The sequence below is a fragment of the Camelina sativa genome, chromosome 13 (genome assembly GCF_030686135.1).
Source record: "Camelina sativa cultivar CO46 ecotype springtype chromosome 13, ASM3068613v1".
NCBI classification, from domain to species: Eukaryota; Viridiplantae; Streptophyta; class Magnoliopsida; order Brassicales; family Brassicaceae; genus Camelina; species Camelina sativa.
In genome coordinates this window covers 4,501,809-4,998,419 of record NC_141892.1, presented here as the reverse complement: position 1 = coordinate 4,998,419, position 496,611 = coordinate 4,501,809, and the positions used below count along the sequence as shown (strand labels likewise).

The 496,611-nt window shown below is 36.9% G+C and overlaps 101 protein-coding genes, 5 long non-coding RNA genes and 19 pseudogenes across 177 annotated transcripts; 71 read left to right on the top strand and 54 right to left on the bottom strand.

The window, feature by feature from the left end:
* Positions 1–1,739: 1,739 nt before the first annotated feature.
* Positions 1,740–4,294, top strand: LOC104735287 (uncharacterized). The gene is made up of 9 exons (XM_010455048.3): positions 1,740–1,975; positions 2,265–2,336; positions 2,470–2,559; positions 2,667–2,709; positions 2,838–2,944; positions 3,225–3,320; positions 3,515–3,705; positions 3,788–3,857; positions 4,005–4,294. Exons 1-9 carry the CDS (start codon positions 1,808–1,810, stop codon positions 4,101–4,103), a joined length of 936 nt encoding a protein of 311 aa, XP_010453350.1. The 5' UTR covers positions 1,740–1,807; the 3' UTR covers positions 4,104–4,294.
* LOC104735286 (multiple C2 domain and transmembrane region protein 5 pseudogene) lies at positions 4,262–6,682 on the bottom strand (annotated as a pseudogene). The gene has a single exon (XR_015577637.1). The product of XR_015577637.1 is annotated as a multiple C2 domain and transmembrane region protein 5 pseudogene (transcript).
* Positions 6,683–8,084: 1,402 nt separating this feature from the next.
* Positions 8,085–12,982, bottom strand: LOC104737966 (uncharacterized). Its single transcript, XM_087480502.1, has 12 exons — positions 11,545–12,982; positions 11,203–11,405; positions 10,908–11,105; positions 10,746–10,817; positions 10,577–10,672; positions 10,420–10,499; positions 10,246–10,321; positions 9,958–10,168; positions 9,681–9,880; positions 9,498–9,603; positions 9,237–9,326; positions 8,085–9,012 (listed from the first exon to the last, which is right to left on the bottom strand). The coding sequence occupies exons 1-12, from the start codon at positions 12,065–12,067 to the stop codon at positions 8,273–8,275; spliced, it is 2,595 nt and encodes an 864-aa protein (XP_087336628.1). The 5' UTR covers positions 12,068–12,982; the 3' UTR covers positions 8,085–8,272.
* A 4,755-nt stretch (positions 12,983–17,737) lies between these two features.
* LOC104735283 (uncharacterized) lies at positions 17,738–19,177 on the bottom strand. The gene has a single exon (XM_010455044.3). It carries the CDS (start codon positions 18,991–18,993, stop codon positions 17,872–17,874), a length of 1,122 nt encoding a protein of 373 aa, XP_010453346.2. The 5' UTR covers positions 18,994–19,177; the 3' UTR covers positions 17,738–17,871.
* Positions 19,178–21,595: 2,418 nt separating this feature from the next.
* Positions 21,596–22,440, top strand: LOC147929219 (uncharacterized). Its single transcript, XR_015577393.1, has 3 exons — positions 21,596–21,924; positions 22,066–22,102; positions 22,201–22,440. It is a non-coding gene; the product is annotated as an uncharacterized LOC147929219 (long non-coding RNA).
* Positions 22,441–24,293: 1,853 nt separating this feature from the next.
* LOC104735281 (uncharacterized) lies at positions 24,294–26,875 on the top strand. Its single transcript, XM_010455043.3, has 6 exons — positions 24,294–24,928; positions 25,300–25,518; positions 25,633–25,737; positions 25,842–25,961; positions 26,038–26,124; positions 26,240–26,875. Exons 1-6 carry the CDS (start codon positions 24,560–24,562, stop codon positions 26,675–26,677), a joined length of 1,338 nt encoding a protein of 445 aa, XP_010453345.1. The 5' UTR covers positions 24,294–24,559; the 3' UTR covers positions 26,678–26,875.
* A 250-nt stretch (positions 26,876–27,125) lies between these two features.
* On the bottom strand, positions 27,126–27,935 carry LOC109128332 (putative splicing factor 3A subunit 1). Its single transcript, XM_019234502.1, has one exon. The coding sequence runs from the start codon at positions 27,933–27,935 to the stop codon at positions 27,126–27,128; it is 810 nt and encodes a 269-aa protein (XP_019090047.1).
* Positions 27,936–28,491: 556 nt separating this feature from the next.
* LOC147929217 (uncharacterized) lies at positions 28,492–33,350 on the bottom strand. The gene is made up of 5 exons (XM_087480501.1): positions 33,271–33,350; positions 32,187–33,063; positions 31,281–32,084; positions 30,671–31,146; positions 28,492–30,491 (listed from the first exon to the last, which is right to left on the bottom strand). Exon 5 carries the CDS (start codon positions 30,479–30,481, stop codon positions 28,916–28,918), a length of 1,566 nt encoding a protein of 521 aa, XP_087336627.1. The 5' UTR covers positions 30,482–30,491; positions 30,671–31,146; positions 31,281–32,084; positions 32,187–33,063; positions 33,271–33,350; the 3' UTR covers positions 28,492–28,915.
* LOC147929218 (uncharacterized) lies at positions 31,440–32,959 on the bottom strand. Its single transcript, XM_087482410.1, has 4 exons — positions 32,622–32,959; positions 32,394–32,536; positions 32,187–32,338; positions 31,440–32,084 (listed from the first exon to the last, which is right to left on the bottom strand). The coding sequence occupies exons 1-4, from the start codon at positions 32,957–32,959 to the stop codon at positions 31,440–31,442; spliced, it is 1,278 nt and encodes a 425-aa protein (XP_087338536.1).
* A 125-nt stretch (positions 33,351–33,475) lies between the features above and the next one.
* Positions 33,476–37,813, top strand: LOC104735278 (uncharacterized; annotated as a pseudogene). The gene is made up of 18 exons (XR_015577636.1): positions 33,476–33,604; positions 33,704–33,800; positions 33,895–33,948; positions 34,043–34,083; positions 34,162–34,195; positions 34,356–34,443; positions 34,967–35,058; positions 35,165–35,239; positions 35,672–35,763; positions 35,853–35,982; positions 36,113–36,202; positions 36,368–36,433; positions 36,571–36,662; positions 36,790–36,855; positions 36,971–37,034; positions 37,134–37,222; positions 37,311–37,437; positions 37,576–37,813. The product of XR_015577636.1 is annotated as an uncharacterized LOC104735278 (transcript).
* A 5,824-nt stretch (positions 37,814–43,637) lies between these two features.
* On the bottom strand, positions 43,638–45,167 carry LOC147929216 (uncharacterized). The gene is made up of 3 exons (XM_087482409.1): positions 44,837–45,167; positions 44,088–44,783; positions 43,638–43,797 (listed from the first exon to the last, which is right to left on the bottom strand). Exons 1-3 carry the CDS (start codon positions 45,165–45,167, stop codon positions 43,763–43,765), a joined length of 1,062 nt encoding a protein of 353 aa, XP_087338535.1. The 3' UTR covers positions 43,638–43,762.
* A 2,526-nt stretch (positions 45,168–47,693) lies between these two features.
* Positions 47,694–50,484, top strand: LOC109128331 (IRK-interacting protein). Its single transcript, XM_087482077.1, has 2 exons — positions 47,694–48,223; positions 48,810–50,484. The coding sequence occupies exons 1-2, from the start codon at positions 47,999–48,001 to the stop codon at positions 50,277–50,279; spliced, it is 1,695 nt and encodes a 564-aa protein (XP_087338203.1). The 5' UTR covers positions 47,694–47,998; the 3' UTR covers positions 50,280–50,484.
* Positions 50,485–50,881: 397 nt separating this feature from the next.
* LOC104735276 (UDP-glycosyltransferase 92A1 pseudogene) lies at positions 50,882–52,887 on the top strand (annotated as a pseudogene). The gene has a single exon (XR_015578425.1). The product of XR_015578425.1 is annotated as a UDP-glycosyltransferase 92A1 pseudogene (transcript).
* A 513-nt stretch (positions 52,888–53,400) lies between these two features.
* LOC104735275 (uncharacterized) lies at positions 53,401–54,950 on the top strand. Of its 2 annotated transcripts, XR_015577556.1 has the most exons (3): positions 53,401–53,743; positions 54,422–54,473; positions 54,620–54,950. XR_015577556.1 is itself a non-coding variant. In XM_019234751.2 (2 exons), the coding sequence occupies exon 1, from the start codon at positions 53,511–53,513 to the stop codon at positions 53,730–53,732; it is 222 nt and encodes a 73-aa protein (XP_019090296.1). In that variant the 5' UTR covers positions 53,401–53,510; the 3' UTR covers positions 53,733–53,743; positions 54,620–54,739. The 2 variants fall into 2 exon arrangements, 1 of the variants encoding a protein (XP_019090296.1); XM_019234751.2 differs by lacking the exon at positions 54,422–54,473 and having other exon boundaries at positions 54,620–54,739.
* Positions 54,951–57,025: 2,075 nt separating this feature from the next.
* Positions 57,026–59,485, top strand: LOC104735274 (transcription factor MYB46-like). The gene is made up of 2 exons (XM_010455035.3): positions 57,026–57,372; positions 58,637–59,485. Exons 1-2 carry the CDS (start codon positions 57,089–57,091, stop codon positions 59,205–59,207), a joined length of 855 nt encoding a protein of 284 aa, XP_010453337.1. The 5' UTR covers positions 57,026–57,088; the 3' UTR covers positions 59,208–59,485.
* Positions 59,486–59,635: 150 nt separating this feature from the next.
* Positions 59,636–62,292, top strand: LOC104735273 (dicarboxylate transporter 1, chloroplastic). Its single transcript, XM_087480500.1, has 3 exons — positions 59,636–61,104; positions 61,417–61,638; positions 61,718–62,292. Exons 1-3 carry the CDS (start codon positions 60,010–60,012, stop codon positions 62,078–62,080), a joined length of 1,680 nt encoding a protein of 559 aa, XP_087336626.1. The 5' UTR covers positions 59,636–60,009; the 3' UTR covers positions 62,081–62,292.
* A 181-nt stretch (positions 62,293–62,473) lies between these two features.
* On the bottom strand, positions 62,474–66,107 carry LOC104735272 (zinc finger CCCH domain-containing protein 56). 2 transcript variants are annotated; one of them, XM_010455032.3, is made up of 2 exons: positions 65,877–66,107; positions 62,474–65,011 (listed from the first exon to the last, which is right to left on the bottom strand). In XM_010455032.3, the coding sequence occupies exon 2, from the start codon at positions 64,971–64,973 to the stop codon at positions 62,850–62,852; it is 2,124 nt and encodes a 707-aa protein (XP_010453334.2). In that variant the 5' UTR covers positions 64,974–65,011; positions 65,877–66,107; the 3' UTR covers positions 62,474–62,849. The 2 variants fall into 2 exon arrangements, with proteins under 2 accessions (XP_010453334.2, XP_010453333.2); XM_010455031.3 differs by having other exon boundaries at positions 65,692–66,068.
* Positions 66,108–69,283: 3,176 nt separating this feature from the next.
* Positions 69,284–71,293, top strand: LOC147929215 (calcium-transporting ATPase 8, plasma membrane-type-like). Of its 5 annotated transcripts, none has more exons than XM_087480498.1 (5): positions 69,326–69,846; positions 69,926–70,041; positions 70,157–70,354; positions 70,642–70,785; positions 70,985–71,293. In XM_087480498.1, exons 4-5 carry the CDS (start codon positions 70,666–70,668, stop codon positions 71,144–71,146), a joined length of 282 nt encoding a protein of 93 aa, XP_087336624.1. In that variant the 5' UTR covers positions 69,326–69,846; positions 69,926–70,041; positions 70,157–70,354; positions 70,642–70,665; the 3' UTR covers positions 71,147–71,293. The 5 variants fall into 5 exon arrangements, with proteins under 5 accessions (XP_087336621.1, XP_087336624.1, XP_087336625.1 ...); XM_087480499.1 differs by having other exon boundaries at positions 70,455–70,785; XM_087480496.1 differs by having other exon boundaries at positions 70,134–70,354.
* A 243-nt stretch (positions 71,294–71,536) lies between these two features.
* Positions 71,537–74,311, top strand: LOC104735270 (nuclear transcription factor Y subunit A-1). Of its 2 annotated transcripts, none has more exons than XM_010455029.2 (6): positions 71,537–71,953; positions 72,238–72,516; positions 72,851–72,948; positions 73,070–73,141; positions 73,402–73,566; positions 73,783–74,311. In XM_010455029.2, the coding sequence occupies exons 2-6, from the start codon at positions 72,240–72,242 to the stop codon at positions 73,987–73,989; spliced, it is 819 nt and encodes a 272-aa protein (XP_010453331.1). In that variant the 5' UTR covers positions 71,537–71,953; positions 72,238–72,239; the 3' UTR covers positions 73,990–74,311. The 2 variants fall into 2 exon arrangements, with proteins under 2 accessions (XP_010453331.1, XP_010453330.1); XM_010455028.2 differs by having other exon boundaries at positions 71,545–71,953; positions 72,848–72,948.
* Positions 74,312–74,316: 5 nt separating this feature from the next.
* Positions 74,317–77,622, top strand: LOC104735269 (calcium-dependent protein kinase 7). Of its 3 annotated transcripts, none has more exons than XM_010455025.3 (9): positions 74,317–74,842; positions 75,076–75,611; positions 75,701–75,824; positions 75,916–76,059; positions 76,149–76,301; positions 76,377–76,492; positions 76,588–76,755; positions 76,839–77,072; positions 77,226–77,622. In XM_010455025.3, the coding sequence occupies exons 2-9, from the start codon at positions 75,096–75,098 to the stop codon at positions 77,376–77,378; spliced, it is 1,608 nt and encodes a 535-aa protein (XP_010453327.1). In that variant the 5' UTR covers positions 74,317–74,842; positions 75,076–75,095; the 3' UTR covers positions 77,379–77,622. The 3 variants fall into 3 exon arrangements, with proteins under 3 accessions (XP_010453327.1, XP_010453328.1, XP_087336619.1); XM_010455026.3 differs by having other exon boundaries at positions 74,497–74,842; positions 75,043–75,611; XM_087480493.1 differs by having other exon boundaries at positions 74,568–74,842; positions 76,149–76,492.
* Positions 77,623–77,630: 8 nt separating this feature from the next.
* LOC104735267 (protein RETICULATA-RELATED 4, chloroplastic) lies at positions 77,631–80,493 on the top strand. Its single transcript, XM_010455023.3, has 8 exons — positions 77,631–78,469; positions 78,719–78,787; positions 79,155–79,286; positions 79,382–79,435; positions 79,531–79,575; positions 79,736–79,875; positions 79,962–80,087; positions 80,178–80,493. The coding sequence occupies exons 1-8, from the start codon at positions 77,924–77,926 to the stop codon at positions 80,221–80,223; spliced, it is 1,158 nt and encodes a 385-aa protein (XP_010453325.1). The 5' UTR covers positions 77,631–77,923; the 3' UTR covers positions 80,224–80,493.
* Positions 80,494–80,524: 31 nt separating this feature from the next.
* On the bottom strand, positions 80,525–82,590 carry LOC104735268 (uncharacterized). Its single transcript, XM_010455024.3, has 3 exons — positions 81,545–82,590; positions 80,792–81,328; positions 80,525–80,695 (listed from the first exon to the last, which is right to left on the bottom strand). Exons 1-3 carry the CDS (start codon positions 82,382–82,384, stop codon positions 80,597–80,599), a joined length of 1,476 nt encoding a protein of 491 aa, XP_010453326.2. The 5' UTR covers positions 82,385–82,590; the 3' UTR covers positions 80,525–80,596.
* Positions 82,591–84,420: 1,830 nt separating this feature from the next.
* Positions 84,421–85,419, bottom strand: LOC109128330 (F-box/LRR-repeat protein At1g48400-like; annotated as a pseudogene).
* Positions 85,420–87,254: 1,835 nt separating this feature from the next.
* Positions 87,255–90,942, top strand: LOC104735265 (zinc finger CCCH domain-containing protein 55). 3 transcript variants are annotated; one of them, XM_010455020.3, is made up of 8 exons: positions 87,255–88,594; positions 88,867–89,046; positions 89,215–89,394; positions 89,476–89,579; positions 89,663–89,905; positions 90,015–90,330; positions 90,411–90,463; positions 90,565–90,942. In XM_010455020.3, the coding sequence occupies exons 1-6, from the start codon at positions 87,636–87,638 to the stop codon at positions 90,302–90,304; spliced, it is 1,956 nt and encodes a 651-aa protein (XP_010453322.2). In that variant the 5' UTR covers positions 87,255–87,635; the 3' UTR covers positions 90,305–90,330; positions 90,411–90,463; positions 90,565–90,942. The 3 variants fall into 3 exon arrangements, with proteins under 3 accessions (XP_010453322.2, XP_010453324.2, XP_087337270.1); XM_010455022.3 differs by having other exon boundaries at positions 87,265–88,594; positions 90,018–90,330; XM_087481144.1 differs by having other exon boundaries at positions 87,291–88,594; positions 90,015–90,333; positions 90,413–90,463.
* A 664-nt stretch (positions 90,943–91,606) lies between these two features.
* Positions 91,607–98,174, top strand: LOC104735264 (uncharacterized). Its single transcript, XM_010455019.2, has 11 exons — positions 91,607–94,050; positions 94,197–94,436; positions 94,694–94,823; positions 95,264–95,416; positions 95,526–95,737; positions 95,826–95,895; positions 96,065–96,271; positions 96,509–96,738; positions 97,032–97,110; positions 97,244–97,381; positions 97,555–98,174. Exons 1-11 carry the CDS (start codon positions 92,168–92,170, stop codon positions 97,753–97,755), a joined length of 3,543 nt encoding a protein of 1,180 aa, XP_010453321.1. The 5' UTR covers positions 91,607–92,167; the 3' UTR covers positions 97,756–98,174.
* Positions 98,175–99,706: 1,532 nt separating this feature from the next.
* On the top strand, positions 99,707–102,568 carry LOC104737964 (wax ester synthase/diacylglycerol acyltransferase 7-like; annotated as a pseudogene). Its single transcript, XR_015578581.1, has 4 exons — positions 99,707–100,256; positions 100,859–100,998; positions 101,127–102,024; positions 102,121–102,568. The product of XR_015578581.1 is annotated as a wax ester synthase/diacylglycerol acyltransferase 7-like (transcript).
* Positions 102,569–103,751: 1,183 nt separating this feature from the next.
* On the top strand, positions 103,752–106,412 carry LOC104735261 (wax ester synthase/diacylglycerol acyltransferase 7). Its single transcript, XM_010455017.2, has 7 exons — positions 103,752–103,997; positions 104,319–104,897; positions 105,009–105,075; positions 105,274–105,386; positions 105,479–105,688; positions 105,762–105,899; positions 105,985–106,412. The coding sequence occupies exons 1-7, from the start codon at positions 103,821–103,823 to the stop codon at positions 106,138–106,140; spliced, it is 1,440 nt and encodes a 479-aa protein (XP_010453319.2). The 5' UTR covers positions 103,752–103,820; the 3' UTR covers positions 106,141–106,412.
* An 886-nt stretch (positions 106,413–107,298) lies between these two features.
* Positions 107,299–113,059, top strand: LOC104735260 (wax ester synthase/diacylglycerol acyltransferase 8-like; annotated as a pseudogene). Its single transcript, XR_015577603.1, has 8 exons — positions 107,299–107,508; positions 107,784–107,900; positions 109,138–109,606; positions 109,696–109,762; positions 109,877–109,998; positions 110,304–110,513; positions 112,327–112,464; positions 112,583–113,059. The product of XR_015577603.1 is annotated as a wax ester synthase/diacylglycerol acyltransferase 8-like (transcript).
* A 918-nt stretch (positions 113,060–113,977) lies between these two features.
* Positions 113,978–116,161, top strand: LOC104735259 (uncharacterized). The gene is made up of 7 exons (XM_087480492.1): positions 113,978–114,143; positions 114,225–114,344; positions 114,680–115,120; positions 115,242–115,381; positions 115,478–115,598; positions 115,681–115,821; positions 115,914–116,161. Exons 1-7 carry the CDS (start codon positions 114,090–114,092, stop codon positions 115,992–115,994), a joined length of 1,098 nt encoding a protein of 365 aa, XP_087336618.1. The 5' UTR covers positions 113,978–114,089; the 3' UTR covers positions 115,995–116,161.
* Positions 116,162–116,427: 266 nt separating this feature from the next.
* On the bottom strand, positions 116,428–124,539 carry LOC104735257 (DDT domain-containing protein PTM). Of its 2 annotated transcripts, none has more exons than XR_015577635.1 (9): positions 122,518–124,396; positions 121,796–122,410; positions 120,228–121,293; positions 119,511–119,799; positions 119,265–119,389; positions 118,506–118,969; positions 118,320–118,348; positions 117,061–117,735; positions 116,428–116,968 (listed from the first exon to the last, which is right to left on the bottom strand). XR_015577635.1 is itself a non-coding variant. In XM_087480491.1 (9 exons), the coding sequence occupies exons 1-9, from the start codon at positions 123,957–123,959 to the stop codon at positions 116,829–116,831; spliced, it is 4,821 nt and encodes a 1,606-aa protein (XP_087336617.1). In that variant the 5' UTR covers positions 123,960–124,539; the 3' UTR covers positions 116,428–116,828. The 2 variants fall into 2 exon arrangements, 1 of the variants encoding a protein (XP_087336617.1); XM_087480491.1 differs by having other exon boundaries at positions 117,061–117,711; positions 122,518–124,539.
* Positions 124,540–126,707: 2,168 nt separating this feature from the next.
* Positions 126,708–128,182, top strand: LOC104735254 (mitochondrial fission 1 protein B). The gene is made up of 5 exons (XM_010455005.3): positions 126,708–127,065; positions 127,307–127,445; positions 127,557–127,678; positions 127,774–127,837; positions 127,940–128,182. Exons 1-5 carry the CDS (start codon positions 126,958–126,960, stop codon positions 128,020–128,022), a joined length of 516 nt encoding a protein of 171 aa, XP_010453307.1. The 5' UTR covers positions 126,708–126,957; the 3' UTR covers positions 128,023–128,182.
* Positions 128,152–129,871, bottom strand: LOC104735255 (annexin D8). The gene is made up of 6 exons (XM_010455006.3): positions 129,678–129,871; positions 129,429–129,574; positions 129,124–129,342; positions 128,833–129,045; positions 128,561–128,650; positions 128,152–128,484 (listed from the first exon to the last, which is right to left on the bottom strand). The coding sequence occupies exons 1-6, from the start codon at positions 129,748–129,750 to the stop codon at positions 128,278–128,280; spliced, it is 948 nt and encodes a 315-aa protein (XP_010453308.1). The 5' UTR covers positions 129,751–129,871; the 3' UTR covers positions 128,152–128,277.
* A 179-nt stretch (positions 129,872–130,050) lies between these two features.
* On the top strand, positions 130,051–136,021 carry LOC104735252 (exocyst complex component SEC10b). The gene is made up of 25 exons (XM_010455004.3): positions 130,051–130,341; positions 130,616–130,699; positions 130,788–131,030; positions 131,126–131,200; positions 131,321–131,422; positions 131,495–131,545; positions 131,628–131,733; positions 131,877–131,990; positions 132,091–132,182; positions 132,368–132,536; positions 132,623–132,699; positions 132,777–132,875; positions 132,969–133,059; positions 133,159–133,244; positions 133,331–133,504; positions 133,703–133,756; positions 133,820–133,948; positions 134,037–134,129; positions 134,294–134,440; positions 134,564–134,661; positions 134,751–134,835; positions 134,928–134,986; positions 135,327–135,425; positions 135,523–135,606; positions 135,691–136,021. The coding sequence occupies exons 2-25, from the start codon at positions 130,616–130,618 to the stop codon at positions 135,767–135,769; spliced, it is 2,490 nt and encodes an 829-aa protein (XP_010453306.2). The 5' UTR covers positions 130,051–130,341; the 3' UTR covers positions 135,770–136,021.
* Positions 136,022–136,214: 193 nt separating this feature from the next.
* On the top strand, positions 136,215–138,133 carry LOC104735250 (protein PATRONUS 2-like). Of its 4 annotated transcripts, none has more exons than XM_087480489.1 (6): positions 136,266–136,360; positions 136,506–136,525; positions 136,633–136,712; positions 137,149–137,418; positions 137,532–137,575; positions 137,766–138,133. In XM_087480489.1, the coding sequence occupies exons 3-6, from the start codon at positions 136,643–136,645 to the stop codon at positions 137,964–137,966; spliced, it is 585 nt and encodes a 194-aa protein (XP_087336615.1). In that variant the 5' UTR covers positions 136,266–136,360; positions 136,506–136,525; positions 136,633–136,642; the 3' UTR covers positions 137,967–138,133. The 4 variants fall into 4 exon arrangements, with proteins under 4 accessions (XP_010453302.1, XP_010453303.1, XP_087336615.1 ...); XM_087480488.1 differs by having other exon boundaries at positions 136,301–136,360; positions 136,604–136,712; XM_010455000.3 differs by having other exon boundaries at positions 136,215–136,525.
* On the bottom strand, positions 138,051–143,622 carry LOC104735251 (PH, RCC1 and FYVE domains-containing protein 1). The gene is made up of 9 exons (XM_010455002.3): positions 143,077–143,622; positions 142,450–142,536; positions 142,173–142,262; positions 141,893–141,973; positions 141,570–141,764; positions 139,377–141,494; positions 138,932–139,078; positions 138,521–138,843; positions 138,051–138,423 (listed from the first exon to the last, which is right to left on the bottom strand). The coding sequence occupies exons 1-9, from the start codon at positions 143,143–143,145 to the stop codon at positions 138,306–138,308; spliced, it is 3,228 nt and encodes a 1,075-aa protein (XP_010453304.1). The 5' UTR covers positions 143,146–143,622; the 3' UTR covers positions 138,051–138,305.
* Positions 143,623–145,349: 1,727 nt separating this feature from the next.
* Positions 145,350–146,317, top strand: LOC104735249 (uncharacterized). The gene has a single exon (XM_010454998.2). It carries the CDS (start codon positions 145,420–145,422, stop codon positions 146,089–146,091), a length of 672 nt encoding a protein of 223 aa, XP_010453300.1. The 5' UTR covers positions 145,350–145,419; the 3' UTR covers positions 146,092–146,317.
* A 9,492-nt stretch (positions 146,318–155,809) lies between these two features.
* LOC104735248 (protein LATERAL ROOT PRIMORDIUM 1-like) lies at positions 155,810–158,024 on the top strand. Its single transcript, XM_010454997.2, has 2 exons — positions 155,810–157,244; positions 157,653–158,024. Exons 1-2 carry the CDS (start codon positions 156,620–156,622, stop codon positions 157,967–157,969), a joined length of 942 nt encoding a protein of 313 aa, XP_010453299.1. The 5' UTR covers positions 155,810–156,619; the 3' UTR covers positions 157,970–158,024.
* Positions 158,025–162,619: 4,595 nt separating this feature from the next.
* Positions 162,620–164,085, bottom strand: LOC104735247 (uncharacterized). 2 transcript variants are annotated; one of them, XM_010454995.3, is made up of 6 exons: positions 163,885–164,085; positions 163,614–163,701; positions 163,311–163,375; positions 163,136–163,204; positions 163,001–163,050; positions 162,620–162,919 (listed from the first exon to the last, which is right to left on the bottom strand). In XM_010454995.3, exons 1-6 carry the CDS (start codon positions 163,936–163,938, stop codon positions 162,808–162,810), a joined length of 438 nt encoding a protein of 145 aa, XP_010453297.1. In that variant the 5' UTR covers positions 163,939–164,085; the 3' UTR covers positions 162,620–162,807. The 2 variants fall into 2 exon arrangements, with proteins under 2 accessions (XP_010453297.1, XP_010453298.1); XM_010454996.3 differs by having other exon boundaries at positions 163,623–163,701; positions 163,885–164,071.
* A 166-nt stretch (positions 164,086–164,251) lies between these two features.
* On the top strand, positions 164,252–166,403 carry LOC104735246 (uncharacterized). Its single transcript, XM_010454994.3, has 4 exons — positions 164,252–164,603; positions 164,921–165,051; positions 165,432–165,536; positions 165,682–166,403. The coding sequence occupies exons 1-4, from the start codon at positions 164,541–164,543 to the stop codon at positions 166,148–166,150; spliced, it is 768 nt and encodes a 255-aa protein (XP_010453296.1). The 5' UTR covers positions 164,252–164,540; the 3' UTR covers positions 166,151–166,403.
* Positions 166,404–167,000: 597 nt separating this feature from the next.
* On the top strand, positions 167,001–168,262 carry LOC104735244 (uncharacterized). The gene has a single exon (XM_010454993.2). It carries the CDS (start codon positions 167,001–167,003, stop codon positions 168,135–168,137), a length of 1,137 nt encoding a protein of 378 aa, XP_010453295.2. The 3' UTR covers positions 168,138–168,262.
* Positions 168,263–168,376: 114 nt separating this feature from the next.
* On the top strand, positions 168,377–172,684 carry LOC104735243 (protein DGS1, mitochondrial). The gene is made up of 14 exons (XM_010454992.3): positions 168,377–168,722; positions 168,951–169,077; positions 169,167–169,370; positions 169,489–169,626; positions 169,761–169,922; positions 170,052–170,246; positions 170,496–170,596; positions 170,831–170,920; positions 171,166–171,238; positions 171,317–171,345; positions 171,432–171,555; positions 171,709–171,819; positions 171,935–172,035; positions 172,355–172,684. The coding sequence occupies exons 1-14, from the start codon at positions 168,490–168,492 to the stop codon at positions 172,473–172,475; spliced, it is 1,809 nt and encodes a 602-aa protein (XP_010453294.1). The 5' UTR covers positions 168,377–168,489; the 3' UTR covers positions 172,476–172,684.
* A 1,046-nt stretch (positions 172,685–173,730) lies between these two features.
* LOC104735242 (feruloyl CoA ortho-hydroxylase F6H1-3-like) lies at positions 173,731–175,236 on the top strand. Its single transcript, XM_010454991.3, has 2 exons — positions 173,731–174,372; positions 174,539–175,236. The coding sequence occupies exons 1-2, from the start codon at positions 173,861–173,863 to the stop codon at positions 175,119–175,121; spliced, it is 1,095 nt and encodes a 364-aa protein (XP_010453293.1). The 5' UTR covers positions 173,731–173,860; the 3' UTR covers positions 175,122–175,236.
* Positions 175,237–177,023: 1,787 nt separating this feature from the next.
* Positions 177,024–179,794, bottom strand: LOC104735241 (uncharacterized). Of its 3 annotated transcripts, XM_087482807.1 has the most exons (4): positions 178,776–179,700; positions 178,305–178,468; positions 177,978–178,222; positions 177,024–177,892 (listed from the first exon to the last, which is right to left on the bottom strand). In XM_087482807.1, coding segments are annotated over exons 1-4 (1,083 nt in total). In that variant the 5' UTR covers positions 179,449–179,700; the 3' UTR covers positions 177,024–177,891. The 3 variants fall into 3 exon arrangements, with proteins under 3 accessions (XP_087338933.1, XP_010453292.1, XP_087338932.1); XM_010454990.3 differs by having other exon boundaries at positions 177,024–178,222; positions 178,776–179,794; XM_087482806.1 differs by having other exon boundaries at positions 177,024–178,222; positions 178,787–179,790.
* A 1,417-nt stretch (positions 179,795–181,211) lies between these two features.
* LOC104735240 (tubulin beta-6 chain) lies at positions 181,212–183,867 on the top strand. The gene is made up of 4 exons (XM_010454989.3): positions 181,212–181,612; positions 182,056–182,460; positions 182,558–182,827; positions 183,006–183,867. The coding sequence occupies exons 2-4, from the start codon at positions 182,067–182,069 to the stop codon at positions 183,689–183,691; spliced, it is 1,350 nt and encodes a 449-aa protein (XP_010453291.1). The 5' UTR covers positions 181,212–181,612; positions 182,056–182,066; the 3' UTR covers positions 183,692–183,867.
* A 360-nt stretch (positions 183,868–184,227) lies between these two features.
* Positions 184,228–186,583, top strand: LOC104735239 (uncharacterized). Its single transcript, XM_010454988.3, has 6 exons — positions 184,228–184,552; positions 184,904–184,957; positions 185,054–185,123; positions 185,888–185,928; positions 186,263–186,322; positions 186,415–186,583. Exons 1-6 carry the CDS (start codon positions 184,487–184,489, stop codon positions 186,466–186,468), a joined length of 345 nt encoding a protein of 114 aa, XP_010453290.1. The 5' UTR covers positions 184,228–184,486; the 3' UTR covers positions 186,469–186,583.
* An 807-nt stretch (positions 186,584–187,390) lies between these two features.
* Positions 187,391–188,058, bottom strand: LOC104735238 (CLAVATA3/ESR (CLE)-related protein 22 pseudogene; annotated as a pseudogene). Its single transcript, XR_015578368.1, has one exon. The product of XR_015578368.1 is annotated as a CLAVATA3/ESR (CLE)-related protein 22 pseudogene (transcript).
* A 3,355-nt stretch (positions 188,059–191,413) lies between these two features.
* On the top strand, positions 191,414–194,635 carry LOC104735236 (mediator of RNA polymerase II transcription subunit 19a). 2 transcript variants are annotated; one of them, XR_759431.3, is made up of 7 exons: positions 191,414–192,052; positions 192,628–192,706; positions 192,821–193,110; positions 193,362–193,598; positions 193,831–193,890; positions 194,041–194,188; positions 194,406–194,635. XR_759431.3 is itself a non-coding variant. In XM_010454984.2 (6 exons), exons 2-6 carry the CDS (start codon positions 192,679–192,681, stop codon positions 194,089–194,091), a joined length of 666 nt encoding a protein of 221 aa, XP_010453286.1. In that variant the 5' UTR covers positions 191,501–192,052; positions 192,628–192,678; the 3' UTR covers positions 194,092–194,288. The 2 variants fall into 2 exon arrangements, 1 of the variants encoding a protein (XP_010453286.1); XM_010454984.2 differs by lacking the exon at positions 194,406–194,635 and having other exon boundaries at positions 191,501–192,052; positions 194,041–194,288.
* LOC104735237 (uncharacterized) lies at positions 194,578–197,828 on the bottom strand. The gene is made up of 8 exons (XM_010454985.3): positions 197,493–197,828; positions 197,180–197,271; positions 197,019–197,093; positions 196,821–196,927; positions 196,671–196,726; positions 196,279–196,453; positions 195,760–196,044; positions 194,578–195,635 (listed from the first exon to the last, which is right to left on the bottom strand). Exons 1-8 carry the CDS (start codon positions 197,670–197,672, stop codon positions 194,767–194,769), a joined length of 1,839 nt encoding a protein of 612 aa, XP_010453287.1. The 5' UTR covers positions 197,673–197,828; the 3' UTR covers positions 194,578–194,766.
* A 239-nt stretch (positions 197,829–198,067) lies between these two features.
* On the bottom strand, positions 198,068–200,933 carry LOC104735234 (geranylgeranyl transferase type-2 subunit beta 1). 2 transcript variants are annotated; one of them, XM_010454982.3, is made up of 10 exons: positions 200,807–200,933; positions 200,467–200,520; positions 200,207–200,357; positions 199,798–199,914; positions 199,557–199,623; positions 199,316–199,464; positions 198,963–199,096; positions 198,786–198,884; positions 198,614–198,689; positions 198,068–198,502 (listed from the first exon to the last, which is right to left on the bottom strand). In XM_010454982.3, exons 1-10 carry the CDS (start codon positions 200,828–200,830, stop codon positions 198,408–198,410), a joined length of 966 nt encoding a protein of 321 aa, XP_010453284.1. In that variant the 5' UTR covers positions 200,831–200,933; the 3' UTR covers positions 198,068–198,407. The 2 variants fall into 2 exon arrangements, with proteins under 2 accessions (XP_010453284.1, XP_010453285.1); XM_010454983.3 differs by having other exon boundaries at positions 200,207–200,354.
* Positions 200,934–201,079: 146 nt separating this feature from the next.
* On the top strand, positions 201,080–204,252 carry LOC104735233 (dihydropyrimidinase). Of its 2 annotated transcripts, XM_010454981.3 has the most exons (13): positions 201,080–201,230; positions 201,406–201,552; positions 201,649–201,703; positions 201,807–202,076; positions 202,183–202,394; positions 202,535–202,655; positions 202,855–202,942; positions 203,023–203,101; positions 203,212–203,299; positions 203,385–203,425; positions 203,499–203,551; positions 203,662–203,818; positions 203,906–204,252. In XM_010454981.3, the coding sequence occupies exons 1-13, from the start codon at positions 201,141–201,143 to the stop codon at positions 204,098–204,100; spliced, it is 1,596 nt and encodes a 531-aa protein (XP_010453283.1). In that variant the 5' UTR covers positions 201,080–201,140; the 3' UTR covers positions 204,101–204,252. The 2 variants fall into 2 exon arrangements, with proteins under 2 accessions (XP_010453283.1, XP_087338115.1); XM_087481989.1 differs by lacking the exon at positions 201,080–201,230 and having other exon boundaries at positions 201,413–201,552; positions 202,199–202,394.
* A 3,648-nt stretch (positions 204,253–207,900) lies between these two features.
* LOC147929214 (uncharacterized) lies at positions 207,901–210,986 on the bottom strand (annotated as a pseudogene).
* Positions 210,987–211,638: 652 nt separating this feature from the next.
* LOC104735231 (splicing factor 3B subunit 6-like protein) lies at positions 211,639–212,279 on the top strand. The gene has a single exon (XM_010454979.3). The coding sequence runs from the start codon at positions 211,735–211,737 to the stop codon at positions 212,107–212,109; it is 375 nt and encodes a 124-aa protein (XP_010453281.1). The 5' UTR covers positions 211,639–211,734; the 3' UTR covers positions 212,110–212,279.
* A 192-nt stretch (positions 212,280–212,471) lies between these two features.
* Positions 212,472–215,323, bottom strand: LOC104735232 (calcium-dependent protein kinase 17). The gene is made up of 8 exons (XM_010454980.3): positions 214,436–215,323; positions 214,198–214,341; positions 213,942–214,094; positions 213,731–213,846; positions 213,486–213,653; positions 213,242–213,369; positions 213,032–213,131; positions 212,472–212,940 (listed from the first exon to the last, which is right to left on the bottom strand). The coding sequence occupies exons 1-8, from the start codon at positions 215,121–215,123 to the stop codon at positions 212,845–212,847; spliced, it is 1,593 nt and encodes a 530-aa protein (XP_010453282.1). The 5' UTR covers positions 215,124–215,323; the 3' UTR covers positions 212,472–212,844.
* Positions 215,324–216,680: 1,357 nt separating this feature from the next.
* On the top strand, positions 216,681–218,971 carry LOC104735230 (uncharacterized). Its single transcript, XR_759430.3, has 3 exons — positions 216,681–217,505; positions 217,947–218,622; positions 218,739–218,971. It is a non-coding gene; the product is annotated as an uncharacterized LOC104735230 (long non-coding RNA).
* A 59-nt stretch (positions 218,972–219,030) lies between these two features.
* Positions 219,031–222,807, bottom strand: LOC104735229 (protein CLT3, chloroplastic-like). Of its 2 annotated transcripts, none has more exons than XR_015578367.1 (8): positions 222,241–222,707; positions 220,655–220,800; positions 220,457–220,494; positions 220,193–220,308; positions 219,994–220,079; positions 219,861–219,896; positions 219,736–219,786; positions 219,031–219,618 (listed from the first exon to the last, which is right to left on the bottom strand). XR_015578367.1 is itself a non-coding variant. In XM_010454978.3 (8 exons), the coding sequence occupies exons 1-8, from the start codon at positions 222,705–222,707 to the stop codon at positions 219,184–219,186; spliced, it is 1,389 nt and encodes a 462-aa protein (XP_010453280.1). In that variant the 5' UTR covers positions 222,708–222,807; the 3' UTR covers positions 219,031–219,183. The 2 variants fall into 2 exon arrangements, 1 of the variants encoding a protein (XP_010453280.1); XM_010454978.3 differs by having other exon boundaries at positions 219,980–220,079; positions 222,241–222,807.
* A 158-nt stretch (positions 222,808–222,965) lies between these two features.
* On the top strand, positions 222,966–229,574 carry LOC104735228 (rho GTPase-activating protein 6). Its single transcript, XM_010454976.3, has 22 exons — positions 222,966–223,649; positions 224,115–224,151; positions 224,283–224,359; positions 224,550–224,620; positions 224,696–224,774; positions 224,865–225,009; positions 225,100–225,219; positions 225,447–225,524; positions 225,640–225,695; positions 225,776–225,845; positions 225,927–226,014; positions 226,216–226,456; positions 226,535–226,753; positions 227,038–227,340; positions 227,761–227,810; positions 228,038–228,098; positions 228,174–228,257; positions 228,369–228,479; positions 228,579–228,748; positions 228,835–228,901; positions 229,022–229,144; positions 229,225–229,574. The coding sequence occupies exons 1-22, from the start codon at positions 223,596–223,598 to the stop codon at positions 229,417–229,419; spliced, it is 2,499 nt and encodes an 832-aa protein (XP_010453278.2). The 5' UTR covers positions 222,966–223,595; the 3' UTR covers positions 229,420–229,574.
* Positions 229,575–230,284: 710 nt separating this feature from the next.
* On the top strand, positions 230,285–231,025 carry LOC104735226 (cysteine proteinase inhibitor 1). Its single transcript, XM_087481987.1, has 2 exons — positions 230,285–230,421; positions 230,641–231,025. The coding sequence occupies exons 1-2, from the start codon at positions 230,302–230,304 to the stop codon at positions 230,824–230,826; spliced, it is 306 nt and encodes a 101-aa protein (XP_087338113.1). The 5' UTR covers positions 230,285–230,301; the 3' UTR covers positions 230,827–231,025.
* A 526-nt stretch (positions 231,026–231,551) lies between these two features.
* LOC104735227 (thylakoid membrane protein TERC, chloroplastic) lies at positions 231,552–234,495 on the bottom strand. 2 transcript variants are annotated; one of them, XM_010454974.3, is made up of 14 exons: positions 234,266–234,495; positions 234,086–234,166; positions 233,783–233,901; positions 233,623–233,699; positions 233,447–233,534; positions 233,295–233,375; positions 233,134–233,190; positions 232,953–233,034; positions 232,727–232,776; positions 232,518–232,574; positions 232,353–232,431; positions 232,178–232,236; positions 231,980–232,037; positions 231,552–231,877 (listed from the first exon to the last, which is right to left on the bottom strand). In XM_010454974.3, the coding sequence occupies exons 1-14, from the start codon at positions 234,426–234,428 to the stop codon at positions 231,780–231,782; spliced, it is 1,149 nt and encodes a 382-aa protein (XP_010453276.1). In that variant the 5' UTR covers positions 234,429–234,495; the 3' UTR covers positions 231,552–231,779. The 2 variants fall into 2 exon arrangements, with proteins under 2 accessions (XP_010453276.1, XP_087338111.1); XM_087481985.1 differs by having other exon boundaries at positions 233,783–233,906; positions 234,266–234,475.
* Positions 234,496–235,371: 876 nt separating this feature from the next.
* LOC104735225 (uncharacterized) lies at positions 235,372–238,146 on the top strand. Its single transcript, XM_010454972.2, has 2 exons — positions 235,372–235,664; positions 236,130–238,146. The coding sequence occupies exon 2, from the start codon at positions 236,151–236,153 to the stop codon at positions 237,978–237,980; it is 1,830 nt and encodes a 609-aa protein (XP_010453274.2). The 5' UTR covers positions 235,372–235,664; positions 236,130–236,150; the 3' UTR covers positions 237,981–238,146.
* Positions 238,147–238,955: 809 nt separating this feature from the next.
* Positions 238,956–240,545, bottom strand: LOC104735223 (elongation factor 1-beta 1-like). Its single transcript, XM_087481986.1, has 4 exons — positions 239,741–240,545; positions 239,530–239,646; positions 239,339–239,414; positions 238,956–239,136 (listed from the first exon to the last, which is right to left on the bottom strand). The coding sequence occupies exons 1-4, from the start codon at positions 239,824–239,826 to the stop codon at positions 238,993–238,995; spliced, it is 423 nt and encodes a 140-aa protein (XP_087338112.1). The 5' UTR covers positions 239,827–240,545; the 3' UTR covers positions 238,956–238,992.
* Positions 240,546–243,326: 2,781 nt separating this feature from the next.
* Positions 243,327–244,245, top strand: LOC104735222 (uncharacterized). Its single transcript, XM_010454970.2, has 2 exons — positions 243,327–243,506; positions 243,601–244,245. Exons 1-2 carry the CDS (start codon positions 243,477–243,479, stop codon positions 244,051–244,053), a joined length of 483 nt encoding a protein of 160 aa, XP_010453272.1. The 5' UTR covers positions 243,327–243,476; the 3' UTR covers positions 244,054–244,245.
* Positions 244,246–244,943: 698 nt separating this feature from the next.
* LOC104735221 (pentatricopeptide repeat-containing protein At5g12100, mitochondrial pseudogene) lies at positions 244,944–247,567 on the bottom strand (annotated as a pseudogene).
* Positions 247,568–249,950: 2,383 nt separating this feature from the next.
* LOC109124711 (mechanosensitive ion channel protein 10) lies at positions 249,951–253,571 on the top strand. Its single transcript, XM_010454968.3, has 6 exons — positions 249,951–250,561; positions 250,860–252,231; positions 252,319–252,442; positions 252,533–252,826; positions 252,919–253,121; positions 253,210–253,571. The coding sequence occupies exons 2-6, from the start codon at positions 250,889–250,891 to the stop codon at positions 253,445–253,447; spliced, it is 2,202 nt and encodes a 733-aa protein (XP_010453270.2). The 5' UTR covers positions 249,951–250,561; positions 250,860–250,888; the 3' UTR covers positions 253,448–253,571.
* A 405-nt stretch (positions 253,572–253,976) lies between these two features.
* LOC147929213 (S-protein homolog 4 pseudogene) lies at positions 253,977–254,444 on the top strand (annotated as a pseudogene).
* A 1,042-nt stretch (positions 254,445–255,486) lies between these two features.
* On the top strand, positions 255,487–258,164 carry LOC104737962 (S-protein homolog 4 pseudogene; annotated as a pseudogene).
* A 3,600-nt stretch (positions 258,165–261,764) lies between these two features.
* LOC104735219 (protein BIG GRAIN 1-like D pseudogene) lies at positions 261,765–263,100 on the bottom strand (annotated as a pseudogene). The gene has a single exon (XR_015577602.1). The product of XR_015577602.1 is annotated as a protein BIG GRAIN 1-like D pseudogene (transcript).
* A 2,356-nt stretch (positions 263,101–265,456) lies between these two features.
* On the bottom strand, positions 265,457–268,749 carry LOC104735218 (omega-amidase, chloroplastic). Of its 4 annotated transcripts, none has more exons than XR_015578364.1 (10): positions 268,305–268,691; positions 268,076–268,192; positions 267,637–267,861; positions 267,147–267,240; positions 266,723–266,797; positions 266,517–266,595; positions 266,403–266,418; positions 266,121–266,298; positions 265,950–266,032; positions 265,457–265,853 (listed from the first exon to the last, which is right to left on the bottom strand). XR_015578364.1 is itself a non-coding variant. In XM_010454966.3 (10 exons), the coding sequence occupies exons 1-10, from the start codon at positions 268,563–268,565 to the stop codon at positions 265,775–265,777; spliced, it is 1,110 nt and encodes a 369-aa protein (XP_010453268.2). In that variant the 5' UTR covers positions 268,566–268,691; the 3' UTR covers positions 265,457–265,774. The 4 variants fall into 4 exon arrangements, 1 of the variants encoding a protein (XP_010453268.2); XM_010454966.3 differs by having other exon boundaries at positions 266,121–266,201; XR_015578365.1 differs by lacking the exon at positions 266,403–266,418 and having other exon boundaries at positions 266,121–266,201; positions 266,505–266,595; positions 268,305–268,749.
* Positions 268,750–268,840: 91 nt separating this feature from the next.
* Positions 268,841–269,687, top strand: LOC104735217 (17.6 kDa class II heat shock protein). The gene has a single exon (XM_010454965.3). It carries the CDS (start codon positions 269,043–269,045, stop codon positions 269,505–269,507), a length of 465 nt encoding a protein of 154 aa, XP_010453267.1. The 5' UTR covers positions 268,841–269,042; the 3' UTR covers positions 269,508–269,687.
* A 2,659-nt stretch (positions 269,688–272,346) lies between these two features.
* On the top strand, positions 272,347–274,185 carry LOC104735216 (protein ALP1-like). Its single transcript, XM_010454963.2, has one exon. It carries the CDS (start codon positions 272,533–272,535, stop codon positions 274,030–274,032), a length of 1,500 nt encoding a protein of 499 aa, XP_010453265.1. The 5' UTR covers positions 272,347–272,532; the 3' UTR covers positions 274,033–274,185.
* Positions 274,186–274,735: 550 nt separating this feature from the next.
* Positions 274,736–278,143, top strand: LOC104735215 (U-box domain-containing protein 52-like). Of its 2 annotated transcripts, none has more exons than XM_010454961.3 (7): positions 274,736–275,226; positions 275,317–275,390; positions 275,476–275,801; positions 275,895–276,189; positions 276,267–276,368; positions 276,459–277,584; positions 277,691–278,143. In XM_010454961.3, exons 1-7 carry the CDS (start codon positions 275,046–275,048, stop codon positions 277,702–277,704), a joined length of 2,118 nt encoding a protein of 705 aa, XP_010453263.1. In that variant the 5' UTR covers positions 274,736–275,045; the 3' UTR covers positions 277,705–278,143. The 2 variants fall into 2 exon arrangements, with proteins under 2 accessions (XP_010453263.1, XP_010453264.1); XM_010454962.3 differs by having other exon boundaries at positions 274,740–275,230.
* Positions 278,144–278,667: 524 nt separating this feature from the next.
* Positions 278,668–279,500, top strand: LOC104735214 (uncharacterized). Its single transcript, XM_010454960.2, has one exon. The coding sequence runs from the start codon at positions 278,824–278,826 to the stop codon at positions 279,379–279,381; it is 558 nt and encodes a 185-aa protein (XP_010453262.1). The 5' UTR covers positions 278,668–278,823; the 3' UTR covers positions 279,382–279,500.
* A 314-nt stretch (positions 279,501–279,814) lies between these two features.
* On the top strand, positions 279,815–283,516 carry LOC104735213 (conserved oligomeric Golgi complex subunit 8). Its single transcript, XM_010454959.3, has 12 exons — positions 279,815–280,080; positions 280,164–280,316; positions 280,840–280,988; positions 281,179–281,256; positions 281,365–281,458; positions 281,554–281,628; positions 281,738–282,034; positions 282,125–282,192; positions 282,284–282,338; positions 282,469–282,607; positions 282,775–282,959; positions 283,048–283,516. Exons 1-12 carry the CDS (start codon positions 279,955–279,957, stop codon positions 283,333–283,335), a joined length of 1,707 nt encoding a protein of 568 aa, XP_010453261.1. The 5' UTR covers positions 279,815–279,954; the 3' UTR covers positions 283,336–283,516.
* A 4,854-nt stretch (positions 283,517–288,370) lies between these two features.
* Positions 288,371–289,110, top strand: LOC104735212 (uncharacterized). The gene has a single exon (XM_010454958.2). The coding sequence runs from the start codon at positions 288,564–288,566 to the stop codon at positions 288,885–288,887; it is 324 nt and encodes a 107-aa protein (XP_010453260.1). The 5' UTR covers positions 288,371–288,563; the 3' UTR covers positions 288,888–289,110.
* A 2,412-nt stretch (positions 289,111–291,522) lies between these two features.
* Positions 291,523–292,512, top strand: LOC147929212 (uncharacterized). The gene is made up of 3 exons (XM_087482408.1): positions 291,523–291,782; positions 291,903–292,096; positions 292,412–292,512. Exons 1-3 carry the CDS (start codon positions 291,523–291,525, stop codon positions 292,510–292,512), a joined length of 555 nt encoding a protein of 184 aa, XP_087338534.1.
* Positions 292,513–296,473: 3,961 nt separating this feature from the next.
* LOC147929211 (uncharacterized) lies at positions 296,474–297,675 on the top strand. The gene is made up of 4 exons (XR_015578930.1): positions 296,474–296,583; positions 296,726–296,812; positions 297,112–297,233; positions 297,339–297,675. It is a non-coding gene; the product is annotated as an uncharacterized LOC147929211 (long non-coding RNA).
* Positions 297,676–298,528: 853 nt separating this feature from the next.
* Positions 298,529–301,622, top strand: LOC104737959 (putative magnesium transporter NIPA9). 2 transcript variants are annotated; one of them, XM_019234468.2, is made up of 9 exons: positions 298,529–298,812; positions 299,188–299,286; positions 299,366–299,495; positions 299,633–299,721; positions 299,961–300,017; positions 300,144–300,202; positions 300,420–300,540; positions 300,656–300,804; positions 301,089–301,622. In XM_019234468.2, exons 1-9 carry the CDS (start codon positions 298,702–298,704, stop codon positions 301,312–301,314), a joined length of 1,041 nt encoding a protein of 346 aa, XP_019090013.2. In that variant the 5' UTR covers positions 298,529–298,701; the 3' UTR covers positions 301,315–301,622. The 2 variants fall into 2 exon arrangements, with proteins under 2 accessions (XP_019090013.2, XP_087337732.1); XM_087481606.1 differs by having other exon boundaries at positions 298,630–298,812; positions 299,633–299,741.
* A 1,566-nt stretch (positions 301,623–303,188) lies between these two features.
* On the bottom strand, positions 303,189–305,340 carry LOC104735211 (cytokinin riboside 5'-monophosphate phosphoribohydrolase LOG8). Its single transcript, XM_010454957.3, has 7 exons — positions 304,947–305,340; positions 304,459–304,556; positions 304,337–304,367; positions 304,010–304,109; positions 303,852–303,922; positions 303,624–303,767; positions 303,189–303,414 (listed from the first exon to the last, which is right to left on the bottom strand). Exons 1-7 carry the CDS (start codon positions 305,058–305,060, stop codon positions 303,337–303,339), a joined length of 636 nt encoding a protein of 211 aa, XP_010453259.2. The 5' UTR covers positions 305,061–305,340; the 3' UTR covers positions 303,189–303,336.
* A 5,598-nt stretch (positions 305,341–310,938) lies between these two features.
* LOC104737958 (uncharacterized) lies at positions 310,939–311,919 on the bottom strand. The gene has a single exon (XM_010458201.2). It carries the CDS (start codon positions 311,917–311,919, stop codon positions 310,939–310,941), a length of 981 nt encoding a protein of 326 aa, XP_010456503.2.
* Positions 311,920–316,389: 4,470 nt separating this feature from the next.
* On the top strand, positions 316,390–320,011 carry LOC104737957 (subtilisin-like protease SBT3.11). Of its 2 annotated transcripts, XM_087480317.1 has the most exons (11): positions 316,390–316,534; positions 316,652–316,689; positions 316,901–316,999; positions 317,092–317,183; positions 317,295–317,392; positions 317,484–317,639; positions 317,734–318,419; positions 318,495–318,781; positions 318,850–318,964; positions 319,074–319,266; positions 319,345–320,011. In XM_087480317.1, the coding sequence occupies exons 3-11, from the start codon at positions 316,907–316,909 to the stop codon at positions 319,914–319,916; spliced, it is 2,292 nt and encodes a 763-aa protein (XP_087336443.1). In that variant the 5' UTR covers positions 316,390–316,534; positions 316,652–316,689; positions 316,901–316,906; the 3' UTR covers positions 319,917–320,011. The 2 variants fall into 2 exon arrangements, with proteins under 2 accessions (XP_087336443.1, XP_019090012.2); XM_019234467.2 differs by lacking the exon at positions 316,390–316,534 and having other exon boundaries at positions 316,616–316,689.
* Positions 320,012–320,567: 556 nt separating this feature from the next.
* Positions 320,568–323,504, top strand: LOC147929210 (TMV resistance protein N-like; annotated as a pseudogene).
* Positions 323,505–326,617: 3,113 nt separating this feature from the next.
* Positions 326,618–327,551, top strand: LOC104735210 (glutaredoxin-C10 pseudogene; annotated as a pseudogene). Its single transcript, XR_015578027.1, has one exon. The product of XR_015578027.1 is annotated as a glutaredoxin-C10 pseudogene (transcript).
* A 2,227-nt stretch (positions 327,552–329,778) lies between these two features.
* LOC104735208 (beta-fructofuranosidase, insoluble isoenzyme CWINV6-like) lies at positions 329,779–332,883 on the bottom strand (annotated as a pseudogene). The gene is made up of 8 exons (XR_015578026.1): positions 332,673–332,883; positions 332,518–332,526; positions 331,394–332,253; positions 331,159–331,307; positions 330,721–330,962; positions 330,524–330,614; positions 330,209–330,412; positions 329,779–330,092 (listed from the first exon to the last, which is right to left on the bottom strand). The product of XR_015578026.1 is annotated as a beta-fructofuranosidase, insoluble isoenzyme CWINV6-like (transcript).
* Positions 332,884–334,127: 1,244 nt separating this feature from the next.
* On the bottom strand, positions 334,128–337,031 carry LOC104735209 (beta-fructofuranosidase, insoluble isoenzyme CWINV6-like). 2 transcript variants are annotated; one of them, XR_015578556.1, is made up of 6 exons: positions 336,693–337,031; positions 335,475–336,340; positions 335,207–335,354; positions 334,850–335,088; positions 334,660–334,750; positions 334,128–334,534 (listed from the first exon to the last, which is right to left on the bottom strand). XR_015578556.1 is itself a non-coding variant. In XM_087482347.1 (6 exons), the coding sequence occupies exons 1-6, from the start codon at positions 336,787–336,789 to the stop codon at positions 334,340–334,342; spliced, it is 1,647 nt and encodes a 548-aa protein (XP_087338473.1). In that variant the 5' UTR covers positions 336,790–337,017; the 3' UTR covers positions 334,137–334,339. The 2 variants fall into 2 exon arrangements, 1 of the variants encoding a protein (XP_087338473.1); XM_087482347.1 differs by having other exon boundaries at positions 334,137–334,534; positions 335,207–335,367; positions 335,477–336,340; positions 336,693–337,017.
* A 1,301-nt stretch (positions 337,032–338,332) lies between these two features.
* Positions 338,333–341,072, bottom strand: LOC104735206 (beta-fructofuranosidase, insoluble isoenzyme CWINV6-like). Of its 3 annotated transcripts, none has more exons than XM_087482843.1 (6): positions 340,914–341,072; positions 339,792–340,666; positions 339,533–339,691; positions 338,997–339,235; positions 338,823–338,913; positions 338,333–338,707 (listed from the first exon to the last, which is right to left on the bottom strand). In XM_087482843.1, exons 1-6 carry the CDS (start codon positions 341,005–341,007, stop codon positions 338,516–338,518), a joined length of 1,650 nt encoding a protein of 549 aa, XP_087338969.1. In that variant the 5' UTR covers positions 341,008–341,072; the 3' UTR covers positions 338,333–338,515. The 3 variants fall into 3 exon arrangements, with proteins under 3 accessions (XP_087338969.1, XP_087338970.1, XP_087338971.1); XM_087482844.1 differs by lacking the exon at positions 340,914–341,072 and adding an exon at positions 340,758–340,838; XM_087482845.1 differs by lacking the exon at positions 338,823–338,913 and adding an exon at positions 340,758–340,766 and having other exon boundaries at positions 338,531–338,707; positions 339,142–339,235; positions 340,914–341,007.
* Positions 341,073–341,738: 666 nt separating this feature from the next.
* LOC104735205 (putative uncharacterized protein YDL057W) lies at positions 341,739–343,735 on the top strand. The gene is made up of 7 exons (XM_010454950.3): positions 341,739–341,934; positions 342,204–342,322; positions 342,437–342,519; positions 342,611–342,732; positions 342,832–342,996; positions 343,107–343,200; positions 343,290–343,735. Exons 1-7 carry the CDS (start codon positions 341,880–341,882, stop codon positions 343,546–343,548), a joined length of 897 nt encoding a protein of 298 aa, XP_010453252.2. The 5' UTR covers positions 341,739–341,879; the 3' UTR covers positions 343,549–343,735.
* Positions 343,736–343,888: 153 nt separating this feature from the next.
* On the bottom strand, positions 343,889–346,303 carry LOC104735204 (translation machinery-associated protein 22). Its single transcript, XM_010454949.3, has 7 exons — positions 345,787–346,303; positions 345,360–345,458; positions 344,950–345,008; positions 344,733–344,814; positions 344,571–344,638; positions 344,283–344,366; positions 343,889–344,188 (listed from the first exon to the last, which is right to left on the bottom strand). The coding sequence occupies exons 1-7, from the start codon at positions 345,932–345,934 to the stop codon at positions 344,132–344,134; spliced, it is 597 nt and encodes a 198-aa protein (XP_010453251.1). The 5' UTR covers positions 345,935–346,303; the 3' UTR covers positions 343,889–344,131.
* A 756-nt stretch (positions 346,304–347,059) lies between these two features.
* Positions 347,060–348,527, bottom strand: LOC104735203 (NDR1/HIN1-like protein 13). The gene has a single exon (XM_010454948.3). It carries the CDS (start codon positions 348,157–348,159, stop codon positions 347,302–347,304), a length of 858 nt encoding a protein of 285 aa, XP_010453250.1. The 5' UTR covers positions 348,160–348,527; the 3' UTR covers positions 347,060–347,301.
* Positions 348,528–350,570: 2,043 nt separating this feature from the next.
* LOC104735202 (diaminopimelate decarboxylase 2, chloroplastic) lies at positions 350,571–353,127 on the top strand. The gene is made up of 8 exons (XM_010454947.3): positions 350,571–351,183; positions 351,342–351,516; positions 351,615–351,764; positions 351,918–352,079; positions 352,170–352,355; positions 352,452–352,574; positions 352,652–352,741; positions 352,839–353,127. The coding sequence occupies exons 1-8, from the start codon at positions 350,669–350,671 to the stop codon at positions 352,917–352,919; spliced, it is 1,482 nt and encodes a 493-aa protein (XP_010453249.1). The 5' UTR covers positions 350,571–350,668; the 3' UTR covers positions 352,920–353,127.
* On the bottom strand, positions 353,104–355,183 carry LOC104735201 (uncharacterized). 4 transcript variants are annotated; one of them, XR_015578025.1, is made up of 7 exons: positions 354,773–355,147; positions 354,546–354,645; positions 354,340–354,460; positions 353,927–354,048; positions 353,690–353,774; positions 353,441–353,600; positions 353,104–353,339 (listed from the first exon to the last, which is right to left on the bottom strand). XR_015578025.1 is itself a non-coding variant. In XM_087481373.1 (7 exons), exons 3-7 carry the CDS (start codon positions 354,369–354,371, stop codon positions 353,312–353,314), a joined length of 432 nt encoding a protein of 143 aa, XP_087337499.1. In that variant the 5' UTR covers positions 354,372–354,460; positions 354,546–354,645; positions 354,773–355,183; the 3' UTR covers positions 353,104–353,311. The 4 variants fall into 4 exon arrangements, 2 of the variants coding, with proteins under 2 accessions (XP_087337499.1, XP_010453247.1); XR_015578024.1 differs by having other exon boundaries at positions 353,690–353,821; positions 354,773–355,145; XM_087481373.1 differs by having other exon boundaries at positions 353,690–353,811; positions 353,927–354,016; positions 354,773–355,183.
* Positions 355,184–355,855: 672 nt separating this feature from the next.
* Positions 355,856–358,692, top strand: LOC104735200 (uncharacterized). Of its 3 annotated transcripts, none has more exons than XM_010454942.2 (5): positions 355,856–356,104; positions 356,629–356,749; positions 356,940–357,309; positions 357,508–357,845; positions 358,162–358,692. In XM_010454942.2, the coding sequence occupies exons 3-5, from the start codon at positions 356,949–356,951 to the stop codon at positions 358,381–358,383; spliced, it is 921 nt and encodes a 306-aa protein (XP_010453244.2). In that variant the 5' UTR covers positions 355,856–356,104; positions 356,629–356,749; positions 356,940–356,948; the 3' UTR covers positions 358,384–358,692. The 3 variants fall into 3 exon arrangements, with proteins under 3 accessions (XP_010453244.2, XP_010453246.1, XP_010453245.2); XM_010454944.2 differs by having other exon boundaries at positions 355,963–356,104; positions 357,082–357,309; XM_010454943.2 differs by having other exon boundaries at positions 355,963–356,104; positions 356,919–357,309.
* Positions 358,693–365,439: 6,747 nt separating this feature from the next.
* Positions 365,440–370,344, top strand: LOC104735198 (putative serine/threonine-protein kinase SIS8). 2 transcript variants are annotated; one of them, XM_010454940.2, is made up of 13 exons: positions 365,440–366,124; positions 366,429–366,869; positions 367,036–367,139; positions 367,256–367,850; positions 367,973–368,240; positions 368,472–368,512; positions 368,661–368,729; positions 368,828–368,928; positions 369,088–369,166; positions 369,275–369,442; positions 369,557–369,606; positions 369,680–369,856; positions 370,006–370,344. In XM_010454940.2, exons 1-13 carry the CDS (start codon positions 365,666–365,668, stop codon positions 370,109–370,111), a joined length of 2,658 nt encoding a protein of 885 aa, XP_010453242.2. In that variant the 5' UTR covers positions 365,440–365,665; the 3' UTR covers positions 370,112–370,344. The 2 variants fall into 2 exon arrangements, 1 of the variants encoding a protein (XP_010453242.2); XR_015578023.1 differs by having other exon boundaries at positions 365,446–366,124; positions 369,550–369,606.
* Positions 370,345–370,611: 267 nt separating this feature from the next.
* Positions 370,612–372,034, top strand: LOC104735197 (protein CONSERVED IN THE GREEN LINEAGE AND DIATOMS 27, chloroplastic-like). 2 transcript variants are annotated; one of them, XM_087481372.1, is made up of 4 exons: positions 370,612–371,224; positions 371,358–371,381; positions 371,476–371,532; positions 371,650–372,034. In XM_087481372.1, the coding sequence occupies exons 1-4, from the start codon at positions 370,612–370,614 to the stop codon at positions 371,727–371,729; spliced, it is 774 nt and encodes a 257-aa protein (XP_087337498.1). In that variant the 3' UTR covers positions 371,730–372,034. The 2 variants fall into 2 exon arrangements, with proteins under 2 accessions (XP_087337498.1, XP_019089863.2); XM_019234318.2 differs by having other exon boundaries at positions 371,358–371,386.
* A 517-nt stretch (positions 372,035–372,551) lies between these two features.
* Positions 372,552–377,950, top strand: LOC104737955 (uncharacterized; annotated as a pseudogene).
* On the bottom strand, positions 375,468–377,567 carry LOC147929209 (uncharacterized). The gene is made up of 2 exons (XM_087481370.1): positions 376,041–377,567; positions 375,468–375,798 (listed from the first exon to the last, which is right to left on the bottom strand). The coding sequence occupies exons 1-2, from the start codon at positions 377,254–377,256 to the stop codon at positions 375,764–375,766; spliced, it is 1,251 nt and encodes a 416-aa protein (XP_087337496.1). The 5' UTR covers positions 377,257–377,567; the 3' UTR covers positions 375,468–375,763.
* A 1,110-nt stretch (positions 377,951–379,060) lies between the features above and the next one.
* Positions 379,061–379,703, top strand: LOC104735195 (S-protein homolog 13-like). Its single transcript, XM_010454936.3, has one exon. It carries the CDS (start codon positions 379,061–379,063, stop codon positions 379,586–379,588), a length of 528 nt encoding a protein of 175 aa, XP_010453238.3. The 3' UTR covers positions 379,589–379,703.
* Positions 379,619–381,595, bottom strand: LOC104735194 (uncharacterized). Its single transcript, XM_010454935.2, has 6 exons — positions 381,370–381,595; positions 380,939–381,009; positions 380,782–380,834; positions 380,185–380,652; positions 380,000–380,090; positions 379,619–379,914 (listed from the first exon to the last, which is right to left on the bottom strand). Exons 1-6 carry the CDS (start codon positions 381,506–381,508, stop codon positions 379,828–379,830), a joined length of 909 nt encoding a protein of 302 aa, XP_010453237.1. The 5' UTR covers positions 381,509–381,595; the 3' UTR covers positions 379,619–379,827.
* Positions 381,596–381,772: 177 nt separating this feature from the next.
* Positions 381,773–387,157, top strand: LOC104735193 (K(+) efflux antiporter 6-like). 4 transcript variants are annotated; one of them, XM_087481368.1, is made up of 20 exons: positions 381,773–382,364; positions 382,742–382,785; positions 383,053–383,114; positions 383,227–383,305; positions 383,383–383,444; positions 383,550–383,625; positions 383,728–383,802; positions 384,183–384,254; positions 384,335–384,418; positions 384,596–384,664; positions 384,770–384,847; positions 384,993–385,081; positions 385,167–385,263; positions 385,358–385,411; positions 385,637–385,732; positions 386,010–386,198; positions 386,288–386,365; positions 386,470–386,514; positions 386,599–386,688; positions 386,774–387,157. In XM_087481368.1, exons 1-20 carry the CDS (start codon positions 382,094–382,096, stop codon positions 386,846–386,848), a joined length of 1,785 nt encoding a protein of 594 aa, XP_087337494.1. In that variant the 5' UTR covers positions 381,773–382,093; the 3' UTR covers positions 386,849–387,157. The 4 variants fall into 4 exon arrangements, 2 of the variants coding, with proteins under 2 accessions (XP_087337494.1, XP_087337495.1); XR_015578021.1 differs by having other exon boundaries at positions 381,914–382,364; positions 385,642–385,732; XM_087481369.1 differs by lacking the exon at positions 384,335–384,418 and having other exon boundaries at positions 381,908–382,364.
* Positions 387,158–387,308: 151 nt separating this feature from the next.
* Positions 387,309–391,203, bottom strand: LOC104735192 (protein NDL2). 4 transcript variants are annotated; one of them, XM_010454929.3, is made up of 11 exons: positions 390,461–391,203; positions 389,568–389,667; positions 389,340–389,437; positions 389,103–389,191; positions 388,877–388,952; positions 388,717–388,803; positions 388,529–388,606; positions 388,350–388,406; positions 388,198–388,253; positions 387,972–388,107; positions 387,309–387,862 (listed from the first exon to the last, which is right to left on the bottom strand). In XM_010454929.3, the coding sequence occupies exons 1-11, from the start codon at positions 390,518–390,520 to the stop codon at positions 387,650–387,652; spliced, it is 1,050 nt and encodes a 349-aa protein (XP_010453231.1). In that variant the 5' UTR covers positions 390,521–391,203; the 3' UTR covers positions 387,309–387,649. The 4 variants fall into 4 exon arrangements, with proteins under 4 accessions (XP_010453231.1, XP_010453230.1, XP_010453232.1 ...); XM_010454928.3 differs by having other exon boundaries at positions 389,103–389,200; positions 390,461–390,843; XM_010454930.3 differs by having other exon boundaries at positions 388,892–388,952; positions 389,103–389,200; positions 390,461–390,843.
* A 2,294-nt stretch (positions 391,204–393,497) lies between these two features.
* LOC147929208 (uncharacterized) lies at positions 393,498–394,532 on the bottom strand. The gene is made up of 3 exons (XM_087482405.1): positions 394,329–394,532; positions 394,064–394,248; positions 393,498–393,978 (listed from the first exon to the last, which is right to left on the bottom strand). The coding sequence occupies exons 1-3, from the start codon at positions 394,530–394,532 to the stop codon at positions 393,498–393,500; spliced, it is 870 nt and encodes a 289-aa protein (XP_087338531.1).
* A 6,399-nt stretch (positions 394,533–400,931) lies between these two features.
* On the bottom strand, positions 400,932–403,332 carry LOC104735190 (uncharacterized). Its single transcript, XM_010454927.3, has 5 exons — positions 402,449–403,332; positions 402,238–402,293; positions 401,867–402,036; positions 401,636–401,787; positions 400,932–401,490 (listed from the first exon to the last, which is right to left on the bottom strand). Exons 1-5 carry the CDS (start codon positions 403,212–403,214, stop codon positions 401,123–401,125), a joined length of 1,512 nt encoding a protein of 503 aa, XP_010453229.2. The 5' UTR covers positions 403,215–403,332; the 3' UTR covers positions 400,932–401,122.
* Positions 403,333–403,475: 143 nt separating this feature from the next.
* LOC104735189 (NADH dehydrogenase [ubiquinone] iron-sulfur protein 7, mitochondrial) lies at positions 403,476–405,691 on the top strand. The gene is made up of 2 exons (XM_010454926.3): positions 403,476–404,104; positions 405,185–405,691. The coding sequence occupies exons 1-2, from the start codon at positions 403,683–403,685 to the stop codon at positions 405,417–405,419; spliced, it is 657 nt and encodes a 218-aa protein (XP_010453228.1). The 5' UTR covers positions 403,476–403,682; the 3' UTR covers positions 405,420–405,691.
* Positions 405,692–406,396: 705 nt separating this feature from the next.
* LOC104737954 (mitogen-activated protein kinase kinase kinase 20-like) lies at positions 406,397–407,479 on the top strand. Its single transcript, XM_010458197.2, has one exon. The coding sequence runs from the start codon at positions 406,415–406,417 to the stop codon at positions 407,477–407,479; it is 1,065 nt and encodes a 354-aa protein (XP_010456499.2). The 5' UTR covers positions 406,397–406,414.
* A 1,713-nt stretch (positions 407,480–409,192) lies between these two features.
* On the bottom strand, positions 409,193–410,607 carry LOC104735188 (uncharacterized). 3 transcript variants are annotated; one of them, XM_010454925.2, is made up of 2 exons: positions 410,358–410,607; positions 409,193–409,982 (listed from the first exon to the last, which is right to left on the bottom strand). In XM_010454925.2, exon 2 carries the CDS (start codon positions 409,969–409,971, stop codon positions 409,312–409,314), a length of 660 nt encoding a protein of 219 aa, XP_010453227.1. In that variant the 5' UTR covers positions 409,972–409,982; positions 410,358–410,607; the 3' UTR covers positions 409,193–409,311. The 3 variants fall into 3 exon arrangements, with proteins under 3 accessions (XP_010453227.1, XP_087337492.1, XP_087337493.1); XM_087481366.1 differs by having other exon boundaries at positions 409,193–410,003; positions 410,358–410,495; XM_087481367.1 differs by having other exon boundaries at positions 410,180–410,367.
* Positions 410,608–410,655: 48 nt separating this feature from the next.
* On the bottom strand, positions 410,656–412,767 carry LOC104735187 (large ribosomal subunit protein bL19c). 2 transcript variants are annotated; one of them, XM_010454923.3, is made up of 5 exons: positions 412,345–412,767; positions 411,477–411,629; positions 411,314–411,400; positions 411,067–411,200; positions 410,656–410,937 (listed from the first exon to the last, which is right to left on the bottom strand). In XM_010454923.3, exons 1-5 carry the CDS (start codon positions 412,621–412,623, stop codon positions 410,832–410,834), a joined length of 759 nt encoding a protein of 252 aa, XP_010453225.2. In that variant the 5' UTR covers positions 412,624–412,767; the 3' UTR covers positions 410,656–410,831. The 2 variants fall into 2 exon arrangements, with proteins under 2 accessions (XP_010453225.2, XP_010453226.2); XM_010454924.3 differs by having other exon boundaries at positions 412,354–412,722.
* Positions 412,768–412,947: 180 nt separating this feature from the next.
* Positions 412,948–414,364, bottom strand: LOC104737953 (F-box/kelch-repeat protein At3g04660-like). The gene has a single exon (XM_010458196.2). It carries the CDS (start codon positions 414,362–414,364, stop codon positions 413,174–413,176), a length of 1,191 nt encoding a protein of 396 aa, XP_010456498.1. The 3' UTR covers positions 412,948–413,173.
* Positions 414,365–415,491: 1,127 nt separating this feature from the next.
* Positions 415,492–416,703, bottom strand: LOC104737951 (F-box/kelch-repeat protein At3g04660-like). Its single transcript, XM_010458195.1, has one exon. The coding sequence runs from the start codon at positions 416,701–416,703 to the stop codon at positions 415,492–415,494; it is 1,212 nt and encodes a 403-aa protein (XP_010456497.1).
* Positions 416,704–417,895: 1,192 nt separating this feature from the next.
* LOC104735186 (F-box/kelch-repeat protein At3g04660 pseudogene) lies at positions 417,896–419,026 on the bottom strand (annotated as a pseudogene).
* A 3,567-nt stretch (positions 419,027–422,593) lies between these two features.
* LOC104735185 (glycosyltransferase BC10) lies at positions 422,594–425,121 on the bottom strand. The gene is made up of 2 exons (XM_010454919.3): positions 423,693–425,121; positions 422,594–423,506 (listed from the first exon to the last, which is right to left on the bottom strand). Exons 1-2 carry the CDS (start codon positions 424,215–424,217, stop codon positions 422,868–422,870), a joined length of 1,164 nt encoding a protein of 387 aa, XP_010453221.1. The 5' UTR covers positions 424,218–425,121; the 3' UTR covers positions 422,594–422,867.
* Positions 425,122–425,144: 23 nt separating this feature from the next.
* On the bottom strand, positions 425,145–428,762 carry LOC104735184 (alpha-glucosidase). Its single transcript, XM_010454918.3, has 6 exons — positions 428,204–428,762; positions 427,373–428,079; positions 427,038–427,268; positions 426,306–426,952; positions 425,800–426,226; positions 425,145–425,707 (listed from the first exon to the last, which is right to left on the bottom strand). Exons 1-6 carry the CDS (start codon positions 428,455–428,457, stop codon positions 425,238–425,240), a joined length of 2,736 nt encoding a protein of 911 aa, XP_010453220.1. The 5' UTR covers positions 428,458–428,762; the 3' UTR covers positions 425,145–425,237.
* LOC104735183 (clathrin interactor EPSIN 1) lies at positions 428,654–432,759 on the bottom strand. Of its 2 annotated transcripts, none has more exons than XM_010454917.2 (11): positions 432,302–432,759; positions 432,135–432,186; positions 431,648–431,727; positions 431,451–431,529; positions 431,279–431,362; positions 431,042–431,187; positions 430,730–430,957; positions 430,410–430,543; positions 430,108–430,286; positions 429,512–429,914; positions 428,654–429,214 (listed from the first exon to the last, which is right to left on the bottom strand). In XM_010454917.2, the coding sequence occupies exons 1-11, from the start codon at positions 432,340–432,342 to the stop codon at positions 428,979–428,981; spliced, it is 1,662 nt and encodes a 553-aa protein (XP_010453219.2). In that variant the 5' UTR covers positions 432,343–432,759; the 3' UTR covers positions 428,654–428,978. The 2 variants fall into 2 exon arrangements, with proteins under 2 accessions (XP_010453219.2, XP_087337491.1); XM_087481365.1 differs by having other exon boundaries at positions 431,648–431,969; positions 432,302–432,656.
* Positions 432,760–433,925: 1,166 nt separating this feature from the next.
* On the top strand, positions 433,926–443,026 carry LOC104737950 (uncharacterized). 3 transcript variants are annotated; one of them, XM_087481362.1, is made up of 23 exons: positions 434,010–435,264; positions 435,736–435,851; positions 435,982–436,190; positions 436,429–436,548; positions 436,752–436,883; positions 436,973–437,098; positions 437,323–437,378; positions 437,478–437,577; positions 437,650–437,767; positions 437,966–438,175; positions 438,478–438,799; positions 438,941–439,034; positions 439,133–439,241; positions 439,528–439,799; positions 440,026–440,153; positions 440,275–440,509; positions 440,636–440,824; positions 440,904–441,190; positions 441,485–441,701; positions 441,810–442,052; positions 442,222–442,310; positions 442,421–442,582; positions 442,694–443,026. In XM_087481362.1, the coding sequence occupies exons 1-22, from the start codon at positions 434,423–434,425 to the stop codon at positions 442,566–442,568; spliced, it is 4,362 nt and encodes a 1,453-aa protein (XP_087337488.1). In that variant the 5' UTR covers positions 434,010–434,422; the 3' UTR covers positions 442,569–442,582; positions 442,694–443,026. The 3 variants fall into 3 exon arrangements, with proteins under 3 accessions (XP_087337487.1, XP_087337489.1, XP_087337488.1); XM_087481361.1 differs by having other exon boundaries at positions 433,926–435,264; positions 442,421–443,026; XM_087481363.1 differs by having other exon boundaries at positions 433,987–435,264; positions 435,731–435,851; positions 442,421–443,026.
* A 219-nt stretch (positions 443,027–443,245) lies between these two features.
* Positions 443,246–444,418, bottom strand: LOC104735181 (mitochondrial import inner membrane translocase subunit TIM17-3-like). 3 transcript variants are annotated; one of them, XM_087481364.1, is made up of 2 exons: positions 444,364–444,418; positions 443,246–443,853 (listed from the first exon to the last, which is right to left on the bottom strand). In XM_087481364.1, exon 2 carries the CDS (start codon positions 443,820–443,822, stop codon positions 443,415–443,417), a length of 408 nt encoding a protein of 135 aa, XP_087337490.1. In that variant the 5' UTR covers positions 443,823–443,853; positions 444,364–444,418; the 3' UTR covers positions 443,246–443,414. The 3 variants fall into 3 exon arrangements, with proteins under 3 accessions (XP_087337490.1, XP_010453217.2, XP_010453218.2); XM_010454915.2 differs by having other exon boundaries at positions 444,335–444,410; XM_010454916.3 differs by lacking the exon at positions 444,364–444,418 and adding an exon at positions 444,215–444,237.
* A 355-nt stretch (positions 444,419–444,773) lies between these two features.
* Positions 444,774–446,936, bottom strand: LOC104735180 (UPF0664 stress-induced protein C29B12.11c). Of its 2 annotated transcripts, none has more exons than XM_010454913.3 (6): positions 446,609–446,936; positions 445,942–446,054; positions 445,685–445,796; positions 445,478–445,549; positions 445,161–445,387; positions 444,774–445,061 (listed from the first exon to the last, which is right to left on the bottom strand). In XM_010454913.3, exons 2-6 carry the CDS (start codon positions 446,049–446,051, stop codon positions 444,959–444,961), a joined length of 624 nt encoding a protein of 207 aa, XP_010453215.1. In that variant the 5' UTR covers positions 446,052–446,054; positions 446,609–446,936; the 3' UTR covers positions 444,774–444,958. The 2 variants fall into 2 exon arrangements, with proteins under 2 accessions (XP_010453215.1, XP_010453216.1); XM_010454914.2 differs by having other exon boundaries at positions 445,942–446,121; positions 446,609–446,724.
* Positions 446,937–447,113: 177 nt separating this feature from the next.
* LOC104735179 (NADP-dependent malic enzyme 2-like) lies at positions 447,114–451,343 on the bottom strand. Its single transcript, XM_010454912.3, has 19 exons — positions 450,836–451,343; positions 450,508–450,628; positions 450,338–450,412; positions 450,074–450,225; positions 449,888–449,993; positions 449,729–449,794; positions 449,521–449,616; positions 449,340–449,411; positions 449,148–449,231; positions 448,961–449,059; positions 448,818–448,865; positions 448,679–448,732; positions 448,486–448,584; positions 448,287–448,376; positions 448,123–448,200; positions 447,940–448,014; positions 447,746–447,836; positions 447,504–447,632; positions 447,114–447,415 (listed from the first exon to the last, which is right to left on the bottom strand). Exons 1-19 carry the CDS (start codon positions 450,976–450,978, stop codon positions 447,327–447,329), a joined length of 1,767 nt encoding a protein of 588 aa, XP_010453214.1. The 5' UTR covers positions 450,979–451,343; the 3' UTR covers positions 447,114–447,326.
* A 1,793-nt stretch (positions 451,344–453,136) lies between these two features.
* LOC147929207 (uncharacterized) lies at positions 453,137–453,675 on the top strand. Its single transcript, XR_015578584.1, has 2 exons — positions 453,137–453,287; positions 453,451–453,675. It is a non-coding gene; the product is annotated as an uncharacterized LOC147929207 (long non-coding RNA).
* A 1,086-nt stretch (positions 453,676–454,761) lies between these two features.
* LOC147929206 (uncharacterized) lies at positions 454,762–455,460 on the top strand. Of its 2 annotated transcripts, none has more exons than XR_015577740.1 (2): positions 454,762–454,901; positions 455,117–455,460. It is a non-coding gene; the product is annotated as an uncharacterized LOC147929206 (long non-coding RNA). The 2 variants fall into 2 exon arrangements; XR_015577739.1 differs by having other exon boundaries at positions 455,104–455,415.
* A 4,773-nt stretch (positions 455,461–460,233) lies between these two features.
* Positions 460,234–460,716, top strand: LOC147929205 (uncharacterized). The gene has a single exon (XM_087482404.1). The coding sequence runs from the start codon at positions 460,234–460,236 to the stop codon at positions 460,714–460,716; it is 483 nt and encodes a 160-aa protein (XP_087338530.1).
* A 115-nt stretch (positions 460,717–460,831) lies between these two features.
* LOC104737949 (protein neprosin-like) lies at positions 460,832–466,025 on the bottom strand (annotated as a pseudogene).
* Positions 466,026–470,635: 4,610 nt separating this feature from the next.
* On the top strand, positions 470,636–471,867 carry LOC147929204 (Cysteine-rich protein). The gene is made up of 2 exons (XM_087482842.1): positions 470,636–470,773; positions 471,604–471,867. Exons 1-2 carry the CDS (start codon positions 470,692–470,694, stop codon positions 471,750–471,752), a joined length of 231 nt encoding a protein of 76 aa, XP_087338968.1. The 5' UTR covers positions 470,636–470,691; the 3' UTR covers positions 471,753–471,867.
* Positions 471,868–472,352: 485 nt separating this feature from the next.
* Positions 472,353–474,609, bottom strand: LOC104735178 (uncharacterized). Its single transcript, XM_010454911.2, has 7 exons — positions 474,081–474,609; positions 473,925–473,963; positions 473,752–473,822; positions 473,590–473,654; positions 473,378–473,467; positions 473,195–473,287; positions 472,353–473,097 (listed from the first exon to the last, which is right to left on the bottom strand). The coding sequence occupies exons 1-7, from the start codon at positions 474,488–474,490 to the stop codon at positions 472,663–472,665; spliced, it is 1,203 nt and encodes a 400-aa protein (XP_010453213.1). The 5' UTR covers positions 474,491–474,609; the 3' UTR covers positions 472,353–472,662.
* Positions 474,610–475,820: 1,211 nt separating this feature from the next.
* On the bottom strand, positions 475,821–478,250 carry LOC104735176 (uncharacterized). Of its 6 annotated transcripts, none has more exons than XR_015578017.1 (10): positions 477,958–478,250; positions 477,798–477,854; positions 477,642–477,711; positions 477,521–477,562; positions 477,354–477,427; positions 476,997–477,107; positions 476,616–476,697; positions 476,452–476,537; positions 476,245–476,351; positions 475,821–476,143 (listed from the first exon to the last, which is right to left on the bottom strand). XR_015578017.1 is itself a non-coding variant. In XM_010454907.3 (9 exons), the coding sequence occupies exons 1-9, from the start codon at positions 478,147–478,149 to the stop codon at positions 476,081–476,083; spliced, it is 762 nt and encodes a 253-aa protein (XP_010453209.1). In that variant the 5' UTR covers positions 478,150–478,248; the 3' UTR covers positions 475,821–476,080. The 6 variants fall into 6 exon arrangements, 1 of the variants encoding a protein (XP_010453209.1); XR_015578016.1 differs by having other exon boundaries at positions 476,627–476,697; XR_015578018.1 differs by lacking the exon at positions 476,997–477,107 and having other exon boundaries at positions 477,958–478,248.
* A 298-nt stretch (positions 478,251–478,548) lies between these two features.
* On the bottom strand, positions 478,549–479,925 carry LOC104735177 (protein NONRESPONDING TO OXYLIPINS 2, mitochondrial). 2 transcript variants are annotated; one of them, XM_010454909.3, is made up of 3 exons: positions 479,728–479,925; positions 479,420–479,603; positions 478,549–478,845 (listed from the first exon to the last, which is right to left on the bottom strand). In XM_010454909.3, exons 1-2 carry the CDS (start codon positions 479,856–479,858, stop codon positions 479,453–479,455), a joined length of 282 nt encoding a protein of 93 aa, XP_010453211.1. In that variant the 5' UTR covers positions 479,859–479,925; the 3' UTR covers positions 478,549–478,845; positions 479,420–479,452. The 2 variants fall into 2 exon arrangements, with proteins under 2 accessions (XP_010453211.1, XP_010453212.1); XM_010454910.3 differs by having other exon boundaries at positions 479,485–479,603.
* A 302-nt stretch (positions 479,926–480,227) lies between these two features.
* On the top strand, positions 480,228–481,468 carry LOC104735175 (uncharacterized). Its single transcript, XM_010454906.3, has 2 exons — positions 480,228–480,765; positions 480,989–481,468. Exons 1-2 carry the CDS (start codon positions 480,304–480,306, stop codon positions 481,346–481,348), a joined length of 822 nt encoding a protein of 273 aa, XP_010453208.1. The 5' UTR covers positions 480,228–480,303; the 3' UTR covers positions 481,349–481,468.
* A 932-nt stretch (positions 481,469–482,400) lies between these two features.
* On the top strand, positions 482,401–485,059 carry LOC104735172 (putative glycosyltransferase At3g07620; annotated as a pseudogene). Its single transcript, XR_015578536.1, has 5 exons — positions 482,401–482,536; positions 482,680–483,186; positions 483,276–483,406; positions 483,733–484,087; positions 484,324–485,059. The product of XR_015578536.1 is annotated as a putative glycosyltransferase At3g07620 (transcript).
* Positions 484,793–486,955, top strand: LOC104735174 (uncharacterized). Its single transcript, XM_010454905.3, has 5 exons — positions 484,793–484,909; positions 485,382–485,709; positions 486,042–486,164; positions 486,268–486,338; positions 486,452–486,955. The coding sequence occupies exons 2-5, from the start codon at positions 485,464–485,466 to the stop codon at positions 486,708–486,710; spliced, it is 699 nt and encodes a 232-aa protein (XP_010453207.1). The 5' UTR covers positions 484,793–484,909; positions 485,382–485,463; the 3' UTR covers positions 486,711–486,955.
* Positions 486,956–496,611: the final 9,656 nt, after the last annotated feature.

The following is a 496,611-nucleotide window of genomic DNA, read 5'->3' as shown; positions in this document are numbered from 1 at the left end:
AAAATCGATTGTTTGGATGGGATTGATTGGTGTCTAAAGGTTTTGTACTATTTCTGACTGCATAGTGATTTGTTGATGCTAGTTACTGTTCAGTGACCTTAGTTTGGGCATCGACCACTACTTGTTGAGTTTTGGAGCAACCATATTCCCTTGCATGTTAGAAATGATGACATCGAGTAGTGACACTAATTGTTTTAATTTAAGACATAGATTCACTTCTAGACAGTGGCGGAGCCATAGGAGGGGTATAGTTGAGAGTTGTGACCCCTGAACCCTTATATAAATGTTGTATCCATGCTTTGGTGCGTAGTTAATATTCTATGGATATGGTTTGGTCATAAACACTAATTTCTTTTTTTACTCTAATTTCTCAAACTGAATCAATTTTTTGTTTGCCTAAGTTTTCCAATTATCAGTTTTTGTCCCTATCTTTTTTTTTTGTCAGCAACAATTTTTGTCTATATCTTTCTCTACAAAGTGCAAACTTTTTTCTATCCATTTATGATTTATGTATTGGTCCACATCCTTTTTCCTTTATCTCTGTGAATTAAATTTGTATAGATTGTTCTTGCTAAAATTTTAAACTGTTCTTGCTAAAATTTTAAACTTCAAGGATTTCTTTCTCAAAAACAAAAATTATTTCAATTAAAAACTCAATACTAGTATAAATAAATAAATATATTAAAAACATAAAATTATTATTAACTTCAAATTGTAACCTTTTAAATTGATCGCCTTAATTACATTGTAAATTTAAGTATTTGTCCAACTTTAAACCATATGAGGAGTAAAGCTTATTTTTTTACTGACATGAATCAAACTAATATATAGTTATTAAGCGCGAAAAACAAAATTATTTACGGTTTAAATAAACATTTTAGTAGATAAATAATAATAATAATAATTCTAATTTATAGAAATCGAACAAACGTTTGAAAACATAACTAGTTTTCTTTGGCGCGATAAACATAGTATTTTCTTCCTTTGTTAATAATATCAAATGCTCAACTCTTTTTTCCTTCCATTAGCTAAATAATGAATTAAAATGGAATCATATAAACTCCATTGTTAATTATTCTTGTTTTTCTTTTTGCATATATACACGTGTGTTTGTTTGGGATAATAAACATTACATGTTTTATTAACATGTGGAGAATCTTCATTGTTATTAGGATAAACCGTCAAAAGAATTTGAATCTTATAAGTATCTGGGAGAGAGGAGATCATCTCTGAGCTTCTTTGGAATCTGACGGGAAACATAGCGCAAAGTCTGTTAAAAGATGCTAGGATTAGAAAAAATGATAGGAGAACAAGAAGCCGTGCGTCAACGCTTTTTCACGCTCCAAGATATCGCACAGAGCAATATACGTGCATAGTTACAGAAAAAAACCATGAAAGTAAGCCACTCTATTTGGAGCTACGGTTGTTCTAGGTACGATTATGATCATAGTCGGCTGCGGATACATGGGTTTCAAGAAATATGGTCATGTGAGTAAAGAAATTATCCTTGTATTTGTGTAAGCTTGCTTTCTCCGACCTAGTCTAGAGACTCAGCTTAATTGAAATACTTCCCTTAATCTGGGCAACTAAAAGAAAATCCTTAAATTAAATATTTCATAAAATAATATCAGGATGATTTAGATTTTTTGTGGTTTAAAAGAAAAAAAACAGTAACGGAGAAAGCGAGGCACGTGAGAAACACGCCCCTAGACATATATATATATATATATATAAATACTACGTCTCATCTCTATCTCTCTTGGTTGAGTCTCAGGGAGATTCTCTGAGCGGCGCGTCTTCTTTATAAATGGCTAATCCTCCTCCTTCGCTCTCCTTGAAATCTGTCCCTCCCTCCTCAGGAGCTTCTCCTTCTTCTTCATCCACCAGTGATCGCAAGCTTTTTTCGGCGGAGCAGTTGATTCTCAATCTCAGTAATCTCGAACGCCGGGAAAATGCTCTTCACGAATTGTCCAAGGTCTGTCTCTCTTACTTGGCAAATTCTCCATCCTTTGGGTTTTTTTTCATTCAACGCAATTTTGAAGTCCTTTGTTTCCGTCGTCTACATTACATGCGTTCAGATTAGCGATTGCTGCACAATTTATATAAGTGAATTTGTAGGATAATCGTTAGATTGAGCCATAATTATTCATGTTGTAAACATTCAATCTCGAATTTTGAGCAATTTCATAGAAGATCACTTTTTTTTTTTTTAAGTTGATAGAAGATCACTCATTGCTTTTGATTTTACATACATGTTTTTGCAGAAGAGAGAGAACTTTCATGAGTTGGCTCCCCTTTTGTGGCATTCTGTTGGTACCATTCCTGCTCTTCTACAGGTACCTTTTTTATCCTTCAGGGGACATGAGTTATTCTTGCTTGATGGCTTCCTCCTCCCTGCTGTGTATACTGCATTATTTTCTTCATGTACCATTGTATTGGGTTAAAGATCTAGTCATTTTCTTTTTTTAGGAGATTATCTCAGTTTACCCTGTCCTATCTCCTCCAACCATGACTCCTGCTCAATCTAACAGGGTTTGCAATGCACTTGCGCTTCTTCAGGTGCATTAAATTTTGTCAATTTTTCTCTTTGTTTTGGGAGAATTTACAAAACGTTTATATATGTATGTTCCGTTTTGGAAGATTCTAATCTTATTTATACATTCCAGTGTGTTGCTTCTCATGCCGATACAAGAATGTTGTTCCTGAAAGGTACACTCCTATGCCCGCAAACAGTTATTACATACTTCTCATTAAAATAATTGTGGTGTTTGCTCTGTGACTTAAGTAAAGACTTAGATTACATTAGTTTATTTAGTCTGTTGATTTTCAAATTTCAGCCCATCTGCCATTGTACCTGTATGCTTTCTTGAATACATCAAGCAAGTCAAGACCGTTTGAGTACCTGCGGCTGACTAGCTTGGGGGTTATTGGTGCACTTGTTAAGGTATGTCTTGATTTTTGAGTTTTGTTTCTGCGTCTAGTTAGAAATTATGTGGTCTAGTTATGAAAACTGTGTTGATGCGAAGAAGGCAAGAACACTCCTTTTACTTGCTAACAACTGTCTGGCTATTAAATGCCACATTGTCCCGGTAAATATATATTGTGCTGATTTGAGAAAGAACGAATTTTAGCATGCTAAAACCTTTGAGTAAATATTGTTAGGACATCATATAATTATTACTGACACTGGTGTGGTTGCAACATTGTTCATTTGGTTTTGGTAGGTTGATGATTCTGAAGTGATCAGATTTCTTCTTCAAACTGAAATTGTCCCATTGTGCCTCCGGACAATGGAAAATGGCAGCGAGTTGTCAAAGACTGTAAGTTTGTCTACTTTCAGATGCTTGTCTTTAGATACACATCCTAATCATTTATACAGCGGAGCCAATTTCATAGATCTGAAATGCTTCATACAAAGCAGTCGTACAAGTATTGCTTCTGCAATTGCTGTTTCTGATTGGTTTTGGCCATGAACAGTTCATCTGATTGATATGTTTGAAACCGGTTATGTCAGGTTGCTACTTTCATTCTTCAGAAAGTTTTGCTAGACGAGGTTGGGCTTGAATACATGTGCACCACCGCTGAGAGATTCTTTGCTCTGGGTCGAGTTTTGGGAAATATGGTTGCTTCACTTGCAGAAGGACCGTCTCCTAGGCTGCTAAAGCACATCGTACGCTGCTATCTCCGCTTGACAGATAACCCCAGGTGCAATATTATCTTTTTTCCTTCATTTGAAAACAATATTATACACTTGAGCCTACACAATACAGTTATTGATGACATTCAGAGCCTGCGATGCGCTTGGAAGTTGCCTTCCGGATCTTCTGAGAGATGCTACCTTCAGCCGTTGTCTCTATGTAGGTGTCATATCTCTTTATAGCATCATAATCAATTATTACTGATAGCAAATTGTTATCTATCAATCTTATTCTTATCTTGTCTCAGTTCTTTTGGTACTTAGGACTTGGCTGTTTTAAGCTAATTATCTTTTCTTATTTTGACAGGATGATCCACCTGCAGCGCAATGGCTGGAGAAACTGCTTCAGAACATTAACATTGGCGGTAGAGCACCTCAAGGGTTGGCTCATATGTTTGTGAATTAAATCGAACCCCAGAGATTAGTATTCTGGCGGGAAAACAGTTATTCATTGGACAAAAAAGTTAGGTGAAATCAGAATTACAGATGAGAAACAGAAACTCACAGACCAAGATTTTTTAGTTTGATTGATATATGTACTTGGATTACCTGACCGCCTTATGATGTTGCAATTAATAACTAAAATTCCGTTGAAAAGACTGAACCAAGCATTAAACCCAATGTCTTTAGAAAATCAACAAACGTTTTATAAAAGCAGGTGTAGATAAATATTGTCTATAATAGACTGTCAGATCTTGCAGGTAGCCTCCTGAAGAGATTGAGCGGCACAGAGGGAAGCTTGTGCCTAAACCTTGGATGCCTCAGCACATAGATCCCAGCAAGAAGTGCAACAACCTGAAATGGCGTAACATACAACACAATAGCAGCTATCAGACAGAAGAGCACAAACAATGTGGTTGCCCTCGGGTCTCGCCAGCTCAGCAGCGATAAAAACCGCTCTCCCTGTGTCGCTAGATCGCCTATCACGGTCTGAACCCGTCCTCCTATGCTTCTGAGCCGGTCGTATCGCATCCGCACAATCTCAGAGGATCGAGAAGTCGGGAAAGTATCAAACTCTTCATCAAGCTCGTCGGGATGGACAGCGTCTGCATGGGACAACCGTGTGTCCATGTGTGGCGGATGTCTTGGTCTCCATCGGAAGTTCCAGATCCCAATCAAGAAGAGGTACAAGAAAACCGTTGGGAGGATGAGTTCCGGGTAGAGAACTAAGATAATGAACAGAACATGAATGAGAATTGTGGTTATTGGGTTTCTCCAGTTGCAGATCTGATCGAACCATTTTCCAACAGCAATGAGACCACTCAGAACATTCATGATTCTGAAGAAGTTAGCTTTGCTCCTCCTCATGCTCCACATGTGTGAGTCAACATCGAGCATGTACTCTACAATCTCTTTGCGAAGAGGTGGCTCTGCGCGGTTCAGCCTCGCTGAGACAATGTTCATCGCCTGGTGTCTCAGGCTGTCCAGCTGGAGAACCGATAACGGGTGTATATAATGCATTTTGGGTAGTAATGGCTGAGAATACATATGAAGCATGTTGATGACAGATAGGCAAGTAAACCGCACTGCTAACTGTATTTCACCCGTTTTCTTGATCCCGGAAGGATGAAAAACGAGCAGCGGATATGAGTGTGTGTAGATACGGTCAGCTTCAAGGGTCGAGAGACGGATTCTCACTTTCCCGATTCTCACATCTTTTCCGCTTCCTCCTGGAATGTGTCCGTTGTCGAATGCTCCAAAAGTTATGACTGTGCAGGTATCAAACACTTCCCATGTGTACTGCTCGTTCCATTTAGGCGTGAAACTATCGACAATTGTTCTTGTTCTGATCCATTTCTGCCCGTACTTAGCCACACAATATGCATCTGTTGTTCCCTTCCCGTCTTTCGTCTTCATTGGCATCAGTCCGTGCGCACTTATGATCCCTACTTCAAGCAGTCCAATGCTTGGTTTCCACAGCTGTTTTGCAGTTGGCCTTAGGTCACTGCTGTAGTGAGTTGATTCATCAAGAACATGGTATCCACCTTCAAGAAAGATTCTTAGATGAATCCTGCTTGCGAATTTTATCTCTTTTTTCTCTCCGTCCACCATAATATGTTTCTCCAGGTTGAACCACCTTGAGTTAAGCGGCCTATGGTCTAACCTCCTCTGGACATTCTGCAACGGGATTGCGCACCGGCCTAACGTTTCATCTTTGTTTGGTGCAACCCTATCTTCCACCGCGAGAATCAACGGCTCCTCAAAAGGCTCAGCAACAACAAACATCAGATCTTCATTCCACATCGGGTTCAATGTTTTGGTCTGAGAAATGCGCGTCCTCAGAGTCTGGTTTCCGAGCATTGCTTTTACGTAAACCTCAGGGAACTTGGTTTTATCATGAGGTATCAAATCTTGAGCCTCGATCACATTGACTCTCACATACCAAAGCTTTGGCGAAAGATAAACCTTTGACCGGATATGTGTCACACCCTCAGGTCCAACCGTGGCTGCATCTGAGTGCCAAGCATCAGAAAAAGCTTCATCGGCTTGTGTCCCCATCCAAACAGCTAACATAAGCTCTCCCTTAACCTTACGCCCATGTCGATCCTCCAACCTATACCACTGAGGAGCCAATGGACTATCAGGCGGAACTCGCTTAGGAATCTCATTAAGATCAAACATGATTCTACCAATAAAATCATCCAACACCACATCTTTGTCTTTCACTACAACCTCCAAGATTGATGCTTGGATCCTCTCCTTTGAAAAAGCAAACACTTGCTTCCACTCTGGATTCGACTTCTTCTCAAAATGCTTAGTCGTTCCTTTGTAGTTTCCCAGCTTCACTTCCACATAAGGATCGCAACTACCAGTCACATCTTTCCCTGGCAATTCCTTCGCCTTCATGACCCGGACGTAGAGGTAATGCATCTGCTCAACCAAATCATAAGTGCAGGAGAGTTTATCACCAGTCACAGCTCCTGCACCAATCTTTGGTGAAGTCTCCTTCAGTGCAAATTCTATATTTTGCCCAGGTTTCTGCATCTTGCCTGAATCTTGAAAACTTCTGCAATTCTATCACAAAGAATCCGTCTCTTAAGATCCAAGAACTTGAAATAAGAAGCAGTTTCAGGGTAAACTGCTTGGCTCTGTTATCTTAAGACAGCCTTCTGGTAAAAAAAAACACACACAAATGGATCAGAGAGATTTTAACAGTTTACTTACAATAGTTAGAGCATATTAGTAACATAGACATCTCTCAAATCAAAATCAAATAAATGATTAAGGAGTTTGAGATCTACACTCTACCGAGAAAAATATAAACAGTTTGAAAATGTGGATAAGAGTGGAAATGGTAACTTTTTATGTATATTAAAAAATGTTATTTGGGACTCTTGTGAAGTTTTCTCACCAAACAAGCAGCTACCAATCTACCATAGATATACATTTCTCTATAAATAAAGATTCCCCAAAAAATGTTTTTAACCTTTTCTTCAATAAAACTATAACAACCTCTCTAGCTTTCTTCTAATCTGATCCAAACAAGAAAGTGAATTTTTTTTTATATATATATAAAAGGAACCCATCATTTACTTTAAAATAAAATAAAATAAAAGAAGAGTAAACATGAAGATCTATTTGTAAACCCAAACAAAAAATTATATAATCTTTGAGAGACAACTAAACCCCACAAGATATGTTTGGTTTCAATGTATTTAATTCTTCACCATCGCTGTTACTTGAGCAACTGATCAAAAGCACTACAACTACACATAATATAAAATCTACGAATAAAAAAAACAATAGACATGGAAATGTACCTCAGGGATCTAATGAAGCATAGAGAAAACAACTTGGAGATACCTTTTTTTTTTTGTAATGGAAAAGATTAGAAGAAAGGTGAAGATGTTGAAAATGAGATTTCGAAGTAGAGTGTGAACTTTAGTGAGGAGGTGAAGAAGAAGAAGAAGAAGAGAGTGTACAGTAGAAATAGAATATATTGGGGACATGTGGGTGCTAAGATCTGCTGCTTTTTAGTGGACCTACTCTTTTGACCTCTTCTTTTATATTTTTCTTACTTTTCTATTTGCCACTTTCCAGTTTCACTCTCTCTACCAACTTTTAATTAGTTTATTTCTTCACTTACTTGTATTAGTTTATGTCTTAGTAATGCATTTAAGGTTTGAGTGCATTGATTGAAAGAAATCAATGTTTGTAGGACTTGTTTGTTTTCTTGTCTTCAGCTTTCTTTCATTGCTCAGTCGAATATACTTTCTGTCTACAATAACTTTATTTCTACACCTCCATATTTATCACATACATACATACTGTATGAGAATTCATGAATGCTCTGACTTTGGTTTGTGAATGGTGAAAGCTCATAGAACAAACTAGTCCACTCTCTACTTTTAGAATATTTAAAAACATGAATTAATCGTTAGCACAATTTATAAAAATCACTTCGTCTATATATTTTTATTGTCACACCAACATACATTTTTTTAGATGAAATTGCAAAACACAATGTCACAAACCACCTACGAGGCTAAGCATCTAAATACACTTCCAGGAGAATTTTTTTTTCTTATTTTCTCCCATTGTACTAATGGAGTTTTTAATTAACTGTTTCTTTCTTTAAGTTTGCACACTGAAGTACACATTGTATAATTCATCTCGCAAGCTGAACAATGGTGATAACACAAAGTTCCTCTGTGTTCCGCTCATCACGAAACTCATTGGATTGTATTGATGTATTCCTGTCTTTAACGTAAAGCTTGCTGCCTGTTTAAACTTCTCATCAGTCACATCTGAAACACATTCAAGCCTCAGTTTCATTCCCGGCTTTACGGTTTGATCGCTGTACACATAACAACCCTTTTTGCTCTCTAGTCTTAACGACACGCTTCCTGGCTTTCCGTCAACTCCAGCTACTAACCGAAAGTTAGAAGCTTCTTTGGCAGTAGAAGAAGAATCTTGAACCGTGAGGGAGCTATCAGTTGCTTGCATCACAATCATGCCAGGGAAATCAAACGGTTCGATCATGACCAGGCTTCCAATTAGTTCCTCTGGACCTGAAATCCGTGGTTTAGAAGTATCAGTCACGAGCTTGAAAGTCGCCGCAACAGCGTCTTGAGTTCCTGGCTCGGGTGATGCGTTCATTGTGATGGTTTGGTTGCTATTTGACAACACGTAAGATATGTTCCCAGAGTGTTGTGAGAAAGTGACAAGGTGATTGTTATGAGTTTCAGGAATAGGGTTGATCCATTTTCCAGATTTGGCCTGAGTTGTGATGCTCCATTCCCTGCTCGTGTGCCCGGCTAACAAGTAGGGGCCATAGAGTATGGCATGAAGAGATGAGTACTCCGGCCTGTCATCTGAAATAATCACAAAAAGGGGGAAATAATTTGAAATCAGCTTATGCTTTGTCAAAACAGAGTTGTCTACAATTTAGACAAAATGAACAAGAACCAATTTAGCAGTTTAACTCAACAAGCATTATTACACGGCATGACTGATACAATAATCTAATATACAGCTAGTTACAATTAACCACAGTAAGGGATAGTGACATCGGAAATTTCAGAACAGTGTTTCATACCCTTTATAGCTTCGGTTCTGATACTCAACGGTAGCTCCATCGTCACTTGATCGCCAGATTTCCAGTTCTGTTTGATTGATAGGAAATTACCTGAAAAGCAAAAGGTAGATCCAATATGATTCTCATTTTTTACAAACTAGAGATTATAACAGAAACACAGGACACTGGAGTCAACCGGATTCTGCTTTTACCAACTTTTAGTAAACTTTATATTCAAGTCCAGTGATATATAAAGGTTACAATACAGAATGCTCAAATCACCTGAAGCTGGTACTTTCAAGGGTTGGCCATTCAAAGATACTTTGGCACCTTCAGAGTTTGTCCAAACAGGTATTCTTAGATTCAAAGTTGTCTCTTTCCCCATTCCCTGCAAAAAAAAAAATTGGATCCATCAGAATCTTTATTCAGTTAGACAGGTTGCATCAAGGTTCTGCAAAAGTTTACCTCTTTGGAGGAAGAGACAGAGAATGTCACACGCATGTACGGATCCCACGATACAATAGGTTTAACTTTCTGAGATAAAGAAAGACCACCAGATTTCCAATCAAGTGAGCTTGATATATATTGAGTGACATAAAGAGCTGGAGATTCACCATCTTCTTGAAAATATATGGAATCTCCCAGTTTTGAGAAGGATTCAATCCCTGTGAACAAAAACAAAAATATCAGTAACTGTAGTTAAGAACATGTAGAACACCAGATGATTGTGGTTAAAATTTACCAGTGCCATAGCAACACCAAAAGGCATCATAAGGTGTTCCCCAACCGTGATAAGTCACAGCCTTAGAAACACCTTTACCCAATGGGAGCATGTAGATCATCAGTCCGGGCTGGGTTCCTCTTTGAATCCCGAGCACACCGTTGGTCAAAGCACGCTCGTAATAGTCGGCATAGCTAACCTCTTTTGTCCATCTGAACAGATTCCTAGAGACCTGAAATTGTACAAGTGTTAATGTGTTGTTGTTACCTTGAACAAATAAATTGAGGGAAAGAAAGTTTAAAATCCTACCTTGAGCATGTTATAAGTAGTGCATGATTCCTCGTTTTCAGTTTCCAGCGTAGTCGCCATTCTCTTTGGATCTTGCCTAACATTCCCAAATCATGCATGGTTAAGAGTTAGAACCAAATTCATGTAAAAATGAACCAAACTCTTAAAGACTCTAAAGTCGGGTAATGGTACTACCAAAACTCATGGACTGATGTTCCTCCAGTTGCATAGCTGTGAGAAGCATTTACGATGTCCATAAAAAACATCGAAATTTCCTGAAACACACAGATTTCAGAACCAATGTTTTATTTAACAAACAAACTCTCACGCCTTCCAGGTTGTACTTCAATACCTTATGGAGTGGATCCCCAGTGATTTCATATCGTTGTTGGGATCCAATGACGATGGGAATATGTGTGTTAGAGTGGAATCCACTTATATCATCGGCCTGAGAAGAAAGCACAACAAGTTATGTTCCATTACCATTCACATCTCTTCAAGCTAATCATCAAGTAAACTACCTGAATTGCGAGGACCCCAAGAAAGCAAGGCTTGTCAAAGAGATGTGCGAGCAGCAAATACTTGGAATCTCCCTGCAGAGTCCAATAAACTATGAAATTACACAACGGTAGATAGAAATCTAAGGTTGCTTTTTAGAGAGTCTAATAAGATTTTAAACTCACAGTGATGCTGTATAGCTGATAGAGAACATCATTCATGCCACCAGTTTCTTCATTTAGTGATTGCCAATGTCGTTCAACGCTGTAGTTCCTTATCACATTACGAACACGGACATAGAAGTAATCAGCCATCCCTGTTGCCATTTTTAAAGCTTGACTGTTCCCAGCCAACTTGTATTGATCCACCAGACCCGCTAAAATCTGTCAAAATTAAGACAAAAGTTTGAACCTCTTTTGCAAAACATTAGCATATATAGTAATCTACCATATCATAGTTAAAAGAGTCTGACTTTTTCACCTTGTGAATTGTGTAGTAAGGAGCCCAAACAGGTGTTATAGCTTCAAACCGGTCGAAAAAACTGGAAGGAAAAGCAGAGAGATACCCTGTGCCAACTTTTTGCTGACACTCCGATAGAGCTGAGACGAGAGCTGACATTTTCGCCTTGAGAGTATCGTTATGAGTACTTGCCCACATATAAGCTGTTGCACTCAAATAGTGACCTTCAAAAACAAACAAGCAGATTCTATGAGCCACCTAGTAAAAGGTAACGCAATCTATATATACCAAACCAGTTCTTGCATACTAATATCAACAACATGGATCAAGAAACTATATTGAATTGAGCGAAAAGGTTTATACCGACGAAATGGCCACGGAGTTCACTGTCAGGTTTCTCCCATCCTCCATAGTGATCACCAGGAGCAACAAGACCAGCTTCTTTACGGAAGCTCCAGGATAAACCATCAACATCCAACATCAAAAGATACTCAAGGTTAGTCTGCTGAGCCCTCCAATGAAAGGAGTTTGGGTCAAGCCTAACATCGTGCAAAGAGACATCCTTGAGGAAGTCACCAGATGAATTAGAGTTCTTGAACTTCCTATACAACAAAGTCCAACCAAATTCATCTTCCTCTTCTCTCAACATCTTCCTCGGCAACAAACTAGACCAAGCAGCGTCATCAGTTGGTGTCAAATGGTAATGAGAGAACATCTCTGTCTTCAAAGTTTCGTTCTTTGATTGCAGAAGGTCGTAACGGAAAGTATGAGAAGCGAGCTGTGTAGGAGTGTTTGTACATTCTTTCGCTACACAAACAAGAACCAAGCTTGTGTATAAAAGAGCAATGGTTATTATGATGAGACCAAACCTCTTCATCGTATCCATTCTCTTTTGTCTTAAAAAAAAAAAAAAACAAAAAGTCTTATCTAAAGAGAGATCGTTCAAAACCCGAAACCCCGAGATCCCAAATACAGATTCCAAGAAGAGAATGAAACTAAAGACTCAAAAACCCATTAAACAGTATGAGCTTGGAACTTGGAAGAAGAGAGTAATGTGAGCAGATATATATAAAGCAAAAAAAAAAAAAAAGAGTTGCAAAGATTTAAGCAATGTCTACCTCACAAGTCACAACAAAACAAAACAAAAGAATACATTCAATCACGTGAAAGAGAAACAGAGGAAACAGAGGAAAAAAAAAAAAAAAAGAGAATTTTTTGATAAATATTTTTTTTAAAAATAGAAAGAATTTAAGAGAAGGTGAAAGAGGTCACGGATGGCTTGTCGCATTCGCGGCCTGGTTTGGTTTGTAATTTGAAGTGTGTTTTCGAGAGAGATCAGTGGGCTGTTTCTGGTTTTTCTCGATATATGTTATAATGGACTACTAAACAACACCATTCCCAATCAATTAGTCGATTAAAGAGATTCTTAACAAAAAAAAAAGTCTTCTTTTTTTAAATCGCTAATTAACGAAAGTGGAGAGCGAGAGAGATTGAAGAAGAAGGGTTTTTTTAGTTGCAGAGAAGAAGAAGAGAGATGGATGTGTTGAGAAAAAAAAAAGTTTAAGGAGAAACCAACAAAAAAAATGGAAATAAATAAAAGATTTAATTTGCATGGCGTCTAAATAAAAATAAAAAATATATGTGCTTTTGGTGTGTTAAATTCTTAACTGCTTTTTAATAAACTAAATTTGAAACATTCTTAACTGTTTTTAATATTTTTATTTATATTACTTAGTCACTCTTTTGTTTAAAATTTTTTATTTAACTTTCTATTTTAAGATATATCTAATAATACTAGTTTGAATGATTGCAAAATACAGCTGGATATATATAAGTAACTGGAATAGGACATGACTCACATGAGTTAGTGCAAGTCTACTTTTTCCATCGATATCATTATAGGTCTTTGCTAATTGTATGGCTTAAAAAAAAATTCGTATTACTAAAAAACTATATACATATGTTCAATAAACGAATAGTTCATAATTTTTTTTGTATTAGATTAGAAAATTGTAATAATGTAATGGACGGCGCTCGTAGATCGCTTGGCGTGTGGAAACGATGTGATCGCGATGCGTGATATCTTCGATTCTCGAAGAAGACATATATAGAGAGAGATAGTGAAAAGCATGGCATGTGAATACAAACAAATCTATCAAAGAAACTCATTTGTCAAGTAACATGCAAACAAAACAACAATTACGAATCATAATTCTTTCACAGTCATATTATTAAGCTCTTATGATAAACATAAAACATATATAGCATAGTACTATTTCTGTTACTGTCACCCAAATAACATTTTTATATCATATCCGCGTTAAACAAGAACAAACCTATATATATATATACCATCTCATAATAAATACCTCTATATATAAAGCAAAACAATGAATGATTCTTTAACACAATTTTAGATAGGGTTGGTTGAAATAGTGTTCGCTCTTCTGTGATATCTATTTGGTAAATGGAGATTGGAGAAGATATGTGTTACGATTTCCTTATTTTTTTGACAAGTGTCTATTTGGTAAATGGAGATTGAAGAAGATGTGTTACGATTTCCTTTTCTTGACAAGTGCAAGACTATTTCAACCCATCTTATGTAAAAGTGCATAAGAGAATCATTTGCTGTTTGTACTGTCAAAATTTTATTCCTTTTGGTTTTATGTCTTCTCTTTTTTTTTTCCAAGGGAAGTACAAATTACATTCAAGAGTGCACAAGTAAATGCAAAACGAAAAAGATTTATAACCAAAAAAAATAAAATAAAGAGGGGATATACACTGAACGAGTTGTTGTGTATTTATGGAGAGTGATGGCTAGTTAGTTAGATGTACTCGTCATTTATCAATTTTGAGACAAAAAAGTATTTTGGACATTCCGACAATTTAGTTATTTTCGTAGGTGGCTAAGATATTTGCTGCCGTCAATTATTGGATCAAATTATCTAAAATTGTTATACTAGTATTTGTTAGGAAATCAGTGGTTCTTAAAAGTTAAGGTAATGAAAAAATTATGATGACGAGTTCAAGTTTGTTGCTTCAAGGAAGGAGCATCATCCACACGTCAATGTTAACCACCCAAAGGTCTCTTTTTCGAGTGTAGTGCAAAACTGCAAAGGATACACGAGTTTACTTTTCTTTCTCATTCCAGAGTTGCTTTTGAACCCACGTGTACACTGCCTTTTACATTAGGGACGAACAAAATATCTAGTGCAAATTAATGTATTTAGAGTTTATGGATTTGGATATGGAACCTCTCAATTGTGAAACCAAGATATTTGGATCAGATTTCAGATTCTTTTTACAAAAATAATTCGCTTAGAATATAATTGATTATTCGTGGGGGAAACAAAAAAAAGAAATCCAATGAATTTAGACTTTTACGGGGTTGTTTAATAAGCTCTACATTGTCGACAAAACAAAGTATATATAATTTCAGGTTTTGTGTGCTAGCTAGATCGATAATTATTATAGTACTATGCATAGTTATAAGTGTAACCAACTCTCTAGTTGGTGTTGAAGATTTGTTTATATTTAAACTCATATTAATGGTTTACAAGTATGTCAAAAATATCCACTCCAATGCTTCGAGTTGGTTAGAGAGTGAGGCTAAATCTTGCTAAGAAAATTATTGCACAAATCTGGAAGGTGGATTGTTACTCTTTCGTAAGACTCTATTAGTTAAACAATATATATATATATTATCTTTTCCGCTATATGATAATATATGAATATTGTAAGACTTAAATAGCACCAGCATCTGATATTTTAAGACCCATGGCTGTTTGATCTTTTTTTTTTGTCGTGAGCTGTTTGATCTTTTCAACGATATTAATATATTTACCTTGCGTTAATGGGAACGGTTAATAAGTTAATCGTTGAGTTTTATGAAAATTATTGTAGGAATTAGAAAGTTGACACAAGAATACTTTGAGAAAAGGTCTTCATCTTTTTATTGTGTGATGATGTTAAATGTTTATTCCTCTCTCCCTTATAAGATTTGGTTTTCCTCAGTTTTCTTTTGTGTTTGCAGGTCTCAAAACAGATGGTGGTCTAACTGAGGCCGCGAAAGCAGATGGTGCTCTAACTAAAACCGCGAAAACAGATGGTGCTCCAACTACTCCAAAAAAACTTGTAAGGTTCTATTTTTTTTTGGTTTGTCTTATCACTTCTAATTCATTATTGACACTCTTTCATTCTTTTGTTTCCTCTCGTAGAGTAAGCGTTTGAGCTATAGTCACTCAAGATATTTGGCGAGGTGAATAAATCGTCCCTTTTCTCTTCCCATTGGAGAAAGGGAAATAGGTTTTCTATGGCCATATATGTATTGGACGATTATAGCCATATATCTAATTGGCGAGCACATGATGTCGTATAGTTCATACATATAGCTATATAATATATATATATATATATATATATATATATATATATATATATATATATATATATATATATTATGTAACTAAGAGTACAATAGTTTACTTTCGTATATGTGACCATTTTTTTTATTCCTCTTTCTCTACTTCAAATTGGTTTCGAAGGGTTCAATTCGAGTTTCTCTCTCTTCTTTCACACAGATAAAAGCTATGCCGTTTAGTTTTCACCGATCTCCCATGATTAACTGTTTCATTCTTTAAGTTTGCGCACTGAAGTACACATTGGTATTATTCATCATAAACTGAACAATGGCGCTCATCACGAAACTCATTGGATTGTATTGACGCGTTCCTGTCTGCCTGTTTTAACTTCTCATCAGCCGCATCTGAAACACACCCAAGCCTGAGTTTCATTTGATCGCTGTACACATAACAACCTTTTTTGCTCTCTAGTCTTGATGACACGCTTCCTAGCTTTCCGTCAACTCCGGCTACTAACCGAATGCTAGAAGCTTCTTTGTAAGCAGAGCTATCAGTTCCTTGCATCACAAGCATGCCGGGGAAATCAAACGGTTCGATTATGACCAATTGACCAGGCTACCAATTAGTTCCTCTGGACCCGAAATCAGTCACGAGCATTAACCATAAAATATTTTTAACTAATACGATGCTTCAAAGCATACTTTGTACACACAAACTTGTTACGAAAAATTCTCACATGTACGGTATTCTTGTTTATAATTTAAAGTGACTTAGAAGCATCACATACTTGTTGTGCAAACTTCTCTCCCGCATGGTATTCACGTGTTCTTTGTGTCGTATCTTGTTGTTCTTCTAACGAAAAATTATGTCTAGCTACTATATATAGTTATGATGACCTTTACCGGGGAACCCATCATCGTACACTTAATTATTATCAGAATCTAAATCGATATATCATCAATGAAATTTTTTATGGAATCTAGTTCTGAGTGTGATTTTGTTTTGTGTTATAGAGTCATCGATCAGAAACTTTGACAGTGTCCTTACTTAGCTTGCTCTTCGAAATGTGTATGTGTGTTCAACGACGGATCAAAGAGCTCATCAATCAAAATGCATTTAGACTAATTCCATCGCCAAAACTGTAGTTCATTCACCCTTTGCAGATTATCAACTAATACAGAATTGCTTAAAGTACTGGGAGATATAAACACATGAAAGATTAATTTTACAGCTAAAACACAGTTGTAAAACTTATGCAGTAGTTATGGATTTTATATCTATATCTTTCATTATTATGAAAGACGACGACTCATGCACGATTTACCACCGACATTGGACCCAGGCCCACCAAACCAATTTGGCCTATACAGTCCACTTAATTATGTTTTTGTTAAGCACACCTAATTAATTGAACATAAAAACACCAATTCTGGTTTATTTTAGGCTATTTTTATACCACCATAATTAAAAGCCACTCGGTAAAGACACAAAGGCCTCATGTTCTTTTCATGCTCGCTGCTTTGGCCATCAGCGACACAAAAACACACGTAATTTGATATACAAGCTTGTGGAGACTAACTACGGTAACTTCATAAAGTAGTCGCAGCGACGCTTTTTTATTAGTTTTACCGAATGTCATTCCGTTTTTCAGCGACACCGGTAACACCGGCAACACCGGAGAAAGAAGTCGCTGCGACACTTTTTTTAATCTCCACCGTTTCTTTTACTTGTTTTAATGTGTAATTTTGAGTCGCTTAAATGAGTCGTAACGACTACGAACCGAACAGAGCTAAACTGATGTACTCTAAAAAAAATGTAAATTAAACTAATTGAAAACATTACTACCAAAACTTAAACTAATTTAAATTTGAATGAAACTTAAACGTCAACCCAATATACAAAAACAAGAGATACATACAAAATACATATCGTTAAACAATATACACTTACTAACCACCAAGCTGCTTTGAAATACATACAAGGAGCTTAATACCATGATGCATAGATAGAGAAACCTATCATGTTGTAAAACTATTGGATGCATGTATCCGCGGTCCAGATTTCTTAATATTGCCTTGAAGTGCCCACAACTTATAGTTTATCCTAATCTATATAAATGGTTCGAGGAATCTCATTGATGATGGTTTGATAATCAAGGCAGATAAACAAGAAGAAGTCTAAAGAAAACACCCAAATATAAATATTGTTTTTTTTTTTTTTTTGCCTCTTTCAAACGGCTAGTTACATGATAACGTGATGAAATTATAATAATATTCATAAACAGATCATAATCAAACTATTTGATTCTTCCCAAATCTTGTTAATTTAATTATTTCTTACAGTACCCAAGAGGCTTTCCACAAAGACACGTGTTGTAAGCGAACGACGTCGCATCAAGATGATCAAAAGGAGATCCCGCCGGCATCTTCCCACACAGATGGTTATGGCTCACGTCAAGGTGGCCAATAAACGAAGCCGCCGTGATACTCGCCGGAATCGGTCCTTGGAGACGGTTGTTCGCAAGATCAAGCACCGTGAAGTACGACCTCGGTCCGAACGTGTTCGGTATACGTCCGGTTATGAGATTCCCGCTCAGATTCAAATTCGAGATCGACGACGTCATTAGAGTCCCCGGAATCTCGCCGGAGATCAAGTTCCGGTCGAGGTTCAGCGTCGCGAGAACCGACATTTTACCGAACGAAACCGGGATTGAACCGGTAAGCCGGTTCATCGAGATTTCAAGATCCGCGAGACGGTAGATCCGGGTCAAAGATTCGGGTATTTGACCCGAGATTTTGTTACCGCTCAGTAACACACGGCTCAGCATCTTCAAACGTCCGATATCTCGCGGTATGACTCCCGAGATATTGTTGTTCCTGAGATCCAGGTGAGCTAAACTCGTTAACCTCGTGATCGACGGAGGAATCACGCCGGAGATTTGATTGTCGGCGAGGTTCAACACCTTAAGCCTCAGTAACATCCCAATATTCGCCGGAATCACGCCGGAGATTTTGTTTCCGACGAGATCTATGTGTCTCAAGAAAGGAAGTTTCGCAATGCAACTAGGAATCCCGCCGGAGATTCCCTTCCAGTCGGCGATGATGATGCCGGAGAGTCGAGTGAGTTTACATATCGCCGGCGAGATGGAGCCGGTCATTAGCCCGCTCCGTTTGGCCTTTTGGAAAATGGGGTCTTCGGATTCACCTCGGAGTGTAATGCCGGCGACTCGTCCGGTGTTTGGGTCGCAGCTCACACCATACCAGCCCTTGCAACAGTCTTGGCCTTTCCACGTGTTGAAAACGCCAATGTATGGCTCGTTGAGCTTAGCTCGGAACTCTAGAAGCGCAGCTCGATCGGAGGGAAAGCAAGATTGAACCGTTGTGGCGGCGAGGAGCAACACGACGACGTTGCTCAACAGGATCACTAATGACTTGTTAGTACTATCCATCATTGTGAAACGAATCTTTTTGTGTGATGATGTGTTTAATTATTATGAAGCTTTACATAGGTTGAAGCACGTTGACATGGAAGTGTGACTTAACTAGATGGTGTTTATTTATAGTCACATACTGATGTGCGTTATACTAGCTACTAGTTTTTATTTATGTATAGATGCATTATTTAATATACTGTCAATTCATTGATCTTATCGTTGTAGATGAGCATGTGATCTTTGTCCTTGATAGGAATTAGCACATAAATAATATCAACCCCATGTAATAAATGTATAATTATTCGACCTCCTTGTTCAACCTTTGAGTCAATGAATTATGAGTAAATTGTTTTGTTAACATTTAGTTTTTTAGTTTTTTTTTACACATGCAATCTGTCAATATGACACAACCCTAACCATTGTGACAAATAGACTCCACGTTGCTCACATTGCCACACTACGAACCATAATTTACTTTTGATCTTCATTTAAAAACAACGGTTTTTATTGTTACTCTATGTTTGTTTTCGTTGATGTCTAGTTAATGACAATATGACATAATCCGACGAACAAAAAACACAAATATGTAAGGTATGTTGGTCTTGTTCGTTTTGTCTCGATAAAATCAGTGGAAAGAGAGACAGTAAGCTGTTTGTTTTGTTTTCGTCAAAAAGAAAAAATAACATATTAAACATTTTAATCTAGTGAGATTATGTTTGTTTCGATTCAGCTTCTTAACTCAACGCCTAGTTTGAAATTTAGTTACTTATTTCCCTTGAGAATTCATATAACCCTTGAGGTTTCTCAAAATTCATGGCCGGCCCTAAAAAATATGACAGGTTTGGAGACAGCTAGAGTAAACGTGATTCAGAGATTTGGCAGTTGTTTAATTGTTGTAGCAAGATATTTAGAAGGAAGTGTCAAGTCAGAACGAAGACATTAATGGCTTTGATTATTCAAAAGACAACTCATGTGCCCGCATGTGCTTGACGTTCGTTTGCCGTCTAATGCATTTCAGAACTATTTAAAATGATTCATAGTTCAGTCGATTGGAAATACTAACATGGATACTATGAAAAACAATTACAAGTTTATGAAATGATCCACATATCGTTACTTTTTGCCGGCAATTGTGTAATCTAAATTTTTAGGTTGACGTGTAAAAAGATGAGAAATTTGTGGGGAAGATATGTAAACTAACCCTCAAAAATCAAAAGGTAGGTAGTATGCAGGGGAGTCAACAACAGACGACTTTTAATAGTTGAAAATGAAGGAAAACAAAAAAAGAAAGTTCGATTTCCTTTAGACTAGGACATAGCACGTGTCTATAGCAATATCACTGGAGGATGTAACACACTAATAAGACGTCACATGTAATCGTGTTGTAATGCTTCAGATAATGTCTTCAAAACTGTCTTTCGGCTAAAGTTTCAATAAAAATACCCAGTCAAGAGAACTAAAATGTAGTTTCCGTAAACCGCAAGGACAAAAAGAGATGCGCATAAAGGTCAAGTTTGACGTGCCATGCAAATCTTAAGAACAGCCCCATAAAGTTGGGATCGGAGTCGAGTTAGGCAAACCGTCTGAAATCTATTTTGAGCTGATATCATTCTTAAGCTGTGATAGATCACTAATTCTAATTGACTAGAGGAAAGCCAGAAAATTTAGATTCGCACAAATGTTTTCGGACAGAGTCTAATGGATTTCGACACAAAACTATTCGATTAATTAAGCTTGAAACAATAGAAAGATGATTAGAAGAAAACATGGTAAATTTTTTCTACAGTTAAAAAAATCTTTCAAAATCAAATCAGTTATAGAAATCACTAGCTAGTGAAAAAATTACTAGACACTTAAAAAAAGTGAATTAACCAAATAGAGTTAGGAACCAAAGGTGAACCAGTGATAAACCAGCAAGTTAAAATCGAACCAGAAAAACGGTTGGGAGATAACCATGCACGTCAAACCAACCGTAGTTGTTGTCTTCAATGATGGGGAGTTAATTAACACTATCGAGAGATGCTTCCGTTTTCTTCTTTTTAATTAGGTTTAGCCTCAAATTTTCCGCCTCATCTAGGTGATCAATTTGGACAATATATGATTACAGTTTTAATACAACCACCAAAAAACTACCCTTAATTGTTACCATCTAAAGCTAATGAAGTTTACATAATTACATGTAACACTAGTGAAAAATGTTATGAGATAATCAATTTTTCGGGTACCCGTTCGTTTGTTAAGAGGAACTGAACACAGAGATTGCTTGATTCTCAAGAAAGAAAGTGGTAAGTGAAGTGCCATGATGAGATGACTTAAACATGATAGCTTCCACCTTTCTTTCTAGCTTTCCTAAGAAAAAGTATTGAACAAAATGTATTGGTCAAAACAATTTCTCAAAACAATTTCATACCTTTTTTCATCAAAACAATTTCTCAAAAACCGCTCATTGGTAAAAAAAATAATATTACCTTTAACGAAAGTTGTTAAAGGTTAAATATAATTAAACTAGTAAATATTTAACGAAAAACAGAGTAGTTCAGTGCGCGCACGCGCGCGCGTCTAGGGTTTGAAAAGAGGGGACGGGTAAAGTAAAAAAGCCCAATAAAAGGAGCCCTAAAATACAAATATAGAAAACCGTCGTCTAGGTCTCGATCTCTCTGTTGCTGTGTCGCCGCCTCTCTTTCCTTTTTTTTTTTTTTTTGTTATTACTATCGTTCCGTTGATTCCTGTCTGATCGCGATGGCATCGAAGCGCCTGGCTGTATTTGCGACTCGGTCGGCGGTTTCAGTCACCAAGCCTCAAGGTTTTCGTTCATTGAACGGCTTGATTGATCGTCGCGAGTTTTCAACAGTGAATTTCGAGAATGAGATTAATGAGGCCATCGGAAAGCGTAATGATGAACGAAAAGCAAATCTTTCAAGCTGGAGAAAGGAGTACGAAGATAATCTGGTATATATAAATTATATCTCGTTTTGTTTTTTCTTTTTTTTTTTTACAGCGGCAATGAATTATAGGTGCTTACTTTTTTTTTTTTTTAATTTTCAGAATTTGTTGTAAGTAATTCTAAACTAAAATTTTCTTACTTTACAGCGAAAATTTGATGATTGCACATAATCAGCTAAAGGAGGTATGATCTATTCCTTGTTCCTTGTTTATACATATATACATACATATTTTTCCACTATTTGTTTGTTTGAACATAACATGCTTTGATGATTATTTCAGGCGCTTATTAGCAGGAAATTAGCTATCCGCCGGCTAAATGGCGAGGTACTTGGGATCACTCTCATGATTTACGCTTCTGTAGGTGTCGTTGCTTCTACCTCGATCCGTCTCTTCTTTTAGAATTATGTTTAATATGTTTGTTTTAGAGATGACTATTGGGTTAATATTTAATAATATGTTTGTTATAGTTCGTTTGAGATGACTATTGGGTTAATAATATGTTTGTTCTAGTTCGTTTGAGATGACTATTGGGTTGATAATATGTTTGTTCTAGCTCGTTGGAGACAAATATAGTACTTGCTTGTTGTGCTTTCTTTTAAAACACAACTTATTAAGGACGTTTTATGGATTATTCACTTGACACCACTTCGAAGAGGGCGAATGTGTCACCTTTTCTTGTTTCTCTTATAACACTGAATTATTCTACAATCTTTTTTTAAGAAGGGACCTCAGTACCACGTTATAAATTTGGCACCATTAAGAAATGTTTAATTATTGGAAGTCAAGATTTTTTTTCTCTACTTCAAATTGGTTTCTAAAGGGTTCAATTCGAGTTTCTCTCTCTTCTTTCTCTTTCTTCTTTCACACAATAGAAAGCTATGCCAGTTTAGTTTTCACCGTTCTGCCTATCCTCCATTAATTGTACTAATGGAGTTTTTTTTTAATTAACTGTTTCATTCTTTAAGTTTGCACACTGAAGTATACATTGGTATAATTCATCTCTTAAACTGAACAATGGCGCTCATCACGAAAACACATTGGATTGTATTGACGCGTTCCTGTCTTTAACGTTATGCTTGCTGCCTGTTTAAACTCTCATCAGCCGCATCTGAATCACACCCAAGCCTCAGTTTCATTACGGTTTGATCGCTGTATACATAACAACCTTTTTTGCTCTCTAGCTTTGAAGACACGCTTCCTAGCTTTCCGTCAACTCCAGCTACTAACCGAATGCTAGAAGCTTCTTTGTAAGCAGAAGAAGAAGAATCTTGAACAGTGACTTACAAGCATCACATACTTGTTGTGCAAACTTCTCTCCCGCACGGTATTCACCTGTTCTTTGTGTCGTATCTTGTTGTTCTTCCAACGAAAAATTATATCTAGCAACTATATAGTTATGAGGGGAAGCCATCATCGTACACTTATTATCAGAATCTAAATCGAGATATCATCAATGAAAACAAATTATGTAATCTAGTTCTGAGTGTGTGTTCATTTTGTTTTGTGTTAAAAAGTCATCTATCAGAAACTTTCACAATGTCCGTCCTTGCTCTTCAAAATGTGAAATTTGTGTTTAATGACGGATCATAGAGATCTTTAATCAAGATGCGTTTAGACTGATTCCATCTCAAAAAACTATAGTTCATTCACACCCTTTGCAGATTATCAACTAATACAGAGTTGCTTAAAGTGTGAGATATATTCAAATGAAGGTTAATTTACAGCTAAAAACACGGTTGTGAAACTTATGGAGTTATGGTAATATCTATATATCTTTCATTCTTATGAAAGACACGACCCATGCAAACGGTTCACCACCGACATTGAACACAGGCCCACCAAACCACTTAACTAAACTATGTTATGGGTTAAGTACCCCTAATTAATTGAACATATACACAACTCGTTTATTATAGGCTAGTATTTTACCACAATAAAAGCCACTTGACAAATAGTATATCTTGACGGTAAAGAAACAAACTGATGTAGTAATTAAACTATTTGAAAACATTACTACGAAATTAAACTAATTGAAATTTGAATGAAACTTAACGTCAGACTACAATTCAGTCAAAAATATTTTCGGACAAATCCATCATCCATGTTTGGATTTCGACATGAAACTATTCGATTAACCGTGATTGAAAACAATAATAAAAAAAAGAAGATGATTAGAGGAAACATAGTACATGCTTTTGGATAAAATCAAAGTTCAATTGGTAATTGTTTCTATAGTTAAAAAAGAAACTTTAAAAATCAAATCAGTAATAGAAAATTACTAGACACTAAAAAAAAGTGATTTAACTAAATAGAGTAAACATGCGTGGCTTCAATGTAATAAAGACCAAGACAGAGATTGATATGCTCAAAAGAACAAAACAAAAGAAAAGTGTAGTAAGTAGACCCAGGCAGGACAAGGAGATGATGATGATGATGATGCTCACACACTGACACACACACACACACACTCAACGTTAACCCTTGAATCGCTTCACCTTCCTTACGGGGGAAAGAAAAATCTCAACTTTTGAAATCACAGAAACTTCCAAAACCCCCCAAAAAAAAAAAAAAAAAGTCTCAAAATTGAAAATTGAAAATCTCTCTAACCTCGTTGATTCCTCCCTCCTCATCTTCTCCCATGGATGAACCCGGTTCGAATCTGGATCCCGGGTCTTACCCAATTCCGCCCGCTTCAGTCCACCTCTCCCCCTTTTCCTCCTCTCTCGTTCCGCCTCCTCTGTCTACTCACTTCACCCGTCGTCGTTGCCAACCACTGCAATCGTCTCGGCGTCTTGCTTACATCTCTCTCCAAGGTTTACTCGTCAATTCCGAGGAAGCCAGCTCCGCTCGGTCAATCGGCGGCGGATTGAGCCGAGACGAAACCCTCGCGTGGGAGCTCTTCACTCCTTACCAGAGGTTCCTGATTGTTGCCGTCATTGGCGTCGCCGCCTCTGAGTCGAAGAAGAATGGTTTGATTCGACAGCTCCAGAAATCTGTTGATCTTAGGGTTCGTATTGATTTCTCTTATTAATTTAACTGCTTGGGATTTGATAAATTTCGTTACTTTGAACAATTTTGTATCTGAGGCTGACTTAAAAATTTAGCATTTTTCTCGGAATTGTTTAATTTAAAGCACTTTGCTTTTAGTTTCATGATTCTGTTTAATTATGCTTTCAGTTTCCGTTACTTGTTTTTGAATTTTAAACAAAATTTTGTGTTTAATCTCTCTAGATCTCGACGTTTTTAAGTGTTGACTTCCCAATGGTCTCTCAGTGATGAACTCTTCGACCTTTTGGTGTTTTGAATACTTTTAAGAGATATGCTTACTGTAAAGTTGGTGTGTTGTTTAACTGCAATTGTGGATTTTTTTTGTTTCAGGATCAGGTTCTTTCAAGCATGCAACAAAAGCTTGACGATTTGTGTCAACAGCTAAATCTTGTCAAGGATCAGTCTGGAACTGGAACCAAGGTCTCAGATCATGATGATGATCTACAACCAACTTTTAAAGAAAAGTTTGGATCTGAGAGAATTAATTTCGTGGATTGTGGCTGCTGGCTATGTGATCAACATCATCACTCATCACCTGTTGTTATACAGGTGTGTGTGTCTGTGTCTATTGATGGCAATCATTGAAATCACTGAGTATCATCATATTTATTGATCCAATTGATTATTATGTTTCTTCAACTTCTCACTGGTTGTACTGTTTAGGACAAAGTTCCAACAAATCTGGTGATTGACGCAGAGCCAGAGGAAAGGCGTATGTCTTACATGTCAGATTGGTGTTCCAGTGTCACTTCTGCTGCAGAAAACCATGTATGTTAAGAATATGTGAATTTGGTGAAACAATCTTTGTGGTGGATCTTGGTTGGTTTTTGTTGCTAATGACACAGATCACTTGGTTTTAATGTGTATGGCAGTTTGATAGTCTTTCACTCGACCAAGACATGCTTTCCCTCAGAAAGGAGTGTCAAGAGAAAGATGCAACAATAAAGGACTTAACTTCATTTCTTCAATCGACCACCAAAGCTGGTTCAAAAGTAACCCTGGCATCCTAGACTTTTTCAAACTCCCTTAATTTCTTCATATAACTTATGTTTCTTCTTTCTTTAACAGCGAGAAACGGAGCTTGAAGAGATTATTCGCAGGAAGAAGACAATAATTAAGAAGCTCAAGAGAGACGTGCTGGTGTTAGAAGAAAAGGTGATAAACTTAACCAACCTTTACAAGTTCCAGAGCCTTGCCTTCGATTTTCATCCTGAAATGTTCCTGGTAGATCATTGTATATGATACCTTCCATTCACTGTGAAATGCGCAGGTCACACAACTCACTAAGCTCCGGAGGTCCTCTTATTCAGCTGCAGTCTCAAATACCCATGAATTCCCAATGAGAATGGACAATCTTCTTTATGATATGGATCTTCTTACAACTTCTTCATCCTCTGATTCAGAAGCTACTGTAGATACACCCCAGCGAGCTGTGACGGAGGCTCCACTTGATTTCATCAAGGAGGAGGAACTCAAAGCTGTGGGACAAATCCATAAATCAGCTCCAGCTAAATCCTCGACGTCACTTGTGAAATCTGTAAAGTTGCCTTCAGTAGTTAGTCCATCGACTACCCGGAAGCCTGTTTCAGTTTCTTCTTCTTCTTCAAGGATTAAACGGGGTTCCTCTACAAGTGATTCAAAGAAACCTAAAAGGCCAATTCAGACTACTCCAAGAGAATCCTCTGGTTTGCATAAGAGATGGGTTTAGTAAGTATCAAGTTCCAGTTCTGAGAAAAAAAACCATTGAATAGGACTTAAAAAGTAAACAAGAGATCCACTGTTATGTTCAAATTTTAAATTGATTCAGTTAGTTATGAGTGTATCTGTTACAACTACCAGAGTAGGTGTTTTGGTATCTAAAGGTTGTCGCTAAAAGTATAATATACCATCAAATTATTTGTTTTCAGAATCTTGACTTCATATCAAAAGCTCTCAGTTGGGTTCTTTGAGTTTTATAATGTAAAATGCTTGTAGGATTTTTGAAGGAGGCATGCATGAAACATAAGCATCACATAATATTAAAAGAAAAGGGATTTTTAAGATGACAGCGTTAAGTCATAAGCAAGCAAACTTGAGTCAATTTATTTTAAACAAAGAAAGAGTTAACGAGATTGAAAAAAGCAATTCCCTGCGTTCTCACAAGAAGATGTACAGTGTTAGGATTTCTCCTGCTGAACTTGAAGAAGAGCAAGTTGAGATCCCAGTGGAAGCATAGCAGGCTGCCTTTCTGATAGAAAGTTCTTCCTCGTCAAAGGGTGTTTAAGTAGTGGCAAATCTTCGTCCTTGATGTGAGCAAAACGACCATCACCACCACCAACAGAAGCAGACAAATTAATCTTATCCGGAGCGTTTTCCATTCCCTCCTGATGAATCCGCAATTCCTCTAATCGATGAAGATAATAGAAAAAACCCTCGATAACAATCTCCATACGATCACTAGTCAGCTTTTCAGAACGCTCGAATACTTCCGAATTTAAAACAGCAACCTGATCGAAATACTCGAACTTGCTATCAGCTGGCGTCAGAAACTCAAACTGAGGGTTCATATGCTCTTTCCTATACAAATGTAACCAAAAATCCACTCCATACCGTGCCACATACTTGGCTGTGAGGTCAACAGTACAAAGCTCCTTTTGAGTACTGAATCCTTCAGGGAGAGTAGCTGGAGGCCGAGGTTGTGCATCACCTTTTAAGTTAGCTAAAGGATCAGGTCGGAGGCACCCATCTATATCTTGATTCAGAGCACGGTATTCAGCAAGCTTGTGCTGGTAAAATGCGTGATAAGGATCTGATTTCCTCAGAAAGTTGAAATCTTCAGTATCCTTACTAATGGCCATGATCTTCCTCTCCATCTCCGCCACTGTCCAGGAAACCAAAAGTGCAGTTTTCTCAACAGAGCTTCTGATCTCTGGAGGTGGCTCGATGATAGCTATATCCACCGGAGCTTGATTTGTCGAAGTGAACATTCTTTCTACTTAGGGTTTTGGGGACGGGAGAGATAAGAAGCAACGTACCTCAGCCGGGAAGGAACACCCCCGCTGCGAGAACAGCTGTGTGGTCGAAAAGAAGTGGAGAAACCAACGACTTCGAAACCTAAATCTTGGAAGTAAAACGAAACTCGTGAAGTGGAAGGGTGGTTCTTCTTAATTTACAAGCATTGGATCGTTGAAGGTCTATATTTATAGAGAAGCGTTAACACTACCCAAGCCTAATGTAATTCGGAATCCTAAATCCAAAATAAAAAGGAAAAACTAAGAAGAAACAGAAAACTGAAAACATAAAAAGAAATACAACCAAAAAAGAATAAAATAGAAAACAGAGTAGGAAAAGGAATAAAGCCTGAGACGTGTTTGACAAGGTAATAATAATGTGCTGCTGCAACAGAAACGGATTTAGTTCATCTTGTGAATAAAATATAAACAACTGAGGATTCAATTAGTAGTATTTACAGTTTTCCAATGTCTGTCCATTATAATTTCTTAGACCGAATTTAATTTGATAGAAAGGAGATGAAAATATTCATTTATTTTTCCGGCAAACTGAATTATTCATTAGCTTTGCATTGTCAATATATTTTCTAAAAAACTGGATTGGGTCATTACTGTATCTCCCCTTTTTAGATAACTATGGACTAGCTAATAAAGGCGAGGGAAAATAATTAAGACAAAAAGAGAACGTTAAGAGTGGAAGTAAACATTACAGGACGCAAGAAACAGGGTCTTCTACACAAAGTCGTACTCGTCCAACTTTTGTGTGTTTGCCTGTGGTGGTCGCATCATCCCCATACAAGACTTATCATTCTTCCATGAGAGCAAAATAGTCAACACCACCCACAAAAACATGCACATCCCTCATAGACATCTCCACTCCCTCCTCTTGCATTTCCAATTGAAGAAGCTCGAAAAAACCATTAAGGACGGTCTACGTAAACGCTCGACCCCCCTCATTAAGAACGGTCTCCATAAACGCACCCACTCCTCTCATTCCTCGTCTTCTGGGACCGCAGTAATACAGTCCCATACGCACGAATAAGCTGAATGTAAAAACAGTATCTGGTACCATCAGTGTCCCTCATAAACTCAAACTGAGGGTTCATTTCCACTCTCGGCAACAATTCGGCCAAGAAATACGACCCATACCGCACCAAAAACAACGCTGTGAGCTTCATAGTACCAAGTTCCTTGGGCGTGATCCCTTCAAGAGGTCTAACTAATGCAATATTTCTGGGTTCCTTACCCCAATCCAGGGATCGACGAGTCACGTGATCGGCTAGTGCATTGTTATTACCTACACACTCACGGTATTCACTAAGCTTGTTCTGGTAAATTGCGTGACAAGGGTGCGAGCTCCTCAAGAAGCCGAATCTTGTATCACCCACATTACAGTCCCTGATCAGACTCTCAATCTCCAAACCCTCTTTGGAAACCAAAAGTGCCGTTTTATCAATGATAACTGCGACATCTGGACGTGGCTTAATGAGCGTGTTCGTTTGTCTGACGCAGGCGGCTGCGACAGCGGCAGCGACTGCGGCAAACGCAACTTTTTTGATCGCCGCAACTAATCGACGTCCAAAATTAGAATCAGCGTTCGCCGCAGCGTCTTGTCGCAAGCACCTGCGGCAACCAAACGAACAACAACACATGCGGCTGCCGCAGCCGCAGGTACTTGCGACGACGAAACGAACAGGCTCAATGTTTTTTACAACCGCCGGAGCTTGGTTTAAAAAGTTTTGCCCCAGTACTTGCAAATCACTCTGCGTCGAACTGGACAACTTTAAAGGCATACCAGGCGGCTGGATTTGTGGCGGTGGGTTCAACGACATCATTGAAAAGTGTTGAGCAGTTGGTGGCACGTAAGCAGAAGAATCTCCATTCTCCATGCGAGTAAAATAGTCAACACCACCCACGAAAGCATGCAAATCCAATTGAAGTTGATCGAAAAAACCCTTAAGAAGGGTCTCCATACACCTATCATAACTCTCGCTTAATACTCTCTTATAAGAGACAACGAGGTGTGTGAAATAATCACGCCTGCCATCAGTTTCCTTCATAAACTCAAACTGAGGGTTCATAATCACTCTTTTCACCAATTCCGCCAGAAAAACCATCCCATACCGAGCCACAAACTGAGCTGTGAGCTTAATGATACCAAGTTGCAAGAGCGTGATCCCTTCGGGAGGTTTCAATGAAAATCTGTGAGGTGGTAGAGGGTGAAGCAGAGCCGACAATCGGGGAAACATATAAAGACGAACACCATTATCAGTAGCAGGAGCACCAGGTTGGATATTCTGAGCTGATCCATCTTCTTGATTGCGAGCACGGTATTCAGTAAGCTTGAGCTGGTAAAACGAGTGAAAAGGATCTGCTGCCTTCAAGAAGTTGAAACTTTGATTCGACTCATTACAGTACATGATCCTCCTCTCCATCTCCATCCCCTTTTTGGAAACCAAACGTGCCGTTCTTTCAATCAGATCTCTGAGTGTTGGAGGTGGCTCAATGATTGCTACATCCATATTTTTCTTTCTACAACCAGACAAAAACATAAGAAAACATTCAAATCAAATTCAGAACACCATATATATCAGTTATCAAATCATAAGAAATATCAAAATCAGATTCTCCAAATTATCAGTTTTTTTAAGACCTAATATAGGTATGAGAGAAAAAAAAAACAACTTAGAGAGAGATAGGAAGCCCCGAACCTCAGCCGAGAATGAACAGCGTCGCGACGAGAACTGCCGTGAGGTCGAGAAGAAGCTGAGCGCCAATGACTTCGAGACCTAAACCTTGGGAGTCAAGGAAAAACGAAGAAGATCCTCCTTCCAAAATAATTTAACTAAGCCCTTATGCGTAGGCTAGTAGTAAATTATAACGAAACTAGTATTAGGGTTTTTAATTATTACAGCTTTCGAATGAGCCTTTATTAATTGGGCTTATAATGTCGGTGATAATTAGTAATTAGACCGACTTAATTTTTGGGGAGGAAGATATATGAAACTTGAATCATTTTTTTTTTAAATCAGTCGTCAATGGAATTCCTTAATGAGAGTAAGGTATATAAGATTTTAATTTTAAACATCAATGACAATGACGATGATGTTGTCGGACCATACGGTTAATAATATATAGTTTGTTTCCTCATACTATATGCTTCAGCCAAGTTTTTGTACGTACCGATCTGTTCATTATAGTCATCAATAATAGGTTATGTGGCAGATGAAAACAGGCATGTTAAGCATCTTTCATACAAGTCAAATCAGAATAAAGAAACAAAAAAAAAAAAAAGACGTTAAGAGTGGAAGAATACATTACCCCACGCAAGATATAGGTCCTCTAGAACAAGTACTCGTCCATTTGTTGTCTCTTTGGCTCTGGTAGTGGTCGCATCATCCCCATAGAAGACTCATCAACCTCCATGAGAGAAAAATAGTCAACACCACCCACAAAAGCATGCACATCCCTCATAGCCATCTACACTCCCTCCTCTTGTTTTTCCAATTGAAGAAGAAGCTCGAAAAAACCATCAAGGACAGTCTCCATAAAAGCACCCTTCTTGCTCATCTCTTGGAAATGCATAATTACTCGGGCATACACAAAAACAAGCTGAGTTAATAAAAAGCTCCTAGGATCATCACTTTTCCACATAAACTCAAAACGAGGGTTCTTAATCAATTTGGACGAAAAATACAGCCCATACCGGGCCACAAACAGCGCTGTGAGCTTCATAATACCAAGTTCCTTGAGCGTCATCCCTTCAGGAGGTCTAATCAATGCAATACTATGAGGTCCTGGAGGCATCATCCTACCCATGGATGGAGGAGGCCTATGATCGGGTAGTGCATCAACTACACACTTACGGTATTCAGTAAGCTTCTGCTGGTAAATTGCGTGACAAGGGTGTGAGCTCCTCAAGAAGCCGAATCTCGTATCACAAGCATTACAGTCCCTGATCAGCCTCTCAATCTCCAACCCCTCTTGGGAAACTAAAAGTGCCGTTTTCTCAATGATAATTGCGACATCTGGACGTGGCTTAAAGATTGTTACAACCGCCCGAGCTTGGTTTGAAATGTTTTTCCCCGGTTGGAAACCACTCTGTGTTGAACTGGACAACTTTTTCTACAACCAGAAAAACATATATAGGAAAAAATACCAAATCAAATTCCCATGAATATCAAATCATAGGAAACATTAAAAATATGAGTGGGGAGAAAACGTTACCGGTTTATTCAACTGCTCCATAGAAGGGGGTGGAAGCTGATCACTTGGTCCCGGTGGAGGTGCTACAGGCACATCAGGCTGGGATTGTGGCGGTGGGTTTAGCGACATCATTGAAAGGTGTTGAGGTAATGGCGCGTAAGCAGGAGAGATCTCTATTCTCCATGTAAGCAAAATAGTCAACACAACCCGCAAAAGCATGCAAGTTACTCCTAGCCGCCATTTTCATTTGAAGTTGATCGAAAAAACCATTAAGAAGGTACTCCATACAAGCAGCACCCCTCTCGCTCAGCTTTTGGGAACGGTTTAACACTCTCGAATACGCAACAACGAGGTGTGTGAAATAATCACGCCTGCCATCAGTTTCCTTTCATAAACTCAAACTGAGGGTTCATAATCACTCTCTTCACCAATTCCGCCAGAAAAAACATCCCATACCGAGCCACAAACTGAGCTGTGAGCTTAATAATACCAAGTTGCAAGAGCGTGATCCCTTCGGGAGCTTTCAATGAAAACCTGTGTGGTGCTAGAGGGTAACGCAGGGCCGATAATGGAGGGACCATAACAACACGAACAGACTCATCAGCAGCTGGAGCATCAGGTTGGACATCCTGAGCTGATCCATCTTCTTGATTCCGAGCACGGTATTCAGTAAGCTTGAGCTTGTAAAATGCGTGATAAGGGCCGTCTGATGTCCTCAAGAAGTCGTATCTTGGATCCCCCTTCCCAGCCAACAAGACCTTCTTCTCCATCTCGATCCCCAGTTTGGAAACCATCTGTGCAATATTCTCAATAAGAATTCTGATTTTTGGAGGTGGATCAATGATTGATACATCATCCGGACCTTGATTTGAACTGGATTTGAACTGGACATATTTTTCTGCAACCGAAAAAAACATAAGAAAACATAAAAATCAAATTCAGAAAATCATGAATATCAAAATCATAAGAAACCCTAAACATCAGATTGATTTAGGTCAAAATTTCAAGGTTAATCAAGGCGGAAATAAATGCTGAGAAAGAGAAATTAAAGAGATCGTAGGAAGAAAAAAACCACAAAGAGAAAGATAATTAAGAAGCACCATACCTGAGACGATAACGAACAGCGCCGCAACAAGAACTGCCGTGAGATCGAGAAGAAAGCTGAGAACAACGACTTCGAGACCTAAAGCTTGGAAGTCAAGGAGACACGAATAATAAATCGTATCGTGAACGAAGTTTACTAATGGGCCTTTTGTAAATGGGCTTGCTTATAGTATATTTTTTAAGATAAATGGGTTTAGGTTAGTAGTGTCTCGGTCTCCCTCCTTTTTAACACTCACTGTGGCGGGAAAATTAAGAGTTGGTCGGAGGGGCAAATCAATGGAGAAATACTTGGTTTCGCCGGAATCGTCGCCGGAAAATTCTAAAACTACAGTCAGGTAAATCGATCTACTAGGGTTTTTTGTTTCCCCTTATCTTCTTTTTTTTTTGTAAAATTGGCGTTGTCTTCTGTTTAATTTACTCAATTTTTATGGAAGGCGGCCATGGAAACGATCTTTAATCGAATTGAACGGACGATTAGAGTCAGCTTATCGACACGAACTCTATACTCTCGTTGCTCATTCCTACTCGGAGGTTTTACTTTATTCTCTAATTTGTTGCTTTATCATGAGATTGAACTCTTCGTTAGATTTGACATTTTTGGTGAATTTTGTTTCTTGTGGCTAAGATTGGGAAATTTTCTCACCTTTATCATGTGAACGACGAGCCATGCCGAACCCATGTACGATTTTTTATTTTATTTTGTGAAGTTATTAAGTGTTTTTAATTAATTTGTGGAGTATTTTGTCTGAGAGCTAAAGAGTTTTGTATTTCAGATGGTGGAGATCCATCACCAGCATTCCTCGACACCTCCAATGTAAGACTCTGTTGTTGCTACTACTTACATAGCTTTCAATTGGTCTTTCACTCTGACTCTTCCCTATGTGGTTCCTAGGCGAGGCGTTGCAGGAATTGAGTTTGATAACCAGGTGAGTCCTCCTCAGCAAGACCTTTAGAGTCTTGTTTACCGTGGATGTCCAATTTCATATGATCATTTTCTGTTCTATGTCTGTGAACTCTTGAAAGATTAGGATGTCTCGAGTCCTCGTGTGTGTGTTACCATTTCTTAGCATAAAGTGTTGTTTCCAGGGTATATACATAGTGTCAGTTACAGAATCAGGATGCTTGACGGTGCATGACTTTGAAACTCTATATTGCCAGAGTAAGGTTGGCCCAGGTGAAGCTTTGAACTCTGCTCATTTTGTTTATTATTAACGTACATGTGTCTCTTTAAGTTTGCTTCTCTCTTTGGTTCTGAGCTGGAATGAATTCCATGGTTTAGTTTAAGCATTCACTCCATATATTCAAATAGATTGCAGCCAAATGCCCAAACCCTCACCCAAGTGTGGCTGCATTATAATTTTGAACTTTATATCTATGTTGGCATGGTATACAACTCCTCAATATTTGTGAAGTTTTTTCTTTTGACAACTTTAAACAACCTTCATAGTCTTAAATACTCTGTATACTTAAGTGTCTTGTACCAGAGAATAAAGTTCACATTTTTTGAATACCAGTTTTCAGTGGAATTTTTTAACTTGAGTCTATGAGTAAGGTATATAATATTTTTTCATCGTCATGATGTTGCTGGATCATACCTTATATAGTTTGTTTGTTCATAATTATGCTTCTTATACAAGTTTTTGTACCTTTGTTCATTACAGTTTTGAATGAGTAATTTACTGAGTCGTCAATAATAGGTTCTGCGGAAGATGAAAGTAAGCATGTTGTGCATTCGTCTTTTCGTCTGGGTTTCGATGTCGCTAGATGGAATCCTTCAAACCAGAATGAGGTATGTGCTCAATACTCAATAGACAATACAATGCCCATGACATCTTAACTCTTTCTTAAAACTTCATTTGAAATACATTTTTATTGAGCAATTACAGTTCCTATAGGTAGCTTGCACATCGAGGAAACATGATAAAGTGCTTATCTTTGATATCAGTTACATGTCTCCCAAACCAACTGAGGTATGATTTAAAACATATGACTTTGAGATCACATGGATATCAGTTTTATGGTTTTTTGACAACTGTTTCTGGTTCCAACCAATATGACCGCATCGTCATCACTTAGGTAGTCTTCTTGTAAGCTCAGTTTATGTTTTATAGTATATTTGAAACAAGAACACAGATGTATCGCCGTGTTTCTATCTTAGGCATAGCAAGTTTTCCTTTCCAACATGGTTTTAAGAAACTAGCGGATATACCAATTAGTGTATGTATTGTTCCCATCACGATTATAAGAAATGCCAGACAATTTTCTATTGAAAATGAAACGGCCACTGAGATGGCCATGGTAAGACTTATCATTAAGTTTTAGTCTGCGCTACTTAGGCTACCCCTGCTAAATATTCATATCTTTCCACCCACATTTCAATTGTCGTTTTAATTGTGATTCAGGAATTGCAAACTAGACAGAAGCTCTCGATTATTGGCCGCAAAATTCATAGAGGTTTATCTGATGTTGCCATTAGTACTGATGACGATTCAAGGTTTGTAGCTCCCTGGGATGGAAACAAAATTATAGCTTCTTTTGTACCTACTTTCTTCAGCAATTTTTCTGCATTTGCTCTTTATGCAGAATATTTTCTCCAGATACACTTGGTATGGTTCATGTGTGGGATAGAAGAGCAGGCGTGTCACCATGCATTGAACTTTCAACAAACAGATATGATTCAATCAAGAGTATTCAGATATATGTGGATAATCAGGTAATCATATAATAAGATATCCCCAAGCCCAATAAAGTTCTTCTGATCATGGAAATTGCAGTAAGACTTTGGTTTCAAATTCAGTTAGGCCTCAAAGTTTTAGACTGAGTTTCTTTCATCTACCATGTAGACTATTTTTGGAGCTGGTAAAGAAGGAATCATTCATATATGGGACCTTCGTGGCGGAAGAAGCTCTTCTGCTTTTCAGAGCCGCAAAGAGGTAAGTCTTACAAGGGGCGAGCTGGAATTGGCTATGACAGTATATTATTACTATATTTCATCTGTAACATCTACATGAATTTACCTTCATTCTCGTGTAATCGTGTTCTCTGGCTCTGCAAAACATGTATTCTTTTTATCACGTTTTAACATTGGTAATGTTCAGATGAGCCACTTGCCTTTAGCATCTCTACATCTTGCACCGATGCTGCAGAAGATTCCATCTCTTAAGGTAAGTTCTGTCTTTTGTTTTGCATCTCATTTGTGCCATCTTTCAAGCAACCTTGTTCTGCCTCTTTGGTTTTTACTAATGAGAATTTGTAATGTGGCCTCGAAACAGTTTGAATCTCAAATTGAAATCCTTTGCAGGCACAGTCAGAAATTGTTCCCAAGGAAATCCATTCCATCGATGTAAACCCATCATCTCCTCATCAACTTGCATTTCACCTTGACGATGGTTGGTAAGTCATTCTTTCATAATAGCTCATTTCATTTTGGAAAAACGATTAAACAAAATATCACTTTCATCTTGTTACGTTGATTTTTTGTCATTTATCATTTTTCTTGTGGTGGATATCTCTAGTGCAGGTCCGGTGTTCTTGACATATATAAATCTGAAGTTACTCATGTACATTGCCCTCCTCCAGCTTGGTTGTAAGTTAATAAGCAAACTCAAGAACTTCAAGCTTAATCTGTAACTAGAAGCATTTACATTGATCAACAATTGGAAAAAAAAGAAGCTTAAGAGTATTGGATTTTGGTTCTTTAGGGATGGTTCCAACAGTTCAGCTGATTTAATATTGCGGAAAGCATCATGGCTGCCAACATCATCTGTAAGCCCTGCGCTTTGTACTACCATTAACTGTCATAAGTGAAGATTTTCTGATCTTAATTGGCCTGTTCTATACAAAGTTATATGATTCATGTTGCAGATTTATGTGGTTGGGTCCATGAGCGAGAAAGGGATTCATGTTCTTGATTTTCATCCAAGCTCCAGGTCTCCTTGTCACGTTGACTACGAGTAAGGATTTCTTGAAAACTCCTGATATATAATCTTATGCTCTCTCTAAAGTAGCTACATTCCTGATATTGCTAATATATTGTTGCAGTGAGGATTCACAGAGAAATGAGAAGAAAGACAAGTGTAATCACAGTAACAAGTTTGTTTCATTGTCTGAAACTGTCACAGGTTGTGCTGCACATCCTCTCAACGGTATGATCGTAGCTGGAACTCAGGTATTCAAATTTGCTTTAATTATCTTTCAAGTAATTTTAGTCTTGAGGACCATGATTTGGCATTCTGCATCATACTAAGACAAAAGTGTCAAATAATAAAGATAAGTCACAATCTGAATGGAAATGGTGATTCTGCAGAATTCGTCTTTGCTGCTGATCGCGCAGAGGCATTGCTCATCTACATCAGAGAAACTGTAGAAGGTGAATTGTAACATGTACGAGCTTGACTGAGCTTAGGCTGTTGTAACATAGAAACCATCCACGAGATTAAGTATGAATAATATAAGTTTTGGTTAAAAATGGGTGTTCCAAAAAGAGTATACTCATCATCACATTGAAAATTAATGCTCCATTGTTTTATATTTATTTTGCAAAATTTATGTCCAGAAAACAGTACGAATCAAAACAATTAACAATGATGTTGACGAGTTAGTGTAAAGCAATAAGTGGAATTCACATTATTAATGTAGTAGATTTTTTATGATGGGAAGAAGCTTGTAATGTTGGAATCATCATGTTACCCCCGAAACTTCCAGAACTTGATCACGCTGTAGTTGGTGTTCCAAAAAGAGTATACCCATCACATTTGAAAAGGCTCTTGAATAGCATAGCTTTGCACTCCATAACATAAGAATTCATGATGATAGAGTAATAAGAGAGGTTGGTTAAATAAAAATAAGAGTGGTGAAGGAGCTAGGTTGCATGGAAACGGAAACGGATACGCGGAAACGAAACATTTTGGAAACGGGAAACGATTTTTTTTCAAAAATTAAGTAATGGAAACGTGTAGGAAATGTATATATATATATATGTCTATACAGATATATATATATATATTTATATAGATATAATAAGTCTCCAAACATAAAAAACATATTAAAAAAAATCTAAAACAACACAAATTCAAAACAGAAATATTAAATAGTTTAGTAAAAAGTAAAACTGTAAAAAAATAAACGTTCAAAATCAATTTTTTGACCAGCATCTCCATATATTTAGGGATTTTAACTTTTAAGCTACTAATTATATTATTTTGTTTTTCATTATATGTATCATGAATACTTATATTTTCAAATTATTTATTTATTAAAATTTTAAATTATAAAAAAGAGTTTTAGTCGCGTTTCCAAAATGGAAACGGAGTTTCCATCGTGTTTCCAAACAGAGATTTTTAGGAATCATGTTTCTGTGACTTGTTTCCGAGTTTCCATTTCTGAAACGTTTCTATTTCAGAAACGAGAAACGCATCTCAAAAAGAGTTTCCATGCAACATATGAGTAACTATTTAAAAAATAATAATAACCCAATAAATGAGAAATCAAAGCCCTAGGATATATACAGTATATAGATTCCCGTCGTCGTCTAGGTCAAAAAAAATATTCTATACTCGATCACGATGGCATCGAAGCGCCTGACTCTATTTGCGGCATGGTCGGCAGTTTCCGTCATCAAGCCTCGAGGTTTTCGTTCCTCAAACGGCTTCATTGATCGTCGCAAGTTTTCTAATCTGACTAAAGATTCAAAATGGCTTAAGTTTGAAGCTGAATCTAAAAGTCCTCAGGTAATGTAATGATTGATTACTATTGGTTCAGACAGAACCTTGAAACTCTGAGGTTGTTTTTGTTGTTGTGTGGTTTTGATATAAGCAAAAATTGCCCCAACTCCTTTCTAACTTATTCCTTTCTTTGAAGGCTGTTCCTGATCCCAAGCCCGAGTTAGAATATAAGGAGGCGATTTGAGCAAGTTTCTTGCCATGAATAGGTATTGTCGCCAATCTTTTTATTCTGTCTTTCTCAATGCCTTGTATGATCACATTCGGAAACTAATTAAGACCTCTCATTTGGTACCAGCGCTAGACATAGACAGTGGATGGAGGATTTTGAAAAGGTATAGCAGCCTGCTCGTACCTTAATTTCCATCTTGCACACTCTCCTCTCCCTTTTGAGAAACTGCATGCATATAATATGATTGGTTTGTTTTGGTGTTTCAGTCATCTCGGGAATTTGCTGAAGCAGTTCAAAAACCAGAGAGACAGAGGATCATATACTTCGTACCTTTTATCGGCGTGTCATCTTTTGCTGTAGCCGCCTTAATTAATTACGAGCTTGGAAGCTCTCCGAAGAGAAGCGGTAACTTCTCAATCTTGTCTCTTATTGTTCAATTTTTGCTATAACATGTTCTCATTGAACTGAATTATTTGTTCACTGCTCATTTTATTTTCTTACAACTATATGCTGCGTAGTTTTTTTTTTTGTGTGTGTGTGTGTGTGTGTGTGTGTCGTAAATGCTCTAAATCAGCCAACTATTTCATTATAAGTGTATGGTCAATTCGCATGGATGTGAGCTTTTGTGTCCTAACTAGGGATTTCATTACTTACCCCTTCTCTGTTTCCTCTTTTTCAGACGTGCTCAAGAGCTCTCCGAACAAAAGCGGTAACTTCGCATTTTTTATTTTTTATTTTTTTATTCTTCAGTTTTTACTGGAACATGTTCTTATTAATTGAATTTGAATTGTTTATCCATTGCTCAATTTCTTACAACTATGCTCAATTCCGATGGATGTGAGTGAGCTTGTGTGTCCTTATCCTAGGGATTTCATTACTTACCCGGCCCCCTCCTATGTTTCTCCAGGCGTTCAGAGCCCCAGCCACACGAGACTGCATAATTTTGGGGAGTTGAATGTTTTTGTCCCTTTGTCTCTCTTTGAATTCTCTTCTTTCTTTTGAACTTTGTGATCGTCCTCTGCCATTTGTAAAGCATATCCGTATTCTTTATCATTGGGATACACAAGTTGTTAGACTATTGTCGAGAGAAAGAAGGAAGAACACAGAGTAAGAGGCCTTTGTCTCTTCTCTTTTATGGAAGATAAAGGAACAAAACTGAAACATTTGTTTATCTGAACCTTGTTATGTATATCAACTATCAAGACTAGATTTGGTTTATTTAGAAAACAAATAGACACTACAACAGAATGACTTGTGTCTCTTCATACTTAGTGCCTCTTGAATGAAACAACACAAACGAAACAAGGTGCAACTGAAACGTTCTGGACACTCAATTATCGACCAATGTTTTTTGGAGAAGTGGCGGATCGATTCCGAAGAGTTATTATAGCAGCTCGTACCTTAATTTACTCTGAACTTTCCATCTTCCTTAAGAAACGGGATGCATATTAATATGTGTTTGTTTTGGTTTGGTGTTTGTAATTTTCTGATGTACGAATGTAAGTGTGTTGTTCTATTCAATATGTTCACAAGGTATATATACACACAGTTGCCGAGCTTATACGATAGCAACATAACTACGAGAATATAGGAGATAGAAGATTCATATCCATCCTAAATCTAATACCCCTCCTCACGTTGGTGGCACGAAATGTCGGACACCTAACGTGGACAACAAAGTTTGAAAAATAGGCGCCGACAACGACTTGGTGAGAAGATCGGCCACTTGGTCCGTCGTGGAAATGTGCTTAGTAGTGATCAGCTTAGCTTGAACAGCATCACGAACTTGATGGCAATCACGCTCAATATGTTTCGTCTTCTCATGAAAAACCGGGTTAGCGGCAATGTGTATGGCCGCCTGACTTTCACAGTAGAATGGAATAGGTTGAGGATGAGCAACCCCTAGATCCTCCATTAAGCCCTTCAACCACTTGACCTCTTTAAGAGTGTACGCCATGGCGCGGTACTCAGCTTCGGTCGACGAACTAGACACTGTATCTTACTTCTTGGTACGCCAAGATATCGAAGAGTCGCCTAAATAAATAACGTATGCAGAAAGTGAACGTCGGGTTCGAGGACGGGCAGAGTGATCGGCATCACAATAAGCAGTAAGAGTGAGAGTACTATCGGACCGTAGGAAAATGCCTTGAGAAGGACTTCCTTTGAGATAACTAACCAAGCGAATAGTGGCCTCCCAATGAGCAACAAGAGGACTCTTCATGAACTGGGAAAGAATGTGCACAACATAACTCAAATCTGGACGAGTGATGGTTAGGTATATAAAACGGCTAACCAGACGACGATATTGGTCAGGATTTGTGTATACTGGTCCTTTTACCGAACCAACCTTATGATTGGGTTCCATTGGAGTCGAAGCTGGCTTACATCCTAACATCCCAGCCTCATTAATAATGTCCAGTGCATACTTCCGTTGAGATAAACAGAACCCATCCTTACCACGCGAAACCTCGAGTCCCAAGAAATATTTCAGCTTGCCAAGATCCTTCATATGAAAACACTTGTGTAACTGCTCCTTGAACTTGTTAAGAACTTCCAAATCATTTCCAGCAATGACAAAATCATCAACGTAGACGAGAATATGCAGAATTAAATCCCCATGAATCAAAGTGAACAAGGAGTAATCTTGATAGCTTTGTTTGAAACCCAAATTGCATAATGCAGCGGATAGCTTAGAGAACCAACAACGAGGCGATTGCTTGAGATCGTACAATGATTTATGAAGACGACACACCTTATTCGGATCACTGGACTTGAAACCCGGTGGTAGCTTCATGTAAACCTCCTCCTCAAGATCCCCATGAAGGAGCGCATTATGAACGTCCATTTGGTGAACCTCCCAGTTCTTGGCAGCAGCCACACCAAGAAGAGAATGGACGGTTGTCATCTTTGCAACCGGAGCAAAAGTCTCCTTGAAATCGACACCTTCTTTCTGATGATTACCCATGGCCACAAGGCGGGCTTTATGACGTTTAAGAGAACCGTCAGAGTGAAACTTCAACTTGTACACCCATTTGCTGTTAATGGCTTTCTTCCCTGGTGGCAAATCAGTGACATCCCATGTATGATTAGCCTCAAGTGCCTCAATTTCTTTGCGCATCGCATCACACCACTCCTTGATGATAATCGCATCTTTAAAGTGATGGGGTTTGTGGCTGTCCAAAATTGCTGCCATGAAAGCAATGTGGTTTGCAGAGAAACCCTCATTAGATAAATACTGCGAGATGGGATAGAGTATCTTACCAGAGACCGTAGAGGAGGACAATGATTCAGTAGGAGCGAGAACGTGAGAGGAGTGTACTGGAGGGACGACAAAATCTTTAAGCAAAATAGAGAGAAACTTCTTGCGTTGGCCCTTTCCTAATAATTCTGGTAAACCAGGTGTAGATGGTGACTCATCATCCGACGGGTCCATAACAGGAGAGGGTACCAGAGATGAGGAAGGCGAGGCGGAGCTCTCCGTATCAGGAGAAACCGAAGAAGGAATTGGTGTTACGACGGGTGTTAACGTAGGAGGTGACACAGGAGAATCCTCTTGAAGAGGTATAGGTGGTGTAGCCACAGGTGGCAGGAAAGACGACGATTCCCAGTCATCAGCAACCACGACTGGTGGTGGTGGCGGGGAGGAGGCGAAGAAACCGACGACGAATGCTGGAGAAACGGGAAAATATCCTCCTGAAATCAAACATCGCGGCTGATAAAAAATTTCTTGGTATCAAGATCAAACAAGCGCCATCCCTTCTTGCTATACGGATAGCCAACGAAGACACATTTTTGACTGCGAGGACCAAACTTATCTTTATCCTTAGACCGATGATGAGCGTAGCACAAGCAGCCAAATGTGTGAATCATATCATAAGACGGACGATGGCCAAATAAGACTTCATAAGGAGTCTTGTTTTGTAATATTGATGACGGTGTACGGTTTATTAAATGAGTGGCGGTGAGAACACTTTCCCCCCAGAACCTAACAGGCATATGACTTTGAAAGAGACATGCACGAGCAACGTTGAGAATATGCCGGTGTTTGCGTTCTACGCGTTCGTTCTGTTGAGGAGTATCAACGCATGATGTTTGGTGAATGATACCATGTTCTTGAAAGTATGAAGAGAGACACATAAATTCAGTACCGTTATCAATGCGGAAAGACTTGACTTGTTTTCCAAATTGACGTTCAAACATAGCACAAAAATTTTGAATCTGACTTAGCGGACATGAGGTACGTCCATACAGCACGAGAGTGATCATCAACCAATGTTAGAAAATACATAGCACCGGTTGTAGATGGACTACGATAAGGACCCCATACATCACCATGAACAAGAGAGAAACAATCTGTTGCTTTATTATTACTCTCATGAAAAACATCACGTGTTTGCTTAGCACGAAAACAAATGTCACAACGTTTTAAAACCTCAAGATTCCTAGGGGAATCAACACATTCGGTTAAAGAAACTAAAACACCAGGGGAAGGATGGCCAAGCCTATGATGCCACAACACACTAGACGCCTCTGAACTCGATGATGCCTTGTAAGACCGAGCAGCCAACACTCCCGTAAAATAGTACACTCCCTCACGTTCTTCACCCGTTCCAATCAAAGTCCTCGAAAAACGGTCCTGTAAGAAACAAAGAGTGTCAGTAAAAATCCCAATGGAACCAGTTTGCTTGAGAAGTTTCGAAACTGATATCAAGGTGCAGTTGAAATCAGGAACAAACAAAACGTTGGTGAGTAAATAAGCGGAGCTCAACGGAAGTGAGCCACATTTGGTTGCTCGTGATGGGTGTCCATCAGGTTTTGTAACAGGTGATGGAATTATGTCAAAGACATCCACCAAAAGAGAGATATCGCCTGTCATGTGATGAGAGGCGCCTGTATCTAAAACAACATCAGACAAATGAGTTTTACCCGACAATTTTTCGGAAGAAGTGGTGGAACGCTGGGCTTCAAGCAAGTTGATGAGTTGCGTTATCTGATTGTTACCACCTTGACTAGAAGAAACGATGCGAGCATTGTTGGCCCGACCTCGACCGCGACCAACGCCTTTTGTTGGGCGTCCGCCTCGCTGAACAGGACGATTGGAGGGGGCTTTGTTATCTGGTCGAGAGCCACCATTGTTGTCAAAATACCAGTCAGGAAACCCATGTAGTTGAAAACACTCAGATGCTTCATGTCTTTGGCGTCGACAATGCGTACACGACAAGGAGGATCGATCACGGAAGCGAGGACCCAAAACAGCAGCAGCATGAGGAGAACCCTTTGTTGTCACGTTGAAGCCAATCGCCTCTGTTTTGACAAGTTCCTTGGGTTGCACAACGTTGAGATTTTGTTCCTCCCGAATAACCCGAGAGTAGACTTGAGTAAGCGGCGGCTTGGGGTCTTCACCAGTAATGGTCAATCGGATATTGCTAAAACGAGGAAGATCTAGACCAAACAGGAACTGATGGATTCTGTCCTCTTCTCGTTCTTGAGCAATACCCGGAGCCGCAACACAAGTACATGCACAGCCGGTTTTGTAGTTCTGCAGCTCCTCCCATAACTTCGACAAACGACCAAAATATTCCGAAACGGACTGACCGTTCTGTCTACATCCAGCAATCTTGTCTTAAGAACTTGTTTATGAACACCATTGATAACTGAGAACCGGGAACGAAGACTTTCCCACAGCGTTGAAGCCTCGTCGATGAAGGACACGGTGGATCGAAGTTTCGGGTCAATAGAGGTCCGAATCCAACCCACAATCATAGAGTTCGCGGCACGCCACAAGCTCAGGTCAGGTTCAGCGGTAGGTTTTGGAATAGATCCATCAACAAAACCCAGCTTATGTTTAGCCTGCAACGAGTTTCGTAATTCAGTGGCCCATTCGGAGTAGTTGTCTTCTTGTAGAATCACGGAAGAGATCAACGCTCCTGGGTTGTTGGAGGAACTCAGTTGATACGGTGATGGTGGTGGTGTAACGACCACTTGTGTTTGAGGAGGAGTTGCCATAGTAGAGTTGTTGTAGATTGGAAGATTTGTGACGACGACGGTTGTAAGAGAGCAACGACGGTAGTAGAGTTTGAAAGAGATTTAGCGGCGACGGTGGTTGTTAATAAAACAACGGCGGTGGCGGCGTGATTTGTGAAAGAAATTAGGTCACAGAGTCTTATAGCTCTGATACTATGTAATATTCTGATGTACGAATGTAAGTGTGTTGTTCTATTCAATATGTTCACAAGGTATATATACACAGTTGCCAAGCTTATACGATAGCAACATAACTACGAGAATATAGGAGATAGAAGATTCATATCCATCCTAAATCTAATAGTGTTTCAGTCAACCAAGGCTCTTGTTGCTGCAGTTGTAACTTCTAGAAGACGGTTTGGTACACGCGTCGTACCTACGATCATGGCGTTGGCAGTTGCTACAGCTGCCTGGTTAATTCACGAGCTTGAGTACCTAGATGCCAAACGTGCGGAGAGGCTCTCCAAACAAAATCAGTAACTTCCCTTTTTCTTTTTCTTTTTTTGCCTCAAAAATCTGGTCTCTTATTGTTCATTTTTAACATGTTCTCCATTGAACTGAATTATTTATCCACTGATTATTTCTTACAATTATATGCTGCTCTACTGTGGTCAATTCCCATCTTGTGTGTCTTAACTAGGGATTTCATTAACTTACCCCCTCGTCTCTTTCCAGGGGTTCAGAGCTCTCACACGAAACTGCATGATTATGGAGAGTTGAATAATCCTCTCTCTTTGAATCCTCTTGTTGAGTTGTTTCTTTTGGACTTGTGAACGTCCCCTGCCATTTGTAAAGCATATTCATATTCTTTACTTCTTTTTTTTGTTGGTAGTATTCTGTATTATTGGTTACAAGTTAATTATGATTATTATTAATTAATCGCAAAATTATTGATCACTAGATATCCATAGGCATGATGATAGTCGATCTTTTGGCTTGCATGCCACACAAATGTGTCCTTAAACATTCCCAAAACACAACAATGATGATTTTTATAGAAAACTTACCTGTAAAGTTTTCTATATATGCTTTTATATATATTTTGTTCTAGTAACATCATCTTCAAGAATCTAGAAAACTATGGATAACATTTTGAGACTGTTGAAAGAAATATGTTTAGAAACGATAAACCTTATATAAATGGTAACCAAGAAGTGTACGAAGAAACAAATGCCCCGGTTCATTCTCGCAAGAAAAGGCAAAAAGGCAAAAAGGCAAAAAGGCTATAAGACCATCATTACCGGCAGTAACTCTCTCACGTTACTTTAAAAAAAAAAAATTATTATTTTATTCATTTATTATCTTTTATTAATTGTAACCAATATGTGAATGACAGCTGTTAATTATTTGAGAGTATCGGTTCTTGCCATAGCAATCTGAGCATCGATTCTTTCCTTATTTTCTTCTCTCTCATCACTATATTAATTTTTTATCAATGAGTCACTTGCTTAGTAACTTCCACTAATAATGCCCTAAGGCATTTACATGCTTTAACGCATGTGGATGGTTTTTCAAAACACTTTATTAGGTTAGGCTATTTGTACTTTATATATATATGGGTTTGGTGGGTTTGGTTTTGAAAGTTAAGCACAATTACTTACTAACAATGATTTTCTCATCATAAAATTATTAAAAAAGTTCTTAGCTTCTTGACTTCTTCTCTTGGCTGATGTAAACAACTCGACTTTACAACATTATTGCAAAACAACTCTTAAGAAATGATCAGTCCCACACGGAATTCTATCTTCTACTAAACAAAAACTGATTTTGTCAGAGAGTCATCCTAGCTTTTTTTTTTTTTTTAACTAAGGCATGGCTTATCTTTTTTTCTAGTTTACCCATTCTTCTAATATTATCAAATTGATGTTGACTTAATTTGAGGTCTCTAACTGGTTGCTATAGATTTTGTAACAATGAGGTGATCCTTGATGTATTTTCCAATCAACAATGTGTTATTTTTGAAAGACATTTTTAATCATTTATCCTTTTTGAAATCCCTTCCCTAAACTTAATTTTAGAATATGACTTTTCTTTTGCCAACAAACCTATAATTCTTCTAAGTACACAGAATTTGAAATCCTTATTTTCAATATCTAGCATTTTTTTTGTTTCTGTATAATAATTTTAATGCTTACTTGTACATATTTATCATAAATAGATTTTATTCCTAAGTTTATATTTTCCTACTTTCTTAGTTTAAATATATGAAGTTTATCATAAATATATTTTCCTTTTTAAAAAAAAAAGGAACCAACCAACAGTATATACTATTTACTAATAGAATTCCAGTAAGAACAAAGCAGATTCTCTTGCATATATATATTTTTTAGTAGTAGAGGTTTGGATGGAAATAAATGTAGTAATCTATATATCCCAACAAAAATGTTAAACCATTAAAACTTCTAGAAAATAACTGTCTCAGATAAACATTTGGATTTGCAATTAATAACAACCATAAAACAGTGGAGATATGTTTTCATAGTGGTGGATTAAATAAGGAACAATCATATGGAAAAAGTGTTGTAAAATAAAGAAGAAAATGAAAAGAAGAAGGGGTATTATCGTAAACATAAAAATGGGTCTGTGTCTGCCCTTCACATGCGTTCTTTCTATCAGTCCTTTTAAGAGAAGGAAGACAGAACATTCTTTGGATTTTCTCTCTCTCTCTCTCTCTCTCTTCTTCACACACACAGAGACATCATCCTCATCACACCTTTCTCCTAGCACAATCGCATTCACTATCTCTTCTCTTTCTCTCTCTCTCTTTTGTGTCACATCCCTCTCATCTCTTCTAATCTTGTTCTTGTTCTACTATGGCATCTTCTGAAACAAGAATGAACAAGGTAAGAGATAAAGAAGAGGCCATAGCAAATGGAGTGAAGGTGAGAGCACTTCAAGCCAGTCTAATGTACAAGTCAAGCCCATCCTCTAATAATTACAGTCTCAGAAGCCCTTCTTCCTCTTCTGCTGCTGCTTCACCAGCTTCTCGTCCTCTCCCTACTAACCTCTCTGCTTATGATTACCCTGTTTTCACTCCTGTAACTCTCTCTCTCTCTCTCTCTGTTCTCCTAGTCTCGATATATCATATGCTTCTTGGTTCCCATCATGTCGTTGTCCACTTTTTCTTGTGTCTAACTTGATTGATTTTTCGACATTATGTATGGGAATTTGGGTTTTGTTCAAAAGCTTTTGGAGTTTTTAAAAAAACATTTTTTTTTAATAGAATTTCCTCGAACCCGAGATTTACTTGGTTAAATCCGGTTCAGAGCTCGTTAATTATTGCATTTTTTCAGTATCGAATTTAGATTACACTATCTTTCTTAAATTTTTGTATCATGTCGTTGCTTGTTCTGGATCTTTCTTCACAAGCGGTTCATTGTTTCGAATCAAGTATACATTATATAATTTAGTTAGGCCCTTTAATAATTTAACAACTGTTTAAGTGTTAAAAGTATAAAAGACAAAACAGAAAAGACCTGAATTTGGTTGAACCACTGTGCTTTTGGTTTTTTGTTTTTAGCTGACACACTGTTGTGAAATTTGGACAAAAGTTACTGTGCTTTTTCACCTTACACAAATTTTCTATGCTAACTTTTTTTTGGTCTATTGGTGTCTTTGAAACAGAGCTATGAGGATGGGCCTGTGTCGGCATTTCATCACAAGAATCTCACTTTATCTGAGACTTGGGATGAAGATGGAGATGAAGATCAAGACGTGAGACATACTTATCTCTCTGATTCTTACAAAACCTCTACTTCAAGAAAGACTGTAGTGCCTCATCAAGATTCTCACCATCATGTTTACACTATGTCGGACGCTCTCAGATCCCCACCGTTACATTTGTATACTTCCGGTAGAAGCAACTGCGGCTCGGTTGACTTTAGGTCGGTCTCTTCTTGCAATGATTACAACAAACAGAGAGGTTTTGATACCAAGAGCTTGAAGAACTCTAATCTTGTTGTGCCCTTGACGGATTCACACTCGGCTGTTGTTTCTTCTCAGCCAAGGAACCGTGGAGGAAGAGTGATGTCTTGGTTATTCCCAAAGTTGAAGAAGAAGCAAAAGAGTAACTCGATCTTTAATTCCCCTAGTAGAACTGAGAAATCAGAGGAAGTTTCTGAGGTGTTGAAGGATTCTGGTTTGGGTGTTGAGAAGTTGAAGAGAGAATTGATAGAAGCAACCAGAAGTAGAGACGCTGCGTTAACACAAGTCTCAGAGATGAAATCATCATTGGGAGAGTTAAGTGAGAAGCTTCAGTACTTGGAAAGCTACTGTGACAATTTAAAGAAAGCTCTGAGAGAAGCAACAGAAGTAGTGTCAAAGGAGAACAATGTTGGAAGAAGCGCAGGGAAGAAGAACTCAGAGATGCCAGTGAGTGAAGAAGTGATGGTTGAAGGTTTCTTGCAGATTGTATCGGAAGCAAGATTGTCGATAAAGCAATTCTTAAAAACATTAGTTTTAGAGATCGACGAAGAAGACTCGACTTTAATTGGTAACATCAACACTCTCCTACAACCCCACAACTTAACATTCACCTCTAAGTACTCCAGAATCATTCAGTACCACTTAGAAGCGATCATAAGCCAATCAGTATACCAAGACTTCGAGAACTGCGTTTTCCAGAAGAACGGTAAGCCGAAGTTGCTTGATCCTGAACAAGATCGACAAGCGAATTTTGCGTCCTTTGCTTCCTTGAGAAACTTGAGCTGGAACGAGGTATTGAAGAAGGGTACAAAATACTATAGCGAGGAGTTCAGCAGATTCTGCGATGAGAAGATGAGTTTGATCATTACAACATTGAATTGGACAAGACCTTGGTCTGAACAAATGCTTCAAGCATTCTTTGTGGCTGCAAAATGTGTATGGTTGCTTCATTTGCTTGCCTTCTCGTTTAATCCAGCTTTAGGGATCTTGAGAGTTAATGACAACAGAGAGTTTGAATCAAGTTTTATGGAAGACATGGGTGCAGATAGGCAAAGATCAGCATCGTCCCGTGGACCGGCACGGGTTAAGGTTATGGTGATGCCAGGGTTTTATGTTCAAGATAGGGTTTTGAGATGTAAGGTTCTTTGCAGGTACAAGTCAATGGGCTAAAAGTCGGAAGAGAGTCTAGTCTAATCATAGTTGATTAGTTCTTAATTAACTTTTCTCATTGTTTACCTCGTCTAGTGTTTCTTCTACCTAGCTTCAGTAGTACTTTTACATTTTGTCTTTGTTAAGAATTTTTTTTTTGTTAATGTTAAATTCTTGTTAAGAATTATTATAGGTCTTTTAATTATTGTCAAATACTAGTTTTCAAGGATATTTTGCTTCATTTTTTTCTATAACCGAACCAATTTGGTTCTTTAACTTAACCAAATTGCTTATCTTTTCACTGGCAAAAAGTTAAAACAGCAAAACTTTGATTTAGAAGGAGAAAGTGAGCACTTGATACAAGGAGACAAAGACACATAGGCTGAAAGGTTCATGAAATGTGAGGACAACAAGTATTATTAGATTGATTGGGAAGAAAGGCCCATCACTTTTTCTTTTCTTTTCAATCGTTGTATATGTGGCCTAAAACAAACCTATATTAGAGGATCTCCTTTATTCTATAGAACGATGTCCATAACCATTTTGACCGGCATCTAGCTATTGGTACATAAAAAGCTTAATTCAATGAGTGGCTAACTTTTTCTAGACAGAAAATAATAATAACAAAAAACTACATGCCTAAATTTTTTGATACAATGAATATACTCTTTCTAAAGTAGATAAATTCAACGAACGCATGTCTAAATTTGTAAAAATTCATCAGGGTTTTCACAATATGAGGACAAAAAAATAGAGACAACAACAAAAAAAAGCCAACGGCACAAACCACTATTTCATGAAAAGAAGAAAAAAGTGGTTTTACCAAATCCCCCCTTCCCTAAAAAGTGTCTTACAAAGGAATAAATGTATTCAGTCAATCTTGTTACTCTTTTTTAAGTCTTTTCTTGTCAGAGCAAAAACACATTTTCTCTTGTCTGAATCTGAAACGTTATCGATACGGCAATAGTATCAAACCCCCAAATCTCAAATTTTTTCTCAGCAATGGCGGACGCTAAATCAAGAAATCTGAGAATCGTGATGTTCCCTTTCATGGGTCAAGGCCATATCATCCCTTTTGTAGCTTTAGCACTTCGTATAGAGAAGATGATGAAGAAGAACAACAGAGCAGCCAAAACCATCATCTCTATCGTCAACACTCCTTTGAACATCCCCAAGATACGCTCCAATCTTCCGCATGATTCTTCCATAAGTCTCATCGAGTTACCTTTCAACAGCTCTGACCACGGCCTTCCTCACGACGGTGAGAATTTCGATGCTCTTCCTTACTCTCTCGTTATCAGCCTTCTTGAAGCTTCTAGGTCGCTTCGTGAGCCCTTTAGAGACCTGGTGATGAAGATCTTGAAGGAGGAAGATGATGGCCAGAGCTCGGTTGTGGTGATAGGTGATTTCTTCTTGGGTTGGATCGGTAAGGTTTGTAAAGAAATTGGTGTTGGTTCCGTGATCTTTAGTGCCGCTGGTGCTTTTGGGTTAGGTTGCTATAGATCCATATGGTTAAACTTGCCTCACAAAGAAACCAAACAAGATCAGTTTCTTTTAGGTGATTTCCCTGAAGCAGGGGAGATTGAGAAAACTCAATTGAACTCTTTCATGTTAGAAGCTGACGGAAGTGATGATTGGTCTGTTTTCATGAAAAAGAATATACCAGGATGGTCTGATTTCGATGGATTCTTGTTCAACACGGTTGCGGAGATCGACCAGATTGGGTTATCCTACTTTCGTAGAATAACCGGTGTTCCGGTTTGGTCGGTGGGGCCGGTTTTGCATTCTCGGGACAAAAAGGCGGGGTCAAGGTCGACAGAGGAAGCTGTGAAGGCATGGCTTGACTCAAAACCGGACAATTCAGTTGTCTACGTATGTTTTGGTTCAATGAACTTGATTTCTAAAACGCATATGTTAGAACTGGCTATGGCATTAGAGAGTAGTGAGAAGAACTTCATATGGGTCGTGAGGCCGCCGATAGGTGTGGAAGTGAAGAGTGAGTTTGATGTGAATGAGTATTTACCGGAAGTGTTTGAGGAAAGAATGACAAGATCAAGAAGAGGATTGATTGTGAAGAGATGGGCACCACAGGTTGATATATTGTCACACAAGGCAACATGTGCGTTTTTGAGTCACTGCGGATGGAACTCGATACTCGAATCGCTTAGCCACGGTGTGCCATTGCTCGGATGGCCCATGGCAGCCGAGCAATTCTTCAATTCGATATTGTTGGAGAAACATATTGGGGTATCGGTTGAGGTGGCCCGTGGGAAGAGATGTGATATTAAATGTGATGAGATTGTTTCTAAGATCAATTTGGTGATGGAGGAGACTGACGTAGGGGAAAAGATCAGGAAAAAGGCTAAAGAGGTGAATGAACTAGTAAGGAGAGCAATGGAAGATGGAGTTAGTGGATCGTCTGTCATTGGTTTGGAAGAGTTTCTTGGTCAAGCAATCGTCAAGAAAGAGAAGAATTAAGACATTAGATGGTTTATATAAACATCTTACATATTGGGAAATTGAATAAACATGACCGGTAGTTATACCATACAAGTGTTGTGATAGAGGAGCTAATCTTTTGATAAAACACTCTTCTTTCTTTTTGATAATTCAAGGTGATGTTTACAAAGCTCATAGAGAGATGAGATCCATACCGGTTTTGGTATGTACTCTTCGTTTTTTTTTTTTTTTAAATATATCTAAAGATTTGTGTAATAAGGGGGGGATGATCTTTGTTTTCTTTTTGAAATTAATTACAAAATTATAGTCTAAATAATAAAATAGAAAATAAAGAGTCAAATAAAACAACAATAATTAATATATTCGATAGAATATACGTTAGTTCCTTTTTAAAAAAATCTAATTTATACCGCAGGATAAACATTAGAAAGATGTACCCGTATCTTTCTGTTGTTTACTAGATCTGCAAATTAGTTTCTCGTAATTAATACATAATCCAATTTGACGATTTCACCTTTTACATATTTCTCTGCGAATTTTAGTCAAACTTATCCCAATACAAGTAGCACTAGGAGATAATAAAAAAAAAAGAAGTTGCCGTGTTTATTAGATTCCACATTATAACACCAACACATTTGACTTGTTAAAAATAATTATTTGCCTATATAATAATTCTATCTATTCTATGAGACGCCAAAAGAATTATTGCTCTCTCTAATCTCTATATATATAGTTAAAAAAAATTTCCAAACGAATTAAAACTTCATCAATCTCTCTTTTCCGATCCCGAAGATGAGACGTTCATGGCCGACACGCCTCATATTCCTGATGGCTCTCACGGTCGTCATCACCATGATTGCAGTAGCCTATGGTTATTCCTCTGTCTCATCATCAAATCATAAGTTCCCTCATTACAAATACAAAGCTCCAAGTCCTCCCACAACCTATTCTCCTTACCGTTATTTCTCGCCGCCTCCCGTTACAGATTCAGATTCTGCAGCTTATGGTCGATGATCGCAAGTGCAGTACGTGAATTGTTCTGAGTATTATTTTATTTTAATATGTTCACTATTCTTTTTTTCTATATTTTGTTTTATTTTCGATTTTTGATGTAACGTTTGAAACTAATGGCCAGTTTTAATAGTCTCTTTCTTTAGACCAATGAAGAACTTTGTGTTAAGGTTCACGACTTAAACTATCGGATTACAACTTTGTTAAGGTTTACCCACGTACGGTGACTTTGTAAACAATTAGTTTTGGGTTGGAATTTTGAATCATCTTAGCATAGCTTAAGTTATAGTCCGTTAATGTAGTAAGTTACTGATTCATTTTGGCTTTAATTTATTGAATGTATAGCTTGTAAATCGTTGTGCTTTAACCGCAGCAACAAAAAGAAAGTAAACAAAAAATTGTAATCGTTGTTTGGAAATATGAATGAGTTTCATTAAACTAGTGGTGCCCCATTAACAAAAAAAGAAAACCTTAGTGGTGCCCTACTACATTTTATCTTTGGTACTTTTTGTTGAAAGAAGTTGCAGTTGAAGAAGTATTATTACCCAATTGACTTTTTCCTTTGTGTTGACTTACTGTATTTGATATATAGCCGTCGTGGCCGACGCGATTTAGCTGTAGGTTTGTTCGTAGGTGATGCTGAGAAGGCAAATTTTTGTTTTATTTTGACGTCTTTCATTTTATTATCTTAGAATATTTTACGAAAGAGAATATAACACCGCTTCAAAGCAAATACAATAAAAGGTCAGATACAGCTTAAGAAATGCCAAAGTTTTTAAAAGCTGTTAACAGCTAATCATTGCATGAAATTATTAACACTTCTTCCATGACTTTTGGTTGCACTGAATATTTCACTTTTTTTTTTTTTGGGTGCAACTCTGATCAACAAGAGCATGAGACAACAACTACTTGGCGATATCAAATGTCCTTATTTGCTGGTAATGTAAGATTTGGAACTGTCCGATTGTGAAATAACTGAAAGAGCAACAAGTCCATTTCCTCTGTGTTTCTTCAAAGACAATTTAATCAGAAAACAAGCGTAACCAAAAGTTTCATGTAATGCAATAATGCATAATGATTAACCAATTAGATTTTGTCACCAAAAAGATAGACCCTGAAGTGAGTAATACTTTATTTATCTATTTTTTGTTTTTGTTTTTTTTTTTCTTCTAAAGAATATAGATATATAAGACATATATAAAAAAATTATAGGTTAAGATACATCACCCTGTAAAGTAAGATTCAAGTTTAAGCTAATGCTTTGATTGAATGGTAGTTTGTTAATTTCCTTTATTTGGGGCTCTGTTCTCATGGGTGATAATTGCTTTACTAATTAGTAACCACTTTGTCTTCATTTAAGACAATGATATATTGCGTATATGCATAATCATTCGAATAAATAAACTTGAGGCTTCCGTTATCACTATTAGCAGGATTCAATACACATATGATGACCCTACACTTCTACAGTTGTTAACCTCACACTACTGTATCGTTACTTTTAAATGCGATTAATTTATGTATTTAGACTTTAGAGTTACACTAACGGTTTCTAGTTAGATTTAGCTGTCGTGTCTTCAAGAGCATAGAGTTAAATTCATAGATTTCAAGAGTAAAACTCCATATAAAGCTTAGTTGTGAAATTTATTACTAAAAAGTATTTTATAAATTATAAATTAAAATTTTAGTCAATTTTATTTTCTTATCGCAAACTTATATTCAAAATTAAATATTTTTTGTACATTGCGATTCCTTCATCCAAATTTCAATCTAGTGACTTGAGTACAAAATAACAATTTGATATACGAATCGCAAAAAAAAAAAAAAAAACTTATATAAATTTTTACTGTTTGGTTACATATAATTCTTGTTTTGCCAACTTTGCAGAGTTTTTTGGCGTCCTTGGGGCTTGGGCTATATTACGAAAGAGAATTGTAAAGAGTACGTAGAGGATGAGTTTCATAGATTTTGATAAATTGTGAGTTTAAATTGCAATAAGAAGGTTGAAATATCATGAACCAAATGGTTAGATGAGAGCTTGGATGAAAAGTGATCACCTTTTTGGGGTGGTGAATAGCGGAACGTGGTGCTTATAGACCTTGATTCTGAACTTTCGATCAATGAAATCTCGCATTTGGGTGTTTTAATGTTTCCCCTAAAAGCTAGCTAAGACCTTTGGCCTTCTACATTAGGAATGATCATGTTCAAGATTCAATATTCTAACTTCCTTTGTACTTTATCGATGGATGTTTTGTTTATGATTGTATAAAAAGTTTTGTTTTTGCGGATGGGTGGGCTAAAGATACTAATATACTAGAATCATATGATATGAGTTTAAATCGAGAAGTTAAAAAATCATGACACACGTTTATATTTTTTTTTTTAAAAAGAATATAAAATATATGGATAACGGAGTATAATATTTTCTTCATTACAATAATTTGATTTCTTCAAGCATACGTGTTGGTGCGCGAGAGGTGGTTGTGTGAAGCCGAAGCAAAACTTCTTGCTCGTTAAGCCTCATATAACGCAAAAAAGGGTTATGACACACGTCGATTTATTATTAATACAATATATACGTCCACAATTTATTTAATACAACAACATTCGCTTACCTTGAAAATGAAGACATCTTTGAATAGAAATGGACATGCCCATGAATATATATATATATATGTATATTGATATATAATATCATATATTGATGTTATAATCCATATATATATATACACACGTAAGGTTAACGAATTGGACATGTCTGTAATGTATACCTTGTAAATGAAGAAACTAGCTAATAGAAATGAGTTATATATTCAAAAACAAATAAAAAGAACAAGTGAAGAGCACTACTCCTTTTTGTCTTTGATGTTAGGCATTTCGGGTCTTTTTCAAAACCGTTTTCATCCATGACCGATCAACTAACGTTTCTTCATATGGTCAAATTAGTTATATACAAGCATGCATTTGTTGTTGGTGTATTTTATTTACCTTATACAGTATATATGCCGACTAACAAATGTGTTGATTAATTTGAAAAAAGAGCCAGGGTTTCGGATGTTATTATGTTTTTAAACAAAACAACACACCATATATTATATTACAGTATATATATAAAATAATAGTATAATTAAGGAATAGAGATTAAAAAGGAGGAAATTAAAGTGCAAATGGTTTTTCTTACCAGAATTGTAAGCAAACCATACAACCATCCCTTTCATCATCATCATCATTCTCCCTTCATCAAGTCTTCTCTCTTTTCTCTCTCTATTATAAAACAAACTTCACTCGTTTACATCAATGGATCCTTGAGAAAGACAAACAATTCAAAGAGAAACAATTAACTCAACCAAAAAAAAAAAATGAGGAAACCAGAGGTAGCCATTGCAGCAGCCACTACTCATCAAGTAAAGAAGATGAAGAAAGGACTTTGGTCTCCGGAGGAAGACTCAAAGCTGATGCAATACATGCTAAGCAATGGGCAAGGATGTTGGAGCGATGTCGCGAAAAACGCAGGCCTTCAAAGATGTGGCAAAAGCTGCCGTCTTCGTTGGATCAACTATCTTCGTCCTGACCTCAAGCGTGGAGCTTTCTCTCCTCAAGAAGAGGATCTCATCATTCGCTTTCATTCCATCCTCGGCAACAGGTTTGCATTTTTACCATTATTTTGGTTTGGACATTATAATAACTTTTTATCACACACACAAAAAAAACAAAATAAGCTAACTAGTGGATAAGTATGTTTTGACAAACTAGCATTTTTCTGGTGAGTCTTGTATTTAAAATGGTCTAGCTTCATTTGTTTTCGGTTAATGGGTACAAACTACAAAGTTAAAAGCATAAAAAGCCAGTCAACTGGTTTAAAACAAAAGTCCACCTTAAAACGACCAAAATGTCGAATTAAATCATGAGTTATGTTTTAAATATATACTTTTATTTAATTTTGTTCGACCAGTTAAATAAGAAGGGAGCTATCTATTTTGGATCAAGTTTAATTTAAACAACCTCTATTTTAGGACATACTCTCGTGTGTAGGCAAAAGATGAAAAGAACGATATAGATTATTCCACACTATATATGCTTGTTATATATGTGTGGTTTCAATTTTTGTTTTTGTTTTTGGGGGGTTTTTAAGCATGGGGTTTCAGTTGATATTACATTAATTCAGTCCGATATACTACTGAAGATACATTAACATCGTAAAATGTACAATCAAACTTACGTGGAAGGATAAAGTTTGGTTGAGTTTTCATTGGCACGATAAGTAACTGTTTTAAATTTAAAGGGCAGAATGATTGTTTATGAAGAAAATTTGACCTCAAGAAAAGATGAAATATAATAATAATAGTAAGAATAGAAAATAGACGCACAAAACCAAATTAGGTATGAGTACATTCACATGTAACTATATATGTGAGTGGTCAAAGTTCGTTGATCGTGGGTGTTAAGACTTAGAGTGCGTCTTATGATCTAATCTAACAACAAACACTTGTTTTAGTGAAAGCGGCTTTTGTCTCTCTATACCACTTTTTCTTCTCTTCCTTAGGGTTTTACTTCAGCTTTCATCTTTGTAATTATACAATTATATAACTTCTCTTTCCTGTCATTTTCTTCACAAACATATATACTTTAGTATTTTATACGCAGGACATGTTTCCTTTTTTATGATATACTATATTCTCCGTTCTAATTGAAAATGTAAATAAATAATATTTTTAGTCAGTTTTGTTAATAATTAAAATCATAACACAACAATTTCGTTTGATCAACTGAAAAAAAATTGTATTGCCTTGTTTTCGCGTATATATAAAACTTGACGATTAAGGCAGTTTCTAATTTCCATGCAAACCATGCACTACATATGTGACATCAGCTCATTACTCTCTACTCTTTCTTCTTTGATCTCATAGGTGGTCTCAGATTGCAGCACGATTGCCTGGTCGGACTGACAACGAGATCAAGAATTTTTGGAACTCAACAATAAAGAAAAGGCTAAAGAAGATGTCGGATACATCCAATCTCATCAACAACTCATCTTCATCGCCCAACACAACAAGCGACTCCTCTTCTAATTCGACCTCTTCTTTGGAGCTTAAAGACATTATAGGAAGCTTCATGTCCTTACAAGAACCAGGATTCATCAACCCTTCCTTGACTCAGATACCAACCAACAATCCATTTCCCGCGCCAAACATGATCAGCCACCCGTGCAATGATGATTTTACCCCATACGTAGATGGTATCTATGGTGTAAACACAGGGGTACAAGGGGACCTTTACTTTCCACCGTTGGAATGTGAAGAAGGTGATTGGTACAATATAAATATCAACAACAACCACTTAGACGAGTTGAACACTAATGGATCTGGAAACGCACCTGAGAGTATGATCAGACCAGTGGAAGAATTATGGGACCTTGACCAGTTGATGATGAACACTGAGGTTCCTTCGTTTTACTTCAACTTCAAACAAAGCATATGAAATTTTTTACGTCATCTTATTCTTTTTTTCTTCTATTGCGGATTTATACTCAAAGTTTCTTAGCATGCACACACACACACATAAATGCAAATATATATATATATACATTTTGTTATATTGATAGATAAAAAAAAGTTAGAGAGAGCATATTGTAATTGTAATTCAAATAATCTTTTCGTACTAGGGCTTTGACATGCCATGTGTAATGATTAGTCAATGTAAACTATGTATACCCGATCCTTAATAAAAAGAAGAAATAATAAACACTTACATTCATATAACATGGGCAAACATTATATGTCTAAAGGCCGCTTAAGTGGTCACTCTTAGTCGATCCTCCTATCTCTAAGATCTGATTCCGAGCGAAACCATCTCGGCCCATATTGGACAGTGTACTATTTCTATTGCAATGTTGGACACTAGTTAGTAGTAAAGTAACATATTCTAAATTAATAGTAGAACATTTTTGTATGAGTGAAAGGTATAGTTTTGTTTTGTTGATCTAACAAAAAAAAAAAAAAGACCAAAGTGGCTTTTGGATTGTAATTTTAGCCAATAGGATGAGGTTGTGACCCAGCAAAGACGGGAGATCTCTATTTCTCACCTCACGATCTTCTCATCATCTCTCTCGTAACTCTGGCCGTATATTCTTTTTTTTTTTACATATCTCACCGTCAGATTCTAATCCAACGGTTCATATTTATTCAACGCTCTCTTTCCTCTTTAAGACTACTACTCCTTTCTTCTTCACTACTCTCTCTCTCTCTCTCTCTCTCTCTCTCTCGCCGACGACGCTACAACAATGGCGTCTCTCGCTCTCTCCGGCTCTTGCTCTCTCGCTTTCCCCCTCAAATCTCGTTCTCTCTCTCTCCCTCGTCCTCCTCCTTCCTCTCTCAATTTGACGAAACCTCTCCGATCTATCCATTCTCGCTTCTCTTTAGTCAAATCTCCACTTCCCGTCGACTCTCTACGCCGGAGATCAACACTTACCCGCGCCTCTTCTGCCGCCGGAGCTGCTTCCTCCTCCTCTCCGTCTCCTCCTCCCGTGGTTCCAGCTCCGGTTCCATGGCAAGGTGCTGCGATTAAGCCGCTTATCGCATCGCTCGCTACCGGTTTGATTCTGTGGTTCGTCCCTGTTCCCGAAGGTGTCACTCGCAACGCTTGGCAATTACTCGCCATCTTCCTCGCCACCATCGTCGGGATCATCACTCAGCCGCTTCCTCTCGGCGCTGTTGCTCTTTTGGGATTAGGAGCAACCGTTCTCACCAAAACCCTAACGTTCGCCGCGGCTTTCTCCGCTTTCGGAGATCCGATCCCGTGGCTCATCGCTCTCGCCTTCTTCTTCGCTCGCGGTTTCATCAAGACCGGTCTCGGTAACCGTGTGGCTTACCAGTTCGTTAAACTCTTCGGTAGCTCATCGCTTGGGCTCGGTTACAGTCTCGTCTTCAGTGAAGCTCTGTTAGCTCCGGCGATTCCTTCAGTCTCGGCTCGTGCCGGTGGGATCTTTCTCCCTTTGGTGAAATCTCTCTGCGTTGCTTGTGGTAGCAATGTTGGGGATGGAACTGAGCACCGTCTGGGATCGTGGCTGATGCTTACTTGTTTCCAGACTTCTGTGATCTCTTCTGCTATGTTCTTGACGGCTATGGCTGCGAATCCTTTGAGTGCTAATCTGGCGTTTAACACGATTCAGCAGACGATTGGATGGACTGATTGGGCTAAAGCTGCGATTGTTCCAGGACTTGTCTCTTTGATTGTTGTCCCGTTTCTTTTGTATATTATCTATCCTCCTACGGTCAAGAGCAGTCCTGATGCTCCCAAGCTTGCTCAAGAAAAGCTTGACAAGATGGGACCTATGACCAAGAACGAATTGATTATGGCCGCCACTTTGGTCCTCACTGTAAGTGTGCTTCTGCTATATTAGCTCTCTTCTTTTGTTTGTTAGATACTGTATAAATAATTTTGCTTTTTCAAGGTATCACTTTTAGCGAGAGATTGATTTAAAAGGCGCTTCAGTATAGTACAAGAAGATAGCTTTTTTTTTTTATATAGCTATTGCGGGTCATTAGATTGTAGCCATTTCATCTTACTTTAGATAGAGCAAGGTGTCTGCTTCTGTTTATAGCATTTTGCTTTGAGTGAAAATGTTCTGATTTATTTGTTTTAGATACAAGATTTTCATTGTGCTAAACAAGTTCTCTCCTTGGCGCAGGTTGGTCTCTGGATTTTCGGAGCTAAGTTGAGTGTAGATGCTGTGACTGCAGCCATTCTTGGATTATCAGTCCTCCTTGTGACAGGTGTTGTGACATGGAAAGAGTGCTTAGCTGAGTCGGTCGCATGGGACACACTCACCTGGTTTGCTGCTCTCATTGCGATGGCTGGTTATCTTAACAAATACGGTCTTATTGAGTGGTTCAGCCAGACTGTAGTCAAGGTTTGTTAAATGATTTGGTGAATGCTTATAAAGCCTCATGACTTGGCAATGTTTTGACATTGTTTGGGTTTGATTGCAGTTTGTGGGAGGATTAGGTTTGTCATGGCAACTATCTTTTGGAATCCTCGTCCTCTTGTATTTCTACACTCACTACTTTTTTGCAAGTGGAGCCGCTCACATCGGGGCTATGTTCACTGCCTTTTTATCGGTCTCAACCGCTCTAGGCACGCCACCTTACTTTGCAGCCTTGGTCCTTGCATTCCTTTCAAACCTGATGGGAGGATTGACCCATTATGGTATCGGGTCTGCTCCAATCTTCTACGGGGCCAACTACGTGCCACTGGCTAAATGGTGGGGCTATGGATTCCTGATTTCAATAGTCAACATTGTTATCTGGCTTGGTGTAGGTGGTGCATGGTGGAAGTTCATTGGCCTGTGGTGAGGACCACCATACACCAGTATTCCTATTCTTTTTCCTTATATATAATCTCTTAGAACGGCTTTGAGATTCAGATTTGAGGAGGATTAAAAATCAGGTTTTTAAGGATTGAGCAGAGTTTTTTTCTGCAATTTATTTATATTCTCTCTCACTCACACATTTTGAGGTGTAAAGCAACCTTAACTTGCGTCAATTTTGTTTGATTTCTAACTTTACTTTTTTTTTGTTTCCACCACTTTACTTGTAAAGTACTTAACTTCAACATTCATATCGCGTGTTAATTGCGCCACCAACCCATGAGAAAGCAAGTTTGATGTCAATTAGTCTCTTAAGTGGTTGAGTATAGTGAAAATACACAGACAACAAAGAAGTCAAAAGGAGGTGAACTGAATCTTATTAGCTGAAACAATATGTTATTATTATTTCTCAATACAATGTTCTTTGACAAATTATGAAAGAAATATTAGAAACAATTGACAAACGAGAGAGAATACAAAAAATTGTAAATCAGAAATAGGGGAAATAATAAGAGGCAAAGAAGAACACTTTGGCCATTGTTACAACAGAGAGAGACAATAATTAATTTAATGAGGTGATAAAAATGAAGAAGTAATGAAATTTCAGAAAGAAGCCTGAAAAAACTGAGCCTTTTTTAGGGTTGGTTATTAGAATCGAAAAAGGCACTTACCCGGAATTTTTGCGTTTTCCGTTTTTGCTTTCTTGAATAATAAATAAACGAATCATCAGTTTCACAGCTTCACAGAAATGTGACTCAGCGGTCTAGCTGCAGCTGCTCAAGCCACGACTCAAGAATGTCACTCTCACGAGTGTCACTGTGGTGAGGATTCACACTCGAACCACCTTGAGTCATTGGCCTCGCACCGTTCATGTTCACGACGCGGTTACCGTTCCTAGGTGATGATGATGCAGAGTCTCTTAACATCTGCTGAGCCCATGAAACATCTGCTTCCCTGTTTGGGTTATTAGCCAAGGAATGAGATTTCCTTAACCGACCTAACTCGTCTGATTGCACTGACCAGTCCACCTTGCTTCCATGGTTCTGGTCCCAATTTGACCACGGACTTAGTGGTGAACCAGAATCAGTCGGCATTAAATCTCGGGGCAGACTGGATCCAAATTCACGGGAGCTAAGGCTGCGTGGGTGTAGCTGCTGTTTCATCCGAGCGTTCATTGGAGAAATAGGCTCCCCAGCTCGAGGTGACGAGGCTTGATGCAGAAGAGAATGTTGCTCCACGTTCTTCGGTGAAGACATTAGATTTGTCTTGATTGGAGAAAGCATGCTCTGCTTATTATTCTGTAACTGATTAAGAAGCGCGGATTTGTGGGAAGGCGATAGAACAGATGAGACATTAAGTTGATCAGAAAAACGAGGGGATGCAACCTCAGCTGAGAAAAGCTCCTCCAGATTCGAAGGAGTCAGTGTCTTGGGACGAGCAGAATGATTCATAAAGCGTGGACTGTGCATATCGCCAGAAAGCTGACGTTGCATTTCAAACTCATGCAGCATGCTAAGCTGCTCAGAAGGAATATCTCTAGCGTTGAGAGAAGATCTCAGCCGACTCAACTGGATATTGCTTCCAGGAAGATTCAACGCCGGTATATTCTGTTGAGACCAACCCATGGATGAATGCGGCATACCACCATTTCCAGAAGGAGAGATTGGTGGGGTGAAGGAATGTTGTGCAGCAGAAGGAGAGCCTGGTAACATGTTTAAAACTGAAGCCATGTCCATGGTAGAGGCAGAAATAGTAGAAGATGACCGAGGAGATGGCAATCCTGATCCTGTGGAAGGATACAAGGGACGCAACTCCTCATTTGCGTGAGCAAAGAAGCAAACTCTTCGGTTGCAACCAATCCCATCCTTGCATAATCGTGTTCTGTATTGAGCAGGGTGTAGCCAGCACTCAAAAACCCCATGAGCATATTCACACATGTCGCCTTGCTTGCAGGATCCCTTTTTAAAATCAGGGCATGGAACACATGTATAGTGAAACTTCCTTGGGTCTCTTCTCCTCGCATTCTCACCCGGGTGTGCAAATGGACATTCAGTCCAGTCATGGGAATAAGCTCTGGAACATGGGCGGATCTTGAACGAGAACATACGAAACTCATCAGTTGAATAAATCCCACTTTTGATGTCAGGCAATGATGGATCAATAGGGTACTCTTTTTTCTCAGATGCAAAAGTCGCATCAGTACCGTTTGGCTTAGTTGGAGAGGATACTGAATCTAAAGAGAGTAGAGAGGAGCCATTATCTGGAGATGATGAGAGAGACCGGAAACTTGATCCCAAGCTAGATGAAGAGGCATGCAGATCTTCAGATATAATCTCGTCTTTCTTCAAGATCTCTTCAAGGATGGTTCTCAAACCAGGAGCGTGTGGAGACACAACGAGAACATCAACAGGACGATTCCCATGAGCATCAGGGATATTAGGATCTGCTCCTGCGCTGAGAAGCAACTTGACAACATCCAAGGAGTTCACAGAAGCACCAGAAGCAGCGCAATGAAGAGCAGTACTTTTATCTGGACCGCAAGACAGATTCAACTCCGCTTCAGGGAAAGAAAGAATAAGCTTAACAACGTCTAAACTCCCATATAAAGAAGCAACCATCAGAGGGGTTCTCTGCTCAACAACCATCCTCCTAACAAACCTTTGGCGTCTGTACCAAAGACCCATCTGGTTAATACAGGACACAACAGAGAGCTGCCGCTTAAAGCCTTCAACATCGTCGTCTGCAGCAAACTCAAGTAAAGCAGAAAAAGAATGTTCCCACTCAGCATCATTCATGGGTTTGGCCAAAGATTCACTCTCCTGATCCGACAGCGAAGTCAAAGTCTTCTCTGTATCCAGCTTCTTAGCGAGACCACACATGATGATGCTTCACAGCTTGTAAAACAAAAAGAAAGGATCTGAAACAATCAAACAAAGGAGAAAAACGTTACTTGGGTGATTGAATCATTCATCAGAAACCAATAAAGAAGAAATTACTTAAAAAAATAATGGTCAATCAAAATCAGAAAATATGGAAAATTACTAATTCTACAATTGTAATTAAAAATTATAAAAAAGAATTGACCAAAAAATAAGGAAACAAAGTCAGAAGATTTACCAAAACAAGACTCAACCCGTCACAAACGGATCTAATAAATGCAGAAATTAAGTCTGAAGAAAAATAATAATTTACTACTAACCAACCCAGAAGAAAACTAAATCTTATACTACTCAAGATCAAGAAGCATCTCAGATTCAGTATATAGCTCAGCTAAACCATCTTCATCAAACATTCTTCTACTCACACAAAAAATATAGTTTCATACCAACCAAAACAAAACAGATAAACAACTTTTCAACATGAGACGACGATTCAATAAAACCTTAAAAAAAACCATATTAATTAAAATTAAAAGCCAAAAAAGAAAAAAAGAAGAAGTCAATGAACAGTCAACCACAAAATCGAAATCTCAAAACTTCCACGAAACCAAAACTATTTTTGACTTCAAATCTCAATCACCCAGATTGAGAATATCTCTAAAGGAATTAAAAAAAAATGAAGTTTATGACAATAAATCTACAATAACATGAAGCTTACCCCTTTATATAGGAAAGATCAAAACTTTGAATCTTGCGATCGGGAAACACACAAACAGAAACTGAATTAATCTAAACGGTAAAGACCGAAACAGAGAACCACATTTCCAGATCCAAATGAGTTTAAGGCAAAAAGAGAACAAATCTAAAAAGACTGAGAAGAAGAAGAAGAATGAGATTGATCACCTCAGCTGAGACAGAGAGAGAGAGAGAGAGATGAGCGTTTTTTTTTTGTTTTTTATTTGGAAGGAGGAAGAAAAAAAACGAAAACGGATGAGAGAGAGAGAGAGGGGTAACTGGTGTGACCGGAAGAAGTGGTGAGAGAGAGTGTAAAGGAGGTTAAAGAGCTCTGCAGCGTATGTGACGGGATAAAGCGGTAGAAGGTGGCGGGCGCGTGTGGTTTTATTTAACTGTATTGGAATATAGGTTTCAAATCCACGTTATTACAAAAAAAATAATAATAATAATAAAGAATCTGAGTCTTTAATCACAGCCGTTGGATTTAGGAGCGGACTTTGAGTGACTTTTTAGACGGTGGTCAATGTGCATGTCTTTTCAAAAAAAACAATACACTATTTGAATTGTGTGAATAGTATATTTTAAAATGCTTTGCCTAGTGGCTCGACTCCACTTATAAACTTATGACTTGGGTTCAAGTCCCACCAAAAAAGTGGGTTCTAGAAAGAAAATACTAAAGATCGGAGTGAAGCACCGGTCTTGTCACGATTTTGTTACCCTTTCTCAAATCTCTCACATTTGTCTTATTATTACTTTCTCTACTCGTTGACTCGTTTGAACGGTTGAAGTGAAGTAGATACGTGTTTTTGTGTATGTTAGTAGGAATTTGGATTGGTGTTTTATATATTGTGAAATTTCTTGACTCGATGTATGCTCTGACTTTCTTTTTTTTTATTCAACTTGGTAAACTTTTGTGTGTGTGTTTAGTCCTTAAATTATTATATAATGCATGTGACATGACTATGAATCAACATATATTTGGATATAGATTCGTAACATCCATAATCCATATGTATGATAAGGATCGGATCGAGTCAATATGTGTCTTGGTTCGTTGTATGGAACATAGAATATTCTAAACGAAATCGCGTGTCACTACAATATGGATGCGGATTAAGGTTTGATATTCCCCACAAAACCAAGATAGTGGTGTCGTGGTGATCATGAGTTAATGAGTTACGATGACCTGAGCAGCTGAGCAGCTGAGCTCTATACATTTCTTCATCGATCGGAAAACATTTGTTTTTTCTTCTTTTCAAGTGAAACTGAGATCTTCAAAATATAAGGCATCAATTTTTTGGAGTGGCCTAGTCTCCTAGAACTTGCTGCTAGCTCGAAACTTCTTATTGATCGGATTTTTACGAATGTTTGCTGAATGTCTTTAATTATGATTTTGTAATAAAATTAGAAATATTCTCTATAACAAAAACCAAACACGAAGCACATTTTTATGATTTTGAGGGTTTCCAATCACTAGTCCATCACAATTTGAATATTGATATTTGATTTGGTATATTCAATAACTACTAAAAGAGTGACACCTATAAATTGATTATGACTAGGTACACAATCTAAGTGAAATTAATGGTGTATATAGTACAGTTTATGCCATGAGATCACACAAAATGCTTACTCGCAATCAAACTAAAGCACCTTCCGAACGATTATATTCTAAAATAATAATTTTGTTTTGTGTAGAGCTTGTATATCTTCATTGATTTCAGCACTTAATTACTTTTCATGACAAAAACATTAAATAAACAAAAAGTTGGCTCCAATTGTGAAACACATACATGACGCTCAAGTGAACAGCTCTTTGGCCGATAATCAACGGTCATTGGGCATATAATCAATTAATGGTTAATTTGTATTGTTTAGACGAACAATATTTGGTGTTTTTGTCAAATTGGTTTCTCCTATGTTAATTTTCGTCCTTATTTACAGCTCTTGAGTACTAATCAATATATAAATTTCGTTTTCGCAAACAAAATTTCACTTTTAAGTTTTTCATTTTTGCAGAGAATATATTATTTGATTATTCGCCCAAGATCTGTGCACCAAATATTATGCCTAATCACCAGGATGTGCCCCATACATTATTAGTTTTGTTTAATTAGTAGTATTTTAACAAAAATATTAATTGTTGATCTTTAATAGCTACTGACTATTCAACCATCTCAAATCCTCAATATTCAACTAACACTTGCTGATTGGTGACATGACATATGAGTTCAAAACTAAACTACAAGATGACATTTGATTTGTGTAAAATTTATAAATGCTAACTAAATCATAAATTTTTAATTTTTATATAGTTACTGAATTAGTAATTTAAAATTTTAACTTAAATTCTATTGTTATTCAAAATAGCTTGTAAATTTGGATTTTAATAATTTTTAGAGATTTTGGATAACTTTAGAAGATTTCTTTAATTAAAAATACAAAAATTCAAATCACATGGTTTTAAATGGAATTTAAATTTTTTTTTGCAATAAATCGTATCAACTAACTTAAAATCATCAAAATTATTTAAAATTTTATGAAAACTTAAATCGTTTGAAATATTAGATTGAATTCACCTTTTGTACACTTATTATCTTGATTTTTTTAACCGTTTATGAATAAGTTTGACGATATTATAATCATTTAATTATGGAAAATATATTTTCAGTAGTAAAAATATATATTCTTAATTGTCAAAAAGTAAAAACAAATTGTTCGTGAAGGAAAACACAGTTCATTTTGTTGTAAAAGAAATTCCGAAGAATTAAAAAAAAAATAAAAAAAAAGAAGTGTAAATGGAAAAGAGGTCCCTACAATCAACAGGTGTCCTTCGTCGCTGCGGATCACTTGCGTGTCACTTCGACCCAAAACTTCTCTTATAGTAATGTTTTTTTTTAATAAAAATGTAATATTTTCTTCCTTTTACTTACTACTTTTTTTTGATAAAAAAAAAAAAAAAAAAAAAAAAAAAAAAAAGTAGTTGGTTAAGAGTGATCAGAAAAAAATAGTATAACCTATAAGTGAATGATATAACTAAGGTTAGGCCTGGGCAAAATACCCGGATCTAAAGATCCAATCCGAATCCGATCCGAAAAATCCGATCTGAACCCGTATCCGAAATTGTAAAATATCCGAACGGGTTCTAAATCTCTAAATCCGAAAACCCGAACCCAAATCCGATCCGAATTGAAATCCGAACGGTTATCCGAATATATCTACATTATTAATATATAATAGTAATATATTAGTAATATTTATAATTTTAATAATATAAGTGTTCAAAATATTCATATTTTTAGATATTTTTGATAATTTGAAGTATTTAAACTGTTTATTAGTAAATTTGGGTAATAAATACTCTAAATTTTCAGATAGATTGCATATTATTGAATAATTTAGACTAAATTAGATACTAAAATTTTGAGTTTTGTAAACTTCGGATAATCTGAATCCGAACCCGAAATACCCGAACCGAACCCGATCCAAACCCGAAGTTTAGAAATACCCGAATGGGTCTTATACCTCTAAACCCGAAAATCTGAAATACCCAATCTGAATCTGAACGGATACCTGAATGTCCAGGCCTAACTAAGGTCATCTCCATCAAAAGATTTAAGCAGTTGGTTAAGAGTTGCTAAAGTAGGCTAAAGTATTATAACAAATTAAATTTATCTTTCTTTGTATGATTTAACTTAGGATCGTTGTTTAGGTAAGATGTTTTTGGTTTGTTTAGAAACTTAGGTGTGTCAGTTTCTGATTGGATAGAAGAAAACTAAAGTTTTTTTATTATTATTTTTTTTGTTATGTAATTTTCTCTCTCGTATCTCTCCGTTGATGATGGCGATATCATCTCCACAGAGAAGAAGCCGAGAATTGAAAGGTGATTCAGTTGGTGATTCAGTCGGAAAGTGGATTTCACCGACGGCATCACATCTCCACCGTAAGAGACACCATCGACGATCTCGGTTCATCAATCCGAGAGCCATTTGGTTGACCAAATCGGATATTTTCCGAGTGAGAGAAGACAGGAGTGTTCAAAAACCTCCAGGATTCCTCAGACACCCATCAAACCAATTTCTCCGATCTGCTCAAATACTGTGGAGGAGCCAGCTCGTCAGAACCAGGTTGAAGGAAGGTAAGAGTTTTTGGTCCTATAGTTGAGAAATTTTAGAGAATCGTATTGGGTATTTTGCTTATGGGAGTGATGCATGCAGGAGATTTGTTGCGAACAAGGACATGAGTGGTCTTGATCACTTGTCTTTTGGGGATTTGCTGGCCTTAGCCAACACTACATCACTCTGTTTCTCTGGTCAGATCCCAAAACATACAAGTAAGAGAGGGCTTTTGATTTTGGTTGGATTAAAATTCAATTCTTTCATGCTTCCTCTTATTCTTCCTGAGTACCTATTTATTGATTCAAAGTTCCTTCCATTTGGAGCGGGAAGAAGAGTTTGCCCCGGACTGGGATTTTCTGTTGTCTTGTCAAAATTAACTCTAGCCAACCTTGTGAAACGGTTCAACTGGAGAGTCATAGTCGGACCAGGGGGAGATGATAAGCCTGATCTAGCTGAAGCCTCGTCTGGTATTGATGTTTGCCGCAAGTTTCCTCTCATTGTCTTTCCCTCACTTGTGCACGCATAAAGGTATTAATACACCTTGATGATAAGATACATATACTTAACGTGTCCAGTTCACTAGCTTGTGGCATGATGATGGGTTTGAGCTTTGCTTTTATGTTCCAAGCCCGCGTTCATCGGAAAGGATCAGGAAAAAAAAATCTGAGCTCATGCAAGGAGTATATATATGGGGCCAATAAACCCAGAGCTATTGATGAACAAAAACGAAAGTTTTTTGAGCATATATATTTAACACAACTACACTATTACTTCTTGTTTGGTTTTTTGATATAAAAGTTTATTCTCTCTTAAAGTTTTTTGAAGGAACTACTAAAGAAATGTGTGTTGGAGGAATGCGCTGTGCTGCACTTGCTTATGAATCCTATGATATGGGAAGCCTTCCAACCATTATGGAGCCTCGAAACCTTGTTTTGTTGGCTATTATTGGTAGTATAAAGGTAACCTTTCTAGCACTCATTCTAAAACTTAAGTTTGTATCAATCAAATTGGTACCTGATTTCATTTTCTTCAAAGGCTATAATATGTGATAAAACTTTTAATATTTGTTGCGGAAGACAATAAGTTTAAGCTGACTTTTTTCTTTGAGCAAACCCCTTTCATTGATCTACTTTCTAAGTGGAAGTTGTTGTGTTTCAGGTTTGCATGGTGACGGACGATGACTTTTTGACTTCACAAGCTATACCAATGGAATGTGGGATACTTGGGGATACATCTGGTTTTAGTACAAGGACAGGAGCTCAATTTCGTAATATTTCCAATAGAGAAAGGGAGAAGATCGCTGAAGACATCTTATTATGAATCCATTCTTCTATATTTATGGTTTTAGCATTTGAACTCATCTGTGCATATCATGCATCCACAAATGGAATCATGGGACAAGATAATTGGATTCAGTAGCAATTTTACACTAATAATTTACAATAAAAAGATATATATTTTTAAAAACTTCAAATTTAACAACCTGATCTCTGAAATATTAAAGTTTCTTAAGAAATTTTTAATTTCACTCTTTTTTTCAAAATTAAGAATAAACTATGTTTTAAAATACTTTGTTTAAATTCTTTGATGGACATGCCCTTAACGTCACCCGGAGAAGATCCCAGATCTGCGCGCGCTGGCATCTTTCATTGGTCGCCACGTGTCATAAAGTTTTCACTTTCGTTGGGGTGATCTTATCAAACCTCTCTCGGTCTTTTGTGTTCTGTCCGATTATTAAAAAAACATACTCAATAATTTTTTTTATTTATATTTAAAAAAAAAAAACACAAAATACACTTCTGGAAAAAAAAAAAAAAAAAAAAGAGAAATCCCCAAAAATCTAGGGTTTTCTTCTTCCCCAATTTCATTTTTTTTTCTTATATGAAATTTTGATTCCTTCCTGCCGGCTGTTGGGTGCTCTCTCTCAATCGCTCTCTCTTTCACCAAGTTCCTTTCTTTGTTTTCGTTAGATTCTGGCTTCTCTCTTCTTTTTTTTCGAAGTCAATTTCATTCTCTGAACTCTCTCCAAAATCGTGATCGATTCAGGGTTTTGATCATTCTTAACAAGTGTTAATCTTCTCGGAAGACGATTACAATTGAGCTCTCTCTGCTGTGAAATATCCTCTGGTATTCTGATTTTTTTTTTTTTTTCTTTTTTTTTTCTGTGTATTTGAATTTCGTTTCAGGGTAACCGTGTAGGGGCTTGATGAATCTTATGAAGTTATGAGTTATGCGAAAATTTATGTGTTTTTTTTTGTTTGCATGCTTGCTTCTTTGCATTGGTTTATTTATATATAGCTCAGATTTTGTTTATTTCATGGTTTTAGTGATCAGTTTTGTTCTTGATTGGCTATTGAGTTGGTTACTTGTGTGTGTTGACCTTAATCTGATTTTTGTGTTTTTGATTGAAGAGATGCAATCGAAACCGGGAAGGGAAAACGAAGAGGAGGAAGAGAATCACCATGCTGTTCAGCAACCGATGATGTATCCAGAGCCCTGGTGGAAAAACAACTCCTTTAACGTCGTGCCTCAAGCCAGACCTTCTATAGTTCCATCAAATTCTTCTTCTTTGGATTGCGCCAACGGTTCCGAATCGAACGATGTTCACTCCGCATCTGAAGATGGTGCCTTGAATGGTGAAAACGATGGCACTTGGAAGGATTCACAAGCAGCTACTTCTTCCCGTTCAGGTTTGACTTCTTTGTTTTAGCCTTTTAGGGATGCTTTGGTTTGCGTTTCTGTAGTATCTAGTTGTCTCTTTCCACGTTTATGGATTACAGTAACTTGTTAAATGGTTACTAAGTGATGTGATTCTCGATACCTATATCTCAGTCAGGCAGGAAAGGGAAATTTGAGTGATTCATGTCAAAGTTATGAAGTTATGGAATCTGGTCCCTGAGATATACTTGCATTACTTTGGGTTTTATATTTCTATCCATGAAAAGGAGCTTCTGTGTAGTTGAAATGTGGGATTTTTTAGTTGATTGTTTTGTCTGTAATGGTCTCTTTGTTCAATTTCAGTAGATAATAACGGAATGGAAGGGAATGATCCGGCGCTTTCAATGCGTAACATGCATGATCAGCAACTTGTACAACCACCAGAGCTCGTTGGACACTATATTGTATGTGGTTTCCTCTCATTTCTTAATTATATATCCTGTGTTGGTTCTTGAGCTGTTAAATTGACTTCTTATCTTGTATAACACCCTTCGTTTGTATGATGAATTCTAAATCTGTTTACAGGCTTGTGTCCCAAATCCATATCAGGATCCATATTATGGGGGAATGATGGGAGCATATGGTCATCAGCCAATGGTATCTTGCCAAATCCTCTCTCAGTCTCTCTACAATAGTTCTATATGGTTCAATATTTATTTCATGTATGTGCGCTCTTGCCACTAACTTACCTCTGTGGTGATTGTGTTTGGTGTCTTGAATGAGTCTGTGTTCAGTAGTTCTGTTTGCTGGAGTCAGTGATATGTTGTTAAAGTTCATATCTTCAATAACCGAGAACAACTATGATTTCGGTTATCTGAACTTATGTCTCACTTTGTTTTGTTCAATGGTTTAAACAGGGTTTTCGTCCATATCTTGGAATGCCTCGTGAGAGAACAGCTCTGCCACTTGACATGGCACAAGAACCCGTTTATGTGAATGCGAAGCAGTATGAGGGAATTCTTAGACGAAGAAAAGCACGTGCCAAGGCCGAGCTAGAAAGGAAAGTGATCAGGGACAGAAAGGTATTTTTTTCTCATTGATTGAAACTGTATTTGATTGGTAATTGGGAATTAATCAGGAACCTGCTTAGAATCTAAGGATGGTGTAGAGTCATCTAAAAGAGAAGGTCAATATTGTAGAACAGGAATATGAAGGATTGAAAACGAGTTATTAAGAATTTTTAAGTTTAGTGTGTAGCTCGATTAACTTGTGCTGTTTATTTTTGAATTTGCGGGCAGCCATATCTTCATGAGTCAAGACACAAACATGCAATGAGAAGGGCACGAGCTAGTGGAGGCCGGTTTGCGAAGAAAAGTGAGGTAGAAGCAGCAGATGATGCAGCAGGAGGAAGAGGAAGAGAAAGGGGTTCAGCAACCAACTCGTCAAGCTCTGAACAAGTTGAGACAGACTCTAATGAGACCCTGGCGTCATCAGGTGCACCATAATAATAATAAAGCCAAAGATCTGAAAGGGAAAAGAGAGACACTTTGGCTTAGTATATCCATTGCCCTCCAAACCGGCAAATCATTCTTGGCTTTTTGGTTTTTGTGTTTGCTAGTTGTTCTTGTCAAGAGTCCCATATCGTGTGCTGTTTTGCAGTTATGAATGTACAAAGAAGCGAGTTATGTTAGGTGTTAGATGGAGACAAGAGACGGGGATTAGTTAGTAGGTCTTGTTTTTTATTCTTTTCCTTCTTTTTTTCTTTCCTTTTGCAAAATTGAAAGAATACGTTTGTTTAATTTAATCATTTGCCATTCTGACCACAAAGTGTTAATCAGGCTACAGCCTAAGCAATGCTTCAATTCTTTTGTCGCCAACTTCAAAAGGTGTACACATATTTTAACCCGAGGAGAACAATTACAAACTTAATAATCATATGTTGTTTTCATAAAACTCACTAACCTCTTTTTTGTTATTGTTACTTGTAACAAGCATAAAACACCTTACTGCATATTTGCTCATGGTACACATATAACAAGATTTCAAAAGGACAGTAAAAACAAAAAGAATTTGTTTAATCCACAACGGGAAGATTGATTATTTTTATTTATATCAACAAAAAAACCAAGAAGAGCAGCAAGCACATGAGGAAGAACTCAGGAAACACACAATTATAATAATTTAGGCGTTGTCATTCTTTGAAATCACTAGAGGAGAAGAAGAAGACGAAGCAGAAGAAGGTCAATTTGAGTGTTTCCCATTTGAAGAAGAGAGAGAAAGAGGAAGACTTTGACTCGTCTTCTTCTTCTTCCTCTCATCTCTCTCCCCCTATCACTGCATCTGTTTTTTTCTCACAACGTATGATGACTTTTTCCCTTTCATTTTTATCATTCTGCAACCATTATATGTTTCTCCTTATTTATGTTCTGAAAGGTCTGTGTTTTCCTTTTTCTTACGGTCTTAGCTAGGGTTTTTAATATTTTAGGGGTTCTGTTTGTTTTCGGCTTAATTGGGATTGGTTCTTGTCTTAAGGAAACTAATAGCAGCTTTATGAACAGTGCTCAAAGGTTTGAACTTTCTGGGGTTTTCAGGAATCTCGAGATTTGATTAGATGGGGAATTGTTGTGGTAATCCGAGTTCGGCTACGAGCGAGAGTAAACAAGGGAAACCCAAGAACAAAAGCAATCCTTTTTACAGCAATGAATACACTGCAACAGATAGATCTGGAGCTGGGTTTAAGCTCTCTGTGCTGAAAAATCCTACAGGACATGATATATCTTTGCAGTATGATCTGGGGCGTGAGGTTGGTCGTGGCGAGTTTGGTATAACTTACTTGTGTACTGATAAAGAAACAGGTGACAAGTATGCCTGCAAGTCCATATCGAAGAAGAAGCTGAGAACAGCAGTTGATATTGAGGATGTTAGGAGGGAGGTTGAGATTATGAAGCATATGCCTAAACACCCTAATGTCGTCTCTTTGAAGGATGCCTTTGAGGATGATGATGATGTTCATATAGTTATGGAGTTGTGTGAAGGAGGGGAACTGTTTGATCGTATTGTTGCTAGAGGTCATTACACTGAGCGTGCTGCTGCCGCGGTTATGAAGACTATTGTTGAAGTTGTTCAGGTTTCATAGCTGTGTTTACAGTTTCTTTAACCCCTTCAATAGGTTTTTTTCTATGTTTCTGTTCACACATCCTTGGTTTGTTTTTACAGATATGCCATAAGCAGGGAGTGATGCATCGGGATCTTAAACCAGAGAACTTTCTTTTTGCTAATAAGAAAGAGACGGCACCCCTCAAGGCCATTGATTTTGGATTATCTATATTCTTCAAACCTGGTACATTGACAATATCAGATTGTGATGAGTACCAATGGATCACATATGTTACTGTATCTATACTTTACCTGAATTTTTTAAACTGTAATAGGTGAGCAGTTTAATGAGATTGTTGGAAGTCCTTACTACATGGCACCCGAGGTGCTGCGACGAAACTATGGACCTGAGATCGATGTCTGGAGCGCAGGAGTCATCCTCTATATCCTTCTTTGTGGTGTCCCGCCATTTTGGGCCGGTTTGTTACCATATTCTCTTTCTTTCCTCTGGATTATTCACTTAAGACCTCTCGCAGACGTTTTTTTTTTTTTTGTAATTTTGGTATAGAGACTGAACAAGGGGTGGCTCAAGCGATCATTAGGTCAGTAATTGACTTTAAGAGAGATCCATGGCCAAGAGTTTCTGACAGCGCCAAAGACCTTGTGAGAAAGATGCTTGAACCTGATCCCAGAAAACGGCTTACTGCTGCACAAGTACTCGGTAGGCTTCTATTTTTTAGCAGCTCTGAGTTTTTTTTTAAATCGCATACTCAGAAAGGAAAATCCTATTTTGCAGAACATTCGTGGATACTGAATGCAAAGAAGGCTCCAAATGTCTCTCTTGGGGAGACTGTGAAAGCAAGGCTCAAACAGTTTTCTGTTATGAATAAGCTGAAGAAACGAGCTCTACGAGTATGATTCTGTTAAGCCATTCCACTGTTTATCGATTTGCTTCCAATCTTATTCAGAAGCATAAATGAAACTGTAAACTTGTGTTCCTCTTCTAGGTGATAGCTGAACACTTGTCAGTGGAAGAAGCAGCCGGGATAAAGGAAGCGTTTGAAATGATGGACGTAAACAAGAGAGGCAAGATAAATCTTGAGGAGCTGAAAGTTGGACTTCAAAAAGCTGGACAACAGATTGCTGATGCCGATCTTCAGATTCTTATGGAAGCTGTATGAATCTTTCCTTTCAAAGCGATATGCTCGAAACAAGTGCTACATTACCTCTGAAAATTGAACCTTTTTTTTTCCTGCAGACTGATGTTGATGGGGATGGGACACTGAACTATGGCGAGTTTGTGGCTGTTTCGGTACACCTTAAGAAGATGGCGAATGATGAACACTTGCATAAAGCTTTTAACTTCTTTGATCAGAACCAGAGTGGTTACATAGAGATTGAAGAACTTCGTGAAGCGTTGAATGATGAATTGGATGATACTAGCAGTGAGGAAGTTATTGCAGCCATCATGCAAGATGTTGATACCGACAAGGTAACCAACCAACCCAAAAAAAAAATAAGATCTTTCGACATTTCATTTAATCCATCGTGTTAAGTTCATACACATCTGAATCATTTCAAAAGGGTAATTCACAATTTTACTTTTAAGATGATAAAAGAACACACATTTCTTTCCTCTGATCAGGATGGGCGTATAAGCTACGAAGAGTTTGTTGCGATGATGAAAGCTGGGACAGATTGGAGAAAAGCGTCGAGGCAGTATTCCAGGGAAAGATTCAACAGTTTGAGCCTCAAGTTAATGAGAGATGGTTCATTGCAATTAGAAGGCGAAACCTAATAATAAGAAGCAAGACAAAAAAAGAAGAAAGCAGAAGAAGCATCAGTATTGATGTGAGAATGTCAGAGAGACATAACTACGTTCTATAAGCATTCAACACGGTAATGATAGGGGGCTTTAGGTTTTTTTTTTCAATTGTTTGAAAAGTTCTTCTTCCTTGGACAGCGATGGGATGTGATGATGATATGTCAACAAGTTTCTGAGTTTCCAAAGATTATTTCTTTATAAAAATATATTCTCAAAAGATACTACAAGTTGCATCTTTGTAATTTTGTAAAACACACATTTATAAGCTGGTCTGGTCTGGTGTGAGAGGCACCGTGAAAAGCACGCGCCAGTTGGATTCTATCGTGAGGCCCACCCCAAATAAACTAAGAGAAGAACAAAAAAAAAACCCTTAAACACACTGAAGAAAGAATCTTGCTTTCGCTGACTCTCTCACCACTGCTCTCAATCGACAACCTTAACCCTACACACAGAGAGATCTCTGAAAGTCTTCTGCTTTTCAGTCTCTCTCTCTCTCTCTCTCTCTGTGTGTAGCATCAATGGCAATAGCGTCCTGCTTCTTCTGTGTTCCTACCCCGAATACATCTATCTCTGAATCCAATCTCACATGGCCTCACCTCGCTTCATTTCCTAGACTCTCTTCATCCTCTTTTAACGGTGTAATCTCTGCCAAGTCCATCTCTTTCAACCGACGTGTCCCTATTTCCCCTGTTTTCTCCGCCTCGATTGGTAACGGCGGCTCTGATAACATCGGAGGAGGTCATGGTGGTGGTGGTGGCGGTGGCGATGGAGGTAAGAACAATGGAGGCGGAGAAGGTGGCGAGGACAGGAATAGGAACAGGAACGAGGCGATGCTTTTGTTGAAGGAGTCAGGGACTGAATTGGAGAGTCTTCCTAAGGATCTAGCGGCTGCTATTGAGTCGGGTCGGATTCCTGGATCGGTTATTAACAGGTTTTTGGAGCTCCAGAAATCGGCTGTGATGCGGTGGCTGATGCAGTTTGCTGGGTTTAGAGAAAGGCTTTTGGCTGATGATCTCTTCTTGGCTAAACTCTCCATGGAGTGTGGTGTTGGCATCTTCACCAAGGTCTCTCTGCTTTCCATTTCAATTGATAACTAATTTGACTTGCAAAGTTTTGTTTTTTTTGTTTTTTTTTCCTCTGGAAAATTCATCAGGAGAATGTTTTGAATTTGGTTTCAATCATGATTTACGAATCCCATACCTTTTTATTTATTCCTTTTCAACAGAGCAAATCTGGTAATCCTAGTTGTAGTTTAAAAGTTAACAGTTTTTAAAGCTAACATGTTTGAGAACGTGTTGCTTCTTTTGTTCCAGACTGCTGCTGAGTATGAACGGCGTAGAGAAAACTTCTTCAACGAACTTGAAGTTGTCTTTGCCGATGTGGTAATCATTCTTCTCTCCCACTTTTTCCTATCTGAAATTCTTAGATGGTAGGGATGGATGAGAAATCTGTCAACAAATATCTTTTAGATGACCCATTCGGGTTGACGAAGAGTTGGGGGTAGTTTGTGGTTGTGATGGGGTCTGCAAATTTTTCACCATTAGTTTTTGCATGACTATGAAAGTAGTTGAGATTTTACTTTGTCTCTGAGGTAAGAACCAAAATTTTGAATTGTTCAATAGCAAATTTGTAGAAATTTAAAGTATGGGGTCACCCTTTGCTGCTTTGTCACTTTGTAAGAAAAAGGTCCTGCTGTTTTGTTGTGGTTAAGCGTACTTACTTTCATTTTGCTTCTTTTTTCTTTACTAGGCGATGGCTATCATTGCTGATTTCATGTTAGTTTATCTTCCTGCTCCTACTGTTTCTCTTCGACCACCTCTCGCACTTACTGCTGGAGGTATATCCAAGTTTTTCCACAACTGCCCAGACAATGCCTTCCAGGTATCATTCTTTTTTGTAAAAGACTTGTTCTAGGACATGCGGATTAAGTTTACAACAGTTTGTTCTCATCTAATTATCCAATGTGCTTACTGCAGGTTGCTCTTTCTGGAACCTCATATACTCTCTTGCAAAGGCTAGGTGCTATAACGGTGTGTGGTTTCTGTCACTTTCTTACTATTTGATCTTAATAGTGTACCACGCAATAGTTTGTTCTGGATAATATATATTGTTTCATGTTATGCAGCGCAATGGAGCTAAGCTGTTTGCCGTTGGCACCACATCATCACTGGTGAGTCCAAACATATATACCTGAAAAAGGAAACTCTAGTCAGAAAATGAATTATATTCCTTAAACATGATCTTTTTACAAAACTGTCGTTCTAGTAACTAATTCCATCACATTTCGTTACTTCATTCTTTTGACCTGTCTAATCCTTATAATTGGTCAGGTTGGTACTGCTATTACAAATGCATTCATAAAAGCACGACGAGCTGTGGACCAAACATCTGAAGGTGAAATCGAAACAGTTCCAATAGTCTCCACAAGTGTTGCATATGGTGTGTATATGGCAGTTTCTAGCAACCTAAGGTACTGAGTTTCGTCCTATACCAAACTTACTAAAGACGTAAAAAAACATAGAAACTCAAATAGTGCATGTGGTTTGAAATACACAGGTACCAAGTAGTGGCTGGTGTGATTGAACAACGTCTCCTGGAGCCAATGCTACACCAACACAAACTTGCCCTCAGTGCATTGTGTTTCGCAGTTAGAACAGGAAACACATTCTTGGGTTCCTTATTGTAAGTTGTTTTAAAACCCCAAACATTGTTCTTTACTCGCTGTCCTCAGCAGTTTTAACTCACATGTGTTCTTTTTGTTGGTGTCCGCAGATGGGTGGATTATGCTCGCCTCATCGGTATCCAGAAATCTCATTGATGAAGCAGAATAAGAACCGGATGTGCCGGATTCTGACATGGTCTTCCTTCCATACTTATGTATACGCAAAACTACTTTTGTCTTCGAATCTTCATATGATTGTTTTTGATTTCCGGACCGTTTGATTGTTCTTTTTTTTTGGGTCCTATTTCTAGAAAATTAGTCGATTTTTCCATGGAAACGTAGGCTATTTTCACGAGGCACAAAGATTTTAATGCATTTGGGGTTTGAAACCTCTTGATTCCCCAATGTGGGGTTTGACTTTGTCAACTGTTTATTCTCGTTGCAGCTAGAAGTTATATAACCAAATGAAAAACCAAATTCACATTAATAATAATAGGGAATCAATGATAGTTGTATCTGAAGACATGTCCTAAGCAAGAACTTCATCTTTGTGACAAGCTCTTATCTTCACTTCCAAAATCTCGGTACTGTTAACATATTGCACATTGCAACATTCAATTCCTTCACCCTGTTAAAGATTTCAAGTTGATTGTTAGATCATAAGGAAATGAATTAAAATTTGCTTTAAGAGGATATATATATATATATATATATATATTGATACCATCTTGTGAATAGTAGCAGCAATGACTCGGACTTGTGAAATGTTACGAGCAGAATGGTTGCCATTTAGCAAACAAGGAGGTAAACTTCTTGCCATTTTCATCTTGTAGCTTGTAGTTACCATGCTCTGGTTCTTGTCCTCCACAACCGAATCAAAGAAAAACTGACGAGGCATTTCGCACGGATCATTAGTCACCCGCCTCGTGTTAAATGTATACGACGGTGTTCTAACATTCTTCCATGGCCGGAACGTTTCAAGAGGGCGTTTCAGGTGGTTTCTTGGGAATATAGATTGGTAAATGTGGACTGAGTATCCCCAAGAGACAGAGACTGACCAGTTATTTCCCCTTTGGTAACATATTGTCTGTTGCAAGACACGGGACTGGTCTGTTTTCGCGGTTTTCATGAGGTGGTTCACTGATTGTTGGCGGTTCATGCCTGGGAAAATCGGGTCTATGACATCAAAATGGTGGAGACTGATAAGAGGACACTGAGGATGAGCTGATAAGAGACCTGATACGTCACCGTGCAGATCAATCTGGTTATACACCACAAGAAAGACAGAGTGAGAGTACGTATATTACACTAAACCGATCCACATTATATCAATTTTTAGTTTGGTAACTATTATTCAAAAACCAAGAACTCGTAAAATATTCAAACTGAAACGATCCATATGAATATTAGGTTTTACTTGAGTACTTATAAATATTTAAAACAAAAGTCTCTTGAAAATTTGGATTAACCTCCCTACCTGATGCATGCCTTTCTCTAAAGTAAGATCAATTCCCAAGTCGGCTAAGCAACGAAATGAGAGAAGATCGCTATAAAATCCAAGGTAGCGTCTGATACATTCTTCCATTTTGTTGAGAAGTGTTACCACGGTTGGATAGCTCAATGCGTATCCGCCGCCTCCATATCCCATGTCGAAAGAGAAAACTGCATTTGACCAAACGTTTTCCGAGTTCATCCCGATGTAATAGTGCTTCTTGTGGTCATACCTGTCGAGAGCCTCGACAAAGTTGTCCAAGAAGAAGAGAGTATCATCATCTGCTATCACAAACCATCTTGTATCCTTGGACGCTTTCTTAAACGACTCATGGAGTGATTGGAAAAGGCGAATCTGATGAGTTTTGAATTGGTTTGTGATGGATGAGTCTTTATTAACAGAGAAAGGAGGAGATTGGTTAGGCCAAGGCAAGAGATCACGACCAGGTGGTCTTTCGAGGAAGACAAATCCTTTCGTGATGTTTGGTCTCCACCAAGGCTCTATGTAGCCTCTCCTATATCTCCAAGTCTTTGTACTACCAACAATGACAAAAAATAGATGGCTGAGTTTTGTAGGAGACTCTCTTGTTATTTGCAAGGACGATGATGCGGGTTTTTCTGAAGTGGAAGAGAAAGAGGAGGAGAAACCAAGGTCGAGAGGGGCAAAGAGTTTATGGGTTATCATTTGATGATGATGGTTAAATGCAAATGTGTACAACAAGAAAAGTAGTGCACCGGAAACTGATAAGGACTTCCATAAGGTTGATAATGATAGGTTGTGAGAAATATGACTCAGTTTGGTGTTGTTAAAGTTCCCAAATGCCATTGAAAGATTTAGAATTACACAAAATGATGTGATACCAAATGTGTCTGACTCCTCCAGAATCCAGATGTAGAGATGTATAGAGAAATAGTTTAGTTACTAAAGTAGATGGGAATGTTGATCATGACTCATGAGCTAATAATGCGCATAAATCATGTGATCATTAATCTTAAAAGGTACTGAATCTCGTTTTAGAATTAAAAAGAAAAAAGAAATGATGAAAAAGTAGAAAAGAACAGGGATGATGAAACAATTTTCATGCTGCTTCTATGCATTATTTGCATGTTTACCATTTTTATTCACATAACCATCATCATACAAATATACAGTTAGTTATAAACTTTCTACACCAATTTTGGGACGAGTTGGGCCTATATTTTTTTTGTCTACGAAAACCCGTCTAGACCGCTTTTTCGATTAAACCGGTTTGACTGATTTGGGTTTAGCGATTTTGATCTGCTGGATTTTTTTTTGCCGCCTCTGGTTCTCGCCGTCGCCGGTTACGTCTCTTCTACATCCACTCGCTTTCTTGTCTGGTTTGCGATCTTCGGTGTCTCCCTGTCTGTGCTCTGCTCTCTTTTAGGGGAATCTTTCTCAATCGATGTAAGTTGTGCCCCTTCTTAGTTTCTTCCTTCATTATCATTACGATGAGAGATGCCTTTGGTAGTAGTTTTCTTAAGAATGAATCTGGGAGGTTTAGGCTTAGATTTTTTTTTTTTTTTTTTAAATAATACTAGAGATCATTTTTAAGGATGGATCTGGGTCTATTGAAAAGGAAGAAACTTTGGCTTCATATTAGATAAATGATTTTTCTTTTATTAGATTTTTAGGATTTTATAGCAATTTGATGATTACTCTTTATCTATCTATTACTCAGATAACAATTTTTTTTTTTTTTTTTAACTACTGAATTCAGATCCTCATCTCAATCACTCTATATTTATTAATTATCTCTGTTACCGGACCGGAGACATAAGCTGAGTTACATGATGCTACTACTACTACTACTAGTTGGACAACAGAGAGAATGCCTTGAATGAAACACAGAGAAATGAAGTTTTGGGGAGGCTTTTTAGTGATCGTTGGTTCCATTTCCTTTGTTGGATTTGTGTTTGCAGCTATAGTCTCCAAATTGTTTCCACTCTCTCACAATCCCATTATCCAAGCTATTCAGAATGACAGGTACCCATTCTTGTTCCAGGCTATTGTTTTTGTTTATTTATTATGTATACAGAATGAAATCTGTTACTACGTGTGTGTATTGTCATCCTCTCATGATTGAAACATTCTCCCAGGTACTACTGCTTCTTGGCTCCACTGACATTACCAGCTCTACTGGTTGCTGTTTACTTTCATTGGCTTAGCATGAAGCTCTTCAAGCACGCATGATACACATTTACGTAGCAAACATCTTTCTCCAAGGTAAGCTGGTTAGATTCAGAGTTCCAATCTCTCTACGTTACTACTGGCTTTATTAATCATTGAGATACCACTCTTAAGTTAATCACAAAAGGGAGGGATAATCATGCTAATGCAGAGAACTAGTTTTTGTTTTTTGTTTTTTTTTTTTGTGGCTGATTATTAGTTTAGTTTACCCTTGTTATTGCCGCTGAATTTGTATGTAACTTGCGGTAGAGAGATCAATATCTTTTGTCATCCGTCTTTAGAGACATGAAATCTGGTTTCTTTATTTCTATTGGCTAAAGCATCGGATTTGTGCTTTCATACTTACTAGGTTCTTTTTGTGCAGGTGCATATGATGTCTTTGCAGAGGGAACAATAACATCTGGTCCGAAGCATTCTTCTGAGGCTGTCCGATCACAGTTGTTTTGTCACATCTCATGGTTGGAAGGAATTGTGGATTTTCTGGAGATGAGTTTTGTGTAGAATGCTTATAAGCACGGTTCGATTACTACATTGTTGCAGACTCCGAAAGATTCAATATTGTAACCCGGGATATATCACTGCTACTTTTTTTTTTTTTTGGTGTGCTATACTTGCTATTATTATCTATCTTTAGAAAGCAGATGGTAACCAACTTCACTGATATGATCACGTATTCATGTTATAAAGTCACTTTCACATTGCCATCAAACCGATTGCCATCAAACCGAGAAAGATAAACTGTCAGATGAATTGGATGTTACATTCTGATGAAAGTCTGGGGAGAGACAGCAGATTAGCTCGCAAGAGCTTACTGTTGTTGTCTGCGTCAACACCAACATTCACAGTTTCGAGACATTCCAACTTTCCCAAGAAATGCCTCATCTGATCCAGCTCTTGAAAAGAACCTCCCTACCCTGAAACCTCTAGCATCTTCACTTGACATGTCCATAAACAACATAACTCCTCTTTCCCCAGGATAATCTTCCTCTGTTTCTCAGGGAAGCAAGCACATGCATCTCCACATCTGTTTGTCACTCTGTGCACAAGACCCTGAAACCACAGACCAATTTGACACGTATATTGGGCAACACTAACAACTAACAAACAATACCTTGACGACTAAAGTGTGTAGATTTGGACAACTCTTGAGCAGAAGTGGCATTACTTGCCAACCTTTTTCCTTGTGACTCTCAATTGATAAATTAAGGAGGTTGTTGAACACCGGCATGAATTTACAACAGAAATGAAACGCCTGATATTATATATATGATCATCACAACCAAAACCCGCATGTAACCAAAAGACAATGAAGAAGAAGTAGACAAAACCTCAAGGGTATCAGGAGGCAGGTAAAGGGTTGTAATGTTGCTTATACCAGCAACTAGAGCTGTAACATCGCCATATATACCCGCCTTTGGTTTGTCAGCAACAGAATCATCAAGATCAAGATAAATAATAGAGAAATACCCTTGAATAGCATAATGATCAGCATCAACATCAACATTATCATCAACATCATCATCATCATCATCATTATCATCAACATCATCATCAACAACAACATCATCATCAGTATCAGAATAGTCATAATCGTTAGTTGACTCCCATAGCCTGAGACTCAGCCTGGCTTCGACAAGCAAATCCAAATAAACAAAATTTTAAATTTGTCATAAAACAAACTTCAAACAAAATCACAAAATCTTGAAATTTGTCCCGCTATATCGGATTTAAACCTAATTAACTTAATTAGAGCTTACGTGTCTATGAAAAATATAATTCCAAAAATGGTAAATATAAAAAGGTAAAAAGCTGGTTCATGGTCATGTGCATAAAGGTTGAACTTTTGAAGGACTCTTTTGTCTCATATTTTGAGACTTTGTTTGTTATTTGTGAGTGGTTGATTAATCCACGAAGTCGTATGAGAGGAGTGCATATGTCCTTCCTGGATCCATGTGGGGTACATATTTGTAACTTATATTTTTATATACTACACATGCATATAATATTTGTATATACCTCCTTTAATCTTGTTGTTCTTATCTCCGATACTGTAAATGCTTTTTACTGTCATCACAAATATTAGACTGCTGGACATGTATTAGAATTGAGGTACGTAAAACAATCAAAGATAAACAATAACAATAATCACTCAAACATGGTTAGTTCAAATAACTTCAATCAATGGGTCAAAAAGTTCAATCAAATTGGTGCAAGCCCAAACTAGCCACAGTAGGACTAAAACGCTAATCTTAGTGACAATCTAAACGTAGATATACATGAAATCTCTTTATCTATTATGGGCGAACTATAACAAAAACCGGATCGGTCATTTGTATCCCATGCTTTAATTATTATTTGTATACCAATCCTCATAAATGGGACTAAAACTAAAGTCACAGTACACAAACATGCCCATCTTTCTTTTTGTTCTTGTGACAAGGACAATTTCATCTGTATCCAAACAACATTTGTTTTAAGGATCCTCAAAAGAAAAGAAGAAGGAAGAGCTATTTCGATCCTCAAAAACAACATTACAACTAGGATGAAAATTCTCCGACACACATAAGTTGTCATTGTTATTGACTTATTTGCCAAAAAAAAAAAATTCAATTAACCCCATTCGAAAAGGTTCCCTCGAGGGGCAAAAAAAAAAATCCCTACTATAACAGAAAATAATCCTGTTGACCCCAAAAGACAAGCACACATGAACATGATCACCGGAGACAACACACACCCAATTATTATTTTATTGTTCCGTTAATCACGACCGTTCACAATGATTTCATACCAGTAGTATCGATAATTAAATCATGCAATTGCAATGCATATGAGAAGAGTAAAAGAGTAAAATTAACGGAGCAGTGAAAAAATCTGTGCTCGTGATGAGATTCTTTAAAAGAGTGAAAAGTAAAAAAAAAAAAAAATGAAAAATAGATTGATCACACGCGCGCGTGTGGAGGAATACACTGCCTGTGAAAAAGGCTGTCTCTTTCTCTCTCTCACTCTGACACTGATTTAACAGTACTTGGTAGATTTTATCATAAATCTCTTAAAATATTTTTTATTTTTTAATTTCTTTAACACTTTTTGCCTTAAAAAACAATTATATTTTCCATCATTGAGAAAAAAAAGCCAACACAATTTTCCTTCTAAAAAGCGATTAGAATTACTAAAATTAAATATGGGAATAAGAATAACAAGTACCCAAAAAAAATCATTAATGTTAATTCAAACATAAATATTTGAAATTTCTCTTTTTTTGGGGGGTCATATTAAGTAATAACTGAATAAAAATGTGTGGCTTTCCATATAAGACAAAATGAAGAATAGAATAGAGAATATTCACTGTAATGCTGAGGTGTTAATAAATTATTTTGCTTAATCCCCTTAATTGATTTTTATCACCTTTATATAATAATAAAATCCACATTACTCGTTAAACTTATCATCTTCATCATCATCAACTATATAATAAGCAAAAAAAAATATATATATATGGGAAATAACAGTTACCTAGAAAGTTGAATAAAAAATAATAAAAGCAGAACATTTCCCCAAGTGGTCTTTACCAGTAAGGAGAGAGCACCAACTGGAGCGATAAAGATAGGAGTGAGAGAAGAGACACTGTCTCTGTGTGTAGTAGTATTAGTTTAGAGAGTAGATTCAAAACAGAAAGAAATCAAAACAGAAGCGAGCAAAGTGGAGGGAGAGGATCATCTTCCCCCCTTCTTATCTCTCTCTACTTTAAAAAGATTTCATCTTTCAGAAATCCCTAATCTTTTGAAACCCTAAATCTAGAGTTTTTATTTTGTGTGTTTTCAACTGGGGGAAGAAGGAAAAAGGTGAAAGCTTTTTGTTTGAAACCACCATGGATTCCGGTGACCCGACAGCTTTGCTTTTGACGAAAATTCGAAGCCTGGAGCCAGATTACGCTCCTAAGATTATTGGGTATTTGCTTCTACAGGATTTTGGGGAGAGAGACTTGTTGCATCTGGCTCGTGGACCTGAGTCTATCTTGCAATCTATCATTTTGAAAGTGAAGGCTCAGTTGGGGATTTACTCTTCTCCTTCTTCTTCTTCGCCTTCTTCTACTACTCCGACGTCTCCTTCTCCCTTCTCCCGGCCACCCATCAACGGTAGAGTAACCTCTCACTCTAATGGCTTTATGGATTTCCGTAGGAATTCTCCGTCTTCTTCTCCTTCTTCTGCCTCTCCTTGGTCACTCAACAACCCTAGCAACAACAACAACCCCCACATTTCCCCCAAACACAACCCAATCTCGAAACCTTTGACCTCTCACCAGAGCAACAACAATGGGGTTTCTTCTACAGATTCTGGTCCTGACGCTGGTGGTAGTAGTGCTGATTTACTCGATGATCAGCAGCTTAGTGATTACCTCTCGTTTCTCGACGATTCCTGTTCTAAAACCGAGGATGTTTCGGATCCCAGGTTCGACTACTCCGTCGACAGTGGCGAAACACATCTGCACAGGAGGAGTTTCTCGGCAGATGCGTCTTTTGTTGGGTCTGGAGATGATGGATTTGGTGCTGGATGCAAACCGTGTGTGTATTTTAGTCGAGGTTTGTGCAAGAACGGAGACAGCTGCAAGTTTATCCATGGTGGATATCCTGATAACGTTGTTGATGGTAATGGCATTGTCGCTGATTCACCTAGGAAAATGGAAAACTTTGTTAGGCAGCACGAGGAGATGACGAGGTTGAAATTGGCTTATCAGCAACAGAGGTTGGCTTCTCAAATCCTGGGCAGGGCTCCTCAGTCTCCATACGAGAAAAGAATGGACTTTCTTTTGCAACAGCATGCTCAAAGGTAAAATACAATTCAACTAATCTAATTTAGTTTGTGTTACTATAGTCTGAGTTGGTTCTTGATATAGATTGAAGGAATGTACCTACAGATTTTTATCTAATGTCCTTAATCCATGATGTTAATTGTCTGATTCCTTTTGCTTTTGTCTTCCTTGTGTTGCATGGTTGTTTTACTAGCTTTAGTTCCTTGGATGCAACTTTGTTTCTTGGACGGGTTTTACGATTGTGATTTGTTTAGTTTCTTCAAGTATTAATGCTTTCTATTTGACGCAGAGATGGTGGACTACCTTTTGGTGATGAAAGATATTGGAGCAGCAGCCCAGGACGGCTTGAGAGGATGGAGCTAATGGCAATGCAATTTGGTGATCAGTCAAACTCTGTATCTAGACAGATTTACTTGACATTCCCAGCTGACAGCACGTTTAAGGATGAGGACGTTGCAACTTATTTCAGGTATTTTTGGACACCCATCTCTCTCATACATTGCTGGATAAATATGATGTTGATTGTAGATTTATATGGAAGAATCAACAGATAATAGAATTGGTTAATTAGGTGTTACTGGTTAATTGATGTGTTATTTTGAGAAAACGACATTATTGATTCGTTTTGTCTATGAAGCCTTTTTGGAACAGTGCAAGATGTGCGGATCCCTTACCAGCAGAAGCGTATGTTTGGCTTTGTTTCATTTGCTCATCCTGAGACTGTGAAAGTTGTACTAGCTAGAGGGAATCCCCATTTCATTTGCGACTCACGTGTTCTTGTCAAACCTTACAAAGAAAAAGGCAAAGTCTTGGACAAGTATGGTTCCTGTTTTTTTACTTTTCAATTGCCCTTCTAGTATTTCTTCTTTAGTTTTAATTGTGAACCAAATGATTACAGGAAGCAGCAGCAACTGCTACAACAGCAGATTGAGCGGGGAAATTACTCCCCGTGCTCCAGTCCATCTGGGATTGATCCTAGAGAGCAGTCTGATTTCCACCTTGGTTAGTATCCTTGTATATTTATTTGAGAAGACCTGTTTAAATCTCCACCTTGGTTAGTAACTTGCTTCGTTGTTATGTGGTAGGTTCAAAACTGTTGAATGAGAGACGTGAAATGATGAGAAGGAAAATGGAGCAGACTGATCTCCTGAGGGCTATTGAACTTGAAAGGAGACGTTTCATCAGTTTGCAGCTTCCTGGGTTCAAGAATAGTATAACACCGAATCATCACCGTAGCTTTTCTGTGGGGTCTCCTGGTTATTTTTCATCTGCCAGCAACCAAAGCCCTGAGTATCAATCTGAACTCACAGGTGCAGATGTTTTAGAAGGTTGGTGAAATGAACAAATGCTATTTTTGAATGTTTAAAGGTTAATATTCGTGCTGATAAACTGTTAGTCCAGTCTCCTCATAAATGTTGTTGCTTCGTGTTGTGGCAGTAGTTGATGATACATCTGAGCTGCACCCTTACCCAGTAATCAACCCAATGAGTGTTAACAGTAATTACTCAAATGGTGCAAAAGAAGGGACTAACAAGAGTAAAATGCTGGAATCCGACACTGGAAGCACTATCGAGCTTGTTCTTCCTAGTAACCTGTTCCCTTCTGCATCATCTACCGATGATCACAAAACCGATGATTCTGCTGAAACTAATGCAAAAGTTGGAGTCTCCTCTACTAATGGAAATGACCATGGACCACCAGCCACGGCCAACAATCTTATGCATTAGGCTATTTCACCTCATAAATGCCAAGGGTTAGTTTACTCTCTAATCTCTTCCCCATCGGTCTTTCAAGTTATATATATGGATAACAAAGCCTTTATTTTGGTTGTAGGTTTTTTTTTTTCTTATGGATAAGATGAGGCTACCCAAGTGTATGTGATAAAGGTAAGCTTTCTTTTCAATATTGAAATAGCCGGGATTGTGTTCAGAGTGTTTAATGTAATGTTTGATGTTCGTGTGTTATTCTTGGTTTTGGATGTGTGCAGACAAAGTGAACAAGCATACACAAGGAAGTAGGATGATGTATATGTATAGCTAAGTTATATATATATATATATATATGAAGAACAGAAAGAACGTAGGAGAATGATTATATATCGTATGAAGATCGCAAGTTTCCTCAGGTGATACTATAGTACTAACAAACGGATGCGTAAGACATACGTAAAAGATAAATCTATTTTCAGAACTTTCTTTTTTCCTTTTCTGCTTTATATCTCTTTTGCTTCTAGTATTGGTTGCTCATGTGGTTGTTCCGGTTTGTGTGGGTAATAAACCACAAGAGTCTCTGATGTATTGAGAAGAGTAGAGAGAGTTCTGTAACAATATATTAAGCCGTTACTTTTATACAAGTATTTAAGGTCCTCCGTCTGTGCATCTACATTACAAGTCATAGCTATTGAATCCCGTTAACTTTGGACTTTTGTGATGTAACAGTACATATATTTCGAAACATGTTTAGCGGTAGACTAGTAGTTAGTGATCAGAGGGATCTTCATTGTTCAAGTTTCATAAAGGCGTTGAATATTTCTTTTGCTCTTACGGTAAATGTTCACACGTTAAAATAGTGATTTTTTTTGTACTAAAGAAATTGTAAATGCAAATGTGCAATGTAGCCATGCAATTGTAGGTACTCTGCATTATTGAGTTGGTGGTTACATATGAAAAGGAGATATAAATGTCAAATAAAGTAATTATGTGATACATATCCAGTAGCTAAACATCATTTTCTATGGCATTGAAATGAATAAAGTTTTGAACTTTTGATAGATGGAAACTCTTGGTACAGTCAAAACTTATCTAATATAAAATTCTCAGTTTTGTATTATCATGGGTTTGGTTGACTTAAGAAAAAAAAAAACACAATGTCTGTCTAGAAAATTTGTTAATCCACCCACATATGGCATCAGACTGCCGCCCATGATGCATTTTAGTAAACCACCAATGACGACAAGTAATAAATAAAGTAATTTTATAACAACGGACGAACAAAACTAATAAAAAAAAATCACCTGAGATAGGAACCATACATTGCAACTTTTGCAACTAGATTGATAACTTGAAAAATAAATGGAAACAGATGTCCCGTGTACAACCCTAGTAACAATACCAAAAGATGCTGTATTTGGTTAGACTTAAAACCATTTGGTTTTAGGTTTTGAAAGAACAATTTGGAAGATGAGGGAACTCGAACTTAGGACGGCGACATCAAAAGCAATCATTTTTTTTTTTTTTTTTTTTGTTACGCTTTCTTGTGTTCTGGAACAACAACAATGGACGAAGACCCAATTTTTCTTAAAATCGGGCCATTAATTTCAAAAATTTCTTGATTTCATCGTCTTCGGTGTTGGTATTGTGATCGATCATCCATCTCCAGGGAGAAAGAAAGATTCAACATTTACCAATAAAAATACCGTCTCTCTTGTGGTTTTGATTCTATCGTATCGTATCTCTTCTTCAATATCCACTTTCCATTCCCGATTTAACGACTTTCTTAGTTTCTATCTATCTCCCTCCCATGTCCCCGACCTAACCTCTCCTTTTAAAGATTGTTTCGCTTTTCCTTGATTTGATTCGAAAGAGGAAACAATGAGCAAGTTCGGGGACTTGAATCCGGCCTTCTCTGGTGCGGGTCGTACCAGCAGCACCAATAACCCAGACGCGAGTTTCAATCCAGCGCCTTTTTCACGCTCTTCTTCTGGTCTCTCTAAGCCCAGATTCTCCAAGGTGAGAAGGCAAGTAAAGTCTCAGAATTTTATCAAGCCCTCGGTGACTTCTGATTCTTTGCCGGGTCAGAGTTTCAACCCGTTTCAGTTCCGTGGGTCTTTTTCCGGTGATCCTACTCCAAGTGAGATCGGATTTGGACGGAGCAGCAGCAATGAGGGTTTCGTGTTTGGATCATCTACTCATGGTTCTGGTGAAGAGATTGGGACAAGGGTTATGGAGGAAATGGGAAAGCTCAACATTGAAGGTGAACAAGGAAAGGATGATTATCAGAAGAAGAATGAACATTTGGCTTCCAGCTTTAGTTTTGGTGTGAAGAAGGGAAACAACTCTGTTTTTGCAGCGAGTCAAACTGTGGAAAATGATGAACTTCCAACTCTGTTGAGTAATAAACTGACTTTTGCTTCTTCTTCGAGGAGTACAGGACATGTGATCCAGGAAAGTATGCAGAAGTTGAATATTTCGGAGAGTATGACTGATGATCAGAAACGAAGTAATAACTTCAAATCAAAAGAGTCATTGGATTATGTTGGGCAGAAGATACTATCTGATGAATTGAGTAGAAAGTTAAGTGTTGGAAGTATGAAAACTGATGGGAACCTTTCTGGAGATTCAATTCAGGGGAGTGTGAATGATTTGAACAGTTCATGTCCGATGAACTATAGTTTTGTAGGTACACAGCCAAGTGAACATCTGAATCCTACAAGTGTTCATGATGTATCTTCTACAACAGTAAACACGCCTGGGTTTAATTTTGTGAGTAATCAAGACAGTAGGGGGACAGGTTTTATGGAATTCAAGACCCCCAATTCGAAAGTAAACCCATTTTCTAGTTTGGACCAGAAATTGGGGTTCAATGCGAAGAAGGACTATGTTGGTGCCACGAGAGGGAGAAGGAAAGGAGGTAAGCAGCCTGTGAAAGTACAGCTAAATATTGGACATGAGTTTGCTTTTGCAGAAAGTGCTTTTCCAAATGGAAGCAGTGAAGCTCCTGAGGCTTATTCACCGATGGATGCATCTCCATATGAGGTGACAGAAGATTGTAGAGACTTTGTTGCCGAATCAGATCAGTTTCTGAATTCTGACAAAGGTCATTTCTCGTCTGATATACCACCTACTGCTCCAAATGATGTGTTTGATGCAGAGCTAGTTCCTGCAACTGAACAGATGGAAGTTAACGAGGGGGGTGAAGTTAATAACTATCAAGCTAAAGAATTTAATACTGGGAAATGTGCTGATCACGAAGACTTTGCTGCAGATTCTATATCTGGAGCTGATACTGAAAGTTTTAAATCGGCAGCGGAAGAGATGGAAACTAGTAGTGAAACTTTTGCTACAGCTTCAGAAAGTGAGGTTACTTCACGATATAAGTCTGACACGCAAGAAAATGATGACGATTCGCTTGCTAATACAGGTGCTGCTAGCTCCAGTTTTACCTTTTCTGCTTCATCGTTTTCGGGAGTGCAGGGGCAACTATCAACTTCAAAACGTATCAATAGGAAGAAAAACCCAATTAAAATTGGGCAGGATCCATATATCTTAATTCCAAATGCAACACTACCATTAAAATCTTCACAATATTCGCCGTTGACTGGTGGGCAGTCACATTTTTCCAGTGGGAAACCTAGTGAACGGGATCCGCTTACTCGTCTACACAAGCCTTTTAATAATTCTGTGATGGACAAAGCACGAATCGAAAAAGATGTTTCTAATGCTGCACAAGAGGCATGTGAGAAGTGGCGACTAAGGTTGTTTACAAGTCAGCTATTTCGTTGCCGTTTATATTCTTCTACAATTTGTTCCTTTAGTGTTCTGAGTATCTAGTTGTTACTGTTGCTTGCTTAGTTTCTGTCTCTATATGTAATTTACCTTTTCTTGAATGACTTTTCTGCAGAGGAAACAATGCTTATAAAATTGGAGATCTTTCCAGAGCTGAGGAGTCTTACACTCAAGGGATTGATTCAGTGCCTACAATAGAAACTTCTAGAAACTGTCTGAGGGCGTTGATGCTTTGCTACAGTAACCGTGCTGCAACGCGTATGGCCCTTGGAAGAATGAGAGAAGCAATAGCAGATTGTTCGATGGCTTCTTCAATAGACTCCAACTTCCTTAAAGTTCAAGTCAGAGCTGGAAAGTAAATATCGACCTTCCTTTAAACTTCTTATATTTTATAATGAGCCGAGATAAAAATCTTAGTAGTGATTTTTTAGTTTTGATACGAGAGTTTGAACTGAGAAATGAATGCTTGTGATATTTTCTCGTTTATGCTCTAAGCTGGAGTTGTCCTGATACCTTGCTATTTCATGCTCTTCCTCAGCTAGCAATAAGTAATAATATCTTTACATTTTATGATGTCTTATTGGCTGATCTAGGCTTTTTTTTTTTTGGTAGTTGTTACCTTTCACTTGGGGAGATTGAAGATGCATCCAAGTATTTCAAGAAATGCTTGCAGTCCGGAAGTGACATCTGTGTGGACCGTAAAATTATAGTAGAGGCTTCTGAAGGTCTACAAAAGGCACAGGTAGAGTTCTCTCTTCTTTTAGAGGGACACTGTGTTCTTTGTAACTCTTATAGATGATGGATATTGTAGCACAGGATCACAGGACACATGTTGCACAGTTATTAATATTATTCCCATGGCCTTATTCTGTGTATTGGATCTTGTAATTTTTATTAGTTGATTTAGGAATTAGACTGAACCGTACTAATTGTTCGGCTGATGTTTTTGTTGAGATGTGGGACGATAAGTTTACTTAATGCTGTGCTGTTTTAGTTATTGCTTGCTATCTGATAGAGGTTGACAATCTTTTCAGTCGTTATGTGCAGAATATGATATATTTCCAGAATATAAGTTTAAAATATTCTCCATATTTTGAAGAATGATAATCACACGTTCTTCGTTTTGACCAATTAATAGTGTCTGTGTCTTTTCTAATATATTATATTGTCTGTGTCTTGCAGAGAGTTTCCGAATGCATGCATGAAGCTGGCCGCCGTTTGCAACTTAGAACATCAACTGATGTTGAGAAAGCTTTGGAAATACTGGAAGAATCTCTTTTGATAAGTTCACACTCTGAAAAGTTACTCACCATGAAGGGAGATGCACTCTTAATGGTATGAAAGTGTTAATTTTTAAAGCTCCTGATTACTCTGAGGAGGAAATCAAAAAGTTCTTACTGAAGCAGATCAAGAAACCTGTTTATTTTGTTTTATTTGATGACAGCTTGAGAAGTATGAAGCAGCAATAAAGCTTAGTGAGCAGACAGTTGATTTGGCTGGAAAGAATTGTCGTCCAGATTCTTATGACACTCACAAGGATATAAATTTTAGAATTTGGCAGTGTCAACTCATGCTTAAATCATATTTCCATATGGGAAAGCTTGAGGAAGCGATTGCTTCTCTAGAGAAGCACGAGCTACTATCTGCTACAAAAAGGTGATTTTTAAATATACAACTTTTACGTTTATTTTTGTTAGATGAGGCCATATCTGACAGGTCTTTTTTGTCTGTCACTCTGATAAAGAGACGGAAACAAAACTCTTGAATACTCCATTCCATTGGCTGGTACTATACGTGAGTTGTTGCGCCTTAAGGTATTGCCTTCTTCTGCGACATCTATTGCTCTGAACCTACACTTCCTTTTCAGAATCCACCTATACTTGTAATTCTAAATGAATTAAAAAATAGGAAAAAGCGGAGTACATATTAGTTGTGTTATCTACTCATTTTTGGTGCCGTTTTGATATTCCTACCAAATCACAGTCGGCAGGGAATGAAGCCTTTCAGTCTGGACGACACACTGAAGCAGTTGAACACTACACAGCAGCCCTAGCTTGCAATGTGGAATCACGTCCGTTTACAGCTGTGTGTTTCTGTAATCGTGCTGCTGCATATAAAGCTCTTGGTCAATTTTCCGACGCTATTGCAGACTGCAGCCTTGCTATTGCTCTTGACCAAAATTACTCAAAGGTTTCGATCCTAACATTTATCAGTATTTGGTTTCTGCTAACAACGGATTGTAGTTTCTGTTTACTTTTCAAATGCATAATCTACAACATTTTGCCTATGTTCCCATGTGTGTATGGCTTTATACTTACAGAAAGTTTTGGCATTGATTCTCTTATGAATTAAGGCTACTTTTCTGTCTGATTGGCAGAAAAATTACTCTAGAGTGTCACTTAATTTGTTAAACGTCTTGATTCTCAGGCTATTTCTAGACGGGCAACGTTGTTCGAGATGATTAGGGATTATGGACAGGCAGCAAGTGATATGGAGAAATATGTTAATATTCTAACCAAGCAAATGGAAGAGAAGACCTCTGGAATTCATGACAGATTCACAAGCATGGCCAATGACATAAGACAAGCTCGCGTACGACTTTCTGAACTGGAAGAGAAATCAAGGAGAGAAAATTCATTGGATATGTACCTCGTCTTGTAAGTAACTATCCTGCTAAGTTAATTTTATTTCACTAATCGCTGCATTATGATCTCTAGTTCTTATATGAGTTGAAACATTGCATTTTTCCCCAACAAGCATGCCAAATTATCATTTCCTTTAGAAAGATCTTGGTTTATACTGCACAAATCTGTTGTTCCTTTGTCAATTTGCTTCTACGGGTGAATGGATGTTCGGGGAAACTTGGGTGACTACGAGGAAGAACCTTGTAGCACAGATGTGATAATTGTGTCAAAACTTGCTAATCAGAACAGGACTTGCGTTTTGGCAGGGGTGTTGTACCATCATGCTCAGCTTCAGATATCAGAAAGGCGTATAGGAAGGCCGCACTCAAACATCATCCGGACAAGGTATTTTCATATGCTGAAACTGTCAACTTTGCATGCTTGTGGATTCTGTTAAATCGAATAATGCAGAAAGCAAAGAGCTGTGGAAGATAACAAGTTCATAAAATTAAATTTATCTTGTTTTCATTATGTGAAGGCTGGTCAGTCTTTGACAAGAAACGAGACTAAAGATGAGAGGTTATGGAAGGAGATAGGAGAAGAAGTGCGCAGAGATACCGATAAATTGTTTAAAATGATTGGGGAAGCATATGCTGTGCTTTCAGACCCTGCACAGGTAATATCTGAACCGATAACATTATCAGCTCTGTTTTTATTTGCCTTGAGAACTTAGTTTACAGTGGCCAAAAGAGATGATTAAAGTTTTCCAATGATATGACATTTGTTTTCTCTTAACCCCTAGAGTTTTCTATAGTTATATTTAGTTTTTATGTTGTGGTGCTGTTGCAGCGTTCTCAGTATGATCTTGAAGAAGAGATGCATAATTTGCAAAAGAGACGTGATGGAAGCAGCACATCTGGAGCCGACGCAGATGTTCATTATCCTTTCAACGGCAGTAGAAGAAACTGGAGAGAAGGATGGAGTTCACGTAGAGACCCATCCGCTCCGAGGTGGTCTGATCAAAGCCGATCAAACAGATACCCATTGTAACACTATAATCATCTCGAAGATATCTTTTACCAAATTCCTCAGCAGCAAAAGTTGAGTCCTCCTGCAAATACTCAGGTCGGTAAGGCGCTTGATAGTATTATCAGATGGTCAGATTAACACAAGATGCACAAAATTTACGCAAGTGATGGAGAAAAAGGAGAGTTCCCTCTGTTGTATACTCGTTTTGTTCGTGAGGTAGAGAGACATCTCCATTGCTCTCCATGTGAAGAAACATTGTATAGGGTCACACGGAACGTAAAGTGAGTGATTGAAGCAGACATACTATAAAGATTTTTTTGTTTGTTTATCTTCTTTGGGGTCAAGACTCGAAGTGGTCTCCCTCGTTTGCAGTTCCTGTTTGTTTTAACCCTTTTGATTTGTAGTGGATTATCTCACTCAATTCATTGATTTCTGCAAAAGGTCATTTAGATTTGATTTTCCATTCAATACAAATATATATTGTTCGACTGTTTGTAGAAAGATTATGATTTATCTATTTATGCAGGTCCAGAGTGAATTGCATTGAATTTTATACTATATTACTATTGTCTCCAAATAGTAGATGATATATCCTTCATGAGACTACAACATTAGGTGGTCTACCAAAAAAGTAGACAATAGATACCAATTGAGTGAAAAAGTATAAAATGATAGTAATATAGTATAAAATTCTTGATGAGACTAATTAGTGAAAAAGTATAAAATGATAGTAATATAGTATAATATAGTATAAAATTAGGTGGTCTAATTAATGATAGTAATATAGTATAAAATGATACTAATTAATGAAATTAGTATAAAAAAGTAGACCTACCAATTTTATACCAATTGAAAATGCATGTCCTAAAATCATCAAGTTGCACATTCAATAACCTAGCTACATCGAAAATGAATATATCATATATCTCATAGTTATACGTAAAATATATTTACGAAAATTATTTTGGGTGCTTTAGACACAACCTATATGGCTGACCCTACGCAAATGCACATTTTACATATGTCCAGAACATTACACCGAATTTGCTTATTGTGGCATCAATTGCTGCTTTCTGTATTATTGCCCTGACCACTTTATTGCCCACTGATAGTGGTAGAGGAGGAAGAAGAGACAGCTAGTGCTCGATCTTACTATTCATTTTGACTCTCACTGTATTCCATTTTGTTTTGTTTTTTAGCTGTACGTATTTGATGTATAGGTTCTGATACCAACTCATCTTAGTGAGAATAAAATTTTTCAAACCGGTGTCGTTGTCCCCAACCAATTTCATTAATTAGTACGTATATTCCAATTGTAGGTGGTCTACCAAAAAAGAAAAGCTTGCCGATTGATGATGATGAGGCTCCAAAATGAAAGAATAACACTGTCTCTTTCACAAATCTCAGCTACATTGATGGCATTTTATCTCTCTAGATGTGAAATATCACATTTTAATTTATAGAAAGATAATACTAAATCTATAGAAATATACTTCCTCCGTTTTAAAATATAAGATGTTTTAGAGAAGTTTTTTGTTTCATAATATAGGATGTTTTCAAGTTTCTATGCAACTTTTAGATTAGTTTAGTATTTTATATTATGCAGTATTGTTTCTGATTAGTTGAACTTGTTAAAAGTAAAATACTTTTTAATCTGCGTGCTTTAGCTAAAACATCTTATATTTTGAATTTTGAAACGGAGGGAAGTATGCGACAAGAAAGAAAATAAAAATAACCGTAAACAAAATCGTCGAGATGTACATTTGGCCAATCTCCAATCCAAATAGGAATTTAGTTAATAGACTTATTTGGTTAAGGACTTGGTCGTGTAATATATACATATATATCTATACTAGTATTTTGGAATTATCAAAAGATACAAAACCTAGCAAATACGTTCATCTTTTTAACCTCTCTAAGTCGCGACCTGCATCGCCGATTTCCACAAGATCCGATCTCCCGGCTGAGAAAGATGGGGAGCACGTCATCGAGGAGGGATCCAGAGATGTGCAGTTTGCGAGACGACGAATTTCCGTGGGAATTATTGGGCTCCATGGTTGAGGAGGAGGACAAAGAGACAGATCACCTGATACAACCGATTTTGGAAGGTGCTGTAGAACGGGCGAGGAGGGAGCTCCACGCTTTATTCCCGTCTAAATTGGGAAACTCATCATCAACTGATGTTCCAAAAGAAGGATGCACAGAGAAGGAAGACGATGAATTAATTGCACGGTTTAGCCAGTTCATGAAAGGAGGTGCTTGCAAAGAAGTATACACGGCTTTTGAAGATTGTTTTGAGAAAACTGATAACATCTATAAGTGTCCTGCTAAATACTCGCCATTGCTGATCAAGTGCGTGGACGCTCACTCCGAATACTATCAGCCCATTATTGCGCTGGCAGAATGTACTGTGGAACAGTTCACCAAGGAGGTCAAAGCCTTAGAACTCGCTCCGACAAAGCAACCAGAGAGATTGAATACTACCAGCCCATTATTGCGATGGAGGAATATGCTGTTGAACGGTTCGCGAGGAAGAAGCAAGCCAAGGGATAACTGAGAGGAGTTTGGTAAATTTTTCTTGTTTATAGGAATAATTCATCAGTGTTGGATTTCGGAATAAATTAATTGTTCCTTCGTTTTTAGATTCCTACTTTATAAAACTTGTCGGATTTCTTCTTTAGATATGATTCGAGAGATAGACACACAACCCTTTTTTTTTTTTTTTTTGTGTAGATATATATGGCAGAGGCCCTACGCAGATGCACATTTTACATATGTCCAGAAACATTACACCGAATTTGCTTATTGTGGCATGGCATCATTTCCTGCTTTTTTTTTTTTTTTTTTTAATATTATTGCCCACTTTGTTTCCCACTGAGAGTGGTAGAGGAAGAAGAAGTGACAGATAATTCATCATCAATATTAATGAAAAGTTCATAGAAAACTTTGATAATTAATTCAAAGCCACACATGTCGTGCAATCTTTCTATCATGAGGACACATGCTAGAATATTTTAATGCCGACCACTTGTAAGTTATATTTTTCTATTAATGGCCACATAAATTTACGTTATAAATGGCATTAAAACATGAGAGAAGAAGTATACATCCATCTAGCTATAAGAGGAAAGGGAAAATGAGGAATGGGGAATAGACTATTGTGCCGTCACCATCATGGGTTTCAAAACAAAGATTAATCCCGATGTCGTTCTTGATGCCTTAAGGCATAATGTCCACAACCATTCTCGTTTCTCCAGCAAACTGGTACCCACTTAAACATATGTACACACGTTCTTATACGTACTGGTTTTGTGTTCTTATATATGTAGTGTACTTAAACCCTACGTGGGATTTCTAATAGTGTTCGGTCTTTATTTTTCTCAACTTCACAGTCTGATAATGGTGCAAAATGGATCGAGACAGAAGTCAATGTAGAAGACCATGTAGTTGTACCTTACATAGATCCAAAAGAGATAGGTGAAGATGGAGAAAGCTTCGTCGATGATTAAGTATCGCATCTCACGATGATTCCTCTTGATAGATCAAGACCTTTGTGGGATATTCACATCCTTAACGTCAAAACCACAGATGCTGAAGCAGTCGGTTTTATAAGATCTCACCAATTAATTCGTTGGGAGATGGAATGTCCCTATGTTCACTCTTACTCGCATGTACGCATAAAACATCAGACCCGGGCACGTCTTCTACTGCTGTTCCTCCCGTGAAACGGCAAGGCGAGGTGTTGCATAGCCTTAGGAAGAAAAGCTGGTTCTTAATAACGATATTTTACCATTGGTTCTACAATAACATTGATTTGGAATACAATCGTGGATATGTTTCTACTTTTTGCGACTATATTGTTTTTGAAGGATACAAAAACACCTCTAAAAGGCGGCGAGAATACCATGAATAATCCAAAGAGATTTTATCACCGAATTGTCTCCTTTGGCAGATATGATGGCGAAAGATTCAAAATGTCAATGGGGAAACTACTTCAGCTTTATATTTTTTCCGTTCTCCATCAGTCTACAAACAGATCCACTGGTTATCTAAAAAAATCCCAAGCTATAATGGCTCGAAAAAAACACTCTTATCACGCGAATCTAGTGTATTTTATCATCAAAATCGTCCTAAATGTGTTTGGTGCGAAGGTAGCAGCAGAATTATTCGATCGACCTGTGAGGAACACAACGACATGTGTTTCAAACGTCATTGGCCCCATGGAAAGAAATCAGTTTTCGTGCCCATCCTATCGCTTACATCGCTCCAAGCTCTTACGGACACTCACATGTACGTAATCTTTTTTGCTCAATCAAATGAATGATTTTTTTTTTTATAATAATTTATTTCCCACACAAAACAAATGTCTTTGTGTTTGATATATAGGCATTGTTGGTGCATTTCATAAGTTATGCTGAGAAAATGATAATCTCGATGGCGGTTGATCCTACCGTCATACCTGATCCTCACAAGATCTGTGATGAAATGGAAAAATCAATGAAAGCAATGAAAACTGTGCTCTGGGAAAGAGGGTTACTCTAAGCCGCATGACCTTACTAGTACCCACTCTAAGGCGCATGATTGCATTAAATCCTTTTGTAATATCTACAGATATTGGAGTCAATAATATCAGGGTCGGTCCTAGATGTCGACGAAAATACTTATAGTTAAATGTTTTAGAATTTTTAAAATTTTCATTTCATAACCAACTAGTAGTGAGTAGTGTGTATTAGTGTTGTTGTTGTTGTATTATGGCCCAAGTTCAAATGCATGTAATCCATAGATCATATTCAAGCCATCGCTTTGTTGTTATCTACATTCATTATTACTAAAAGTTTTTTTTTGAATTAACCAAATATAACTAAAAACAAAAAATGTTCCAAGTGATTTAACTACAGACGGAAAGAAATGAAACCATAATGTCAAACCAAATTCGAAAAGGAAAAATCAAACTTGAAGTCTGAGGTCAAAAGGATATGACTTTCTCTTGTCAAGTTTCAATTTTTCTAACCAACATAAATGATTTTAAACTTAATTATATATTGGTTGACGGATCAACCAAACAAAAAATAACCGCTTAATATATAAACCAACCGGATCGTTAATCTACTATTTCGAGTAGTTGGGTCAACCCAGATATTAAAGCACTCTCTTTTATTATTATTCTTATCAGTTTTTTCTTTTCAAGACGCTGTGTTTTGTTTTATAACACATCCTTTTTAGGTGATTAAGATTCTTTTTTTTTTGAATAATAAGTGATTAAGATTCTTACAATATATAGATAATCGTTAGATGGTAGCTACTTTTATATTGACAGAGATTGGATGATAAAAAGAGATGTGATCTTATGGACACGTACGTGCTTTGATTCCAGATTGATTTGATATTACCTCCTTCAAACTCAGACGTAACAAAAGTAGTTTGTCTAATTAGTTTTTTTACTCGTATTTTCATTAACGATAAATGATGCTCAATTCAAAATCCACGCGTAATGGTCTAATGGAAGTTCTTTTTTCTTCTATTATATATATATCAATATATAGTTGGGGGCTAGATATTTGTGGTCGTGCATAATGTGTTGTTTCTATATCACTATCCAGATCCAGTTCCATGTATAATGTATTACATTACTGATGATGGTTTGAAGGAAAAGGAGAAAGTAAGCTAGATACACATAATTAATCAATGCATAATTTTGTCAGGAAAAATATACTTTTTTTGTAAGACTCCAGTCAGTTATTTAAAAATGTGGACAAATATGAACCTACACAACCACTAAAGCCTACTTATTATTATTAATTCCAAACCGATGTCTGAAATGACTAAAATATAACAGGTTAGTGAACGACAAATAGTATTTTGTTTTCCGACGCCACAATATTTGATTTCTTTCTATTATTGTTAATAGAAGCTAATCGTAAATATCAACGTCACATTAAATGTAATTGCGAGAACAATACTAAAACGTTTCCACACCACTTGTATTTTTGTGTGTTCGTTGAACCACTTACAAACTTAACGTCACTATAAATATTGGAACATGATAGAAGAAATAAGCAGTCTAGCTAATTAAGAGGAGAGGTAGAATGACGAATCAGGATCAGGAGGAGCCGGTCAGCCCGATGGCGCGTGTATTCCAGTCGCCGGGGATTGACTTGTGTGCAGTCACCATTGTGGGTTTCGAAACAAAGATTAATCCCGACGTTGTTCTTGATGCTTTGAAGCAAAATGTCTCCAAACATCCTCGTTTCTCTAGCATATTGGTACACTTACACGTTCTTCTTATACAGTATACATAGTTGTTTTCCATAACCGATTTAAAAGTCACTTTCTATATATAGAATAAATTAGTTAATATATATACTGAATTACTGATCATTATAGTTTGAGCCTTTAGTTTATTTAATATATATATATATATATATATATATATATATGTGTGTGTGTGTGTGTTTGTTTATTAAAAATTTGTACGAAATAATAGTTGGAGACGGCTGTGTTTTCTTTGTAAATATAAGAATTGTACTAATATTCTATTTGGGAATTGACATAGTGTTTGGCTTCCACTTGTCTTAACTCAACAGTCTGAAAATGGTGCAAAATGGATCGAGACCGAAGTCAATGTAGAAGATCATGTAATCGTACCATACATAGATCCGGAAGAGATAGGTGAAGATGGACAAAGCTTTGTCGATGATTATATGTCACGTCTCACAATGATCCCTCTTGATAGATCAAGACCCTTGTGGGACATTCACATCCTCAACGTCAAAACCTATGATGCTGAAGCAGTCGGTTTTATAAGATCTCACCATTCGTTGGGAGATGGGATGTCCTTGGTTTCCCTCATTCTCGCATGTACCCACAAAACATCAGACCCAGACATGTTTTCAAATGCTATTCCTACCATGAAACGGCGACCAAAGCACAACCTACAAAAAAAGGGCTGGTTCTTAAGGTCGATAGTAACCATTGGTTCTACAATGAGACTGATTTGGAACACAATTGTAGATATGGTGCTGCTTTTTGCGACTGTATTGTATTTGAAGGATACAAAAACACCACTAAAAGCAGATGTGAATACCAGGAACAATCCAAAGAGTTTTTATCACCGAATTATCTCTTTAGATGACATCAAACATATCAAGAACGCTATGGACATGGTACGTTGTCAATTTGTCATATACTGTATATATATATATATGTCCATGATTATTAACTTGAGGTTTTTTTTTTTAAAATGGATCTTTGCTTTCTCTTGCGTGTGCTGTTAGACTATCAACGATGTTCTATTCGGAATGTCACAAGCCTCTTTTTCTCGCTATTTGAACCGACGATATGGTAAACACTAAATTTAATATATATGCTGTATTGTCAATATATAGTTGTATTTTAAACAGAGTTAGTAAAAAATAAACTTAGGATAGTCAGTATCCACCTAAACCGAATTAAGTTAATTTAAAAACAAGGAAAAGAATAATGCACGTTGGATCTATATATAATATTTTGACACGTGTATTATGTTTCTTGACAAACAAGACAAGAGGAATGAGGAGAATGGAGCGTTGACATCGTGTCCGAACAATCTTCCAGATGGTATACGATTTCGTGTAGCTTGTACAGTAAATCTAAGGTCAGACATCGGATTCAAGGTTAGAGACATACTCCTCAAATTATAATCCTAATCTCTTAGTTAAACGTGGATAAACAACGTATAAATTGTCTCTTTTTTTTGGGTGTAAAGCCCTTGGCAGATATGATGGTGAAGGATTCAAAATGCAGATGGGGTAACTACTTCAGCTTTATTTTTTTGCCGTTCTCCATCGGTTTACAAACAGATCCATTGGTTCATTTAAAAAAATGCAAATCCATGATGGCTCGAAAGAAGCACTCTTATCACGCGGCTCTAGTGTATTTTATCATCAAAATCGTCCTAAAAGTGTTTGGCGCGAAGGTACTAAATAAAATTGAGATTTGCTAGCATATTTATGGACATAATTATATAGCACACTCTCTTGTCACTATAGGTAGCAGCAGAGTTATTCGATCGACCGGTGCGGAACATAACGACATGCGTTTCAAACGTCATTGGCCCCATGGAAGAAATCAGTTTCCTTGGCCATCCTATCGCTTACATCGCTCCAAGCTCTTACGGACACTCACATGTACATAGTTACCTTTTCTCTTTGCGTAAATGATAAAGCTTTTTTTTTTTTTTTTTTTGAAAAGTAGTGATTTTGTGTTTGATAGGCATTGTTGGTACATCTCATGAGTTATGCGGATAAAATGATAATCTCCATGGCGTTTGATCCTACCGTCATACCGGACCCCCACATGATTTGCGATGATATGGAAGAATCACTGAAAGAGATTAAAGCTGCTCTCCATGAAAGAGGGTTACTCTAAGGGCCCATGAGATACATTAGAATCCCTGAAAGAGACTAAAAGCTGATCCCTCTGAAAGAGAATTAATTACTCTAAGGCGCATGAGACAACATAAAAAAGCCCATTATAATCCGCATACTGTGGATATAGTTTTGTTTGGTCTAAATATGTCATGTTTTAGAAGCTTTGAATGTTTGTATATAGTATTGGGGTCAGAAAAATGTCAGTGTCGTTACTAGTTGTTGAAAAATATTGTGCTTATGAAATGTCAATTATTTAATATTTTTTTAAAAGTCTCATTTCGTACTCTTAGTTAATAAACGACTCAGCTATCACATAGAGTCTAATGATTTGTGTTAATTAGTATCGTTATTAAATCTATATCATCACTTGGCTTTAAACACACGTAATACGTACATATCGTTTATAAAAAAGTTAATAGCTAAAAAACGTGTTTTAAAAAACTTGTGAGTTATAAGTTTCTTCTTTTTGTTCCTTTTAATCAGCACCGGACCCATGATCCCACGAAATACATTGATTTCGATGTCTTTTATGTAGATCGAGTACTATGTAATATCAACTCAAACTAAAAACTATGGCGGGTCCTTGCTTAAAGTTCATAAATCGTCATATGGATCCCTCCCCTTATTGAGAGTTTATTTTGTACTAACATGTAGACCACCCTAACTTTGATTGATTAATCTCCCTACTACTTTTTCAGATTTTGCTTAGTGTCACTGCTTCTTCCATAAATTGATTTCGTGTACAAGTTTGGGATCTCCTCGTGAAATTATTTCTCTTATTAATTTTTTTTGAGTGCTTCATAAATGTAAAAATCTCTTCATTTTAGTTTTTCGAGGAGCTAAGGCATGTCGAAATAAATTATTGTCTGTGTTAAACAATAAACAAAAAATCAAGTTAGATTTTCTAGGATGAAGATCTTATCCCTTCCATTGCTCCAGCCTCTTACTGACACTCACATGTACGCCTTCTTTACAAATTGTGTTTCTTGTTTTATTACAGTGATTAGAAGACCTAGAATATGCTCCATGGCAAAAAAAAAAAAGGTGAAAAACAAGGAATAATTACAATTTCATACTCGAGTATAAGGGAAAAAATGCATTCTTCTTTTGGCCACACTTATATAAAAAACAAAAAACACTTTCTAAATAGCATTGGAAAGAGAAGAAACATGCATCAAAAAGACTAAAGAGGAAAGAGAGAATGAAGAATGAGGAGGAGCCGCTCAGTCCGATGGCGCGTGTATTTCAATCGCCGGACGTAGACTTATGTTCCATCATCAACTTTGGTTTCAAAACAAAGATTAATCCCGACGTTGATGCCTTGAAGCAAAATGTCTACAAGCATCCTCGTTTCTCCAGCAAACTGGTAACCATTTTATACAATGCATGCCACACTTTCTTATTCATCATATATAGCTATTTTCAATCACTGATGCTTTCGAACATGACCTAGTTTAGAATTTTACTTTTATAAAATTCTATGGTTTACATGTTTGATAATTAATTTACATGCCTAATCTTTATATAATTTTGAGTCGACGACTCGACGCCGTGTCTTTATAGATATATAAAATTTGCGTTAATCCCACTTGGGATTTGACAGTGTTTTTGGTCTCCATCTGTCTTTATCGATCTTAATAGTCTGAAAACGGTGCAAAATGGATTGAGACCGAAGTTAATGTAGAAGACCATGTAATCGTACCACACATAGATCCAGAAGAGATAGGTGAAGATGGAGAAATCTTCCTCAATGATTATAGGGTTTGTTGGGGTTTTAATACATTTATGAAACTTAATTATGGGTATGATACAATCACTATTTACAGTCACAAAAATTGGATGTTAAGAGATAGAATTAATAAGAGATAGAAATTTAGAATTAATAAAAGATAGCAATTTATGTGGATCAGGGTTATTTGGTAATTTTTACTTAAGAGGAGAGAGAGAAACAAAAAAATGGGTGGGATCATTAATTTTTTTGGATGTTTTTTTTTCTACGTTTCTTTCTCTTTCTCTTTTTATATATATTAACATTTTTATTTCTTTTTCTTTTCATAACAATCGTCTTTTCCTAATTAATCAAATATTTATTAATATTTTTTTTGTTTCCAAAATTTTTCTACATACAAAAAATTATGTATTTTTATTTATAATTTGATATGCATTTTGTTTTAATGATTTCAAATATAATTTAATTCAAAAAATTTATATTTGTGTACAGTTCAAACCATCCAGCATGTCGTCCATCAATATTTGTGTATGGTTTAAGCCATCCGGCATATTTGATAGATTCAACCCATCCAACAATATTTGTGTACGGTTCAAACCATCCAACATGTTAGATAGATTTAAAACGTCCAACAATATTTGTGTACGGTTTAAACATTCCAACATATTGGATAGATTCAAACTATCCAACAATATTTGTATCCGTACATCAAACTATCCAACAATATTTGTATCTGTACACTTTATTAAGTGTACATATGTTTGTACACATTATTAATTGTACAAATGTAATTTGTTTAATTCTTAGGGTTTCAGATGTCTTTACTGCAATAATTGGTAAAAATTATATTTGCACACTTAATAATGTGTACCGACATATGTACACTTAATTATGTGTACAGACATCTGTACACTTAATAAAGTGCATAGACATCTGTACACTTCAAAATGTGTACGGATACAAAATATGTATATAATATATTTAAAAATTATTAAACAAAATTCATATCAAATTATAAAGAAAAAAATATAATTTTTTTTGTATCTAAGAAGTTTTCTAAAAAAAATTATATTAACAATTATTTAAGAAATCAAGAAATAAAGAGAAAATGGGAGGTATAATGGCATGAAGTGTAATTAAAAAAATTGTTAAATGGCAAAAAAGACTGAAAAATAGTCCAACAGTGATCAATATAGTTTTTTCTAATTATAAATAGTGAATGTATCATCTTTCTAATTATGTTTGAAAAATGTATCATTTTGCCAAATAACTCATGACAGGATGAATCCTCTTGATAGATCAAGACCTTTGTGGGATATTCACATCCTTAACGTCAAAACCACATATGCTGAAGCACTCAGGTGTAATAAGATCTCACCATTCGTTGGGAGATGGAATGTCCCTATGTTCCCTTGTGCTCGCATGTACCCATAAAACATCAAATCGAGACATGTTGTCTACTGCTATTCCTCCCGTGAAACGGCGAGGCGAGGTGTTGCATAGCCTTAGAAAGAAAAGCTGGTTCTTAAGATCGATATGCACCATTGGTTCTACAATGACATTGATGTGGAATACAATTGTGGATATGATTTTGCTTTCCGCGACTATACTGTTTTTGAAGGATACAAAAACACCTCTAAAAGCTGGTGCCGATGTCAGGAGCCATCCAAAGAGATTTTATCACCGAATTATCTCTTTAAATGACATTAAACTTATCAAGAATGCAATGAACATGGTACGTTGTGATTTATGTTCATAACTCACTTGAGGTGTCCCTTACTTTTTTTTTAATGGATCTTTGCTTTCTCTTGTGCGTGCTGCTAGACTATCAACGATGTTCTATTCGGAATTACACAAGCCGCTTTTACTAGCTATTTGAATCGAGAATAGGGTAAACATAAAATTCAATATATATGATGTATTATTATTGTGTTCTAATGACTAACTTACAATAGTTAATATCCTAACCATAAGAGAGTAATCCACACGTATCTTGTTCTTGAAGAACAAGACAAGAAGAAGAACGAGGAGGATGGGGCATTGACTTCATATCAGAACAATCTTCCAAATGGAATACGTTTACGTGCAGCTTGTACAGTAAACCTAAGGTCAGACATCGGATTCAAGGTTAGTGACATATATACCCTCCAAATTAAAATATAATTGATTGTCAACAGAATAAACAATACTCCATCCGTTTCAAAATATTGGATGTTTTAACAAAAGCACGCAGATTAAGAAGTGTTTACTTTTTAAAAATTCAACCAATCAGAAACAATACTGCATAATAGATAATATTAACTTAATCAAAAAGTTGCATTGAAACTTGAAAACATCATATATTATGAAACAAAAAATCTCTCTAAAACATCCTATATTATGAAACGGAGGGAGTATAATTGATTGTCAACATATTGTTTCTTTGTATAAAGCCTTTGGAAGAAATGATGGTCAAGGATTCAAAATGCAGATGGGGAAACTACTTCAGCTTTATTAATTTACCGTTATCCATCGGTGTACAAACCGATCCATTAGTTTATCTAAAAAAATCTCAAGCTACGATGGCTCGAAAGAAGCACTCTTGTCACGCAGCTCTAGTGTATTTTATCATCAAAATCGGCCTAAATGTGTTAGGAGCCAAGGTAAAGAAATTGAGATATGTTTGCATATCTTATTATATAAAGTTGGGTTTTAAAAGTTAGCCATTAACAAGATTTTGACATGTGTCAAGTTATCAATCTGAGATTTTGACATGTGTAAAAGTTAATATTTAATTAGAAGAATCTGATTACCACAAAAATAAAATATTTTGTTTTAAAACAAATTAATAATATAAAAATATAATTATCAAAAATTACAGAATTTATCAAAAAAATACAATTTTTTACAGCTTTGTATAGTTGGGATTATTTTTTAAATGGAAAAGTAATTTTTATTGTTTTAAACCAAAATTTTCTCATACTTTCTTTTTTTTTTCAGTTAGGAATAGGTAAGATTAATATGTTGACCCAAAAAAATATTAATATATGCATTTTCTTTTCCTAATATTGTATTTTAAAATTAATTGTAGTATTTTTAGATTCTTTTATTTAATTTATATTTTCATTTTTTATTTGGGATTCATATATTACCATACTTATAATTTTCTATTGTTTATTTAATTATGCCAAATTAATTTTCTTCTAATTTATTAACCTTGATTGGTTGGTCATAAACCTTTATTTTTTTGCAAACAAAATTGTTAACATTATTCATTCAATCTCAAAGGGAAATAACGAGTACAAGCTCATCAACCTAATGAATATATAAAATAGGCTAATCAAACACAAGCGTACAACAAACATAGATAGATAGATGGAAAAAACATAAACTATTGCTGATAGATCCACATGAGCTCAAAGACTCTGACACCCTGTTTTGCGAAAATGTTTAAAAGAATTTATTTGGCCACATACGTCACCAAAATGCACTTATTTTTTCGGTCAAGGGTCTTGAGAGAACTTCATTATGGGCGATCTTCCTGGAAGTGATTGTCGAAACTGTGCGAGTGAAGACAAAACACAGGAAAAGAACATTTGTTGATTTGTAAGGTCGGTAAACAAGTTTTTAAAGCCTTCTAGACGTAACAAACCGACCGTCGAATATGGGTGGGTCTACGAGCGGGGAATAGATGTAGAGCTCACTTAGGAAGATGGGCCCACAGATTGAGAATGGACATGGGCTTACTAAGCAAGGTGGCGGTTGAGGCGTTACAGAGACAGATGCTACATCATGGTGTGTCAAAGACACTTCCACGAATACATTGGGAAATTTAACATTAGTTACTATCAAAAGATTTTGTGACGTTAGAAAAATGTTTTTACTTTCATTGGTTGTCGTGGCAAGCTATTTTGAGATAGTAAAAAGATGTGAACATTTTATCTCCACAAAGGAAGAGGGCAAAGCCGAGGTTCTATCTGTGGTGGAGAAAGTTGGACACAAGGTTATTTACCTAAGAGAGGAAGGTGGAGCCAAGGTTTTTTTTATGGCGATCATATGTTATTGTGATGATATATCATTGATTAGTATATTATGTAATATATTTTTTATTCAAAACTTTTTTTTGAGCCAACAAGTTTAGTAATTAAAAAACTATGCAGAAGTGAAAGTAAAATAGTTGGTGATAAAGAATTATTTGTAACATAGAGTATATCTAGATGGTGATAAAGAATTATTTGTAACATAAAGAGTATATTTAGGTGTAAAAAAAATACACTTTTCATAATAACATACATATAAGATTTATAAGTGGATATAAATCAGTATATTATAAAATTTATAAATAACATACAACAAATTTTAATGTATTTTTGTTAAATTTAGTTTAATTTAATTTATAAAACTTTAAACCAGCACATTGGGTGAATCCTCATCTAGTATATATATATAACACACTATGTGTTCTTGTCATTATAGGCAGCAGCAACACTATTCAATAAACCCGTGATGAACACAACGACATGTGTCTCAAACGTTATGGGCCCTGTGGAAGAAATCAGTTTCCATGGCCATCCTATCGCTTACATTGCTCCAAGCGCTTACGGACACTCTCATGTACGTGTTTTTTTTATATTTTTTGTTGCGTAAATTAGTCCTAAAAGGGTACCTAATAAGCTGTTCTTTTTAATTAATATGTTTTGTTTTTGTTTTTGTTTTTGTCTTTGATATATAGGCATTGTTGATATATTACACAAGTTATGCAGAGAAAATGACAATCTCGATAACTGTTGATCCTACCGTAATAGCGGATCCTCACAAGATTTTTGATGATATGGAAGAATCACTGAAAACAATGAAAGATGCTCTCCGGGAAAGAAGGTTACTCTAAATCGCATGAGACCTATTAAGGTGTTGACGGGTTCTCCCGCTACTTCCCGCAAACGCAGCATTTGTGGTAGGTAGCGGTTGCTAGCGATTGGTGCCAATCACACAAACTGTTTCCAATCGTTCCTAACCGCTCCCAATCGCTCCCAATCGCTCCCAACCACTAAATTCCAAAAGCTGTTTCTCGCAAGCGTTTGCGGTTGGAAATTTTTTTTTAAAACAAAAAAAAAGTCAAAAAATACTAATCTTTCTTTTCTTATAACTTCAACCTAACCATTGTACCCATAAAGGATGAGAGAAATTGAAGTACAAATACGATTGAGGAGATTAGAATATAAACAATTACAAGAAAATAAGATTCCAATTAATAAAAAACCAAAAAATTTGATGTAAAACTATTGGTACATCGCACATACGTTCCAAAAAAACCAAAAAAATATAACATTTCATCAAAAGATTAAGAAAATAAGATTATTTGTGAAAATATTAAAACAAATTACCAATGACTCTTCTTTACTCTTTCATAATTAATTTCCCTTAGCCTTGTAATTCAATGTGAGGTAGTTAATGAGTGTGTGAGATTTAGCAGAGAAGATCTATAATCTAAAGCATAAGTTTTGTCATTTATCACATTACTTGATTAAATTTTGGGTGAAAAGCAAAATGCATAAAGTAATAAGTGTTCAATATGAAATTTATTTATTTTTTAAATAATTATTTTAATATTTTTAAAGATTTTTAATTATAAATCAAATTTAATAAAGTTTTTGGTGTTTTTAAACATTTATATAATTATATATTACATTTATTATGTTTTAACCGCTAATGCAACCGATGGTCAACCAGTCGTTAAAATCCCGCAAACGCACCCATTTTAAAATGCTAAACTAGTCATTCAAAACGCTTAATAACGCTTAAAACCGCAATCGTCCGCTTCCGCAATCTCCAGCAACCGCAACCGCAGCGTTTGAACCAGTCAGGCCTTAAGTCCTACTGATCTCTAAAACTATATATATCTTTTATTTGATAAATAATGTTATGAATTTTAGAAGGCTAGAAGCTTTCAATGTTTTTGTAGTATCCGGTATGTACACCAAGTTTTGAATGATTCACATGTACAGATCTTATCAAACCTTCCAATAATTTATGTAATCATCTTTAAAAAACAAAAATGTAAAAGATGTACTATTCTAGGGTTTTCACAAAGTAAACGAGGCTTTTGATTAATGGGCCAAGACGTAAGCCCAAAAGTGCCCATGTCGCCATGACCTACTAATTATTCTTGTCGTCACTGTGTGTTTGTTTACTTTGCATTCACCTCCGTAAAAACCTTTCTTCTCTCTCTCTCTCCGACGATGGCTACCGGTGACCAGAGCAAGAAGAGAAAACAGCATTATCGCCCTCAAAACGTAATCCTCACACACTACGTTCATCTTTGCTAATCATCTTTTGTGTTTAATTTTCTTCGTCTGATCTGTTTGTTGCTGCAGAGACCAGTGAAGAAGAAGGGAGCTTACCCTCTGAAGCCAGGTGTGCAAGGTTTTTTCATCTCTTGCGATGGCGGACGCGAATACCAAGCTTCTCAGGAAGCTATTAACGTCATTGATTCCGTAAAGTTTCTCATCTTTTTTTTATCTTTTTTAATTTGAATTCATCTCCCAACTAGTTTTCAGATTTTGCTTAGTGTCTCTGCTTCTTCAATAAATTGATTCCTTGTTCACGTTCTGGATCATCTTCACCAAGTTAACTTAGCCCTTTTGATTCGTGTGGTGGAGTTTTGTTTCTAGGTTTTCCAGTAATATTCTTTCTCTGTTAGCTTTTATGACCTAGAGAATCTTCCATGCCAATCTTAGATTTCTCAAGAGCTTTTTGATGTTTGTCAAGTTTGAGTAGCTCTTATACTCTTTGAAGTGGTTCTTAAATGTTAATCTCTTTGCTTTTACAGTTTTTCGAGGAGCTAATGAATGGGACTGACACGAAAGTAAAGCCTGGTTTGTTTGATAACCCAATTAACAAGAAGGTTACGTTTTCATATAGCGAGGATGATGATGAGGACGAAGAGGAAGCTGAGGGTAATAATGATAAAGAGGAAGAGGAAAACAAAGGGGATGAGGAGAAGAAAGAAGTTACTGAAGGCGGTGATAATCAAGTGAATGAGAAAGAATTAGCGAGTGAAGGATCATGCGAAGTCAAACAATTGGTAGAAACTGAGACTGGAAAAGACAAAGAAGATGAAGAGAAACCGAAGAACGGTGTAGATGAACCTCCAAGAAAGAAAGCATGTTTGGAAGAAGCAATTCCATTGGCAAAAGTAAACGAAAATGCTGAGAAGTCTATTGATAAGTTGATTGAAGCTGAACTAAAAGAACTCGGAGACAAGAGTAAGGTAAGCTAAGTTATTATCTATGGGTAAATGACAGGAGCTCTCATGACATAATTGTTCAAGTCTATGTTTTAATCTCTCTGCGGATCATATAAGACTACTGTTGTTATCCTTTTTTCAACAGAGACGGTTTATGAAGTTAGATCCAGGTTGCAACGGTCTGGTATTCATCCAAATGAAAAGGAGAGATGGTGACCCAAGTCCCAAAGATATTGCACAGCATGCAATGACTTCTGCTGCTGCAACAAAAAAGCATATGTCAAGGTTTGATCTTACTTACAAAAAACTCTATCATACCAGGAATTCTATTACTAATTATGTCGTTATCGGGTTTTTGTTGACAAATCTTGTGTTGCTTAGGTTCATCCTAAGACTTCTACCAATTGAAGTATCGTGTTACCCTTCAGAGGAAGAAATTTCAAGAGCCATCAAGCCTCTTGTAGAACAGTATTTCCCCGTTGAGACCAGTAACCCCCGGAAAGTAATAATACTATAAGGATCAATTTAGCGTGTCCCCTTTCCTAGACTCCGAAATGTTTACCTCTCGTTAACCATTCCTGCAGTTTGCTGTGTTGTATGGAGCGCGTGCAAACACGGGGCTTGATAGGATGAAGATAATAAACACTATCGCCAAATCTATTCCTGCCCCTCACAAAGTTGATTTGAGCAATCCAGAGATGTCAATCGTGGTGGAAATTGTTAAGGTAAATAAGAAGAAAATTTTATGTTTTGCATCATCAGATCGGTTGGTTATATAACCTCAAATTGGGTTTGGGTTTTGTGTTGCAATTTACAGACAGTTTGCTTAATTGGAGTGGTAGAGAAGTACAAGGAGCTAGGAAAGTACAACCTCAGACAGCTCACGTCGACCAACTGACGCAATCTCCTCTTCTTTGATCTTTATCTATGTTTTGTTTCTTAAGACTAGAGATGCTTTGTGCTTTCTTGTAGTATTATAGAGTTCATGGCTTAACTTATTAAAATGGCTGAAGTTGCTCTTTAGATGCTATTTATTTTGATCAATAAAGTTGTTTCTTTCATGAAGTTTGTTCGATCGTGAGCATAAAACATGTTGGTGCAATGCGACCACATAGATTTGAATTTGATTTTGTTGAATGGTCCTTCAATCAAAGAAAAGTACAGGTTGAGGAAATGGATTTGATTTGTTTACCTTTTCCCTAGATAAAAAGTTAAAGAAAAATTAGCAAATCCATTTTACGAAGAAAGCAAGATAAGCTAAAGTAGAGAAGAACCAGCATGCAGAGCATTTTGATAGAAAATGGATTCTACCATTGTACGCTAATACGAGCTAACAACACCACTACCAATGGATTTTGATAGAAAATGGATTCTACATATTCTTTACATACCTTCACTTGTTTACTGACTCCCTCGATATTGAAATGAAAATTTAAATCAGGTTATAAATCAACTCTGGTTCTTAAATCCCCCTTTGTTCACTCTAAGTCTAAGTCAACCACTTACTTTAGTACCTACTCATCCATGTTACCAGTCCCAACAAGCCAAACTAACTTCATGCTTCCACCAAAATGTACCCTCCTCTGTTTCTGCTTCTACTTGATTCTCTCTACTCGTACTCTTCACCCATAATTGTATAGACATCTCGAAATTTACACCTTGCCCTGTCTGATTCTTCCTGTTGAACCCCAGAGCCTAAGAATATTATATCATTCTTAACCAAATTCACAGCTTAGGATTCCACAGGGGATGTAGTCGATCTCATATGTGGACAGATGGGAGAAGACTGTTTGCGACAGAGATGACACCGGAATCCAATCACCATACTTGAATTCATCTCGTTAAGCCCATAAGCATCTCCGTGGTACCATTCTACAGACATTAAAAAAAAAAAAAAAAAGCTAAAGCAACGAAAAGAAACCAACTCTTGCAATGTGAACCAAAAGAAGATAAGAATGGATTACCTCCACAGGTTTCGCAGGCAATGAAAGTCAATCCAGATTCAGATTCAGATTCAGATTCAATCGACCCACATAAGTTACACTTAGGTTGATGATGATTAGAGTCAGAGTTCTCCGAGGGAATATGATATCTATCTCTCCGGAACTTATTGACCCGTTCATCACCAGCCTTTCTGGACAACCGGAGCCCATTCAACCAATAGCTCAAGCACCTTTCTGTTCTCTCCTTTCTGATGGAGATCTCTTGTTTTACTTTCTTCGGTCTCCCTCTGCCTCTTTTGGTTTCAAGTTTCCGTTTCTTACTCACTCCAGGAACTTTACTTTCATCCTGCAGCCGAATAACATGCTTCGATTGCCTGCCAGAACGTCGCAATGGTTTGCTTGCAACAACCTTTTTATGATTCTTTAACCTTATGGCAATTCTCTCTGCCGTTGAGGTCTTAGTCTTCTTTAGCCGAGGTGATTTGCGAGCAGGTATGATGACCTTTTTACGCTTTTGTGTCTGAACTCCAATTTTTTTTCGGAAACTCCCTGGGGGGCGCCCTCTTTTTCGTATGATGGGTTGTTCTTTCGCTAGCACTTCACTTTTGCATGGATGACAGACGTACATGCCCACCTTCTCTGCCCTCCTGATATGCTTTTTGTGAAATACTCCTGAACGATCATGTTAGGGAGTTTCTATGAACGATCATGTTAGGGAGTTTCCTCTTCAATAGGAATGAGTCTAACTAGTGCTTACAATTCTAAGGGCACCCTCACTCTCAAGTTACCGGAGTAAACTTTCATTGTCTAAACTCTAAAGGGGATCACATTTACTAGTAAACTGGATTTCCCTTGGGTTAACCGTCTGTACCACAGGTCATACGTCGAAAATGTTTTAATTTTTTCTTGCCATTTTGTGCATAAAAACTGAAGAAACATTTATTTAATTATTTTCAATTCAAGAAAATGATAGAAAATATCCTTATTATTGTTTTCCCAGGTGGATGTTTCAATCAGTTCTGAAATTTATAATAGTTTTTTAAAATTTTAATAAATAAATTAAAGAGTCACTGAACCGGTGACATAAGCTATCCTAGACCGAAATTTCTTCCAGGTTAGATCAGGCAGGTCGGGTTTTAAGACTAATAGTTCCTTCCACCTATGTCTTGTGGGAGTTTGGTTTGTGTTAAATATGGGCTAGGTTCTTATCAGATTTACCTACACAAGCTGTTTTGCAGAAAAAAAATTCTTTCACAAAAATAACAAGAAAAGGAACTCACTTTTGCAGATGTGGCAGCTTGCAGCTTCACTGTCATCAAAGAAAAACAGATACCATACAAAACAGTTAAAAAAGATCATTACTCAACAACCACAAAGAAAACGAAAAGATTTGTTCTGTAGGTCGTCCTAACAATTGACAATAAAGGTTACTCACGATAGGATGTGATAGACTGATAGGTACATACCTCAAAGACACATCTTTCTTACATTGCTCGCACAAAGAGGATTCACATCTTTCTGCCCTTCCAAATAGGTATGAGAATCCTTTTCCCTCTGAGGACCTTTTCTGTACTTTGTCTATCTTAGAGTGTCTGAAAGAGCCTCCTGGCTTGCTAGTTTTCCGTACAGCTTTTTTCTCTTCAAATCCTTTCACAAGATTTAAAGGCACATGTGATTCATTCAGCCAGAACTTTTTTCTTCCACTCGAGGATTCTTCAACCATGCAACCATTCTTCGAGACAACATCCGGAATATTTCTCCTCTTACCAAAGTCGAGGAGATATTTCACATTTTCTTCCTCTGTGCACTTCCTACGGACAATCGCTTTTTTGAATAGCCTGGCAGATTTTCTGGAATCTTTGTCCAATGTAGGAAGAAGATGACTATTTTCAATATCATCCCACTTTATGTAAGATTGGAGTGTCCTTACCTGTAATCCCAAAATTGTTAGCTGAAGAAGAATCCCACAAGCAGACATATTTAAAGAAAACAGTGGTACAAGACACATATTCAAGGTACAAAAACTGCAAAAGTCAGTAACAATCCAAGTGACAGTAAATACATATGGATGATTGACAAACTCAAAACATTAATGGATTTGTTACCAATAATATTCATGCGTAGATAAAATGGAAACAGAAATTCGCATCACGACGTGTATTACCCATATACCCACGGAAACTGCGAGAGAAGAATTACATTCAGTTTGACCAAGTTTGTATTACCTGCAAACCTAGCTGCTCTGAAGTTGTAGATGACTCAACAGCTGCTTCCCACACAACACGTCGGCTTCTCTTAGCGGACTCTGAATTCTCAGGATAAAATACTCCTGGAATAGTCATACTTCCACCTGCACAGTTTAGAGTGCATGGAGAATGAAAACAACTAAATAGAAGTCACAGGAACAAAATATTTGTTAAGGATGGTAGAAGAACAAACGCGAAAGTAAGAACAAAAGAGAAAATGCAAACCTTGTCTAGCAGCCTTAGAGATTAAAGAGCGAGGCAAAACCTTCCAGTTGAATAACCGCCGAGAAATTTGCCCACCTCTCCACCAACACATGGTCAATCCACCATTTTTCTTCGCAGTAGGGTTAACCCCAGACTCCAACAATGACCCCCTTCTTTTACCAACAGCAGTCTTTGACCATGATCGTGTTGAAGCAATAAGAATATGTATAGCTGAGCCCATTACTACACCAGTGTCGACATGGTTTAGCCACTCAAGTGAAAGTACACGACGATGCAAATTTGCCTCTAACTGTGCAAAGAGTAATTAACAAAATCTTCCATTAGGAAACGAAAACTGATGCGCCCCTAACTTAGCACTAATGCATTACACAAAAATCAGGTGCTCAAGAGTTCATACTAAAAAGCTTTTGAAGATAGTTAAGTCGTAAGAAAGTGGAGAAGTAACAAAACATTCAACATTTCTGCCCAAGATATAAAAAGGTAAACAGAGATTGATTATTGCAAGCTTTTCAAGTAGGAAGAATACACCAAAACTAAAGTTCTATACAGCAGAGGATCATGATGAAGAAATTAGGATATGACAGCTTCACATGGGCAAGTTAGTGTGGTTGTTCAGATATTTGAGCTTTTGCCAATACAATGGTTATCTCAAAAACAATCCTGAATGCCAATGCAAAGTGAATGCTGTGGGAGGAAGAAACTTGTTAAAAAACTTACTTCAACCAATAGATGTTTCAAGCTTGAGATATTTGATGCCTTCAGAATGTGTTCACGCCAAATGATGGAGTGCTGAGGATTCAACCATGGACCTACCAAAAGTCCCTGCAATCGACTTTCCATGGAAAGTATCTGGCATATGATGGCCAAAAGATGACTGTTCTTCTCAATAGATTCAATGTTAGCTACTTCACTTTCGGAAAGACCCCGTAAAGCCCCAAGACTCAGATTAAACAAACAATTTGTCTCACTACCGGAAACCTCAGACGAACTTTTGCAGGAATGACACCATCCACATTTTTCTTTCCACGCATCTAGGTAGAGGCTTTGGATGTTTCGCCATTGAAATTTTGTGGTTTTCATCAAAATAGTCTTCACCTGGGTAGAAGCTATTTCTTCATCAGATCTCATATCGTTTGTACGGATTGGTGACTTACGTGTCATCTCTTCATAAATTGATGTAGTCATCTGAGCAAATATGTAATGGTTTCTGTAGCCAGTTTCACACTGCACAACCGGTTTAATTCCTTTCCGTGTGTTTATTCTAGCCAAATTATCGGACGACAGATGGATATTCATATTTGGCTCTTTTATGATATCCAAAATGCTTGATGATGCTGGCTCAGGAAGTCTCTGGACATCCGAACCATTTTGTACAGTTTCAGCAGATCCTTCAGAACTCATATTACGATGATCTAGCCCAGTAGCTGAATCTGAAATCTTCCGACGAGTCCTATGACCATGATTATGTGAAAATCCATTGATGGGCGTTTTTTCCAGTTTTTTTTTAACACCAGATGTTGTCTGTTTTTCTGAAGCTGGTAGAGGAGCCTTAAACCCATCAATAGAAGAAATCACTCCTTTGGCTGACTTATCCAAGCATGAAGACATTTGCGAGTTCACACTGCTGATTGTCCGTATTGGCCCAGCAGGGATATCCCAGTGTTTTTTAATTGCACTTATTACGCCACTATAGAAACTACTGCATGACTTTAGCTGCTCCAGCACAAGGTTCACATCATTCACATGATAGTAGTTCAATGAGCCTGTGCCATCTGTATCTATCCTGTAAAATTATAGTAGACGGCATCAACCAACCTATGAAGATGTATAATAGTTCCTACAATCAACATATGAACGAAGTTTCTAGAAGTAGATAATAAAAACATTCCACATCTGCATACATTGAGGGATACTAAGGGATCAAATTCGCATCTAAATAAAAAACAATAGAAAGCAATTCACAAGTCCAAACATGGAATTCAACTTATTGCAAAAATTGAGAGGAAAAACGCATACTTCTTACAGTTTTATCATGTTATCTGAACATTCTAGTTAATCCTAAAACCTTTACCTACGGGGTATTGTTTTAAAACAAAAAACCAACATGTGTCTACAATTCTCGTCAGAATTCATCACAAAGTTGTACCACTAATATAAGACAAAATTATTTTGCTAATAATAATAAAATATTTATATTTATTTATAGTGGTAAATCAACAATATCGATCCCACTGAGATCGTGCATTAGCCCTCCTTAGATAAGGGAACCAAAGAAAGAGACTTACACCAATAAGTAGCCACAACTGCTGTAGTATTTTCGGCCATGCGGATCAATCTCTATAAACTCTGCTCCTCGAATTTGCTTTTCAGGCTTCAATCCTGGTACACGCCGATCAAATGCACATTCAGGACAGTACCAGTCACCCTCAGGCAAAAGGTGACTGGCAAGACCGACACACTTAGAGTGATAGGCAGCAGGACAACCATCACAGCACAGTAAGCTCCCATCCATTTTACAAAAACAGCAGTCATCACTGTTCCGGTCAAATGAGGTATCAATGACCCCATTATCTAAAGATAAATCATCTGCCAGCTCCATCATAGCTCGTTTTCTGCGTCGCATTTCTGTGTTTGTCTTCCTATCAAGTTCCATTTCAAACTCCACTGCAAAGGATCTTTTATTAAGCTCTGACTTCACAACCTCAGCATCTGTCATATCATCGCACAAACTACCAAGTATCTCAATTTTCAGATTCGCGGGCTGTCTGAAATACTCATTTCTGAAAAAGTTCAACCGAGTAAGATCCAATCCAGGGTTGTCTTTAGTGCCAGAAAATAGTAGGTATTCGACCACAAAAAGGGGATAAGTAACCACATCCAACGTCTCCCAATCAAGACTCCTGCATTCAACACCACCACCAAAGCATGACAATTAAAACAAGAGAAGCTTCATATCCATAAAACAACAGTAAAACTAAAATACTCAAGAAAGAAAATAAAAGTATACCTCAAGCAAGAAGCGGCAGATGAGTCACCTTCAGCAGCGAGTTGTTTCAGATGTTTTCTTAATATTTGTAAGACAGCAACATGGATGCTATCAAATAACAGACTGGGAGACGTGCACCTCAATGCTTCCACAAAATCCTTCAACTCAAAGGGACTCAAAAACAGCAAAGCACTGAAAGACCTCAGACAAGAGTAAGCAGTAAAGACATCAAGTATGGGAAGACCGTCTAAATTCAAAAGATGTGAAGATGGAGGTAATTGTGGCTTTGGCGGAAGCTCAGAAATATTCTCAGTTTTTCCATCAACGGTCCATGTTTTCTCCTCTGTCAGACTACTAACTGAAGGGGAAGGGGATACTTCATCGACTAAGCAAGCTGTTACAGTGCTAACAGGAGATCGAGCGAACCTTCTACGAGCGCTTCTTCTCAACCGAGGTTGACTGGTGAATTTTGGATTGTCCGCACCTTTTCTTCTTTTCCTCCTACCACTCGTATATTCAACTGAATTTCCAATATCAGAGAGAGATTCATCAACAGTCTTAGAATTATGCTCAGGCAGATCATGATCCTTCTCAGCACCGTTAGAATTAGGAGTGTTGAGATCTTGTAGTTGTACAATGTTCTGCTTCTGTATCTCCTCCAAAAGCTGAGCGCTAGATACTTCAGCGACATGAACTTCTTTATATTCTCCAGTCTCCTGAACACCATTTTCGTCCTTCATGATGATTTCTTGAACTATGCCATTTCCATTCACTTGAATGCACTCATCATCCTTGATGTTCTCTACATCAACCTCCACGTTCAAATCAAATCCTCCCTCCCTCTTGGGTGCTAACAAATCAAAGACACCAGCATTGTCCAAATCACAGCTGGCATCCATGTTGAGATCAATATATCTCCTCCTTTGGTCACTGCAATTCTCCTCGTAATCGATATTCACATTAATCAAACCTAAACCATCATTCGGATTCAAATCCAACCCAGTAGACAGATCAAACCCAGGATTGGATTCCGGAACCGTCCTATTCAAATCCGTCACAGAGTCCCATGTCCTACCTAGGGTTTCCACAGGACCACAATTCAAATCAACATTCCCTCTCAAATTGACATCACTAACTCCCGAATCAACCTCCGTAACCCCGTCATTTAAATCGACAATTACCTCATTCAAACCAGAGCTACCTCGTTTGATCTCCTTCATCCTCGCGACACGAGAACGCTTCTTCGGTTTCCTACCAACTCTCTTCTTCACTGGAACCGTAATCTCCTGGGATTTATCTTCTCCCATCACGAGAGAAACAACCTCAGCCAATTCCGAAATCTCCGTGACGCCGTTCTCGTAAACGATCTCGAAAAATCCAGACGAATCGCGAGATCGAACCGTCCCGGAGCAAAACCCAATCCCTTGGATCTCTTTCTTAACGACTTTTCCCACCAATTCCATTTGTGCTACAAACAAACAAACAAAAAAAAAAAGCTCGCTCTCGCTTCACGAAACAAGCGAATCAGAGAAAACCCATAGCCAAAGTCAGGTGAAAGGGATGCTGGGATTTTCACTTTTTTTTTTCTTTTTTCTAGAAACGCTTGCAACGTGCAAGGAGAGAGAGAAAGGGATAGAGATTCTCTCTCTTCTTATTTCTCAAAAAAAAAAAAAAAAAATAGTAGAAAGAGAATTCTTCTTCTTCTTCTTCTACAGAGAAACAAAACGAAACGCCTTAACGAATTCTCTCTCTCTCTCTCTCTCAGAGTGATGAGAAGAAGAAAGAAACAAAGACGGGTTGGTCAATGTTAGGAAGAGAAGGCCATCTCTCTCTCTCTCTCACCTTTTTTTGTTTTTTGGTTTTTTTTTTAATGGTAAAAAGGATGTGTGAGATACTCCATATATTATTTGTGATATGTATGTTTTCTTTACCTTTTAAGTATAAATGATGATAAATTGGTACTCTTAACTGACTACTGATCTCTCATTACATGTGTGATGATGATGATGATTTCTACAGGTAGAGATTATTATTTTCAATTGCACAAATAGTTTGTTATCTAATTTCCATAAATACGAAGGTGACTTGACAAAAAAATATATGTATGATAAATATTATTGTATTTTTTCCATTGAAAAATACAATAATATACTTTCTTTGGATTTTAGGTTAAGTAATAGTCAGATTTTTCTTTACATGTTAGTTTGGTAAATTTTATATCATTCTATGAATGTAGAATAACTATATATACTAGTAGTTATATCATTCTATGAATGTAGAATCTTATTATATAAAGTTTGGTTCTCAAAATTAGTAACTCACCATATTGTGACATGTGTTAGTTTTAACGATCAGAGATCAAAGTTAAAAACTCACTAGATTGTGACATGTGTCAATTTTAACGATTAAATATCAAACCAGATTGTGACACGTGTTAGTATTAACGATCAGAAATCAAAGTTAAAAACTCACCGGATCATGACATGTGTCAGTTCAAAATTTAGAGTTTTCTATCAAGATAAGTCGGTGGTTGATGTTTCTGGTCAAAATTTAGAGTTGTCGTTCTGAATAATGTTGATGATTCCGGTGAATCAAAAGCTGCTTGATCGAGTAATTGAGAAGCGATTTCAAATTTGGGAAGTTGGAACGGTATACCATTTTAAAATTGGTTTCAAACCGGATTTATGTGGTTTTCTATCGGATTAAGTTCATAAACCGTTTAAAGCAAGTATATGGAGAAATATATGAGAACTTTTGATTCGGGTAAAAATAAGTTGAGAATTTATGATTCGAAAATGCTTGAGACGAGGTCATAGCTTTAAGTTGTTTTGGTACAATTGGATACTTGTAAAGAGTAAATAGGTCGTTGATCCTTAACATGATCATGACATATGTCATTCTTTGGATTGTATAAAAAGTTTCTATTTTGTATATCTGAATTATCTAAGACTTATATATACCATCCTGATTATAATTTTCAAATTTTTATTTTTATTATATTATATTAACTTTCTTTCAATTTCTCAAAATTTATTGGGTTAGTCATAAAATCATTGTAATCGAGTAGGTAACTTTCATCAGTTGTTCATCCAAAATATCTTTGGAGTAAGAAAAAACTTCATGGTTAAAGAAATTATGTTACAAAACAATTTTAGTAATTATAAGAACTACAAGTATGCCAAAATGAAAGTAAATCAACATAAAATTTGTTTAATTTGTTTAGAAGACATTTTATAGGTGGTGATAAAGAGCATACTTTAACAATAAAACAATTTTGGGTGTATGAACATATTTTTAATGGTAAAATATAGAGTAAAATTATACGTGGATACTTATTAGATGTTGTTTTGATGAATTTGTTGCATGTAAAATTAATATTTTTTGAATAAGTTGTAAAACGTTTTTGAAATTTGACAATACTAATATTTGTAATGATGAGTATTTGGTAAAAGTTTTAGTGGGATATAATTTAGCTTTAGATTATTGTAATAATTGTTATAATAACTTAAAAATATATAAATATAAATAAATAATACGAAGGTAAATACAAATATTCTATAACTTAAATTATTTATATATTTACTATAGGAAATAAAATTTCTTTATATATTTTCAAAAAAAAATGTTTAAGGTTTATGATTTATTTTTTTAAAACATTTTTTAAACCCGCATATCGTGCGGACCCTTATCTAGTAATTATATAAGAATGAAATATACTAGTAGTTATACATGTTCAATAAAATGACATCATCACAACACAGAAGCAAAAAAATTTAGAAACCACTGGACATGTTGCATGAGAGAGGCATGTTCATATGGACGCAGTAGGCTAATACGTTTCGCGAGTTGACCGCACTCCAGGCTGCTAACAGACTAACAAGTCCTTTCCAATCAGTTTAATTTATTATTCCCGACTCTCAATGTGTTGTTACCTTTCTGCTGCCAATCTATGGTATACATATACAATATATCTTCCCGCCAGGTCCGCTCCTAGGAGCACTTCTTCGTCTTCCCAATCCCAAGTCTCAACACATTCAATTATCCCACTAGCATGCTCTAATTAAGCCTCTAAAAGGTATTTACTCTCTGTTGTTTGTGTTTAGGAGATGTTTTTCCGAATGTTAGCTAAAGTGCATATTTTCCCTAATTAAAATCCTGAATGTTGGAGACAAGACGGGGTAAGTATGAACGTGTGATAACCAACCGTGTGTATCAAAAAATCATAAGAAAGATTAATATGTATTTCGTTTAAGAATATGCTGTTTTTTTATTATAATATCCATAAAAATCTATATTATTTTCTTAAAATAAATAAGGTTAAAAACTCTATCAATATATTAACTGAAAAACATTCATTGATTGATCTCGGTCAATTTCATTGTCAAAGGGGGAGAAAGAAAGGCGAGAGAAGGATTAAGAAAACTCGGAAAGGAAAAATATCTAGGAGCTGCGACAGGAAAAATGGACGCGGCGATAGGGAAGGTTTTCGGTTCCGTCTCAGACTTCTTATCCGGCGCTGCCTCTGGTTCCTCCGATGAGTTCCCCTTGTGCGATACCGACATCATCTCCGTAAGTTTTATGTTGATTCCTCTAATTTGACCGCGTAAACACCGCCAATTTTCAATTGTTCGATAGCTAACTTCCGATTTTGGATATCTCTCGCGTTGCTTGCTTTATTTTTGTGGTGGTGTGGGGATGAAAATAAGTGTTTTCCTTTGATTTTTCCATCTCTGGTGTGGCATGGATTAGTTTTTGACATCTATTCATATATAACTTGTAACTTGTAAGGTGTTTTTTTTTAAATCCTCAGGGCTGTGAGAAAGAACTTGCGGAGGCTCAGAAAGCTCAAGACGAAGGACGTACGAAGGAATGCATCATGCGTCTTTCATGGGCTCTTGTTCATTCTAAGATGCCTGGTGATATACAGCGTGGCGTAGCTATGATTGAAGGTAAAATAATAATACTAGCTTATGTTTTACAAATGTTAAATTAAAACAGCTACCTTAATATTCTTCCAAAGGTAAAGGTGGATGGTTTGATTCGAGTTATTGATTTTGCAGCTTCGGTTGTTAATGATACAAGTGCAATGAAACTCAGGGAGAAGCTTTATCTCCTTGCTGTTGGTTACTATCGAAGCGGTGACTATTCAAGAAGCCGGGATTGTATAGAACGTTGTTTGGAGGTTTGATCATCTAATACATGGATAAGTCCAGTCTGGAGAATCTTATTGTTGTTTATGTATTCATCTATGCGTTCTTTTTCTTTCTGTGGTTTTAGGTTGAACCGGAGTCCGGACAGGCTCAGACACTAAAAAAGGCTATAGAGGACCGCATTGTGAAAGGTAAAATAATGATACTATTCTGTCATGTGTCTTCATCGTCCATTTAAATCTTCACCTATTTTCTCTTTTAAGTTTTAACTCTCTTTTGATTTTTGAAAGCAGATGGTGTTATTGGCGTTGGAATTGCTGTTACTGCTGTAGGGCTTGTTGCTGGTATTGCTGCGGCCTTTATACGCTCAGGCTGAGAAGGAACGATCTTTATTCATGTGCATGTTTCCCTGATCTTCAGTGAGTTTGTATAGTTTCTTTGTATCCTATAAGAGAAAAATTATGTAATTCCTGTTTTACTATGAATAGCTAAACAAAAGAACTAATTGAGGAAAGCATCAAACATAAACTTTATTATTGCTTCAGCGTTCAATATATTCTAATTCCATACAGTACTAGAAATTAGACGAAATGCTACTGTTTTAAGGTTTTATTTAAGTTGAGGCTGAACTCTAAGTTTCTCCATGTCCTAGCAAGGCTAGTAGAAAAGACTTGTAGTCCCCTGATGTCTCTTTTGCTATGGCTTGATCGAGACTCACATCGTTCCGCTTGAGATACAGCTCACTGATCTTCTTCAGGTCCTTTTCTGCTCGTGTGACAATCACACGGTTCAGAGCATCTTCATCAGTCCCCACTGTATTGATTGAGTTGCGCAAAACCTAGGTGCAAAAGAGATATGAATACCATTGGGACATATTAGAAAATCACATCTGAAAGATTATTGTTGTATCTTACCTTTGAGTAATACCGGGTAGGGTTTTTAATGCACCTGATGGCTGCCCGTAGTGCACTCAGGTACTCATTTGTAGGGTGATTGAGGAGATCCTGGTCATCAAATGTTTCATTATGAATATCGTCATGAAGAAATACTGGTATGATTACTCTAATTCCCTAAAATTGATTCCAAAAGTCTCTTTATTGTTGTCTAAAATTTTCCCATTGATTGCTTTGTCTGAGATTAGTCATCAGTTATAACATAACTTGATTTCTACGTGTTGTTTGTATACCTTAGTGATCGATCTGCCATATATATCCTTGTAGCGATTGAAGATTGCGCTAAGCTGCATGTTACTCCTTGTACTTAACACCCTGATCGTTTCTTCATGTTCAACAGCCTTACCAAGGATTTCATCATGAAGAATCCCAGCCTCTGACTGCGCCAGCATCTCATCAATTTCCTCTCCATCATATTTATAGGCAGACGCCAGTGCAACCAAGAGCTGTGTATATCAAAATCCCCAAGCGTTGGAGTGCAGGTCAAAACAAGAAGAAAACATCTTGAAATTAGAATTACTCACTTTCCTGATGTCGCCAATAGTGCGGGAGGCCAAGTCTTCCTCAAGAGAACGCTTGTAGAGGCAACGGTAAGCACGTCTAGCAGCTAACAGATCTTCAGGGGATCTCATGCAGGCAATTTCGACAAGAACCTTGTAGTCAGGAATAGGCTTTTGAAGAGCCAAGTTAGCCAAGAGAGCATCTCTCTCTGGAGGATCCAAGACCCACAAGCAAACAGCTCTCTGCAGGTAACAAATATATTTTCCATGAAAACTATCTTTTGTGGATTATCAAAATAGAGTAGAGCATATGGATATATAATGTAGACCTCAAAATCGCCAGAGAGTTCAGATTTGAGCTGGTGAATGAGATCCTCATGGTAGATCTCCTGATAAGCTTGTCTTATGAGTTTCCTCTGGAACAAATTCCGGTGTCCTAGGATGGATATGATGGCCTTTTCATCGGTACCCCATCCTAAATCCCAAATATAAAAAGGGAAGAAGATGAATAAAGGAAATAGAAGGAAACTTGAACCACATAATTTTTTGAAACACATTAGTCTATAAAGTAGAAGAACCTTGACAAGCCTTCTTGATGTTTTCAGCATCTTCAACAGGGGAGAAATGTGAAGGAGAAACAATGGTGGCCATTCTGCTCGACTCAGATTTACTCACGTTTTGGATATTGCTTTCATTGCTTTGAGCTCTCTTAATTTATACCAGTCAATAGTGAGGTTACAATGCTTTTGAGACCATAAGTATGTTCAAAGGCTCATTGATTGTTTACGATATGTGAATCTGAAACTCTCTCTATAATTAACACCGCCCGTTTATGTATGACTTTGCCGTTAATTTTTTGAAGATTAAAGTTTTACATGAGATAATTATTTATTGCCTCCCAAATGTTTCTTTTCTGCTTGAATTTAATTATTCATTCCCTCTGTGGCATGTAGTGAAAAGTAAGAGAATCAACGAACCAAATTTTCAAAGTTCAAACTAACTAATAACAGTTTATAAAATAAAAAAATAATAATAAACCGGTTGCGGTTTAAACCGGGGAAAAGAACACGTAAATAATTAAATTTAACAGCTCAGTTCATCTGGAAGCTCGTCGTAGTTGTGAAAAAAAAAAAAAAGGAAAAATCCCCAACTCCGCCATTGTAGACCGGTCTCTCTATTTCTCCGTCTTTCTCTCCCTGCAGTAACCGGATTCCGCCGGCTAGATCTCGTCGTCCACCGCCGGTAAGTTGTTCCATACTAGACTTTTCCTTTCCCGTCTCGTTCTCCGCGCGATTGTTCGTCTTTATGCTCTAAATTTGTTGCATTCGCCGGAGAAATCGGTGATTACGTAACTGAGATAATAGATGCTACTGCAATTTTGATTTAATGCATCCAGAGTCGTACGCATCTCCCTCATCTTCTCCTATTTACTGAATGTTTCATATATGATCTGTCAGACTTAGACTCTTCACTTCTTTGAATTTTTTTGTTATGTTTGTGTTTTGGTTTTAATCAGATGACAGAAGGAATCAGAGCAAGAGGACCCAGATCGTCCTCTGCTAACTCTGTTCCTCTGATTCTTGACATTGAAGACTTCAAGGTAAGGATTTCAGCTTGGGGTTGCTAATGTTTTTTTCTTACCTTTTAAAAAAAAACATGAGGGATTTGATTATTTTGGTCACTGGCAGGGTGATTTTTCATTCGATGCATTATTTGGGAACCTGGTAAACGACCTCTTGCCGTCTTTCCTAGAAGAAGAAGCAGATTCTGGGGATGGTCATGGCAACGTTGCTGGAGTTGATGGTTTGGCAAATGGGCATTTACGTGGGCAGTCTACTCCTTTGTCTTCTGCTCCTTTTTTCCCTGAAGTAGATGGTCTTTTGTCTCTGTTCAAAGATGCTTGCAAGGAGCTTGTTGATCTTCGGAAGCAGGTGAGTGTTTTGGGTCTACATCCATGACAAGCCTTTTTTTTTTTGTTTCTTTTCATCGTTCTAATATCTAAGGTATTTGTTAAATATTTTGGAAGGTTGATGGAAGGCTCAACACACTAAAGAAGGAAGTTTCAACCCAAGATGCCAAACACCGGAAGACACTGACTGAGGTTGGCAGACCAATACTACTACTACTATGATTCAATTTCTTGGGTACATGGATGATTTCTGCCTGATGTAAACTGATACCACGATCCTTTCTTCAAATGGTAACTGATTTCTCTATCTAGATAGAGAAGGGTGTGGACGGTCTGTTTGAGAGCTTTGCAAGGTTGGACGGTCGTATTTCAAGTGTTGGACAGACCGCTGCAAAAATAGGAGATCATTTGCAGGTAAATAAATCTAGCCTATAACAACTTTTTTGATGATCTATATCCAATATTAACACATGCTTCTTTTGTCAGAGTGCAGATGCTCAGCGGGAAACTGCTAGCCAGACGATAGATCTTATAAAGGTAAGAGTGCATCACTGTTGGAAAGTTGGTCGCATATTTAGTTAGATGAATGCTTAAAGTAATCCTTGTTCAACAAATGCAGTACCTAATGGAGTTCAACGGCAGCCCAGGGGATCTTATGGAGCTTTCCGCTTTGTTCTCTGATGATAGCCGCGTAGCTGAGGCTGCTTCTATTGCTCAGAAATTACGTATGATGACATGTTACTTGGAATCTGTCTAAAGTGTCAGAATATTTTTTATCTATTATTTAACTCGCTTGTTTGCAGAACAATGGAAGTTTATTGTTCAATTAGGCTGCAATTTATTCTCATGCCCTCTTTGTCAATGTCAGGATCCTTTGCTGAGGAAGATATTGGAAGACAAGGTGCGGGTACAGCTGCAGGAAATGCAACCCCTGGCCGAGGACTGGAAGTTGCAGTTGCTAATCTTCAAGATTACTGTAATGGTAAACAAATTCGTCTTTACTGTGTGTTTCTGTATATTTACTGAAGAGGATTATTGTATGTTCAACTTCGTCTTTGTGACATTTGAGTATGATTTTGTAGAATTGGAAAATAGGCTTTTATCTCGTTTTGATGCTGCATCACAGCGGAGAGATCTATCCACCATGTCAGAATGTGCTAAGATTTTGTCACAGGTGAATACTTTATTCTGCAGCATGCGCCTTTACAATTCAGTAGGAAAACCTGTTATTTATCTATATACTGAGCGAAGGCCTTTCTTACGTATCTTGTGGTTGCATACTTGTTAATTCTAAGGCTATCACATAAGGAATTGTCTAGGTCTCCTTGATGCTCAGTATTTTATCTTCTTCATTTTCAGTTTAACAGGGGTACAAGTGCTATGCAACATTATGTGGCTACACGGCCAATGTTTATTGATGTGGAAGTCATGAATTCAGACATTAGGTTGGTTCTTGGTGACCATGTTTCTCAGCCTAGTCCTAGCAATGTTGCCCGTGGACTTTCTGCTTTATACAAGGAAATTACAGGTCTGAAGAATTGTCATTGATCTGGATGCAATACTTGAAACATGCTTTTATGCCGATTCATAACTTTTGTTACTTCTCATGTGTAGACACTGTACGCAAAGAAGCAGCGACCATTACAGCTGTTTTCCCTGCTCCAAATGAAGTTATGGCAATCTTAGTTCAGGTAATTGGCACCGATAATTTGGACACCGTAGTGTTAACCCGGCATATGTATACTGACTCTTCGTGTACTTTATGCAGAGAGTTCTGGAGCAGCGTGTCACAGGTATTCTTGACAAAATTTTGGCGAAGCCCTCTCTTATGAGTCCCCCATCTGTGCAAGAAGGCGGACTGTTACTAGTGTGTAGAAACCTCCGTATCTCTTTTTTTTTTTTTTTCTATCTTCGTAGTAGAATTAGTATAAGAAACTTAACTCTTGATTTTTGTCTTTAGTACCTTAGAATGTTAGCAGTTGCATATGAGAGAACACAAGAACTTGCTAAAGACCTCCGAGCTGTTGGATGCGGTGATCTTGATGTTGAAGGTCTTTTTCTCGTGTGATTCTGAGTGATAGAAGTTTTGTTTTTTCATACAAACTTTCGTTGTTCGTTGGTGCTTAAAACTCTTTATTTTGAGCGTGCAGATTTGACAGAGTCCTTGTTTTCCTCGCACAAGGATGAATACCCTGAGCATGAGCAGGCCTCCTTAAAACAACTGTATCAAGCAAAGGTTTGATATGATTATCTCATTTTCTGATTGGAGTTGTTATTTTTTGCATTAGTGTGAAGGGCTTAGATATGACTTTTTCTCTACAGATGGAAGAATTACGTGCTGAGAGTCAGCAAGTCTCGGAGTCATCCGGGACAATAGGACGCTCTAGGGGTGCTTCAGTATCATCTTCTCAGCAGCAGCTATCGGTCACCGTTGTGACAGAGTTTGTTCGATGGAATGAAGAAGCAATAACCAGATGCACACTGTTTTCATCTCAGGTTACCGAATTTGAGCAATTTATGAGACAAGTATTCCCAAAATAAGTTAGTTGCTCTGAATTTTGGGAAAAGATGTAGGAATAAGATATTGACAAAGAAATAATCTAAAATATTGATTTTTTGCAGAAACATCCGGCAGTAAGTAAACTGTATTTTCTGTGATTGTATATCTGATCATATGAATATTTCTTTGTGCAGCCAGCCACACTTGCTTTCAATGTTAAAGCCATATTTACTTGCCAGCTAGACCAGGTATGCTGTTCATAAGATTCTAATATCTATAAATTGTGCTGATGCAATGATGACTTCTTGCAGGTGAGCGTATACATAACTGAGGGACTTGAACGGGCAAGGGATGGCCTGTCTGAAGCTGCAGCATTGAGGGAGAGATTTGTTTTGGGCACAAGCGTTAGCAGAAGAGTGGCTGCTGCAGCTGCTTCTGCTGTAATTCTTTCTCTTTTCTACTATTTGAAGTGCTCATTATTTCAATTGTTTGGTGGAATTATTTATAATTTATTTGATTATTTCTCAGGCAGAAGCTGCTGCTGCTGCTGGGGAAAGTAGCTTTAAATCCTTCATGGTTGCTGTGCAGCGTTGCGGTAGTAGTGTTGCTATAGTTCAGCAGGCATGTGGGGTGACTTTTATGGTTATCAGTTTGTTTCATTTTTTCATATGAAAAGGCGTTGCTACTCAAGCATTGAAATATTGAAACATTTTTTTGGCCCAGTTTTCTACTATGGCAATCCTATGTTTTGACTCCTATTCGAATCATATAATTTTCTCTTCCAGTATTTTGCAAATTCTATATCTCGGCTTCTCCTACCAGTGGATGGTGCACATGCTGCTTCATGTGAAGAAATGTCAACTGCTCTGTCCAAAGCAGAGGCAGCTGCTTACAAAGGACTTCAGCAGTGCATTGAAACTGTGATGGCTGAGGTTAGTTGCTTTTTGTGTAATCTACGAACATATCCATGTGGCTCCAACGCTGAAAAGATTTAGGAGTTATGCTTATTATTCTCTTTCGACCCATTGTAAGGTTTTCAATATGGCCTTTTTCAGGTTGATAGGCTACTTTCATCTGAGCAGAAGTCTACCGATTATAGATCACCTGATGATGGAATTGCTCCTGACCACCGCCCAACAAATGCCTGCATGAGGTTGGTCTAGTTGAGACTCTACCTTCCCACTAATTGGTTGAAGGCTTTACCTTTTTTAGTTTAATTTCTAATCCCACTATCTTGTTTAGGGTCGTGGCTTATCTTTCCCGGGTACTTGAGTCAGCCTTCACTGCCTTGGAAGGTCTTAATAAGCAAGCCTTCCTGACTGAACTGGTATGATTTGTATCACCAAAGATTTATTTTCTGCATCATAAGAGTGATTCTATATATCTAGATTTGAACGAAGTTTTCTTTCTTATTCTCAGGGAAATAGGTTAGAAAAGCTACTACTAACACACTGGCAGAAGTTCACTTTCAATCCCAGGTATGATTTCAGCTCTTTGTCTTTTCTTTTTCTTTCTAATTTCCTTATTAAAATCACGTCTGCAAAATAACCGTAAATCAGATCAAGGACCCCTAATAAACCAAACATAGATAACCATGCCAAAAGTTTGAACCAAAAAAAAAAAAAAAAAAAAAAAAAAGATAACCATGCCAAAATTTGCCATCTCTGATTTTTCACTCTGATCTGACATGAGTGCAATGTTTGACGTAGTCGCACCTATTGGTATAAATGTTTCATCGGATCAAATCAAACTTAAACATTGCAAGAATAGGTCTGTGTGAATATAGAGCTTTGTGATTACTAACACTTTGGTTGACAGTGGAGGACTGCAGCTGAAGCGTGACTTAAACGAGTATGTAGTATTTGTTAAAAGCTTCGGTGCTCCATCAGTGGATGAGAAATTTGAGCTTCTGAGAATGTAATAACATATCTATTATGAGACTCTCTCGTCACTTTACTTCCCTTATTATTATTTTATTAATGTAACAACTTGTAATCACTATTTGTGAGTGCAGAATCGCGAATGTTTTCATCGTTGCTCCAGATAGTCTGCCGACTTTGTTCGAGGGAAGCCCAAGCATTCGCAAAGATGCGCAAAGGTAAGAGAGAAAGAGAGATTATTAAGATTAACAACTAGGAAAAAGGAAATGAGATTGAGAGAGTTGTAAATGAATAATGTGCAGGTTTATTCAACTGAGGGAGGACTATAAAAGTGCAAAGCTCGCAACAAAACTCAGCTCCTTGTGGCCAAGCATGAGCTAATATCTCAATGTTTGTTTAAAGAGACGACACTTGAACCAGTCAATGGCAGATATTGTTATTTATGTATATACTTAAAATCATTCTATGCACTAAAAGCCAGTCAGTCAGTCAAGAGTCTACTATCTTCCTTCTGAATCCTTTATTGTTTAATCCTTTCGTAATTTCCATCTTTTTTTTTTTTTTGGTTTACGTTATGGGTGTTTTATCTTTCTGGAGACAAACAATTATTTAATTGATCTTGTTTTCTGAAAATTACTCAATTAGAATCAACAAGAAGTGTTACCCTAATTAATTTCCCGTTGTATAAGTTTTTTCAGATTTAAAAAAAAAAAAAAAAAAAAAAAAAGCGAATCTCAATTAACAAAAGGTGTATTTTTCATTTGATGGAATTATCCTAATAGGAAACCAGTGAAGAAGTAACTAACGTCAGCAACTCTAATAACTCGATCAAAATCACAAGTTTATCCAAAACAAGACAGTAAGATAAAAAAGATGAGAGACACTGTTATTAGAACAAGAAAAGAAAAAAACCGCCCTATGTGTTCATTTGAAATTTTCGGATACCCTAAAAATTGAAGATCTTTCTCCACCGTGAGTGACTACTATTATTCAATTCCTTTGTCTTCCTCGTTCCGTTATTGCTTGTTTCTCTCCATCACTCTCGTTTTCCCAATTTCTAAACCCTATTTCTTTTCTGGGAATTTTTATTCGCCTGTTGTTGATTGATTGATTGAAGTTCCTCTTCTTCACGGTCTGGTGAGTCTAAAAACCTTTAGCGATTGGTTTCAATTCTTACTTCGTTACTTACAATCCGCGCTTAGAATTTTTACCCAGTAATGAATAGGGGGTTGGTTGTAAATTAGTGAGGTGAGCATGGCGAACACAACTGCTCGCGGGCAGATGATTTTCCAGGACGAGAATGCATTAGCTGCCCATGGAAAAAGTAATAATCTTTCCCTACTTCTTCAATCTTTTGGTTTTCTCTTTTTCTACAAGCAGCAAAATTTGTGTGTGTTTTTTTTTTGATGATGACTCGTTTGATTGTCCCCAAGGTAGCAAAATCTTTTGTAATTTAGAAAAGATATGAAACAGTAAGGACCTACCAAATTGCAATTATTTTCTCTTGGGATATGACATCTTGGTTCTTATGCTTAGGTTCAAATATAACTATGTTTAGTTCAGCTTTGTTGTGTCTATCTCGCATCTGTTTATCATCAGTGTAAAATGTTATAACTGTGTAAAAGTCAGAAGCATGAGAATGTTTTTTTTTTTTGGGGTATCAGTGTTAAGTGTGCTTTCCTTTCTTTGATTGAAGATTTCTATTGTTTTGTTTCTGATTCCTGTTCTGAGTGTTTTTGTTTTGTTTGACATTGTTGTAGAGGTGGTTGCTGCGGGAAAAGGTAAGGGATCGCTAGCAGCTCCAAAGAAATATGGGGCGGGTTTTGGAAGCCGCAAGGCTCTCCATGATATCACAAACAAGTCAAAGTTGCAACCTCAAGCTTCTTCCAAGACGACGAAGAATGTTGAGGGATTAGACTTTGACATAGCAAAGGAAGGCTTTTTGCATGACCACAGCAAATGCATTGAAGCTCAACAACAAAGCCAGTGGGACAGCTACTTCGCTGAACATATCATCCTTCATGGACATGGTAATATTGACTGCAAAGAAAGGACCCCAATTTGTTTTTCTCCATACTGTTTCAATTTAATGTTTCCTTTGCTTGACTTAATCTCTGAAGCCTATTCTTGTTCTGCTTTCCAGATACCAAGATCAAGGAAGTGATTCCCGAATACAATATTAAAGAGGTAAGATATTAGCTTTTCCCTTACCTTATCTCTGTCTATCTAGACTCTGCTGAACTGTAAGAGAATCGTTCTAAGGTCAATGGTTAAGGTAGGCCATAAAGGTTTAGAAAAGCCAAACACATAGCATCCTGTTCTAGCCCTTGTTTTGAGCAACTTTTATGACTCTTTTTCGTTTGTTTTTGCGCCCAAGATGGATGATGATACTTGGGATGAACTCAAAGAGGTACCAATGGAGGAGTTTTCCAATTTGCTGGAATGCTCAACTCAATGGCGCTCACCACCAGACTCACCTGTCCATTACCATTCTTCGTTACCTACATCGCCTTCGCCATGGCGTTCTGAAACCGTAGAATTCAAGCTCAAGGAAGATGAAGATGAAGACACCACCTGAGTTCCAGTTCTACTTGGTTTTGACTTTTGTTAGAACAATATCAGTAACTTTTTAGTTTCCGATATTATGATGTATCAACAAATATGCTTGAAAACCAATTACTGAGCATTGTTTCTGAGTAAAAACATTGTATGTTTATAGGATTTACAGCATGACACCATAAAGAATTTACAACTCTATCACAATCAACACCCGACAAATATCCCAAACTACAATGAAAGAAGCACTTTAAAACATCTAATTTCTCTCTATATATATCTGTTGTTATATCCCGAGGTTCTGCACTCACCTAACTCGGGCATAGGAAAAAAATAGAGAACTGGTTGGTGTTAAAGAGTTTCAATGAGGCAAGTCCTCACTGGCTTTGTCAACCATGCGAACATTGTATTGTTCATAGACTCGTCCTCTGTTATCTGCCCACCATTGCTCTGCTTGTTTCTCACTAAACCTTTTTCGGCTGTCAGAAAACAAATTGGTCGAGCAAAGTTACAGTCCCATCTTCGGACACATAAATCTTATTGTTTCTTTTTAGGTAAGATGAGAAACTATTGTACCTGAACCGGACGCGTTTGAGATCTCTAGCCCCTCCGGATAAGGCTGTAAGAGTGATATAGACTCCAGGTTCATCCTGTTCAACCCATTCCTTCTCGCTCCGTGCTTCATTCGTTGCTTCACCATTCCCAAATACAGGTGTCATGGTCCCATTAGAAAACATTGGGGTATTTGTGCCATTCAGCTCGGATTCTTGGCTATTTGGTTGGTTTAAGATATTAAAAGGGTCAATGCGACCAGGGCTGGAACCAAATGAATTCAGAGACGGAGGAGACTTCACAGTCCGAGCTGATCCAACAGGTAATCTTTCAGCCATGTCCTTTAACTGCATAGTTGCGTTGATCCTTATATTCAGTATAAAAAATAGCCACTCAGTGCATAAACCATATCTATTTTTTAAACTTAGAAATTACTTGAGCGGTAAGTGATTTGATCACTTCTTTTGCTGCCTTGCATCTCGTCGTTTCTTCATTAGCGATTGCCAACGCCTCTTTTAGCTGCTTGGCTGTTCTTTCCAGCTCAACTTCTTGAAGCTGGGCCTTCCTTGTAAGACTTTCAACCTGACATATCATTTACTGGTTAGCAAAAACGCGGTCATATATAGAAACTGACTTACTGAGGCAGTAATTAAATTTGAAAATGAAAAAAATGTTTCTTCACGGAACCAAGTAAATTGGCGGCCACACCTTCTGAAACCCTATACCGTGATCTAACCAACATGGTAAAATCCGGAACGTAATTCACCGTGATCAGGAAACACAGAATGACAGAAACATAGTAGCAAAATTTCACCAACTACGTTTTTTGCAGCAATAGATGTGTGAGGGATGATGGAAATAAGAGAAAGAGCAAAGTTACCTGAGATCTTAGCTTAACGACCTCTTGGCTTAGGTTATCATTGGTTCTCTTAGTATCATCCACTAAAAATTTTGGTGTAGCTAGTCCCGAAAGAGTGGGAGTTGGTGTAGTTGAACGAGGTGGACTAGGACGTCTCGATATTGGGGAAGTTGCCCGCGACACAATTCGAGAGCCAGGAACAGAAGCTGAGAAGAACTTCTTTGACGCTCCAAATACTGGATTAAAAGACTTGGCTATGTTAAGCGCACCCCGTTGAGAGCTTCCACTTGGTATAGGCGAGACACGACTACTATTGAATTCGTATTTCTTGTTCTTCTTATATCGATTATCCACTTGCCTCATGGAATCCATCAATGAAAATCTAGCTAACTGTCCATCGGATCTAGAATCGAACTTGTCATCTTTTTCAATGGGATCTGATCCCTGGTTAATGCTTCCTCTTCTACTCAGCGAAGAATGAGAGGATGGATCAGTTTCCATGGTCTTTTTCAATTTGTTGAAACACTTGTCACACACTCGATATGGTTTGCTCGGGTTCGGTGCCATACAAGCTTTCAACGACTTTTTATTAGTGCACGAGTGGCAAAACACTAGTCCGCAATTATAGCAATTGTGCCTCTTTCTTTTAAAACTGAAGGGCTGACGGCAACCTGAACACATGGACTGGTCCATCCCTGATGCCCACCTGTGAATGCAGACAGCTGCTGTGAAGTTAGAGCCACAGGCAATACTTTTCACCTGTTTATCCTTAAGCGACTCTACCAATGTCGGAGAATTTCTATCATCTACATCTCCATGACCAAGTCTACCATTTGATCCCTTTCCCCAAGTGTAAACTTCGGTCCTCGAAGTTAAAACTGCAACATGATAAGCACCGCAAGCTATCTCTTCTACAAAACTCTTGTGAAGTTTACCTTCGACACGGCTTGGAATTTTTCCATCTGCATGTGAGTTTCCCAGCTGACCATAGACAGGACTGCCCATAGTATAGACATGGCCTGCTGTTGTAAGTGCAACCGTTAGACTGTGCCCACATGCAACTTGACAAAAATTGGGTTCAACAAGAGCAGCGACACAGGTGGGCACAAGTTTTGGTTCTTTATTACCATGACCAAGACGACCCTTATCACCATCACCCCATGTAAAGAGCTTTCCAGAAGAGCAATTACTCGAGCTTGAGCTCCCAACCATGACTTCCACAACTGCTGCTGTGTGCCATACACCACAAGCTGCCCGGACAGTGCGAAGACCTTTCAAAGAGTCAACCTCCCGAGGTGTGAAAACACTTTTTTTGTCTCCATGGCCCAAAACACCAAAGGTCCCATCACCAAAAGTAAACAACTGTCCAGCAGAAGTAACGACTGCTGTGTGGTAAGGTCCACAAGCAATAGATGATACATGTATCCCTTCAGACAGAAAATTAACCCTCTTAGGGACCCAGTGACTGACTTCATTTCCATGTCCAAGAACACCAAAATCTCCTTTACCCCAGGTATACAAATCTCCTGATAGAGTAACTGCACAACTATGAAATTCACCACATGCTACGAGCTCGATATTTGTGGTGTTGAGTGCATCGATGAGCTTTGGTTGTTGAATATTGGAATCAACACCGTGGCCAAGCCTGCCTTCAGATTCCTCTCCCCAAGAAAAGCTTTCTCCTTGTTTTGTCACAAGGACAGCATGCTGTGCACCACAAGCAATATTTTGGACGTCAAGTACTACTGTAGATTCTAAAGCTTTTGGCAATAAGGAATCCATTTTTATTTCAAATGAACTTCCAACTCGACGGTTTCCACCACCCAAAACACCTTCTCCTATGCCTTCCCCCCAGATGAAAACATCTCCTAATGCATCTCCATCATCATGACCAGACCCATGGCTCGAGGAACTAACAGCACTTGACATACTAACTCTAAAAGCATCCATGCCCATACCCCTCATATGTCCATGCATGCTATCCGAGCCTCCAGAATGAACAGAGATAGTTGCAGAATCTGAGGGATAAAATCCTTTTGGAGGAACCGCATATAATGCCATGTCCGAAAATGCCTTGTCAAGGCCATTCTTAGGCGGGCTCTCAAATGGACTGTGAATGCGATGGTGATTAGAACCATCCTGAAAGGTAAACGAAAATGTATTTAGCTAAAGTTCACATGCACAAAAGTGTACACAGAAAACTTCTTCCAGTACCTTCTGAAAACTGTCATTGCTACTAAATGGAGAGTGTAAAGGAGAGGTTCTCCGGGTATATGTTCTCGGGCTATTAGCTTCAGATGGTGTACCGTCACTTCTTGATTCAGTCCTCCTGTTTCTTTGATGGCAATGCGAAACCAAGGCCTTAAGACCAGTAAACCACACCTCAGCCTCATCTTTGTCCTTGCATATCTACCAAATAAAAATTGTAGCAATAGATTAATTAATTTCAAATAACCACAGTAGTTTTTCAAATGACAGGGTAACTATTTTTATACAAAAGCAAAAAAAAAAAAGAAAATAATTTAAGAGAATCTCACCACATCCAAAGACCTGTCGCTATATATGAGTGAAAACGACTGATATTCCTTCTCGGGACGAGGATACCTCTGAAAAATAGGCTACAAAAGAACCACCATTGCTAGAATTATCAAAACATCAAACGAGATAGGTAGGGCGCAAATATGCACCCTTGAACTAAGGAAACTAACAAATGAAAAGTTGCATTAATGAATATAATAGTCCCCATGAACTCGTTCTAGGTATTTTACTCCAAGCTCAAGAGAGAATTAAAACCACATCATCAACACATGAACTTACAGTGCGTTGTCCAGATATGATCCTAGAAACATGGCTCAGCTTCAGATGTTTCTCCTCATTTCCAGAGAACCATATCAAAACAGTTTCATCCTGAAAATTACCGGCAACTATTTCTTAAAGACCAAAAAACGAGCTACACGTAAATTAAGTTGTAATAGCAAAAAGGATTGCAAAACAAATATCACCACCAGCCATCCATAAATAAACCAAAGATAAAGAAGTTGAAACTATCTGCTAACAAAAGGAATATAACGGAATAGAAGAAAACAAGACTTACATTAGAAAGGCGAAATGGGCAGAACTTAGGCTTCCCTCTTCTTCCATACTTAAGCAAGTAAGCTCCCTTTTTCAGGGCAATGATAGCCTGAGTCAATCAAATAGCATTCCATAAGCCAAGTAGGTGTGAATCTTTGCAATGGAGATACCACCTCAACAATAATAACATCAGGAAAAAAAAAAAAACAGTTGACACAAACACAGAATATAAGAAGCAATGCACACACTGAAGTCTTATGTATGTCAATGATAATTGCATCAAAGAAAAACTATCCGAGAAATGATGACCTTTGAGAAAGGTTTAACTCCACAAATCATGAGTTTCCATAGCTTAATATCAAGCTTCCATAAATTAAGGTAAAAATTCTCATAGACAACCCCTTGAGTTAAAAAAAAAAATCTAAAAGCCAGCTCAAACAAAGAATACACACTCTTCTTCTCTAACCTAAGAAAAATCCCAATTGAACAAATTCGCCCGACATGTATAAAATCTAATTCCGAAGAGACTTAACCATAAATGATTCAATACAAGTAATTATTAATAACAAACATAGTCTAAGCAAATGAAATCATAAAATTAGAGAGCAAAATCGAAGAAAGGGAACATATATATATATATATAACAAACCTGCTCGATATCTCTCTCCACAGGACCAGCTCTACTAAGATCCGAAGCCATCCTTCCGTTTCTCGACATAAACTTCTCAAGAATCGAAACCCTCCATCAACCCAAAAAACCTCCGCGAAATCCACACTTGCTCTAGCTTAGAAAAAGCAAAAAATCTAAAAGGCTATCTATATATACATTCACGGAATCAATCAATCAAATTATTCATCGCAATGATCGTCTGATCTCGAAGCAACTTCCAACACATTCACTTCCATTTGAGCTAACTTTTTTTTTTCCCAGCTCAAATCGATTTCTGAAAGAAGAAAAAAAATCGATCGGAATAAAGCAAAAAGAAGAGGAATCAGAAGGTGATGGTGAGCTTAGGCTACGCGAGAGAGAAAGTGAGAAGAAGAAAAAATGGGGGAGGTAGAGAATCTAGAGAGACATGGGCATATGATGATCTAAGGGATGGATACTATACGCAGTTTTCTAGCGACGAGCAACAACAAAAAAAAAAAAAAAAAAAAAAAAAAAAAAAAAAAAATAGAGAGAGAGAGACCAAAAGGCAGATTCTACAGACTAGAGAAAATAATAAAAAGTAAAATCAATTTTTTTTTAAAAAAAAACATTAGGGGTCTAACAGTTTTTATTATATAGTTTTAGCACAATTTAATTTGTGTTTTATATAAATTCATATATTCATTACTAGATAAATGTTTTGCATCATACACCAATTTAGTATTAGAAATATATATATATATATAAGATAAATTATAATTTTGAATTAATTAGTTATAAACGGTATAATTTTAAGAAAAAAATAGATAAAGGGTACAATTTGGATTATATTACTTTATATATTTCGGGCCAAACATAAATATTTAAAAAGCAATATAGTTTATTACAAATTTAATTGTGAGAATTTATTAAAATAACTCGAACTAATATGTTAAGTTAGTATCGATTCATATTTAAAACTAGATCATTGTTTTGCACCATACTCAAATATAATATATTAAAATATATATATATAAAATGACAAAATTTTCATTTTATAATTTAGTTACAAATCAGATAACTAAATTACAAATTTAAACGGCGACAATTGTTTGAAAACTTCAACCAAATATGTTAAGTTAATATTAACTCATAGTTAAAACAAGTTGTTGGGTTGGATTGAGTCTGTGACTGGCATCAATGTGACAAATGTACTAGTACTAAATTCATCTGTGCATTACCTTATTGAATCCAACATGTATAATCCTAGCTGAAAAAAATAATCTGCGTTATATATCTACATATATTTATCTTTTTCTGAACAGCATATTATTATCTTTGAAAAAAGTTTGGTGTGCGTTTTGAAGAAGGCCCCGTGTCTTCGGTATAAAACTGAAACATTTTAGCCTACGTCCTCTTTTGGGTATACAATTTTTGTGCCCATTATATTATTGATCATTGAGGCCCATTTTTTAACAATCAACCATACATCTAATCTGATACAAATTCTAGGGTTGTTGTTTCCCCGAAATCAAACAACTAAACCAAGAAAGAAAAAAGAAAAAAGATGTTAAGGTAAAGGTTCTCACCTTTTCCCCCTCCTAGTCAAATTTGGGGATGTGGTTTGGAATGAAAGAAAGAAAAACAAAAGAACTATTTAGTAATTTCAAAACCCCGATGTTAAACCGTCGTTCAAGTTGTCTAGGTCGTCGCCTTTAAAATTAGAGAAATACAAAGACCATAGACCATCATCATATGTGAATCGTCGAACTTCAAAGGTCTAGTTGATGTGGTTATATATGCACCATATGTTTGCGATGTTAAGTTGGACAACGAACACATTCAAAAATTGGGATATAACTTGTAAAGTGATAAGGCATAAGGGAGTATGTATCTGGACCATTTATCTAATTCGTCATTTGGTATAGTTGTCACGAAATCAGCCACGGGTTCAACGTGTTGTTGTAATTAGAATTGATAAATTACTAAAATAAAACTAATGATTTGATCTTCTAATGTATAACAGCTACTTCTACGACTTTATGTAACATTTCCAATTAAAATACTATAAAAATGCAATTTTAGACCAAGAAATTAAAACAAATAAATGAACAAAAAGCCGAGAGGATTGACCAAAGAGCCCACTTCAGATTATCATATGCAAAAAAATTAAACCCTGGAGTCGTTGACAATTCAAAAGTCAACTCTCTTCACGTAGTTGCCTTTCCACTACAAACAAAACACGAAGACCATAAAGACTAATCCCTCTATATATACTATTCATCTCTTAATAAGACAATCCATAACTTTTGCAGCTGCTTGAAAAACAAATTAAATCTCGATCGCTCAGAGATATATATATATATGATGAGCAAATCTCTACTCAATTCTTGTTTTCCTATCATCCGTAGACGCCAAGGAATAGTCACGCTCGTTTTCTTTGAGCAAGGATCAACCAAAACCCTATGTGGCTTCAAGAAACATGTTGCTGGAGAAATCATGTTTGAGTTTCCTGATCAAATTGTGTGCCATGCAGATTCTTTCTTCATCGGTCGTCAGGTTCCAGCTTTAGCCATGGACGACTATCTTATCCCAGGTGAAACCTATTTCGTCTTGCCCATCGAACGTTTTGCATACAGAATCTTAACCACTTCGTCTCTCTCAATCTTCAACTCTAATCTTGAAAACGTTCGGTCGGGTACTCCTCCGTTGAATTTCACGGCGCCGTCGAGTCCACCACCGTTTGAATATTCTCAGGGACCAAACGGGAAGATTCTGATTAAAGTTTCTCCGGATTTTATACTTAGTCGTATGTGTAAAAACAGAAACAGCAGAGAAGAAGAAGAAGAAGCAATAACTTGCGGTGAAAGCAGTTCGATTTGTAATTCTCCCGAGTTAAAGAAGCAATATGATCAGCTTGTTGGAACGAGAGAGCACATGTGGTCACCGAATTTGCAGACGATATCCGAACATAAGATTAGGGTTTCTCCATTAAGGTTCTTCAGTCTTAATCGGAAGCAAGAAGAAGTGAATTGATTGGCTTTGGAAAAGAAAAATAGTGAATTGAATAGGCTCTTAAAATTATTCTTATTTCCCTTGTATTTTGTTTTTGAGAAAAAAATGTAAAAAGATTAAAAAAAATGTAAATTAATTAGAGTTAGTTAGTTGGTATTGTTTGGTTACAAAATGTCGCATGAACAAGTTGGCAAATTGAATGTTTTGGGTGTAATTCTACAAAGTAATATATAAATTTTGTTAGGTACTCCAACATGTACATTTGATATATATGGTTCATCCTTGAAAGTTCAACTATTATAACTCTCTGTCACATGTCATTGGCTTTGTCTAATGGTCTTGGTCTTAAAAGAGATGATAAATTAAAGAAAACAACAAACAAGTATTCTTCATTTTCTTCGTATTAACTCCGCATGATAATGTCTACTTTTTCAACTTTTAAGTTTTCTATATCCCAAAAAAAAACCCTAGATTGGATTAATGGAATGATACATATACACGTACGTGGGATGTTTCAAACTGAAACGCCTCCTTCTCTTTAGTTGAAAGTTTCACCTAAATAACATACGACATTTTTTCCTAATTGGTTTTAGGTGGTCATTGCGGTTTAATATAACGTTTGCACTATTACAAAAATATCATATAGCCACTTTTCTGTCACGATCACTCCGTTGCTTTTTTTTTTAAATAGTGACGAAATAGTCACATAAAATCACAGAAATGAAAAAATAGTAAAAACGTGACTAAGTCGTGGTCTAACCGTGGCAAAAATAGTCACGACACAGTCACATGAGTGACGTCACGAAACAGTCACTTTAAATTTATGATAACAAAGCCACAAAGTAAAAATATGATAAAATAGTGACCAAACACCCACAATAAAATAGGTTACAACGTCAGAGCCACAAAGTAAAAATGTGATCAAATGTGTTATCATGTTTTAATTTAATATCAGTTTTATAAGTTTAACTATACCATTTTCTTACAGCATAATTTTATTTATTCATTGTTTTACACCTAATTATTTAAGTTGAATTGGATCAGCGAAACAACAGTTATTTTGGTTTTCCCTGGTCACAAAAAATTAATCACCAAAAAAATATTTGGGTTCCTGGGTAAATAGAGTAACTTTAACATCAAAATTAATTTTGGTTTCCCGGTTTAGGTTAAAAGCAATAAAACTCTCGTCCTCATATCTCTGCCTTCATTCCTAACTTAACACTTAGAAAAAAAAATATCTCATTCTCAAATCTCTCACTCAACAAAACACACTTCAGAAACATTCAGGGTTTCTCCAATTCGAATCGCGATAACTTTGTCAGGCAAAGCCTCCGACCGTCGTCGCACACGGCCTTCCGATTTAAATCTACCGTATAAATCTTCTTCTTCTCTTCTCGATATAAGTTTCTTTAGATCCTATTTCAATGTATAAATGTTTAGGTTTTTGGGTCTGTTCTTCAGATCTCCTTTCAATGTATATGTTCTGCTTTGTTTGCAGATATGCAATAGAGAAGGCCTGCAAGGTCTTCACCTTTGGGCTCTCCCATTCCTCCAGGAGCTATTGGATCTGCAATCGCAACATCTTCAGCCGCAAACAACTACGTTCGTAGAATCGAAGAGGCACTACTACATACTGCCTCAAGAGATGCCCAACCACACCTTCATCCAAGAAAAATCAATGGCGCTTTATGGTAATTAGTTAGCAAAATTCTATTAATGTGTATATCATGAATGTATAATCTTCTTTGTCTCTAATTCTTAATTTTTTCTATCGGGTTCGGTATAGACTCATGTGTCCATGGGTTAATCTGGATAACTTGGCTAGGAAACTACATGGGACCAAAGTCAAGCTGGAAATTTGTTCCTCAGGAGAGGAAAACTAACGGGTGGCAATCTTTTGTGGTAAGTGTTCAAAATTTATACTACTTTTTTTTACTCTACATAACTAAGTTCACTTACTCACAAATACTAATGTCTTCTTTTAATATTGTAGCAAAACTTCTATTGGGAGTGAAGGTACTCTTCAAATAACTTTCATTTTTGTATTATGTGGATGATGTTTTGTAGGTGTATGATGTCTGCACGTTTTCATTCACAATCCATAAGAGAATGTTCATTGTTTTAATTTAGTTTTTGTTGTGACTAGTTGTTTTTGACTTTTGATCTGAATGTTTGTCTTTGATTGTTGGTTTATATTAATTTTGGTTTTATATCCATTCACAGCGGGGTAATTCAAGTAAATGACGCTATATTCACAGCGGGGTAAGTCAAGCAAATGACGCAATTATGGAATAGGCAGTGTTCAATACTGGAATTTTGATCCTTCTAAGACCTTCTCTTCAACGCAACCTCGACATGGACTTGCGTATCTCTGGTTTGGGTAAGAACTCTGAAACTGTCAACACAAATGTTGAAACGCTCAAGACTGACATGAAGACACTCAAAGATGATATGATTGCCTTGAAGAGTGAGTTCAAGGACGAGATGGTTGCAACACGAGCTTCACTAAATGTGATTCTACAGGCTCTTGGGGTGAATTCTGCTACCCTCCAACATGTTAATCATACTCAATCTTCTGATCCTACTGAAACACCTATTAATCCCACTGTCCTGAATGCCGCAATGCCTAACACTGCCTCGACCCTGACTCCACCTATGACTCGAGATCAACAAGCTGACTTTGAACAATGGTGTGCTACTCGTGACTTTACTTCACAAGCACTTAGATAAGTGGTGTGTTTCTTACTTTATTGCGTATCTTGTATTTTTAGCTTGCTTCACAAAATAATTGCATCTTTCGTAATCCTTAATCACCTTTTGTAAGTTTTTTGGAACCTTATGGATCTTTTTGTAAAACTTTGGAAATCTATGGTAATGTATTATAGGTTTTATATTTCATGTTTCAGATTTTTAGAATTTGTATTTCACGTTTCAAATTATAGAATTTTGGGGTGTAGGTTTCAATTTCTAAATTTATCACAATCACCAGGTCACGGTGGTTCGTGGTTAGAAAAAGCCATCGTTTAGACACAAGTGCTTCGTGTCTACTTAGTCACTGAATAGATATGAACTGAATTGTGGCTAACTGACCACAAAAATTTGCCTGACTATTCCGTGGCAATTAATGTCATGAAATACGCGTGTCAAAATCGTGACTATAACGTCAAGAAAAGCCACGAAATATTTTAGTCCACGATCGTATATACACAACTTTTTTCCATGTCTTGTCATGTATAGGAGTCATATAGCCACGAAAATGAGACCTTCTCCATGGAATATTCCATTGCTATAGGCTCTATTTTTATTAGTGTTGGATAGGTTGTTCGAAGTTCGAACTCAGGGTTGTTGTGGCTCATTGTAAGTAGGTTTTTGCGATGTCCTCTAAAATTGTTTAACCATTTAATTTACATTGATGTATATTTTTTTAGAAAAATAAGGGTAAAAATCCAATTTTTAGAGACTCGAAATAGAATTTAGTCTAAAATGTGGTAAAAATGTAAAATCTATGTTTTACTCTTAATATACTTATATAATATACCTTATTACTACAGCCTAACACGAATTCTGAAGCATATTTTTAAAAGAGCCGTTGGGTTCTTTCAATAAGAGAGTTTTGGTGATCAAGTGTCGAAATTAGCCAATGGAAATGCTATAAGAAGTCTTGTCATATAGTATCTTGTTTGATGGATTAGGCATATTCACTATGACCAATGATAGGAAAAGAGTGGTTAGCTATGTAAAACCGTGCGTAGGAGTGTGGTACATTTGTTGAATACGGAATATATGTGAATAAGCTAGGCATCCCTACACCATCGAGAAATGTTTTGGATCTTAGATTTTAGTAGAAATATGGATCTTGGCCCATTACTACTAATTCTTTTTCACAATATACTATTATTCATTTATACGTAACAATTTTCTTACTGCTCATATCTTCTACATGGAGTAGATACATCCATCATACATTCTCATTCTTTAAACCACAGATTTTTAGCAACAATATCTAGAGGAACACAAGGCAGATGAACTTACTATTAACAGTACAAGTTTAATCTCAAATGACATTACACACATGACGTTACTAAAGTGGACTCCTACTGTGAGCACCACCAACCAAGCTATCAAAGTCAATGGTTTGCTAGCGTCCAAAAGCATCCGGCATAAACCGATAAATTGAACCGGCCAATTTGGGATCCGGTCCTTTGAATAAGAAAAAAGGGAGGGGGCGCGTAGGGCCAACGCATGTCGGAGGGAAGTGAGACAGCACGCCACCTCCGCCGATTAGGCAAAGAAGCATTAGTCTTTGTCTCTCTCTTTCTAACTCTCAACAAGTCTCGACGCTTCCATTATTGTTATTGCGAACATTTTCTTCTCTCGAGCCCCGTGCCTTCTGCTCCTTTTCTTTTGCTTTGTCATAAATCTACTGGTCTGCTACATTGCTTTTATTTTTTGTTTTCTAGTTTTATTTCTTCTTGAGAATGTTTAACACTTTTTTTTTGTACTTCCCTAAAATCGTCGTCGTTTCTTTGGAAATGTTATCACTCCCCCACCTTAATCCCATTCAAAAGTTAATTCCAAACGACTAAGATCGAGAAAGAAGACCATGGATTTCAAACACTTGGATATTAATTCTTTAATATTGTTGGGGGTAGATTCATGTTGAAACCCGGAAGAATATTTAATATAGGTCACTTAAAAACATTTATAGTGGCCATGAGAACACCCACAATGATTTAGAATGGTGGGTTTTACATATTTATTTAGCACAAAGATCTCCAAACAAAAGTTCATAAAAAAAAGACCTCAAAACAAAAGCAATGATTCGACGGCCGCAAAGCGTGGGGATGACCCGACGAACATTTAATTGAAAGGTTTCTTTCACGTGCATTGCCCAAACTAATTATTCTCGTCAAAAGCTTTTTTATAGATAAAAACATTTAAAAAACAAAAAAAAAAAGCTCCTTTCTTTCTTAATTGCAATTAAGCCTACGTAAAAAGATCCGGAAATTAAATAAAAAACTTAACAAAATTTAATCTGAATGATTTTGGTAAAATTGAATTATACTACTAATAATAGAATAGAATTCAGATATCCTCATCATTAGAAAACTAGTTTTTGACTACGTTAGCTATTTACTTAGCTTCTCTTAAATCAAAAACTAGAAAACAGAAAAGCTACAATCATTCAAGGTCTAATTCTATTTTAAATTTAATCGTTTTAAGAAGAGGTAATCAGTTTGGTAGCATTGGCAAAAAATTTCTTTCGTACAAATCAGTTTGATTTGAGGTTAAATGAAACAAATATTTGCCTGATCCCTAAGACTGAAATGCCTCCATGGATGACGGAGTTTAGGTCGATTAGTCTCTGCAATGTGAGTTATAAGATTATCTCTAAAATCTTGTGCTTCCGGCTTAAGCGAATTCTTCCATCGCTTATTTCAGAAACACAATCGGCGTTTGTTTATGGCCGTTTAATCACAGATAATATCTTTATTGCTCAGTAAATGTTTCATGGTTTGAATACAAATCCTCACTGTAAATCAGAGTTTCTGGCTTTCAAGACGAATATGAGCAAAGCCTACGACCGGGTGGAATGGGATTTCTTAGAAGCAGTAATGATTCAGTTGGGGTTTGATAGAAAATGGATTTCATGGATTATGTGGTGTGTTTCCTCAGTTTCATATCAAGTCCTTCTTAACGGACAGCCTCGGGGTTCTATTAAGCCTCAAAGGGATTTACATCAGGGGGATCCTTTGTCTCCTTACTTGTTTATAATTTGCACAGAGGTTTTAATCGCCAAGATTAAAAAGGCTGAACGAGATAATAGAATCTCAGGTATCAAGTTAGCTCGGGAGTGTCCCACTATTTCACACTTGTTGTTTGCAGATGATAGCTTGTTCTTCTGTAAAGTAGAGGCGGCTGAATGCACTACGGTTATGGAAACTATAGGAGACTATGGGAAAGCGTCGGGACAAGAGGTTAATCTGGAAAAATCCTCCATCATGTTTGGCAAGAAAGTCTCGCCTGATATACGGACTCAGCTAAAATCTGTAATGGGTATCTCAAAAGAAGGTGGCATGAGTTCATATTTGGGTATTCCAGAAAATCTTCAGGGTTTGAGGACCAAGATCTTCAGCTATGTCAATGAGCGTTTGGATGATCGAGTAAATGGTTGGTCTGCAAAGTATTTATCGAAAGGTGGTAAGGAAGTTATGCTTAAATCGGTAGCGTTGGCTCTTCCAGCTCATGTGATGTCTTGTTACAAATTACCGCAGGAGCTAACGTCTAAATTAACGAGTGCTATCTCAAATTTTTGGTGGAAATCTAATGATAAGGCACGAGGTATGCATTGGATGGCCTGGGATAAAGTCTGTAAGGACAAGTGTGATGGAGGATTGGGTTTCCGCACTTTGGAACAATTTAATGACACAATGCTGGCTAAGCAGTATTGGCGGTTAAATCATTATCCGAATTCCCTGATGGCTCGGGTTCTGAAAGGCAGATATTTTCGGAACAAACATTCTTTACAGGCCAAGAAGCCATATTCTCCTTCTTTTGCTTGGAGAAGTATTTACTCTACAAAGGGTTTGGTCGAACACGGATCCAGATGGGCGATAGGCTCGGGCTGCCAGGTTTCGGTATGGCGAGATCCTTGGATACCGGATTCTCAGCCAAGACCAGCTATTGGCCGAGGGAGATTGCTACATCCCAATCTAATGGTTAATCATTTAATAAACCCAATTACTAAGGAGTGGCATATGCCAATCCTGGAAGAGTTTATGGACCCGGAGGATATCCAGATTATTCAATCTATGGAGGTCAATAAAGTCTTTAAACCTGATAGATTGATATGGCACTATACTAAGTCAGAAAAATATTCGGTCAAATCGGGTTATCGGCTCGCACGTGAATTAATTAAAGAGGTTGAATATGGGCCGACGTGTACGGCCCTTATGGCACATGCATGGAAACTTGAGATTCCCACAAAGTTCCAACATTTTTTCTGGCAGGTTGTCTCTGGTTCCCTCCCTGTGATGAAACGGCTTGCTCACCGGGGTGTCCGGTGTGATACTTTATGCAAACGTTGTGGTTCGGAGGTGGAGACCATAAATCATGCACTTTTTGAATGCTCTCAATCACGGCGGATCTGGAATTTATTTTCGGGTGACATATGTTCCGGAGACTTTCCTTATGGCTCGATCTACTCGAATCTAGATTTGCTCTTCTGGCGAGCGCCATCCCAGTCGAACATTTCGGATATAAGCCTTCGCTTACCATGGCTTATCTGGTCAATTTGGAAGGACAAGAATAAAAAAAGTTTTCCAAAGACTTACGGCAGAGCCTATTGACGTTATCAATCAGGCAGCCAATGATAGAGTGTTATGGGAAGCGACCAAGTCCTCTTATTAGGACTCCATCGAGCTTTTGCTTGTGGAGGTTCGGGTTCCTTCTCCTCGGTGTCAGGTTGATGGATCTTGGAAGGCCTCTGTTCCTTTAGTGGGTTTGGGCTGGTGGTTTTGTAACAATGAGGATACCACTCTGCTATTAGGAGCACGGAGTCTACGACGTAGTCCTTCCCCCCTACATTCGGAGGTACAGGCGTTGATTTGGGCGATGGAATCCCTTTTGGCGGCAGGTGTTGATTGTCAAAGTTTCGAGACGGATTGTGCAGAATTAGTGGCGATGGTGCAATCTCCTGATGAATGGTCCGTCTTCTTTATCCTGTTGGATGAATTCTGCTTCCTTCGATCCTCCTTTCCGGCCTTCATGTTTTCACGGATCCCGCGGTCGTCAAATGTTCGGGCCGACTGTCTTGTTCGTTCTTCGCGATCTTTATCTTTTGAAACTTCATTTGTAAACTCTTTTCCTCCGGTTTGGGCAACCAACCTTGGGATTATTTTCTAATTTAATGTTTGGTTGACAAAAAAAAAGAAAAGAAGAAGACATAATCATGGGAAGAAATTCACAGGGGAGACTTGTTATGTTCAATTTAAGTATCAATGTTAACGTTGGTCGATTCCTTTTTATTTTTGTTTAGCAAACAAGGTTACTTGATCCTAAACATTTTATATTTACTATTACATAATTCATGTCTCTTGAATGATCACATCTCTAACGTTTATGTCCTTTTTATCTTACATGGTCTTGATTTGATTGCGTGAACAAAGCTGAATGCATATAAAAATGTGGTTCCCATCGAGAAGTTATCAAGCATGTATAGTGTTGAGTAGAGAAACAATAGCTCAATCAGATAAATTTGTGTTACAAGGTCTTGAATTAACCTGGTTACTACTACTAAACCAAGTAAACTTCGAAGGCTTGACCCAGGCAAGCTCTGACACGCAATACCATTCTTTTTCAAACTATCGTTGAAAAGTGGAATTTTTTTTTTGTTATGTAGCTTATATATACTTTTTATGAAAATTGACTCGAGATATCATGGAAGCAATCTTTGGCGGTTGTGTAAATAAGAAAGTCCAAGATATATCTCAACGTGTGTGATTAGGGCTGGACATTTGGATAACCCGATCGGGTTCGGGTATTATCCAATCGGATTCGGGTAAACGGGTTTAGAAAAATAGAACCATTAGGTATTTTTAGATATATGGGTTCAGTTCGGTTTGGGTACTATCGGGTTTGGGTCGGTTTGGGTTACAAATTTTAGAACCCAATTAGTACCCGAACTACCGGGTACCCGAAAAAATATAATTAAAATTAATTTAATTTAAATAAATTTAATTAAATTTTGACTTATCTGACAAAATATTTTAGATATTTTGATTATTTTTGATATTTGGGTATAAAACTAAATGAAATATTCAAAATTGATTATAATTTTGAGGTAATTGCATTATATTAATGATAAATATTCTAAATATGTTTATATGTTCTGGTTTAATGGGTACCCAAACGGGTACCGGGTATTACCCGACCCTAATTTAAATTCACGAGTATTAGAAAATAGAATCCAATAGGTTTTATAGGCAAACTCGTACACAACCCAAACCTAGTTTTTCGGGTCGGATTTCAGATTGGGTATTCAGACACGGTTTTTATGACCATGCCTATGTGTGATAGTAAAATCAAACAACGAACTTTTTTCCTTCGTATATGTTAAATTTACTCAAAACATTTACATTTTGGATTTTTCGTTGGTCTTCTTGTTTGGTCTGCAAAGCATTTCACATTTATGTGGACCATTTAAAATAGTATATATATATTTTTTTTCTTCTTCTTGGTTGTAAATTGTAATGTATGGACGGTAAGCAATCCAACAGTGTCGGAAGGACTAATACAAAAATATTGTATATATGGTTCAGTTTATTCTTTTCTTCTCGGTTTTGTCGGTAAGATAAGAGCAAAATGTGTGTGGTGTAATACGATGACAATAGTATTTAACCATGGACCACGAAATCTGAGCATATATGAATGAATATAAACAGAATCCTAGTTTCAATGCAGTTTAACTTAGTAGAAACGCGTAATGTACCGAACCATGGGCCTAAGAGACTTAACCGGTGTAGCCGGTTCTGGATGAAACAAAACAAAAGCCGGGATCGTCTCTTAAGCGGCAAGTGGAGCCACGCGCACGAGCGCTGGTGATGAACTTCGTCATCTAATTAAAAAAAAAAAAGATTGATAGAAAATAAATTAAATTATTTTAAATTGAGCTAAAATACAAAAGCAAAGGAAGAAGGTATCATGTGCTATTTCTTTGAGTTATTATTTTTATAAACATAAATAATAATAAATAAACCCCAAAAAAAAAAAGGAGTTTCACTTGGCTCTCTATCTTTCTGCAGTTGTCTACTATGATATGATTATTAGAGAGAGACAGGAACAAGACGAAACAATCTAGAACAAGAAAAAAGGAAAACCAAAACATACATACACCACTGACCACTGTTGTTTTTTTTAAAAGGAGAGAGAGGTAAGAAAGATCCACAAGTAAACCCAAGATTAGAAGCAGAAACAATTCAGACCGCAACAAGCACAGTTTTTTTTTTTTTTTCTTTAGAGAGAGATAGAAGAAAAAAGAGTCGCAGTCTTCTTTTTTTTTTTCTCTGTGAGCCTTCAGACAAAGAAAGATAGTGACAGTAGATTTCGAAGAATCTATTTTAGATTTGTTTTCTTTTGTTTTTGGTTTTATGGCAAAAAGGATTCTATCTTCGTATTTCTCTATCTATCTCATATTTGTGTAGATTTATATTGGTTATGTACATCAACTGGAGCTGTGTGCTGTGATTTTTTGTTTTTTTTTGTTGTTTTTTAATTTTTGGGATTAGATAGGGTTTAGGTTTAATCAGCTGTGGCTACAACGAGGAGGCATAATCTACCAACGTCAGATTCCGGTGCCTTCACCGACTGGGCGGCGGTGACGACGACTACATCTTCTCTTGCCACTGAGGATCTATCTCTTGGTTTCAATGCTGGTCCCACCGTCGTTCACGGCGGTTTAGGCTCAGCTTCCGCCGCCGCCGGCGTTCCTTTATGGCATCCCGGATCTTCTGTCCGTTATGGCTTACAGTCGTCGGCGGCGGCGACGGGTATGGGTATGGTCGGTCTGAGAGACGTTTTCCTTGTTGCTCCGGCTTACCACCACCACCAAAACGCCGGAGTTATTTCTGGACCCGAAGCGGCGCCGCTTGGCGTCGGAGTTGTTCCTCTCCTCACGGCGGGTCCGCCTCAGCAAAACGTGGAAGACACCGACATTAACTTCCTCGGAAACAACCGGAGATGGCAGAACAACAACAACAACAACCACGAAACGCAGTATCTTCAGTTCAAGAGTACTAACCAGACTGCGGTAGGAACGAGCTCGAACAACAACTCGGGGTCTGGCTCTGGCGCATCGGGAACCGCCACGTGTCAAGACTGTGGAAACCAAGCGAAGAAAGAGTGTAAGCAGAGGCGGTGCAGGACTTGCTGCAAGAGCCGTGGCTTTGATTGTTCTACTCACGTGAAGAGCACGTGGGTCTCTGCAGCTAGGCGGAGAGAGAGGCAAGTCATGCCTTCCGGCGCTAATCCAACGGCCGGATCGTCTCTCTCTACATCCTCCGGGACGAAGAAGCCGAGGATCGTAGGGTCTCAACAACAACAACAACAAGCCACTTCTCATACTTCAACTTCTAACACGCCTCCTCAAAGTTTCGAGACCAGTTCCAGCCGACAAGGTAGTATTACATCCTCATCATTAGTATATAAACCTACATTATTTTATGTATGTATATTCATGCATATAACACTAATAGCCATTCTTGACGATTCATGTTACGGTGTATGTGGTTTTGTAATTTGAGTGACACTAACCATGTTAAAACATAATATTGTTATGGTTTTGGTTTAAGAATTTTATCAATATTTTTCAGAAAGTTTGAACTATGAACAATCCTTTTTTTTGCGCTTTAGGTTTGATTTTGGCTATGGAAATATAAGATCATTTTAACCATTTCAAATTCTAGTCAGGTTTAGAATGCGTTATATTGGTTAAGCTCAGAGCATATTTATTGGTATTAAACACCCGTTATGTAGATTGATTGATATGGTGATAATGATGCATAATTATGTTTTATGTATGCAAGACGAAAGAGGGTCAAGGGAAGCATGGCCTGGGCAGATTAGAGCCCCGGCAGTGTTCAAGTGTGTGAGAGTAACGGCAGTGGAGGATGGTGATGACGAGTACGCTTATCAAGCGGTAGTGAAAATCGGTGGCCATGTCTTTAAAGGATTCTTGTATGATCAAGGGCTTGAACCCAAAGAAGGTTTTCCTAACATGTCGGATTTGCATTTAGGTGGTGCAGCCAATAACCATAACGGAGTGTCAGCCTCGGCGCCTATTCTTGAACCGCCAAATGTCTACGGTGGTGGTGGCGGTTCAGGCGGTGGGTTTTACGGTTAAACCAAAATTCAAAAACGTTTTACTATTTGACAGATAAAGATGTTATCTTCTTTGATGTTTTTTTTTACAATGGGGTTGGATACAAAAGAATATTTCACTAACTCTATTGTATGAATTTTCCATGTGGACGAACTACTTCAAATGATGCAACAAACGTTATCGATAATTTTTTAATTGGTGGGAAACGTTCTTTTGAAAAAAAATTGATTTCGGATACTAGAAGAATTCCATTTCAGTTTCGCGTTTTTTAAGAAATCCTGGTCGAAATTCGAAATTATGCGGTAACTCTTGTTTGAAACCGTAATTTTTCTTGTTAAAATTTGTTTGGTATATATATATATTTTTTATTAACTACTATAGTAATAGCAATCTATGTAATGTTTCTAACATTACTACAGATTTTTTAAACGAATTGGTATTTATTATAATGATTTTTTTTGTTTGTCATAGCAAACCATTGATCCTACTACGAATCCAATTCGCATTTGCTCATGCACTTATCTTACTAATTCGTATGGCTTTATGTGTTAAATATATACTAAATACAAAATGTTTTTAGCTAAATCAACGACTTTAATATTGTTTCTTCCTTTCTTACATCATATCATTATTTCTTAGAAGCTTAATTAAGTTGAAATGTTTCGCTTTTCCATCAAGTTATTTCACCACAAATATGATATACTAGTTATGTTATATGAATATTTCTAGTTATTATTGGATCAGTTATAGCTTTTGAAATTAAAAAATTAAGTGATATATTCTCATCAATTCATGAATTTATTTATCATCCATTCAATTTTTTGGGGTTTGATTAAAAGCTGTTTTTTGCTATAAACTGACTCACTGAGCCTACTTGTGCACCTTTTTAGTGTTACTATTCTCACTGACTTAGATTAAATTACGCTGAGGAGACTCTGTAATCTTGTGGCTTCCACCTTACCTAGGCACGTTGGTGTTCACTGTATGCTGTATAGGTGTTCGTCTGTTCGATCCCTATTTCTACTTTTATGAGATTATTGCGTGGACCATATATTTGCATTTTGAATTTATTTGGACGTTGGCATAGTTTCTATTTTGAGGTGTCAACTTTTATATTTTACAGTTAGGTCTCACGTTAAATCCTTTTTAGCCTACATACTACAGTTCAAAAAGTTAATATGATTATCGATTATGTCTAACCATGGATTTCGCCACGAAACTGTTAATAACCAAACATAACATATTTATTCTTGTTTGGACAATATATAAGTATTCTCATGTATAATAGTCTAGATTGGCAAAGCGGAGAGGGGAGCAACAACGGTAAGCAGCTGAAGCAGGGGCGGGGAGCAGGGAGCTGTGAGCGCAGGCGGGAAGGAAGACCTAATTTTTTTTTAATAAATAAAAATGCTTAAAACAAATTTATTTATGACTAATTTTATTAAAAAACAAAATTATAAAAAACATCTTGTTCAGAAACAAATAACGAAAGCAAAAAAAAAAATCATCTACGAGCTCTCTATATATGCTCCATAAAAGAATATTGAAAGCATATTCGAGTATATTATTGATTATTTGGACTCAAGTCAAATATTTTTTTACCAGAATATTTTTGTTTCAAAATTAATATATTTTAAGTGATAATTATTTAAAAATAATACTCCAAACTCTCTCAAATCCAGCGTCATAACGCTTTACTTTTTATAGCAGTTATCATTTTCTTTAACACGTGTGAAAGGGATAAAATTATTTTTGATTGGCGTTGAGCATGGGCGTTTGACACATAACGCTTTGCCAATCTAGCTAAATATCACATAAAACTGCAATGTAAAAGACTTATAGAGCATCAAAAGTATTAGGTGAAAAATTATAGCATTTGCGAACTTCATTCAAATATATTTTCAAACTTGAATGTGAATAATTAACCAAACTAATTGAACCCTCATATGTCAACCAATTGCTTTATGAATTAGGAATAAAGCCAAAAAAAAAAAAAAAAATCAATATATTCCTTCAAACACTCCACCATAAAGGAAAAATAATAATAAATTCGACTGTGTCTTAGGCTTTATAGGGTTTAGGCTTTTTAAACTTTCGAACGATAATATTCGTCCCTCATCGCAAAAAAAATGATATCTCGGACAAATCTTTTTATTTTATGTCTTTTGGTTACATTTGTATAATATTGATGAGCATGTTTGTCAACCAGTTGAAGATGAATTTTATAAGAACCAAATCAAATATATCTGTACTCGAAGACATTTATATGGTTTCTCGTTGGTGGCTATTATGGTGAACAACATCACGCATTGGGAATCCATACAAGTCTAGACGTCTAGTGATCAGGTAAAATAAGTATTGCAGAAGATGTATAGTTTTTCTAGAACAAGACCATGTGGTTCATTCAAGTTTATCATAATCCATATAATTTGTTACCGAATATTTTCACAATACTTTTGAAAAAGCATATCTACACGACTCGTATGATTCATTCATTTATTGTAATACAGTAATACGTATATTTTACAAGTCGTTTGCCATCCAGTGCTATCATTAGACGAAAACACTGTATAATCATAACAGAGAAAACATATAGTTAACATAGTATAATCATAACACAAGACATATACAGTACGTCAGTACTGTATACCAGTTATATTAAAACAATCAAGTTGATTATTTTCTTCCATCTTGAGTTATACCTTCCTAAGTCTGAAGCCCTCACATTAAAATTAATTTTATTTTGGTTGAGTTAAAATAATACGTAACAAACAAAAGATGAGTGGGGAATATGTTGACGAAAAAATCAATTTAAATAAAATTATCAATCACATCTAACATAAAGAGACTTGACATACACAGCGTCAGTCTGCATCAGAACGAGTCTATGCCGAAAGGTTTACAAAATGATGTTTTGCCAACTGTGAAAACGTTTAGAAATGATTTTTTTTTTAATAGTTTTTATGTCCAATAAACTATGAAACTATTTGATGAAAGTGAAAGGGCATGTGCAAAAACAACAACGTGAACGTGAAGGCCAAAAAAATGTATAGGTTAAGGTGCATGGATTTGGTAAAGAGAGAGATACATTCCCCTTCGGACTAAACCAAAATTAGTGATTATAACTTGTACTTTATTTCATTAAATATTGCTAGTATTTTAGCCGAAGCGATGGTGCACTGCAGATAGGTTAAAAACAAAGGGAATTTTGCACCCACACCCACTTTCTCTAAAAATATTAACACTCACACCCAATTTCGACTACTCATATACTTTTCTCAAGTTTAATTACATATTATCTCTTATTCCTTATAACCCTTTCTATTTTTTCTATCTATTTTTATCTCTCTCTATCTTTCTCTCAATTATTCAACCAAATAATACATCTTCTTCTTCATTGTTTTGCTTTTACTCATCTATTTAAAGAGAAAAGCTTATTTATGTTTTTCTCTCTTTCTTTCTCACATTTCTTTTCTAAAATTTTTAAAAACCATTCCAATAATGGTGGAAATCTAGAGAAGGTGAAATCTTTAGATCTTTTTTCCTTTTACTTTAGATTAGATTATATGAAATTCGATCTGGGTTATCCATTTGAATAAGTTTGACAAATAATATATCTATAAAAAAAAAGAAAAAAATAGAGAAAATGAAAAGAGAAAGAGGAGAAAGGCAAAATTGTCCAACTAACAATGACACCTAAGCTAAAAAAAGTTAACTCAAACTAGGTGTGAGTGCAATTAACCTAAAAAGAAAAGAAGGAATGGGGCACCTAAAGAGATTATCACTTTATATCTTATTCTTCCATGGATGGATCTGTGATTTCAGTTCTTACAACTACTAGTCTAGCCAACAAACCAACAGTTCACCAAACTAGAGAACGTCGTTACTTAACATTGATACCAAAAAGTAAAAGATATCGTGTCCTGTCCTATACCAACTTATGCTATGTAATGTGGGTTATACATGAAAAAGTTTATTCTTTTCTTTATAACCCAAAAGTACCAATTAACTTTCCATTACCGAGAATGCATAACGTAATTATCCATCTCCACCATTGGCTGTAGAACTTTCAATAACCGCATGCATAAATAAGTTACAATCTTGTCTAACTATTGCGTCCTCGCAAATGTTTGTTTATTGGCTTTCAAGAGAGAACGATCAACGATGGTTGAAGATGTCTTCTTTGATAATGTAGGATCCTGTGTACGTTTTGCAAGCTTGTTGGCTCACCAATAGCTTGGACCAGCGTAGGCGATGATGTCTTGTGAATGATATAGTTTTGAGCTTGTTCTTTTTGATATTTCTATACATGACAGTATCTTTTTCAAGTTTTACTTCTGTGAAACTATATCGCTTGCTTGAGAATTTATTATTTTTAACAATTTAATCAGAATCAGCTTTTCATTTGTTTATCTACAGTTCATATTAGTTCCGCCTTTTGAATATGAAAAGTTTCAAAATTATGATATATACAAAAACAACTGAAACTATGAAAGAACTAAAAGTACAATTTCGTTATTTTAGTTCAGGTTCGGTTACACATAACGCATGGCTTAGCCGCTTCAGCTGGCTACCACCGTCTTCCATACTTGATTGTAAATTTGTGAACGCAAAACTGAAACCGAATTCAAATAAACCCAATCTGGTCCAGCCCAAAACTAATTGAACAAGTTTGTGGTTTTTGGGTATTGCAACCAAAAAAATTTCGAATTCATATGATTCCAGTTCTAACAACTGCTACTCAGTTTAGATAACAAACTCCAGCAATACAAAACCTCACCTGTATATCAGAGTGAGAGAGAGAGAGAGAGACAGAAAGAGAATTTTAGGATGCTTATGATGAAGATGTCTGAAAAAAGTCATGTCATACTGGTATTTTCAAGTTCCATTTGTGCAACAGTTGTGTTGATGGCATCTATAATCTCCATCTTCTGAGCACCAATGGCTTCATCCATCGGAGTCCGCTCGTACCTAAAAAATTCCAAGCTTTCTAATGGTTCAGCTTAGTTCCTCCAATAGATGGACTGAGAAGAAAGATTTAAAGAGACTAACCGATTCAAAAGGCTTAGACTAGCTCCCGACAAGATCAGTTTCTTCACCACCTGTTGTAAGTAGCTTTCCAGTTAAAATTAAACCGGAGAAACAAAACATTTTCAAGCACAGAAACAAGTGATGGTTAGTGGTTACCTCGACATGGCCATTCAAGCATGCCCAATGTAGAGGAGCATTGTTCTCATCGTTAAGAGCATTAATATCCTGCCCACCAAAAAACAAAGCCTCAATCTTTCTTATTATATCCAACACCAGACATTACATTGTCGTCGAAGCATCAAAATTAGCAAAGGGGTTGTTGTTTACTTACCACTCCTTGACTGATAAGATACTCAACTATAGTCATATGTCCATTCGCTGCAGCCATATGCAGGGCTGTGAAGACCGAAACAAAAGATCAAAAGAAACAATGTTACAAGTGTTAACCATACATTTTAAAACTCGTAAAATCGAGTATCCGAACATACAAGGATTTCATATCCGTAAGCAACCAATATTTTCACCAATTTCACAACATTCAAAGTATCTGAGCAGGAGTAGTGTGACATGATAAAAGACGAAGAATTGAAGCTAAAATTAACTCGAAAAATTGAAACTTTTAAAAAGAACAAACCTGTTCGACCTTGTGAATCACGAGAGGTAAGAGAGACACCATCAGCAGCTAAGCTTTTAAGATCATCAATATCATCGTATCTAGCAGCCTGTAATCCAAAAAAACCCAAACTTTTTGAGCTGACCCAGTTAACTAAACTAACAACAAGAGCAACTCAGAGAACGAAGACAAGTAAAACCTCAAAAATGGAGGATATGAATCGATTACAGGAGAATAGTAAGTAAAAAAAAAGGAGGGATTTTTAAGGGAGGAAGAGACGGAGGAGGCAGACCTCAAGCAAGTCTTCAATCTTCTCTGCAACAACGATCGTATCTGCTGCTCCCATCCTCCCACCACCGGACGATACTACTATAGTTTCAATCTGAGGGTTATTTTAGTCGCCGGTACATTATTTTATTTTATTTTTGGCTCTCCTATTTATTTATGTATATTTTTAAAAACGTTTATATTTTAGAATTGAAATAAATCTGATAAGGTTATGTCTATAAAAATTAGTTTTCGCGAATTTTGTAATGTGTAAAAATCATAATTTTTTTAAGTTATGGTCTCTAAAAAAACAATTAAAAAGCTTCAAAAGTAAAAAATATTTACATTTTAGCACCGCTTAAAAATAATATATATATTTTTTAAAAGGGGTCGGTATGGGGGAGTACCGGTTTAATTAAGTCCACAAGTCAAAATTAAAATTAGGGGTCTTCCTCGTTCTGTCTTCTTCTTCTTCTACATCTCCTCGGCCGTTTCCTCCGGAGGATTCCGATCCCTCTCTCTCTCTCTCTTTATTCCTTTTGGTTTCTGAATCATTCTCGTTCCTACTTTGGACTTGAACTGTTCTTCCTCAGATTGTTTTATCTGGGTTATTCATCTCCCTGTGGTATAGATTTTCGAGGATCCAATTTTTTTTTGTTTTTTTTTTTCTCAATCGCCGCCATGAGTTCCTCGATCCAGATCGTTGATGAGCAGCAATTGGATGTTTTGCCTCTTCAAGATCAGGTTTTTGTTTCCTTTTTTGCCCTTATTAATCAATGAATATAATGAAAAGATCAAATTTTTGTGGGTTGGTTCTGTCCATGGTTGTTTGTGCCTTTTACTTTCTGAATTGTTGTTCTTAGAAATTGTGGGGTTTCGTGAATTTTGGTTCATTTGTTATCTGTGGAGTGTCTGATGTTGAAACTGTATCTTACCTACATGAATTTGATTTCTTTTTCTTGTATCCGAAAGAAACGTTCTTTAGGATGGTGATGCTCAATCTCTTTATTATTGATTCGCTGACGAGGTTGATGAGTTAAGATATCGTTTTCTGTATATAGGATGAAAAGAAGACTCAAGAAGTGAGCAATGAGCTGAGTTTCGGGAACCATGGCGGCTGTTGTGCAATCTGCTTGGATACTATACCTCTTCAAGAAACTGCTATGGTTAAAGGCTGTGAGCATGCTTACTGGTACGTCTTTTGGATTTCTTGGTACTATACCTCTTGATAGTGTTGTTTTTATCTTTCTTTTTTTTATGAGGATTGATGCTGATTTGGTTGTTAGTGATCTGATGTTTCCCCTATATAAGTCATTTTCTTTCTGTGACATTCTTGTCAATGTTAAGTCAGACACATTTTTGTAAGATCAGTTTTTAGTCTTCAGCTCAGTTTTTTAAAGATGGACTTTGGTTTTTGCTTCAATATAACGTGTTTTTGTTTCTTTAGTTCAATTCTTTCGTTTGATGCTGTGTACGGAACAAGTATGTCTACTTATAAATGAAATTTAGAATAGATACTGACATTTCTCTTTTCATTTGTAAGAGGAGTGATTAATTTCTATCTATATATAGTGTGACGTGCATACTCCGTTGGGCGAGTTACAAAGAGAAACCTACCTGCCCACAATGTAAGCTTCCATTTGACTTTCTCAATGTCCACCGCGCTCTCGACGGAAGGTGAAACTTCCATCCTTATTTACATTTGGCACCATTGTTAAATCCATTTACTTGGCTGGCTCTGTGCTTTACTGTACTCTTGGCTTTTACACCATTTTTTGTACTTCTTCCTTTCTAACTATTTTTTCTGTTATTTTCATTGCAGCGTTGAAGATTTCATGTTCGAGGAGAGTGTATGCCTCCTCCTGAGGGCAGTGTGGTTTCAGCCACTGGAAGCAGTGGAGCGGGTTTCAGATAGTGACAATTTTAATTATGATTTCGACATTCCACCTGAGTATGAAGCTGAGGATGACGATGACGATGACGATGACCTTAACGAGTTTTATTTGCAAGGTTCAAGTCTTCGTTTAGGAAACCGGAGGTGGGGTGACAATGGCTTTGTCAGAGCAGGTCGCCAAGAAGCAAGGCCGGTCCAACATAAGAACCGAGGTGGCCAGGCCTCTGGCTCTGAACCCGCCTCGTCATCCTCACGTGAGCCAAAGGATAAGACTAGCAGTGCCATAACAGGAAGGCGTGCAAAGAGGGCATTGAAGCGTGAAGCTGCGAACAAAGCTGCGGAAGCAGTAGCAGCTGCAAAGCATGAGGCCCTCTTGGTTAGGTTGGGAAGGAAGTGATTCTGGTTGTTCTCTGTAATTACATCAACCCCCAACCTATAATGCACTGACTTCCATACTTCAGAATCTGTACATCAGTAGAATTTAATAATGGCAGAACCACAAAAAGTTGCTGAACCTTTGTCGAAGATCATTTGCTAGATTTGATTTATTTAGTCTACTACTTCTTATCATTTGCTTTACGAGTGAATGTTACTGTGGCTTATGAATTGAGAATTGATCATATGGAATGAGGATTAAGTGGTTATGGTAATGATGATGATTATGAGTGGGTTTTAGTGGGGTCTGTAATTTGACTTTGGCCAATTTGTGGTGCAGGCTGCAATGCCAAGCAAAATCAAAGCTAAAAAAAACAAAAGTTTGTAACATATTGATCAGAAAAATAGGCATCTCTATCCCTTACCTACCCCATTAAGACCATGGAATGATTAGTCCAGGTCAACTTTGTTGACTAATACGGACATTCATCGTCGTTAGTGTCTGAATTGGCTTGATGTTGTTTGATGAAATTGCTCCATGGTGAATATATGGTTAGATACTTACTCCATCTCAGTCTTCATTATCATAATTTCAGTCATCATAATGTTCTTTCTATCTTCATGACGTTTATCTATTTTTGTTCCACTGATTCTCATTTCTCACCTAATCTATTCCTCTTCCATTCAATGCTCCTGAATTCCCTCAAAGCAAAAGCTCCCCTTGCTTCACCAACACTTCCCTCCCTCTCTTTCTCATGACTTGCCTTTGTGGTCATGTTACTGTTTCAGCTCTAGACTCACTTTAAACGTTATTATACCTGTTATAGCTTTTTCTTAGTTTCTTTGATCATCTCTCTCTGTTTGTTTGCTCTATGGAATCTCTGAAACAAGCTTCTTCTTCTTCTGGGTTCTGCTACCATCAAGGCTTCTCAGGTGTTCTCCAAGTGTTTGTTCACAACGCAAGAAACATCCACAACATCTGCATCTACGATAACCAGGACGTCTACGCCAAATTCTCTCTTACATACAATCCTGATGACACCATCTCCACCAGAATCATCCACAGAGCTGGCAAAAACCCTGAATTCAACCAGAAGCTTATGATTGATATGACTCAGATCGATGCTCATGCTGCTGTCCTTAAATGTGAGATCTGGATGATGAGCAGAGCCAGACATTACATGGAAGATCAGCTTCTTGGTTTCGCTCTTGTCCCGATCTCAGACATCATAGGTCAAGACAGTCTCACTCAAGACTACAGTCTCTCCTCCACTGATCTCTTCCATTCCCCTGCTGGTACCGTGAAGCTCACTCTTTCCATTGTCAACCCTTCTTCTTCATCCGCATCTAATGTCAAGATTAACACCACCTCGATTTCTTCCGAGGTTGTGTTGCTTGACCCTCAAGTCTCTGAAACAGTGGACTACACGAGGATTGAGTTCCCTGACATAAATGTTGTTAACGAGAACAAACTGATGGTTACAGAGTACTTCAATGGACCCGGAACCGCTTCATTTCTCTGTCTCGGCTCAACACATGGACCAGAAACGGACATAACAATGGTATGCTCGGATGAGAAAGAGGTTTACGGCGGGAACGGAAGTTTTATGGCTTCTTCTTCAACAACAACAAGCTTAAGCGACGACAAGAACACAGCAGATTCAAACGAGAAAGAGAATCAAGAGATCACAGAAGTGTCAAGAAGACGAAGAAGCAACAAAGAAGGTGAAGAAGAAGGAAAAGAAGAAACAAAGATGACTGAGGAAACAACAATGCAGAAACAGATAGCTGAGATGTATATGAGAAGTATGCAACAGTTCACTGAGTCTTTGGCAAAGATGAAGCTTCCCATGGATCTCCATAATACACCACACGAGGATGATCAGAATACTAATAACAACACTACAACTCAGAATCAGAATCGGAATAATAATGCTCCTAATAATAATGGAATGGAGAAGAAAAAAGAAGGGTCTCGTGTCTTTTACGGTAGCAGAGCATTCTTTTAATGGTGTTTTGTATCAAGTATCAAGAACAACATTGCAAATAAGTTGTTTTAAATGTGTGTTTAGCTTCTATATGTTTGATTCACATATCTTCGGATCTTCATATATGTATGAAAAATTGAAAACCACATAAATAGTCTAAGGCGGTCTTAGCAATCGAAGAGCCCAAAATTAGTAGCTAAAACAGGCCCATTAATAGCCCATTAAAAGCCCATTAAAAGCCCAATAAGGATTTCTATTTATTCCAAAGCCCTAAATCACTTTTACCGACATCAAGGGGGCACTCACACAACTCCGTCTCCGGTCATCAACCCGGCCAGAGTTTGAACTGAGAAAATTTGATAAGACGACTTCAATGGATTCTCAACCTCCGGCTAACGAGTCAACCCCGTCGCCGTCTCCGTCAAACGTCGTTGACCTAATTCCCTTTTATTCAAATTATATTTGGAATCGCCTTGCTTCCTTGTACCCTACTTCTAATTCCATCTTTCTGGGCAAAATCTCCAATCTCTATCGCCAAACTGTTTCGAGGAAACGGCATATCTCTTTTCCTCTTCCTCTACCCTCCGATTTCCCAAGCTCGTCTGCGTAAGATTCATCTCTCCTCAATTGGTAGCTTTTTACTAGTTTTCTTAGTTAGTAGCGTAGTCTTCGACCTTCATTGCTGCTGTTTGATGATCGTGGCTTTGAACTGATACTGGAAGTTTCGTGTTTGTTGATTGTTATACTCTGACGAACGTATTTTTTTTTTGGGAATTTGACAAAATGCAGACTGTTTTGACTTTTAAGCTAATAATACATTTGGTTTATCTTCAGGATTAATAGCAACACCTCGGCGGATACAGCTAGGATTCATGGTGTTTTGGAGGAGATAATGGCTGGCGTCCTCTCGAATTTGCATGATATTCAGAAAAGTTTAGATTTTTGGCAATCTAGAGCTGAGGTGATTTTAACAGAACATTACATGAGATGTACTTCTTTAGTGAAATGTTTCAATCTAAATGGTTTTCTTTTGATCGTATTTAAACACAGGGTTCCAATGCTCGAAAGGCGTATTTCATGATTTTTGAGAGAGGGCCGGTAGCTTTTTTGAACGAGAGTACGAAGTTCGTGAGCAAGAGTCTCAGCGAGGAATCTGCAATGCAGCATCTTTGCCAGTCGTCTTCATCTCACATGTTGGATAGGATGCGGGTCTTGCTCGAGTTAAGATCTGCACTCGCTTCTTTTCTTGCCCAGGTTGCCATGAAATTTCTTAATTCCTTTTCTAACATAAGTAACACCTTTGTAAATGTGCATGTAGCGTTTTTTCGCATGTTTGACATACTAATATAACTACTTTCAATGGGCTCTCTAGCTTTATGTTGAATTGGATCAACGTGGGGAGGATCTTGTGAAGAATCCAGAAAAGTCACTGCCATCGTTGTTGGCTGTTATCAATGGATTGTTTTCAAACTTGGAGGGATCTTTCAGCCATTTGCATGCTGAGCGTGAGGTAAACAAATTGATTTCATACCTTTTTCTGGGCACTACCTTCATTTGTCTGACCATTTATTACTGTGATGATCCTGAGTCTACTGTTTCTAGATTTCTCTTACTCGTATCTACTAACTTACATCCTATTTGTAGAGTGATTCTACTGTTGATGGAAGTTACCCGATGCCTCTTGTATTTGATCAACTGCCTGAAGTTAACGAAGAAGGATCCCAGTGGACTGATTGTGAACTTACAGATGCAATCAACCTGCTTCATAAGAATTTGGAAAAACTTAACTCATATTTATCAGTTATGGTAGGTGTGGCTGTTGTTTATGTATCATTGGCCAGTATTCATGTAAACATAAATCATCATGTAAAGACAAACACCTTTCATTTGAAATTAACGCTGAGAGTTTCCCTTCTTGCATTTCTTCTTAAACAGGTGGGGAAACATCGAAAGCCAAGGAGGATGACTCTGTATTGGGTCCGGTATACGTGTGGTGCAGTTGGGCTCTCTGTTTTCTCTATATGGCTACTACGTCATAGTAGTTTGATGGGAAGTTCGGACATCGAGAATTGGGTTCATGATGCAAAAGAAGCAACAATGAGCTTCTTCAGTGATCATGTTGAGCAACCGGTTTGTTCTTGACCTTGCTATTCTTTTCTACATGAGAACAGTGCCTTTTTTTTCCTGTTCCGACAAATGACTTGTTGCATTAAACTCTACTAAAAGAAACAAATAAGGTACAAAGTGAAGGTTATTGCGACTCTCAGTTTGGTCTGAGTCAAAATAAAAGTGTGACAAGTTAAAATGATCAAGTTATTAGTTTGTTACAGGACATTGTGCTAGCCTTAAGTTTCTGAATTAGTTTCGTGATCCTCGCAGCTGCTTTCCATTCGAGATGAGCTTTTTGATACATTCCGGAAAAGGCACAAAGGTGTTATGGAAACTGAAGAAGTGCAGCTGACGCAAGACTCACTGCATAGGTTGATTTTCATTTCCTTTTTGATTCTTATTACAGTGGCACCAACTGTTTGATATTATATACGTGCGTTAATCGTCGCCTTTTCATTATGCCATATCAATTCACTTGTTATATTCATATGGAGTTATTGATCTCATTCTTTTGGATCCCTAGGGGTATTAAGTAATTATTTTGTACGTCTTGTTTATTAGCTGCATTGATAATGCTCGCGCTCACTGTTTTCTTTTGTATGCAGAATGCTTAAGAATTTCTGCGAGCAGTCTACACGTGAAAAGGTCCCAGACAATGCAACTGATCAGCAAATGCTCGAAGTTGTCATGAATCGGTACAACTCTGAACATTACTCTTTGTTAGGCAGTTAAACGAACATGTCATTGCATTGGATTTAAAACAGTTACATTTTGCATTGATCTAAGCATGCAAATATATGTTAGTAGTTCCAATCTTGGGTAATGAAATATGACAATGGACGTTTGTTCATCATTTTCATTTCTACCCACGTTAGACTTGGTAAAATGATTTCCTGTGAAAGTTCCTGGTACGTAATTGAGTTCTACCTTCTAATTGCAGGTATGAAAAGGAACTTGTGCATCCTATTCACAACCTCCTTAGCGGAGAGCTTGCCCGTGGCTTGCTGATTCAGGTAATCTAAGTTCTTGGCATGAAGCTGTAGTTCACGGTTTGTGAGATTCTAATCACATCAGAATTGTGTATCTTTCAGGTGCAGAAGCTTAAACTGGATATAGAAACGTAAGTTCATTAAACCAGTAGCTCTCAGTCAACTGGAGTAGATCTCTTACTCATTTTGTATAAAACTGAATAATCTTCTCCTGCAGAGCGATGCTAGAACTGGATCAGATACTTCGTGCAAATGAAATAAATTTTGCCATTCTGGCTGCATTACCTGCATTCTTTCTCAGCATTGTTATGCTCACAGTGCTTCGGACATGGCTTAAACAGGTGAGGAGAGTAATAATTCAAGCAAATGCCAAATGTGACAGAAATACATATATGTGCTCTAGTTTTTATAGTTTCAAGACTCATTGAGTCATTGTGTACAGTCGATGCAGCTTTGTTATCTTTATTCTGTTTGATTTTATTGGTATGAATCAGGATAGTAGAGCTCAAGGACGAGGAAGAATTGCTCGTATTCACAGGAGACTTCTTGTCGTTGAAATTGAAAAGAGAATTATGCAGTATCAGAGCTACATTGAACAAGGACGTGTAAGATGTCCACTATTTTCCTTTTTCCCTGTATCTTAATCATTTATATTCGACGCATTGGTCTATTAAGAAACCTTTTGAAAAACTTCCTGGTCGTTTCTTGATGCTGTTACAGGACAAGGATGCAGAAACCGTATTTGGTTTGCTAATATATAGCCTAGAACGTTTGTATCGGGTTGTTGAGAAACCTGCAAGAGCAACCGACGAGTGGGATTTGTAAGTCTTTCACTCTGATCCCATCAGATGTTTAGCATACAACAATTATCAAACTGAGGCTGCCATTAAGTTAATCATAAGTATTTTATCTATTAAAGTGGTTGTAAGCAAAAGCATTTTCTGCCCGATTTTCCTGTCTGAGTGACGATCTTAGCATATTAGGTTGATGTGAACTATTGAGTCAGTATGTGATAATTGTCTCGCGATACAAAACGTGTATTCATGGTTGTTCTCTTTGCCTGCCTTAAAATTTTATGTGTTTCGGGTATGTGCGCTTTGGGTGTGCCTGAACTGACTGATGTGTTTTTTTTGTAAACAGAGTGAAACAAGATCTGATTGAGTTAGGGAGGCCACAGCAGCAAACATCTTACAAGCTAACGGTGACGCAACGACTAGTAACGGTTTATGACTGCTTGCTTCCCACTCTGACGCGACAATAACTCATCTCGGATTCTTTATCTGCTTTACGAACTGCCAACTTTATTCAGTCATTCCTCCAGAATTGCTTGCTTGACGGCCAATTTATAGTTTTTGGTACCAGTCGAAAGGTTTTTTTTTATATGGTAAAACAAAGTTGTATCTTAGAAGATAGTTTTAAAATTCATAAACTATGTTGCAATTTGATATTTCAAAACCTGCTTCTGTGGTCTTGTGTGCTCCGGCGTCAATGTTCTCTAACCATTTTCTGTCACATTCCATCTCGGGTGAAGCCGGATGAGATATTTTGTCCATGCTAACCAATATAAACCCAACAATGCAATATTTTGGCTATAGCTGGTGGGGACGGGTGGAATCAGAGAGTTATATGAGTCTCTAAACAGGAAAGTCTAACTCCATATACACCATGTGTACGGTATTTTGTTTGTGATCGGGGTTGAACTTAACTCAATTTAGAGAGAGATGCCTTTTTGGGACGTAGGTAGATCATAAAATGTTGGAAACATCGTGAACCATCATGGTGAACTCTATAATCTTATGAAGCTGAGCAACTAATGTAATTAAGTTGTCCAAGACGCTAGGTACTGCCTAAGTTCTTGCTTAATCTTTTTCACTGTACTCGCTCTCTTGCCACTGAATAAAAAATCTATTTAAGTAGAATACTCGAGTCATATATCGACGGCTCTACATATGCGTAAATAAGTTCTCTGTAAATACAACGTTACCAATCCAGTAGGAACTAAACAGTCAGTATATATTTTTCCCCCTTTTAAACTTAAACTTACAACCCATGCTTATTGCATAAATAACCATGTACTAAGTACTATGTACACACAAGCGTTTACTTGTCGGCCTTGGAAACACGTTGAAAGGTGGAAGACCATTCCTTTTGGCCTTCCAATGGCGTTGATCGTTGTGGTTGACATCCGTGAAACCCTGTGCACATAACACAAAATCTTTAGCTTTTGTTTTCTTGTGATTGAATATTAGTTAATTAAGTTTCCTTTTTCATGCTCAAATGTATAAATAATTGAGATGTAGGGAAACTGTATACATGATTGAAGTATGAAATGATAACGCATGCTTTATATGTAGGACAACTGTTAAAAATTGAATAATAGATTCCTTAATTAGCTATTAAATAACAAACAAACAAATGCTCTTCCCTTTAACTTTAAGTGAAAATATTTTTTTTCAATATGTAAACTATTTTATTCTATTTTTTTAATATCTTTTCTCCAATCAAGTTGTTGAATTACATTATCACTTTTTTAAAAATCCTCCAACGTGACATTTTCATGTCTATAAACATCCACATCATGTACTATTTTTTTCATCAATGACTAAAACTCGCTTACTATTATAACTAGAAATTGAAGAAAAAAACATGAGTCCGACCGATCGCACCGCCTCTTCAGACGATATCGAAGTGAGAGATTACGTGGTGAACCAAAGAAACGGAGTGAAAGGACTCGTGGACTTTCTTACCCTAACCACGCTTCCTTATCCATACATTCAACCTCCTCAAGAACGCTTCACTTCCGACAAGATCCTCGTGGGATCACCAGTTCCGGTCATTGACGTGTCCAACTGGAATGACCCGAACGTGGCTAGAGAGATCTGCCATGCAGCGAAGACGCTGGGGATGTTTCAGATAGTGAACCACGGGATAGCTCCAGAGGAGTTGAAGGGTATAATTACGGCAGCGCGTGGATTTTTCGAGTTGCCGGCAGAGGAGAGAAGAAGGTATTGGAGAGGGAGCTCCGTGTCGGAGACAGCTTGGTTGACCACAAGTTTCAATCCTTACAAAGAGAGTGTTTTAGAGTGGAGAGATTTCCTCAAGTTTGAGTATCTTCCTCAAGAACATGACTTCGCTATCACGTGGCCTCTTGTATGCAAGTAAGTATTGTGTTAATCTAACGTCATTTACAATATGGGGTTTGATGCGGTTTCGGTTCTGATTCATTTTCTTTTAGATAAAGTTAGAATAAAAATATAATAGATATGATATATTCAGTAAAAATTATATATAAAAATAATAAAATAGTATGGTAACTTTGTATAGGGAACAAGTGATAGACCATTTCAAGAAGATTAAACCGATCACGGAGAAGATCTTGAACATACTCATAAACAATCTAAACTCAATCATCGATGAGTCCAATAAAGATATCCTAATGGGAACTATGAGAATGAACTTCAACTACTATCCAAAATGTCCTGAGCCAAGCCTGGCCATAGGAACTGGTCGCCACTCTGACATCAACACTCTCACTCTCCTTCTACAAGAAGACGGTGTCTTAGGCAGCCTGTACGCTCGAGCCACCGAGGATGGGGACAAATGGATTCATGTTCCTCCAATTCCGGGAGCAATCGTGGTGAATATTGGAGACGTGTTACAAGTATTGAGCAATGATAGGTATAGGAGCGTGGAGCATTGTGTCGTGGTCAATAAGTGTTGTAGCCGGGTTTCCATTCCGGTTTTCTGCGGACCGGTTCACGATTCAGTAATTGAGCCGTTGCCGGAGGTGTTAGAGAACAATGAGACGGCTCGGTATAGAAAGATTGTGTATTCTGACTACTTAAAGGGTTTCTTTGAAAGACCTCATGATGGAAAGAAGACTATTGAGTCGATCAAATTACCATAATATGATTTTACAAAGCTTTAAAATTATTATATCTATTTCTCAAAAATCGAATAAAGAAATAATCTTTGTATGTTGAATTCAGTCCTTATATATTAATATGTTTTATTTTACCCAACCTTTCAGAATGATATAAGTACACTTGATCAAGAATCAATTTGCTCATTGAATTGGATTTTTTTTCTCTCTTTTAACCGTTGATTTATGAAGGGAATTATAGAAGTGAATGATAATGCAAATTTACGGTACGTGTCAAAAAGCTAAGTTGAAAACAAACAAAAGAATACATTTTGGTGGTGGAATGGCCGTTTCTTTTTGTCGTCGAAGTGAAACATATTTGTGAGTGTTTGGGCATGGTGTGGTGGTCTATGAGTTGATTGATTATAATGATCAACTGATCATATGCAGAATGTCACATGCAGAAGAACGGTCTAAATTTTGGACTGTTCATTCATTCTTATGCATTATGTTTTTATCGTGACAAACAAAAACGTGACTAAGGAGAAATTTTATACCAAACATTATGCTTAAGAATGAACAGTCCATGTTTTAAAACTCTTTTCTATGATTTTTAAAATGATGTATTGATGTGTACCTTTAAATTTTCATGATTGTCCCGTACTATAATCGATCAAGGTCTGATTATCATGTTGAACCATGAACCGTATTGGTTCACAATTTGGTCCGATTTTTAAAACACTGATGTATTCTGCCAACCATGTTTCGTCTTTAATCAGCACCAAACAAATTAGTGAAAGCATAATTTTATTAATGCACACTGACTAAATCGATTTTTTTTTTTGTTTCTTAATTACAACTATAAAGCCATATACAATGATTGACCTGATTTCAATCATTGTACTATTTGATACGCACTTGCTTAAGAATAAAATTATCTCTCTAGTTTATGAATTAAAGCAAATAGAACATTTGTAATGCAATGAAAATTAGAAAAGAAATCTACAATATGGTACTATGAGTGGAGAGACGAGGTCATGAGTTGGTGTTATGTCATCTATTCTACGTGAGAGTGGGGGTGACGCTCTGTCGTGATACATGTTCATCCACAAGTTATATTAAATAAACATCGTTAGGATAATGAATCATGCTAATTAGTTTCCTTAACAATAATAATGCTAATTAAATAAAAATTTATAGTTTTAAATGGTATGACCAATTGAAACCATTTAACAAAAGAAATGGTGTATATGACCAATTGTTGTCTCTGTTCTGGATCTGTCTAAACAAGACTACATAAATAAATATCTTCATTGAGTGCCCTTACCCCAAGTGTTGTTATGTTGTGGACCTCCATTTTCCACAGGCTTGAAATGTCTAACTCCATGTTTAACATCTGGGCTTCAGTGATCGATTGGACAAAGATCAGAAACCTAACATCTCCTCAAACGCTTCGTCTATTGATACGCTTTGCTTTACATTGTCTGGAGACAGAGGAATAACTTGTTGCATAATCAAATTAGGATACCGCCGCGTAGCGTCCTTAAGGACCTAGACCGGCAAATCATCAACTCAAACCTAGCAAGGAAGCATTATTCAAAAAAAAAAAAGTTAAGAAACCTTATGCCACTTTGACTACGCTAAAGAATTCTTCTTTTTCGTAAAGCTGTTTTTATTGTCTCCTTGGTTTTTCTCTTTTTCTGACAAGGATCGGAACAATTTTTTAGGTCTGTCAGTTTGTAACACCTAACTTTCATTTACATTTGGTTCACTTACTGTTCAAATACAATACTGTATAGAATTTTGTGATCTTGTTCAGTAACTTCAGTTGTTTGGTACCTTCTTTTTCACTGTTCTTGGAACTTTTACGGACCAATGGCTCCTATTATTAACATTACGCTAAAGAGTCATTCCACAATGCGTGGCATGTTGGTTTAACTCCAACTGTTGGGTAACAAAGAATCTATTCTTGGTATATTGATATAAAACGAGTTACCATTGGTTGCTGCTATTACATCATCTATATATAACTTTCAACAAAAAACTAAATAACGAATTGTTGCAATACCAATATGTTGCTAACGTAATGACTTATGACAAACCACAGTCTTGCAAGAGAGATCATCATCAATGAGCCACAAGTTCAACTCTTCAAGCTTTGTCCGAATGATATTGGAACCGACCTTAGGTGACCAATACAGCACCGCCTTGCCATCTCCCAACGATTGGTTTGTGCTGGTGACGGTACTCTCTGCAACACCCATCGTCTCTAGAGTCTTAATCCTCTTGCCCTTTTGCTCCACTAGCTCCTTCACTAGATGAATAAAATCTATACTTTGTTTTGGAGTTGGATTCTTAGTTGCTGAGGATGCAATGCTGTGTAGAAACTCATTGCTCCATAACTTTCGACTGACTGATGAAGATTGAACAATCAAAATTCCAGAGCTTTCCCCCGTATAGAAGTCATACTCTGAGCTGACTCTATCAATTATAGGACCTTTATCAACCAAAAGCGCATTACTTGAAACTACCCAGGTGCTGTATCCGAGTTCTAAGCATTTCTGAACAACGTATGCATTGCCCAGAGCCTCCTTCACTGAGTTTGGATAAGAAGTTTTGCTTTTGATCAACTTGTCGAGAAACATATCCGCATCAATCACAGGATGTCCCCTTCTTGAAAGATCATAGAACAGCTCAGAGCTAGGGCCTATAAAAATGTGGTTTTGAGTATTAAGCTTCTCGAAATGGCAGAGTAAGTTCCTGATGAAAATCTTGTCTGCATCATATAGACTGATCAGAATTATGGTTTTCTCAATCTGCACAGAAGGAAGAATGGTGCCAAGTTCATTCAGGTTTCTCACAACCCTACCGGGAACAACTTCGCTGAAACAAAAATCGTACCACTTAAGGTTGCTCAAGGGTTGGAGTTTCAAAGAATCAAAACTGACTGAACTTTTATTCAATAACTGTGAATCTGGCCCAGCGGTTTTCGCATAGTTAACACCAGAATCCCTGTGAGAGACACTTAGAGCCCCCTCATTCGGAAAATTAGTGTAGATATTAAAATAGCCACGAGAATGAACAAACTTTATGAACCAAGGTGTCCATATTCGTTCTCCCAGCCTCTTGTACCATCCATTTGACACCTGAGCAAACATCCCAGATGATAAATGACCCCCATACAACTTGGAATTTATAAACAATAAAATCCACAAAGAAGAAAGTTACCATGCCATCAAGGAAAGGCTTCTTCCCATTCGCCTTGTGCTCGTCAAACCATAGTCTGAACTCTTTCCACGGTCTTGGGAAGAGAAGCTGCCCCCAAGTTCCCACCAACTGATATAAGAGAAGATTCGTTTTGGGATCTACATGTATTTTATTTCCATGTTTACCTGCAGTTGATCACTCAATCATTCAGTGATCACTCTTTCAGACGTTTCTAAGAACAACTCCACAAACACATGAGTCCAACTTCTTACTGATCTAAACTTGCATAGCTCAATCATCTAAAAAAAAATGTATATCCAAAGAACATATAAGATTCACGTAGTGTCAACAAAGTTTGTTTTAACTCTATTTGAACAATGACTAGAAACTACAATGGATATGTTGATCGATGTGATCATGATCTATCTCAATCCTTGTAAGTTTGTTCACTATGACCTGCATTGCTCAACTTTCAGAATTAGAATGTGGTACCTGGAACGAACCTTGGTCTCTGAAGCGAAGCTCCATAGACGGAAGGATTGAAATTGGAAGGATCATAGTAGTAATTACGAATCACGCGTTCCAGAAAACCATAGTAAAGCGGAGAAAGCTCAAGATCATCTTCAACTACAAAGGCGAATTCGTGATCTGAGCTAGGCCACCAAGCCTCAAGCCACTGCGCTTGTAACCCGGCGTTATCAGTCCGATAGTGAACCACTTTTTCCCCAAATCTCCAGTCGAATCTATCCACAAACCCTAGGATCTCTCTCGCGCTATTCAAGTTATCTTCAACAGGTGTATCGTTCCTCGCGAGGTTGAAATGATCGATGTAGACGTGGAGGTGAATTTTTCCTCTGTCGCCGGAAACGCCGTAGTCTGCGGCGGATAGGGATCTGAGACAGCGGGAGAGAGAGTGGAGACGGTTATAGGTGAGGACTTTGATGAGGAATGTGAAAGGAGGGGCACCATTGTAATTTCGCCGGGAAGTGGTGCCTCGTCCGGGGTAAGAGTGAGTGGTCTCGGAGACGAGAACGAGTAGAATGATGACGGAGATACAGAAGAGAAAGAGAAGAAGAGGAAGTAAGTTTTTCTTGGGTTGGGTAAACACCATCGCCATGGATCTCAGTGTTAGCTTTCTTCTTCTTGTTCCCGATTCAGAAACCATTAAAGAAGGTTTTGCAAATCAAATTAAACAAAAAAAACTCGGCACCATATGCGGAAAAAAAAAAAAAAAAAAAAAGAATGACGATGACGATATTAGTGTTTAATTAAAAATAAAAATTATGTATGAAATATAAATTATAATGTTTTATTTTCTCACATCGTTAGACTTTTAATTAGACATTAAAGTTTTGATATCTACAAGAACTAACTATTAAAAACAATTTACTATACAACAACTACTGTAAGATACTACAAATGACATTAGCAAACTCTGGATGAACTTTGTAGGTAGAAGTTGAAACCGAAGAAGAAACTATAGCAGTACAAAATTAGAATTGAAGTCAGGTGAGCTGTTGGCATGTCACATGGGAAGCAAAAGGTAGTTCATGTGCATTGTTCCTTTTTTTTTTTTTTTTTTTTTAAATAATCTCCAGACCTTATTTTATTATTGTCGATATCAGATTCCGATCCACAAAAGCTTTGCAAAACAAAAGCCATTCATCATTTTGCACACACCATCCTAATTTCTGAAATTTTGCATTTATGCTGCCTGTCTCTTAATCAGATCCATTTAACACTTTTCTTCTTAATCAACGTAGATTGTTTATCACGTCTGGTGTTTATTAGTATATCATTAGTTAAAGCTTTTTTATTTAACTTGTTTTGAGTAGTAAGCATATACTATGATTGTTCCACTGAAATTTTGTAATAAGTGAATTGAAACATCACTTTTTAGTGTTTTGCAAGCGACGACAAATTTGACGTAAAATAAATATTAATTTTCCATCGATAAGCTTTAGATGATGATACGGATAGCAAACCGATCAACGTGGAACATGGTGAAATGTATTGATTGACAGTAGATCCACCACATATGTAAGAACTTATAAAGAATCTTTTAAAGGTTACAAAGTCGCGTCATGATTAAATCCAAACGAGGGTATCCAATGCGTGGTTTACATTTTACATAATCGTCGTAACTACGACATTGTTATGAAATTTATAATTTTTCTTAATTATAGGTTAAGTTTTCTAAAATAATTAGATGAATTAATAAATACACAATGACCCCCATGTTATATGATATATCTTTCTCTTTGACCCCATGTACAACAATTTTATTTTGCCACTTAACCTTAATGTCTTTTCCACTTTTGTTAGCTAGAAATCTATAATAACTTCTTATTGTGGAAAAAATTCTGTAATATTCATTAATATATATATATATATATATATATGTATATATATATCAATATTTTATCTTCTTTTCAGCCACAAACACAGGTTAAGCAAAATAAAGCTTACCTTGTCAACTAGTATAGATAATCGACCAAAAACAGTTTATGTATATTTCATATTATGTCTAAACTGATTGCTATCACATGTAGAGAAAGATTCATGTTAATATTTTCAATACTTATTTGTCGAAACTTTGTCCAAAAAAAAAAAAAATTTGTCCAAACTAACTTAACTTAAATCTCTAGTTAAAATGTATGTACAATGTATGCATCAAGTATTCATCTAGTACTCTCGGGCCATGGTAATGGTGATTTAGTACATCACATTGTCAAACGCAATACAGACCAAGTTTTGTTTTTTTCGTGGTTGTTACAGATTTCATAAATCTCATCAATTCCCTTTTGTAATGAGTTTTTTCATGCATATTTGACGCCAAAAAACAACTTCCTTAAACTTACATTGCGTTTCGGAATTAGCAATAATCTTGATCACATTATACAGAAAATTTTATCTCTTTTTTATATTAGACTAATGGTCCGAATGTATAAAAAAAAGAGACTAATGGTCAAATGTTAGAGAGATTTTCATGTGACAACAATAATTGGGTATTTGGGAGTGAAGGAAGAACCGACAATCACAATCCAATTAACACAAAGTAGCTCCCACATCTCTCACCCAACGCCAATATATCTATCAACGTTGATATCTCACCATCCAACGGCATCCAAGCTTCCGATATATGTGAACCAACCACAGCCGTTGGATCAAAATTTACCCCTTTCCCTCTTCTTACTCTTTCATAAATAAATCCACCTTTCTTCTTCACTCTCACGCCCTGTCTCACTACTACTTCCCCCTCTTTTAACTCCGATCGAGCCATCGCCGTCGCACTCGATCGTCTCAATCGCCGTGAATCTCTCTACACTGTGAGTTCTTTGTTCACTCTTTCGAGTCTCGTTTTGTATTGTTCTCTATATGTACGCTGAGAAACCTAGGGCATATGAACAGATACGCGACTCCTACTACACTTACTGTACCACCTTGATCGAATCCTTTTCCTCCAAATCTCTATTTGATCTCGATCTGTTTCATTTGTGCTCTTTTGACTTAAATTTTGATTTACAATCACTTGAATAATGTGGTGTCGTTTAAATTCCGTGACGAATTTGTAATCGGAGTTGTGTTTTTGGATTGATTTGTTTGGATCTGATACAGATTGTTCAATTTACGATCTCCAGATTTAGTTGTTGACGTCCGATCTAATTTCATCTGGATCTGATACAAGTTGATTTACTGTACCTTGGTTCTGTGTTGTTCATGTAATGTTGATTTCTAATCGAGATCCTTTGTTTGTGCATTTGGTTTTCAGATAACTAGAAGATGAGAGAAATCCTTCACATTCAAGGTGGTCAATGTGGGAACCAGATTGGTTCCAAGTTCTGGGAAGTTGTATGTGATGAGCATGGGATTGATCCAACTGGTCGTTACGTTGGAAACTCTGATCTGCAGTTGGAGCGTGTTAATGTTTACTATAACGAGGCATCTTGCGGAAGATACGTTCCCCGTGCCATTCTCATGGATCTTGAACCGGGTACTATGGACAGTGTCAGGACTGGACCTTATGGTCAAATCTTCAGGCCTGACAACTTTGTTTTTGGGCAGTCTGGTGCTGGTAACAACTGGGCTAAAGGGCACTACACTGAAGGAGCTGAGCTAATTGATGCTGTACTTGATGTTGTACGCAAGGAGGCTGAGAATTGTGACTGTCTTCAGGGTATGTAAACTCTTAGTTTCTGTTTTCAGACCCAATAAAGCTTACTGAAGGTCTTTGCATTGTGGTTTTGATATGCATTTTATTAACTTTTTTTCAGGTTTCCAAGTATGCCACTCACTTGGTGGAGGTACTGGGTCTGGAATGGGAACTCTGTTGATATCTAAGATCAGAGAAGAGTATCCCGATCGAATGATGCTCACTTTTTCTGTCTTCCCATCACCAAAGGTCTCAGACACAGTGGTCGAGCCATACAATGCAACACTTTCAGTTCATCAGTTGGTCGAAAATGCTGACGAGTGTATGGTTTTGGACAATGAAGCCCTTTACGACATCTGTTTTAGAACACTTAAGCTGACCACTCCTAGCTGTAAGTCATTCCATGTCCTTTCTTCTCTGCAGTTGTTTTGTGAAATTTGAATCACTGATGTCGGCAACCATGAATGTTACTGTTTGGTGATATTACTGCTTCCTTGATTAAATCTTCAGTTTTGACTCTATCTGCCTCAAATGTTTGCTGATGTCTTGTAATGGCTTGATTGCAACAGTTGGTGATCTGAATCATCTGATCTCTGCAACCATGAGTGGGGTTACATGCTGTCTTAGGTTCCCGGGTCAGCTTAACTCTGATCTGAGGAAGCTCGCAGTGAACCTCATCCCTTTCCCTCGTCTCCACTTTTTCATGGTTGGTTTTGCCCCTCTCACCTCCCGTGGATCGCAGCAGTACCGCGCTCTCACTGTCCCTGAGCTCACCCAACAGATGTGGGATTCAAAGAACATGATGTGCGCAGCGGACCCACGTCACGGCCGGTACCTAACTGCCTCAGCCATGTTCCGTGGCAAGATGAGCACAAAAGAAGTGGACGAGCAGATGATAAACGTGCAGAACAAAAACTCTTCCTACTTTGTGGAATGGATTCCGAACAACGTGAAGTCAAGCGTCTGTGACATAGCGCCTCGAGGTCTCTCAATGGCATCGACTTTCATAGGGAATTCCACATCGATCCAAGAGATGTTTAGGCGGGTGAGCGAGCAGTTCACAGCTATGTTCAGGAGGAAAGCTTTCTTGCATTGGTACACGGGTGAAGGAATGGACGAGATGGAGTTCACTGAAGCTGAGAGCAACATGAACGATCTAGTGTCAGAGTACCAGCAATACCAAGACGCAACTGCGGATGAGGAAGGCGAGTATGAAGAAGAAGAGGATGAAGAAGACATACTGGATCATGAGTGAGCATGAAATAATTACCCATTTTTTAAGTACCCCTCTCATCTTCTTATCCTTGATCGGTATATGTTTATTGAGTTACGTATGTCTTGTTTTGTGATGGTTTGTGTGTAAAAGTGAAGTCGGATCTAATTTTTTTTTGTGTGGTGTTGTTATAAATGGAGTCCATTGTGGTTTTTTTTTTTCTTTTTCTTTTTCTTCTAATGCTCTTCCTACTTTCAATGGTTTGGTTTCCACATTAGAATGACATAAAATGTTTGGTTTTGACTGTCGCCGAACCAATTTATCAAATTATGCGTGAGAGACTTTATAAGGACCATTTGGATTTTGGTTATAAGAAGAAACGAAGTGTATATATATATATATATATATAACCTCAGATTCATACTCACCGTTTTTAAGTTTACACATTCCACTCACATTTTTAGCATTCAAAACAATTATTAAAGTTTTAATATTTTCAAAATATGATTCCACTAGATAAACCTGACCAAGATGGCCACATATAGATCCTGTAGTTAGTAGTAATAATTTGACAAATCAACAAAAAAACCTAGTAACCAATAAACCCCAGATTAAGTAGGTTTGGTTATTTTTGGTATTACAAAATTAAAAATCTAACATTTTATGAAATTATCCCTTTTTAATTAATTGGAAAAAAAAAATTAAAAATTCGGCTGGAACGAAACAAGTCTGGAAGCCTTTTCACCAGGGAAAGGAAGGTGCATTAGAAGAGACTCAGTCAGATTCAAGAGAGACCGAGAGAGAATCGGAGGAGAGAAATAGAAGAAAAAGGAAGCCATGGATGACCAAGAGTTTCGTAGCCTCCTTGATCTCTTCCCCGTCGTACGCTCTCGCGACCACCGTGTAAATCTCTCTTCTCTTTGTTATCTCCGTAACTCTTTTTGCTGCTGCTGCTGCTACTGTTCAACGAACTTGATTTTTCTCTAAAAGAACCCTAATTTCATCATCTAGATTACTCGTTTATGTTTAGAAAAGGGCTTTTTTCTAGCAGGTGTTCATTTTTCTTTTAGGTCTAATCAATTCTCCTCCTCAAAAAATTCTATCTCTGTTATATGGTTTAGTAAAATTGATCACTGCCCTTAGCTTGTGATCGAGTTTTCTTAAAGATTGTGTTAATACACAATTACAAATGTCAGTCAGTATATATATCTGATGCTGAATTGTTTCATTGTTCACTGTGTTCTGGTTTTTCAGGCTGATTTAGACTCTTCAAGGCAATCAACTTCACAGTCTGTTGTGGACCGAGAGGTATATTCTGAGATCTTTTTAAGGCTACTTTTTCTTTATTTTTGGATGATAACTTAAAGATTGAATTGTGATGGAATTTGGTATCACTCAACGCAGGTAACTGAGTGGCACGATGCATCGAGTGTAGCTGAGCCGAAAGGTTTGCAAGATCGGAAGACTGATCAAGGTATGCATCTTCTTTTCTTGTTCTTTTTTTGGTCGGCTAGAATTGCATTAGCTACCAGCGATATTCAGCTGTTTCCTGTGTTCTGCAAAGTGCTGTCTAATATAGTTCTGTCAGATTGTTTACATAGAGAAAGCTTAGAGAGGTTGTTCTCCTTCATTGAAGAGAGCAATCAAATGTGTCTTAAACGATTCCAAATCATATTACCCCAATATTGAGAACCAAGTTAGAGTAACATTCCTCAGGGTAATCATGAATCTATGTGATATGTTTTTCGATTATGAAGATTGCAAAACGCATCTTGATGTCTACTTGGTAGCTTTTCTTGTGTGTTTCAAGACAGACTAGGTGAAAACCCTCACGATAAATTGGGAAAATTGTCCTATCTGAATGTCTTAGAATAGACATTTCCTCCAATTATAATTATATGGTATAATGATGTGATATGTGTTTTCCTCAGCTAACCTCGGATATGTTTTTACCTGATCTGACCATTATCTGGCTGTTGTTTTCCATTCTTGGTTTAGTGAAAAAAGTATCTCCACCTATTCATACATCCTTTCGCTTAACACAGACTGGTATCTGTATGCTACTGTTGTAAACATATATAGCTAGATTTTAAGTTGTAGAAGCAAGCATTTTTTTATTGTTGTGAGTAGGATTTCCTTATGCTCCTTTTCCATATCTTTGAGCATGGGCATTCTCTTTTTTTTTTTATCTGCCTGCTTTTGCATCCCTAAACTTGATTAGTGGACTTCTTATGACAGATAAATTCTGGGAAAAGCTGAAAGCGGCTGCGGGAAAGAAGGTAACTATCACCAGTGACTTTGTTCAAACGTTTCTAGTTGTTGAATGAGATTTATTATCTAACTTTTACCAATAGAGATTTGGAGCTCATAGTATTAGTAGATAAAGTCTTCTCATAGTCATTGCATTTGATGTGGAATTGTGAATAAGAGGTTTGCCAGAGAATGGAAATCGATGTATATGTCTTGTTCATTCTTGACTCTGTTAGCTTAGATGCTTTTACTGTAATGAACTGATTCTTGTTTCATCTCTGATTCTACCACATATAATGAAATGTTCTTCTATTATAGATATGATTTTTGTTTCGACTTTTTAATGAACATTTCATCTTTCAGGTTGGTGAGGTTGAAGCAGAGAGGTTTTGCAAGGCTTTCGAGAAACTCCACAAGAAACTTGTATGTGTCGCACATTATCTTATAAAGACGTTTATTGAAGATCGGTACTAATGTTTTTGACATTTTTTCTTCTCATGTGTTTTTGGTTTCAGGTGTATGAAGAATTGGATCCAGAAGCTGCAAAGCGATACTTATTAAACTCTTAAATTTGTGTCTTCTATAGTTCTATACAATGTGCTTCCAAAAAAGTTTGGTAATGTGGAGACAACTTCAACTCTTGTCTCTTTGTTTATCGTAATTATGAGCAAGCAAAATTCTCTTCTCGTGTTCTCTTAATTATGATTTTAAGTCTTTCCCAAATTCTCCATATCTGATCGGAATCTTTTATTACTTTCTGTTTTTGTTATCTATAAATGCTAATTTTCTCGTTTTTGTGTTTTTGATTTTCATGGCGAAAATCTCATTCTTGTCCCTACATTATATCTCCAGTTTTCCGACAGCCTCGTTCTGTTTCTTACATCTGTCCACACCTCGTAAAATGTGGTTAAAATACAGTAGTCTAGTCTTTTTTTTTTTTTTTTTTTTGTCAAACACAGTAGTCTAGTCTATGGTAAGAAAATTTACAGTATACCATAGTACCAAATTATTTGAGTTTAGATCTAAAAACTGTCGTCTCTGAAGATAACATTGAGAATGGTTGCAATTTCTCTTTCTTACAACTGTGGCTCATTAGTGTCAAATAGGGTTTTCGATCTCAATAGTTCTCTTTTTACAGCTTTTGTAGAATAATGATATGGTATTCAACCCAATCTTTTTCAATAATGGAAGCATGAAATAGCTTTGTAATAATCTTACATCTTTCACATCCAACTCTGTGTAATATAGACTATAGCTTTATGATTATTTCAATTTAACAATGATGTTCAACTCTTCCTTTCTTTCTTTTGTTTTTTCTTTGGCATCAACAATGATGTTCATTTTATTATCATTATCAGACTATTCGTACCACACGGAATTCCACCAGTTTCATATTCAAATCAATGGGTAGAAAAGATAATTATGCGTGTCATACACTAAACACACCCATTTTAATCATATTTTAAATAGAAAAATCATGGAGAAACTTAATAAGCAGCATTAATAACTAACTATATTCAAAGACTTGTTGTCCAACACTCTTAAAATCTCATTCCGCCGGATAGAAAGAACACAGAAGTTACAATCACGGCAGATCACATACGACGATATAATGTATATCAGTGTAAGAAGAAAATAATTATGGTTCTTTTTGTTTGCACAAATGTATTTTTATTCAAACGACAAAGATTCACAAAACTTGTAAGATGCAAAAAAAGTTATCTGTTGTGCAAAGGATTAGGACCTGTGAAGACCCTTCTCTTGCCATCTTCAAATACAACTTCACCGCCACCTTTATTAGTATATAGTGATCCTTTTGACGCAGCATTGGAATCAAGATCATGAAGCTCTGGATCCAAAATTTCAGGTTTCTTCAAGCTTCCATGAGTAGAATGGTGATGAATATTAGGGGAAGAAGAAGATGAAGCTTTAGCGTAAAGAAACAGAAACAAAAGAAGAAGAAGGATGATCAAGGCAACAGTCGTGATGTGTTTTCGAGATTTTCTTCTAGAGTAGTAGTTTCCCATCTCTTCAGAATCTTCAAGATATATATAGAGAGAGAGTTTCTCTATATAATATCGATTTTTTAAGAAGGTATAAAAAGATCTGAGCAAGATCTGTTAAATTCTCTCTCTCTCAAAGTCAGTCTGAAAGAATGAGAAGAGAGGAATGAAAGTGATGGAAGAAAAAGCAATGGGGCTTTTAACCTATGACTTGCTCCAAAAGGTTTGTTGCTCTCCCTTCCTTTTTTTCTGTATCACTTTCTACAAATAAAGAGAAGAAGAATTTTGTAAAAATATCATTATATTTTATAACAAAGTTTTTGGTTGATATCATGTCCAGGGGTCTTAGCTGGATTAATTTGGTCAAGTGGTAGTAATTAGTGTAGTTTAATCTTTTTAGTTGTAGTGATTACTGGTAATTAGAGAGTAATGAGGGTGTGATCAATAATAAAAGCAAGCATATAGGGAGATGGTGCATGGTAATAATGTGGAGGGTCAAAGTAAGAAAAGAGAGAAGAAGGGGCCAAAAAGGGGAATTGGAGTGATGATTCTAAGACTTAGCTTTCTTTGTGGAGAATGATGTTGTCTTCACTCCCTTTTTTCATTGTGTTATTCCTCACCCACATTTACACTCACACACATGAAATAATCCACTTCCCACTTGAATGTTCCCCTCCATTTTATATGTACATATATTTTTGCTTCTCTCTTTTTTTTTTTTGGGTTTTATTATGGATTAAGAGAAAGCAAAAAAAAAAAAAACTATATCACATATATGGATATGACTCCATTATACATACATCATCTCACCTTCAATATTTGTCAAGTAATACCATATGTATCTCAGTCTATCCTCATTACGTTTTTAATATATAGCTAATTTGTGAAGATATCCCATGTAACTCGTTTTTTATTCAACATCGGACAAAATCATGAATTAACACATTTTAGAAGAGCCAGTAGTATGACTTAAAAACTCAAATTCCCACAAAGATAAAAAAAAATACCAACTATTCCATTTTCCTCTCGTCGTCACACTTGTTCTCTTCTTGTCAAATGTCTGATGTTATATCAAGCAAATATACGCGTGTGTCTACGTCGTATATATATGTTTCATACATTCATCCTCAACTAACTTGTGGATACATAATTGCATATATATCAATCGGGTTAGCTCTGTCCTACCAATCCAAAACTCATAAAACCACGTTATTTTTTTTTTAAACTAGGGAATGCCCACGCAATGCGTAGGTTTAATTGAATATTTGTCTCTAAAACTAGATTATAAGTTGTAGAAGTACTCATCAAAAGATATTCAACATCGAAACAAAATCTTAAAGATATATAATCATTTAATTAAAGAGTTGAATCAATTAAATAAGTAGAAAACTCAATTTGCAATAGTATATATGATCATTTTAATATTAAAAATAATATGAGAATTTTAATAACAAATTCTATCATGTGAAAAAATTTGCTATGAGAAGATTCCAACAGATAATATTTACTATATGCTGTATCTAACTTGGCGTGCATGTATTGAAATTACCAACACTTTTCTCTTACCATTACTCAAAATCCAGATTTTATCTTAAAATACATCAAACACCGTCTTTTTATTAGAGAATATGCACTAAATGCCACAAAAACAAAACATAATTAAGAAAATACCACAATTGTATAGTGTTTGTCAGAGAGTACTCTCTTTCTTCAAATACAATTACACTTATACCTATTTTATATATTACATGTTTTTTTTAAATATCATATCATTTTTTTCACGGAAACAACAAACTCTCTCTCTCTCTTTCAGCTTTCTCTATTTCTATTTCTCTCTCTTCTCTTCCCTCATGCTCTCGTATCCACTCAAATTTCTCTATTACTTTTTCTCTCTCTTCTCTTCCCTCGTGCTCTCTCACCCTCTCTCTTCTTTCAATTGATTTTACTAACACATCGAACAACATCAATTCTTCCTTTTCCTGTTTATTTATTCTTTTCGGTTTGTCTCCTTCAAATTGCAGAAGATATCTCACTATATGTCTTTGGATTTCAATTTCCGTCGTCGTGCATTTTTTATTTAATTCATGGCATTTTGTTTTGTAACACGCTATTTTATCAAATTACACGTGACAACACGCTACTTTAATAAATTTCACGTAACAACATAATATCTCTCTCTTTAATAATTTATTTTCTTAAATTACACGTTATTTGTGAAGATTACATATGCTTTTATCAAATTACACGATACTTTTATCAAATTTCAGATGTGGGACTTGGATTGTATCTCAATAATCTCCCTAGCTCCCTTCAAACCAAGGACCACATGTGGAATATTAACACGCCTCCTCGAAATGATAACTCCATCTCGAACCGATCCCACTTTGACCGATAATAAACCCCTTCTTGGACCCCCATTACTTGGGTTAACAAGAGGCATGTCTGTATCCACTTTTGTAGGTCCCCAGAACTTAAACCTTGAGCTCTGATGTTAAATTTGGGTTTTACTATGAGCTTCCAATTCAAAAGCAATTGACAATTAGTGGATTGACCATTACCCTTTATATATTAATGATAGTTTTATCAAACTTTAGATGTGGAACTTGGATTGTATCCCAATAACACTTGTCTGAAGTTAGTCAATAATAATTTTAATTGCATAATAATTATTATAAAATAAGACTGATTTAATAACTTAAATATATTTGTGCACCTAATTTTTCTTATAAACAATAATGATTTCACTTTAAATATGTTTTGATGATTGTAATATATATCAAGACCCCAAAAAAATATTATTAATAGGACATGTGTAGTTTGATAAAAATCTTTCATTTACATTATAATATGCACTTTTTAAAAATATTTTAGTTTGATCTTTAGCTATTAAAATAAATGATAAAAAAGGAAAAAAAATGCTGGAATAATATAATTCATTTACATTTTTAATATAAATTTATAATTAAAACTATAAAAGATGGATAATAGTGCACTTGGTTTGATTTTTTAAAATTTAACTAAAAATTAACAAAAATAAATAATTGTAAGATTTAAGTTTAAAAGATGACACATGTGAAAAAGAGTAGTGCCTATTTGTCAACTTCTTAGAGCATGTGATTAGAGAAGGTTATCTACTTTATTATAAAAAAATATTGTTAATAGGAAATGTGTAGTTTGATAAGAACCTTTTTATTTACATTATAATATGCAATCATTTTAAAATACTTTAGTTATTAAAATAAATGGTAAAAAGGAAAAAAATAAATGATGAAATAATATAATTCATATACATTTTAAATCTATAAAAGATGGATAATAGTATATTTGGGTTGGATTTTTGAATTTAACTAAAATTAATAAAAATAAATAATTATAAGATTTAAGTTTAAAAGGTGACACATGTCAAAAGGAGGAATGCTTATTGTGTCAACTTTTTAAAACATATGATTAAAGAAATTTTTCTAATTTTATTATATAAGATTATGATTAAAATTTTCAGATCTGTAAATTTACTTTAAAATCATGTTTGTATTTTAGTTGATACAAAAAGTCCAAAAATCCAAGTATATGTATGTATTTTGTATCACCCCCACCAAATATATTTCGATAAAACTGGATTGAATACGGTTAGGGAGACAGAGAGATTCATCCATTACTCGGTTCGAATACGGTTTAATTGGGAAACCCATAATTTTATTTGGGGTATAGCGCGCGTGAAGAACACGTGGAAGGCTTTAATGAAAAAAAAGGAAATTAAAAAAAAAAATGCTGACTGAGAAAAGAAATGTTGATTTTTTTTTTTTTTTTAATTATAAATTGAGAGAAGAGGCAGCAAACAAAACGGAAGGAAACAGAGTTTTTTTTATTTTCACCTCATTGGTTCATCCACAAAAAAAAAAAAAAACTCTCTCAAACCCTAAAAACTACAATTCTCTTTCGCTCTCTCGAAGCTTCTTCGATCTCTGTCCCCTTATCGATCACTTGCAAATATCAAAAATTTTGGGCGGGAATTCGGATACTCAATACCCCCAAACCCAACCCACTTCCCCCGCTCCATACCCACCCGTTTCGATTTGTATCTTTTGGTGCGATAGAAGAAGCTATAGAGGGTTTTCTCAACACGAAACGAGATCTGGCTTTGTTGAGACGTGTATGTCGATTCTTTCCCTTACCAAATTGAATCTTGGCTTTGTTTAGTTTCCTACTGGTCTTTTTTGTCTTCTTTTTTTCCAATTCCTCAATTCTTTTTGTTTCTCCAATCCTCAATTTTTTATTGAGAGAGAGTCTAATTATCGTTTTTTAGTGATTACTTCGCAGTCTCATGATACTTGTTAGCTTTCATATAGACGAAAGGAACTGTTTTTTTTTCTTCTTGTTTTTGTTGACTTGATCCTCAGAATTGGATAGACTTTTTAGTATATATGATTTTTACTAAGACAATTCTTGTCATTTCTAGAGGTTTTTTTGATCCAAGTTTCATTATTTCGATCTTGGACTATGTTTTCGCAGATAAAAGTTTGAGACTTGATAGCAGTTTTTGCTAAATTACGTATTTTTTGTCCGTACTTAGTTTTGTTGGAGACTTAATCAGTTTTTGCTCCCTATGAGTTATGAGCTGTTTTAGTTTTTGTTCTACGACATTGTCAATTTATGTAGTATAGAAGCTGACTTTGGTTTGTGTACCTTGGCACTCAATGCCTCATTGATTTTTTTTTACTTGTGTAGGATACATGATGCAGTGATCATGCAAAAGAAATTCAGAGTGCGATAGAGAAGATGGAACCTGAACGTTTAAAATTCGGAGGTACATTGGTGTCAAAGTTGGACCTTTCTTCAGTCCGTGAAGTCTTTTGTGTAGCTCCATGTCCTTTTGGGTCACCTTGAGGTCAATGTGTTGTTTGTTTATTTATAACTGCAGGTCCAAAAGAGTTGTGTGGTGCTGTGGATCTTATATCTCAATTCAAACTAGTGCAACACCATGAATTCTTTTGCAAGAAATCCCTTCCCGTCTCTCTGTCAGATTCCCATTATCTTCATAATGTGGTTGGGGACACAGAGATCAGGAAAGGAGAAGGAATGCAATTAGATCAGCTTATTCAGAACTTATCACAGAGCCGGGAGACTAATATTCGCATCCAACCTTTTGATATAGATGAGCTTAAGCAGGCTTTCCAACTCAATGATATGACTCCTGTTGAATTGCCTCCTGTAAGAATCTACTCCCTTTGTCTCTCTCTGTCTCTTGCTGTTTTGAGTTTTAAACGCATTTTTCATATGAGTATTTGACGTTACATTGAGCTAGAAAACTGGGCTCAATAATGAATGTCCTATTTCCTGTAACATCAAGTTCTTTGGTCAAATGAGAATCATTTCCTAGTAAGGTGAATTACATCTGGGTATCCTACGGAGATGATTGACCTTTGTACTAAAACATGAACCTGCCCGGTTTCTTCTTACAGGCAGAGAAGGGAGCTCCTACAATTCCGCCTAAGTCAAAAAGTGAGTCGAAAGATAAGGACAGGAAACATAAGAAACACAAGGACAGGGATAAGGACAAAGATAGAGAGCATAAGAAGCACAGGCACAAGCATAAAGATAGGAGCAAGGACAAAGATAAAGACAAGGATCGAGACAGAAAGAAGGACAAAAATGGCCACCATGATTCGGGTGATCATTCTAAGAAACATCATGATAAGGTAAGAACATGTCTGTTTGTTGAAGGTATCTGTCTTGGCAAAGATGAATAGCTTAATGGAAAATCTTGTTATATACTAATATGTTACTCTGGAGTTTGGCTGCTTTCTTAACCTGTTGACTTGGCATGAAATTAGCCGATCTAGAGACTGCTCTATAACAGTTTTACTATAATATTTGTTTGAGTTTTTCATATGATGGAAATCACATGGAATCTTTTCACTAATATTTCAGAAAAGGAAACACGATGGAGATGAAGATCTTAATGACGTTCAGAGGCACAAAAAAAACAAGGTAATGGTAATGAAGTGGGCCCTCTTATATTCCTCGTTCGTCGCTGATACTCAGCCTGAAATTTCCACCATAAAAGGTGTTAGAGAACTTGTAATACTGTAAGTCTTTAGTAAATTGTAATGATTCGGCTCTTGGTTTAACTTGTTGCAGCATAAAAGCTCAAAGATCGATGAGATGGGTGCAATAAGGGTTGCTGGCTAATAAAGTTGTAAACATTCCAATTTTGTATTCTGCACTCAAGTAGGTGTCATGGAGAGGTTTAGAAGCACTTTTCAACTCACTGTAGACAGCTTATTAGGTAAGCATCTGTGTACTGTTATGTCTCTTTTGTACAATTTCTCAGTGTTATCGGTATTCCGGGATCCTTCATAGAACATATACATCTGTTATAGTCCAGATACCTATACTTTCTTAGGGCAGTTGAACCCATAATCTTGTATTTTGGCAGATACCTTTTTATATTTTAAGTTGTGTTGAACTGGAAAATCTGTCTCTTTCTGGGATTGGCTTTGTAGGTTAAAAAGCCCAAAATGGTGAACTCATTCCTTGAAGAAGAAAAGGGAAATTTGTGATGATGAAGAAGAAGAATTGAATTAGTATCGTAATTGATTTGGTGTCAGATTTGTAACATTTTGGTCTTAGGGGTGTTTTCTCCCATCTCTTCTCTGTCTATAAAAGCAATACTACTACCGACAATGTTCACTATTCAATATTCATGTATAATAAATTGTTCCTTAATTTGTTACTTAAGTGTTTCAATATCTGTATGGCACTATTGACGTTGTGTCACATGCTCTACCTTAAAAAAAAAATGATCAAATATCAGAACTATTTTCTCAAAAAGATGTCGCTTTAATTGTAACATTTGCAGAGATCTCAAACACAAACTGTAACGCTGGAAGCCATCCCCACTAGCACTCCATCATTTACTCTTTTCCATTCACCATCTATCATAAGGCAGCTTCTGCTTTCCTCTTCATCATTCCACATCAGATTCTCGTCAGCTTCAGTTTCAGTGTTGTCATATGCATGTTCAATATCCATCTCAGCCTCTTCCATATATGTTTCTAATGGGGTCACATCATTTGATTCAGAATCTTCTGCACCCGTCTTTGCTCGCTTAAATGGCGAGTTCTCCAATTGCTGCCTATTGCACTCAGCTCCTCTCTTAGCATTGTTGTTACCTTGTGCTTGTTTTGAGATGCTCTGAGCGTTCTGACAGTCCAGAAGAGGTAAACGTCCAGAAGATCCAATGATCCGAGGCAACATACCAATCGGACAAGGGCTCCATGTTTTCGCCTTTCTCCATCTGTTAGTGGTTTTGTCTGTGTCAATACCTTTTTTCTTTGAGAGTTGAAGTTTGACAAACTCAAGTCGCTTGCCTGCATTATCGAGATTCTTCTCTCGCTCAAGGAGCGTTGTAGGGGCTGTTACAAGCGTAGAACTCTGTTCCAATAGAACACTTGCAGAGCTTTCATGCATGAGAGGGAGTTTACTGAGCTTCTCCTTTAAGACACGGCCTCCCACAATCTCTGCGAGTAGAAATGCTGATTTAAATACCAGTTTGTATCCTAAGGCTCCCAAGAGAAGACATCTACGAATAAGTTCCATAAGGAAAGTGCTTGGAGGTTTCACTTCTAAAGAACTGTTTCTCTGGAAATGCTTTGACCCATTGAGAAGACTCACAAGCCATGCAAACAAGAAAGGGACCTGCTCAACTTGAGAAACCTCTTCCACTGACTTTTCTGTAAGATGCACATTTAAAAACAAACAAACAATTCAATCAAGTTAGAAAACGATCTGGAAACAATATCAAGTTTGAGTTGAAATTCGTCGAAGTAGAAGCATGTAAAACAAACCAATAGTTACCGGTTTCATATCTTCTCCGTTCATTATTTTGGATCATATCAAGGACTGCCTTGAGTAGAGTCAAAAGTAACTCAGGTTCTCTATTTGAGAACTCCATGATTACAGGTTTCCATTCATCTAGAAAGACCCTGAAATCTTGGCCAGGCTGATTCTGAAATTCTGTCGATTTGGAAGAATCCAAGGCTTTGAGTAAGAATTCAAGGAGCACAGATGAAATTTCTGCGGAGAAAGAAGGGTATAACTCAACAAGGCTGCTTACTATCTTCCTTATCCTTTTATTAGAACCTGAAAACCACAAAAATAATTCTAATGACTATACAAACTTAAAGAAATGCGAAGTGAAGCAAGAAGATGCAACATAATCTAGCGGCAACCGAAACCAAAGTATCATCTAAGTAATGTCATAATTCTGTAAACTTCATTAAACATGGGAGACATAGATTGGATATTCCGTTTTTTGCTTGGCATTACTACCTCTATCCATGCAAGGTCCAAAATACAAAAGATGAATTGTCTTACATTTTTCTTTGACCAAAGGGGAGTCAAATTGAGGACTCTTTTTAAGCTGCAAGGACAAAGCAAGTTTCCTGAGTTTGGATTTGACTTCTCTTCTGATGCTAGCTGTTCCATCTCTCTTTAAGGGAATCTGGTACTTCTGAGGCTCCCAATAATATGATTTTAACCATTCCAGTGCCTACAATGACCAACAAATGTATTCACGCAAATTAAGATATTATGTATCATCCAAGCACTACAATACAGAAAACACCTTTCCAAAAAGAGAATCAAAAGATTCTTTAAACAGATCTTAAGAGCAAACGTTTTGATTTACAGCAAAGCAGACATTATGTATTCTGGGGCTAGTACTTGATATAAGGAAGTCTATAAGAATCAAGAGGAAAAAAGTGTACCTCATCTGCAGCATCCCGAAGCACCGAGAGTGCAGGGAGCTCACGGTGAGAGCCCTCTAAAATTAGAACAATCAAATCAATCATAAGCATAAAGCACGCATCGAAAAGTTATTGTACAAAACCAAGGAAAGGGCACCCAAAGATTCTTACCATGACGAATATCGATTAATTTACGTGGGATACCAATTGCTCTAGCTGCATCAGCAATTGAAACATCTTCTCTCCTCCTTGTCTTTTCTATGACACAGTTCACAAGCCTTCATACACAGAAAAATGCGAGTCAACAACAATTACAGAGAGCAAACCAACCAAAACATATCAAGAAGTGGGAAGCAAACTCATAGTCACCTGAGTATTCCCATACAGTATAGCATCTGTAGTAAATGCTCTGAATACAATGCATCTGCTGATTGTGTCTCTCTCCTTTCAAAAAAAAAAAAAAACAAGAAAATGAGATGAACATTCAAAAACATCATGGGGAAACGTTTCGAGGGATTAGAGAGACTAACGGAATAAAGCCATCTTTGAGTTGAATCTCAATGAGGGAACAAGTAACATCCACAGGCGCTGGAAGAGATCCTCTGCTTCGCCATGTTGTAACCTGAAATCCACAAAAGAGATTAAAAAAATCTGTACTTTACAGAGATATCAAGGAACCATTAAGCTCCCTGGTCTAAAGCAGTAAGCTTGATTCAACTAATACAATCTCTGTGGAGCTAAAGTAGCAAGCTTGATTCAACTAATTTAAGCTCTGTGGTGTAAAGCAGTAAGCTTGATTCGATTTATGTAGCAAAAGAGAAAACACGTCGAGGAAAGCATTACCCTTTCCAAAGCAGAAGCGATTCTATCAGGAGAAGAAGAGAAGAGAGACTCTCTCACTGAGTCCCACTCTTCCCAACTCAGCCACGGGACCTGTTTGCAGCCGTCCGATGACGATTTCTGTTGATCCTGCTCGCCGAAATACGATTCGATGTCTGCTTCAATTCCCGCTAGCGCCTCCATTGAAGAAGAGTCTGCTCCAAAGCTTTTTAGGGCTCCACCAAACAAATCTTGGCAAACAGAAACGGAACACTTTCAACTAAACCCTCTCTAATGGCGTTACTAGGGTTTAGAAAAATGTCCAGAATTTTAATTTTATTTTTCTTTTATTTTGCATTTAAATTTAATATTAAGTGAAAACAAAAATAATATATTGCAAATACTTTTTTTAGTTTTTTTCTCTTACAATTTTAATTTGTATGTTAATGCATTCGTTTCCTCTCTAATTTGTGTATAGGACAATTTTATTGAACAATTTTCCTATAAAAATTGGTTTGATTTATTAGAAATAGAATTGAACACTCCTAAACACACATAACATGAGTCCACTTTTTCAATTAGTAAAACAGAATTGACAGTGGAGAGAACAAAACAGTAATGTGATTTGTATAATGTAGCAACACAACTTCGTTTCCATTAGTAGATGGAATTAGAAACCTCGAGAATCTCCAAGCATGTTATATAACATTGAGACTCGAGTTTTGCAAAAGTGCTGAAGGAAACGAAGGAATGGACCAAGAATATCTAACTTCATTATCACAGTAATCACTGAATCCAATCCACTTGGTTGAGCATACAGAACTTCTAAAACCGCCCAAGTAAACTACCCATTGAACAAAGGAAATAAAGCCTTGCTGCCATACTATTTGACCATTAAGATTATACCCATTGCAAGTATAATTGTCTCTAGATTAGCAATCATTTGGTGAAGGCAATCCGGTTGATGACATCAACAGGTAAAGCGTAGGCTGGATCAATTGCTTTCACTCCAGGATACTCAAGGAGGGAAAGCCCTGCACCAATTTGATGAGATGAGACCACTTTGGCTTTAACATCAACATGAGCAGTTTAAAGAGAGAGAGAGAGAGAGAGAGAGAGAGAGAGAGAGACAAAATCAAAGTTACCTGCAACTCCAAAGTAGGTGTGAAAGATATCAACAGCATCCTCTGGTCGGTCTGAGATGCCTCCGTTGTCCAAATCCTATTTATATTCAAATTAAGAAGAGGAGATGAGAGATTTCAGTTAAATTAGCTTATTGGCAACGATAGGACTTTTCTTGAATTGTTGGAGACAAACCTGACAATCCAAGATGAACTTGGCAAGCTTTGCTTTGTCGATCCAGTGAACTCTATCGATCATGATTAGGCTCGATAGGACCCACCATGAATAGCAAACCTGTTAATAATAACAATAAAAGAATGTGTAAGTACCAGTATACATAAGTCTCTCATTGGTGAGGAGCTTAACGCCTACATCAGGGAGTTTCTCAGGTCGTCCATTTAAGCCCCCAGTCTTTGTTTGTCTTTCACACAACCACCAACCAAGTAAGTCCTTGTCAACATGATGAAGACTCCCGGTGATAGCAAGAGCACCCACGCAACAGAAAACTGCAGAAACAGAAGAAACAAATTATGAATATTATCTACACAAGGGCGTAGCAATAGCACGTCAACTACAGAAACGATAAACATCCGAGTAGTCATTAGAATAGTTAAATGGCAGTGATGGGATTAGCCTTGTTCATTCAGTAAAGTTCATCTATTAAAATAATTGCAAGTAACAATCAGGTAGATGACACAGAAATATACTCAAGTAGCATATCATACTCTGTCCTGCATGGGACTCTGCCCCAGGTGTGCACCCAAAACCACCATCCAGGTTTTTGCAACTCACAATGTACTCAACGGCCTTCTCCACATTGATTTTGTCAAGACATTTCAATATTGATAGACAGCATATAGCTATGTACGAAAACCTACATAAACAGTCTTGCAGTTAAGATTCAACAAAGTAAAATCACCAACAAGAAATATAAATGTCTTCGTAATACATTGCCAGGAAGAATACCTTGTATCTATTTCACCCCACATATCTCCTGAGAAGGACCCATCTTCATTCTGCAACCCAGCAACATCTAATTTTGTGTATAGGAAACCATAATAATATATATCATCAGCAATTTACAGAGGTTTTTTCCTTTGCATTTCACATCATTGCTTATTTAAAAATATGAACCTTCCCACATGACTATCAGTGAATGAAGAAGAACGAGTTAGACATCAGCAAGAAGCTAAGTGGTAAAGGATACAACTTGACACTTTCCCAACGTCAAGAATGTTAATTTTGTCAAAGAGGGCCAAGATTTGTACAGCACTGAGGGTATATAAGATATGTGGATCGTGCCCAGTATTACCGGCAAAGCCACCTGCTCAGAAAAACACAATTTTTTTTTCAATTTCAACTGCAGCAATTATCTTATGATTCAGGATAAAAAGTGAGACCCCACAATAACTTCAAAGGTAACCATAGATCTTTTTGCTAGTTCTTACTTAGCAATCACAACCAATGAATGTTTTCTCATAATTTTCCAAGACACATATTTTCACTGCCTAACCCATTTATAACCTTTTTTTTTGTCATTCTATCAGTAAGTATATAGACTTATAGAGCTGATCCGAAATTCATATGGTAGAGAAATATGATACTCTAGTACACACCAGATTCATGCTGGCAAGTCATGATCCATGAAACGACTTCATCTTCAGAAACAGTGCCCAGCTTGTCGAGTAAGTCGAGAGTGGTGAGTCCCCAGTATGCACCATTCATTCTCAGATGGTCCATAACAACAGACTCCAAACTCTCCTTCTTCTAGCAAATTCAAGATAATTCAATAAGCAATTGAAAAGAAGAAGATAAAGTTATATAATAAATCATAGTGACATAATACAGTGGTTTGATATAGTTTCTAGTTACTTACCTTTTCTGCCATCAGAATGTAACGTACATGCTTGTCAGCAACGAGCTGACCCATCTGCCATAAAAAAAAAATTCACAGCAGATTCAGTAACTTTAAACAAAAGAAAGAATCATCATAATATGGCTCGATTCAAGCTTAGTTTACTTCAATAACCTATCAGTAACAACTGATCAACTCATCTATAGTACGAGATTAATCAAAAAGGAACCTTTTTCCAAATCAAAACTTAATGCTGCATTCAAATAACAAAAACGAGACCAAGCTGAACTAGAACTAAATCCTGTAAGAAGGAGACAAAAGCCTGATGATGGTCAGGACAAGAGATAAAGAGTGGTTTTACCTGGGAGGAAGAGGCAGAGCTCATCAGCTTGGAGCGAGACGCAAAATCGCAATTCGGAGACTCTTAAGAAGATCGAAGAGAAGAAGAAATCTAACCTTCTTTTTAATCTTGACATCAAACCGTCTCTTCTTTACCCAAAAGGGTTCAACTGAAATCGCGAACCGGGATTGAAATTTAACCCGGTCTACCCGGTTTTGTCAATTGATTTTTGATTTTGCGTTGCGTTGACTTCAACTGATCGGCCAATAAGAAAGAGAAACTGATAGAGAAGATGAATCATCATCATCAACGCTCACAGGTGGAGGGAGATCCTTGAGTTAAAGCTTCTTCATCAATGGCGCTTAGACCTCTGGATCCATTCTTCTTCATCCTCTCTCTGTTTCTTCTGTTTCCATCGCCTTCCCTCTCGGATTCCACTACTCAGGTCTGTGTCTTTGAACCATCTACTTCCTTAAAGCAAGTAACAAGATTTATTGAAGTTATCTTGCTAAATCCAATACAGTAGAAATAGAAAAGATAGAATTTTGGAGATTTGATTAGATTTCTAATTTCTGAAAGTCAACTATGATAGAAGTGTGTCTGAAATGTGTTTGTTGCAGTTTTGTAGTGCAGGGAGTGAGTATGGTGGGGTTTCATCGACGAGGATTTTGATCAAAGGAGGTACAGTTGTGAATGCACACCATCAACAACTTGCTGATGTCTATGTGGAAGATGGGATTATCGTCGCTGTGCAGCCAAACATTAAGGTCTAACTATTATTTCCTTTCAATGTATCCTTCGTGTTTGGTAGTCAAAGTTTCAATTTTTTTGATCTTCTTGTTGCTATATATATGTAACAACAGGTTGGGGATGATGAAGTTACTGTACTCGATGCTACTGGAAAGTTTGTCATGCCAGGTTAATCAATCGTTACTAGTTGATAATTGCTACATTATTTGGCTTTCGTTTATACTGATCCTTGAAGCATATAAGTATGTTTTCTTCGTTATAATGTAAACAGGAGGAATTGATCCCCATACGCACCTTGCCATGGAATTTATGGGTACTGAGACTATTGATGATTTCTTCAGTGGTCAGGCTGCAGCATTAACTGGTGGAACAACTATGCATATTGACTTTGTTATACCGGTTAATGGCAATCTGGTGGCTGGTTTTGAAGCCTATGAAAACAAATCCAGAAACTCGTGCATGGATTACGGTTTTCATGTGGCAATCACAAAGTGGGATGAAGGTGTTTCCAGGGACATGGAGAAATTGGTCAAGGAAAAGGGTAAATGTCTCGTGACTTATTTAATGCCTCACAGTTTTGGTGTTTCTATCCCTTAGTTTCCCTGTTAAGATGAAACTGAGTGCATGTACATCTCTAAATTATATAGGTATCAACTCTTTCAGATTCTTCCTAGCATATAAAGGATCTTTGATGGTCACTGATGACCTCCTATTGGAAGGCCTTAAAAGATGCAAATCCCTTGGTGCCTTGGCGATGGTTCATGCTGAGAATGGAGATGCAGTGTTCGAGGGACAAAAAAGAATGATTGAACTGGGCATTACAGGTCCAGAGGGTCATGCTCTTTCCCGGCCTCCTGTGGTAATTTAACTCCAGCCTTTTCCATTATATAATACTGCCTCATAGGCTCATAGATTTTTTCTCTTCTCCCATCTCTGCTCTTGCCTTTCTAAACCTTTGTTCACGCTAATAAAGTCAAGATCGTTGTTGGACAATGGCAGCTCGAGGGAGAAGCTACTGCTAGAGCAATTCGTTTGGCTCGTTTTGTTAACACGCCTCTCTATGTTGTTCATGTGATGAGTGTTGATGCAATGGATGAGATTGCTAAAGCTCGAAAATCAGGTCTTCTGTTACAACTCCTGTAGGACTAAATTTTTTTTCTCTTTTCTCATTGTCTTGAAATTATCCTGATATTAATCAATCTTCTTTTCGAACAGCCACTAGTACAACAGCATATGGGTAGATTTACAAAGTACCTTTCAAATTGTTATATAGTACTTAGCTCAATAAAAATGAAAAGTTTGTTGTTATGTATTTTCAGGACAGAAGGTTATTGGAGAGCCTGTTGTGTCTGGATTAATCCTTGATGATCATTGGCTTTGGGATCCTGACTTCACAATTGCATCCAAGTAAGAAATCCTTCAGGTCTATTAATCAAATGATTCCCATTTATTCTTTCAGATCTTCAAAGTTTTTCTCAATATTTCAGGTATGTCATGAGTCCACCTATCAGACCAGTAGGACACGGGAAAGCCCTACAAGATGCCCTTTCAACAGGAATCCTCCAGGTTTCTTTCCTCGTTGTGAATAACTACTTAGACTAACATGACCTATTATATAAAATTGTAAAGATTTTCTAACACTTTTTTTTCTCCTTCCATTGGTATAATCGCTGCAGCTTGTAGGAACTGATCATTGCACTTTCAATTCTACACAAAAAGCTCTAGGACTTGATGATTTCCGCAAAATACCTAATGGTGTTAATGGTAATAACTGACTTGACTGGTTTCTTTCTTTCTGTGCTCATTGTCTCTGTTAACCTGTAATTACTTTGAACTTGTTCATATATAGGCCTTGAAGAACGGATGCACCTGATATGGGACACGATGGTGGTAAGTAGTTGTGGACTGTCTACAATCTTGTTTCCTTACAGAAATGTTAATCGTTTTCTGTATCATAATCCAGGGTTCTGGCCAAATCTCTGCTACAGATTTTGTTCGAATAACCAGCACCGAGTGGTATATTTGCTCTTTCCCTGCTTCCTTTAGTGTTGAAATAAGTTTTTGTTTTCCAATGAGCTTAAACTAGTGACTCATGTGTTTAACATTTGAAATGATTTGGTCATCAGTGCTAGGATTTTCAACATATATCCACGGAAAGGAGCTATCCTTGCTGGCTCGGATGCAGATATTATCATATTGAATCCAAACTCAAGCTACGTGATTAGCTCAAAGTCTCATCATTCAAGATCCGACACAAACGTCTACGAGGGCAGAAAAGGAAAGGTAATATACATTTTTGCAAATATGTATAATCTGAGTAATAGAAGAAAGAACCGCTAATTTCTTGGGGACTTGATTGTTGAATCTCAGGGAAAAGTTGAAGTGACAATAGCAGGAGGACGAATTGTATGGGAAAATGAGGAGCTTAAAGTTGTTCCAGGAAGTGGCAAGTATGTAGGGATGCCTCCTTTCAGTTACCTATTCGATGGGATGGAGAAATCAGATGCTAATTATCTATCTTCTCTTCGAGCTCCAGTTAACCGTGTCAGAACTGAAGCTACATAGAACTCTGCATATCATCAGTTGATTCCATACGAATATCTGTACATAACATTATTTGTATTAAAAATACTGATAGAGTGACGATTAGGAATTATGTCCATGTAGTACGTAAAAGTTATCCCTGAGTTAATTAGCCTATGTTCTCTTTTCTCAAATCATGTGTGTTAGAAGAATAATAAAAAAGAGGAGACGTTAGAAGCTTCTAGTTTCTCAATATAAGTTACGCACAAGCCAATCAAATTTGGGAGAAGATAAAATATTTAGAAAATAAAAGGATTTGATTTTTAGATTTCAAAATTAGTTACAAATGAAAGGAGAATGAGGTATTTATAGCCTCCAAAACTAAAAAAAATCTAACATATTTTTTATATATCTAGATTTTTAACTATAATATTTAGATTCTTATACTCTCTCTAAATTCATTTTAGATTATGTTTAAGGTATTTATACACATATTAAGAAACTGCATAGATTGTATAAGTTGTTTGTCTTTTCCGTATTAAAACATCATTCATTACTTAAAGTAATATTATCAACCAATAACAAGACACTCTACAAATTACGGATAATAATAATAAAAATGAAATAAATTTTTGTATAGAATAAAGAGGACATCAATAATTAATCTGAGACAAAATATTTTCTCAAAAACATCATTTAAACTGAAAATTTCAATCTTTTTATAAAATTAATAGTTCAAATAAAAGGTTAATATTTGAGAAAAAAAGAGATTATTAAATAAATATGAGAATCTTCTTTATATATTCGGTCGTGTCTAATTCAAATTTCATTCTCCAGTCCTAACACTCAATACTTGTTTCTTGTCTAAATCAAAATTGTGATTAAAATCCAATTGGAGCTTTTTTCATTATTATTTTTGTACGAAAAGTAGATACATTAGTTCATCATCATATATTAGATGAATATAATAAAAATACTAATATACAACAACTATATAAACATATATTAGGTTGTGTGTAATCTAAATTTTATATTCATTTCTTACACTCAATATTTGTTTTTGGTCTGAATCAAAGTTGTCATTAATATCCATCACCTCACATCAACTTTGTTACAAATGAAAGAAGAATTTAGATGAATATGACAAAAATGCTAATAGAAAATTGGAGGCTTGCCACGTCTAGCAAACTTAACTTCCTCCACTAACCTTAAGCTTAGACTTACAAATACTTTTGTTCTTTTCATATCGAGATAATAGCAACGGTTTGAATCAGAGTCAAGCGATCTAAGCATATCATAAGTGCTACGCGACGTGTTGTTCCCTTCCCGGAACGAGTGAATAGAATCATTAAATTCTGGTTCACGGTAATTATCACTTCCAACCACCTGAACATCGAAATCAAGCGATACATCTAACATAAAAACAATCCAGCAGCAAAAGCCAAGTAAACAACCAAGAGAATACACAAAAAATGCTAAGTCAATGGAAATAAAACCCAAAAAAATGTTACTAACGTCATTAAATATGTGAAACTGTTGTAGCTCCAAGGCTTACAGCTCTACTAACAGCTGCTCGAACGTCTGGAGTTAGACTACGACATTGTTAGTTCTATGAGATTCACTGAAAATAATCTAATCAAACAAACGGTTAATTTTTTAGAAAAAAATGAGAGATTATTAAATTTAGTATAATATCTAAAGTTAACAAAGAGAGTTTTAATTAGAGATTATTAAACGAACAAAATGAGAGATAATTATAAGTGATGTAGTTAGTTGTTCAAATTTCAAGCGGAAAGAAATAATAGAGATGTTGCTTACTTGAAAAATTCATTAGCAGCTGTCGTGACAACCATAACAACATGTGTTCCAGTAAGCATCAAATGCACTCGGCGTTGGCCATTTCGAAGTTTTTGTTGTGGTGTTATCTCTACAGCTTCAAAAAGTAAATACATTAGTTATCCAACATATGTTATTAGAAAACAATTATATAAACATATATTCGGTGGAGTGTAATCCAAATTTCATCTCCATTTCTAACATTCAATAGTTATTTTTTTGTCTTAATCAAAGTTGTCATTAATATTCATCACTTCAAAAGCTGAAAATATAGTGGATAATGACAATAATAATTGTTTTAAAAGAAAAAGTGTGAAATCATCAATCATCAACATTCTTCACATAATAAATGAGGTAATAGAGTCATTTTAGAAAAATTTCAAAACATTTTGTTGTTTATCAAGTTCTCATCCATCTAGTCTTTCATATATAATTGTGCTGTTTTTATTTTTCAAATACAACAAATGAATGTAAACATTTGTAGTGGGCACAATTATGTTTTCATAATTTTTTAAATATTTATCAAATTCAAAGGTATTATTTTCCGTTTCATGCGATTACCTTTAAATTTGAAATAGTTATAATGTTTAGATAGGATTATAGTCAAAGCAATGGACATGAAATTGGATTACGTTGGTAGATTACTTGTTGGATAAATTAACAACAAATATATATGAATTGGATGGACTCATAGCAATATGTGAATCGAATTGGTATGTTATATACAATTTAATAAGAATAAAACATGATCTCTAAATCCAATACATCTTTGTATATGGTTTGAAAGCAAAATTTTTAAACCAGTAACAAAATAATTTGTTTTTGAATAACATGTACATAATATGCCAAAAAATCAAAACCGGGTGATGGAATAGCACATAATTTTGGCAATCAAACCAGAAATAGATTTCGGTTTGGTAGATTGCTTTTGGTTTTAGTGGTTTAACATTAAACCGTAAATAAAAATCCCCAACCAAGCGTAATAAATACTCCCACCGGAGGTGAATCGAGTGCTCTATGTTCGTAACGAACGAGGAGATGTACGATATCTTCGACAAGTACGGCGCCATCCGCCAGAATCGGCTGCGACAAGGCCACTAAAGGCACGACGGCCTTCATCGTTTACGAGGATATCTACGACGCCAAGAACGTCGTCGACCATCTCTCCGGCTTCAACGTGGCGAATCGGTACCTAATCGTGTTGTATTACCGACACGCGAAGATGAGCAAGAAGTTTGACCAGAAGAAGAGCGAAGAGGAGATCACCAAGTTGCAGGAGAAGTATGGAGTCTCTACTAAAGATACGTAATTTGTCTTCTTCGATTCCATGTGTTCGTCCTGTGAAGTATGGTATGGAGAGTGTCTTCTTGGACTTGGGGTTTTCAATTGAAAATGTGAAAAGAACTTGTTATCTCTGTGTATGAAGTTTTTAAATTTAGTTGCTCTTTTTGTTCTGTATATCGACAAAGCAATGAAATACCTCTTTTTTTTTTTTTTTTTTTAGCTATTACTCTGTTACCAAAGTTCTCTGCTTTGATGATCTTAAAGCAATATCATGTTCCTTTGATTATGCTGCAACACCATAGTGTAGTTTCTCAAGGATCTTTTAAGGTCAAGTAATTTTAGGTTTGCCTTCCACTTGTAAATAATGTCGTGGTTTTGGTTCACAGTGCATTTGCCAGTGTGTTTTAGCTTTGTATATCTTTTCTGGACTGGTGTCAACTGTGTTGTGTGGCTAGCAAGTGAAGTGAGTAAGAACGAATACTACTAAACACATACAAGAGAATCGATAAAGAATTTTTTAGTACATTGAGAAACCCCATGGCGCTTATGTAGTAGTAGACAACCAGAAAAGAAAATGTACATATATCAAAGAAACACAAGTGAAATGCTGCTAGTCTTTTTATTTCTGATTTCTATGAACCAATTGGAAAGACATCTCATCTTGGAACCAACTTAAATACATACAAGAGAAAACATAAAAGAGAGAGACAGAGAGACAAAACGTTGCCTAAAGAAATAACGACGAGTCTGCTTCTATTGTCTCTTCCGCCTCATACGCCTTTCTCTCTTTCGCTTTGTTTCCTCATGCTGCGCATCACACTCACGTTTTTGTCTCTTTCGCCTCAGATGCTTTTCTCTCTTTCTCTTTGTTTCCTCCATGTGAGCAAAACAGTCAACACCAGACACATTAGCATGCAAATCAATCATAGCCATCTCCACTTCATCCTCCAGCTTGTGGTACTGTAGACGGTAGAAATACCATTGAAGAACGGCCGTCTTCCGCTTCCACTGCTTTTTACAAGGCTCTAATACTCTGGAATACGCATCAATAAGCTCACTGAAGGTACGGAATAAGCTATGAGTTGGCTCCATAAACTCAAACGGAGGCACATTATTCGCGCGTTGCATCAAATCCATCCCATACCGCGCCACAAACTGCGCTGTCAGCTTCATAATACCACGCCACTTGACTGCGAGATTCACAGGAAGGAGCGCTGGAGGCGGAGGCAGATCCCTTGAAGGACGACACTCAAGACTGGGTTGTGCATCACCTACACACTCATGAGTACCTGGAGCACCAAGATGGATACTCTGAGCTCCAAAGTCTTCAGTACGCTGAGATAGCATGCCAGGATGCATTTTGGTTAGACGGTTCATCAACTCTGAACGGTGTTCAGGTGGAAAACACAAGACATCAGAATAATCTTCGCTGAAATTGTTATCGTTCTCCACGAAGACGAAATAGTCAACACCAGTCACGAAAGCATACAAATCAACCAAAGCCATCCCCACTCCCTCCTCCAGCTCGTCCAGTTGAAGACGGTTCCAAAAACAATCAACAACTCCTCCAGCATGCATATCAAACTTACTATTCCCCAGCTTTTCAGAAGGCTTTAATACTCTAGAATACTCATCAACACGCTTATTGAAGAAAGGGAACCGCTTGTTAGTTCGCTCCATAAACTCAAACTGAGGGTTCCTCCTAACCACTCTCCTCATAAAATCCATCCCATACCTCGCCACAAACTGCGCTGTTAGCTTCATAATACAAATCTCCTTGAGTTCGATCCCCTCAGGCAATGTAAATGCAAGCTCATGATCCGGTTGTGCATCATTTACACACTCTTCAATAGCTCCATCTTGATACCGAGCAAGGGGTTCAATCAGCTGAGATGCTAGAGGAGGCTGAGAAACCATACCACCACGTATGCAAGCAAAATAGTCAACACCAACCAGGAAAGATTGCAAATCAATCACCGCCATCTCCACTCCCTCTTCCAGCTTGTCTAATTGAAGGCGGTTGAAGAAACATTCAAGAACAGTCGCCGCACATGCATCACTCTTACTCAGCTTTCTGGAAGGCCTCAAAACCCCGGAATAATCATCAACAAGCATACTGAAGGTACAAAAGCTTGGATGAGTTGGCTCCATAAACACAAACTGAGGGTTCGCAACCACAATCTCCATCAAATCCATCCCATAACGTGCAACAAACAGTGCTGTGAGACTAATAATACCATCCAGCTTGAGTGTGGCAAACGCAGGATTTGTAGATGCAGTACCGTGAGGTCTTAGAGGCGGATCCCTTAAAGGTGGGCGCTCAAGATTGCCCTGTTGTGCATCACCTACACACTCATGAGTAGCTGGAGCATCAGGTTTGATATCCTGAGCTCCATCTTGATTCTGAGCAGAGTATCCAGTAAGCTGGGATCCCAGTGGAGGCTGCATTTGCTTAAGTTGCTTCATCAGCACCGAAAGATGTTCAGGAGGTGGCAGGTTAGCAGTATACTCGTCATCCTCCATGCGAGCAAAACAGTCAACGCCATCCACAAAAGCATACAAATCAATCATAGCCGTCTCCACTCCCTTGTCCAGCTTCTCCAGTTGAAGACAGTGGAAAAAACAGTTAAGAACAGTCTCCACACAATCATCACTCCTCCTCATCAATTTGGAATGCCTTAATACTCTGGAGTACACGTGAACAAGCCAGTCGGAAAAACAGAGGCTGGGTATCCTGAGGCCCATCAGTGAGCTGAGGCTGCATTTGTTTTAGCTGATTCATCAACACTGAAAGGTGTACAGGTGGTGGCAACCTGTCAAAGTACTCGTCATTGTCCATGTGAGCAAAACAGTCGACACCACCCACAAAAGCATGCAAATCAATCATACCCTTCTCCACTCCATCCAACAAGTTGATGAATTGAAGACGGACGGAAAAACAATCAATAACGGAATCGCTACTAGCTCTCCCAATGGCTTTCGTAATACTCTGGAATACGCATCAACAAGCAAATTGAAGAGATAGAACCAGCTGTCAATGGGATTCATAAACTCAAACTGCCGAGACGTAATCGCATCCTTCAACAAATCCATCATCCCATACCGCGCTGCAAACATCGCTGTGAGTTTGATAGTACCAAGGTCCTTGAGTTTGATCCATGCAGGGGAAAGTAGTACTGGAGGCCGATCCCACGGAAAAGGAAGATCAGGATCAGGTTTTGCATCACGGGTAGCTGGGAGGATTTGCTGAGCTCCAGGGCAGTCAGTACGCACAAGCATACCACGGTTGTCAAGCATGAGTGAAAGGGGTGTAGGTGGTGGCATGGTAATAGGAAAGAAATCATTCTCCATGTAAGTAAAACAGTCAACACCAGACGTAAAAGCATGCAAATCAATCAAAGCCGTGTCCACTCCGTCCTCCAGCTTCTCCAACTGAAGACGGTGTAAGAAATTCCGAAGAACGGTTTCCATACAATCGTCAGTCCTCCTCAATACATGACAATACGCACTAACAAGATTATAATGAAAACGTAACCTTGTATCATCATCAGTTGGCTCCGGCTTCAAGAAGTCAAACAGAGGGTTCTTATCCATTCTCTCCCTCAAGAGAGACTCAAACTCCATCCCATACCGGGCCACAAACTGAGAGGTGAGCTTAATAACACTAAGATCCTTGAGTGAGATCCCTGGAGGACATGTTAAATCATGGTGGACGTGGTAAGGAGAACGATACGCCATAGTATGTCTTTCAGGGGTCAGATATTTAGAAAGGGTGGGCTGGTAAAAGGAGTAAAAAGGGTCTGATTTCTTCAAAAAACTGAACTTTGTATGATTCACATAAGTGGACATGATCCTCTTCTCATACTCCAAACCCTTTTTGGCAATCAAACGTGTTGTTCTGTCCACAATGTTTCTGATTTCCGGAGGTGGCTGCAAGCTTGTTGCATCATTCTGCCTCCAACTGGACGACATTTTATTTTTCTTCTACAACGACAGAAAATTAAAATTAAAACTTGAAATTTTCGTTGGTTTACCAACAACACAAAACTATCAAATTTACGATGACGGAATGACAAGAGAAGAATATTATGATTGAGTTGGTTCATCAATATTGGACATTTTTATACAACGGGGGGGGGGGGGGGGGAATTCTACAGAGATTAGGAACTTTACTTTCTAAGTAAAAAGGCAATCTAAGAAAAAGGAAGAAGAAGAGAAGAAAGTCAAAGAAGGAATCTGTGGGCTTAAGAGTGTTTTTTGTTGTAATGGGCTTCAGGTTAAACAGGCCCAATTGAATCAATGTAGCGATCAACTAAGGCGGTTACTTCTGGTGGAATTGGTTTACATATAAGTACCGTCAATAACAACAAAAGAATCCCCAAGCCAGCATGTGTAAAGACGTTTTTACCCTTTTATTCATGAGAGAATTACTCTTTCGCGAGGAGGCTTTATAATTTCAATATTTTTCCGATACAAAAGATATTTTTCTCTCGGCGACGGAAACAACAAATCTCACCCGCGGCTAAAGGAAGAAGAAGAAGAAGAAGAAGAAGGGTATGACGACAATCAGTCTACGGAAGGCAAACACAAGACTCCCACCGGAGGTGAACCGAGTGCTCTATGTTCGTAACCTTCCCTTCAACATAACGAGCGAGGAGATGTACGATATCTTCGGCAAGTACGGCGCCATCCGCCAGATTCGAATCGGTTGCGACAAGGCGACCAAAGGTACGGCGTTCGTCGTTTACGAGGATATCTACGACGCCAAGAACGCCGTCGACCATCTCTCCGGCTTCAACGTCGCGAATCGATACCTAATCGTGCTGTATTACCAACACGCGAAGATGAGCAAGAAGTTTGACCAGAAGAAGACTGAAGAGGAGATCACCAAGCTGCAGGAGAAGTATGGAGTCTCTACTAAAGATACGTAATTTGTCTTCTTCGATTCCTTTGGTTTTCCTGTTATTGCTGCAATTTAGGGTTTTTAATTTGGGGGAAGATGTGAAACTCTTTTTATCTGTATGGTTTTGGTTATGTGTGTTTGCTCTTTTGTCCTTTACATCGACCAATCAGTGAAAAAATACATCTTTTTTACTCCAAATTTAGCTATTGCTCTTACGAAATTTTATTACTTTGATGCAGTTGATAACCTTGTTTGAAGGATATTTAGGGAGAACTAATCGTAGGTTCTGATGAAGGCCTTGATCGATTTGGTTTTAGGTTCACTCTGCCTTAGCCGTTGTTGATATATGTGTTTAGCTCTATGATTATTTTTCCAAATTGGTGCTCACTGTTTTGCTAGGAAGTAAGAACAAATTTCACTAAACACATACAAGAGAATTGATAAAAGAATTTTTTAAGTACATTGAGAAACCCCATGGCACTTTAAGCACTAGTAGACAACTAGAAAATAAAATGTACATACATCAAACACCTCCCCCAAACCCTCCAGTTTATGATTTTGTCTTCCTTCTTGAGCCCTCTCCTCCCTAAAAGATATCTTCCAGTTCAATCATTAGCGGTCCGAGCATAACTTTAGAATAACTTTTCTCTTTGATATTTGCTTTGCCTTATCTCTCTCATTTGTGAAAAGGAAGATGAGTTTCTCGACCCAATGTGCTGCTCTCCTTCTATCTCCTCCTCTCTTCCTCTACTTCAATAATTGTTTATTTAAATGACATCTCACGCCGCTTCTTTGGGATAGGATCCGGGTTTCCTTTTCTCATCATTGCCACAAATTCATCATAGTTTATCCGACCATCCTGCAATTGTTAATTTCATTATAAATTTTGGTTACTACTAATGAGACTGCGAGTTGCTTGTTACATTTTTGAAGGAACTGTAGTTACTTACATTGTCTCCATCAACCTCGGAAATTATCTCCTTAATGTCTCTGCCATCATTCATGCCAAACTCCCGTAGGGCTTGCTCTAGCTCTTCCATTGTGATATATCTGAGGAACAGCAAGCATTATTTTAAGGTGAAATTTTTGTTGCCTAACAAGTTTCATATTGCTTTTGGTGCATAAATTCTTTTATGAATAACAAATTGTTGAGTACTTACCCACTGTTGTCTTTGTCAAAGTGTTGGAAGGCTGAGTAAAGATGTTCTTCTTTGTCAAGTCTGTTAATGTGCATTGTGGCTGCGATGAACTCACCATAGTCTATTGTTCCATTACCATCAGCATCAGCCTGTAGAATTCCATGTAACGCAGAGCAAAAAAAACAAAAAATCGGTAGTGAGTCTCCTTTACTGTTGCTCAGCATTTGACTTAAGCTAAACTCTTGCTAGTATCCAAAGGACTTACAGCTTCCATTAGCTGCTGGACTTCGTATTCTGACAACCTTGTACCTTGTTTAGCTAGTCCCTGTCTTAGCTCCTCGAGTGTTATTGTTCCACTGCTATCAGTGTCCATACCTTTAAACATCTCCTTTAACCCCATGATCTCTTCCTCTGATAAGCACCCTGCTATCACCTGTTGGAAGGTTTCAGGTTAGAATAATATACTGAAAGCTATATTATTTTCTATTGGGTAAGGAATATGATTGTTACCCGTAATGCAACTTTCTTGAAATTGTTCATTGCTTTGAACTGCTTGAGCCTGGACATCACCGCATTGTCAAGAGGAACATCTGGTGCCTCTCCATCCTCCTTGATCCATGGATGGTCTTTACAAAGGGTAAAAACATTAGAGACAATATTTTAAATTGCACAGAGAGATTGTTATGCTTTTGACATTTTTGGTATGTTAATAGATGTTTACTTAGAACTTGGGCAGCTGTTAGTCTTTGCTTGGGATCAGAGTTGAGCATCTTCTTAACAAGATCCTTCGCCTGAGGCGAGATAGATGGCCATGGATCGCTTGAGAAATCAACATGTCCCCTTAGGATGGCGTTGAATATCCCATTCTCCGACTCTATGATCAGGTAAATACACAACACATGAATATAAAAACATCTCCATATATGTTTAATATATTTTTTGGGTAGATAAAAATAAGAAGTAGAATATATCTTTACCAGCCCAGAATGGTGGAACACCACACAAGAGGATATACAACATGACACCTATACTCCAAATATCGGCTTCTGGTCCATACTTCCTTTTCAAAACCTCAGGTGCAATGTAATAAGCACTCCCCACAATATCCTTGAACACCTCTCCTGTAACAACACAGCGGAAACAAAAAATCTATGAGTATAACCTTGACCCGTTTTATTTGTTATGCAGGACTTTACAATGATGCTGATTCAAAACCTGGCTTGTAGAAAACCGACAGCCCAAAGTCCGTGGCTTTGAGAGGAGAATTTTCATCTTTGTTGAGTAGCAGAAAGTTCTCTGGCTTTAAATCCCTGTGAATAACCCCCATGGAATGGCAAGTATGCACAATCTGAACAATGGTTCTTAGCAACGAAGCAGCTGCTTTCTCCGAGTAATGTCCTTTAGCAATAATCCTATCGAACAACTCTCCACCTGCGCAAAGCTCCATAACCAAATGCACAGAATGCTTATCCTCATAAGCTCCTTTAAGCTCCACAATATTAGGTTGACCAGTCAGGTGATGCATGATCTGCACTTCTCTTCTTACATCCTCAATGTCTTCCTTGTTCACAAGCTTCCTTTTTGCAATCGTCTTGCAAGCAAATTGCTGACCTGTTGCCTTCTGTGTGCAGAGGTGGGTGACACCAAATTGGCCTCGCCCAAGCTCTTTCCCTAGAGAATATGAAGATTTTACATCTTCCATGGGTCGACCTAAGACAGGGCCTATAGGGCCTTGTTTTGTTGCAGGAGGAGGAGAGGGAGGCGCATGTTTAGATTGTGGTACAGAAGCTTCCGCGGTTGGACCAGTCTTATTGGCAGCATTTGAAGTGGTAGCTCCGTTTTCCAGTGCATGTCCATCTCCGTTATCGGCCGAGTCCTGTCCGTGAGAGCAACAATTTCCCATTGTTGCATAAAAGGGTGGGGGAGGAGGAGGTAAAAGCTCAAAGGAAGAGGTAAATGCTCAAAGGAGGAAGAGAAAATAGAAAGGTTTTTAATTTTTTTGTGTAATTTTCTTCTCTTAATTTTTTTTTTCTTCCCTGGTTTTTGTTTCTTCTTTAGCAAGAAAAATTAGGTGATTTGGTTGTGAATGACTATGAATAGAATGTGTTTTTACTTCGCTGGCCTTCGGTTCAAAGGGTTATAGGGTTTGTTGATAGGGAGGGAGTTTAGGACAAAAGCTTGTCTGTAATTTTGGTATTTAAAGTAAAACAACATTTAGGATTTATTAGGACAAAGGTTGAGAGCAAATCCTGGGATTTTCATTTTGTTACAAAATTTGTCTGTTCTTATCTTCCAAATGTCAAGTACCCCACCGACCAAAAAGAACTGTCAAATATTTCACTATAGTTTTGAATATACCAAAGATTTTAACTTGTGACTAATATAGTCTAAAACTCTAAATTGCAGGGGGGTTAGACAATCTCCTTCATAACTAAATAATAACATTTTTGTATGAGATGATAATGAAATCTTATACACTAGGTTGAGAAGTTGAGAATTCCGCTAAAGAAACCATAAAAAAGTAGTTATGGGAGATTTTGTCAAATGAGAGTACTAAGATTGGTTATTTAACGATTTAATTATGTGATTTAAATATTGTTGGGCGCATGGATCTTTTGTTTTGTAAAGCGGAATATTTTTCGTAACATATTAATTTAAAAAGTTTAAATTGTCTTCCAAATTTTTAAGATATGTTTTTCTTCTTTGTTGATAACACAAGTTAGCAAATTATGATTTACGTAATTAAAAATTATGAATTTTACAAAATTTCTTGTTACGGCAATGATCAAGCCAGATAATGACAATGATATGTTTGTCTTATGAGACTTTATTTTGGATTCATCAGGATGGTCTGGTCAGTTAATATAAGTTTATAAGATTTCTAAGGAGAAGATAACAAGGCATCTGTATGTGTGTGATAGACGTTAATCTTTTTTTTCTTTTTTGAAGTTTGGAATCACATTTGAGACTTATTATGTAAGGAGGGTTTGAAAGTTCTCTCTTTTTTTTTTTTTTTTTTTTTTTTGAAAATTTTCAGATGTGAAGAGAGCTATGTGGTTGTTATTTTGTGGCTTATATTTGACTTTTTAAACGTTTTATTATTGTTCTCTTCTACGACGATCGAGATTGTTTTGCAAGAAGAGCATGACATGAGCGGCTTTACTTCCTTTGCCTGTAGTTAGGGAAAACCCTAGAACTAGAAGTACTCTGTTCCCAAAGTGGATTTCCCTCTGAGGGAGTCCCACACCTTTGGGGCGGGAAAAAAGTAAAGCTTTTGTTTTATTTCACATTTGTTGTTTAGAGGATTAAATATTGAGTCGTGACATCGTTGGAGTGGACAGCTATGTATCTTTCATATTTAAAAATTGTAATATTTACCATCGTCCTTGGTACACAGTTTTTATTTTGATTTTTTTTTTATTTATAAAAAACGTAAATTAAGTCACACGTCAAAGAAGACGAACGCGTAAAGAGTATAAAAAGAAGAAATAGACGACCACAAGATTAGTTTTGGCCGTTTTCTCTCTCTCTCTCTCTCTCTCTCTCTCTCTCTCTCGAGTAGATGAGAGTCGATGGGATAAGCAGCCGGAGGAACTTTTCACCTAAACATCATCCATGTCGACCGTCATGTTCCGTCGCGAAACCTCCGCAACGTCCCTCTTCGATGCTCTTGTCCCAGCGGCACCTCAAGATGTCCTCAAACAGAGGATTTCCTTCGTTTATCAGACTCCCACGGCCTACTCCTTCTCATGCTTCTTCCACAGCTGCGGCTGCTTATGGCCTCGGCGCTAGTTACCCATCATCCGTTTCCTCCGGTTCCTATTCGATCTATGCTGATCCCCTCGGTGGTGATTCTCGACCACCGCCTTTACACTTTTCTCTGGCTGCTGACTCTCAGTTGAAATACGATGTCTTTCTCAGTTTCCGAGGACCAGATTCCCGTGAGAATTTCGTGGGCCACCTCTACAAAGACCTGTGTCGAGAGGGAATATAAACTTTTGTAGACAGTGAAAAGCTTGATGCAGGGGATGAGATTGAGCCGGCTTTGTTGGATGCCATCGAACGGTCGAGGATCTCGGTAGTCGTGTTTACCAAGGAATACGCCTCTTCCAAGTGGTGTTTGAGAGAGCTTGCAAATATCATGGAGTGTAGGAGGACCCGAGGCCAAATAGTTTTGCCTGTCTTTCTCGGTGTAGAACCCATGGAGGTCAGGTGGCAAGGGGAAGCTACAGTGTGGCCTTTTCTAGGCATGATAAGGCTCCCGAGGGATCAAAACTACAGTGAGGTAATTTAAGTTTGAGATGGCTTACATTCACATGTAGATGATATCATGTTCAATGTTAATATATTGCTTTAACTACTTTGGTCAGCTGATCCTAGGAGTTGGTTTAGTAGCGAATTTCTCAAGAGTTGTTTTTTCGAGAATTTTATAGGTATAGCTTTATATTTTCAACCTCCTTCAAAAACAGAGGACACATAGTACCTTCATATGATAAGTTCACTAGAATTATGTTTCTAGCTTGTTTTGAAACCTTAGAAAAGATATCTTAGTGCAAGTAACATGTGCTTTGTTTGACTTAATTAGCAAGCTTGTGGTATCTGCTTGTACACTGAAACAATCGAACCCTTAACAGTTGTAAAATGGTGTATTTGATTTATTAGTCACTTCAAATCTTAGTTACAGTATTTTATTTTCTTTGTGATCATATGATTGATGTTTTTGTAGGCCTGCATCTTAACTTGTGGATGAAATTGTTGCACATGTTTTGAAAAACCTAGAAAACATAAGCTTGAGTGAAGACGAGGGCTTGGTGGGAGCTTATACTCAAGTAAAGGAAGTGGAAGCGTTGTTGGGACATGAATTACATTTACATGAAGTGCGGACTATAGGGATATGTGGAATTGGTGGTAGTGGGAAGACTGCCATCGATGGAGCTGTTTTCAATCGTCAATACCAAATGTTCGACAGCTACTGCTTCCTTGCAAACGTTAGAGAACAGTCTAAGAAGCATGGACTTCATGCTTTGAGAAACAAGCTTCTTTGTCAAATTATTGGTCAGACTGATATAAACATTGCTACGCCTGAAATTGGATCCAGCAGTATAAAGAACCGTCTACGTCGAAAAAGAGTACTTATAGTTCTCGACGATGTAAGCAGCATAACTCAACTGGAGTTTTTGATCAGCAAAACTACTTACTATTCCCCTGGAAGTAGGATCATTGTCACAACACGAGACATGAATGTAATCAAGAACGCTGACGAGATATATTCTCTGAGGGGACTATCTGATAGTGATTCGCTTGAACTGTTTTCACAATGCGCCTTCAAACAGAGCTACCCTCCTGAAGAATATTACAGCTCATTGACAGATATGACATATGATCATTGATCAGTCTGTGATGTAAGTTTGCTTCTCTGTTCAGGCTTTTGTTTTTGTAAATTTCCTTTCGGATTAGTTGAGTTTTGGTATTAGAGCTAATTTTAGTTGTTTATTTGTTTGAAACACCACTTTTGCAGGGCATACTCAAGGTCAATCGGCAAGTTTCATCTTAATCAAAGTGTTCATTTAAGTATTTGGATGACGCATCCATAAAAAACATTCAAATGCAGGATCTAGACTCAACGCTTAGATGATATTTTTTTTTTCTAAACTCAGTTTCTCCTTCTAGATGTTGTATTTGGATACAATTTTGATGGGTTATGAGTTTGTAAAAGTACTCTTTCAATGCAAAATGACTAAAACTGGCATATATGTTAGTCGTTTGTTATATGATTGAATTTATTGAATCTTGATCTAAATCGATCGAACTAAGAAAGCGTCAACTTTTTCATTAACGTCATCGAAATATGTTACGATATATACATCATTCAATCCTCATATATTACCTTGATCCAAAACGAATCTTCATAAATCTCTCAAATCTTTTTTATTGAAAACAAAAACCCTTACTTAAAGCCCTCTCTAGGTGGGAGGAGGTGAAGGGATGACTGTATCAGTATGAGAAGAGTTAGCTCCTTGTGGTGTCCAACTGTAAAGAATCATTCCCAATACAAGTATGATTGTGCCTCCCATGAACCCTGTTGGTAGTGATGATGCAACTCCAAGGTATGGTAATGGCAATGTGAACAGAAACACTGCAATTGGCACTGAGATTGTCGATGCAAGACATGACACCACAGCGGTTGAAAGCTTGAGCAGTCTTAAAAGCGCAATGTTATAGCCAATGTTCACTATCACAAACAATAGAGGCAAAAGCGGAGCCCCATCACATCCTTTTGTTAGTGTCCCAATGTTGAGGAAGCAAACCGCACCATCTTTTAGGTAGCTACCTAGTTGATTAAACGGTATGCCCCAAAGTTTTGAAAGAAACGGAAGAAGCAATGCGATGCAGATGGCCTAATTGGTTAGAAAAGAAAAGAAAAAAAAAACATCAAAGAGAAAGATTACGTAGCTTGGAATGCAAGTCAGAGCTTAGAGAGAACAAAGGAATATATTAGGGTAATATATACTTACTTGGAAAGCTGAACCATATGAATTTACTATAAATAGATCGAGTGAAGCTCCCTGTGATAGTAAAGAGAAGATTATTTCTCAGTTTTTCAAACAAAAACGAAAACTCACTGTGATATGCAAGGTACCTTTAATCGTTTTTGGCTATCTATAAAGATGACTTCCTGTAAGAAAAAAAGAATTAAAGATCGATTAAAGAGAATAATTTCAAGTAAATTAGAAGGTTGTGATCAGGTGAATAACGAACCTTTAATACTGTACCTGCTCCTTGAAGGAAGAAAGAAAGGACCATTAAAAGAATCCAAAATACTCCGGCTTCCTTTAATGAATGAGCGGCACCTGATCCACTACAGATGCAAAAACAATAAAATGGTGATTCTTTTTGTGAAAACACCCAAAAGAGAAGCACAAAAAGAAAGTTGGTTTAGTATCTAGAGCAAGCGGACTGAGAAGATCTAACCTTGCCACACTGACGATTACACCGAGAGCTACTAGAGTGCATCCGAGTATTTGGTTTACGCTATATCTCCTCCGGAGAAAAACGATGGAGAAGAAAATTTGCCAGATTAGAAACGTCTACAAGAAACAATTGAGTATGTTATTAGCAATAATATCAAGGAAACATGGTTTTAAGGACAAGACAAATTGTCAGTCTTTTCACAATACTTAAACCAGGAAGTTGCAAATATTACAGAAGCATATATTAAGTTATACCGCTTCTAACCTGAGATAAAACTGTAGTAGATGGCCCTGAAAGATTCGCTGAGTAGAGAAAATGCATAATAAAAACAATAAGATGAATAAAGTTGCTTTCGTAAGATGAATGCATTTATGCTGAGTACTCTCATTCCCTCTTAAAAGAATTAACCAATTCTAAATAAAGGATCGCGTAGAGAAATCCATAAATGTTAATGTTTGTTACCTGCAGCTGCCATTCCAGAAGCTGCAGCTAGAGCCTCTAAGATGCCAACAATTAAAAATGGAGGTTTTGGCACAGAGAGCATCGCATCTGTGACAGTTCCAGCACGATATCGAATATACAAGATAGTATAATATACAGCTACATACCTATACATGAAGAAATAAGCAAAAGATGAATGTGGTTCTGTAAATTAAAGTTTGATAATATATATATAAAACAAGATTATTCCAGGACATCATATAGCACTAATTAAAGAAAACGAATACGAGAGCAAAATCTTTCACGGCGAGTATTGATCAAAAAAAGTTTCAGGTCCAACAAGAACATAGCAACCATCATATATAGTTCTTAAATAAATTTAAAAAAAAAAAACTAAAATATATCTCTACCTAATCTAATCATTCTGTGTTAAGCATTGTAAAATAATCATAAGAGACCTCAACATAAACATTTTGGTAACAACCAAAGAGAAAAACATTTGTTGTTGTTTGACAAGTTAAGATTCAAGAATCTGATATGCAACAAACCAAACTTGACTAGCAGACAGCAAACACATGGAAAAGGGACTCCAAGAATATGTAGGTGATCAATTCCGGTTTAGTTTGGTTTGAGAAACCTCATCATAATAAACTATGGTTTGGTCCCATAATTGTATGTACTTTCTCCGTGTGGTTAATAGTTACATTACAAAAGTGGAAAGAAACCATAATATTTGGTTTTGGTTGAGCTTAGTAGGGCCATTAGGAAAAATTAATTAAGTCTAAGCCAGTGGACCCGTAAATTCGTAAAGAATGGCTCCTAATAAGGAGAGCGGATAATGAATATGTGAATATGTGATGTATGGACGGACTCTATTCAATTTGGTTCCACCACCTTTTTTATTTTGATAACTTGGTTCCACCAACTTACATACGTTGTGATTTTTTCCTCTATCATCTTATCAACGAATTAATGTCCCTAGCAAATTTTTCTTTTATATATTTTGTCAATAGAAAAGTGTTTTGCAAATGGTTATAAATTAATCTATACTGTTAACTTGGAACAGCCATGATTAATCCCAAAATATAATAAAAAGGAATGTGAATAATTAATTATGTACATTCATTGCATGTAGAGAAATGATTTGAGTAGATTAATGTACCCAAGTAAGAAAGAAGTATCCAACTCGAAAGAGACTACAAGCCAACTCTGACCCGTTCCAACAAGTTTCTAATTTTATTCAAATTTTCATAGTCTTAATTACCATATTTTCTGAGAATTTTTAATGTATTTGCAATCAAAGATTCTAAGGACGATCACTTTTTAATTTCACTTAAATCCAATGAGCCAAAGAATACCAACCACATAACAAAAAAAAAAAAAAAAAAAACATTCCCAATTTTTTAAATTCACAATAAAATATATAATGTTAAACGTGCTAACCAAACAAATAAATCGACACTTAGGAACTACTCTTTAGCATTACTAACCTCTAAATTCATGCAAACCACAAAATGTATCATCTAACATTTTAAAAAAATATATAAAAAAAAAAGAATGAACGCATTTAACGATCGAAGAGGTCAGAGAGAAGATGGTTAGTTTACCCGAAGGTGGAGAGTTGCGCAAGGAAGAAGGGGTATTGTTTGAGCGGAACTAGCGCCAGCTTATACATCACACGGTTTCCGACTCCAAACGCCGCCGTAGCCGCGGCCCAAACAACAATCTCCGCCGTCCCAACATGATCAACCACCACATGGCCGCAGCTGCTACTGCTCCTTTCGACCTCGTTTTCTCCGATGGCATAACCGCACACGCCTGGCTTTTTGATCGCCGATCCATACAAGGATCTCTTCGCCGGAGGCGGTGAAAGAGCTTTGATAGTCCTCCCCCGTCTGATGATACGCGGAGTGATCGACGACGGTACTAATAAAAGACGAGGTGGAGGATTGATGTGATGGTTTCGACGGATGGTTAGGGAGATGGATTGAGGTCGGTTTACGGAATGCGATTGGACCGACCTGATCGACGTTGTTAAACCGGTTGTTAACCGGCGAGAACAACTCGTTGCCATGGGTGAATGAATTAGGCTCCCGAGTGATGAAGAGAGGGTAGCGAGGGAGACGCCAAAGTGACTTTTGTCTTTTTATCTCCTCTCTCTTTCCATAGTAGTTAAAATTAAAGAACACAACAAAATGTTTTTTTTATTAGTATTGCACACTTTTACTATGAGAAAAGACAATTTTAACCCTTACCAAAAAATACTTAAGCAGCCAAAACATTCTCTTTTAATTTAAAGTTGGTGAATGGTTGGATTAGAATAGTAACAAACAAATATATTGAATGAATGGTGTTTTTGACAAAAACAAAAATTATCTAGTATAGATTTACTTTTGTTATGTGTTTTCTAAATCTATTTAGAAGCGAAATTATAAACTTTAATTTTGGTTTAATATCTTTAATTTCTCAATCCTCTAATAAAATCATACCAGACCGAATAACCGTAAATCGAAGCCTAACCAAATCAACACGGACCCGATATTACCACCGCTCGATGCGAGAAGTATAATGTGAAAGCATGACAAAAAAATAAAAAAGGTAAGAGCTGTCTTTGTCGTGACGTCTTTTGATTGGTTAGTTGCATTGAATTAGACTACACCTTGCTGTGCCTGATCATACCCTTTCTTCTTGTTCCCTCTATCCCTCGTCCTTCACTTTCATCATCTTTCTATTGTAGCTGCAGTAGGTCAGACTCTGCAGTGATTTCGCTGAAAAATAATAAAGGCAGGGCTTGGCTAGGAATAATGAGAGTTCATAAAGCCATCGATTCGGGCTAATGTGTATTGTTTGATTCGTCTGGGGAGCTCTTTGGAGAGATAGCAATTTTGGGTTTCAGCTTATTTTATTTTATTTTACGATCTTTTTGGATGCCTAGTTTTGATTAAGTGTGTGTACTTCTACAATGGCGGCTTCTTTAGCTGCTACGCAGCGACCTCAGGCTGGAGCTTTGAATACGGTAATTACAGTCACTCGTTTTGCTTTCTGAGAAAGTGGAATACTACTGTTGAGATGATTAGATTAGTGTGTTTTGTTTCGTATTGAATGCATTTGTGACACTGCCTAAGTACGATTTCTTATAAAAGATTAGATTTTTGCTCAAACGACTCTATTGGGTCGAGACCGAGTTGGTGCCATTGAATATAGAAGTGAATATATGCATCTTTTTTTAGGTAAGTTTTGGGGTTTCGAATTCATCAGTTCGTTCAAGTCCAAAGCAGTCAACCCTTAATGAAAATATTTTGTCCTCATTAGATTAGTAGGCTAGTCTTATTATACCAGTTTAGGAAACCTTGAAGCCAAACCATTTTAAGATTTGTTTGTTCTTTAATCCATAGCTCTGTGTCTTTTGATTTGTATAACTATTCCAGAGCAAACCAAACTGATGATAACCCTTCGTTGTGTTCCGTAATAATTTTGACAGGTTTATAAGAGTGGTCCTCTCTTCATTTCATCCAAAGGTAAAACTTCTATGTTTTCATATTCTTTCAAGATTTATCTACTCTGCACCTCTACCCATTGCGTATCGGTCTTGATTCCATAGTTTTCACCATCTTGTTTACTAAATTTTGAATGGCATTTTGATTGGCAGGACTAGGTTGGACATCTTGGAAAAAACGTTGGTTTATCCTTACCCGAACTTCTTTGGTGTTCTTCAAAAATGATCCAGTCAGTATTTGTGACCCTTTGATGTGACTGTTTTTTAATTCATATAATACTTTTTACTGTTAAGCTTTTGGAAACTTAGGATGTTTTATAAAATGAAAACTTAGATGGTTGTATCAACTTTCTAGAAGCTTAGGAGGATCTTGATTTAAACTATCAACTCCCAATTTACCTTAAGCTCATTGTTTGACAGAGTGCATTACCACAAAAAGGAGGTGAAGTAAATTTGACTCTTGGAGGCATTGACTTGAACAGTTCCGGGAGGTATAAATTTCCTGTGGTTGTTGTTTATAAGAATATCTCCAACTTTATAGCCTGTGTTAACATCCTCTTTTTCAGTGTCGTGGTGAGAGAAGATAAGAAGTTGTTGACTGTACTATTCCCAGATGGGCGTGATGGACGAGCCTTCACCCTCAAGGTGATTTCTATATTTACGTGGCTGACTTTGGTTATGTGTTATGATTCTGGGTTATGTTTCTATAAAATGCTAATTATTTGGTTCACATAGGCTGAGACATTGGACGACTTATATGAATGGAAGGCTGCCCTTGAGCAAGCCCTTGCACAAGCTCCCAATGCAACACTTGTAATTGGTCAAAATGGAATATTCCGAAATGAAGCAAACAATGTTATGGAAGGGTCCTTTAATTCATGTTAGTTCTCATTTATTTTATAATTATCAGCTCCCCTGCTATGGCTCCTTTCTTATTCCGGATGTATATCAATCACACCCTGGCATGCAGGGAGGGATCAACGCCCATTGAAGTCTTCTGTTGTTGGAAGACCAATTTTGCTTGCTTTAGAAGAAATTGACGGAAGTCCATCTTTTCTTGAGAAAGCACTTCAATTTCTTGAGACATATGGTGAGTATTGGCCTCCTAGTTTGATTAGTTTTCTCACCTTTCATGTTCTAAACCTTTATCATTATTCTCTGTTGTTTATCCTCTAAAAAGTAGGGTTTTTATATTATCTTCAGTATATATATAGGTTTTTGATTCCTATTGATATACGCTATTATAGAAGTGGTTTTTGTTTCTAATTACCCAGATAAATGTTCTCGATTTGATAGTACACCTTTTTGTCTGCACAGGAACCAAAGTAGAAGGAATCTTAAGACAGTCTGCAGATGTTGAAGAGGTAGAACGCAGAGTTCTAGACTACGAACAAGGTATTGATCTTGTACATATTGACATTTTCTTTTGTATAGAAAAATCTCGGAAAGGTATATGTATATAGATGTAGGAAAGCTCATTTTCTGTATTTTTCCAAATGTACTTATCTAGGCAAGACAGAATTCAGTCCTGAAGAGGATCCACATGTTGTTGGAGACTGTGTTAAGGTACTATATTGTGTGTCAACTATATTTTCCAGTTTTAACTATTTTGTTGACATATTTATGCCATGCTATTGTATCTGCAGCATGTTCTGCGGCAGTTGCCTTCTTCTCCAGTCCCAGCGTCGTGCTGCACTGCTTTGCTGGAGGCGTATAGTAAGGCTTTATATATATGGAATTTATGTTTGTACTTTGGTATATGTGTGTATATAACTTGCGTTTTACCTTTTTCTACAGAAATTGATCATAATGAAGCTCGAGTTAAATCACTGCGCTCTGCTTTAAATGAAACATTTCCAGAACCAAACAGGCGACTACTACTGCGGTATGCTTTCAGATGTGATCTATGAGTGATCATAAAAACGGCTTAGGCATTCTACTTAGGCAATAAACTTAGGAGAATATTTTAATCCTCATTTGCATAAGCCATGGGAAAATATGTGGTGCTCTCATGGAAGCTGCTTGGAAGTCCATTATTTAGGTTACTTCAAACAGCTTTGTTCTCAGCGTGGGTTGTATTCTGCAGGATTCTAAAGATGATGCATACTATCACCTCTCATTCATGTGAAAACCGGATGACTTCATCTGCTGTTGCTGCTTGTATGTCCCCATTGCTCTTACGTCCTCTACTGGCTGGAGAATGTGATCTAGAAGGTTTCGACACTCTAGGAGATAACTCTGCCCAGCTTCTTGCTGCCGCTAATGCTGCCAATAATGCTCAAGCCATTGTCACAGCCCTATTGGAAGACTATGGGAATATGATCAATGTAAAATTCTATTTGATCCGTTAATTTATCTGGTTTCACACAATGCTATTTGCTCAACTATTTGTTCGGACTTCGCAGGATGAAGATCTTAAAAGATGCTCCACTTCTACTGATTCTCATATTGGCGACAGTGGGCCTGAGAACTCAAGTGATGAAGAGGACATAGAGGTCAAACGTCCTGACTTGCATAATCTGGATATAGGAGAAGGGGGAACAGATGATGAGAATGATGTTAGGCTGAGCAGAAAACCGAGTGAGAGCAGTGATTATGCTGGTAGTGATCTGTACGACTACAAGGTTTGTTATTTGCCATCTTATCCCACTTCCCCATACATCTTGGTCATAGTACACCTACATTCAGAATTCAAGTTTGAAGTCGTTTCCATTTGTATGCATTCCTTCAACCATCGGCTACTATCTTGTTATCTTTGGTTACTTTAGATGATGGTAGATTAGTGTGACATTTTTGTTATATTTGGTGTTTTATGTTTAGGTTTTCCGTAGCGAAACTGGTAGTATTTAAAGCTTCAAGAAAATCCAGTCTAATTTTTTTTATTTCCTTTGTTTGTGCTCTCGCTCAGGGATTTGGTGTTGAAGATTCAGATGCTGAGTCTCCTAGAGACATCCATTGTTCAGTCGAGAGTACAGGCTTTCCCACTAGAGTGAAAAGCCAAATCGAAGAGCCTAGTAAAGATATAGAAGTTTCCAGCGTATCACCTACTGAAAATTGTTATCAATCAGGTAGAGATGCTATGCCCTCAGTTACTCCTAGTACTCCTCCCACTGCCCCTAGATACACAACATCAGCTGAAAAACCTGCAAATAAATCTACTGGCTTATCACCAGTCAGTGCGAAACGTTCTTCATCCTGGGGAAGAGGCAACGTAAGTTTTCCATTGTCTTGCATGAAAAGTCGTAATTTTGTTGTCATAGTGTCTGCAGTTGACTAGCCACAGATGCATTTATTAAGTATTTATGAGATTCTAAATTTAACATATTATCTGTCCTTAGAACTCTTTTATCACCACTAGACGAAGTTAGTTCTCCTTTCATTGTAAGGTATCTATAATTCTTTTAATTTTCTTGATGCCATGTTTGTTGGTGCTATAGCCAAGGTGAGCTTTATCTACTTGCATAATTCTAGAAGAACGCTAACCATCAACATCTTAGGAAGTTTAGATGTTATTGGAAGTTCCATCTATTTGGAACAAACTATCTTATGACATGTTAGATGCATGTAAATAGTTCTATGAAAATTGAGTCTAAGGTGATATCTCAATTCCTTTCTTTGTTACTGTGTGCAGGGAAAGAAAACACCTGCTAAAGGGTCATTTGACTCCTCAGGAAATGATGAGTAAGATCCTTAATCCTGAATGCATACATTGTGGATCTATAACACTCCTATTGACACCTTTTTAATTCATAATTACAAGGTCGAAAACAGTTTAAATATATAAATCGGTAAAAAAAGGGTCTTTACTGAAGCAACATTCTACTTCACTTCTTAAATTGAGAATAAATCTTCTCTTTGTTATTAAGAGCTTGACGTATTTTGACGCCAAATGCTTTTGCTGCTTGTAGGCTTCTTATACAGAGGCTCGAGCTCATGAAAGATGAACTGCGACAACGAATTGCTAAGGAGGTACTATTTCTGGTAGTAGAAGTATTTTATGCTGATAATATAATGTTGTTGTATTGATTGATTAGATCACTGCAGGCTAAAGGAAATGCGGCTCTACAAGCTAGCTTGGAGAGAAGGAAGCAGGCTTTGCACGAACGTCGGTTGGCACTTGAACAAGATGTATATAGACTTTCTCTTGAGAAAATTTGTTTTTATTCTTCAAATTTCTGTATAATTTTGAGGGAAAATAAACTTCTGTTTTGCTGACCATGCTTGCCATGGAATTATCAGGTGGGCAGATTACAAGAACAACTGCAAGCTGAGAGAGACCTGCGATCCGCTCTTGAAGTTGGGCTAAGCATTTCTTGTGGACAATTTAGCTCACAAGCTGCGGACTCCAAAGTCAGTATACACTTAAGCTTGAGAAAGTAGTTTAATTTGTTACCTGTTATATATATATCTCTTGCTTTCCTTAGTTCTAACATCACAATAAATGCGAAGACAAGGGCTGAGCTAGAAGAGATAGCTCTTGCTGAAGCTGATGTCGCGAGATTGAAGCAGAAAGTGGCAGAGTTACATCATCAGCTTAATCAGCAGAGACAGCATCACTTAAGTTCACTCCCAGATGCTCAAAGCCATCACCAATTTCTCCATAATCACAACACTCAACTGTGAGTTTGTTATACTCTGTGCCTGGTTTTAGCTTTAATTTAAACTCGCTATGAGAAATAACACAAGATTTTATACAATGTGGCAGGAACTCCTTTCAGCAGGACTTTGATTCCATTCTTGCTTTCGTAAATCAGGAGAGAAACCAGAGAACGGTACAATCTTATTTTCTAACTGAGGAGTCTCATTAACCATCGACTCCTTTATCATCCACCATTCCATAACCAAGAATCATATTATCTTTTAGTAACATTCACTTGCATTAAATCACATAGGATGAAACTAGCCTAAGAGCAGAGTGGAGGAACGGTAGAGGAAACAACAGACAAGTACCAGGGTCACCGAGCTTGAATGCAGCATCCTTAGGGATCCCAATGGAAGAGTTTTCTCCGGTTAATGTAAAAAATCAAATCTCAAGATATGCAGAATTCAATTTGTATAAAAAGTTCTCGATTATATATGGTCTTGTAATATGTAGGTGATGGACTACACAAGAAATCATCATCATCATCAGCCACCAGCAGCATCTGCAGCTTTAATGGAGCTAACCACTCGGCTAGATTTCTTCAAGGAAAGACGTTCACAACTGATGGAACAGATTCAGAATCTTGACCTCAACTACGGTTCCTCTTCCTCTTCTCTACACCGATCCTCATCTCCACCGTGGAATTAGTAGTCTCTTTTGAGAAAGCTTTTGTCCAAAAATATATATATTAGAAAAAAGTGTAAAAAAAAAAAAAAAAAATCTAGTCTCATGCTTGTAAAACCGGTATATCAAACCGACTTATATTTACCCACGAGATTGATGAGAAATTTGTTTGCTCTTAATTTATCCAAGTAAAAAATTAATTTATTTATTTTCTTTTGGCCGACATAAAAAAATGAAAATTTATAAAATAAAATAAAAAAGATTCTGTAAGTTAGTTAGTGCTAAAATGAGTCACATAATATCTCTTTATAATTATTCCAAAGAATTATTCTTCCAAGGGAAAAAAATGAAAACGCGCTTTACGATTCTCTATATATATCAGTGTTCAAGAAAGCGGTCTAAGCGGCCGCTTAGGCGCCGTCTAGGCGCTAGACGCTCAGCAGACGTCTAGATGACCGCCTAACCCACTTAAAATTACATACATTTTATTTTAATATTTATTTTTAATTTTTAAATTATATATAATTAAATTATTATGTTTTATATCTATATATGTAATTATAAATATTTATATGTTGTTAATATAACTTAAATAAATGTATTTTTCTTATCATTGTTTATAATTTATAAAAATTTTATTTTTATAACATATATTTTAATATAATTATATATATATATATATATATATAATGTTTTATGTTGTAAACGCCTAAACCGCCTAAAAACCATCTAGACCCCGACTAAGCGTTCTAGGCGCTAGGCGTTAGATCACCGCCCAGATTCCGCCTAGCCCTTTCTTGAACACTGATATATATACGACGGCAGAAGAAGAGACTTAGCTCAGCTTACGAATTCTCAGATCATCCAGAAATTAACAAAAAAAAAAGAAAAAAGCAAAATCGGAAAATGGCGGATCAACAAGGAGGAGCAATCGTCGGTGGAACTCGCGATGTTGATCTAAATGCTAACGATCTTCAAGTCGAGAGTCTCGCTCGTTTCGCTGTCGATGAGCACAACAAAAACGAGGTATCCGATTCCCCCTCCCCCCCCCCCCCGATCTATGTGCGATCGCTGTTTTTTCTCCGTCCGATCTCTCTAGGTTGAATCGGCCATTATTCCTAATTGAAATCGTATCACGAATTTGTTATTTTTAGTTTTGAGAATTTTAGGGATCAGTTTCATGTGTGCGAATTTTGAGGAATCTGATAAGATTTAAACAATCATCTGATCTTATGTGTTATGCAGAACGTGACATTGGAGTACAAGAGACTCCTTGGTGCAAAGACACAGGTTGTGGCTGGAACAATGCACCATCTCACTGTCGAGGTGGCTGATGGTGAGACCAAGAAGGTCTATGAAGCCAAGGTTTTGGAGAAAGCCTGGGAGAATCTCAAGCAGTTGGAGAGTTTCAACCACCTTCACGATGTTTAAATCTCATTCCTGACCCCTTTCTGTGTGCTCTCAAACCACACGTGATAAGAGTTCCGGTTTTAACTTCTTTAAAAATAAGTGAATGTGAATCCAGTCTATGATGTGTTTGAACTGGTATCGTCTGTATCTCTCGACTTTCGTTTGTGTACTGCTATTACCAAACTCTCACTTTCTATCTATTTCCCTTGGTTCTACAAAACATCATGATATGATTATAAATCCCATGACTATCTCCATCAGATTACAATGAATCCAGTACATCTAATGGTATCAGAAATTTGATTTGAGATGTAAACTTCTGTAGATTTGAGATCACTGTCGTGTTTTGTAATAACATAAACATCACACATTTATAGAAAAATAGGGGATCAATCTACTTCACTGACTTCCTCTGGTTTTAGGCTGAAGTAAACACTACTAAATTAGGAATTACTCTGTTCACACCAGAACCACCACAAGTCTTCAACCATTTATCTCAGCCAAACGCCAATTTTAGTCTTTTAGAGAGTAGTTGAACATTCAAAGTATGCCTTGTATGATCTTCTGATGCCTAAAGAAGAGTATGATCTTTTTAGAGAAATGGGAAGACTATTCATAAGGAGTAATATACTATCTTGAATGAGAGCAACTACGACACATGGGATGACTTTTCTCAACTTTTCTCTAAGCAATCATGGGCCTCACCCATCAAGTTTTGTGTCATAACCGACTCAACACAACCCACATGTCTTCCAGACAAGTACATTAAAGAGGTTCAAAATATATCTTGTTCTGTCTGCAGCTTTTAACGACAAAACCACAAAAAACTAAAATACATTTTGCAAAGATGCAAAGCATGCTCTTTCTTTGTGTGTTTATATACAGTAACACATCAGCGAAGTGCTTTGATGAACACAATGCGAAATTATTCTTATGAAACTGTTTGATTGATTTCCTCTGGTATCTGTTCTTATTTAGCTGTCGCTGGATTTGTTTGTTAGGCTCAACAGTACTCCGGTGCTGAGAGAAAGTGCCACAACACCAAGTGATGCCTCGGTTGATACGTGGAAGCCTGCAAGGAGGAAAAAATGTTGAGAGACCTTAGGTTTTTTGGGTAGTTGTATGGTTTTGTTCAAGCAGAAAATGCGGATGAAGAGATGATAATATGTAATACCGAAGAATTCAAGGATCATCTTGAATCCTATAAAGCCAAGAACAACTGCTATTGATGGCTGGAAAAGGCAAAGAGAAGATTAGATACAAATCATACTACATAGTCCCTCTGTATGTAATGAGCATTACTGGCAGTCTTATGATGTATTTAATGCTTAGTTAGTTCGAGTATGAAACAAAGAAGCTGAATAATAGATACCTGCAAGTATTCCAGATCTTCCATTCCTTCGGAAATCAGTGTATAGAGAGACCTTAGTCCTATAGTAATTCAAACACCAGAGGTTAAAAATTTAAAATCTTCATCTTCAAAGCTCCGCGAGTATTTAAAAGAGACATGCAAGAAGTTAACAAGATCAAGTATAGGAAACAAATACCTAGAATTGCAAAGAGATTAGAGGTCAAGACAATAAAAGGATCCCTAGTGACTCCAAAAACAGCTGGTATCGAGTCAACCTTAGAGAATGAGCAACCAGTATCAGTGCTTTGATTCATTTTTAAAGATACAAAAACAGATTCACAAATTGGTTACAAGAAGATACCGCAAATGCTATGTCACTGAGCTCGATCACTGCTACTGTAAGTAGCAATGGTGTGGCCTGCCCAAAATATTTTTGAAATAAATTAGAACCCAGTCAAAAGACACAATGGTGAATATTTTGATCATGGAATCCACATGCAATAAGAATTAACAGTGAGTTGTACATAAACCTTGAATATATAGGAAATATTTATTTTGTCATATACTTACTTTCAAAATGCCATCCTGCTTGGTAAAAAACCGATTTCCATCGTAACTAGCTGCAAGCAGTTATAAACAAAAGAAAGGAGGAAAAGATCAGCTATGGTAGCATGCTAAAAAGTAATAGCACAGAAAAATTTGACGCCTAACTACTCATAATTAAGCCAAATAAACTTTGAAGGTGACAAACAAAAGCAACTAGGAGGAACACGAAGAAAGTGACCGGCCATATTACATGTGACAGGAATAAATCTCTGGCATGTCTTTACAATGAAGTTGTCGGATAGATCTGTATCATCTTCTTCACTTGCAAACAACTGCAATCAACATTGGGAGCAGAAAAAAAATAAACGACAGAACACCTCTATATTCCATATCAAGTATAGATATAAATGCTTAGATGAAGACAAAGGCACCTTGAAAGATGAATACAAGAGTACGGCAGCAAGCAGTAGGTTGACTGCTTCAAATTTCTGAAAGATTAGAGTCAAGAATTCAGAATTAAATAGCGGCAAAACGAAATAAAATGAACAAATAGATTCACTAACAAACATTTTGATCCAAAGATAAAAATCACCTGAAGAGTTGCTGTTCCTAGTATTATTAGCGCAAAGCGAAAGACAACTGCACCAGCTACACCGTAGGTAAGTACCCGATTCTATAGAAAGTGCCACTGAATCAGAATACTCTATAGTCAAGAGCTAAATACCTGTGCAGATAGTTTGGTACCTGATACATGAGTGGCACTTTGAAGTACTTGAAAACAAGAACAAAAACAAACAAGTTGTCCACTGACAAGCTTTGCTCCAGTAAATAGCTGCAATAGTTGAAAACAGTTAAGATATAAAATCCCTTTAGAGAGTCAAACGAACTTCTAATAAAATCATATATTAAGCTCTAAATACCCTGCGAAAAACTCTGACGCCTTGCCAACACCTTCCTTCAAACCAATTCCGATTCCAAATGCTACCGCAGTGCCTACCTATTGAGAGAAATGTCACATCATCAAGCTTCACTTTACATGTCAAAAAGTATGTTAATAGGAGATGCAAGAGGAATACTAACACACAAGGCAACAGTCTTGAAGGAAGTTTTATAAGTTTCTTCTTGTTGATAATCTTTCAAGCCTCCACTTGTAATCTCATCGCTTTTATGTGATAGAAGATCTCTGCTACTCTCCTTCTCTGTACTAACATGCCACAAACAAAATTATTGTCACAAGACAAAGCCTCTTCTTTTATATAAAATTGTGTCTTGCTAGCAAAATTAAGATCATAACATGAATTTTTGAAGATCACTAGAAACAATTTAAAGTGAATAAGAAAATGTAAAAAAAAAAAAAAAACTTTTTGGAGAAGAAGCATTCACCTGAAGAAGAAACATTATCTTCTTGATCGACATCTCTGGAGCAAGAAATAGGAGGAAGATGAGAGAGACGACGATTAGCAGCTGAAACAATCGTAACACAAAAGAGCATTAGCATGACCATCAGAGAGGTGATGAATCCAGTCCATTCACACAGAGATTGAAATATGCAAAGAAGAATACCTGAGACGAGAGATGGGGTTATAAGAAGAGAGAAACGAGACTGAGTCCAACCACGAGCTCTGAAATCCGGCGAACCAACCGGAATGGTAAGAAAGATTCGATCCGATTTCGCTGGAGCGAGGAGGACTCCATGGTGGTGGATAACTGAAGCTAAGCTCCTCATTTGCGTTTTGCTTCAAATCCTGAAAACTAAACTGCGCGAGTGACCACTATCATCAATCCCCAAAGACAAGTCAAACGTTGTCGTTTTGTTTTTTTAATACCCGGTCCGAATTAAAGCAAGGATTATCAAAGATTAGACCGGTGATAACCCCTCGTTCGGGTTGGTTATAGTACAATTGATTCCGGTTTAAGTTTTTTCCGGTTATTTAAATTTCGATTTTTATGTAGTTATTTTCTTAATATTTATACGGTTTTAGATTGAATTAGGCCGTTCTGTAATCAAAATTAATCACAGCTCACCATTATTATCTTCCTTAAATGGTATTGACGATGATGATGACTCATTAGTAAAAAAAAAAAAAAAAAAGACACCCATTAGTATAATTTAATTTGTCCAGAAGTCTCTGAATTACGACAATATGTTAGTCTTTGGAAGACTATTTTTTTAGATATTGAGGTTTCTTAAAAACCCACCACGTTCAACATGACTTTATTTTTAGGGCATTTAATTTTTTATGCTTTTTATGTAGTTTCGATTTTGTATTATGTATTTATTTTTGACTAAATAAACAGAAAAATCCCCAATTATTAATCGTTTTGTTGAATCTTGTACAAACGTTATTAGTTGTCTACAAAAGTAATCGAATTCCTAAACTACGATACTTCTGTCCGAGTCCTACCCATGTAGTAGATAATGAATAATCCACTAATGTTTTTTTCTAATGTAAAATCTTCTAATGTTTAATTATTCAGTTTTTTTTTTTTTTTTTGGTGACAACTGAAATCAAACAAAGACAACCAGAATATGATCGTGAAATTAGAAGAAAAAAAAAACAACTGAAACAAAAAAAAAATCTGTAAAAAAAGAAATCAATGGCTCAGATTTATTTTAAAATTTTTCATGACAAGACTTTGGTTTGGTTTTTGCAACTCTTTTTCGGTTTGTTTGTTAGAAAAATCAAATAATAAAGTAAAAATTATAAAAAATAATTAGCTTTTTTTTTTTTTTTTTGGTTGTTGTTAAACCAAACCCTAATTTTTCCAATAGGTGTTTTCGATTTGGGGATTCGAAACGCCGAGTTAATTCCTTTTTTTTTTTTTTTTGGTTGGGTATAATTCATATAATCGCACTCCTCTCGTTCCTCATCCTCATCGCCCTTAGCTCTCACCACCCTTCTTCTTCTTCTTCCTCTATTCTCCGGATCTCGCTTCTCCGTCAACGACTCCGATCAACCAGGTTCTCATTCTCTCTCCCCCGTCGCATCACTGATCTATACTTCGATTCTGTATTCTTCTCTATCAAATCGCGCATTTCCTTCGCGCCTTTTAGGTCTTCTTGATTCGTTTCAGTTTCGTCCCTTTCGCTGCTCATAGGAGACTTTTTTGGTTTTGTTTATGGATTCGATTCGACTGCTAAGCTTTTTGTTTGTCGCCGTGAATTTTCGTTTTGACCTTGTTCGATTCAGAAATGTATCTCCGGATATTGTTGTCGCGTGTTTCATTTCTGATTCGTTCTTGTACCGGATCCATACGTTTGCGACCTCAACGATGTAGTTATAATAGTCGTCTCCGTGAAATCTCTGTTTCTTTGAATATTCATTGAGGAATCTCTAGCTTTGACATTACAGCTCAGAAATGACCATTGATGATTGTTAAATAAAGCTCTGTATTGACTTATCTCTCGTTTTGATGGGAACTGTAGGATAACTTTGTTTTTGAGAAGATGTCTAGCGCATCCAAGACTAAATCCAGAGACAAGAAGGTTATGAACGATTCACAGAAGACACCAAGTAAAGCCTCAGGATCCATGGGTGCGAGTAATGGTGTTGTGGTTGGTGCTTACAATCCTCTTTTGGGGACATTTCAAACCATTGACTCGCTTTCACCAACTGGTTCCTCGTCTCTTCACAATAATGGCCGGTTCAGAAACATTGATGAGTCGGATTCAACTGGAGCTGACTGTGATTCTGTCTCTAATAATGGTAGCTGGTCAGGTGACTCGGAAGATCACAAAGAGAAAGTACCCAGTACTGCTGCAAAGCAAGAAATCGTCCCTGGAGCTGACAATGAAAAGCGAGAAAAGATGCGACTGAAAAATGAAAGAAAGCACCAACGGCAAAAGGAAAAGCGAGCTCAGGAGTTGCACGAGCGTTGCTGTCAGTATCTGATGTCGAGAAAACTTGAAGTCCATACTCAGAAGATAATGGCTATGGGTATTGCTCAGGAGCGAGCAACTTATGCGCTTATGTTAAATGAAGGGAAAATAGAGGAGTCTGTTAATTGGCTGCTTGATGATGGTGGGGCAAAAGTAGAAGATAAGAAACTAGATCCTACCTCTGGGAATTTAAAGCTTGACATATCACAAGAGTTGGGTAGAATCTTAGAGTTGGAAACAAAATATAAGTTCACCAAGCAGGATGTAGAAAGAGCTGTGGTTACAGCAGAGGGGGACATTGAGAAAGCGGAAGAAGCATTAAGAAGACAGAAGCAAGACCAATCTACTGCGTCTAGAAAAGCAGAGGATATTAGTGATAATACTTCTGTTAACAATAGCAAAGTCCCTTCTATGCACACAAGTCAGAATACAGTAGCCCAGTTGCAACCTAACTCAGGTATGTATCCTACAGGTGGGGAAGAAGCCCTTGACAGAAAGAATCTTGGTTACTCCAGAGGATCCAGCTACATTAGTGAAGAATCCGAAAACCAGAGTGTAAATTCGTTGGAAAGAATTCACATGAAGTTGCAGTGGATGAAACTGCAACAAAATAATGCCCTGGAAGAGAAGAAACGCATGTCATATCAACAGATGCCACTGCCACGGCAAACAGAAGAAACACAGTATGTGGCGGCCCTAGGTGATCAATTTAAGAGACTTCAGCAGCAAGATATGAGGGAACCAGTTATGATGATGCAGCAGCAGCAGCAGCAGCAGCAGCAACAACGCTCACAGTCCGCTAATACAAATGTCCTACCTGTCTCTTCCATGAATGCATCCTTTACCGGAGCAGCAGCAGGCAGCGGTTGGTACCCCGCAAATAGATCTGAGCCGGCTCAATCTAACGGATACTTGCCCTCAAGAACTCTGCCTCCTAATGATCTGAACTCAAACCTGATGTACCAGCAGCTTCAGTATCAACAATATCAAGGCCAAGTGAACAACAATAGTCACAGAATGCCAGGGGCTTCTGCACCGCTTGCTGTGGCTCCAGCTGCTTCTCTTGGGCTCTTCTCAGGGTTTGGATCAAGGTCTTCTTCGGGCCTGGACTGGAACGCAGATGGGTCACTGGGATACTTAGATTACAACAACATCGACTGGAGTCTAGATAAAGGCCTAGCTTTTCCTAGACCAAGCCAACAGTACGCGGCAACATCATCACCATATGAAGCACACATGAATGGAAGGACAAGAATGATGGCGAATGGGAATGGGATGGGCGTGGCAATGGGAGTGCAGGAAGCTGCGTTAGTGGGAAATGGGAGAGAGTGGACATCACCTTTTGAGGGTAAAGATCTGTTTAGTTTGTCTAGACAGTATGTACCTCCTTCACTTTAAAGGTGATAAAATTGCTCTTCTAGAATAAAGAAAATATGAAAGGAGAGAGAGAGAGAGAGAGAGAGAGATGATAATGGATGGATGGTATGAGTTTGTGGTTACTGGTTTTATCATGTGTTTCTTCCTGCATGTTTGCTCAGAAATGGATCTTTCAAATTTCCTAATATTTTATATCCCCTCCACATATTTAACATAGAGCTATGAAAAATTGAGAGAACTCAGAGAAAGGGTTCTGAAAATCACACAATCGACTTGTGCTATCTTCTGTTGTAACTTGTAACCTAAGTTTAATTAGGTAAAAGAGGACAGATAAAAGCGCGGTAAATAGTTTTGGTGAGTAACCGCAGTTTAAATCTTAGGTATTTACCCGAAGACCAGTAAACTCAATATAGCCCAACATATAGTTTTAATTTTAACAGCAAATTCACATTAGACAAGACAAGAGCTCACAAGAAGTTGGAGACCGAACTATGTGAACTTAAAAGAAAAAGACTCTTAACACAACAAAGCATAAGAGAAACACAACAAGACTAGGCCTGAACACCAAACTGGACATTCGATAGCTTTTTCATGAGGAAGGGTTATGGAGTCTCTAAATCTTGTTAAAAGCGACAATGTCAACACTTTGGATGTACTCATTGTTAGGTTCTGAAGTGAGATGGTCTTCAATGAGGTTGTCCACAGACACAAGGTCATCAACAATGGTCATCATAATTGTGAGTTTCTTTATCCCGTAACCAACAGGTACCAATTTCGCTGCAACATCAAAGCAAAAACAAATGAAGCACTTTTGTGAAGAAAGACAAATTTAGATTTAGAGTAAGGAGAAGTAACCAAACATCAGCAATATCTCAAAATGCATTTACATTCAATCCTAGCTCGATCACTAACATTCCACATAAAAGTGACAAATTCAAGCGAAGTCTCCTTTATATTCATTTGTAAACTCTGGAGATGTGTTGTTGAGCATCTTACTCAAACCCAATAAAAAAAACTTACTGCTGATGTTTGGTTACTTACTCTCTTTAGCCTTCTTAGTGTCCTTAGCAGCTTGTCTCTCCTCTCCAGCTTTTTTCTCATCTTCAGTTTCATCAGCGAAAAGATCAATATCATCATCATCATCATCATCACCACCATCAGCTCTAGCAGCAGGTGCCTGCAGATAAAGTTCAGGGAAAAAAGCTAAAAAGATTCCAGTATCTAAGATCACCATTCCAACAGCACCAAAATTGCATATTCCCCTACTTAATCTCTCTACCTCACACTATCATAGAATAGTTTCAATTCAACAAACACATGATTCCTCACAGATTTGACTGGTTAAGAAACGTAATTGAAGTGAACAGAAAGTTAGTTACCTCAGTCAGCGGAGCTTCTTCAGATGGAGGAGCAACACCACCACCAACTCTCACTCCGACAGATTGTCCGGGAAAACTGGACGAGCAGTTACAAAATAAGCATCGAAGAAGTCATCATTCTCAGAAAAAGCAATTCAACCAGATGATCAACAAGAAGAGAAGCAAACGAATGAGAGATTACATATACTAACCTTTTAGCGAGGTGGGAAGCAATGTTATCATACCACTTGCTAGCATTGGGAAAGCCATCTCCTGGCTTCTCCAATACGGCAACGTAAACCTTCACATCATCCAACGAAAGCTGATCGCTGAAACATATTATGAACTAATCAGACTCTCCAGAGGTCAAGATGTAAGTAAAAAAACAAGTTACGAAAGAAGCAGGTGAAATGAGAGTTTCACCAGGAGATGTAAGTTTTTCCGGCGAGGTGCTCCTCGAGGGATTTGTGACCTTGCTCTGTGTGCAGATTAGAAAATGTAACCGCCATGGATACTCTCAAAGTGGTAAGGTTCAGAAGAGAAGCCAATAAAGTAAGAGAATATGCGCTTGCTTGCTTACTTGTCAGTACTATAATAAAACCAGAGGATGCTTCTAGTGACTGAGACTAGTGAGTGCGGGGCTCACCTTCCTTTCTATAGTCATCCGTCCCACCGTGCGACTCGCACGCTTTAACACTCCACAAATTTTTTTTTTTTTTGTGAGTTTTTCTTTCTTTTGAATTTTAATGAATTCTTTTGAAACACGTTTTCCCAACGAGAAAAAAAAAAACGTAAACAAATAGTATTTACCATTGTTAATCTACAGCTCAACCTAGGCCTAATTAACCCAAAGTCATCGTACCTATTACCCGAACCGAAGGTTGTGAATTTTTTTAAGTATCCAACGAAAGTATCAGACAACAGTCATGGAATCTCTAATGATGCAAAATAACCAGATCCAATCAAACTGAAACCATTTGGTTTGGTTTATGCAAACCAAATAATCACCGAGAACTGATTCGGACTGACCAAATTGGTGGAGGTGACTCATGCATGATTCAAAAGGACTTAAGCTTTGGGGTCTAAAGTTTCTTCTTCTTCTCGATTCAGAAACCATTAAAGAAGGTTTTGCAAAGATTGTTCGAATTGAAGAGTGACGACGATGAAACTGCCGACTTCATTTCACTTTAGACCCCCTGTCCGATGCTCAGATATAAAAGATGATAATGATGCTTTTTTGAGCCGTGAGTCACATAAACACATTAAAAGGAATAGATCCTTCTTCAAAATATAAATACAATTTTTAAAGATAAATTATCATAAATACCATTAAAATTAGTTTTTATTACAAAAATACCATAATTTAGTTTTTTTCCCAAAAATACCATATAATTAAATTAAAGTTCTAATACTAAAAATTAATGCCTAAATTCTAAATATTAAACCCTACCTCTAAAAACTATACTCTAAAACTAAACGTGTCAACTCAAACCTAAAAAAAAAATTTACAACTTTAAAATTCAATTTTTGTGTTTGTGGTAATTTTGGGAAAAAAACTTTTATGGTATTTTCGGAAAATAAAACTAAAATGTGGTATTTTTGGAAAAAAAAAAATTTTTAGTGATATTTAAAGAAATTTCTCATTTTTAAACAATTTAATCTCCTCTATTCAGAATTAATTCCTCACGAAAACTAACTATCTCTCTTCGCAAAGCAAAATTTAACACTAAAACAGAGACTAGCGAACCCGACAAGGTCTTGAACTTAGAAGAACAACATCCACCGGTTTTAAAGCTCAAGAATGAACAAGTGTCTGTCCGTAAAAAGAAGAAGAAGAAAAATTAGAGAGTGAGAAGATACATAGGCCCGTGGTTTTTACCTATTTGGGCTTCTTTTTCTTGGCCCATTAAGTTTCATAATAAAGTTGAGGTTGTTTATAAAAATAATAACCTCCTGGGCTTATTGATTTGGAATTTCGGATTTCTGTAGACGGAACCGATCGTGTTTATTTAAACCGAGTAGTTAAGGCTAAATGAGTAGTCACAACTTTTTTTTTTTTTTTTTTGTCAATCAAACATTAAATTAAAAAATAATCCCAAAGTTGGTTGCCCAAACCGAAGGGAAAGAATTTACAAATGAAGTTTCAAAAAATAAAGATAGCGAATAACGAGCAAGACAGTCGGCCCGAACATTTGACGACTGCGGGATCCGTGAAAGCATGAAGGCCGGAAAGGAGGATCGAAGTAAGCAGAATTCATCCAACAGGTTAGAGAAGGCGGGCCATTCATCAGGAGATTGCACCATCGCCACTAATTATGCACAATCCGTCTCGAAACTTTGACAATCAACACCTGCCGCCAGAAGGGATTCCATCGCCCAAATCAACGCCTGTACCTCCAAATGTAGGGGGGGAAGGACTACGTCGCAGACTCCGTGCTCCTAATAGCAGAGTGATATCCTCACTGTTACAAAACCATCAACCCAGACCCACTAAAGGATCAGAGGCCTTCCAAGATCCATCGACCTGACACCGAGGAGAAGGAACCCGAACCTCCACAAGCAAAGGTTCTATGGAGTCCGAATAAGAGGACTTGGCCTCTTCCCATAACACTCTATCATTGGCTGCCTGATTGATAACGTCAATAGGCTCTGCCGTAAGTCCTTAGAAAACTTTTTTATTCATGTCCTTCCAAATTGACCAAACAAGCCATGGTAAGCGAATGCTTATATCCGAAACGTTCGACTGGGATGGCGCTCGCCAGAATAGGAAATCTAGATTCGAGTAGATCAAGCCATAAGGAAAGTCCCCGAAACATATGTCACCCGGAAATAAATCCCAGATCCGCCGCGAATGAAAGCACTCAAAAAGTGCATGATTTATCTTTCTTGATTGATTGGAAACAATGTTGCTAGCTTTGGTCGAGCTTACTTGTTGATTGCTAGATTTGGAGAATTTTAGGGTTTACGGTTTCATCTTCGAACTCAGAGATTATCCATTGTTCTTCTCCTATTAGCTTGTATCGATTTGGAGAAACTGATGATTAGATTTGTATATATTTCTTTTTACTTAGATTTCCAATGAAATTCAAAAAAATCAATGTTTCTTTCAGGTTACACATATAACATGGATAATACGGATCCTGCTGGTGGCTTCTCTTATTTTAGCCAAGTGTACATTGTTCCAACCACAGAAGTAGAACAGGCTGCGGAATTCTACAAGAATCTCTTCAATGCTGAGGAGGTGCGGCGACAACACAGCGTTGATACTAACTTGTTTAGTATCTATCTGAGGCTAGGAACTACTATTATTGTGGTAACCAACCCTATTCTTCTTGACACTCCTTGGTAAGCTTCTCTCCATATTCTTCTTATCAATTATTAATACAATGAATTGTTGAAAATTAGTTAACACGCATATGGGATTAAGAATTTTTAAAACCACTACTAACTTCTTCATCAGTTACAAGTATTAAATTGTATGGAACATAAATAGAGCACACCAACGTATAAAAAAAGCTACTCTTAGTTTAATTTATCATTAATAGTTGGTTTTTTAAACTCTATTTCTGGTTAGTCTTTCGATGCTCCTTTTGAAATTTAACCTTTTGTTTTGTGATAAAACTAAAGCGATAATGGATAATCAATCATGGAAGCAAACATGCATTTTCCAAATGTTGAGAACTTTCTGCTTTTTTAACTGAGATTAGTAACTCTCTTTTTTTCCAAGCTTTATAATTTTTTGGTTTTATGATTTTTTAACTTTATAAAAAAAATTCAGGGTACATGCTGGGATTAACAACGGGATAGTTCAAGTTCACAACGTTGACGCTGCTGTACGAACTGCCATAGATTTGGGGGCTCATCAAGTTCCAGGTGTCCTAGGAAAAGTGCGTGATAATTACGGTTTCACGTGGATCTTCTCCGCTAGGCAGGAGGAGGAGATTTTGTGATATGGTACGTATATATGACTTTTTGCTTTAAAAGATTATTTGGAAGTAGAAGATGAGAAAAAGCAAATATATAATTATGAAGCTAACGTAATCATTTTTCCAATATTTTTTTTTAGTGCGGGAATCCTTCTCATCTCCCAGCTACTTGTGTTGATTACCGTTGGTACAACTCTTATCAGCTTCAAAATCAAGATCAAAGATTTCAAGTGATGGAGTATAGAGTGACTGCATACCAAACGGTTTGTATCTGATTTATAATTTCTTTCCTTTCTTACCCAATATTTCATTTAAATTTTTTTACTTATATATATTCTATTCTTTTTTCTTTCACAGCTCTTGTCAGATCTGGATAATCTAAATGAATTCTATATAGGTTCTCCTCATCTCACCGATTTTCTCACTGTCATCAGTGAAATGCGGAGAGGTCTTCATCAATTGAAATGGATAACGATTGCGATCTACCAGGATCTTGGGAGAAATTTAATAGCGAGTGGTCCAGGTACAAAGGACTTATATAAGAGAATGGATCGGGGTATATATGCCCTTAAAGTCTTCCTTTTCTCGAGACCGTCTGATACGGAGTGGCATCAGAAATTTTATACTGTTCGGAAAGAGTTCGCTAACGCAATTGTGCAGCTTCTTATTCATGAGAACAAGGTATACAACTACAAAGTCCATCAACTTCAGTCTCTTTCACAATTTGAGAAATGGGCAATACGGGAGATGAAGCCCATTGTTTACGCGGAGGTTAAAGAGTGGAGCAAAATGGATCCACCTCCACGTTAAACTGTTGTTATGTATGTCACGAGTCTGTTTCTGGCAATCTCATTTCTTTTAATATTATGCTAGTCTGTTTATGGATTGCCACTTCGCCAGTACCAACTCTTTTCTTTTAATATTATGCGAGTCTGTTTATGGATTGCTAGCTAGTACCGTCATATTTCTTATAATATTAAGCGATACTCATGTTTTAAGCTCTTTTTTAGTTTACTTAAATCAGAAAAACCTTACAGAAGCCATTGACAGAGCCAAAGACTTTTAGTTTACTTTGGTTAAGAAACGTAAATGAAGTGAAGAGCTTCTTCAGATGGAGGAGCAACACCACCACCACCAACTCTCACTCCGACAGCTTTCCCGGGAAAACTGGACCAACAGTTACAAAACAACTGTTGTAAGAAGTCGTCATTCTCATTTCTCAGAAAAAGCAATTCAACTCAGATGATCAAATAAGAAGAAAAGCAAACGAATGAGAGACTATATACTACTAACCTTTTAGCGAGGTGGGAAGCCAATGTTATCATACCACTTGCTAGCATTGGGAAAGCCATCTCCAGGCTTCTCTCCAATACGTACGGCAGCGTAAACCTTCACATCATCCAACGAAAAATGATTGCTGAAAACATATAATGAACAGACAAAAGGTCAAGATGTAAGTAGAAACCGAGTTCTTGGTAATATAGGCCAAATTACGAAAGAAGTGATATGTGAGTTAACCCGGAGATATAGGTTTTTCCGGCTAGGTGTTCCTCGAGAGTGTTGAGACACTTGCTCCGTGTGCAGATTAGAAAATGTAACCGCCATGGATACTCACACGCTTTAAAACTCCACAATTTTTTTTTGAGTTTTTCTTTCGTAGAATAGCTAACTTTTTATATTTTTGAAATTATATGATTATATTTTCTAAACATAAAAACTTGATAATTTATTGTGTACAATAGAAGAAAGTCTTTGAATCACGTTTTCCCAACTGAAAAAAAAAAACGTAAACAAATAGTATCACCATTGTTAATCTACACAGATCAACCTAGGATTCAAAAGGACTCAAGCTTGGAGCATACATTCTTAATTTTCTCATATCTTCTCTGTTGCAGATAGAAGAGTCTCGTCCACTGTTGCATCAACTTGCTTGCGACCTTTCATTTCAGCAATAACAATTTCTGCCTCCTTTGACCTCCATTCTTCTTTAAGCCCAGTCACTAGCTCCTCGCCTATACAAACATCGACTAGCAAACCCTTCTCCTGCATCTCTCTGTACCAATCATATGCTCCCATATAGTCCTTCACCTCACAATACCCTTTCACTATTATGTTATATGTATCAGCTCCAGGATCCAATTCCCGGGCTTTCACTTCGTTAATCAAACTCCTAACCTCGCCCAGCTTTCCTACCTTCAGTTGTCCCAGAATCAAGCTGTTATAGGTTATCTTATTTAAACCGATACTCTTTTCAATCATCTGCTTCTGCAGATTAAAAGCCTTATCCATATCTCTATGTACGGCGTAGCAATGAAGAACCCCATTGTAAACTGATAAGTCTGGTTTCAACGACATCTCTCCAAATATTTTCTCTGTGAGCTCTATCCCCTCCTTGGTGCACAAACTGATCAAAAGATGGTATGTCTTCAAAGTGGGTTTTATTCCTGATCTCTTCATCTCTTCATACAGCGCAATACATCTTTGCACGTTTCCAGCATATTCATATCCAGATAGAAGTGAGTTATACGTGAAGACATCTGGTTCAAGACCCTTTCTAGAGATTTCGAGAAGCAAGTCTTCAGCTTCTGCTAACTTCCCAGTCATGGACAATCCATCAATGAGGGTGTTGTAAGTCACCAGGTTTAATTCTATTTCCTTTTTTAGCATCTCCTCAGATAACCGGAAAGCTTCTTCTATCTTCCCCTTTGAGCAACAACCATTGATTAGCATGTTATATATCCTTACATTCGGTGAAACCCGTCTGTCTTCCATATCTCTCTTAACAATCTCAGCTTCAAGAAGTTTAGAACCTTTGCACAAACAATTTATCAGAGTTCCATAGCTAACAACATTCGGCATCGTACCCTTGTCTTCCATTTCTTTAAGAATGTCGAAGCACTTATCAAATTCACTCTTTCTCCCATAGCCCCCAATCAGGATGTTATATGTCTCTATGCTAGGAGAAAGTCCTTTAAGTCTCATTTTGTTAACCTCTTGCTCAGCATTTGCCATTTCCCCAACTTCACAAAATCTCCTAATCAAACAATTGTACGCCAAATGGTCTGGCTTCATCCCTTGCTTCTCCATCACTTCAATTGGCTCCAACCACATCACCTGTTCGACAGTATCCATCAATCATCGTGTTATAAATAACCTCATTCGGAACAAGTCCCTTACCCATCTCTCTCCCCAAAATCTCTTCCGCCTTCTCTATCCTCCCTTCTTTGCACAACGTGTTCAACAAAATGCTACAGGTATAAGCATTCATCTTCACGCCAGATTCAACCGCAGTCTCATAAACACACAAAGCAGCCTCAGCTTGTTCGTTACTCGAATAACCATCAAACAGAATACTGAAGGTGAAAGCATCTGGTACAAACCCCAGATCCTTCATTTCTTTCAAAACATTCTCAGCATCTTCCACCATTCCAGCTTTAAACAGACCCTTAAGCATAGTATTAAACGTAATAAGACTCGGTTCAATGTTATCCGCTTTCATGCGTTCTCTCACCTTAAAACTCTTTTCTGGATTCCCAGCTTTGCAGTATCCGTCGATCAAAGTGTTATAAGTTATCAAAGAGGGCAACAGTCTTCTCGCAAGCATTTCGTCGAACAACTGTTCTGCGTCCTTCATCTTTCTCGATTTACACAATCCATCAATAAGAACGTTGTAAATAAGCACACTGGGAGAGATTCTATCGTGCTTCATCCGATTAAACAGCTCTAAACCTTTACCAGTATCGCTCAATTTCACGGCGGCTTGAATTGCTTTCCCATACATGAACTTGCTCGGGCGATAATCAGAATCTAGGATACTCAAGAACACGTTTATAGCCACTCTGAACTGTTTCGCCTTCACGAGATGATCGAGCAAAAGCGTTAACGAATCTGAGCTGGGAAAAATACCTTCATTCCTCAAGGCGAAGAACAAATCAGCAGCTTCGTTAACCATCTTCGAATCGGTTAGTAGCACGGAGAGAAGCAAATAGGAGAAATCGTGTTTTAAGGACGGAGATGATAAGGAGAAGGAGGAGAAGAGTTCTCTCGGCGATGCGAAAGTCGTAGAATCCGATCGGAGCAGCGAAGAGAGAGCGCCACGCGCAGTTTCGATTCGATTCTGCTGGAGAAGAACTCGGAGGTTCCATAGCTTTTCGTGTCGCTCGTCGTCTCCGGTGGTGGGATGATTCGTCGGCGGGGCTTGTTCGGGTACGGGGTGAGTAGTGTCGGTCGAGGCAGAGAAGAGACGACATGAGCATGCTGAGACAGACTCGGTGAACTTGACGGTGGCGTAACGAGAAGATCTCGAAACCAATCGTAAGTGAGATCACCATCGTTGAGCTGCCGGCGTCGCTCGGCAACAGTGAAAAGACTCCTACTAAATTTAATCTTTGAAGAACATTATTGAACCGGGGTCAACCGGTCCGTTTAGGTCATCCGGGTCACGATTTTATTATGGTTTTTACCCGGTTTAATAGTTTTTTTTGTTCTCAAGGTACCCCAATCCGGTTCATGGTTTAAAAACATTTTTGTAATTCGGAGATTATAGGTCTTAAAATAAAAAGCTGTTGGTTTAAGAAAAGGAAAACAGATCATAGGTCTTACTGGATCAAAGCCCAATAACGAGTCCTCTCCTTCAAATGTTCAATGGTCAAGTCCACATGCACAAAGAACCGAAACCTCAAGATCAAGACAGAGCAACAGAAAGGCAAAGCAAGGCTGGCGTGTACGGGAGTCAATCATCCTTAGCAATAGCTTTGGATGTCTTTACTCATATGAGACCTGAAGTAGACCATGAACATTTGAAAGTGATTATTCCATAATTTGTTAGTTGTATAAGTAAACGTTTATCTTGATTTTTTAATTATGATATCAAACTATCAATTTTTGAAAAGTTATTCATTCACTAGGATACCAAATAAAAAAAAATTAAAGTGGTGATTTAACAAAACAACCACGTAATTATATTTCACCTAAAGGATACAATAAAAATATTAAGAAGTTCACTATTGCACGCTTACAGCAATATGGTGTACATTTGTATAAATCACACAATTAAGGAACGCGCCATTATCTTTTTCGCCAAGTTGTCGAAATCTGATGCTCGTGTGTAGGGATGTTAAAAGTGGGTTAAAACTCATTGGGTACCCGTTTTTCAGTCAACAAAAAAAAACTGGGTAAAAAATGGGTGTGTACCCAAAATATGATAGTCTTACACGAGTTTACCCTATCGAATTATGAGTACCACAGATTTTTTAAACACTTTATATTAAAAAACTTTATATCATCTTTTTCACTTACAAAAAATTGAAGCATGAACATATGAATCGTAATTCTCAATTGGTTCTTCTTACCCAATTTAAGTTTTAATTTTGTGAATCTTGATTTTGGTTTCTTACTTTATATCTTAAATTCTCTCCCATCTTACTTTATATCATTCAGTTTTTTTTTTAAAAGAAAGTGTAAATCAATGTTTTATTTAGTTAAAATGGTGAATTGTGTTTATTTTGTTTGATTTACAATTTATTATTTTATATATAAATAACAAATACATATAAATTCAGAAAAAAACAAAAAGCAAAAAAAATATGGATATTTATGAGTTTGCCCACGAAAATTAAAATCCATTCGGATTTACCCACAAGACTTAAAACCCATTTGGATTTTTTGAATTCAAGTTTTTTCTGAATGGGTTTTTTTTGGGTTCGGATTGGGGTGGAGTTTTTTACCCACCACAACGTCCCTAGTAAACAAGCTTACAAAATATAGTATGTTTTTTTCACCACTTTAATTAATGGTGGAATCTCTAAATATTCTTGTCGTGTAAATTATTAATTTTCATTTTATTTTTTGAAAACTAAAAAACGATGAGTTCGAGGGGAATCTCTGTGATATCATCATATTTTATGAGGAAAAATATCAGTGACGATATATATATAGTAACTTTTCCTTGATATTGATAAAACTTTAACTACACACAGCTGTCAACTGGTTTACTTAAACTAGGTTTACACATACACCGATATAGTAGTGTCTGTCAGTTGGTAAATACTACCACAACAATGTAATGGACAATTGTTTAGTCTTTGGCAATAGATAGCTGACCAATCACCAATTAGACCACGCTAAACATGCTCACGCACTTGATTAACGGAATGATTTAAACATAGCTCATAAGCAACAACGACATTATGGAGTTGAAAAAAAGAGAAAAGCAGGCAAACGACATAACATAGTGGAAAATTGATGGAGACCGAGAGTGGGAATGGTCACTAATCTCAGCAGTCAAACAAACATCATTTTCTATGTGATGTGTGTTTTAACCTAAAATAAAAACACATGTATATTTCAGTTTTGAAAAAGATTCAATATTTTTAGTTGATCAATCTAGCTAACTGGTTTTAAATGTTTTGATTCACACTGGTATCTGAGCTTATTGAAACTAGTGTACATTTGAAATTTGAAAAATTTGGACGAGGACGACTATAGACAATTTGTAGTTTTGGACACACTATATTCTGAACAGAACAGTGTTTTTTTTGTCAGATAGTACTGTAGTAGATAGGAGAGTTAGTATTACACGATTTTAAAAATAAATAGAACATAGGTTAGATAGTTTGACAAAAACCACGTTTTGTGTGAGAACATTTTCCCCAATAGATATTGGTTCATATTTTATACTATTCAACTTACTAATATAAAATTTAGTTATCTTTCAGTTGACGAGAAAAAGTTAAAAGTTAAGCAATTATTCTATAGATAGATTTTTGGGAAATTCAATGGTAACTAAACTACTCCACCATCTTGCCATCTTCAATTTTTAAAAAGTAAAGTATGTTAATAACAATTAAATTTTATAGGGCTTAAAAAAATAAAAAGCCTTGAGATATCTATCCCTTAAACTCATTGGACCCCGCCTGAGTGTTTTGTTCATTCATGTAAAAGATCTTTCTTATCAATCCTTTTCTCTGTCCTTTTGTTTTCTATTTATATAGCTTTTTAGTGTTTGTTAGCTTCTGGGTTTAAGCACTTTTTCCTCAGGCAATTTTTTTCCCACACCGCCTCTGCTTTTAAGTATTTCTTGCTTTTGGCATTTCTTCTTTGTATCATTTATCAAATGTTTGAATTCTTCCATCTCTCATAAATTATGAAAGTGGTCGTGCCGTGTACTACTACTGTCTCTTAAGATTTCTGTTTTTTTTTCTTTCTTTATTTCTTGCTACTTTTTCTTTTTTGGGTGTTCTTCTTCAAGAATGAGCTGAGAGGATACTACTCACAGTCACAGAAGAAAGCAAGATTTTTTTTATATATCTCACTACCGGTAAGCTCGGTTTCTCCCTCTTTTCACTGTGACTGTGACTTTTAAAGTTTGGATCTTTCTTACAGATTTATTAGGAATAAATTATGGGTTTCTATATACATATTTGTAAATCTGTTTGCTCTGTTTCATACCTATGCTTAAGGAATCTAGGGTTTATATTCCAAAACTAGCCAAAGTTTCTTAAACCCTTTATTTGTTAAATCAAATATCTTGTTACTGTATCTTAACCAAGCTAAAAGATTGGTACTTTATCATCCCTATAGTCTTCTTATTCTTATTTTTTTGGGGAAATTTTCAGAGCTATTGTAGGCAAGTTTAGTGCTTGGAATGGCAGAACAAAAGAGTAGTAACGGAGGAGGAGGAGAAGTTGTTATCAATGTTTCAGGTGAGGAAGCATCAAAACGTTCGAAGGAAATGGCTTCACCTGAGTCTGAGAAAGCAGTGCCCATCAACAATAAAAGCCCTTCTCCTGAGATCTCTAAGTTTGTTGGTAGTCCAAACAAGCCTCCCAGAGCTCCAAATCAGAACAATGAGGGCTTAACTCAGAGGAAATCTTTTGCAAGGTCGGTTTACTCAAAACCCAAGTCCCGCTTTGTGGATCCATCTGGTCCTGTAGACAGAACTCTCATAGAGGAGGAAGCTAAGGAGCAACTTGGTACTGGCTTCTCCTTTAGTAGACGTTCCCCTAATAACAAATCGAACAGGAGTGTCGGGTCAACAGCACCGTTAACACCAAGTAAAGCCGTTGTGGAAAAAGATGAAGATGAGGAAATCTATAAGAAGGTTAAGCTGAACAAAGAGATGCGCAATAAGATAAGTACATTGGCTTTGATAGAGTCAGCTTTCTTTATAGCGGTTTTGGGTGCTTTGGTTTCAAGTTTAACCGTCAATGTCCTGAAAGATCATACCTTATGGGGACTAGAACTCTGGAAATGGTGTGTGCTTGTCATGGTCATCTTCAGTGGGATGTTGGTGACCAATTGGTTCATGCGTTTGATTGTGTTCCTCATAGAAACAAACTTTCTTTTGAGGAGGAAAGTGCTCTACTTTGTGCACGGCTTGAAGAAGAGCGTCCAAGTCTTTATATGGCTCAGCTTGATTCTTATTGCTTGGATATTGTTGTTCAACCACGACGTGAAACGGTCCCCTGCAGCTACAAAGATCCTCAATGTCATAACCAGGACTCTTATTTCGGTTCTTACCGGTGCATTCCTCTGGCTGGTGAAAACACTGTTGTTGAAGATTCTTGCTGCAAATTTCAATGTCAATAACTTCTTTGATAGGATTCAAGATTCTGTTTTCCACCAGTATGTTCTACAAACGCTCTCGGGTCCTCCACTTATCGAAGAGGCAGAAAGGGTCGGGCGTGAGCCAAGCACAGGCCATTTGAGTTTTGCTAGTGTAGGAAAAAAAGGAATGGTTAAAGAGAAGAAAGTGATTGATATGGGGAAAGTTCATAAGATGAAGCGAGAGAAAGTTTCCGCTTGGACAATGCGTGTTTTGGTGGAAGCGGTTAGAACATCAGGACTCTCTACAATCTCTGATACATTGGATGAAACAGCATACGTCGATGGGAAAGAGCAAGCTGATAGAGGAGAGATTACTAGTGAGATGGAGGCTTTGGCTGCTGCTTACCATGTCTTCAGAAATGTTGCTCAGCCTTTATTCAAGTGAGCTAATAATTCTGATTTGCTCTTTTTTTTCTTGGTGCATTCTCTAGTGGAAATCATTGGATTTGGTTGTTTTTTTTTTGTCAGTTACATAGAGGAAGAGGACTTGCTTAGGTTCATGATTAAGGAAGAGGTTGATCTTGTGTTCCCATTGTTTGATGGTGCCGCTGAGACCGGGAGAATCACAAGAAAAGCTTTCACAGAATGGGTGGTAAGTCTCCTCAATCTCTGTGGTTTTACCAATGAGAGTCTGTCTTTTTTGATTTTAAATGACTTCAGTTGTGTGTTGCAATATGATCAGGTTAAGGTGTACACAAGCAGGAGAGCTTTAGCGCATTCTTTAAACGACACAAAAACAGCGGTTAAGCAGTTAAACAAACTTGTGACAGCGATCTTGATGGTGATTACCGTGGTCATTTGGCTGCTACTTCTAGAAGTAGCAACCACTAAGGTTTTGCTGTTCTTCTCCACTCAACTTGTAGCTCTGGCTTTTATAATCGGAAGCACTTGCAAAAACCTCTTCGAATCCATTGTCTTTGTCTTCGTTATGCATCCTTATGATGTCGGTGACCGATGTGTTGTTGATGGTGTCGCGGTAAGCCTCAATACCAAAGATTCTTTGAACTCGTATAATAAATGTCTCTCTGTACTCTCTATGAATACATATGTTTTTGCGGCTTTTTTCAGATGCTGGTTGAAGAAATGAATTTGTTATCGACGGTGTTCTTGAAGCTTGACAACGAGAAAGTGTATTATCCAAACTCTGTTTTGGCAACAAAACCGATAAGTAACTACTTCAGAAGTCCAGATATGGGAGAAACAGTGGAATTCTCTATCTCTTTCTCAACACCAGTCTCAAAGATCGCACATCTCAAAGAAAGAATCGCTGAGTAAGTACCATTCACCTTGAATCATTTTTGTAAATCACTGAGTCAACAATCTTGAACTTTGAATGAGTGATTGTGTTTTGTGTATCAGGTACTTGGAGCAGAACCCGCATCATTGGTCACCGGTACACACAGTGGTGGTGAAGGAGATAGAGAACATGAACAAGCTGAAGATGGCTCTATACAGCAACCACACCATCACGTTTCAGGAATACAGAGAGAGGAATATCAGAAGAACCGAGCAATCTTTGGCTATTAAGAGAATGTTGGAGGACCTTCACATCGACTACACTCTCCTTCCTCAAGAAGTCCATCTCACCAAGAACTGAGAACCAATTTTAAAACCGGTTTGGTATTTCTGCTAAACCGTTGTTTAAGATATTATTACCAAACTTTGCGGTACTGTTTTGTTAGGCTTTAAAGGAGAAAAATCAATTTATTCCGAGTTCTAAACCGAACTACTCTTAATCCCATATGTTTACTTACGTTATATATGAGTCTCGACTTAAAGTACTGGACTGCCTCAAACAAGAGCAAAAAAAATAATACTAATGGATGTTAATGGAAAGACTTTAACGACACAACTGAATTGAAATGGACAGTCAAGTCTTTATGCAAAATCACCATTTACTGATGATGGATTCTTAAAGGAAAATCTTGTAAGATCATATACTTATGGACAAAAGATCTTAATATGCAAAATCGAATCAATGCAAAATCTGTCAAAAAATGATTTGTCATGATCTGATTGGATACATTTGATACAAATTTTTCGACTTCATGATCATGACTGGGGGTCTCTGCTTCGTTCGTATATATAAAGAGGGTGTCATCAATATTTGATATTGCACCAATACTATGAAAAGAGCAGGAGTTCATGTGGTAATAATATCGATCTTACTCATACAAATAGCTCTCTCTCAAGTGGAAACGATTTCTCCAGATGCTGATGTTAATTGGTCTACTTTAAAATCAGAGGTGAGGATCACAAACCGCCTCGTTGATGGTTCTACATTAAAGCTCCATTGTAAGTCGGCAGATGACGATCTCGGCATCCACATTCTCGCTCCGAGTGGCTTTTGGTCGTTTAAGTTTAGACCAACTGTTTTTTATGGATCGACACTTTTCTTCTGTCAATTCACATGGCTGCCTGGACAATCAAAATGGTTTGATATTTACGATGATGACAGAGATGGTGTTCGTAGGGGTATTCCATGCATCTACTGTTTCTGGGATATAACCAAAGAAGGGCCATGCAGGTTCAATGAAAAAGATCATGCATCTAATATATGTTATGACTGGAATGGGGAACGAATTGGGGAATAGTTTGCTGCTGTGTGTTAATTGCCAAGAAAGCCAAAAAAGAATAAACATTGTTTCTTTGTTTTTTTTTCCTCATTAGAATATGTATCTTTCTAAAAGTGGTGTAGCTTTTTTCCTCATTAGAATACGTCGCTTTGGTCTTACAAAACCATATCGTGCTATTCACCTATATATAGTACTATATTAATTAGCTCCGTATTTAATATAAGGTTGTTCGATCCAAAACAACAAACTCATAATTAATCAAAACTGTATATGCTACATAGGTTAAGGACCCAATATTATCATTTACAACCTGCCACAATTGACGAAATTAACAACCAACCTTTCAAGAAAGTTGGTAACTAATATTTCCAAACAAAAAGATTTTATACTTGAAGTTATAAAAGCCATTAGCCATATAAGAATACTCTGGCATGCAATCATTTAAAAAGAGCGTTTTAAAACTAACAAGAGCGATCATCCCCGACATGTCTCAAGTGGTACAAATGCAATATGTGTATCTCTGTATATTATTGGCATATCTCGGCTCTCATCCAATAAGGGATCTTAATTGATACAACATGTCTCTTTTTTCTTTTCTTTTCTTTTTTCCTTTTTTTTTTTTGAACAAAGCACACATGTTTTTTTTTTGTGCAAACACACTCATGTCTCTTCATACAAATTTTATTCTGATAAATCAAATCCACAATATAGAGTGAATCTCTCACCAATAGAAAAAATAAATTATATTTAAAAAATGTAACACTAAAATGCAGTAAGCATAATAACAGTAAGATTCTCACCCATACACATGCTTTAAGAATAGTCCAATTTTAATAGCAATTTTTTTTTTACCAACGTATATGAAATCATTAATGTTCAACCATTCTCACCCATAATGTTCAAACAGTTATATGTTTTACGAGAAGACAAATCTAATAACGTCATGGATATCTCATTAATTAATTGAAGACGTTTCTTATATATATTTACCATTGTAATGCAAAACAAAACACTAAAAGTATATTCAGCAGAAAACACTTTGGTTCTTAGAAAAGAAAAAATGACAATCTCCCAAAAGACAAAAGTTCATGTGTTGGTGATATCTCTACTCGTACAAATAGCTCTCTCAAAAGTGGAAACCAGTTCTTCACATTATGATGTGAATTGGTCTACTATACAATCAATGGTGAGGATCACAAACCGCCTTGGTGATGGCGATCCTACGGCTCGCACAATAACATATCAAAAATTCCGGCAAAGGGAACCACAGACCGCATTCAGTGAAATAATGCTCAAAAAGCGCAATGAAACCTGTCAGAGGCGTCCAAGGACGCTCGTGAGACTCGGGAACCCGGAAAACCAACCCCTCGGGCATCTTACACCATCGCGCCATTTCAGCAATACTGTCCGACGTGCACAACGAAGGACCATGATCGGCCGGACCGGCTGAAAGATTAGCACCAATCGACGCAGCACTAAGACCCAAAACGGCTGAACGGGGACCAGTATCCTCGGCGGGGACAACGTCCATAGGACTCCCACCAAAACCGCTGTCGCTATCTTCGCTGAACTCGAGAATATCAGCAAAGTTGAAGTCGTTGGCCAAACTATCAAAATCTCCACACTCTGCTCCAATACCGACACTAACATCATCAAAAACATCTTTATGAGCCGCAAACTCTTTGGAAAAAGCACGCTGAATTCCCGCAAGAGTTTTACCACGCGCATACGTTAAAACTCGGGAGCTCGTCGAAGGACGACCTTCCTTTCTGCATGAAATGCCGACCTCGCAACCACCCACCATGAGATCGGCATCATCATCGTCAGAATCGACCTCGCAGGAAGTACCGACGAGATCGGAACCGACCTCAGGAGCATCCATTCGCCGAGCTGATATTCTGCTCGCGCGACTGCCGATCTCACCAGTTCGACGAGTGATCGCGGCGCCCTCAGCCATATCAATCTCCGGTTCGTCTCCTATGCCAACCTCGGACATGCCTTCCACGTCGATCTCACCGACGCTAGGCCGAGCTCCGAGATTCCTCATCCTGATCTTGCCGACGCCAGGCCAAGATCCGAGATCTCCCACGCCGAACTCGCCGGATCCAGCCATTCTCGGCGGAAAAGCGCCGATCACACCGCTCAATCCGGAATCCTCTCGATCCGATCCGTCGATCTCCGCTGATCCACCAGGTACGAACGCTTCGCCGATCTCAGCCGGACTCACGAAATCGACACGGCGCCGATCTCCGACCATCCGGGTGCCGACCTCGATCTCTCTGCCGCACTCGATCTCCGCCGATCGACCGGATTCAAGCACACCGCCTTTCTCGGCCGGGCTCGCGAAACTCGCATGGCGCCGACCTCCGAACATCCTCCCGCCGACCTCGTCCTCTCTGCCGACCTCCGAACCTCCCCGTTCCGACCCGTCGATCTCCGTCGATCGACCGGATTCACGCACATCGCCTTTCTCGGCCGGGATCACGAAACTCGTATGTCGCCGACCGCCGACCATCGACGATCTCCGCATGAGAAGCTCGGCGGCGGCGGCTGCTAGGTCTTCGAGGATGTGTGACCAAACAAGGGGGAGAGAAAAGTAGAGAGAGAAAGAAGTAAAAGCATAAAAATAAAAGCATAGAGAGAGAAAGTTACCTTTTTATGGAGAGGAGGAAGTGAAGAAAAAGGAGGAGATGGGGAGACATAAATAAGTAAATAAAACGGAAATTTTACTGCCATAATCCGTCACCTCGATCTGCGACATGCCCCGTTTCCAGAAATTCATCGAATACCGCGCTCAAAGGAAAGACCGTTGGATATTCACGGTGTCTCTCGAAAGACGAGCCTGACATTTACAAAAAGAGCTACTATAGCAATTTCATCCCTAAAGGCAAACCGAGACAATCTGTGCCGAGCAGGCATATTACGGACGATTTAAGTATGCCCGCTGATCGCAGAAGGACTGCCACTCTCCGGACTAAGGGGGAGACTATTGTTGGATATGGGCTACGCCCAATATGCCACTCGGCCCAACGAGACTCATTAGTTGTATTCTCGGCCCGACGAGATTGGAAGCAAGTCACTAATTCCCGCAAAGGGGCAGTCTCGGGAATTCATGAAGGGAACCCTAGACTCCCCTAGGTCAACAGTCTCCTATAAAAGGAGAAAGCATTTATTGGGATTATCATCCTGACCCAGGGACAATGCCCACAGAGCAACACTTTGCATCGAAAACTACTATTATCTTTCGTATAATTCGTCTTGTTTTCAGTTCGTCATTTTAAGCTTACTAGTTCGTCTGTGAACTAACAAGCTCTAATTCGACTTGTTTAAGTGACGATCTCACGTTTTCCCCGATTAATAAAAAACTTGCTCGCTTTTTCCCACTAAATCTTATTTGTTTAAACTGTGTAATCCCCCGGTACAAACAATTAAAGCTCCACTGTAAGTCCTCAGATGACGATCTCGGCCTCCACGTTCTCGCTCCGAATAGCTTTTGGTCGTTTAAGTTTACACCAAAAGTTTTTTATGGATCGACACTTTTCTTCTGTCAATTCACATGGCTGCCTGGACAATTTAAATGGTTTGATATTTACGATGATGACAGAGATGGTGTTCGTAGGGGTATTCCATGCATCTACTGTTTCTGGGATATAACCAAAGAAGGGCCATGCAGGTTCAATGAAAAAGATCATGCATTTAATATGTTATGACTGGAATGGGAAACGAATTGGGGAATAGTTTGCTGCTGTGTGTTACGTAATTGCCACGAAAGCCAAAAAAGAATAAACACTGTTTAATTTCTTTGTTTCTTTTCCTCATCAGAAATATGTATCTTTCTAAAAGTGGTGTACGTAGCTTTTTAGTAGGAACTTACTCCCTTCGAAATCCCTCTTGTGTTATGGTATTGGTTGACTTGATCAACAACAATTTCTACGTTTGAACAAAAACAGATTCTTAAAATAATAGGGTCATAATTGTAAACGTAACTGCGGACTTACTTTTAATTAAGGGTAACTGATAGTATTAAAAAGAGTTTTTAGTATAGATATTTTCTGTTTTTTTTTTTTTTTAACCAGAAAGTAAAAAAAAAATCAATATCGGTCGATTCATTTGACGCCAAAGCTGCAGAAAATAGCAATAATCAATTTAAGAAACAAATGTAACATATTGTATAGTTTATAGTTATAAGTTATGACACAGATTTGTAAAATGTGAAAAAGAAAAAAAAATTGTTTGTGTTGGTTACCAACATCAACTGTACCCAAAGTAATTGACTAATTTCCACGGTAAAAAAAAACTGGAGAAACAAGAAAAATACTAGAACTTACCAAAGGGGAATCTAACTAGAATGTATTAGGAAATAAGTGCATCTCTGGGCCATGCAAAATCTAATAAGTAATATACTGAGCCCACTGGGCTACACAGAACTCTATTCATTAGTTCGACGTTTTTGATTTTCGGATAATACGATTTTGAGGTTGTGAAGTTTGTTTGCGTGATTACCGATGACGCTTTTGACCTTATTTTACAAGGGATACATCGCTTTGGCCTTACAAAACAACCATACCGTGCTATTCACCTATAGAACACTATTAGCTCCGCACTTTTTTTTTTTGTGGATAAACCCTATCGAATCAGCCCGGTAGAAACTTAGCTCCGCATTTCATTACCTCTATTTTAATATAATTAAAGGTTACTCGATCCAAAACAACAAACTCATAATTAATCAAAATTAAAGATATATGCTACATAGATTAAGGACCCAATACATTATCATTTATAACCTGCCACAATTGACGAAACAACCAACCTTTCAAGAAAGTTGGCAACTAACATTTCCGGAGAAAAAAATTATACTAGAGAAATAAAATTTCAAGTTATAAAAGCCATTAGCCATATTAAGAATACTTTGGCAATCACTTAAGAATTGAGCGTTTCAAAACTAACAAGAGTGGTTACATCCCCGACATGTCACATGTGGTACTAATGCAATATGTGTATCTCTGTATATTATTCGCGTGTCTCGACTCTTATCCAATGAAGGATCTTTATACAACATAATTTACTTAAACTACATTACGTAATATGTGCAATCATTAGGGGTTTGAGGGAGTGTTGTTGTGTGCAAATACATGGCACGATCTTTGATTATATTATTCACTTCGTTAAATATACTTAGTTGTTGATTTAGGTGACAAACAATGAGAGCTTTCTTGACGGAATAATAAAATCGGCCGCATAATTGAATAGAACGCAATGATCGATATATTCATCGAACTATTTATTTTGTTTGACTAGTTGTATATAAATATATCTATACCAAAAGTGGCATTTGTGATGGTATAAAACGCAACCATATAAATGAAATACTTATCTAAATATATAAGTCTCCTGTTACATTTTTCAATGATAAATATATCGTAATTTCAATTGTTATAGTATAAAAGTCAAGGAATATTAACAGGAGCAAGCAAAATAAGTATTAGAGGAAAGGAGACATGCATGGTTCGGGCCATTGGGGTGTGGAATGTTTGAATTGTTCATTGATAAAAGAGGCATGTCTTCGAAGTCTGGTTATAGCTATGAAATTACCCTTATTTAAAACATTATCACACCAGCAACTTTTCTAATCTAAGATACTACACTTTAGTTTCATATAAGAAAAAATATCGTCTAGAATCAGAACTATATTATAAAGCTAACATTGCAAAGCAATATTTAAACTAAAAGGCATCAACCTCTAACAAATTTTAACAAGCAAGAATAAATCAAAATGACTTGACATGGATGGACCTGATCAGAATTGGTCATGTGTACGTGCGACCGTGCGTGTAACATATACTTTTGTTTTATGTAAATTATTTTTTTCATTGTTGAGAGAAGAAGTAATGAAGAAGATTGTAATCGGGAACTTTTAAAGATGATCAAAGTGAAAAGAAGAGAGAAGTAAAGCAAAAGCTCTCGACTTTCTCTGCTCCCATGGAAGCATCAGTACACTTCCATGTTCATCCATCGCTCTACGATAACTTTCACTTTATTTTAAAATTAAAAAACTACACTTTTTTTTTTGTTTTATTTAATTTTTTTATTTTTCAATTTTATAAGGCTTTAATGTGTCCATTCACGATCTGCTTCAATCACCCTTTGCTTCTCATTTGGATATCGAATTTCTCGATTTCCCCTCTTTTCTTTTCTTTTCATACACTTTCACATATCATCGATTCGATATTTTATTACTTAACACACTTTATTACATACACACAATTATCCTTGTGTTAGTTTCACTTTCACATATACATAAAGATCTTATGTATACGAAAATCTGTTTTTTTTTCTTGGTATATTTAGATGTTATATTGTTAATGGTGACCAAGTACAGTTGATTTTGTTGTTGTGGTACTCTAAATTCGCATTTCACCGACAAGCCCTAATCAATTTTTTTTGGTGAGCTTTTCATAATATTAAATGAATAAGGAGATGAAACAACTCAAATATGTATTCATATAATTTCATAGTGTTTGCATTCATGAGAAAATTTGGATCTAAAGCATGTGATAGATACATTGAAAAAGAGAATTAAAGTTGGTAGCTAGCTAGGTTGGGTTTTTATTTCCTTTGGGATCATCAACCACTTTATCATATTATCCTCCACAAAACATTTTACTTTGCAAGCAACGGATCCTTCCCAATTTCAAAATTCTTTACTTTAACAATGGCTATTTAATTTGTTTCAATAAATAGATAGTTGATATGTCACTTAAATTTTTATACTATGTCTCTCAATATGAGTGTTTACTACTGAGTCTACATATTTGTCTGAAAGTGTATATTACTATATCAAAGTTCAATAACTGAACCCCAAAAAATTCATGTTTATTATAAGAAAATTAGTAATGGCTAATGAACTTTGTTGAATTATTATTGTGTTTGTGATTGCTTTTACTATTCAACATGTGTATTATAATTTGAATTTTTTTGATCCATTTAGGTTTGCGGATTTTAGAGTCCATTGTTTTACTTTTAGTCTTTTGTATTTGTGTTAGAGCTTGCATTTAGCCTTTGCGTTTATGTTAAACATGAGCGTTTACCTTAGACTTTTTATATGTTTACTCTAAACATTCTATTTGAGTTATTTGTGCTTAAAATTAGCATTCTGCGTTTGCTTTGATATTAAAGTTTTGCATTGTATTCACATTAGCTTTTTTTTTTTTTTGTAAGAGTGTGCTTCCAATGTGTGTCAGTACATTCTCTTCAAGTTTTTTTTTGGTAAAAATAATGTTTATTATTAATATATTGTTAAAGTAATAATCAGAACAATCGAAAACTAAATTGATGAAATTTTTACAAAACACAAAATTTATAACACAACATAGTTACAAACACAAACACAATGTGCAGAATCACATGCGATTTCTTTGTTCTTCAACGATCACATGGAAATTTAAAAAAAAAAAAAAAAAAAAGACGAAAATCTAAAGTTTAAAGTAATAAAAAAAAGGTTTCACAAGATCAAACCAGCAAAAGTGGTTTCATAAACAGGAAGTTCATCTCCGTACACATTATGATGATGATGATTCCCAACTAAATCCAGCTCAAACAAATCTGAACTCGAATCACTTGCAACATCATCATCATCATCCTCATCTTCATCTTCGTAATCCTCAAAATCATTATTCTTGACCAAACTGTTTTCATGGTTCTTGTGATAATCTCTCGCAATCTCTTCCACTGATCTCCTTCCTCCATCTTCCACATTCTTCTTCATCGACTTTCTCGCGTTACTGAAATAATCTTCTTCTCCTTTGTTTGTAAAGCTCTCGGGGACGATCACATTGACAGGAGAGAACCTAACGCTTCGTTTGATACGGTCAGATGATTTCTCGTAGCTTTTGTTCATACAAGACCTCGAGAAAGAAGAAGCTGAAGAGCACGTAGTAGTAGATGAATGGTAATCATTAGATGTTTTCCTAACGAAAGCAGAGTCGTCGTAACTCGTCTTCCTCGGATAACTCTTAACAGCATTGGACTGTTTTGAATTGTTGTTGCTGAACAACGAGTTTATGAAGTTGACGATTCTTCCGGCTGGTGAAGCTGGGGTTTTGGGCTTCTTGAGGTTTCCGGAGGAGCTCTTAACGGATCTTCTTATTCTTGAATGCTCCCAGTTCTCGTCGTGTCTCGTGAATCTGGGGACGTCGGAGGTGTAATCGTAGTCGTCGTACACTCGGGCTGCTCTGTTTTGATGGTACAGAGTCTTGTCCTCTGTTTTTCTTGGTTTTGTCTTAGAAGGGCCGAAACATAACGGTCTGGACGAAGAAGTCACCTTCTTACCGTGAGTTAGTTCGGTGTCGGAAGATGAGAAGATGCTGGAGTTTGAGTCAGATGAAGACGAGACAGAGCCAAAGAACCGATCACGGTGGATCTTACGGTCAGGAACCGATCGGGACACAATGCTCTGTTTTTTGGTACTAGTGTTAACAGAGCCGACAAAAGATTGGTTTTTTTGGGATTTAAGATCGATGGAATTGTATATTTCATCGAGGAGAGTTGAGGAGAATGACGGGTTTCTTTTGGATTTATGCATGATTCGATCGAGAAAGAAGAAGAAGAGACAAAATAGAGATCTCTTAAAACTGTTTTGTTTTGTGTTTTTTAGCAGAAAGAAGAAGACGACGACGAATGAGGTTATAAGAGAGAGATGGCTTGTATATATAAGCGGCGATCTCGGCGCGTGTTGTTCACGTATGCTAACCATATGTGATGGACCACACAAAGAGGATTCTTCGATTTGTTTAAAGTGTGCAATGTACCTAATAGTAGTAATTTCTCCAATGTCATTTTCCTCATTATGCGAGGGACTAATGATTTCGAGTTGAATGATTTATGCAAGTATTGGATCGCCTACAACTTATCTTAGATATCGGATATAGGTCGAAATGCTAGAACTTGAATAAACCCAATCTATAGTCAAGCATATTAGACACAACTTTATATGGAGACTAATGATATAGAGACCTAATGTATCCAACTGATTGTTGCTATCATTTCAAATAAAGGAATGAGAATATAACAAACTTTTGACTCAATACTATCATACATATAGTTTTCTCAAGGAATCATTACATGGCGTGTCATGACCAACATATGCCATGAGAACACACTAGACGTACGTAGAACATTGCAAACACACAATGATCTATTTTTAGAAAATTAACTTTTTTATCACAAGTTTTTTGCTTAGCTATTCACACCGAGTTTATATATATAGATGTAGCCAGATCATAACGGATTGTCTCAGATTGTCTATACAGATCTGGAACGTAGGTGGGTATTGGAAAAGGATGTGATTAGAGACAAGTAGGGTCTTAATTTAATTAAACGATTATTGTGTTTTAAATTTAAGCAAAGTGTCTCTTACACCCCATTACCCATTGGTTGGGTCGACAAGGACTGGTTAAGGTATTGTACTTGTTTTGCGTCTTTTTCAGTCTCACATGCTTCCTTCCTTTCTTGTTTCTTCACTGTTCCTCATTTCATAAACACTTATGTCTTTCTTTCTTTTTTTTTGTTAATGAAAGACACTTATGTCTTCTTCTTGTTTCGATTCCTATATCTTTGTCACATTTCGGCCAATGTTTTTTTCATTTGATATCTCCTTATCACAACCAGTTTCGAAGAATCCCCCGTAAATATTGTTTCTAGTTTGGAGTCTTGGACCATATTATACTTGTACCAAAATCTAACAATTACAAAAGACTTTTAAATCAAACTATTTAGTACAAAACTGAAACTTACATAAAAATGACTTCTTGTTTTATTTTTTATGAAAACAACAAATATTCGTGTTCCCCTTGTTAAAAAATAACTATGTCGTAATTCTTATTTTATCACATAGTATTATTAATTATTTACATAGTAGATCATACGAACAAACACTAATGTCTGCTTGTATGTTTAAGAAAAGAAAAAATTTAAAACTATAAAGTAAAAGCAATAAAACTGTAAGGTTTTGTTTGCTAAAGTGAGGTTGAAATGATAGATTTGAATCAACAGATTTACAATTTACAACCAGCAAAAAAGATAAGTGTTAACACAATATTGATATTAAATATAGGAATGAGTCTTACTATAATGGAAACAACAACTATTTGAGTTTTAGGGATGTGTGAGGGTAAACAGAAATTAAAGGGGAAAACAATTCGCACGGGCGAGTCAGAGATTCAGCTGGTCAGGGAGAGACAAATAGAGCTGACACACAAAAGAAGACGATTCATTCATTTATTCACGCGGTGATGTTGTGGTGGAGTCCCACACGTGACCTGGCACGTGAAGCATAGCCCCATGGCCTTGGGGTCCATAGCACGTGCGGCCTCCCACACGCGTACGGCAACTTCTTCTTTAGCAGAGAGTCCCCCTGCGAGCGCTGTGAGTATATGGACCACTCTACTATACGTCTCTTACCCCTAATAGGTTTGGGCCACGTGTCTCCTCCGAAGACTATGAAAAGCACACACTCACTGTGTAAAATCTTGTAAAGCCTGTTGTTGTTGTAAGTGTAACTGCATTTTGTCGTCCGGTCATTTATCATTCAACAATAACCACGGATCATCAAATCATGTAGTAGTAGACGCTGACAATGTTTTATGCTCTATCGTTTTCAATCTTTTATATCCACTTGTGGAGGAGGAGCCAATTTGAAAAACTCTATACTGTTTTCTTCTTCTCATCTATAAAACATATACATATTACAAATCTTGGTGTCGCAAAGCACCATGGTTAGATCTTCGTCTTGACTTGAGAGAGTTAATGAAACGTTTTGAGTAGATTAAAATAGCCAAACACACAAACTGATAGAGTGGTTTGACAATTTCTTGCCTTAAGCAAAAACAGTTACTAAGCACATTCGTATATTTCAGCACCATATCCAATTACTGAACATTTGAGGCAAAAACAGTTACTAAGCACATTCGTATATTTCAGCACAATCTAAGTATCTGAGATTGAATATGATGGTTGCGGAATCCCTATATGAGTTGTTTTAAAGAGACAATGACATTTACTGAGTAACTCACAAAATAGTATACATTGTGATCAAAGTCAAATGCTATTTGTGGATTCCGGATCACACACAAGTCCATTTATGACCACAATGCATTGAAGTTTATAAACAACCAACACATGGCACAAGTGGGTGGAGTTTGACATTATCTTAAGCAGACTTTATTTTATTCAATTTAACCCAAAAGACCGAGTTTCTTATATCTTGCCGAGAATTGACTGATCAAAGAAGTTGTGCACAACCTGCACATCTCTCAGAAACAGAGAATTCAAATGTACAGTTTCTGCTGCATTCATTTGGAGTTCAACCGCTGTATGTCTACAAGCTGGTAAAGATCTCCCCTGCGCTGTTTATTTAGCGGAAGGCTTGTCCTACAATGTGAAAAGCGAGACTCAATCAGTGGATTATAATAAGATCATAACGGGATAGATCAAAAACCAGGAAAGTTACGGCGTTGTTGTGATTACCTTCGTTGTTCAAGGATAGAGTAATCAATCTCTGCTATGATAATGTCCTCCTCATGTTCAGTCGTCGCTAATACTTCTCCAAACTGTCATGTTAATTTTATGAGTTCGAATTTAATGCTCAACTAAAGCTGCATTATTAATCAAGTATTACAGAAAACGTTTAGTGCTTACAGGCCCGACGAGTGTAGAGTGACCCCATGCAGTGTAGCCAGCTCCTGAATCTCTGGCCGGTGAGCATGTCGCCACATATAACTAGAGAAAGTAGCAGACATAGTTTTATCATCTGCTCCATGACTATGATAGATTCAATACAGTACAAATTCCGGAGAGCAGACGATAAATACTTGTACTGATAACTCAAAGAGAAACACCGGTTTTCTATTAATTCATCAAGAAAAATATTTATTTCTCTTTGGAACTATCAATACTAGTATTTAACTTTGGTTCATGTACCTGATTATCCGTAGCCCTGAAACGGAACAAAACAGATTGAGTGCGCAATATGATTTAACCAAACGACTATTGATTAACTAAGCCAAGCAAGTTTTATTAGACTGTGAAATGTACCTTGCCCTTTGTAGTAATTCCCAATGCAATGGTCCAGTTGTCGTGTTAAAGGCTCCCGGGTAGCACAGCAAATGAGCCCCTGAAATAAATAAATCAAACATGTGGGTGATGATGACTGATGAGGTTCTTTAAAACGATTTATCGACCCGAAAAAGATAGGTAAGAAATAGACCATTTGGATAAAGCATATAATATTAAAGACTCACCTCTTGCAGCATATATCATAGCTAACTCCTGGAACCGGATATCATAACAGATGCCTATTCCAATACGCCCTACATCTGCAACAACCAAATTTATTTTCAAGCACAGCACCGCGCAAGAATTTTCTCTTAAGTACTAGAAAGTGAGAGGTGATGTGAACTGTCCTACTATGACTTGAATACTCAACAAAGACATTTCCCTAGTCAAAATAGTTGGCAACGTCTTAAAAGCGTATTAATATTATTGGTGAACAAGATCTCTACTCCATGATCAGTCCGTTGAGCTAAGAGGATCCCACACCTAACTGGAGATTTTAAAATCCTAAAGACCAAATAATTTTTAGATAGTACTGAAATAGGTTTATGTAAGATACATGATTGTTTATGCATAGCTTAGCAATGGTATTTTGCAAAACCAGATTGAAACCTGTATCAACGATTGTCGGTGTCTCTCCAGCAGTAAGCGTTTTTGATTCCATAAAAGTAATCTTCCCGGGAATGTCTATATCGAATAAATGTATCTGTAGGCACAAGTCCAAAAAAGATTAAGTACAAACAATCAAGAACAAGATTTTTTTGGGAACTGATAATATAAGCATGCACATTTAAGGCTATTATTTCGCTCCATCTTTACTCCTTAGACTCAGTGGAGGAAGAACTTGAACCAGAACATAATTAACACATTATTCTAATTACTTTTTAAAGTCTCTTAGATCCCGTCAACTGATTACAATATCTAAAAATCTTCTCAAGGTTAGGCTCGTTATGGCCTTTAAATCTCAAAAGATGAATCAAGATTTTGTTAGTAAGATTAGCATCTTATAATTCTATAGCCTAAAGCAGAGGAAAGTTCAATAGTTCTTCTAAGAAAGATTGAGATAGAAGTGCTGTAGCAAAAAAAAAAAAAAAACTTGTACCTTTCGATGCTTAGCTTTCAACTCTCCATCGGAACCAAAGACACAGCAAGTATTATACAAACGATCCCCAACTCTTTCTGGTATAGAGCCACCAATAATAGTAATCTTGAGACGCTTGGAAACTTCAGAAAGCATTGTGGTTGAAGGAGAAGCATCACCACCCGCATCAATGTCCTCCGCATAAACTGGGAAACTATCATTGGAATAAGGACTGTTCCATATTTCCTGAAACAAAACAAACCCCCCATTATTCAATAGCTTATACTTCTACTAAATTGTATACATTTAACCAACAGAGAACATCACAATTGAACCCACAAAGAACAAACAGATAAAAAGCCAAATTCTTTCAGGCAAAAACAATCAAATTCATGAGCAATAAAAACATTCCAAAGATCAATGTCAATTAAGCTAAATAAGAAGAAGAAGAAAAACTCACGGGTAAGAGAACAAGCTTAGCTCCTTTGGAAGCAGCTTCTTCGATAGCGTTTTTAGCGTGAGAGATGTTTCTCTTTTTGTCAGCAGTCACAGAGAGCTGACACAATCCAATATTGAACTACAATATATTACCCAGGAAACGAAGATCAATCAAACGCTGATATGATTGAAAAAAAAAAATCAAGAAAAATCGAAAACAGAGCTAATTGAATAAAAAAAAAGGAGCTAACTTTAGTCAACGGAGGAGCAGGTAGGGGAAGAGCAGAGGGAACTCTGGCTTTTTCAGGATTGAAAGAGGAAGCCATGGAGGAAGAGATGGATCTTATAGCTGAGGTTGACGAAGATGGAAGTTTTAAGGTGTGATTAGTGATCGATCTCCGAGTTAGATTAGGAAAGAAACTGGATTTGAGAAGGGTGAAGCGAGAGAAAGGATTAGGGTTGAAAAGATTCTTCGAATTGAATAAGAGTGACGATGAAACTGCTGACTTCATTTCACTTTAGACCCTGTCCGATGATGTTCTGATATAAGATGATGATAACGATGCTTTTTGAGCCATGAGTCATGATGGCTCTGCGTATTAACCCGGTTCAACCGTTTTAAATAAATTGCAATGAAAACCGTATCAAACCGGATAAATTAACTACCTTCCTTTTAAAGATATCCGAAACAGAAACAAATGGGCCTTGGTTGGTACTCGTAATTTAAAAGCCCAGAGAAAACACTATATCACAAAAACCGCATTACAAATACACAAAAACCAGAACGATCAAGACGTTTCTGGAACAATACCGAAGCTGTTCTAAAGACGAAGACGATCACTTTCTACATCACTCTAGAAACTATCCACCTTGACTCCTATATAAATTTCCACCACTTCTCCAACGAAATATCAATCAAACAAGAAAAAGAGCACAAGGATCAAAGAGTCAAGAATCAAGAAAGCTAATAATACACAACAAACTTCACAATGGATTTGGGAAGGTTTCCGATAATCTCAATCCTCGAAGACATGCTCGAAGTCCCGGAAGAGCACAACGAGAAGAGCCGAAACAATCCATCAAGAGCTTACATGCGAGACGCCAAGGCAATGGCTGCTACGCCAGCTGACGTCATCGAGCACCCGAACGCTTACGCTTTCGTCGTGGACATGCCTGGGATCAAAGGAGACGAGATCAAGGTTCAGGTGGAGAACGAGAACGTGCTTGTGGTGAGCGGAGAGAGGAAGAGGGAGAGCAAAGAGAACGAAGGTGTCAAGTACGTGAGGATGGAGAGGAGGATGGGTAAGTTTATGAGGAAGTTTCAGTTGCCTGAGAATGCTGATTTGGAAAAGATCTCTGCTGTTTGTCATGACGGTGTTTTGAAGGTTACTGTTCAGAAACTTCCTCCTCCTGAGCCTAAGAAGCCGAAGACTATTCAGGTTCAAGTTGCCTGATGAGCCTGTTTGTCAGTGATCGTGTTTTGTGTTTTGTGTTTTGTTTTCGGTTTTGTAGTGGATGTAATGGGAGTGAAGCAATAAGTTTGTGGTTCGAATGTGGGACTATTAGTTGTTTCTCTGTTCATCTTTCTCTTTGTATGATCTTCTAATCAATGAAGTTTTTTTTTTGTAAAGAAAGCTCTCATATCAAAGTCTAGAAGCATCTATGCCTATGAGGCAAAATTTGATGTGTTCACTAATGTGACATGTCGGCTATATTGTACACCCTGACTAAGAGTTCTATTATATCCAAGTCAACGATTAAAGCGTAACAGAGCAGTTGGTCATTCCTGTTTTTCAAATGATTTATTTGTGACCTAATCCTCTGTTGTGCACAGCTTAAGCAATTGTATTTTTGGATAATGTAAATGGTTCTTCATCTACAATATTTGTAGTATTATGAAATCTAAAATCTCAGTCTTATATATTGATGCAATATTATTGTTTCATGAAAAATCTGCAAAAAAACTTCAACGGAAACTAAAGCCAAATCAAGTTTTGTGCAGAGAGTTAAAACCTTCCTTTACCAGCTTTTATGAATAGCATGATACACGAATCTTGCGGCATACAGTGGTACCACATGCTTTTTTCGTTTACTAGAAGATATACGAACTATAGGTTCTCATAGTTCTTTTTTAGTAAACAAAAAAGCAGAGCCAGAGCGTATGTTAATTTAGTCCCGTTTTAAATGAATTTATATATTGCTATGTTAATACAGAATTCAATGTGATGCTATGAATTTAATTAATTCATCAAAAGCAGAAAATGTCTTGAAGGAATCAGTCTTTTGTGTCCTTTGTATTCTGTATGTCGCCTACTTTGTGGACTATTATCTTCGCGCTAAACTATTCAAACTTAATAAACCAGTTGTAGGTTTTCGTTATAATATCGGTGTGACTCTGTCTAGACGACTGTACAGTTGATTCTGCTGTTTCTACCCAAGTTCTGCTGTTTCACGATTTTTTTTGTCTAAAGTACTTCAATATTTTTCTGTTTATTTTTCTCACTTAACTCCGTATTTACAAATCACTTAACTAAAAGTTTAGTTTTTTTTTTTAATAATTTGACTTAATGGTTCAATGCGTAAATTAGATTTTGATCGGTAGATGTTATCAGTTGTATATATATTACAAACATAACCTTCTCCTTTGGAGAAAAAAGCGACATAAACAATTTTTTTCGTTAACCAAACTATTCTCTATTTACCCTACAAAGAGTCTTTCTATTGCGTGCTTTGTTATGTTGTATAAGGGACTAACGTAAGATCACATTCACACTTGTTCTAGTTCGCCAAAAGGTTCACATAACAGTTGAATATTTTAAGATTAGTTTTAATTTTGACTTGTGAATTTTCTGAATAAACAAAAAATAACATGAATCCAAGCGGGGTGGAAGAGGCCACTATGACTATGTGATGTTAGTTATAGAAAAATTATATAATATCTAAATATTACGAGTAGAAAAAAGAAACTAGAGAGATCGCCTAAAAATGCCTTCATTTGGCAGCTCAAGTAAACACAAAAAGAAGAAGAGAAAAAGAAACAAAGCGTGGGACCAAAAGTCTCCATCGGCCACCTAACGTTCCACACCGCCAAATACATTTTAGACTTAAACAATGTCCGATACTTCCTTGACGTGTTCACACTCCCTTCTTTCGGTTTCTAGGTGAAAATCATTTAAGATCTTATATTATATTATTGGGTTCGTATATAACAAAAAATGTGTGTCAAGTGTGAACACCCACTCTCCACAAGTGTATAACAAACAACGTTTACAACAAATTTTGTTGACAATGATTAACAAATAAAAAGAGTGGTGGAGAGAGATGTCCATATCTAAACTCATATTTTCCCAAACCGGTTCATGAAGAGAGAGAAGAGAATCATACGTGTATCTTTCTAGGTCTTGTTCATCTCAATACAATCAAGTATCAAAATATGGAATTTGCCAACAAAATATCACAAACTATTTTAATTTGCCAATAACTTATCTACAAAACATGGAATCTAGTTTTTTTAGCTTTACTTACCTGACTTTTCACATATTTTAGGAATTAATCGACTTGAAAATATCCCGGTTGTTATCGAAAATTAATACCACTTCATCACATGTTGTGTTTATTCATCGATAAATAGTTCAAATCTATTAGTATTTATTTTGCTTCAGTTTTTTTTTTTTTTTTTTTTTTTTTTTTTTTTTTTTTTTTTAAGTATAGCTCATCTTTTCTTATATTTGTAGAAATAATAATCTCTTTGTTGATATCCTAATCTTTTACTTCAAATACTTTGATCGCTTCATTTGGATTTAGTTCAAAACGAGAAAGTTAAAAGAGTGCGGCCAAAGAATACAAATATGGTTAGCATTTCTAAGAAAATTACAACATTCTAACAATTGATAAATTTATACTTTTTAATAGACACATGCTAAAAAATAGTGGCAACAAAAAAAAACAGTAAATGTTAGTCAATAAATTTCGCCTCGAATTAAAAAGCAGCACGCAAATTAAGAACTTGGTTTGATTCAAAGAATTAGATTCAAAATTAGCTTGAATTCACCTGTTTACTCTATATTTTCCGACATACGTTCATAAACTCCAGTACTCCACATAGTTTGCTTCCAAATATGTATGAATGTTACAAGGATCAAACTGGTTCTGCCTTTTCTCTACTGCTGTCTATATTTTAATCTAAAAAAAAAAAAGAATAAAAATGAGCAATAAATAATAAGAATTCATATTAAAAGAAAAATAAAATAAAAAGAGTATATAGCATAGGCTTAGTAAAGTCAACTTGCGTGTTCACACTCATCCCACAAGTTTCGTCTCCATCTCCCCCAATTTTTTTTTTTTTTTTTTTTTTTAAATACAGACTTAATTTCTTATTTATGAAACCCCAAAAATATTAAATCTTCTCCTCCACTCCAAATCCAAAGAGAGACAGACAAAGAAAGAACTCAAAACAAAACGTGAAACAACACAACTTCGATGAAAGCCGCCTCCGCCGCCGTTTACGGAGACGAGGAAGAAGAAGAGGAAGAAGAAGAAGTCTGTGATGTTTTCGACGGTGCTGAGGTAGATTCCAAGAAAAGCAACGAGACCAAAACGCTCAAAGGTTTCTTCACTTCTCTGCTTTTGATGGAGGAGCACGAGAAGCAAGACCAAGAAGCTCGTAACGCTGCTTCACGCCGCGAAATGTCCGATTTCCAATCTAATTACCGGAAAAGAGCTAGAACCATGTCCGATTACTACTCCGATCTCAACGATTACTACGCCGACGCTGAAGAGAGTGGTGATATCAATCTCAAGAAGTCACGCGCCGCCGTTGCTTCCGTTGCTGCTGTTGCTTCGGAGGCTGAGGCGGAGAGCAGTGAGATAACCGGATCCGGATCGGTTAAAAGTACAGGTACGGGTTCGGGTCAACAGAGACGGTTATGGGTTAAAGATCGGAGCAGAGCTTGGTGGGAAGAGTGTAGCCGATTGGATTATCCTGAAGAGGATTTCAAAAAAGCGTTTAGAATGTCCAAATCCACGTTTGCGTTAATCTGCGACGAGCTTAATTCCGCGGTTGCTAAAGAAGACACCGCGTTGAGAAACGCGATTCCCGTGCGGCAGCGAGTCGCGGTTTGTATATGGAGATTAGCCACTGGTGAGCCGCTTCGTCTCGTCTCTAAGAAATTTGGTTTAGGTATCTCAACTTGCCACAAGCTTGTTCTTGAGGTATGTAAAGCCATTAAAGATGTTTTGATGCCTAAGTATCTCCAATGGCCTGATGATGAGTCTCTTAGAAACATTAGAGAAACGTTCGAATCGGTTTCGGGTATACCAAACGTTGTTGGCTCTATGTATACCACTCACATTCCGATCATAGCTCCTAAGATTAGTGTAGCTGCTTATTTCAATAAGAGGCATACTGAGAGGAACCAGAAGACTTCGTATTCGATCACGATTCAGGCCGTTGTGAACCCGAAAGGTGTTTTTACTGACTTGTGCATCGGATGGCCAGGGTCAATGCCTGATGATCAAGTGTTGGAGAAGTCATTGTTGTATCAAAGAGCTAACAATGGAGGTTTGTTGAAAGGGATGTGGGTAGCTGGTGGACCGGGGCATCCGCTATTGGACTGGGTTTTGGTTCCATACACGCAACAGAACTTGACCTGGACGCAGCACGCCTTCAACGAGAAGATGAGTGATGTGCAGAGAGTGGCTAAAGAAGCGTTTGGGAGGTTAAAAGGACGGTGGGCGTGTCTGCAGAAACGTACTGAAGTGAAGCTTCAGGATCTGCCTACGGTTTTGGGGGCGTGCTGTGTGCTTCACAACATATGTGAAATCAGAGAGGAGAGAATGGAGCCGGAGCTGATGGTTGAAGTGATTGATGATGAGGTTTTGCCTGAAAACGCATTGAGATCGGCAAATGCGATGAAGGCAAGAGATACCATCTCGCATAATCTATTGCATCACGGCCTCGCGGGTACTTCGTTCCTATAAAAAAAAAAAGACTGTGGAAATGTTCTTTTTATAGTTTCCTCTTATATGATAAAACTAAAACTTACTTTGATTCTTTGGTTTATGCATAATGTATTATTGTATCTTTAGATCACAGATGATATATGAGGGAATAGAAGAAACTTAAATTATATATATACACATACTATACAATTAGTTCCAGTCTCTTTTGATGAGTGGTAAACATGAATGTACAATATAGCTCAGTGAGATTTCATTCTCTGGTGTGTTTTCTGCTGGAGTGTGAGTAAGAATGAGCCAACAAGTTTGGTTTGTATACTTTTGTTGTTATGATGCTTCAAACCAAAAAAAAAAGACATGTTTTTTTGATGCTATACTATACATGTCATAGTCTTCCAATTCGTCAGGGTACGTCACTCGTTTCTCGAGTGGCTCTAAAACTCAGTAGTGACAGCCACTCTTTTCTTTTCGGACCCACAAATTAGATGCAAACCGACATGCGAGATTTTAATATCTTAATGGTTTTTGTAAATATCTCAAAAGAGTTTAGATATTATTATTATTATTAACCAAATTTATATACATATGTTTATTTTGTAATACAAACTTGGTAATTTAATCAATCTAGAAGCTAATCCGTATAACAAAGAAAGATTTTGCATGTTTTAATTCTAGAAGAAGCAACCCCCCCTCCATAAAATAGAGAATCCTCCTTAAAAAAAGCGATTATACAAAAAATAATGGTTAATATAAATCCTTGACTCCCGGTTTTTTCTCTGTTTTGGTTCTAATGGAAAGAAAAAAAAAAGTTTGTTCATCGTGGGAGAAACAAACTTTGAAAAACAGGAAGAAGAGAGGAGAGAATTGTTAAAAGACCAGAAGAAGAAGAAAAGCTTTTTCACAATCTTCTTCTTCTTCTTCTTTTTCTGCTATTCTCTCTCTCCTCTCTTCTTGTTCCCAGACACGACTAAGAAAGAGATAGAGAGAGAGAGAGGTCTGGTAACACCTGACTAAATTTATTTAGAATATAATTAATGGCTCGTCCTAACCCATCGGAGGATGGCCACGGCCACGCACCAGTGAACTCCACGGTTGTCGCCATTGACAAAGACAAGAACAGTCACTACGCTGTTCGTTGGGCCGTTGATCATCTCTTCAATATGAATAATAACACCAGCATGATTCTAGTCCATGTTCGTCTTAAAAATTCAAACCGTAGGTATCTTCTCCTCATATTCACATTCACCTTAATCCTAGTTGTTATCTTCTTAATCAAATTAACTTTAACAAATGTTGTTGTTGCAGATGGAGGTAACGTTGATGATAATGAATTAAACCAGCTTTTTGTTCCATACAGAGGTTATTGTGCACGCAAAGGGGTATATAAATTTCTCATTGAACACTTTATATGCATTTTTAAAAAAAAACCATACCTGATGTGTATGTCTTTTGTCAATGTTTTAGATTACAATGCTGGAGGTGATTCTAGACGATACAGACGTAGCGAAAGCAGTATTGGATTACGTGAACAACAACCTTGTGACCAACCTCGTATTGGGATCATCCTCAAAAAGCCCATTCGCAAGATCTCTCAAGTTCACCAAATCACATGACGTTCCTGCTTCCGTTCTCAAATCAACGCCTGAGTTTTGTTCCATCTATGTCATCTCTAAAGGCAAAGTCCAGTCTTCGAAAACAGCTCAAAGACCTATCACAAACACACTCGTCCCACCTCGTGCACCTTCATCCACGTTTCATGTACCTGACAATGACCAAGATCATTTACCTAGGTACTCTTTGGTAATGTCTGCGTAATTTGGGTATGATGGTTTTGTAGTAAATCATGCAATAAAAAAAGTTATGTGTCTTGAGGACATTTGTAGGAATCAGCGTAATGCAAGGAACTCAACTCCAGAGAGGCATTCCCATGATGGCAATGGATACAAACCAGTGAGAGAAATGCAGAAGATTCCTACAAATGGATCATTGGACTTTAATTATGATTTTAGGCAGCCAAGATGTCAAAAGAACTCTGCTTCTGCAAGAAACTCATTTACTGATGAAGGTGATGTTGGGTCTATGATGATGATGGGTGCTTCTATTGACCTCACTGCTGAGAATTTAGATCTCGTTGTTGGTGCATCAGCTTCTTCTGATGAGTCAGTTTCACAATCAACGGTATGTTTAAACACAGTAAGAGCAATATGTCTATGATGATGGATAAGATTAGTATTCACTAAGATGGTTATTTGCAGAGAGATATTGAAGCTGAGATGAAAAGGTTAAAGATTGAACTCAAGCAAACCATGGACATGTATAGCTCAGCCTGCAAAGAAGCTCTTAATGCAAAAAAGAAAGTAAGACTTTGTTCAAGAGCTAGTTGACGAGGATGTTTTTTTTTTGTGTGCTCCATCTGATACTTTCTGGCTCTCTCTTGGTTTTTGAAGGCAAATGAGCTTAACCTGTGGAAAATGGAAGAAGCAAGAAGATTTGAGGAAGCTAGAGTTTCTGAAGAGGCAGCTTTAGCTGTTGCGGAGATGGAGAAGGCCAAGTGCAGAGCTGCGATGGAAGCAGCTGAGAAAGCGCAGAGAATGGCGGAATTGGAAGGACAAAGAAGAAAGCAAGCAGAGATTAAAGCAAGAAGAGAATCTCAGGAGAAAGATCGTGCTCTTAGTGCTTTGGTACAGAACGATGTCCGGTACAGAAGATACTCAATTGAAGAGATTGAAGAGGCTACTGACAACTTTGCAAACAACAGAAAGATAGGAGAAGGTGGGTATGGACCAGTCTATTATGGCACACTTGATCACACTCCTGTCGCCATTAAAGTCTTGAGACCTGATGCTGCTCAAGGAAAGAAACAATTTCAACAAGAAGTCGAGGTTCTAAGTAGCATAAGACATCCTCACATGGTTCTTCTTCTTGGTGCATGTCCGGAATATGGGTGTTTGGTGTATGAGTTCATGGAAAATGGGAGCTTAGAGGATAGACTCTTCCGTAGAGGAAACTCGCCTCCTCTTTCATGGAGGAAAAGGTTTCAAATAGCTGCAGAGATCGCTACTGCACTCTCCTTTCTTCACCAAGCAAAGCCAGAGCCTCTGGTTCATCGTGACCTAAAACCTGCCAATATCTTGTTAGATAAAAACTACGTGAGCAAGATCAGTGACGTTGGATTAGCTCGGTTAGTACCGGCGTCAGTGGCTAATACAGTCACGCAGTTCCACATGACATCTGCAGCAGGAACGTTCTGTTACATAGACCCTGAGTACCAGCAAACGGGCAAGTTAACCACGAAATCAGACATATACTCATTAGGGATAATGCTGCTTCAGATCATCACTGCAAAGAATCCAATGGGTTTGGCTCATCATGTGTCGAGGGCAATCGATAAAGGAACTTTCAAGGATCTGCTTGACCCTGCCGTGACAGATTGGCCGGTCGAAGAAGCTACAAATTTTGCTAAGTTATGTCTACAATGTGCAGAGCTAAGGAAGAGAGATAGACCAGATCTTGGAAAAGAAATAGTTCCAGAGCTTCTCCGGTTAAAAAGCTTGGGGATGGACAATGAATCAGGTAATATTACTATACATATGAAGCCCTAAACAAAGTCTTGAAAAAGTTCTAAGTTAAATTACCCCAATTGCTTACACTTTCAATAATACACTGTCTTATTCATTAGGATGCCATAAATAACAACCGGGTCTGAAGACTGAAGATCATATGCTTCTTAAATCTTTTCAAGACTTTGACGAAGAACTGAATAGAAAGATTGCTTGATTCTCAAGAAAGAAAGTAAGAAAGTGCTAAGTGAAGTGCCATGATGAGATGACTTAAACTAAAATCTAACCCTTGTTAATATTATATATCTCTGTAACATGATAGCTTCCACCTTTCTTTCTAGCTTTCCGATGAAAAAGTATTGAACAAAATGCAGTGGCGGCTTATTGTTACTCTTCTCGTAGCATAACTAAGTCGAAGCTATTAATTTATTCAAACATTTATGTTCTTCTGAAGTTTCATTTCTAATTTTGTGAGAGGATATGATTTTGATATAGATTTTTTTTTTTTTTTTTGTGTGGAAAGCTTCATGGGTTATTATTTTTATTTTCATCTTAAAAAGAGTTCAAATTAATTTTTGTTTCAACTTTATAAATTCACCCGGTTACAACTAAAAGCAATACTTGGCTCCCAAAGAACAAGAGATTAACATAAGAAAAGATTAAAAGATGAACGAATCAATACAATGACGACCTTTATCAAATGGAATCGATACAAAGCCAGCTTTGAAAGCAAAGTATAAAAAAGAACAATAATGACAGAACAAAAAATTATGGAGAGTGCGACACTTTTTAGTTCTAGGATTAGTTGCTTCATAAAATGGATTATTATTGAGTATGAGTTGAGAAAGGAATATCATAAGTCATTTGAAATATAATGAAATCAAATTTTTAAAAAATATCATTCTCACCTCCAACTCCGGTTATATAACTTACGTACTTAACATTGTCTTTTGTTATCTAGGAAGGAAAATATTTTCCCGCATATCAAAATGTTGAAAATTTTAGGCTTAATAATATATTTTTTTCGAAAAAGCTATGTTGCATCTTTACCCTAAGATAAAATAAGAAAATTTATAAAGCTTAACAAACATTGTCTTTTTTATATTCTCAAAATTTACTATTAACTTTCCAGCAAAACACAATCCATCAAGAAAGCATCTTAGTATCAAGCCATCAGATAATTTATAAATGTCCAACCAACTAAACTAAGCAATGAACATTATCCCACTCTCTCAAACACCAACTTTTTTAGATGATCAACATGGGACTCATCATCATCGTCATTGCATTGGTCATGGTCGTAGTAGTTGCATCATCACCATCCGATCAAACAGATGTCCTCACACCACTTTGCATCAGTGAATGCTCCACATGCCCCACCATTTGCTCTCCTCCGCCTTCAAAACCCTCTCCCTCCACGTCTTCGTCACCACCTCCGTCTCCCGCATTGCCATCATCCACTTCTCCACCGCCTCCACCGCCACACAAACACTCTCCCCCGCCACTATCGCAGTCACTTTCACCGCCGCCGTTAATTACCGTCATCCATCCACCGCCTCCACGGTTTTACTATTTTGAGTCCACACCACCACCCCCACAGATATCTTCCGATGGAAAAGGCTCGCCCCCATCAGCGCCACCGTCGCCACCATCCCCAAAGGGACAGTCACAAGGGCAACAACCTCCTTACCCATTCCCTTATTTCTATTTCTACACGGCATCAAATGCCAATCTTCTCTTTTCTTCTTCCTTTTTGATCTCTTTTGTTATATTTTCTTTATCTATCTTTCTTAACGGTTCGTTAGTGTGAAGAACTCCTCTATATTGTTAAATACTTACTTATATAGTATACTATTGTTTATTCATTTTTGTTGTAATATAAGATTGTTTTCTCATCAATGCAACATTGAACATCAAAGTGTTCAGGCATGTGAAAACAAGCTAATAGGCTAAATCTAGCCAAATGTGTCCAACCGGATCGGACAATTTCGATTACAGTTTCGGTTATTAGTTTTATCAAGAAGCCACAAGCTAATTGAAGTATAATATCTACTAGCTAATTGAAGTTTTTAAAGTTTACATATGTAACAAAAGTGAAATGCACGTAAATCTTATTCTCGGGTAACGTTGGTTTATTTGCCGGCAAGAAAAAAAAAAGTTGGTCTATTTTCCAAATCGAACCGAATTCTTGTAGAACCAAATTTCGGTTATAATCCGGTTCGGTTCTTTAACTCAATTAACGACGATAGAAGAGAAAAAATTCAGATCCAAGAACAGAAAACAAATCACAGAAACATTTGAAAATTCGTGTGTTTTCTGGATCTGTATACTCTCTTTGAGGAGATTTTTTGATAGCATCGGGCTACAAGAGTCTGATCCGGAAATGGCAACGGAGGTTGGGGAGATGTCTCCGCCGGAAGCGACGGCGAGTCTTCTCTCTCTCGCTTCCGCCACTCAGCAACCGTACGTCTCCGAGCTCCTCTCTTTCACTCTTGATCGTCTCCACAAGGTATCTCTCTCTCTTTTGATATCTCTGCGCGCATGGATTTTTGTTTCTGAATCTTAATATCGGTTACTGAATAAATTTTGAAGGAGCCGGAGCTGCTTCGAGTTGATGCGGAGCGGATTCAGAGGCAAATGCAAGAGGTCGCTGTTGGAAATTACCGCGCGTTTATCACCGCTGCTGATGCTTTGCTTGCGATCCGTCAGGAAGTTTCCTCCATTGATAAGCATCTCGAGTCTCTGGTAAATATATTATACCTGTTCGTTCCATTTGTTAATTGAGCTCTACTGCTTCACTTGGTTAGTTCTGAATCCTGGCAGAGAAATTACGATTAGTGACAGTGCTAGTATCCTTGCTAGGATCTGAAATAGTTTTTGGAAATGTTAGTGGAAAAGGTTGGACTAGTACTAGTCGTTTCTGGAGCCTTCAATAGTCGAAAGTGGAGTAATTTGAAAATAGATTGTAATCAAGTTAAGCTGAAGAACCGTGTTTGTTTTCTGATTCTATACTTTTGTAGACTCAGTGGTCTTGTTGTGTTGTAGTCTAGGTGGAGCTTCCACGTTCAAGTTTAATCAAGTTAAGCTAAACCTATTGAGAATAGGTGAATGAATCAGTGGATTAGGAATATAGATTGTAGCTTGAGCTTCCATGTTTTCAGATAAAATATCCTCTGACAGTAGTAGCAGTTGCATCCTTGGAGATGTTTTCTTTGTTTTTTTCTATCAAATTTTGATGTCGGAAGTCTGTACTTTTCACATGTTGCAGATAGGCGAAGTCCCAAAACTAACGTCTGGTTGCACAGAATTTATCGATTCCGCTGAGCATATTCTGGAGAAGAGGAAGATGAACCAAGCTTTGCTGGCAAATCACAGTACTCTTCTTGACTTGCTTGAGATTCCTCAGCTTATGGACACGTAAGCTATTAGTCCTGCCAAAAAGTTTAATCCGATTTCTTCTTGTCAGTCTCCAAAAAGTGTAATCTGATTTCTTGTCAATCTCTGCTCATGCCTTTCATGAGAGAAAAGCGGAACTTATTCCTGGCGTTATCAAACTTCTAAATGTGTACAAGTTCTATTCAAAACTTTTTTTGTTATCTTTCTGCAGTTGTGTGAGGAACGGAAATTTTGATGAGGCTCTTGACCTCGAAGCATTTGTATCTAAACTTGCAACCATGCATCCCAAGTGAGTTTTTTTGGTATCTTTCTCCCAGTATATTGTTTTCTTTTGCCTACTTAAGCCCTGAAACTTTAGATTTTAGCTCCTAAGAACTAATCTTCTATCATTGTCAAGATTGCCTGTCATCCAAGCACTTGCAGCGGAAGTTAGACAAACAACTCAGTCACTTCTCTCACAGCTTCTCCAGAAGCTACGCTCAAATATACAGGTTTCATGTGAATGTAGTTTGTTTGGATTCAGTAAACTATGCTTAGGCTTAGCAATCTAGTAGGCTCAATATTTTGTTAATGCTCTCTGCTTCAGTTACCAGAATGTCTCCGGATTATTGGATACTTACGGCGAATAGGAGTCTTTGGCGAGTATGAAATGCGATTGCAGGTGAACTATTTTACATATAAAGTGTTAACATTTGCATTGGTCCTTCATTACATTGTTTTTCTTTTTCTGTGAAATTGTTCATTCTGAAATGTTCTTTTTGTCTTTGCAGTTCTTAAGATGTCGAGAAGCATGGCTCACTGGGATTCTGGAGGATCTAGACCAGAAAAATGCTTATGAGTATTTGAAAGGCATGATAAACTGTCACAGAATGCACTTATTTGATGTAGTTAATCAATATCGAGCTATTTTTGCTGATGACACATCGGGGAGTGAAGAAAATTATGATGGTGGACTTCTGTTTAGCTGGGCCATGCATCAAATAACATCACACCTGAAGACTCTGAAAATTATGCTTCCAAAGATTACTGAAGGAGGATCTCTATCAAATATTTTGGATCAGTGCATGGTGGGTTTTTGTTTACATCTAATGTATTCTCTTCTGGATTCACTGTGAAACTCTGATTTACATTTTGCTTTTTTTCTCATGACCGTGTAGTACTGTGCGATGGGGCTTGGTTGGGTTGGGCTAGACTTCCGGGGTTTGCTTCCTCCACTTTTTGAAGAGTAACAATTTTTTTTGTTACCTTTTTACTTGTTGTCATGATTTTTTTTATCTATGTACAAGTTCACTATCTAACTCCCATACTTTCTACAGGGCGGTTCTGAACTTATTCTCTAAGAACATGAGTACAGCAGTTGAGAATTTCCAGGTGGGTGAATGCGAAATTTGAACTTTTGTTCTGGCATGGAACTCAGCTCGAACAGTGTTTGATTTCCAATCAACCACATGCTGTACTCTTGAGTTTCTCAGTTAAATTTTTCCTAATATTTTACTTCCAGCTAGTTTTGGATTCACATCGATGGGTTCCACTACCATCTGTTGGCTTCCCATCAAGTGGTATTAATGAAGATAGCAAAGATGATGTCACACCTCCATCATACTTGATGGAGCACCCGCCTCTTGCAGTTTTCATAAACGGTGAGAGAATGATACATTATCGATTCTAATACTATAGAAGATATAATAATAACCCTTGCTAACTCTTCTCACTATTACAAATGTTGCAAAAGGAAATTGTATCTCTTTTGTATGATCTTTTTTTTTTCCAGTCTGATTGCAATTGACGATCCCGGTTATGTCCACAGGTGTATCTGCTGCTTTGAACGAACTACGTCCTTGTGCCCCGCTAAGTCTGAAGAACGTTGTTGCTCATGAACTGATCAAAGGACTTCAGGCTGTCTCTGACTCCTTACTAAGATACAATACAACTCGGATGCTTCGACTCAGTGAATCAAATCTCTTCCTCTCACTTTGCCGAGCTTTTGTTGAGGTCCAGTTTTACATCTCATCACATGTCAATTTTGTATCAACAAGTCAAAACTCAGCAATGTAACTCACATGGCCCTTTGTTCATACAGGTGGTTTTTCCACATTGTGCCACATGCTTCGGCCGATGTTATCCAGGTGGTGCGACCATCATTATGGATGCCAAGAGCGCATACGAAGGTCTAGGTCGCATCTTAGCTTCATCGTCCTCTCAAGAACCATCCAACAAATCTCCAAAGGTCGTCAGCACCGACACAAAGGATGCATCAGAGAATGGTGTAGCCTCCCAACCCGAAGAGAAACAAGACGAGAGTCCGAAAGAGAAAGAAGATAACAGTCCCATTCCATCGCAGACTCCTGAGACAGCACCTGAGTCTTGAGGGATTTTTCATTTATTTGTCTTTTGTTGTAAGAATGATATGCTAATACATATTATAAAGAGAGAGAGAGAGGGGGAGAGAGAGACGACAAAAGCTTAAAAACTAAAATATCAATGGATTATTTAGATGGTATAAAATTTGATGGGACTATGTCGAATTGAGACTCCATCCAAATTGTTTATGTTTTGTTTTGTCACTGATTAAAAAAACTGCAAGTAAGATTTTGTAGCCATTCTTGCAATAAGTTATTAATCTTAATTTGGCCACACAAGACCCTATACTATTTTTTTTCGTAGTTTTCAATTTTTTTTTCCCGTAATTTTCAAATTTTATATTAACCAAACTCAAGGAGTAAAACCTAGGGTCATAATTCATAAAAGAAACAGATTCCCTCGTAATTTTCAAATCTTTTATCTGGGTGAAAGAGTACACATCGGAGTTTATTAATTAGGCACATATATGATATATGACCGATTTTGAGTATTTCTTTGAATTAATGAGAAAGTTGGCAAAAACGTGTTTAAATTTCGTCTACAATTTGCAAGGAGGAGAGGTAAACGATTTCCAAGAAAGAAGGAAGGAGCAATTTCGTTGGGGAGATCTTGATCAGCAGCTTCAAAATCAAAGGTATATCAAATTGGTATTTTAGTCACAATTTCTATAAGATTATTCTATGTTAAATCTGATTTTATTTTGTAATTCTGTCAGTAAAATTTTTGGATTTTTTTGGGGTAATGGTTTTCATTTGATGGAATAATGAATAATACATTTTATATATTCTTTGCATAATTAACATAATCACACATATGAACAAATTACAAATTTTCGCATCCACTAACCTATGTGAAGAATTGACAGCTTATATTACATGTATATATAATAATATATCATGCATGTATGTCACGTTTATGTATGCAAACTCGTCTTTCATCCACAAACTAGACCCGTCTTCCGCATAGGTGAAGTCGACCATCGTCCAAATTTCGCGTATGCTGCATGAACTCGTACATACATTGATACATATATAAAGCGGGGTACACTAAAATAACCTATATAGCCAAATTCTTCTAAATCTAACTAATATGATAGCTAGGCAGATTCATATTGACATAAAAAGTACCCCAACATAATAAAAAAAAACAAAAAAACTCCACGTCCAAATTATCATAAATAACACTTTTTTTTAGGAGGTATATAATAGTCCTTAATTTTAATTTTTAATAGTACATAATATTTATGCTTATAGCAAATTTTAACGTTTCAGGTAAAGAAAAAAAAATGATTTTTTTCCATTGTCCACAAGTAGATATTTTCCCCCAAAATTCTATGGTTGCTTAAATCCTGCATGATTGAAAATGGTATGATACTTATATTATGATATAGTACACAGTTAAAACGTTAATTACAATTCAGAACCAAATATTTGACATAAAAATAAGATATTCTATCTTTTAGACGTAATTAACGAAGTAATAGTTAAAGTGTTAAACAATGAAAACGAGAGGTTGCATAATTCTCATACCTTCGAACTACTTTGACAGCTTTGATGATAATATAATTAAAACCTCAAATATATCAAAGATCATTACCAACTATAATTAACCTTTTAAGTTGAAAAATAGAGAGAAAGAGAGGGAGAGAGAGAGGGGGTGACAGAGAGAGAGTAAGCACACATAGCTTCAAGCATGAGACCGTGATTAAGAAAAAGCATGCAAGAAACCACCATGTGTGCTCACTCTCTTCTGTCACCTCCTCTTACCTTTCATATATACTCTCCGCATGTGACCAGGCTCGAATACCTTAATTTGCTAGTCGATCCTCAACAACCAATTTCAGCCTATATCTATACTTTTCGATGCAATATATATGTATACATATATTTATATCAATGTTCTATTAGGGAATTAAGATCAAGACTATAGACCTTACATCTTTCTATCTTCGGATGTGGGAAGAAACTGAGACCTGTCGGGGCTTTTTATAGCCAAATGGGAGAGAGAGTACTGGGATTAAACAAAGTGATAAAGAGATAATAATTAAACCCAAATCTCTCTCATGTATTATTGATAAAGATTGTTCCATATTCTAACCACGTGAAATGCAACTATATATATATGTATATACATCCACTAATTAAGATGCTGATTTATTACTACTTGATTTTTCGTAGGTGTCTTTTGTTTTTGCTAATAATACTAATAATTTTTTGTCAAACATTTTTTTTTGTTAAAGTATTTGTCAAACATAAAATATAGGGATGCTAATAAATCGTCTATTTATTTACGTTGCACGTTGTTAGAGATGTATAACATAATTTCTTACTTTTAATATATATATATATATATTTACCTTTTTTTTTTTTGTCAAATATATTTACCTTCTATACATAATCATAAGATCAAATGGGCTCTTTGTGACAAGTTACTTACGGAATATCCTGAATACTGTATTACTGTAATGTGAACTTAAACGTATCAACTGATTAACGCACATTTATAACTAATTGGTCCAAAACTTTGGAATAACATATGGATGCAGTTTGTCAACCAAACATTGGATGAAGTTTAATTTTCATATTAAAACATGTAGAAATAGATTAATTTGCAAAGAAAGCATAGATGACTTCTTTCTAATATTGTGGAATATAAAATTGGACCGACCAATTACATATCAACAGAGCCTCATCATGAAAAAAAAAAGTACAGCCACACCCAAATATTCAATACGGCGCTAAAGCTTAAAGCATGCATGCTTTTCTCAAAAAAATTATTAAAACTCTGTATGAGATATGCTCTCTTTAGATGTATGGTTTCTTCCATCAAATTCGTCTTTTACACCATCACAAATTATAATGTTATATAATTAAAAAAAGAATCTTTCCACCAAAAGATATTCTCTAGTATAATCTTTGTATAAACCATCCGAATTTAGAATTAGTAGGATACAAAATGACAAATAAAACTATAAGAATTTTCCGTTTGGAACAAGCCACATCATTATTACTTAATTTCAAAAGTTTCCATTATCTATTTATTTAACCCTAAGAGAGCAAAGAAAACAAAAAAAAAAAGTTAAAACCTCGGTGATGAGATTTGCCGAACAGCCGAAGTGTCGAGAAGGCGAATATGTAATGATGACACCTGGTGAGCATTGCGGCAATGGTGCAGAGTAGGAAAATTAGTCCTTCTATGTCAGAGTAGGATATATACCACAAAATTTAAACAATAAAAATCTTAGCTAATAATTCCGAATATGGAAACGCGCTTACGTTTGTCCTTCGTCGATAACTTTCCTTTTTAGGTAAACACACATGAATAACACCATAGGCACAAATTATTACTTTATTATTTGTTTTTTTTTCCTGTTATTCTTCTTCTTTTCAATGCAGTTTACTACTGTTTCACTAACCGACTAAACTTTTGTGATCTTCATTGCACTAATTACGGGGTACAATTAGCTCTAGTTAATAATCCCCCAAACAGTACGTATTTACGTTCTGATGGAAGAAATTTTGCGTTCATATATATTGGTAACTCTATCTGTGAAACATTTATGTATGATTTTGACCGGTTGAACAAAAACTGACTCGGTTTTGCCGTTTATGAGTTTATTAATGCGTAAGAGTTTTACATCGCTAATGACGACTTTTACTAATAAATGAAATTACGAAACAAAACTTACAGACGGAATTTTAAAATTATAGGAAATTTGTAAATATATTGGGGTTTTTTTTTTTTTTTTAGTAAGTAAAATTTTAAAACTTATCGTGCGTTGTATATATATATATGACATATCTGATCCCCAAAAATTGACGGTATAGTACTATAGTTTCGAACGATAAGGCTGGAATCAAATGTTGAGGGGCATACTCTCTTTGACTTGTAATTTGGATTCAAACCCCACACATCGTAAGTGGAACTGGAACATATCAGAATTCAGAACGAGTGTTAACCACGCTGGTCAGTTCAGTGGATCTCATCCATCATTTATTTAATTCTTTTCTTCTCATATCTTTTACTACTACTTAAATCGATTGATTCGGTTGAGATTTAATTCTCGGTATATACAGTGCCGTGCCTAGCATGTAATAAAAAGGGCAATAGCCCTAGGCCACCAAAAAAATATATTTACATAATAGGCCATATTTTTTGTATAAATTATTTGTATTTTTCTTTTAAACCATTATAAATACATTAAAATAATAATTTTCTTGAATATCATTCCTATAAATGTTTTAAAATGTTTGAAAAATATATTTATTAAAGAAATGTAATAAAATTTCCAATGATAATTCTAAATATAAAATAATACACATACTTAAATAAAATAAAATAAAATAACTAATACTAAATTATTTTTTTTACATATATAAAAATCTGCCCTAAGCCTCCATAAGTCTAGGCACGGCACTGGGTATATAGCAGCATATCCGTATTCCCCCGTTAGTAGTAGACCGGAATGTTAAAGAGCCTGTGTGGGCTTGGGCTCAGTTTACTAAGGCCTAAGAGAACTAAGAGAGGTCCCATTTGCTATGATAAAATATTTCGTTTTTTTCTAAATTACTTTCTGATACTTTAGTTTTAGAAAGTTAGCATCTACTTTTTTTTTTTTTTCTTCATGTGGGGAAAATGATAGCTCGTGGAAAATTAAGACAGTGATTAAAGTGGTATAATATGTGGTCCTAAAATGTTTTGCTGGTAGTCACGTTCACAAGGAAAAATATTTGAATACAAACATCACGCCAATTAATTTTGGATTCGTGAACATTATTATTATCACACACAACACACAACTTGCCATTGACCGGGTAATGCAAGCACATTAACAGTCAACGGTCAATTACTAAAACCAATTTACTTACTTTTAATGCTTACTTTTATGTGTTAAAAAATAACGTGACAAGTCTTTAACTTTATTTTTTTCTGTTAAAAAAAAGGAAAAAATCTTATCAGATTCTTTCTTTATTTTTTTGTGCTTTTCCCTTGTTTTCCATTTGCTTTATTTCTTAAATTACAGAAAAAGAAAGAAATAATACTATAACGTGGAATGACAAATTGAGACCAGCTCAAAAGACACGGCCTTACACACTAGCGTTACTATTATTCTCCATCTTCTTTCTCTCCTCCAATTATTATTATTTCTCTCCTCCTCTGAGCTGTGTGTTTTATTTTCTTTTTTCCTTTAAAAAAAGAAAAAGATTCTTGTCGATCAAAGTCGCCGGCGTGTATATGGAAGACTTCGGGCGTCAAAGACCGTATGGAGACGGAGGGATGCAGATCCAGCCTTACAACGGTGGTAACCAAGCCGGAGACTTCAGGAGCTATAGCACTCCTTACGGGACGAGGGAGAACAGTATATACGATCTGAACAAGAAGGAGAAATCGATACCTAGATCGAAGTCTTGGGGGATAACGGACCCGGAGCTCCAGAGGAAGAAAAGGGTCGCTAGCTATAAGATGTATGGTGTTGAAGGCAAAGTCAAAGGCTCTTTTACTAAAAGTTTCAGATGGCTTAAGCGGAGGTACACCCAAGTCGTCTATGGTTGGTGGTGATACCATTTTTTTTTTCCTCTTTTAATTTATAATAATTTTTACTTTACTTGTTGAGGTTTTTTTTTCTGTTTTTGTTTTGATTTTTAGTTTTCTCAAGTAATTATGATTGTGTTCTGTCTCTCTTTTTCTCTTTATGTATCTCTGTGTGTTGTAATCTTGAATGTAAACTGTGATGGTTGCATCGCCATAAATTATATATGAATCATTAGTTTTACAAAGTAAAGAACTATGGTTTAATCTTTTGCACCCTGAAGTTGGGTTTGATGGAGAATAATATTCTTTGTAGAAATTTGATGCCCTTTTGCTAAGATTATTAGTTGATCAAAGTAGATTGTGAAAAAGTGTGTTTTTGATGATATATGAATATATGATTATGAACTATTCTTGTTTTGTCATATATGATTTTGATATGGTTTGTTTTTTTGGTGTGTTTGACTAATTACATCGAGTGATGAATCAATATCTCACTCCCTAGTTTTTAGTTATGTTCAAATCATTTTGGTGATCATCCAAACCCCTCATCAAAAGCTCTGTTTTTTATTCAGCAATAACAATTTATTTTGCCTCTTTAGGTATCAAACTAAACATCTTTCAAAGATCTCTCAGAAAGCAAGTTTCAGTTGGTAAATGATTTACTTGTTGTGGTTAATAGATCTCGACTGAAAAAAGTTGTCTTTTGAAAAGCTGCTAACAGCTCGTTTTAAAATGGGGACCATATATCTATTTGTGGGTGTCATCCTAATTATTAGCTTTACTTTTGTCATTTTTAATCTAAGTCTGCACTCTGAAGACTGTATTCTGTATATGTTTTGTTTGTTATGGAGACTCATCAACTTGTTAACTAAGAATAAAGTCAATGTGTCATTAGTTATTTGAACATCATACTATTCTCCCATATAAGTACCACGTCTTCAAATTTGTATCCTTCCCATGGCCTATAAGCCACTTAAGTACCTCCATCAATGCATCTAACAAGTTTCTTACAAGTTTGCTAATAATAAAACAGAATAAAAATAATGTAAAAAGCTTAATTTTACTAAGCATCGATCGTTAGCTAAGATGTTTTAGATTTCTTTAGAAACGTGTGTGTGTCAACTCGTGATTGGTTGTATAAAAAAAAAAAAAAGGTTTTTGTTGTAAAACACTGGATGGTGGATTCCATAACCGGCCCATGTACGGTCCGTCCGTGTACGGCCCATCGGTTCCTGGCCCATCGGCCTAACGGCATATTCTATTTCCTATTCGGTTTATGGGCTTTAGCCCTTGTACTTTACTATATATATGTAACCTCATTCTATTATCAATAATAAGAACAAAAGATTTCGTCCCCTAAACTCTCTAGTTTACAACACGTTATCAGCACGATAGCCTCTAGCCCTAAAACCCTAAAGGCAGACGCCGATTCTCTTCTCCTTCCCTAAAACCCTAAAACCCTAAACCGCTTTCTGTTCTTACTTCCATCCGAGACTAAACACCTTTTCTGTTCGAAGATCTTCTTGTTCACGAGCATACCTTAAGTTCGTGATCAAGTTCCTATCGATAACTTGATCGAGGTTCGTGGTTCGCGGATCGGGGGTGAGTTCGAGTGCAAGAGGTACAAGGAGCTGTTTGTGGTTCTGTTCGTGGTTCGTGATCGAGAAAGAGGTACAACCGAGGTCTGTTAGCTCCCGGTTCATATCCAGTCAGATCCAAATCGGTGAAAGGTAAAATACTTTATAACCCTCTTAGAACCTTATAACCGAATCTGAACCCTAAACAGCTATTGAACCTTAAAACATCCAAGTATACAAACAAACAAATCTTAAGAGCTCTCTTCCTGTAAAACTTTAAAATCGGTTGCATAGGACTGTTAGATTGTTTGTGAATTGCACCAAAAGATATCAAGCTTGAATTTGGTTGATTGATTATTATTGCTTGATTGATTGTTGCATAAGAACCTAGAACTAAATTTGTTAGATTCATAAGATGTTAAATCAAACTGTTCTAGGAGATTTAAAACTTGGATTATTCATGCATCATATTAAAATCGGACCATGTATAGTTTGATATAGAATCGACTGCATTAATTAATTCTTAGGATTTCTTAAGCATAAACTTGAACATAGATTTCCTGCAAAATTTCGGCCATGAGAAACATAAAACTCGAGCATAAAACTTGTTCTAGGACTATTAGGATAACTTCCATAAACCTTAATCATTATCCTAAAATTTAAGTAAAATTAACTTTAATGTTCTAAGAGTATTTTCGTTTGAATTAAAACTTTTGTTAAATTTCTATAAACATTAAAACATGAAATCGGAAATTAAAATATTGGTTAGGATAAGTTCCTAATTATCTAAAACTCTTGAACCAAAATTTACTAAATCCTAGAAAGAATAGGAAATCATAAGAAAAGGAAATCCTATCTAGAAATAAGGAAATTGTTGCATGCATTATCTATTTGCTTTTGTTGTCTTGCATGCATGAATTTAAACCACGAAAATCTATAAGAGGCAAGACATGTTTCAGTCTCAAATACCGCATGGCCTAAGGCATGGTTCGGTCTCAAATACCGCATGACCTGATTAATATTTGTTGCATGGTTCGATCTCAAATATCGCATGCTAACTATTGGTCGTCTATCCTTCTATGCAGATGGCAAACTTAAAGAGCCTAGACTATCCTATCTTGCAAGCTTCTGGAAAGAACTACTTGCAATGGGAAATTGACACCGAGATCCATCTGAAATCAAATGGCTTGCATGAGTGCATCGATGAGGAATTTGATAGCACTGACAAGAAAAAGAATAAGTGTCTCCAGCATATGCATCATCACATTGCTGAGTGTCTCAAAAGTCAGTACCTATTCATAAAAGATCCTCTCGCCCTTTGGACACAGCTTAAACGCCGTTACGGGCACCAAAAGACGGTGCTCCTTCCAAAGGCCGAGTTCGATTGGAAAAACCTAAGGATCCAGGATTACAAATCCGTGGAGGAGTATAACTCTGAGCTTTTTAGGATTGTCTCACTCCTTAGGTTGTGTGGAATAGAGGTGACTGAAAAGGAGCTGATAGAAAAGACGTTGTCTACCTTCAGCCCTAATAACAGAATTCTTCAGCAACAATATCGGCACCAAGGTTTTGCCGACTATGGGGAACTCATTGAATGTTTACTGCTAGCTGAGCAGAACGATGAGTTGTTGCTGATGAACAGCGCTATGAGACCTCCTGGTACAGCCCCATTACCAGAAGCACACAAGGTTGATTTGGGAAAGAAAAATGCAGTAGAGCTTAAAGAGCCTAATGAGATCAACTACGTCCACAGAGAAAGACACTACGGCCATGGCCGTGGTGGCAGAGGACGTGGTGGTCGTGGAGGCAAGGCTGGCCGAGGACGTGGTGGTAGGGGCCGTGGGTCCTTTAAACCACACACCAAGGCCAAATCGGTTTGCCACAGATGTGGTATGTCAAACCACTGGGCCAAGAACTGCAGGACTCCCAAACACCTCATTGATGCATATCAAGAAGTTCTAAAGAAAAATCCAGAAGCCAACTACGTGCATATCGATGACGAAGGAGACTTCGATCATGAGAGGGATGACTTACTTGACTATGAGACTTCCGATTGCCTCAAGAATGATGATTGATTTTCAATTTTATTTTGGTTTAATTTCTATGCTTTTATGATTTAATTTCCTTCTATGTAATGACTTTGATTTAAATTCAATGAATTTTATTTTATTTTATATGATTGTCTTGATTAAAACACAAAATCATTGTCCTATTTATAGAAATGGCCGAGGACATGAGTGAACTAGTGGTGGACAGTGGTTCTAGCCACACTATACTAAAAGACAAAAGATATTTCATAATTCTTATAATGAAAAGTGCCAATGTTAGTACAATTGCGGGTATAGCAAATTTGATAGAAGGCTACGGCCAGGCTCACATATTGTTGCCTAATGGCACACACATTGAATTAAGTGACGCCCTATACTCACCCAGCTCTAAGAGAAGCTTATTGAGCTTTAGAGATATAAGATCAAATAGTTATCATGTTGAAACCAAGGGTGAAGGAACTAAAGAATTCCTATACATTACAGAAATTGTAAAAGGACAAAAGAAGGTCCTAGAGACTATACCTGCACTAGCCACTGGTTTATACCATGCTAAGATTAACATGATAGAAGCTAACTTGGCAAAGCACAAAATGTTCAAAGAACAATTCACTCTATGGCATGACCGGCTTGGCCATCCGGGTTCGAACATGATGCGTAAACTGATTAAGAGTTCGAATGGGCACAACCTTAAAGAGAGAAAAGTTTTCCCTACAAATCTCACTTGTGTAGCATGTGCACAAGGGAAACTTATCATAAGACCATCACCAGTAAAAGTCACAAAAGAGACTTTAAACTTTCTGAAAGGATACAATGTGATATATGTGGACCAATACACCCACCATGTGGGACATTTAGATATTTCATGGTGATGATAGATGCATCAACCAGATGGTCACACGTTTGCTTGTTATCCACAAGAAACTTAGCATTTGCTAAGCTGTTAGCTCAAATCATAAGATTAAGAGCACATTTTCCAGACTTTCCACTTAAGACAATACGTCTAGACAATGCTGGTGAATTTACATCCCAAGCGTTTAATGATTACTGTATGTCCATGGGGGTGAGTGTGGAACATCATGTGGCACATGTCCATACACAAAACGGATTAGCTGAATCCTTCATTAAACGAATACAATTGATAGCTCGACCATTGTTAATGCGATCGAAGCTTCCTGTGTCGACTTGGGGACACGCGGTCTTACATGCAGCAGAACTCATACGCATCAGGCCATCTAGTGAACACAAATATTCACCATCCCAACTATTAACGGGTCAAGAGCCAGACTTATCCCATCTCAAAACATTTGGTTGTGCCGTTTATACACCTGTTGCTCCATCACAGAGAACTAAGATGGAACCTCAAAGGAGGATGGGAATATATGTTGGATATGAGTCTCCCACTATTATAAAGTATCTCGAGCCATTAACAGGAGATTTATTTAAGGCCAGATACGCGGACTGTCAATTCGTTGAGTCCGAATTCCCTATGTTAGGTGGTGAGACTAACAAGCTGGTCAAAGAATTAACATGGAATCAAACATCCTTAAATTGGCAAGATCCTCGAACTCTAGCATGTGATGCAGAGGTTCAAAAGATTATACATTTACAACAGCTAGCTAATCAATTGCCAGATTCCTTTGCTGACCCAAAGAGAGTAACAAAATCGTACATACCAGCTTGCAATGCACCAATACATATTGATGTTCAGAAGGAACACAATAATCAAGTTGCTATAGAGTCTAAACCACGTTTGAAACGAGGTAGACCATTAGGTTCCAAAGATAAGAACCCTCGGAAGTCTAAAGGTGCAAAACAGACCGAGGTTCAGGGAATTACAGAAAATGCAGATATAGCCGCGGCAAATCCTAAGGTGCCGAATGGGGTTCAGGACGCTGAACCTCAAGGTCCTGAAGGTATTGATAATAATGAAATATCAATCAATTATATAATGTCTGGAATTAAATGGAACCGAAAGGATGTCGACATCGATGATATATTTGCATACAAGGTAGCACTTGAGATAAATGAGGATCTAGAACCCACATTTATATTAGAGTGCACTCAAAGCAAAGATTGGCTTAAATGGAAAGAAGCTATTGATGTGGAGTTAAACTCTTTGAAGAAGAGAAGTGTGTTTGGTCCGACCTTAAGGACAACACCTGAAATTAAACCAGTTGGACATAAGTGGGTCTTTGTAAGAAAGAGAAATGAGAAGAATGAAATAGTGAGATACAAGGCACGGCTTGTAGCACAAGGATTCTCTCAAAGACATGGAATAGATTATGAGGAGACATACTCCCCTGTGATGGATGCAACGACTTTTAGATATCTAATAAGTCTGGCTATAAGAGAAAAACTGGATTTGCGGTTAATGGATGTTGTAACCGCATACTTATATGGTCCACTGGATAATAAGATTTATATGAGATTACCAGAGGGTATGGAACTCAAAGATAAGAGTGGTTCTCGAGACCAGTACTGCATAAGGCTAGACAAATCGCTTTATGGACTGAAACAAAGTGGTCGGATGTGGTATAACCGATTGAGTGAATATTTAGCTAAGGAAGGCTATAAGAACGACCCGATCAGTCCATGTATATTCATAAAGAAGTTTGCAAACAAAAGATTTGTAATCATAGCAGTCTATGTGGATGATTTAAATATCTTTGGGACCTCTGGGGAAATCGCCCAACAGTAGAATATCTCAAGAAAGAATTTGAGATGAAAGACCTAGGCAAGACAAAATTCTGTTTGGGATTGCAGCTTGAGTACAGAAATAATGGAATCCTTGTGCATCAAAAGGCATACACAGAAAAAGTACTCAAGAGGTTTAAAATGGAGCAAGCTCACCCATTGACTAGCCCAATGGTTGTTAGAAGCTTAGACTTGGATAAAGATCCATTCGCTCCTAAGAAGGACAATGAAGAAATTCTTGGTCCTGAAGTGCCTTACCTCAGTGCTATAGGAGCGTTAATGTTCTTGGCTAGTCACACTAGACCGGACATATGTTTTGCCGTGAACCTCCTAGCAAAATATAGTTCTTGTCCGACCATAAGGCACTGGAATGGTATTAAACACGTCCTGCGTTACCTGCAAAGGACGGTAGATTTTGGTTTATTTTATACTAACCATAACAAAGACGGTTTAGTTGGTTTTGTTGATGCAGGTTATCTATCCGATCCACACAATGGTAAGTCACAAACAGGTTATGTGTTTACACACGGTGGTACTGTGATCTCTTGGCGTTCCATGAAACAAACTCTTGTGGCCACATCGTCAAATCACGCGGAGATCCTAGCCATACATGAAGCCAGACGTGAGTGTGTTTGGTTGCGGTCCATGACTCAGCATATTCGGACGGATAGCGGTTTAGAAGACAACAAGGGAGCAACCGTACTCTATGAAGACAATGCAGCCTGCATCGCACAACTCAAGGAAGGTTACATCAAGGGAGATCGGACGAAGCACATACTGCCGAAGTTCTTCTTCACACATGAACTACAAAAGGCCGGAGAAGTTCAAGTGGTGCAAGTTCAGTCATGCGACAACTCAGCCGATCTCTTCACCAAGGCATTACCGACAACAACATTCAGGAAGCTCACGCACCAGATTGGAATGCGGAGGCTTAAGGACTTAGAGTGATGCTTGGAACAGGGGGAGTAATGCGTGTTGTACTCTTTTTCCTTCACCAAGGTTTTGTCCCATTGGGTTTTCCTGGTAAGGTTTTAATGAGGCAGCATCCCCAAGCGCATTACAGAGATCCTCTTCCAGCACATGCACGGTTATGTCATCCAAGGGAGAGTGTTGTAAAACACTGGATGGTGGACTCCATAACCGGCCCATGTACGGTCCATCCGTGTACGGCCCATCGGTTCCTTGCCCATCGGCCTAACGGCCTATTCTATTTTCTATTCGGTTTATGGGCTTTAGCCCTTGTACTTTACTATATATATGTAACCTCATTCTATTATCAATAATAAGAACAAGAGATTTCGTCCCCTAAACTCTCTAGTTTACAACAGTTTTTTTCTTTCTCTCGTCTCTCTCCATCGGTTCACCATTCTCTCTGTTTCTGGGATGGGTGATTTCTTCAATGAGGTTAGTTTCGATTACTCATTCTACTAGTGTTTGTTGTTTTGATTCTTCTTATCGATTTGTTTTTTTTTTGTTATTGAAGTCAAATCTTCGATTTAGAATATTGAAAAGAAGATAGACTTCTGACTCTTCAAATTTGATTCAGACTTAGAACAACGTTGGTGTTGCTTTTGGAACTTCTTACCATCATCTTCACCCTAACCATGCAACTCTCCTCTAGGATCTTCTTCTTGTACGCTTCTTTCTCTCTTCTCTTCTCTTCTCTTCTCTGAGACTTGCTTTTTGTGTCTTGTTTTTGATCACTCGTTTTTGGATTAAATAACTATTGCCTTCACATCAATCATGGCTATCTTTGTAATCGTGAGGATTGATGAGCATAAGGGTACTTACTCCATTGTTCCTTTGCTTCTTGCTGGCCTTATTAGCATTTTATATTGGAGGTAACTCAAATTCCTTAAAACTCTCAACTGGTTTTAATGATACCATTTTGAAGTTAAGAGTAAGCTGACATGAGAGGCTGTAATATTACAGGTTTTTCGATGACCTTAAACCATATGCTTTAGTACAGTTTGTTCATTGCATTGCCATTCCCTTGATGTTTATTCTATTACCTCCAATGTATACACATTCTACGTATTGGCTTTGGGCTGCAGGTTGGTGCTAAGGGTTTATGTTGATATATATCTTCAGTTTGCTTTTGCAGTTATAGCTTTCTTACCTCTGGTTCTTATTCTAGATTCAATTGGCTGAAATTGTAGGATTTTATCTCTTAACCAAGGTGGAAGAAGCTGCTGATAAGCCTATATATAGCTGGACTCATCATATTATTAGTGGCCATTCTCTGAAGCATTTGTACGCTGCTATGGTCCATGTCTTCCTTACCCTCGTGCTTGCAAAAAAACCGTTCAAACTGAGAGGTACATTCTCATATATATATGAAATGACTGGGGATTGCAGATTCATATTCTTGACTCATGCATTCCATTGTTGGATGTTGTCACAGTTAAACACTTGTTGTTTCTGTTTATGTTTATGTAATGAGTTTAACTTGTTTGGTTTCATATATAATCACAATCGGTTAATGTTTCTTTGTTATGAATGAATTTAAGTGCTTCAGTTTTGTTTTTATGTATGAGTTTTAGTTTAATTTAACATGTTTGACTGATTTGTGTTTTACTTTGTATCCTTTCATGAGGTTTGGGGAGAAGAAGAATAAGACAAAGTTCTTAATCTAAATTTTTAGCAACTCTCAATGGACCAATAAAAATTTACAGCTTCTTAAGAAGTTCTTAATCTAACTTTCATCAAAATTAATAAGAAAATATGTGTTAAGCAACTTTGTTTAAGATTCTTTGATGGAGGTACTCTTACAGATTTTTTTCCCCAAAGCAAGTTCTCCATCAACTGTAGTAGCATCGTCTGCTTAAAATTTGTCCCTTTTTACTATGCAGAACCTGAGGTTTCATGATGCTTACATACAAGTATTTTTGTTTGAGAATGGAATGCTTAAGAGTACCCCATCACAACCAATTTCGAATATTACTCTCTTGTTAAAGTCATTTCAGTATCAACAACATGTTTCATTTTATTTTAACGGCTGAGGGCTGCAAATCGTTGTTTTGGTGCATAAATTACATAAGAAGCATGCTTAGCAACGTCTTGACGACGAACTTCGTTTAAATTGCGTTATCTAATCAAACTGAAAGTATATTCAAATACATCTTTGGCTTTGAAAATGCATATACTATAATGTTCCAGTACACATTATGTGTGAGATTGTAAGGTGTAGTGATAAAATTACCATTAGCATTTTTAACTATTGCAAAAACAACTAAAATAATTAATTTACTGAATAATACGAAACCTCATTTTGAAGGCAAGAAACTAAAAAATAAAGTCAATAAAAGCATTAAGATCAATTTTTTTTTTTTTTTTTTTTTTTACCTATATAGAATAAAAATTGCTATAATAAAAAAAAAAAAAAAAAAAGAAGGAAAATTACAAAATTGCCGATGTTAAGTCATCACAACGTAAGACATCGGCAAAACCATTCCTTGAAAAAAATAAAGAAGAAGCCTCCTCCCTTGGGTTGGTTCGTTTTCTCGCCGGCGATTTAGAGAGATGTGGGAGTCAATTTGCCTTACGCTTGCGGCCACCGCCGGTAACAATATCGGCAAGGTTCTCCAGAAGAAAGGCACTATCATCCTCCCTCCTCTCTCCCTCAAGCTCAAGGTCTCTCCCTCTCTCTAATTTTCATATTTTTCTCTTTTGGATTTTGAATTGCATGCTGCTGCTTCTGCTGCTGGTTTGAGTCTGAATTTTCTATTTGATTGGACCGATCTCTTAAAAAAAAACTTAACCTAGCTTTCGCGAAATTTACTATCTGGGAAAATTCGATTTCGTGGTAGATACAAAACTCATTCGACGATTTGAATGTTGTTGTTTTCGAGTATACGAGAATTGGATCGGAGTCAAAATATTCTGATTCAAAACCAATTGCGGAGGCTCGATTTTTTTCATTGTTCCTTTGTGTTGAATTAGAGGAGAAGTGGTTGGACCAAAGCTTCTTACAATTGTATCTCAATAATATTATGAATTTGTTTTCAGGTAATAAGAGCCTATGCTGTTAACAAACCATGGGCACTAGGTTTTCTTATGGACATTGTTGGGGCTTTGTTGATGCTCAGAGCACTCTCGCTTGCCCCTGTAAGTAGTAGTTTTGAGATGTGTATGATATGATTAATTAAGTTAGGCGCCCTAATTGTCAAGCCTTCTTTGCTTTCAGGTTTCTGTTGTTCAACCTGTCTCGGGATGTGGACTTGCCATTCTTTCTGTCTTTTCTCATTTTTATTTGAAGGAAGTCATGAATGTTTTTGACTGGATTGGGATTACCGTTGCTGGCATTGGCACTATAGGTAACATCTTATCATTATTAATTCTTTTACTGTTGCTCACTATAAACTTGTTCTGCATACTGTAAGCTTTTAAAGATATTATGATAGTAGAGAGTATTACCTGTTCTAATATATTTAGGGTTTTGCATTCGCTGTAGGAGTTGGTGCTGGTGGTGAGGAGCAAGAAGCATCACTTATATCTGTCTTCCAGTTGCTCTGGCTAGCATTGGTTGTTGCCATCTTGTTTGTAGGTACCTTTCATCCATGGTATTTCATATTAACTCTATTATTGGCATCATCTCCTTTTTCTCTTATGTTGGCTCATGGCCTTTTCCTGACTTGTATATATCATTTCAAAGTCTGACCAATACAACCATTGTGTCTATATTTCTATTTTTTCATCTTTATCAGATAATATCTTTTAATAGGTTTGGTAATGGGATGACAATGTTTCTGATAACTTTTGTGTTGGATTTTGGGGACAAGGTACTACTGAATGCGTGGCTTCATATCTTCAAACGCCAGCGGAGGGAGCAGGAGCTGGTATTTTATCTTATTTAACCTTTTTGATTGCTTAGATTTTTGAGCTGTAAGATCTTGTATCACCTTTAATGTTATTGTCTTTTCATTTTTCCTACCAAATGCACTTATCCTAATTCTGGTTTGCAGGGGGAATATGAAGTAGTGGAAGAAATCATATATGGCCTGGAATCTGGGATTTTATTCGGGTACCTTCTAGGACCCTTTAACTATGTGACGAGCCTCCGACACTCATCGTTATCTCCCTTTATATCTATTAACATGTGCTTTTGAGTTTCGATATACATAAGGACCAATGTGCAGATTTTCCTGCAGGAACTTTTTCAAATATACTAGAACTATATATGAACTGTATTTATAGCTTGTTGCATAGCTGACAACAGTTTATCACTCATATGATCACAGGATGGCATCTGTAGTATCAAAGATGGGTTTTGTATTCGTGGAGCAGGGGTTTTCTGCAATGTTCATTCCTATGTGCATTTCAATTAGTATATGCTGTAGTGGAACAGGATTTTTCTATCAGGTACTTTTTCCATGCTAGTCCATTTCTACTTTCGAGTATAACATAAAGGACTCTATCTGTAGTCCTTTGTAGGTTGATCATGATTCTAGTCTTCTTTTTGTTTGTACTTTACCAGACTCGGGGACTAAAACATGGAAGAGCAATCGTAGTATCCACTTGTGCTGCTGTGGCATCAATTGTAACTGGTGTAGTTGCAGGAATGTTCGCTCTGGGTGAGAAATTACCCACTTCACCATCTGGACGGCTTTTACTTCTCTTAGGATGGTAAGCTCTACTCACCATTTTCTCAGTGTTAGTATGCTTGTTGGAACACATTCTATTAGCGTCATTAGAGATGAAACATCGTGTACACACAAAATAATTGCAAAAGATCCTATTGAAACACATTCTATCAGTCAATAGAGATGAAACATCGTAAACACACATAAAATTGCAAAAGATCTCTCCAAAATTTTTTTTCCTTCCATATAACATAATGTGCATGAACATAGTACCGGTTGCAGAACTAAGATTTTTAGTGATGGGAAACTCTTGAAAACTTTTTGCAGGTTACTTATCATGCTAGGTGTTGTATTACTCGTGACTTCATCACGGCTTATCAGACATCTTCCACGGTCATTCCGGCGTTCCAGTTCCAGACAAACCAGTTTAGAAAGAGGTTTCAACATAAGGCGGACAGCTTCTCACGTATCAAAGGATACTAACCCAAGTGCGGTTATCCAAACAGCAACATTACACCATCTCTTATCATCCCCATCAAAAGACAAAGACTAAAAGGGATTCAGAAACAATGAAGAATATTTGCTGGGTGGCGTGCATGTTACACAATTATTTCCCGAATATATGACTAAATATGTCAGATTTTCATATTTCGGGGTTTCATCTCATTGATATTCCAGTTGTTGGAACAGATTAATGGTCAAGAGTTTGAGATCAATTTATGACGTCACTTGGTATCTAAAATGTGAAATATGAGTTTCCCTTTGTGCAAACTGTGAATCTGGGATAAACGAACCAACTTGGTTCATGTTATTATTGTTATTTTTTTCTCAATTTTGCTTAAATGGCAGACATTTGAATGATCTCGTCAGTTTTGGTGCCGGTTAAGCCACTTGAATCAATCTGAAAAGACCATAGAAGACACATCATCTATTACGAACACACCTCACAATCTCACATTAAAGGCTTTGATGTCGATCAATCGTTCTCGTCCAATTAAGAGCTAAGTGGAAATTTTGCTCAAATTTTAATTCGGTATATATTTGAATTTTTTTGATTAGTTTTTTAGTTTGTTCTTCCATAGTCCTTCTCTTGCACGTAATAAATAATATCTTGAGAAAAAAAAACTCAAAGATATGGGATGTGCAAGTCGGTTGTTGGTACAGGAAGTGAAAAAGACTGGTTAACCAAATTGTAGGGGAAAAGATGGGAAGAAAGTGAGATACATAATGCAAGAGAGATACAAACATCAACTACAATTAGGTTGGGCCTTAACCTATATTGGTACCAAATCAGGACATGCATCAAAACTGAGGGAGACAAGTATGTTTGACAATGAAGTGACACATTCACAATTTACTATCTTAGTATATTTTTACCATCTCCTTTGTTTTAAATATCTTCTTCTTTTTTTCTTTGTCCTTCAAGGGTCCCAATCCCCACATCCCAATTCAGCTTTTCTTGGTCCCCTTAAACGCAAGTGTGACTTGTAAACGATAAAGTTTCAAGATGTTCATAATTAGAAATATTAAAATCATTTTAGCAAAACACAGAAGATGCAACGAAATTAGAAGTAGACCTTCGAACCCATGTGTGCGACAGTGCGAGATTCAAACATAAATTTAATTGAGGTTGGACTACACATAGCATTATGTGAAGACAACTACAAACTATGTAAATAAATATTATTTGATAGGCTATAAACCAATATTTAGAGAAAAGTCAAACACTATGCAATTTTAATGCAAAATTTTGAGAAATAATTTTTATACAGAGTTGCAAAAAAAACATAATTTTGAGATAAACAGCCGTTTAATATAATATTGCAAATTGGTGGTAGAACTAGAAGTGATATCTTCTTGCGGATTTCGTTGTACTCATTAGCTATTTAAATAGTGGTAAAGAATAAATCAAACTTTGACCGAATCTATGGTAAAACACTAAAACCTCAAATCACCATAATAAAAAACACGTTCAGAAATCATCTTTTATTACCATGAAGGTCATCATCAACACCTTTAAACTAGTCAATGACCTAATCAAGATGATCCAACGTAGAAAGGGAGAGAGAGAAGAACTGACGCAACAAAATAAATAAGAGGAAGATATATCCAATCAATCCCCACCACAAAAGGCACTTGGCAAGAAAGAAGAAACCCATCCATGCCCAACTTGGTTGCACACATCATTCACATTTTGTGCTTTTCTATTGAAGCCATCGAATGAAACAAACCTAAGGGACCACACTCCTATCTTAATGGACATTCACTATGACACGACACTTGTGGGACTTTTCTGCATCACCCACAATCAAAAAGATTCCTCCTTTCTTTCTTTGGGGGTTACCAAAAATATTTTAACATAACAACCAAAATGTTTTGTTTTGGTTCTTTACCCAAAATACCAAACTTAAACTAACATAATCAGCATTCAGCAACATTTTCATATTGGGGACCCAATGTGCTGTTTCATATTGCAACAAGATTTGAGTTTTTCTTATACACATTGTGGATTCTGCAAATAAATTAGAGACTAAACTTGAAATGAAAGTAGCATATGCTAACAATAATAGTGCTTTTATTGCTGCTTGTTTTCTTGTTCTTCGGCTTTCCAGCTTTCGTGCGATGCAACATGCTTGTGCGAAGGAGTATATTCCTGACAAGAGTATGCGTAAGTTTCAGAAACAATATTGGTGGACTCTGCAGTTTAAACATACTCCTACCAAGACTATGTTTTACACTATGATACCAAAAATGTCTAGCATCAAGGAGATTGTGTTCACTATGAGATAACCAATAATTTCTTCTCTATAAGATAGAAGAACCTCATAACAAGAAGAAAAAGGGAAGGCCAAGTTAATGTACCTCCATCTTCTCCATAAGCTCTTTGGCTGTTGGAGCAGAAACCACAATATTACGTGCACCGGGATTGATAAAACCTTCTTCGACACCAGTGTCAAATAAAGCAAGCAAATTGTTATAGTATCCATCAACATTCAATAGACCAACCTGCAGAAATAATTTTTAAACGAATCAGCAGAAGTATAAGTACCCTACTGCTTCGACGACCGAGCAAAGGACATGTTAAAATACCGTCTTCTTATGGATACCAAGTTGTGACCATGTTATCATCTCCAGCAACTCCTCCATTGTTCCGTAACCTCCTGTAACGATATAACTCGTGATTATCAAGACCAAAACTTTCAATTTTAGAACTTGCTAGAATTAAGTAGTAAAAGACATTTTCTCACCAGGGAGTGCAATGAAGGCCTCAGCTTCTTGTGCCATTGCAGCCTTTCGCTCGTGCATGTCAGCAACAACTCTTACATCTCCCACAGTCTCACCAGATATCTGATGAAATCCAAGTCATGAGATTGGGGTGAAAAAGGTCTCACAATCCTCATATTTAACTAGAAACAAAAATCAACAACATTGTGTCTCTCCTGATCTTAAATCATATGAACGCAGACAAGAACCAAGTGCTAGTATTGCAAACAAATGTGTACATGATTCATCATTAGATAGAACTTCAAAACTCCAGCCAATTTTGGTACTTCCTATGGGAAAAAGGTACATACCTCAATAGGCATCAAAGCTTTGGGAATGATCCTGCAATCACAAGAGAATCCAATCAGAGAAGTTTGGAAATGAAGGAGATTGAAAGAGTTGTAAAGCCTGTTCGAAGACTCTTAAAACTAACCCGAGTACATGGAAACCACCTTCATAGACTCTCCTGGATATCAAACCCATCAAGCCAACACTTCCTCCACCATAAACCAAGTCTATCTTCCTCTTCACCTACAAAGTTCCAACAATTCCAAAATCCAATCACACAACGAAGACAAATACAATCAGAAAACAGAGGAAGAAGACTCATTTTCAAAAACTCGAGGAAATGTCACAGCTTTTCAAATGACAACAAGAGTCAACAAACAAGGATTAACAGCCCAAAACTCACAAGAGCTAACAATAGAACCAAGCACAAGCTAAAATCAACCAAACCCATTGTGGAAAAGTCATCTGAATGAACAAGTTAACTAAAAAGTTCGTATTTTGACATTCAAAAACCAAGTAAAATCTGCCCTGTTACAACAAAGTATTGATTTTTAAGAAAAGTTCATACTTTTTAAATCACACAAGCCAAAAATATAAGCAATCAAAAGAAAAAGAAGAAGAGAGAGAGCAAACGAGTTCATTGCCGAGTTCGATAGCAGCATCACTGAAAACTTCTCTGTGACCAGAGTGGCTTCCGCAAAAGACACAAATTTTTCTGAATCTGCTTCGCTGCTGATTATCTTCCATTATAATGGTATTCCCCAAGTCGTTATGTATAACAAAACAAAAAACAAAAAAAATCAAGGGAAGAAGAAGAAGCAAGAGGAGGAGGGGGGAAGGCAAAACAAAAACAAGACTGAAACCTTTGTTTGTGTTGATATATATTAATATAAAGGGGAAGATACAAGAAATATCCGAAATTGAGAAATCTTATTTTGGATTGGAAGAAATCGGTAGAGAGAGAGTGCCTTTTTATTTAAATAACTTTTTTTTAGGCTACAAATGATAATAAATAAATTAATGTAGCGGATAATGATATGATATTGGAGGTAAAATATAAGTTGATTATCCACTGAGTTAATTAGCAAAATATTTAAATTAATAGTATAACATTAGTTGTTTTAGGTTAATTTAGCGTATTTACATGTTTTTCCCCTTTATGAGACCAAAATTCAAATGATTATGTTTGTACACTCCATAAATCCATATGTTATTTTAATATTAACTTTTAAAAAATAGTTTTTTATTTGTTTCAAAAAGATGCCTAATGAAAGATTTGTGTTTGACAAAAAAAAAATGAAAGATTTATATGTTTCGGTTTCTGTTCAGATATACATTTACCGTCGTCCATTATCAATTAAATTTAATAAAATTTAAATATTAACTAATTGATAAGTTTGATTAAAATTGCATTACTATGTACTACTAACTATTTATGTTATGGAGAGTGTTTTTTTTTGTTTGCTTTACAAAAGATACTACCTCCATTTTTTTTTATATGATAATTTCAGAGTTGGACACACAAATTAAGAAATCAATTAATTTTTGTTTTTTGTTTTTTTTTAAACATCATTTAGTATCTATTTACATACAATTCAACCAATAAAAAAAACAATCTGCATAATATAAATTATTAGCTTTAAAACAGTCTGAATCATTTACCAGCTTCTTAGCATTCTTACCAAGAGTTTGTTGTATCATGGTTCTTTAAAACATCGTTAAAATAGTCTTGGATATCTACAACAATATTATAGTATAATACATGTCTTCAACACCATTGACCTGGGAAATTTTTGTATACAACACTGAATGCACGCACCTATATTAAGGATGTTTGACTTTGCGGTTGGAGCCTGGCATGTAATCTTTTATTATTATTATTATTCGAACAATCGTTTTTTTTTGTTCAAAACATATAGATTCATTCATTCAAACCAAACCACATACAAGAGAGGGGGTAAAGCCAAGGTATAAAAAGTTACAAAGAAGGACTTTCCCCAAAGCCTTAAATAGAAAGGTAGAAACATAAGACATCAAGTAGTAGTCCATGAGAGCTGTGATACAAAAGCCTAAAGGCAGATTGGAACATGTGAGGTCACGGTTACTTGAATGTATATCTTCGAGGGACTCGATAGATGAAACGTTTGTCATGGTCATTAGACTCTTTGACGTTGAAGAAAGGTTCATATCCAAGGGTCTCCGAGAGAGAGCTTTGTCAATGGTTTGAGCACGGTTGATGGTGTTCAGGTTGAGGATAATACGAGGGTTGGTTACGGTTGTTGTAGCAGGTGTGGGACACTTGAAAGATTTGTGGTAACCCCAACTCCATTGGTTTGGGATCATAATGCCACTAGTCTTCAAGTGTTTAGGCGGAGACTTCAAAAAGTGGATACATTGCATTTTATAGGTCACTATAAGAATACGAGATGATGAAAGAGGGGACATGAAGAACCATCGGTAATCACAGCGCCAAGAGGTCTGGATCATAATGCCGATTTCATTCATACTTCTACCCTCAAGAGAGAATCATTATGTAAATCTAACAATAGGTTGCCTACAATAATCCTTAGCCAAACTAGCAGCAATGATGGTTTATGTTCCTAAAGCAGTCTTCGAACAATTGGTTCCATAAACTCACACACATAATAATAACTAGAGTGGGAGGGATTAGAATTCCGCTCAAACCTGGAGAAGATCGATTACGACATCATTTGGTAATGGGCTCAAGAACCTTAACGGGCCGAGAAGGATTGGGCCCAACAGCGGAAAACCTAGTTCCACCGTTGGGGGCATAGAAGGGTTCACGCAACGGCTGGGTTGATCGGATGTATGATTCAGCGGCTCGAGCATCTCCGGTGAAAGAAAGGAGGGTGGTAGGGGGTGTACAGCGGGGCTAGAGGCATCAGAAGGGGACCCTAAGAGCTTAAAGTCTCTGGTGCTGGAACTCGTTACCAAGAGAAGGATACCGTCGTGCGTCGGCGACAACTCCACCAGGCGAGGCGCATCTGATGGACTTAGCGGATCTACTCCTGCCATCAGAGAAGACCTGGTTGAAGATCTCCTCTTGGCGAGTCCGAAAGCCAGATCTGACAAGAGTTGGGTCTTCAGATAGCATCTCCCAGAAAGAGGATGGAAGCGGTAAGGAGAGTGGAAGCTCCGGCCAGCAGCTGTCCTCTTTGGATTGCAGATCGGCTAAGGAAGGCAAGTGGGTGGACAAAAGGGGAACAAAAGCGTAAGCGAAAAAAGCAAAGGAACTAAAAGACGAAAGCGAAGATCAGGAGGAGAGAGTCAGGTTAAGTCCCGACGCCGGCAAAGATTTTCTTCGCCGGCGTTGGAGGAAAGTGTGAGTGAAGTTTCCTTGATTATCGTGTCTGGGAGAGAAAAATGAGTTTTTACTCACTGAGTAATTGGATAGAGTTCGAACAATCGTTCAAACGCACATATTAAAACAACATCATTTTTATGCACAAGTGGATTCTAAGTCAGATTAGTATAACAACAGAGTTACTAATTAATCATGTTTTTATGTACATTAGCACAAAATCATAAATCTATATATGAAATTCAATTTTTTAAAAATACTTCAATTAATACTTCAATATATATGAATCGAACATACTGGAATTATCCAAGTATTTCTAGGTACGAAAAAGCCCAATTTCTATATACATGACCATATCTTTATTTATAATATATAAAATTCGACTAAAATTTCTTAGGGATTTCAAAAAAAAAAGAAACGTAACATGAATGATTCATTCTATTGCAATTATTCCATTATTTGCACTCTTGAAGCAAATTATAAATTTTTGATGATGATGTTACGTAGAAAAAGACATTAACTTTAAAATAGTATATATTTTCTCTTCCAAGACAATTTGAAAAGTAAGACTATTATTAGTGGTAGTTGCTCAAACCCTTACTCAACTAAATTTTTTTTATTAAAAATTAATAAAATAATATAAAAAGGGGAGAGAAACACAAAGAACCGTTCTCAAAATTCTTCCGGTAGAAATGTTTCTCAGCTTAATTTTACACATGTCATTTTTTAATTAGATTACACAATAAAATATTAATTTTCTTTTTAAGTAACAGAGAAAGCAACGCTTCTAATGATGCTCTAATGTTCCCAACATGGCGTACCCAATATTGATTGTCCTCTCTGTACCTGTGTTCCGCTCGATTGAGCCTTAATTATTTCCAGTGTTCAAGAAAGCGGTCTAGGCGGCCGTCTAGGCGCCGTCTAGACGCTAGGCGCTCAGCAGACGCCTAGATGACCGCCTAATCCGCTTAAAATTACATACATTTTATTTTAATATTTATTTTTGATTTTTAAATTACATATAATTAAATTATTATGTTTTATATCTATATACGTAATTATAAACATTTATATGTTGTTAATATAACTTAAATAAATGTATTTTTCTTACTGTTGTTTATAATTTTTTTATTTTTATAACATATATTTTAATATAATTATATATATATAATGTTTTATGTTGTAAACGCCTAAACCGCCTAAAAACCGTCTAGGCCCCGACTAAGCGTTCTAGACGCTAGGCGTTGGGTCACCGCCTAGATACCGTATAGCGCTTTCTTGAACACTAATTATTTCTAAGCTAAAAAAAAGTCAGCACTTTATGACATACATATACTCTGCTTCTTCTTAAGTTTTCTTTTAAGAAAACGAGATTAAAGTTCTTAGAGCTTACTTATATAGCTATGAGCTGATGACTGATGAACAACGGATCGCTCAATCATAATGGTCATATCCGTCTCAATAGACTAACACGTAGAAAGCATCATTTGTAAAGATCTAATAATAATAAAATCAATATGGCAACGATATGATCTAAACAATCAAGTTAATATCATTTTTTCTTTGTACACCAAATTCGTTTTCCAAAACATACTAGATTTTAACTTTGCGGTACACCGCGTGCATATAATTTTTATTATTATTTATATTTTATATTTTACTTGTTTGTTAAATATTGGATGTTTTCTAAATAGAAAAATAACTAATTTTCTCCACCGTTTGTGCAGCTGAATGTTTATATTAATTTTTTAACTCGTAACATACTTCATGATCATTTGTTTGTTATATTTAGTTTGTTTTGTTTTGTGTTTGAGATTCTATTTTGATTTTTAATTATTATAACAAAAGATAAAAAATCTAAATACATAATAAGTCATTTATACGCTATGATTAAGTCACATTTTTCCTAATGATTTTAAACAATAATCACAAGTCACCTAGCCAATAATAATATGCCACATAGATTATTGTTTTCGATTTTTTAAAAAATAATTGGGAAAAGAAATAAAAAGCAGTTTAATTTCCTCCCATTAGAACGATGAAAGAAAAATGGGTTTCATACTTTCATTGAACCACGATCTCCACCTCCTTCTCATAAACTAACTGCTGGGAAATAACTTAAATGCACACTTTTCGTTAACTATTTGTTGATTAACTTACTTAAATAACTTAAATGCACACTCTTCCGCACTTTTCACTTATCCAAAAATAAATAGCTTCTTTCTTTTTTTTTTCTACTGAAACACGAATCATCTCCATGAATTCTAAAATGCTGGCACCGATCTTCACGATCAAACTATATCGTTATTCATTCATTGTCTACATCGATCCTTTGATTTTTTATCACCAAATCATTTTGTCAAACTTCTTGCAAATGATCAACTCGATATGGCCATAGAGTACTTTGAAGTTGCGTCGGTTAAGAGACCGATACTGTGTAGATCTTGACGCATGGTTTTCAGAAATTCTTCGTTATCCATGGCGGCACAGTAAGAGACTTCTTCTGAATTTTTTTAGTAAATTATGGGTTAGTGATGCTAATGATTAATTTGATGGTTTTTTCACTTTGATGATTTTTTTTTTTTAATTAGCAGTACTAGATCTTTCAATAACATTGAAGGGCCAAACGCTGAAAATACTGTCCCTCATTGATGAATCAAAAAGAGTGGGGATCATGAAGAGATTGAGGAAGCAAATTGAAGAATTAGAATAACCTAGAAGAGTCTAAACCCTTGTGCTACCCATGTGTCCACTAAAAAAAGGTCATAAACCCTTAGTCCATTTTTTTTTTTTTTTGAAAAAAAAACTTAGTTCATTTCATACGTTTACAAATACAGTAATGCAATATGTTGTCATTTAAGCCTTTTTTTTTTTGAAAAAAGGTATATGTTGTCATTTATATTTTTATAATTTTGTTGAGTGTTTGATGAATTCATCTTATATATGTGATATTATTACATATTATATCTTGAATCATTTTATTTACATATTATAAACTGAATCATTTTATGTGATATTTTATTATATTTTTTTTTATAATATCGTGACAAGTATCAAACTATCAATTCAAAATAATTTGTAATTTCTAACCATTTTCCTTTTCTTAGTAAGTAATTTTAAAATTTTTAACCATATAAAAAAATAGTAATATTTTAACCAAATTAGAAAATAAATTCCCGTACAAAGTACGAGTTAATACTAGTATTCTAATATTAGTAGTGTTGACAAATAATAAAATGAAGATTTAACTCGTGTTAACTCAAATTTAATAATATTTTTTTTTTCCAACCAAACATTAATAAATTAAAATAAGACTCCAAGATTGGTTGACCAAACAGGAGGAAAAGAGTTTACAAAAGATGATTCAGAGATTAGAGATCTTGAAGATCGAGCAAGACAATCCGCCCTTACGTTGACCTCTCGTGGTATCCTGAATAGGGTGAAGGAAGGGTAAGAAGTACGGAGCAAAGCAAAGTCCTCCAGCAAATTCGAGAAAGCGGGCCAATCGTCCGGCGTCTGCACCATCGCAACTAACTTTGCACAGTCCGTCTCGAAAGTCTGGCAACCAACTCCCGCCTCCAGTAAGGAAGCCATAGCCCAGATCAGTGCTTGTAATTCCGCATGTAAGGGAGTAAGGCTTCTTCGTTGACTCCATGCTCCCAAAAGAAGCGTTGTATCTTCTCCACTACAGCACCACCAGCCCAGACCCTGAAAAGGATTCGTACATTTCCAAGAGCCATCAACCAGACAACGGGGAAAGGGACCTCTCTCCTCCATTGAAGGCGGAGACTCCAGATAATGCGCCGAGTAAGATTTGACCTCCTCCCACAATAATTTATCATTAGCCGCTTGATTCAAGATTTCCGTTGGCTCTAACTCGATATCTTGGAAAACTTTTTTGTTCCTATCTTTCCAAATCGACCATATAATCCAGGGAAGACGAAGGGCTATATCTGGAACCCCAGATTGTGAAGAAGCCCGCCAGAATATGAAATCTAAATTCGCATAGATCGAGTCATATGGAAAACCTCCCTGATCTAGCACCACTGGAGACATCTCCCAAATACGTCTTGACCGAGGACATCCAAACAGCGCATGATTTATAGTCTCGACTGCAGCATCACACCTCTTACACAAAGCATCACACCGGACACCCCAAAACGCAAGTCGTTCTAACACAGAAAGAGTACCCAACCCAATCTGCCAGAAAAAATGTTGAATCCTCGAGGGAACATCCAACTTCCAAGACTTTATTAATTCCAACATCTCCTTTTTATAACTCATTTACTATATAACCATATTATATAGTATTTTTAAAAAAATAATTTTACGTATTCGTAATATTTTAAAATTTTATTAAGTTTATAGATATTAATTATAATATTTAAATAAATGTGAATCAAAGTTCTTTTTATATTAAAAATCAAAAAGCTCACAGGTTTTAGAAAACAAAATAGGAATCAAATTGTTGTTTTCATTGTTTGCAAATGATTCAGATATATCTTTAATATACAATAGAAAATGTGGTTAAATATATCATAGTTTCGGTTTCCATGTTGATTATGCTGTATTTTTTAGTTAGAATGGTATGTAAAAATTTTAAGAAACAAAATTTGCAATAATGCTATTTTTGGGAATTGTTTAGAGAGTAATTTTGTAAATAAGTATAAATAAAAGGGTAGAATCCAAAATGTATTTAAAGACTGTATAGACAAAATCGTAATAATTAAAAAAACAAAATCGTAAATTGAAATTTACTTTACATAATTTATTAAAGTTCATTTGTTGCCAATAATTAAAAAAGAAAAGACAAATTGGGAGGTAGAGACAAACGGGCTTTGGCTCAACTTCATCGAATATCCCAAAAAAATGCGGATGATTTCTCACTGTTCCATCGATCAGGTAAGGGAACATAGCTGGACCAGTCCATCTCAATGTTTGTTTTTTTCTGACTTACGTGACCGAAGACATCACACGGGAAGGAAATCAAACTCGTTGCAATGGTCTTAGAACACTGTCGCCAAACTCAACTCTGGCCAATTCTTTTGAGACCAAAACCCTGATGATCCTTGATCTGCCTTTCAACCAAACCCAACCTTCTGTCAACCTCCAACAACTCTATGAAGACCTGCAAATGTGTTCTCCCAGCCTCGCTTAGGTTGTGGATGGAACATCACTCCCGGATTGAATCGCTACAATGGTATATACCGGTTGTCATTACCTTCTTCAAATTGTGGTCTGTTTCTTTTATTCTGTGTTAAGCGGTTACAAATATGTGTGGAATATTTGAAGATTCACGTTCACATTAACTTTTTAATTAATACTATAGGAGTTTTCTAACCACAATCTTATAACAAAACAAAACGTTGATGAGAACGGTAACTCTTATGTAACTTAAAAAAGAGCCATCTAAGATGTATATATATACAACAAACTCAAAACAATGAGTAGCAAACGCATATTGAAAGAACGGTAACTTCAAAAGAAAATGAAGATATTTCTCATTTTTCCAACCATTGTTTCAACATGTAAGTTTATTCTAGGTTACGTACTTTAAATATGTTAAAAATAATTCTTATAATATATTGATTACACTATTCAATTTTAATAGTATATTGTCTGTACACTATTCAATTTTTTACAGGTGTAAGCGAATTCTAATTCTTCAAATGAGAAATTTATTTCTTCCAATATGGTAGAGAGTCCTCAAACTGAATTTGAGGTGAAGAATAAAGTGGCTTCATATACGACACACATTTGAGGTTACCTGAAGACTATATTAGTCGACGACAGTTTTGTTATAGATGTGCTGTTCATTGTTATAGAATGAACCAAATTATCCAACATTGTACTAATAAGGTCTGTCTTTGTTCACCTACGAGTCTGAGTCCTCAAATTGAACCTGAGGTTAAGAATGAAGCGGTTTCATACTGGTGGATCCCCCTACCGAAACTCCAAGACAATTTTTTTATAATTGTCTTCGTCGTTGTTTAAGAAAGAACAAAAATCTCCTTACTTGTAAGAATTATAATTGTCTTTGTTCTGACTAACCCTTGTAATTTTTCTTTACCGATTTATATAATAAAGAATTTGATATTACATTATAATATTAGGTTTTACCCGTGGTACATCACGGTCTATTATTTTGTTGATATGATACTGCAATGGTTTAGAGGTGCTTGTAGTCGATGGTGAATTGCATATATATATATATATATATATATATATATATATATATATATATATACTGTTAACGGTTGTAGGTAAGGTTTTGTAAAAACTCTTGATTTGCAAGTTGAAAATATACATTTTACGATTTGGTTAGTTATGATTAAAGAATGAATGATATGTCATATTCTTATTATGATTCTCAATTGATATTATTGGATTAATAGTGTACATTTAAAGCTAATAAGATCTTACCAAATATGTAATCGTTTATTAAACGCAAATTAGATATTTCCTAAAATGTATTCATCTTGAATTAGTTGCTATATTATAGGGATGTGATTACAGAATTTGTGTTATCAATTATTTTTGTCAAACTCGGCCCTAGAAATTCGGCATGCAAATTAGATATCTCCTAAGATATAATGGACATTAATTAGCAATAATTAGCATTAATTGGATGTAAAAAAGTACGTTATGGATTAAAAACGGGCTCAAAATATTCGGCAATCTTAAGGAGGATCCGGATAATTGAATCGATTATAATTTTAGTTAAAAACTCGACCCAAAATTGGCAAAAAGTGATGGCACCCTATTGTACTCCAAAAATGTATTCCGAGCTCTATATGTGGATATACTTGTTTGGTTACAAATATAATAAGACAATTTTTAAAATATATATCCGTTTATAAAAATTCAAATCACATCATATGCTGAAAAATATATAAAATTTTATTAACTTTATTTATTAAATAGTAATTGAAATAATGAAATATAAGATTAAATAAAAGTGAAAGGAGAATTATATTTTAATCTAACATATCGATTTAAATTAGGTAGATAAATTTTAGGAAATTAATATTATCAAATAAGAAAATAATTGTGTTTGGTTTTAAGAATTGTAGAGAATTTAATTGAGACTTGTTTGGATACAAAGATAAGAGAGGATGTCATAAAAATGTACTTCAAAAATGTTAATATAGATTAAATTGATGTTCGTGTTTTCATATATATATTTCAGTATGATCAGCGTGGATCATATCATGTATGTCCATCCGAACGTATACATTCTTCTCCTGAATGAAAATTTGGGAATATACAACATTTATTTACTAAAATATTAAATTGATGTTCGTGTTTTCATATCTCTTCATATATACCAATATTTTCATATCTATTATGAAACATTTCATACAAATATTTTAAAGTATTGAATTGATGTTCGTGTTTTCTTTTTTGGACACTTCATACATGGAACACTCTCTTAAACACCCCGTTGGAGATGGTCATGGTCTATAAGGGATATGGACAAATGATCATTTTAACCTTTCTCTTTTCCCGTTTATCATTTTACACTAAAGAAGTCATCATCTTCCATCCTATATATCTCCGAACCTTTCACTTTCCTATTCTATGCATTTAATATTATAAACGTAAGACCTTAAACGATAGATGTGTAATGATGGTGCAACTGCAAGTTGAGTTTCTCGAAAGAGACATTAAGACAACAAATACATTATATACGTAAGACCTCAAACGATAGATGTGTAAATCTAATGATGGTGCAACTTCAAGTTAGGTTTCTCGAAAGAGACATTAAGACAAAAAAATACAAATCACGCTTTATTTTAACTTTACCTGTGGTTATCATCAACACCCTAAAAATAACGTTGGGTACAATTAAATATGCTGATATCAGCATTCAAAAGAGGAAATCTTGTAACAGATGGATGGTAGTTAGAGAATTCATGGCATAAATTTATTTTACATATATATTTTTTTTTTGCAAAGTTAAGTTCTCTTTTTTGCAGTTGCATTAGCAGCGTCAATAATACCTAGTAGCAGAGCAGAGTCTGAGGCTTTTTTTTTGTAGACTTTAAAGTTCAGTTTTGTCTTGACGCTTTGAAAATATATATACTGATTATTTTTTCTTAACGTGCCAACCACTGATCTAGCTATATACGATAGTAGCTAGTTAACGAAGAATAATAATGCTTGCTTTCCCATTATTATATGTTAGAGAACACAGATATCACGGCTCCTAGGATTATGGTTTTTTGTTGTTGTTTCTAATGAGTGATGACAAAAGACTGTATCTCTTAAGACTGTATATGAGTGTTCACATCTTACAATTGATTATTTTTAATTATAATTTAGTCTATCCTTTTAAGTTTTCTTTTTAATGGGTGTAATATCTATATGTATATATCCATTCAAGGCTAATGACTAATGAGTGATGACAAAAAGAAAAAGAAAAAAGAAGCTATATACACTTGGATCGTGTCAGTTTGGCAATACATTTTGAAGAGGATTGGATTAGCATAAAATTTGAAAACAAATCGTGACTAAAGTTGCATTATTTGTAAAATTTACATACAGTGTAGAGTAAAAAGTCATTTGATTTGTTTTGCCAAGTACTCGTAAATTTAACGAGCAAAGTTTTTTTTTTGCGTGTTGACTTTTCGTAACATTTAAAATTTACTACATTAATCAAACACTACACAACCTACGCTCTTTCCACTCTTCCAGTCATGCGGTTGGAGTAATTATTAATAGAAAGAATTCTTATTTATGCAATTTTCAACGGAAAACCAAAAGAAAAAATATCGTTTTCTTATTATTCAATACGTGCATTTTTAATATTCAAAGATACTACTTCCCCCAATCTCCCTATATATATATAGTTGCTCTTCCATCTGTCGCAAACCACAACTTTCTACTCGAGTCTAAGGTAACTCTTACTTAATTTTCCATCTATTTGAGTTACAATTTATGTTTCTTACCAAATTTTTATTTATAGTTTTTCTCAAATAAAAAAGTGACACATATTCTCTTGTTGTTATTGCAGAGAGTTTTACAAGAGAGCTTGCAGTGACGATTTCCAAGGTAATGATTTTTTTATTGTTGCAAAACACGCTGTTTCTTAAGAAAACAAAATTTTCATTACACAATTCGAAGTCTTAAAAAACTATGAATGAATTATTTCTGGGCTGTTACGTCGTATGGGATTAATTTTATTAAAAAATTTCTTTCTCTATGGTCTCCATGGCTGTTCAATCGGTTTTCTTATTATTAATACGTGGCTTTTTACTTGAAGCTAAACATGATCTCGCAAGTCCCATGGTGGGTTTTCTCACTGATCAGTGTCGCGGTGGTTAGTGCTGCGGTAGGAGGAGCCTATGAAGATCAGACTAAGGTAATATATGACACAGTTACGTTATTTCTTAATTTCACAATAAGGGCAAAAATATTGGGCGAAGGAATGACTAACATGTATTACATGTATAGGTTTACATAGTCTACCTCGGAGCAGTAGAGCACAGTCATCCGGATCTCGTTACTGCTTCACATATCGGCATGTTAGCATCATTGTTTGGAAGGTACCACAAGCCCCAAATCTTGAGACACAAGAAATGAAATGTTGTTGGATATATAATTAAGTACGATACATAAACTAACTCGATCGTTTTGTGGTTATACTACTGTTACAGCGAAAAAGACGCAAGGGAATCCATGATATACAGTTATCGACATGGCTTCTCAGGATTTGCTGCCCATATGACTGATTGGCAAGCGAAAAAACTTTCAGGTACATATAAAACAGTACAAGGATTTACAAAACAAATTATATTATAAGAGCGTAGTTGACAGTTTTTGTCTTCAAAACTATGTATATGCAGAGCATCCTGACGTAGTTCAAGTGACGCCGAATCATTACTACCAGATGCAAACAACAAGAACCTTCGACTACTTGGGGCTTTACGAAAGCACTCCAAAACAGCTTCTCCTTGATGCCAATATGGGTGAGGACGTCATCATAGGCGTCTTTGACTCAGGTGAAAATTATATCTTCTTTTGATATTATATAGCTTCAAGTATATATGTATAATAGTTTCTGATAATGAGTAATATTTGCAAATGTGTCCGCAGGTGTGTGGCCAGAATCAGAGTCGTTCAACGACAGAGGGTTAGGACCGATCCCCGCACGTTGGAAAGGAAAGTGCGTTGACGGTGAAGGATTTGAGTCCAAAAAACACTGCAACAAGAAACTAATCGGAGCCCGTTACTACATACAGAGCCACATCCAGAAGAACAAAACAGAAGGTATAACATCTGACTACATCGAGCAGAAAGAGTACATGTATGCAAGGGATAGCTATGCGCACGGGACTCACGTTGCCTCCATAGCGGGAGGTGCCTTCGTCCCAAATGTGACCAACACAGTTTTCGGAGTGGGGACGGCAAGAGGTGGGGCGCCTAGTGCCCACATTGCCGTTTACAAAGTCTGTTGGAAAAGAGTCGGTTATGGGGGATGCGCCGCTATGGACATTCTTAAAGCCATGGACGATGCCATAGAGGATGGGGTGGACGTGATGTCTCTATCATTAGCCATGTCCATCCCTGTACTCCCGGAAACAAACAACGATAATGAGATCATATTTGGAGCCTTCCACGCAATGTCAAAGGGTATCCCAGTGCTATGTGCAAGCGGAAATGACGGCCCCACAGCTTACACATTGGATAATATTGCGCCATGGGTAATCACAGTGGCTGCAACCTCGCTGGACCGGTGGTTTCCTACACCGCTCCATTTAGGGAATAATGTTACTATACTGGTAATATAATTAACTATCATCTCCTTTTTAACAAATACACTTGCATGAGACCTAATATAATGTATTACTTTGTAGGCACGAGACCCGTACAAGGGATTGGAAATCCAAGCCGATCTTATTTACGTAGATAGCCTCTACAAGATCACAAGTGCGGCAAAAGGAAAAGTGGTGTTAGTTTTCTTGACGGAAAGTAAAGAAGTTGTTTATAAATATATCGAAAACATTAGCAGATTCGGATTGAAGGCTGTAATCGTTGCCTCCACAAGAGATGATAGTGTGGATCAAGTCGTCGGTTTCCCCATAATAGTCAATATAGACTATGAACAAGGAGCCACCATGATGAATTACATAAGTTCCACCAGGTATACATTTATAATATACTTTCTAATTTGCAGTTACGATTGTTTATTTTTGTTCTCTTTAATAACAGCTCACCTACCATAAAGATAAGCTCTGCAATCACACTCACTGGTCCACTTGTAGCCACTAAAGTTGCTGTCTTCTCAAGTAGAGGACCCAATTCAGTATCTCCATACGTTCTAAAGGTAAAAAAAAAAAAACTTAATAATCCTGTATGTGTTTCTATGTATAACATATGTATATCCAATTCTCTCTATATAATTTCATCAACTCATACCAACGTAATATTCGCAGCCTGATGTAGCAGCTCCCGGTGTGGCTATATTGGCTGCTAGCACTCCATCTAAAGCCGGTGCCGAGAATGGGTTCATTGCTCTGTCCGGGACGTCAATGTCCACGCCTGTGGTCGCCGGTGTGGTTGCGCTCCTCAGAACCATTCATCGTGACTGGTCTCCTGCAGCAATTCATTCCGCTCTCGTCACTACAGGTAGATGTAAATACATTATGTTAGATTAGATGTAAATAAATAGTGATCTGATGAATGACTCCTTCTTAATTGATTAAGCTTCCACAACTGATCCTTACGGAGAACCGATCTTCGCTGACGGATTGTCTGGGAAACTAGCCGATTCGTTTGACTTTGGAGGGGGATTGGTGAACCCGACCAAAGCAGCTGACCCCGGTCTTGTCTACGATGCATCCGTAGAAGACTACCTGCGGTTTCTATGTTCTTCTGGGTACGAGGAGACGTCCATCGGAAAAATGGCAAACAGAAGTAGTATGTATCATTGTCCTAGTCCTAGGCCATCGATGCTCGAGCTTAATCTGCCGTCAATAACCATCCCTTTCATCGATGGAGATGTAACGGTCACTAGAACCGTCACCAACGTTGGACCCATCGACTCCAAATATACGGTCATCGTTAAACCACCTTTGGGTGTCGAGATCACCGTAACGCCCAACATACTGTTCTTCAACTCCTTCGTCAAGAGGCTGAGCTTTGAAGTGACAGTCTCCACAACTCACAAGAGCAATTCCATCTACTACTTTGGAAGTATAACTTGGACGGATGGCTCCCACTTTGTCAGTATACCCTTATCTGTGAGGACAGAAAGAGTCATGTATTTCAACCATTAAGTTTGGAAACAAAATGAGTATCTTATTAACCTAAAGATGCGTACTGTACAAGCCATCTATCTATCTGTTGTAATAAAGTTTCGTTTTACATTAAATAACGCTCTATAATTGCCTATCGCAAATTATAATTTTGGCGGTATCAATGAAGTATGCATATAGTTTAGTGAAGTTAGATGCAGAGATATGGTTCCAGCTAGCAACAACATCTTGAGAATGACATGTGCAGCAAGATTACATGAATAAAACTAAAGTGAACGGTTTTGTGACGCATGTGTGTTTATTGTCCTATAGTGAACAAAATTTTCCAACATTAACTATTGTATAATACGTTCACATTGACTTTTTAATTAATAGTGGAGTTTTCTAACCTCAATCTTATAACAAAACGTTGATGAGAACGGTAACTCTTATGTAACTTAAAAAAAGAACAATATAAATATGATATTCTATCAATTTAATTTCACTACAAAAACTCAAAACAATTAGTAGCAAACGCATATTGAAAGCACGGTAATTTAAAGACAAAATGAAGATATTTCTCATTTTTCTAGCCATTGTTTCGTCATGTAAGTTTGTTCTTGGTTACGTACGTTAAATATGCAAAACATAATTTTATACAATTCTAATAGTATATTGTCTGTACACTATTCAATGGGTGGGATTGGTAAAACAACATTAGCCACGGCTGCATGTAATGAATTCTCAGATCGTTTTGAAGGAACAAGTTTCTTAGAAAACTTTGGAGAATACTCCAAGACACCAGATGGTAAGGTTCATCTTCAGCGAAAACTTCTTTCGGATATCATCAAGAGGTATGACACAGAGTGTAAGAACATGGATCACGACGTGAAAATTAGATTTCGCAATAACAAGAGTACTTGTTGTAATTGATGGTGTTGAAGACATTAAGCACTTTAATTCTGTCGCAATAGACTTGACCTGCTTTGGGCCAGGAAGCAGGATACTCATTACAACCAGGAACAAGCATTTGCTTGAGCAGCTGGATGTTGCAAATATATATATTCACCGAAGGAACTTAACTACCATGAATCTCTTGAAGTTGTAAGTTGGCTGGCCTTTAAGACAAAGAAACCTCCTGAAAGGTTTGGTGAGGTATCCGAAGATTTGGTTAATTACTGTGGAGGACTACCCTTGGCTGTGGAAGTCTTGGGTGCTTTTCTCTACAAGAGAAGCCTTTCGGAGTGGAAAAGCACATTGGAACAGTTGAAACAAATCCCAAATGATGATATACAAGCAAAGCTTCAAGTCAGCTTTGATGCGCTAAACCAAGTACAAAAAGATATATTCTTGGATATATCTTGCTTCTTCATCGGGATGGATAAAGACTATGTAAGCTGCATATTGGCTGGATGCAAATTATCTCCTGCCATAGGACTCAGTGTGCTAAAGGAAAGGTGCCTCATCACAGTCAGTGACAACAAGCTGATTATGCATGACTTATTACGAGACATGGGAAGACAAATTGTGCGAGGACCATCTCGGAATAACTGTGAAGGATGGAGTAGATTATGGGATCATGATGATGTTATTGATGTATTGGTAAACTATAATGTAAGGAACAAAAGCCCTCTGCGTTAACTAAAAGTTACAGAAGAGACTTAGTATAACATTAATTCCTTAATAAAATTTGCTTGTTCAATATTAGGGCACTGAGGCAATTGAAGGACTCAGCCTGAAGGCCGATGGTACGCCAGATGAGAACTTGGAGGTTGAAGCATTTTCAAACTTAAAGAAGCTGAGACTGCTACAACTCAGTCATGTACAGCTCAACGGAAGCTATGAAAAATTTCCAAGACGTGTACGATGGCTTTACGGGTTTGGATTTCCTCTAGACTCCATCCCAACAGATTTTCATTTGGGAAGTTTAGTTGTCATGGACATGCAGTACAGCAACCTTAAACGACTTTGGGCTGATCAAAAGGTGAAACAATTAGAATATATATATATTTTTTTAAGCTTCCTTTGAAATTAGAAAAATTATTCTTCACTGTCGAGGTTTGATTATTCTTTTTCTTTTATGTTTGTTCTGTTTACAGCGGCCTCTTAAGGACTTAAAATACCTTGACCTCAGTCATTCTCTCCAGCTCACCGACACTCCAGAGTTTTCATTACTCCCAAATCTTGAGAAGTTGCTATTAGTTAATTGTAAAAGTTTGGTTCGGGTTCATAATTCGATAGAGAATCATCGTAAGCTACAACTATTAAATCTAAAAGACTGCACCAAGCTTGGCGACCTTGATAAGTTGAAATCGCTGGAATTCTCATTATCTCGGGCTGCTCGCAACTTAAGAGACTGGATGATGTTTTAGGTCAAATGGAATCCTTGAAAACTCTCAAAGCTGATCATACCGCCATAACGCAAATCCCCCGCCTGAAGAAACTAGAAGTATTATCTCTTGAAGGCTGCACGGGATTACTGAAAGACAGAGACCAAACACATTCTGTTGGAAGCCCTCAAAAAGCTCTATCTATGCCGCCCACATTATTAAGCTGCCTGAAGACTCTACGTTTAGGGTTCTGCAATCTATCTGATGATTTTTTTTCCGATGATGATCCTGGGAGTTTGTCTTGTCTCGAGGAGCTTGATCTACAGGGAAACAACTTTCGTAGTTTGCAAATGGATTTTGTGGGTCTTTCAAGTCTACAGATTCTTAAAATGGATGGTTGCTCAGAACTTCAATCCATGTTTAGTTTACCAAAAAAGTTGAGATCTTTCCATGCGAGCAACTGTACCATGTTGGAAAGAACTCCAGACTTATCAGAATGCTCGGTGTTACAATCGTTGCACCTCACAAACTGTTTCAAACTTGTTGAGACGCCGGGGCTAGATAAACTAAAAAAAGTTGGAGTCATCCACATGGAAATGTGCAACCGCATATCAGATACTCACAGAGAAAGAATCATGCAGGTTTTATTATATATCTCTCTATATTTTCCTAAACTATTGAATTGATTCAGTTTATGCTAAATTGGTTCTTGTTTTTAAATATCAAATGATTGAGCAACCTTTAACTCTTTAACTCATAGTTATTGTCACTATGAAAGTGTCATTAGTTATGATTATATGATTGATCTTTTGTTTTACAGGGTTGGGCAGTGGGAGCTAATGGGGAAATTTTTATCCCGGGATCAAGCCTTCCTAACTGGGTTAGCGTCAAGAATGAGATGCATTCAATCTCTTTTATTGTGCCTGAAACTTTGAATCCTGCTGATCTGGTCGGATTTACCTTGTGGGCACCATACGTGAGTCAACAAAACGATGTGATGTCTGAATACTCTCCAAAAATCGAAGTGAAAATTCAGACTAAAACTGAAAGTCGTGTATTGACGCGTAATCCAGCAACAGATCACATACGTATGTACTGTGAAAAACACATTTGGCAAGGTTACTTTTGAAACGAAGATTTCTTTTTGGAAACAGGGGATCAAGTGGAAGTTTCTGTGGATTTTGGAGATCAAGTCACCATTCTTGAAACAGGACTAACTCTTTCTTACAGGGAGAAAACAATAAGTGAATTTCTTTAGATAGTGGAAGAAAGCCAAAGTAGACCTCACAAGTAAGATATAACAAAGACAACCATACAGTAACTCTCGCTATGATTTTTGGTTTCTCATTTTTTTTTTTTTTGTGTGGATTCCAGGAGTTTGAGTTGAGCCTTCTTCAGATTAAACCACGTGAAAATGGAGGAAAACAATTATATTCCTCCCATCTGAACTCGAGTGGTTTTTTTTTTCCGAGCAACTTGTTGTCCTTAGATCTTTAAAGAAAGTGGAATAAAACAGAGTCCAGAGTTTACGTAGCAAAGGGGTAAGCTTTCTTATTCCCTCGAACATGGGCAAGTATATTTAGTTTGATTATATAAGTCTCATAGCTACAAAAGTTTCTTTCTGCTTTTAAAAACCTTTTTCCTCTAGTTGTGAGCAAATTTTTCAGATCTAAATTTCTTAAGTCTCAACAGTGTAAGATATGAACTTCGATTTTCAAAATCCTGGTTCTCGGACCTCTCGGTACTGTGAAGAGCTATTGGCGTATCTTTTTTCTTCCGTCTTACTTCTACACTACATGACTTCAGACGTCATGTTAACTGGCATTATAAATAATTTATATGTCTTGAAATACAAGAAAACGAAAAAAAAAACAAGAGTGATCTCCAGTGGTCTTTTCAAATAGATAGAGGATTTGTTAATGTGGATTAAAATCAAATATCAAATTTTACATACAAGAAAATGAATGTGGTTTATTTTTAATCAATATAAACGTTTTGAATAACAAAAAAATTGCTATTTTCACTAGGCATTGGTTTATTTTTAACCAATATAGACGTTTTAAATAAGAAAATATCTCTATATTTTCACTAGGCATTGGATATTAAGTCCGAGTTCCCAGAGATCTGTTCCGGTTATTAGAGGGAGAAAAATAAAACTCTGGTCACTATATTAGAAAGAAACATGATTGTTAGTGCTTTGGACATAATAATTCAACTATGGCACCAACACGACGCAGACGTTAAAAGAAAGAAAAAAATACAGAAACGTGACGCAATCCGAAGTTGACAGTTTTTTCTCGTTGTAAAGAAAAAAATTACAGAGGCAAGTGGTCGGTCCATGATGTCATGATCTGAATCTGTCGACCCATTAAGTGCTTCTTCTGCATTTGTTATATAAGCTCATAATATATACTTGTATATTAAAACATTATTTAAAAAAGATTGTGATTCTTCAAAATAGAAATTATAAGTAATTACGACATCTTTAAAAACTATGAGAATAAAATTAAATCTTGTTTACATTCAAAAAATAATTAGATAAAATAATTTATTTATAGTTATCTAAATCGTGATTGTTTCTTGATTTTGAGTTTTATTTTTTTCCTTGTCAATATCCTAATAACTTCCGAAAGTTATACATGGAAAAATCTGACTCTAGTGCATCTTCCACTACAATGAGTCAATGACAATTTAAAAGATTGAATATTAAAGATTCACGTTTGGTTGGTTAATATTCTTTTGGAATATTCTCACTTGTTCATTGCCAATTGCAATATGTCACTGAATACTTTGTTAAAGTCAGACCAATAATCACATTTTGACTACTATACTAGATATATTTAACTTCAAACAATCCCTTATATAATAAAAGGGAACTGCACAACCTTTTTGTGTAGACTATATAATATATTATATAGATTATAAGATTAATTATTTGATTATTTGATAGGTTATAGGTTATATAAGTTGTAACCATTAGTTAAATCTCGATTTCAGATCCTCTTATAAAAGATATTCCAAAAAAATAAAACAAAATCTCCACTGAATATTTAATTAACCATATATAGACAACAAAATCTCAAAAATTAATACTATTCACAACAATTTTTAAAAACAATCACTTTTAACCCGGGTCTTAAATTTCAACCTAACTTTTATTCACAATGACTTCTAAAACCAACCACATAATTTATATTTTATATAAAAATTACAATAGAAATTAAAAAAATTAACCCTGGTCATAATCTAGTTCAACTAATAATTAGGAAAACCATGCATGATATACAACATTTACAAATTATACTAAATCAAATAAAAGTACTCATTAAAACATCTAATACGATATAATAGAAAGAGTACTTTTTTATATATAATCTTCTTCAGCAATTATGATTTTATGATATGTTATGTAATCAACCTGTCCTTTATATATTATTTAATAATCATAAAAATATTTTGGTAAGATACCGTTGTCGACGTTAGCTGAGACATGGTCTGATGATTCTGATAGCCGATGACGTCAAGTGTCACCAATTTACCCTGAGTTAAAACAAATCAAATACGTCAGCATCATTTATAATTGCTTCGACCCCCTTATTGTCCATGGCCATGTGACAGATCTTTCTCAAACGTACTCTTCATCTACGGTGTGCTACACGCTCCATTTATATCAATCAAAAACTATTATTGAATGTGCTATATAATGTCCAAACCGAATAATTCAAATGATTGTTATTAAACACGGAGATGGTTTACCTAAAAACTTGTTCGCACATGAGCAAACCAAATTTTGAAATAGAAGAAATATTATAACCATTCTTTTTACAGAGAGGCAAAACGTACAAACCACCGTAGAATCGTATTCCATTTTTGTCTTTTGTCGCATTCGATTAAAAGAAAAAACATTATTATCGATCGTGGGTTTCAAACATTAAACAACAACAAGTCGTAAGATTAACGGTGATGTTTGCCCGTAATAGCGTATACACCAAGCTATATACAATTATTTCGAGGATCTCGTCCTCCTCCACGTACGCCAGATTTCATGGAGAAACTCAAAACCAAAACGTGTTCCTTTTTGTTTGGGTGTTTATTCCTTCTATATCAATATTTTTGCATACTATATAACATAGTTGTATTAATTAGTACATATAGTAATATACATTAGTTGTAATATCGTACATGCATGTTTACGTTACATAAATATATAATTTGTTTACAGTATATGTGTGAGTGAGGAGGGCATACACATAACATTTTATTAAAATAAATACAAAACCCGCTGATTTTAGGGATATTATATTTTTCTCTTAAAATTAATTAATGCCAATTAGAAGCCAAAAACCATTATCAACTTTTATATACAGAACATAGTTTAAAATTAAAAAAATTTAGACTAAGCTATTAGCTATGTATGTTCAATTGTTCATTCATAAATAAGATGCGACCAAGCTGACCTCGAAAACAAATTTAGAAATGACCAAAACAATTATTTAAAGGAAAAAACAAATAGAAATAAAATAATTAGCTAATGGTTACGTCATTATAGTGACACCCAATTTCTCCATTTATGGTCGCTCTCATCTTGCGTTGACATCAACAAATCTCCCACTCTCTCTCTTTTTCTCTCCCTCTCCCTTTCTCTCTAATAATGAAGACGATGCGAGGTCTACGGAACTGTTCAAACGACGCCGTAACGCTAGACCTGACGGTTCATCCTCGTCCTCCTCCTCTTTCACCAGCACCACCAACAGTCTCCTCCTCCACCGCCTCGACAAGCCTATCGTTCGACGAAGAGGAGACATCAGAGTCGAAGATCGGACGGCTGATATCAGAGCATCCAGTCATCATATTCACTCGATCTTCCTCATGCTGCATGTGCCACGTCATGAAGAAGCTTATGTCTACCGTCGGGGTTCACCCAACAGTGATCGAGATCGACGAGGTAGAAATCGCTTACCTCGCCGTTGAAGCTGCTCCGGTGCTCTTCATAGGTGGTGCTTGTGTCGGTGGGTTCGAGTCACTTGTAGCACTTCACCTTAGTGGTAACCTTATTCCTAGACTCGTTGAAGTCGGTGCCTTATGGGCATAACTGTATTTCCCTTTTAATGTTTTTTTCAGTCTAGCTCATTTATAACTAATTATGAAAATCTGATAATCATAGTTTAAGAAGAAAAAAATCCATTGTAAATTTCCGTTGAAAATCTGAAACAGAAAAAATGTTGTAGTATTTTTTTGTCTGAAATCTTTTTACCAGCTGGGTTGTGTACTTGTGTTGTTTAGGTTATCACGTGTGAGATTGATTCCATCATAATTATAATATATATGAATTATTTTGCGTATTGAATTTATAATACATGTTGATCGATTTGAGAAGAAAACAAAAAGTACTATGCTGATGTCTGTCTGACAAATTAGTCCGTATATATAGTTCTGTTTCTAAATACAAATGATCGATATTTTCCATCTAGTAAGTTTCTGATATGAGATTTGGCAAATTTTCTTCATTAATTTGGGGAATGAAACTGAAAAAAAAAAAAAGAGAGAGAGACATTATTATTATATAGTACAACTATGTCATCGATGACCGGTCTCTCTATTAAATATTGACCTCGAAAATATGAAAAAATTACTATTTTTATTATTATTTATAATGTTATATGTAAAATAGAATCCGTTGATTACCACGGAATCTGACTGCTCTCTTTTGACAATTTTGGTATTTGAGTATCTGGATTTTTTTTTTTAATTGTTGTGATCGTTAGGAGATTTTGGCCGAAGAATCTTTACTTCTTTAGGTTGTAAAAGTAGATGTCATCCGCAATTATTGCACTATCACTGCCGTTGGATTCCTTCTTCGATACGTGAGACAATCTCTCTATTTACTATAATTTCGATTAATGAATTCACTCACTATCCATGTGTAAAAAAAGTATGTTTATTGAATATTTTTGTCGCTATCAACTCAACCACTCAACACTAGCTCACGTATTTGAGAAATCAATCTACAATCGATTGTCTTTGTCTCTCTTCGGTTAAAATATGATTCACCTAAGCTAGACGAATTTTGCCAAGATGCATATGCTTTTCATTTTGTCCCTATTAGTGACCTTTTCATACATGCATGTTAGTGCTAATTATTTTTATAAAAATTTATGAATTTCCTTTTGCACGTCAAAAACAAAAATCTACCCTTTAGACCCGGACCTACCCAACACCCGCATAAGATATGGGAGCTCCTCAGTGGTGGGGTGGGGTTTGGTTAACATTTGAGGGGGAAACAAGTTCTTTTTCTCCATTAAACATCAACAAAAAATTATGAATTTATTATATTTTAGTTTCTTCTTTGGTAGTATATATAGTAAGATAATTATAGTAAGCTACTTAAAAAAAAAGTACAGTAAGCTACTTTTTTGCAAAACGTAAATAATCACGCAGTTGTGTTATATGTTTTTTTTATTTTCTTTTCCAAATCAGGTCATTCCAGTTGTACTGCTGGTCTAACCGCAACAAGGGAATATATAACCCATTTAAAGTATGCAAGACGAAATTTAATTATTAAAAAAAAAACGGGGTCAACTTGTATAAAGCCATGAATATAATTTGATGTTTTAATTATTGTATAGGCAGAGTAAGCAATAACCAATGAGAGATGAATGATGTAATGCACATACATTTTGTATATAACGACAATATTAAAAAGGGAGATACCTAAAGAAACGAAATGATTAAAAGGCAACATTAAGTGAAGGTGAGTTTACAATGGCCACAGTTTAAAGGATACCGGAAAAGACATGTGTATGATTAACCAATGCGGCAATGCAATTTATCTTTTCTTTGCTTTCTCTCGATCTTGAGAGACATCTCCACCACAAAACTAAGACAGGGCACTGGTTAAAATCCAAGTGATTTATTTTGATAACAAGTTGGCAAATCTCGTTTGTTTGAAAAAAAAAAAAGTTGGCAACCTCTTTAAGATAAAAGATATCTCGATTCAAGAGAACAAAAAGGGGGAAAAACAAGGGTGACTAAGGTAAATGACGCAAAAATGACGTGGTGTTTATTTTCTTAAATAATTGTGGATTTTTATGGTTTATGTTTGGTAAAAATAGTATGGATTTTCACGTTGTTTTTAAAAGTAAAAACTATCACGTAAGATAAATATAACGAAAATGTTAGCACATTATTATTTTTTTCTTCCAAATTTATGCTATCATAGCAAAGAAACCCACAAAAATAAGTTTTTTTTTTTCAGAAGTTTTTTGTGAGAGAATGTTGAAGCAGTAGAATTAAGATATTTTTTTTCCTCCCTTAACGGTGCTTTAAACTCTACAAGGCTGTCATGTCTTGTGCTTGAACATGGACTTATAAATCTGACCTCATACACCACTTACCCACCACTATTGAACTCGCCACACTAATTTTAAAATACTTATAACGATTTTATATAGTTAGTCCTTTATATTATGTTGATATTTGATAGTGATGTTATAAAAAATGTTATAGCCCTTAAACAAAAAATAAAAATAAAAAAGGAAAGCAAATTTGATTAATTGTCCTGAAATCATAACAAGTAGCAAACCACTCCCTCTAATGTATGTATAAATGGTATCCTTTTGATGTATACTTACAGTGAAATTTGAAAAATGACAGTAAACAAAAAAAAGATTAAAGTACAACAAATATGATGATGAACTCTATATGTGTACCTATGAAGTCCAATTCAACAAACTAAACTAGAATATCATTTTAAAGTATCAAAGGCTTATCATAACATTTTTTTCTCAAAGAAATTATAAAACACAACCATACCAATCGCCCCAACCTGATCTGTGATGGACTGATCATCCCGGATCGACTTGCAGGTTTTCGGCCCACCACCACATTTCTGTACAAAAGATACATATATAGTTCTTACATATTTCAGCAGTTCATACCAAATTAAAGGATACATGAAACATCTGGTTGGATCTTCAAAATGTAACTGTAATTATTACCACTTACCAACATGACTACTTAAGTTGCGTTTGAATTGATTTGTGCTTTTCTCATGCTCCAAGCTTCCAAAGAGGATATGGTCACACCTTTTGTTCCATGATTGAACACGTAAAGCCTAGATTCTTCACCTATTGCTATTTTTGGATAAACCCTAGACGTTATCACACTTCTTCCTTCTCCCCCAAAGCTCTCTATAACCGAGTGATCAATCTAGAAACCAAAACCGTTTGACATTCCACAGTGATATTGAAAAAGGTCAAAATTAGGGTTATACATAAATGAAATTTGCAAATAGATAGTAGTATTTTTTTTTTATCTTACCAAACATCTTAACGAGATCTTTTCATGTCTTGGGTCGATATCAAGGACTGTTCCAAATGTAGCTTTCTCAATGTTGTCTCTCAATGAAGACCTACATGACCATAATATAAGAATGTTAATTGTTAAATCACACATCATATAGCATACGTATATACATCCGTCTTAAAGTTTTGATTGAAGTAAAAAAAAAATATTACTTGCTCTCATCGCTGCACATTACAACGGAATATCCATTCCCACGACGAATAACTCTAAAGAAGATTGCAGTGTGCTCTGTTAAATCATTGCTAGCCAATGCTAACAATCCAAAAGGCCCGTAAATGCCTTTAATGGGTGCGCTGTAACCAGCTGTAAAAGTCGCTTGATCAACTTCCTCTGAATCCAAAATCTCGTTATCGTTTTCTAGATCACGTAAATCAAAAGCTACTTCTATGTCGGCCTTTAAGAAAAACAAAAAAAAAAAACAAAAAAAGGAAGATAAAATTCGTTAATACAAAAGAATAAAAAGCCAAAATGTTAATTACAAAATCATACACGAATAAAGCAATCTATAACTATAATATACTCGATTATATATTTTTTCCTATTTAATGTGGGATTGCTAGTAATTAGTAAATCATAATAAGGAAACTGACTTGTGATGCAGTGATACCAAAGATTTCAAGAACAGAGCCGCTTTCAAGTTGCTTGTTGTACAAGCTAACATTTTTGGCTCGGAGATTGTTAATTTCCTCGACTGGCCATTGCATCAACTTCTTTCCAGCCAAATCTCCCTTGGGAGACCCTAAGAAGGAAAGTAACAGATTCATGAAGAAAACATTTTTTTTAAATTTTTATTAATATTGGTAGGTATAGGCCTATAGGATTTACCATAATTCCAGCCCATCCTTTCACAATATCATCTTCTTTGCTATCTTTCTCCGTAATCCATCCCCATGAGATCCTCCTATTCTTAGCGCTATCAAAGAAGGCCTTCGACGCGTATAGATTTCCGTAATCATATTTCAAATCATCAGCTGTGTTAGTGAACTCGGAATCTGCGGAAAAGGTTTCTGTCTCGGAAGAATATGAACCAATGACATAGCAATCACTGCCTCCATAACTCGCCTTCAACACATGCCTCACACTAGAATTGTTCACCGAAGTATCTAAACCCTCTCTACCTGTGACTGACACGGGAAAAAAGTCCGGACATTCCCACATTCCGGTGATTTGTGATTCAAGTAAAGGCACCGGATACTTTGTCCACTGGACAAAATCATCACTGTGGTACAAAATCGCCATCCCTATATCACTATCTTTCTCCTTAGCTCCCACAATAACTCTCCATCTCCCATCTTGACCTTGCCACGCCGTAGTTGGGTCACGGAAACCATCAACGGGGACGTTACTAGGTGGAACCATCACAGGGTTGCCTCTAGCCTTTACCCACTCACGAAGCAAAGGGTCAGAAGCATCCTTAGGTTCCGAAAGAACTGTCACCTGGTGTTTATTGGTGTCGCTTCCGGTGTACAGCATTACAGGTTTGCCATCATGGAGGATCGTGGCGGATCCTGACCAGCAACTGTTGATGTCAGAGGGATCTGAGGGATAAATTGCTGGTTCAAGTTGGATCCAGTTGACCAAATCTTGTGAAACAGAGTGTCCCCATACCATAATGTCCCCAAAATATGGAGCCAAAGGGTTGTGTTGGTAGAACAGATGGTAGAATCCTTTGTAATACAATGGTCCTGAAGCAACAACATATCACGAATATTTTGGTCCCGTTAGTTTTTCTTTTTAATCTAACATCCACAATCAACTTTCTACACGCAGAATCCACATATAGCGTCTAGATGTTGATCTGCCTTTAAACCTAGTTTTTTGCAATTAGATGCCGCCTTTGGATGTGAACTTGATCGTTTGTAAAAAATTATGTTAACTATTTTATCATGTATGCAATATTGGATCCCTGTGATTTAAATAAAAGAGACAGTAGAGTATTTAGTTTTTACCGTTGGGATCTTCATATTCCAAGATGCATCCAAGGACCAGAAGCGCAACAACAAAAAAATTAACACAAATATTAATTATATCTTTATGTAGGTACTGAAAGCATTGATATTGCACATCGGATATCAGAGAAAATAAAGACGAAAAGAATCATAACCGTTGAGCCAATTTTTGTGAGCTTGAAAATGGAAGGAAGTTCGGTAAGGTTGGAAGTTGCCATAATCATCGCAAGAAGAAGCTTCCATTGATGATAGAGGCGAAAGAATTAAAGTAATGAGGAAGAAGGTTTCGTTGTACTTTACAGTTTCCATGTTTACTACCTCTTCGTATGTCCTAAGGTTAAAGTAATGAGGAAGATATTCTCAAAGTATATTGTATTTTTGTTAAGGTTGTAAAATACATCGACCAGCTGGCAAGGAGGTTATCCTTTTAGTTTACTTTATCTTTTGTCGGCTTCAGTTTTCGTTTACAACCGTGGAAATATTTGCAGATGGGGTTACCATAATTTTGTTTGGTCGATCGTCTTTGTTTGTTTATGAAAGAATTCATCCACTCAAATGTAGGCTTCTACTGATAACTATTAGAGGAACAAAAGGAAAATGAATAAAAAGAACAATGAAGAACGGAATAAACAATTTTTGAAGAATGAAAGGAAAATATGCAGAGAAGTAACAAAATAATGACTAGTAACTAAATAATAACAATATTTTTAAAAATATATTAAATATTAAATAAATAAATCAATAAAAATACTAATACTATTTTTAATGTATGTAACATAAATTTTACATTTGAATTTAAAATAAAATTTGTGAATTAAATTTAGATACATCATATTAAATACTAATAGTTAATATTAACCTACAAAATATTTAATTTAAAATATTCTTTAATTTTTATTTACGATATACACATCTTTTAAATTTATTTTACTATTCATACAATTTCCAAATAAAGCTTTCAAATTAATTTAACATGAAATTTTGTATCAAATATATTTTTCTGCCAATATACTGTGAAAAATATGAATATTATGGTATTATAAAATAAAAATATTATTAATAAACATAATTTTTATTTATTTTAAAATAAAAACGAATTTTAATATTTATTCTTTTTTGGTCCATTTGTTCCTTATCAATTTTGGAGAAGAACATTTTTGGTCTAGTGTTCCTTATTTTATGAGAAATATAGAGAAATGATGAGTAAATACTATTTTTTGTAAATGGTAAAAATTTTGAGAAATGATGAGGAATATCATATTTGGCATTCTTTTCCTAAACTTTGGTTACCAGTTGGAGCTGTAATCTACTAATCTATACGATCATGATAACAAAATACGTGGCATAACTTTACCAAAATAAAATAAAATACGTGGCATAACTTTATTCCTGGGTTATTAAACAGGTCACACTGTACATGTATCAATATTTGGCATTTTAATTTATTTTAAAGACTAATATTTGATATATAATAAAATTAATTTCAAGATTGAAAATTTCTAATTACCAACTCTTGTTAAATATTTGATTTAGATCCCTTTTAGTTGTCATGTTGCTTACACACACACAAACACAAAAATGATACTGTAGAAGAAGAGAAAAAGAAGAAATATGAGAACTGAGAGAAGGTATTATTATTATTCGTGCAAATTCACTAGAAAAATGAGAAGGCTGACAATAGTTTACTCAAGGAAACGACAATAACCACACCAATAACTTGATAACAAAAGAACATTCAGCAGTAGGTCATGATAAAGACACAAAAATATCTTTACTGCAGTCCAAAGATCATTATTAAATATTATCATTATTAAATGATTAATTAATAAGTTGTGTTTGTATTGATTTCGGCATTTCTCATGCTCCAAGCTTCCAGAGACGTCATGATCACACCATTTGCTCCATCATTAAACACATAAAGCTTAGCTGCTTCACCAATTGCCAATTTGGGATAAACCCTTGATGTTATCACACTTTTTCCTCCTGCTGCGTAGCTCTCTATAATCGAGTGATCGATCTAGGAACAAACCAAAAAAAAAAGAGTGGTTTTCACAAGTTAAATTGTTTATAAATAAAAAGTCTTAATTTAATTAAGGCGAAAATAAAAGAAACAAAATTGCACAAATGCTTAATTAGTCTTACCAAACATCTTAATGAGATTTTCTCCTGCCTTGGATTAATGTCTACGAATGTTCCATGCGAAGATTTTTTTACGCCGTCTCTCAACGAAGACCTACATATATACATAAATTACCATAACATCAGATTTGCACAAGATAGAGAAATAAACATATTTGGTTTCATGTTTGTGAATTAAATTAAAAGATCTGACCTCTTCTCGTTGCTGCCCATTATAACTGCATATCCGTTTCCACGTCGGATGACTTTAAAAAAGATTGCGGTTTGTTCAGATAAATCATGGGAAGCCAATGCTAGCAATCCAAAAGGCCCGTAAACGCATCCAACAGAGCTGTCACGATCGAACAGAGTCGCATCATCAACATGATCAGCCTCCAGTATTTCGGGGTTATCTTCCAGTGATGGCAGATTAAAAGTCACTTCCACGTCGGCCTTTAACAAACAACAATAGAGAGACAGATAAATATTTATAAATTGTTGAAACAAAACAATAAGATAAATCTGATAAAGATACATGGGATTGCTAAGAAAACACGATGAGAAAACTTACTTGGGCAGCAGTGATGCCAGAGATTACAATGGGCGCTCCGGTTTTGATTTCACAGGAATCGAGTTTAACACTTTTGGTCCGGAGATGGTTGATTTCCTCAATTGGCCATTGTATCAGCCTCTTTCCACTTGTGTCCAGCCACATTTCCCTGGGAAGAGCCAAAAAGCCAAAAAAAAAAAAAAAAAAACAGAATCAATTCAACAAATTTCTTCACAACTAATCTCTACTCTAAAATTACTTTAATTAAAACCTAGAATATTAAATTTACCATAAGGCCAGCCCATCCTTTCTTGAAATCATCTTCTTTGCTATTAGTCTCTACAACCCATCCCCAGTTGATCCTCCGATTTTTAACACTATCGAAAAACGCTTTCGAGGCATAAAACGTTCCATGATCATATCTCAAATCAGCACTCGTCTTAGTGAACTCATAATCCCCTAAAAATTCTTCATTCTCAGAAGAGTATTTACCAATGACATAGCAATCATTGCCTCCAAAACTGGCCTTCAAGACATGCCTCACGTTAGCATTGTTCACCGAAGTATCTACACCTTCTTTACCAGTGATGGAAACCGGGAAGAAATCAGGGCATTCCCACATTCCGGTTTCTTCTGCCTCAAGTAAATTCACCGGATACTTTGTCCACTTGACAAAATCATCGCTTCGGTACAAAATGGCCATTCCTGTCTCAGTATCTTTCACCTTAGCTCCAATGAGCACTCTCCATATCCCATCTTCCCCTTGCCACGCCGTTGTTGGATCACGGAAACAATCATGATAGACATTACTTGGCGGAACCATCACAGGATTGTACTTTGGCTTAACCCACTCACGAAGCAAAGGGTCAGAAACGTCCTTTGGTTCGGCAACAACTGTGACTTGTGTCCTGTTGTTAATGTCGAGTCCGGTGTACAAAATTACAGGTCTGCCATCAGGGAGGATCGTAGCGGATCCTGACCAGCAGCTGTTGATGTCATAGGGCTCAGAGGGAGAAAGGGCCGGTTCAAGTTGGATCCAGTTGACCATATCTTGTGAAACAGAGTGTCCCCATATGATCCTCTTCCTACTGAACTCAGGGGCCAAAGGATTGTTCTGGTAGAACAAATGGTAGAATCCTTTGTAGTACAATGGCGCTGAAACAACATTTATAGTATAAATATTTCATCATATGGATATGAAACAATTATTGGGTTCCTTGTGTCACAAGTTAATGAATTGTATAGTATTACCGTTTGGATCTTCAGGTTTCAGAAATGCATCCAAGCACCAGAAACGACATAAAATTAAGACAAAGGTTTAGTATTTATGTACAAAGATGATGAAACATGTGAAATAGCTAAAATAATTTTTTTAAGTCGTTAGCAACCAAATTCAATAATTAATTGCAATACATAGAAATGAGCTATAGTTCTTGCTTTAAGAAATATATCTTTGGCAAACAAGGTCTATGAATATAAATAGGAAGAAAAAAGGAAGAAGTAGAACCGTTGAGCCAATTTCTCTGAGGTTGGAAATGGAAGGAAGTCCGGTTAAGCACTTCGTTTTGATTAGGATCTTGGATGTTTCCATGATCAGCCGCCATTGATGATCCGTCTCACTCTGCTACGGGTTTTGATGCTCAAAGGATTACGAAAACTGTGTGTGGCCTTTCTTTTATAAATACTCTTGAGATCTTGCCAAGATCAAATGATTATAAAATCATCAGAAAAATTTATCGTACTTATAATGCCATTGGCGTTGACATTGACAAATTCTTATGTATTTTGTCTTACGCTCGAAGTATCGTGGAAGAAACTCTCAGATAGTTGTTAATTATGTCAGTGTAATTTGGTATAATTATTGATTAAGCTAGCTTTGCAGGCGTCACTCGTCAGTCTTTTTTTTTTTTTTGTTGATAAAGAGTCGTCGATCTTTGTTAATAATACATTGCAGGTAAAGTCTTTGGATTGTTCATTAAATGTTATTTCTATTAGTATTACTAGAAATTCAATAGTAAGTTGTATTAAATTTTTCTATTGCTATAATCATTTCTAAAATTTTAGTTAGATTATAGAATAACATTGAATATTATATATTAATATTCAATTATTTAGATTCAACATAAAATAAAAAATTTGTTTCAACGAACTTTTTGGCTACTGAAGAAGAGACAAATATAAAGAGAGTTCAGAAGACATGACTATTTAAATAGACACACGTCCATAACGTCATACATCTATTAAAATGAAAGTTGTGATGAAAAAAATATAAATATAAATATAGTGAAATGACACAACTCTATAATGAACATATACAATCGTTTGATTTTTTTTTAAACCATATAAACACAAAATTTTACAAAAAGGTACTACGAAAAATCGCAACTGTCTGCACTTGATTATACCTAATAATCAATATAAACTGATTTTAAATAGAAGACATCTTTATTACCATATTAGAAATTTCAAATTCAATAACTCACTATATAATTCATCTAACTGTTGGAAAAAAGACTCTAGATATTTTTATTAAATTTTTATATTTAAAATTAACTAAAAGTTGTAAATTAGATTCATCATTCCAAAAATCTTTTGTTAAATCAAGTATTGGAGGAATTTCTTTATTTTTAAAAGAATGAATGCTAAAGAATAATTTTGAAAGCCGTAAAACATATTGAGATTGAAAATTTATATTATTTTGTGTCGTGGAAAAAAATGAAAACAATTCAAACAGTAAACAGTTTGTAATTTATCTATAGATTTCAAAAGATATGAATGTTCCAATGAACACAACTCTACAGTAAACAGTTTGTAATTTTTCATAAATAACCGTTTTAATTAATGAACCATTGCGACTTTTCAATAAATATCCAAAAGGTACGATTGAAAAAACATAATTGTTGGTCGTATTTATTCGGATTGTTATTATATATAGATTGAGGAACGTTCAGCAAGTCGGGTTTTGTTTATGGAGTAAGTTATCCTTATGTATACAGTATACTTATTAAAGAAATGTACCTATAGTCTTTGTTTTGGAAAAGACCCTTTCAAGTTTCAATAATTTAATCCTTTAAAGTTTTGTATTAAAAACTAGGAGACGGCATCATATTGCTTAAGCCTTAAGTCGTTGAAAGCACCACTTAATCACACCAATAAGAATACTGTGTTCTTTATTAATAGTTTAATACCAAGTAATTAGACCAGTAAGAATACAGATTTCAGGAAATCCATTAGATCTTAAAACAACTCAGCAGTTCATGACAAGCCACGAAACATCTATGGGGCAGTCCAAAGATTATTATAGGATATGTTATCATTATTAATGATTAATTAAATTGCGTTTGAATTGATTTGGGCATTTCTCATGCTCCAAGCTTCCATAGATGACATGGTCACACCCTTTGTTCCATCATTGAACACGTAGAGCTTAGCTGCTTCACCAATTGCCAATTTGGGATAAACCCTAGATGTTATTACATTTCTTCCTCCTGCTCCATAGCTCTCTATGATGGAGTGGTCGACCTATATATGAAAAAAAAAAGTGTTATGCAAGCTAGGTTTAAAATTTGTTAGATAGATTAAAATTTTAGGGTGAAAAGAATCTAATCTCGTTCTAAAAAGGCCAAATCTAACTCACCAAACATCTTAATGAGATCATCTCATGTCTTGGATCAATGTCTAGAAATGTCCCATGCGTAAATTTATGCACGTTGTCTCTCAACGAAGACCTACATTACCATTTGTTACAACAAATATCAGGTTTACACAACCTAAATTCTTTTTTATATATAGATCAAAGTTGAAATCTTACTTCTGCTCATCACTACCCATTATAACCGCATAGCCATTTCCACAACGAATAATTTTGAAGAAGATTGCAGTTTGTTCCGATAAATCTTGGCTGACCAATGCTAGCAACCCAAAAGGCCCATAAAGACATCCATCAGAGTTGTCACGATTAAACAAAAGCTTATCTTCAACTTTGTCAGAATTCAGTGTTTGGGGATTATCTTCCAGAACAGGAAGGTCAAAGGTCACTTCTACGTCGGCCTTTTTACACCAACAAGAGAAAGATAAGATGAAGTTAAAACAAAAGTAATACACAAGCCGATTGATTCTAGAGACAATGTGTAAATATATTTGGGCAAATGAGTCTTTTTTCTTTTTTCTTTTTTGAATTTCTTATATATACTTTAGCTAATGTTCACATACAGTCTTTAGTTTATATAGCTGAATTTTACAAAGATATTCAAACCTTACATAAAATTTCGGGAATTAATAAACATACACAAACCTATTAAACTATGAGGTTTCTAACAAATTAAAAGCAAATATGCGAAAACTTACTTGTGCAGCAGTAATGCCTAAGATCTCAAATCTTGAACCGCTTTCAAAGTGCCTTCTATCAGAAGTAACATGTCTGGTCCTGAGATGGTTGATTTCTTCAATTGGCCATTGCATCAGCCTCTTTCCACTTCTGTCCACCCACATTTCCCTGGGGAGAGACTAAAGCCAAAACCAAATCAGTTCATCAAATTTCTTGACAACTAATCTCTATAAAATATTATTTACCATAAGAACAAAAAAAAAGAAATTTTTTTTTTACCATAAGGCCAGCCCATTCTTTCTGAAAATGATCTTCTTTGCTGTCAGTCTCTACAACCCATCCCCAGTTGATCCTCCGATTCTTAGCGCTATCGAAGAAGGCTTTTGAGGCGTAAAACATTCCATGATCATATCTCAAATCCGCACTGGTGTTGGTGATCTCAGAATCCGCAGAAAATTGCTCAGTCTCGGAAGAGTATGTACCAATAACATAACAATCTTTGCCTCCAATCTTTTCCTCAAAACTGACCTTCAAGACATGCTTCACACTAGCATTGTTCACCGAAGTCTCTACGCCTTCTTTACCAGTGAGCGAAACCGGGAAAAAATCAAGGCATTCCCACATTTCCTTTACTTGTGATGAAAGTAAAGGAACCGGATGCCTTGTCCATTGGATAAAATCATCACTGTGGTACAAAATCGCCATTCCTCTTTCAGTATCTTTATGCTTAGCTCCTATGAGAACTCTCCATCTCCCATCTTGCCCTTGCCACGCGGTCGTAGGGTCACGGAAGCAGTAATAGGGGACGTCATCTGGCGGAAGCATCACAGGGTTGTGCTTTGGTTTTACCCACTCACGAAGCAAAGGGTCGGAAACGTCCTTAGGTTCAGCAAGAACTGTAACCTGATGTCTGTCAGGCTCGTCGAGTCCGGTGTACAAAATTACAGGTTTGCCATCAGGGAGGATGGTGGCGGATCCTGACCAGCAGCTGTTTCGGTCAAAGGACTGAGAAGGAAAAAGGGCTGGTTGCAGTTGGATCCAGTTGACCATGTCTTGTGAAACAGAGTGTCCCCATATGATCTTCCTACTGAACTCAGGGGCCAAAGGGTTGTACTGGTAGAACAAATGGTAGAATCCTTTGTAATACATTGGCGCTGAAACAAAATTTGTAACATTAATATTCATCATCATCTAAGAACTTTTGGGGGTTCCTTGTATGACAAGTTTAAAGTTAGGTTTAGTTACCGTTTGGATCTTCAGATGCATCCAAGGATTAGCAGCGACATAAACAAAATTAAGACAACAGTTGATCATCTCAATTGTCACCTCACAAAATTACCATCAAAACTAACAGTTTCCACACTGTATGCTAAAAGGAAAAGAAGAAGAAAGAAATAGAACCGTTGAGCCAATTTCTCTGAGGTTGGAAATGGAAAGAAGTCCGGTTAAGCACTTCGTTTGGAAGAAGATCTTGGACGTTTCCATGTTCAGCCATTGCCGATATGTCTTACTCCGTAACAGGATTAACTGATGATTCCGAAAAGGATTTGTCTTTATGTCAAATATGTCAATATGTGTGGCTGTTTATAAGAATCCTTGGGATCTTGCCAAGAAAAGGATTAATATAGGGTCGTCAATTATTTTCTTTTTTGAACTTAACTTAATTATAGCGTTGACATCAGTGGCAACAACTTCTAATTTTGTGTTAAGCTCGAAATATCGTGGAAGTAACTCTCCGGATAGTTAATCGGAATTATGATATTTAATTAATTTGTAGTGATTATAGTAGGCTTTTTTGGTCCTTGGTCTTTTTATTAATAAATCATTTGCAGTGAAATGTCTTTGGTTTATTCATAAGTCGTCAATTCTATGATTAATAGTATACGTTTAATCAACTTGGTCGATGGTCTTTGTTTATGACAAATGTATTAAAAGAATTCTCCTACTATCTGTATATCCAATCATTTAAGGCCTTAAAATTTGTGATTAAAAACAAGGAGACAGTAATTTTATGGACTCTTTTTATCTGTTCTTAAACTAAACTAGGGTGAACGATTGAACAAATTATTCTTCATAATAATTACATAAACATAAATTAAAATAACCCCTCACAAATTACAATTATTTAGTGATAAAAATAAAATAATAAATTATAACCTTGTTTATAAAACCGTTGGCTCACAAACAATGTAATAAAAAGAGATATATTTGGTAAATAATTTCTTCATAGTAAGTAACTAAATACTCCTACAAAACAATTTAGCGTTCCTAATTTAATTACAAGCTAATCGGTAAAAACTTTGATCTTGTCACCTACCAAGAGCTGAGCCATATCGAAACTTTAAGCTTCGAGGTTTCTCTCCGACGATGTCGGAGACTCGCCGGAATCAATCTAGCCATGAACGAATCGACAACAACTCGGGTTAGCTTCATCTCCTTTTCTCAATCCATGACCCTTTCAACGTACCCAAAAATTGTACCAATGTGTTTTTTATTATGTTCATTCTCTATCATTTGGATTTTACTTATGTGTGGGGTTACGTTCAATTGTTCCCTAGAGGGACCAATTTGATATTGTATTGGGCTTTCAATGTTTGATTTGGACTCACTTCTCTGATTGATCATAGAACAAGTTTTGTATCTTTAGCTGCTTGAACATTGTTTGTGTTCTTTTTTTTTTTTACTGCACAGTGATTCAACAACAAAGAGTTGTGATTGAGAACAGTCATGGCGAGAAACTCATTGGAGTTTTGCAAGATACTGGTTCTACTGAAACTGTCGTCATCTGCCATGGCTTTCAATCATCAAAGGTGTTTGCTTTTTTTCTTTTGGGTACCATTCTCATCAGTTTTCATCATTTGCAATGTCTTCTCATTAATTGATTTTTGTATTGCTTTTACTGTAATGTTTATATATCCTTGTAGGATCGGATTCCCATGGTCACCATTGCTAATTTCTTTGAAAGAGCCAAGATTAGTTTTTTTCGATTTGACTTTGCTGGCAACGGGTGAATGAATCCATCTTACTAGCTTATATCTTTCTCTCTTTTAAAGTGGGGGAAGTGTTTGTTGCTTTTACTCATGTTTTTGGGGATTCAGGGAAAGCCAAGGATCATTACAGTATGGTAACTATCGTCGTGAAGTTGAAGATCTGCGTTCTGTTGTGCAACACTTGCGTGGAGATAAACGTGAGATTTCTACGATTATTGGACATAGCAAAGGTCTAGAAACATAAAACTAAGATGGATTTTGTGATTTTGAATTTCAAGAAAGTATATGTGAGATCTGAAGCGTTGTTGTTGTCACTGAATATTGTGCAGGTGGGAATGTAGTGCTTTTGTATGCAGCAAAGTACAATGATGTGCAGACTGTTGTAAATATCTCAGGTCGGTTCTTTCTTGAGAGAGGAATCGAAGGCCGGCTTGGTAAGGATTACTTCAAGAGAATCAAAGAGGATGGGTTCATTGATGTTAGGAACAGAAAGGGTAAATCGTTCACCTTTTTAGTCTTGTGATCGTTAGAGCCAAGGAACATTGGCGTGTTTAGCATTTACCGGTACTGTTAGAGGCAACTCCTTCCCCTTTCTTCGTTGCAGGAAAGTTTGAATATCGGGTAACCGAAGAGAGTCTAATGGACCGTCTCACGACCAATACTCTTGAAGCATGTCTCTCACTTCATGAAAACTGCAGGTCTATCATTATATTCTTTCTACTAAGGATTTGTCTCTTTTGGTTTCATTCTAATAGCGGAACTAATGATGATTCTCTTAAAATTTCAGGGTCTTGACAATTCATGGGTCAAAAGATAGGATCGTGCATGTAACAGAAGCGTCCGAATTTGCCAAATATATAAAGAATCATAAGCTGTGTCTTATTGAAGAAGCTGATCATGAATTCACTTCTCACCAGCATCAGCTTGCTTCTATTGTTCTCTCATTCTTCAAATTGGATCCGAAGAACGATGGTGAGCCAGGTGATATCAGTACAAGTAACCAAGACTCCATGAGTTCAGTTGTTCCTGTTAGGTCGCGAATTTAACAGCTTTGCTGAGTCAGTTAATGTCTTAGTTGAGTTTGATATAATAAACACTAAAGCACAGTTAGAGATCAAATTGTCCATGTGATGGATATAATCTCAGTATCAGGTTCAATGTTGTATATGTCTCAACACGGATTCGATTGTAATGGTTAAAAACTTGGTTCCTTGAGCCTAGTTTAGTTTGGGATCTAGCTGTCCAATACTAGAAACCTATTTAGAGCCAAGTTTCTAAATACTCTCTATTGGTTGCTTATAAAGACGAGATTTCACCTATTTTGCCACTGAGAGTATATTTAGAGCCTAAAAACCGGAATGGTGAAAGCTGATCAAGGGTCACGGATGAAGTAAACATTCATTTCAAGACGCATTTTAAATTTTATGCCCACCAAAAACAGAAATGTTTGGAGAAACCTGTCTGGAATTATCGCAGCCCGAATAAGAAATAGTATGATAATCCAACTATACGTTATGTTGAAAGTTATTATCACGATGCGATTTCCTCCAAACACATAGGAGAGAGAACTCAGGAACTAACTCGTCTACATGAACCCGCCATGCCAACAGCCAAGGACAAAGGTGATCATCAACCAGCCTGAACCTTCTTCCCATCTTCGATGAAGAAAATGGATCTTTCAGGTACCTGGATATGGCAATGAAACAATCATGAGAACGGATTGTGAAACATATTTACAAACAAGAACAAATTAGGGAAGAGAAAAGGAAGTAATGTTTACATCGGGCCAAGTGTCTGTAATGAACTCAACGATATCATAGATAATATCTCCTTGAACGTCAATTTGTTCCTTTTCGGTTGGTCCCTGAAAAACATAAAGTTTTGAAAATCAGAGTGGTTCAAAAATCGGATATAAGTAGATTTCATAGTTATCTTCGGAGCCCATATTCTGAAATTAGAAACTGAACAGTTCTAAAGCATTACAGACCATAAGCTGCCAAAACCAGTATCACTAGTCTGTCTAAGCAATTAAGCATATTTGATTTGTAATTCATCTTCGTATAGATACCTTGACAACTGATGCTCCAGTGGCAAACTTCTTCCCGAGCTTTTTAGAGGCGTCACTGAGTTTTATCCCTGAAGAACAAAATTTTAAAGGACAAACGAATGAGGCATGTTCCAGCCAATAAGAATACTAAGATATCTCACCAAAAAGAAGTAAACAACTCACCAAACAGTTCTAGTCCTTTGACAATGGTGATACACTTACGCTTGTTGCGCACAACCTTTTCAATAATCACTTCTAGTCTCTCCTATGTAGGTACCATAAGCATATAAGAAAATTAGGCATGAAAGACCAAAAAAAAGAAAAAAGAAATCGAAAGAAGTATGTATATCATGGAGACTTGCTAATACTAATATTATTAAGGTTGCACAAAATGACTTACTTTCTTTTTAAGTTTTCCCCCTGGTAGGCGTTTTGCTTCCTCCTTCTTGGATGTTCCACCTATATATTCGAAAATCCAGTGATTAACTAATTAGAAATTCAACAAAAAGCCAAATCCTTTCAAACATAGGCATCAACACCAAATCAATAACTCTAGAAAAATCACTCATTCATGTTTAACAGTTCGATTGCAGATCCCTCAGCCAAAGAGAAACACCACAGATGCTTCCAGCCATTCAATTGGAATTGTACATAAGCAATGTAAAGTAACAGATACATGTACACCAATAGAATATATATATACCAAGTACATTGCAGAGCCCTATTGAGCGAGTAAGTAACCTTGCAAATATATGTGAAGTGGGATTTATTATGAAAATGCGAAAGAAGACATATACACAGGTTACATACCGGTCTGAGCTGAAGATTGTGCCCCATCAGCACCACCAGAAGAGATTCCCACCGACTGAAGTTTGTCAGAAACATTATTTGCTGCCTTCTCGTTAGCCTCTGAACATTTAAAATCCATATCCAAATTCAAATATTAGTAAGCCATCAAATCAAGATAGTCATAACCAGTAGAACCGAAGTGCAAAAAAGGGTACAAAAGAATTCTACACATTAGTTAGTATTAACGATCCAGCATTACAGTACAGTATTCAAAATACGCAAGCAATGACATGATAACTTATCAAGACCTGCTTATTAAACCGCTTACAAAAGAAGATTCAGCAAACTTAACAGACCCATAAATATCTGATGAATCAAGTTGAAAAAAAAAAACAAAGAGATTTTTTGAGAAAAAAATTAGGGTTTGATCTAAAGATTAGTAGGGTACCTTTGAGGAGATCAGGATAGAGATCGGGGGCGTTTTCTACGAGCCAGGGCTTACATCTAGCGAAATCGGGACCGAACTCGCAGTATTCGGCAGGAAGAGAGCAAACTCCGCAGTACAAAACCTTCACCGGCTCGAGCTTCTCCGCCATAGATTATATATATTTTCTGAAAGTTCTTCTTCCTTTTTCGAAAAGGGGCGATAAGATTTTTTTTTGGTGTAGCAAAAAGTTGAAGCGAATGAGTGATGATGATGAGGTAGACAGAGAAATAATGGTTTCCACGGCGGAATAGTCCCTTCTCCTTTTTCTTCTATTTTGTTCGTCGCGCTGCCCCCGCGAAGTAGAGGATGTCGGAAAACCAACAGTGAAGCAAAAAAGTGAAAAAAGGGCTTAAGACATTGTTTGTGTTTGGGCTTCAGATTTTTATTATTTGAAAACAACGAATCTTATTGATATTTTTCGTTTAACTGGTTCAAGTTGGGCCTAGATCCAATTACACACCACAACACTCTCTACATTTGAATATTTTTCTCCTTTTTATCCGTTTTAAGACGCACCTAATACAATACATTTTTGTCAACTTTTTTATTTTAAATGAGGGACTTTTTTTGCCGTTTTGGGTAGCGCCATGGACAGATTCCTTCCTCTCGTTTTTGGTCACACCGACATTGTCCGTAGTTGGATAAGATCTCACCAAAAAAAAAAAATACTAGTATTGTATATGCACTTAAAGACGATTTAAGAAGGTTAATGAACCCATTTATTTTCATTTTTTAGGACAGTATGGCCGGAAAACTTGTCTTTTAGTAGATTTTTATGGCAAGATATAATTTAATGTGTTGTATCAAACCCACCACATAACACATTCATGAATCGGGGGGAGGTAGGAGTGACCATAGTATTAATTTTTATAACATGCAAATATTGCAAACTGCTTAAAGACGAATTCACATACTCTTAAATGGTGTTTGTATAATGCGTGAGAGAGAGAGATGATGATGATGCTACAACATCTAACACATTTAACACATCTCTTGTGTTCTTTCTTCATTCTTCTTTCTCTTCACGAACCCCACGGCATCTTTTTGCATTTTTAAGGTTCTGTTTTAATTACTACTACTATGTATCTTCTTTTTTTTAACTTTAATGCTCACTATATATAACAACTCACTGCTGCAATCTCCAGCTTTTTAGTACTCTTCATTCCCTTATAGTATTACATTTATACTATTTTTTTGTATCGATTAAAAAGACATAAAACTCAAAACAAGAAAGTTCCAAACAAACAAACAAAAATTATAAATAAAAATCTTAGAAGCCGTGAATTCTCTGTGGTCTTCTTCTACTTGACAATATCTTATCTCTCTCTCTCTCTCTCTCTCTCTCTCTGACTTCTCTGAATTTTTTTGTGTGTGTTTAACTAACAAACTGAAGAAATCTTCTTTTGGATCATTCCCAAAAGTTTAACAAATCCATAAAAATAGAAAAATAGAAAAATTTCAATAGAGAAAAATTTTCTAAAAACTCCATTTCCAGACCTTGACACTAAGATCAGACTTACACTTAGTTTTTTTAGAAGTTGCTATAACAGGTGTTTTCCCTTTTGGTACACTTCCTTCAAAACCTTCACAGCTCACTTTGATCTCTACTCCTTCACTCTTCAGCTTCCCCATTATCATCTTCACTTTAGTCCTCATCTGGATCTCGTATCCCACACGCGCGCGCGTCAGATCTGATCTCAGATGCTTCGCCTCGTCCGGATCTAGCTCACGCGCCGTTGTTGACGTAGCGATCACTCCGTGGAACGATGTCTTGTTCCCGTTGTCGCTAAAAAACGCCGGCACTGTTCCATTCCCGAGAGCCGTACCGGATTTGGCCGACACGACGGTGACGACGAAAGGATCGTACGAGAAAGTGAGGTGTTGGTTTGGATTCTCCGAGAGCAGAGTGAAGTTGAAGAAGGAAGAGAGATGCGAGACGGAGGAATCGGAGGATGTGGTTAGGTTAACGCGTCCGATACGAAGCGAAGGAACGGAGAAGGAAGGGGGACGAGGATGGTAGATCACGTACATGGCGGTGGCGGCGATCGCTGTCATGAGAGCTAAGATGAGAATTATGAGAATGGACCAGAAACAGCAGCAGCAGCAAATTCTTCGGCAGGTTGGTCGAGATTGGTGGTGGTGACGGCGGCTGTAAGGCTGAGGACGGTAAACCGGACGGTTAGCTGGGATATAGACTTGAGGTTTTTGGTTAGCTGTTCCGTTGGTTGTTGTAACGGCGGCGGGAGCTGGTGGGGGTGGGATGGAACCAAGTGGTGGAACTCCGTTAGTGGCGGTTGTTGGTGGTTTGGAAGCTGGGAAGACTCGGTCTGTCATCTTTCTTTCTTCTTCTTCTTCTCCGATTGTTTTCTTTCTCTGGTCAGATCTGAGCTCACACAACAAAGAGAGAGAGAGAGAGAGAGAGAGATAAAGAGAGAGACAATAGAGAGAGTTTTTTTTTTGTTTGTGGAATCTTAATAGATTTAAAATTTTAGTAATATTTTTGGTTTTATTATTAAAATTTTTGGAAGTATTTATTTATTGCTGTTTTTAAAAAATGATTTGTTTATTTTGTTTTTTTCAGTTTTCATTTTTTTTTTCTTGTTTACTTAGATTTTTCTGAATGTTCATGACTTCCATGCCCATGTCTGTGGAATCTTCATTGGGTAGTAAAAAAATAATTAATGTAGATGATTATATATATTCACACAGTGTCCCCAAGTAATACACAAATAAATTATTTTCTGAGAAACAAATACTGTAGTAATTAATACACAGATGTGTAGTAGGTGTAATTTTGTTAACGTAAATTGTTTTTTCATCTTCAAGATTATCAATTTTTTTTCAGTACTAAGGAATTTATTCCCGGCGAAAAAAACAAGAAAAGTCACACAAAAATTTTCAAATATTATTAGTAACTAAAATAGATTTAATTCGGGTTATAAAATTGTTATAATGTATCCAAATATTGAAATGAAGAAAAATGGGGGAAAGGAGTTACATTTTGGAGATGTAATTAAAAATTGTTGGAAGAAATAATCCACCGACACATTGTAGTGAGTGATAGTGGTAGCAGTTCACTGCCCCTTTTTTTCTTTCTTTAGAAATAAAAAAAGAGAGTGCACGCAATGAATCAGTTTGAATTTAAGTCAGTGCAGGTTAAAAAAAAATTAAGTGCGTGCAGATATTGGAGTAATGGATTAGGGATCCGAAGTTTTAAATTTAATTATGTACTGTAGTAAGTAGTAATTAGAATAAACAACTCTTTTTGCTCAGAGAGTAAATCCCAAGTCAATTATTTCTTCATAGCTTCATCGGCAATGCTGCTCTGCTTTTAATTTTTGTTAATCCTTTGTTTTCGAGATCTCAATTCCCAAGGTTTAAACGTGATTTATAATTCAATACTAGCTCTCTAACTAAGTACTGTATTGTTAAATACTTTTAAGACTTTTACACCACTTCAATTATCACCCGTCAAGTGTCGATTTCCATAAAGTTTTAACTCAACATCACATTTTCATTAAAAGATAACTGCATTACAGAGTAGCCTTGTCGGACAACTACAAGTGGTTCCGACCAGCAAGGTACATAAACATTAACGATGGTACACATAAAAGGGAATAAGATATACTGTAGCCTTCTTCGCCAAAGTGTCCTCCATACCCATAAAGTCTTATACATCCGATCCAATGATCCAATTCCAATCCAATAAACATATGGTCAAGTTTGTTTTTAACGTCTTACTTTCATTACTTTGAACCCAAAAAGTTACATTGTCAAATTTTCAAACATGAACACTTAAAACAAATATCACAAAAACAATCTTAAAACATGAAAACACTTAAACAAATAGCATAACAAAGCATTTTAATCAATTATATATTATGTACTTCTCCTTTTCTATTCTTTGAATTTTTCTTTTATTTTAAATTCGGACCTTATTTGTAACTTTTTGTTTTGTTTTGTTTTGTAATATAACCGAGTATGCATTTGCATAATATTTATACTTAGATCATCTTCACTTTACACGATAATTTGGCTAAATAGGGCAAGATTTTTCCAATAATGTTTTTTTCAGTTTTGAGACAAGTGACTACCGACACACAAAATTACGACGGACACAAAACTAACATGTCCGAACAATAAGTAGCACAAATCATCCCAAAGCTGAGGGCGAAAGAAAATGAAAGCTAGATGAGAGAATCAACTGATTTGATCCCATTGACAATCACCTTTCCCTTTAACGAAACTATAAAAAGTACAGTTTACAATATGACCCATTGAAGATGAGGTTACAATCTCACAGATGACACATATGATATGAGGCAAAATGATTAATATACAAAATTTAGTACTTCCTCCGTTTATTTTTATTTGTCATTCTAGAATTAATTTTTTGTTTTCAATTACTTGTCGTTTTGTATTTACGATGCAATTTTATGGATAAAAGTTTTCAGTTTTACTCCTAACTTTTAGCTTATTAATTACTTATATCAAATGAAATAGTGTATTAATAAGAGGTAAAATATAAAATTTAATTATTATATGTGTGAAATTGTCTAGAACAACAAGTAATAATATAAAACGGAGGGATTAGTAAATTAAATTTAAATTTAAACAGTCACACTATTCACCTTTTTTTCATTTGTTCGATCCAAATTGAAATTGTTACACACTGCCGGTTATCACGGGATTAGTTTGGTTAGTTTGTTATACCGGATAATATCCAAAACCGGACCTGACCAAAGCTACCCGTTGCCACGTGTAATGTTGACTCTTTTTCGAAACCCTTACTGTTAACTACTCAGTCGCCACTTCTTCACACAACTCACAAAATCATCGAGCTATGGCGGCAGCAACTCACCTTCTCTCTCAACCTTCATCTCTCCGTGGAACTCTAAACCAATACCAATTGAATCAAACCTCACCACTCTCCAGACTCCCAATTCTGTCTCTTAAATCCACTTTGAAGCCACTTAAACGCCTCACCGCGAGAGCCGCCGCCGTTTCCCAAAACTCCTCCAAAACCCTCACGAAGGAAGCTTCAGCGCCGTCGTCGTTCGATCACTGTTTCAAGAAATCTTCAGATGGGTTTCTCTATTGCGAAGGAACTAAGGTTGAGGATATCATGGAGTCAGTCGAGAGAAGACCTTTTTACTTATACAGCAAACCTCAGATCACTAGGAACGTCGAGGCTTATAAAGAAGCGTTGAAAGGAGTCACGTCCGTGATTGGTTACGCTATTAAAGCTAATAACAATCTCAAGATTTTGGAGCATCTTAGGAGTTTGGGATGTGGTGCTGTGCTTGTCAGTGGGAATGAGCTCAGGCTTGCTCTTCGTGCTGGTTTCAATCCCTCAAAGTAAGATTCTTTAAGTAAAGTTCATCCCTATAATAAAGTTGGAATAGTGTTTGACTTGTTGATGGAATCAGAATGTGAGGATGTTGATATGAATGGTATGATTCATTGATTTGGTAGAATGGTGTTGTGATTATGTGTTTGTTATATATAATGAATAGGTGTATTTTCAATGGAAATGGCAAGTCGTTGGAAGATCTAGTTCTAGCTGCTCAAGAAGGTGTTTTTGTGAATGTCGATAGTGAGTTTGACTTGAATAACATTGTGGAAGCTTCAAGAATTTCTGGTAAGCTGGTCAATGTACTGCTTCGTATCAATCCTGATGTCGATCCTCAGGTATGGTTTCATTTATCCTTTTTATGTTTTAGCATCATGTAATTGGTCTGCACAGCGTGGATATGAGTGAGTGTTTTTCTGTTTAATACAATTTTCAGGTGCATCCATATGTAGCTACTGGGAACAAGAACTCAAAGTTTGGTATCAGGAACGAGAAGCTTCAATGGTTTCTGGATGAGGTGAAAGCACATCCCAAAGAGCTTCAGCTTGTTGGAGTTCATTGCCATCTAGGCTCTACCATTACAAAGGTAACTCCAGTTAGTTACTTAAGTTGTGTGTTTGATGTAATCAGATGAATATGGATAGTTTTCTGTTCATGTTTTCCATGTTTGCTTTTGCTCCGTCTATTAAATATTGAGTCTTGAGCTCTACATATGTGTATATTTTTATGTTGATTCCAGGTGGATATATTCAGAGATGCTGCGGTTCTCATGGTGGAATACATTGATGAAATGCGGCGTCAAGGCTTTGAAGTTTGTTACTTGAACATTGGTGGTGGTTTAGGGATAGATTATTATCATGCCGGTGCTGTCCTTCCTACACCCATGGATCTCATCAACACTGTAAGAAGAACATCTCAAAAAATCTCTCATTCATCTGAGCTCAAAAGTATTGGAATTGGTAGAATCTTTACAATCTTTGATCTGTTTCAGGTAAGAGAGCTTGTTTATTCACGAGACCTGCATCTAATAATCGAGCCAGGGAGATCTCTGATTGCAAACACTTGCTGTTTCGTCAACCATGTAACTGGTGTGAAGACAAATGGAACTAAAAACTTCATAGTGATTGATGGAAGTATGGCTGAGCTTATCCGTCCCAGTCTTTACGATGCTTATCAGGTAAAAACAAATATGCTACTCACAGCAGCATCTGCAGATTTTGTTCTCTTGGAGTTATGCTAAACATCCTCTTGTTCTTGTTTCTTAATGCAAAAGCACATTGAGTTGGTCTCTCCTCCACCGCCTGAAGCAGAGGTTACCAAATTCGACGTAGTAGGTCCTGTCTGTGAATCTGCTGATTTCTTGGGCAAAGACAGAGAGCTTCCCACTCCTCCACAGGTATGATGAGGATCTGATTCTGTTTGGCAGCCCACAGCTCTAGGTGGAATATAATGAGTTTCTTGTATCCATTACAGGGAGCTGGTCTGGTGGTTCATGACGCTGGTGCATACTGTATGAGCATGGCTTCCACTTACAATCTCAAAATGCGTCCTCCGGAATACTGGGTACCAACACATTTTCTTCGTCAGGAGAATGATCCCGAGAGAAATTGTCATGAATTTCATCTGATTGTCTTCAATTTTGTGTTCTTTGTTTTTGCAGGTTGAAGAAGATGGGTCCATCACTAAGATAAGGCATGCTGAGACATTCGATGACCATTTGCGTTTCTTTGAAGGTCTTTGAACACGTGAGATTTACTCATCATTGTTGCTATTTAGTTGAATTGTATGATTATTCGAAATCAGAACCACAATACTATTGCTGTTTTAGATTTTCACATTCTGTGCTTTAATTCAAAGTCCTCAATGTTGTGACCTGTGAGTGATAATAATATGAAGAAGGAAGAGGTCACAAGTCAAGACCAAAAAATAAAAGGTGAATTTGTGGATTATGATTATTCTTTTGGTTTCTTCTTAGTTACTACAAGTCCAAAGTTGTTCATTGTCCGAACCAACGATGTTTTCAGTGGGATCATGTGTCAAAAAAGCTACTTAATAGCCCAACAAAATCTTTAATACAAAGTATACAGAAGCATCCGAAAACCAAAAAAAAACCTCTCGAGTCAGTAATGGATGTCAAGGATGGCCTTTGAGATCACCTAATCTGTTTTGGTTTCATCACACAAGAAGAATGAAAAAAAATCCTCAGGTTACAACTTACAAGTAACTCAAAGATGAAAGAGAAAGCCAGTAGAAAAAGGTTACCTATGAAACCGAATGCTTCTATACAAAAGCATGATGGTAAGTAAAAGCGTAGCCACAGCTGAACACAAATGCCCCAGTGAATGCCCACTGATGATATATCGGTTGGCATTGTAAATTTTGTGGTCTGCAAGTCCTTCAATCTTGGCAATAGCGTAAGCCGCTTCATTTATCATAATAATCAGAAATTATAAGAGAGCAGCAAAATGTAACAAAAAAAACCGCAAAAGTGGTTTTTGAGTTTTAAAAAACCTGTTGCCCAGAGCCAGAATCTAGAGTGAGTATACTTGGGAGGTAACAAAACCGTCATGACGGGAATCACCAGACATGGAATCAACTGGAACGTCATGCATAACCGGAGATCATTAAACACTCTGCCATCAACTAATACACATATAATTTCAATCCGAACCTGACTAAAAAAATCACCACTGAAAACATATATACCAGAGGAGGTAGGTAGGTAATGATTTGCGGTTTGAATGTTACCTGGCGTAAGCAACGCTGAGAAATGATGTGAATAGAAGCAAGGCGAGGCAACTCAGTCCCACTGTCTCCCCCGCTCTCTCAACCAAAAAACTAGAGAAAAGCGACGAATACGCAATCAATATCTGCAATTACCGTCATTAATCAAGAAACAGCTATTCATAAACATTTCCATTTGATAAACTTGACACCCAAAACCTCCACACAGCCTCTATCCATTAGATTTAGAAAGATTCTTTACAAGTTTTGTTCACAATGTACAACAGAAGACAACTAAGTGCAAACATAAAGACTCATCTGAGCTTTATTTCCATAACTAAGTGCAAACATAAAGAGTCATTTAAGCTTTCTTTCCATAACTATAAACATAAAAAAGATAAGTTCAGAGGAGAAGTAAAGGTGAGGAAAAAACGAACAGGTAAAGTGTCCCAGACGATTCTGTTGTCATCAGGTTTGAGATGATAAAAAGCAGAACCAAAGGCGAAGCTAGCAATGCCAGCGTAGAACAATGTCCATCCCCAGATCTCACCTTTCAAACTACATTAAAACAATTCAAGAAGTTAAACACTAACGAAAACATAAAAAATGTCAAAATGTAAAGAGAGAGTAATAAGTAACAAACCTTATATTGAAGAAGCTTCCACCAAGGCAAAGAACAAAACCAAGAACCCCAATAATAAGAAAGGGAAAGTTGGTAATCACATTCAATGTGTTAGGCACTCCTGTTCACAACAACATCAAAACACCTGTCTCTCATTATTATTATTATTACACACATGCACACACAAATAGAGAGAGAGAGAGAGATAAGAGAACAGAGTGATATGATATTATGATGATTGATGATACCCATGAAATTGCGTTTATCGGCGAAGAGATGGTGACGAAGAGGAACTTTGGGAGTGATGAACATGATGATTAACCAACACAGAAACGATCCCACCACCAAAATTCGTTTCCTTTTCCATCTCCCGATCTGTTGATCCGTCAACCACACCATTTTTAATTCTCTCTCTCTCTAAAGAATTGTGGCAAACTGTAAAGGTGAAGCCTTTTTTTGGTAGTTTAGTTTTCTGAGATGGCTTAAATCAGTATTACATACAAACTACAAGCCTGGTTAAGAAAAAAAAAATGGCAAAAATGGATTTATTTGCGAGTCGCTGTTTCGATTTAGAACAACGTGCGGCGGAATCTCTCTTTTTTAACTTTGGTTGAGGCTGACGGGTACGACGACGATGATCCCATTTCTTTTATGTTGTCGCTGTTGACCAGGACAAACGTCGCCGTTTCATGTTTTTCTTTCTTTTGCAATCTAACCCTTTTTATGTTTCTAAATGTGTATGTTTGTTTGTGTACAACGTTTCAAAGCTGACTGAGAGAAGTTGAAAAAGGCTCTTAAGGCTACAAAGAAAACAAAAGAGTATATATATATAAGAAGAAGTTGAAACCAAACCATACGCAAGTACCTTGAAATGTTGTGTATCTATTAGTATTAAGTATTAACTAATAACTAATTTAACTATAGAGAGAAACCAAAAACATTGATGAATCTTTGCTACTCTCTGTCTCTTTCTATTTATCACCAGAAACATCTTGCTTGACTCACTTGTAAATCAACAAAAGAAACATTGAGCACTTTTTTCATCTGCCTTTTTTTAAAAAAAATTTCTTTTTCTGTTTTGACTTTTTCACTATTTAAGTTTATCGTAGTAAAGTTTTGTACGGATTAAACAAAAAAAACATCTGGACTTGGATAACCTTAACAACACACGTCGTCTCGTCGTCATTCAATAACTTTATGTGTTTGGTAGTAAGTATAAATCTGGCCTAATCATGACCCAAACTGAATATTCTACAGTTATCCAACTAGAACCAATCAAATACTGTAGATCATCCTATATATAGGAATAGGAGGAGACTAAACAGAAATCCGTATCCTTCTAACCGGCGGTGACGTCATCATTTCCCGGTTTACTCATGGGCTTTGTTTAAAAAAATTAAAACTATTGAGGTGCAAATGAAATAAGAATAAAGTATGAGGGGCATTTAAATGAAAATATTTTCATTAGCTTATGTTAAAGACTATAGTGTCGTATCTCGTTTTCATTTCGAGCAAATTTATTTTATTTCCGAGAGAGAGAGAGAGAAGACGGCAGTACGAAGAAAGCGTTTTGATCGGAGGTACTTTTTCCGGCGAATTTACCCTATCTAGGGTTTCTTTAATTTTTTTTATAAATCTCCTTTCCTTTCTCTGTTTCTTCTTCTCAGTTTATTTTCTGGGTTAAGTGAAGATTATATAATCTGGGTTTCTTTGCTTCGTAGTTGCAGAGAGAAATTTGCGGAGAAAGATATCGTCTTTTCGAGTCAAAGTTTTCTTTTTTTTTTTTTTTTTTTTCCTAAGAGAATATAAAGCTGTCTTTTTTATTTCCCCCTTTTTTTCGGTATTAAAAAAAGCCCTAGACATATCAAAATTGAAATTTTTTTTATCTGAAATCGATCGATTTCGTGGGAGTTATCTCCTATCAGTTCCGGTTCGGTTCTATTTTGTTAAAATATTGATTTCTGTCACTTTCCGCCATGAAAGTTTTCGAATTTTTTGTTTCTTTTTTGGCTCCAATTTTTTCATCTTTTCAAATAATTTTAAATCTAGGGCTTTGCTCCTTTTCTAATTCAAAGATCTGTCTTTTTTTTTCCCCTTTCTACAGAGTACGAACTATCCTTGTGTGTTGAGCTAGCTTTTGCAATTTGAAGGACTCGAGATCTGAGTAATCTCTTGGTGTCTCGGTTTATTCGGTAGATACTGGAGGTGAAGAGAGCTCCTAGAAGGTAAATTTCAAAACTTTATCATTGATTTGATTCTTTTGGAATATATGAGATTCATCCGTTCACTTGTTTCCTGAGGTGAAGTCTAGCTTCTACTTGTAGATGTCTAGTTCTTGTCTTGAGCATTAGGCTGTGAGTTCTGCTGACGCACTCTTGACTTATTCTCACTCAGTTACAAAGTTGATGTTAATAGGGTTTTTTAATGGAAGACGATGACTTTCCTTCTCCTTCTCCGGATTTGGATGCACAGAACCCTTGTGATCGATTGCTTGCTCTAGATACAAGTACCGTTGATTCAAATTGTAACTTGGATTCGGTTTCTGCTATTTATCTAGCAATGAAGAGCTCTAAGCTGGAATGTGTTGATGAGCGTGGCCAAGATTCCCTTATTACCTCTGTATCCATGGAGGATGAAGAGGATGAGGAACTTGACGAGTTTGATCCTTACCTGTTTATCAAGAACTTGCCCAACTTGTCTTCTGTTGTTCCAACTTTTAGGCCGGTCTTGCTTCCTAAACAAACCCGAAGCTGCCCTCCTATTTCTCTAGTCCTAGACCTTGATGGTAAGGCTACCTTTCAGCTTTTGTTTTAATCGAACAAAAATATTTGTCTTTCACCAGTATTGTGTATTGATGTGATTTAACCATAGACGACATATGGCTAGAAGATTAAGGTTGTAACGTTTTATTTTTTTCTCACCAGAAAGAGTTTGTTTTGTTTATTTCTGTTATTGCTATAACATATATGTTTTTTATTCGCAGAAACTCTTGTGCATTCGAGTCTAGAACCATGTGATGAGGTGGATTTCACATTCCCTGTTAATTTTAATGAAGAAGAGCATATGGTGTATGTGCGGTGCCGCCCTCACCTCCAAGAGTTTATGGAGAGAGTGTCCCGTCTTTTTGAGATCGTCATCTTTACAGCTAGCCAAAGTATTTATGCGGAGCAACTTTTAAACGTGATTGACCCTAAGAGAAAGTTCTTTCGCCATAGAGTGTACCGTGACTCCTGTGTTTTCTTTGACGGTAACTACCTAAAAGATTTGTCTGTCCTTGGGCGTGATTTATCTCGTGTTATCATCGTCGACAACTCCCCACAGGTATCATCCCTCTACACAATGGGTATACAACATTGTTTAGCCACTTTAGCCAAAGCTGGTCCGTAGATGCTTTTATCAGTGATAATTGTAGGATACATTTTTTTCAGTATAGGATGACTATAATAGCTATGAAAGATGCTATGAGAGAATTTAGTATTAGCTAGTTTGCAAAAGCTATCTAAATCTATGAACTTGTGTGGGAACAAAGTGTATTCTAGACTGTACCTACAACCGCCATTAAGAATTATCTTAGTTCTATCTTTTAAAGCTGTTGCATCATCTTGTCTTGAGTTATTGTTTTTATGCAATGGTGTAGGCATTTGGGTTCCAAGTGGAGAATGGGGTGCCAATAGAGAGCTGGTTTAATGACCCGTCAGATAAAGAACTCCTTCACTTGCTCCCATTTCTTGAAAGCTTAATTGGAGTTGAAGATGTAAGGCCGATGATCGCCAAGAAATTCAATCTGAGGGAAAAGATTGATGCAGCTGTAGCTGCAGCTGAGTATCCTGCTGAGGCGGGAGATCCTTTCGAAAGGTAAAATCTTTCTCCTAAACCTTGAAGGCAGAATCTGGGCATAAGAGCTGGCATGTGGGTTACAAATTTCATGTTCGGTGACAAAAAAGAAGAAGACTTGCTCTTTAAGAAGATGCTTTGGAAGTGTTTGGTTCCTATTAACAAGGCTTGGAGGGGATCAGATACATGTTAGAGATATATATATGTATAAGTATATCAATGTTGTTTTTCATATTAGTTGGGTTTAATTAAGAACTTGGTATACGGAGAAGACAGGATAGCCCTGTAAACAGTTTAATGCACAATAACTGTAATTTTATTGTTTTCTGGTTTATTTACTACTCGTACACTGATAGATTTACCTTTGCAATAGAGTGGCTTTATTTTGCCAAAAAAAAAAGGCAGTAGTAACAGAGTTCATGGCCAAGGGTATAATAACGAAATCAAAATCTCAATCTTGTGTGATGTTGTCAATGTTTTCCCATTCTGGGATACTTAAAGCCAAAACATAAACAATGACTTACTGCTACTTACTGAGCTATTCTATAACCAGTTGCGATGAACATTCCAAATGTCTTTTTGAAACTTTTTGTAATTGGTCTACCATTACTAATCCCTAAACTGTGCAACCAGATTTTTTTTTTTTGTAAACAGAGGAGTTTAAAAAGAAAAATTACATATGCTTGACAAAAAAAAAAACAAATTACATCTTACCAAAAAAAGGTAATTGTTTTCAGCAAATCCAACAAAAGGCTGCAACCATTCAAGAAAAATTCCAATTAAACAGCACTTGAAATAACGAGTACAAAATCCCATGATCCAATAATATTCACTTTTGTACAAAAATCCAAGAACATCATTGTTTCCTCTAAATGAAGAAACGCCATTATTTGATTTGATCATGAATCTTATACTAATTTTTAAACGCCATAGCTTGTACGAATATTTGTGATTACTGTTGATGGACTAGCGGATAAATTATGGGAAATTTGTTTAGCCACGCAGATAACTGTGATTTGATTATTTTAATACGAAAAAAGGTTGCCGATGAAAGTGTGAGAACTTATGATCTGATATTTTTTAAACTCTCTTTTGATTAATAGAAAATCTGTTTACAAGTTTGTTCTAAACAATTTTCTGCCCTCTCAAAACTCTCTTTAAGAAACCTCTTGCTTTTTTTAAGTTTTTAGCTGTTTAATTAGCAAACTACCTAATCTAATCCTAATAGGAATTTGGACCATTTTCTTTTTCTTTATGGTTTAGGAAATTTCCCACTTTTTTCATGTTTACATTCCAATTGTAAACATGAAGCTCTTCAATCTTCTAGAAGCTTCTCGTGCCTTCTAAATCTGTATGAGTCTTGATAATAGCCGACATAGATCACTCGATACTCTGTTTTCGTATTAAAGTCATGTCCTTCTGGAGTAGTTCAAACACTTGTTCAAATGCTGCATCTTCAATCTCCCCCTTTTTAACTTTGTGCTTCTCAAGCATAAGAATTTTTGGCTTAGATATAAAACAAACATCTTTAAACGTTCATAACATAAACCAAAAACGATCATCAAGCCATAGTCAAACATCCAAACACAATGAACTAAAATGATCACCGAAAATCTTCCAAAGTTTTAATGAAAACACAAAGCTCCCCCAGAATCTCAGACCAGCTTCTTCTCCTTCTCCCCCTGCTTGAGAAAACAACAGTTAAAAACAACTCAAATCTTCTTGGAAAGTGGATGATTATGTATGAGCCTCTGAACTACTTTAGTACGTCTCTGTAGAGCTTGTGCTGTGTCGACCAAAGCTGCATATGAACTCTCCTCATTTTCTTGACCAACCTGTGGCATACGAATGCTACCCAACTGAATTACCTTAGAAGTCGAAGAAGATCCCTCATCCATTTGTCTTCGAACTGGTGTGGGGTCTTCATTCACAGGAAGCAAATTGTGTTTAACCGCATAAGCTCGCCCAGTCCTAACATCTTTAGTATAAAACTCAGCAGCTACTTCTTCTTCTGCATCTGACCATTCAAGCGGACCTTCTTGAACCTTAAGTATATCGAAAATGGTTCTAGGAAATATTACGCACCGAGTAGTATCAGTCCAACTCATATCCATAATCTGATCATAAATTAGTTGTCCTAGATCAAACTGAATTCTTTGAACAAGCTTAAACACAACTCGAGCACGATCGATTGAAATATGATCCCTATGAACCGAAGGAACCCAATTATAACTCGCCAACATGAAAAGAGCTGCAACTTGTCCATGTAGATCCCTAACCTTCAATTGATTCCAAGGCAACTTGTCGCGACCACTCAGAACTTCTGCAAGTTCATTTTTACTCAGTCTATCTACAGCTGCATCTGCTTGCTTCTCTTCTTGAGACAATGATTCAAGATTAAGTGCCTCATTGATAGCGCTAGGAGAAAACTCATACCAGTGACCTCTAACAAACACTTGAATTCCATTCCTAGTTTTTTCTTTTGGCAGATTAGCATAAAACTCACAAACCACCTCTTTGACATACACAGGCAAATCTTGTACCGAAAAATGCAACCCTAGATCCATAATCTTATCAAGAATCCCAAAGTCATCTGGTTGAGAAAAATCTAGTTGTCTTCTTTTTGTAACCTTCCGAGAAAAAATATCTGCATACCTTGCTTGAGCTGCTTTGGACACAAAAACATCAGATTTAAACTTCCCCTGTGCATGAACACTCTTAGCACTAATAGTTGCAGATTTAGACCGCTTGGCAATGGAAGAAGACCCTCGCTTCATCTTCCTCTTTTTAACCGTGTGACGCTCAGTCTGCTCTTGCACTGAGACTTCCTCAACCCTGAAATCCTCAGAATCCGAATCAACTCCTTTGCCCTTATCTCGAACCTCTTCTTCCACATTGTTAGATGCAATTTCATCATTACAAGCTGATTCCGATTTGTCTTCTGCGAAATCTTCAACTCCTACTGATTTGGTTTGAACATCACCCCCCGATTTATCAAGAACTGATCGATCATCATCACTGCTTGGTTCAATCATTGACACAAAACACTCAAAGTAGACAGTTTCTGGTGCTGCATAATGACTAGTCATCTTTTTCAAATCAATCTGCACTCCTCTAGTCCTCATTCCTTCATTTATGTTACCAATAACATCTGATGCAGAATGATTCTTGTGTACTTGTTTTGTTTCTTCAGATTTTGGAACATGATCAGAGGTGTCTAGTCCAGAATCTTCTTCTTGTCCTTCAATAATATTTACTTGTTCTGCATCACTGTCTGAATCATCATTATCTCTTAAAGCAACATACCGATCATCAAACACCACATTTACTGATTCCATAATAGTCCATGTGCGTTTGTTAAATACCCTAAATGATGTACTACTCTCAGCATAACCAAGAAACATCCCTTCATCACTTCTGGAATCAAATTTCCCAAGATAATCCTTGTCATTCAAGATATAACATTTGCATCCAAAAACATGAAAGTAGCTCAAATTAGGAGTTTTGCCTTTCCATAACTCATATGGAGTTTTTGATGTATCTCTTCGAACATACACTCTGTTTACTATGTAGCAAGCTGTATTGAGCGCCTCAGCCCAAAATTTCTTAGGCACATTATTCCCATGAATCATTGCTCTAGCCATTTCTTGAAGAGTCCTGTTTTTCCTCTCCACTACACCATTCTGTTGAGGAGTTCTCGGAGCTGAGAATTGATGTGAAATCCCAAGTTGTTCACAAAATTCTCTCATTGATTCGTTTTGAAATTCTCCACCATGATCACTTCGTATTTTCTTGATTCCACCTTTCTCATTAAGCAATTGCAAATCCAAGATCTTGAAGCTATCCACTGTATCTGACTTCTCTCGAATGAAACGAACCCAATTTATCTAGAAAAATCATCTACCAACATAAACACATATTTCTTCCCAGCTAAGCTCTCAACTTGCATTGGACCCATTGAGTCCATGTGAACCAGATCTAAAACTGATTTTGACTGAACTTCAGGCACCTTCTTGTGCCGAATCTTAACTTGTTTTTCTTGATTACAAGATCCACAAACCATATTTTCTTCTCCTTTAAGCTTAGGTACTCCTCGAATGATCTCTTTATTAACAAGAGTAGTTAAGTTCCTTACATTTATATGACACAGTCGTTGGTGCCAGAGATCTAGACTTCCTTGTGCACTAAAACATTTGAACGAATTTCTCTGCCACATGTAACAATTGTTCCCTGACCTTACACCATAGAGATTGACACTGCCTGATTCATCAGCCGCTTTGCAGTCTATCTTTGTAAACATAATTGTCAAGCCTTCATCACACAACTGACTGATACTTATCAAATTTGCTCGCAATCCTTGTACCAGGTAGACATTTACTAGTGGTGGAAGTTCTGTATCACGTGTTGTGCCTTTACCTTGAATGTAACCATTACTTCCATCTCCAAAGGTTATTGTGCCTCCTTTCAGTTTCTTAATATTCTGCAAATTACTCTTAGTTCCTGTCATATGCCTTGAACACCCACTATCAAAGAACCAAGGCTCAGAATCTTCCTGTTCCTCAGTAATCATAGCCATGTTGCACCTAAATCCTGATGATATTGCTTCTGTTTGATACATGTCATTCTTCTTCATCCAAACATGTCTCCTAAACCCATTCCAGAAAAATCTCCCTTGTTGCTTCAAACCATAGACTCTTTCTCAGAATTTAGAGCAATAGCGTTTATAATGTCCAAATTTTCCACAAAAATAGCAGCCTGAAAACTTCTCAGATGCGGATGTTGATGCTTTCAAATCAGATTGGTGCATTCCAACAGTAACAAAGTTAGTTGATGTTTTCTTGTCTCCTTGGTTCTCAATAAAACCCAACCCTCTATGAGTTTTCTCAGTTCTTCCATAGCTTAAAATCTTTTCAAGTTGCTTTGTTCCTGCAAACATGTGAATTTTTCTGTACTGCTGATCAAGTTCAGATTGAAGTCTTGTGGATTTTTTCTTCTCTTTAATTAACGCTTCCTCTAGCTTGTCTGCTTTTGTAGATAACACCAATTTTTCTTTCATTAAATCCACAACTTCCTTAGAAATCTTCTTTTCGTCCACCAAATCATTCTACATTGATTGGATCACAACTTCAAGATGAAGTTTTTCTTTGATTAAGTCTTGATTTTCCTTCCCTAAGGTAATGAGTGTTTCTCGGACTTCCTTGTAACTCTGAACAATATCACGAACTTCCTCATCTTCCTATTCAGAATCAGTTACCTCTTCTCCATTCTCAAATTCTGTAATTCCCACCATCGCTACTAGATTTATGAGTTCTTCTTCACTACTGCTACCATCATCTGAATCATCTTCAATACTTATCATAGACTTCTCTTTCTTGTGTTTAAGGTTACTCACACATCCCTCCTGTGTATGTCCTGTACCTCTGCAAATAGTGCACTTTGCATTTTCGAAGCTTAATCGTTGGACACTCACGAATGAAATGTCCAAACCCTTTGCATTCATGACACTGCATATCAGCCTTCTTATCTTCACTGATTTTTTTGAAAACTCCAGTCTTCTTTTGTGAATTACCTTGTTCTATTCTTCTTAAAGCACGATCAAATCTTCTTACTAATAAACTCACATCATCTTCTTCTCCTTGATATGATGTGTCTCTGCTAACCGTTAAGGCTATATCTTTTGGTTTCTTAATTCCATTAAGCTCCATCTCGTGAGCTTGCAGCATTCTAACCACTTCACCATAACTAAGACTGTCTAGAACATGTGAAACAGTTAGTGTAGTCTTGTATCCCATGAACCTTGAAGGTAGACACCTTAGGAACTTCTTGACCAGCTTCTGATCCTTATAAGTTTCCCAAGAGTTAATGCTTCCTGAGCTAGCGCACTTAACTTTGAACTAAAGTCTGATATTGATTCGTGTTCTTCCATCCTTAGATTTTCGAATCATGAAGCCAGCATGTCTTTTCTTGAGCTTTGCACTTTTGTGGTTCCTTCATACTGGATTTGCAGAATATCCCAAGCTTCCTTAGCAGTTTCACACCCCTGAATTAGATCGAACTGCTTCCTTCCTACACTGCAATGAATAACACTTAATGCTCTTGGATTTCTTCTGTTCTTCATCAGTCCAGTCGGCTTCGGGTTTGGGAATTCGCTTGCCTGACTCGTCCTTGATCGTCGGTTCTTCCCACTTTTCCAGAACAGTCTTCCAAGCAAGACGATCAATACCTCCTATGATAGATTTGATTCTTGATTTCCAAAACCCATAGTTTCCATCATCCAAGACAACTTTGTTATTGTTGATCAGATCTCCGTAGCTCTCCATCTTGTCCGCAGAATCTCACATGTAGTAATCCGAACAAGTGCTGCTCTGATACCAATTGAAAGTGTGAGAACTTATGATCTGAACAATGAAAATATTGATTTCTTTAAACTCTCTTTTGATTAATAGAAAATCTGTTTACAAGTTTGTTCTAAACAATTTTCTAACATCTCAAAACTCTCTTTAAGAAACCTCTTGCTCTTTCTAAGTTTTTAGCTCTTTTTCTTAAAGAATAAAACTTAATAGCTCGGTTAACTTTCTCTTGTTTGTGCTAAAGCTCAACCTTGCTTTAGCATCCCTATTTATAGATCTAGGTATTAGCTGTTTAATTAGCAAACTACCTAATCTAATCCTAATAAGAATTTGGACAATTTTCTTTTTCTTTATGGTTTAGGAAATTTCCCACTTTCTTCATGTTTACATTCCAATTGTAAACATGAAGCTCTTCAATCTTCTAGAAGCTTCTCGTGCCTTCTAAATTTGTATAAGTCTTGATAATAGCCGACATAGATCACTCGATACTCTGTTTTCGTGTTAAAGTCATGTCCTTCTGGAGTAGTTCAAACACTTGTTCAAATGCTGCATCTTCAGTTGAAAAATAGTCAAAGCTAATTTTACCCAAGTGGAGGAGGAGGAGGAGGAAGATTGAAGAAGAAGAAGAAGAAGAGTGCGCATTTTAATCGAATCTACCTTTTTCGAAGATGTCGGCGCAGGTTAAGCTCCTATATTTTTATCTATATATATTGTTTAAACAATTAATCCTGTGGAATGGAACTATTTGTTTTGTTTGTTTACGAACGACGCATTTATTTATTTCTCTATATTTAATTTTGTTTTGTGCCAATATTATTATCATTTCACATTTTTTTTTTAAAAGAAACAAAAAAAAAATAGCGAAAGGAAGCTTCGTTTTTTTCAGAGAGAGAAAGATAAACCGGAGATTTTTAGAGAGAGAGAGAGAGAGAGAGATCAGTTCGTCGTTGACGATCGATGTCGAAGATGAAGCATCTTCTACGGAAGCTACACATCGGCGGAAGTAGTGGCGTCGGCGGCGGCGGAGGATTTGCTGACCATCATAGGTTTGACGATTCCACTAGACCCATGATCGATCCTAGCCCTATTCCTAGTACTAGCCCTAGCCCCGTCTCGACTTCCTCCGTCTCTTCATCCACCGGTTTTGGCAACGCGGCCTCCACCGCAATGCCGAGGCTGGAAACATTGGAGCCTGTTGGCCGTGATCTGGCTGCTGTTGATGGCGTCGATTTCAATTTGATGGAGGAGGAGTATCAAGTCCAGTTAGCTATGGCGATCAGCGTCTCTGATCCTGATCCGCGTGAGAATGCTGATACTGCTCAGCTTGATGCCGCTAAGCGTATTAGCCTTGGTGTTTCTGCTCCTCCCGTCACCGACGCTGATTCCGCCGTTGACTTTCTCTCCCTCCGCTATTGGGTACTTAGATTCTTCACTCTCGCTTTGGTTCAATTTCTCTAAATTTTTATGGGGTTTGGAGGGGTTTTAGGGAGTCTGATCATTCGATTAGCCAGCCAGGGTTTAGAGGAATTTAGGATCTTGCTGTAATTGATTACTGCTACTGCTTGCTCTGTTCTCTTGGATTTGAGTATTTTTTTTGAGTCCTAATTGTAAAAACTTTCCATTTTTGGGGTTGGAGTTACCGAGGTTTATTCAATGTTGATCGTTTCAGGCTTGATTATGAGACTTTAGCTGATCGTGCGCTTGTTTGATTTTCATGTAGGGACATAAGGTTATTAACTATGATCAGAAAGTCAGGGATGGTTTTTACGATGTGTATGGGATTACATCCAATTCTCTTTCACAAGGGAAGATGCCACTTCTTGTGGATCTTCAAGCTATCTCTATTACAGACAATGTTGATTATGAGGTCATTTTGGTTAACCGATTGATTGACCCTGAACTGCAAGAGCTAGAGAGGAGAGCATCGGCTTTGGCTGCTGAATGTCCAGACTTTGCTCGTGGTCAGGTGTCAAGTGATTTATCTCAGAAAATTGCAAATATAGTTGTAGAGCAAATGGGTGGCCGCGTTGAGAATGCTGATGAAGCATTGAGAAGGTGGATGCTTCGAAGCTATGAATTAAGGAATTCTTTGAACACTACTATTCTTCCACTTGGACGAGTTAATGTTGGTCTTGCACGTCACAGGGCTTTGCTTTTCAAGGTTACAACAAATCCTTTCACTTGTTTCTACCGTTGGTCTTAAACCTCTTGATTTTCTTATTCTAGTGGCGATACTCATTTCTTTCCTTTTTCATCTCCGAGTTTCCTTGTTGATCATGGTTAGGAGATGTAGGGTGAATCTAATTATTCCCTCCTCTATTTTCTAGGTCCTTGCTGATAGGATTAATCTCCCATGTATGCTTGTAAAAGGCAGCTACTACACGGGAACTGATGATGGTGCTGTGAACTTGATTAAACTAGATGACAAAAGGTATTCTTTGATTGCTGTATGCAGCCTTATGTTTTCATTCTACAGTCCTGATATTGGGCTCAGTTTGTATGTGATGGTGTGATTTTGCAAAGTCCTAATTCATTCTTCCTATGCAGTGAATACATTATTGATCTAATGGGTGCTCCGGGTGCTCTGATTCCTGCCGAGGTTCCAAGCAGTTTTCTTCCAGTTGCTTGCACAGATACAAGAGTATTTCCTGAGGATCTGGACTCGATTCAGCATTCAACCCCTGAAGTTGAGAAAGAGATTGAAACGCCAGCATTTTCAGTTTTGGGGGAAACAGATTCCAGATCCGGTATGGTGGCAAACTTCTTAACTGGAAACCATAAAGAAAACCGTGACAGAAATGCTGTTGAAAAACATCAAACAGAGAGATTTGAGCATGATTTTGGAAAGCTAATGCAATCACAGCAGATATCTGGTGAAAATTTGCCTCCATTTTCTGGGAAACCTACATGTGCTCAGAAAGTGAAAGTTAAGAATGTCTCCAAGTATGTCATAAGTGCAGCAAAGAACCCTGAATTTGCGCAGAAATTACATGCCGTCTTGTTGGAAAGTGGTGCATCACCTCCCGCAGATTTGTTTATGGATATTAACCCGCACAACTTGAGGGGGAAGAATTTGCTTCAAGAAGTCAGCCTAGATAGTAGCGATTCTGAGGTTTCTGGTGTTCCATGTTACCCAGAGAAGGTATTCTTAGGATACACATCATTTCAACTTCTGCACAATTGTTTTCATTCATTTTTACGTGCCTTCTTAATCTATCTTAAGACTCTTTTAAGTCTTTAATTATTTCCATCTGCACTGAATAGGTCGCAGATCATTTAGCTAAACAACAGAGAGAATCTGAAAGGAACCCCAAAGCTGAGACTTACCAACAATCAGTGGAGGTCAATTTTTCAGTGAAGAGAAACTTTGATGGTAAAGTTTCTTCATCCGAAAATGTGGAGATTGGCACTGCTGATGGGGTGTCGACTGTTTGTGATAGTCATGACCAAGGAATTAATCCATTGCTCGGCGAAGCTGCAAAGTGGGAAATTATGTGGGAAGATCTTCAGATTGGCGAGCGCATTGGTATTGGTAAGGTTTGGTTTATCAGATATTAGATTGGCCAGTATCATGCAGTATAAACTGAAGTTGTAGCCGTGATAGACTTTTGATGAAGCTTATTTCTTACTAATTGCTAGCTACCCTTATTTTTGTGGATAAGACCTTTACATCCAAACTATTCAGTTTGATACAGCAAACTAGATCCTTATTATTCGAATTATAAGATCTAATGTGTTCGTTCTCGTGCTATTTCTGTCGCAGGTTCATATGGAGAAGTTTATCGTGCAGAGTGGAATGGAACTGTGAGTTATGTTTTGTAGTCTTAATCCACTAATCCTTGGAATGCTCTTTAATGTGCAATTTCTAAAACCTCTCTCACATTTGCTTCCAATGAAGAGAAGTGCTATTTTAGTCATAAAGTTCTTGGACTGATTGTGTTTTTCCTTTCAGGAAGTGGCTGTCAAGAAGTTTCTGGATCAAGATTTCTCTGGTGATGCATTGACACAGTTCAAATCTGAAGTAACTCCAAATCATTTAATCATAGACATCTTATTTTCTGTAAAATTACCTGGAACCTGGTTAATCATGCTTTGATTGTTTTCATTTTGTTCCAATAGATTGAAATTATGTTGAGGTTACGCCATCCAAACGTTGTTCTTTTCATGGGAGCTGTTACTCGGCCGCCAAATTTCTCCATTCTGACAGAGTTCCTACCCAGGTTTGATCCTCCCATATTGTTTTTGTGTAATTCGTGGATGAACCACTTAGTCTGCTAGTTTGATTTATAGTGGAGTAATCCTTTTCTAACCAGGATGTCCGTTTGTTGTTTCTAGTTTTCTTTATTCTTAATGGGTTAAAAATTTATAATATTATGCAGGGGAAGCTTGTATAGATTACTCCATCGGCCAAATCATCAGCTTGATGAGAAGAGGCGAATGCGGATGGCTCTTGATGTGGTATAAAATGAGTTGCTCTGGTTAAAACTTAAAAGGAAGGATCGAAAAAAGTTACCGCTTTATTGCTAAAAATATCTGACACTTGTTTTCTTTCTGATGGTATTGCAGGCGAAAGGAATGAACTACTTACACACCAGCCACCCGACTGTTGTACATAGGGATTTAAAATCTCCAAACCTTCTTGTTGATAAAAATTGGGTTGTGAAGGTTTGTGATTTTGGATTGTCCCGCATGAAACACCACACGTATTTGTCCTCAAAATCAACAGCAGGAACGGTTAGTTATAATCGTAAATAGAACAAATCCTTATTTCTCAATCATGAACTCTGTGTTGGAAAGATAAGCGGAGAAACTTACTATACAAGATGTGTTCTATTAATGAGTGTGCAGCCTGAGTGGATGGCTCCAGAAGTGTTGAGGAATGAACCGGCTAATGAGAAGTGAGTGAAATTTAACACTATGAGAATCTTTGTAAATGTTAATACAGAAATATTGACTGGTGTGCTTGCTCAGATGTGACGTGTACAGCTTTGGGGTTATATTGTGGGAATTAGCTACTTCACGTGTCCCCTGGAAAGGTTTGAACCCGATGCAAGTCGTTGGAGCTGTGGGATTCCAGAATCGACGCCTGGAAATTCCAGATGATATCGATCCAACAGTTGCACAGATAATACGTGAATGCTGGCAAACGTAAGTTCAATTTCATAATTCAAATCCTTATTAGAGCTGTAGTGCTATAAAACCATAACTATAGAAACGGGTAAAATTCGGTGAAGTGGGTCGGTTGTCACACTCACACATATATATAGGTGGGGGTTAAGCTTGTGATTGTTATGCAGGGAACCACATTTACGGCCATCGTTTACACAACTGATGCGAAATTTGAAGCGGCTTCAGGGTCTAAACATAAGCAACAGATCGAACACGAGTGAAAGTTTGATGTAAGATAAGTAGATAGAAGCTGTTGCTTCCACCTGGTCTGGTTCGAAGAACCAAATGGGTGGGGGGGATTGCCATTTTCTTCTTTGCTTTTTTTTTTTTTTTTTTTTTGTTTCATTTTGTTTTTACGGTCAGACGAAAGAGGAAACAAAAGAAAAGAAAAGATTTGACGGGTAAGGGGAAAAGCTTGTGGAGTTCAATCGAAGTGGGAGCTCAACAACAACAAAAAAAAAGAAAAAGCCCTATTTTAAACCCTTTGTAACTATTATTATTATGATCATCATCATCATTGTTGCTACTTGTAATGATAAAAATTAGGTGGATGAACAAAAGAAAAAGAAAAAGAACAGAGTTAGATGAAAAGAATACAAAAAAAAAAAAAAAGAGACTATGAAGTTCCTTTATATAAGGTTTTGGATTTAACCCCAAAAATATGCTAACTGTAAAAAACATATGGGGATTGTTGTAATTGTAACGCTGCTAATTCAAATGAATGTGTGAAACTAATGACATGTTTTGTCGCATTTATTTGCTGTATATTTTTAGAGTTCAGAGAGAGACTTAAAAAAAAATTGAAATCGGAAAAAAAAAAAAATAGAGTAGACGAAGCAAGCAAAGAGGAAGGTGCGATGGCTGCTACAGTGCTACGCCATTTCAGTCCAATTTCATCCTCCCTTAAACCACCGTCTCGCCACCGCCGATTCCTACACCACAATTTATTATTCCCTAAAATACCCTTTCACTCTTCTCTCGTCAAATTCGGCGCGGAGAACTTCGAACCACAACCTCCACCGCCGTTGCCGGAGACCGATTGTCCAGTTCCGCCGGAGCAACAGCCGATCAACGAGTACCAATCTCTCTCCACCTCTTTCCCTTTCGCCTGGGCTTCAGGAGATCTAGTCGAGTACGCTTCAAGGCTCTTCGTCACCGGTGCTTCTTTCGCGTTTTTCGTTGGATTACCCGTTTGCTGGTTCGGATCCGTCGGAGCCGAATACGAACCCGTTAAGAGGATTCTCGCAGCCAGCTCAAGCGGGATCTTCGCTGTCACGCTTGCCGTCGTGAGGATGTATCTCGGTTGGGCTTATGTCGGAAATCGTCTTCTTAGCGCCACCGTCGAGTGTATGCTTTATACTTTTTACCCCTCTTTCGTAGTGATAATAAGCTCACTCAAGAACTGTTTCTGCGATTGAGATCATATTGTTTCTGTTCCTTTTGGTTTTTGAATTTTGTCATTCTTCTATCGTTGTTGCAGATGAAGAAACTGGGTGGTATGATGGTCAGGTTACGATTCGTCTCTCTCTGTATAATATTGTTTAACAATCGAAGCTCTGTACAAGATTTAACATTTGTGTTGGTTGTTTTCTGAACAGGTTTGGGTGAAAACACCTCAAGTCTTGGCCCGAGACCGTCTTCTTGGATCTTTCTCTGTAAGCTTTATCATCAGCTTTTTAAATCCTTGAATTTGGTTTTTGAATGGTCCACTGCATGTGTCCTATATAATCCAGGGATTTGATTAGATTTGTGTATGTGTGTTGTGTTTTCAGGTAAAACCAATCCTTGCGAGATTGAAAAACACGTTACTGATTCTCGGATTATCGCTGATTCTTGTCATAAACCTTGGTGATTCTCCAATTGCATCGTCTTATAGAACGTACAAGGATCCTAGGGACAGATCCTCTCTGCCGATCCCTGGAGCTTACAACGATGAAACAGCAAGAACGTTCGAACCAGAAGCTTTCTGCGGTGAACCTTCTACCGATCTTCTTTGATGTATCTCTTCATGGATCTCAACGCAAAAGACATACAGTTCCTGATTAGTAAATATAAATATATATCTGTACATTCCTGTATATTTATTTCGCTAAATTGGATGTAAAAAAAAAAAAGACAAAAAGCCAATTTTGATGAATCGAAAAAAACTCATTACTAGGTTTGGTATCTAGCTCTTACCATTCGGATTCAAACTAATACTTTCTAAATTTATAGACGCGGTCATTTCGATTTTTGAAAGATTTCACAGTACACTCTTTCATCTCTACTAAAACTATCATATTATTTACCTGCACAATGTCCACCAAGAAATTGAACTTGTTACGCTAAATCGTAGTTTGAAAGTATATAATTTGATTACACTATTTCGATCCTATGTGAATGTTCGTTATGCATCAGATTTTCTTTACAAAGCATTTTTTTTGGTGCTTCTCAAATTAGTTATGGTGAGTCAATCGGATAACTCAACTTTGACAACGTGAAAAACCAATTTCAGGTGATAGAATTTTCCCGAGTCAAACACAAAATTAGTATATTGTAACAAACGTAACTAATTTTGCTTACAAAAACCATAACGCCCTTTCTATTATTGCCCGATCAGATCAATAAAATATAGCTTGGTTTTATATATATAACTAACAACCCAAGAGAGGAGAGCATGCATCTGGATAATGAAATGCCTGAGAAAATGAAAGCCCTAGTAATATTGTGTCTAGTATCCCAAGTAATCATTCCAACCGTAAACTCAGCTGATAAAGGAGGTGTTGATTTTTCAATACTCATAAAAAATGAGATGTACCACGTCAAATAACCGTCGGTGTTCTACAATTGCCGATCACCAAAGAAAGACATCGGTATTAGATTAGGTATAATCTCAATCGATGATCTGAGAGTATTATTGAACAAAGATTATATACAGAGTGGAGAGGAATATAGCCGTTGAAGGCTATTAAGATGTTTCCTAAATAACATACAGTGATATATAATTTCCTATTCTAATACCCTCCCGCAGTCGAAACGTTATGTGTTTGTAACGTGAAGGCTGGACTTGAAGGCATTGAATAAAGGGGAAGGGAGTCCCTTTGTGAAGATATCCGCATACTGATGGGATGAAGGTACATGGAAGACTCGAACTTGTCCTAGAGCAACTCGTTCTCGGACAAACAGAATGTCAAGTTCGATATGTTTTGTGCGCTGGTGTTGTATGGGGTTGGTAGAGAGGTAGACTGCACTCACATTGTCACAATAGACAAGTGTGGCCGTAGATAGAGGACAGTCAAGTTCTAGAAGAAGATTGCGGATCCATATGGTCTCAGCTACAGCATTCGCAACACCTCTGTATTCGGCTTCAGCACTAGAGCGGGAGACCGTCGCTTGTCGTTTGGAAGACCAAGAGATTAGGTTGTCGCCGAGAAAAATGCAAAAACCAGATGTGGAACGTCTTGTGTTTGGGCATCCGGCCCAATCTGCATCAGTGTATGCCGTGAGAGTTGAGGTTGTTGATTTTGTCAAGCGTAGGCCTTGAGAGATGGTGCCTTTAAGGTAGCGAAGAACACGCTTCATTGCTTTAAGGTGTGGCTCTCGAGGATCATGCATAAAAAGACATAGTTGCTGGACTGCATAGGCAATGTCGGGGCGTGTGATGGTTAGATATTGTAAGGCTCCGGCGAGGCTTCGATACAATGTTGGGTCTGCGACTGGTGGGCCAACACCTGCTTCGAGTTTGGCGGATGTATCAACGGGAGTGGTACAAGGGTTGCAGTGTGACATGTTGGCTCGATGTAAGATATCTGCGGCATAATTTTGTTGTTGCAACATCATGCCGTGAGTGTCCCTGCGAACAGATATACCAAGAAAATAGTGAAGTAATCCCATATCGGTCATTGCAAATTCAGAGTTGAGTGAGGAGAGAATTGACCTGATGAGAGTGGGTGACAAAGCCGTGAGAATGATATCATCTACGTAGAGAAGAAGATACGCAATCGATGAGCCATGCCGTAAAACAAAGAGGGAAGCGTCACTTCTACTGTTTTTGAATCCGACCTTGATGGCATAGTGTGCAAAACGTTGGAACCAAGCGCGAGGAGATTGCTTGAGACCATATAAAGATTTTTGAGAAGGCAAACATGATTTGGTTTTGCTGGATCAATAAAGCCCGCTGGTTGATGCATGTAGACAGTTTCTTCTAGATTGCCATGGAGGAATGCATTTTTGACGTCTAATTGGTGGATAGGCCAATCTTTTTCAAGTGCTCGGTGAAGAACGGTTCGAATTGTCACGGGTTTAACAACGGGGCTGAACGTCACGTCACAATCAACACTAATTTGTTGTGACTTGCCGTTGGCAACGAGCCGAGCCTTGTAGCGAGAGAGAGAGCCATCTGCATTAAATTTGTGTCTAAACAACCACATAGCGCGAACGACATTAGTATTAGGTGGCCTTGGAACCAAGGTCCATGTGCCAGCCGACATTTGGGAATCATATTCATCTTGCATTGCATTGGTCCAATGAGGATCTTTGAGAGCTTGAATGTGGGATAGAGGAAGAGGAGAAATGAGATCAGTGTGAAGAGAGAATATCTGTTTGGGCTTATTGATGCCGCTTTTGCTTCGAGTTTGCATTTGATGAGGTCGGGGCGGAGGTGGTATGGGTGCAGGTTCGATTGACGGAGGCGCAGGCGGAGAAGGAGAGGGAGATGGAGAGTGAGCGGGAGTAGGAGGGGAAGATGGAGAAGGGGGATGTGTGTTTGATAGAACAGGAGAGGTCGGTATAGGAGGCTGTAATACCGGAGAAGGAAGAGAAGTAGGTCGTGAAAGAGCTGGGGACGAGATAGTGATGCTTGGAGTAGAAGATATAGTGGAGAGAGGGAGAATAGAAGACTGTGAGTGAGGTAAAAGAGGTGATGTGTGGGAATTGGGAGTAGGAAGAGACGAGCTTGTTAAGGAAAACGGAAAAATGGATTCATCAAAGACTACATGCCGAGAAATGATGATGCGGCGGGAGGAAAGGTCAAGGCAGCGATAACCACGATGGTGAGACGGATATCCAAGAAATACACATTTAGTGGAGCGAGGTGAGAGCTTGTTGGCGGTGGTGGGAAGAAGATTGGGGTAACATAAACAACCGAAGACACGAAGATGAGCATAATGAGCAGGTTTGTTAAAAAGGCAAGTGAAAGGAATTTTATTGTTTATAGCACTTGAAGGAAGAATGTTAAAAAGATGAGCAGCCATGTTTAAAGCTTCAACCCAATAGGTGCTGGGCATATTAGCTTGAAAGAGAAGAACACGGACCAGGTTGTTAATCGTTCGAAGGGTGCGTTCAGCACGGCCGTTTTGTTGGGAGGTATATGGGCAAGAAAACCGAGGTTGAATACCATTAGAAGAGAAAAAATCCAGAATCTGACGATTGTTAAATTCTCCACCATTATCACATTGAAAAGCTTTAATGGGGGTTTGAAAATGAGTTTTAACAAAATTAAAAAAATGTAAAAATTTAGCAAAGACCTCACTTTTGTAACGAAGGGGATAAATCCATATGAAATGAGAAAATTGGTCTAAGAAAATAACATAGTACTTGATGCCACTAATACTTGTAACAGGAGATGTCCATATATCAGAATGAATTATTTCAAAAGGAGAAGAAACAATAGAAGTGGAAGTATAAAACGGTCGACGAATGTGTTTTCCAGTTTGGCAAGCATGGCATAAAGTAGAAATATCATTGTTTGAACAATCAAATAAACGAGAAGAAAGTAAATTGCGAAAAACAGAGTTGCCAGGGTGACCTAAGCGACGATGCCAAGTCGAAGCGGAAGTGGAGGTGAGGAGGGCTGCGTGAGAGGTAGGAGACGAGGGTGAGGAGACAGAATATAGGGGACCTGGGCTATCACATCGGATGAGAGGCACTCGGGAATGAAGATCCTTAACAAGAAAACCAAACGGATCAAATTCAACAGAGCAAGAATTGTCAATAGTAAATTTGCGAACAGAGATAAGATTTTTTAAAATTTTTGGACAAACAAAAACATTGTTTAGAAGGAGAGGACGGTAAGGAGACGAGATGAATGAGTGACCAGAAGAGGTAGCAGGGATAATAGAGTCGTTACCAACAGTGACCAAAGGAAGTGGAATCGTAGACGACGGGGATAAGGAAGAGAGTGTACCTGGTTGGGATGTGAGATGAGCAGTAGCACCGGTGTCCATATACCAGCCAGCGTCGTTAGGATCCGGGAAGGTCATCGTGTTGAAGGCGTGAGCGAGAGTAGTGGGAATGAGATCGGTGTTCGACGGAGAAGCTGTTGTTGGGTGAGTAGTCGTGAGATATGCGGAACCAGTTGGAGATGGTGCATGACCGAGAATCCCTTGTGTTGGTGGTGGTGGTGTAGGACCAGCGTGAAAACGAGCCTGTGGAGGAGAGGGACCGAAGGGTGAGGGAGGTTGAGGAGAATTGGGCCACTGAGGGAATGTAGGCCATTGTGGGTAAATGGGCCATTGAGGGGGAGTGGACCATTGAGGCTGATTAGGCCAGGTCCATGATTGATTTCCAGATCCCCAAGTGCCACTGTTGTAATTAGGGTTGCCGCCACGACCCTTGTTTCCACGACCTCCACCGCGGTTGCTTCTGTTGTTGCGACCTCCACCTCGACTGTATTGAAATTGCTGGTTTGAGGGTGTAGAGCGAGGCTGATCATATTGTTGTTGAGAGGAAACAAGAAGGACCTGAGGGGACGAAGCATTGTCATCGTTGTTGGGAAGTGTTTGTCGCTTGGTCTTGAGTCTATCTTCTTCGTTGATGAGCATAGATCGAGCCTCGCCAAAAGAACAGGGGGGTGATCGATGTTTGATAACATTGATGATGTTATCAAATTTGGAACTAAGTCCGTTGAGAAGATGCATGACCAAAGCTCGGTCAGTGATCGGAGAGTCGACATTGGCGAGCGTATCAGAGATGGACTTCAGTTTTTGACAATAGTCATGGACGGCGAGATCACCGATCGTAAGGTTGCGGAGTTCGTTTTCCAACTGTATGGCGCGAGCCTCCTTGTTGTCCCGAAACAGGTTCTCGAGCATGAGCCAGACTTCGCGAGCAGAACACTCTGTTTTGAGAACCGAGGTTAAAAGGGATTCAGAAATAGTACCGTAGATCCACATCTTGACGGTGTTGTCGAGTTGTTTCCAGACTGTGTCGGTCGGTCCAGTGGGAAGAGAGGTGCCATCGATATGACCGGTGAGAGAGAAACTGAAACAGTGAGTTTGAAAAAGGATGCGCCACAAATCGTAGTTCATCTTGTTCATGTCGAGAATAATGGGGATGTGGGCACGGATCTGAGTGAGACTTGCAGCCGGTGGGGCTGTAGTGGCTGGTGTAGCAGAAGTCATTAATGTAAGAGAACAGAAGAACGAAGAAACAGAGATGAAAAGGAGAAAGGAAACAGAGGAAGAAGGAGAGGTAGAAGAAAAGAAGGTTTACGAAAGGTAGAAGAGAGGTGGCGGAGAGAATTATTATTATTTTTTTTTTTAGGTAATTAGAGCAAAAGGCTCTGATACCATATTAGATTAGGTATAATCTCAATCGATGATCTGAGAGTATTATTGAACAAAGATTATATACAGAGTGGAGAGGAATATAGCCGTTGAAGGCTATTAAGATGTTTCCTAAATAACATACAGTGATATATAATTTCCTATTCTAATAATCGGATGGCACAAATCGTTCCCAATCACAGACTTTGAATGGGAATTCAAAGTTCCTCAGTTTGGTAATGGCGTGATGGTCCACAAATGTCGTTTCCGGTCGAGCCTAGGAACAGCAAACGTTGAGATCAGGACGTTGTCTACTACGGCGATGCTATGCGACGGACAAACATGTACATACGCAATCAGACCTGATGGGATTTATTTCATTGGTTATGAGTTGTATTCTCCTCATGCTATCTTTGGAAGGTATTTTGAATTTTCGAGGCCCGTCGAGAAGCTAGTTGAGCCATGGAAACCATGGTTGCCGCAACAACTCAAAGTTATGCACGGTAGAGTGCATCCAGAGCCTGATTGGGATGAAGAGGACGATGATTGACATATCCTTGCACTAGATCAATATGTTAGTAGCCTGAGGTCGTTAAGGAAAATGTGTATTTTTTTATATAGTTGATGAGGAGCCTGGTTTGTGGAAACATGAAGGGACTCTGGTAAGAGTCCTACTAGTGACTGCAATTTACATAAATGTCCGAGGCTCCTTAATTATATATATAAGATTCTTAATCAGTGGTATACTATATATACTCCTTAATTATACTCTTATTATAAAAACAAAAAAAAAATCATTTCTTTGTATTAACAATATATCAAGATTTGTAACCATTATGTGTATGCTTGGCTCAATCGTAAAATTGGAAAATCACTGTTATGCTAAGTTTCAAACCTTCAAATATGAGAGTATGTAGGTGTAAAATTGACGACGACAAAAATAGTATTGTTTTGCCAACCATCTAATTTATCACATTCAAGTTTCTTATCCTAAATTATATCGAAAATCGTCGGTAATTTGCAATTAATCATTCGGACGATAAATTAAACCAATGTCTCACAAATTACAAATGAGCTTCTATGTATTGTTAAACCCACGTACATATTGGCATTAACACTCTAGTTTTGGATTTCTGGATAAGTAATCAATAAACATTAAACAGAATCTAACAGCAAGTCTTAACTCAATGTAATATGATCTGTCACATTCTTCCCTCAAAAGTCAAAACCCAACATGATACTAGCGGTGACCGGTTTAACTAATCTAAAGATAGACTGAACAGAATAGGAAATTAAAGACCCGGTTTAATTATTCCCACATCCAATTCAAAACTATGAGAGAAAAAAATTGTTTAGTAAAATATCCAAATCAGAAACTAAAGTCTCCAAAAAACGAAAGAACCGAACCAAATCTAAATTAAAACCTGGAAACAACATAACAAAATGCAACAGAAACGCCATATTTACAAAAACCTATGTGGAAAACATTAATTCTCTTTTAACGACTTCATAGCAGAGAGGTTTGTTAAACTTTTTACGAAACTCATTGACCATATAACGTCCAAAACCACTACCGTTATTTTTGTTGTTAAACAACAACTCCCGTTTATATAAAACCCCAATAAACCAAAACAGAACTGTTCAAGAGAGAGAGAGAGCAATGGGGTTTGGGTTCAAGATCGGATCAACATTCCGATTAGCCACCGTATTCACGTGGTGCCTTCTCATAGCATCATCATGCTTTCTATCCACCACATCAGCAGCCCGGTTCGAGATAAGAAACGAGATCGCCAGACACCCAGGACGAAACCGTAGCCTCGCTATTAACTGTTGGTCGTCGAATGACAACTTAGGCATGCATGCTCTCAGACCGGGCCAATCCAAAAGCTGGTCGTTCAAGCCAGTATTTCTCAAGATACCGTATCTCTACATATACTTTGAGTGCAAATTCTTCACCGCTTTTGGCTCGCCGTATGGTCAGACAGCTACGGTTTTTGCCGGGGAGAGATCATTCAGGTGGAAATGTGATAATCCGGAGGAGGAAGAGTGCATTTGGGTGGTGAAGAGAGATGGGCTATATCTAAGGAAGATCACAAGAGACCATAAAGGCCAAAAGCTCTATGGAGACGAATTGAGTATGACTTGGATCGGCGGTACTAACTACCACCCGGTACCAGAGAGCCCATAGTTTTAATACTTCCATGCCCGATTCAGGATATACATTGAAACTCTCTATATATTGTAAGGGATAACAAGATACAGAATTTTAGAAGAAAATGAATACAGCTTTTATGTTTCTTCCTTTTTTATGTAAAATTAGCAAATCTGAGATCATTCCACATTCAAACTCCCAACAGCGGAAAGAGTATGATGAATTCATCCGGACATGGATGATTACAGTTAAAGTACCTGAAATTTCATATTTGCTTAAGCTCCGTATTTTGGGGCCTTCCAAAGTTTGAAAGCAACCTCATGGATGAACCGATCAGCCGGTATAACAAGATTTCCAGAGAGCTATGAAAAAAGAAGAGAAATATAAAAACTTGAGACAAGCCATGTTGAATATAACAGCGGAACTTGCAGTAAATAGAAACCATACCTTTTTGAGAGCTTCAAATGATAATGTATCAACCAAGTCCTTCCGGGTCACAGCATGCTGCCACTGAGCTACCAACATAGGACAGTAGTGCCTGTAGGTTGCAAGAATGACCAAACCCATCAAGAACGAAAATGATAACTTCATAAACCTTTGCATCAAATTCTTTTGGATATTCAATCTCTTACCGAACATCATCCCGTGTCTTTTCACCACGCATGGTGTAGCTCTGACGTGGTATAAGTCCTGCAAATTTTGGGTTCATGTCTTGTTGTGGAGTACTGACAGGAAAAACTGAAACATCTTTGTCTGTGACAGAACCATAGCTAAGAACAAGAGACAGATGCAAGCGCGATACAATCTCTGAACCAGGTTGAGCCATTCTCATAATACTACCAATCAAAGAGTCGATAACTCCCAAGTTGTTATCATCAACCCCGATATGCACAAAAACAGAGTCGTAGAGGCTCACATCCAAGCATTTTCCTCCTTCAAATCCAAGCAGCCTTAGTAATTTAGATGCTGTAGCATCAGAAGGAACGGAATCACTCTTCTGGGATATTTCACTAAGTTGTAACACATCTAAGCCAATCAGTTTTCCGAAAGAACTCAGAAGAGAATTGTCAGTTACTAAAGCAGCCTTGAGTCCCATAAACCTGTACCATAATATTTGTGTCAGTGACATTAATGTAAAAAGTAGCATCATCATCATCTGGCTAAACCGGCTAATTGATTATTGAAAGGAGTATAATAAAAAGTACAAAGATGAGGTGAAAAGGCCAAACCTTTCAGCTAAAGTTGGGATATCATTTTCATTTCCCTTTGGTTTTAGTCCACTCTGTTGAAGAAACAAATCATGGAGTGTCAACCTCTAGTGTAAACACATGAATCAATACACACATTCAATCATATAACTATTTTAAGAGAGTGAAGAATCCTCACAGCTATCGAGTAAGCTTCTGATGCATCCAGCATATGGGAGAATTCTCGAACTATCCTTTCGTTCTCAGTTTCTGCAAATTAGAAAGTCAAAGCACAAGCAATGAAACACAAGTGATCTTGATCTCAAGATCTTAGATTCTTAAGAAATTGGGTTAAAATTTAAAAAAAAAATTCTAGCTATCTTCTTCAACTAGATCAATGCAGCGTGCGAAAACTCAATGGAGTCACATATTAAGTCTCAATCGAATGAATCCAAACGATCTCATGTCTAAACCGGTTCAATTGGGATTAAAACTAAGAATCCTCATTAAACAAGGAAGAAATCGAATATGAGTGAAAACACGTAAACCACCGATTTTGATCAATAAACAAATCTAGACGAATCAAACGAAAAAGTAACCAAATTTATGAAGATAGTGAGTCAGAGAGACCTGGAGGTGCATGAGGAAGACTGAGGAAGCCACAGCTAGCTACGGAAGCGAGAGAATGGATGTGGGTATTTGATGGATCGACGAATCGAGCCAAGCCGTCTCCGTACAATACCAACGCTCTGCTTGGTTTGTCCGCCATTGTTGTCAAAGGAAGAGGGGATCGTAAGACACTGAGAGATAAAAAATATATATAAAAAGAGAGGGGAATATTATATGATTTCGTATATATATATATATATATATTCCTTTGTTGTATATATATATATTTAAAAGAAAATATTTATGCTCAAAAGAAATTCACCATTACAAATCTCATAAAACTATAAAATACAAATAATTTGGTACATAATAATTATTTTTTAAAAAATATTAGATAAAAAGAAAAGATGTTAGGTCCTAATCCAAATTCCAAAGCAATAATAAACAGGAAAGACCCATTCATGTTAGTAATAATACAAAGAAACATCATCCGATAATTAATTTTGTAATAATACTATATAGTAAAAAATATACAATATAGTCTAATATGTATATAATCAATCTTATATTATATGGACTAGTTGTTGACCACAGCACTGCTGCAGCAAATCTCTCTCTTTTTTTTTCCCCCGCTCTCTTGCCCACTCTCTCTCGATCGAGAGACTCGCGACGGTCGGTACACCGGTTCTTCTGCTAACCGTTTGCACCGGACCGGTTTAATCCAGAACCAGTTCTTCTGCCAGCCATGGTGGAAGGAGGAGGAGGAAGAAGAAGAAGATCCTCTGAAGTCGTTATCCTCTTACTTTTACTCTCACTCTTCCTCTGCTTCTCCGTCGCGTCTCCTCGATCTTTCTCTGATTCGGATCTGTTTGAAGAAACCGTTTCCGTCAACTCCTCTTCCGTCGTCGCATCTCTCAACGGTTCTTCTTCTCTTGTTAAACCCAAGGAAGGTAGCTTCGCCGACATCATCGATCGTGCTCTCGAGAAAGAGTTCAACGAAAGCGACCAGAATGAAGGTTACTCTCTTTCTTATTTTTTTTTTTTTTACTTTTGGAGAGTTGAAATGGCCATTGTTGGATACTAGAATTGGTCTGGTTTCTGAGCCTTCACTCGTTTTTGATTGAATCATTCAATTCATGAGTTAGATCCTGCATTGGATCCGTGATCCATTGCCAAATTGGGAACTTAGATTAACCCCCACATTCGCCTTTCCTTTTTGGGATTTCTCCAACTGTGGGAATAGTATATGCTTCTTCTAGATCGAGAAAGATTACATAACGAGATACATTTTCTGATTGGTTTCCTGAAATGGGATAATGCGTCTCTTCTTTACCCTTTACTACTCGAAATTATTTGTTGTTTTCTGATCTTGTTGTTGTTATATTCGTGGCAGGGGCTGATCCTGGAAGCTTCAACAACAGTGTAGCTGGCCAGCAGGTTGGTAGTATAAGCTGGACAACAGTGTATCATGTCCTTCATTGATATATGCAAATTTAGGAACTTTTCCTGTTTTTAATACATACGTAGTTGGATACTTTCAAGTTCTTCTTTATAGGAAATTCGAGCAGTTTCAAAAACACTCCTGTGTCTTTTACTTGGAATTATAGTAAAAGCTTGCTTTTTTAGATTCTGACTATGTCTCTCATTTATTGCATAAGATGAGTATCTGAATGTGAGGTTGGTTGTTAACCTTGTGGTGATCAGGCTGTTCTGGAAACTGTAGCCAGAGTAAAGTCAACAAAGAAAAATGAGACGAAAGAGGAGAAGTACAATTCTATTCTACTTATCGTTTCTATTTGTATAGTTTCCTTTACATGACCTTCTGTGATGTTCTGTAATAACTCAAGATGTGTTAAGAGTTTATCTAATTTACCGTAGGCATTTTCAACTCCATGACGTTTTCAACTTGAACAATGATAACAGAGCTGAGGACACTCCAACTCTGATTGATCGAAAAGTAAGTTTTTTGCACAGGAAGACTGAGTTTTGGTTTGTTGTATTCGTTCTTACTTGGGAATTTTGGCGTTGTGTCAGGACAATGTCTTCATCATATCTAATTCCAAGTCAAAGTATCCAGTGTTGCAGCTAGACTTGAGGCAAGATTCTTGGTTTTAAGTAATTTGTTTGAACATGATTCTTTATAGACAAGACTCTGCAATCCGGAATTAATCATCTGACTTTGCTTCTTATGCCATGTACAGACTGATATCAGACCTGGTGGTTGTTATTGTATCTGCAACTTGTGGTGGTATCGCCTTTGCTTGTGCTGGACAGCCGGTCTGATTTTCGTGCTACTCCTATTCTCTTACATTATAATTTTAGGTGTAAGTATGATTTATCGGTATTCTGATAGTTGTTAAATATTTTGTGCATATTCAGGTGATAACTGGATATTTGCTAGCAGGATCAATCATCGGGCCTGGAGGATTGAACCTTATCAGTGAAATGGTCCAGGTATGCTTTGTGTTTGACGTCAAAAGATTTGAGTCTTCGTTCAGTCCAAATAACTTTGATTGATAGATTCCTCTTATGGTCTCGAATGCTTAGTTAGGTGGTCAACACAAGTTTACAAACTATTTTCTTCTGAGGGACTTTGACTAAGATATTGCACACAGCAAGACAGGCGTCTTTGACTTGGAACTCTTTCTTCTGTGGGTCAAAACAAATTTAGTTTTTATCATCTGATGATGCATTAGATAGACCTTAGTTCTTCATTGAATAGAAAATCTAGAGCATTAGACTGCCGCCGAGATGAGAATGTATTTTCATATATACATATATGTGATCCTACATGTGGTTTTTGCGCTTTCTTTTTGACATGATTATTTATGTAGGTTGAAACAGTCGCCCAGTTTGGTGTGGTATTTCTGCTCTTTGCTTTGGGTCTAGAGTTCTCCACTGCTAAGGTGAGATCCCTCTTTTATTTACTTAGTGTTGTATTCAAATGTTACATAACAAACACTAGCACCTTTCCTCTTCTATGTAGCTTAAAGTTGTTCGATCAGTTGCTGTTCTGGGAGGCCTTTTTCAAATTCTTTTATTCATGTTCTTGTGCGGAATCACAGTGTCGGTGCGTCACTTTTTTATTACTGGTTCTGGACAAAAAAGTTCTGCTCTCATTTTTCGTCATGGACAATTGGCGACCTCTGTCTCCTTTATTCTATGTGCGACAGTTGGGTTATGTAGCAAGATTTGTCTTTGAAAATTATACTCTCTGTGACATGTTTTAAACTGGTCCTGTTTGCAGTTATGTGGTGGTAAACATTCGGAGGGGGTATTTGTAGGAGCATTTTTGTCAATGTCATCAACTGCTGTGGTAATTTCAGTGAAGTTTATAATGCTTATAACCACTTCCATTAGCTGGCTTTCTTTTTAATATTTGGTTTTGTATCCGTCATGTGTTTCTGCCTTGAAACTATAGGTGCTGAAGTTTCTCATGGAAAAAAATTCAACTAATTCTCTTCATGGCCAAGTTACAATTGGAATACTTATTCTTCAGGTACCTGATTGTTCTTTACATCAACATGTAATGTCCATTGTTTTTCTAGATCAAATAGTGTTCATATGGCAGTCAAATAGTGACCAATTATTGTAGAATTCCTTTTCAAATGATTTGGAGGTTTGATTTTACCATCTGTTTCTAGGACTGTGCTGTGGGTTTGCTGTTTGCGTTGCTTCCAGTTCTTGAGGGAAATTCTGGCATTGTCCATGGAATGTTGTCGATGGGAAAAGTGTAAGTAAAGACTGGTAGAGTTTTTGCTCTCAAGGCGCATTCTAAAGATTTGATGTTAATCATGCCTTTACTGTCTTTTATCTAGGGTGGTTGTGTTGCTTTCGTTTTTGGCTGTTTTGTCAATATTATCACGGACATGTATTCCTTGGTTGCTGAAGCTAATGGTCAGCTTGTCCTCACAGGTACATGATTTTTCCTCTCAAGATTCTTTTCCCTATCTTCCGGTTCAATAAATCAAGTTTGTAGATTAACCTAAAATTTTTCTTCATCTATCAGACAAATGAACTCTATCAGTTAGCAGCTGTTGCGTTTTGTCTACTTGTAGCCTGGGTGAGTCTTACTTAACCTTCCTCTTCCTCATATACTTCATTGTCAGTATCCATTTTATATTATGTGTTCATCAAGATTATCATGTGTGCGTTCCTTCTCTTATCTGGTGTGTATCATTATGTCAGCATATTGGTTTATGATTTTTCTTTTTCTTTTACTGTAATGGTAAGGTGGGATTAAGTTTTTGTCAACATGTTTGTTTTGACTGGTCTTTTATGATTTCAGTGTAGTGATAAGCTGGGATTAAGTCTTGAATTGGGTTCTTTTGCCGCGGGGGTCATGATATCCACCACTGATCTCGCTGAACATACGTTGGAGCAAGTACGTTTTGACCACATGTTACCAAAAAGGCCTTATTGTTCTCCTGTTTATATTAATTGAAGCTGAATGATATCCATCTAGATTCTTTTTTTCTACTCTCACAACTGTTCTTAGTGTTCTCTGATGAGAGATAGAGAAAGAGAGTCGGAGTTTGATCCTAGTCTAGGTTCTTGTAGGGGGTGAATGTGATGGATAGGAAATAACGAGTTGACGAACTTCCAATTTTAAAACCCTTTCACAGTCCATAGTCTAACTGAGACACCTTATATTTATGCAGATCGAACCCATCCGTAATCTGTTTGCTGCGCTTTTCCTAGCCAGCATTGGGATGTTAGTTAATGTCCATTTTCTGTGGACTCATGTGGATATACTGTTAGCCTCTGTAATATTAGTAATTATCATAAAGACAACAATAGTTACAACCGTTGTCAAGGGATTTGGATACAACAACAAGACGGCTCTCCTGGTAAAATATTATGTCTCACATTAATTATGATCTGTCATATTTGCTTTCATATACTCTGTTTCTTACCATCCCGTGTCAAATTGATGCAGGTTGGAATATCTCTGGCTCAGATAGGGGAGTTTGCCTTTGTGCTACTTAGCCGTGCCTCCAATCTTCACCTCATCGAAGTAAGTAACACAACTTGCTCCTCCTTGGACCATTACACATAGTAGGATTTAAGATTATAAAAGGTATTCTGTAGAAAGAAGCTCAAAGTTATATAAATTTTCAGGGGAAACTCTATTTGCTTCTCCTCGGGACAACTGCTCTAAGCCTGGTATGATCAAATAACTTTCTGTTGCCTCTTCTCCATATGTGTTCAAGTAAGTAGCTGAGTTGGTATGGTTGATGGTTTTGGCAGGTTACAACACCGCTGGTTTTCAAAATGATTCCAGCAGTTGTGCATCTAGGGATATTGTTAAAGTGGTTTTCTCCAGACAGTACTATAGAGGTAACTTGGTTTGTTTTTTGGTTGGTTCATTAGTCGTTTGTATCATATATATAACTAAATGAAAACGCCTCTTGGTATTGGTCAGAAAGGAGAAATCGTAAGATCAGAAAGCAGTAAACAACGGATGATTCTAATGTCACGCCAATCCCATAGCTCTTGAAAACCAGAATGCTTCTTCTCAACTGAAGTTTGGTACACCAATTTTGACAAAAAGAAAACAAAAGCAAGAAAGCTGTATGTGGTACAGAAGAAGAAAAAAGAGCCAGATTTTAACACTAACATTGCTTGTTTCCTTGGGAGTAACTAACCCACAAGGCCACAACCCATTTGTTTCCATTGTAATTAGTATTGTTTCCTTTTTTTCTTTTCTTTATGTAATCATCCGTCACGAAACAAGTTTGATTTTGTTCTCTTGTAATCATATACAGTATATACTCAATCTATACCACTGTACTTTGTGCAACCAAAATTATATGAGAGAATAGAATCAGCTCGAAGTCAAAGGTTGTCTGCTAGTAAACGAAAAAGCACTTTTGTCCCCGAATCAGCAAAGTCTTTTTCACCACTGTTTTATCAGCACAAGGACATACAATACATGTATGGTATTGAAAGAGAGCTAATTTAAAATAGTATGGGGATTTTACTTAAATAATTTATTCAACTGAATGTACAGAGAACAAGAACAGCTACCACAAAAATAAACCTTTAGAGACTAACTTTTAATGAATCAAAATATAAGAGATCTGTAGTCTCTCTCACTCTACCATATATCAATCCCTTCCCCATCCCCTTTTCTTTACTCTTCTTACTCTCTCCACTATATATAGATGATCAATATGTCTGTCTATATCTACAGCTTAAATCATAACAGAGGAACAGCTCCAACTTCAACAGTGGTGATTTTATGTGGCGTATGATTCACTTGTTGTATATATAAATGTGTGTAGCAGAGGAGGCAGGGCTATAGAGCGAGTCTTGTCTTAATTGGCTTGAGTTTTAAGCCCATGTTCTCAGGGGAGAGAAGCTCGGGAGAGATTCGGGTTGGGCTCAATGGACTTCTCGGACTTACGCTCTGTGTCGGACGATACAAGCCATATCCCATCAAAAAGTATTCCATTGGTATTACCATCGCCTGTGGTTGTTCTTCACTTACCAACGACCCACTTCCCTGCACCTGTTATATGTAATATGATTTAGGGTCACCATAAAAACCAAAACCAAACTGAAGTTTGTTTCAAACCAAAAACGTTAAAAAGAGGCATTATGTGTTAGCATTATGGTACCTCGACTAATGCACCATATCGTCTGTCTAGTTTGGTGGTCATGTGAACGGCCTCGGAGTGGTATGCAGAATTTTCACCGATGAATATGAGAGTTCTGCATTGCAATTTCCTTAAACCTTCACTAAGATCCACTCTCCTGTTTCACCCAAACCACAAACATACTATTTCTATCAGCTTAAGACTATAGTCCGGGAATGAAATCAACAGAGAAAAACTAGAGAATTACCCGTTGATTGCCTCAAGGAATCTCCATACATTTGTACTCTGCCGCTCACAAAGTAACTGGATAGTCAAAGAATAAAGAACAACATGTAAATTTTACTTCGAAATGTAAGCATCGCAGAATTTGCAAGAAAAGAGAAGACAGATTTTACTAACCCTTCTGCATTCTTGAACAATATCCGATTCTGGAACTTGACCATTACCTCGAACTTCCTATGAGAACATATGTCAAAGCTTTATCATTTGTCTAAACCAAAGTAAGAATAGTGTATTGAGAAACAATTCGAAAATTGTTACAAACTATTTACAAGAAACCTTTGAATCCAAAACTATACCTTGCTGAAGTACCGTTTTAGTAACAATTCCTTAACCACTCCACACGTGCCATAGTAGTAGAGTAAATTAGACAGAACCTGCATAATAAGTTAAGGAAGATCTGATATGAGAATTAGAGAATCAAGGCCATAACCCCAAGCCAGGAAGAAAAAAAAAACAAAGAAGATATCTTAGTGAGGAAAAAAACCTTATTGCACAACCATTCTGACCAAGAAGGCGCTTGGCACAGTGGAGAGATAAGTATTAAACCCAGAACTCTCTGCCTGTACTTCATCTGGAAAAATTAAGTTTTCAAGCAAAATTAAAATTTGGACATCAAGTTAAGTGATAAGTGTAAGGGGGAGTACCATTACTGTACTTACAGCAAATAAGGTCAGAATGTAAGCTCCTGCAGTGACACCCATACACATTACTGCACCAAGTCTGGAGAAGAGACAATAAGCAAATAAATAAGGAGAAAATTATGTTAGAATAAAAACAAAAAATTAGCCGCTCTTTCTTCTGTGAGTCTCCATAGAAAGACTTTTGTAACAAAGAGGCATAGATAAACGATATGTGAGATGAATTAATTACCCGAAAAAATTAAGAACCTCAACAATCTGGTCGGCTAAGTCATCAGCAGAGAGCAAAGGAGCATCAACACTGATTATCGGAGCACCCAACTGCAATGACTCTTGAAGAAAACGATGTAATAAGGGATATGAATTTGCATATAACAATGGAAGGAATGTCACAGCGGATAAAAATACCAGAAATATATATATATATATATATATTTAAAAGATGGTCACAGAGTCCAGTTTTACCAACCTCATGGCCAAGAGGACTGATGTGATATATGCAAAAGTTGTGGAGTAACAAGGAACTAGCTTCAGGACAAAACAATAATCCTTGAAAACAGAACATATCTGTCAAGAAGAAACAAGCACCAAATCAAGAAGATGCATCTTACATTTGCTAAAATCATAGTATTTACTAAACTAGTCCAAGTATAGCGGGGGAAGATGAATAGAAAAGAATATGTATATATATGCTTACAGTTTAAGCCAATATCAGGATATGTGATAAGAGCAGGTTTATCAGGATCTCCGCAAACGGCAACACATACAGGGCCATAAGTAGTCTCCACAAGGTGTTCCTACAACAACAACAACAAGCGAAGAATTTAAGTCGGTGACTGAAATTTTCTAATGAGAAATAAATGAAAGGCGTAAAGTAAATAACATGCATAGAATTAGGACCACACCACACCACACCACACCTAGTAGTAAAATTCATTCCCTTAACTAAACAAAGTACTAGCAAAGTTTCCCATAAAAATCAGAATTTTTGGTCAAAAAAAAAAAGGATCATTAAAGTTAAACCATTCAACAGTGGAACCAAAACCTCGTTATGGGGAATTTAATTGCAATGAGAAGAACGAATGTGAAATATAAATAATTTTTGATCAAGAATTGGATCAAATTAGAAAGGGAAAAAAAAAAAACACATGTTATAAAATGAAGGTGTGTCAATTAAGGCATGAATTGCGGAAAACATGAGAAACCCAGAAAATACAAAAATCTCAAGAACCTCAAAGAAAAAAAAAAAAGAATCAGATAATGAACAGCACATTTCGTAGCTTCGGATATATATATATATATATATATATATCACCACCGACAACAACAAAAGCTTCAAAACAATACAAAAATTAGCAAAACATGAACAAATAACGCAGCATTGTTGTTGTTCTTCTACTATCAAACAAATTCCAAATTTTGCTATACAAAAAAAAAAAAAATTCATACTCTAACCAAAAAATAAAAACAAATAAAGCAGAATCATCAGGGAGCAAAGCAGCAAGCTCGAAGAATGCAGAAACCAAAATTTCTCATGTATTCCTCTTCCCGTAATTTCTCAGTACAATAAAAAGAAAAAAAAAATGGTACCTGTCCTCCAAGAGACAATGCCTCCATATCAATGGAGACAGAATCGCTTGAATCCGCCATGTCTCTTCTCTCTCTCTTTCTCTGTGTATATTTTCAGAAAGAAAAAAAAAATGGAAACAGAGTATTATCTTTCCATAGGGCCTTATTCTTCTTCTCTTCTTCTCTCACCAAAACGATGGTTATTTTATCTTCGTTATTTTTCTTAGTTTATAAATAGAAGAAAGGATGGAACTTTGTGTGAGACTAAATTAATAATATTTAAAATTAAATAAAATAAAAAAAAGAACCCGGAGAGAACTCGGTCTACGTGACTCGCTTTGAGTCACCGACGGTCGACTCGGTTTAATGTAGGACCTCCTGCATAAATATATATAATCACAGGTGCTTAACTACATACCCTGATCAAATAAATACCCTTAACCTTAGTTAAATGGACCGACAGTTTTCTTATTTTTTGTAATCTTTACTTTCTCACCCCTTTACTTTATAATCTATCGATTTCATCCCCAAAACGTGTCGGCACTCTCAATTTGGGATGTAATATACGGGGGGAAGAGGGGTTATTTAAAAAAGTAGAGGGGTCAAAATAAATAATCATCTTTTTTTTTTTCTTTTGTGAAAAACAAAAAAAAGTCCGCATACTGTTGACTTTTTGACCGACTGGTTGAGACAGACGGGGGCCAAGGTGGATGGATATCCTCAGCCGTTGGATTTTAACTTATTTTTGTCGTTATTCCTTTTTTTTTTTTTTTTTTTTTTAAGATTAGTCTTCTTCTCCCCGTTTTACAAAATACTAACATCGTGTAGTTTTCAATAGCTAAAAACAGGGTCCATTGCCCTGCAACTGAGAGGTTATTGCTTATACATCTCCAAATAAAGTGGTGTAGTTTTGGCGGTGTATCCAGCTTCCATATTTGTTGGTATAAGAGATCCAAGCTGGGCTGAAGCACAAATTGAGGTTGATCCTTCCCCTTTATCACCTGAGTTGCTACCCAATACCCAGACTTGACACTATAATGGCCGGACCTTGAGTAATCCCATGCATAGACATCTTTGGTGGTTGCACCACCCGGTCTTAATTCCCTTATACAAACTTTGTCCGCATCTTCAAACAAAAGGTCTAATAGGGCCTCATTCCAATCCTTACCAGAAGGTAGTAGTAGATCCTGCACAGAATTCACTGAAGAGGCTATCTGCTGGAATTGTGGAGAGATCACTTTCATCCGACTGATTCCTCTACTTGGTTTTTCTTCGACCCACTGATGCTGCCAGATGTTAACACTTGCTCCATTCCCTATTACTGCTCTCGCTTCTTGTTTGATTATCTTTTGTGAAGCATGTATACTTCTCCAGGCAAAAGAGGGACGGTTCCCTAAAGAGGCAGACAGAGGGTCTGAGTGCTTGAAGTATCGACTTTTGTAAACTCTTGCAAGCAAAGAATCCTTGTGTGTGATCATTCTCCAAAGCTGCTTCCCCAATAACGCGAGATTGAAATCCTCAATATCTCGAAAACCTAGTCCTCCCACAGCTTTTGGCTTACTCAGTTTCTCCCAGGCAGTCCAGTGCATATCTCTCGAATCCTGTTTGTTTTGCCACCAGAAATCTGACATTACAGAAGTCAATTGCTTGCATATTGCTGTGGGAAGCTTAAAACATGACATCGTGTATGTTGGCAAAGCCATGGCTACTGCCTTTAAAAGAACTTCCTTTCCTCCGGGTGACAAAAACAGAGATTGCCATCCGTTGACCTTTTGATGCATGCGCTCCTTGAGGTAGCTCAGCGTATTAACCTTGGAACCCTTAAATGATTCCTGTAATCCAAGGTAAATACCCTCCCCTCCTTCTTGATTTATCCCCAGATTATGTTTGATGTTCCCTCGTTCCTCCTCTGGGATAAGCTTCCCGAAATACACACTGGACTTCTCGTAATTTACCTGCTGACCCGATGCAAGACTGTACTCCTCAATAATACTGATTACTTGACTGATCTCTGAGTCTGATTTCTTGCAGTAAAATATGCTATCATCAGCAAATAGGAGGTTGGTGATAGGAGGAGCACCTCTTGCAACTTGCAATCCAGTTATCTTCCCATTATTCTCAGCATGCTGGAACATCTTAACTAGCATTTCGGTGCAAATGAGGAATAGGTAGGGTGATAATGGGTCCCCTTGGCGGAGGCCTCTTGTTGGTCGAATATCTCCATACGGGGACCCATTAATGAGGACTTGATACTGAACACTGCTCACACACTCCATAATCATAGCCCGCCAATGGTCAGAGAAGCCCAAGGATTGCATAGCATCATCTAGAAACTGCCACTCAACTCTATCGAAAGCTTTTGATAGATCAGTTTTGATGGCTATAAACTCCTCCGCACATTTATTACTTGAGCTAAGCGCATGAAGGAGTTCATGAGCTATCAGGATATTATCAGTGATAAGTCTTCCCTTGATAAAAGCTGCTTGCGTTTCTGAAATGATGTCTGGCAATATACTCGTCAAGCGCTTTGCCATCACTTTACTGATGATTTTGTACACCACATTACTTAGACTTATTGGCCGGAACTCCACGAGCTTCACTACTTTCAACTTCTTCGGAATCAGGCAGATGTTTGTTCTGTTAATATCCTTCTCCAATTTGCCTGATTGAAAGAACTTCTTGACCATATTAACTATGTCCTCGCCAATGACATCCCAAAACTGTTGAAAAAAGAAACCTGTCATTCCATCTGGGCCTGGACATTTATTTGGATTGATGTCAAAAACAGCTCTCTTAACCTCTTCCACTGTTACTTCAGCCAGAAGATACTCATTCATCTCCCTGGAAATAGGAGGAATTATGTCTGACATCATCTGCAGTTTATATCCCACATCTTCAGAAGTATACAACTTCCGGAAAAACTGCTCAGCCACTCTTCCAAGATCTTTATCAGCAGACCATTGTTTACCTTCATCATCTTCTAAAATTTGGATCATGTTTTGGGCTCTTCTATTTTTGGTCGTTGCATGAAAGTACTTGGTATTTTTGTCCCCATTGTTCAACCAACTAGATCGGCTCTTTTGCTGCCAGAAGATTTCTTCTCGAAGATGTCTGCATTAAGATCTTGTTTGAGCCGATGCACTTCAGCTGGGTTATAGTGTCTTTGTTGGGTAGCAAGATCAATCTGGTGATGCAGAGACTGGATTCTAATCGCAGAATTTGGCTTACTCTGTCTTTTCCATCTTGATATACCTTTTCTGCATAAAGATATTTTTGCGACTAAAGAATCCGCTTGTCGCACTTCTTCTGAGCTCCACACGTGATTGAAATGATTCACGAATCCTTCCCTTTGCACCCATCGCTGATCATATTTAAAGCTAGCCCATTTCCTCCAGTTTTCACCCATCAGAGAATTTATCAATGGACTGTGATCCGAACTTACTTTCTTAAGATAGGTGGCTTGTCCTTGTGGGAATAACTCAGACCATTCTTGGTTTGCAACTGTTCTGTCCAATCTGCACTGCACCAGTTCGTCGTTCCTGTTCCCAAACCAGGAGAACTGATAACCTCTGTGTTTGATCTCCCAAAGGCCACATGCTCGAAGCATTTGTTGAAATTCCAGACATGTTGCCATCTCTCTTCTCGGCCCTCCTATCTTCTCTGATGGATCCACCAATTCGTTGAAAATCGCCTGTTAACATCCATGGTCCACTTCTAGAGATCCCTATCCTTGTCAATCTTTCCCAAACACCTCCTCTTGCGCCTCTAACAGGGTCACCATAGATACACAACAGGTAGAAGACTTTATCCTGCCATTTCACTTGCACATCAATGATCCTCTTATCTGAATGAAGTATTTTAATCCCACCGAGTCTCTCCACATTAATGCCAGACCACCACTCTTCCCTGTTGGTTCCACCGTGTGCAAGTCAAAGTATCCTAAATGTCCTACCACATTCTCTAAGTAATCTCTTTTTTTCTTGGTCTCACAGAGGAATATTATTTCAGGCAGATACTGACCACGTATCTCCCATAGATGTCGAACTGTAGGGGTATTCCCCACCCCCTGACAGTTCCAACTCAGTATTCTCATGATGACTTCGAAGGGTTGGAATTAACCATCAACCCTTCTTTCAAGATTGTATCATTGGCACCATCAGATAAATGATCTGAAGAGTTCCTGTGATATGCTGCTTTAGATGAAGCAGAATGATTCGTCCCATGAGTTCCCTGAGTTCCAACATGTGCAGATTGATCTGTTGGAACGGACTTATCTTGAGATTTGGAACCAGACGGGGAGGAGTTGGATCCCAATCTCTCAAAGACTGAGGGAGAGATTTTCTTATTTCCGTTCTCTGCTCCTTCTTCACCCGACTTGTTCCTCTTCCTTCCACTGCTATTCGACTTTTCACCACTACTTCCCAGACGTAAGAACACCGAGGGGGTGAAGTCATTCTTCCTTTCTGATCCTAATTTAGCCTTTTTAGTTTGTCTTTCCTCACTTCCCGATTCTCTTCGTCGTTTTGAAAGGGAGGTGCCTAAGTCTTCTGATGCCCCATTCCCAACTTCCTTGGTTGAATTATCTGCAACCCTTTCTTTCGGTTTCCATTCCTGCAGTGGCTGCTGGGAACTTCCTTGTCTTTCTCTGCACCCTCTGTTCCCCTTATTTGACCACTGCAGTCTATCCTTGATAGTTATACCTTTCGGAGAAGAATCAGAAAGAGAAACCGAGAGACCAACACATTGAGCATTACTGTGGGGTCTTTCAGCCATTCCGTCTGTGTCATTTTTCTCCACTGCTTTGCCTTTACCCTTGGCTTGAGCCTTGAAAGCTGCAGATCTTTCTGTTTGTCGTCCTTTCCTTTTCGGGATTTGATTCACATTCCTTGATGGTTCGTGAACTTGGAATGGACAGATGGATCTATCATGTGTCAATCTTTTACAGAGCAAGCAAACCTTAAGAAGTTTCTCATAAGTTAGCTCTACAGGAATTACCTCCCCCGACTTGAATTTTGCAACTTTTCTAAACTGGAGAGGTTCATCTGCTATGATCCAAACTCTTGCTCTAACATATTCTACCGAAGTAGAGTTCTTTGCGTGCAATTCCACCGCTTCTATCTTCCCCATTGGTTCAACAATGCTTTCCACCGCTTGTTTTTTCAGAAGATGGACTGGAAGTCCCTTAATCCGAATCCAAAATAGAATCCTATTAAGAAAATCTGCTCCTGGATTTGGGATCCATTTGTCAAGGGATACAATCCAGCCATTGACAAACCACGGCCCTCGCAGAAGAACATGACGAAGGTCTCCTTCGTTCTCAAAGAAGAATTGGACACGGTCTTCCCCTACACTTCTTCCCCGCACTCTATCATCGAAGCCCCAAATTGTAGGAAGAGCCTTCACTAGTCCACCCACTTTATGAACTGACGGATTTAAACAGCGAACGATGATGCTCATGGAGTTTTCTTCAATAAGATCTTCATAAATCTACCCGTCGCACGAAACCACCAACAAGTCACTTCGACTTTACTGAACAGTGGGTACTCTAGCGAACACCAACTGAATGAGAAGACTAAGGTTTCAATTAGCAGATTTGGAAATCAATCGATGGAGATGAAACCCTAGCCGCCATTTTCTTTCTTTCTTTTACCTAAAAAATACTTTTTAAATTGTAGGTATTACCTAAAAAATACTTTCTAAAAAATACCATCGCCACATATCAAGAGAGGCAAGCTGTATCCGATGCCCCAATGCTAGAGAATCAACAAATCATCTCTTGTTTACTTGCCCATTATCCAGATTAGTTTGGGCAATCTCTCCGATTCCTGTCCCTCCGGAGGGTGATTGGTCAAACTCGGTATATGCCAACCTTTTCTGGGTTTTTAATTACCATAAGGAGATCCCCTCTCAAGAGAACCTCTCCTCTCTATCTCCTTGGATTCTTTGGAGAATTTGGAAAAACCAGAATAATCTCATCTTCAAGGGCAGAGAATATGAGGCAAAGTTTAATCAACAAGGCCAAAGAGGATGCAGAAGAATGGAGTCAAAGGTTGGAGCTAAGAGGTATAAAACATCCTAACCCTCCAGGGTCTCTTAACAGGAATAAATGGATCAAACCATCGCAGGACTGGGTCAAATGTAACTCCGACGGAGCCTGGCCCCATGATGGTGACACAGGAGGTTTAGGATGGGTTCTTAGAGATAACAGAGGCAAAATTTTATGGGCAGGGGCAAGAATGGTGTCAAAGACACGGACTGTGTTGGAGATTGAAGCTGAAGCTTTCAGATGGGCGGTGATAAACTTAGTTCGTCTCCAATACCCCCGGGTCATATTTGAGTCTGATTCTCAGACACTGGTAGACCTGCTAAATGGGGAAGGAAGTAGGCCAACTATTGATCCAATTGTGCAAGATATCAGGCATCATCTTCCCCTCTTCGACCAGTGCAAGGTGGTTTTTATTAAGCGATCTGGTAATGGTGTAGCCGATAGGATAGCTCAGGAATCACTTTCTTTTCAGAACTTTGATCCTAAGTTGTATGCTATTGAGCCAAGTTGGTTAAAATCCTTGGTGAATGCAGATATTGTATAACTGTATTGATGAATGTATAAGTTGTTGTTGAGCCAAAAAAAAAAAAAAAACGGGGTCCATTGCGTAAAAGAGTGAGAACACACATGTCGTTTTCTTGTCGAGTTGGTATATGTCATTGGCATCCAACAACAAGAAGACCTCGTAGTAAAATCTATAAACCATTAGTCCCTTTTGCTTAATTTATAAATCCAATCCTCCCCCAAATTAATATTTTCAAATCTTTTTTTCCTTCTGATTTTATTAATTAATTTGCATCATCATATCTGAACATCATTAAAATGTAGTTGACCGTGACCCAAAAAAAAAATATACTATATAGAAACAAATTACATCACTTTTTAATAATAATCGGATCTGTTTAAAATTTATGAGTTTCGAGCTTTTCAACACGTTAATTAGCTTTGTTTGATCGGGTACACAAGTTGTTAGCTCAGTAAATGCGAAGATTGATATATGATAAATTTAATTTACAAATCTGTCGAACATAAAATATATAAAAGCATAAACACATGTCAGTCTTATCTATAGTAATAATATTTCAACTTTTTATAATCAATGATAGTTACAAGTTAAAGATCTTTGAATTAAGTTGAACAAATTCCATGGAATATTCCAAAATCAGATGGAACAATACATTATACATTCAGTGGTGTTGTTGTGCTTATTACATTCGATAATAAAAATTCAAGTCTGTTTTTTTTTATTCTCATTACATGATGGATTGCAGTGGGACACGACAACTTAGCCGCACTTAACAATTTTGTTTAAAGATGAACAAAAAGGAGGTTAATTCAAAAGGAAAAATACTCACTCTTACAGGTGAACCTCTCCATTCACATCCTTCTTTTCAATCAATCAAAATCTTCTATATATTATCTCATTTTAAAAATAAACTAAAATTAAATTAAAAAGCAAAACCAATTAAAGAAACAAATTCTGTATACTTTTAATTTAGGAAATTTAAATATTGGCTTGGTTTAGATTTTACAACTAGAACAAAATTATGTGTCGGTTTGGGTTTACAAATAAATTGTTTAGGGTTTAGATTTTACAATAAAAACGAAATTATGTCGGTTTGGATTTGCAAATAATTTTTTAGGGTTTAGATTATATAATTAAAACGAAATTATATGTTGGTTTGAGTTTACAAATGAAGTGGTTAGAGTTTAGATTTTATAATTAGAACGAAATTATATGTCGGTTTGGGTTTACAAATGAGATGGTTAGGATTTAGATTTTACAATTAGAACGAAATTATATGTCGGTTTGGGTTTACAAATGAGATGGTTAGGGTTAAGATTTTACAATTAGAACGAAATTATATGTCGGTTTGGGGTTTACAAATGAGATGGTTAGGGTTTAGATTTTACAATTAGAATGAAATTATATGTCGGTTTGGGTTTATAAAAAAATGGTTTAAATTTTTAATTTTACAATAATGTATACAGATTTTTTTTTCTTATTTTACAAGTAGGTGAAAAGAGAAGTTCACCCCCTAGGAATTGCTCACACTACTCACCGAATAATTTCTACCTATATATTTTGTTTTTGAGTGCTAATTAACAAAGTAATGATTACATATTATTTAGTACAATTCTTAGCTCTTTTATCACCAGCTTTTGTTTTCTTTTATCCTATGTTTTTCATATGGAAATATTATAATGATTAACCCACCAACCACGTTTCTTAATCTTTACATTTAGGCATACCATTTTCGATATTTAAAAATTTATGTCTCTTGATGTTCTTTCTTTTGTTGAATATGCCTCTTGATTTTCGTTTTTTTTTTCTTTCTTTTTCTAAAGTTTTGTTCATATCAATCAAATAATAATGATGACTCCTAGAAGACTTTGCAATCATGTAAATTTCAGTACAATGTCACTTTTATTGTAATATTTTTTTTGGGGGGTTTTTTATAGTAATATAAATATATTTGATATATGGTTCTTTTAAAAATCAACTGAATCTGGTCTTGTAGAAATAAAGATTTTTATTTATTTAAAAACAGAATAATGATTTCATTTATTCAAAGGTACATCCATTCCATTATTATTAACTATTATATAATAAGATATGAATTTGTATCAACCATTATACACGAACCAAAGTGTAAATATATAGATATAGTATTTTCTGATTATTTTTTAAAAAATTTAGTTAAGCACATTTAAAAGCTTTAGCTAATATATTTTCATGGAATATATAAATAATTTAAAAAACAATTATACAATATATTTTTAATTTTTAAAAAAACAGTATAGTATGAGATGTTACTACCATTTAACTATTTTACAAAAACGATTATGAAGTTAAGAAAATGGATCCAGGATAAAAATAATTTATTTTTGGAGATTTGCATTTCACAGATCAATCGATTGAACTATTTTATATAAAAACTCGATACTTTTCTTAAAATGCCAGCAAATTTCCTTGCGTATGTCCGAAATCATTTAAGGCACTCTATACAGACATATCTTTTTATAAGTGAGAAAGGCATGCAGTGGTTGTTTGTTTTTGATCAAATACGACTACGTGATAACAGTAAATGTTTCCCTAATTTCAGATCAAACGAAGGCACGTGTGACGCCATTACTCAAAACTTTAAAGCTTACCATTTGGTTAATACAATTAATACTAATACTTTAATTAGTTGCTGTCTCCATCTCGCCACCATCACTCATCAATCTAAATCTAGAATCATCTCATCATATGGGAAACTATACACGAATCTTCGCCGACAATATTTATGTAGTATGTAAATACTTTTAGATACGTCCACACCACACGCAGAAAAAAACATACGTTACTTTTGTAAATATACAGATAGCATAAAAAAGGTGTACATATTTAAAAGTTACATTAGTTTTGTTTCTTACATTATCTATAGCGACATTTCTTTGCTTTTAATCCAACTCATTACATCATGGCTATTGGCTTATATGGAAGTTGTTGCACATATATTAACTACGTGTCAATTTGTAGATACTTCCATTACTTCAAGTCTAAAGAAAATGAAGTTTGAAACTTTCGTACTCTAGTTCGAATTGAATCCAAACCATTATCAAATTTTGGAACATTCCTGGGTTAGTAAACTCTTTTTCTTCTTTAAGACGTGAACAAGGAGTTACTATAATTGTTTTGTAAATTATGGTAGTTCATACGAATAACTTTTGAGGATTTTCTTGTGGATTTCGGCAGATCATACTCTATCCTTTATTGAGTATGATAAATTGATAATATGTTCCCCCAAAAACGAATCCTAAATAATTGAAAATCTTCTATTATTCAAGTACTTATGATTTGGGAAATGCCCTATTAAATTTACCAAGCCTCAAATCATTTCAAATTCAGTAGTGAAGAAAAGTCTTTTTCATGTGTATAATGATTAGAAACATCAAAACGCACACCCAAATACTAAAACCAGAAACAAATAATCAGCGGCAATATACATAACTCGTATTCACCAATCACCATTTAGATTTTTTTTTTTATCTCACAAATCACAACCAAATTAGTAGTAGATCATCTTTGGAAATTTATATATACTAGAGTATTGTTGGGGTAATAGCCATAACATAAGCTCCCAACAGAGTTACACGAAAGGCCCATTAACTTTAACACTGACTGAGCAATGATGAAAGACAAAACCCATGAACAGAAGCTTTTTGTCATTTTTAGCTTCCAAATTAGTGAATTACAAGAAACCATCGTTCATTTCCAGTTTTAACAGAAGTCCATTGATTGAGCTTGCTTACGGGAAATCTTCCACTCTTTGATTCGCACTGATTTCTCTTTGTGTCTTAAAGAACCTCTCATTTGCTACAGAACGCCCAACCCCATCAGTCAAATATCTTTTAGTCATATAAATCCCTATTAACTCTTTGATGCTGGAGATGGAGGACGATTTAAAGGCGCTGCTCATCTTAGGAGGATTCATCCCGATTCACGAGTTTACATTACGATAAGAAGGTTCTAAATAGTTACAAAAGTGAACTTGTTATAATCTCTAGACAACAATTACTTCAGCAGCATTCTTACATCTCTACCATATAATAATATTAAGCCGATTTCATTAACTATAAATGGTCCAGATTCATAGCTCCATGTCTGATACTTCAACCTCAGTCCCGTTCACCAAACTATCCGAGAAGACAAAAGGTTGACACTTGGACTTCTCTTGAATGTTGCTGTGTCTATGTTTGAAGAGCTTCACTTTCGTTTCTCCCTCATTATGCCTCTCTTCTTTACGCTTTCTTGTGTTGCTGCTGAGAATTGAGATAGATGACACAATGTGTCCATCAGCCATGTCTGCATCTTGATCAAACTCTTCTTGTTGTTTCTGCAATGTGGCTCCGAGACTGAGATCTGGTCTTGACTTGTGAATCACAGTTTTGGCGTACTTTTTGGAATGGTCACAGTCAAACACCCTTAGTCCTTGCTCTTCAAGGGACACAAGCCATCCTGGTGATCAGGTTTAGTACAATGGATTAGTCAACTAAGCCGAGTGACTCATAACAGCTCCGGTGAACAGATGGGAAGTTCTGTGGAACAAATCACTCATGAAAACAAACACATTATTTATTAGTAACAAAAGAAGCAATTTTACCGAGGAAGGATGCGGGAGTCAAGTTTCTCAATGCGTCTGCATCTCTAATCACTTCACCTTGACTGATTACCCAATTGATCAAGTGGTGAGGAATAAGTGAATTGGAGAACGTGCTCATGTAGCTGATGGTTTTTTCTTGATCTTTATTTCTCCTGCATAATCCTTTAAAGTATCAAGCAAAACAATAAAGTAACTGAAGCAATTAATTCTGTAGACCTTATAAGCATATACCTTAGAGAAGCCAAAGCCTTGTCAAAAAGAAACAACCAATTAATAGCAATGTTCTTCAAGTGTAAACTTTTTTGTGAAGTTCCACTTCCAGGATTGAGGAATAGCTTTTCTGCTGATTTAATCACAGCATCTGTTATGATTTCCGTTAAAAGAGCTTCATCTTCCGGACCCTGAAAGATTAAAAGCTTTCTCATGAAATAATAATCCAATTCCCATGTTACATACAATGTGATTCTAGAAGCACCTATGGAATTTCTTGCACATCCGGCTGTACACACATTACGAAAGCACAGACCACTAATTTCAAACTTTCAAGTCACCCAAGTGAGAGAAGGCTAAAGTAGTTGATACAGTTTTGTCAAAGAACAAACCAGAAGTGATGTTAAATGCAGATATGGCTCCAGCAACAGCATCTTGAGAATGACATCTGTAACAAGAACAAAACTAAAAATTAAACCAATTGAGATATCTGGAGACACTAAATAGTCTGCTGGCCCTGTAAATCTAATGTTATTTGAATTGGAAACTACCAGAAATCTCCATAGAATGAGAAATAGCTAAAGAAAAAGGCGTTACACTCACCAAAAAAATAGCAACTCTGGAATCCAGAAATCATCTGAAGCACAGATTCCCGCAGATCCAATTCTAGTTTGGATCTGCTTAATTCCGAATTAAATCTTGAGCATAAACTGAGCAAGAAGACCTGTGAAGCTACGATTCCAGCTAAGTAACCAACGCGACAGGACTCAGAATCAATCTCTTTACGCAATTTTTCACTAACAAACGGCATGAAGACCTCCAAACAATCATCAACTCTACAATTCTCTTCAACTTCATCCACAACCCAAACTCTACTCAAATCAGCAAAACTAAAACCAGAGACCATCAACACATCACCATCCTCACCTCCTGGTTCATCAACACAGTGCATGCTAATATAGCTCACAATCCCTTCTAACAAACTCAAAGCGTCTCTCCTCCTAGTAACAACCAAACGACTCAGCTGGTAAACAACAGGAGATAACAGAGCTACCTTCTTGACGCCGGGAAACGAATCGGAGAAAGAGACTAGCAGCTGGAAGAAGCTCGAAGTTAACCTAACGGAGTCGTCCCGGAAAGCTAATCTGGAAGCGTAGAATCTAACGGAGGAGTAGAACCAGACTAGTTCGAGAGGTGGTGATGGTTCGGGAAGATCGTGAAGGATACGAGTGAAGATGGAGTCGAAATCGGAGAAATTGGTTCGTCCGCTTCGGTACTGCAACAAGAGCTGCTTAATCGAGTCATCGAGAAGCGGTTTCAGAAATTCGAGGTGACTCTGAAGCTTGGGTTTACAAATCGGAGGTTGCATTTTTGAAATTTCCCGGTGACGGAGAAGGGATTTTGAAAATTTTGGGGAAATTGAGAGAGAGAGAGAGATGAAACCCTATGTGTGTTTATCTGACGTGAAAATTCAAAGAAAAGGGGGGGCCGAATAAAGAGAGGGAATCCTAAATATTAATTGTTTACATTAGAATTTCAAATTTAATTTTGGCATTAGCATTTTAAATTTCAATTTACAATATGATATTATTGTGGTAAATTTTAAAATAAATTTTTGTAAAACTTAAAATTTACAGTAAAATCGCTTTATTACTGACAATAACATAAAAATGTAGAAAGTGAAAAGAAAAAAAAGTGAAAAAAAGTCTCCGAACTATTTATTATATAAAGTTCTCGTCACCTGTATTTAGTAAATTGGTTATTTGATAGATAGAGTCGCGTGGTTATATCAAACTCCACGACGAAAGAGCAAAAAAAAAGAGACAAATCTCTCTCGATGGCGATGATTACACGCAACACCGCCACGCGCCTCCCTCTCCTCCTCCAATCTCAACGCGCAGCCGCCGCCGCTTCGGTTTCTCACCTCCACACATCCCTTCCATCTCTATCCCCCTCCGCAACACCGACTTCTTACACGAAACCTGGTCCTCCTTCCACCACCGCTCCTCCTCCTGGTCTCTCCAAGGCGGCCGAATTTGTGATCTCCAAGGTCGATGATCTCATGAACTTTGCTCGTACGGGATCGCTCTGGCCTATGACCTTTGGTCTCGCTTGCTGCGCCGTTGAAATGATGCATACCGGTGCTGCTCGTTACGATCTCGATCGATTCGGTATCATCTTCAGGCCTAGTCCTCGCCAGTCTGATTGTATGATTGTTGCTGGGACTCTTACCAACAAGATGGCTCCGGCTCTTCGCAAGTACGCCTCTCTCTCTCTCTCTCTCTCCCTTATTCATGGAATAAAACGGCTGATTTATATCTTTGGATCTCGGATTTGTGTTGTTCTGCTTGATATGTTCTTAAATTAGGTTTTCTGAGAATATAATTGGGGATTTCAATTTGGGATTTTTTCTTCCCCTGCGATTTTAGGGTTCATGTTTTCTGATTAGATTGCGAGGTCTGTGACAAATCGAGAATTGCTGTATGAAGTATAAGGTCTGATGACCTGGAAGTCATACAGTTTCATATTCTTTGTCTAGCGCAGATTTATTCATTAATTTGTGAAGTTTTAGGTTTGAATTCATGAAGTGTTCTAGCAATTAGGGATGCAGATTAGGTTTGTGGAAGACTTATATAATCAATCTCTGTGCTTGTCTTTTGTGAGTAGATAGAGATTTGAGATTATCTAGCTTAGTAGATGAACATGGGTAAGTGCCCCTTTCAGCAATCATCATGCTTGGCTTTATCAAAGCTGGTCCTGATTAGAGATTGGAGATATCATTGTTACGATCTTTTCTTGTTTCTAAAAGATTGGTGATCCTTGTCCTGGCTGATTGGGATCGTGCATGATTACTTTTCTTCGTTGTCTTTGAGCCCTGATGTCTATGTCGTTGTATGGAAGTGGCTATTGAACGCACTTAACAGACTCCTATTTTTCGTGTTTGAAGGATGAACCCTTCTTTAGAATTGTATGTCTATGTTTTCTGGTAGGTAGCTGAGCTAGTAGTACTATGTCGTCTCTAGGCCCAGACACAATAGATATAAAATATCCCAAGCCAATCTATTAGCTGCAAGTAATCACGGTTCTCAATACAATAACCATTAAGATGAGCAAAATTTAGATGCATTTGAGAGATGATTGGCAGCTTTATAAATTGGTCTAGCTTAGTTCTTGTGCGGATATAAGTATCGTTGAGAAACTAGTATTTAGAGGTATGTTCAGAAATCAGTCTTGCTCTGGTAGAATTAAGAGAAGTTGTGTATGCTGATCAACTCAATGTTCTGTTGTTGTTTGGTTTGTGTGAAATTCCAACTTCTAATATCTTGGATACAATCACAGGGTTTATGACCAGATGCCTGATCCAAGGTGGGTGATATCAATGGGAAGTTGCGCCAATGGAGGTGGATACTATCACTACTCCTACTCTGTGGTTCGAGGGTGTGACAGAATTGTGCCGGTCGACATTTATGTCCCTGGGTGCCCACCAACCGCTGAGGCTTTGCTCTATGGACTCCTCCAGCTTCAGAAGAAAATCAACAGACGCAAGGATTTCTTGCATTGGTGGACTAAATGAGCTTTAAAATCCCTCCAATTGTGAAAGGGGCTTTTTTCAGACATTTTTACCAAAGTTTGGGGGCTAATAATAAATCGTGGACGTTTCTGCATTACATGTTTCTTTGTGGTGTAGATGCCATGTAAAGGAGTGTGTTTCTAAGTTTGTTGTGGAAACTTAATGAAGTTAAGATGTTTGTGTTTGTCTGAGTTCTTTTGTTATATTGATTATCAACCAGTTTTCAGCTAGATGCTGACTACTGCTAAATATTTATTTACACATGTATTTATGTATACGAGTATGTGCGTGTATTCTCTCTCTTTCTCCTTCTGGTGTGATTATAGAAACCGCAAAGATCAAATGGACCCTAGTATGACAAATCGAACACCTTTTTTGATGGAGACTGTAAGAAAGAAAACCTTGTCAACAAAGAAAGAACCTTTATAACATCACCCAGTTCATCATAAAAGATTAAACGTGTAGAAGAATTTTCTGGTTCACTCCAAATGTAACCAAATAAAAGAAATTGAACTTTGCTAGTTCAAAACTAGAATTTACTTTGATCAAGCCAGAACCATTGCATAATTTGCATTAGTTGAACCCAACTCTAAAACTAAAAGTTTCCATTATTTTTTTTTTCTTTTCTGAAACTGTTTAAAACTGAAATTTCCATTATTTTTCCTCTCTCGATCGCTGCTATTCCTTGTTTTTTGGTTCCCATTCTCTCGTTACAATTTCGAAAACCAAACCACCGGTACGAATTAGATAAATTTCCATTAGCATGACGCTCCCAACGTTAATAAAAGGAAAACCAAGTCACCGACTTAGATACCCTAGCTATAAACTCTATATATATGTTTCACTTTACTTCTCTTTCACTACAATTCCCTATTTTACTCTATTGCTGCAGCCTGCAATTTTTTTTTTTCAGTTTCTCTCGCTGTGAATTTCTCTAAGCTTTGTAACACACACAGTTCGAGTTTGAAGCAACTCTAGAACAAAATCTTGCTGCAAATATGCAATCAACTGAAGAGTTCGTGAGATTCTTAGGTAAAGGCGATTTTGGTTCTGTTGATCTCTTCAAATACACTAAAAGCGACGGTTCCTCGTATCATGCCACCGTCAAAACATCTGAGGCCAGAAATTACGACTCTCTCAACAGAGAGTTTCAGATTCTTTCCGAACTCAAAGGATATCCGAACATCGTTATATGCTATGGAGACGATTTGGAAGAAGGTTTAAACGTTAACGGACACAAAGTCTACAAATTGCTTCTCGAATACGCAACCGAAGGGAGTTTAAGATCTTTCATGGATAATTATACCGACAGAAGGTTACCAGATCCAGTGATCAGAGACTTCACTCGTATGATTCTCGAAGGATTGGTCTCGATTCATAGTCATGGTTATGTTCATTGTGATCTCAAGTCCGATAACCTCCTTATCTTCTCGTGCAAAGATTCTTCGTACGTGTTGAAGATTTCTGATTTTGGAAACACAAGAGAAGTCAGAGAAGTTCCAAGTCACTGGGAAACTGATTACCCGTTTGTTGGAACGCCTATTTACATGCCACCAGAGTCTCTCCACGACGGGGCCGCCAAGAAAACCCTAGATTTGTGGTCGTTAGGGTGCTTAGTGTTGGAGATGTACACAGGTAGAAAGCCATGGGCAGGTGTAGGAATTTTCGATCTCATGGACTTTCTTTATGATGGTGAAGCTCCAGAGATCCCTGAGTATGTGCCTTGTGATGCAAGGGAGTTTATTGAAACATGTTTCGCAAGGGAACCTAAGAAGAGAGGAAACGCATCTGCGTTGATGTTGCATCGGTTTTTGTGTCCTGAAGAGAAGGCGGAGAAGATTGTTGTAGCCGTCGCTAAAGAGAAAATTTCGTTGCCGGTGAAGTTGAAGTTGAGAATCAGAAGAGCTTCAAAGATAACAATGGATATTATAAACAAGCCCCTGAAATTGAAGATTTTCCCATCTAATAAGCCTCCACAGTTTAAGAAACTTTTGAGTAAGCTCTTGAGGTTAAAGACGATTCATCCGAAACCCTTGGATTCTAATTTAGTATCTGTTCATTAGTGTGTACGCTGAATTTATCTCTATTTCTTTTTATTAGTATGTCGATCACTAGCTAGCTATAATTGTTCTTAATCTCTGTATGTTGCGTCATTAACTATTTGATATTGTTACGTATTTACATCTTTAACTCGGTTTCAGTTTAGTTTTGTATAAACGCGATCCTCGGTGCTTCTTAACAATGCACCAAATGTTCTGAAAAATCTCGCCGAGTCTACTGTTGTAAATACTCCGATCCGTATTTTATCTTTCACTTTGACCACAAAAACTTTATTTACCTACTTCCTCTACCAAATATGATAATCGGAAAGAGTTGCAAAGAAAGAAGAAACAGAGTTTTCTGTTAGCAATACCATGAAAAAACGAATCCTACCTAAGAAGAGACGACACAGACTTGTCAACAAAAGCAAGTAATCATACCCCGAGAGCAGTTCCTTAACTTTTTTTTTGCACAGACAGCCACCCCTTAATTATGAACTTCCACTACCACAGGAGCAATGTCAACACGCAATATGAAAGATAATTCTTTGGTCATCATCAAAGAGGTGTAAGAATGAGCTCAGTGGCTCTTTAGGTGAAGAACATTTCACTTCTTATTTTCCTCTTTTTGTTATGATTACATCATTTGCCTTTTATAGGCATTAGGGTTTTCACCTCTGACAACTCATCAATCTTATCAGGTCTCATATGAGTCAAGACATTCAAACTTATTGCTAAGGATGATTGGCTTCGTACACGCTAGCCTTGCTTTGCCTTTCTGTTGCTCTGTCTTGACTCTGGTTTCGTTTCTTTGTGCAGGTGGACTTGACCATTGAACACTTGAAGAAGAGGAAGACTGTATCCAGTAAGACATGTGATTTGTTTTCCTTTTATTAAACCCACACAACTTCGGTTTTGCTCATCTCTTCAGCTTCTTAATTCTCTATCGACACTTCTTGAATCTGAGACAGAGATTCTTGATTTTGAGACGAATTTCCTGTCTTGGCCGAAGAATCTCCTGTCTTCTTCAAAGAGACTAGACAAATGGGTGACGAGATGTTTCAATTCTAAAAAGTATTGGTCTTAGTTGAGATCATACATTAAACTAAACAAAAACCAGAAAGAATATGAATTCAAGAAGACTGTGTCATACAAGCAAATCGATCTCCATCCAATTCCTTCAGTCTCAACTCTTCTGGCAATGTCCTTCTTGCAATAGTAACTGATCATAAAGAATATGAATTCGCCGGAACTAATGGCACCTCTGCAAGAGAATACGTTTTCTCCAAGTAAATCTTCCCAAGAAGACACCACGACGAAGATGTTTGACCATTCTTGTTTGTTTACACCCTCCAAAGTAAATCTTCCCAAGAAGACACCACGACGAAGATGCAACCTTCCTCTTGTAGTTGACCAATTCAGAATTACTACGATTAATTTCTACACAGTAGGGTAATTCAACAAGAGTAAACTCTTCCAACGGCACATCAAAGCCTATTAATAGAGATCTTTTCTGTTGGACCAAGCTCCATCATATATAGCCCTGTAGTTACAGGACAATGTGGAAACTTACATTTGATCATTCTCCATGTTGCTGTTTTCTTCTTCTGAGCTCCTCCTAAAGTGAAAACTCGGACTAAAGCCATGCACAACACTTTGTACTCATCTCATCAGACTAGGAACATCAAAATTGGATAGAAAGAAAAAAAAAATGTATTTTTTCTCATCAAACATGAATTCAACAGTAACAACAAATCTTGATAACTGAGATCATTCATCCATTACAACCAGACCAAGTTTTTAATCTACTTGGGCACCAATAAAGCAAAAGCTTCAAAAAACTGGTTCAAGAAGATCTAGAAGCAACAATTACAGTCAAAAGGACAGAGACGAGTACCACCAGATTTGGCCTTGTTGAAACCAATTTCATCTTCCCTGAACACTTTGAGTCCGTCTGTAGTTATCTTCCTGGGTCCGCTTCTCTTACTCTTCTTTGTCTTCCTTTCCGGGTTGCCATCAAGCTTCGTCCTCTCCCTTGTCTGCCTCCTCCTGGTTTCGCTTCCCGGGTTGTTATCAAGCTCTGTTGTCTGACTCATGGATTCGCTCCCCGGGTTGTTATCAAGCTCGGTAGTCTGACTCCTGGGTTCGCTTTCCGGGTAGTAATCAAGCTCCGTCCTCTCCATTGTCTGCCTCCTCCTCCTGGGTTCGCTTCCAGGGTTGTTATCAAGCTCCGTCCTCTCCCTTGTCTGCCTCCTGGGTTCCCTTCCAGGGTTGTTCTTACGCTCCAACCTGTCCCTCTTCCTCTTCTTCTTTGCAATCTCTGCTTTGGACTCGTTCGTCTCAGGTATTTGGACCTTTGGCTTCAGCTTGATTCTCCCAGCGAAGATGTCTTCAATCTCTTTCCCAAATTTACCAGGTTTTACAACTCGTTTGGCTTGTTGTGCCACAGGTTTTGCTTCTCCTTGTGATGGCTTCTTCATTGTAGTGCTACTACTCTTCCTCATCTTCTTAGGCATTTCGATGCAATCTATCAAAAAAATCACAATCACTAGATAGGTTTAAACTCACCTTCAATAACACAAATTTTCGCAAAAAATGTAAGACGATTAACAATTCTGTTCCAAAAAAAAACTTAAATCTTTTATAAACCCTACATTACTTGAGCTACTCACAATTCACAACACTAGAAATATGAACACACACAATTTGATACCCAAAACGAACCTGAGAAACTATATGTACAGATCCCCCCAAAATCAGAGTGTTTCTACCCGATCCAACATTGCAAATATATGAATAACAAATTTCGATTCCCAAATCGAATACTCAGGATCTAGGTTAAGTTTCTAGCAATAGACCGGAGAAACAATTAGGGTTTATGCAATTAGAGTAAAAGACTTACAGTCAGAAGCGAAACCACACGAAGAAGAAGAAGAAGAAGAAGCTTGGCCATTGGAGAGAGAAACTAATCGAGAGATAAAGGGGCCGGCGTGGCAAGCGTAGACAGTCGGGTCGGGTCGGGTCGGGTTCGTAACCCTTTTATTTTATTTTAAGGTTATTTGATAAATGATTATTTATAAACTAAACCAAATTAGGGTTTAACAGTTTACAACAGTATATACCAATCACTAAACTGTTTAACTATTTAAAACGTCTTCAAAATTTTTGTTTTACTAAACTGATATTGCTGCAAACAAAAATTTGAGATAACTCATAAAGAAGCCAACAAACAACTTATGAAGACGATCCGCCATTACACAAATACAATATCCAAACTGTGTCTCCTTCTTAGGGGAGTGTAACTAAAAGGGAACCTTCAAAGACATTTTATTTGTTCAGAACAGGATTAATACTGCTTTTGTTATGAAGGTGTGTGCTAATGCTTTTTGAGAGCATTCGTCTTCTCCCTCAGGTAATAAAGCTTGGCTCTTCTTACTTTCTTCTTCTCCAACACCTTTATCTCCCTCAGATTTGGGGAATACCTGTCATCAAACACCCCTCACTCACATCAGTATTTTCAATTGACCAAGGTAAAGAGTTAGAGAACACACAAAAACATGGTGGGCTGAGTTTATAAGAGTGGCTCTTAAATGGTCATTCAAAGTACTTACAAGGGGAACATAGATTCAACACCCACTCCAGCCACTAGCCTTCTTATCCTAAATGTTGAGTTAAGACCAGCATTACGCTTTGCTATGACGATGCCTTTTACAATTGATACACGCCTCTTGTTCTCAGGCACTTCCTGTTCAAACAAAATTAATATGGCAAGCCTCACTTAGAAGATAAAAGATGTTTTGATCCCATTACCCCCAAGAGATAGGAAAAAATACAATCTAGGCCAACATCAATACTTACCACTTTTAGCTGCACAAGGTAACCAGGCTCAATCTTTGGTATCTCCCTATGAGTTCTCACTTCCTCAATTGCCTCCTTGTCGATAATCTGCAGAAGATTGCGCGACATAGGTAAACATGGACATGATTTCTCTAAAGACAATTGTCGAGTTCTGAGTTTGTACCTGCATTATATGCTTGGCGGTTTTATCAAGGCGCTTAAACTTGATTCTCTGAGGAACATCAGAAGCTAACTCCTCAGATGACACTTGAGAAGTATTCTGTACAGAATCTCCAACGGTGGAAAAGCACCTCGATGAATACATCAAGTTTTGTTTCTGCCAAACATTTTCCAAACAATACAAATACAGAGAGTGTCAAGACACTTAGAAGCCTAATCATTTAGATATATCACTGTGACCCGGCCATGAAAAAGCATCCAGAAAACATGTTAAGCAGAACAACTAGTGAAAAGATAAAGCTGTGTCAAAGCCGAAAATAAATAACACGAAACGGGTTCCTCTATATCTACATAACTCTAACTACCACACGAGAGAGGCACAAGTAAAACAGCTAAGAGCTTAAGAAGAAAAGCAAGCAACGAAGCTTTAGGACAATGAAGATCTCTTTTTAACCACTGTCTATCTAGTGGTTGCAATACCGATCACAATCCCCCACATGAAGACAGCTAAATTTGATTTCAAAAGACGAAATCAGTGGAACCTGTAGCTGGGAGACTACTCATCACTACTCAGCAAAACCAACCCAAGAGCAAAGCTTTAGCATTTTTACACAAGTTACAATTTTTTCAAACCAATTTGACATTAAATCTCAATTAGTAACCAAACATACTCTACCATTTCTATCACGATAGAATACGAAAGTGGCTAGGAGACTACTCAACACTACTCAGCAAGATCAAAGCTTTAGTATTTTTAAACAAGTTGCAATTTTTTCAAACCAATTTTGACATAAGATCTCAAATTAACAACCAAGCATCCTCTATCTACATTTCTACAAACTCCAACACGACAGAATACGAGAGTGGCTTACAGGTACTACCGAAGAGGAAAAAGCAGCATTCTTCAACGAGCTAATACGATATGTCGAAGCTGAATCAAAAGCTCTGGTAGAACTGAAAGAATCAAACCCCAGCCTCCTCGATTCGTTATCAGACCAGCTTCCACAAGAAGATGTAGAAGAAGAAGAAGAAGAAGAAGAAGAAGAAGAAGAAGAAGAAGAAGAAGAAGAAGAAGTGAAACGAAGCGTGTTGGATATGGAGACACGGTGTCTCTGAAGCAACAACCTTGTAGTGCTACGAATCGATTGCATTTCTCCGAAAGAGTAATCGATCTATACGTTGATAACAGATTTGGATTGGCCGAGTTTTGAGAAAATACAATGTGAAACACCAAAACCCTCGTTGGCTCTTTCAGGGTTCTATTTTTTTTTTTTGTTCTCCTTTTCTTTATTGGTAATTTGCATATGAACCCCTGATGTTTTTATGCTCTCATCAAGTAAACCCTTCTTTTACTCATTAGTAATTTCATATAAACCCCAGACGTTTTTTTTTAACAACAAATAAACCCTTTCTCTTTGATATTGTTTTCTAGTAGCAAAATGTTTACTTAATCTATCTTCAAATTATGTGTCAAGGATCAAATTATGCACCAATTTGATAGAAAGCAAAGAGAATGTTGTTCACAAATCAAAACCCTTTGAAGTAATCACCATGAAAGACACAAATTTGTAACCAAAGATAACCAAATAAGAACTACTTGGTTCTAGAGAAAAACTAAAACTTAACTATAATCAAAACCAGAACCATTGAACTAAGATACCATCCGTGATCCGAAAATAAAAACCAGCTACCAAGTCATCATCAATCAAACGAGTAGTCTTCCTTCAGAGAAATATAGGACTCCGCATGATACAAGAAGAGGCTCATAGCACGCAAGTTGACTCCAAGTCCTTCAGTCTCAACTCTTCTGGCACTATCTTCCTCGCGATCGTAAATGATAACACATAACGGTCCATCCAAATTGAATGGTTGGAATATGAATTCGCCGGTACTAATGACACCTCTGCAAGAGAATTTTTCTCGTCGTCTAACCAAATTTTGCCAAGAAGGAACCACGACAGAGATCTTTAACCATTCTGGTTTGACGACATCTTCCAAAATCCACATATCAAATGTACCAAGATGTGAATGACTCACTAAAGCTACCTTCCTCTTGTAGTTCACCAAACCAGAATCACTTCTATCAATCTCGACACCATCGGGTAATTTAACAAGAGTGAACTCTTCCGATCCCACGTTAAAGCCCACGATTAGAGATACTTCTCTATCACTGTTGGACCAAGCACCGTAATAAACAACACCGTCGCTGCATAGACCGTTGGTTGCAGGACAATGCGGAAGGTTACATTTGATCTTTCTCCAGTTTGGCTTCTTCTGAGCTTCTCTACCCAATGTAAAAACTTGATGATCTCCACTCACAACCGTTCCAGGAAGTTTCAACACCGTCATGCACAAGACTTTGTATTCATCTTTAACCGGATCGTATCCGAAATATCTTGATATCCCTCTTCTCCTAGCTCTGACTTTTGGTAAAACCAAGAACTGGCCCGTGACAGGATTCGAAACCAATACCTTATCCAAATCTTGAACGCAGATCAAGCCGCGTACTGGTGGAGTGATGTCGTAAGTTCGTTGATAGACACGACGATCAAGACTCAGAGGAAAGCTTGATTTACAAGTGTAAAAAGAAGCATCATCCTGACACGACTGAGAGGCTAAGTGGAAGAAACGGATGCTGTCGTGGTGGAACGTGAAGAGAATACACGGACGAGTAAGAGATTGTTTCATGTAAAGATCGAGGAAACGCTTGCTGCGGATCTCAGAGGACCAGTGCTTCGAGAGGACGATGAACTTGGCTAGGGATTTGCTCGGCAGTTTCAAAAGAATCTCTGTGATCAGATCTGCAGGGAGATCAACAGATAAGCCAACAACATGATCGCCTCGTAGTCGTAGTCGTATCTGTGGAACGTTCTCCTTCTTAACTCTTTTCATGGCGATTCCTCTGTTTTTTTTTTTCTCGGCTAGAAACAAATTGTAAAACCCGTTATATATACCAACGATTTTTTATTTTTTTTTATTTTTTATTTTGCGAATTGATCAAGAAACATAGTGGAAAAATTTAACACAACTCAGTAATTCACACTTGTTTATAAGAAGAATATAGAAAACATAGAATCGTTTACAATAAATAATAACCTTCAAATGATATATATATATATATATATGTTTTTATTGATTGTGTTAATTTGTTTTTGCAATTTTGTATAGAAATAACCAAGTTTTTTTTTCTTTCAGATTTGATGGAAAAGATTAATATATTTGAACCAATACATATTGTTGAATATAACGCCAATGAAAACTTATTTCATGCCAAAACTATATCTACACTTTTTTTTGTTTAAGAGACATTAAATATTTACTATTGCTCACATTGAATTTACTATGTATGTTCTTCTATTGGCAAATCAAAAAAGTTTCTTCCTTCTAAGATTTTGGAGAATTATATATTTCGACACTAATCAAAAAGTTGAATGGTCATTTGCATATGAACCCCTGTTTTATGCTTACATGATATAAGCCCTTATTTTTAGTCATTGGTAATTTGCATATGAACCCCTGAAGTTTTATGCTTTCATCAAATAAACTCTTCTTTAATTCATTCGTAATTTTCATATAAACCCCAAAAGTTTTTGCTTACAACAAATAAACCCCTTCTCGTTGATTTGTTTTTTTTTTCCAGCATAATTGTTATTTGTTGTTGTTGTTGTCATATATATGAGATCTACTGAACAACTAACTAATATTATGTGTCAATAACAATTAATAGAAAATTGTTTACTTAATCTATCTTCAGATTATGTGTCAAGGATCAAATTATGCATGGAGAGTAGTATAAGCAAAGAGAATCTTGTTCACAAATAGAAACCCTTTGGAGTAATCATCATGAAAACACAACCTGGTTCTCTCCAAAGATAACCAAATAAGAAACACATTTAGTTCTAGAGAAGACAAAAACCTAAAAAAACTTGAACTTCAATCAAAACCAGAACCATCGAACTAGATACCATCCGAGATCTGAACAAAAAACCAGCAAAGTCATCAAACAAATAGACTTTGCTTTAGAGAAGTATAGGACACTCCACATGATCCAAAAAGACGCTCACAGAACACAAGTTATTTCCAAGTCCTTCAATCACAACTTTTCTGCCAATATCTTTCTCGCGATCGTAACTGATAATACAGAAGGGGCTATCCGAATAGACTGGTGAGAATATGAAATTGCCGGAACTAAGAATGGCACCTCTGCAATCGAATAATCTTTTTCCAACGAAATCATTCCAAGAAGGAACCACGATAGAGATCTTTGACCATTCTGGTTTGACGCCAAAATCTTCCAAAACCCACATATCAAATCTACCATAGTATATGTTTTGAACCCATGAGTTATTCAATAAAGCTATCTTCCCCTGGTAGTTGACCAGTTCAGATTGATCAGTATCACCACCATCAATTTCGACACCGTTGGGTAATTTAACAAGAGTAAACTCTTCCAATCTCACATCAAAGCACACAATTAGGGATCCTCGTGTAGCTCTGTCACGGGTTGACCAAGCTCCGTAGTAAATAACTCCATTCGTCGTCAAACATATCCCTTTGGTTGCAGGACAATGCGGAACCTTACATTCGATCATCCTCCATGTAGCTTCTTCTTTCTCCTTCTTCTGAGCTCCTCCACCTAAAGTGAAAACTTGATGCTCTTCGCTCACAACCGGTCCAGAAACTTGCGATACCGTCATGCACAAGACTTTGTATTCATCTTTAACCGGATCGTATCCGAGAAATCTTGATATCCCTCTTCTCCTAGTGTTGAGTTTTGGTAAAACCAAGAACTGGCCTGTGCTAGGATTCGAAACCGCCACCCTATCCAAATCTTGAAAGCAGATCAAGCCGCGTACCGGTGGAGAAACGTTGTAACTTAGTGGATATAGCCGCGTATTAAGACTCAGAGGAAAGCTTGATGTTGTACTAGTGTAAGAAGAAGACGGTGATGCTGCCTCCAAAGACTGCAGAGGAATTGAGTCGAAGAACCGGATGCTGTCACGGTGGAACGAGATGAGAAAACATGGACGAGTTAAAGATTGTTCCAGGTAGATATCGATGAAATGTTTGCTGCGGATGATAGAAGACCAGAGCTTCGAGACGACGACGAGCTTTGGTATGGATTTAGCCGGCAAGTTCAAAAGAATCTCTATGATCAGATCTTCAGGTAGAGAAAATGATGGGCCACCGTCTCGTTTCTGTGGATCGTTAATCTTCGTAACCCTTTCCATGGCGATTCCTCCTCTGCTTTTTCTTTCTTCCCTTCCCGGCCTTGAAACAGATTTCTAAAACCGTTACATATATATACCAACGAATTATATTTTTATGTTGCGCAAACAATTTTATAATTATTAATATTTAATTAAAATGTGGTCAATTTTATTATATGACGCAATATGGGTAATTGGGTGAGGTAATATAGATACCCAGTGAGCCTTTTATAATGAAGGTGGTATGAAAGACAATTTTTTCTTCCTTTTATTTGTTTCTGGTGGCCTAGTGTAACATCAAATTGTTCTTATCAAAACCAAACGGTGAACATAAGAAGTTAAAGAACATTGTGAATAATTTGGATTGGCCGAGTTTTGAGAATACGATGTGAATGTGAACCACCAAAACCCTCGTTGGATCTTCCAATTCAAAAGTTCTGTTTTTTTACTTTATTTTTCTCCTTTTCTTTATTGGTAATTTGTATATGAACCCCTGATCCGGTTCAAGCCCCGACTCAAGAAGGAGACTTTTTTGATGGTTCGGTCACGATGTGTGCTGCTCCTTCGCCAAGACACGTACCGAGTCCGATATTTTGTGGTAGAGAGGTGACGAAAGTATCTTCAAAGCTAACCAAGACTTGAAGAATATGAGAGAATTCAAGAGACCAAGCTTTTTTTTTTTTTTTTTTAAAAAGAGTTTTTGTTAGCAATTATTTTCTTCCTTTATTTGTGAATTTTGTTCAGTAATCAGTATTCACCAATGATAACTGTCCTAGAGTCACAAGCTGTGAAGGCATTCTTATTTACAATAAAAAAAAGTACTAGTTTATCAGAATCATGTGAAACTAATATTTTGTCTCCCAGCATAATTGTTGTTATATGTGATCTAGTAGCAAAATGTTTACTTAATTTATCTTCAAATTATGTTTCAACTTTCAAGGATCAAATTATGCACCAATTGTATGGAGATTATTATAAGCAAAGAAAATTAATCTTGTTCACAAATCAAAAAACTTTTGGAGTAATCACCATGAAAGACACAACTTTGTATAACATTTGCTTGTTCTCTCCAAAGATAACCAAATATGAAACAGTTAGCTAGAGAAAAACTAAAAACTTGAACTTTAATCAAAACCATTGAACTAAGAAACCATATCCGAGATCAGAAAATAGAAAAAACCAACAAGTCATCAAACAAACGAATAGCCTTCCTTTAGAGAAATATAGGACGCTCCACATGATCCAAGAAGAGGCTCACAGAACGCAAGTTATCTCCGAGTCCTTCAATCACAACTCTTCTGCCAATATCTTCCTTGGGATCGTAACTGATAACACAAAACGGGCCACGCCAATAGACTGGTGCGAATATGAATTTGCCGGAACTAACGACACCTCTGCAAGTGAAGTAGTCTCTTCCAACTAAATCTTTCCAAGAAGGAACCACGACAGAGATCTTTGACCATTCTTGTTTGACGACATCTTCCAAAACCCACATATCAAATTTAGCAAAATCTGAGTGATTCGCTAAAGCCACCTTGCTATGGTAGTTCACCAAAACAGAACCAAAACGAACAATTTCAACACCATCAGGTAATTTAACACGAGTAAACTCTTCCAGTCTCACATCAAAGCACACAATTAGAAACCTTTTTCCCTTATTGTTGGACCAAGCTCCGTAATAAACAAGACCGTTGCTGCATAGCCCTTTGGTTACAGGACAATGCGGAACCTTACATTTGATCATCCTCCATGTAGCTTCTTTCTTCTCCTTCTGAGCTCCTGCACCTAAAGTGAAAACTTGATGCTCTTCGCTCACAACCTTTCGAGAAGTTGTCAATACCGTCATGCACAAGACTTTGTATTCATCTTTAACCGGATCGTATCCCAAAAATCTTGATATCCCTTTTCTCCTAGTGTTGAGTTTGGGTAAAACCAAGAACTGGCCCGTGCTAGGATTCGAAACCACCACCTTATCCAAATCTTGAAAGCAGATCACGCCGCATACAGGTGGATAAACATTGTAACTTGTATCAAGATTCAGAGGAAAGCTTGATGTTGTACAAGTGTAAAAAGAAGACGGTGATGCTGCCTCCAGAGACTGAGACGGCTTGATCTGGAAGAACTGGATGCTGTCACGGTGGAACGAGTGGAGAAAACATGGACGAGATAGAGATTGTTTCTGGTACAGATCGATGAAATTTTTGCCTCGGATGATAGAAGACCAGAGCTTCGAGACGACGACGAGCTTTGGTATGGATTTAGCCGGCAAGTTCAAAAGAATCTTTTCGATCAGGTCTTGAGGAAGATAAGATGATGAGCCCTTCTCCTTCTTAACACTTTCCATGGCGATTCCTCCTCTGCTTTTTTTCTTTCTTCCCGGCCAGAATCGATTTCTAATCCGTTACCCAACGAATCTTTTTTCTTTTTGTTTTGGAATAACAATTTGATATGATATATATAATAACTTACGGTAATTGGGTGAGATGACATATACCCAATGGGCCTCAAATATGAAAGTCCAACAATTTTCTTTTTCCCTTTAATTCCTAGGAATAAAACTTTTTTTTGTAAAAAAATAAACAAGAACAGGTGGCCTGCGAGGCTGCGAAGTAAAAAGGAACCAATCATGAGCCAAATAGAACAAATACGTTACAACCTCAAAAACCAAACGGTGAATCACGTGAACGTAATTGCATTTAAAATTGTGACTATTGCCTTGTAGATCCACCAAGGCAGGTTTGGTAAATTGATAATTGATTTGATCATATGATGCAATGTATCAATGGAAGTAAACACATAAATTAACCTTATATACAATCGAAAGACATTTATGATGAAGGATTTGTAAAACTATAAAAATCCAACAACGTAGCTATCTAGAGAATCACACAGCACAACACTAAACACGTTACAAATTTCAATACTCCAACAGTTGATTATTCTTTGACCGTGTAGAAAGAAAAAAAGCTACAACTTATAATTTCTTGTGCCAACAAAAGTCATTAAGTTTCACTATCATCAAATAATTCTTCCCAACCTTAATTATCAATCAATACTATTGACCAAAATTTGTGTCTCATTAAGACAACTTCAATTCCGTTATTATAACCCCGCATATTTTTTCTTCATAGCTGATAAAGAAAGGTCAAGCTTTCGTATTGGTACTTTAGTTGTTCAGCTGATTCCACACGCCAACGTGATTTTTTTGTTTTAACAAGTCAGACCGCAATTTTCCAAAAAAAAAAAAACACAACGTCAAGGTCCATATTTGAAATGAGTATCATCAACATTCAACAGTGCGGTGCTCTAAAAGAACATAAGCAATGGACACTTGTACTGCATAATTCTGAAAACTCTTAAAACAATGCACAAATCATTTAACCCCTTCAAAGCTTTATCAAAATGTGTAATTGGAAAGCGAAATTGAACTACACTACTCACAGGTGGAGCAAAACATTTAACAAACTACAAACAAGATACTGTAAGTCTGTAACTCAAACATTAATTCAGTAGCATCATTATATAAGTTCAATGGACAATTACTGGTTTCGATTTCAAAATTTCAGATTCGGTATTTTGGTTAACGCTTGACCATTTTTGTTGCATTAGAATCAGATTCAATTCCCACCAGCATAGAATTTGATGCCAAAATAATAATGATTTGATTCTGCGTTATAATCAAAAGTTGGCTTTCGAGTTACAGTTCGATTTTGGGTTGGAATGATTCGATTTAAACGCGTTTAGAATATATTCTTCAATTTTATAAAATTCTCAACTACATACTCTGTACGCATTTTCTCAAAATTTCTCAGGATTTGTGTGAATCGTTAGGCATAACGAACAAGAGATCTAAGAAAAAACATCCATAAAATAAATAGAATAGATTCAATAATATCATATCAAAAAACCACATCCCATAACTCTAAAACCACAAAATAATACTCAGAATAATAAGAGATCCTCAATACAGATATGAAGATCTTAAGAACATAGAAGAAAGAAAGAGCTAGGTAGAAATGAGATCTATAAGCTTCGGAATACACACGAGACAGACGAATAATAATAATAATAATAATAATGATGAATGGCCTATACCGGATAATAAACTCTGTACGAAATCACCATCACAGCACAAAAATAAAACTTAGATCCGAAGAGCAGAGCCGAAGACGAGAGCCGCAACTGCTGCTACTCCAGCTGAGACGAAAGACGCAGAGATCGCGCTAGATCCAGAAGTAGGACTTGGTGCTGGAGCTTCAGACTGAGCAGAAACAGCGACGACGGAGATGATCACCATCATGAGAGCAACGATTGAAGCCTTAGCAGAGAACGCCATTTCTAAAAAGAGTATTTGTTGAAACGCCATTTCTAGGGTTTGTGTTGTTGCTTTGAAGTAATATGATTCTAAAAAAATGTAATGTGGTGTGAGGTGTTTATAAAGAAGAGGTCGGGGGCCAGGAGATGAAGAAGCTGCCAGGATATTTCCAGCTGGATTTATGATAAATCGACGGTTGATATTAAACGTGTGGAATCACTGAGATTTCGACAGGTCATCTCTCTGCCGTTACGGCGCCGTTTGCGAGGATATTTGTTTTTTGTTAAACGCTCGTACGAGGAGCGTGAATCTAACTCGCTTGCATGAAAAGGCGCAACGGTCTGGTGAGTTTTTCGGTTGTTACGGCGCGTGGAGAAATCTGATGAGCTGTCTATTTTTTGGAACAGAGTAACGGCAAACGCGGTTCCGTCAAGGAAACGGCCAAGATGCGCAGACTTGTGTTGGAAGAGCAGAGAGTAGGGACCAAAGTTTTCTTTTTAGTATATTTGCTTGCACATGGTTCGTGTAACGGCTAATTTGTGTGTATAAAGAGTTTGATTTCTGAAAGCAATGTTGATTAAATTACTTTTTTTAAAGGGAATTTGAAAACTTGGTAAACAGTTATGTTTGGTGAACAACTCATCTTTCTTTTTTTTTCTTTTCTTTTGGGAATCATAGAAAATTAATGTGATATTGAAAGATTAGACAAAATAGGAAATTTGGGATGATATAGGAGAATATTAGTATATATTTTGTTTATTTAATCATCATGATGATTTGTCAAAATGGTCTTGTTTTCCAATAACTTATTAATAGCAATTAAATCATATGTGGTTTTTTTTTTTTTTTTTTTTTTTTTTGAGAAAAATGTGAGACAACCTGGTTGAATGGGTGGGATTTTCTCCTCTAGTTAATACAAAAAAGTCAGATTGAAGAATATAAATGAAATTAATTTCTTGAGACAAAAAAAAAAAAGAGATTATAAGATTTCTCATTGTTTGTTTTTTCAAAACGAAAAAAGAAAAATTGGTGGATTTTGTGGAATTTCTTTGTATCATAGAGAACATATTCCAATCAGATAATAAAAATGAAATTTGAAACCTTCTTTTCCTCAAATTATACCTTTTCACACTTTCATGTATTTGGCCAATAAAGAATAACTTTATAAACATTTTTTAAGTGAACAAAAAAGAAAGACAGATGGTAGACGTTGGCAGGCTCTTGAGGGTTTCGAGAACCTTCGATTAGGTGTAAAAGTGTGTCTCCACCTGGCTCTCTTTTTTTTTTCCCATTGTGTCATTTAATTCTTCTAGTCTTCTGGATTCACATTCAAAGCACATATCTTGGTCGGTAAGCAAATTCTTTTTTTTTTTGGTTTTTCAGGTCGGTAAACAATGTTGTACCAAGACTAGTTTTACAAACATCTATGATAAGAAAGTTTTGTTCGTTTTCCTAACTTGTTTATAATCGTATAAAATGAGTTACAGACAATAATCGTTACTGAATCACAATTTGTTTTTTTTTCTTCTAATGTTAAGGCTTTAACCCTTGTATGCATTAAGACACAACATTAGAAGAAAAAAAAAAAAAAACAAATTGTGTGTAAACCTGTTTTATTTAATGCATCGTAAAAAAAGTCCCGAAGACTATCCGAAAGAAAAATTTGATCTATGCATAGTAATCCTCTAAATATATAAAGTTTACATATGACTGGATCCTGTTGTGCAACCTAGTTTCTCTTTACTAATATCTCATTTCTTCCAAACTAATAATATCACAACAAACAAAATAATATAATATCGGCGTATCCACCCATTTCGTGACCTCTATTTGATCACAAGAGGTTTCAGGAGACTTTACTATAAACTAGTCAAAATCCAAGAATCTTCGGAGCAATGTGAAGCAAAGGCTCAAGAGCACTCGGAGCAAACTTCCTCGCAAAGAGATAGCACAAGGAAGTGTTGCGACCGTTGTAAGTGCAGTTTCTTCCATCAAATATTCTTTCAAAGAACTTCTCTGTAATGTCCGATCTCCCAAACGTAGCCGGGTGAGGTCCTCCCCTCGACCAGTCCACCCACGTTATGCTCCGGTTAGCCAAGACAGCCGGTTTCTCGATTGTCAGCATTGTCGGGAAGTAATGCTCGTCCACATAGCAAGCGGGTCTGCAAAACTCTTTGAATTTCGGGTAATACAATGTGTCTTTGACAATGGTAGCTGCGAGGTCCCTGTTAATCTCAAACCATTGAGACCCTTTTCGCCATTTGGTAAGTGGAACTTCAGGTTCCATGTTCCCGTTGTAGCGGCCACGCCCATATGGCCCAGGGTCATCAAAAGCACCCATGAAGCTATGTTTTGATCGGCTTAAGTAGCTGTAGATGGTTGTGAAGTTGTAGAGTGGAATGCATGACTCTGATACGAGAACAAACCATTCGTTGGAGACATCGAGCAGCGCGTTGGCGAGAAGCCGCTTCTCTGCATCACACATTGACATTCTTCCCCATTCTGCAACCTGCACAATGAAACATACAAATTACAATAAAACCAACTACATAACCAACTAGCTTCAAAGCAAATCTAAAGAACTCCTTGAACATAAAGCTACTAAAAACACTAAGTCTGATCCGAGAGCTCTACTTTATCATTGCTAAATGTAATTGGTATCCATGTAACAGAAGAGGAATAAAAAGAAGCAGACCTGGCTCGGTATCTGCCTCCGGTAGAAAACAGAGTTAGCTGGAAACTTGGCAGTAAAAGAAGGGTGTGGATGAAGGTAAACCGAGTAAAGCCCATTGTGACCTTTAAGAAACCTCTCCCAAAGCGAAGCAAGCGGCAAGGGACCTTTAGTCAAGAACATAAACGCAATCTTCGGAACCCTTTTGAAAGGATACTCTTTTCTCCGAGGCCAAAAAGAAGCACGCCAAAGAAGCTCTTCATCACTCATATTATGCATCAGAACCGCAGGAGGTTGTATCCATTTACTCAAACCATTAGATTCATCGTCACGGCATGGCACAAAGCTAGAAGTCACTGTGGTTACTACACTTTGGAATCCAGTATACTTGATTGTAGATACACTAATGATGAAGACAGTAATAGCAAAAGCAAGGAAGAAGCCAAGCAGAAGTAGCAGTTTCGTAGGGAATGCCTTGTATTGCCCTGTTCTAACAACCGTGATTCCATTATCTTTCCCTTCTTCCAACTGTACAACCCTATTCTGCATCTCTCTCTATATATAGTAGCAAACTAATTCTAAACAAGCAGATTCTGATTCCGCTTCTAACTTGATCTAAGTTCTGAATCTGAATCAACTAAGCCTAAAAAGTCAATGAATTTGTTGCTCGTATCGTAATAAGAACCTAAAACTAAGAACACCAGATCTGCTCCGCTAATAACGAAGCAGGTTGTGAGACTTCACCAGCAAGACAGAATCAACTAAATCGGGAAAGTTATCAAATACACAAATCTTTCACGAAATCGATAGCCGCAGGATACGGAATCGGAAGTATCTAAAGTTGATTCAGTTACTAATTTGTTCAACGGGCGAGGAAATCGAGACTAGGATCTAGAGAGCTGAGCTAATTTAAGAAACTTACTCCCATCTCTCTCAAGTCTTCACAGAGAAGAGGGGAAAAAGCAGAGAATAATCCACGTGTCGAGCTTACAAGGAAAAAAGTAAGAATCAAATTCAATAATGCGAAGATGACGACGGAGAAAGCACTGAGAAGAAGTTACGAATCCGTGAGGGAGAGAGAGAGAGAGAGAGAGAGAGAGAGAGAGAGAGAGAGATGATGGAGAGAAAAGTAAAATTGAGGAAGACGCCGAAAACTGTTTTTTGCCAAGACAAGACCGCTGCTTTTGCTCTGTTTGTAGCGTCGACTGCCTTTTTTTTTTTTCTTTTTCTTATATATTATCAGAATATCAGATTTTGGAAATTCAGTCAATTAGTACAATTTTTTCCAATTAGTTTTAATGTTATTGGTTGTTCAATTATAATTAACAACACGAAAGATTTTTTTGTGGCGATATCAATGGACAAACAAATTAAAAGATGGTCATATGGGGCTGTGGGCAGAGCTATGCTCTAACATGACAACATGTGGTCGATTATAAAAAGGACAAATATCTATAATTCAGGAATTGCATCACATTACTTAAAAGTGATTTTGAATTTTTTTATTTATCAACTTCTTTACACCTTATTTATTAATGTTATCATATGAATATTGGGTATGTTTATTGTTCAAGTCAATTTCAATCTCATCTCGAACTTCTTCCCAACAAGCAGCGACAGTTTAGAAACCTCCACACTCAGAAACCTTGGATCATCATCGTCCATAACTGTTTTAATTAGAGAGATTCTTGGACTCCTCAATCTCTCACCTGTCCTAACCTCGTACGTTTTCACGTTCGCTACGTTCTCGAACCCAACAAATTTTACTTTCTCGATGCTCCATTTCATTCTTGACGCGTACTCTGGGTTCACCACTTCTGATCTTAGTACCACGGATTTTCCCGTTATGTAGCACCGGAACTTCACGAGAGTCCAATCACGGTTTCCTCCTCCCTCTCCCATCTGAAGGCTTTCCCCGTCATCGAGAAACAGTTCGCCCGAGATGTTCTCATGTCGGCTGGCTACAACTAGGAGCTGATACGGTGTCTTTCTGGCGTCTCTAGTTGTCATTGCCTCTCCTTGCATTGCCACAATACTACCTATGTGATCACAAAGGTAAATCAAACTCGGTTCAAGCTCAACTCCACTTATCAAAACTGGCTATCAAAGAATATACTATATATATATTTACCTTCTTGAACATGAACGTTGACGTGATCTGCGGGAGTATCAAGCCTAACGTGCTTGCCAGAATCTCCTCCACCAATGACAGATGAAAAGTTAAAAAGATCAAACCAGTTTCCTGCGGGGAAATATGCATCCACCGTCACCTTCCCTTGCTCCAGCGCTGGAGAAACCAGTATGCTTTTACCGATCAAGAACTGTGAATCGATCCCATATGTGTTAGTGTCTCGAGGGAACGAGAAGAAGAGTGGTCGCGCGATTGGGACGCCGCCAACGTGAGCCTCGTACATCAGTGTGTAGAGATGTGGGAGCAGTCTCATACGGAGGCCGAGCACCTTTCTTGCAGAAGAAGCAACAGAATCCCACAAGTATAGTTCTTGTCTGACGGAATTAAGGTTCGAATGGTCTCTTGCAAAAGGGTAAAAAGCTCCAAGCTAATAATCCAAGAGCCAACGTTAGATCATGAACTCAGAAACAAGTCTACAGGTTGTGTCCGAGAAATAATCATTCTACCTGGATCCATCGACGACATAGTTCCTCGGTGGTATCATGTGAGAAACCGCAAATATCAGCTCCAACCATAGGAATTCCAAACATACCAAAGTTGAGAATTCCAGGGATTGAGTAAGCCAAATCCTCCCATTTTGCAGCATTATCACCTGTCCAGTGAGCCGTGTACTTCCCCGAGCTTACAAACGTGGATCTCGACAAAACAAACGGTCTCTTTCCCGTTACATCCACTAAAGCCTGGTGAGTGGCTTTAGCTTCCAAGAGGCCATACAAGTTATGCGCATTGTATTCACTAACGTTTCCATAATGGATAGATGTTGCGGGTACTGTGTTATTGTTTATCGGCGCTTTGTTCCCGAAATTGTTAATCTTGTAAGGAGGATCATCGAGTGAAGATCCAGGGGATGGAGGTGAAGTTATGAAATTTGATAACTCATTCATGTCAATCCACAGACCATCCAAAGGGAGAATGTCCTGGAAAATCTTGATTTCGTTGCTCCAAAAAGTTGCAGCAGCTGGATTCAAGAAGTCGGGGAAGTATACTTTTCCGGGCCATACCTTACCGAGATAAGGCTCACCATCTCGCTTTATGAAAACATCTGCTTCCATCCCTCTATTAAACGTCCCGTCGGAGCTGTCCACACCAATACCTACACGTAAACCCAATACATTCATCTTGAAAAATCAATTTTGAAAGACTCTAGAGACTAAAGATAGATAGTATATGGGTGTTACCGGGATCCAAGATCAGCACGTATTTCTGACCACTCTTGTGAAGTGTATCCACAAATGATTTCATCTTGTCCTCCGGGAAATTTACAGGATCCAAAGTGAAGTCTTTGTGGCTGTCCATGTAATCAATGTCTGTCCACATAACCTCAAGAGGTATTCTAGCTTTTGCATATCCATCAACTACAGATTCGAGCTCTGAAACATTCTTGTAGCCATACCTACATTGGTGAAATCCTTCACAAAATCAAAGCAAAACACACACATCTCAATTCACACAAACAAGACTATGGACTAATTAACTTTAAGCAAACAAAAATGCAAAGAGCAATGTCTCATACCAAATGACCAGTAAGGCATAGGAGCAGGTCTTCCAATAAGCTCTGTGTACTGATTCATAACCAATTCCGGTGATGGTCCGACGAACACATAGAGGTCAATGATACCTCCGATCACATTGTAAGTAATCCGATGACCTTCATACTTCACATCCATTCCATTGCTGTTCAGCAACAAAACGCCGTGAGTCGTCCCTGCTTCGTCATGACCGTTTGAACCTCTTACATCCATGTAAAACGGGTGCGATCCGTAAAGGTTAACATCCGGATTCTCGCTGCCGACGTCGACGTTCCACAGAGTCATAGTCTCGCCGGGAACTAGCCTGAACGATCGCTTCGTGTGCTCTCCGAGACCGTACAGATTCGATCTGTTTCCCGGTAACGCGGAAGATAGTTGAAGGAATTGGTCTTTGAAGACGAAGTAAGTGTTTGGATCTGATTTACCCGGCGATGTGTCGAAGAGGACATCGCCGGAGGAGCGTCGGGTGACTGAGAAACCGAACGGCGTGGTGTTGTGGAGTGTGAAAACTAAGTCCGATGATGGATCTGTTAAGAAATTGTTCTCCGGCGAGTTTCCTCCGTTTACTTCCTCCGTTAAGAAGCGGCGAGGTGAGTGGTTTCCGGCGCGAGGAATAACGGATTCCGGTATCTCCCATCTTTGTTGACTAGAATCTGTGATTCTGATTCTCAATCGCTCACTCGTCTCCAAGCTGCACATAAAACACAATCATTTAAACTTTCCTAAATTGTCGCACATTTAAAATAACTTTGAAAAACTTGCCAAATTAGATATTGATTGGAGTGAGAGAAGAGAACTGAGAAGATTATAATGACCTGACATGAAGGCTAAGTGTTTTAACATCTGGTGCGTAAACGGACGACGGTTTGATCAGGTCAAGAGTCGCCGTCAAAAGCTTCTGGTTGGAGTCAACGGCCACTGATCTGACGACGTAGCCGTATCCAACTACTGTGGCTTCTTCTCCTTCTAGTACAACTTGTGAGCTTCCATGTGAGGGTGAAGCTAAAATCGAGGAGAAGATGACGACAATGACGAAGAAGATATTGGGAAACCAGTGAAGATATGACATTTTTTGTTTTTGTGTTGGACTAGTTTTTTTTTTTTTTTTTTCAATTATTCTTTGTAGATAATGTTATTCTTATATTTTATAAGTCATTCGTGCGCTGTGAACCAAATTGTGTAAGATACGACTAGTCAATGTGAATGTGATACGCAGTTTCTGAATTAAAATCAGAAAACAAAACTAAGACGAACGTAGGAGTCTCTTTTGACACACGATAAAGAAAATCTTTGTAGAGTCGGACAAGATATTCTGATACATATACTTTTGTATGAACAAAACAAAACTTAAAAACCAATAATAACAACTCTCTTATCAAAACAATAGACAATTCTTCTCTCTCATTTAAACCAAAAGTAAATGCCACAACAACAATGGCACATCAGCCACCGACTAGATTGTCTCATGAATGAAGTGCAAGGAACAACAAGCCCATTAATTAAAAATTACTTAGATTTCCAATATTGAATGTAGGAGTCAAACCTGATATGCCTTTTCCGTCTGAAAACGAAAATCCCAATACAAATTCACTACTTGAAGCCTCCAGATTGGTAGTTCTGGTTGCTGAGGCTGGAGAAGAAGTCATCTGAGATTTCAGGTGCTTGTTGTTGCTGCTGCTGCTGTGCACTGTATAGACCAGTTTTACCGAGCCCGGATCCTGCACCCATGGACCAGCCTGAGTAGTATGAAGCAGCAGATGCTTTGTTACCTTCATCATTGCTCAGACCACCCACAACGCCCACATCAGCTAGAGAAGTTGTTTTGGCTGATTACAGGGAAAATCAAATAGTCAGGACTAAGATCAGACTTAGAAAGTATAACCCAAAAATTTATGTCTTGACACAATGCAAAGTCAAGCTACATGGTATTGGAACTCTATGTGAGCCAAGAATTTTAAATGAACTATTCGACAATTAGTTGGAATGTAATTGACCAACTATACCTTTTGAGTTTGATCTGCATCTAATAAGAAAGCAGACTAGTTTTTTTTTATAGTTCACTACCACATACTAGTGCATGGCACATGATAGAGTTCTTAATAAAGAGCAAGTTTTTGACTTACGAGCAGTTATATTGAGATCAATCAGTCCACGGCTCAGAGAATCTGCCCAAATTCCAGATTTCACTTGGAAAGGATCTTTCTTTTGCAAGTGTTGTGGCTTCAAGTCTGCCAAAGACACCGGGCTTGTAGTGTTTGTCGCACTCCCATGCACATTTGAGGCCTGTGGACCTGTAGAGACGAAAGCCGAGTGGGAAGTGAAGGCACCAAAAGGATCAGATCCATCAAAATTATCCATTGGAACTGCAGCAAATGGGTCAACAATGTTGGGAGTGGTCATAGACTCAGGTTTAGATATCTTGGCTTCTGGGCGTGCAGACTCAGGAGATGCAAAAAGATCAACGGACGGAGGAGCTGAAGAAACTGTGAGAGAAGGTTCAGACGCAGAGAAAAGATCAACTTCTTTCTGTAGAAACAGACATGCGGAACCATATCAGTCTACGATTTAACAGCACAATTCATTGTGACACGTAATTACTTCAACAACAAAATTGGACGTGTTTGTCAAGCAGCGCAGAATTGAATCAGATAGAACATTGATAAAAAAAAATTCAATTGTTTAAAGCCGCATACTAGCTTAGATGGAAGAAGTCACCCACCTGTGGCTGTGACCCAAATTCTGTTCCCTGAGCCGAGGCTGATACAAAAGCTGCATCAGCAAACAAGTCAGCCTCTTGAAATTTCTCGTTGTTGTTGGTGGAAGATGTTTCTGTTGGCCCAGAATCCAAGAGGTCACCAATCAGATCTCCTCCAAAAAGGTCTACTTGGTTGGTACTGCCTGTGGAGAAAGCGACACAGATAAGTCATCACTCTTCTTGTCTAACATATATACATCAAACTAACTATTTGTCCAATAAATGATAACAAGGAAAAAACTCAACAGTTGTAGGAAAAAACATACTATTGCTGGAAGTTCCACGTGGATCAAAATCATCAAAATCATCATCGTTGTTTGAAGGAGCTGCAGACACATGTGAACTATATTTGGCTGAGTCGGGTGACTTTTTCCCACTGGATAGATTATCATGATCCGTGCTGCACATTCATAATTGAAATTGAGTGAGCAAAAATAAGAGTAAAAGCACACAAAATGAGTCGTAAACGAAAACAGAAACTAAAAGCAAACAAGCAGCCTCATCTGGGAAATAAACTCCCAAAGTGAAATATATTCAAAATCCGTAACGAATGTGACATCAGAAATGAATAGGGTTGACATAAAACCTGCCGTAGCGTGAAAAACTCTTCTTTGAAGTAAAGCCTTGGTCGTCACTTTTAACACCGCGTCTTGACTTCTGAAAAGACTCGTAGTCATTCTTGTCTTCTCTGGAATCCCTATCCTTGTAGCTATCATAATTGCTTGAACCACTTTGAAAATTACCACCAAACGAAGCTGAAGCTGAAGCTGAACCAGATTTATATGTTATCCCCGTGGATGAGAGGCCAACATACCTGATTGGAGGCAGCAAACCCAATCAGGGCAACGTATAGAGAAGAAAGGGAAAACCCATTACTTTCAGTTGTATAAAAACTAACTTGTTACGATTTGCTATTGCTTTGTCTCTGATTTCTGAGATTTTCTCTTTGTTATTCAAGAGAGCGACTATGTTTTCTGCCTTCTTTCTCACGTTGATCCCCACATCTTTTCCATTTGGTTCAACATACTCAAAACTCGTGAGTGACTACATGGATGAAAAATCACAAAACAAATATCATGTCAATCGAAAAACCACGGGAGAACCAGATATCAGTGTGTAAGAGAAAGATACTGACAGATATTTGGTAAGTATGCTCAATAATCTCATCAACCGCTCGCTCTGATCCATTTGAAATCAGATAATCAATGACAGCCAAAGCCTTTAAGACAAAAAAACCTCAGGTTAAACTAAAAGTATAAACAGTAAACTTCCTAATACAGCAGGAACACATCAAGAAGATTTCTCACCTTGTAGACATATCGCCAATCTTTTCCCGTCTCAGATAGTCTAGTCCACAAAACACTCATAACCATCTGGCACTCCGAGCTAAACATATTTCAAACGCACATGTTAAGCAATATAAAATCAAAATTCTTTTCAAGTAGAATAATCACACCCAAAAAAAAAAAAAAGACGCATGAAAGAACATGAAGCCAGAGATTACAATTTCTTAGTGGCCTGTGCTATCTCTGCCAATGCAGTACCATGAGGACCCCAAGGCTCATTATCTGTAGCATCCAATACCTGTACTAAACATAGCCATCTAATAATTACAAATGATCACAGGACTCGAGATGAACAAAGTGAAATTGAAGACGTGAGCAGACTGAGAAATCCAGGAAACTAAGATACTACACATTGCCGCCAGCTTAAACCTTACCAAACTGATCGAATATAAACATCAAAGCTTAACTTGTATATTCATTGAATAAGAACTCGAGATTTCTTCTAAGTCCCAGAGGTGAATCTAATCTCACATACAGCATCTAAACACAGAAACATAACAAATCGAGCTCAGCTGTTCAGGATTCGTAACTCTTTATCTTCGTAGATAAACCATGATTTCATTTTCGTTCAATAATAGCTAAACACTAAAGAAAGTTCTGAAATCATTTTGCAGATATATATAGAGACGAATCAAATGAATTCACCTTCTGCTCCATCTCAGGGACCTTCAAAACTTTCAGATTCACCTCCCTCTTTCTGAAATTGAAAACTAATCGAGATCAATCGAAAATAAAACTACAAAACCAAAAAGATCTACGGATTTGGATCGAAATCGAAGAAGATTATGATAAGACGAAACGGCAAAACCCACATCTCTCGAACCGTTTGATCGAAGACCTTCATGAAATCCATTTTCGAATTGGCGAAAATGCTATGAACAGAGGAAACGAAAACTGGCAAAATTTGGGTGCGAGGAGAAGTGTAGATCTGATCAGGGATGCCTCCTCCGTCTTTATTTTATGAGTTTTTTTTTTTTTTCCTTTTTTGTGTTTTTTTTTTCCTAAAAGGAAAAGCAACAACACCAACAACAAAAGTAGCACCTAAAAACCGATTTTTCGCGTCATTTTTTTAAAAGGGCGTGTGAATATTTTGGGTAACTCTCGAGCTTTCCGTAGCTGATCCGCGTAATCCGAAACTCGTGGCCGTGTGGGTGGTTTCAGTTACCCGTTTGGATCATCTTTATTCATTTGTTAATAATTCGTTCTGCTAAGAATACTGGTCGCATATGCTTAAAAGATCAAATAATCGCATATGATTTTTGGGTTACTCGAGCAATCGTTTTTTTTTTTTGGTCATTTTAAAGATCCATATTAACCGCCACTTATTGAATATCATAGTGAGACAGTATAACAACCTCTAATCTCTCATTTCATAAACGAAGGAGTTGATTGGTTATGATCTATGAAGATGTAATATTCTCTTGAGTTTTAACTATGATCGATTCTTTTGCTTGCTTTGCGTGTTTAATTTCTTTGAAGCTGTTCACCATATTGAGTTCATGTAGCTATTTTTTTTTTCTTTTCATTATATTTATACAACGATCATTAACACATGTTAGTTTTTGGTTAGTGTTTAAGTTGTTTAACTCAACATTGCAAACGCAAAATTCAAATAAGATTAGATAATGACATTTATAGCTAACAAAATTTCTCTTAACTATTTTAACAAAAAAAAAAATTCTCTTAACTAAAATATAGCAATTGTAGTATTATTGAAGAAGTCGGCGTGATGAAATCATATGCGTAGGTCATATGTAAGTCAAATTGCATTTGTTTATAAATTTAGAACCAACCAAATAAATCCATATAATATCAAACTATATCACGTATTCCACTAATTTAAATTGGTCTCTTGGTTGACCATGCACTAATCCTCCTACTTGAAACATTTTTTAGTGTCCCCAACCCCAAACCATATCCCATGTAATAATATCATATCCTCATGACACCGATACTTGTCATTTTGCTGACGCACGAATTAAATAAAAGACACCATTTTCCATTTTGCATTTCAACCAATGGGGATTGTAATCCAGAACGTAAAAATCGAAGTGATTGGAAGATTGGTTTGATGGATTAAAAGAAAGTGTTGATAAATGCTGCTAGTTTTCTATTGGCCCAGCCAGATTTGTTAAAATTTTGTTTTTACTTCGCATTCTCTGTTTTATTTCCAAAAACAAACACTCTCACACGCTCAAAACCTTGGCGCGTCTTTATCAATCTCCTTCAGAAACAGGGCCCATCTAAGCCCAATTCCAAACACCTTTCAATGTCCAAACGTAATTCCTGACGGTTTACACAATTTTAAAATTTTAAAACCAAGTCGTCATTAATTAACCTCTTAATCCAACAGCAAATCGAGTAATTAAACGTAACACGACAGGTGTCGTAATATGATTCGATTAGAAATTAAATTCCAGATACCGCTGACACATCCAGTCCATGTGAACCACGACGCACAATAGCATTACCTTTTTGGAGCAACCTAAAGAATGACGTGGCGTAATATAGTCAATATCTAGCCGATTACGGTGAAGTCGCACGCACCTGATCGTAACTACTCCCCGTTCCAACCTGTGTTTCTTTCTTCTTGGAAGCTCCCCCCCTCCTCCCTCTCTTTCTCTCTCCTCCGAGAAAGGAAAAAGCACCACTTCTCTCTCTAAGATCCCCCCATTCTCGCTGAAGGTTTATGCGCTTTTTCTTCTTCATATCTTCTTCTTCAACAAGGCGACTTAATACGTATACATGCGTTTGCATAAGTGTTGTGTTGTGTGTTGGAGATAGAAGAGAAGGTTTGTTTTGAGAATTTGGGTCTTTGGGTTTTTTTTTTTTGTTCCTTCAGTTTCTTCAACCGCTATTGCTCAATGACCCGAATTGGGGTCGAATCGAAAACCTTACTAGACTTCGTCTGTGATGACTCTTGATACTAGTGGATGGCTCGATTTCATTCTCAATTCGTCTTCTTCTTTGTCCTTGTTGCGGGTTTTGCCGTAAACCCTAGTTCAAGCTATCGATTCACCATTGTGGAACCGATTTCGGGTTCTGATTCGGATTTGAACTCGGATTCAGAGTCGCTACTTTTCCATCAGGATTACTCTCCGCCTGCTCCGCCACCGCCACCACCGCACGGACCGTCGGTATCTTGTAGCGAGGATCTCGGCGGCGTTGGGTTTTTGGATACTACTTGTAAGATTGTCGCCGATTTCAACCTTACGCACGATGTGTATATAGCTGGGAAGGGTAATTTTATCATCCTGCCTGGTGTTAAGTTTCACTGCCCCATCCCTGGTTGCTCTATAGCTATCAATGTTTCTGGTAACTTCTCTTTGGGTGCGGAATCTACAATTGTTGCTGGGACATTGGAGCTTGCAGCTGGTAATGCTAGCTTTGCTAACGGGTCGGCTGTGAACACCACGGGTTTAGCTGGGAACCCTCCTCCACAGACTAGTGGCACGCCGCAGGGGATTGATGGTGCTGGTGGTGGACATGGTGGTAGAGGTGCTTGCTGTTTAACTGACACTAAGAAGCTTCCTGAAGATGTGTGGGGAGGTGATGCATACTCGTGGTCCACTCTACAGATGCCGTGGAGCTATGGTAGTAAAGGAGGGTCAACGAGCAGAGAGATTGATTATGGAGGAGGAGGAGGTGGGAAAGTGAAAATGGATATTCTTCAGTTTCTGGATGTTAATGGAAGCATTTTGGCAAATGGAGCTTATGGAGGAGCCAAAGGCGGTGGTGGGGCTGGTGGCAGCATCTACATCAAGGCATACAAGATGTAATGAACTTTCGTTTCTATGCTCTCTTCTACTAGCTGTTTGATTTGGTTAAAGGCATATATTTCTAATCTTTCTAGTCAGCTGAGAAGGCAATCTTTGCAATACTTGTTTGGTCCTGATTGTTTCTCAAAATCATAATCTTACCTTAGGGCAAGTCGAGTTTTGAAAAATGAAACTCAATTGCACTTTCTTTTCATGGTAAAATTCTCTAGAATTGTGCTTATGAGTTTCTGTTTTCAATTGGAAATATTTGATTTAGTATTGATCTTATTTATGACATTACTTTTGAAAGATTTTAGATCTTGCTCATACTTCTCCGAGATCTGTTGTTTGCTGTTGTATGGTACACATGAAAAAATTCATTTTCTTTGCTTATTTTAAAGGGTGGTAGTGAGCCTTTTGTCTTCTTAGATTCTTGGTAAATTAATCTCAGCTAGTCATCCTCTGCTTTGCTGTTATTTGAAGTGCAGGACTGGAATTGGACTGATCAGTGCATGTGGTGGGAGTGGTTATGGTGGTGGGGGTGGTGGAAGAGTATCTGTCGATATTTTTAGCAGGCATGATGACCCAAAGATCTTTGTGCATGGTTAGATTCTTCACATCTGCACATTTTATCTCCTTGACAATTTTTGTTTTTGTTTTGAGCCACTATATCCAATACGTACTTGCCTAACATCTTTAACCATGTTAACTGATCTTATTCTTCCTATACACAGGCGGATACAGTATCGGTTGTCCAGATAACTCAGGCGCTGCTGGGACGCTATATGATGCTGTTCCCCGAAGCCTTTTCGTTAGTAACTACAATATGACGACAGACACTTATACGCTTCTCTTAGAATTTCCCTTCCAGCCACTTTGGACCAATGTTTATATTCAGGATAAAGCACGAGCAACTTGTCCTCTGTTATGGAGTCGTGTCCAGGTATGTCGAAAATAATTTCCATTACATGGGCTTTGTAGACTAATTGATTTATCACCTTGCAATATTTTTGTTACCAGAATTTGTGATCTTATTTACAACGCTTTCTTTCTTTTTTTCTGCCACTAGATTATTGTTTCTGTCTCCTCTATATACGTTTTTTAAAAGTAAATATCCTGATTTTCAGCCTATTATCTTGCAAAATTGAAGACGTATTACTCAAACAGAACTCAATATGTAGGTTCAAGGACAAATTAGTTTACTATGCGGTGGTGTTTTGAGCTTCGGATTAGCTCATTATGGTACATCGGTATTTGAGTTATTGGCGGAAGAACTCTTAATGAGTGATTCTACTATCAAGGTGATTCTTATCCTGATTGTCCATTTTTTTTGGCAATGGTGCATCAGCATTGTATCTGTCTATGCCAGATATGAATATTTCTTTCTGTTGCTAATATCTGCTTGATTCTTGGTTTATCTGGCCTTTTGTCATACTCCACATTCTATTTTGGTATTCATGTTAATTACTTTTTCATCATGTTTATGTTTATTGGTATGTACCAGGTTTATGGGGCATTAAGGATGACTGTCAAGATGTTCTTGATGTGGAATTCAGAATTGCATATAGATGGAGGAGGAGGAGATACAAGTGTTTCCACTTCCATACTTGAGGCTAGCAATTTATTCGTTCTTAGGGTACTCACAAATTTATGTCATTGTTTTTCTTTTTCAAGTAATTTGTGACAAACGGATGTATCTAATTTGTTTTTATGACCTAAATATAGGGATCATCTGTCATTCGGTCAAATGCAAATCTTGGAGTCCATGGACAAGGTTTCTTGAATCTAACTGGACCAGGGGATTCGATTGAAGCACAACGGCTTGTTTTGTCTCTGTTTTACCGGATATATGTAAGTCCGTGTGTTAGTTTGGTAACAATCCTGCATTGGATTAGATCCTGTATTTTGTGCAGAATCAAAAATAGTGTGTATTAGCTCTGAAAATGTGATAAATATAGGCATAAGTTGATAATCGGTCTCCTTCAAAGGCCATATTGGCTTTGAAATAACAGATATAGAAAGGTACTTGATTTGGCCATGTAGGAGTTAATGATTTCTTTCCCTTGCAATTGAAGGTTGGGCCTGGGTCTATTTTGCGTGCTCCTCTACAGAATGCGTCTCGAGATGCTGTGTGAGTTCGAAGGAAAATACCATATATATGCGTAGTTTGATTGCAATATTGTTTGGATATGTAAACAGCTAACCTTATTTGAACTCACATCCTTTGCAGTACACCAAAGCTCTATTGTGAACGGCAAGATTGCCCTTATGAACTACTGAATCCTCCAGAGGATTGCAATGTCAATTCGTCTCTGTCCTTTACCCTACAGGTATTTCTACCTTTCTTTAACTAGTGTTGTATGCTCTTGCGTGATAAGTCTGATAATATTCTTTCTTTCTAGATATGCCGAGTTGAGGATATTCTCGTCGAAGGTTTCATTAAAGGATCAGTAGTTCATTTCCACCGAGCAAAAACTGTAACCCTTCAACTCTCTGGGGAGATAAGTGCCAGTGGAATGGGTAACAATAACTATATATTTTTGGATTTTCTTTTGATCACGCATCCTACTTCTACATTTCGTATGGGCATGTCCTTGGCTTACTCCCCCATTATGAGATTTAAGGTGCTACCTCCGTATAGGGAGAAAGAAGATATGATCCTACGTTCTTTTAATATGTTTTCATAACACCATACATATGGTTAAATGTGTTTCACAGGTTGTAGAGGTGGCGTAGGTGAAGGTAAATTGCTTGGAAATGGCATTGGCAGTGGTGGTGGGCATGGTGGTAAAGGAGGGCGTGTATGTTACAATAACAGCTGTGTTGAAGGTGGAATTACATATGGGAATGCAAATCTCCCTTGTGAGCTTGGCAGTGGAAGTGGTGACTATAGCCCTGGTTATTCATCGGCTGGTGGTGGTATTGTAGGTATGAAACGTCCGATATTTTGATTGATTCTGTACCATTAAACTTAAGAGATTAGGTTGTGTCGTCATATGACTTGATGCAAATGTCTGATGTAGACTATTGACTATATTTGTATTCCATTTGTCAAATATTTGGCAAATTATATTTTGTTATTTTGTTACAAGTTTATGATTCGTTTAGGCCATACACTACCGTGCTTGTAATCATTTAGGCCATACACTACCGTGCTTACATGTGGTTGCCGTGAGAGCTTATGATGAAACCTTTTAACCTGTTCTTTCTTTTCCTTTGAATCTGGTCAGTGATAGGTTCAATGGAGCAACCTCTATCTGGTTTATCACTTAAAGGCTCTATTAGGGTTGATGGAGAAAGTGTCAAACGTTTGAGTAGAGATGAAAACGGTTCTATTCTAGCACCTGGGGGTGGCTCTGGTGGAACAGTCCTTTTGTTCCTGCGTTATCTTATGTTAGGAGAGTCGTCTCTTCTCTCAAGTGGTGGTGGGTCTGGCAGTCCTGCTGGTGGTGGCGGCGGTGGAGGTGGGAGGATTCATTTTCATTGGTCAAACATTCCCACTGGAGACATATACCAGCCAATTGCTAGTGTAAAAGGAATAATTCATGCACGGTATGTCCTCTATATACCTCTGCATTTCCCATTATCATTAACGTGTGTTGCCCGTCATTTACTGCATTTCCAATGTCTATGTTATTTTGGATATCGTTTTCCAGCCTATCGCATTTACAATTTTTTTTATTGTAATCGTAGAGGGGGAGCGGCAGTAAATGATGGGTTTTTTGGCAAAAATGGCACAATAACTGGGACGGATTGTCCGAAGGGACTCCATGGTATATTTTGTAAGGTTCGGCAAAAAACGGGTTACTCCTTAATACTTTTGTTCCCTTATCACAATTGAATTTCTACTGTAGTTTTCGAAGCTCATTGTATTCTTTTCTCCAGGAATGCCCATCTGGTACATTCAAGAATGTTACGGGATCTGACTCTTCTCTTTGTCGTCCTTGTCCCGTTGACGAGCTTCCAACTCGTGCTGTCTACGTCCCAGTTCGAGGTATAAATAGCCTCCACTTATATCTTCAGCTCTCGTCTATTACATATGCACTATAACTTGTTTCCTAACTTTCAGTGACAAGTTTTGTTTTCCGTTCAAACTACCAAGCATAAATTGTTATCTATTCATTTTTCCACGATCGTGAATAAACCATTCAACTACCAAGTCTGTAGATATAACTGTGGTTGAAAATTTCAATTGGGCTATGGTTTTTAGTATTATTACCTGTAAACAGATGCTAGAAATGCTCATGTCTCAACTATAAACCTTGGAATTTCCTATACAGGTGGTGTTTCTGAGACACCATGTCCATATCGATGCGTATCGGAAAGATATCACATGCCTCACTGTTACACCGCGCTTGAGGAGTTAATTTACACATTTGGTGGGCCTTGGTTGTTTGGTCTCCTTCTGATGGGTCTCCTCATCCTCTTAGCACTTGTACTTAGTGTTGCACGAATGAAATTTGTTGGAGTTGATGATCTACCTGGCCCAGCTCCCACGCAGCATGGCTCTCAAATAGATCATTCATTCCCTTTCCTGGAATCACTAAATGAGGTTAGATGCTTTTCTTTGTGTATAAACATTAGATCGAAAAACTGTTTGTATGTCTTACTTTATGTGTTCATCTATATAAACAAATAAAGAATGATTTTAGTATTCGCTGATGTTTCACTCCAGATGCAAGTAATGTCTATCCAGCAGACATGATTGAGCGAAATAACCCGCCAAACACTCCTTATATTAGTGTTGTGCTGCTGTTTATAATGTTATTCTTTGGCAGGTGTTGGAAACAAATAGAGCAGAGCAATCTCAGAGTCATGTGCATAGAATGTATTTTATGGGTCCTAATACATTCAGTGAGCCATGGCATCTCTCGCACATCCCCCCGGGGGAGATAAAAGAGATAGTGTTAGTTGTTTCTCATTTTATTATCAAGCTGATTTAGAATTGTTTCTTATTGTTTTGTCTATAGATACTTAATTAGTGGCCTTGGCTCTGAAATATTCTTTTTTGGTTTTGGGTTCTTTAGATATGAGGCTGCGTTTAACACATTTGTTGACGAAATCAACTCTATAGCTGCTTATCAATGGTGGGAAGGTGCAATATATAGTATTCTTTCAGTAGTTGCATATCCGCTTGCATGGTCATGGCAGCAATGGCGGCGGAAGATGAAGTTGCAAAAATTGCGTGAGTTCGTACGTTCAGAATATGACCATTCTTGTTTACGCTCCTGTCGCTCCCGAGCTTTATACGAGGGTTTGAAGGTAATGTCTTGATGATTTAGTTGATCCGTAATTACTTAACAGAACTATAGATTTTGAGAAAATCTGATTCCCTTTACAAGGTTTTTTTTTGTTTTATTTAATGGAATATATACTTTTTAAATATAGGTCGCTGCAACCTCCGATTTGATGCTTGCGTATCTGGATTTCTTTCTTGGTGGGGATGAAAAAAGGACGGACCTTCCACCTCGGCTTCACCAAAGGTTTCCGATGCCCATATTGTTTGGTGGTGATGGCAGTTACATGGCTCCTTTCTCACTTCAAAATGACAACATTCTTACCAGTCTGATGAGTCAGGTTAGTACTTTAGGTTACGTGAAGCAAAGCAGTTATGTTAAAGGTTTATTGATTATCTGTCATTGTTTTACATTCCCAGCTTGTCCCACCCACTACTTGGTACAGACTGGTGGCTGGTGTAAATGCTCAATTACGCCTTGTTCGCCGTGGATGTCTGAGATCAACTTTTCATTCTGTTTTGAGATGGTTAGAAACTCATGCTAATCCCGCTCTGGAGACACATTGCATACGGGTTGATCTGGCCTGGTTCCAGACTACAGCTTGTGGTTACTGCCAATATGGTCTCCTGATTCATACTCTTGAGGATTGTGAACCAACATCACCTCAGTGTGTCAGTGAATCAGCATGGACTGAAATCCAACCACGGTAAATGAAAATGTGAAATTGCATCCAATCTATCTTTCTTTTGTATCATAGGGTGGTCCATTCATGGTGAAAAGTAATCGCCACGATACATTTCTTTCTTCTACAATGTTGTATTGTTTTAACTTTAATATAAAAGATGAACTGAGAAATCTAGATAAACAAAATGACCACTATTCTTTCTGTTGATCACTTTAGAATTTTAAGATTTCTTTTGTGATGTCACAGTGTAGCATGTTTTCGTTGTGCACTTCGTATCTAGTTATGCGGAATTTTGATGTCTTACTTAACTTATAGGTACGGCGTGCATGCACACAAAGAAAACTCTCCAGCACATTTAAGAGAGAGTATGCTCTTCAACCAGACCAACATAAACACTGAAGATTATACAACACGAAGAAAGAACTATGGAGGGATAATCGACCTTGACAGCTTACCGAGTCTGAAAGAGAAGAGAGATATGTTTTTCCTTCTCTCTTTCTTAGTTCACAACACTAAACCAGTGGGCCACCAGGTACTTGTCAATCAAATCCTTATGGTATGGATGTAAATAAATGCTGTGACGTCCAACTTTTCTAGAATTTTAATGTCTCTTTCCTCGGTTATCTTTGTGATATTGCAGGATATGGTTGGCTTAGTTATCTCGATGTTACTTTTAGGAGATTTTAGTTTAGTCTTGCTCACACTGCTCCAGCTGTATTCGATTTCTTTGCTGGATGTACTTTTGGCTTTGTTTATATTACCTCTCGGCTTGCTTCTGCCATTCCCTGCTGGGATTAATGCCTTATTCAGCCATGGACCCAGGCGTTCTGCTGGCTTAGCACGTGTTTACGCTTTGTGGAACTTCATCTCCTTAGTCAATGTGGTAAGTTTTCATTGTTGACTTTGTGGAGAAATCCAATATGACATTAGTGGTTCATTTTACATGAGGATGAATATGTTTGTTATATCTGTGGACATTATGGGTGTTGATTCTTTAGACATGCGGACATGAGATATCTCGCTTTATCTGAGGATTTTTGGTTTTGTGACAGTTTGTTGCTTTTCTCTGCGGATATGTTCATTATAACACTGAATCATCAGCTAGCAAGAAAACTCCTTTCCAGCCATGGAATATAAACATGTGAGTTTTACTACTTATGCAAAGTAATACTTGAAAAGAGTCACTCTCTCTATATTCTTATCTTTTGGTCTATTGGGTTTCTGATGTTTGAGCGGTTTTGGGGGATGCAGGGGTGAAAGTGAATGGTGGATATTCCCAGCAGGATTGGTCGTGTGTAAGATAATGCAATCGCAGCTCATAAATCGACATGTAGCAAACCTGGAGATACAAGACCGCTCATTGTATAGTAAGGATTATGAGCTTTTTTGGCAGTCGTGACAAAGTCTCGTCAGGTAATTTTCCTCAGAACAACTAAAAACAGTCCTGCCCCAGTTTGGAGTGGGGATTTCAGTTTGTTTTTTTTTGTTTTGTCTGTTTCTCTACTTGTAATTCTATTACTCCAGGTGAATAGAATTAGGGTACAAAAGAGAAGGAACTCTGATTGTTAAGGGAAAGAGTAAAGAAAAAGAAAACAAGTTTATTTGAGGGATATAATTAGGGACAAAACTTTGTAATCTAATGATCCTGGTTGGGTTCCTTGGGGTCTCTGTTTTTGTTTTGGTTTTGAGTGGATGGTCGTGTTGGTGATTGGTGAAGATCCTCCTAAGGGTTGTATGTAAATAAGTGAGAAACCAAATGATCTATCTACTTGAGGCTGTGCTTATTATATCTGCCTCAGTACACTTGAGTTGTTTTTGTTTTGGTGTATATTGACAAGAAATGGATTTGGTTCTTCATTTGGTGTGTGCAGTAGTTGTACTTTATTAAGGATTAATAAGAATGATCAAAATCAGTGAAAAGTTTACTTTTGACTTTTAAGCTCAATGACCGACACATTGATGATGACTCATTCCCTCTTCTTTCTGTCTTACTCTTCCCAAATGGTTTTGCCCAGATAAAGTCATAAACACTTGACGATTCAAAATTATATCTTTGATGACGTTTATACAAAATGATTGGAAGATAAATTTGTAAATATTGATGAAATAGTAATTTCGGAGTATTTTTATAAAGGACCACGAAGATGGAAACACGACATAATTAAAGAAAACTCATCAAACACAACCCAAAAAGAGTGAGAGCGAGGCTCTCATCAGTGATCAATCACAAACCCAAAAAAGCTTACTACTTGTTCAGTAACGCAGGCCCTTTGATCAAAGCAAGCAAAACCCCTCCCATAACCGCTGACCTAGAAGCTGCAACAATCCCTTGCCGCATAGAAAGAAACCCTCCTGTAGCTGCACCTGCTAGGATGGAGTTCCATGGATCTTCCTTCTTCCTGATGTACACCAGTGTGCAGTCAAATGCAGAGAACAAGCCTCCAAATGCAGCAAAACTGCCTGCCAGACGAGGAGCATTCATGTTGACTGCTTGTGCTCCTCCGACCAAACGAGCACCCATTGGGGAATTGTATGCCCCTTTTACGAAATGATATACAGAACCTCCAACAGCTCCCATTCCAAATGCAGAACCGACATCATTGACTATACGGTAAAGGCCATGATGATCCCGAGATTCCTTATGGGTGTCCATCAATCAAATATAAAACCTTGACTTCTCTTTGCTGCAAAACACCCTCAAAGACTATATCATTACTATGCTCTTTAATTTTGAAGTAAGAACATAAAAAAACAGAAGAAGCTGAAGGACTCATTCCTATAAGCTAAGACACCATTAATCTGCTTTACTACTACAAGTCAATGAGCATCCCTATCGAGCTAAGCTAAAACATCATCAATCAGCTTTTATTACTACAAGTCAATGAGCATCCTGGTATAGCTACCTACATAGGAAGGTACACAACACAGTTGAATGATCCAAAATCTTTAGAACAACCTATGAACTCAACCGCATAAAAAAGCTGCAAATTTGGAAAAAGGGCAAACGCGCTGGAGAATGAACAAATCAGAGCTTCATCATTTTACCAAGGATATCGAAACTCCGCTAATGAATTGAGTTCAGCTCAAGAATCCGATTACCCCAGATATACATCTACGAAGTTTAAATAACTGTTTCGAACAAAACGGAATTTAATTGACACTAACCAGAAAGAAGCAGCAGGGATTCTACTGACCTAAATGGAGTCGTGAGTACTGTGCAGCTGACTGCACAGAGCCCCCCCCCCCCCCCCCCCCCCAAAATTAGGGTTTACAGCTCAGAACGATTAAGATCCTCACTCAAATCCCTTATTAGTAGCCTCGCTCTCCCTCCCTCTCCTAATTGGTGGGTGTATCAGTATATAAACGACTAAAGTAACTTTAAAGGTTGTCTAATTTCAAAATTCCCCCAATCAGTTCAATTGGGGCAGAACAAGAATGCTGCTGAGTGTTACAATTTTGTCGACCATAAAAAAATCATCAAACAGTCTTCTATCACTAATCGAACCGAACCAAACCACTTTTGTGACTAATCTCACAAGCTTCAGCGATTCGTTTGTTTGCGATTACTTTATATGGTTGACGTTGTTGTTCATTTTGTGCGATATATAAAAACCAAACTTTTAATCATTATATGAATCCAACTGTCACACAGATACAACCCACACACCACCCAACAAGTCTCATCTTTATCATCATTACACAACTCGTCTAGTTTCCAAGGTTAACACAAAACCAACAACACATCTGCTTATTTGCAACACTACCCCGTTGCGTATTTTTTGGTGTATGTCAATGTTCGGCTGCACCCGAATGGTAAGCTCTCCGCCTCAACTGAGATTCCCCTGATGGCTGCTGCAAATATATCCTCGTTGGATCATTAGGGTCCACGTACCTGCAACATACACAATGACCCACACATGCGATTTTCAGAAATAACAGCGTTTTAATTCTCTACCGAAACATTCTATTTTGATTGAGAGAGGGGACTTACGCATGTCTCATCATTTGTTCCACAGGGGTCTGAGCGGCTTGAAGAGGATCAACTCGTGGAGCTGCCGCCGCTGCTTCTGCTGCTTGTTGCATTTGTCGATTGTATTGCCTCACTGATGATATGAGATTCAGAAAGAGAGGAACAAACGTCCCGCAACCACCTTCCTTAAACAGGATCTTGAAACTGTGTGTTGAGTACAGAGCTCTATGCTCGTTTTCTGGCACCACCTGAAAAAAATTATTACAATGCAATTAAGTATACAGCAATTTCCTGGCGAGGATTCAAATTGTAAATTCCACATGAAAGTTTGCACTTACAGGCTCCACTTGTCCAGCAATATTGTTGCAGTGAAATATTGGCTGATTGAATTTCTCAGCATGGACGTAAAGCTGCAGAGTAATAACATATATAGTCCATAAGCTAATATGTATCATGAAGTCCCTTAACCAAATTTAATAGAGATATACTTGTACCATGTAGCATTAACTGAATAAGAGAGAAAAACATAAGATAATTTACTGTACCAGGGGCATGTCAAAAGCAACAAAGTTCTCAACGGGCTTGCTTGCAACAAAGACCATCCGTATATTGGACAAGTAAATCATTCCCTTGGACTTAACATGACCTCCATGCCCTCTGGATCAAATATAAAAAAGAACATTAGGGAAATGTTTAACACCCACGGCTCATATGTCTCACTTCTGAGACGTATCATATTTACAAGTAAACTTATTGGCTCATATGCTCAAAAAAAAGCGAGACAAGAGTAGGGAACACGAACCCAGGGATCTTGTCGACTTCAAACTCAACACCATCTCTGACTAGAACGAACATTTCATTAACAAAGGGAACAGGCATCCCATTGGGTAGCAATTGAGGGTTAAGCGCCATGAGCTGCAGGTCAGATTGATCAAACAATGATTATATAATTCCTTGTTTTGTTCTGCTTCTTTGTGTAAAACTGATCACCACATACAAATGAAAATGTAAACACATTCCAAAGACATTAATAATCAGAGGTCAATCCAAAGGTTCTTAATGGAAGTATACTCAACAACCAAAAAAAACACATGAATAGTTAAAACCCAGGAATAGGATCCCTTGCTCATGATTCATGGCAATGACACACGTTAATTTACAATTTCCTCTATTACCCAATTCAAATTAGCAATCAGAATTCAGCGGAACGATCTAACCAGAGCCGATTGAACAAAACCAAAACACTCGTAATTGTAAAATAGAAACAAATCAATCATACAAAGAGAGAACCATGTAAAATTCCTTAATTCTAAGAGAATCAAAATCTGGTAGCAGCAACAAGAACCAAGTCACAGAACGACCGAGGTTTTAGTAGTTTCAAGCAAGCCCCTGAACTATTCGCGCCGCATCTGATCTGAAGAAATAGTAGAGTTTCCCGGAAAAAAAGCAAAGAATTTGAAAGAACATACCTCTGTCGGAAGCTAAAAAAAGAAAAGGATTTGGATCGGAGTAGAGATTGAAGAAGATGATTCTGATTTGATCAGAGCTTCTCGCTTATTCCAGAAGAGAATAGAGATGATCACCCGGTTTATTCTTAAAACCTTTTTAACCATTATTAGGTCCCTCAACTTATTTCTTAAGTTCGATTTCACCCGCTATTATTTTTTGAGTACTTTTAATCCTTTTATAACAAATACTACTATATTTGCCAGATTTTGGTTTAAACTTTTCCATTTTAAAAGTACATGAAAATATTTTTTGGTTTTAGTTGTTCAGCTAAATTGCTCCTAGCCTCCTAGAGTCTCCATGAAACTTTTGAGGCTATATAAGATCGTACAACAAAAGAATTCCAAACAAGGACAAAGCATATCACTGACGTGTGGAGCCTGTAACGTTTCCAAAATGTGTGGGTTTAGGACAAAGCACATTTCCAAATGTGTGGGTTTGGAAATGTAACGTTTTGGACAATAACGATTGGTAAGATTATAGTAATTAAAATTTTATTATTCATCAGCAGATACAAAGAGAGAGAGAGAGAGATTTCTGAAACGAACATTAACATCAACATGTAGGAGGACTTGAAATCAAACAAACAAACAACAAGAAAACTTAATACAAGCCTTAAGAAGAACTATTATTTAGGGTTGTGAATAGAAGAATCTGCAGGTTTCTTCAACAAAACTTTTTTTAACGATAGTTTCTGTAGACAGGGCTGTACATGCTGCTCTCTGCAAACTTCACCAGATCCTTTGCACGTGGGAGGTTCGACGCCAATCCTACAACCACAAGTACATCCATTTAGAACTTTGAGAATATATATAGTTAGGACGGTCTAAGGGTTAAAGACAGTTTCGTTTTACTAACCGAGGTCATAGGTTTTGGCGGCCACACTGGCTGCAATATTAGCTGAGATCTGTCTGATGTTTGCGAATGGCGGGTAGATCAGACCGTTGGCGAAGTGCTCTTCTGTGACTTGTGCTGCCAATGCTTCAGCTGTTGAAAACAAAGAGAGGCCAGTTTATGAGAGTTACATTGAGAATCTTGCAAGTGACTGTCACTATTCATCAGTATCCAAGTTTGATTTTGTGATGTTTATTTCTACTTACAAGCTGCGAGAAGCATGTCATCACGGACACGGATAGCACCAGACATGATCAAACCAAGACCCAAACCCGGGAAAATGTAGCAATTGTTTGCCTGAGGTGACGTAGGATTATGGAAATATGATGTGAGCACTTAAATTGTCACATTTAGAAATTTTAAAAGTTGAGAGGGAAGTAGTTGTGGAAACAGCACGAACCTGGCCAGGCAAGTAAGTTTTGCCATTGTACTCAACAGGATCAAATGGGCTTCCACTTCCAAAAATTGCACGACCCTTTATTAAGCATAATATATGATGATCAGACTTGAGAGCACCAAAACTAAATTATATTATCAGGAGTCAGACATGAATCACATTTAGAGGTCCTATGAGACAGTATACCTTGGTCCATGTGTAAGCCTGTTCTGCGGTACACTCAGCTTGAGAAGTAGGGTTTGAGAGAGCAAGAATCAATGGTTTCTATAAGCACACACCAAGACCAGTATTAGAACAATAGCATACAAACCTTGTTTTTTGAAAAGCAGAGAGGAAGAACAAAAAGAAACCTCGTTGTTAGTAGCCATGGCCTCAACAACTTCCTTTGTGAAAGTTTGACCCACACCGGATGTTCCAATGAGAACAGTTGGCTTGATTGCCTGTTTGAAAAAGTTTCAAAAAAACAGAGTGAACACAAGAATAAGACATCTAACATCAAGATTCTCTATTAACCCATCAAGAAATTTAAAAGATGAGGTCATTGCGTACATTGACAGCACCAATGAGGTTCTTGACAGGTTCGTGCTCATGCGCCCATGGCTGCTTGAAGTGCTGAAGAGATTCTTTGCGCGAGCTAACAATCAGTCCCTGCAAATAAAGTTGAAAAGAGAAACATTGAAAACCAAGAAAGGTTTATCTAACTAAAGAGATTGAGCCTGATCTGGGTGGTTGCCATCAATACCTTGGAGTCCACGAGCCAAATCTTCTTACGGGTCTCATCGATGGGAGCTCCAGTCTGCAACACAACCAAAATATGATCAGTCACATATTCTTGGCTAGAAAACAGAGAAAACACAAGAACAAAAAACAGATTGACTAACCTCTTTTGAAATCTTAAGAGCAATTAGCTCAGCGATACCGGTTCCAGCCTTCAAAGAACCAACGAGATAAACCGTAAGCATAAAACATATAAGTAAACAAAAATTCTAAGCTTATTATTGAGTACAATGCTTTCTGGTCTCACCTCTCCGGCACCCAAGAACAAGAAGGTATGGTCAGCCAGGGTTTTACCAAGCACCTTCTGAGCGGCAATAAGCCCAGCAAGCACCACTGATGCAGTACCCTGAAATTACACAAAACAAAAACAAGTTCTTAGTAAGGCGCTCTGACACTTCAACCATAATGTAAGAAAAATATCAGATTTTACATACCTGGATATCGTCATTGAAGACAAGATGGCTAGAGCTGTACTTAGACAAAAGGTCAAATGCATTGTGGTTTGCAAAATCTTCAAACTGAAAAGAAGAAGAGCATGTATGATATTATTCCGTGACATCTTAAGAAAAAAAGAATAATTCTAACAAAAATCATAGTTCGTGAGAGAGTTGTATCCTATGGCTCACCTGTACCAACACTTTCTCTCCATAATTCTGCTTGACAGCGCACATGAACTCGTGCAGAAAATCTGCATACTCCTGAATCACAAAAGCAAAAAGACTTGTCAGTTTTTGAAAAAAAAAATCATTGTATTAGACTATTAGTTTATAAGAAGAGAAAAAAATAATATGAGAGAGATTAGTAAACCTGGCCAGTTGCCCTTCGTTGTTTAAGGCCGATGTAGAATTCATCATTCAGCAACTTCTCATTGTTTGTACCCACATCAATGGTGATTGGAAGACACTGCATTTGAAAGCGGATTTACATTTAGGATCAAACTGTTATTACTGAATAATCAATCAAGTAGAACCAACTTCTAGGCACAAAATATTTCAGCTTCTGTTCTAGTGCTTACAGCTGATGGACGGATTCCTCCCAAAGCGGTGTAAAGAGAAAGTTTCCCAACTGGAATTCCCATTCCCTGGAAAAGTTTACAATAAATGATAAATACAGATTTTCAACATAACATGGGAATAAGTTTCAAGTGTTTTAACTCAAGGATCCATTTTAATACCTGGCAACCAAGATCTCCTAGACCGAGAATACGCTCACCATCAGTAACAACAATAACTTGGATCCCTCTCTGGGGCCAGTTCTTCAACACTTCAAGAATCTTGCCCCTAAAGAACATACATTTCAATTTAGTGTTTCAAAAGAAACAAAATGGAAAGTGACCTGGCTAAAGAGATTCAAAACACACTTCTCTTTCAAACTTATGTAGAGACCCTGTGGCTTCCTGAAAATGCTTCCATACTTCTGGCAAGCCTCACCAACTGTTGGTGTGTACACAACTGGAAGCAACTCCTCAACATTATCAACCAGAAGCTTATAGAACAATCTCTCGTTCCTTTCCTGCAAGATTCAGATACATAAGCCACCAGTTCAAAAGAAACCCAACCAAAACAAATCTTTATGCACATTCTCTACTGCTACTAAACATGGTTTCGAAGGAACAATCACTGACCTGAAGATCCATCAGGGCCGTGTAACGCTGTAGAGGAACAGTGTACTGGCGGAGATTGTGCATAAGCTTTCTCTCCTAGTAAAATCAACCACAAATCACAAGTTAACACAAACAAACCCAAATCAGAACTAAACAAAAGTGAGTTCTTTTATATAAAAACCTCAAGTCACCTGAACATCCTGACTCAAAACCACAGGGGGAAGAAGACCAGTTAAGTAATGAGCATCTCTTTCTTTATCAGTGAATGCAAGTCCCTTGTTGTAACGCGGATCACGCATCAACGAGTAACCACTGAAAAACAAAAAAAAAAACATTTCAATCCATTATAAGCTCCACAGAAAGAAAAAAAAAAGTGGAACTTTAACAACCAGAAAAACTTAAGTTCATATTTTACAGAAATAAAAACGCTAACTTTACTTGCAAGCAGCTTTAGTTAGCTGAAGAAATCGTGATAGATCAACAAAAGGGTATGAAATCTAAAGGAGAGCGTTGACTCACCTAGCAACGGAGGTAACCCAAGGAGTGACGAGCTGATCCAAGGTGGCGGAATCCTCACCGTAGACGTCAGAGATACCACCGCCAACGCCGGATCTGTTATCGGCGACATCCTCACAGGGTAACTCAGCCGGAGTACTTCCCATATCTCTCTCTCTCTTCCGAGGTGAACACAACAAAATCAAGTAAAACAGAGGAAGCAAGGTTAACGGAGCAGAGGTTGATGAATGATGAGCTTAGAAAGATATGTTTAGGTGAATGATAGATGATGGAAACACAGAAGTGGAGGATAGTGGAATTATATAGGCCAAGAATAAATTATGAGAGAGAGACAGTTTGAAAACGCTAAAGTCTGAAAATTGGAGCTAAATCGTCGTGGACTGACTCAGTCACCGTTCTCTCTCGTGTAGGTCCTCTCTTCATCCATTACCTCTTTTTTTTTATTCTTTTTTTTTTTCTTAACACTTAATTTATAATTTTTTTTGTCTTTTTCATTTATTTATATGAAAACGATTTTCACATTTTTTTTAATAATTGTAGTACTACACTACCAATCTCCAAGTTGATGGATAAAATAATAACAACTCATCAGCAAAAACTAGTGTTGTGTATTTCTTAATTTTTTTTATGAAGAAATTAATATAGATTAAGAAAATAAGATAGAAGTAGTAATAATATAGGAATACGAGTGTCAATTACATAATAAACGGAGACAAAAAAAAAACAAGAGTGACAAAAATATAGTCATTCAATACGATGCGATAATAAATTCTAAAATTGTTAATTAGATGGTCCTTTTTTTCCTTTATTTAGTAATTAATAATAATAAATGGATATAGCGATGTGAAAACAAATAACAATAATTGTATACAGTGAGGATTGAGGAATCAAAAAAATAAAGTAACAACAATTATATTTTGAGGCTGCGGGGATGTGTCTCGGAGGATCAAACTTGGCAGCCATATTGGACCCCCACCACCCAAACTTGTATATGTTATTAGATGATTACCGAATAAACTATTACAAAGAAGGAAAAAACCCACCTCAGGTAGGTATCGAACTGTCATTATTAGTGCATGTAACTATATATATAAGGAATATTTAGTCTATTAATGATTTAATTTAACGATCATTCTCATTCATGGATAAGGATTGCAACGTGTGCGTTACTTATAATTAAAATTTATTACTCGTAACGACATACGTATGTTAGTTTCAGATAGCTTCTTATTTTTTTCATTTTCTTTGTTGCAATTGCACATTCATGAATATATCTCACCAAATTTGTAGGTAGCTTCTCGCCTATTATTGTCTCTCCACTTACTTTTCAATTGACCATTTTCCCTTCCTATTATATTTTCTTGTGTTCATAAACTAAAATGGAGCAAAACGCGTTTATAGTCCGATAGAGAGGCTCTTTTTGTTTCTAGAAAATAGAAGGAAAGGAATCGGTTCCAATATATGTTGTTGCACTTTTTCACCAACTCCAACCATTTTCAAAGTTGACTTTCTATGTTTCAATTTTGTTTTTTTTTGTTTTTTGAAGATTAGAGAAATCTTAACACAAAAAGAAAAGAAAAGACAATACTCCAGCAAGAAACGAGGATATCTAATCTACCGCAGTCAAAAGCTCAATCTCTTATACGAGTCATAAACTCTTTATGAGAAAGAGAGTTCTAAGCTAAGTCCACACATGCGAAAATTCTGTTAATTTACTGAAATTATGTATTAGTTAAATTCGCTAATGGAATCAAATAAATGAATAATATAGCAATTTTGTAGTTAGATAACTACTTGAACATGGTACCTGAAGCCCAAATTATTCATTCTATCTAAATAACCAAAAACATCATTATTTTTATAATAGAAGTACAAATACGAAACTAGTAAAAAACTACATTGTAATGTCATCAGTCTTGAGACAAATGTTTAACTTTTCAGTAAGGGTAAAACTGTTATTTAATATTAGTGCGAGATAATTTCTACTATTCACTACAATATTAAGAAGTAATAGAAAAAGTATTGTATATGAATTTACAAATCATCCATCCAATAACACCCCTTTCTTTTTAATAATTAAGGGAGTCATTGTCTTCCTTGTCCCACCAAAAAAAATTAAAAAAAAGTTACTATAAAATATTGAGACTTTAAATATTTTTCTATAAAAAATTTTTTGACAGTAAATAATAAATAATATATTTCCAAAACTTTATTGGTAGTAAATCTGAAAGAATCATTATGGTCAAAATAAAATCTTGGAGTATTAAATTAAAATAAAATCAACAAAAAATCATATGAATATAGCTTTTGTGAGGAACTAAAGCTATAAAAATCTTTTCTTCTTAACAGAAATAAAACTAAAAGATACATAAAATGAGTTTTACAAAAATGTCTATCACCTTTTTTCTTGTAATAATATTGACAATTTCGTACAACAATGTTTTAGCCGCTTCAGGTATGATGTTTCTTATAAGAAGAATTCTCTTCTATCTTATTATTATGTAACTATTTTTGATAATTTAAAAAAAAATCTTTTCAAAATATAGAATCGAGAACAGCAAATATATATGCTAAACATATAGTTAAAGAAATAATTATGTTGTGGGTTGTATGTGTAGGACCTCCGAATTGTTTTGCTAAGTGTGCTGTAGGGTATTATGAAGATTATGAATGCCACATTGATTGTGCAATGAAAGATTACCGTACTGGAAATTGTGTTCCGAATCAAAATTCTGGAAAATGTTGTTGCACTAAATGGTGATTTTAAGCAATGAATTATGTTTTTATTAATTTCAATTGTAATGGGTACTAAATTTATCGAAATAAAACTTATTATTTTACTATATGTTATTGCTTTTATTAAAACATAATTACACAATGAACCCCTTTCTACTAAATAATGTCCAAATGTTTCTAATATATATTAAAAAAGTGTGTAGAGCTACCAAAATGCTAAGCATGCATAGTGTTAAAAATAATATTGGGTTTTATGTGTAGATACACCAAATTGTTTTTCTAATTGTGCTACATGATACTATAAAGATTATGAATGCCACATTGACTGTGTAATGAGTAGATACCATATTGGACATCATATTCCAAATTAAAGATTCGATTGACCGTAAAAATTGATTGTTTTCTTATTATTGCTCAAATTGATTATTTTTTTATTAATAAAAATGTCCTAAAAAAAACAACTCGTCAACTTTCATTTCTCTCAAAGTTTAAAGTAGTTTAGGGCATTTCCAATCATACTCTATTTTAGAGTCAAATCTCTATTTTAGATTAACATTTGCTCCAACCCTACTCTATATTTTACTCTAAAATAGAGAAAATGATAGGATTGCTCTATATATAGAGCAACTCTATTCTCACCTCTATTTTTTTTTACACTAACTTTATTTTAGGGTTGAAAATAGAGTAATACATTGGAGGAAAACAATGCTCTATTTTTGAGTTGCTGTATTTTAGAGAAAAAAAAATAGAGATATACATTAGAGATGGTCTCAAGGGATGATAAAAAGCACATACCCAGATGTCTAGTCGTTCGTGATCACAACTTCTGTTCGAGAATACGCTCATAAAATTGTCAATATTTTAGATCCATGTATATTTTGATTTCATAATTTATAATTCTATATGAATTTACAAATTATTCATGCAATAACAGCTCCAAATAATTAAGGACGCATTGTCTCCCTTGTCCCACCAAAAAAAGAATACCAAAAGTTATATAAAATATTGAGACCTAAAATATTTTCCTATAAAAAGAGTTTTGACTGTAAATAATAAATAATATATTTCCAAAACTTTTACGGTAGAAAATCTGAAATAATCATTATGGTTAAAATAAAATCTTGGGGTATTAAATTGAGATTTTTTTTTCAACAAAAAATCATATAAATATAGCTTTTTGAATAACTAAAGCTAATAGAACATATTTTCTTCTTAGCACAAATAAAACTAAAAGATATATATAATGAGTATCACAAAAATCTCTATCACCTTTTTCCTTGTAATAATATTGACAATTTCGTTATCTGACGACAATGTTTTTGCCGCCTCAGAGGTATGATGTTTCTTACAAAAAAATTCTCTTCTATCTTATGTAAAATATAAAATCGAGAATATCCAGTATTATATATATATATATATATATATGTATGTATGGGTATCATATGTACATGTTTTAAGATTTTTTTTAAAAATGTGTGTAGATCTTAGCTACCAAAATGCTAATCATATTTAAAAGTACATATAATTAGTTGTAGGTTGTATGTGTAGGACCACCAAACTATTTTGCTAAGTGTGCTATAGGATATTATGAAGATTATGAATGCATTCATGACTGTTTAACGAAAGGATACGATTATGGAGGTTGTGTTCCAAATCAGAGTTCTGGAAAATGTTGTTGCACTAAAAACTAAAAATCGATTATTTTTTCTTAGAATTGGTGATTTAAGCGATGAATTATGTTTTTATTAGCTTTTCTGTTGTTGGTTTTCAATTGTAATGGGCACCAAATTTATCCAAATAAAGTTATTTACTATATGGTATTGAATTAAAGAAAAGTTACTGTAAAAGGCTTGCTATAATGTTGTAATAATTTAATGGTGACTTTTCTCTCTAGAGGCGATTGTGAGGGTGATTTCCAGTTTCTTAACCGTCGCTCTGTTTCTCAAATCATTTTCTCTATGTAGAGTGTTTTCGACAAAAATAAGTGGTTTTTTGTTAGTTTTTGGCGGTTGTAATCTGCGGCAGTTATATGTTGGCAGTTTCTTTTCCCGAATTTGTTGAGGGATAACTGCCATCGGAAGGAGCATTGACTCACCTAGTAACAGAGGTGACCCAAGGAGTGAAGAGCTGATCCAAGGTGGCGGAATCCTCACCATAGACGTCAGAGATACCATCGCCGACGTCGGATCTATTATCGGCGACATCCTCACAGGGTAACTCAGCAGGAGTACTTCCCATGTCTCTCTCTCTCTTCCGAGGAAAACACAACAAAATCAAGAAAAAACAGAGGAAGAAGGGTTTACGAAGTAGAGGTTGATGAATGATGAGCTTCAAAATATGTTTTTAAGTGAAAAAACATAAACTAAGCTACAATGTAAAAATCTCCCAGGCACGGGAATCGAGACTCTCTCAACAACCATGCCTTCCGGCATCGGTGAGACCTCTGTTCGCTGGCGTCGGGAGGTAAAAAACCTTTTTAACCTTTTTGAGTTTTTGTTATCTACCTAAGCTTTGCTCTGTTCTCTTATTCTACTTCTAATTTCTCTCCCCCCAAAAAACCAAGCGAAACTCCCCAAGGAGTCTTCTTTTCTAAGGGTTATTTTACCGACGGAAGAGTTAATCGTTACTCTAAAAGCTCCGGTATGAACCAAATCTCGGATGCATACCCGCTCGTAAACAGTCCAACTGCTCCTTATCTCATAAATCTGAGCAAGACTTCATCACTACATCATTTGGCTCTAGATCTAGACTAGCATCAGCACCACCATTGTTTCCTTTACACTGGATTTCGTTGATGGCAAGAGCTTCTCTTGGACCATCAGATGTATCTTTTCTAGTGGGAATACCGACGGCACACGGCGAGCTCATAAACTGGCGGATAGTCCAACAAGGTGCATCATCGCCGCACGCCACTCTGATCCTCTAGAACGGCGGCGACTCTTGCTCTCATCACCCACCAGCATCAACCCTAGGATTTACTAGGATGGGCCTCGATTACCAGTTAAGCATATTACTAGGATGGGCCTCTATCACCTTTTTTGTTGTACTAATATTGACGTCGTAATATTGACAATTTCGTACTAATATTGATAATTTTAAGATTTTTTTTTCAAAATATAGAATTGAGATCAACCACACACACATACATATATATATATATATACACGTTTTAAAATTTTACATATGCTAAACATAGGTTAAAGAAGTAATTATTTTGTGGGTTGTATGTGTAGGACCACCGAATTGTTTTGATAAGTGTACTATAGGATATTATGAAGATTATGAATGTCACGTTGATTGTGCAATGAAAAATTATCGTACTGGACATTGTGTTCCAAATAAAAAATCTGGAAAATGTTGTTGCACTAAAGAATAAAAATCAATTATTTTCTTATAACTAGTGATTTAAGCTATGAATTATGTTTTTATTAAAATTAATGTTTTTTTGTTTTCAATTGTTATGTATACAATAAATTCATCGAAATAAAAGTTATTATTTTACTATATGTTATTGCTTTATTAAAACATAATTACACAATGAACACCTTTCTACTAAGTAACGTTCACATGTTTCAAATCTATATTTAAAAAGTGTGTAGAGCTACCAATGGTAGTGTTAAAAAAAATATTTTTGTTGTGGATTGTATTTGTAGGACCAGGGAATTGTATTGCTAAGTGTGCTACAGGATCCTATGAAGATTATAAATGCCACATTGACTGTGTAATGAGTAGATATCGTACTGGACACTGTGTTCCAAATGTAAGCTCTGGAAAATGTTGTTGCGATTGACCATAAAAATTGAGTGTTTTCTTACTATTACTCAAATTGATTGTTTTCTTATTAATAAAAAAGGTAACTAAAAATTAACCAAAAAAAAAAGCAACTCATCAACTTTCATTTGTCTCTCAAAGTTTAAAGTCATTTAAGGGGAAGATCATATGAGAGAGAATGCAACCTTATTTTTAAACCATCTGCATTTTTTTCAGGCAAGATTTAAAGTACAAGTGTTTGTCACTGTCACTCAATGGAAGTCCCACTTTTGCTTTTCTGAGTTGTTTTTTTTACTATTTTTGTCTATGGCGAACCAAAAAAATCAAATACAAAAGATATTTCGACTCAGCTTATAGTTATCAGCAGTGATAGGATAGAACTATGGTTTTTTACAGGCGACTTCAATGAAATCATCGATTTTATTGAAAAAACTGGTGGACCTGAAAACTGGAGTAGAGAAAAATACCTAAACAACCAAAGAAGAATTGTGGATATTAGACTATCTCTAGAAAAAATTATGTCAAAACTAACTCCAGCCGTTTTTCCTATGACCTAAACACACAACAACATGCTGGTGTCGACCGACACCACCTTGATGTTGCTCAACACCCCAACATTGCCACAACACGTCCATGTTAATCTCCAGTTAATTCACAACTAGTCGTTTATTCTACAAATCCATCGTTGGATATGATGCCTATAGCACTACGAAGCTCCCCACCAAATTTCAGACAAATTGGACTCTGTATCATCCTCCAAACGTTGCCCTAAAGTAGCCATATCAGACTAGTCTGCACTGTCTGTACGTAGTTGTTGATGTCGACCGACACCACCATAGTGTCGAACGACATCAACTCAGAAACCACGACCAGAACCTCCCTTCAAGCTCCTTTCCACCACAAAACCCTAATCCCTAACAACTCTCGATTCCCTAATCGATTAAATACGAAAACCAACACATATTACCTGGATAACAACCATGAGATAGCCTCCTTATCTCTCCCTGTCTACCACCAAATAATCACATCCTTCCACACACCCATGAAGAAGATAAATCTTCTTTATCCTCCTCTTATGCCCAAGCACAAGATCTTTTCCTCTAGCATCCTTGATGAACGACGAGAGAAGCTCCCCTTCAAGAATACTGCTCGATCTCCTCTTCTCCCTCACGCCGAGAACTCCTCCCTTTTCACCTCCATCCCCAATCCATCCCCTTTATCTTCTCTTCAAAGAGCCCTAAGCTCTCTTCTCTTCTCCTAGGGCATGAGACGGCTCGAAAGGGAACCCCTAACATGAAAAGGACGTTCTCCTTTTATATGAGAGACTTAGGGTTCCTCCAAACCACGCTAAACCACACCACAATTAGAGAACAAATGGGACGAGCCAACCACTTGTGGTGTCAAGTGATACTCCATTCCTGAGTTGCTATCCCCTGACACTCAAAGCCACCCAAAGAAATAAGTTCCTAACTTAGCTTCTCAGATCACAACCTCTGAACAACCAATTGTTTTTCTACTTGAACATTTCAAGATCAAATATCTCAACAACAACTTCTTGTTTTTTCGTAGCACTTATCGCGTCTAAACGAACTAGACAAGTTTATTTTAATTCGAGAACGTGTCCTAGAACCGTAACGCTTTGGTATTAAACTGAAACGACCGCACCCGGATTTCCAATCCTCACACAGGATCCATGGGAAACGATCTCACCGAAACCCCATAATTTCGACGAGACAACCGACGTATAAATCGCTTTATACAAAAACTCCCACCAATACAACAAACCCCACCTCATCTAGTTACTGAGTCGCACAACCAATCACTCCAAGAGAATAAGTAACAAGAGAGGTGGGCTGGAATATTTAATTTCGTCCAGCCACAGAAAACACTTCCCCACGAATACTTTGTTTCACTATCAACTCCTCCAGTGCGATTGGCACCTCTATCTGGAGTTGATCGTCACCCATCACGCCAATTGCAAACCAACATACATGGTGTTGAACGACACTCTCCTAGTGTCACACGACATCGACGACCACAACATCACTTCCGACGATCAATCCTCATCCAAACCTAACTCATGTCGTGATTCTATGACCCAAACACATAACAACATGCTTGTGTCGACCGACACCACCTTGGTCTTGCTCGACACCCTAACACATCCATAGAAAACATCCATATTTATCTCTAATCAAAAACTAATCATTCATCGCATAAATCCACCGTTGGATATGAAGCCTATAGCACCACACCAAATTTCAGCCAAATCAGACTCCATATCATCCTCCAAACGTTGCTTCGAAGTAGCAACCTCGGACCAATCAAAATTATGGTGCTGAAGATGATTATGCGTGGTTACCTTCAAAATTAGGAATATACTCAGCCAAATCAGCGTACCTTGAAGGACTTCAAGATCTTCCAAAACCATCCACTCTTCCACCTGCATTCTGAAACTTCAATTGGTCATCAGAGATACAAAATTTGAAAACATCTGCAAAGACAAAAAAATTCTATGGAAAGTTGTGATGGTTTCATTACCTATAGGGGAATTAATACCTCAAGACCAGAGGCATTAATGCAGAAGTAAAATGTCCTTTATCTCAAAAGGTGGAATCGACGGATTACCTCTTCCTTCATTGTACCTTTAGATCAAGGATCTAGGACTTGGCTCCATTCTCATCTTCTGGGAAACAATCTGAAGTGACGTCTGCTCTGGACCTCATCGAGAAAGCTAAATCCCAAATCTGCCTACTACCGTGTGGGATTGGATTTGAACTGCACCTCCCATGGATTATATGGGGCATCCAAAATGCTTGGAATAACCTGATCTTCCAAGATCGACCTACAACGCTGATGGAAACCCTAACCCAGGCCACAAAAGCTGTTCGAGAATGGAATTTGATTCAAGATCCCAAGAAACCGTAAGATCAAAGAGCGTGTATCGAAAACCCCCTTTGGAACCCGATGTCACTGCAGGTAACACAAATGCAACTTGGAGCAAGGATCTCAGATTTGCGGGTGTAGGTTGGGTCTTTAGCAACGAGCATGAGGGAATCAAAGTAAAGGGCTCTAACCTCGTTCATCAAACCAAATCCCTGCTGGTAGCTGAAGCGATCGAAATCCATCAGGCTCTAGCGGATGCTTCTACACTTGGTTTCACAAAACTCTCAATTGCCTCTGACTCTAAGTTAGTCATCGATGCAATAAATTTGGAGAATCCTCAGAAGGAACTCCTTGGGATTCTCCACGATATCCACTACCTATCGTCTAGCTTTGAGCTTGTTAGGTTTTCTTTTGTTCCTAGAGAGTTTAATAGAGAAGCTGATGCGATTGCAAAGCTCTCTCTCTCCATTGTTGTACTGAATACCAGTTAAGCGTATTAATGAATTATGCTTTTGACAAACAAAAAAAAATTGTTTTTAACTAGATTATTTTCATTCTTAGTAATTATTTAACAAATAGGATTTTCTTAATTGAAAATTACTAAGGTTAAAATTAAATTTAACACCATGTATTTATTATAAATATTCTCTTACAACAAAGATTTATAGAAAAAAATACTAAATAGTAAAAAAGAAAGCTACAACGAAAAAAAGAAAATGTGAGCCAACTGCCAAGGGAGCCGCTTCTGAATGAGTAAACCCTGGCCCCCGTAGAAGAAATGGGTCTTCCAATCTTCTGTGTAGAGATCCCTCACGTCGTAACATTCTGGATTGGGTGCTATTTTTAGCAACTTCTAGATTGGGATTGACTGAAGTTGGTTGTTGTTGTCAACGACTTCTAAGTTGCGGAAATAACTGCTTCTCCTAAATCCTTCATCAGGGAAGTGCCCCGAACCCATTTGAGTTGTCGTATGTCGCCCTAAACGCTGCGTGTTCAGAATTTCGCCTCCCCATTGTGCGTAGTTTGCGTGATCAGCCAGTGTTGTGAAGATCTCTGATGGCCAATATCCTACTATGTTGTTGAACCCCAAACTGAGCCACCATCCTGATTTCCGATCCTGTATTTTATTTGTTAGTCAATTAAAAATCTATAGTTATATACATAATCATAAGAAAAATGTAAATATACATAAAATCTATACTACATATAAAAATAGTTGAAGTTATAAGCTTTTCACATACCATTTCAAATAACTAATTACGTTTACACATTTCGTTAATTAACATTTTTCTAATTCTAATAATATTTTCATAAATATTTTTATTAAAGGAAATAAATACAATTTTTATTATTAAAAATAAATATATATTTTAACTAAAATCTAGAAACTAACCTTCCACACGTTGACTGTAATTTCAGACTGGCTACCTCCTAGTGAAGAAACAGGAGAAATGGGGCCTCCGATTACTATATCGCCACTCGTTTGGATGAAACCTGGGCAGCAGACGTTGTAGCACCCAGTTTTGTATGCATTACCCTGTAAAACAATGACAACAAAAACACGTCATTGCTATTTAGCAGAACTAATTCAAAATCATGTTATAGTAGACAGTCCCGTCTCAAGATTTTTGTTAGACCCTGGTGAACATAAAAATTTTAGACCCCTTCGTCAAGAATTTTTTTTCCAACAAACCAGTAAAATTGTTAGGTAGATTCTTATTTTCTTAACAATATATATTTAATCCCGTTTTCTTTTCTTATAACGATAAATGATGATAAACAAAAAAAAGTTGAGTGGATTTATAAAGAGTACTCCACTATTCAGTTATAGACTTCTAGTAGATTAGTAGTAGTGGTCCGTTTAATCTTTTATTTATTTGAAGTTGTAGTACTGTTGTAAGTAATCTTTTTAAGGGGTTGAAATATATTTCATTATTTTAAAAATATTATATATGTAATTGTTTATAATATTATTTGGATGCAACTCATGCAAATAATTTGTATGGTAAATATCACTCATGGAATGTAAATCTATTATGTAAATCTTATATTGTTAATTTTAATCCGTGCTAGAGTATATAAAATTATTAACCCGTGGTAGAGTGTGTCCAGCAGCTTCCGTGCTAGAGTATATAAAAATTTAATCTGTGCTAGAGTATGTAAGTCTTGAAATTATAATATAAATAAAAAAATTTCAATCGATGCTCTAGTACGGGTCCTAATTTTTATTGAACGTTGTGGTTTATCAATAAAATTTGTGAAAAATAAATTTGTAATATTGTATTTAAAGATCTTTGGAAACAACTTGATATAGGACTAAAATCTTCCGAAAATACAGTTTGGTATATCCATGATTTTATTTGTTACTATTAAATATATCAATTATCAATTTGGAATATTCCTAATTAAGGTTGCACCCAATATTTAGATATAACGATTAATATATGAATTAATCTATAACTTATCTATAACCTATTTGTAACTATTTATTAAAAATATAAAATCTACAAAAACTATATTGTGTACTTCTCTTTTTAATATTAAAAAGGGGATAGTAATAGTATTTCCAGCTCTGAAGTAATTACATACGAAATTCATATTATAAACAAGAAATGTATAGAAATTCTATTATGAATAATATTTATAATTTATGTTTTGTTAAGTAATTAAAGAAACAAAAAAAAGAGTAGAATATATGAATTTTAAAGAATCAAACGTACCGTCCAAAAGACGAATAACCTAGGCCTGTTGTCCCTATACACCGTCGGCAGAACCTGCATATTTAAATAATGAAAACAAATTATTGCTTTAGTCGTTTGTAATATATATATAACTAAAATTTAGGAAGTCAATAACAAACAAAATTCAGATGTAATATTTGAACTTATTACCTGCCAACCTATTTCAATGGTGTTAAGATCATCACTCTTATAATCGCCCGAGGCAATCCAAATCTGCGCTACAGATATCTCTTTGGCTCCTTCTTCTATCGCCGGGGCCCAAACGTTGACTATCGCTTTTGTACCATATATTTCTGGCGTGCTATTCGTAGAAGATACGATCGCATACTACATTCAACCATAATATCGAGAGTAATTATTAATAAGAATACTTACTTAAGGATTGTACTGTTACATTTAACTTTTTGCAAAAGTATCGCATTTTTTTGTATAATTATAATATAAGAAACTAGGAATTAGAACCACAAAGATAGAAGAAAGACATTAACAATCTAAGTCAGTAACTGGAGTCTACCAATGAAATTGGTAATATAAGTCATTAACCGCAAGTTAAGTCTAAGAAGTTAATACAAGTCATTAACCGGAGTCTACCAGTGAAATTTTAGTAAATCGATAGATAGATAACAAAAGATCATAAAATTTCACCAATATTAATTTATAGAGGTTTTCATGTATGATCGTCAAAAAAAAAAAAGAGGTTTTCATGTATGTTTCGTTTGGTTCGGTCGACTCCGGTTTTGTTTTTTTTTTTTTTTTATCACCACAACTTACACATTAGTTAAGTTACTTCTTCCGGTTTCATATCGACGACCGTCGGTTTAAAATGGGATCAACGTCAAGTCAATGCCGGCGATCTTCGTGGAAAGATTTTAGCTCTTGATCGCATGACTCGTGATGGGACCGATTCTGTCACTTTCTATTCACTGACTCGTTTATCGTACAGCTCACTAATCAGTTTGTTGTATTCAAAATCTGCTGTGAATTTTTTTCTTAAAAATGTGATTAAGCTTTCTGTTGAGTTGAGATTTTGGTGCCAAACGATTATATGTGACACGGCGGTGATTCGAGCGTGTTACAAATTCGGAATTTTTTGAAGTAGGAAGAGTAATCTTAGGGGTGAAGACTTTTAATTGTGAATAATCTTGAGAAATGCGTATAAAGTGTTTGATAAAATGTCTGAACTAAAATGGTGTTACTTGGACGTTGATGATTATGTATATGCAAATGGGGTTTTCGTAAAAAAGCAAACAAGATTTTGGGGATTTCAATCAGATAAGCTCTCTGTTGGAGAACTTGTCTCTGGGAAAGCAATTGCATTCTTGGGCCACTAGATCAGGGACTCGCGGATGATGTTGAGTGTAGTTTAGTTGATTATTATGTATGCAAAATGCTTTCTGGATGTTTCGCTAGATGATTTGCAGAAAGGTATTTGATAGAAAACTGCAGGATCCTAGTGTTATGCCTTGGACGGCAATACTGAAATCTAGGTACACAAGGTCGTTTCCAAACAAATGATTTCACTTTCTCACTGTCCTCCAATCCAATCTTTTAGTATAAGGTACGTTTCTTGGAGCTTGCAGAGTTCACAGTAACACGCACAGAACTTGGTAAGATGGCTGCGAGGAAGATCTTAGAACTTGATCCGAATGAGCCTACAGCTTATATACATGGAACTGGGAAGAAGAGTCTAGGTAGATGAGGAGGGAGATGAAATAGAGAAACTTGGTTAAAAGAGGTTTCAGTTGGAAAGATAAAAGGAAAGAGGATGATGGGGCAGAGAAGGAATGTTTATAAGTTCTACGTAGAGAAAGTTAAGAGGATGATTGGGTGAGAAAACCGCAGTTACATTTGGGCTTATAAGCACGGAGAAATCTAGACCGGGTTTGGGTGTTCAAGAACTAATCAAAGGGTATGCGGAGATGGTCATAACACGATGAAATAAATGTTGATGGTCTCTGGTAGAGAGATTGTGTTGAGGGAATCGTTCATCATTTTAAAGATGGAAAATGTTCTTGTAATGATTATTGGCTAGTACGTAAACTAATTAGATGCGTTTACTAGAAATAGATTTATGGTGAGTATATTGGAGAAAGTCTTAAAAATCAAAATGAATAGTGAATATAACATTTCTTGTTTTAAATAGTTAAGAATATATAAAAAGGTTATATATATATATATATATATATTTTGTTAACATGATATATTTGAATATAATAAATAATGGGTGTAGGCAAAGATATTAATGTAATAAGAACATATTGCCTGACGAAGGTAGACTGCAATCATATGTTGTTATATTCACTATTGCCTGTTTGAACCTAGGTTTTTGAGAAATATGGCTTAATCGTAGAGCATATTTTTTTCTATAGGCTTAGGCTTTTGTTATGGGCTTAGTGTAATATCAGATCAAAAAGAGGTAGGAGATGTTATTCCTATTTCTCTTGGGCCTGAGTTGGTTTATTCTGTAAAAAGTAACAACCTTTTCTAATATTAATTCCAGTTGATCGAAAAAATAAGAACATATTGCCTGCAAATTGAATGTTTATCAAATTAACATTATAGTCAACATGATATTAAAATAAAATATAATTATATTCAATTGGCTATAATGTTAATTTGATAAACTAAAATTAATTGGCTATCATGTTGACTATAAAATATAATATAATTATATTCAATTGGCTATAAAATAAAATTCACAAATTTGCTACTTCTTTTTTCATTTAACATGTAAATTTGTCAAAGCCCGGCCCAGTATCTTTTGGATTCTAATTTATATCGACAAAGTCGTTCTTTTTTTCTCCTCTTAGAAATAAAATAACACACCTAGAGAGTGTTTCAATCATGTTTACTATTACTTTTTGTTTAGTTTGTTTCAATGATGTTTTAAATATAGGTTCGAATTTTATTACCTCATGCCCGGGGTGGTCGAGCTGAAGAAGAGGGAAGACGAAAAGAGAAAAAGAGAAGACATGCGAGGATAAATCGAAGCATCTTTTGTTGATCTCTATACAAGAAGCAACACCCGTACGATTAGAGAACCAACTCAAAAGAGAGATTCACTTGCAGCTCCGAAGAAAGATCACAGCACTCGACGGAAAAAACTTGCCCTCAAGCCCGACAACACCATCCTACCTCACACTATGGTTCACCAATTTCCACAGTTCGTAGCTCCTATCTATCTTTTTGTTGTATCTCGTTCTCTTTTGGTCTTATAAACTCCAGAGCGATGCTCAATGTATTATGGCTCCTTCGATTAATATAAACCGGTATCTCTTTTTTAAAAAGAAAAAAAGAAAAAAAGAAAAATAATCACAAAACTATATTCTCTCACACACGAATCTCTCTCTATCTGCAAGAGTCTCTCATTTGGCCATTGTAGCATTAACTTTATTTGGTTCGTTTTCCTTTTCGGTAAGACTGAGGGAAGATATAAAAGGATTTACTTCAAGAACACCAAACCCTTGCGTGCTTGTATTTAAATGGCATTGGCCCCATTGGGTTTAATCTAACTTTTATTGAGCTAGTGAGCTTCCCTTTTTCTTTTGATAGTGTTCAAAATAATTTTACTTCATATTAAAATATTATGATAGATATATAGTCTACTTTTATTCTCCCTTAATTGTTAAACCTTGACATTATAAATATATATATATATATATATATATATATATAATTTTCAAGATATATTTGATTCAATACATATACTATTCTTCAAATTACTGAAAATTGCCATTTTTTTAAATCGTTTAGAAGATATATATGATTCAATATTATATCTCAAAATAGATTAGATCTTGGTTTATTTATTGAGTTCATGTATGTACGTAAATGGCGAAGGCTCGCTCAATTTCAATAGGATTCCAAGTTATATTAAAAAGATAAAACTGAATAAATAAACTATATATAAAATGTTCTAAGGAATTTAATTATTGTAAATGTATCTATATTGTATTTGTTTATGGTCTTGATTAGTATTTTAGTAGAAAGGGCCGTGCCTCGTGCTTTGAAAAAATAAACTTCCGCCTACGGCATCATGTTTTGGAAAAATATCAAAGCACTATTTTTAATCATAGATATGTTACGTTCAACAAACCCTTATTTACTAACTTTAGTTTTTTTTGGTAAGGTCTAACAAAAGTATCCTCATTTACGTTTCCAACTTTTTTAGCTCTTGTATAGACGGTTGATTTCAATCAAGTTTTATTTAAGTTAAACAAAAAAATAAACTGAATAAATAGACGAACCATCATCGTTCATCTTCATCATAAAAGTAAGCCTGCTCTCTTATGTATTCTTCCTTTTGTTTTTTTATCGTTTTAGTTGTACTTGTTTTTAGTAGAATTCTACTACTTTAAAATTTTGTTTTAAAATACAATTGTTTAACACTATGTTAATCGTTTTTAGTTTTTTCAACAAACCCTTATTTACTAACTTTAGTCTTTTCGGTAAGGTCTAACAAAAGTATCCTCATTTACGTTTCTTCCTTTTTAGTTCTCGTATAGACGGTTGATTTTAATCAAATTTCATTTAAGTTAAACAAAAAAAACAAACTGGATAAATAGACAAACCATCATCGTTCATCTTCATCATAAAAGTAAGCCTGCTCTCTTTATGTATTCTTCTTTTTGTTTTTTTATCGTTTTAGTTGTACTTGTTTTTTAGTAGAATTCTACTACTTTAGAATTTTTTTTTAATTAAAATGCAATCATAATTGTTTAACACTATGTTAATCGTTTTTAGCAGAACACTCTTGTATTTGTTTAAGCATGTTATATATAAGAATATTTGAGTCATTTTGTTATCTTATTATTTAAAATTTGTCCCAAAAAAAAATTATTTATGTAAAAATATATAACTAGTTAAAAAAATTATAACTTTGAAAGTTTCGTTTGTTTGCTACATTAGGTTTTATATGTTTTTGTTATTTGACTATGGTGTTTATTATTGTCAACTTAAAACAAAAAATGAATTCGAGTTGCTACCGGCACCAATAAGTTAACGTCTTAGCACGACTGCGTAGCATAAGATGCAGCTGGTTGGAGACCAAATTTACACTGGGCACTTCTATTTTAGTTTTATCCTTCCTTATCTCTTTCCTTTCATTTTTATGTGGGGTGTTTTGAGCTCATGGAATCGTATCTTTTTCAAGTTATTAAGGCCAATGATGACTTGACAAGAAAGCATAAGCAATTTTTCCTGTTTTAGTTATTGCGTACACTGAAAAGAGAACTTTTAATTCTACCATGGGATTGGGAATCATTTTTTTCTTCCTTTTAACTAAATAAATCAGTTTTTTTCCTTTTTCCACTGTCATTTACTCATTTTTCAATTCACATTAATTTTCGAAACTGTTACAATTTTATTATACTTTTCATTTATACATTACATTACTGATCTCCAAATTTATTTAAAAAATGGCATAGGAATGAAAAGCTGAATTTTTGTTTTCTTACGTTTTTTTTAGCAAATATTGTAATTTTTTTAAAAAAAAATGTTGTCCATATTCAAAACTACAATTTTTCTTAATACATTTTAAATACGTCAACATCTATATTCTTTTTCTTTTGATAAATAGCATCTATGTTTGATTCATCATGATTCATGAACTAGACAGAAAATCACAAACTTCAATGGGCACAGGAGATGACATAAAGTTTTTTTTCTATTCTTAAACTAAAATTTGCTCCACGCTATAGTTAATAAATATGTCTACTAATGTTAAAATATTAATTACAACATAAAACGAAGTTTGTCAACAAAAATTGAAAAAAATAAACATGATTCACTGTATAAGATTTAATTTGCCCAACAAAACTAAAAATTTCATTCACAATAGGAACTAACGATAATAAGAAATCTTTCAATAGTAGTCATTTTATTAATATTTGTTTAAAACTTTAAATGAATATGTTTTACTCTACAAAATAAAATAAAAAGAAATAACTTAAGTATTGGGAAATGTAGAGAATAAAAATCGATTATTTTCTTATAATTGGTGATTTAAGCAATGAATTATTTTTACTTTTCTTTTTCAATTTTAATGGGTACTATTTTGTACTGATAAGAAATACGTTACGGAACTGAAATGCCTGATAACAAAACCAAACATTTATTTCGGATAACTTCAGTAGGATTTTTGTGGATAAACTTTTTTTTGTCACAGAGAGATTTTTGTTTCTTCTATAGAGTATCAGTTAAAGTATCAACAATGATAATGTATATACTTATGAAGTACGCATTCACAAATTTATCTTCATATATGATACGGTAAATTTCAAAAATCAAACAATTAATAGATTAAATTCATTATATATGTATCTCCTACACTTTGGCTTCTGATTTTATAATCACACCATTTGTATCACAACTACCACCTAGAGAAGAAGAAGAAGAACTCTGATATGTCGCATTTGATCTTCTACTAGAGGCCAGGGGCTGATCCGTTAACATTATCAAGCCGCTTCATCATCCAGTCGATGATATCACGACTGACATCCTCACGCTTAGGTACAAAGAAAAGCTCGTGTAAGAAACCATCATAGACTTTGATCTCTTTGAAAACTGATGGTGCCTAATTATACAAATCTTGTGAAGCTAGTGGATCAGTGACTTTTTCGTTGTACCATGGAGAACAAAAAAAGGTATTGTAATGTACTTGAAATTCCGGGTCAAATAAGATATACAGGTACCATGTGGCAATTAGTTGGAGCTTCTTCTTTGACATTTTTGGTTTAAAATAAAAGATAATTTATGGTTTTAAATTACAATAAAAATGAACATGTACGAATGTGGGCTTCATGTATGAGTACGACCCATTTGTGGGTGGAATCTGGTTTTTGCTTATTTGTGAACAGGTGTCCATGACAGCTGTTAACTCTAGAGGTCTTACGTGTCAAGTTCTGAAAGCAAGTTTTAGAAGAGAACTCTACTTTAAATTCTTTTGTTGTTATTATTTTGGGGGAGAAGTCGATAAATTTGCAGAAGACGATAAATTTACTCGGCTTACTTTCATACATAAAGAATTAAGGTGACCCATTAACCACTTATTACAAATATAACCCACAGCTCATTAACCTTGTTTAGCATGGAAAAAAAAGAGAAGAAAAAGATGATAGATGTGGCAATCATTTGGAGCTTCCTTAGATATGGAAGCCTACTTTATTATATTAAACATGTGATTAAGAGAATGAAACCCAACATCAATCATATGCAAAACTTTGTCATCTGTCCTTATAATTTTAAATTTTACTAAGTAAATACCATAAGAAAAAAATAATATATTGAGTGCATGTAATTAAATTAAATGTACACTACATTAAGAATGCAGGATTATATTGGTGAAAGATAACCCACAGTCCATTAACCTTGTTTAGCATAGAGAAAATGGAAGAAAAATATGACATGTGTAAGATATACAAGCGCCACGGGACAATTAGTTGGAGTTTCCTTAGAAATGGAAGCATACTTTATTATCTTAGATTGAGACTTAAAATGTTTTTCTATAAAATATTTTTTTACAGTAAATAAGAAATAATATTTTTCCAAAACTTTCTTGGTAGCAATTAGCAAATATGAAAGAATCATTATGGTCAAAATAAAATATTGGGGTATTAAATTAAAATAAAATCAACAAAAAAAATCATATAAATATAGCTTTTCTAAGGTACTAAAGCTATAAAAATCTTTTCTTCTCAACATAAATAAAACAAAAAGATACATATAATGAGTATTACAAAAATTTATATCACCTTTTTTCTTGTAATAATATTGACAATTTCGTACAACAATGTTTTAGCCGATTCAGGTATGATGTTTCTTACAAGAAGAATTCTTTTGTATCTTATTATTATGTAACTATTTTTTATAATTTTAAAGATTTTTTATTTTCATGATATAAAATCTAGAACAGCCATTATATATATATATAATGCTAAACATATGATTAAAGAAATAATTATGTTGTGGGTTGTATGTGTAGGACCTCTTAATTGTTTTGCTAAGTGTATTATAGGATATTATGTAGCAATTTTAACTTTTTATGTAAAATATAGAATCGAGAATAGCCAATATATATATATATATATATATATATATATATATATTAATATATGTATGGGTATCATATGTACATTTGTTTTAAGATTTTCTTTTAATTTTTTTTTTTGTAGATATCTAGCTACCAAAATGATAAACATATATTGTGGGTTATATGTGTAGGACCACCAAATTATTTTGCTAAGTGTGTTATAGGATATTATGGAGATAATGAATGCCATATAGATTGTGCAATGGATGATTACCGTACTCGACATTGTGTTCCAAATGAAAGATCTGGAAAATGTTGTTGTAATAGAAAATAAGTCATATTATTTTCATATAATTGGTAATTTAAGCGATGAAATATATTTTTATTAATTTTTCTGTTTTTGGTTTTCAACTGTAATGGGTACTAAATTCATCAAAATAAAATTTATTTTACTATATGTTAATGCTTTTGTTAAAACATAATTACAGTAGAAAAAAATGTTTCTAATCTAGATTAAAGTAAAATAGTTTTTTTTAAGTGTGTAAAGCTACCAAAATGTTAAACATATACTATAAAAGTATAAATTATGTTGTGGGTTGTATGTGCAGGAATAGGATCACCGAACTGTTTTGCTAAGTGTGCTACAGGACATTATGAAGATAATGAATGCATCCATGACTGTGTAACGAAAGGATACGATTATGGAAGTTGTGTTCCAGATCAGAATTCTGGCGATTGTTGTTGCACTAAATATTAAAAATCGATTATTTTCTTATAGTTGGTGATTTAAGCATGAATTATGTTTTTATTAAATTTTATGTTTTTGGTTTTCAATTGTATTGGGTATTAAATTCATCGAAGTAAAAGTTATTTTACTACTACTCTATGTTATTGCTTTTATTAAAACATAATTACATAACGAAATAGAATCGAATATATATCATTTGCTCCTTCGCTTCAATTATCCATCCCCTTTCTACTAAATAACGTCCAAATGTTTCTAATCTCTATTAAAAAAAAGTGTGTAAAGCAACCAAAATGCTAAAGATAGTTTTAAAAATAATATTTTTGTTTTGGGTTGTATGTGTTGGGTTGTATCATGTATGTGTAGGACGAGGGAATTGTATTGGTAAGTGTGCTACATAATTCTATGAAAATTATGAATATTATATTGACTGTGTAATGAGTAGATACCGTACTGGATACTGTGTTTTAAATCAAAGATCTGGAAAATGATGTTGCCATTGACCATAAAAATTGATCGGTTTCTTGTTATTGATCATTTCAGCGATGATTTATGTTTTTGTTTGTTTTCAGTTTTAATGGGTTCTAAATATTTGTACTGATAATAAATAAGTAACCAAACCGAAATGCCTGATAACCGAACCAGACATTTATTCAGATAACTTCAAAAGGATTTTTTGTGGATAAACCTTTTTTCGTCACTCAAAAAATGTTTTCTTCTATAAAGTCAGTTACAGTATCTTATATGTATGCATTCACAAATCTATCTTCATATGAAAGTTTTTCAATAATCAAACAATTCATAGATTAAAACCATTGTATATGTATCTCCTACACTTGCTTCTGATTTTACAACCACACCATTTGTATCGCAACTACCACCTAGAGAAGAAGAAGACCTCTGATATGTCGCATTTGATCTTCTACCAGAGGCCAGGGGCTGATCCGTTAACAACATCAAGCCGCTTCATCATCCAGTCGATGATATCACGACCGACATCCTCACGCTCAGGTTCAAAGAGAAGGTCGTGTAAGAAACCATCGTAGAGTTTGATGTCTTTGAAAACTGATGGTGCCTGATTGTACAAATCTTGTGAAGCTAGTGGATCAGTGACTTTGTCCTCTGTACCATGGAGAACAAAGAAAGGCACTGTAATAGACTTGAAGTTCCGGGTCAAGTAAGCTGTTATGCGAAGAATCTCATGGCCTGTTCGGACTCTTATTGGACCCGTGTAGACTAACGGATCAGAGTATTTGGCTAAGAGAGCTTCAGGGTCTCTTGAGACCGGAATGCCTCTCTTGTTTGCTCCTTTGAATTGGAACCTTGGGGCGACCAACGAGAAGATTGGAGCTATTGCCTACAAAGAAACATATGATCTAACGATCACCCACAAAATTCTCTAGCCGAGTATGAAAAAGCATCTAACTTGAATACAGCAAAGGAGACTGACTTACTCCGACAATGGGATGAGCGGGTTTGACACGAAGTGCAGGCGATGTCAGGACAATGCCAGCTAACATATCTTCAATAGAGGGAGATGAAGCTGCCTATGTTAACACAAGGTAGACCCTTAAAGTCAGGACACTGTAAACAATAAAAATCTTGAAGAGAGCTTCAAAGGTACGAAATTAAAGTACCTTCAAAACCACAGCTCCACCAGTAGAGTGACCAAAGAGGAAACACGGTACCCCCGGATTCTCAGACCTAATCTTTTCCAAGAAAGCTTCCTGTCGAAATTCAAATCAAGACACCAAATCACTAAATCAAGATGGAACATTTCTCTAGTTTCATAACCAAAAAGCAAAACAAAAAAACAACAACTAATGTCTGTAAGATTGTGTGAACTTACGGTGTCGACAACAACATAATCAAGAGAAGGAACATAGCCATGCAAACCATCACTCCCACCGTGACCTAATACAGTAACATATGGCGACCTGTTCAGACCCACAGTTTCAGAACAAAATATGAAAATGAAAAAAAAGAAACAGAACAAGCTCGTGTTCATTACCAATCCAATCCATAGCGTATACACCTAAATGACTCGAGTTAAGCTGCTTAGCGAATTGAGAATATCTTCCACTGCACATTTTAAGAAAATTCACAGAATGAGAGATTCATTGATCAAAGAACAGAGATTTAATAAAACGAACTAAAATTGAAAAAAAGTATAGATTTTTTCACCTGTGTTCATTCAATCCATGGATAATAATCAAAATCCCTCTGAAAACACAAACAAAATTTTCAAAATTCAAAGTCAAAATCGATACCAGAAGAAGAACTTAACCGGAGAACTCTAATTTTGTGCATGCAAAAAAATTCGAAAGGCTAATTAATTACCTAAGTTCGCCGGAGAGAGGTAACCACGACCGAGAGAACAAAGCGTTACCACGACGGCCGTAAAACAAATAACTGCTCCAACGACAAGAGATCTCTCCATCTCCGACCATCTCAACGCTTTCCGCTAACGAACGACGTCTAGCCGTGTCTTCCTCCTCCAGCTTCCAAGCCATCTTCCGTCTCCATCTTCTCGAAGGAGCAGGATCAGCCTCCTCTACTTCCTCCTCCTCCTCTTCCGGCGTTGAAAGAGGCGAGACACGGCGACGAGGACGGAGACGGAGAACGAGGAGAAGAGAAAGAACGAGGGAGAGAACGAAGACGAGACACTTCCTTAGCGTTCTCAATATAAAAATTATCCGATTGCTCGCACCTGATGTCAATTGCTCCATTTCCCCCGACGTTGACGCCATCGCCGGAAAAAAAATAAAAATTCACAAATCGTAAAAATAATAAAAATGGAAAAAAAAAAAAGAAGAAAGAAAGAAGGAAAGCGTGTAACAGAGAAAATGTCAGAAAAAAATTGGGGCAAAGGGTGGGGACTCAATTTATAAGAGGTGAATACTTTTTAATCTGATACAGCGGCGGAGTATCGTGTGAGTGACTACGTGGCTATATGTAACTGGTTGTTGAGCTAACGAGATTATGTAGTAATGTTGTTGAGCGGTCAAAGTCAGAGATTTGGACGGTGCTGATACTGTGTTTCCGCGAGGGTTCGGTCAAGAACCGTTGATGAGTTGGATAGAATTGATATAAATGGTCCGTTACGGGTTATACGACATTTATTAATTAATTGACTCGCGCGACTTGGCTTAAAAACCGCGTTTTAAGAAACTGATTATTGTTTTTTTTTCGCTATATTAAAATTGATATTATATCGGTATATCCTTTTATTTCGTTACATTGAATTTGTATGCCTAATATGTTCAATTTGACACATTCTTATTGATTTATTATTATAATCATATGATCGTGTATTTATTATATACTTTATATATATATACATAAAACTATACACACGAGAAAGTGAGAAGCAAGCTGAGTCACAGGAGATAGATCAAATCATTTAATTAATGGATTAAGTAGGATTTTGGAACGTGTTGACCAGAAGTTGCCACTAGGCATCATCCGCACCAAGTGATTCATTTTCTTGTTCATCCAACTGTTAATCACACGTCTTTTACAGATAACGATGCCTCTTTATTATCACATTTTTCACATACTTATTGGGATCCCCATAATGAGTTGTTGCTTTCATCCTCTTTAGTTTTGGAATGTTTGCGAGAAAATAAATGGCAGGTAAAGATATGAAACACATGATACTTGGGAAAGTAGTCGCCGCACGATGCCACGATCCAACCTTTTAGGTAAGTAGTAAGTACAATATATTAAAATTATACATATACACCATCGACTCTTTTATTTTACAAAAACATGTTCCTCGTATTTACAACTAATTTTACTTTCGTGAATAATGAGTATAAAAAAAATATACAACCCGTTATATAATCCATATTTTTGAATTGGTAGGTCGAGTATACTTCTAATTAAGTTGGTTTTTCTTCGAATTTCTTTGTGTTCAATTTTTTTTTCTCATTTGATGGTAATTTTCTAGTCCACACATCGACACATGGATATAGCCTAGGAAGTAGGATAATGGGTTGTACTAAAGCACATGAAAACAACACAATAAGAGACGTACGAGTGCCAATAAGCCTCAAAAGTCATGAATACGATTAGCACTTAAGTAAAAGTCAGAAACCGATATTTCATTACCATCATATTCAAGAACACTTCGTTGAAATTTCAAGCCGTAAGATTTCAACAGAATCTTTCTATCTCTCTATAGCACTAAAGTATAATACCGTCGTTTTCTCCCGCGAGCCTCACCAAAAATGCCCATTTTAAGAGAACAAACAAACGAATAAGATAGTGTGATGGTTGTGGTGATGTGTGTTCATACTGCTCTTGCAAGAGAAAGCCAGAATACCCGTTTTCTCCGACTATGCTCCGTTTATGTAGTCAAGTAGAAGCCGATCAAGCTCAAAATGTTGACATAGAAGTTTCTGCAAACATCAACAACAAGGGATTTCATTAAAGCCTTAAGAGAATCAATGTAGCCATTATAAAATCTGATTTCTTGCCAATTGTGTCAAAGCATGTAAACCTTGGTTATGGGTAAAGAAGGTGCAGCATCAACATAAAAGTCTGGGAACCGAGAGACTTCGGCACCCTTTTCAAACAATATGTATGTTGGAAGCTGAGACATTCCACCTAAATATGTGTTACACAATATGATCAGCTGCTTCCACAAACAGAGACTCGATGTGTTTTTGGGTTTGTGCAAATAAATGAGTTAGTGAAGAATTATTACCGGCAAGAGAAATTCCAAACTGCGCTGCAGTATTCGGGAAAAGTCCAAGATCAACAGTTCCGAAAGACAAAAGATTATTCGAGTACCTGAAGAAATGGAAGAAGAGTGAGTGAGTGTGTCTCATAAGAGTAAAAGTGAAACTGGGGTGTTTTCTTAATTCGTACACAAAGCTTACGTGATGGAGAGCTCAGGAAAGCATCGGCTTGAACGAACACACTTAGATGAACTACATGCAAAGAATTCTATCTGCAAAAGGTGTGAAAAGGCACATCATCATAAAAAGTAGCTACAAGCCTACAACAGTAACCCCTTTTGCGCCAAACGTTCAATTTCATACATTGTTTTACTAGATGTTGCAGATCAGTTCTGTTTCTTAATTGATTGACAGCTAAACAAAAGAAAGACAAACTTTGATGTCATAATGATAAGGGGAGGCTACTATAAGTATTATCTAGCTTCATAGACAGCATGCTTAGTTAAACCTTACTCGCATTTCTCATCGAACAAATACGAAAAAAGAATCATATTGAAAACTGAAACCTCACCTCTCCTCTCCTCTCGTTTTAGATTAAGGGCATGAAGAGTCGTTTGACAAATGATCGATCTATTTGAGTTTTGACAAACTCTAAACAGAGATCATTCTTGAGTAGAAATTGCTAAGGATTTGACAGAAAAATCACAGATCAAACTTAATTGTAACTTTCTCGCTATGGGAGATGGAATGGATTTCTCCATAAGTGGAATCAGAATGTAAGCTCTGCTCTATGCAATAAAATCAATTTTGTTAACCCAAAGTCTTCTCCTAGTTTTTTCAAATGTATCATCTAAAGATCATAACCTCACTGATTCGGAAAGAGCAACAACATTAAGTAGAAGATAAAAAGCCAAGAGTTCCAACGTACCAACCAGTACTTCGTTGTGCGCCCATCTGATAGCAAATCCTCCAACTGCATAGGTGTTAGCTTCTTCGCAGTTCCTGCAAATCGTTTAAGCATTTTTCAAAAAACACAACTTTTGTTTCCCAAAAATCCATAGAAAGCAAAAAAAATTTGAAGAATCTTCCCCATACCTAATTTACTAAATGCTGGTTGCTGAGCTAAAAGATATATAACTGCAAAAGGAAACATTCAAATCAAACTTAAAAATACTCAACGCTGTTAGATCTATCAACAGATTGAAATTGAGCTCACCTGAAAAGATGACACTAAACCAGATCGCCACTCGATAATCCATAATCAACGACACAGCTATGAGAAAGATCTGGGCGCGAGTAAATAAATGTGTATCAGCAGATTTCACATGAATCTTACAATTCGGAATCTGAAATCGGCGAGAGTGTCGCTAACCTTAGCGTAGAGTAAACTATCCGCAACGAAAGCTTCCCATGTTTCCTCCCTCACCATCTACAAAACGAATTTTGCACAAATCAATAAAGTAAAAAGTGAAGAAGTAAAGAGACTTTAGCAAAGTTCGACTCATATACAGAAGAAGAAGAAGAACACAAACCTTGATAGCGGAAAACATAAGGAACGCTAGAAACGCTTGGATTTCTCTGTCGAAGAGTCGATGTGAAGTGTAGGGTGCGGCGGAGCTACGAATCGGAAGGTAAGAGAAGAAGGCCATGAAATGGAGGAAATAGTAAGGATCTGATACTATCCGACTCATTGCTTCCATTACTCCTTCACGCTTCTTCTCCATTTTTTATTTTTTTTGCTCTCTTCTTCCGTTCTTCGTGTTGAAGAGCTGCAAATTTTTGCTCAGTCTTTTTTTTTTTGGTAGAAATTTTTTGCTCAGTCTGAGGTAAAAAAGGGAAGGACTGTTTGAAAAAGAAAAAAAGTAGACGTCACGTCGTTTTACATTGTAGGAAACGGCAAGGCCTTTATTGAATTTGTGTGCAAATGTCAGAAACGGCAAGGCGTTTTAACTTTTAACACACTACATACAGTCATACAGAGTTTTTGGGTGGTCTGACTATATGCGTATCTCATGGGTTGGCTCAACTTTCACACTGCAGATCATTTTGATAGTTATATACGATCACTAGATTAATCCATCCTAAATAAAAAAAATTGAATAACAACTGATAAAACACAAAAGTAACAAATGAAACTAGCCAATAATGGAATAGAAGAAAACCATGGCTAACCAATGGCATAGACAAGATACTATTATTGTTCATTCTTTGATGTGTTGAACATAGAAGTTCCAACAGACATCGTTTTGCTTAATTGGAATGTAACTAAAGAAGAGAGTGTTTTATCACCCAGAAAACAGAGAACTGATCTGAGTGACTGAATTAGACCAGCAAAAGCAAAAATGCAGAGAATCTCATCTAAAACGAATCCATTTTTCTTCGAGTCTGGTCTCATTATCGAGGCACGCTTAGGCCAAGCTCTGCAAGATTCATGAGAGACATAGATTAGCATATGTGCCACCTAAACATATATGTTTCAGTTGTATTCTTCAATCAATAACACTACAAAAAGTTCACAGAAGAGAAGATGAAGAAAAAGAGCAACACCAAATTGGCATCTTTTTCATCTTCAAGCCAATACAAGATTCTTATGCAAAAACAATTCTTTCATAAGCATATAGCCAACTAATCTATATGTCCCTGCAAACCCTAATAGTACACTAAAAAACTGCAAATAGTCCTGATGAAACTGCACAATGTGAAAGGAATAACAAAGCAAGATCAAGCCAATGTGGAGCAGGACGGACAAGTTCAAAACAGCTGAGATCTGTGATAATTTTCTGGATTCTGAATGTCAATACTCATTTTTGCAAATATAGGTTTCAAAGTTGCACAGAGCTATCCAGCAAAGGCAAACTCCAATTCAGCTATAAACTGCTTACAGATTCTAAATTAAGAGAATCAAAGCTCTAATTTGAAACCAAGAGTAAACAACATGTAAGTTCGAAGCTATGCAAAGAGCAAAGAGTTAAAAATAAAAAAAAGGTTGCTTACAGATATACTAAACACAAAACATTTGGAAGAATATCAAACTCCTGGATTCGCACTGCAGAGCATACCCTGAGCTAATGACCTAGAATTCTGTGAATCGATACCGAGGCACGAAGTCAATCTAGCTGAAGCCACCGCACTATACAATGGAAGCAACGATTGAAGTGATCCCAGCTGAGCTATCGGCCTATCGAAAGTTAAAAAAGAACAAACCTTTAACAAAATACATGAATTGGGCACTCACGAATACGAATCCACAACTCAAATTTGGGGAAAAAAAACAAATCAAATCAATCAATCAGTTGATTTACCTCGAAAGTCCAGGAGAAGGAGGGACGCCGAGAAACGATGAAGCCGATTTGGGTCGAACCGAGGGCTTGTTCATTGCAGATCTAAACATAGAAAACGCTGGTTTAGACAAAGATCGACATCGAGAAGCCATTTTTGCCGGCTAACGAAACGAATCTGAAGCTGAGATTTTGATTTCTAGTTCTAGGTTAACACTGCGAGCAAGAAAGAAGATTGGGTTTTTACGAGGTTTAACCTAAAAGCGACGACGTTTTCAAACAAAAGTCAAGTGAAAAATAAACGTCATGCTGTGCCACAGTACTTCCTAAAAACAACACGACGTCTTACATTAATTAACTTGGATCGCGAATATATGAGATGGACTTTGCCTTCCGTGTAACGCCGTATTTGGTGATCTCCTACACGTCGCCGTTATTCCACACGTGTGCCATCGTTTCATACAAAGAATCTTCACAAAAAATACATGACGTGTATAAGTTAACTGTAACAACTATATTTACACAACATAAATATATATATATATATATCGCATATTGGTATAATCTCCAACTGTTGGTAACGGAATTCTTAAAAATCAAATGGAATCTGTCGGATCGAATCAATTATCTCCATACGTAAGTAACCGAGACCAACGGTATTTCTTGGCTCAACCGTTGGCGGATCGGATACTTCGAGCTCTTCGTCACCGGATCCGTCTCCTCAACCGTCCAAATGGCGGAACTTTTCATGTTCTCGGTGCGACGTGTAATGTTTATACGGTGACGCTAACGGCTACAACGACTTGTACTTGTCCCGACCGTCAGAAGCCGTGCAAACACATCTTGTTTGTCTTGATCCGAGTTCTCGGCCTTCCTCTCGATGATAAGTGTCTAAGGCAACGGAGACTCCGGCCATGTCTCCTCTACCGCCTGCTCTCAGCACCGACACTGCCTGACTGCCTCGCCAGTTTCCATCTCCAGCAACGGTTTCTTCAGCTTTTCTCAGCCGCCACTTCTCAACCTGGCGATACTACTAACTCATCCTCCTCCACCAGTCAAATGGTAAGACTTTTTTTACCCTGATATACACTTGCCATCGTATGGAAATTCATTAAACATTTTGTTTGAAAATGTAACTACGTCGTTTACATAAAAATATTTCTAAAAGAAACTGTGAAAATCTAAATCTTTTACATGTATATAATTAATGGTTACGTTTTGCTTATCCTAAATAATCAATGTTTAAATATATTTTTGTAAATATATCATTTGATATATTGAATAGGAAAATGAGGTGGACGAAGAGCCAGCAACATGTCCGATATGTCTAGACGATATTAACAGCATTAAAAGTGTAAACGGCGAAAATGGTGGAGGCGTGGAGAAGGAACTCGCGGTGGTGAAGTGCAGAGTCTGCAAGAACAAGGTGCATGAAGAATGCATGCTGGCGTGGAGGAGGAGTCGTGGACGGCGGCCGGGCATCTGCGTTATATGCCGTGCACGGTGGCGAGCCAATAGTTCTAGTAAGAGTCCTAATGTTGGTGGTAGTTACGACAACTGCCAAGGTAATTGTTACTTGAATCTTGCCCCTTACGTTGATGAAGAGGAGGAGGACGGTGTTGGCACGAGCCAACGGCCATGTTGAGGACGTTGAAGGAATGATTATTGTGATTCTTATTATCATTTTAAACAAAATACTGTACATTTAACAACAATTTTAGGTCTTCATTGCATATATATAAGTTTAATTTTATTGTTTTACGTACATATGTGTTCAATGATTATTGAGATAACGAATTGGTATAGTTTCGCCCTTGCAATATATCAGTAGAAACTATTAAAAATTTGGCATGTTGAGGGAGATCCAATGGTTGCGTTTAGTGAGAAAAATTTAGCAACTTCTGAGGATTTAATTTTCAGGACTTTAACGAATGGTAGATAACAAATGATTCTGAGGATTTAATTTTCTCTTGGGGAGAATACAGAGATGCGCAACTTCCAATGCCTGGATCACGTTGTAGAGCAGAGTGCGGGATGCAAACGCTGACACTGAAATTCAAACTTCAAATACTTCACGTAGATTGATGTTTTAGAGAATATTTTTCGTTTCTAAAATATTGATTTTCTAAATTAAAAAACTAAAATAATATTTTTACTTTATATTTTATTCCAAGTGGTATAATATTTAGTGGATTATGTTTTCTCTTTCTACCGTAAAATAATTATAAATTAGTTTAAAAGTAAAAAGCTTAGCTTTTTCTTAATATGTGTGAAATTATTGAAACATCAATAGAGAGACAAGGGAGTATATAATCTCATTGTTTTGAGAGCCTTTTATACATTTTCTTGGATTGTGTAAGATATTAAGTTCTAGAAATAGTATATATTAATCAAGTCAACTACTAAATATAAGTTATGCTGTAGTACTTTGTGTAGGAAAACTGACGAGGTGGTATTTTTAGTTGCTATGGTTTACATGTTGAAAAATAATGTAGTAGGAAAATACCAAAACAGAGGCAGCTTTTGAAAAGAAAACTATGGGCCATAATTGACCAAACATAGATAATTAAGGAGATATCTTCTGAAATATGAGAAAAGTTATAATCATACCTTGTAGGCTTGTCAATCCAAAACACTGTTTTGTCTGGTATACTTAAATTAGTCAAGACTTTTGATTGTACAAAATTAAAAGTCATCGATTGCCTTGTCTTGTTGTCTCTTTGCTGGTTAATTATTTGTCTAGTTCTGTTGATGATGATCACTCCAAGAAACTTCAAAGAACCTCTCGGATCCGAGAGTTCTATATGTCAACAAGCTCTTTTCTGATGTCCATGTAAGTGATCAAGTTCTGTTTCTGGACCAATCTTCACGAATTAGTCAATTAGTTACAGTTGATGTATTAGTCAATTAGACAAAACTTATATTGTTTTCAGGAGAGATCCCTTTAGTTCAATAGAAATCTGAGATCCTTTTCAGGTTGTGATGGATCAAATTCGGGGTTTGCGTTTTCTAGGCCGAGCAGAAACATGTTCTCGAGTTGTTCTTCTCATGGTTCTGGTTGTTTCCTTCGTTTTAGGCCTTCAGTATTTCGAGCTCGCTCCATTATCTATTGTTTCACCTGGAAACGGAAACGTTTCTAAGTTCAGAGATTCCAATAGCACCACCAAAAGTGCTGAAAATGAAACGTTTCTTGCATCTCAAGAAGAAGCATCGTCTGGATTCAAACCAAATAATAGCAGAACGGAAGTCTTGAAGAGTTTTGAGCACAAGTTTTTGAATGATTCTCCCAAAACAGAATCTTCTCGGCAAAGTAAAGGCAATGAAACCACCACTAGTTCTCTGCATTCTCTTCAACCCAAAATCCCTAGAATCCGCAAGAAACATGAGCAGAGGAACACCAAAAAGCCACCTTTAGTTGTCATATCAATAACTCAGATGAACAATATGATGTGGAAGCGGCATAATGATCCAAAAAATTCACTTGTATGCAAATGATTTTACCATAAGCTCCAGTTTCTTATTACTCATAACTCTGTTCATTACCTGTTTTTCTATTTTTTTAATGTTCATAGGCACCTCTTTGGGGATCAAAAGTGGACGAAGAGCTTAAAACTGCAAGAGACAAGATCAAGAACGCAGCTTTGGTCAAGAAGGATGATACCCTTTATGCGCCTCTCTACCATAACCTGTCCATTTTCAAAAGGTTTTTTTTATAGCGCTTAACCAATCTAAGCAAAATTATATGGGTAGTAAAGGCCTAATTTCTTAACCAAGGAGAACACAACAGTTTTGGTTACTGTGCATTTAATATAATTTTTAACTAAAAAAAATGAAATTTTGTTTCTTAATGTAAACAACCAACTACACTAGTCTACTACAACTATAAACAACCCACACATAAAAAATATATACGTTTAGAACATTTAATGCCTTTGTCGTTGTTATTTTCTCAATCAGATTTAAGACCAAAATCATACATGCTGTTGAAGAAAAAAAAAGTTTTATATATCAATGATGGATCTCTTGTAGGAGCTATGAGCTAATGGAACAGACTCTGAAAGTGTACGTCTACGCGGAAGGGGACAGACCAATCTTCCATCAGCCAGAGGCAATGATGGAAGGGATTTACGCATCAGAAGGATGGTTTATGAAATTAATGGAGAGTAGCAATAGATTCTTGACGAAAGATCCCACCAAAGCTCATCTATTCTACTTGCCTTTCAGTTCCAGAATACTTCAACAGAAACTTTACGTTCATGATTCTCATAGTCGTAGAAATCTTGTTAAATATCTCAGGAACTACATCGATCTTATCTCTTCCAACTACACTTTCTGGAATAGAACTCACGGCTCTGATCATTTCTTCACCGCTTGCCATGATTGGGTATGATGCTCTTCGAAACCCTGATCTTCTTCTTTTTTTGCATTATTTAAGTTTCCTTTTTACAAGCTAGCTAGCTAGAATAAATTGTATCTTTATGTTTCAACTTTAAAATAGTACATTTATATTTTTTTAACAAAAAAATGGAAATACATTTTTAAAAGCAAAAAAAAAAATATAACTAAATTGGCGTTTTCTTTATATTTATTATTGTAAGTTAATATTTGTTATAATAATAGGCTCCAGCTGAGACTAGAGGGCCATACATGAACTGCATAAGATCACTCTGTAACGCTGATGTCGGAGTAGCGTAGTCGGAAAAGACGTCTCTTTGCCGGAAACAAAAGTCTCTTCGTCACAAAACCCAAACGGAAAAATTGGAGGAAACCGTCCTTCCAAGCGAACTATACTCGCCTTCTTCGCCGGAAACCTACACGGTTACGTCAGACCCATCTTGCTTAACCATTGGTCTTCAAGACCCGAACCAGATATGAAAATATTTAACCGGGTCGATCACAAATCGTACATCCGGTACATGAAACGAAGCAAGTTCTGCGTTTGCGCTAAAGGTTACGAGGTGAATAGCCCTAGAGTGGTGGAGTCGATTCTGTATGGTTGCGTTCCGGTGATTATCTCTGATAACTTTGTGCCACCGTTTCTTGAGATTCTGAACTGGGAATCTTTCGCTGTGTTTGTGCCGGAGAAGGAGATTCGTAATCTGAGGAAGATTCTTATATCGATCCCGGTGAGAAGATACGTGGAGATGCAGAAGAGGGTGTCGAAGGTTCAAAAACATTTCATGTGGCATGATGGTGAACCGATTCGGTACGATTTATTTCATATGATTCTTCATTCGGTTTGGTATAACCGGGTTTTTCAGACGTTTTAGCCATATGTTTTAACCAGGATTATCGGTTGGATTGTTACATCAATTTACTTACTCTCTCTATTTAATTATATTTTGTGTGTGGCTAAGGCTCGTTATTAACTACATCAAATTAGGATTGTAGACTACTGATTTTATTTAGCCAAGACATGATTATACAAACATAGTAAAAAGTAAATTAAAATAAAATATACATTTTTTAAGTTAATGATTTTTGTAAAACTGAAATATTTTAATTTTAACGAAATTATGAAAATATTATATAAATTAGCAGAATTTTTCTTTCGTTTTTGGGCGAGTGTGTAAATTTTAAATTACCGTTAAACCTTTTCAGTTTTTTACCGTTTCATTACATAAACTATGATGGGAAAGCGGCAAGACTTAATCGGAAGATTGCATTCACTTTTCTAGGAATCGTTGTCGGATTCTTCTTTCGAGCAGAAAAAAAAAAAACAAAAACAAAAAGTAGCTGAGCTAAATCTGAGCTATATTCATGGCGACACAGGGAAGACCAAGTTCAGCTAAGAGCGAGCCACGCGATGGGTCTTCTTCTCTTTCATCAAGAGTCAAGATCGATCCGTCTATTAAGGACAAGAAGAAGATCGCTTCCTCCTCTACCAGTAGCAGACCGATCATGTCGGATAATAAACCCAGATCCTCTGTTTCCACCGTCACTGCGAAACCACAGGTATCAAATCGGGAAATAATCTCTGTTTCCACCGTCGCGGCGAAAACACAGGTATTAAATCGGGAAAAAGTCTCTGTTTATAAAAGTTTTTTTTTTCTGATTTGGTGGGTTCTCTAAAATTTCTTTATAGCTTTGATTAACTCTTAAGGATTAAAGCCGATCTTTGGGTTTAAAGGCTGACCATTGCTAGATATCAGTTATTGGTTGATTCGGATTAGTTGTAGATCGAACTTATTAATTGACGATGAAATAAGAATTGGGTTGATATTATAAGGAGAACTCTTTTATCATGAATTCAGCATTCGTGACGTGATTTTTCGATTATTGTGGTTTCTAGGTTGAACTTGTAACATATTAATATTGCAAAAAAAACTTTTGTGAAGGCAAAGCCCAAAATACCTGTAAAAAACACAGCAACAACATCTGCAGCAGCAGCCAGAGGAAAAGCTAAAAGAGAGAAGAAGGTTTATTCATTACCCGGACAAAAATTTGATATTCCCGAAGAGGTTATAAGAGTAACATCTCTAATGAATGCTTTACTATATCTTTCTTATTCTCTTCATTCTCAATCTCATGATTCTTGGTTTCTCTGTCTTTTTGTATTTGCAGAGAGAGCCCTTGAGGATATTTTATGAATCCTTATCGAAACAAATACCAGGGAGCGAAATGGCTGAGTTCTGGTGAGAAAGAAACACTATATATATATATATATATATATATATATATATATTGACAAGTCTTTATGATAAACTTTAATACATTGTTATATAATGGTCTTGAATTGTTAAAACAGGCTAATGGAACATGGTATGTTGTCTCCGGATAAGGCTAAGCGAGCCTTTGAGAAAAAGCAGAGGAAGATGAAGCAAATTCGAATGGGGACACCGACTAAACCTGCACCAACATTTACTAGCAAAGCAGAGAGTTCTCAAAAAACATCTGCGTCCACCAAGAACAGCGGTTTAGATCCGAGAAAGAAGAAGAAAGTCGTTCGTGATGACGACGACGACGATGATGATTTCATCCTTAGCCACAAGAGAAGGAAAGTGTAAACCATACAAATTTAAAAAGTCCTGTTTCGTTCATTTAGGTAAACATGTCCAATAGCAGATCAGATCAAGAACCTTAAGTTATATCTTAGCGTTCATCGAATAAGTGATCAGAGATCGTTGTTGTAGGCGCCTGTTAGTGTAAGGTCCTCAGAAGGTTGTCAATGGACCATTGAGATGTGTAGAAGAAGTTGTTGGTGTAAAAGCAAAGAATCATGAAATACAATTTTAGTAATATCTTAACCTAACACTGCTGAAACTCTTTTTCAATGTTGTCTAATCTGACTGGTACAATTTTGAAAGACTTGCAGACTCCATGACCATTAGCCAACATTAGATAAGTTCTTGGCAATGGCGGTCGTCTCATCATGACCGCCATCGTATTCACTAACATTGTAATCTGTCAAAGATGGCATGTGTATCAAAATGAGCCAGCCTCACATATTCAATCTGACTGTTGACTTATGAAGAAGTAACCACTTTCAATTGATCAAATCGTCATCCCTCTATGTTTATTCAGACTTTTAATATCCTTGATGATTTGATTTCATGAACACAACGTCTCTGTTTCTAACAATTAATGTTCTCTCAAGATATAAGATCACATAGTCTATATTCAAAATCCTTGAACACTTTTTAAGTGCATCCAGTCTTCAGTGAACTCAGGTTGCATGTTTAGAACCGGGAAAAATCTGATAACAAATATATTTAAAAGTTAATAAAATTTAGCTATTTGATCTCATGCTTTCTCACTATTGATTTTTAATTTCAGATCTAAATTTCTAAGAATGTGCTAAATAATTTTTTCCTACCCAACAAGAACATGCAACCCTAATAATCTCCTAACAAGTTCATTAAATAATTCTATCTTTACAACTTAAAACAACTCTAGTGACACGGTCGGGAAATATTATCTACACCAAAAAACATGCAGAAGGTTTTTGTGCCTCTAAAAGAATACCCGTTTGGAACATACTGATCAAAGTCACTGTGTGGCTATATCATGAACCAAGGAAGCAATTGCATGTGACAAACAAGCAGCAGGACTGAAGCTGTCAAATAGTCAGGCACTCAATCAATTGTCAATACCTTCTTCAATAATGATATGTTTTTTTTCTCCTTGCCAAACAATTTGGAGTAGAAAAAAAAAATAGAAGTGGGCAAATAATAAATGGTGATGGTGAATTTTGACTGTTGATGTTTGATGTACTCTTCCAGTCAGAATCATGTTTTCTTTGTATGTTTTGTCCGTCTCTTACACAATCTTAATTGTTTCTAACTTTTTCATCATTTAAACTTTTAAAAATAAAGTTATTTATGTCTGTGATAGCCATTAGGAAAAGGTAAGTGAAGAAGAATGATCTAAGACATTGAAAGGTCTAATCCTATTTAATGATTTTCTAACGGAAAAATAAATGAATTCTCTAGACTGGTCACACTGATCTATCAACAATCTTAAAATAAATAGTACCAATCACACTGTTACGCATACATTGTCAATCCCAATACGACTTTCTTATCATACTAATATGTAAATATACACGTATATAGCAAATATAGTTTTGGTAAAAATACTTTTGCCCTTTGTTTTTCTTTTTCCTTTATAGCGAGTCATGTACTCATGTGTATAATTATTGTAGAGACCAGTGTACAAAACTAAATTATCCCCATTTCCTAAAACAAACAAAATCTCAAATATATTGAAATCTTCATGACAACGAGTATCTTAACAATTTTTGTCTGTCCCAATATAAAACTAAAAGATCTTTTTTTCTGCCATGTATATAACTCACACGTATTATCAAATTCGAATCTAAAATATGATCCGATAACGACCGCATTGATACAAAAAATAAGGTCTGAACTTAATTAACTGATACCGTAAGTTTTTGTAGTTTCATCAGCATATGATACGTTGTTAAATCAACTAAGATGGCTCAGATCAATGTCTTAAGGCAGATTAATATCGTTTTTCATGTTTCATCGATCGAAACTGATTTAAAAAAAAAATATTTTTAGCAATTCAAGATGTGAATGGGTCCAAACGACAACAATTTGCGTGTTTCGTTGACCACTCTAAAGCAAAAACATGTTAAGAGTAAATGTCCTACATCTCGACGTGTCTCATTTTTCTCTATCTGTCAATTTTTGTCTATCAAATGAACATACACAAGATAGTGATATTTTATGTGCATATATACTTCTGAGTAGAGAATAAAAACTACCCGCAATGATATCAACTGCAATTTAATTATATGCTCATTCGTCACAAAAGAATATAGAGAGCATATATTTATTTTTTTATTTTATTTTTTTAAAAGAGATACTATTTTATATATGATTAAGTATTTCTACACCGGAGCTTCACATAAATAGCCATATAGATAAGGAGAGTGCTAGCTTAAATATATTAGTAATTTTGGAAGTGCTGGAACTATAGATAAAGATAAGTGTATTGTGCAGTACTTGTTGGGGTAAAAATGCTTGAGCTATCAAGTCTGATGATTCTTCTCCTCAACAATAGTTGTATCTCCTTCTTGATTTGATCCGTGGACTTGAAAAAGAGTGAGTGTAGTCTGCTGTTGCGTTCTGTCCAGATGAAAGAAATAAGAGCTTGGTAGACGATCTTGCAAATGACATTGAGCTTCCTATTCGAGGTAGGATTCTTGATCCAACTCAGAGTTCCCATGAAGGTAGATGATTGAGATGGTATGAACGGAGAAAAAAAATCGAGCCACAGAACCTTTGAATACGAACACTGGAAAAAGAGATGGTCTCGAGACTCCTCCCCTGAATGACAAAGTAGACAGTTGGAAGGGACTTGAAGATTCCATCTCCGTAGCCTGTCTCTTGTGGTTAGCCTATTTAAAACCGTAAGCCAGGCCATAAACTCCATCTTTGGAATTCTCTCCTTGAACCATATCTGAGAGTGCCAACTAACCGTATCACCAGGCGGATGCAAGTGCCTCCAAGTTTTAAGAGAGGAGAACGTACCTCGGGATTGATCAGGAGTTAGGTTCCAAGCAAACTCATCACCACCAGTTCGAGCCAACGGGGGATGATGATTCTGCAAACATTCGCGCAATAGTTGGACTTGGGGATTCCTTCCTCGGTAATAGACCATCCCTCATTCCTAACGGCTTGGGAGACCTTTGAGAGTAGACCTATACCAGTAACTCTCGGACCAGAATCTCCAATGACATCAATGAGAGGCCCCAATCCTGTCCAGTTATCATGCCATAACAACGCTTCATTGCCAGATACTATTTCACATGAAATGAAGGGTCTTGCCAAATGACGTAATTTAACAAGCCTCCTCCAAATCCAACTTCCTGAGGATCTGAAATCTGCAGTCCAAAAGCTTCTTCCTCGAATAAGGTGCTTCCTAACCCATGAAACCCAGAGAGAACCAGCTTGGGAGAAGATTAACCAAATTAGCTTCAAGCCAAATATGTGGTTCCAATCCATGAGCCTTCTAAGCCCTAGACCTCCTGCAGTTTTTGGTGTGCATACAACTTTCCAAGAGACTTTTGCGCCACGAGCAGAGTTTGCAACTCCTTTCCAGAGGAAGGCACTACAAATTTGTTCAAGTTCCTCAATACATTTGTTTGGAAGAATAAAAATGGAGGCCCATAAATTGATGGTACTGTTGATAACTGATTGTAGAAGCTGAAGTCGTCCCGCAAAGGAGAGGTGGCGATGCGTCCAACCTGAGATACGAGCCTTGACCTTATCAGTTAAAGGTCTGTAGTCTGAAGGAGTGAGCTTCTGAGTGATCAGTGGAACACCGAGATACCTGACTGGTAGAGATCCATGGACTAGGTTGAGAGATAATGCCATTCTCCGACTTTCCTCTCTATTGTTGCCATCCAGGAAGAGGCAAGACTTTGCCAGATTGATTCCCAAACACGAAGCTTGCTTGAACTGATCCAGAACTTGTACAATTGCCGTGAGGGATGCCTCCGACCCATCAAAGAACACAAGAAGATCATCCGCGAAACTTAAGTGGGTGATGAGAGGATCAATACACATCGGATGAGGCTTGATCAAATCTTGTGTAGTAGCCAAGTCGAGCTTCCTTGATAGAATGTACATGACCAGAGTGAATAGAGGAGCTGATATCGAGTCATCTTGCCTTAGCCCTTTTTACCCCGGGAAGTATCCTAAGAGTTCACCATTAAAAGCCACTGAAAAGGATGGAGTCGTAAAGCATGTAACCAACCATTTGATGAAAACTAGAGGCAACTCATAAGCCTTGAGAATGTTGATCAGGAAGTTCCAGTCCACATTATCAAACGCCTTGGATATATCAATTTGTAAGCATCCTCTGGTGGTAGGTCCTTCCTTATTGAAGTCTGCAACCAATTCAGCAGCCAGGAGAACATTCTCACATAGCAGCCTCCCTTTGATGAATGCAACCTGGTTACGTTGAACCGTTTGATTTGTGAAGAGCTTTAGTCTTCTTGCCAGCAACTTTGAGATTATCTTGTATATCGTGTTACAGCAAGAAACGGGTCTGAACTCGTTCAGTCTTTCTGAAGTTAGAGTCTTCGGTATGAGCGCCAGAATGGTAGCATTTGTCTGCTTTAGTAGCATCCCAGTTGTGAAGAATTCAGTGACTGCAGCGATGACATCAGGACCAATTAATCCCCATGAGTTAACAAAAAAATCTGCAGTGAATCCGTCTGGTCCAGGCGCCTTATTACGAGGAAGGGAAAATAACGTACTTGTTACTTCCTCAGGAGTTAGAATAAGTTGGAGTTTGGTTGCCAATTCATTGTTGCACCTGAATGGAGTGAGATCTTTAATTTCCTGAACAGACAACGGTTGTACCACATCATTCCTGACTCCAAGCAAATTCTGGTAGTACTCTGTTATCAATTCCTTTAGCTGAACCGCCTCTGAAATCCTGTGATCATCATCAGTGAGAAGGTAGCAAATTCTGTTCCTTGCCTGATGAGCCTTGACTAATTTGTGAAAGAATCTCGTGTTCGAATCACCCTGTGAGTACCATCGTATTCTCGATTTTTGCTTAAGGAATGACTCTTCTGCCGAAGACAAGAACAACAATTTTTTCTTTAGTTCCTTCTCCTCACGAAATAATTGTTGAGTTGGACTGCTAAGCACCTGAGATTGAATCCTTAATAGTGCTTCATGTGCTTCTGTTGTTCTAGCCTGAATATTGCTGAAGTTGTTTCGATTTAGTGCCTTACAACCGATCTTAACTTCCTTAAGCTTCTGACAAAGTCCATACATCGATGTACCTCTCAAAACTGGTCTGTTCCATGCGGATTCAAGCATACTAGCATAGTCAAGATGAGTAGAGAAGAAGTTATAAAACTTGAAAGGTACCTTCCTCCTCTCGACTTCAGTGGAGGTTGTGACTAGAATAGGAGAATGGTCAGAACCACCTGGAGCATCAAAAAGGGCAATTGACTGAGGATAAGTATCCAACCAAGCTTCATTTATCATCGCTCTGTCCAGTTTCCTTGTCATTGGATTCAGCTCTTGTCCATTGTACCAAGTGTGAGAAGATCCTCGACCAGGCATATCCATCAACTCGCAATTGTCTATACACTCCTGGAATTCCTCCATACCACGTAGAGGAAGCGGATAGGAAAGCATAGAGTAATGGTCCTGTGCCTGTAGAATTTGGTTGAAGTCACCGAGGACGAGCCAAGGTAAATCATGTTGGCTGCTATAATGATGCAACTCATCAAGCGTTAACCATAGATCACGTCGAGCTATCATACAGTTCCGGCCATACACAAAGGTGACTGAGAAAGACTGATTCGTTGAAGTATCAAAAACGCCACAAGCAATTACCTGATCAGTTTTTTTGTAGATGAACACTTTAAGGGAAGGATCCCACACTACCCAGATTCTTCCATTACTTGCTTGAGATGAGTAGTTAGAATCCCATCTCCACCCTGGGAAGGTATTAGTCAAAATAGAGTCAGCACTCTCCTGATTCACATGAGTTTCCAAAATGCCTCCTATATGAGGTCTTTGAGACTGAATCCATCTCTTAAGCTCCTGTTGTCTATTAGAGGTATTTAACCCCCTTATATTATAACAAAAAAGTTGTATCTTCATCATCAATGGGCAAAAGGTGTTGAAAGCTAAGCTTTCAAGTGTGATGATGGGGACGACCCTTCCTTGGGCGTCCACTGATGGAGTTCTTAACACTCTTCTGAGTCCCTTTCTTAGACTTGTTAGGATTGGCTGACAATGAGGATCCAATAGCCCTTGTCCTCCTATTAGAACCTTCGGGATGCACTTGTTTCTCTTGTGTCAATCCAACTCTCTGGACAGAACTTCCTGTGCTCTGATTCTTTGACAAATCTGTCGATCCCACTAGCACCTGAGACTTAGAATTAGAAGCTTCACCAATAACTACAGTGCTATTTTCCTGTATTATAGCAGCTTTGTCCTTGTTTGCAGTATCAGTTTTCTTAGGTGAGTTCGATCTACGCTTGACCGCCGTCCATTCCGATGGAGAGTCTGCAGGAGGAGATTCAATGTGTCGATGGGTTGGTTTAGGTCTGAACTCTTGCACCGAAGGATTTCCTAAGTTGATAGCATGAGTTGCAACATTAGCCAGAGGTGCGATTGCAGTAACCTTAGAAGCATCAGCCGAAGTTCTTTCATCAGTGCTCCCTGTAGGTATAGGAGGAGCTGATATTGATACGGTAATAGCTGGTGCAGAAGGACAACGGTGGTAGAGATGACCAAACTCACTACAGTAATCACACTTTGGCGGAAGCCGAGGATATTCAACCCAAATTCTGATCTCATTTCCATCATCATCCTCCACCAATACTGAATGAGGGAGCTCCTTTTTGAGAAGTATCTCGACTTTGATTCTAGTGTCCGCAAGTCAGAGGAGGCAACTGAAACTTCTCTGTATGGAGAGGTTCTCCTATTCCAGAAGCAATTGTACTTAAACCTGGAAGAGAATATAGCTGAGGAGGTACGTCTTTAAGAATAACCCATATTGGGAGTGATATGAGCTTAACTGGAGTGAGTGAAGTAGTAGGAGACCATGCAGTGACAGTGAAAAGGCAGTTCCCCGCTTACCAACATCCCACCTCTAGAACCCATGTCCGAGTAGCTTCAGAAGGAAGATAAATGAGCACAAGTCCATTCGCTAGACAACGAATGTTTATACGACCATTTTTACCCCAGATAGGATTAAGATCAACAAATATTTTTCCAGGAGGTGGAGGATTGCCATGGAAATGGGCCACTATGTGGTCTTTCCAAGTATCGGAAGCTTTAAGTATCACTGCAGCAGGAGCACGAACTCTCGGAGTACCATCCTCTGTGTAAGATGGTTTAGCAGCCTTTGTGAGATTCCTAAGACTAGTGTCAAACCTTTCTGTCCAGACTAGCTCAGTATCTTCTATTACCGGTGGAGTTTTAATCGCAGGAGGAGGAAGAGGTAAAGAGTCAGAAATTGGAGGTGTAGAGTCAGGGGATACATTACCATTCTCAATCAACAAGGATGGAGGAGCACTGATGAAAGACAAGGGTAAGCTTGCTCCAGATCTGAAATGGTCCAAAGACACCTTGTTTAGATCTGGAATCGAGGTTGGTCCTTTGCAGGTTAATTCCTTCGGATCTGGTGGCTCAGATTGTGACATTGAGGAGTTCTGGGAGCAGAAAGGAGAGATTCTCGTCGGCGGCGTAAGGCCAACCGACGGTGTCGATGGGTCTTAGGTCGTTCTTCTTTTTTTCGCCTTCTTTTCAATGTTTTTCCTTCCAATTTATATATATTTACTCTCTAACTTAAATATAAATGTGCTTTATTCTGAAAACAACACAATGAATACCTATGTAAACCCACCTAAGTGTAATTACTATATGTACCATTGTGGTCTTGCAGTTATGATGGTCCGAAGTCCGAACCGAAGATAAGACAACATTTAAGTGTCAGAAATAGGTGAATTAACGAATCAATTCTAAGAAACTTAAACATATTGAGCCTTCTAAAAAAGCGTAAAAAATTGATGTGAGGTGCTAAATGTAATATCATTTAACCTTTTGTAAAAAAAAAAAAAAATTGAATTTATAACTTTACATTTTACTTTTTGATCTACTACTAGGATTTAACTCGTGGTACACCACGAGACAATTATTTAATTTTATTTATAATGATGTTTGATTTTAGCGGTATTGAATTTAGTGATACAATTATTTTTAAAGTATTATAATTTTATCAGGATAAAACACTAAAATTATGAATTATAACTGTTTGTATAATGTATAATTAATCAGAATAATTAGCTGTTTTATTTATTTAAAATAATACTATTATTGTTTTGTTTGATATATAATTATTTAATTTAACAGATTATTTATTTTTCAGTGTATACAGTTTAATGATTGATTTTTCTATTTTTTTTTTTATTTTGGAACACATATATAGAAAGGAAATTTGCTATTAATAAGGTATTTAAGTAGAATTAAGTAGTTTTTATATAAAAAATTGATTTTGTCAGTTTACCATATTTTACTTATTGTTTTTAGTGCAATTTTGTAGGGACTAAATTTTTAAATAAGCAAAATTAAGAGAGTAGAACCCAAAATATACTTCAAAAATGTGTATATATAGATTTGATTTTCAGTTTAGGAAATTTATTAATGTTAATATAATTATTAAGATTGTAAATTTATTAATGTTAATATAATTATTGGTCAATTTAAGAAAGTTTAGTATTTGAGTTTTTCTGCAATGTTATTTATGGAATTTCTTTAGGGGTTAATGTTGTAAAATAAAAAAAATAAATAATTAAAACTTAAAAGGCATAAACTAAAATGTACTTCAAAAATGTTAATATAGATATGTTAAAAAAAAAACTGTGACATGCATTATTTTGTGAACACATGTGGCTTGATATTCTATATATATAATTCCATCACAAATCTATTGAAAATAGATAATTAAAAAATCGTTAAAACTTTAAAATTAGTTCACAAGATCTATCGGAACTATCTGAGAATCATTGCATTGTATTCATAATTGAACGCTGACCCTGTATAATTGTTCCTTTTTGGCTAAGGATCTTTGACCCTAGCTACTTTATAATTATATCTTTAAATCTTACCAAATTAAATGACGAGAACACAAGGCAAGAAGAAGAAGAAGAAAAGATCTATTCCAAAAGGCTTATTTTGGACCTTCTAAAAAAATTTCGACTTTATGGTCTCTGTATACGGTATACATAATAAAACCATAGTCGGAACTCGGAAGATATTGATATTTTGGTTTTGTCTGCCTAAATAAACACAAATAAAATTGACCAAAAATAAAATAGAGTAAAATACATATATATTTTTGTTAGATACATATAAATCGTTTTCTTCCCTCTGTTTATAAATGGGTCCGCTTCGCTTATTGAGATGGTCTCCATTCATAACTAAACGACAAATTCCGAAATGAGTAACTAGACGCTTGAACGAACTTATTTAAGGGGGATAAGGAAGCAAATAGCATATTTAAAACAGCCACGTATCATATTGTTAAATACAGCATTATATTCATTATTAGTTGGTTATAATACATGATTATTTAAATGGGGGGGGGGGGGGGGATTGAGGTGTTCCTGTAATTAAATCGTTCTCGTCTCGTTCTGTATAGACGTATGTATTACTCTTCATTTATTCAAAACAATGAATAGTTTTCGTTTTCATCTCAAGTAATAGACTTGTAAGAATCTCACATAACTAAATGGTGATTTAGCATAAAATGTATAAAAATTTACTACGAGTCATTTTGGATTAAAATCTTGTAATCTGTAACGCAGTTGTAAGTTTCGGTCTTTTGAGAAAATTAGCATATTACTATATATACTTATATATTGATGATTAGCAATATGTATATGATCAATATAAAAAATGC

Bases quoted from the DNA above. Each gene is read 5' to 3' on its own strand.
- LOC104735192 (XM_010454928.3), bottom strand. From the start codon at position 390,520: ATGGCGGATTCAAGCGATTCTGTCTCCATTGATATGGAGGCATTGTCT. The intron at 389,668-390,460 runs GTACCATTTTTT...TTGTTGTTGTAG, and splicing joins CATTGTCTCTTGGAGGACAG to GAACACCTTGTGGAGACTAC. The intron at 389,201-389,339 runs GTTGGTAAAACT...TTTCTTCAAGAG, and splicing joins TCAGTCCTCTTGGCCATGAG to TCATTGCAGTTGGGTGCTCC.
- LOC104735275 (XM_019234751.2), top strand. From the start codon at position 53,511: ATGAGACGTTCATGGCCGACACGCCTCATATTCCTGATGGCTCTCACG.
- LOC104737959 (XM_019234468.2), top strand. From the start codon at position 298,702: ATGTGGGAGTCAATTTGCCTTACGCTTGCGGCCACCGCCGGTAACAAT. The intron at 299,722-299,960 runs GTAGGTACCTTT...TTTGGGGACAAG, and splicing joins TGGTTGTTGCCATCTTGTTT to GTACTACTGAATGCGTGGCT. The intron at 300,203-300,419 runs GTACCTTCTAGG...ATATGATCACAG, and splicing joins GAATCTGGGATTTTATTCGG to GATGGCATCTGTAGTATCAA.
- LOC104735193 (XM_087481368.1), top strand. From the start codon at position 382,094: ATGGTGGAAGGAGGAGGAGGAAGAAGAAGAAGATCCTCTGAAGTCGTT. The intron at 383,803-384,182 runs GTATGCTTTGTG...TTATTTATGTAG, and splicing joins TTATCAGTGAAATGGTCCAG to GTTGAAACAGTCGCCCAGTT. The intron at 384,848-384,992 runs GTACCTGATTGT...ATCTGTTTCTAG, and splicing joins TTGGAATACTTATTCTTCAG to GACTGTGCTGTGGGTTTGCT.
- LOC104735177 (XM_010454909.3), bottom strand. From the start codon at position 479,858: ATGGCTTCTCGATGTCGATCTTTGTCTAAACCAGCGTTTTCTATGTTT. The intron at 479,604-479,727 runs GTAAATCAACTG...AACTTTCGATAG, and splicing joins CCTTCTCCTGGACTTTCGAG to GCCGATAGCTCAGCTGGGAT.
- LOC104735254 (XM_010455005.3), top strand. From the start codon at position 126,958: ATGGACGCGGCGATAGGGAAGGTTTTCGGTTCCGTCTCAGACTTCTTA. The intron at 127,066-127,306 runs GTAAGTTTTATG...TTAAATCCTCAG, and splicing joins GCGATACCGACATCATCTCC to GGCTGTGAGAAAGAACTTGC. The intron at 127,838-127,939 runs GTAAAATAATGA...TTTTGAAAGCAG, and splicing joins AGAGGACCGCATTGTGAAAG to ATGGTGTTATTGGCGTTGGA.
- LOC104735206 (XM_087482843.1), bottom strand. From the start codon at position 341,007: ATGGCTGAACATGGAAACGTCCAAGATCTTCTTCCAAACGAAGTGCTT. The intron at 338,914-338,996 runs GTAAGATTTCAA...ATGGTAATGTAG, and splicing joins ATGGGTAGTGATGAGCAGAA to GTCTTCGTTGAGAGACAACG. The intron at 338,708-338,822 runs GTGAGTTAGATT...TTTCATATATAG, and splicing joins TGATCTCATTAAGATGTTTG to GTCGACCACTCCATCATAGA.
- LOC104735218 (XM_010454966.3), bottom strand. From the start codon at position 268,565: ATGAAGTCAGCAGTTTCATCGTCACTCTTATTCAATTCGAAGAATCTT. The intron at 268,193-268,304 runs GTTAGCTCCTTT...AATATATTGTAG, and splicing joins CTGCTCCTCCGTTGACTAAA to TTCAATATTGGATTGTGTCA. The intron at 267,862-268,075 runs GTGAGTTTTTCT...GTTTTGTTTCAG, and splicing joins CTAAGCTTGTTCTCTTACCC to GAAATATGGAACAGTCCTTA.
- LOC104735225 (XM_010454972.2), top strand. From the start codon at position 236,151: ATGTCTAGCGCATCCAAGACTAAATCCAGAGACAAGAAGGTTATGAAC.
- LOC104735209 (XM_087482347.1), bottom strand. From the start codon at position 336,789: ATGGCGGCTGATCATGGAAACATCCAAGATCCTAATCAAAACGAAGTG. The intron at 335,368-335,476 runs TGGTAAATTTAA...TTTTTGGCTTTT, and splicing joins GAAAGGATGGGCTGGCCTTA to TGGCTCTTCCCAGGGAAATG. The intron at 335,089-335,206 runs GTAAGTTTTCTC...TGTTTGTTAAAG, and splicing joins CTGGCATCACTGCTGCCCAA to GCCGACGTGGAAGTGACTTT.
- LOC104735181 (XM_087481364.1), bottom strand. From the start codon at position 443,822: ATGGACACCCATAAGGAATCTCGGGATCATCATGGCCTTTACCGTATA.
- LOC109128331 (XM_087482077.1), top strand. From the start codon at position 47,999: ATGGCATCTTCTGAAACAAGAATGAACAAGGTAAGAGATAAAGAAGAG. The intron at 48,224-48,809 runs GTAACTCTCTCT...TCTTTGAAACAG, and splicing joins ATTACCCTGTTTTCACTCCT to AGCTATGAGGATGGGCCTGT.
- LOC104735246 (XM_010454994.3), top strand. From the start codon at position 164,541: ATGAGTTCCTCGATCCAGATCGTTGATGAGCAGCAATTGGATGTTTTG. The intron at 164,604-164,920 runs GTTTTTGTTTCC...TTCTGTATATAG, and splicing joins TTTTGCCTCTTCAAGATCAG to GATGAAAAGAAGACTCAAGA. The intron at 165,537-165,681 runs GTGAAACTTCCA...TTTTCATTGCAG, and splicing joins CACCGCGCTCTCGACGGAAG to CGTTGAAGATTTCATGTTCG.
- LOC109128332 (XM_019234502.1), bottom strand. From the start codon at position 27,935: ATGTTCACTTCGACAAATCAAGCTCCGGTGGATATAGCTATCATCGAG.
- LOC109124711 (XM_010454968.3), top strand. From the start codon at position 250,889: ATGGCAGAACAAAAGAGTAGTAACGGAGGAGGAGGAGAAGTTGTTATC. The intron at 252,443-252,532 runs GTAAGTCTCCTC...CAATATGATCAG, and splicing joins AAGCTTTCACAGAATGGGTG to GTTAAGGTGTACACAAGCAG. The intron at 253,122-253,209 runs GTAAGTACCATT...TTTGTGTATCAG, and splicing joins CTCAAAGAAAGAATCGCTGA to GTACTTGGAGCAGAACCCGC.
- LOC104735287 (XM_010455048.3), top strand. From the start codon at position 1,808: ATGGCTAATCCTCCTCCTTCGCTCTCCTTGAAATCTGTCCCTCCCTCC. The intron at 2,560-2,666 runs GTGCATTAAATT...TATACATTCCAG, and splicing joins ATGCACTTGCGCTTCTTCAG to TGTGTTGCTTCTCATGCCGA. The intron at 2,945-3,224 runs GTATGTCTTGAT...TGGTTTTGGTAG, and splicing joins TTATTGGTGCACTTGTTAAG to GTTGATGATTCTGAAGTGAT.
- LOC147929208 (XM_087482405.1), bottom strand. From the start codon at position 394,532: ATGAGAATACTGAGTTGGAACTGTCAGGGGGTGGGGAATACCCCTACA. The intron at 394,249-394,328 runs GCATTAATGTGG...GTGAAATGGCAG, and splicing joins CAGGGAAGAGTGGTGGTCTG to GATAAAGTCTTCTACCTGTT. The intron at 393,979-394,063 runs GTCTGGAATTTC...GTTTGGGAACAG, and splicing joins GAGAAGAGAGATGGCAACAT to GAACGACGAACTGGTGCAGT.
- LOC104735270 (XM_010455028.2), top strand. From the start codon at position 72,240: ATGCAATCGAAACCGGGAAGGGAAAACGAAGAGGAGGAAGAGAATCAC. The intron at 73,142-73,401 runs GTATCTTGCCAA...TGGTTTAAACAG, and splicing joins CATATGGTCATCAGCCAATG to GGTTTTCGTCCATATCTTGG. The intron at 73,567-73,782 runs GTATTTTTTTCT...ATTTGCGGGCAG, and splicing joins AAGTGATCAGGGACAGAAAG to CCATATCTTCATGAGTCAAG.
- LOC104735229 (XM_010454978.3), bottom strand. From the start codon at position 222,707: ATGGCAACGAGTTGTTCTCGCCGGTTAACAACCGGTTTAACAACGTCG. The intron at 220,495-220,654 runs GTAACAAACATT...TTCTCTACTCAG, and splicing joins TTCTGGAATGGCAGCTGCAG to CGAATCTTTCAGGGCCATCT. The intron at 219,897-219,979 runs GTTCGTTATTCA...TTTTTCTTACAG, and splicing joins GAGCAGGTACAGTATTAAAG to GAAGTCATCTTTATAGATAG.
- LOC147929215 (XM_087480495.1), top strand. From the start codon at position 70,666: ATGTGTGTTGGAGGAATGCGCTGTGCTGCACTTGCTTATGAATCCTAT. The intron at 70,786-70,984 runs GTAACCTTTCTA...GTTGTGTTTCAG, and splicing joins CTATTATTGGTAGTATAAAG to GTTTGCATGGTGACGGACGA.
- LOC104735233 (XM_010454981.3), top strand. From the start codon at position 201,141: ATGGCGCTTAGACCTCTGGATCCATTCTTCTTCATCCTCTCTCTGTTT. The intron at 202,656-202,854 runs GTCTTCTGTTAC...ATGTATTTTCAG, and splicing joins TGCTAAAGCTCGAAAATCAG to GACAGAAGGTTATTGGAGAG. The intron at 203,426-203,498 runs GTAAGTAGTTGT...ATCATAATCCAG, and splicing joins TGATATGGGACACGATGGTG to GGTTCTGGCCAAATCTCTGC.
- LOC104735249 (XM_010454998.2), top strand. From the start codon at position 145,420: ATGATGAGCAAATCTCTACTCAATTCTTGTTTTCCTATCATCCGTAGA.
- LOC104735187 (XM_010454923.3), bottom strand. From the start codon at position 412,623: ATGCAATCGATTCGTAGCACTACAAGGTTGTTGCTTCAGAGACACCGT. The intron at 411,201-411,313 runs GTAAGTATTGAT...TTGTTTGAACAG, and splicing joins ACCTTGTGCAGCTAAAAGTG to GAAGTGCCTGAGAACAAGAG. The intron at 410,938-411,066 runs GTAAGTACTTTG...GTTTGATGACAG, and splicing joins GTTGAATCTATGTTCCCCTT to GTATTCCCCAAATCTGAGGG.
- LOC104735248 (XM_010454997.2), top strand. From the start codon at position 156,620: ATGGGTATGGTCGGTCTGAGAGACGTTTTCCTTGTTGCTCCGGCTTAC. The intron at 157,245-157,652 runs GTAGTATTACAT...TATGTATGCAAG, and splicing joins GACCAGTTCCAGCCGACAAG to ACGAAAGAGGGTCAAGGGAA.
- LOC104735180 (XM_010454913.3), bottom strand. From the start codon at position 446,051: ATGGCGCTTAACCCTCAATTGCTACCCAATGGGATGCCTGTTCCCTTT. The intron at 445,388-445,477 runs GTAAGTGCAAAC...AATTTTTTTCAG, and splicing joins TTGCTGGACAAGTGGAGCCT to GTGGTGCCAGAAAACGAGCA. The intron at 445,062-445,160 runs GTAAGTCCCCTC...TGTATGTTGCAG, and splicing joins GAACAAATGATGAGACATGC to GTACGTGGACCCTAATGATC.
- LOC104735195 (XM_010454936.3), top strand. From the start codon at position 379,061: ATGGGGTTTGGGTTCAAGATCGGATCAACATTCCGATTAGCCACCGTA.
- LOC104735223 (XM_087481986.1), bottom strand. From the start codon at position 239,826: ATGGCGGTTACATTTTCTAATCTGCACACAGAGCAAGGTCACAAATCC. The intron at 239,415-239,529 runs GTTAGTATATGT...CTGCTCGTCCAG, and splicing joins GCTTCCCACCTCGCTAAAAG to TTTTCCCGGACAATCTGTCG. The intron at 239,137-239,338 runs GTAACTAACTTT...CTTTATCTGCAG, and splicing joins AAGAAGCTCCGCTGACTGAG to GCACCTGCTGCTAGAGCTGA.
- LOC104735204 (XM_010454949.3), bottom strand. From the start codon at position 345,934: ATGGCGGAGAAGCTCGAGCCGGTGAAGGTTTTGTACTGCGGAGTTTGC. The intron at 345,009-345,359 runs GTATGTAACCTG...TCGAATATATAG, and splicing joins ACAATCTTCAGCTCAGACCG to GTGGAACATCCAAGAAGGAG. The intron at 344,815-344,949 runs GTAAGTCATTTT...GTACCTACATAG, and splicing joins GGGGAAAACTTAAAAAGAAA to GAGAGACTAGAAGTGATTAT.
- LOC104735197 (XM_019234318.2), top strand. From the start codon at position 370,612: ATGACATGTTTTGTCGCATTTATTTGCTGTATATTTTTAGAGTTCAGA. The intron at 371,225-371,357 runs GTATGCTTTATA...TCGTTGTTGCAG, and splicing joins TCTTAGCGCCACCGTCGAGT to ATGAAGAAACTGGGTGGTAT. The intron at 371,533-371,649 runs GTAAGCTTTATC...TTGTGTTTTCAG, and splicing joins GTCTTCTTGGATCTTTCTCT to GTAAAACCAATCCTTGCGAG.
- LOC104735222 (XM_010454970.2), top strand. From the start codon at position 243,477: ATGGAGTATAGAGTGACTGCATACCAAACG. The intron at 243,507-243,600 runs GTTTGTATCTGA...TTTCTTTCACAG, and splicing joins GAGTGACTGCATACCAAACG to CTCTTGTCAGATCTGGATAA.
- LOC104735217 (XM_010454965.3), top strand. From the start codon at position 269,043: ATGGATTTGGGAAGGTTTCCGATAATCTCAATCCTCGAAGACATGCTC.
- LOC104735252 (XM_010455004.3), top strand. From the start codon at position 130,616: ATGACAGAAGGAATCAGAGCAAGAGGACCCAGATCGTCCTCTGCTAAC. The intron at 132,537-132,622 runs GTCTGAAGAATT...TCTCATGTGTAG, and splicing joins TTTATACAAGGAAATTACAG to ACACTGTACGCAAAGAAGCA. The intron at 133,949-134,036 runs GTAATTCTTTCT...ATTATTTCTCAG, and splicing joins CTGCTGCAGCTGCTTCTGCT to GCAGAAGCTGCTGCTGCTGC.
- LOC104735273 (XM_087480500.1), top strand. From the start codon at position 60,010: ATGGCGTCTCTCGCTCTCTCCGGCTCTTGCTCTCTCGCTTTCCCCCTC. The intron at 61,105-61,416 runs GTAAGTGTGCTT...TCCTTGGCGCAG, and splicing joins CCGCCACTTTGGTCCTCACT to GTTGGTCTCTGGATTTTCGG. The intron at 61,639-61,717 runs GTTTGTTAAATG...GTTTGATTGCAG, and splicing joins TCAGCCAGACTGTAGTCAAG to TTTGTGGGAGGATTAGGTTT.
- LOC104737953 (XM_010458196.2), bottom strand. From the start codon at position 414,364: ATGAAAAGAGTTAAGAAGGAGAACGTTCCACAGATACGACTACGACTA.
- LOC147929205 (XM_087482404.1), top strand. From the start codon at position 460,234: ATGGAATTTGATTCAAGATCCCAAGAAACCGTAAGATCAAAGAGCGTG.
- LOC104735185 (XM_010454919.3), bottom strand. From the start codon at position 424,217: ATGCAGAATAGGGTTGTACAGTTGGAAGAAGGGAAAGATAATGGAATC. The intron at 423,507-423,692 runs GTCTGCTTCTTT...TTCATTGTGCAG, and splicing joins GGAGGCAGATACCGAGCCAG to GTTGCAGAATGGGGAAGAAT.
- LOC147929216 (XM_087482409.1), bottom strand. From the start codon at position 45,167: ATGGCAACTCCTCCTCAAACACAAGTGGTCGTTACACCACCACCATCA. The intron at 44,784-44,836 runs GTCTTCGTTCCC...CAAGTTCTTAAG, and splicing joins GGCTTCAACGCTGTGGGAAA to ACAAGATTGCTGGATGTAGA. The intron at 43,798-44,087 runs GTAAAACTCATT...TGTTTCTTACAG, and splicing joins TTCTTCCGAAAAATTGTCGG to GACCGTTTTTCGAGGACTTT.
- LOC104737951 (XM_010458195.1), bottom strand. From the start codon at position 416,703: ATGGAAAGGGTTACGAAGATTAACGATCCACAGAAACGAGACGGTGGC.
- LOC104735175 (XM_010454906.3), top strand. From the start codon at position 480,304: ATGGAATCTGTCGGATCGAATCAATTATCTCCATACGTAAGTAACCGA. The intron at 480,766-480,988 runs GTAAGACTTTTT...TATATTGAATAG, and splicing joins CCTCCTCCACCAGTCAAATG to GAAAATGAGGTGGACGAAGA.
- LOC104735205 (XM_010454950.3), top strand. From the start codon at position 341,880: ATGTCGGAGACTCGCCGGAATCAATCTAGCCATGAACGAATCGACAAC. The intron at 342,733-342,831 runs GTCTAGAAACAT...AATATTGTGCAG, and splicing joins GATTATTGGACATAGCAAAG to GTGGGAATGTAGTGCTTTTG. The intron at 343,201-343,289 runs GTCTATCATTAT...TTAAAATTTCAG, and splicing joins TCACTTCATGAAAACTGCAG to GGTCTTGACAATTCATGGGT.
- LOC104735188 (XM_010454925.2), bottom strand. From the start codon at position 409,971: ATGCCTAAGAAGATGAGGAAGAGTAGTAGCACTACAATGAAGAAGCCA.
- LOC147929218 (XM_087482410.1), bottom strand. From the start codon at position 32,959: ATGGTTTCCAAACTGGGGATCGAGATGGAGAAGAAGGTCTTGTTGGCT. The intron at 32,339-32,393 runs GTAACTTGCATG...CATGGAGAATAG, and splicing joins AATGAAAATGGCGGCTAGGA to AGATCTCTCCTGCTTACGCG. The intron at 32,085-32,186 runs GTAACGTTTTCT...TTCTGGTTGTAG, and splicing joins TGGAGCAGTTGAATAAACCG to AAAAAGTTGTCCAGTTCAAC.
- LOC104735202 (XM_010454947.3), top strand. From the start codon at position 350,669: ATGGCGGCAGCAACTCACCTTCTCTCTCAACCTTCATCTCTCCGTGGA. The intron at 352,356-352,451 runs GTAAAAACAAAT...TTAATGCAAAAG, and splicing joins GTCTTTACGATGCTTATCAG to CACATTGAGTTGGTCTCTCC. The intron at 352,575-352,651 runs GTATGATGAGGA...TATCCATTACAG, and splicing joins AGCTTCCCACTCCTCCACAG to GGAGCTGGTCTGGTGGTTCA.
- LOC104735201 (XM_010454945.3), bottom strand. From the start codon at position 354,923: ATGGTGTGGTTGACGGATCAACAGATCGGGAGATGGAAAAGGAAACGA. The intron at 354,646-354,772 runs GTATCATCAATC...TGTTGTGAACAG, and splicing joins CGATAAACGCAATTTCATGG to GAGTGCCTAACACATTGAAT. The intron at 354,049-354,339 runs GTTCGTTTTTTC...CGGTAATTGCAG, and splicing joins TCGTCTGGGACACTTTACCT to ATATTGATTGCGTATTCGTC.
- LOC104737954 (XM_010458197.2), top strand. From the start codon at position 406,415: ATGCAATCAACTGAAGAGTTCGTGAGATTCTTAGGTAAAGGCGATTTT.
- LOC104735176 (XM_010454907.3), bottom strand. From the start codon at position 478,149: ATGGAGAAGAAGCGTGAAGGAGTAATGGAAGCAATGAGTCGGATAGTA. The intron at 477,855-477,957 runs GTTTGTGTTCTT...TTCGTTTTGTAG, and splicing joins TTATGTTTTCCGCTATCAAG to ATGGTGAGGGAGGAAACATG. The intron at 476,538-476,626 runs GTAAGCTTTGTG...CCATTTCTTCAG, and splicing joins TTTCCTGAGCTCTCCATCAC to GTACTCGAATAATCTTTTGT.
- LOC104735261 (XM_010455017.2), top strand. From the start codon at position 103,821: ATGACGAATCAGGATCAGGAGGAGCCGGTCAGCCCGATGGCGCGTGTA. The intron at 104,898-105,008 runs GTACGTTGTCAA...GTGTGCTGTTAG, and splicing joins TCAAGAACGCTATGGACATG to ACTATCAACGATGTTCTATT. The intron at 105,387-105,478 runs GTTAGAGACATA...TTGGGTGTAAAG, and splicing joins GGTCAGACATCGGATTCAAG to CCCTTGGCAGATATGATGGT.
- LOC104735243 (XM_010454992.3), top strand. From the start codon at position 168,490: ATGGATTCTCAACCTCCGGCTAACGAGTCAACCCCGTCGCCGTCTCCG. The intron at 168,723-168,950 runs GTAAGATTCATC...GTTTATCTTCAG, and splicing joins GATTTCCCAAGCTCGTCTGC to GATTAATAGCAACACCTCGG. The intron at 170,921-171,165 runs GTACAACTCTGA...TTCTAATTGCAG, and splicing joins CTCGAAGTTGTCATGAATCG to GTATGAAAAGGAACTTGTGC.
- LOC147929204 (XM_087482842.1), top strand. From the start codon at position 470,692: ATGAGTATTACAAAAATTTATATCACCTTTTTTCTTGTAATAATATTG. The intron at 470,774-471,603 runs GTATGATGTTTC...TTGTATGTGCAG, and splicing joins CAATGTTTTAGCCGATTCAG to GAATAGGATCACCGAACTGT.
- LOC104735198 (XM_010454940.2), top strand. From the start codon at position 365,666: ATGTCGAAGATGAAGCATCTTCTACGGAAGCTACACATCGGCGGAAGT. The intron at 368,241-368,471 runs GTAAGGTTTGGT...TTTCTGTCGCAG, and splicing joins TGGCGAGCGCATTGGTATTG to GTTCATATGGAGAAGTTTAT. The intron at 368,730-368,827 runs GTAACTCCAAAT...TTGTTCCAATAG, and splicing joins TGACACAGTTCAAATCTGAA to ATTGAAATTATGTTGAGGTT.
- LOC104735251 (XM_010455002.3), bottom strand. From the start codon at position 143,145: ATGTCGAGAAACGGAAGGATGGCTTCGGATCTTAGTAGAGCTGGTCCT. The intron at 141,974-142,172 runs GTAAGTTCATGT...GTTCTTTTGTAG, and splicing joins TCATATCTGGACAACGCACT to CCTATTTTTCAGAGGTATCC. The intron at 141,495-141,569 runs GTACTGGAAGAA...TTTACCTTTCAG, and splicing joins GCAATGACAGTTTTCAGAAG to GATGGTTCTAATCACCATCG.
- LOC104735184 (XM_010454918.3), bottom strand. From the start codon at position 428,457: ATGTCATATCTTCACTGGTTTCCCAATATCTTCTTCGTCATTGTCGTC. The intron at 426,953-427,037 runs GTAACACCCATA...GTTTACGTGTAG, and splicing joins CGTGCTGATCTTGGATCCCG to GTATTGGTGTGGACAGCTCC. The intron at 426,227-426,305 runs GTAGAATGATTA...TTGGATTATTAG, and splicing joins TATGTCGTCGATGGATCCAG to CTTGGAGCTTTTTACCCTTT.
- LOC104735190 (XM_010454927.3), bottom strand. From the start codon at position 403,214: ATGCAACCTCCGATTTGTAAACCCAAGCTTCAGAGTCACCTCGAATTT. The intron at 402,037-402,237 runs GTTTGTTCTTTG...TTAATCTTTCAG, and splicing joins TGCATTTAACATCACTTCTG to GGTCCGGAAGATGAAGCTCT. The intron at 401,491-401,635 runs GTAAAATTGCTT...CCTGATCACCAG, and splicing joins GACTCCCGCATCCTTCCTCG to GATGGCTTGTGTCCCTTGAA.
- LOC147929212 (XM_087482408.1), top strand. From the start codon at position 291,523: ATGGCAAACTTAAAGAGCCTAGACTATCCTATCTTGCAAGCTTCTGGA. The intron at 291,783-291,902 runs GCACCAAAAGAC...CTCACTCCTTAG, and splicing joins CAGCTTAAACGCCGTTACGG to GTTGTGTGGAATAGAGGTGA. The intron at 292,097-292,411 runs GTACAGCCCCAT...AGAAAAATCCAG, and splicing joins CAGCGCTATGAGACCTCCTG to AAGCCAACTACGTGCATATC.
- LOC147929217 (XM_087480501.1), bottom strand. From the start codon at position 30,481: ATGGATGTAGCAATCATTGAGCCACCTCCAACACTCAGAGATCTGATT.
- LOC104735234 (XM_010454982.3), bottom strand. From the start codon at position 200,830: ATGAGCTCTGCCTCTTCCTCCCAG. The intron at 200,521-200,806 runs GTAAAACCACTC...TTTTTATGGCAG, and splicing joins GCTCTGCCTCTTCCTCCCAG to ATGGGTCAGCTCGTTGCTGA. The intron at 200,358-200,466 runs GTAAGTAACTAG...TGAATTTGCTAG, and splicing joins ACATTCTGATGGCAGAAAAG to AAGAAGGAGAGTTTGGAGTC.
- LOC104735268 (XM_010455024.3), bottom strand. From the start codon at position 82,384: ATGGCATTTGGGAACTTTAACAACACCAAACTGAGTCATATTTCTCAC. The intron at 81,329-81,544 runs GTAGGGAGGTTA...GTGTATAACCAG, and splicing joins TAGAGAAAGGCATGCATCAG to ATTGATCTGCACGGTGACGT. The intron at 80,696-80,791 runs GTATCAATATAT...AATCTTTAACAG, and splicing joins CTGCTACTATTCACAAGATG to GGTGAAGGAATTGAATGTTG.
- LOC104735200 (XM_010454942.2), top strand. From the start codon at position 356,949: ATGGAAGACGATGACTTTCCTTCTCCTTCTCCGGATTTGGATGCACAG. The intron at 357,310-357,507 runs GTAAGGCTACCT...TTTTATTCGCAG, and splicing joins TCTAGTCCTAGACCTTGATG to AAACTCTTGTGCATTCGAGT. The intron at 357,846-358,161 runs GTATCATCCCTC...GCAATGGTGTAG, and splicing joins TCGTCGACAACTCCCCACAG to GCATTTGGGTTCCAAGTGGA.
- LOC104735174 (XM_010454905.3), top strand. From the start codon at position 485,464: ATGGCGACACAGGGAAGACCAAGTTCAGCTAAGAGCGAGCCACGCGAT. The intron at 485,710-486,041 runs GTATTAAATCGG...ACTTTTGTGAAG, and splicing joins CCGTCGCGGCGAAAACACAG to GCAAAGCCCAAAATACCTGT. The intron at 486,339-486,451 runs GTGAGAAAGAAA...TTGTTAAAACAG, and splicing joins AGCGAAATGGCTGAGTTCTG to GCTAATGGAACATGGTATGT.
- LOC104735264 (XM_010455019.2), top strand. From the start codon at position 92,168: ATGAGCAAGTTCGGGGACTTGAATCCGGCCTTCTCTGGTGCGGGTCGT. The intron at 94,437-94,693 runs GTAAATATCGAC...TTTTTTTGGTAG, and splicing joins GTTCAAGTCAGAGCTGGAAA to TTGTTACCTTTCACTTGGGG. The intron at 97,382-97,554 runs GTAATATCTGAA...GTGCTGTTGCAG, and splicing joins TGCTTTCAGACCCTGCACAG to CGTTCTCAGTATGATCTTGA.
- LOC104735241 (XM_010454990.3), bottom strand. From the start codon at position 179,448: ATGGTTTCTGAATCGGGAACAAGAAGAAGAAAGCTAACACTGAGATCC. The intron at 178,469-178,775 runs GTACCACATTCT...GATCAACTGCAG, and splicing joins GAGACCAAGGTTCGTTCCAG to GTAAACATGGAAATAAAATA. The intron at 178,223-178,304 runs GTAACTTTCTTC...ATGTTTGCTCAG, and splicing joins AGCCTTTCCTTGATGGCATG to GTGTCAAATGGATGGTACAA.
- LOC104735257 (XM_087480491.1), bottom strand. From the start codon at position 123,959: ATGGAATTGGTGGGAAAAGTCGTTAAGAAAGAGATCCAAGGGATTGGG. The intron at 121,294-121,795 runs GTAAGTCTCTTT...ATAATTTTACAG, and splicing joins AGTTGTGGCTACTTATTGGT to GATAGATACAGATGGCACAG. The intron at 119,800-120,227 runs GTAAGTTTTTTA...CTCTTTGCACAG, and splicing joins TGAAACATCTATTGGTTGAA to TTAGAGGCAAATTTGCATCG.
- LOC104735242 (XM_010454991.3), top strand. From the start codon at position 173,861: ATGAGTCCGACCGATCGCACCGCCTCTTCAGACGATATCGAAGTGAGA. The intron at 174,373-174,538 runs GTAAGTATTGTG...AACTTTGTATAG, and splicing joins ACGTGGCCTCTTGTATGCAA to GGAACAAGTGATAGACCATT.
- LOC104735267 (XM_010455023.3), top strand. From the start codon at position 77,924: ATGGCAATAGCGTCCTGCTTCTTCTGTGTTCCTACCCCGAATACATCT. The intron at 79,436-79,530 runs GTGTGTGGTTTC...CATGTTATGCAG, and splicing joins AAAGGCTAGGTGCTATAACG to CGCAATGGAGCTAAGCTGTT. The intron at 79,876-79,961 runs GTACTGAGTTTC...TGAAATACACAG, and splicing joins GCAGTTTCTAGCAACCTAAG to GTACCAAGTAGTGGCTGGTG.
- LOC104735232 (XM_010454980.3), bottom strand. From the start codon at position 215,123: ATGGGAAATTGTTGCTCTCACGGACAGGACTCGGCCGATAACGGAGAT. The intron at 214,095-214,197 runs GTAAAGATATAT...ACCTGATCATAG, and splicing joins TGTTCCACCATTCTGGGCTG to AGTCGGAGAATGGGATATTC. The intron at 213,847-213,941 runs GTAAACATCTAT...CCCTTTGTAAAG, and splicing joins AACAGCTGCCCAAGTTCTAA to ACCATCCATGGATCAAGGAG.
- LOC104735178 (XM_010454911.2), bottom strand. From the start codon at position 474,490: ATGGCGTCAACGTCGGGGGAAATGGAGCAATTGACATCAGGTGCGAGC. The intron at 473,964-474,080 runs GTAATTAATTAG...TTGTGTTTTCAG, and splicing joins CCTCTCTCCGGCGAACTTAG to AGGGATTTTGATTATTATCC. The intron at 473,468-473,589 runs GTAAGTTCACAC...GAATTTCGACAG, and splicing joins ATTATGTTGTTGTCGACACC to GAAGCTTTCTTGGAAAAGAT.
- LOC104735212 (XM_010454958.2), top strand. From the start codon at position 288,564: ATGGAAGACTTCGGGCGTCAAAGACCGTATGGAGACGGAGGGATGCAG.
- LOC104735227 (XM_010454974.3), bottom strand. From the start codon at position 234,428: ATGAGGAGCTTAGCTTCAGTTATCCACCACCATGGAGTCCTCCTCGCT. The intron at 234,167-234,265 runs GTATTCTTCTTT...CGATTGTTTCAG, and splicing joins AACCCCATCTCTCGTCTCAG to CTGCTAATCGTCGTCTCTCT. The intron at 233,535-233,622 runs GTATTTAGAGCT...CAACTATTGCAG, and splicing joins GCGTCAGAGTTTTTCGCAGG to CTATTTACTGGAGCAAAGCT.
- LOC104735226 (XM_087481987.1), top strand. From the start codon at position 230,302: ATGGCGGATCAACAAGGAGGAGCAATCGTCGGTGGAACTCGCGATGTT. The intron at 230,422-230,640 runs GTATCCGATTCC...TGTGTTATGCAG, and splicing joins ATGAGCACAACAAAAACGAG to AACGTGACATTGGAGTACAA.
- LOC104735244 (XM_010454993.2), top strand. From the start codon at position 167,001: ATGGAATCTCTGAAACAAGCTTCTTCTTCTTCTGGGTTCTGCTACCAT.
- LOC104735259 (XM_087480492.1), top strand. From the start codon at position 114,090: ATGGCTACCGGTGACCAGAGCAAGAAGAGAAAACAGCATTATCGCCCT. The intron at 114,345-114,679 runs GTAAAGTTTCTC...TTGCTTTTACAG, and splicing joins CTATTAACGTCATTGATTCC to TTTTTCGAGGAGCTAATGAA. The intron at 115,599-115,680 runs GTAATAATACTA...CCATTCCTGCAG, and splicing joins AGACCAGTAACCCCCGGAAA to TTTGCTGTGTTGTATGGAGC.
- LOC104735265 (XM_010455020.3), top strand. From the start codon at position 87,636: ATGGATTCCGGTGACCCGACAGCTTTGCTTTTGACGAAAATTCGAAGC. The intron at 88,595-88,866 runs GTAAAATACAAT...TATTTGACGCAG, and splicing joins TTGCAACAGCATGCTCAAAG to AGATGGTGGACTACCTTTTG. The intron at 89,047-89,214 runs GTATTTTTGGAC...TTGTCTATGAAG, and splicing joins GACGTTGCAACTTATTTCAG to CCTTTTTGGAACAGTGCAAG.
- LOC104735216 (XM_010454963.2), top strand. From the start codon at position 272,533: ATGAAAGCCGCCTCCGCCGCCGTTTACGGAGACGAGGAAGAAGAAGAG.
- LOC104737957 (XM_087480317.1), top strand. From the start codon at position 316,907: ATGATCTCGCAAGTCCCATGGTGGGTTTTCTCACTGATCAGTGTCGCG. The intron at 317,393-317,483 runs GTACATATAAAA...ATGTATATGCAG, and splicing joins GCAAGCGAAAAAACTTTCAG to AGCATCCTGACGTAGTTCAA. The intron at 319,267-319,344 runs GTAGATGTAAAT...TAATTGATTAAG, and splicing joins TTCCGCTCTCGTCACTACAG to CTTCCACAACTGATCCTTAC.
- LOC104737966 (XM_087480502.1), bottom strand. From the start codon at position 12,067: ATGGATACGATGAAGAGGTTTGGTCTCATCATAATAACCATTGCTCTT. The intron at 10,169-10,245 runs GTAGGATTTTAA...GTACAATTTCAG, and splicing joins CTACTTATAACATGCTCAAG to GTCTCTAGGAATCTGTTCAG. The intron at 9,604-9,680 runs GTAAACTTTTGC...TTTTTTTTGCAG, and splicing joins CTGTCTCTTCCTCCAAAGAG to GGAATGGGGAAAGAGACAAC.
- LOC104735247 (XM_010454995.3), bottom strand. From the start codon at position 163,938: ATGGGAGCAGCAGATACGATCGTTGTTGCAGAGAAGATTGAAGACTTG. The intron at 163,376-163,613 runs GTTTGTTCTTTT...CGGTCTTCACAG, and splicing joins TGATTCACAAGGTCGAACAG to CCCTGCATATGGCTGCAGCG. The intron at 162,920-163,000 runs GTTAGTCTCTTT...GGAATTTTTTAG, and splicing joins AGTCTAAGCCTTTTGAATCG to GTACGAGCGGACTCCGATGG.
- LOC104735179 (XM_010454912.3), bottom strand. From the start codon at position 450,978: ATGGGAAGTACTCCGGCTGAGTTACCCTGTGAGGATGTCGCCGATAAC. The intron at 449,412-449,520 runs GTTTACTAATCT...TTTGTGATTCAG, and splicing joins AACGAAGGGCAACTGGCCAG to GAGTATGCAGATTTTCTGCA. The intron at 448,201-448,286 runs GTTTCTTTTTGT...GTGTGCTTATAG, and splicing joins CCATGGCTACTAACAACGAG to AAACCATTGATTCTTGCTCT.
- LOC104735194 (XM_010454935.2), bottom strand. From the start codon at position 381,508: ATGGCGGACAAACCAAGCAGAGCGTTGGTATTGTACGGAGACGGCTTG. The intron at 381,010-381,369 runs GTCTCTCTGACT...TCTAATTTGCAG, and splicing joins TCTTCCTCATGCACCTCCAG to AAACTGAGAACGAAAGGATA. The intron at 380,091-380,184 runs GTAAGAGATTGA...TGCAACCTACAG, and splicing joins AAGACACGGGATGATGTTCG to GCACTACTGTCCTATGTTGG.
- LOC104735274 (XM_010455035.3), top strand. From the start codon at position 57,089: ATGAGGAAACCAGAGGTAGCCATTGCAGCAGCCACTACTCATCAAGTA. The intron at 57,373-58,636 runs GTTTGCATTTTT...TTGATCTCATAG, and splicing joins CATTCCATCCTCGGCAACAG to GTGGTCTCAGATTGCAGCAC.
- LOC147929209 (XM_087481370.1), bottom strand. From the start codon at position 377,256: ATGACTTCTGCTACACCAGCCACTACAGCCCCACCGGCTGCAAGTCTC. The intron at 375,799-376,040 runs GTACACTCTCTT...TTTCTTGTTAAG, and splicing joins TCATCTCACATCCCAACCAG to GATCTTCATTCCCGAGTGCC.
- LOC104737950 (XM_087481361.1), top strand. From the start codon at position 434,423: ATGGCTCGATTTCATTCTCAATTCGTCTTCTTCTTTGTCCTTGTTGCG. The intron at 436,884-436,972 runs GTACTCACAAAT...ACCTAAATATAG, and splicing joins GCAATTTATTCGTTCTTAGG to GGATCATCTGTCATTCGGTC. The intron at 442,311-442,420 runs GTGAGTTTTACT...TGGGGGATGCAG, and splicing joins CAGCCATGGAATATAAACAT to GGGTGAAAGTGAATGGTGGA.
- LOC104735214 (XM_010454960.2), top strand. From the start codon at position 278,824: ATGATCAACATGGGACTCATCATCATCGTCATTGCATTGGTCATGGTC.
- LOC104735228 (XM_010454976.3), top strand. From the start codon at position 223,596: ATGGCGGCTTCTTTAGCTGCTACGCAGCGACCTCAGGCTGGAGCTTTG. The intron at 223,650-224,114 runs GTAATTACAGTC...TAATTTTGACAG, and splicing joins AGGCTGGAGCTTTGAATACG to GTTTATAAGAGTGGTCCTCT. The intron at 228,258-228,368 runs GTATATAGACTT...TGGAATTATCAG, and splicing joins GGTTGGCACTTGAACAAGAT to GTGGGCAGATTACAAGAACA.
- LOC104735239 (XM_010454988.3), top strand. From the start codon at position 184,487: ATGGATGACCAAGAGTTTCGTAGCCTCCTTGATCTCTTCCCCGTCGTA. The intron at 184,958-185,053 runs GTATATTCTGAG...CACTCAACGCAG, and splicing joins AGTCTGTTGTGGACCGAGAG to GTAACTGAGTGGCACGATGC. The intron at 185,124-185,887 runs GTATGCATCTTC...TTCTTATGACAG, and splicing joins AGATCGGAAGACTGATCAAG to ATAAATTCTGGGAAAAGCTG.
- LOC104735236 (XM_010454984.2), top strand. From the start codon at position 192,679: ATGGAACCTGAACGTTTAAAATTCGGAG. The intron at 192,707-192,820 runs GTACATTGGTGT...TTATAACTGCAG, and splicing joins TGAACGTTTAAAATTCGGAG to GTCCAAAAGAGTTGTGTGGT. The intron at 193,111-193,361 runs GTAAGAATCTAC...TTCTTCTTACAG, and splicing joins CTCCTGTTGAATTGCCTCCT to GCAGAGAAGGGAGCTCCTAC.
- LOC104735237 (XM_010454985.3), bottom strand. From the start codon at position 197,672: ATGGAGGCGCTAGCGGGAATTGAAGCAGACATCGAATCGTATTTCGGC. The intron at 197,272-197,492 runs GTAATGCTTTCC...TGTGGATTTCAG, and splicing joins TCGCTTCTGCTTTGGAAAGG to GTTACAACATGGCGAAGCAG. The intron at 195,636-195,759 runs GTAACTATTGGT...TGCATCTTACAG, and splicing joins ACGGAGAAGATATGAAACCG to AAAAGTCAGTGGAAGAGGTT.
- LOC104735203 (XM_010454948.3), bottom strand. From the start codon at position 348,159: ATGACAGACCGAGTCTTCCCAGCTTCCAAACCACCAACAACCGCCACT.
- LOC104735250 (XM_010455000.3), top strand. From the start codon at position 136,643: ATGGCGAACACAACTGCTCGCGGGCAGATGATTTTCCAGGACGAGAAT. The intron at 137,419-137,531 runs GTAATATTGACT...TCTGCTTTCCAG, and splicing joins TATCATCCTTCATGGACATG to ATACCAAGATCAAGGAAGTG. The intron at 137,576-137,765 runs GTAAGATATTAG...TTTGCGCCCAAG, and splicing joins CCGAATACAATATTAAAGAG to ATGGATGATGATACTTGGGA.
- LOC104735283 (XM_010455044.3), bottom strand. From the start codon at position 18,993: ATGATGGATAGTACTAACAAGTCATTAGTGATCCTGTTGAGCAACGTC.
- LOC104735213 (XM_010454959.3), top strand. From the start codon at position 279,955: ATGGCAACGGAGGTTGGGGAGATGTCTCCGCCGGAAGCGACGGCGAGT. The intron at 282,193-282,283 runs GTAACAATTTTT...TACTTTCTACAG, and splicing joins CTTCCTCCACTTTTTGAAGA to GGCGGTTCTGAACTTATTCT. The intron at 282,608-282,774 runs GTGAGAGAATGA...TTATGTCCACAG, and splicing joins TCTTGCAGTTTTCATAAACG to GTGTATCTGCTGCTTTGAAC.
- LOC104735189 (XM_010454926.3), top strand. From the start codon at position 403,683: ATGGCGATGATTACACGCAACACCGCCACGCGCCTCCCTCTCCTCCTC. The intron at 404,105-405,184 runs GTACGCCTCTCT...ATACAATCACAG, and splicing joins ATGGCTCCGGCTCTTCGCAA to GGTTTATGACCAGATGCCTG.
- LOC104735231 (XM_010454979.3), top strand. From the start codon at position 211,735: ATGACGACAATCAGTCTACGGAAGGCAAACACAAGACTCCCACCGGAG.
- LOC104737958 (XM_010458201.2), bottom strand. From the start codon at position 311,919: ATGAGTTATAAAAAGGAGATGTTGGAATTAATAAAGTCTTGGAAGTTG.
- LOC104735281 (XM_010455043.3), top strand. From the start codon at position 24,560: ATGGATGAACCCGGTTCGAATCTGGATCCCGGGTCTTACCCAATTCCG. The intron at 25,962-26,037 runs GTAACCCTGGCA...TTTCTTTAACAG, and splicing joins CCACCAAAGCTGGTTCAAAA to CGAGAAACGGAGCTTGAAGA. The intron at 26,125-26,239 runs GTGATAAACTTA...TGAAATGCGCAG, and splicing joins TGCTGGTGTTAGAAGAAAAG to GTCACACAACTCACTAAGCT.
- LOC104735269 (XM_087480493.1), top strand. From the start codon at position 75,096: ATGGGGAATTGTTGTGGTAATCCGAGTTCGGCTACGAGCGAGAGTAAA. The intron at 76,060-76,148 runs GTTTGTTACCAT...ATTTTGGTATAG, and splicing joins TGTCCCGCCATTTTGGGCCG to AGACTGAACAAGGGGTGGCT. The intron at 76,756-76,838 runs GTATGAATCTTT...TTTTTCCTGCAG, and splicing joins TTCAGATTCTTATGGAAGCT to ACTGATGTTGATGGGGATGG.
- LOC104735215 (XM_010454961.3), top strand. From the start codon at position 275,046: ATGGCTCGTCCTAACCCATCGGAGGATGGCCACGGCCACGCACCAGTG. The intron at 275,227-275,316 runs GTAGGTATCTTC...TTGTTGTTGCAG, and splicing joins TCGTCTTAAAAATTCAAACC to ATGGAGGTAACGTTGATGAT. The intron at 275,802-275,894 runs GTACTCTTTGGT...GGACATTTGTAG, and splicing joins GACCAAGATCATTTACCTAG to GAATCAGCGTAATGCAAGGA.
- LOC104735183 (XM_010454917.2), bottom strand. From the start codon at position 432,342: ATGGATTTCATGAAGGTCTTCGATCAAACGGTTCGAGAGAT. The intron at 431,363-431,450 runs GTGAGAAATCTT...TTTGTCTTAAAG, and splicing joins ATTGGCGATATGTCTACAAG to GCTTTGGCTGTCATTGATTA. The intron at 430,544-430,729 runs GTTTTATGTCAA...ATGAATGTGCAG, and splicing joins AGTTTTTCACGCTACGGCAG to CACGGATCATGATAATCTAT.
- LOC104735255 (XM_010455006.3), bottom strand. From the start codon at position 129,750: ATGGCCACCATTGTTTCTCCTTCACATTTCTCCCCTGTTGAAGATGCT. The intron at 129,046-129,123 runs GTGAGTAATTCT...TGATATACACAG, and splicing joins CTATTGGCGACATCAGGAAA to CTCTTGGTTGCACTGGCGTC. The intron at 128,651-128,832 runs GTATACAAACAA...TTTGATGACCAG, and splicing joins ATGGCAGATCGATCACTAAG to GATCTCCTCAATCACCCTAC.
- LOC104735211 (XM_010454957.3), bottom strand. From the start codon at position 305,060: ATGGAAGATAATCAGCAGCGAAGCAGATTCAGAAAAATTTGTGTCTTT. The intron at 304,368-304,458 runs GTTAGTTTTAAG...TTGTGATTGCAG, and splicing joins GGTGGTTTCCATGTACTCGG to GATCATTCCCAAAGCTTTGA. The intron at 303,768-303,851 runs GTATTTTAACAT...TTATTTCTGCAG, and splicing joins TTGGTATCCATAAGAAGACG to GTTGGTCTATTGAATGTTGA.
- LOC104735272 (XM_010455032.3), bottom strand. From the start codon at position 64,973: ATGTGTGGTCTCGCTAAGAAGCTGGATACAGAGAAGACTTTGACTTCG.
- LOC104735240 (XM_010454989.3), top strand. From the start codon at position 182,067: ATGAGAGAAATCCTTCACATTCAAGGTGGTCAATGTGGGAACCAGATT. The intron at 182,461-182,557 runs GTATGTAAACTC...ACTTTTTTTCAG, and splicing joins GAATTGTGACTGTCTTCAGG to GTTTCCAAGTATGCCACTCA. The intron at 182,828-183,005 runs GTAAGTCATTCC...TGATTGCAACAG, and splicing joins TAAGCTGACCACTCCTAGCT to TTGGTGATCTGAATCATCTG.